General features: G+C 39.1%; 1 protein-coding gene and 1 pseudogene across 1 annotated transcript; one reads left to right on the top strand and one right to left on the bottom strand.

The window, feature by feature from the left end:
* Positions 1–4743: 4743 nt before the first annotated feature.
* Positions 4744–464796, bottom strand: Myo10A (Myosin 10A). The gene is made up of 59 exons (XM_068228601.1): positions 464126–464796; positions 410181–410269; positions 408653–408716; positions 395480–395589; positions 389620–389904; positions 385004–385181; positions 381754–381877; positions 377663–377817; positions 376447–376641; positions 376224–376358; positions 373718–374005; positions 364625–364782; positions 358974–359201; positions 358348–358693; positions 352526–352685; positions 345789–345922; positions 344739–344912; positions 338137–338297; positions 336014–336183; positions 328594–328853; positions 320442–320564; positions 316419–316421; positions 315707–315901; positions 314879–315108; positions 311602–311778; positions 310318–310463; positions 305607–305847; positions 300384–300540; positions 298451–298459; positions 293360–293489; positions 285525–285662; positions 283899–284112; positions 280634–280640; positions 271955–272032; positions 262142–262333; positions 253485–253649; positions 250618–250866; positions 245215–245381; positions 237678–237788; positions 228896–229011; positions 227182–227282; positions 225337–225388; positions 224931–225273; positions 191379–191647; positions 185278–185450; positions 174138–174266; positions 171700–171828; positions 170536–170651; positions 149691–149835; positions 53406–53785; positions 35834–35960; positions 31776–31949; positions 31457–31670; positions 30135–30316; positions 27855–28016; positions 26009–26164; positions 18133–18337; positions 13460–13593; positions 4744–5427 (listed from the first exon to the last, which is right to left on the bottom strand). The coding sequence occupies exons 1-59, from the start codon at positions 464750–464752 to the stop codon at positions 5230–5232; spliced, it is 10278 nt and encodes a 3425-aa protein (XP_068084702.1). The 5' UTR covers positions 464753–464796; the 3' UTR covers positions 4744–5229.
* LOC136877296 (craniofacial development protein 2-like) lies at positions 259332–260045 on the top strand (annotated as a pseudogene).
* Positions 464797–576716: the final 111920 nt, after the last annotated feature.

Below are 576716 nucleotides of genomic sequence, written 5' to 3' on the forward strand. Positions count from 1 at the left end.
GCATAATAATCCATTTTAATTTGACGCATGTTACTATATAATCATCATTCATCCACTTAATTATCCCATTTTGTTCTCAATTTTCTTCAGATTCCATTAATTACTTCATATGTCTTCCAAAGACATTGCTATAACCCGTATATGATCTTATTTCAACTCCACTTTGCAGTATTATGTCCTAATGTACACCTAATATTAACCACAATGTCGTATCATCTCTGCATTTAAGCTAAGTTAATCTTTTCATTCAACACTGGCAACGTTACGGATGCAAGGTTTGATTATCACTGGTTAAATACTTCCTAATCCAATGAACTTTTTATTCTGGTCAGATGACTACCTAATAACCTCTAATGTTATTAATTTGGTTGACTTTCCGTGTAACATCACTTCTTTGGATAACTCAAGATAGCACTTCACATGTATATTTCACGAAAATAGAAAATGGCACTTCTCAAACAAAATATTATTTGAATTACTTACATATGAGATACTTAAATGACTTGTCCTTTCCTCCTGTTTCGCTCGTCACTGTTACATGTCCAACTGCCTAGAACATGCTGTATTTGTGATTACGACATCATATCAGCCTCTGGGAACATCTGGGAAAGTCTTCGGTCTTCTACGGTTATCATAGAATAGATTTGTCGGCTCGAGTCCCCATGATCCAAGTAGTCTCCGTCTCAGCCTTCTTAGCATATGACATAGCTGGTTTCTTGTGCATTTGAAACAGAAATACACGTTGATATGGTCATTTTCGTCATCTTATGATTGCAAGGCTTGCTATGATCTAGTAATATGCTGCGACTAATGCTTCTTATAATGGTATCTTATTGAATTCTGCAGTTTATCAATATGGGTATTAAAGCTTCAATCGTAATGTTATTTAATTTCCTATAGCTTGCTCTACTGGTTAATATTCCTCTCTAATTTCTTGAGATTGAATTCTGTCGCTGGGCATGTCGTTTTCTCGGTATATCGTGACGTAGTAATTACGTAATCTGTTGGTCCAGCTGTTCTATTTTATTTCCTGAAGCTATATAAATGCTGGAACGCCGATGTCTTGCAGGGTTCTTGCCGACGACTATTCTTAATTATCTTTTAATTTAAACCTTTTATAAGCTCAGTCTTCTTCTCGAGTTAGTTTGCCGTAGCGATCTGCTTGTAGCTCCTTCTCGAATTGAATATATTTTTTCAATAATAAATTTTTAACAATATTCCGTCTTCCTTCTTTTTCACCGCCTTCTATATTTCATTCCCTTACTTGTACCTGGTGAAACTATCATTTTTTTTTTTTTTTTTTTTTTTTTTTGGACATTTATGAATATGTTAGCATGTTATTCCGCATGGCATAGCGACCATTTTTGCTCCAGAAATCTTCACTGCTAACAGTGAATGGCACATTAGGGAATAGAAAATTGTTTTAAATTAGCTTAGAACATAAGTAGATCCATCTACCCTCGCCACTCCACCACCCCACTCAACCCTTCCAACCTATTTAAATTATTTTTTTCTTTTTAAAATTAGTTTTAAGTGCAACAAAGGTTTTTTTGAGAAGAAGAAAATTCAATGTAATTTCACTTAAGCTATGTTGTGTAGCTGAAGACGTTTCTAAGGAAAGAAACATGTTCTACAAATAATTTGTTTAAAGCAAACATATAGTATCAAACAGGTGAAATTTACTCTTATTGATTTAATGTAAATAAGATTTGATATGGAAAATGAAGCTGATTTCTTGCAAATATGTGGTATGTTCCGAGCTGTCAGCAGAAAGATGGCGTGTTATGACATTGGTGGATGAATAATTTGGATGGAGTTTTTAAAAGTAGGAAAGTTCATAAAATGAGGATAAAGTTGGAATTCAAGAGTACAAAATGGGGCAAAGAGTATTTAAAGGAAGAGGAATTAGGGATTGGAATAATTTACAAAGGGAGATATTCAATAAATTTCCAACTTCTTTGACATCATTTTAAGAAAAGACAAGGTAAACAACTGATAGGAAATCTGCCATCTGGGCGTTAGCCTTAAGTGCAGATCGGTGATGACCGATTGGTTAAAACTGGAATGAACTGGACACGCATAAGTGTTGGTGGTGGTTATTTGTGTATTTTCCGTATAAACCATCCTATCAGTTAACGCAAAAACTATATCCAAAATTTTCGCTAAAACTTGTTATGGTCCAATCTCCCTTATTTTCATGTTCAAAAGTTGGTCATCATAGTGCAGAGGTAATGCAAAAGTGTTTTTATTTATTTATTTACCTGCACTCATAACAGGGATGCTTCCCCAATTACAACATTTGAATATAGTAAAGGAAAAGGGTAGACGGTAAAAGTAATATCATTTCTTCTAAATATTTATTTATATGTAAAAGTAATACAACAATAATATCAAGGTATATAACACAAAATATAAATACATTCCCAGAAACATGGTAGGTTTCCGCTTAAAAAAAAAAAATCAAAATGCAAAATTCGTTGTGATGTATCAGATCTGATAAAATATATCCTTTTTAGAAATGAGAAGCAATATGATAATCACAGATGAATCAGCTATTTGCACATATGTTGTCAGATGTAACAGGGTGATAACACCAACCAAGTTTGAAGATTTGAGTGACTTTAAAAATATTGTAACCCATGGTGGTGATAACACCATCATACCATGGAAGTACAATGTCTCCTTTTGCATTATAAGCATGGCAGTACTAGACCCAGGCCTATTTAAGAAATATTTCAATAGACTGCAATTGCAGTATTAACTATTACATTGGCTAATAAAGTGTCAGATTCTTCCAAATAAATTTCCTAGTGATATTTCTTGCAAAAATAAAACCGAGAAAAAGATTATTTAAATATTAACAGTTCAATTTGTCTTTCCATTTGAGTACTTTTTATAGTTGAACCCAAACTGATGTCATAATTGTTGATTCAAAACAGGACATGGAGATTATTTTCTTTTAAGCTCCAAGCACTTGGGTGTATGTGGGAACTGTATAATCTATGGTGTCCATTGAACAATGCTGTACTAGACCATATGAGAACTAAAATTTTTAGTTATGCCAGGATTCAAAACTGGGATCTCTCAGTCAATGTTTATGTTTGTAATTATATACAAATCTAAAATGAATTAATTAGGAAGATAATACAATGATGTACAATGACTTCTGTACTTGAGCCATAGAAATTAGGTTATTCTATTTTAATACTGATAATAAAAGTAATGTTGCTTTAACATAATTGGAGGAGTAAAGCAAGAACATTTAACATTTAAGCCGTACGCCACTCAGCTGTCATGCCCCTTTTGTCTTATACAAACTTATGCAAATGAGCAATATATTAACACTAAATTATAAACTGTCCAATTTTTTAAATACACTCATAAGGAGACGAAATGATAATGAAAGGACACAGTTAATTTACACGAGTATTCTTCTCGTCACATAAACTTCATCTCAAAGAAATGTCAAATCTTTCAGTAGGTCTATGGATTGTATCACACTTTCTTCATTCTCTTTCTCTGTATTTTGTTGTTGATGATACATAACTAGAAAAGAAATGCATTTGAGGAGTACTAAGAAATAATGATAACCTCAAACATATGTAGCAAATCTGAAAATTCAACTAGCATCTTGAACTGGATTCATTACATTTTCCGTACCATATGAGTCGCAACCTCTCTACAAACATTTACATAAATTTTCTGAGTCCTTTATATATTTTTCAGATCAAGAGTTATGTGACCATACTGTGAACTGAATGGAATGTTGAAATAAATCCTTTTCTTTCTCTTCAATTGTGAAGATTTTCATGTTGAACTTGATACTGTATCACTGGCATGAAACAAAACAGATTATCAATATTCTACGTGATGTTTATGGCAGGTAGAAAACTATATTCTGCTCATTAGCATGATGGATCATTGTTTACTACATGCAACAAGTAACAGAGTGAAATATGCAAGTCTTTTTCAAATAAATGTACATTCATAATTCAAACAGAGGATTAGTTTCTCCAAGTATGCAATTTTCATCATCATCATCTGTTACTTCAGTAGAACTACTCCCTTCAAAGTAAAACTAAGTACTTATCATAAAAAGGGTATTTACAGTCATGTATGAACAGGGCACCACATCAAGGCTAAAATTTAAGCCTCAGGAGTACTGGCAAATATCTATACTAGCTACTGGCATATTTTACAACTACTTATTTACAGTTTTAAATATATTACATTTGAACATGGATACCATTTGTAATTTAATACAATTATGAATGATACACAGCACATGTTCAGTGATATTTATATGCCATCTCACATAATTCATTTCAAAATTTTCAGAGCTTGTAATCATGAGAACAACAGTTCTATATCAGAAGAGAATGATGGACTGGCACACACAGTTTACAGAGAAGTAGAAAATAAGTGATAGTATCTAGCAACTCATTATATCACATTTCCTTTTTAAACTGATCTACTACTGATTTAATTGTTCTTATATATGACAATATCATTCAAATTTACCTCCTCATTCAGCTCCTGTTTTCAGAAGAAATTAACTGAGAAATAAAAACTCAATGAAAAATACAAGCCACCTGTATGGTGTATGGGTAGTGGTCTGCCTCTCACTCCAAGGCCTTGGGTTTAATTCCCGATCAGTCAGAGGATTTTGATCTTGGATTGAGGGCTAGAACGTGGTTTACGTAGCCTTGAAAGTTCAGCGTAAGAGATGTCTCATGTGTATTACACCTTACATCTTTAAAAAATCAATGGAACTTTAAGACTTATGTGACTATTAATCATAAGTCTGAATCATAACACTGGTAGTTTTATATATGGCCTGAACCACTAGAATGAGATGTTTCATTATGTAAATCTCACTTGAACAGACCAGGAATTGAACCATGGCTGTTTTTGCGAAAAGCTAGTGACAAGGTCACTTGGCTGTTATACTCATTGCTTTCTATCTATTTTACATCAATCACCTTAGATGCTGATAATGTTATTAAAAATCCACCACATAAATTATGTGATCAGGCATAGTAAATAACCATTTTCACATTGCATGATTAAATGATCAATTGGTTAAATGGGTAACATTTCATAATTCCTGGATCTCCTCAGAATGGTTGAACCATTCTATGAGGGATAACAACAGTTTTGAGTTGGTTGACATCAACAAGTTTCTTTGGAATTGGTTCAAATATTATTGACTACACGTGTATGATGACCTCACGAGCGTAACCTCTGCTCCATGGTGATATACTGCCTAATGAGCCGAGAGATCTCATGGGCTTGATCAGTTTGTAGTCTAGTGATTCGCTGCTGCATCAGGTTACCACATTTCATATCCAAAAACAAGGTCCCATCCTCAGACTTCACCTTGCGTGTCGAAATGACTTCTGAGAAGGGGTAATGTATTAGAGTTTCCTGTAAAATAACAAAACAATCAGTAATTATTTTCAATGGCCAAATACAACAGTAACTTTAAAATCATTCAAGCAGTCTGGAACAACCACGGAAAATCAATCAATCGTTAATCAAATAGTTTGTTTGATACAAGTCAGAGAATAAACAACTGCAGTTGACCATTAACAAATTAGTTATTGTGTCATTTATAATGAATGCTTTGTAGCAGTGTGCTGGCAACAGGAGATAATCTAAGTAACATGCTTGACATAAAATTGGAATCAATGTCTGTTCACGAGCAAGTGGAGACTGATGAAAAATTGGAGGTCTACTGATGCTGAAAAGCTGAATGATGTGATGGAGGAGAAATTATTTTGAATATATGAGGAAAATAAAATTAATTTAAATTGGGAAAAGTGTAACACTCAATGTCATCCTGCAGTGGAATGAAAAACCAAGTCATATAAAGAAAGATATGCACATAAATACGAACATATGATATGATAAACACAGTGACAGTCAGCATCAGAAGAAGGAGCAATAGAAAAGGACAAGGGCAAATGTGAAAACACAAAAGGACATGGAAAATCTTCACGTCTTCATACACTGCTACCACTACTCATCAATCCCAATTCTTCTCAGATCCTGTTTCTGTACATTCACTGATAGGACAACTTGACAGATCTTCAGTCATGTGGCAAGTTTAGGACAAGACGAAAGCCAGATAAACAGAGGGCGTGTCCCCAGGTAGTGGATAGGGGGAGTGTACAATACCCAATACAACCTGCAGATCAACAGGCAGCCCAGTTCTTGGGGGCTTTAAAATACTGGGACACCCTCTCTCCAGGGGTCACAAATATGGAGGGCCCAAGCCCAGGGTATAAGTGAAGACACCAACGGCATCAGTGGCGGAGAAGATGGACTTGGATATGGCATCGATGGCGGAAGAGGGAAACTTATAGTGTCTGTACTCCAGAGGAGCCGCTACAGAAGGCGTCTGTACTCCAGTGGAGCGGCCTAGAATAATACCTGGCAGTAGGTATAAAATGCCTTTGGGAATGGTGACCCCATCGTAATAATAGCCTATACATGATATGGTACTAGTAAATCAGCATCGGAAAAGGTTAGGGCGTCCCCTGCAGGCGACGTTCAGTTCAGGGCAAAAAGTAATCAACATTAAGATAGGAATAGTAAATCTTACGGCCCTATGGATATGGGAAAAAGAATCGTGAAGGAGAGGAACTAGTGGACTTCTGTGAAAGGAATGGACTAATAGTGGGGAATATCTGGTTCCGAAAGAAAAACAAAAGGAAAATTCTGAGATATGGGAAGAACAAAATCAGTAATCAACTACTTTTTGGTGAAAAGGACAAACCACAGGAAGTTGATGGATGTGACAGCTTTACCAGGAAAAGCATTTGATGGGTACTATGGAGTTGTGGTGGCAAAATTACAGTTGGGAAAAATGGAAAAACTAAAAGAGATAAAAGAAAGTAAAATAAAAGTATGGAAATTGAAAGACAAAATGTACAGGAAGATTTTCAGGAGATATTGAAGCAACAAATCCCAGTTACTGAAGTGGAAAATGTAGAAGAGGAGAGGGCCAGTTTAAAAAAGGCATTTGTTAGTGCAGCAGAGTGCTTATGGCAGGACATCTATAAGAGTGAAAGAAAAGGAGACACTGTGGTGGAATGAGGAACTGAGGAAAGTGGTGGAAAAAAATAAATAAAAAGAAGACAGCCTGGCAAGAATGGAACCGAGATCAAACAGAAAAAAGCAAAAGGAAGTATCTCAACAGCAAACGGAGATGTAAGAAGGTGGTAGGTGGTAGAAGAAGGAAAGAAGTTAGGAAAAAAAAAAAAAGGTTCAGACTAACATGACTCGAGCTCACCATCTTCATAACTGAAATGGAGAACCTTAACCACTCGACCACCTCATCACAATCTCTTGTTTGATGGTATCCAGCATGCTAAACCTCTCTTTTTTTTCGACTTTTTCAAAATCGCTTATTTTGAACATTTTTTAGAGTTGCACGCTACTACTTTGCCAGTGTGTTCTGTGATATAGTGCTACCAACCTACGAAGTTTGAACACAATCAGTGATGCGACATCGTGACCTCTCCTTGTAAGACAGGGGAGTGTACTGTCACCGCTCTTGTTTATTATGGTCATGGACGAAATTGTGAAGGAAACAAAGGAAGCCTATGGAGATAAAGAGATGAAGATACTGCTATTTGCAGATGATGATGTAATCTGGGGAAATAACAGCAAAGAAGTGCAACAACAACTAGATGTACTGAACGAAAAAATTGAGAAGTATGGCATGAAAATCAGTACAGATAAAAGCAAGACTATGGTGATGTCGAGAGGGGAAAGGCAAGGAAAGGGCACTGTGAAAATTGGAAATCAGAGTCTGGAAATTGTGGACAGCTGTAACTACCTACGAAGTGAATGAATGCAAAATGCTAGGGTGGACATGGAGAGTAGCAGGAGGGTACAGCAGGACAATGCATTCTACTAAAGTGTAAGAAAACTTGTTTGGAGCAAAGAAGTAGCCTACCAAGGAAAAGTAAAGAGATATTGTACAAAATGTACTATGTACCCATACTGACTTATGCAGCTGATACTTGGACTTTGACCAGCAGACAAGAGAGTAGAATTCAAGGGTGTAAGATGAAATTCCTAAGAAGTTTGATAGGAAAGCTAAATGAGAGAACTGAAAAGAATAAACCAAGGTGGTTTGGACATGTAAAGAGGATGGGGGAGAATAGAATTCCAAGACAGATGCTGGAGGCAAAGTGCATGGTCAAGAGAGCAAGAGGAAGACCTAGAACAGGGTGGATTGAATCGGTGAAGAGTGGCATAAGAAAACAAAATTTAGACTGGGACAAGACTGTGGAAGAGGTGGAAGGAAAGAGGAAGATGGAGAAGTGCCATAAATAACCCAACCCGGCAGGAGCTGGATAAGGGGAAATGATGATGATGACAGATGGTACAAGATTGGGAACATAGGACAAACACAAAAGGAGAAAAGGAAACCAACAGGTCAATATACGTAATGGTGAGGACAAGTGAGAAATCAAGTCATACATAGAAATATAGGACCATGAATAGGAACACGATGAATGAACTACATGTTATCATAAGACATTGGGAAAACAAGATGTCTTCCTTTGATACATTTTGCAGCAATGACATTGTAATTATTATTATTATTTGTTTCACGTCGCACCAACACAGATAGGTTTTATGGCGACGATGGGACAGGAAAGGGCTAGGAGTGGGAAGGCCTTAATTAAGAAGAAAATCTCGTCTGTTCACAAGCAAGACTTCTCTAATAATGTAGTTTTGAATTTAAGAATGCTTTATTGTTGTTCTATAGTGAGTGGTACTTGCATTCGTCACCAGATGGCTCACTGTGCGCAAGCAAGAGCTTGTCAATATTTCAGGAATATGTCTATTGATGGCAGCAACAAGTCGTAAAAGATTGTATTTTTCACTTTGTTCAAGGAATTCACAAAACTATCTTAGTTGTTCTGTCCTGCTGGCTGAGATGCTGAAGTAGCTATACATTTTCAACACTGTATTCTCAACATCAAATGGAGAAGCTTTCAACATGTCTTGTAGTATGATGCAAAACATGTGGTAAGCAGTTTGCTGCAATCAAATCTTGATGAATGACTTTTAACTTTTGGTACACACTGTGGTGCTTCCACAACTGACATTTGCATTGTCTGTTGTATATGCAGAAATTTTATTAAAGTCCAGGCCAAATAACTGTATCTTCATTACCAGTATGTTTACAATAGCATCTGCTGTACTTCAATGTCCCTATAAAAGTCCAATAGAAGATGGTTTGTGCCCTTTTTAAAGTTAAAGGATCCTGAAACCAGAGGAAATCCTTAATGCACCTTTGATTGATGCATCGGTTGCATTTCAACTGAATATGGTGTTAACACATTTTCACACAGTGGTTTTCCTTTCATTTTACAACAAGCCATACCTCTTGCTATGACAGAGTCACTAAAATCTTTGTTCCCTATCCTATCATTACCATAAGATCTATCTGAGTCTATGCGACGTTAAGCAAATTGTAATAAAAACAAAACAAAAACCCACACACCCACCTTTGCTTTTTACTTTGATGCCACAGTCCACACTTCTGAATGAATGATGGTGTTTCACACCATGGTACACTTTGAAAAGCTTGGCTGTAGACATTTTGCCACCTTCAGGTGTATGACCAGTATGAAAAAATGCAGCAATGGATGAAGAGGTTCTATGAAAAGTGGGCTCAGTGAAATTTCCGCTCAAATGGAATGTTGCCTGTGGGCTTTCCCATATTCTGGTTCTGCAGTGCACCTGTATATGACTTACCGTTTTGGAAGCCTCCACATACATGAGATCTCAGTTAAATTTTGATGGAAACAGGAGGAAAACTGCATGCCGAAGGTTGGATAAAAGAACAGACAACACAGTAAAGAGGTTCGAGGATACAGGCAAAGTTAGAGCATGTCTCAGAGCATTCTCATTCGTACAAAAAATGGAATAGACTTGATGAAACATAGTTCCATCCATGATGTATAACCTAATCTTTGGTTTGAATGTACTGTCAATTTTGTAAACAAAATGTGACTTTGAGAAAAGTCTTCCTAGTAAGAAAATAATCATGGAGTTTTAAACACATCTAAATGTTTGAAACATATTTCAATTATTTAGCTAGTCCAAAGCCTAGTAAAAGTGTGATGGGAATTAGGATAAATGAAACAATAAATGAAAATCCACAGCCTATTTTCCAGTCACTCAACCAGGTCATAACCCCTAAACTTCATACACTTCATAAGTGAGTAGTTAAAGTTGGCTAAATGATGAGAGTGTATGTGGGGCAACTTGTGAGTGGATATTTCACCGAACTGATATTTTGCTGAGTGGAACTTTTGATGTAGCGTGTAGCAGATATTTCACAGAATGGAATTATCATGATACCCAGGAAGAAGCTGTACTAAGACTCTTCGCCTCGTGTTTGCCAGTAGCAAGATGGCTTTCAATTAGAGACTTTCAGCTATAGATCACATCTATGCCTGCTCAGCAAATGTTCATCATCATCATCATCATCATCATCATCATCATCATTGTTGACCAACTCCAGTTTCCCAGGTGTGGTATCAGCAAATGTTGCAGAAAGCAAAACCCACACTCTTACTACAATGAATCTATGTTCTTTGGTCCATTCTGCTCTAAATGCTTTCATTGTTTTGACATCTTCACGACTGACAAGTAGCTAATAGAGGTACTGTTGTGGGTGTCAGCAACTTAAACAGTCAGTACTTGGTAGGAAGGAGAAAATACTTTGACACTTCCTCTATGAATCAATCCATCTTTCTTTTTATATCTCATGTCTTACATTTAGGCTCTCTACATGATATCAACACTTCGTGCAACCTATAAGAAAAACCTGAACTAGTGGGACGTGAGATTACAACTGTAATTGTAAAATCAAGGAAGGCATAAAAAGCGGACAGGTTCAAGGATCAAAGTACACAACTGACAAATACCCAAAACAGCGGACCATCATCTGTAATACCCTCAAGAAAGGCATGTTTATTTCACTTTCTCAGTGTTCTCTGCAAGTTATGTGTCATTGATCTATATACATTCCTTTTTTGACTACTTTATCATTAATTATCAGTGTTAAAATCTACCATATTTTCTTGCATAATTAACACCCTTGCATAATTTACGCATCCCAGTATTTTTGGGTCCAAAGTGGAGAAAAAAGAAATTTTCACGTATTTGACGCACCCACTTCTTCAAACATCCAGCATGCAGCTCCGGATGCGTTTTGAAATAAAGATGTCAACTACTCAGATAGCAGCCTTCCTAATGCGAAACCGGGCATTCCAAATACCGGACAATGTGCTGTTATCAATTGGTAGGAATACAACTGCACTAGTTCAGTGAGAGAATCAGCGCAGAAGTGACTAGTGACGCTCTATTCCAGTTTGGTACTGTACAGACATATTTTGTGAGTGTTTCGGGTACGGGACATGCGTTTTCTATGACCTCAAAATTGTTTGTTAGTCCACAGTGAGCAAGTATTCGACTAATACTGTATAATATAAATTCGCGGTGATCAGTTACGCCGAAACATACGGGAATAGGGCACTGGGCTACAAACATTCAGTGTCCGAATGCAACATGCACTACAACGGTAACAGAGAAGTGCACTTCAAGCGAGCAACAAGTCTTGCATAGCATTTTCTGAAGTTTCTGAAAGTAGGGGAAAATCTGCTTAAATATGATTTCATTACGCAACGTTGGATATGCCGTTTCTCACAAAATGCTGTATTTTAAAGGATGAGAAATAGCTGCTGCACATAGAATCAGTGTCTCGGATTTTAAGGTTAGCCAAGGCTTGAAGATCAATTTTATGAAAGGAAATGGACTTTCTCTTCAACGAAGAACAACATTATGTCACAAAATGCCAAATGATTTCAACCAAAAAGTAATTGATTTTCATCGCTTTGTGATTGAGAAGCGTAAATTGAAGGAATATTTGCTCTCTCAAATAGGAACCACAAGTCAGACACCAGTCAGTTTCCATATGCTACAAAGTCGAACAACTGATACGAAAGGGACATTGAGTGGTATCGTACACGCTACCGGAAGCGAAAAAAAACACGATGTACTGCAATGCTTGCTGTAACAGGTGATGGCAGAAAGCTTGCACCTTATGTTGTTTTAAAATGAAAAACAATGCCTAAAGTAAAATTTCCGCGAGGGATCCACGTTCGTATCCAAGAAAAGGGGTGGATGGACACGTCACTCATAGAAGATAGGATATGAACGATTTGGGGAAATATAGCAGGAGTTCCTATTTTGATGCCCAGCCCTTCTCATGTTGGGCAGTTTTCTCTATTTGCCGGTATGCAGTTATTATGTACTTATATGAATTGTACTTTTTTATTACATGTTTATTTCACTTTAGATCATATTGTCAGCTTGTAATGGAAAGAATATTTTCCAGTGTCGGTACTTCAAACCCACGTGTCCAAATTACCTGATGTACCCTATATGACTTCTCAGAAAAAATCTCACGCCGGTATTTTATGCCAAATGATGATTAACCACAAATTAGTTGAACCAATTGCATGTATATTATATTTGATGCATCTTTTAAATGTAAATGAACTGTAAATATTTTTTTAAATATCTGAATTCCTCGAATAATTTACGCATCCGAAGTTTTAACTTGTATTTTTCGTTAAAAAAAAGTGCGTTAGTTATTCGAGAAAATACAGTAATTTAATTTCAACATTTCACTCTGTTCCATAGATCAACAAAACATATGTAAATTGATGCTCCTATTCATACACACAATATTTTGGGTTTTTGATGTGTCAAAGGAAACAAAGAGAAATTCTTTACATTTCATGAAGACTTTGCCCCACATCTTCAGAAAAGAAAATGCCTGTTACGATGAAAACATCTCTGTTTTCGTGTCTGACTTGGCAAAAACCCGAAATAATATATTATCGATCAAGTGTAACAAAACTGATGGTCAGAATAGACAGCTCTACTGTAACAGTTCTACAGCTTTAATAAATAAACAACAAGTACAGTAAAACAACAGATATTCAAACTTGATAATCCCTGTTTCAACATGAAGCGTATGTAATGTCTCTTTTGTATTGAGGAAAAAGCATGAAATTTTGACAATTTTAGTTTTCCACAGCAAATTTCAATATAAATTGGAACATTTTTTTTGCAATTGGCTTTACGTCGCATCGACACAGATAGGTCTTATGGCGATGATGGGATAGGAAAGGCCTAGGAGTGGGAAGGAAGCGGCCGTGGCCTTAATTAAGGTACAGCCCCAGCATTTGCCTGATGTGAAAATGCGAACCCATGGAAACAATCTTCAGGGCTGCCAACAGTGGGGTTCGAACCTGCTATCTCCCGGATGCAAGCTCACAGCTGCGCGTTCCTAACCACATGGCCAACTTACCCGGTAAATTGAAACCTACTAAGAGGAATAAATGTAAGTACTTACATGGGTAACTAAGTCTAAGAAGTGGACACCATGTCTGTTCAATGCAAGTATGTGATCTGCACGTTCTTTTGGATCTGATACTCGCTTGACTGCAAAGAAACTGGAACCAAACAATGGCCACTTGGAGAGAATATCTGTAAATGAAACAAAATATTATGTTAATTATATTTTCTGTGCTTACTTCAAGAAAAGGGCTTGGGATATCCTAATCATCATCAGCCCATAATTATTGTAGGTATACGTATACAAAATACTTTACAACATATTGCGATGCACAAATGAGTTGAATGTCTTCATATTTTGCACTGAACATTATTTATAATGAAAAATAAACAAAATGACAAGTTCCTTAGGTGTGTAACAATTAGAAATTGGAGGCTGATAATATCACTATTGTGTTCCATAAAACAAAATCACCTCATCATTTTATAATTTTATTAGTAGGCGTAGGGATGTGGCGACCCCATCGCCTAGTGGAAAACCACTGCAGTCGGCCACCCGAGTATTGGCGGGAAAACCATAGCTATTCGGGGGGTATGGAGGAAATGCCTACTCCCACCCTGACCAACTAGGGTGAACATTATCCTGGCAGAAGGTATAAAATGCCCTCTGGGGCTCATTACCTCAGTTGTAACAACGTTACCGATATTACGGTAGCCCAGCTTAATACTTCGGCTTGTGAAGTAACCATGGAGCACATGATAATCACTACTCTACCCCAGGGGGTTAATCCCCCGTCAACCTCAGTTGACGCAAGCAGGTTGTCGGATTCTGGGGAACCTGTATCGTGTGCGGAGGGAGAGTCGGAGCTCCCCAATACCTCAACATCCTCAATACGCCGGTCACAAAAGATCAGACTCAAGAGAACTTTTAAATTGGGAACCATCAACATACAGACCATGATCAGAGTGGGGAAACTGAAACAAGTCCTAGATGCAATGAGAGAACATGGAATCGGCATACTGGCTCTACAGGAAACGAGATTCAGAGATGAAGATACGGTGGAATCAGAAGGATATGTAATTTTGAAGGGAAAACTGGGTATCAAGATGAAGCAACAGCCGTTTATGTTTGGTACGGTGTTTATAGTAGACCAAAGCTTCTTGAGTAGTGTCATTGACTGGAAGGGTGTGAATGAGAGACTGTCATACTTGATGATGAAAACTGGCAATAAAACTTATACACTTGTCAATGCACATGCCCCCACAAATGATAAGAACAAAACAGACAAGGCAGGGACAGAGAACTTCTGGAACACACTGGATAAGGTAGTAACGGAAGCAAGCAAGAGAGGTGTCACGATCTTGCTGGGGGATTTCAATGCACAGTTAGGCACTGAAAGGAGATTCAAAGGCCCTGTAGGGGATTACCCTGTACACAAGAGAACAAATAAGAATGGAGAAAGGCTTGCAAACTTGTGCAAAAGACACAAGATGAGAATCATGACCACACACTACAAAGCCAAGGCGAGTAAAAAGACAACCTGGGTAAGTCCGGGCAATAGAATTGGTGAAAGGCAGATAGAGCACGTAGCGATCCGAGACAAAAACCATGCAGAGATCATGAACACCAAAGTCAGGAAAAACAGCAGGATGGAGTCTGACCACTATCTTACTGAAATCAAATGTAGATGGATACCAAACAGAACTAGGAGAAACACAAACACAAACTCACACCAGATCGACAGAGAACTGCTGAACAAAAACCAAGATCAGTACATGAAGAACCTGACAGTGGAGAGTAAATGGGGAAACTTAAAGGATAAGGTTAGAGAAGAATCCAAACAATTGACCACTAATAACAAGAGAAGGAAGCATGAGTGGTGGACAGAAGAATGTGAAGAGGCGGTAGAGTACAGGAGGAAGATGTGGGTAAGGTGGCAGACTACCAAAAAGGAAGAGGACCTGTCAACTTCCGAGACAGCGAGAAAGATGGCTGCCAAGACGATCAGGAATGCCAGAAGGAAAAGGTGGAATGAGAGGCTGGAAGAAGCTGATCATGCGTTTAAGAGAAACAAATCACGATCCTTCTTTAAGGAGATGAAGAGCAGGATAAAGGGTTATGAGGCGAGAGAACCTTTTGTGAAAGGACAAGATGGCGAGTTGAAAATAGGAGAAAAAGATGTATGCGAGGAAATGGCAAGATATTTCAAAGATCTACTGAACACAGAAGCACCCACAGGGAGCATTACTCTACAGTATAGCAGAGACATCAACCAAGGACGAGCACCCACCAAAACAGAAGTTGTGAAGGCAATCAAGGATCTCAAGAACAACAAAGCGGCAGGTAATGATGGTATATGCGCCGAGGAGATCAAATGGGGTGGTCCTGCAATGGAAGAAAGCAAGTACAGAATAATAATGGACATCTGGATAAATAAGAAGATACCTAGTGACTGGAAAGAAGCCATAATTATACCAGTACATAAGAAAGGAGACAAAAGAATACTGGATAACTACAGAGGTATCTCACTGCTAAATATTGGGTACAAGATACTCTCGAGATTATTGCTGAACAGACAGGAAGCACAGCTTGAATCGACCATAGGAGAATACCAGGGTGGTTTCCGGAAAGGGAGAAACTGCGTAGAACAGATCTTTGGACTAAAGAGAATCATAGAACACAGACACAGGAAAGGAAAAGACACAATAGTTACATTTGTAGACTTCGCAAAAGCCTACGATTCAATAGACAGGAACACACTACTGAACATCCTACGCGACAGAGGATTGGATTCTACGACACATGGATTGGTGGGGGAAACATTGAAGGATACAACTGCTAGAGTAAGATACCGGAGTATGTTGTCAGACAGCTTTGAAATTAAGACAGGAGTCCGACAAGGGGATGGGCTGTCGCCAATATTATTTAACCTAGTTTTGGATGAAGTGGTGAAGCAGTGGAGACAGTTGAATAGAACCATGGGAATTGAAGGTGTACATATTGGATATAAGATCAAAAACAATGTCATAGTGGATTGCCTTGTCTTCGCAGATGATATGGTGTTGTTACATGAGAAGGAAGAAGAAGCAAAGTTGGCACTAGCAAATCTAGCAGAAACTGCAGCAAAGGTTGGTCTGAAAATAGCCTACAACAAGACGAAGGTACTGAATACGAAGACCGATTGGAATGTAAAAGGCCAAGTGGTAGAGAGAGTCGACAGCTTCCGGTACCTAGGTGAGAACATCACGGGTAAAGTACAAAGCAACAAAAGTACCACAGACAGAGCTCAACTGCTGCTGAAACTACGATATGCAGCCATGACTACATATGGAAAGAAGAACCTCTCGAGGAACACCAAACTGCGACACTACATGATAACCATCAGGAATGCTGCATTATATGCAACTGAAACGCTGACATTAGGCAAGAGAGCTTGCATACAATTCGAGAAGGAGGAAAGAAGAATCTTGAGACATATATGGGGCAACAAAAAGCAAGGTGAAATTTGGGTACACAGATCAAGGCAGGAACTATATGCGAGTATAGAACCAATCTCGAGTGTGATAAGAAAAAGAAGGTTAGGATTTGTTGGACATCTCATGAGGATGGATGACAGTAGGCTGACGAAGAAGATATGGAATGCAACCTGCTTAACTGGAAATAGTCCGACTCGTTGGCTGAATGGTCAGCGTACTGACCTTCGGTTCAGAGGGTCCCGGGTTCGATTCCCGGCTGGGTCGGGGATTTTAACCTTAATTGGTTAATTCCAATGGCACGGGGGCTGGGTGTATGTGCTGTCTTCATCATCATTTCATCCTCATCACGACGCGCAGGTCACCTACGGGTGTCCAATAGAAAGACCTGCACCTGGCGAGCCGAACTTGTCTTCGGACACTCCCGGCACTAAAAGCCATACGCCATTTCATTGTATGGAGCAAAGATGTGGCAATGAAGTGCACGAAGGTTTTATACTCGTCCTATTATAAACCTATGCTGCTTGTATATGTACAGTATTATTTACAAGTTTATGCAACGTAAACAATACTGTACATATATAAGCATGATTTAAGTGATTTGATAGAATCTGAGGATGTTCTTGTAGAACCTCTGCAATATATCCTGCAATATAATATCTTCCATCTGCACTAAATCTGGTTCTTCGATTTCTCCTTGTACCGAGGTATTTTGCACATTGTAAAGATCTTCAAAGTATTTTTCCCACCTCTGCAATATATCCTGCAATATAACCGCTAACATTAAAATTAGAGTGCATTTTTACAAGTACTGTATGTTTATAGTGTTATAATTTATATTGTAATTACGGTGTATTTGACAGACTGAAAAGTTTTTGTTACATTTAACTAAGTCAACACTGAAAAATATGGCTTCATTCTTAACAAAAAAATCCAGCTGCCTTGCCTCATTTCATTCTTTTAGTGGCACACTCAATCTCTGCCATGGACACCTCGTTTTCCTTATCATCCATCTGCACTAAATCTGGTTCTTCGATTTCTCCTTGTACCGTGGTATTTTGCACATTGTAAAGCTGTTCAAAGTATTTTTTTCACCTCTGCAATATATCCTGCAATATAACCTCTAACATTAAAATTAATTTCTGTTCTTTTTCTGGTCTTTACAGACCTACTCCTTCAATAGCTTCTTGGGCATTGTCTTATACATTCTTTTATATAACATTAGTAAAATAAAAAATAAAAGGAATTTAAACTGACCTAAAACTTGAGCTTTGGCCTGGATGGTCTGAAGTGCTTCTACCTCGCGCCAGTTGCTCTGGACCATGTTCACCCATTGTGCCGGTTTAACGTCACGCACAGTAAGGGCAGGTTTAGGCAACAAGAACTTGGTCTCCTTCATACTTGGAAGATGCTGCATATCCGCTGCTCGATGAAGTAGGGCTGCCATCTTGGCAATGTCATACTGGAAAAAGAGACATTAGAATTTTATTAATTATTAATTACTTCTTTTTTTGTACCAATCTTCATCAAAGAACATGTAATGGAATGTTAACTAAAGAAAAGGAAAAACTTATCATCACAAACCCCAAAATCCCAAAGCTAAGAGGACTTCCTAAAATACACAAAGATGCATGTTCCATCAGACCCATAGCAAATTTCAGAAATACACCAAGTTAACAATGCACACAAATTAAGGTGTGTAAATAGTCTCTTAAAGATAAGTTGATGTGAAGGGATTATGACGACCCATGACGACTTGGCTATGAACATGGACATTCTCATGGTTTTCGATTCGGACAGTTATTAGTAGGCTGTGTAACTGATCTTGTTATATTTTGTTATGTTTGTTATATTTTATTATGAAAGTTTATATTTGTTAAATAGTCTGTTGACAGTGCAAATGAAATTTGCTCAGTGTAGCTGTATCTTGTGCTTCGTGAATAAATAAATAAATAAATTAAAAACTTCTATGCTGGAGTGGAGAGCAGTCAGGACTTTAAATTCAAGTTTTTAAGGATTTAAACAGAAATAAACATGAATATTCATACATTTCTAAATATATTTGAGCATGATGTGATCAAATTTGATGTTTTTTCAAGAACAGAACATGTCACCCATGTTTTTTTGAGGATACTGAGTAGAATCACAAATACATTGTATTTTAATCAAGTCGTTTCTTTTTCAGGTGTAATTCTGTTACCATATGTTTTCCTTTTCAGATAGTTTATAAATTGATTCAATTCAAAATTAGTTTTGGCAGACTGAAGAACCTTACAGTTATAAATTTCAGACGATGATGAGAATACAATGGTGACTGCTACAGTGACAGTGAAGGAGGAGAAGAAATTTTTAGGCCTAATGGTTGCTTACAGGTATTATAAACAAATCTACTTTAGAATATTGGCCTACCTTAGACTTTTTTCTTGAACATGATAAACAGAAACATCCATGTGATGATTATGTGGTGAAATTTCAAAGACCTGATCAGTCTGTCCATAAATAAGGCTGCGACTAATGTGCGATGGTAATGATTACAAGATGAAATACTGAATTACAGTAGAGTCTCGATTATCCGACTTAAACGGGACCTGGAGTACGTCGGATCACCGAAAATGTCGGATAATACAGAATAACTCTGAAAATGAACTAAAACAAACAGGAAGGCTATACTGTATTACGTACTATGTTTTACGGGACTCTATTTATTGACTTATTAATTCAATTGTACAGTAGATGCAGTACTCTTTTCTTACTACGCCTGTAGCCAGGTGCAGACGTCTTGGCTTGGGCTGCAAGAGTGTCTTGAAATTCAGCCCAGTCTCATCACAATTAAAAATCTGATCACCGGATTATCCTTCAGCAATAATGATTTCTTGAAATTGTCTTTTAAATTTCACAACCTCATCGGATTTAGCAGACAGTTTTTCTCCACAGATATTAAACTGCCGAATGCCGTACCGTTTTTTTCCACCGACCAAGCCACCCAGCACTGGCAGTAAAATTAGGGTCCCTTTATTAAACCCCTTCTGGATATACACCGCCATTTCTTGCAGAATGGGGCCAGATATTGACAAGCCCTTTTCCTGATTTTTAGTGAACCAAAGAAATTGTGCTTCACTTACTTTTTCGTACTCAAATTTTCCATTGTTTTTTTCTAATTTTCAGTGCATCACTTATTGCTCTGGTAGAGCACCACTTTTCAATTTATTCCCTCATATGTTTCCAGTCTCCCACTGTAACACGTCCAACACCATAATCTGAAGCGATTTTTTGGAGAGTTTCCCCTTTGTCCAGTCTTTTTAACCCACTCTACTTGTCTTCCACAGAAACAATCACTTTCTTACGTTTACCCGCCATACTCACAGAGGATATGAAAACTATAATATCCGCACCCAACCAATACTACATTGAACAATTCTACCGCATGACTGCCAGTGCTTGTCCCACAGTCGCACCCTCCACACCCCGTGTCCCAGAATTGCATCCACCTTAAGTTCAAATTAAGCCTACCAGTGTCGGATAACACGGAGTGTCGGATAAGCGAAGGTCGGTTGAACGAGACTCTACTGTATATTTGACACAGGAATATGTTACACACACATTGTAAATCTAGTTAAAAATAACAATGAAGAAAAATATATTATTTTTAGAGGATACTAAATAGAATAATAGATATATTGTATTTTCCTCATGATGGCTCTTAAAACAAGGTACTTAAATCCATGGGTTGACTACGAAATCAACTCTTCGATTTTAGTGGGCAAATCTTTGTCAGACTTTAATTACTTTCTGACAATCTTCTAATCCTAAACTTCCAGTGGGTCACAACTTCCAACATGTAGCTTGCTGAAGAGAGTATCACAAGAGAATCTGACATTGCTTTTATATATACTTATGTTAGACTCATCTCTGTCAGTTTTCAAGTTAACCCTCTTTGATCAATTCTTCTCAATAGCACTAGCCTTCAATTACTAACAACTCTCTAGCCTTTTCTTCTCTAATCCGTCACCTTCGTTCCTGGAAAGGTTGGATCACTCTCTTCTGTATGAGACGAGTAGGTGATCTTGGACCAACCAACCAACTGACCGAATCAATCAATCAATCAATCAATCAATCAATCAATCAATCAATCAATCAATCAATCAATCAATCAATCAATCAATCAATCAATCAATCAATCAATCAATCTCTAGAATTGGCATGTTATATGTAAAAGTAAGGATATGCTCTATGACTTGATTGTTACCAAGCTGTTTTGCTTAACTACATTTCTTCTCATATTTTCCTTCCTGTACCTTGACATTGGTCATTTTCTTTTTTGCTCCAACTCTCTCTTATGTCAAGGTTATCTAGTCAAAAAGACGATAACCTTCAAGGAACACCTTTCTATTTCATTATAATTGTCATAATCATTGACACATTACACCAGAACTCCATTAAATTAGAATAACTGTTCACTTCTGCTGGTAGCAGAGTGTGACCTTCATCTCTATGTTTTATGAGAGAATGAGTTTGTTACCTGAAACTGTGTAACTGATACTGTAAAATTAAAAAATGACTGAACTGATATGATGCAGTTTTCTTGAGCAAGTTAGACATTTCTCTGAAAACATTTAAAGCTATTTATAATCACAATAAAAAACAGAAGAATGAAAAATTAAGAAGCATCAGGTTAAATTTGAAAAATAAAGTGTAATATGCTGAAAATGATGGAGTGTTATATGAAGCAGATGTTGCAAGGCCTGTATACATTTTCTATTTTAGGCCTCTAACCAGCTAAAATTGTTAGGATGATGCGCTTTCACTAAATACACAGTTCAAATAATTAGGGGAACATGTTTTTTTAATGTATGCCATGCTCCACAAAACAATAGCTCATATCCAGGTATATTACCAACTAAACTTTTATTTTTTACCATTGAAGTATACAAAAGAACATCGATGGATTCGCATTCATTTTCAGAACACATATGGAAATGTCCAAATAGGGGCAAAAACAAAGTGATAACAGTCCTCTAGGGTGAATTTTTATCACAGCTGGAGAGCTTCAGTATGGTGTATGTCCTCCACGAGCATTTATCACAGCTTGGCACCTGCGTGGCATGCTCTGCATAAGTCGACTGAGGTCACATTGCGATATCAGGTCCCATTCTTCAATGAGAGCCTGTTCGAGGTCTTGGAGAGTCTGTGGTGGAACAGGATGCCCACAAACACTTCTGTCAAACCTATCCCACACATGCTCGATGGGACTGAGGTCGGGAATTACTGCTGGCCATTCCATCTCTTGAATGTCCAGTTCTCGAAAGACAGCTCTGGTGATGTGCGCTATTGAGCCCTGGCATTGTCGTGCAAGAGTATGAATTCAGGGCCAACACTGTATGCAGGAACCAACACATGCTGTAGCAGTATCTGCTCAATGTACCCCGCAGTGGCAATATTACCACGGACGACGACAAGATCCGTACGGCCATCAATGCTGATGCCACCCCAGACCATCACAGAACCTTGTCTGGATCGATTGCCTTCCTAGACAACATTTGGCATGTACTGCTCACCACGGCGTCTCCATACACGTTGACGTCCATCATGCTGTGTCAGGGAAAATCTGGACTTGTCTGTGAACAACACAGGTCTCCATTGGCGAAGTTGCCAGTTGACATGGGTACGGGCAAACAGAAGCCAAGCTGGGCGATGTTGCTGCGTTAAACAGGGCACTCGAACAGGACGTCTGGGTTGTAAGGACACTTCTCTTAACCTGTTCCTTACTGTCTGGTCGGACACCGTGACTCCAGTGACCCTCCATAGGTCTTACTGCAGTTCTCTGGCAGTTGCTGAACGATGCCACAATGCACAGATGGTCAGATATCTGTCATCCTGTGGGGTTGTCATGCGTCCAGGACCTTGTCCAACCCTCCTTGTGAACTGGCCTGTCTCATTGTAGCGATTCCACAAGCGTTGAATAACTGATGGAGAGACATTGAGATCCACAGCAACACGATTAAAAGTCCATCCTTTCTAGATCAAAGTGACGGTCATTGCAACTTGAACCTCGTTAAGATGTCTCATGGGATGTGCTGGTTTACGTACAACGTGCTCAAATGACCGCAGTAGTCTGTGTACCTCACAACGATACACGGATGCACCACTATTCACTTTGTTTTGAGGGGTCACCTGACAGTTTAATGCATGGCTATGCCTACACATGGAGTATAACTTCGATTTGACATACCCTGGGTAGCTGAGGTCTCAAGGTATGCTGTACAAGCATTGGAACCCCATCTACCAAATTAACGTTCACACACCAGACATTACAAAACATGTTCCCCTAATTGTTTTGAACTGTGTACAGTATCTGCATGTGAAAATTCTGAAGGGGAAAAAAAAGAAAGAGAGATACTCTGGATCACTTATAAGTGACATAAAATATTTAAAGCTTCAGAGCTGTTGTAGCATTTTGTAAAATTGTTTGCTCGTAACAAAGATGGCAGTAAACACCATATCACTGAATCTAGTTTTCTATTCTTTACCATTAGGAAGAAACATCCACAGTCAGTTTGTGTTTTGAAGTTTATTCTTGTCTGCCATTTCTGTTACTCTATCTGCCCACATTAGCTGGCCATTGCATTTACCTTTACACGTGCGTCCATCCTCCTTCCACCTCCTGACACTGACAGTTTATGTTCAATTGATTGTTCCATTACTGTATTTACTTTCTCTTCACATCATAGAGTAATCCAGACAAGGTTGGACAATACTCCTTATTAAAGCTCAAATGTGATATTCAAAGCTTAAACGCAGCAAAAGCACATTTTTATTTGAATGTCTTCGTACAGCATTTGCAGGTTGAATAGTGTGTATATGTATACAAGACGAACCAGCTAAAATTTGTTCCCCAAATATTACATCCACAATATCTCTTGCCTGTCATAAGAAGAAATCCCTAGTGGTTCTTCACTTGACAGCATGGGTGGCGAGCACACAGTTCCTAGTTAAGTTTGAAATTGCCTCCACTTGCTAATTTCATCTTTCCTGCATTATTTCTCTTAGTCGCCTTCTGTTCTCTTCTTAGCATAATGGTATTAACCCTTTGTTGCCTGAATAGTGAAAAATAATAAGTATACTTGATTTTTTCACCTTATTCTAATGGAATACGTTCAAATAGTACTGTAAATGCTAATACTTTCAAATCATAATTTTAATTTTTGGTATGTTTTTGGGGCCTGGTACTTTTAAGTACCGTCAGGCATATAGGAGGCTTCATATTTGGGTAGATAAGAATGTTCACATTCTTTGCTGGCAGGACCTAGTGTTTACAGTGCACTATGTCTTCTGGTATGGGCTAGAGCAATTTTGTTACTTTCATTGATCTGTCTCTGTCTTATCCTTGGCTTTGACTATATGAAAGTGACTGAGGTATGAGCGATGCTAGTAATGCCATTCCATGTGCAGCCTGTCCCTGCTGTTTGGTGTGAAAACGTTGCTCATAGGGTCGGTTGGTGCATGCATTTCAGTGGGCTTGGCAGACTGATATGTAATAGCAACTTCTGGCTCGGTGAGGAAAGCAACGGGAAACTACCTCACTCCTCATTTCCCTAGTACGCCTCTTCAGCAATGCCTAGGCCATCTAAGACAGCTGATGGCAGAGCTGTTGAGGATCCAACCAGCCTTAGGGCTGAAGACTGAACATACATACATACATCACATTTATTGTCTCAAAATATTAGTAGAACATTTTTTTCATACCTAAAACTATTACAAAAATGCAAAAGCAAAATTTAAAGCAATTATGTGTAATAAGAGTGAAGTTTCCTAATATTATTGTTCATATGTAGAACATCTTGCATACATCCTAAACAGCTGACACAGTTTTTTTTTCATTGCAGCAAAGAAGAACACTACATGTAGTAAACTTTGAATGCGGTCTTGACTGCACCTTCTTTCCCGAACACACCTCACATCGACCATAGTTTTGTACACAAACAACAAAATGATTTCCACGATTACTTAGTCTGACATCACTGGGCACAGAACATTCTGTTTTCCTCCTTTTTGGTAGACAAGTTTGCTCTGGTGACTTTGGTGACCTCATATCACGTGAAAGTTTTCCTGGAAGAGGAATTTCTTTCTGGTTCATCAGTCCTAGGGCCACATTATGCCGGAATGCCATTCGAGGGACTTTTTCATGCAGATTACAGTATATGATGTAGGCATTGACAAATGCTATCTCAATCATTACCCAAAATAATCTATGCCACTATTTTTGGATCGACGTTCTAAACCATATACAGTACGCCTCAAAGTCTGTCAGCATGGTCCACTCCACCCATGTGTGCATTGTAGTCTTGCACAACAACCGGGCAATCAACAGTAACATTACTTCCATCCTTCTGTTTCCTAGAAACAGTTGTGGCTTCTGTTCCATGGAAATTAGATGCTAAGCACACACCTTTACTGTCTTTCCATAGAAAAACACCGATGTCCATCGAAGGAAAGCATTACTTTTGGTTTTGGATATGACTGACATGAGACCCTTCATATGGCCTGACGGTACTTCTAAGTACCTCGCCATTTACTAGCTACATGTCCACACCAATTGCAAATTTCATTAATTTGGGTATTTTATTGCATTACAGAAGCATACTACTGTACATGTACTAAGATCACTTGCAAGTCAAATGTAACAATAGGAGCTAAGAAATAATCAATCAAAATGTCACTTGTTTACAGTGGTAACACTATGACTACACTCCTAAGAATAAAACGATCTCCTGCGTTTTTCATCAATACCAACCTCAAAAATGAAATATCTCTGTTTCAAGAATTAGTTACTTGAAAGTACCATGAGGAAAATACAAGGATAGGATTTACTGAATAATTCCAAAGCCATGAAATATGAGATGGTACTTTAAAGTACCATCAGGCAACAAAGGGTTAAGTTTGCAAGGCCTAGAGAGCCTTTTATTTTCAGGCTTTCATGGTTCTTCTCTCCTTTTGTTGATACCTTTAGTCTTCAGCCTTCTTTGACATATTATAACGCATTATAATGCATGTTTATAACATGCTATTTAGCTTCATCCACAGGCATTAGGTCGATATCAAGAATAAATCACAAATTAAACTTTTCTGTACTTACAATAATATCCTGATCCAGCTGCTCTCCAGGCATCACAAGCAGAAGCCCTTCTAGATAGTCAGGAGCGATCTGATTGAAGACCACCTCAATGTAGAGGTGGGAGTCTAGTCGTAATGGGAAGTGCCATACTGACCGGCAGAAGATGAGATAAAACACCTGAAATACATTTCCCATTAGTACATAATGCTGATTTATCAACTAGCAGAGTTTATTGGGAAGAAACTGGTGGTCAGTGTTGCATTAAGAGGCAAAACAATGGGATTATCAGCCCATTTAATGAGAGGATACTGTACATTCATAAATTTACATATGGTATAAATATAGAGGTATTTTGAACAGTGTTTCAGAGCAATCTCAGCTGTAGAGGAACAGAAAAATGAGATATCAATGCTTTCTCCCAAGCTAAAGTTCTTGATTTGGTTTAGACAGTGAAGTGAGACTGAAGTGAACTGTCAGTTGGTTCTATTTTCAGGTAGAGTTATTACTATGGTAAGACTTACTTACACACCACAATAAAGGTTTTTCATTAAGGACATCTTAAAAGAAAGTTGATTAAGTCTTGAAGGAGAAAGTTTCATAAGACAAATTTTGGTATTACTATCCCTGCCTTTTCAATAATGTGAATACTGAAAAGAGTATGAGAAATTGGTTGATTAAGAGTGAGGTGGATGGAGGGGAGGACCTAAAAGAGAGGTCTCTGCTGACAAGTGGAGAAATGGAGAACATAGTAGTATTCTATCTTGAAAACTTTCCTGTAAATCCCTTTAAAGACTGTCTCAGAAAGTTCAATTTTTTTAAGAAACAGCATGAAGGGGAAGGGAATTTCATAACTGCTTTTCTTCCCTTTTTTTTGGTCCAGAAACCCAAGAGAGATATTTGCATCATTTTCTGTGATGATGACTCTAGGAAAAAATGCATGTTTATGTTGTACAGTTGGCCATCTGATATACTATTTTTCTGCAGTTGAAGGCTCATTCATCTTCATCGATAGTGCTATCAAGAAGAAGATATTAAATCAGAGCAGGCAATTTCAAGTAGGTAGTCTTTTTATCCAAGATGTCAGTATATATAGAGAAATCTAACTGAGATGTATAAAAGATAGAAGCTCTTTGACCATTACTGCTTATCTCTGTGCTTCCAAAACTATCCTCATAAACTGGAAGTAACACATATGAAAGTAACAGGAATGATTGTTTGTTCAAAAAAATGATAGAGTGTTCCTAAAGAAGAAGGTAAAGTTAGAAATAAACATGCTCCACATGTGGCAGGTCATATGAGGAGAATAAGAGGAGTGGAGTGCTATCAAGGATAATGAAGTACTCAGTTATGGAAGGTAAGAAAAACAAAGGGAGGACTACAAGATGATAACTAAACTGTGCATTTAATTATTTCAAGGTAAGGAAAGTTAAAGCATATGGGGCTATAGTACAAGCTATAAATAAAGGATTACTGGCATATAATTCATTTACAGGGTCCTAGAGATAACAACTGAAAGATACAGTGTATTACAACAATGAAGGGAGAGTGCAGGATGACTGGCAATAACGGTAGTGAGAAATAATATAATTCCAGTGCAGCTGCGGCAATGTGGAAGAGGTCAAGAGGGAACAAAACAGTGGTGCTGGTGAACTGCTGAGGCTTGTGATAAGGATGCTGGAATCTGATTAACAATGGACCAGGTACCCAGAATAATCTGGAATTGGAACCGACTAGGACCCCCTATGGGTCCATAAAGAGCTAAACTGGCGAACAGTCAGTCAGTCTCGGCGAGTCAGTCTTGAGTGCATCAATCATGAGTGAAGGTACAGTATGTACATGTATGTATATTAATGAACTAGAAACTTACCTGTTGATTCTTATGTAGCTCAGTCGTGACATCCAGGATGTACTCCTCTCTGGCTAGTGGCATGGTGAATGTATCTCCTTCCACAATGCAATAGAGAGAAAATTCTTCCATCTCATGAGGAGCCTGGACATTGATTACTGAGCAGATTTCTTCAATCACATCCTAGTACAGAAATATATTCATTCAACCACAGCAGCATAAATGAATCGATGTTCTAGTTCCTAACCTATTTTCAAAGTTTATGCATAATTAGAAATCAAGAGACTTGGATATGTCCAAATAAGAAAATCACTTAATATTGATAGTACGAGTACAAATGAAACATAAAAATATTAATAAAAGTAGTTAGGTACTGTTTATTTTTATAGGACTGGGTCATCGTTGCCAATTTGGTGGGTACTTTTTTCACCAAATTTGAAGGTTCTGAATCTCTGTCTAATGAGTATTTATTTAGGTTAGTGTCTAGTGAGAATTTTGGTAAATTGTTTAACTCAGACTTAGCAATTAGCGTTCAATGGCAAAACTTGTGGTTTTTCAGCAGGTGCCTAAACCCTCAATCCCGGTCATTGCATCTGCCAATGCACAGTCATGGTGCTAGCTGCACATTTGGTAGCACTGTAGAACTAACGAGTGAAAGCATCATATGATGTTATGTGATTTTCCCATACCACACTCTTCAGTATTTGATGGTCCCTTCCCGTCATCATATGTTGCCTACCCAGCCATGGTTTTGTTGTGGTTACATTTTCTAGTTTCCATTTCACAGTCATGACCCTGGTAGTTGACTTCAGAAACCTGAGAAGAATGCAAATGGCTCTGACTGATTGCTTACTGATGTGGCAATCAATAACCATTCCTGGTTCAAAATAACTACACTCCATCCTTCTGGAAGTATTTCATAGCACTTGAGACATGCATCCGATTATAACTACGCAACACTCACCAGTACTACATTAGAATCGGAAGATGTATATTCCGATTTTAGTGATTTTGAGAATAATGATGATAGTAATGACAGTGATTATGATGAAAGTGCAGATGTTGTCCAACGAAATATGCAAAGCCTGAGAAAAGGAAGCCGTTACCTATCCTCCGTATATCAATGGCAGAGTAATGTGTTTAGCCCAATCATGCACAATTCTTTTTACAGAACAAGTCAACAGCTTAGGACATTTTTCACTTATTATTTTCACCCGATCTTATGCAAAAAATAATCAAGAACACACATAAATATTACAAGTTTGTCTTGGAGAAAGTGCTGCCACTGAGTTTAAAATCATGTTTATAACAGTGGAACGACACTACTCCAAATACTTTCAAAGAAGATTTGGATTTTGAAACATACAGTATAAACAAGCTACTTTTTTGGAATTACCAGTTTTGGACAAACCTTGATTAACTGGTCTGGACAATTTTTGATTAAGTGATTTCATACCAAGATTCACAGGAATTTTTAATGCATTTCCAGTGTTTAACTACAATAAAAACTTTTTACTGTAAAATTTAGATATATTTTTACTCAAATTGGGCCACCCTGAAGTTACTGTAATCAGCGTAGTTATATATTTGTGTTTGAAAGTGGACAGTTAGGACCTTCTGTAACCACCAGAAATATGTATGCTGAGCTCTTTATTGCTCTTTCATTATTATTTTGATGTTCGTCTAATTGTTGAGCTTTTATGTTGGAAAATCTTGAATTTGCTAGACATAGTGTAGTTATATTTTGTGTTAGAAAGTGATAAAGTTTAGGATATTACATGGTCAGTGTAACAATTTCAGACAATAAATGAAGATCCTCTCTGGTTTTCCCATGTTAATTTTGACTTTTCTGTATCCAGTAAATTATAAAAAATAATTCAGCTTGGGGCTTTTACAAAAGAGACTTTATCTCAGCAATGAAAAGGTTAATATGCTAGTGACAACTGTCACCAAGCTACTATGCTAAGTAACAATTCACTCTCTGAAGAAACATATTAACTATATATAATTTCACTGAACACAAGCACATACTCACACGGCTGACTTCTGGGATAGGCGTAAGGGTTGGACGATACTCCAGAAATAAATAAATAGAAAAGAGCGTAAGAGCTAAGAGTAACACTAACTGTGCACTATACATCTAACCAAAACTGGCATTAGAAATATTCTAGACAATATGGGTATAGACCAAAATATGACCGCAAAAATTTTAAATAACGCTAATAAATTTAATAGTATGAATAAAATTTGTTTAAGGCTAATAAATATTTCAATACAGATGTATACTTCATACTAACTTACCTGCACTACTGTAGTAGACTTGGTGTTGATGACTCTCTCTGTGCCCCCAGGTAACCTGTAGATCTGTCTTTTTGAGTTGCGACCAGCACTGATGGCAGTAATCTCCTCTACACTTGGCACATTTTTACGACCTCCATACTTAAATGTCTTTCGTAGGTTCTGGAGACAAACTGTAGCTGTCCCTAAACAGAATAACGAAATCATTAATTTCAACAATAACTAACATGCATAAGGACTGGAATACTTAACTGGGAAAAGAGTGATAAATTCTATATAACATGAAAGTGAATCTTGATATTTTGTTCTTGTAGATAGTTTTGGTACCTTTATTCTTCAAATTTCTTATTTCTGAGAGCATTTCCAATATAAATTTGGTTAAATTTGGTTTGCATAAATTATTTCAGCACTAGTTCTAAAATCTCAGTGCCACTAGCAACTGACCTTCACATATATAAATATTATTCATATTATTCAATGCCAGTAATTTATATGTTTTGTAATGCACAGAAAAAAAAAAAATTCCAAATGATCATATTGAACTATGAGTGAGTGGTGATTTTCTACTTGATTACTGAAAATTCATGATGCGAGTCCATCTTCTTCCCTATGAAATTGTTTTCAGTTTGAAAATTGAAGTATACAAGTACAAATAAGGGTAATTAATAATATTAAAATATTGTTGTTTGTGTCATGGGAGTACTTAAAACAAAATCTAGCCTTTGCTAGTTCTACGTCTGGATTCATATTACATTATTTAAAAAGAAGTAACAGTCATCAAGACAGAAAAAATTTATTCATTGTCTTTTGAGACATTTAAAAGAATGAGGACCAAAAAATGTACATATACTGCATAATTCCTTGTCTTGTATTTTCCAAGATGACCCATCAAATACTCACCCAATTTTTAATACAGTAACTGAGTAGAAAATCACCACTTATCACAATGCAACATGATTATTTAACAGGATTTTTCAGTGCATTGGAAGAAATTCAAAATTATACATGAATTATTGACACTGAATAATACAACAAAACTGATCATACTAGTCATTTAGCATATCAGTTATTATTGAAATTTCTGAAGAAATCATGTGGAAATATGTAATAATTTCTTCCTGATTATACAGTAATATTTTGTGTTCTAATCCCTTGACTATTCCTAATTTTCAAGGTTCACTTAGTAAACCACAACAGTCAGATATGATTGTAGTGACAGACATTCATTTATTCCTGACTCAAGAACAAAAGAGAAAAACTCCAGGTATATGAATCAGAAAACTACATGAAAATCAAATAGACATGAATATATATGCTATTATTACCATGATACGCTCTGCGTTTGTCGTAGGCAGCAGTCTCCAAGTATTTGTAAAGATATGGCTTAAGAGTATCGGAGCACACAAAGTAAGCTGCGATGATGCTGAACAATCGCCAACCACGCTGACATGAGTCTGGTTTAGATGATTTGTTATTAGTGGTTTGTTTCATGAGCTGACAATAAACTTCATCACGAAGAGATTCATGTTTATGACAGTGCTGTAAAAGAATATGGTTTATCACAATCATACATATGCACCATGTTACATATTTTATATTTATATGAGGAAAAGATTAATTTTGTTCATAAAGTGTATTACTTACCATTAAGATAGTATATACACATTTCACTTCAGTGATGTCAGGTGCCATTGGTGCATCTCCCATATAGCGCATCACTGACAAAAAGCATTCCACAGCCAGTTCATTGAGTTCTCCTGATTCTAGCCTCAAAAGAGAATTTTCAATAGGAACAGGGGTAAACTTGACTAGGTCCACCTGAAACACATCGAAAAGGAATAAATTATAGACAGCATGTTATGCTAGAAGTAATAAAACATTTGACATACTCTTCAATCATCTACCCTTGACAGAGGATGGCAGCGTTCATGATGTTACAGTTCTGATTTTCTTTCTCCAAGTCAGGCAGTCTGTTGCAATAAGCGTTGTCTCATAGAAAGATTTCCCCACCAGAGGCTGCAGCTGGTCCATTCATCTGATTGGATGTCTTCCTCACAGTCTCTCGCCATTAATCTTTCCCTTCACCAAAAGCTTCTCCAGAGAGGCTGTTCTTCTGGTAATGTGTCCGAAGTACCGGAGGCAAGCCAAGCTAGTCTGCTCGAAAAGCCTAGTCTGGATGCCTAGTTCTTCAAGTATGGATGGATTAGTTCGGTGTTCAGTCCAAGAAATTCGGGGAATGCATCGGCAAGCCAACATCTCATAGCTCTCCATTTTCCTCATATCTGCCTGTTTGATTGCATAGGTGGCAATGGGGAATATGAGGGAGCGAGCTAGTTGCAGTTTTTGTGTTCTTTGTAATACTATGGTCCTTCCATATCCTACTCAGCTTTGTAGTGGCTGCCCTGGCCATGGCTGTTCTTCTCTTGATTTCATCAGTCCGGCTCCATGGCTAAATGGTTAGTATGTTGGCCTTCGGCCACAAGGGTCACGGGTTTGGTTCTCAGCAGGGTCTGGAATTTTAACCATGATTGGTTGATTCAGCTGGCATGGGGGCTGGATGTGTGTGTCGTCTTCATCATTTCATTCTCATCACAATGCGCGGGTCGCCTATGGGCATCAAATCAGAAGACCTGCATCTGGCGAGTCAAACTTGTCCTCAGGTAATTCTGGCACTAAAAGCCATACGCCATTTCATCAGAACACCCTCCTGTATGGGAAATCGTGGAGCCCAAGTAGACACATTTCTGGACAACCTGAAAATCAGCTGTTTTCCTCATATTTAGTTGGCTGGTTGGCTGGCTTTCTGTCTGTCAACAAACATTACCTTTGTCATTTGTCTATTAATTTTCAGGACATATTCCTTACTAACTGACATCAGCTTCTCCATGAGAACCTGTAGTTCAGTGCATTAGCTGCCAGAATCAACGTTATCATCATACATGCTAGACATAAATATATAACTATGAGAAAATGCAATTAACATACTTTAAGAAAAATCCACGCACATTTAATATAAAGATCTCAGTAGGCAACTGTCTGTGTTTGTGCAGGCTAATCTCCAGAACCACAGAACAGATTCTGATTCAGTTTCCTCCACTGTATAGAAAATTTATTGAGGAAGGTTTAGATTATGAAGTCAAAGAGAGAAAAAACAAAAACAAACAGCAATCCAAGTACCTTCTTGACGTAAGATGTCTTTATCTTGATGATAATCCCGAAGTATGCGTGAAAAAATTGAGTATAAAGTGTTCTACAATAAAGCCGAGGACGGTATATATCTATCTGTAAAACGCAGCCCTCAATACAAGTGTTTTTATATTATAGTCTGCACTAATAACGGCGTGTGGCCTCTGGAAAGGCCTGGTGCAGGTCTTTTGAGTTAACACCGTATAGATATGTTGCCATTGATGCTTTCACAGCCCGTACTTATAGACATGATACTGTATAGGCTTTTGGGCTTATGCTGTGTCAAGAAAAAAAAGGGAAATTCTTTACGTTTCTTGTTTAAGAAGCTTCTCTCGTGGACAGTCAAGATTTTTCTTCTCATGACGCAGAGCACAGTATTCTGCGAAATGAGTGCACTTTCAGTGGTCGTTAGATGTTCTAAAAAAATGTTACTATTATTAATAATTATTAACAACCAATAATTTCAGCAATTGAAAGGAGAATACGGCTGTTGTACATTAAAATCCGTGAGACATTTAGATCGGCGCTGGGATTTTAAAATTTTCTTGACACGGCATAAGCCCAAAAGCCTATGCAGTATGACTGTATAGATAGTTTGCAGTAAAAAAAAAAAAAAAAAACAAACAACAACCAACCTTAAGATAAGCTATATTTTGAGATTAATCACATAATCTTAACCAAAATGAATTGTTTATTTGCCTCTGTGGATCCGTGATAGAGTGTTGGCCTTTTAATCCCAAGATAGCGGGTTCAAACCCCGCAGAGGTAGTCGGATTTTTGAAGGGCGGAAAAAAGTCCAATCAATACTCCATATCGTACAATGTCGGCATGTAAAAGATCTCTGGTGACACATTTGGTGTTTACCCGACAAAATTAATTAAATTTCAGCCATAGACGCCCAAGAGAGATCTGATTTACTCTGTCTGCCATCTAGTGGGCCTAGAGTAAAACGGAACGTCGAAATTGACGAGCAGACAGCCAGATGGCGTCAAATCGAAATGTCTGCACATGGTAGCTGAGGCCATACGATTATTATTATTATTATTATTATTATTATTATTATTATTACCTCAATAACCTTATCAAGATAAAAATACACTTAACTGTAGATTGCCTGACTGGTAAAGGAGTTATAATTTTTTAAGTAAAACTGCAGGAATGGTTTACGTATCGCATGGAGAGAAAGAAGCGAGCTAACAGGCAGGTGGCTGGTACGGCCTTGGAAATGGTTAGTTACAAACAGACATTAGAAGGGGGAGAAAAGAAAGAACAAAATAAGGCAGTCTACAATGAAATCTTATTACACCTATCACCATAAATTCAAAATTGCTTCTGTGCACAGCTTGGGTGAGTCTCTAGGCATTTAATTAAACACTTCACCTTTAATGAGGTGAGATGATAATCATTTTTCTTTACTTGAGTATGATATCGAATGAAACAAGTTTTCTCTGAATACCGTGCATTTACCCTAGCACAACCAATATGCTACCAGTACCTTATATTGAAAATATTCATCACATATATAATCCTTTGTACTTAAAATATCAAGTTATTTTCTAAAATTTGCTGTCCAGAATCTGGAACTTAGTTTTTATTTCCATGGCAAGATTTTCCATTGTAGAAAAACTTCTTGCATCAGAATTCCTTATGCCTATGACAATAGTCTGTCAGTGCAGCACTGATATGCTGTGACCTCATAATGTTTACCAAAGATCTCTATTTAATTAAACTTGATTTTTATGTGTGATGATTTCATCTTCTTCTTCTTCTTCTTTTTCCTCCTGATTTACAGACGTGTAATCTTTGCTATCGAATCTGGCCTCTACGTGCTGCACAAATATTTATATAAGTGCTTCCAGAATATTAAATGTAGGTAAAAGCAAAAGCAAAGTAATCTCTGTACAGGCCAAGAAGACCCTTGGAAACGTGGAAGGTAAAGGCTTTCACTATCTGTAACCTTGGTACTTGGAGTAGAGTGGTTAGCTCTACGTCCGGCCGTCTTTGCCCCTCGGGAATTAAACTGGTACTCATTTTTGGTGTATGCTGAGTGAACATCAGGACCATATGCACTTCTGGAAGTGGAAATCTCGTTTCTTAAATTTTTTGACTTGCTGACAGAGAATCAAAACCATGTCCTTTCAGGTGAACCGAGCACGCTTTTACCACCTCAGCCAGACAGCCCCTTATTAAACATAGGAAGCTAAGATTATTTATTTCCCTTGAAATCAAGTCAGAATCACTTTGACATAAATATCCCATATTTTAAACCCCATTTATTCAAAAGAAGATGGACAAAGATGTCGAAATAATTCCTCACTTGGGGCACGAGCCAAGTGGTTTAGTCACTTGTTTCTCACCAAGGTGGCTGTAGTTCGAATCATAGCCAATGCACGTGGTATTTTTTAAATACTGTAGAAAGTCACATCTTTGTGATTTAGAGTACATGTAAAACTGACATCAACCCCATCAGAGCAATTAAGGAGATGAAATGAATGACATAATATATGTAGCAATACCTGTTCCTTCCATGTCCAGTCATTCTCCTTGTTGCCCTTCTTTCCTTTGCTCTTCTTGCTCTTAAGGCTCTCGATGACCTTGAGGGAGCCACTGATGGAGCCATCTGCAGTCTTCAGCATTTCAAACCTAGAACATACAATAAGAAACAAATTAATTTATAATGCTGAGATATGTTGATCATCCTAAAAAAAAATTCACTCATTTTTGACTCATTCTGGGTCAGCACCATTGTGCAGGAAAATCTAAACCAACACATACTGCACACAAAACATGAAGAATGAATTTTAACTAAAATGTATCAAGTGAAAAATCAAGGCAAAAATTAATTTTTTAAAATATTCTACTTGGCACCACTGAGTGAGTTGGCTTCATAGTTTGGGTCATGTAGCTGTTAGCTTGCATTCAGATGCTGGGGTCAAACCTCATTGTCGGCAGTTCTGAAGATGGTTTTCTCATATCCACACCAGGCAACAGCTACAGCTGTATCTTTATAGGACATGGTCATTTCCTTCCTAATCCTATCCCTGTCCTAACCCTATTGTGGTGGACGTGTCTGTGTTGGTGTGGCAATAAACAAATAGCAAAAGTTTTGCACCAGGGTCCCAATGAGGGATATTTTGATCTCTATCCTCTTCCAACACTCACTAAGGCAGTCTGTTACTCAGTAAAGCAGCAGCACAGGAGCAGTATATCTATCATATGGGAAACAAATAAACACCCTCTGCTACTATGCAGATGACAGAAAAATATAGCCATTTTCATACAGATAAGTTAATATTATTATTAAGATTATACGTATTACAAAGTATTATTTTGTCCAAACTATCGATCGCTGCGCCTCAGCTCGGCTATTGGAGAAACGAATACATAGTCTAGTTTATATTAATAACCGCTAGATGTCAGTTGTCTTCTGTTTTGCTTGGTAACTGTCGTACGTTTAAAATGGCTACTCTGCAGCAGAAATCATATTGTGTTCTCGAGTTTGCGAAGAGCAATTCTGTGATTACAGTGCTAAGACATTTCAGCTTGAGGTACCAAATTGATCCTCTGAATGGGTGGAACAATCGTAGATGGTATCGACAGTTTGTAGATACAGGATGTGTATGTAAAGAAAGGAGTCCTGGCCGCCCTCGTGTCCCTGAATAAAATGTTGCACGAATTGAAACTGCTTTCCAATATAGTCCTTCAAAATCAACTTGTCATGACAGTCGGGAGTTACACCTGCCTACAACAGCAATTTGGCGTGTTTTGAGACGATGGTTGGTTATGAAGCCGTACAAGTTACAGCTGTTACAAGCTCTGCGTCCTGATGACAAACGCAAATGTGTGGCATTTTGTAACAAGATTCTTGATGCTATTGACAATGATAACACTTTCGCACAACGCATCATGTTCAGTAATGAAGCGACTTTCCATATTAGTGGTCAGGTGAACAAACACAATGTTTGAATTTGGGGCCTACAGAACCCACATGCGATCACTGAACATGTACGAGATTCGCCCAAAGTCAATGTGTTTTGCGCGATATCCCGATCATCTGTTTACGGCCCATTCTTCTTTGATGGAAACACGGTTAATGGTCAGCAGTATCTCGCTATGTTACAAAACTGGTTGTTTCGAGGCTGCATGAAGACAACTTCATTTTTCAACAAGACTCCTTAATCACTGGAGTCGCCAAGTGCGTGAATATCTGAATGAAACTCTACGAACCATTGGATTGGTTGTCAAGGAGCTGGCGACTTAGCATGTCTCAGCTGGGTTCCATGGTCACCGGACTCGATACCCTGTGACTTCTTCCTGTGGGTTTCGTTACAGACAACGTTTATATACCACCACTCCCACAGAAGCTGGAAGAGTTGAAGAACCAAATCCGTACTGCCATAACATCAGTGACGAAGGACATGCTTGCCCAAGTATGGGAGGAATTTGAGTATCGATGTGATATTTTTCGTGTCGCGGATGGAGGACATATTGAACATCTTTAATCTGAACTTGAGAGGTTCGTAAATATGTGCGTAAAGTTTCATATTCATATGTCTTACAGTTTAACAAATACAGTATATGCATTCAAAATACGTATATTCTTTTTGAAACACCCTGTGTATGTATGTGGGGACATGAAATGAAGTGAAATAAACACAATTTGTTGAACCTTTTGCACCTTTTTGTAAGTTTACTATATTTTGCCATCTTTTCCATTTTATTTCATGTTTCAGCACCTTTTCACCTCATTTTTATCTGTTTTTTTTTTTAAAGATTAGACCTTTTTTTCCTTTCTTGAACAGATTTTAAACATTTTGTTTGATCAGAACTCAACACTAGTCAATAAATAAATATTACAATATAGTTTGTTGAAACCACCAGTAATTCATATCCCAGCAACAATAGCCAACCTCAGCAAGAATGGCAAATCTGCAGCTGTGAAATCAAATTAAAATTTAAACAACGATGCTGCAACAGTGTAAACCAAGTTCAATTAGTACGGGGATGAATTTAACGGTTCCACCTATTTACTGTGTACTCTCTTGTTGGCCGTGTTAGTGTTTTACCAGTCTAGACCAGAGCGTATTTTTCACAAAAAAATCGTGTTGAAGGTAAAGAAGGAGGTATGGAGGAGGAACAGTGGAAGAAGTTAGGGACATCCCGAAGAGATTTGCTAAAGACAAATTTGAAGTAAATTTGAAGAACAATCCAGATGTGGAAACCTTTGCAACTTCGACTGAACTCCCTTTATGAATGCTGAGAAGATATGCTCCATTGGTTTCTGTAGATATCGAGGAGTTTCTCTCTATATAAGAATCTACTGAGCTCAAAGCACCAGCGACTTAATGTTAAAAACTTTTAAATATTGTGTGTAATCCAATATAACATGTTGATTAATTATTGGAACCCAGTAAATGTAATAAATTTAGTTCATGTAACTGGTTTAAACATTAATAAAATCATTTCATCAACACCTTTTTTGCACCTTTTTGTATGTATTTTCAGAACCTTTTTTGCCCCTTTTCTGACCATACCTTCCACCTTAAAATCCTTTCCCTACATATGACATATACTTGACACTGAAAAGCATTATCCACTTAGACATCTGTCATATAGGCCTGATCTATGATCAGACTGGATGCAGTAAGAAGTCTGTTAGCCAAATTCAAACCTTAAAAAGACCAATGCTACTAGTCACTTTCTATGTTTCTATGTTTATTCCATATTTTATTTAATACACCAAGTCCAGGAAAATATAAATATTCACTAATTTCCTAAAAGCCTACATGAGCACTCTACTTTTCTCTATTAAACTGTGTTTTTGCATTACATATGTTGCATCAGCTCCTAATATTGAACTCCTCTAGTACAGTATATCTTTGTCAAATATCTATATCTGCTATAAATAATTCAATTCAGTTATTATTAGGATGATTATGTCCTTTCTCCCTGATATAAAACAGATAGTGGTAAAATATTGAAAATAAATTCAGCTTTATAGTGTTTGTAATTGTTACCATAAATAAGATGAACTCCCAAAGCTCAATGATGAGAATCATAACTGCCTTGTACGTGTGTAATTGACTACATCACATTAAATCTTATTGACACAAAACACACTGATGAGTATCCCGATATTTAGGCGTGTTATTGCACTGCACGGTTGAAACAGCTGTTCAGAAAACACAAACTGTCTGAAGAACACTTCTGGCTGAGTCATATCCTCACTTCCACAGACACTGGAACCACAAACTAATAATAAACTCTCACTGCATGCTACAGAGAATTCAATCAAACATTTTCTCTAAAAGTACATGCAAAGCTGTATTGCTCTGAAGAGCTTACACAGCACAGGCCTGCTATGGTTTAGTGATCACACTGGTCCCCACCCTTTGCTCTGCTCCAACTCCCTCCCCTACTTCATGGCCTTCAACAGTTTCTCCCACTCACACAAAAGCCAACAATACTCTGATAATATCAACCATTCATGAATATCTTTCACCAGACCGAGTCACTGATTGACTGAATGCTTCTCTTAGCCAGTCATTATTACAGCATCTCAGGCTGACAGGCATACACAAAATACACTTTATGTAAACACTCAAGATATAATCAAGTTGCAATGCTCCTTTCTTTGACCTACTTCCACAAGTAAGTTCACTTGTCCAATGCTTATAAATGTCACAGAATTAAGCAGAACTTCTGATGCAAAAAACCACAGGATTAGAAGTATATTTATTATACAGTAATTCTGAGATCATAAGCTCCTGAGTCATATGTATGAGACATAATGAAATACAATTTATTTTGTTTGAGAATGGATTTCTTTTGCTATTTTTCTACATATCATCAGCTCAAGTGAGAGATTTCAGTACCTGTACAATTCTTTTCCTTTTATGTCTGCAGAGGCAAAAAGAAAAATAATATTTCGTTTTTCAGTATAAGACAGTCTTTATTTCACACTTCTGCATTACACTATCCATAATGAACAAATAACTACTCCCCCACCATTATTCCTTATTTGGGGTTGGATGCTATCATGACCATTCTCTTTAATCTTCTCCTGTAAGCTGTAACTTATTTTGTCAGTCCTTTAGCCAGCATGTCATTTTGTACAATGTCTTGCCACCTGATCCATTGCCTTCTTCTAGATTTGGTACTCTGGAATTCTTCAGACCATGCATTCACCTCAGACTGCATCACAATTAACAAATAATATGGTTTAAAAATACTCTTGGAGAGTTCAAACAGGTTCAGTTCAGTAATCCTAAACACATCCAGAAAGTGGACCCCTACTTACACACAAGAATACAAGGGGAAAACAGAAAGCTGCTTGCCCTTCTCTACACAATCTGATGTGGTCATGGTATGTGCCCTGCCAAGGCCTTCATTAACTGTTTCCGCCACTTGCTTTTCTGGGCTCCTGCGTGACACTGCTTGCAAGGGCCATGGATCGTTAAGTTGAGCACACTATGAATACAACAATGGAAGTACTTCCAGTTTAGTTGACTGTGTTTGAGAAACAACATATTCAATCATTAAGTTCCTCACCCAGTAAGTTCAACTTTTCTCACTGGCAAGCACTGACTTTCTCAGCTAAGCACTTATAGATGTTTGATGAGCTACTACGAATCCAGTATAAAGAGAATATGTACTTTACAGACAAGTTTTCTCTTTATTCATAGTAAATGGAGGCAGCACTAGGCATGAAGTTAGTAGTATCATATATCGGAAACTACCTCACTTTACAGACTTATGAAGTTCACTTTTCTGTTCTTTGTCTGTATTACATTGTATTTTAACAATTCATGTCCTTTTTGATAGGAAGTTACCTAGATTTTAAATAAATGTTATATTAAACAAACAAATAATTTTTGATATTTTTCTAAGGAATCAAATCCTGAGAAAAACTTTAAAGAAGTGAAACACGTATGTTACATAATTAATTAAAATACATTACTAAGTACTGACAGGGGGATTTTAATTGTTTAATGTTTAACTTTCTTAGTCAATACAGATGAAGATTTGTCTGAAAGGAGTTCCGTAACATGTTGGAAGCCACAGAGTTATTTCATTTAAACACCCTGAAATACCAATGATCTCTGCCTGGATCGAGTCTACTATCTTGAGAGCAAATGGCCAAATACTAATTAACAGGCACCACTGAGGTCGATAATATTACAAAAAGATTAACATGTTGCCAGCATTGGAAACTGTAGCAAGAAAATCAAGTGCAAAATTGCAGTGATGAAGAAGGCAATGTCACAACTCAGTCCCGTTTGGAAAGACTATTCATTATCTAAGTTAGTGAAGGTATGACTAGTTTGCACATTCATCTTCTCTATCTTCCTTTATGGTGTGGATATATGGATTCCTAGCAAATCATATAGGAAGAAAATAGATGTTTCTAAGATCTGATGTTGGAGAAGAAGTTGCCAACACACTGTCTCCAACGAAAACTGTAACTCTTTGGCCACAATGTACATAGAGAAGTAGAACCTCCAGAGAAGGTGGTGGTGGTGTCCCACCAAATACCTGGTAGAAGACCACGTGGTAGGGCGCCACTACAATGATCTTATAAAATTAAAATTAGAATTGGTCCTACAGTTGTTAACACATACAGGAAAGTTCAGAAGAGAACAACATGGAGAACCCTCACAAAAAATATCAGGGAAGATCACGATCCTCAGCAATGAGGAAATGACAGAGAAGAAGATTAATGTAGAATTATATAAATGTTTATGAATGACTAATTATAATGTAATTTTCCCTTATCTTCACAAAATTATAGTAGAATTTCTCACTCAGAAAGACTGTACATGCCAATCTGGTGAAGAAGAGTTTTTATGTTAAAGCTTATTAAACTATAAGAGTTGTATAGAAAGACAGAAACAAGAATAAGAACCCATAACAGTATAAATACTATACCACGACAGGTCCGTGTGTAAAATGGAAGCAATAGAAAGGGGAGACAAAGACTAACATAAAAACACAAAAGGACAAGGATAATCCCGTGTCTTTAAACACTGCCATCTTCGCACTTACATCAACCCTACTTCCTCTGCATTCACTTATTCTCAGCCCTTGACAACCTCGTTTCTGCTTCTTTCTCATCAGGAAGGTGGGCTTCAACACCCAGTGAGTGGCCATTTCAATATATCTCCAGTCTGGATGTAGGAAGTGTAGGATGAGTAGAAAGCCAGATAAATACAGGAAAAAGGAAGGGACATAGGTAAAGATGAATACCGGTAGTAAAAAAGATTGGGAACACAGGGCAAACACACAAGGAGAAACTGAGTAGATCGGGTCAATATTGTTTAATGAGAAAATTGTATTCTGAATGCTAGAAGCTAAGATATAAAATAAACCAAACCAAAACCCCATAGCACTACAGCCCTTGAAAGGACTTGGCCTACCAAGCGACCACTACTCAGCCCGAAGGCGAGGTGTCGTGTGGACAGCATGACGAATCCTCTTGGCCGTTATTCTTGGCTTTCTAGACTGGAAAGACACAAAATAGTGACCTATAATTTAGAGATTACCAATCAAAAAGTATGTGATAGTGAGACAGCACAGTGTCTTCAAAGTCTCATTTCTGTTCATAAATTTTATATAGGAAGAAGATTCAGTTTCACAAATGAAGATGCTTATAGAACTAAAAGTCTGAGAACCTAGTTTTATATGAGTGATTTTGATCTCATAAATAGTTCCTCATATATCTTATACAGCCCTTAAGATGGCTTCCCGTGGTTTCCCATTTTCACACCAGGCAAATGCTGGGGCTGTACCTTAATTAAGGCTACAGTCGGTTCTTCCCCGCTCCTAGCCCTTTCCTCTCCCTTCGTTGCCTAAGACCTATCTGTGTCGGGGTGATGGAAAGCAAAGTTGTTCATATGGAAAACAAGAACACAGTTTCTGTTATGCATGTACAGTATAGTCACCCCCCCCCCCCCCCCAAAAAAAAAAAAAAAAAAAAAGCATGATATTGTATGTTTCTTGCATCTAATATCTTATCAGACTTAAGAAATTATATTATAACCGACTTCAAATTCAGAAAAACTGTTAGGAATATGTGGGTATTCTGGGGAATTATTGATAAGAAATGCATGGGTATTCCAGAGATTTTTTATGCTACAGACATATGATCTTCAGTGAGCTAAGAAAAACAAGGCCTAGAATAGAGAAAGTGAAGCCTGTCTGCAGACAGATAAGGGTAGAAAATTGCCATGATAATATAAATTTGTACCCTTGACCTGAGATGGTGCAGCTCTTTTCGGCATACTCCTAAATAGAGGTGAGATGCACCCTTTTAACCACATACCAGCCCTCGTGCTAATCTTAAATTTCTGGCAGTAATGTGAATTGAACCCAGCCCTCCGAGAACGGAAGCTAATAGCGCTAAATGTTTCACTAAAGAGGAGGACATCTTCACAATAAGGAAATCAGACAGCAGTACATGGATATGATTACTGAAAAATTCCAAAGAACACAGTGTCAGCAGTTTCAGGATAGAGAAGGAGACTGAGTGGCATACAGGCATAATGTATAAGAATGCCTAGGAACTACTGTGTATAAAGATGGGAAAAAGCTTGCAATGTATAAATAGGATGTATCAAAAAAAACCTGAGTTAAAAAATATCATTATGGAGTCCAAGAAGAAGTTGTGGGAAGACCAGTAATAATCTGAAAAGACTTTAGTCAAGCAGCAAGGAAACTTTTCTAGTCTGAGAAAGGGAGGGAAAAAGAATATGAATAGTGTTTTGTGTAAATCAGATTAACTCATCATAGATATTAGGAAATCACTAGACAGATGGCAGGAACATTTTGAATATATTCTCCACATATGAGGAAATATTTCTGTTGAGCTCCTAAATAACAGAGTTCATGGAGAGAACAACCATGGTAATGACATTATACTTGCAAAAGTGGAAAGGTTAGTAAATTAACTATACTATAATAAAGCAGCAGGAACACATGAAATTAGACTTGAAATGGTGAAATAGTGTGGGAAGACAAGGATGAAATTGTTTCATAGAGTAATAAAATTAGCATGAATTTTGAGTAAGATAGGATGAAAGTAGTAACTGTACCTATCTATAAGCAAGGGAACAGAAATAATTGCAACAACAATCAAAATATTTCAGATCAGTATGCTACGTAAGGTATTCACATGCATTTTGGAAAGGAGGGTGCGATCAATGTTTGAGAGTAAGTTGAATGAAAACCAGTGTGGTTTCAGACCATAGGACTGTCAGGACAAGATTTTCAGCAAGTGTCAAGTAATTAAAAAATGTTACAAGAGGAACTGACAATTATGTTTAGGACTGACATATCTACAGAAAGCATATGACAGAGTACCCAGGGGAAACATGTTAACCATATTGAGGGTAAAATGGTAAATAACAAACAGTCTATGGGATGGGTTTAAAGAAATTGTTGAGGAGAACAAAAACAGGTATGAACCCTAAAAATGGTAAGGAATAGTAAATACTGACTATATTATAACAGAGAAATGAAGAGTTTAAGAAAGACATGCAAGTTAGAAAGAAATAGAGTTAGAAATGGTTGTGGAAGTAGGGAGAGATTGAAGAAACTTACAAGAAAACTGAATTTATAAAAAAAAGTCGGTTATGAATAACATGATGACAAACCTAATTGCCAGGCATTTGAATTTTAGAGAAAAATGGAAGGATGTGTATAGGTATGTTAAGGCAGAAACAGGTTTCAGGAAAGACAATGCAAAAATCATTAATGAACAAGGGGAGTGTAATATGAGGATTTACAGAGGGCAGGAATATTTAGTCACTAGTATGTAAAGATAGTTGGACATAAGGATAATTTCCAGGAACAGGAGGTGACTAATAGTAGTGTAGTACTGAAATTATCTATGATAATAAAAGATATTTAGGAAGAGATACAAAAGTTGAAAACCAGAAAAGCAGGGAACTGAAAAGGAAATGGGTTAGGATATATTACCATACCTGAAGTACTTATTTGATTTTTGTTTGTATGGCAGAGTTTCTACAAAAGCCCCAGTGTACAAAGGAAAGTATGATAAACATGAAGTGGATAGTTACAGGCCAATCAGCTTGACATGTGTTGGATGTAAGATCTGCCCAAGCATTTTTAAAATTATTATTAACTTTATTCGACACATTGGACCACTTGAGTCATTCAGTGTTCACTTTCTCTTTGAAGGTTGCACTGTTTGGTTCTTGTGATCTGTCTAACACTTTTTCACTCGTTCCAATTGTAATTTTTTCAATTTGCCCGAAATTGCTAGTCCTTCTACGTGTCATTTTTTCTGAAAATGTGTGAGACATTTGATTATATTATACACATTTACAAAATTACCATATTTACGCGAATAATCCCCGCATATTTTAAAAAAAATTTTGAGGCACGAAATTGGGGTGCGGGTTTTATTTGCGTCAAGGTTGCCAACACGCTCCTGGCTCACCTAGTTTTCAATGCTGAGTGTACAGTTATGCTTTGTGCAACCATAGATGGAAGAAAACTGACCCCATATGTCATATTCAGACTTCTAAACTGACTTTACATTTTTTTAAATAGTACCGTATTTTACAGAGTAATTTAAATTCAAAATTTCTCCGCTTCACGATAGAACGCGTCTTCTGGAACATGCAGGGGTATCTTTCTGCACTTTCACTCACTTCGGTGTGTCTATAGTGTGTTTCATAGTTGAAAATAGAATCAAATCGTAATTCTTTTGTATTCAGCGTGTTAAGGAACGCCACAATATCACGTAGCAGGCAGTACGCGGAAAAGCAGAATCCGCAAAATCTGGTAATGGTTGGCATTTCTGAATTACAAGATGGCTGTTAATTCAAAATCACGTAATTGGAAGTCTGATTTCTGGATTACAAAGACTTTGAATTAACAAGGTTTTATTGTATCGCAAAGCTAACATCAGATTTCGCCGGTGTGTCTAATTCAAGTGTTTACATTGCACGAAAAGAATTATCCACCACCGGTCGTGTTAATGTCCAGTAAAAAGAGACCACGTGTGAGAAGTGTTTTAGATGTGGAGTGTGATGAACTTATAAGTAATTAGAAGGGGATTCTAGTGATGCAAGAGACAACAAATCTTCCCAACTACAGGAAATCGAGCCTATTGCAAGTTCAGATTAATGAAATACCTGTCACATAAGTAGGCCTACTTGCTGATTTTCATTTTACATGTTCACATTTGCGTAAAGACCACGTGGACCTCGTGGAGTGATATGAAATGTTTCTTTATGCCTACGTTACCCTTTTGATAGAAGGAATTCTAGTTCATTTAATTTTTTTTCAAAATGAGCCTTCCTAAAATGAGGGTGTGGGCATTATTCGGGTAAATACGGTACTAATGGAAGGCAGTTCAGGGTTTAGGAAAGGTTACTCCAGTGAGACTAAACTTACAGGATTCCAGCAAGATGGATGATGATGATGATGCCTGTTGTTTAAAGGAGCCTAACATCTAAGTCATCGGCCCCTAATGGTACGAAATGAGACGAAATGTAATGATAATTTAAAAGTCCAAAATCATCCACTGACCAGAATTCAAAACATGATGACGAAGAATGAATGGATGGATATGAATTTAAAACAATCAGTGAATCTGACCCGTAATGCCTCACATTCCCGGAAACTAGCGTTAAACAATAGTACTACTGATCAAAGGACTGTTTCAAAAGCACAATCCTGAAACGATGATGCTTGTAGTCCAAAGGGGTCCAAAATCCAGGTCATCGGCCCCTCATAATGGTATTTATTGCTAGGAAAGTAGAACCATGATATTTGTCATGTTCCAGTGCTAATCAGAAGTAGCATAGACACGCGGTATTCCACACATTATGGTACTACTCACAGGTAATGTAATACGCACATGTAACACAGACCTATGGTGTTTCTCACATTGCAGCGCCATTTACAGGCAACGCAAACCTACGGTGTTCCTCACATAGGTGTACTAACCACAGGGACTCGTACTACCCCGTGGTATCCCTCACATAGTGAGTACTAATCATAGGCAAGGCTGACCTATAATGTTGTTTTGCTCATAGAGTGGTACTAATCACAGGTACTCTAAAACTTACACTGATTCACACACTGACGCCACTAATCACAAACCTATTGCGTACCTACCATAGTGGTACTATACGCAAGTAAAAGTGACCCATGGTGTTCCCCACGTGGTGGTACTAATTACAAGTAGTCTCATGGTTCTAATTCGATCATCTCTTGGTCGCCCTTTTTAGTCACCTCTTATGACATGCAGGGGATACCGTGGGTGTAGTCTTCGCCTGCACCCTCCATCCACAGGGGGGATGTGTGTTTACTCCGGGAGAGCCATTTTATTTTGTACAAGCCCACCGGCAAGCTGGTTAGGATCCACCTATCCGCCACCTGGGAGTATCACCTCTCCCCATGCTACGCCAGCAGGGTAGGTTCATGGCCAGCAAGATAGAGCAGATATTTTAGATTCAAGATGTCAAATGGACTGCACTGCTATTGACCTATTCAAGGCTTTTGATAGGACAGATCACGGGAGACTACTTACAAAAATGAGGGATATGGACTGGACAAAAGAAAGATTGAATAGGTGGATACATTTCTAGAAAAGAGAACTCAAGAGAATTAGAATGGAAGAAGCATTTTCTGATCCTGTAATAATTAAGGGGGAGGGGGGTTTCCACAAGGCAGTACTATTGGACCTTTATGTTTTCTTATATATACATAAATTATATGACAACTGGAATCAGATATAAGGTTTCTTGTGGATAGCAAGTAAGTTACACGATTGTAAGCGACTGCAAAAAAAGAAACAAGAATATTGCGAGATGGACAGTAGGCAAAGAAATGATGGTAAACGGGATGAAAAGTCAGGTTATAAGTTTCACCCTCTCAGTTTTAATTACTGTGTTGATCGAGTAAAATTACCTCCTTGAGATCATTGTAAGTACCAAGGTGTTAATATACAAGTAAGTAAAGATCTTCACTGGGGTAATCACAATAATGGGGTTGTAAATAAGGGTTACAGATCTCTTCATATGGTTATGAGGGTATTTAGGAGTTGCAGAAGGATGTAAAGGAGGGGGCGTATAAGTCACTGATACAACTCCAATTAGAGTATGGTAGGTGCCCTCACCAATATTATTTGATTTGAAAACTGGAAAAGGTTCAAAGGAAAGCAGTTTGACTTATTCTGGGTGATTTCCAACAAAAGAGTAGTGTTACGAAGATGTTGCAAACTTTAGGCTGTGAAGACTTAGGGCCTAAGGAGACAAAATGTTTGACTAAGTTGTCAGGAGAGGGATGGTGTTGAATGACCTCAGTAGAAAAATAAGCTTGAATAGAGGTTTTAAAGCTAGGAAAGATCATAATATGAAGATAAAGTTGGAATTCAAGAGGACAAACTGGGGCAAATATTAATTTATATAAAAAGGAATTCTCTGCAAATAACATCAGCCGTTGTAGGTGAAGTTAACTTTCAAAAGTAACCGGGGGAACCTGACCCCCGCAGAGTGCATCCCCAGGTGGCAGACAGGGGGCCCCTACAGTATGTAGGGCTGGTTGAAATGCCCAATACAACCGCGACCAACAGGTAGCCCAATTCCTGGGGGCTTTAAAATACTGGGACACCCTCTCTCCAGGGGTCACAAATATAGAGGGTCCTTGCCCTGGGATATCGGTAAGTCCTCAACGGCATCTACGGCAGAGAAGATGAAATTTGGTATGGTGGAGAGGAGCGGCTACGAAAGGCGTCTGTCTCCATGTTAGAGGCGGCCTAATTTTGAACCTGGCAGTAGGTATGAAATGCCTTTGGGTATGGCATGCCCATCATAACAATAGCCTATATGAATAAAGCCAATAAGGTGCCTCGGAAAAGGTTAGGGCGTCCCCTGCTAAAAGCGACACGCAGCTCTTTGGGTGCTGGGGGAACTGTGAGAAGTGGGCAACTAGCACCAAACTACATCAGATTGTGACAGTAAATGTCCTGACACTGACAGGAAAGACAGAAGAAGGGGTTGACTTCATGAAAGAAAAAGATATATCCATACTTGGACTGTGTGAGAAAAAAGAAGACGGGTACGGGAGAGATTCCTCTGAAAGAAGGATACAGCCTGTATTGCAGCGGAGGACCAGAAGGAAAAAATGGAGTGGCCATCATACTTAGAAAAGAAATCCAAGAATATGTGGAATCTATAAAATGCGTCAGCGATAGGATGATGGTGATGAGACTCCAGTTTGTAAATGGGATGAAATATCTATTTCAGTTATATGCCCCACAAACGGGTTGCACAGATGAACATCTAGAGGACTTTTTAGAGGAAGTGGAGAGACAGATAGAAGATAAGGAAGTGCTATTAATGGGAGACCTAAATGCACAAGTTGGAATGGAAAGACAAGGAAAGGAAGATGTTCTAGGGCCCTATGGATATGGAAATGTAAATCCAGAAGGTGAGTTGTTGTTGGATTTTTGCATGAGGAACCAAATGATTGTTGGAAATACTTGATTTAGGAAGAAGAACAGTCAGAAGATTACAAGGTATGGTTGGGGAGACAGACCAACAAAGATCATGATTGATTTTATAATCGTAGAAAAAGAACACCAGAAGAACCTTTTAGATGTTACAGCCATGCCTGAAGAAGCCTTTGGTGGAGATCGTAGAGTAGTGACAGGAAAACAAAGTGGGAAAGATTGAAAAAACCCCATTAAGAAGAGAGAAAACAATTCAAATGTGGAAGTTAAAGGAGAAGAGCATACAAGAAGAATTTCAAAGGGAAATAATACCCTTGGTACCCAGGACGGAGATGGGAAATGTTGAAGATGAATGGAAAATATTTAAGGAAGCACTGGTTGGATGTACAGAAAAGGTATGTGGTAGAACATAAGGAATTATTAAAGACAAAGAGACACATTGGTGGAATGATAGGGTAAAGATTAAAGTGGAGGAAAAGAAAATGGCATGGAAAGCATGAAAAACACCTAAGACTGAAGAAAATAAAAGAAAATATGTGGAGGCAAAGAATTTGGCCAAGAAAGTAGTGGACGAAGAAAAGAGGAAAAGCTGGGCCTTATTCACACAGAAACTGAGAGGTGATATGCTGGGCAGCAAGAAATTATTTCATGGTTTCTTAAGAAACAAAAAGAGAGATCAAATAAACACCAGGTTTGTGAAGGATGAAGGTGGCATAATATTAACAAAGCCAGAAGAAATAATAAATAGATGGAGAGAGTATTTTCAGAAGTTGCTGAACATGAGAACTAATGACAGTAATTCAAAGGACCACCAGGAAAGGCAATTAGTCGATGAAGAAATTACAATGGTAATGGCAGTAAGAAAGATGAAGATTGTCTGGGAGAATAAGGAGGTCCCTGAGGATTGGCAGAAAGGAATAATCATCCCAATTTTCAAGAAAGGTGATAAGAAAGTATTGAAGAACTACAGGGGAATTACTCTTGATATCCCATGTTGCTAAGATAATGGAGAGGATAGTGGAAAGTAGGATAAAGTTGAGGGTTGAAAATCTACAGGAAAATCAGTTTGGTTTCAGAAGTGGAAGGTCAACAATAGAGTCCTTTTTCATTATGGGACAACTTATGGAAAAGCAATGGGAGTATGGAAATGATAAGGTGATGATATATCATTGACAATGACATTTCAAAAGGCATAGAGCAGTGTCGCCAGAACTAAAGTTTAGGACAGTCTGGTGCAAAAAGGAATTGGACAGAGATTAATAAAAATGATCATGACAATGTACAAGGAATGATGTTATTGTGTGCAAACATAAGTTGGCAGGACAAGTTGGTTCAAAATCACTAGTGGGCTGAGACAGGGAAGTGTTCTATCACCGTATGGAGGAAGAGAAATGAACATGTTATTTGCAGATGTGGAGAAGAGGACACGAACGTTCAAGAACAGTTGGATGTGGTGAATGAGAAGATCAAAAAATGTGGATTGAAAATAATTGTAGAAAAGAGTAAAACTCTTGTTACGACTAGAGGGGAGAAAGAAGGGAAAGGTCAGATTAGATTTGCAGATAAGCCCATGGAAGTAGTGGAGAGGTTCAAATACCTGGGGAGTGAATTAATGGAGAATGCTCGACTAGATGCTGAAATTAGTAAGAGGATTCAAGATGGAAGCTGTTTCTATCATAGTGTAACAAACATGTTATGGGACAAAGATGTGCCAATGGAAGCAAAGGAAACTAAGTACAAGATGTATTATGTACCCATAACAACTTTCGGAGCAGAAACTTGAACAATGACAAAGAAGGATGAGAATCGAATACAGGCAGCCGAAATGAAGTTCTTGAGGAGTATGATACAGGAGAGTAGAAGAGACAAAATAAGGAATGAGAAAATCCGGAAAGAAATAGTAGTGGAAAAAATTAATGATAAAATAGAGACGAGCCGAATAAGACGGTTTGGGCTCATAAAGCGAATGAGTGATGAAAGAATGCCAAAAAAGGTGATGGGAATGCAAATGCAAGGAAGAAGAGGCTGCGGACGACCACGACTGAGATGGAATGACACAGTCCAATGCAGTATTAGAGAAAGAAACCTGGACTGGGATACAGTGTTGGAGGAGTGGTGGAAAAACCGAAGAAAGTGTAGAGGAACCATATTTGCCCCTACCCGGCTACAGTTGGATAATGGGAAATGATGATGATGATGATAAAAAGTAATTAGGAATTGGAAGAATTTATCTAAGGCTATGTTTGATAAATTCCAACGTGTTTGAAATTACCAGTATTTAAGAAAGGGTTATGAAAACAACTGATAGGGAATCTGCCACCTGCTGACAGCCTTAAATGCATATCACGGTTGAATGATCGAGTTTGATTATGAAGTTAGGGGGATATTATTACAGGCAATCACACTCATTTATGCTGGTAATCAGACAGCAGTGAGAACTGACAGTAGAATGAGTTCTTGGTTCAAAACAGTAACAGGGTTATAGTTTCTTAGTTTACATGGATCATTAACTGAAAACTATAAAGTAAAAATGAAAATCCACAGGCTGTTTCCGGTCATTTGACCAGGTCAGGAATGGAATGAATGAAGCCCCATCTAGGGGTAAGGACAGGAATTGTGCCGGCTGCCGAAGCCTGTCGCACTCCTCTGGGACAATGATTAATGACTGGCAATGAAATGAAAGGCAGATGAAATGAAATAATATTGGAGAGTGTTGCTGGAATGACAGATGACAGGGAAAACCGTACTACCCGGAGAAAAAGTATAAAGTATAAAATGTAGTAAGCAGCCTGACCTATGCCAACGACTTGTTCTTACTGGCAGACTGTGCTAATAAATAATAATGGCGTGGTGTGTGGCATGTGTAGGGGGCTGGTGCAGGCCTTTTGATTTGACGCCAGTATGCGACTTGCACGTCGTGAAGAGGATGAAATGATGAAGAAGACAGTGCATACACCCAATCCCTGTGCCAGGAGAATTAACCAATTATGGTTAATATTCCCAACTCTGCTGGGAATCGAACCTGGGATCCCTGTGACCAAAGGCCAGCATGCTAACCATTTAGCAGAGCCGGACATTTCCAAGACTTAAGTGATGTAATTCAGGAAAATTCTAAGAGTCCTGAATGTCAGATCAGAAATATGAAATTGGAACAGATGGATCACTTGAAGCACTTAGAATGGATATTCTGTGAAGTTGGTAGTGTATAAAGTGAAATGGAATCATTGTGTTTCGAAGCTAACACAGTGAGCATGCATTTGCGATCAATGGTATTCTGTAAGAATGAAGTGAGATGACTGGCTCTCTTGTTAGTTCTGATATACTATGTGATAAATGGTGAATGAACAGATTTTCAGATACAATTTGTAATAAAGTTGGGCATTTTACAAAGGTGCACAGCTAGGAATGAATAAATAAATAGAAAAGAAGAAGCATATGCATGCGTATCTGATGGATGGAACAGTTTTTAGTAGTTAGATACACTGCATGGGTTTCAAAGTTTATCCAACCAGTTTCAATAAAAAGTATAGGAAAAGACTTAGTTACTAAACTGTATCTAGATCCAGGTAAGAATTTAACTGCGAAGGGTTGGTTGCACTTACTTCTCAGGGCTCTGTCGGAAGTGGAGCATAGCAAACTGCAACAGGGAATGTTTGCCATCATGTTGGCCAGGAGATTCTGGTGCCTCATGAAGATGCTGTTGGTGTTGATGCTCTTGATGATGATGATGATTATGATGATGTTGTTGGTGCTGATGTTGATGTTGCTGTTGTTGCTGCTGCTGCTGCTGCTGCTGCTGCTGCTGGGGGTTAGGATGAGGCTGCAGTACTTGAGGACCAGGCAGAGCTGTTTGAGGCACTGCTTGCTGCTGGGGAATTCTTCCTGTCCAGCTCTCAATCATAGCATTATTGGAGCTTGCCTTCAGCTGAGCATTATGTTGGAAATTATCTGAAGAAATACGGGGAACTGCCTTCTGCTGAAGCTGAAACAAACAAACAAATCACCCTGTCACATACAAAAAATTTTTTTGGAGTGGAGATTGCATATAACCAAAAATTCTTATTATCAACTTAAGGGATACTACGTTTATTAAAAGAGACTGAATACATCAAATTAAACCTGGAAAAGATACAAATTAGTATAATTCTGTTACCATATGTTTTCTTTCTCAGATAGTTCATAAATTTATTTATTCAAAAGTAGTTTTGGCAGCCTGAAGAAGCTAACAGTTCTATAGAAAGAAAGAAACCCGTTTAGATCTGTACATTTCTCATGAAGACAAAATTACAAACTGACAAAAAATAAAAATGCAAACATAACTTCTTGACAGTCATATTATAAATAATTAATTAATTAATGGAAAGGAACAATGACAGCTCAGTGTGGGAAGAGGGAGCAACAGAAAGACAAGGACAAATATGAAAACACAAACTCTTCATCTTCAAATTTTACAACTTGCTTTACGTTACGTTGCACTGATACAGATACGTTTTATGGCAACAATGGGATAGGACTTGGAGTGGGGAGGAATCGGCTGTGCCCTTTATTAAGGTACAGCCCCAGCATTTGCTTGGTGTAAAAATGGGAAACCACAGAAATTTTCATATTCAAATAGACAGGCTCTTTCCTCATTAATTCCAGTTCTTCTACATTTATTTCTTCTCAGATCACAGCGAGCTTGTTTTTAAAGTATTAAAGCTCTTTAGACCATTTGTTCCAGTCTGGCAGTGAGCTTGTCAGATTGCCACACCTTTCGAAGATGCTGGCAGCTAGAGCACCATTGACCCACCATAGCAAGCCTTCTTTGTAGGACAACGCAGTGAAAGTGCACCATGGGAGATGTGTATCTCTACTTGTATAAATGCCAGCCTTTGCTTTATATGTCAGGAATACTTTATATTATATTCTTTATTATTTGTTATCAGTGAGGTTAAATTGTTCCCTTCTGGGAACTTATTTTTGAGTTTGTTTTTTTGCTTCCCAACTTCAACATGAAGTACTATGTTACTGCGAGAAAAATACCATTCAATTATTTGCCTGGAGATGAAGGAGAGAGCCACTAGCTGGTGGAGTGTGGGGATTTAAATTGAGCAGATCTTCAGTCTTGCTGTGGGAAATGTAGGATAAGAAGAAAGGTGGGTAAAGACAGGAGAAAGGAAGCAGCAAGAAGTTAAAGATGAAATCAGGTGGCAAAAGACTATGAACATAGGACAAAAACAGGAGCAGGAACAGATCCCATTGTTCAACTTAATAACACGTTTAAACAAGTGACAAATCAAGTCAAATATATGATTGTATGATTGAAATAGAACAAAAATATCATCATATATTCAATCAAAGATAGGACACTAGGAAGAAGTATAGGAACACATATGAAAGACAGTGAGAACTTCTTGAAGGTTATAATCTTCTCCTGAATTGCACTTTCATAAAAACAACCACCCAAAAACCAAAACCCCATGGCACTACAGCCCTTGAAGGGCCTTGGCCTACCAAGCGACCGCTGCTCAGCCTGAAGGCCTGCAGATTACGAGGTGTGGTGTGGTCAGCACGATGAATCCTCTTGGACATTATTCTTGGTTTTCTAGACCCGGAGAAACAAACACCCAGGTAATTTATTATGAAAGATTTAGGACAATTTATTGGAAAAATAGCTGGATCATTAATTCTTCAAGAGGAGACTGCAATGAAATTCAGGGAATGAAAGGAAATGTACAGAACTGAAGTTATTGCACTCAGTAAGTTTGAAAGAATTTTAATTACCCGGAAGGTTTAAAACAAGGATACAACTTCTCCTGTACTCTTCAATATCCACTTGAATAACGACTGAATGAAATAACAGAGGAATTAGAAAGAGATGAAGATTTAGGATGAAAATATCAAAGTTTAATTTTTCTAGTTAACTAGCACATGTTTCTGGAAATCTTGTGAATGGGATGAACATAACATGAAAGTAAACAATAGCATAAGTAAATGAAAGAATGTAGTAGATAATAATGTTATTGGTTTTACACCCACTACCTTTTTACAGTTTTCGGAGAGTCTTATGATTAGTATTAAATCTAAATAAGTAGTTATAGGTAGTTAATATGACAGGAGTGTGGGGTTATTGTTCTCATGTTAGGGAGAGAAAAAGTCCAGGATTACATAACTTACAGTAGAGAGAGAGAGAGAGAGAGGGGGGGATTAGAGAGCAATTCTTAATAAATTATGTGATGTAATACCTTTAGTTATATCTAATGCCATTTTAATAATCTTACCTTTCCCAGCAACAATAAATTTCATGGAATCTAACTTTGCCCCATTAATAATGGTTTTTTGTTCTATAAATAATAATAATAATAATAATAATAATAATAATAATAATAATAATAATAATAATAATAATAAAACCAAACCCCATGGCACTACAGCCCTTGAAGGGCCTTGGCCTACCAAACAACCGCTGCTCAGCCCTTAGGGCTGCAGATTACAAGATGTCATGTGGTCAGCACGACGAATCCTCTCGATTGTTATTCTTGGCTTTCTAGACCGGAGCCGCTATCTCACCGTCAGATAGCTCCTAAATTCTAATCACGTAGGCTGAGTGGACCTCAAACCAGCCCTCAAGTCCAGGTAAAAATCCCTGACCTGGCCAGGAATCGAACCCGGGGCCTCCAGGTAAGAGGCACACACACTACCCCTACACCACGGGGCCGGCTAATAATAATAATAATAATAATAATAATAATAATAATAATAATAATAATAATAATAATAATAATAATAAAAATTATTATTATTATTATAAAAATTATTATTATTATTATTATTATTATTATTATTATTATTATTATTATTATTAAGAATAGATTAATATTATTCAGAAGTGTAAAAACATTTATGTTGAAATTCTCTCTACACCCTCTTAATAATTGCTGAAGTGTTATTTATCCTGAATTTGTTTTTGAGACTATTATCTAACAGTTACAGATTAGGCTGAAATGGAAGAGAAATGGCTTCCACTATAACAAATTAGTCATAACATCATGGGTGAATAATAATACAGTTGGATTACTGCAACTTAAGGGAGAAAGGAGGGCACTGAGATCAACCTCAGACCAGTCTGCAAACACAAAATATTTTAAAAACATGTAATCTATTTACCCTCTACGGTTGGTTTCCCCCCCCAGACTCAACAAGGGATCCTGCCTCTATCACCTCAAGGGTAGTGTCCTAGAGTGTGAGACATTCGGTCGGTGATACAACTGCGAAGGGATGATCAGTACGTCGTCCATGTGGCCTTACCTGCTATACTGCACAGGAGCCTTGCAGTGGATAGGAAGACTGGAAGGGATAGGCAAAGAAGATGGAAGGAAGTGGCCATGGCCTTAAGTTAGGTACCATCCCAGTATTTGCCTGGAGAAGAAGTGGGAAACCACGGAAAACCACGTTGAGAATGGGTGAGGTGGGAATCGAACCCACCTCTACTAATTTGATCTCCCAAGCTTGATTGGACCCCGTTCCAGTCTTAGTAACACGTTTCAGATTTCGTGACAGAGCCGAGAACTGAACCCGGGCCCTCGGGGGGGGGGGGGGGGTGGAAGCTAATTACACTAACCACTACACCACAGAGGCAAACTCTGTAAACTCAAAACATATGACAGAATATGAATGCGTTAAATGTTGTAAATCACCATTTATCCACCTAGGAGTTGAATGGTGGTGGTGGTGGTGGTGGTGGTGGCAATGAATTATTGTTGTTTGGGGTCATCAGTCCATAGACTGGTTTGATGCAGCTCTCCATGCCAACCTATCCTGTGCTAACCTTTTCATACTACGTAACAATTACATCCTATAATCTTATATCTACTCGAATCTGTTTGTCATATGCTGACTGTTTTGCATCATTTTTCAAAATGACAACAATGCCCAATGAGAAAAGCATAAGGAATCGAATGACTAGTTCATTAGATTCCTAATTTTCAAAGCTCGAGAGAATTTTACAAAAGTCTTTCATATATATTGGGGGTTGGTTTGGTTATCAATAGTATCTCCACCAAAGAATACAGAATTCTGTCCTCTGGTATGGGCTAGAACAAATCTGTTACTTTTATTGATCTGTTTCAGTCTCATCCTTGGTTTTGATATTATGAAAATGTCTGAGGTATAAGTGATGTTAGTAATACCATTCCTCATGCAGCCTGTCCTTGTTATGAATGGTGCGAAGGGATTTTTCACAGGTGGGCATTTCAGTAGGTTTGAACTGGGGTTATTACAGAGACAATATTACAAGAATCACCAGGAATCAAACTATGCTAATGGACGAACTGTCAGATAGTGATAGTGAGGAAAGTAACAGAAAACTACATCACTACATGCCTCTTCAGTGACTCTTAGGCCACTGAGGATCCAACATACACATACTATTCTGTTAATAGTCCCACAACATATTACATTTGCTAACATTCAAGTCATCAGTATGTTTTTTCAGGCAATACATTTTTATTTGCTTGCCCAAGTCTACACTCTTGCTGAAACTCAATGGTTCACTAAAATTAGATGAATAGTTTTACAAAAATCTTCAAGAAATGGGTTTATTACAAAGACAATATTACAAGAATCACCAGGAATCAAATTAAGCTGATAGATGAACTGCCAGGCACTATGAGATGCTAGCTTATATGAGTGATTACTCTCCCCTTTGAAACTTTTTACATACATCTGAGATTATATTTCATAATACAGAACCTTCAAATATTCAACTAAAGTATCCTTCAGCATTAGTTAATTGTAATTCCAGAAAGTAAATATTGTTTCTTATGGTCTCACTGTGTGCTTCTTTTACTGGTTAAGTTTCTTTCAATTATATTTTATAATGTGATCTTATCCAGTGAACCTTCACTGCTGAGATTGCCCTTTAAAATGACTTCAACAACTGGTTGTGCTAAAGGTCACAGCAGTGTATATTATTGCATCATAACCAGCTAAAGCATCAGTATAGCATGGAAGAAAGAAACCAACAGAAGAACAAGAAATGTGAAGGACTTTGCTAATGTCTTTCCGTTTGCTGGAATATTCTTTCAAAGCCAGAGTGAAGGCCATTCCTAAAACTTGTTTGTGAACATCTTAAAATAAAATTCAGTCATCAGGCACCAAATTCTAGTCAGTAGATTCTTCTTACCTAGAAACTTGATGTTTGTCCAAGTTTGTTAGACACCTCGTTTGCTCATGTTTGTGGGGTCAAATCTCAGTACAGTAATAGTAAATTTCCTTCAATATTGGAAGAAATCCCTTTAAGAGGAGAAATATTGGCCCAAAAATGACATTAAAAAATCAGATTTTGGTGTTAATAGATACTTCAAACTTTGGGGTGCATCATGATATTTTATTTATATGAGCAGACATTTTTTTAAAGTTCCCATGGAAATGTTTAAATCATACTTTTCTCTTCTTCTTCTTCTTCTTTTTCTTCTCTCATTTCCAGTTCTCTTCGGGGTCAGGTAATGAATTAACAACTTCCATTGTTTCCTGTCTCTCCACCACTATTTTTCTTCTTCCACCATTTCTATTTTTCTTCCTTCCCTCTCTATACTCTCCTCCACTGTATCCATTCACCTCTTAAGAGGCCTTCCTTGTGGTCTCTAAGTTGGTTTCTCTGTACCTACTTTCTTTGGAACACTATCTTCTCCCATTCGCAGCACGTGTTCATACCATTTCAGCTTGTTTGTTCCTATCCTGTTCAGTAGTTTTGAAACTCCAATCCATTTTCTAATCTCTTCATTTTTGATTCTATCTTTTCTTGTCTTCCCTACAATGCCTCTAAGATCACCTCAGCTGCCTGAACTCTACTCTCATCTCGTTTTGTTGTGTTGTGCACGTTGCTGCTGCATATGTCAATATCAAAACATAGGAAGTTAAATACAGAACTTCTTTGCATTTATTTACTTGGAACTTCTTGGTTCCACAGCATATCCATCACATTCTGGCAAATACCATTTGATTGTTGTGTTCTCTTTCCAATCTCCTCAGTTATACTGTATTCTTCTGTGTTTACACTTCCCAAGTATTTGAAACTTTTTACAACTTCAATTGGTTTTCCATTTATTGTTATCTTTCCCCTTCCTTCCTTCCTTCCTTTTGTCATTATTGCTGTTTTACTCTTCGCTATGTTTATTCTCATTACAGACTCTTCTACGACCTAATTCCATACTTTACCTTTTTCTTGTACTTCCATTTCATTTTCTTCCCACAACACTATATCGGGCCTGTTGCCATTTCTTGATGGATGCAGTACTTTTGTATCCATCTCTTGGCACAGGCCAGAGCAAAGTGTAGCTTCCACCGAAGTCTCAGTCTCATCCATGGCTGTGACAATATGGAAGCTGCTGGGGTATGGGTGGTGCTGAGTAATGACATTCGGAGCACAACTAATGTCTGAGTGTTATGAAAGGTGTTGCTCATAGGGGCAGTCATCCTGCAATGGCACCTTCTGGTCCAGTGAGGAAAGCAATGGCAAACTACCTCACTCTTCATCTTGCCTAGTATGCCTCATTTGGGTTCTGCTATTGGTTCCTGAAGTTTCCCTATAACTACATAGCTTTTGGTGGTGCTATTTGAGGATCCAACCAGCCTCTGGGCTGATGACCTAACAGACAACACTATATCATCCACAAACAGGCATTTTCCAACAGGATAACACTCTCCTCATACCGCTGCTCTCACCCAACGTGCTCTACAGAGTGTCGACCAGTTGCCTTGGCTTGCGAGATCACCAGACCTTTTGCCCATTGAGCATGAATGGGACATTATGGGACAGCAAATTCAGCGTCATCCAATATCAGCAATAACCGTTGCTGATTTGACTGACCAAGTGCAATAGGCATGGGACTCCATCCCACAAAATGACATATGGCACCTGTGCAAAACAATGCATGAATGATTGCATGTTTACATTTAAAATCATGGTGACTACAGCAGTTATTACTGTACCACCATGTCACATGTCTTCGTGCACATACTTAAACCCGTGACCTGGAAGCTTTAATCAAATAAACATGTTACCTAGACTATTGCTTAGCCTAAAGTGCATTCCCCTAAACTAATGTTGTCTTGGTGTTGTCTTGGATTTCATTTTCCATCAGTGTATTATTTTCATTAGTTTAATGGACTTAGGATATTGTAAGTCATCATTCCGGTGTGTTTACGTGCAGCAAAACATGATAAAAATAAAGAACCACATTAGCAAAAAACAAAAAATTAGAAAGAGAGAGAGAGCTTCTAGTAATGGAAACAGAATTCTACTGGACTGATACTACAGCCAAATTAATCCAATTTTGCTGGATGTGCCAAGAGATCTTCACCATGCTATGGGAAGAGACAATGAGAGTAGGATTTTCCCAAAGAATGGCAAATTGAAAATTATCAAAAGCAGAATTCAGGAATGATTTGATGCTATATTGATAAATGTTTATTTTCAAAATCATAACTCCCTCAGGGGGTAGGTGAAATACTGTCATCACAGCTATAGAACCTCCAGTTGTATGTGGAATTGAAACAACAGGGAAGGGACTTTTCACTCCTAAAATCCCAAATGTATTGGCTGGGAGTTGAACCAAAATTGTGGTTTCACCTGGCTATCTTCCCCCTCGCAAACACAGAGTATTTCTTCAAATGAGGATACTGAAATCAAATCGTAAAACTTCAACCAGAGAAAAGCACAGGCTGCAAAATGGTCTATAGCTGACCATGAGAGGTCAGCTAAATAAAAATTATGAAAGAAGATGCATCGGCACAAGTAAATCTAATGTTAGGTTCAACTTACGGGTAAGACTACAGTGAAGCCTAGCAGCGAGAACAGCTGATTCCACTTGCTGTATTACAGGCATGTTTGTGCACATAATGATGCTTCTTTCCTGCTTGCATTGCTTAAGTGATTGAATTATGTCAGCCATTCTTTTGCTCAAGTTGGAACCACTAGATACTAGGCAGAATCTGGTGGTGCAGTGCCAGCATATTTCTCTATGAGTTCATGGCATGAAGATAAATTGCTTTTATTAGACAGTCCAGTTCAATCAAAATTGTTAGTATTATAAAAATTTTGTTTTTGAGATATCATGTTCATTAAATAAAGAAAGGACTGTTTGTGGTGAATATCATCAATTTTTCACTGCTCTGTGAAACTTCCCTCAAAAATGTTATGACAATCTGAGAATGGAAGTAGAAACATTCAATTACCTTCTCAGTTTAGCTACAGACACCAATCAAAAACTATGGAGAATAGTAATGAAAATTTCATTTTGCATGAAGAATGGCTTGTAGTCACTTTAAATACAATTCATATTACTTCTGTTAAGAATCAGTATTTAACTACATTAACCTATTTGATATTTATTTTAGTTAGTTTTCTTACTATTAGTATTTATTTGGTCTTTATTTACTATTTAGCTTTTTTATTCTTTTTGCATCATTCATTAGACCTATGTATTCACTTCATTTATTGACAATGTAGCCTGTCATACACAGCTTTTGGAGTGTGATATTAAGTGTTCATGAATGACATTACCAACTAATACGGTAATCTATTTAAATATTAACTATTCTGTCTAGGTTTCTTGCTACTGGAGATTCATTTAAACACTTCACTGCAAACAGAAAAAAATGACTGGATACATTCATCTAGTTTGTACACAGACTCAAAGGGGACCAGCCATGAGTCAAAAGCTATTAAAACTATTTGAAATAGTATGTACTTGGTCCACCTTGTCAATACACTTTTATAATTGAAAATAACAACAATATACCGGTAACACTTTCTGTTTAGCCCAAAATGTAAACAAGTGTTATATCATAATTCACCACATCAATGAATAAACAGTGATATTATGAAAATTATCATTACATAAAATTTTAATATTTAGATGATGTTGAATGAGAATACCTAAATAAATTTAAGATCTTCAAGTTTTATCTTTATCTTCCTTTTTTTTTTCTTCTCTTCCTTAAATAATTAAATGCTAGTTTATACAACAGGTTCTCATCTGTATTTCTTTTATTCAAACTTGATTCCAAGTGATTTTTTTGAGCAAGATAAATTTCTAAACTTCCTAAAGCATTAATGAATATTCCCCGTTTTGGCCAAATGTATTAATTCCATGACGTCTGTAAATTTATGATTTTCTTCAACCATATGCTCTTCCACTGCTGAATATCTTCTATGTTTGACCATATTAACATATTCTTTGTACCTTATAATTGGCGTGAGCACTTTCATAAACTTCCGTACCTTCATTTTCCCTACAGCTTACTCACCTAGTCTAGTGGCAACATTGTGTTCTTACCCTAAGAATTCATCAATTATGAGACCAGAAACTTTTATTACTATTAGCATTTCTTTGATCTTTATTTGCTATTTAGTTTTTTTTTTACATCATTTATTAGACCTATGCATTGATTTTAATTTACTGGTGATGTAGGCCAACAAATGCAGTTATTGGAGTGAGATACTGGGTGTACATGACTGATGTTACTGACTAATAATATCAACTTTTGACAGCTTTAAGGTACAATGAACTGTAGATCAAGTCATATAAAGAGGGAAAGGAACAAGAAAATGAACACACAACAGGATGAACATAATATTAATGATAGATCAGTGTGGAAAGAGGGAGAAATAGAAAGGAAATACTGAAGGAAAATGACAACCTTCACATCTCATACACTGTTGCCTTGGCTCTCTCCTCATAAGATCCAGTTTATCTGCACCTGTTTCTTCTAAGCCCCCAATGAGTCCCACCTTCCTCAACACTCATTGCGGTGCCATCTTAACAGACCCTCAGTTTTTATATGGGAACTGTATGATGAGGAAGCTGGATAAATGCAGCAAAAGAGAACAGACAAAAAAGTGAAGATGAATATATGTGGTAAAGACCTAGGAAGATAAACTACTGACAGGTCAGCATGAGAAGAAGAATAAATAGAAAGAAAACAACAAAGACAATATCTTTATACACTGTTGACCTGTTATGTATTTCTTTAGATGTTGTTGTCTTTCTAGGGTATGTATGATTTGACCTGTCATTGTATCTGTCCTATTACAAGTTTCATTTCATGATCCTATCTCTCCATACATGACTTGAATTGACACTTGTTTGTTCCTTTCTATCACTTAAGTATTCACCAATGAGCCTTTGACAGCCTGAGGTGTAGTGAACTACAGATCAATGTAGATCACAAGAAAGTGAGAGCTACTGCTCTTTTACCTTGACTGATAAAAAATTGTATTAAGCAGACAGAGAAAATCTTTAGTATGTACCATATAATCTGAAGATGTCTTGATGCAGGAGCCAACAAAGCAGGTCTTGTATAGAAAGTTACCTAACTGGTTCTTAACCAATATATCACAAGTCTTTTTATTTTTACAGGTATGCAACAGTGCCAACTAAAGATATGGATTATGTTCACCTGTAACACATTCTAAAACTGGAGTTGGTATGTAGCTTAAGTGTGGCTTGTGACCTGAATTGTAACAACCTTTATTATTAGAGACGTCTGCCTCCGTAGCGTAACGGTAGCACTATTAGCTGCCGTCCCTGGAAGCCTGGGTTTGATTTCCAGTACTGCCAGAGATTTAAGAATGGCGGGAGGGATGGTATATGGTTAAAACAGTACATGTAACTGAAAAGAGCTGCACCAGCTCGGGATGAGGACACAAGTTAATGGTCATTTTAACTCCAATTTTACATGCGGAAACATTGGACATGATTGGAAAATGTGGACTTGAAGATACCCAGAAGAGAGAAAGAAAAATACTATGAAAAATTCTGGGCCCAGACGTAAAAAATGGGGAGAGGAGACTCAAATCTAACAAAAATTGTATCAAAGAACAGAAGATGTAGTTGAACTGATTAGGAAGAGGAAGTTTCTATGGACACTTGTTGAGGATGGACAGTAAGAGACTAATGAAGAGAATCTTTGAATTCTTCAGGAAGAGGAAGACGGAGCTGAAATGGTTTAGAGAAGTGAGGGTGGACTTGACGAAGATGGGGGTTCCGGAAGATTACATCATGGACAGAAATAAGTTTAGACAACTCATCAAAAGGTTCTGCAGTTTCCAGGAGACTGGAGAAACACTAGTAAGAAAAGGGAGGTCCTGTACAGAAGAACAGAGGAAGTAAGTAAGAGAAAAGGTTGAAAAGATACTGGCAGAGAGTGAAGGCAGAGAAGGCTAAAACTACTGCAAAGATTGTGAACTGTGATCCATAGACGGCCAAAATGAAAATTAAATAATAATAACAACAGTTTGGCCACATTAAGAGAATGGAATCTATAAAAATGCTCTCAGTCTATTTTGAAATAGATTCATGGAAATGACAGTGGAGAGACAGACCTGGTAATGGCTGGATGAAGCACACAGAAAGAACCTGGCCAGGAGCAACTCAGAATGGGGGAAGATACTAGAAGAGAAGTGGTGGCAAGATGAAAGTTTTTTGAGGAGGCTAGTAGCCAGCATTCCCACATCTGGCCTGCTAGAGTGGAGAATTGATGATGATTATTATTATTATTAAGAATAGAACCCAGGGCTTCTGGAAAATATGCAGAGATGTTATCTGTACACCAAAATGACAACAAACCAGGGACTCAGCAACAATTCAGCAGCAAGATAAAGCACCCATGGACCTAACTCAATGAGGTAATCCTATTGTAGGAAGTTTTTGCTTAACAATAGCTTATGAGATCAGCCTATTATTATCATTAATTAACAACCACCTTGAGGTTGCTGAGCTCATCAAGATGGTGGAAGATAATCTGCAGCATCTGTAGCAAATTGATGTTGGCAATGTTCTGTGGAGGAGAACAGGTGAAACTCTTGGGACATGGCACATTAGTGACTCAGCACTGCCCAACTAAACCAAGAGGAAAATAATCTGGACTTTCACTCAACAAAATGAATAACAACATATCAATTTGGTCACAATGTATTGTCCCATAACTGGTTAGGTACATGATGTTCATGTACAAAAAACTGGCTGTTGAAGGTGAAAGAGCAGAAACATCTGTATTGCTAAGAGTGAGAATTTATCCGTGGATATCCGCAAAGTTAGTGTCTTTGCAGATACAAACTGTATGGCAGTGTGGATAATTTTGCTAATAACTATATAAATAATGATGTTTATTGATTTTCATCCAGGTATACTATGGTTTTTGCTTGTGGTTGGGTGACCCTTGACATTGGTATGGGAGAATAGTGATATATAAAGAGCCTTGAGACCATAAAGCAGTAAATTTGACCCAAGCCTAACTGGCTCCTACCTGCAATTAATGGAAGGAATGAACAAAGATCAATACATCGGTAGTTGTCGCAAGAGAAAATTCCTAATAAACCTGTGACTGTAGAGGTTCTGGTGACTGGTATCAGGCCTATTGTATTATGCGAACAGATAATGCAGGTGCAGATGAAGGAAGTGCGGATACGGATATTATTTTGTATATCCGCACAGGGCTCTACCCATCACCACATAATCTGCAGGGCTTCAGGCTGAACAGTGGCTGCTTAGTAGGTCAAGGCCCATCAGGGCTATATTGCCATGTTTCTTGATTTTATGATAAGGTTTATGATAAGGCTGGGAAGATATTCTGATTTGAACTAACTAACCTTGCAAATGCAACAACAATAACAACAATACATCTATACCGATTATCAGCCTCACTTCACACATTCAAGGGCTGTTAACCATGGTGTGCCAAGTTCCTTATAAGAAGCAAATTCTGAACTATAAATATCACCATTTTAAAAATTTGTTACTTCTACTGTATTTAATGAGCAAGATATCCAGAAATCTCCTAATTTTTGCTTCTATACAACAAATCAAGTCTCAATAATAAACAATTTCAGAATAAATTTGGCAGGTAATCAGTTGCCAGACAGGAAAATGCATCAGAGTGCAATTAACTTCACCCTTTCTCCGATATTAATTGTAGGGCCTCAGCTACCAAGACTTTGACAGACCTTTTGAAGTGGTGCCACCTAGATGGTCTGCCCACCAATTTTGACATTCTGATTGTATTATTGTCTAGCAATGAAAGCAGAATTCTACAGGATGGTCCCTATGGTTGAGTGTGAGTAATTTAATTTTGTCGGGTGGCTCTTGATCACAACAGAGATTTTCAAATAATAATAATAATAAAATAAAAATAATAATAATAATAATAATAATAATAATAATAATAATAATAATAATAATAATAATAATAATAATAATAATAATAATAAATACGCCTCAGAAACCATGGTCACTCTAAAATTGTAGAAATTGAAAAGCAACAAAGGAAAATTCTCCAGAAAATGTATGGTCCCATGAGAGAAAATTGAATGTGGATTAAGAGGAGAACAGTGGACCTCTACTCATTAACTGACAGGTTCCCTGATGCCGTACGTAAGAGACGCCTGAAATTCTACGCCCATATCTATAGAATGGACAGCAACAGACTCATCAAAAGATTATTTAAGGTAATCAACTCAAAGAAGTCCGGCTCCGTGGCTAAATGGTTAGTGTGCTGGCCTTTGGTTATAGGGGTCCCGGGTTCGATTTCCGGCAGGGTGGGGAATTTTAACCATCATTGGTTAATTTCGCTGGTATGGGAGCTGGGTGTATATGTGCATGGCTAAATGGTTAGCGAGCTGGCCTTTGGTCACAGGGGTCCCGGATTCGATTCCCGCCAGGTTCGGGAATTTTAACCATCATTGGTTAATTTCGCTGACATGGGAGCTGGGTGTATATGTCGTTTTCATCATCATTTCATCCTCATCACGACATGCAGGTCACCTACGGGAGTCAAATCAAAAGACCTGCACCTAGCGAGCCGAACATGTCCTCGGACACTCCCAGCACTAAAGCCATACGCCATTTCATTCAACTCAAAGAAGGTCAAAATAAATTGGCTAGAAGAAACTAAGGCCGACCTCCAAGAAATTAATATGATGGACGACATCATAGAAGATTGTGGAGCTTTTAGCACAATAGTAGCCAAGCACAAATTCGTGGAGAAATCTAAAAAGAAAACTGGTAGGAAGTGGTCCACTGAACGCAAGGTGCAACACTGTGCATTCATGAAGAAATTTTGGGAGGATAAGAAGGCAAAAACAATCAGGCCAAAGAACAAGTTCAAACACGCTCTTTGAATGGGCATAAGGAAGAAAGAAAATAATAATAATAATAATAATAATAATAATAATAATAATAATAATAATAATAATAATAATAATAATAATAATAATAATGTAGCCAAAAAACTAGGCTGCAGATATCGCTTGAAAAAAACGAAGTAATGACCAACATCAAAGACGCACTACCAAAACTTCGAACGAAATACGGGGGCATCGGGCAAGTAGAAAAATTTAAGTACCTGAGTGAGATCATCATGAAAAATGGTCTGAACAAGCGAGCACTTAGGGAACGAATACGCAAACTTGAAATAGCCTACCAAACATCACGCATGATCTACAACAAATAATGCCATTCCCAAAATACTAAAAAGTCACTATGAAACGGTTCTGAAGCCAGTAGTTATGTATGTATCTGAAAACCTATCCCTATGCCAATAAAGGACTGCTCGAAGAACTGGATAAAACAGGAGCGCAGAATAATTAGGGGAATCATGGGATCCAACTACAAGAATGGCATCCACCAAAAAAGATCCAATAAGGAAGTCTATAACAAAATAGAGAAAATTAGACACGATCCGCAAAAGGTGGGCATGATTTTACGGTCATCTGAAACGAATGGACAGAGAAAGGTTGACCAAACAGATCTTTCTCCTATTTGATTCAAAATGTAAAACCACGATGCCTTGGTTTAGAAGCATCAAAGAAGACCTTCAAGTGCTGCAAATCAAACCGGAAGACGCCTTTGACAGAGGTCTTTTCCAAAACAAGATAGTGATGAACGAGCTAAACCGAGACGAACAAGAAGACACCCACGCTGTCCCTTGGAGAGAGGACTGCAACCAGGCCCACTCAAAAAGAATGAGGGAATTCTGGGCTCAAAAGAAAGCAAAGTTCAATGTCAAATGCAACAAGATTTAACGTGGCCCTAGATGACCCCAGCAAATAATTCAGTAAATAAATAAATAATTGAATTAATTAATTACGTATGCATGTCCAACCCTTGTCCCGTTCCTCTACGGGGTCAGGTATGAAGCGAGATGAAATTTCGTAGTGAGTTTTTGACTGGATGCCCTTCCGATAATAATAATAATAATAATAATAATAATAATAATAATAATAATAATAATAATAATAATAATAATAATAATAATATATTTAATTAATTAATTTATTATTTATTTAAATTATTATTATTATTATTTAAGGCACATTTTGTAGGTTCGTGTCTAAGGAATTATTTGTTCCAAAACTTTTGCTTTAACTAGGGAAAATTATACCGGTATGCATTATATCGTCTATCTTACCTCCCGTAGTTCATCAACAGAGTTGCAAATAGAAAGAGAAATTCAAATTTCAGCCACAACTTTCAGTACACTTTTTACAGAAATTACTTCACAAGACAAAATTCGTTTTGTGAAACCTCCGTGGCTCAGGCGACAGCGCGTCGGCCTTTCTCACCGCTGGGTTCCGTGGTTCAAATCCCGGTCGCTCCATGTGAGATTTGTGCCGGAAAAAGCGCAGGCGGGACAGGTTTTTCTCCGGGCACTCCGGTTTTCCCTGTCATCTTTCATTCCAGCAACACACTCCATTATCATTTCATTTCATCTGTCAGTCATTAATCATTGCCCCAGAGGAGTGCGACAGGCCTCGGCAGCCGGCACAATTCCTATCCTCGCCGCAAGATGGGGGCTACATTCATTCCATCCTTGACCCGGTAAATGACTGGAAAACAGGTTGTAGGTTTTCAATTCGTTTAGTGCAAGTTAAAAATGCTAGTGCGTACAATACTTGCAAGTATTACTTAATTTATCAAGGGAGATAAGCCTCCGTGGCTCAGGGGCAGTGCGCCGGCCTCTCACCGCTGAGTTCCATGGTTCAAATCCCGGTCACTCAATGTGAGATTTGTGCTGGACAAAGCGGAGGCGGGACAGGTTTTTCTCCGGGTATTCCTGTTTTCCCTGACATATTTCATTCATAATCATTGCCCCAGAGGAGCACGACAAGCTTCGGCAGCCGGCACAATTCCTATCCTCGCCGCTAGATGGGGGCTTCATTCATTCCATTCCTGACTCGGCGTATGGCTTTTAGTGCCGGGAGTGTCCAAGGACAAGATCGGCTCGCCAGGTGAAGGTCTTTTTGCTTGACTCCCGTAGGCGACCTGCGCGTCGTGATGAGGATGAAATGATGATGAAGACAACATATACACCCAGCTCCGTGCCAGCGAAATTAACCAATGATGGTTAAAATTCCTGACCCTGCCAGAAATCGAACCCAGGACCCCTGTGATCAAAGGCCAGCACGCTCACCATTTAGCCATGGGGCCGGACTGACCCAGTCAAATCACTGGAAACAGGTTGTAGATTTTCATCAAGGGAGATGTTTGATGAATTTCCAACTGCTTTGAGATCATTTAAGAAAAGACTACCGAGCTCGATAGCTGCAGTCGCTTAAGTGCGGCCAGTATCCAGTAATCGGGAGATAGTGGGTTCGAACCCCACTGTCGGCAGCCCTGAAGATGGTTTTCCGTGGTTCCCCATTTTCACATCAGACAAATGCCTCGGCCGCTTCCTTTCCATTCCTAGGTCTTTCCTATCTCATCGTCACCATAAGACCTATCTGTATCGGTGCGACGTAAAGCAAAAAAAAAAAAAAAAAAAAAAAAAACTAGGTGAACAACATAGGGAATTTGCCACCTGGGCAACAGCACTAAATGCAGATCAATGGTTACGAAAGGCAGTGTCCAAAAGACAATTTCCCTATTAAAATAAGCTCTCAAAAAGAAATTATTTTGTCCCTTAAACATTTGGAAGTGGTTGTGCTCTACTTAAAGAAAAATATAATATTTGCAAGCCTTCCTTATATCTTTCAGGTAATCAGCTTTTATGGGCCCTGAGGAAAGAATACCAATAGATTTTTAAAGAACCTCAATTTCGGAAATACGTTAACTGACAGTCGAGGGGGCAGGGGGGGCAGTGGTGCTGCCATATTGAAATAGCCCTTTCAAATTCACACATATTAATTATATACAGTACATATATTTGAATTCTGGAAAGCTTACTCTTTCAGAGAAGTGAAAATGAACACAGTGAATTATTTCTATGACTGTTAACATAGGTACTTAACATGTCAAGAACACTGGCATGCAGTGCAAAAAAAAAAAAATGTCGTATGCTTGTAGTGCCGGGATATCCCAGGATGGGTTCGGCTCGCCACGTGTAGGTCTTTCTATTTGACGTCCGTAGGCGACCCGCGTCGTGATGAGGATGAAATGATGATGAAGACAACACATACACCCAGCCCCCGTGCCATTGGAATTAACCAATTAAGTGCCAAGATTTTGACACATGATGGAATCCTGAGTTGGACCCTTCTCCATTGATTTACTGAGGTAGCTTCTCTTTAATAATAATAATAATAATAATAATAATAATAATAATAATAATAATAATAATAATAATAATAATAAATACCACCAACTACACTTATAGATTTCAGAGATGCCGAAGTGCCGGAATGTTGCACCAAACGAGTTCTTTGCATGCCAGTAAATCTACCCCCATGAGGCTGATGTATTTCAGTCCCTTCAAAAACCATCACTCTGAGCCGGGATCAAACTTACCAACTTGAGCTCAGAAGGTCAACACACTAAGCCTGGCTAAACATGCTGTCATTCTGCCATCCCTGGATAGTATAGAACCTAACTGTTGTGGCTGTTATATTAAGAGGAAAAATAACAGAACTATTTAAAGTTTGCGATCTGAGCTTATGCCATGTAAATGATTTTTATAAAAGCTGCATAACTATAGTATACCAAGAAATCAAAAAATGTTACTATCTTTTAGCATGAACTTCTATTTAATAACCACTTAGCTGGAAATGAGGGTGATAAAAGACACGTAACAAACTCTATTAACATGTGACCAATATTTATTTTTCTAAGAAATTGTGAGACATGCACTGCTATATTATTTCAATTATGTTTTAATGGAATATTTCAGTTCCGGTTCTGATCAAAGATATATCAGTAAGGAAATATGTCCATTTCCTGTAATCTTGTCCATGCCCAAGGACATGCTTCACTAAGAAACATATATTTCCTGTGTGTAACCATTTGCCCAGAACAGGTTATGAGCACCTTTCACTTCCTCCAATTAGGTCTAGGTCATCTCCTGCCCATGGTGGATCTATTTTCTCCAGAAAGCACATATCATTTCTCACCAGTGATCTGGTTTGAGAGAGAGTAAAGACAAAATGAAATTGTAAGGACAAGTTTTTGTGGAAATCTTGCCAGTGGTTTGCCAAATATTTCCTTCCAAGGACTGTCCACGTCCTTACACAGTAAATCTGGAGAAATATGTAGGAATGAAATTTATTAATTTAGAACAGAACAATATCATTCACTTGAGACAGTCCAGCTCCATGGCTGAGAGGTGAGTGTCTTGACCTTAGGTCCTTGGATTTGATCCTGGTTGGGTTGAAGGAATTTAATCAGAAAATAGTTAATTCCCTTGGCTCAGGGACTATGTGTGTGCTTTCTACCTGACATTCCTTCAACTTGCACACCACACACAACACTATGCACCACCACCATACCTTGCAGTTTTCTGTACTTGACAGATGCTGTCTACCCTCGTCGAAGGGTCAGTCTTACAAGGGCTGCATCAGACCAGTAATAGCCAGGCAAAATCTTAATTAACTTGAGATTTCTAATAAATAACAACAGAACTACTGAGGTAAGGAATTATCACAACCTATAGATATTATTATTATTATTATTATTATTATTATTATTATTATTATTATTATTATTATTATTATTATTATTATTATTATTATTATTATTATTATTATTATTATTATTATTATTATTATTATTATTATTATTATTATTATTATTATTGGAGATGAGTGACACATTGTTTTGAGCTCAAGTTGGTGGGTTCAATCCTGATTCTGTCCAGTGGTATTTGTATGTGCTCAGTCCAGCTCAATGGCTAAATGGTTGGCATGCTGGCCTTTGGTCACAGGGGTCCAGGGTTCAATTCCCTGCAGAGCCGGAAATTTGAACCATCATTGGTTAATTTTGCAGGCACGGGGACTGGATGTATGTGGCGTCTTCATTATCATTTCATCCCATCACGATGCGCAGGTCGCCGACGGGCGTCAAATCATAAGACCTGCATTTGGCAAGCCAAACTTGTCCTTGGACACTCCCGGCACTAAAAGCCATACGCCATTTCTTTTGTATGTGCTCAAATACACCAGCCTCATGTAGTGGATTTACCAGCATGTAAAACTACTCTTCTTCCTCCTAGCCTTTTCCCCAATATTTCTGGGATTGGCACCATGTGGATTTGGCCTGGTTTTACAACTGGATGCCCTTCCTGATGCAAACCCTACGTGTAGTGTGCTGTGTTATATGTAATTGAATATTGTATTAAAACCAACAAAAAGATCCGATTTCTGAGCCAGAAGAATTTATCATAAAAAGTTAAAATCCTTGATATGGCTGGGAATCAAACCCAGGGTCTTCTGAATTGAAGACCAGTTCATTGACCATTCAGCCAAGTAGCTGGACACGTAAACATTGGTCAGTTTTCTAGCATCTTTGCATCCCTGAACCATAAGAGTAGTTAGTGGGGTATAAAAGTAATAACATATTTTCTTCGGTCTTGGCCAGCTGTAGACCACATGAAGGAACTTCATGATTCTCCTCCTTCTCCACTTCATCGCTTTCTGTTTTTCCAGCATTTCTTCATTCTTTCACTATATTCCTGCCTTCTTTCCTCTGTACAGATAGATTTCCTTTTATTCTTCTCTTGCTCCTGGAACCTCACAAACTCATTAATCAGTTTCCTGAAAATGGCTCTATCTAACACCTTGTTTCTTGTGATTCCCAGCGCAGCCATATCCTGCTTAACTTTGATGTAATTGGATTTGTGTTTTGGGATTTTTATCGAAATGATCAAATATTCTCTTCATTAGCCTATCTGGATTCATGAAGTTCTTTATTGTTCCTTTCCCTCCATTCATTTTAATTTTTCCTAGGACCAAGAATTTTTCTTAATACTTTCCTTTCCTTATTTTCCTAATTCATCGATTTGTCCCTTTTGTTTAAGACCAAGCATTCAAGTTTTCTGTTTTATGATGGTATTATTATTATTATTATTATTATTATTATTATTATTATTGTTGTTATTATTATTTTATACAGGTTGTCACAGAAACCAAGATTTCAGAATTTTACTCTGGAAAGAGAGTTCTTGAATGTGTCTTAAAATTTCCTGACATGGGTCTCTTGCATTTACCGAAACAATAGAGGACTATTATTTCTTTTGAATTCAACAGTAAAAATGATGTTCTCTGAATACACTGAATATAAAAATTGAAAAAAATCCTCATTTTAATTTTCTTACTGGGGAATGCTGATACTATTTTTTAAATTTAATTAAAGATAAGAACTATATTTAATGAGGATAAGCCTAGGAAAGGACTGAAGAAAAAAAAATTCAAACTTTTCCTTTGTCAGAATAGCATTTTCAACATTTTTCAACCAGTTGAAATTTAATTGTACTAAATGATCTCTTTATTTCATATCTTATAAATTTTAGTTTCAAGAATAAATGTCCACTAGATAGCATTATTTTCAAGACAATTTTGGTATAGGGAAATGTTCACTTTAGAAATATGAGAGTTTGGTTGGGGGAAAAGCTAGTCTTAAACACTCATCAATTTTCTGACAATAGCAAGACAGCACTCCATTAAAAAAGAAACAGTTTCAACAACACACTCATTGACACTGTGCAACTGATTTACTGACTGATCGACTGATCGGCTAACTGACTGACTGTCAATACAGTTTAAGTTGAACTGACTGGTAGACTAGAATTCAAATAAAATGTTCCTACTGAAAGACAACAATCACTTATATATTTACAGTACATTCTCTTAATTTTCCTACGTTTGCTTTACAGAATTATATTTAAAAAAGTAATATTTCCCACTATCTTACATAGAAAAACAAGCATAATTCAAGGTAATCATAGAAAAATCAGTACCTTGGTCTCGTCTTCACTCTGGGCAGCTAACTTATCCTCATAGAGACGAACCTTCTCCTCGAGACAGCGCAGGGTTTCTTGAATCTCACGTAAAGTTGCACTCTTTTCTTCCCCATCACCAGGAGGCGGCATACGCCCTCCCAACAGTTCAAACCTTCGTAAGATTTCTCGCACAGTTAACTTACTTCCTGAAGTATCATCTGTTTCGGTGGAAGGCTCCTCAATAATTGTGGCCATAGTCTTTGGTTTTTTATTGAGTGTTTCCATACACATGGGTCTCTTCCATTTGGTTGCTACAACTGATGGTTTCCTCATCTTATCACCTATTTCCACTGTTTGCATTGATATGTTCTCTCCAGTAAGTAAATCCATACCATTTTGTTTTTTTACTAGTCCATTCTTAATACAAAAATCTTCTGAGTCTTGCAAACTATCACTACTCACTCCTAGTAACTTTTGGCTTACATCCATAGAAATATATTCTTTGCAGGTGTCAGTCTTATTTCTGCCAATATCAGAAACACTGATCTCCACTTGGTTATCATCACTTGCACTCCCTCTCACATCAGTCTTTTTATCATAGCTCTGGCTTTCTTGCACTACAGAATCATAGTATGACATAGCATCTTCCTCAGCTGTCTTTGATATTCCCCTCCCCTTGTCTTTTCCCTGATATTCTACCCTTGGAATCATCACAGAACCCACATCTTCATATGTGCTAAGATCTACATAATTAGATGATAATGCATTAGATTCATCTGTTGATGATGTCAGAGCTTTGCTTGATAGAGGGGATGATGGAACACTTATGTTGTTTCCAGCATCAATGCCAGAATCTCCTACACTAGGAAATTCTCTCAAAGAAGTCTTCAAATGAGGAGAAGTTCTTTCTGGCTGCAGGGAACATATTATAGGGTCCTCAACAGGTAAAGGTTTAGAGATGACTTCTGTTTCAAAATGTCCATTAATTTGGGAGAAGACTGGACCACAATCAGGAGATTCCTCACAGCCTGAGGAACTTGATGATGGACTGTTAACGTCAGTTCCTGAATCATGATGCAGCCTCTCCTCCTCACATGATGATGATGAAGATGAACTTGATCGTTCACTTGCAATGGATGACTCAATAAGAAGGCTATCCTCAGAAACTGCATGGGTCAAAAGTTTTATAACATTTTTCTGTTCTCGGTCCAGGATAGCTCCTTCCATATCAGTAGCAGTACTCAAAGCTTGATGTAGATTATCTTTGAGCTGCTTTAGTTCTTTTAAATCTAGTTCTTCTGCAGCTAAAGCAGCTGAGAAAGAGCATCCTGGAGGGAGAAGTGTTGATACTTCATCCTGTATATCTTTAGTTGGGACATCAATAGGATGTTGAGTATCACCATTCTTCCTCTCTGTAATAATGCTACTGTTGCTAGAAAGTTCAGATTTCTCCCCACACTCTTTAACATTTTGATCTTCACTATGTTTGCCAGGAAGAGGTTGATCACTGTCTATCAAACTTATTTCAGTAAGTTCTTTATCTTCGACAAAGAAACTACCAGGCCCAGAGGATGAGAGGGTAGGTGAACTATTTTCACTGGAATTTCTCTGTTCTACTGATTTAGATTGATCATGTTCGCTATGAAACTCAGCCAAGACAGCTTGCGACATTTTCTCCTTGCGCCGCTTGAGCGTAGTGGGAAGTTCATCCCAATTGTTTCGCATATCCCTTTCCAGTTGGTCACGCCTTTCATCTGGACTACTTTGTTTCCGAGCTTTGGAAATATTCTTCTCTTTTCTTCGGAATCGGAAGAGATAAAATAGCTTTTGATAAGCATTCTTTTCAGAATGCTTTGAAGTATTCACCTCAACAGATTCTTGAATTATTTCTTCTCCAGGCATTTTTTATTTTATTTTTACCAACACTGGTTAATTTTATAACTTATATGATAAATGTGATAAATATGATAATTTGCTTGAGGGACCTTTACCCATATTCAAACATAAGCATGTCTAATTATAAGATTCTGCAGAATGGTGTGTAAGAAATTCATGACAAATTACAGTATTGTTTCAGGTGATGAACTATTCTTGAGCACATGTTGTATGACAGACATGACACTGCACAGAAAACACTGTTTGTGAAACACCCCGGTTGCATCGCTGGTTCATCAAGGTCACAAACTTATAAACAAAACTTTCACAAAGAGGAAATGACACACTGACTCAGAACTGGAGTACTAGATGAATGTACTGCAATCAACACAGCTAACACACTGACACACCAGAGCAGAGAGTACTGCAAATCAAACGAGAAGAGCCAGGAGCTACAAGAAAAACAAAACAGAACACCAGAACCTGCTCACCATGTTAGACTGTGATCTGTGAAATTCCAGCAGCAGCACCTGGAGCAGGGAAGGGGAGGAGCAGCTTGTGGTAGAAGGGGACCAGCAGACCATGAAGAGGTGGAAGAGGGGAGTGCAAAGAGAGAAAAAAGAGTGAGCAAGTGCCAGACCTGTTTTAAAGTCTGTTACACAGAACTCTATTATCTAACAAGAAAATTATAATTAGTTTCATGTCATAATACCAACAACAAACAGTTTGTTGAAGCTGCCATTCATATTTTGTTACTCTGTAGGCTAATAAATATGTCCAATTTGCTAACTACCTTTTACCAAAAAGCCAAATTTTTGGTTGACAGATTAAATCAATTGTCATATAATTTCAACACTAATAAGTAATAGCTAACTGAAAAGAAGAAAGTGTTTCTGGGGGAACATAATACATATTCAATCTATATTCAATATATACACACACCTCTTTCAGTATTCAGTCTGTAAGGCTCTGTGAATGAATTACGTGTCTCTACAACTTTTTGCAACCATCATTCTGGCTTTTTTTAGCAAGTTATTATTAAAAATATACCACAAATGATAACTGTTCATTTTAAAACATAGCACTTATTACTTTCTATTTAAATAGGACAATGACAAGATATTATGAATCATCACATACCATTTTAACAAACATTTGTGAGCTGTTACATCAACAGTCGTCATTGGCGGAAACTTGTATCCGAGTAAACACATTCTTCAGCAGATTACATTTTCACACTCGCAATGCCTTGTGAATATTCACAAAGTATTCACATCAACAGAATATTGTATTCAAAATTAGAAGTTGGAATAAAAAGAAGTAAAAAAAAGGAAGTGGGAGGAATTAAGAAGTGCTGTACAGAGGATTTCTGCAGGATGTGCCAATCATGATAAATCAAATAAAAATATTTATGAGGGGAAAATATAGTTAGTTTTATACACCTTCAAATGAAATTTAAAATAGTCTTAATGGTGGGGGGTGGGGGGGCATGATTAGTATAGTGGATTAGCTGCTGGCTTTCTACCTCGTTGACTGAAGTTCAGTTCCCAATCAATCTCGGGTTGAAATTTTCATCTGAAAGGGGCATCCGGTCTTAACCCCTGACCAAATCCATAATGAACTAGGTGGCTTCAGTGAATAAATATACCTGGGATAATCTGAAGAAAAGTTTTATATCATATTTACCAACAATTTGTATTTAAAATAACAAAGAAATAGCGAAAGCTAAACTTCAAAATTCTTATAAGAAATATCCCCTAAATGAAATTAGTGGGATGGTGGATGTATTCCACATGTCAACTAGTGAAATTCGTAGACATCTTATGGATTCCTTGTATCCTGTTCTGCATATTTGTTAACTGGAAGGTAAATTTCCTTCTTTTATCTGTCAGTCATTTCAAATGTATAAATACTTTTCTGTTTTTATGTTCTCTTCTTTGGTATGTGATTTGTAAACATGTATATATTGTATATTGCTTAGTTATTATATTAGTAATGTCATTTGAATTTATTACATCATCTGTAATTGGAGGACTAATGACTATTGATGATAAGTAAACAAATCAAATCAATCTCCTTGACCTTTTTTAGTATTTTAGTTGAAAGAAGCTTTCTATAACAGATTCAAGCAACATACTTTTGAATTTCAGTACAGTACATCATATTCAAGTAGTTTGAAAAGAAACACAAATTTGTCATTTGATATTGTATTCTACTAAAAATAATTTACATAAAATCATTGAATAATGGTATTCCTATGCTGGAATCAAATACCTTGAGTAGACCCATATCTGAGAAGGTACTTAACTAAAACCTGGTCTGATAAAGAGAGAAAATGTGACAAATAACAGCAGTGTGACAGCAGAGAACAGGAAACATAGCATGTGTTCTCATTCACCATCTGTTTCCTCCACCAGCTGGTCCTGCTGAAGCTAAACATGCAAGAATAACTGTTCTGCCATAACGCAATTGGTCTCAAACTCTAGGGTATAGGGCGACTTAGTACAATAAAAAACTAAAGAAAACATACTACCGGTATATCTTCAACAAAATCTGTTATTCCAACCAAACTGTTTTTATAATTTCTACTTTCTTGAACACTATCCAACCAATCTCTACTCTACAGTAAATGGCCTGGCTTTCTTCTTATCTTACTCTTCCCACTGCATTAAGACTGAAAATTTGTCAAGATGGTCCTTCAACGAGTAGCTTATGGATTACCACCCTCTCAGTGAAGCTGAAAAGCAGAAAAAAATCTTTCGGGGTCTGACAAGAAATGGAAACAGAAGAGTTGATGAGGATACAGCTCATCTATTTGAATATGACAGTGTGTGAAAATTTGGAAATTGTCTTTATCTCTTGTATTTTCATGTTTGTCCTTTTCTCCCTCTTCCCATACATATGTTCCTTTTCATGTTCCTATCCCTCTACAAATGACTTGATTTGGTGCTTATATGTTCTTTTCCATTACTTATCTTTACTTACTGGTATCCTTACTCTTTCTGCGTTTGTCCAATGTTCCTAGTCTTTTACCACTTATGGTCATCTGAGTATCTATGGATGCCTGCACTCCTGGTGAAGCTGGGAGGTAGAAACAAGCTCATCAATGGCTGAGAAGAAATTGATGTAGAAAAACTGGGAGTGATAAGCAGAGACACCATCTACAGGGCCTCTCTTATAAACCCAGACCATCCAGCGGCGATTCTACTCTCCCAGACGTAAGTAACTGAATGGGAGGCGCATGCATAGTTCTTGACCTTGCTAGGAGCCTGCACGTGTTTGACATAACATCAATAGCCAGTTAACATCGTACGTGAAAGTTATTTTAAGTACGAGTAGACTTGACAGGGACTCTATGCATTTGTTCAACTATTTCCTGGTGAACAGCCACCTTCATGAGCACAGATTCACATAATTGTACATAGATTTGAAACTACTGGCCCAACGCTCAATAAAATACAAAAGTATGGGTGCACACAAACAGTTTTAACAGAGGAAAAGCCCGATGATATTGGTGTGAATCTTGAATGGGCACCAAATAAATCACTTACAAAAGTAGCACAACATGTAGGTGTTTCAGTTCCTTCTGCACATAGAGCTACAAAGCTGTTACACAGCAAACCGTACAGGTTTACACATGGGCCCATTGCTTAAAACCTGCTGATCCAGCCACAAGAGTGAGATATTGTGAGTGGTATCTTACAATATTGAATGCTCGGTCATTCGACCCACAGCTTGTGTTCTTTTTGGATGAGGCCTGGTTTCATCTTAATGTCCTGTGAACAGTCATAACTCTCGCTACTCGTGTGCAGAAAATCCTAATGGTGTTTATGAAATCCTTCAATATAAAGGATGACACTTCTATCATGTTTTGTAAGATAAGATTTCATATAAGACTGTATACACGCTTAAGCAGAGCGGCCGCACATGACGTAAGTTGGACTGAGGCAGCTGCTGTAGCACGGAGTACAAACACCGTGCGCTCAGTCTGGGTTTATAAGAGAGACCCTGTATTTGAAGACATCAGTGTATGAAGACTTGTCCTTTTGTGTTTTCATGTTAGTCCTTGTATTCTCTTTCTATTGCTCCTTCTCCTCAATTGTTATTGTATTTGTCCTCTTATGTGTTTGTTTTCATGTTTCCTATCACTTGGCCCAATATATTAACGACTACCATACCCTGACAATCACATCATTCAATTGAGTAATTACTTTAAACAAATTTCTGAGGCTTAAAAATTCCAGAAATATGTTCTGTAAAATTTCCTTTTAAAAATATGTTTTATTAAATATATTCCCAATCTTCAAAACATAACATCAAAAAAATATTTTCCATCAAAGTATAGTGCGAGCCTCAGTCAGTCAAGTTCCTGGTTATTCTTCGTGCCATGTCTGGGAGAGTAAATGATGCAATAACTGCCTGACCAATATAGCTCGCCTAGCAATGTCATGGTCTCAGCTAATCTGCGATAAATTTCCGTACAGTAATAGTGTGATTGCTTCTTATACAGAAGCACAGTTTTTTTTTTTTTGCAAGTTGATTTATGTCGCACCAACACAGATAGGTCTTATGGCGATGATGGGGTAGGAGAAGGCTAGGAGTGGGAAGGAAGCGGCCGTGACTTTAATTAAGGTACAGCATTTGTTTGGTGTGAATTTTTTTTCTTCTATTTGCTTTACGTTGCACAGACACACATATGTCTTACGGCGATAATGGGATAGGAAAGGCCTAGGAATTGGAAGGAAGTGGCCATGGCCTTAAGGTACAGGCCCCGGCATTTGCCTGGTGTGAAAAATGGGAAACCATGGAAAACCATCTTCAGGGCGTCCGACAGTGGGGCTCGAACCCACTATCTCCCGATTACTAGATACTCGCCGCACTTAAGCAACTGCAACTATCGAGCTCGGTCTGGTGTGAAAATGGGAAACCATGGAAAACCATCTTCAGGGCTGCCGACAGTGGGGTTCGAACCCACTATCTCTTGAATGTAAGCTCCGAGTTACGTGACCCAAACCGCACAGCCACTTGCTCGGTGCAGTACAATTTATTGGTTTAGTGCGTTACATGGCTTCTGAATTAAGAGTTGAAAAGCATGTTTTTTTGTGTGCTGTAAATTTTTAAATCCAAATTCATATTGAAATGTTGAAGTTTTATGAAGCTGAATAGTAGGGAGTGAACTGGATGATCATTATGTGCAACAATGCTTGTCTACAGGCTGAGGGAGAACATTTTCAACACTTACTGTAATAGGGTAAGTTTTATTGTTTTTCTACCCATTTCTCAACCTGATTATCCATTCAGTGAAGTTGATGGTTTTCTTTACGGTCATACGGTAATGGTGCGTCATCAACTATGACTCGTTTACCAACACACAAAATGCAGGAAGGACGGTAACCCTTACGGGATTCTCCCTGTACTTGCTTGAGCAGGAAGACATTGAAATAATAAATGTAGGGTGCGGTATGAGATTAAGTACAACAAATCCATGTCACATGCAGTCAATTAGGGGTCTTGGCCTCCCAAAATGGCTGCTCCAATAACCAAGTCCACTGTCTCCCAAAGCTGATAGCTCTTCAACTGGTCTTATGCCAAGCACCATGGCCGAATTATCAGTGTCTTGGTCTTCATGTCTCGGGATTTATTCTCTGCAGGGTTGTGGGATTTTAAACATTAATGGTTAATTTCTTTGGCTTGGGGTCTCAGTGTTTGTGCTGTCCCCAACATTCCTGCAACTCGCACACCACACCTAACACTAACCTCCAACACAACCCATATACAGCAGATACCACCCTCCCTCAGAGAGAATGCTTTATAAGCGCTTCAACCAGCTGTACACAAATGAAAAAGAATTGTTCCCATGAGGCTATCTGAGCACCATTTGGACAGGGTAGGAATCAAAGGCAGGGATTTTGATTTACACGCAGGTATGCTACACCTACAGCATGGGACAAACCCGTAAGATTAACTACCCTATCTTTTATTTTGAAATGCTAATTATGCCATTTTTGTACCTCTTTACTGTTGTTTTACACCCATTAGGATACCCACTTTAATATCTCACTTTTCTCTTGTAAAGCGAGTCTGTGGGATAGGAATTTTAGTATTTGTTTATTTCTAGTGTTATAATTATGCTTCATTTGTATGCTCCTATAGTATTCAATGCTCTGGTGAATGCTGTTCTGAAGTTCAGAGGTAAAGTGAGGGTAGTGTTGGTACCAGTGAGAAAAAAAAAGGATTAAATGAATTCTGAAAAAATATGTAGTATCCTCTTCTGAATTCTGAAAAGTTCTATGTATTCTGGTCAATAACCTCAAACTATATTCCATATGTAAGAACCAACTTAAAGTAACTGTAATATCACAAGCAAAAATTGTAATAATTTTCTGTAAATTGGTATCAAATGGATTGTAAAATTATACTTTGAAAATCTACCGTCAGATGTTTGAAGATTGTGAACAGGCATTATAAATATCTAGTACCATAATTAATCCTTTATACTGAGGTAATAATTCAGCTAAACAAGAAAACAAACCAAAAGTTTAGAAGTGATATCAACAGCAGGGAGATGGAAGTGTGTATCTGTAACAAATCAAATACCTACTAAGACATTTAAGACTGAAGAATTATTTTCTCTCTAATTTCTAACCAATTAAATAATATTCCACATATGTGCTTCTTATACAAGGTTCTCAATACCAATTAGTAAGTTTAACAACTATATCAAACATTAAAACCTGATTTTCACCATAAAATTACAGCAGAATGTTCTGCTTTCTTCTTGCTCACAGAGCGAGCAGTTCTGATGGCTGGAAGATGAGCTGAACCATATGAGCAAAGCAGACATAGCAGTATGTATAACAAGAAAGTTATAAGCAAGCTATTAGCAAAATGTAAAGATAATAAAGGCATCCAGACCAAAGCCATATTTGATAGCCATTGAAAGACAGTTTCCTGCCTTGCTAGTTAAAATCAAATACTGAGAAAATACTGTACACTGTAGGTGTGAGATAGCTTTCTCAGTTCTTTTACCCCATTTAATGGCTACATACCATGGATGAATCTTCCCTTTCTCCCTTCTTCCCTTTCTTTCCTTTCATATTTGTTTCTTTCCTCTCTTCTTTCTGTACACTGATCTGTACATGTATCCACCTAGGAATTTACAGTGAGTGAGCAGAAACCAAATACTTCACTAACATTAATAAGCCTGCTTTGTACAATTTATGTACATTATTATATAAGCCTTAGGTCAGAAACACTGATCTACAAAAAGTGGAAGTACTGAAACTCAAGGCCTTTGAGATGCGGTGCTGGCATCGAGTCCTAAGAATACCTTGGACTGATAAGAGTCATAAACGAGAATATTCTCAAAAGAGTAAATGAGACACGCATCTTGGTTAAAATCTTAAACAGGAGAAGAAATAGCTCCATTTGCAACTTGCTTTGTCATTCTGACTGGTGCACCACCCTGTTTGAAGGAAAACTGGAAGGTAGAATGAGCAACGGAGGAGGAGAAAAAGAAGAAAAAACACTATAGAATCCAAACCACAGGGATGTGACTTTTCAGTTCAAAAATCCCACATGAATTTAGTGGGAAATGAACATTTAAGAAAGAAATGCTATTACAGCCCTAATGGGCTTTGGTCTACCAAACGACTGCTGCTCAAGCTGAAGGCCTGCAGATTACAATGTGACATATGGTCAGTGCAACAAATTGTGGCCATTATTCTTGATTTTCTAGACCAGGAACATTTTATTTAATTAAAATATTAATTAACTCTCATCCAGCTCCCTGGCTGAATGGTCAGCATAGAAGCCCTCAGTTAAGGGTCCCGAATTCGATTCCCGGTCGGGTCAAGGATTCTAACCACATCTCGTTAATTCCTGTGGCTTGGGGACAAGAGTTCTTTTTTGCCTTAATATACATCTGTTTATTCCTATACAACACTACCAACTACCACAGCAACATGCAGTAGTGAGTACATCCCTCCACACAGGACTGGTGTTAAGAAGGGGATCCAGCCATAAAACTGGGGCAGGTCCATATTGTGACACAGACCGTACCTGTGAACCCACCGGGGTCTGGGAGAAGAAGGACAAGCATTAATTAGTCTAATGATCTCATGCGGCAGAGTTACTTATTTCATTTTTTTTAAAGAAAACTATTCCCTTTACAAAAAATTAGATCATTTTAATAGCTATTTGAATTTTCTGTACTAGGACAAAGGAAATAATAATTGTGGGTAAGGGAGTAAGTTTTTATAATATGAAGGTTTAATTGTATGACAGTTTAATTTATTTCTCAAAAACTATTGCTGAAATTGGGAAATATCCCCATGCAGGTCCTTTCGAGGCAGAATACTACCCAAAATCACCTCATAACTTACCTCTAATTAATAGGGATGCCTAGTTTTCGCGAGTGACGAATTCGCGACGCATGGTTTTATTGTATGTAAAGCAAGTATACGTTCAGTTTCAAGCCTTCCTAGGTCGAAACTATCGCGAAATAACGTGAAATTTTGTATCATACGAAATTTACATTTTAACGCAAAATTCAGTTTGCTTGTTTTTTTCCACAAAATGGTCGTTTTTTCTGGGAAAGTTTCCAATTTTTGTGTAACATTTAACGAATAACACTCAAACCAAAGTTTAGAGATGTAAAATGAAGGCCAACCTGGCTGCTGACTCGTATGACTAGCCGGGGCACCATAACCAGTAATCGTACGGCTCCCAGGGTACCTCGTGAGATAAAAAGCGTGCTTAATCTTTTCGAGCAGGGATGGTAAGGAATTGAAACAGTGAACATTTAAGAAAATTGTGGTGCGAACAAGTGTGAAACATTTCTTTCTTTCATGAAATGCCACGACGCAGAGACAATAAATGGCTTCAAACTTGTCGAAAATGTAGAGCGGTTTCTCAGAATTTATAAAAATCACGCCAATGCCGAGCGTCAAAAGGCGGCCGAACGTCTTGAGGAGAGTTCCGCACTGCTGGAGGCCTAGTCAAGCACATCTACTGCCCCAGTGGTGGAAAATAATTTGGAACTCATGGTATTGAAGATGTGTAAGTCTGTTTAAAATTAAGAAATAACAGGTCAACAATAGAATTTGAAACCCATAATGACTATATCACTTATTTCGACAGTACCTAAATGCAGTAGGCTAGGCCTACGTAGTTTACGTCAAAGCTTGCGGTGTCGCATCCCGTTCGAAACCTTGTCATGTTATTATTATTATTATTATTATTATTATTATTATTATTATTATTATTATTATTATTCGAAATAACGCCAAACTTCTGTTTCTGTACACAGTAACACCGAAATCAGTCTCGTTTTTGTACCGAACCTTTACGATTCCTATTCACCATAAAACAAGACCCCTACTAATTAACCGTGTTATATAAACATTTAAATACATCCAGGCCGGGTTGAGTGGCTCAAACGATTGAGGTGCTGGCTTTCTGACCCCAACTTGGTAAGTTCGACCCTGGCTCAGTCCGGTGGTATTTGAAGGTGCTCAAATTACGTTAACCTCGTGTCGATAGATTTACTGGCACGTAAAAGATCTCCTGCGGGACTAAATTTCGGTACGTCTGCGTCTCCAAAAAACCTTTAAAAAGTAGTTAGTGCAGAGTAAAACCAATACTATTATTATTATTATTATTATTATTATTATTATTATTATTATTATTATTATTATTATTATTTTACAGCGGTCGTACCCATCGTTCACTGGTTAATTAGATTCCTCGGGAAATCAGTGGTGGTGTCCGACCCATGATCACGCACGGGTTCGATTCCAACCAACAAACGAAAACACTAAACCTGAAAGATGGCATTTCATTTTAGCAGATCTACCAATAAAAATAAAACTATATTACTCCTCTAACAGCAGCCCTGCAGTCTCTTCCTACAAGGATGTAGAAGAGGAATACCCGCACTCTCTTATCTATATGAAGTATAAGGTGAGGAATTAAATACGATGAGTAACGCATGGTTGATAGTTAGCAGTGGCGATCTGACGCACCGAAGCCTAGCACACCTATCCTCCGCCGGTACCCGCTCCTATCCGATATCCAGCAGCAAGCCGCGGGCGGCGAGTCGAGGGGAGAGGGGCGAGAGTCTGGGCTGCAATATCAGTCTCCGATGCCTTGCTCTCAGAAATAGGCTATGTGCGACGTTTCTTCTCACTGCTTTCAAGTTTTGTAAATGGAACAATGTTTCAGATGCTTACATTATAATGTGCTTTCTGAATTGAGATTTGGGCTTCACTGATAGCCTTGGTAGCCCTCAGTATACGCCACTGCTGGCTATCTTAGTTACACGCTAGCAGCAATATCACCGATCTACCATGCCCCTCTACATGACATTAGAATTCCTAGTGTCACCTCCTCCTCCTCAGACTTACCCTCTTCAAGCGCAATTTAACGCGTTCCACGAAAAATAATGAACGTTTCGTACAAATTTCCTCTAAGGTGGCATCAACTGAGAATATTTTACTGTTGTTTGGAGTATCATTTATTTACCAATACGATTTCCTGTTAATTTGCATTTTTCATCGCCCGACGCGTAATTTTGACACCTACTTGTCTTATGCAGGCAGTTACCGGTAATTATAATTAAACCAATTTTAATCATGTTCAAATTCCGATCAATGGATATGAGGTTTAAAAATAGAAAAGTCACGTCCTTGTGGTTCGGATTTCATGTATAACTGGAGGTCTCGTGACTCTATGATCACGATATCAACTGCGACGTAAATCTATGACCTCACTTAGTATTATAAAAATGTGCTGGCAAAATAACATAATAATAATAATAATAATAATAATAATAATAATAATAATAATAATTTTACATCCTAGAAACTACTTGTATGGTTTTCGGAGACGCCAAGATGCCAGAATTTTGTCCCGCGAAAGTTTTTACATGCCAATGAATCTACCGACACAAAGTTGGCATATTTGAGCACCTTCAAATACCAAACCGAACCGAGCCGGGGTCGAACCTGACAACAAACAAAAGCTGTAAAACGAATCAACAAACAGGCACGTTATTAAGAAAAATATTAACTAATTTTTAAAGTACTCTATCGCAGGTCTATAGACTAGTAACTAGTGTTAAGGAAAGTCAAATTCTTAGAGAGCGAAAGAGGGTTCTTTCTAATTGTTAGGCTCATATTTCGTAATGTGAGCTGGAACTAATGTAAATCTTATGAAAAAGTATTTTTTAATAAAATACATTTGTCAAGAAAAATAAACATTTTTAATACTCTTCACGACCAACTAATATTACCGACCTTCACACAAGATCAAGAAGAGAATGCAAGTATAGGTAACTTCAAAAACATAACTACCATCATTTAAAATACTGTACTTTATCTTTTGCAATATCCTTTTGCACGGCGGTGGTTACATTGCACTGCACACGGTTTTCAGACTTGTCTCAGCACACTGTAATCACATCATTGCACTCATCTTTCATCAAAGACAATAGTTGGGTAATGTCATTAAATATAAAAGGTGATTATGAAATATTGATGAACGACAATACACAATGTCATACAATACAATTGTTCTCTAAACAGGTTGCCTCCACAAGTTAACTGTTCTGCACAACATCTGGCTCTACCGGAGACTATAAACTTCCTTATTACGACGCCACATGCTTTACACAGCTTTAATGACTTTTGTATGGAGGTTATGATCTCAGTAAAAGTCTGTCACATGATTTTCAATACCACTAAGAATCGAACCACATGAACATCTCTGATGTGCAAAATATTGGAATGTAGAGGAAAGGGTCACCTTCAGATAAGATACTAAAAAGTAATGCGCAGTTTCCTACTGCTCATCTCTGTATCGACGGAAAGAAGTGATTTCATTTAAGAGCTTGAATGATATCGGTCCCGTGCGTGTGTGCTAACTACAGTTTATGCGATACCTGCATTAGTATTAATGACTGCATATTCTAAGAATTCTCATGAGTGAAAGCTGATGTGATAAGGAGAAACCGCCAATCGTTGAAGCCGCCAAACTTTGCCGCGGCCAGCCATTGAAGCTCTCATTCTTCACTTCCTGGTCATCAAATATGGATTTTGGTTCACTTGACTAGCCGACCTTAGTGGTGCAGTCTGTTAGTAACTGCCCTTCTGTTCCTCAGATAGTGCATTTGATCCTAGCTGAGTTCGGAGGCATTTAAGGGTCTTTTAATCCCACAACTCCATGTCGTTGGCTTCCAGCTAGTTAAATAACTCTTGTGGGACAAAATACAGACATCCCGATGACTCTTAAAAGTATAGCAATTGAAGGTATATTAAATTATTATTATTATTATTATTATTATTATTATTATTATTATTATTATTATTATTATACCACCATCTTTATCTCGGGGGCATCTTGTCTAAGATGTAACCTACCTCGGAATAGGAAATGAAAAACAGACTCGTGTTACCTGTATGGCATTTGGACGACTATGCCATTGGATTTTGAGAAATAAAGACCCAACAGTTCGTACCAAGTTCTATCAAACTGTTGTAATCTCAGCACTATTTTATGGATGTGAATGGACCCCACTCCACCTTAATATCAATAGAATATAAAATTAATTTTTAAAATTAAGCGTCACTTAGAAAGAGAATGAGCGTATGCTATTTTACCTCAAAGGTATCCTTCTCGTTGCAGTATTTCAATCATATTGAAATAACTGATCCACTGTCTGGTTCCCTTTGATACAGGGACACATCGGACCGTCTATGATTCTGAAGTGGTGGAAGTAGTCTCCGAGGGCCGATGACCTAGATGTTCAGTCTCTGAATTTCCCATGCCCAGTAACCACTGCTATGAAGTTGTGTGTCAAGTTAATTGTCGCAATAAACCTATCTTCACACTAGGGAAAAAAAAAACCGATTTCGTCACTGTTCCCTTCGTTGTTCTGTTCCATTCACTCTGCCATTTATTTACTCTCTCTTCACTGAGGTCTTTCACTACGGCTCTCTCTGGCATTTTGCTGTAAATAGCCGTGTCTTTACTTTTCCGCGTAGTTTTTTTTTTTTTTTTTTTTTTGATAGACGATCTGCCAGTTCTTATGTACAGAAATGGACGTAAGTATTCCTACAGGCACTAGGAAACAAAGTATTTATTTGTGGAACTCTCAGTGTATATGCAAACAAATATTTTTGATAAAGATAACTAATCACTTGTACGTATGGACATAGTAATGATACAATTTTAACGTTCTTAGTTTTAAAAATACATATTCCTTCTCTCAATATGAGTTTTAACTGGACAAAATTATTCGTACACTCACGTAACATTAATCTTCTCGAACGAAAAACAAAGCGAATTCTGCCCCTCAGTACCAGGCGTGCCTACCTCTGCCTACCTCAGTCTCTTGCTCATACTGTGTACCACATTTCTACATGTCTCTGCTCTAATATTTAGCCATTCCTTCAGAAATATATATATATTAGCTGAGATGTACTAGCGATGTCATACTCTTCTTTTCAGTTCACTCGAGAGGTGATCAACATAACTGAGATCGGCGGACTACGCCGGGTGTTTTACGATGTGGGACGTATAATAAAGCACCCACAGTCTGACAATCTCAGCTGTATGCTTTGGATGGTTATCGTGCTGGTAGTAATCGTTTCCCAAACCCACTCCGCACTCTTCTTCAAATTAATGTTCTTTCAGAATACGCAAATAAGTAAATATGTCCTTCCCTCTATGAAAACTAGCTCCCCGACACCAGATACGGCCATACACCCCCAGATCATAACACCACCTCCACCATGCTTGACAGTAGCCTGAAGATTCTGAATGTCATAGGCAGAATTGGGCCTCCTCCAAACCAAAACACGGCTATTGTTATGAAACAGGTTGAATTTACCTTCGTACGAGGAAACAGCGCTGTTCCAGAAATTATCACCACCATTGCGTAAGCTTTTGTGAACTGTAATCTGCTCTTCCGATTCTTCTTGCTTAAGCAGGGCTACTTTCTGGGTACCCTGGCTTTGTACCCTGCACGATCGATGAGACATTCCTCGGGGTGTCATCTGTTTTTCGAAGTGTTCTCCAACATACGCAGATAAGGTTGTTTCTTTATGCACTACATGCAGATTTTGGGTCCTTCTTGTTTATTTACATCACGTACCTCATTTCTCCGGTGGTCAATTTTTGTGGGCGACCAGCTCTTTCTTTGTTTATCAGCAAGTTCATTTCTTTGAATCGCTAAACTACATTCTAGACAGTCGAACGACATTTTCCAACGACGTTTGCAATTTGGGAATACGATTTCCCCTTGAGAGTTAATAAGACAATCAGCCGCCTCATTCCCACTGTGGTTTCTAATTTCAACCACTTGTATCCCACCAGTCACTCAATACAGCTCGTTTAACATGCAGTCAATACCTGAGAGAAATTGAGTGTGGAAGATAACTAGTCTGTCCGTTGTTTCTCTGTTCACAGCAAAGTGTACGGATACTTCTGTCCGGGAAGAACTGGGCGTTACAACGTAAACATTACTCATTTTCCCACACAAATATGGTCATGCACTTGTGGCTGATATCTGATATTACGGTAAATCTATAGGTTACCCAAGGAGAACAGAATACGCACACGGAATATTAATCGAGTTATAAGTCACCAACAGTAACACATTTTACTGTATGAATACGTCCATGTACGCCTATGTATCATGTTTTCAAATCTACATAAAATTTTAGCAGGTAAAATACATAAAAAACAACAACAAAGGTTAAAAGCCCCAGCCAACACCCCACTCCAATAAAACCTTATACAATCGTCGCCATAAGACCCATCTATGTCGGTGCGACGTAAAGCAACTAGCAAGAAAAAAAACCCTTATACATCGTTCTTTCACCTACTACAGCACTCCTCCTTCGACAACCCTAATCTTCTGGACAGAGAGAGGGCGTTACCCTTTAGGTGGCCCACCCCACCCCTTCATAGTGGGGAATGAAAACAATTTAAATACTGCAGACAGATAAGAAATACAAGCAGAACGGATAAGGAGAAGGGAGCTCAAGCGACTTCGAATGTGAATTAGTTATTGGTTGCCAATGGCATTTCAACTTTCTTTACGTTTCCCAGGTCGACTGTTGGCGCTGTGACCGTGAAATGGGAACGGGAACGTACAAACATGACACAACGCTAAATGACAGACGGGGACCGTCGAGCACCGAAGACGGTAATTTAAAAAAATCACATATTGACAGAAAATATTATACGCGAATTCTGCAGTGCTATTACTATATTCAGTACCACAATCTTGCGTCCAAATATTTGAAAGCCAGGGTAGTGCCTGTAGTGAAATTTGGAAGAGGTGTCATTGTGTGTGGGAAGTTTCAAAGAATGAGCTCCCTCTCATAATACCGCACAGACATCTAAATGCGGAAGGGCACAAGGACATTCCGGCTATTTGCGTACTGCGGAGGACCAGTTTGATGATGAGATGACTATTGTCTATATCAACATGACAATGCTCTCCGAAACAAAGCAAGGTCTGTGCGGGAATGGTTTGTGGACAGTAAGGTTCCGGAAGTGGAACTAAGCAGTACAGAGCCCTGACCTGAATTCCATAGAACACCTTTGGAACGAATTCGACGGAACAACATCAATAATAATAATAATAATAATAATAATAATAATAATAATAATAATAATAATAATAATAATAATAATAATAATAATCGTCTGGTATCAGGTAATGTCACCATCTAAGCTGCCTGCGTGTCAAATTCGACGTTCCGCTTTTCTCTACCAGATGGCAGGGTAAACCTAAAACTGGACCTCTGTTGGGAGAGTTTTTCGGGTAAACATCAAATGTGTCACCAGAGATCTTTTACGTACCAACATGGACGTTAAGGCGTTGGCTTTCCGAGGTCAATTTGTTGGGTTTGATCCTGGCTCATCCATTGCTGTTTGAAGGATACTCAAATACGCTAGTCTCATATCGGTAGCTTTACCGACACGAAAAATGGCTCACTATACAATACAGTCACAGTCCCCTAGAAAATTCGGAAGAGGTCATCATTTTAGAGGAACTACGACTACTTCAATGACTACGGCTAATACAGAATCGTCCGCAGATTAGGATAACTTTCTTCAGCCATACCAGTCGTCCATCCTTTCCTACAACTCTCATTTCCCCACGATAATAAAGCAGAGCGGATGAAAATATAAGGTACTGCGAAAATTACGGGAGAACTAAATGGGACGACAATTTTAATTCAGTTTTTTTTTATATTGACCATGGAGGATAGTAATACGAGTCAACTTTATTGAATTCACATAGATTTCCTCTTGATAAAAAGAACCGAAGAAAATCGAGCAAAGATTTTGTGCAATGTGGAGGAGAGTATTTTTTTTTTCCTTTTACTTTTAGAATTTGCTTTACGCCGCACCGACACAGATAGTTCTTATGGCGACGATGGAATAGAGAAGACCTAGGAGTAGGAAGGAAGCGCCCGTGGCCTTAATTAAGGTACAGCTCCAGCATTTGCCTGGTGTGAAAATGGGAAATCATGGAAAATCATTTTCAGGGCTGCCAACAGTGGGACTCGAACCCACTATCTTCCGGATGCAAGCTCACAGCTGCGCGCCCCTAACCGCATGACCAACTAGCCCGGTGATGAGAGTGCGAAGGACGAACCGAGGCCTCGGGACGAACCCAACAGTGCTCCTCCTTGTTGACGTAAGCATCTGCGTGTTTCCCGATTCTTACCCACGGACTGCTCAAGCCAACATGTGCCAACGTATAGAATTTGGGATTAAATTAACCAGTTAAAATTAAAAAGGGAAATCCCAAAAACCACGACCCTTAAAAGGCCTGTCTTGCAAATAAAAGTATTCTGCTAAAATAGTATGACTGTCTAATCGCCATACTTCCTGTAAGACTAAAAGACATACGTGAGTTATTGTCGTATTTTCCTTTACCGTGGAGTACAAGAAGAAGAGAATTACAACAGCGACGATGACATGCTTCAGTACGAATAAGTGGCACACCTATAATTTGACTTTTTAGATTTGTTATGTTGTAGTTTCCTAATTTGTCCATCAGAGATTGTCAGCCCTTGAAAATATTAAAGATGTAGAATACAGAAAAGAGGAAATGATATAAGGCCTAGTTAAGTTTTCTGAATAAATGTTTTCAAGCAAAATATATTGTATGTAATTTTTTGTTTATTTCACCCGAATGAAACAATTTCAAATGCGTTTTTCCTGAGTTCGCCTTTTGCCTTTTATCTCTAACTGTTGTTTAAAAATAAACCTTGGCAGATTCTCACTGCAGTTATATATGGCTAAGGTAAAATATGCGTGACTCGCCCAATCTAAGTAGATGCGAAGAAAAGTTCAATGACTGCATGAAATAACACACTTTTTTAGTAGTGAATAATAATACGCGCAAAAATGTCAACCGGAAAAGCACTCTTAAAGAAGCTAAGCGGCGTGACAAACGCGGTTACATTACGTACGCGTATAGAATACAGAAAAAGTTCTCATAACCGCTACAATGTATAGCATGAGATGGGAGTAAAAAACATGGCCATAGTTTGAATCTCATAATAATAATAATAATAATAATAATAATAATAATAATAATAATAATAATAATAATAATAATAATGATAATAAGTTAACTTGTTCTGAATTGTAGTTACTTACGAAATGAGTACAATTCTGTGGCAGATAAGACACAGTACTATACGCACTTATTGTCATATCATGAGCCACTCGAAATAGTCCTGATATTCGATGCGGCGCGGAAACGATGCACGGCCACTAAAGAGACGTGGCACTCAAAGCCCGCTAGGGACTTTGGCTTCCAAGACGACTGCTACCCAATCGGAAGGCATGCAAATATTGGAATTACATAAGGTCAACGTGACGACGTTCTCAGCCATATTGATTGGCCTTTGTGAGCGAGTTCTCTTCATCTGCATACACATCTTTTTTTTACAAGTTGCTTCACGTCGCACCGACAGAGATAGGTCTTATGGCGACGATGGGACAAGAAGGGGCTAGGAGTGGGAAGGAAACGGTCGTGGCCTTAATTAAGGTACACCCCCAGCATTTGCCTACCGTAACAATGGGAAACCACGAAAAACCATCTTCAAGGCTGCCGACAGTGGGGTTCGAACTCACTATCTCACGAATACTGGATACTAGTCGCACTTAAGCGATTGCAGCTATCGAGCTCTGTGCATCTCCATACAGTTCTTTAACTGGTCTCAGAAGGCTGAGTGAACTCTATTTCAGTATCACTCCAAATCCTTGGGCTGGTCAGGAATTGAACCTGGAGTCTCCAGGTAACACGCAGGCAAGCTAGCGTCATATCTTCATCGTAACACTTTATAATGCTAAGATACACAATTAATAAGAACGCATATAATTATGCCTGGGGCATAAACAATCGTAACAAGATCGATACTCAAGAAGGCTAGAAATGACATGCGTAGCAACAATAATAGTTCGTTGCTGTTTATTGATGGATGCAATATTTTTGAGTTTGTCTCTTTGCACAGGCCAGATCAAAATGTAGCTTCCGACGCCTTAATCTAATTTATGGCTGTAACAGTTTGGAAGCTACTCACGTAAGGTTGGTGCTGAATAAGGACATTCAGAGCACCACTAGTGAGGATGGATGTTATGTAAGATGCTACTCGAGGCTAGTTGTGCTGCAGTAGCAATTCTGGTTCAGTGTGCAAAGCAATAGCAAACTCCCTCACTTATCATGCCTTGTAAACTTCATTATGACACTGCAATCGCTTTTTAAGATTTTCCTTTAACCACATAACATTTGGTGGTACTTTTTCAGGGTCCAACCAGCCTTAACAGACATTAGCAAAAAGGTCCAAAATGTTTAAGAGCAGCCACAATTATCATAGTTTTCTTTTTAAAATTAATTTATAGTAGACTACAGCATTGCCACTTTAATAACTAGAAGCGAAACATTAAACAGTCCACTTTGAAGTTATTTATATAGTATCAAGAAACTTTAGTGGACGAGCCCGGTGTATGTACTGAGTCCGCTAAGTTCTTTGCGTACGTGGTATCAACAATATTTTTAGTTAAATAATAATAATCGTATGGTCTCAGCTACCGTGTGCAGACATTTCAATTTGACGCCATCTGGCTGTCTGCTCGTCAATTTCGTTTTACTCTAGGCCTACTAGATAGCAGACCAAGTAAACCGAAACTCTCTTGGGCGTCTATGGCTGAGATTTAATGAATTTTGTCGGGTGAACACCAAATGTGCCACCAGAGATCTTTTACATGCCGACATTGTACGACATGCATGGAAAGTCGAATGGACTTTTTTCCGCCCTTCAAAAATCCGACTACCTCTGCCGAGTTCGAACCCGCTACCTTGGGATCCAGAGGCCGACACTCTACCACTGATACACAGAGGCAGCTAATACTTTTAGTAAAACAGGAACAATATAAAGCGTTGATATAAAAGCCAAAGGCAGGCATTTATACAAGTGGAGGTACATACTTCCCTAGTGTACCGTCACTGCATTGTCCTACATAGGAAGCTTGCAGTGGTGTCTCAACGGCGCACTAGCCACCAGCGCCTTGGAAAGGTGTAGAAATCCAACTGACCAACCCACTGGGGTGAAGCGCTGATAATTTCACGAATAGAAAGGCCTGAAGTGCTTGAATGTTTTAATTAAACGCTTCTTATATGGATATTTATGCTTTTGTGGTTCTGCTCAAACAGTGGATTATCTACTTTTCTCCTGCCCCGTGTTTGGAATGAAAATACATATTTGAGTATTTGAACAGTTGTATTCTTGTATTTTCTGAACCACTGCGTGATATTTTCAAGCTCTATTGTTGTAAAAGCAAGCAAAGTCACCTCCGTACAGGCCATGAAGGCCCTTCGGCACGTGATGGGGTAGAGTGGTTAGCTCTACGCCCGGCCGCCTTTGCCCCCAGGAATTAACCTAGTACTCATTTTTGGTGTAGGCTGAGTGAACCTCAGGGCCATATGCACCTCCAAAAGTGGAAATCTCGTTTCTTAAATTGTACGACTTCCTGACGGGGATTCGAATCCACGTCCTTCCGGGCGAACCGAGCACGCATTTACCGCCTCGGCCAGGCAGCCCCTAAGCTTTACTGTTGTACGCAATTCTTAACATTCATTCAGCACATATTTAGCGAACTGGCCAACGACCGTAGCCGTGTTGAAACACCGGAACAAGTGAGATCTCCGAAGTTAAGCAACACTGGGCGTGGTCAAGATTTGGATGGGTTGTCACGCGCTGTTGGTGGGGGTGGGAAGGGGGCTGGGGGGTTAGGGAATGGAGGAGCGGAAAGGAACTGGCCACCCTACTGTACGTAAACTCCGGCTCAGGCACACCTCTGCCGAGGTTCAGACCTGCCTTCGGGAAGAATACACCCTTACCTTACCTTTTACCTGTAACGAACTGAACTCTTAATCTTTCGTTTTAAATTTTTTTAAGATTATAAATCTCCAGCCAATGTTGGGGCTGTACCTTAATTAAGGCCACGGCTGCTTCCTTCCCACTCCTAGCCCTTTCCTGTCCCATCGTCGCCGTAAGACCTATCTGTGTCGGCGCGACGTAAAACAACTAGCAAAAAAAAAATCTCCAGCCCTAATGTATTCTTGTGAAATAGGGCTCCCTGCTGTACTGGATATTCAATAATAATAATAATAATAATAATAATAATAATAATAATAATAATATATCGTCATATTCGAGCATTTCAAGTGAAGTAGGCTACGTTTCTAGACAACATAACAACCAGTTTGTTTACCAATAACATTATTTCTTTTATTCAGTTACGAGCCCTCCTAAAGTTTAATTTCTGAGACTGATTGTAAAATTAAGTTAACTTCTTTCTTTCTTTCTTTCTTTCTTTCTTTCTTTCTTTCTAATCTGCTTACCATCCAGGGTTGGTTTTTTTCTCGGACTCAGTGAGGGATCCCACCTCTACCGCCTCGAGGGCAGTGTTCTAGAGCTTGGGACATTGGGTCGGGGGATACAACTGGGGAGTATGACCAGTACCTCGCCCAGGCAGCCACACCTGCTATGCTGAACAGGGGCCTTGGTGGGGGATGGGAATATTGGAAGGGATAGACAAGGAAGAGGGAAGGAAGCGGCCGTGGCCTTAAGTTTGGTACCATCCCGGCATTTGCCTGGAGGAGAAGTGGGAAACCAGAGAAAACCACTTCTAGGATGGCTGAGGTGGGAATCGAACCCACCTCTATTCAGTTGATCTCCCGAGGCTGAGTAGACCCCGTTGCAGCCCTCGTACCACTTTTCAAACTTCGTGGCAGAGCCGAAAATCGAATCCGGGCCTCCGGGGGTGGCAGCTAATCACACTAACCACTACACCACAGAGGCGGACAAGTTAACTTCTGAAAGTGAAAAGTTATACGCACTCAATTTGACTAACATTTTCATGTTTTAGTAAACTGAAAGGGCTGACAACACTGATCGGACCCCTGTGGGTGGGGGCGGCAGAATACATCCAAGGTATATCCCGCTTGTCTTAAGAGGTGCCTGCAAGGGTAACCCCGAAGGAGCGTGGTTTGGCGACAAAGAGGCTTCTAGTTGAGTCGGGTGTTGCTTCTCCTTACTCGAATCAGACTCCTCAACACTAACTTTTCTACCTGAACTTCTTCAGTGAACTGTTGTTCTCCGACACCTACCGGTATTGGGCTTGCGAGGCCTGGGAAGTCTTTCATTTTCACGCTCTTCGTGGCCTTTCACTTTCTCTTGCCGATACATTCATTCCAAGAATTGTACCTCTTCCTTTCTCTCTTCTGATTATTGTTACTATAATAGAGGATGGTTGCCCAGTTTTATTTCCTCTTAAAACAATACCACCACCACCACCACCACCACCACCACCACCACCACCACCAATAGCAAGATCACGGAACATGTTATGCAAACTGCCAACTTATCCTAAGCGAATGGAGAGAACAAGTCTAGTCCCGTCACCATCTTCACACTTGTATGTACGGGTCACTTCACCTTACGTCATATATGTAATCTCAAGACTTCATCTCATGTATTTGGGGCCTTGAGTGACTAACAGGTCCGTTATTTCCGCTGGCGGTGCTTAAAGGAACTGTAATAATAGCTTCAGGCAACCAGGACGGCGAAGAAAGTAAACACAATGCAATAGATGTGAGGAAGGTCCTTGAATTAAACTGACGGATTTCAACGCCTGCATGCTGGACAGACCTAAGAACTTGTTTGCACGAAATTTCTCCGGAGACAATCTATTACAAACTGCTCAATGGTCCATCTGTTCAGAAGGTAAAGAAAAGCATAACCATCTCCGTACAGGCACTGAAGGTCTTTGGAGGAGTAGAAGGTAAAAGTTTCCATTATTCGTAACCTCGGCACTAGGTGGGAAGAGCACTGTAAACAGTCAGTGCCCGACCACCTTCACCCTTCGGTATTAATCCAGTACTCATTTTCGGTATAGGCTGCCTGAACCACAGGGCCATGTGCCTCTGCAGAAGCGGAAATCTTGTTTCTAATTTTTCGACGGGGAATCGAATCCACGTCCTTCCGGGTGAACCAGGCACGCCTTTACCACCTCGGCTATGCAGCCCTTCTGTTCAGTAGCTAAACTTTTAATTTTAAGTGTATCTTTCACCAGTTATATTTCATTTATATCAAATACAGGATCACCGTCTGGAGTCCGGCTGCTTAGCACAATGATCGGTTCAGAGAGTCACAGATTCGATTCCCAGCCTAGTTGAGGGTTTTAGCCACGTCATGTTAATTCTATAGCTCGGGGATTGGGTGTCTGTGTATGTCTTATAATGTGCAACTACATCCGGGTGTATAAAAAGCGGCAGAGGAACGAAGAAAATAACCGACTCGTTTGGCGAAGTAGGCCGGTACGGTAGGTAGTAGGTGGGTACGGACCCTGAATACAAAATATAACGTCATAACTAATTTGATAAACCCTAGGAGTAATGAAAAGTAGTGAGAAAAGAAGTATTAAAACCGAGGGAGTCTGCTACGCGGTAGTTATAAGCTTGTATTCGGGAGATAGCGAATTCAAATCCCGCCGTCGACAGCAATGAAGTTGGTTTTGCGTGGTTTCCTGGAAATAGCAGTGAACAACATAGCAGGCTTAATTCAAGAGCTGTTTTCCATTTGAAGGAGAAAACCACTTGATACTACTGGGAAGAGAAAATGAAGTCCGATTCTTTGAAGAAAAAGGTAACAGCTAAAGAAAGAAAAGGGACAAGAAAAACGTGAAAATCTCCGTAGGCGTCGCAAATGTAATGCCATCGAGGTAGGTCTAGGAAGAGAACAAGAGATGACTAAGGGAGGTCATATAGAAAATATAAGATAGGAGTTTGGTACAAATAAATGGAAGATACACCAGTCTCAGCTGGGTCCCGTGATCGCCCTTCACACGTGGTTCGCTCTATGGCCGAAATGCTTCATCTCACACATCCAGATCCCATGGAGAGCCTGTCTGGTCTTGCACAGTATTTCTTTGTTAATTTTAACTTTTAAACCAATCTCTTTTGCCCTATAAGACAAAATCTAGGAGAAGCTCGCCTTAACAAGAAATAATAATCATTTTTATTTGATTTATTGACGTCAATACATTTGCAAACGTTCAATAAATGATGTAATCTCCCAATTAATTACACCAGCAAATTACTTATATACCTATCTGCGGGCGAAGTAGTTAGATATTGTTATACGTTGTATAATAATTTCTATTTACAGCTTTATTCGTTAAGACTTCTACAATTTCATTAGCATAATAATATTTTGCATATGGTCATTTCTTCTGCATTATGAGTTTTTATAGCTTGGATCTAAATACATTCCTAAAATGCAACATTAAATACAGATTAAATTATTTATGGTAAACATTTACATTTATGGGCCAATATTTAAACTGTAATATTATTTTCTATGAACTACAGTTTAAAATGCTTTTTCTTTTGAATTGGCACTCTGTTCTTTAAATGCATTATTTCAGGGTAATTTGTTAAAAACTTGTAATGTATTATTATTATTAATATTATTATTAATAATAATAAATAATTAATTGTGGATAGGTGGTATCTCGACGTGAAAGAATTCCTGCCGAACAAAATTTCGGTACCTCGACGTCTATGAAAACCGTAAAGGTAGTCAGTGGGTCGTAAAACCGGTTATATTTGCATTACTTATTTAATAATAATAATAATATAATAATAATAAAACTTCAACTCACTTGGCTCACCTGTTGGCTATGGTCGGTAATGTGTCATGTCTTTATGGTCTGATAACATGGTTAGCTGGTTCGAGTTCCGTTGGTTGTAAAGAAAATTCACCATCAGTATGTTGACCGACAGGATAGGAGAAGGGGTCGTATACAATTTCTAATCACTGGATTGTTGTCTAAAGCCTGGGTTCAATTCAATACCTCACCGCAGTGCTCATATGGAGTGAAGGCATACGACGCTGTTGATAGTTATCCGTCCGTCTGATGGCGTAGTTAAGCCTTGAGCAGACTCGAAAGGAGTAGACTATGTGCCGACACCAAGTTTCGCCCTCTCCCTACCTCATTATCAACAACATCACACACCCAGACGGGCACGTCACCCATGGGCGTCAACTAGAAAGACCTGCACCAGGCCTCTTCGGAAGCCATACGCAATCAATCAATCAATCAATCAATCAATCAATCAATCAATCAATCAATCAATCAATCAATCAATCAATCAATCAATCAAATGTGAGCAGACATTTTGATCTGACGTCACTACGCTCCGTGAGTGTTATTCCTTTTGTCTTATGGCGGAATAACCGGAACTCCACTGGACGACTTAGTGCTGGGTTTTTAATTAATTTTGTCAAGTATACACCCATACTGTCACCAGGTATCTTTTAGAATCAGATGTGGTATGATAAGGACTTATTGGACTTCTTGTGGTCCAGAAGGTGACAGCGAAACTCTACCACTCATCCACAGAGGGCGCTCTCTAGTGCAGTGAAGAGGAGGAAAACATCCGATGTCATTCATGTTACCGATTTCAAATGCACAGGGAGATTTTTAAATAATACTAAAACTTAACGAGAGCAACAGAAAGCCAAATGTTGGTGTCGATACTCGAAAAATTATTGAATGAGTTCATACTAACCGTAACGGATGGTCTGGAGTAACTGAAGAGGGCGTAATATGAATATAATGCCACAAACATGAATGATAAGTCATTTGCATGTATCACTACTTAGCCAAGTTAGTGTAACACATGCAGTATTCTGACTCATATAAATGCTAGAGTTTATTATTAGTATTTTTTTTTTAAATACATTTTAACTTAAACTTTAATCTTTAGAAGGTTCGTACCCCACTGTCGGCAGCCCTGAAAATGGTTTCCCATTTTCACACCAGGCAAATGCCACGGCCGCTTCCTTCCCACTCCTAGCCCTTTCCTCTCCCATCGTCGCCATAAGACCTATCTGTGTCGGTGCGACGTAAAGCAACTAGGAAAAAAAAAATCTTTATAAATTTAAGATGATTAACCTACAGTTAACTTAAATATGCTATCATTTATTTAAAATGTATTCCGTAAAACTGTAAATTTTACATAAATATAATCCGTTCGGTAACACACGTACGTGTGTGAGTGGATGAAAATTATCATTACTTATTTAGCTTTGCAAAGTTCGTGATGTACACTTTCCGATTCAAATATTTCTGATCAGCCTATCCACGTCAGAAATGATTGCCTGTGGGCTTTGAACGACTCATAATCTCTTGATTAAATGATAATGAGCTATTATGAACAAATAGGATGGAGTCTAAATAAATAAAGCTTGCAAGAATGTAAAAATGAATTAATTGCGAGCATTATTAATTGCTGTATAAGACCGCGACTTTGTACTTTCACAAAATTCTCAATGTAATTACCAATGGTCACGTTTCGGAACATAGTAAACTGTAATTTGTATCATTATCTTATAATGCTTCTCTCGTACGGAGTATTCATGCAGGAATTACTACACATGTACTCCATGTGATGAAACAAAGGAAAGTTTGGGAACTGTTCGTTGCACAAGCTGCAGAGGCACGCTGATTGCTATCACCAGAGAGGTACGTAAGTGTTAATTCGCTAAAGGAAAACGCGCGCTGTGTCCCACGATACCGGTACGTCAGTAACCGACGATGGTCACGAATGTTACTGTAAAATGTCTCGCCCAAAACACTGTCATGGGGGCTTTCGGCTGCCAATCTTCGTGAGAGTTTTGCCCCATAGAGGACCATGAATATTTAAACAGGGTCATATAGATCCATGAGATCGGTGTAAACCAAAGGCGGGCACAATTCGGCTCAGTGAGTAGCGCTCCAGTTCAGGCAGATGTCGAAATAGGAACTGAACCATTTAGCATGCTATTAATAGACATTTTATCTCTCACCGATAAAGAAAAGACGCTGAAACTGGAAATGAACCATTTAGTGAATTGCTGCTTGAACAGAAACTACAAAAAGAAGTAGGTCTAGAAAAAAAAAAAAAAAAAGCTTAAAAGTGAATTGACTAAGATTAGCCTTGAACACAAAAAGTAAACAAATATTCAATTTGAAAACGTTTATGTAACACAACATTAAGCAAAATATTAGCAGAATTCTAGGAAAAGTGCTTACAGAAACACATTACGCGCCTTTTATGCAGGCCTAGCAGCTGCTTGCACGGCTCTCTGCATCAACTAGTGAAGGGACGCGAATCTATTTAAACTTTCAACAGTTTTATAGTGCCCAATGTCTCATTCTATCCAGTGCATTATATTACAGTGAGAAAACTTATTCTGCATACAAATGACATGCGCTAAGCAAATACGTTTAATTATATTCATTTCACTAGGGGGCGGATGTTGTTGACCTAAAAAAAATCACTGAAAATGACCAATAAAATGCCCTCAAATATACGGAAAAATGCTATACAATAAGTTTAAAAAGACTTTAAAATATTTGACCAAACTTAATTCTGGTAACTGTAGACTATAACAACGGTTTTACAAGAAATATATCCCTATTTTATTCACTGCCCATCTCTTAATTTTACAGAATTAATAATCTCGTAATTTATTTGGAAGTGTATATAAATATGGATATAATGATTTGCTGGATGTAGTATTTTGTCTCCCGAAGAATCCGGGAACACTTATTCTTCGCACTCTTTACGACTTTTAGATGATTTTTCGCTACATAAAAACGTGTTATTGTGTTATAGGGCCTATAGCAGAATGAATTTCTGTACTACTGAGCAACGTTCTAATGCAAAGGGAAAAAAAGGATGACATTTCAACAACATCCGCCCTCTGACAACTAAATAATCCTTCGACTACTACCGCACGTGTACCCATAGAAATATTGTAGGTCAACTTAAACGCTTGTTTAGGAATATAGCGTAAACAATGAACGACAAACGAAATGTACGACTGTATTGTTTAAACATAATATACCCAGCCAGGTTCATTGCTGTAGCTTTGCTTGCGCCTTGATTCCACATATCGCCATCTACCCTAGTCTTTACAGCACAAACTATTAGAAGTCAGCCGCTCTCGGTTCTTCCCGCGCGCATGCTGTTAGCTCAAGGAGCGGGCTCTCATAACCCACCTATGATGTAAACTGACTGCATTTGCAAAACACCTGGGATATATTCCAACTGGAAATGGGCGGTGTCCTGAGACACTCTTACACGTACGTGCGGTTTGCACGCGAAGCATAGAAATAACCTCTGCTCTCTCCGATTTTCAAGGCAAAAACGTAAGTTTCCCTTGAATTGTGGATAAAGAGTTATACTTCTGTGATGAAATAAGTTGACAGCCCTCAAGATCTGAAACAGAGGTGTCAACCGATTCCACTAGGAAGGAATACATAAACAAGCAACATCAGAACAAACTCCTTGATGTTAGATACCGGTAGCTGTTTATGGAGCGAACTAATAGACAAGGACCAAACTGATAACGCTTGATAAGCCCCACAACAGCCTAACAATCTTTGCAAGAACACGATTCTTCATATCAAAGTACGATAGTCTAGATACTTGTAAACTACTTCGACTGCTGTTACAATACATTTTTTGTACATTAAGGTAGAATTTCCACTTCAAATACATAAATTCCGCGGCCTGTCCCAGCAAGCAAGTTAAGACACAAGTTTCAGATGTGCAGAGCGAACTGAACAAAATTGTACTATTTCGATCTTTATGCATCATATTACATCGCAGATGATTATTCAACAGTAGAGAGTTGGTTCTGTGATATCCTCATACGAAGACTATCCGAACCTAAGTAATCGGTTATCACAACAGTCTGAAGAACGTGGATGTAGGACCATGTCTGAGAACGGTAAAATTTAATTCTTTCACCTTAGATAACATCTTCGGTATAAAAATGCCTATCCTCTAATCTCTAGTAATCAGTTTTAATGCAACTTCTATTTAATATTGAAGAGTGGCATAAATTACTGATAAAACATCGAAACAGATGGAATTATAATCGAAACAGACTTTCAACGTATTAGGTCGTGTTACGTACATTTAGTACGTGTTGAAGAGATGTTAAGTACAGAACAAAAATGGCCAGCCGGACACCAGTGTGATCCGAACCCACAACCTCCCGATTTCGCGTCGGTTTGATTTACCGGCAAAGATATATACTGACTTACAATATTTAACAAGAAGTGAGCTTCAGGGTCTATTATTATTATTATTATTACTACACTAAGAACCTATGGCCCGAAATTTATTACAAATGCATGTAAATCACGTGTGTATTATTCAGTGTGTCGTGGTAAGAACATTTTAGTGTTAGATTAAATTATTCTTAGTAATAATCGTATGGCTTCACAGGCAATGTGCAGACATTTTGATTTGATGCCATTTACGTTGCCTATAGGAAAACTCGAACTATTAGTTGATGAATAATTAAGACAAAATATGTAGCTTCCAAAATGTCTCTACTCGCGATGTATATTTAGTTCACAGACAATACGAGAGTAGTTGCTGACAGTATTTACTTCACAAAGGCGAAACGAGCATGTAGTCATAACCGAAAGGGAAATCCTCAGAGTCCTTCGAAAAATGTCACCGAGGATGCATGAAAAGCGTCCCACTGTTGCTAAAAGATTGATAAGTAGATTATGGCTCATGATCACAATACCATCAGTCGTGGAAAACTACTGCACACGATTTTTAGGAATCAATTCCTTGATCCCTGACCATGAGTTCTGCCCCAGAATATTCTTTGGCTTCTTGCCAGTCAGCAATAAACCTGGTAAGGATGATAAGAAGACAATCTCTTGGCATCATGGAGTCTTGTTACTGACCTAGTGCAAGAGCAAATGCCTTAGAAAGCAGCCTTATTTAAAATGAAATCTCTCGTGAATCAGCTAGTAAACTTCAGCTATAATGAGCTTCTACACGGAAGTGCCGCAGGAATCGCAAACAATAAACTTTACGATCACAGGCCGTCAGAAAGCACTAGAGACAGTGAAATGTAAATTAGTAATCAAATAACTTTACAGCATATAAAACTGGATTTCGAGCACAATATGAATGCGTCTGAATGATAAAATCGAGGGAGGAAGACATTCTTCCCTGAGCCTTGACCATGAGTTCTTCCCCTGAATATTTGTTGGCTTCTTGCCAGTCAGCACTAAACCTGGTAAGGATGATAAGAAGACAATCCGTTGGTACCATGGGGTCTTGTTACTGACCAAGTGCAAGAGCGAAATGCCTTAGAAGCAGCCTTATTTAAAACGAAACTACTTGTGAATCTATAATCTGTTGTGTGCAGAGAACTTTTCTGTATAAATAAGACGAAAGAAATGAGATATGCTTTGTATCTAACAGTACCGTACCGCAACGCTAAGATGAGTTATTTTTCATTGGTAGCTCGAAACAATGTGAGACGGCATTGAACTTTCACCCAGTTAGCTATATTAAGGCAGGTGTTTATCTAAAACAACGAATGTTATAGATTGTGTTAAATGTTAAAGGTGATTACAAATAATTTCCTTCGCCGAGCGCCCGTATATATATATATAGTAACCGTTTGACATACGATTATTTTCCTTGAAAAGACACCACGGAACGTGATTATTTATTTGAAAGTCAATTTATTAATTTGGCTTCCAATAACATTTGAGTTACACTTGAGATTCCTATTGAAGTCAGTGTTATGAAAGTTGTTCCTCACTGACGATCCTAGGGGAAGGAAAGGAGAATTCGTATTCGAATCTCCAGAACGACTTCGTTTGTTTTACTTTTTATAGACGTGCAATTGGTCAACGCGTTATCAGGTCTTTGAAACGCAGTCTTCTAAACTATCAATAGGAAATTGGAAAAAATCATTCTTCTTTCTCACGGTGATGAAACATCACACTTACCAGCATATAATAATAATAATAATAATAATAATAATAATAATAATAATAATATGCCGGCGAATCGGACAGGAAAGGACTAGGAGTGGGAAGGAAGCGGCCATCGCTTTAATTAAGGTACAGTCCCAGGATTTATGTGGCGTGAAAATGGGAAACCACAGAAAACCAACTTCAGGGCTGCCGATAGTGGGGCTCGAACCCACTATCTCCCGAATACTGGATACTGGCCGCACTTAAGCGACTGCAGCTATCGAGCTCGGTGCGTAAAAAAAAAAGTGGAATACAGTCCACGGCCGTCTTTGCCGCCAGGAATTAACCTGGTACTCATTTTCGGTTTGGACTCAGGGAGGGCCACATGCCACTCCAGATGTGGAAATCCTGACGGGGAATCAAACCTACGTCCTTCGGGGTGAACCGAGCATGCCTTTTCCGCCTCAGCTTTTCTACCCGTTCAGGAAATACACTAGTGTCCAAAAGTTAAGCATAATCACTAAACGAGGCCATACCGCCTGATAGGAATGTCAGACAGATTGCTGAACAAACGGAAGCTGACTCATACACCATACGTCACACAACTTGTCCAAAAAATCACTGTTAGAAAGGTTCTGATAACTAAGGTACACCTTTGACAACAACTAACACAACTTGGCAATGTCTTCCACAACAACATATGTTGTTAATAGGGTGTATGGTTACCCCTAACGGCCACACATGCTTCGCAGCGACGTGGCAAGGTATCAGATGGTCCAAGAGCTCTTGTGGCAGTCGATCCCATTCCTCCGAAAGAGCAATCGAAGGTACTGGAGGGTCCTTGGTGGAGGCTGACGAGATGCAATTCGCCTCCCCAATGCATCCCAGGCATGTTCTATAGGATTCAGATCCGCAGATCTCGCTGGCCAGTCCATGCGATGAATGTCTTCCCCAGCCAGAAATTCATCCACCAATAGCAGCGCGGTGCGGTCGGGCATTATTGTCCATTAAGAGGAAGTCTGGACCAACCTCACCTCTGAAGAGTCGAACATGTGGTCTCAGAACCTCATCACTGTATCTCCGAGCGTTAACAGTGTTCCTCGGACCACCCATGATGATGTGCAGCTCCGTACGGCCATTTAACATGGTGCCACCCCACACCATGGCGCCACCACCACTATACTGATCCCGTTCCACGATGTTCCTGTGGTTGTGTCGGCTACCCGGTTCTCTCCAGATTAATGTGCGACGGGAATCGTTCTCCAAACTGAAGCGGGATTCATCTGTGAAGAGCACATGCCACCATTCACTCATGGTCCAGTTTCGATGTTGACGGCTCCACAGTAAACGGGCCCATCTATGTGCTGGAGTGAGCGGGACGCGCACCGCTGGACGTCGGGCAAACAGCCCTGCTGTTTTGAGCCTCCGGTACACAGTTTGCCGGGAAACTGCTACAAGCTCCGCCGACAATTGTCTTGCAGGTGCACTCCGATTTCGTCGGGCGGTTAAGGCCAGAAATGGTCTCCAAAGCCTAAAAATGACACTTTGTGGCTCATTCAAGGATACGGCAACTTCGGTCTGTGTCTGGCCTGCTTCCAGGCGGCCGAGTATTCTACCCTGCAAAACGGGGTCCAAATGGCGTCATTGTGCCATTATGTTGTCACGTTCACCACGAGGCTACACTTCGCACACTATAACAGGGCAAACGCGACTGAGGGAATATGGGGCGCAGGCACTGGCTGTGTGCGGTTACGCCGTTAGTCAAAGCAGGGAACACTCCTTTCCTATAGAGAGCGAACACGTAAGGTTGGTAGGTGCATAATGTCGTGCGATTTGCGGTCTATTTCCTGTTGCCCTGCTTACTCGTAACTTATGCTTAACTTTTGGAAACTAGTGTATGTTTTGGATATTATTTTATATCCTTTTGTTCAGTACCGTTACAATGTTCGGTGCCGACCAGCTGACTTGCTCCGTTAAAGTACCATAACCTGTGCCTGGTTGGCTGGCCAGTCACGATAAAAATGATTCAGCCTTTTCTTTTTGTATTTCTGTAACTGTAGTTGTCTGGGCTGTCTTTATGCGATTATAAATAGTTACAATACAGTGCTTGTTAATTTAAAATTTGTGATGAAAACTATACTGTATATTTCACCTAGTTAGGGAACAGCAAGTGAAAAAGTGTGGCCGGCTGGGTCCCCGGACCTCAGGGCAAAGTAATTTTCTACTGTGGATCAGAATAAAGGTTAGGGCCTGTATATTAAACCTTTCTTATGCTGCAGTTATGAAATACATATGAGGAGAAATTATTCCAAATGTATAAAGCCAAGCTGATGAGTGAATTAATGAATGAGTGAATGACTTTATTTATTTATTTATTCAATGTTAGTTATTCCACATACTTTCAATTCCCAGAGTTTAAGGAGACGTTGCAGTGTGATGTCCGATCCTGCAACCTTGGGGATAGAAGACAAGTGTGTCTAAACCGATCTGCGATTTCTTCTTCTTCCTCTTCTTCTTCTTCTTAATAATAATAATAATAATAATAATAATAATAATAAGAAGAAGAAGAAGAAGCATAAGAATACAAATTAAATATTAATTGGTACCAACAGCAAATCATTAACATACCGGTACGTAATTGCATCTGCATGACTCCGTTTTCGATTATGTTGGTACATAAGAGAGAACTGAGAACGCAGCAGCCGCGGACGTAAGGTGCAACTTGGGCATTTGCCTTGTGTGAAAATTGGGAATCACGGAAAAACATTCTCATGGCTGTCAATGGCGAGATTCGAACCATGCGCTGCAGCAATAACTCTCCGAGTTCTCTGGAAGTTTCCATCAGTCGAGAGTTTTAAAATAACTTAGGTTCTCACAAGATTTTTTAAAATGAAAATTTCCACTTCAAAAAACACGCAACAATTTGTAATATTAGTGGGACACTATCAAATCACCACCACCACCATCATCATCATCATCATCATCAACAAATCTCATAATTATATAGGCACTTAAAAATGTACCAAACAAGAGTTGTTTTTTACTACAGTACCTACTTGTTTTACGTCGTACCGACACAGATAGGTCTTATGGAGACGATAGGATAGAAAGGGGCTAGGACGGGAAAGGAAGCGACCGTGGCATTAAGATACATCCCCAGCATTTACCTGGTGTGAAAATGGAAAACCACGGAAAACCATTTTCAGGGCTGCCGACAGTGAGGTTCGAACCCATTCTCTCCCGAATGCTCGCTGCCAGCTACGTGACCCAAACCGCGCAACCATTCGTTCGGTTAAAAAGCAAGATTTGATTAGACATTTCATGTTAAAAGCTGTAATGCATACCTTGGTAAAATAAGTATCCTAGCCCAGCGCTAGTGCAATGAAATCTGGCACAGTTCACCAAGAAATCATTAACACAAGAACAGTACCGTGGCTGTTAATCGTAGAGTAATTTGGTGGTGACCTCTTTTGGCAATTTTGTACTCCGGTAATGTATATGAATACTAGCCACCGAGGTACCATCGCATCGAAGAAATTAAGCGACGTTCCTGATATCAAATATCCACCAAACGTTATCCAAATCCTTCTCCATGGGATTAAATTATGATTCCTATTTGTCCCATTTTTCGTTAGATAAGCTCTATGTCTTTTTTTAAAAAAAATACAAAATGTCCTGTTGCCCTAAATGTATTCCAGAAGTCTCCCTTATTAAAGTATTCGTAAAAGCATTCTGTATTTAACGGATACGAAAACTGTTCTAGGATGGGTGAGAGTGGGTTTTAACCCAGTTCTTTCCTCGGTTGTGTTCTTTACGCTGAGTGCACTCCGGAAGTCTGAAACCAGTTTCAAATCCAGGGGAGTTTGCAATCGAACCCAAACTAACCTCTTGATTACGGTGGTAGTTGCAGCATAATATTGAGACTACAATGACACATGTTATTAAAAATAATGTACACAACACACAATAAGCGAAGAAAAAGAGGAACTCAGAACTCAATATTGGAGAATTTCAATTCAATTTCAATTCAATTCCTCTCCTTTACATCCCTCCTACAACCTCTAAATACCCTCACATAATTACATGAAGAGACCAGTGACCATTATTTACAATCCGTTTATGTGATTACCCCAATGAAGATCTTTCCTTATATTAACACCTAAGTACTGTACTTACAGCGATCTGCGTGAACTGCAATTATCTTTTTTTAATTGTGAGCCAAGGAGAAAAGTAATGCGAGTCAACTTTACTGAATTCATAAGTCCTTCCTTTTTATACTAAGCAGTGAAGAAAACCGAGGAAAGATTTTTGGCGATGTGGTTATGAGTACGAAGGGCAAACTCAACTGTTTTCCTCCTCGTTTACGTAAGCTTCTGTGCGTTTTCGAGTGCAACCACCCCTTTTCACACGGTTGACGACATTACTAACTACGAATAAGATACATGTTTTGATTTTCTGTAATAGAAGATGATTTGATTGGAGAAAACCGATTTCCTAATTTGTTCATTAGAGATATTTAGTCCTTGAAAATATGTCATTCAAAATGTCATTAAATATCCCTTTGAGAACATCAAACTATCATAAATCTTTCAATAAAATGTGGGACGCGATATTAACTAGCAACCATGCAGGCTGTGACGAAGTATTGATGGATGGCCATGACATAGAGATCCAGGGCCTGTGGCAGCTCTCGAGGTACCGTTGCTAGGTAACATAACGTCATACACTTTCGTTACGCACACTTTCGGATAAATCCCAGCTCAAAGACATACTTATGTCAAGAAGCTTCTAATACAGAAAATTACATATTCTGAATGAATACTTTTATCTGAAAAAGTACATAATATTTGTAAATTCCTTTTTTTTTTGTTGAGTTCGCCCGAATAAAATAATTTGTTTTCACTCTCAAAAACATGCATTTGTTGAGTTCATCCTTTGTATGCGCAACGCCTCATATTTCTGTTGACTACAATATTCTGAGCTTCTATGGGAAATTACATAGTAACTGGGTATTATATCTGTGTTGATCGCAGAGGTAAAATGGCCCAAATTTACGTGGTGGCGTAATTCTTATCTTCCGTGTATTCAGAACTGTAGTAAAACATAGGCATGTAAATCTACAAATTGTAATACTGATGTCCAAGTTATTCCGTTAATAAATCCACCTTATTTTGGTCGACAATCTAAGGACTTCGAAAGTTATTTTGAGGAACCACAAGCAGAACATGCCATTTGCTCCGTCATTATAAACTGTCTGACGAATATGAAGAGTAGCCTAGAAGACTAGCCCTATCTAATGAACAATGGCTCTCTATATCGAATGAACAATGGCGCTCTACATAACCCAGAAATGAAATGGAGGGAAATATTCCGAACAAAAGAGAAAGGCTGAGGATCAGAGATGTGATAGATGTTGTGGACGTGTTGATAGGAGGTAGATAATTAGGTAATTAAATTCACAAATATGTATAATATCAACATTACATCCAACACCTTGGCTGAATGGTCAGCGTACTGGCTTTCGGTTCAGAGGACCCCGGGTTCGATTAACGGCCGGACCGCGGACTTAAACTGCGTATGGTTAAATATTCTGGTTCGGGTACTGGGTGTTTTTGTTCGTCTTAATCTACAACACACTACACTACCACTCCCCACATAGGGTTGGCGTCAGGAAGCGCATCCGGGACATTGTACTTTGGCATAACACGGACTGCTCGTCACAGAATGCTTGCTTTGCTATAGTTATTTTAGGAAGGCATCGTGAATTTTCTGTGATAATGTTACAAAGATAATTTGAACAGTGCTACCTGCTGTACTAGCTCGGCATCTACTCGCACTTGTTTTGGGCGCAGATTCTTGCTGAGCGCAATTACCATTGTTGTAGTGATGTTTATTTCCATCACTTTAATTGACAGCCTATTAATTCAAATAGGCTATTATGTTTTACAGGCCGAGCGAGTTAGCGGTTAGGGTCGCGCAGCTGTGAGCTTGCATTAGGAAGATTTGCGTTCGAATCCCACCATCAGAAGCCCAGAAGATGATTTTCTGTGGTTTCCCATTTTCGTACAAGGCAAATGCTGGTGATGTAACTTAATTAAGGCCACGACCGCTACCGTTCCAATCCTAGTCCTTTCCCGTACTTCCGTCGCTGAAAACCTTCGATGTTTTAGTGCAACGTTGAACAAGTTTTACAGATAAATATACTCCAAGTAAAACGGCTGTTCGAGTTATATATACAGTCTTGGCTGTCGATTGCATCTCCTTTGATATGATACCGCCTGGGCGACCTGTTAAATTAGAAATTCTCTTCTTCCCTCCTTCCCATTCCGTGGCAGAACTCTAGGTAAAAGGACAGGAGCTAGAATTTAGTAACTTATATCTTTCATCAGGCGTGCTGTAAAGGGCATTTTTATCCACAGATGGAGTGTGACGACTATAAAAATCTACGAACGTGTGAATCGATCTTAGGCCGCTTCTTTAAAAGAGCATACATTCAACATGTTACCAAATATTCTTCTACTTTTCTTCCAGGCCTTTTCTCAATTACTTTAGGTCGGTACTACATGTAGATCAACCCTAATTTTACGGCAGAATTCATTTCTGGACGCAATCCTGGGGTTATATAGAAGGATGTGTTTACGTGTTTGTGTCTTGATCGGTAGTGTGAGATAAGAACAGATATTTTTCTGCTCCTTATTGGCAGGGCCCTGAGTACATAAGACGTTAAAATAATGCCCTATTTCAAAAATTAAAAAATGAAGTTGAAAATTTGATGTTTTTAACTCAAGAAGTATATAATGACGAACGACAGAGATTTGCTGACATACTGTACATTCCAATATTTCCATTGTGAAAACGTTCGCTTTTTGTACGTAGAACATTTTCAAACAACTTACGCATGCATACTACCTGAAGCTGCACTGCTCTGATGTAGGTATACTCAGAATTTTTTTGCACATTACGCATGCATATATTCTGAAGTCGCAGTGAAGAGATGTATACAGGTGCAGTGCAGTGTTGTATTTAGATTCGCTTCTTACACATTACTCATGCACAATACGTCCTTAAGCCGCAATGAAGTGATGTGTTCAGCTGAAGTGCAGTGATGTATTACTCGCGCAACTTTTAGTGATACTTTAGTGTTACAGGGATGAGGAGTAAGGAGGGAGCTCTTCCGGTTCCGGTAATAATGCCAACTGAATGGAAAAGAAATCTGAATTGAATCGATATGATCGATCGATATGAATTTTCTAAACCTTTATTATCTTAAACCAACAACTGTGTCACACACACATTATAACATTTCTCGATACGAACCTTGTTCCTAGCATGAATTCTATAGTTTGGCTTTGCTGTGTAAACAACAACAGTAGTAGTACGTAAAGTGTACGCCATACGCCTCACGGCGATGCATAAGCGATTCATAGTTTGTGTTTCAAATACGAATCTCGAAGATAACTGAGGTCTACCGATTCAGCACTAGGGAGCCCAGGTATCACTGAAAGTTGCGCGAGTAATACATAGAACCACTTCTTATACACTACGCATGAATATTGCCTGAAGCATGGTGCGACGGGTAGTATAAGCCGAGGGGCAAACGAAGTCACTACCTACCTCGCAAACTTCACACTACTTCAAGCTCCTCCCTCCGACAAATCATTCACAAAATTTTTGAAAAAGAAACATTTTTACGAAGAGATGATCATAGTTTCTACCATACGTAAGGTAATTTGTTCTTATCTCTCAAACGCGCTGTGTATGAATTAAGAGGTACTACTACCACCACCAACCAGTCCATTCGTCCAGCCAATAACATGCCAAAGGCTAGAAGGTCTATGAAATTGCAAGTTTGCATGCGGGTAGCCCTTAAATTGTAAGAGTGCAGGAATACTGATGGCCGAATTTTCTACAGTGATTCCAAAATGTGGAAGTTTTTAGAAAGATCTAAAATTATAAAAGAAGTCCTTTCCATTACAGTAAACAATTCATACTTTGTATTCATTGATTCCCTTTTAAAAGAAAACCTATCTAAGGTGTTTGAGAAAAAAATCACTAGAAGGGCGGAATAGGGGAGGAGTGCCAAATATGAAGAAAATATACCAATGACTAGAAGATCTAGAAATGTCTAAGTCAGCATGGAGGTACCATCTAAATCAAGGAAATTAATCGTTCACAAGTTAAATCCTACGATCCAGTAGAAAATCGAACCAAGGACACCACAGCACGAGGGCCAAGACGTTGACCAAACAACTGCGAAGTCAGAATTGCACTCTAATAAATATTTTGTATATCATTCCCAAAGGAATGTGAAATCCTCCTTCGTAAATGACCATATAAATTCGCTCCCGAACATATTTCTATGTTGAAACTGCCTGAGGAGAACTAAAATTCAGGATGGTCATTGGTTGTGGATTCTTGGCTGAATGGTCAGCGAACTGGCTTTCGGTATAAATGGCCCTGAGTCAGGTTCCCGGCCGCGTCAGAAATTTTAACTGCGTATGCTTAATTACTCTGGCTCGGGGACTATTCATCTTAATACATAACTGTTCATCTACACAACGTCCGACTCGTTGGCTGAACGGTCCCGGGTTCGATTCCCGGCCGGGTCGGGAATTTTAACCTTAATTGGTTAATTCCTACGGCACGGGGGCTGGGTATATGTGTTGTCTTCATCATCATTTCATCCTCATTACGACGCGCAGATCCTAAGGAGGTCAAATAGAAAGACCTGCACCTGGCGAGCCGAACCCTTCCTGGGATATCACGGCACTAAAAGCCATACGACATTTCATCTACACAACACAATAATAACCACCACAAAAACACATAATAGTGAATACATCCCTCAACATAGGTCTGGCATCAAGAAAGGTATGCAGCTGCAAAACTGGGGCCAAATCTACTTCAAATGTAGATCTCAATCAAATTAGAAGAAAGGCCAGGAAGAAGAACGTTGGATGTAGATTCGAACCACTCAGTTTGGGACTTGGAATACTAGTGTCTAAACCTGTTATGAAAATCGATTTATTAACATTTCTGTACTTGTCTATCTGTATTGCGTTACAGGATGGCATATTAGTACATATAAATCTCAGAACCACAAAAAAGACCACAAAAAAAGAAAACACACACGTTTGATTTCACCATTCCCTGGCAGGAGCGAATCAGAACTCTTCCGATTGATCAGAATTTCCGTGGTTTATTTTCAACGGTACATCGTATCTTTAAGCCATATTACTCATTAGTTTCAGTACATTAAGACGAAAGGGCTCCTTTTACCAAAACCAAGAAATTCCACGGGAACTTGATGGGGCAACGTTTTTGACAGCACAAAAATTACACGTTACAGAGCACCGTAAAATCTAATGACATACTGTTTAAACACAGTTGCACATGGATGGAAGAAGAGCTTGAAGTTGGAACACACAAGTTAACTGCAGGCTCACTTTCACAACATCCTTATTTACCGAACATACAGTCTCTTCTAAGTTCTGACGCAAAAGCGTACTTTTTTAAAAAAATTTTGTTTAACTTCTAACACATCGAAGGAAGGTTTTCGGCGCTGGAACGATGGGAAAGGTATAAGATTGGTAAGGTACCGGCCGTGGCCTTAATTAAGGTACAGCCCCAGCATTTGTTTGGTGTGGAAATGGGAAATCGCGGAAAACCATCTTCGGGGCTGCTGACGGTGGGGTTCGAGCCCACAATTTCCCGAAAGCAAGGTCACAGCTGCGAAACCCTGACCGGACGGCCAACTCGCTCAGTAAAGGGAGACTGAAGTCATATACCGTTTAACAAGACAGGTCCATGAACGGGAACACCCGATATGATGCACATCTGGCAGGTTAGCATCGGAAGGAGACAAGGACAAACATTAAAACACAAAAAGTCAAGGGCAATCTCCACACCTTCATATACCACAGTCTTCAAATGTACACCACAAAAATAATAGGAATATCAAAGACGCAATGCAATAACAAAATTACAGAATGTTGTTTACTGTATCACAGAGACACACAACTTGGAAATGAAAACTTACTTTTTCTTCCAATATCTAACGCAAATAAACAGTAATAAAGAGTAACAATGTGTATGTGTTTTATCGTTTATTCTTGGTGAAGGCTGTCTCTTTTTTTTCACTCTTAGTACCGTGTATGGTCTCGTCTGGCACTGTTCAGGTCTCTGATACGATGTGACAAGTTACGATTAGTATATTGATGTCATCTTGAGGAAGAAGGCCCCATTCCATCTGGGCAACTCTAATAACGTCTGAGAGTATCTGTGGAGGTTATGGACGATAAAAAAAACCAGCCATTTTCAATCTGCTCCATGCATGCTCAATGCAGTTAATGTCCAGTGAATTAGCTGACCAATTCATATGGTTGATACCCGCCTCTCATGTGGAGTCCTTCACCGATACATCTCGATGACGGCGATCATAGTTGTTGACGAAAATGAATTCAGCACCATATTCATTCCTAAAGGGTTGAACAAATGGTTGAAGAATTTCATCGGTATACCGTTGGGCAGTTAATGTCCCTCAAATTGGTATCGACGATGTACGACGTCCGTGCATACTCCCAGCCCAAAACATTACACTACCACCTCCAAATGTATGCACCTCTTGAACATGCTTTCTACCGCGTCCCTTACGCCTCCTTACCCTTTGTTGTCATTAACTCGTACCGCAGAAGCCTGCTGTAGGTGTTCGTGAAATAACTTGGCGGTCCTGTCCTGGAGTTGCTTTCCTCTGGTGGCCCGTAAGGTAAACACTTCCAGACTCTTGGAAACCTTTCCACAGATACCGACAGATAGCAAATCGCATTCTGAACAACCCCTAACATTCTGGCAAAGTACGAGTACTCTGCAAACAGCCTTCTAGAAGCAGTGCAAACATTTAACAAAAGGCTAGGAAAACAACAGATAGGGAATTGCCACTAGAGCGACTGCCCTAAATGCAGATCAATATTGATTGATTTATTTATTTATTTATTTATTTATTTATTTATTTATTTATTTATTTATTTGCCCACCCAGCTCCGCACGTTCGCACGATCAGGTAAAAGTTGTACACACTTCATTCCACACAGACCAACCTCCACACACATCCTGAATTAAGGCACCCTTTGTTCTACAAACAGGACACGTGATTACCGTAACAGACAAATACCTATTCACTATTCATTCGTACAACGTAACTTAGTTAGGAACACCTAAAGGTAAGGTAAGGGTTATTCTGCCCGAAGGCAGGTCCGAACCTCGGCAGAGGTATTCCTGAGCCGGAGTTTACGTGCGGTAGGGTGGCCAGTTCCTTTCCGCTCCTCCATTCCCTTACCCCCCACCAACAGCGCGTGGCAACCCATCCAACTCCTTACCACGCCCAATGTTGCTTAACTTCGGAGATCTCACGGGATCCGGTGTTTCAACACGGCTACGGCCGTTGGTTAACACCTAAAGACATCACCATTTTTTTTTTTTTTTGAGCAGTGTATAACTGAACAAGCCCCTCAATGATTTGCATCGTGTGTGTTCGTATGCTAATGATAGTGATAAAATTTATTGTGTTCTTTCAGTGTATGGAATGGTCTTTCCTTATCAATTAGTCTTCAAATTCCTTATTATGTCTTCAAATAAAATAAAGAGTACTACAACTGATGAAAGTGAAACTCGGAAAAGAAAACGCAATTTTTCTGAAAATTATATGGTAAACCGAGTTTTAAAGTTTGACATAATGTAACTGAGGTAAAGGAAGTCATATGTAATGTAGTTGATTGGCAGCTGGATATAAAGGTGTAACAATTAATTCTTCCACAGACAAAAAGTTCAGGCAAAGAGGTGCGTTATCATAAATCCTGCAATGATACTTCTTCCTCTGCCACTTCTCTCACATTCTGGAGGGGTCATGTATGCAACATGTGTAGCACATGCGAATTTGTTACTGTTTTATGACAGGATGCCCTTCCGACACCGACACATCCCCAAAAGTCCAGATGACGTATTGATGTTATTGTTTGACGGGTTTCGGAGACGCCTAGATGCCGGAATTTTGTCCCGCAGGAGTTCCTTTACGTGCCAGTAAATTTACCGATACGAGGCTGACGTATTTGGGCACCTTCAAATACCACCGGACTGAGCCAGGATCGAACCTGCCAAATTGGGGTCAGAAGGCCAGCGCCTCAACCGTCTGAACCACTCAGCCTGACTCCAGATGGCAGTGGAGCTCTCTCTTATGTAAAAAAGACACGTTCCTTGTGTGGAAGAATGTAATAATAATTGCGTGGTTGGTACTGTGGTGTGTTGTGTGTATATGAAGAGGTGTATACTGAGTCCAACACAAACATCCAATCCCAGAGCCACAGGACTTAACCAGCCAGGACTAAAATCTTCGAACTGGGCGAGAATCGAACTCGGGACCCTCTGAAACGAAGGTCGCAATGATGACCATTGGCGAAGGAGTAGGAACCTACCGTTCTATGAATTGCATGTCTAAATTAAATAAGTTGATGTATAAATATTAACCTAAATAATTTGTCCTATGTCAAAATAAGGGCATTTGCAGAATACCCGGCGTTTGAAAATGTTGATAGGGCAACTCTAAACAAGGAAGAGTGGTGCTTAAGATATTGTATGTATGTATGTATGTATGTATGTATGTATGTATGTATGTATGTATGTATGTATGTTTAGTCCTCAGCCCGAAGGCTGGTTGGATCCTCAACAGCTCTGCCATCAGCTGTCATAAATGGCCTAGGCATTACTGAAGAGGCGTACTAGGGAAATGAGGAGTGAGGTAGTTTCCCGTTGCTTTCCTCACCGAGCCACAAGTTGCCATTACATTTCAGTCTGCCAAGCCCACTGAAATGCATGCACCAACTGACCCTATGAGCAACATGTTCACACCATTCATAGCAGGGACTGGCTGCATAAGGAATGGCATTACTAGCATCACTCATACCTCAGTCACTTTCATCTTGTCAAAGCCAAGGATAAAGCTGAGACAGATCAATGAAAGTAACAATATTGCTCTAGCCCATACGAGAAGACATAGTGCACTGTAAACACTACGTCCTGCCAGCAAATGCATCTTAAGATATTACATTACGTAAAGCCATGCCTTGACGCGTCGTTCGGACGGAACTAGACTAGTCTAGTCTACATCCGCCTCAATTGTTGCTCTCATGCTCCACTAGCAGCAGACAAAAATAAAGACGTCCAGGAAGTTAGGTCGCGGCTCACTTGTGGCAAAATCCACCTGAGCTCTGTCACTGCCTCAAGGTCGAACAATTAAAGCGGATCTCCAACAACCAAAGAGAGCAATAATACATCCGAGGAAAGCACCTACTACGTAGGTAACGGCTAACCTTGACGGTATTCCACCCGTTAGTATTTTGATACTGCTTCAGAGCGGACTTTTTTAAAAGCAAGATATCATCTTTACGTGACTGTCAATATTGGGATCACAGACATGAGTTTTCTGTGGAACCCAAACTATAGGGACATGACTTTTCATTTAAAAACCTCACTCATGATTTAGTCGAGATTCGAACTGTTGCCGCCTTGGCGAGAAGCCCGTGGCAATGCCAATCGACTATCACGTCCCAGGTCAATATTGTTAACAATAATTATTGCAATTTTTATGCTGAGACAGGGATTGCCCAGTCTGCCTAAGCATTTCATTCATAGTAAAATGTAACAAGAATAATTTGGACGAAGATGGCTACAACAACCGCCATAATAATAATCCTCATCTATCTATGTCTAGCCCTTAGTCCTGTTTCTTGATACGGGGCCGGGGATGAGGTGTGGTGAGATGAAGACATGACATGTTTTACGGCCGGACGCCCTTCACGACGCCAACCTCAGTTGAGGAGCTAATGAAGATGAAATGAATGGTGGTGAATGAAACTGGGTAAGGAAGTGGAAGGAATAGGCTGTGGACTATGAATAGGAACTGTCCCCGCATTGCCTGGAAGTGAAAATAGAAAACCACAGAAAACCATTCTCAGGACAGCCGACGGTGGAGTTTGAACCCATGCGTCTCCCGAATGCAGAGCTTGGCTACATATCCATAGCGCGTTAACACGCGGGGCTTGTCCGCTAAATAATAATAATAATAATAATAATAATAATAATAATAATAATAATAATAATAATAATAATAATAATAGCGGGCAATATTCTCAAAATCATTGGATTTCTGAGAGTACCGTTAACTATTATATGAAATTAGTTCAATCTCATTGGTCCGCATTGATGATTGACTACTTTCAACACGATGGGCACGTCCACCACCTATTCAATACCATATATTATTATTATTATTATTATTATTATTATTATTATTATTACCGGGCTCGATAGCTGCAGTCGCTTAATTGCGGCCAGTATCCAGTAATCGGGATATAGTGGGTTCGAACCCCACTCTCGGCAGCCCTGAAGATTGTTTTCCGTGGTTTCCCATTTTGGCAAATGCTGGGGCTGTACCTTAATTAAGGCCACGGCCTCTTCCTTCCCATTCCTAGACCTTTCCTACTCCATCGTCGCCATAAGACGTATCTGTGTCGGTGCGACGTAAAGCAAATAGCAACAATATTATTATTATTATTATTATTATTATTATTATTATCATTATTATTATTATTATTCATCGGGACTAGTTTCGAAACTGCATGTTATATCTTCCCCAAACGATGTATCTAGGCTGAAGATGACCTAAAGGAAAGGTTGAAACTAGTCCCGCTGTATAATATAACATATGGTATTGGATAGATGGACCTGCCCATTCTGTTGAAAATGCTGTTAACTATGCTGAAGTGATGCGAAAAATCCATCTCCATGCTGACAATGAAGGCCCTTGGAGGAGTGGAATGTAAAGGCTTCCGCGATTCACAACCTCGGCACAAACAGTCCGGCCTCGCGGTGTAGGGGGCAACGCGTCCGCCTGTCACCCAGCGGCCCCGAGTTCGATTCCCGGCCGGGTCAAGGGTTTTTAATTGTAAATGATTAACATCCCTGGCCTGGGTGTTTGTGTCGTCCTTAATGTTCCTTTCCTCACATTCAACACATTACACTACCGCACAGGTGGTGCAAAGTAGGGGAAAAAGATCTCGGAATAAATAGCATTCCTGAAATAGAACCCACGTCCTTCCTCGTGAACCGAGCACGTCTTTAATGCCTAGGCTAGGTAGGCCCTGAACTGATGAATGTTCACATAATCTTTCCCAAATACGCCTATATCCTTAGTAAAAATCTTGCAGGTCCACAGACATTTGCAAAGAAGACATTTTCAGGAAACTACTGAGGTAATTCGTGAAGCAAGCTGAAATGAAACATATTCTCTTCAAAGTTCTGAAATTAAATATAAATAAGGCTAAATTCGGACAGCAAAGACCCCCAATTAATCCATATTAATGATGTTTTACTGTATACTATTCGTAGCAGGCCTCTTGCCAACTGTCAACCATGCATGATAAGGAGTGAGGTACAGTAGCTTGCCATTGCTTTCTTCAATGGGCCCGACAGCGCTATTGCAACACGGCTGACCAAATGAGCAGTACCTTTCATAAAACACAAACACTAGCAGTGCTCCAAATGTCGTTAATCAGACTTCAGTAGAAGCTACATTTTTCTCCGGCCTGTGCCAAGAAACAGATGCAAAGATACTTCATCAGTGACGGCTATGCGCCATCAGACTGGGAAGGATCAAGTCTGGGTAACAGAGAACAGTGTTGAAAATAAATACATCGACAGGTGTTTGTGTAGTTCAGTTGTTTCGTTTCTGGGGCTTAATTTCACACCCACCCTCTCCTTCCAGCTCGTGTACTTCTGTTGTTTCGCATCTGGGCTTAAATTTCATCCCTTTCCTATCCCTTCCAGCTCGGCTCCCTCGGGAACATTTGGGAATTTTCAATTTTTCTATGGATCTTAAGATTGCCTGAATAGGAGCAAAAGATCTTCATAGGTCGACGCCCCGAACAAATAGCATTAAAAATATAAAAAAAAGATTGCCTGAAAGTCTTCGGTGCTGTAACATTGTAAACACATACCGACCGCCCTTGCCCATTTGGACCAGCCACTGGCGCACTACATCTATCAAGAAATAGCAACAGGCAGCTACAAAGGTAAGCCAGCCCCGCAGTCTTCCCGGCCGGATCAGGGAATTTTACCTAGATCTGAGGGCTATTTCAAAGTCCGATTAAGCTACGTGAGAAAAACTGAGAAACAATCTGAGGAAGAGATAGAGGTCCCGGTTCAGAAAAGCCAATAATAACGACCGAGAGGATTCCTCACACTGACCATGCGTCACCTCGTAATCAGTAGGCCTTCCGGCTGAGCAGCAGTCTATTGGTAGGCCAAGCCCCATCAAGGCTGTAGCGCCATGGGGTTTTTGTTTGTTAGGTATTATAAGAATCCTAACACTCGTACGGCCTCACCTACGTGTCGAGGCATTTGATATGACTCCAATTAGACTGACAACGCGTCAAACTCCACGTTCTATTTTATTTACTCTACGAGATGAAACAAGAACTAATCTTTGTTGAGCGAGCTATGGCTGAGTTGCCCTTCGAAAATCCGACAACCTTTTCAGGTTTGAACCCGCGACACTATACCACGGACAGCTGTAAAAGCTTAGTTCTCCTATCGCTTTCTTAAAACAACTCCCCGAACAAAGGTGACCTATCCCGGCCGGTTCCTTCTCTCTCAGGTTCATTAGAACACACGTTAAATTCTACTCCTGGAAACGATCGTCTCGATTTCTCTTCGTTCTTTCTCCATCATAGTCCAGTCAGAACTTGCTGTGACTGAAGCACCTTCATCATCATCTTCCAGTTGTTGTAGTGCGAGACTTTCTCAACGTGATGTACGGTCTCCTTAATGGGGACACAAATGCTCGCATGTCGTAATTTCCCTTCCAATTTCTTTCATTAAGATGTATACTGGCATTTACTTTAACATCATTCGGTGGTTGTTATGGAACTAATACGCAAGATCTGTGACGGCACTGGGCAACACGAGAGGAATACTGAAACTGAAAAGAATATAACGAAAGCAATTAGAATAGAGTATGCCAATGCTAGTTGACGCTTTGTCCAACAATGTGATATTCTCTTTCTTTACACCGGAATCAATGTTGCCACAGTAGAGCCTAGGCGTAAAGACTTTCGGCTTTTCTCTTCATAATGTAGGGACGTAGAGATGGATTTCTGAATCCATTTCCAAACTTAAGGACGTTTTGCAAATTATCGTCTTTTAAAATCTTCAAGAAAACATTTTTGAAAATATTTCGACGCTCCCAAAGATTGTATTAGCGCTGCCGCAATCGAATGCGGAAATAAAATAATTTTTTTCCATGTTATATAATACCCAAAAACAACAGAATAACTTAGTAATTTATTCTTCTTTACAAGCTCAAAACAAGGGCCATAGATCTTACCAAATTACCGACCTGCACCTGGGTCTCATAATCAGCAAGTGCATGATTTTAAGTATATTTAGGAACTAACAACTGTCTGACAATGTTTTTTATTTTATGTACATGTTCCAAGTTTGTTGGCTACTTTTCTATTAATAAAATAATGTTATTGGTTTCTACGTCCCACTAACTACTTGTACGGTTTTTGGAGACGCCGAGGTACCAGAATTTAGTACCGCAGGAATTCATTTACGTACCAGTAAATCTACCGATATGGGGCTGATGCATTTCAGCACCTTCAAATACCACCGGACTGAGCCAGGATCGAACTTGCCAAGATGGGGTCAGAAGGCCAGCGCCTCAACCGTCTGAGCCACTCAGCCCGGCGGCACTTTTTTGTTCTAACGATTTATTTAATTTTATTGACATAACACTACAATTTTCATAAGGTAGGGATTTCAAGAGAAGACTGTAGGGACATTTCGAGTGTTCTGTACGGATACAGTAAAATGCGTTGGCAATAATGATCAGAATAGTTCAACAAGTACAAATGTTAGCACTGTACATGGTTTCAGAAAGAATTCCACCATTCGCCATAATCAATCAATCAATCAATCAATCAATCAATCAATCAATCAATCAATCAATCAATCAATCAATCAATCAATCAATCAATCAATCAATCAATCAATCAATCCAAATAGTTGTACGTGATTGATGATATCGTGATCACAGCCAGGGGCCTTCAGTTTTATGTGGAATCCGAACTATAGGGACGTGATCTTTCCTTGTAAAAATTCCAAATACATTGGCCGGGATTCGAACCGCAGCCGTCTTGGTGAAAAGCCAGTGCCGACCGACTTAAATTTCTGAATACGGTACTGAATACAGCAACCTGACGTACTGCGTTATAATTATCGGTGAGCCGGAAAAAGAAAAACAAAAGATTATCACCTCGATGCTGTAATAATGTAGAATTTCTTTTGGATAATTTCCTTGACAATCCCCTCCCTTACACACGGCCTGATTACGTGTTGATGACCGCATGAAGCGTCAGGTGCAGTCTAACGGCTAACGACATCTGTCTGTAAGGCCTTGCAAGGAAATGATTGTCCCGCCATCTTCGTGAATATAAAAACAATGAAAAAGCTATCTTCTTTTTTTCTCCCTTACCCGCCAGAATTCTCGCACCGTGACCAACCAACGAGACGACTACTGATTACTCACGCGAGCGAAGAGCATGCTACAGTAAAAAAAAAACAAGTACGAAAAAAAATCGATGTTTCACAGTCCACAGTGATTACTCCTGCTGCATGTGTGACAATATCTTTCTTTCTACCAGGAAATATTACACAAATATACAAGGTTACTAAAAGCAAGCATGCTTGTAGTTTTACAGGAGTATTGATAAAGTTATCAATTAGTCCGGCTCCTTCGCTTAAAGGCCAGCGTCGAGCCGTTCGATTCAGAGGGCCCCTGGGTCGGCGATTTTAACCGCGTCTGGTTACGTCATCTAATTCGAGGACTGGTTGTTCGTGTTTAAATTCTCTCCTCTTTATGTATACACAACACACCACTCTACCAACAACCACAGAAACCTGCAACAGTAAATACATCCCTCCACATAGGGTTGGCGTCAGGAAGACCATACGGCCGTAAAACATGGCCAGTCCATATGTGCAACCCTACTAGGGTGTAGGAAAAGCAGCAGCTGCAGCAACAGCAGTAGAAGGAAGTGATATATTGGCTATAGCCAATTTTACACGGAATCCGAACTACTGGTACTGTTTATTCAACAATCTCAAATGAAACGACTAGGATCTGAACCGCAGCTGCCTTAGTGAGAAGCCAATGATCATGTCACTTGCCTACCATACCCTACAGGATGATTTTTTAAACTTTTTTAATGATTTGTTTTACACCGCACTGACACAGATACGTCTTATGGCGATGATGGGATAGGAAAGGCCTGGGAGTGGGCAGGAAACAGCTGTGGCCTTAATTAAGGTACAGCCTCGGCATTTGCTGGGTGTGAAAATGGAAAACCATGGAAAACAATCTTCAGGGCTGCCATCAGTGGGATTTGAACTCACTATCTCCTGGATGCAAGTTCACAGCTGTGCGCCCCTAACCGCAAGACCAACTTGCCTGGTCCTACAGGATGATGATGATGATGATGATGATAATTTAATTAAGATGTTTCTTTTTCAGGTAGTTTATAAATTTATTCATTCAAAATTATTTTTGGCAGACTGAACAATCTAACAGTTATAAATTGACAGTTATGTAATGGCCACTCAATTTCACTTTCATACTTAGGTCTGTTCCATTTTCCTTAATATTTTTCTTCCAAATATTCATACATTTTCTTAATCCCTCTTAGTCAAGAATGTGAGTGTTCAGTTCCTTTTGTAGGCCATAACATCTGTTGGCCATAAAAATCCTTTCTTTAATTTCTTCACTTAAGTGTTATTCAAGGTTATGTGGGAACTGAAGAGACTTGAATTCTTTCATCACTTCTATTTTATGGTTACTAATTTTAAAAGTCTTGTTTGTAGGTAACAATGGCAAGAAATTGTGTGTTAGATTTATCTGGAGGTCTGGGAAAGTTCAGACAAGGGTAGAGAAAAGAACTACCGGTGTAAATTATTTCTTTAGTACAAGTGATACCCGAATTCTATTATACAATAATCATCTGCACAATGAATGGTATTATTGTTATGAAAGTTATATTAATTTACAAAGTTTGAGATCGTATGGTGGATTAGAGGTCATTAGCTATCCCATTCTGTGTTGGAGTAAAAGTTTGCAGAAAACCGAAGAGTAGAATTAAAATGTGGGGCATTAAAAGAAAAGTTACCACAAGAATGTAACTGCTGATATGCTTCAGATTTGGAAAGCAAAAATTATTTTACATTTTGACACAAATATGTTAGCTTGCCTGGTGGCAATGATTCTTCAGGCATCATGTCTACCCAGTATATTAAGGTCTGACACTGTGGCAAAGGAGTAAAGGCATATGACGATGTTAAAAATGCTTCGCTCGTCAGATGGGGACTTAGCCTTGAGCAGACCCCTTGGTGTTATTCCACCAGAGTAGGCTATGTGCTGACACCAAATTTCACCCTCTCCCTTTTATCATCATCATCATCATCATCATCTAACACTCAGATGTCAGGATGCCTATGGGTGTCAAAGAAAGACCTCGGCCAGGTGAAACAAACAAGATCTCGAAATCCCGGCACTGAAAGCGATATGTTAAATAAATATGCTATTTATTCTGAAAATGATAGGAGGAGAAAGCTGCAGTTTTGACATTGCTCCTTGAATATTACTTCATCACATCCATCAAATTGATCCAACAGATTTAGACTTTCATAACTGTTTGTCGCAAGTACATTGCACAAAGGCGAGTGACTGTGTCTCCAGAATAAATGTTTAACTAAGAAATTATTAAGATATTCCCTTGTTTTGATTCCTCTTCAAATGGTTAAGTCTCATCTTAGTAAACAAAAATAGTTGCCATAAGACCTATGTGTGTCGGTGCGATGTACAGAAAGAAAACTAAACAAACCATGGCATGATTAATGAACAAACAGACTATCTGCTTAGTAATGATATGAATGTGCAATGCTACTTAGCTAGTTCAATGTCCTTCAGTCCTTCAAATACTGCAGTGATATACAATGACTCAGGTATTAACAGAAGAAAATACAGCTTTTTGTCAATAACTGTGACTCAACTATTACTTTATCAGATGCCTAACTGTCACAGAAATAAGGAACATGGGTAAGACTTCCAAGGAAGTGACAGCAGAATAAAATATGTCCCAGACAACGGTAGTTTGTAAAGCATTATACATTGTACTATATGAACACCGAATGTATTCTTAACAGACAGTTAAGGGACACATTTTGCTGACTAATTTTAGTGAGTCATTGCATTTAATGGTCATTTTATGTTTGTGGGTTACTGAGTGTAGCTGTATTCCAGGACGTTGGTATATAAGAAGAATATCATTGCATATATGTTGCTATTGCGATGTAATATGCATTCTTATGCATGGATGCAACTGTACACCATTGGTACATGCAGGAGGTTATCTATATGTATGCAGGAGGTTGCCAGAGGGAATGAACAGTCCTCTCCTACACACATCTGAAATTCTACTTACATGGGTAATATTTGTCTTCTATACTAAGTGATGTCCAGAGTAGATGTTACCAATCAGTATACCATATGTCTATACAGCTCCATTAATATGCTGGAACAGTTATGAGATTGAATTGGAATGGAACAAAACCCGTATGCAATTATGATTCATGATAACGGTAAAAGTAAACTCGTGTCCTCATCCCAAGGTAGTGCAGGTCTTTTCAGGCACACCCCCAATGTAGGTGAGCTGCATGTACCATTTCAACCATATATCAACCCTACCGTCATTCTTAAATTTCTGGCAGTTCCAGGAATCGAACCCGGGCCTCTGGGAACGGCAGCTAATAACACTAACCATCGTGCTACAGAGGTGGACATGATGATGGTGATCGCTATCTTTCTGTGTCCTTAAAATACCGTAGTTACTGTAATCCTGTTAAATATTACAAATACTTCTTCTGACGCTTTTTCCATACCCTGGTGGGGGTGCTGGGGCAAACTGCATCGCAAATGTGGACATGTCTTATGGCCTTATGCCCTTCTTGACGCCAACCGTATGTGGCGGGATGTGTTCACTATTGCAAGTTTCTGTGCTAGTTGGTAGTGTGGTGTGTTGTGAATACGGAGAGAGATGTCTATTGCAACAAACAAAAACATCCAGTCTGCAAACCAGAATAATTAACCAGATGCAGCTAAAAATCCCCAATCCAGCTGGGAACAGACTCTGGACTTTCTGAAATGAAGGTGCTGACCAACTTATAATAAGACCTACAGATAGAAAATGAGCTATTCCTGCTGTGTTTCAGACTGATTTTTGGTGTTAAAATTAGCTATACAGATGGTCAGTGATTTCAGGGTTCAGTAAGTCTCATCTTTTCCAGAACAGGCCAGTCCACTGGATTATTTTCTATCATAGAAAAAAAATAAAACTTGCTATAACACGTGACTTTATGGACCATCCCTCTGTATGCAGTAGTTCATAGCGAGACAACAAGAGGGAAGATTAAAATAATTTTTAACTTGAATTAGACAGATATTCATGCTCTCTAACAAATCCCAATGGATTTGTATATTTTCCTATCAGTAAACCCAGCAGCAAGTATTTCATTACACCCCAGGATTATTTTTTTATGCCAATCAACTGTATATGCACCAGTAACTGTGGAAAACTGAAGCTTTTAATACATGGCATAACATGACTTACACAGAAATAGTTAATAAAATCAGTGTCTGGTTTCTTGGCTGAATGGTCAGAATAGTGACCTTTGGATCATAGAGTTCTTGGTTTGATTTCAGCTACATTTGCTTAATTCCTCTAGCTAGGGTGCCTGCCATGTGTTGGTGATTGTCTCAGTATATAGGCCCTACCTCTTCATTTACAGTCATCACATTACCGACCACCACAGAATATACAAAAGTGAAATACCTCCCTCCAAATAGGGTTGGCGTCACGAAAGGTGCCCAGCAGTAAAAGTGGATTATTTGCTTGGGCTGTAACTTCATTAAGGCTACAGTGACTTCCTTTCCACTCCTAGCCCTTTCCTATCATGCCATTACCATAAAACCTATCCTGTGTTTGTGTGACATAAAAAGTGGGTATAATTTACACTTATGCGACCCCAGGTAATTGGGGGTAAAAAGCCAGGAAAAAAAGAAAGGAAAAAAGAAAAGAAAAGTAAAGACCATCCATATGTTTAGAGTACAGCCACCATATCTTCAAGTCCTTTCCTATTTTGAATACATTGTTCTAGGACAAAATACAATTTCAGATTTTTTGCTTTAGTGCTCGTAACAATGTCGTCATGCTAAACTTTTGTTTTTTGTTTTCATTCGGTTTTGAAGATAAAGCCATTGTTTGACATTTCTTTAGAACAGACATACTTCACGTTAAACTTAATGTAACGAAATTTCATTTTGGTATTAGACAGCACAGAAACTATCAAACCAAGATGTCATCAAAAATACAGTACTGTATAGCCTAAATACCTATTGATGTATTCACTCTGTACTTTGTTCACATGAAAACAGTACACTTAGACTAAATATTCAACAAACAACACTAAAACTTTTATAAGTAGGTAAACTAGTTCATAATTTCATTTACCAAGTACTCCTTGGTCAATAATTTTAATAGAGCTTTTTAATAAAATGATACTACTGCAGTTAATTATACTTTGTATATGATTATCTTTCAAGTCTTATTTACCATTAGCAACAGGAAGATTGGAAAAACACAGTCACTCTAATGCAATATATTTTCCTCAAGAGGTAGTATGTTGGAGTCATAAATATGGTATTATGTAGTAAGCAGAAAAATTAATGAAAAAAGAAAAAAAGAAAAAAAAAAAAATTGAAGTAATTCCTGTAATAAATTCTAAATACTTACCTAATACAAAACATTGCTTGAAGTTATTTAAATATTTGTATCCTTCATGACTAGATACACTTTATTAGTCAATGTAAAGTGTAAACATTGCATGATCAGGAAATTGGAAGCAAGTGTAATCAATTAAGAGCTGAACAAAAAACAGTTATAAAAGAGAAAAGTAAGCGGTTTGCTTGAGCTGAGTGAGATAAGTGAAGCTAATCCATGGAGTGGCTGCTGAGTTTCACTTTCTCTGAGGAGAATTGATTGGTTCACTTCATGTGTCACTTGGTACTTCCTCAACATCTGCTCATAGTGAAGGAGAAAGAAGAGATTCCCAATTCTTTCTGACAGATTTCTCTGGTTTTTGATTTGAAACTCTGCATCAAATGCTAACCAAAATGCCTGTCAAAAATATCTCTAAAAGTCTACCATTTGTCAAGAAAGTTACTGTAACATTCGGGTCCTAACTGGAGAATGTATTGAACAATAACATCCTATGCCCATGTTTTGTCTCTGTATCACATACACCTGCTACCAAGGCAGATGGCAGGCAGATATTGGTCAGTGAGATGATTTCCTCAGTCATACTGCAAGTAAACTAGAAGTTAATATTATGACCATAGCCATGGGCCCTCCAGTTTTACATGGAATCTGGACGACAGGAAAGTGAGTTTCCATTTCAAAATTCCCACATAAATTGACTGGGATATGAAACAAAGCTGCTACATAGAGAAGTCAGGGCCTACAACTCAGCTATCATGCACCTCTTCAGCCATACTGCTTGACTTTCTGGACTAGGTTTGCTATTTTTTGCATCAGACAGCTGCTCAATTCACCTCAAGAGGCTGAGTGAACCTTGTTCCACCCTCAGTCCAGGACTAAAACCCCTGGATGAGCTGCTTTGTAACCACCCACTTCCCCCAATTTGATAGTCAATTATCTTTTTTTTTTTTTGCTAGTTGCATTACGTCGCACCAACACAGATAGGTTTTATTGCGACGATGGGACAGGAAAGGGCTAGGAGTGGGAAGGAAGCGGCCGTGGCCTTAATTAAGGTACAGCCCCAGCATTTGCCTGGTGTGAAAATGGGAAACCACGGAAAACCATTTTCAGGGCTGCTGATAGTGGGGTTCGAACCTACTATCTCCCGAATACTGGATACTGGCCGCACTTAAGCGACTGCAGCTATCGAGCTCGGTGATAGTCAATTTTACAAATATAGTTACCTTGTGACAATGCTCTTTACATAATCAAAATCTTATCTGGGATTCTGGGAGAGCCTAAAATACTTAAATCATGTGATATGGGATGTCACAAACCCTTCTGTAGCTTTTATAGTTCACAAAAGTATTCTTACATTTACTTTTTGCCCATACCTAAGGTGGGAGCTAAAATATATATGTCAAATGTCTGGTTATTTGACAGATATTTTTACTAAAATAAGTGGCTGTATCACCCTGAAAATTATTATTTTATGTGCTCTGGGAAGAATCTGATTTCCATTTCATAGGTACGATGGGACATCCTAAGACAAGATCTTTTTTCATACTCCACTTCTTTGAAAGGCCTTTCAGAGAGAAGAATGAATGAGTGAATGAATTACCTATTAAAAAACTTGTGTAGTTCTAGCAGCCTGGGTACAACCATTCTTGGACAGACAGACCCTTCATGGAGGGTAGCATGATATCTGTCACGTGAGGTACTGCACGCACCTGAAGAGAAGGAACATATCCCTGTCTCCTCCGACCCACACAATCGTCTAGGTTAATTTTAAAATGTGGCGTGCTAACAAGTTGCTTTTGTTATGTCAACCCAGACTTCAACGACTGAGATTTTCATCTCAAAATAATCATATGACATCAGGAAGGGCACCTGGCCTAAAATCCGCGCCCAAAGCTGAAACTGCTCAATAAACCAGCACAATCATGCTAGTCCCTCAACATGTAGGGAAAAATTAATTCTATTAGTATTTCCTCTCTTTTCTAGACCTTGTACCATTCCAAAAATGTATTTTTAAAGAAAAATATATATGAAATGTTTTCATGTGGGGGGAAGGTTTTTGTTTTGGGTGAGAATTGTAAAGAAGTATACAGACAATACACCACAGTCCCAATCACCATAGAAATACATTGTAGTGAATAGGCTACATCCCTCCACATATGGCTGCCATTAAGGTCATTCAGTCATAAAACTGGGCTAAAACTGCACAAAGTACCAACTTCTAAAGATTGAGGAAAAGCAAAGAAGAAGAAGAAGAAGAAGAAGAAGAAGAAGAAGAAGAAGAAGAAGAAGAAGAAAATAATATTCTAAATATCATATCACAAGGTATGAAATTAACACATTTCTGAAGATTCTGATCCATGACAACAAAATATTTTGAAATCTCACATGCATTAATTGGGCACAGCACATGGAGAGATCATTAGTCTAATTTTATGGGAAACAATGAATGAACAATTGATAGAAGTATAGATTAATTTTGAGAAACCTTTACAATGAAAAAAAACCTGAAATGGCGTATGGCTTTTAGTGCCGGGAGTGTCCTTGGACATGTTTGGCTCGCCAGGTGCAGGTCTTTTGACGCCCATAGGTGACCTGCGCGTCGTGATGAGGATGAAATGATGATGAAGACGACACATACACCCAGTCCCCGTGCCAGCGAAATTAACCAATGATGGTTAAAATTCCCGACCCTGCCGGGAATCGAACCCGGGACCCCTATGACCAAAGGCCAGCACGCTAACCATTTAGCCATGGAGCTGGACACCTTTACAATGATAGTAAGGTATAATCAAATCAATATTAAGAATGGTGTAGATTCAAGTTTGCATTACATAATCAATTCTTTTGAAGCCCGTTCAGTGGAATACCAAGGAGAAACACATTCCTCTCAATTACACTTCCTTACAGTTATGCAAGATAACATTCCTAACAAGGCATCCAGAAACAATTAAGAGTAATAACTACAACAATTAATTTCCTTTCTTAAAGTCAATTAGAAGGAACAGTTTCACATTTATGACTGATGCACATCTTTATTGCAGTAATTATCTTAGAAATTATATTAACAATAGTACTGGCCGTAACATAAAAGTGTTAATTTCCATGTGATCATAAGTGAATGATCATCTCTGGATATCTAACAGAATGTCTACCAGGGAACCAATCAATTTCTATCTTAAGTGAACAGAAGGTAAAGTGGGGTTTAACTAAGATTCTGTTTAGATGTATGCAACCCTGAAAATTCTAAGACTGAGCGAGTTAGTGGTGCAGTTAAGGACGCACAGCTGTGAGCTTGCATTAAAGAGATAGTGGGTTCGATACCCACAGGCGGCAGCTCTGCAGATGGTTTTCCCATGGTTTCCCATTTTCACACCAGGCAAATGCTGGGGCTGTCCTGTAAATAAGGCTATGGCTACTTCCTTCCCACTCCTAGCCCTTTCCCGTCCCATCATTGCCATAAGGCTTATGTGTCGGTGTGATGAAAAAATCAATTCTAAAAAATGGAAAAACTAATTGGAAGAATTGGAAGTAGACCTACATGGGATGAAATATTTTCACAGGGGTATTTGTTTTATTCCTTAATGGTATACAGTCACATACAGTGCAACCTGTACAGATATCTTTCATAGAGATTACATTGGGAATATCTCTTCCAAAAGTTGGGAATTTTAAAATTTCATTTGCATTAAAATAATAGTGATATCTACTGAGGATGTAAGTACAATAAACCTACATAAACTGTGATAACATCTAAATTACTAAAATTATAATTTTGTATGTAGAATTCAAATGTTTGCTTTAACTTACGAGGGTGGCCCAGAAAATAATGCACCACAATTTTTTCTCAGCCCCCAACAATGGTACGAATGCGAAACTTTAGATATGAATTCTTTGAAGGTTTCTGCTTCTTCTGACAGATAGCTTACTTGCAGCAATGGTTCAACATGGCATCTGTAAGTGATGAATGTTACAAGCAGCGTATCGTCATTGAATTTCTTGCTGCGGAGCAAAAAATGGTTGGAAACATTCACAAACATTTATGTACAGTTTATGAAGCATCAGCAGTCAACAGAAGTACAGTTAGTCATTAGGCACAAAGGTTGAGATAATCTGAAAGCAGTTCGGCAGAGCTCCAAGATTTGCAGCGGTCGGGGAGGCCGCCCACGGCTGTCAAACCTGACAAGATGCAGCATGTTGATGTGCTCATTCGCAAGGACTGATGCAGAATGACTCGGCAGTTGGCACGGGAGGTGTCAATCAGCAAAGGAAGTCAGTGCTCTCAATTACACAGAAAAGTGTTCATGATGGGTTCCATGCCATCTTACGGAGGAATGCAAAACTCTAAAAAACACCAATAAATTTCTTCTGAGTTGCTGCAATGTTTTGAAGCTGAGGAGGAAGCCTTCTTGTCTCGGATTGTGATGGGTGATGAAACCTGGGTTCACCATTTTAAGCCCGAAACAAAACTGTAATCGATGGAATGGCACCATCCCGACTCTCCACAGAAGAAAAAATTCAAGTCAAATGCTTCTGCTGGTAAGCTTAGGATGACGAAGAAGTGATTCGCACAGTGAAGAAATAGCTTCATGAACAGAACAAGGAGTGGTACCAACAGGGCATACATGCCCTTGTGTCTCGCAGGAGGGAAGGCCATATAACGGGAAGAAGATTACGTGGAAAAAAAGGGTGTAGAAGAAACATAATTCTTTCTTGTGCATAAGTTTCATTGTGTTCAATAAATAATTGTTGGAGAAAAAATATATGCTGCATTAGTTTCTGGGCTACCCTTGTAATTTTTATTTTGGATTGGGAACACAAAATTTGGAAGGAGGGTCAGCTACATTTTTGCCGGTCTGTATGTTTGTTCGTTTGCTCATCTGTTTGTTTGTTTGTTTCCTTGTATGTTATGACTTCACAGGAAAAGGGCTAAACAGAATTTCTTGAAACTCAGTATTTAAGTTCAAGGATAGCCAAGTTGTGCAATTAGTACACAGTGGCTTAGCAATATTAAGAGGGCCAAAATGGGAAATGTCATTTGTTAATATTACTTGTATTGAAAACTGAACACAATAAAAACTGCGCAAAATATCATTTCCTACCTTTCAAATTTCAAACAATTTTACCGCATGAGAAATAATATTGGGGATATTCATGATTATTAATTTTTTTACAAACTTCCAAATAGCTCCAGAAATATTAGTTCTATCTAAAAAGTGTTAAGAAAATTCAATTTCCAATCTTCAAAAAACTTTTACATGCAAGTTCTTCAATGGCAAGCATAGCTGACATGGAAATATTGTTCAACTGTCATGGTAAGAAACTAACTGGTGATGGTGGTGGTTATTGTCATGATTGCATTATATGTGCAAAACTGCATGGTCATTACCTCTTACTGATTAGCAAGATAATGATGATTAGGGAAACGAGAAGAAAAATGCAAAGGAACGATCACTCGAAGAATGAGGGAAAATGGTATCATAAACAGAGGGGAACAAAATGGGTTGACAGTCTATGCCTTGAAAACCCTAGTATCGCCGAGTTGGAAGACAATAAAATGTGATGATCTATGATATCTCAAGCTCCCTATCAACATTTACATTAATTGACTACTGTTGTTAGTAGAGGTTTACTTATTCTGTTCTGCTGCCACTCATCTCTGCCAGATGGCATTGCTGCTGCAAGAACAAAAATTGAGACGCAAACGAGTATACCCATAGATGTGACTGCAGTACCATAACTGGAATTTTCAAAGCAAAGCTAAATACTGAATATAACTTTCAGAGAACCACAATACAAAACAAAGTATAGGAACATATTATGGCAAAAGCCCAAGTTATATTCACAAAAGTATTTGATCAGGCCCCAAATTGAATATAGCTCGGTAGTATTTACGTGCCATGACAACGACATATTTCAACTGCGTCTTCAGGAACAAAAAAAGTAATGTCAAAATGCCATTTAATCCAAAATCATAGAATCACACTAAAAATGTCAATTTACCTGGAACATCTGCTTGTAGAAAACAGTTGGATCAATTCCATTCCTGACCAGACGATATAGTGTCAAGGCAATCCCTAAACGTTTTGAGCTTTTCACAGCAGAGTACCAGCATTGTAAGAGAGAGAAACTATGTCTAACTACACAGCAACAGTATCCATGAGTTGGATATTCCATGTATTTTACAGAAGACTGGCAATTATTTGATGTAGGTAACTCTTCTGGATATTCAGGTATACTTTCAAGAGTTTCTTTCAATTTATTAATAGGTCTAGGAGGTTGATGACATTTTACCCTGGCTGAAGCACAACTGGTACTTCTCTTATTGGAGGTACAGCTGCTTACATCAGAACAATTCAGAATTGTTTGAAACTGTTTATCATGATGCTCCTCTTTACCATCTGTCGTTGAAACCATCTGTTGGATTTCAGTAACTGTATTTTCATGACAATCATCCACACTACCTTGACTACAACTCTCTTCAGTCTCCAAAATAGTTTGTAGAGGTTCTTTACTTCTTCTGTTACACTTTACAAATACATACGAGCTGTCACATAATTGTTCATACCTCATATCATGTCCTGACCCCATAATAGCCTCTGATCTCTCATTCAGTGACTGATTTTGTGCTACTTCAGGTTTTGAACAACTTACATCAGCTACCCCTTCTACTATAATATTAAGTTTGGCTCTCGGATAAGTTTTCTGCTCATCATCATCATCATCATCATCATCATCATCATCATCATCATCATCATCATTCATCCATGAGTATCCTTTACCACTGCAATTCTTATTAAAATATTTTCTCTCCTTATTAGGAGCAGTTTCAAGCTTTCTGTCAGTGTGCTGATGAAAGTCACATTCCAATAACTTAATTGTTTCATCACTGTTCCTTTTCAACAGTCCAAGTACATGTTTATATTTCCTGTCACAATTATATTTGGCAAGTTTATGGTTTGCAATTCTAGACTTCAACGTGCTCCTCATATTAAAGCAACACTTCACATCCATTTTAGAATAAACCATAGTCACTTAATAAACACAACACACATTGTGCACTATAAAGAAAATAAAAACACTTGTAAACATGGAGGGGTAATGTAAATATCCTATCTTTAAATGATCACAATGTTCAAGAAAGCAATCCACACTCCTTGCTGACTGATCACAAACATAGACTGACTGCATTGTTCCTAACTAAGAAAGAGTAAAAGTTAAAACCAATGAAATGACAAGCAGAGTAAACACAGGTTCAGTGCTGCTGAAGAAGCAAGCAACTCCTTCACACCTCAGTGGTTGTGGCTGACCTGATCTACTTCCCCTCTGTAATATCCTTTTTTTTATTATCTCAACACCGAGACAGTTTTTAGAGACATTCTCTGGGAAATAGTTGTGTTACCACAAGATAATCTCAAAGAAAAGAGAAAGCAAGTATTAAATTTACACAAAAAGAAACCTTCCTTAATTTTGAAGAAAAATTCACTTTCCATAAAAAGATATCTCCTAAATTAATTATGACTGAAATGGAGAATTTGCAGTGTTAATGATAAGAAGTTCATGTAAGAGCACATTTGCATATACCTAGGGCAAGGATTTTCAATGTATGGTATGCATACCACCAGTGATAAGCAATGCTGTAGTTGGGCTGGTATTCCATACAAGTACTAATGTAATTCATAAAAATTGCATTTTATTCCCTTTGGTGAAATACTTGCACATGTCCATGATGTAGAAATGGAAGATACTGTCAAATGATCTAGCTACTGTAAACACAAATACTAGCCCCCTGAAACAGAGAAAACCTGTGGCGATAGAAGCATCTGCAACCTGTGTGAACATTTCCATCTTGATGATATGCAAGAGTAGATTCAGGACTTCAGACAATATACTGTGCCAATGTGAAACTATCAACACCTTGTAGTTTGATGCAAACCATAGATTCTGTTCCAGTTCAAAATTCACAGTGTGAAACAGCGTTCAATTTTTTAAATTTTTTTGCTAGTTGCTTTACATCGCACCGACACGGATAGGTCTTATGGCGACGATGGGACAGGAAAGGGCTAGGAGTGGGAAGGAAGCAGCCGTGGCCTTAATTAAGGTACATTTGCCTGGTGTGAAAATGGGAAACCACGGAAAACCATTTTCAGGGCTGCCGACAGTGGGGTTCGAACATACTACCTCCCGAATACTGGAAACTGGCTGCACTTAAGCGACTGCAGCTATCGAGCTCGGTGCGTTCAATTTAATGAACGATATCTGTACTAAGAAAAGAAACAGCCTTCTGGCAGAACTGCTAGGCTCTTGTTACTAAACAAGTGACTTACATACAATCCTGCCTGCAATCTGGAGGAAGGTCTGTTGAGGAAACTGCATGCTCGAGAAAACCCCACAAAATGTACATAAATTTCTCTGTTACACGGAAAAGTATGAAATCATGGATTTGTTTTGTTTTATAATAATAATAATAATAATAATAATAATAATAATAATAATAATAATAATAATAATACAGTAGAGTCTCGATTATCCGACCTAAACGGGACCTGGAGTACGTCGGATCACCGAAAATGTCGGATAATACAGAATAACTTTGAAAATGAACTGAAACAAACAGGAAGTCTATACTCGAGTACTAAAACTATGACATGTTTTCCGGTACTCTGTTTATTGAATCATCAATTCAATTGTACAGTACATGCAGTATTGAACGAAAACATTTCAGATGTCTTACGAAAGGAAACTTTTCTCCGCAGATATTAAGCTGCCTAATGCCGTACTGTTTTTTCCGCCGATCAAGCCACCCAGCACTGGCAGGAAAATTAGGGTCCCCTTCATTAAACTCCTTCTGGAAATACGCAGCCTTTTCCTGTAGAATGAGGCCAGATATTGGCAGGTCCTTCTCCCGGTGTTGAGATAACCAAAGAAATAGTGCTTCACTTACTTTTTTGTACTCACATTTTTCATTTTTTCTCTGCTCTGGTAGAGCACCACTTTTAAATTTCTTCCCTCTGTTTTTTCCAGTCTCCCACTGTAACAGATCCAACATCCATAATCTGAAGCCACATTTTGAAGAATTTTCCCTTTGTCCAGTCACTTTAATGCATTCAAGTTCTCTTCTATAGAAACAATCACTTTCTTCGATTTACTCGCTATACTTACAGAGGATATGAAAATTATAACATCTGCACCCAACCAATACTAAAATGAACAATGACTGAAGACTCACTGCACCTGTCCTTGACAAAAAAACTGTCCTACCGCCAGCGGTCAGGCCAGTGCTTGTCCCATGGTCGCACCCTCCACAGCGGGTGTGCCTGAATTTAGTCTCCACCAAAAGTTCAAATTAAGTCTACCAGTGTCGGATAACATGGAATGTCGGATAAGCGAAGGTCGGATGAGCGAGACTCTACTGTAATAATAATAATAATAATAATAATAATAATAATAATAATAATAATATAAAGAGGAAAAATTTGTATATTTGTTTGTAATGGATAGACTCTAAAACTACTGAACCGATTTCAAAAATTACTTCACCTATAGAAAGCTACATTGCCAGTAACATGGGCTGTATTTTGTTTTCAAAACAATTCAAGGGAGGGAGGCGACGGGGGGATATATAAAAATAACAGGCTAATATAGGCAAAATATCAAATTTGTCGTACAAGGATGAGACAAAGCACATTTTAAGCCCCTCGTTACAAAGAACAAAACTCGGTAAGCCCTATGGGCCCGAAATTGATGTTTTAAGGCCCTAAAACCAACTGTTATGGAGATATTGACACCACACTACACCTGCTCTAGGAATCGGGTAAAAGAAATGAACTGCCGTAACCACGGCAACGTCAGCTCCAGGATTCTAGAGGAGCGAAATTATGTACGTTTGGGCATAGCTGCCAACCACAATTGGTACACATATGACTTACTACCTGGAAAAAAATATACTATTGTGTAAGACACTTATAGGACTCCTTTGGGTGGGGATGGAAAGGGGGTGAAGTATAAAAATAATATGTATAAATGCCATTGTTTGTTTGTATGTATGTATGTATGTATGTATGTATGTATGCATTACATCCCCTCCTAAGCCACTGGAGCAATTTCAACCAAATTTGTTACACTTATGACTTAGTATCAGGAGACAAACCGCGTGGGGGTAAGATACCCCTAGCACCCTTATGGGCAGGGGTCGAGGGGGTAAGTTATAAAAATAATCTAGAATAGTATCGAATGCATAGTTTTTGTGGTCGCTGAAATGAATAGTGACACTCCGAATTTTTTAAAGTTCATGTTCAGCCTTCTTTGGGGTAGAGGTGAGGGGGTGGTGAGATATAAAAATAATCGAAAATAGTGTTGAGTCCAAGTTTTCGGGGTCACTGAGATGAATGGTGACAATACTGATTTTTTATCTCTTAGGAGTGGGGGGCGAGAGGGGGACAGTCTCACTGACAGTTGAAATCCTGTACATTGTATCTATAGTGCGATGGCTAAATTCATATACTGTGGTTATTACTTTTTAATTTTTGACAGGATCAGATACTTCCCAGTCTATTCAAGCTTCCATAAGGACAAAATTTTGCTTGAAAATTAAATAATCTAAAACTTGAAATGAAATCAAACACATCTTAATAATTCTAAAAATTAAATAATCTAAAACTTGAAATCAAACACATCTTAATAATTCTAAAACTGCATAATACATCATAACATATCAATCTGCAAGTCAAAAAGGAATTCTATAAAAATTCACTTCACACATAATTAACTGGTGATACAAATCTTAAAGGTAAACGTTCAGAAACGATCCAGGCAGTGCCGGGTAATAATAATAATAATAATAATAATAATAATAATAATAATAATAATAATAATAATAATAATAATAATAATAATAATAATAATAATAATAATAATAATAATAATAATAATAATAATAATAATAATAATAATAATAATAATAATAATAATAATAATAATAATAATAATAATAATAATAATAATAATAATAATAATAATAATAATAATAATAATAATAATAATAATAATAATAATAATAATAATAATAATAATAATAATAATAATAATAATAATAATAATAATAATAATAATAATAATAATAATAATAATAATAATAATAATAATAATAATAATAATAATAATAATAATAATAATAATAATAATAATAAGTCCCTTTTACTATTAACATAAAGCATTAGTAAGCAATTCAAAGAAGATTTTAACTAAATTAAGATGAAAATGCCATCATAATATATAACAATAGGAAGATAGCATCTAATTTGAAGAAGAAGAAGAAGCTAATATCAGATAAAAATAGTGAGACACAATGTTTTTAAAACTTTTATTTTAAACTTATCCATTATCCTTTTTTAAATATATATATATTGTTTCTATAGCTGAAGATGCCTCAAATAAGAGATTAAACATTTTCTAATTAGTGTAGTCCTATTATGTGTTTGTCCTAGTTATAGGACAATAATAATAAAAATGTGAAAGGTGGAAAATTCTCAATTACAATTGAGGTAATGACAATTTGAATCCATATTATGAAGTTCATAAATTGAATATCAATACACCCTGCACTAATCACCTAATACCCAATTTCTCTTTCTCACAACTTAAATACAGAGTTTCATAAAATTCAGTTCAACAATTTTCAAGCAATACTGAAAACGAACATAAATGGAACAGTGTCTAGCCTATTCTAAATTTGTATATATTTGAGATAAAAAGGCAGGAAAATTCCAAAAATTACAGACAAAGAGAAAATTATCAGCTGCTATGCCTATCACTATTACTGATCAATTTTGGGGGCTTTGGACATTATAGACCATCACATTTTTTTCTCCCGACTCGGTAGTATTAGAGCACCCCAAGTCTTTGAGTACTTGTTCCTTCACATGTTTCTTCTGATTTCGGTAATCATCTTCATTATCGTGGTTAAATACATCACAAAGACACTCATGACTACAAATCACCACTATCATCATAAGAATATTTTCATGCCAGTGACTCTTGATGCTGATTGACAATGATCGCAATAAGAAATTAGTCAACATCTCGGTTAGGATTGACTCTATAAAATAAAATATATATTTAAAAAAAGCCATCATAATCTAAAATGTTCAAAATTACATTTTAAGCCAGTTCTGAAACATTTCTAAATATAGCTGACAGTTTTCAGAATATCAGCAAAAAAAAAAAAAAAACCTTACAACAGCCCTCCTAGCCATCCTTCCTCTTTTGAAAATCATAATGCCAATTAGCGTAGCATCTAGGATAACACAATATGCAAAATATTTACCAAATTTCATAAAAGTATGATTGGCTATTTTCACGTGATACTCTAACATACATACATACATACATACATACATACATACATACATACATACATACATACATACATACATACATACATACATACATACATACAGAAATTGAACCAGTTGTCACCAAGGTGGTGGTCGTGATTATTGTTTTAAGAGTAAATACAAGTGGGCAGCCATCCTCTATCAACACTAAACAGACGGAAAAAATGGAAGGGGTCTGACACTTCAAAAAAAATGAAGGTATTGGCTAAAGAAAGATAAAGGCATGAAAAGAAAGGCTGCCTAGGATTCACGAAACTAATACCGGACAAGAACACGGGTTAACCAAGGGAGGTCGGATAGGAAAGAAGAAAATGAGGAGCCTGGCACACGTGTGGAAGCAATGCCAGGACTCAGCTAAGAGCCCTGTGGTCAAGAAACCATGCTCTCAAAGTGAAGAGCCCCTGGGGTTCCTTTTAGTCACCTTACCGTGAGTGTTATTCTTCCTCTACAGAAATGAATTTCATTTTATGGGTCTGTATTGAACTTTGATTAAACCAAATTAATAAGTGAGTTAAATCCACCTTTGGAATACAAATTAAATAGTGTTTATTAAATAAACATTTAATGGGACTAGTTTTGACCTAATTTTTTTTTTTTGCTAGGGGCTTTACGTCGCACCGACACAGATAGGTCTTATGGCGACGATGGGCTAGGAAAGGCCTAGGAGTTTGAAGGAAGCGGCCGTGGCCTTAATTAAGGTACAGCCTCAGCATTTGCCTGGTGTGAAAATGAGAAACCACGGAAAACCATTTTCAGGGCTGCCGATAGTGGGATTCGAACCCACTATCTCCCGGATGCAAGCTCACAGCCGCGTGCCTCTACGCGCACGGCCAACTTGCCCGGTCGACCTATTTAAAGGTCTTCTTCAGCCATATCACGTGTAGAACAACGTATTTGAAACACAGTGGTTTTAAAGATGGTCTTAAAACACAGAAGTTTGACACTAAGAATTTACTTGTTCAACTCATATTTTAATTAGGACAATACTTTGCATATATGCTCAATTCTACATCTCATCAAGATTATAAATTATTTAAAGTGTATCTACACTTCACAGTGATATGAAGAATATCAAAAGACTTCTTCTCTACTACAACATTATGCATATATGGCCAATTCCATACCTCATCAAGATTGTGAATTTCGACTTGTATCAACGTTCTTGAATACTACAAAGAATCCTAAAAGACTCTTCTCATATATTCCCATAGCTAAGTGAACAAAAGTGTTTTAAGGAAATTCTAAAAACACCTTAATTAAGGCCATGGCCATTTCCTCCGCACTCTTATCCCATCATCGCTGTAAGACCTATCTGTGTCAGTGTGAAGTAAAACAACTTGTAAAAAGTGCATATATGACATAGAAAGGTCTTTTAGTCAAACAAAATTATCATTTTCAACATAAAATGTAAATTGTATTTATAGAGATTTGTATCTGGAGGTAAATTTGTTATTTTAATGAGACAAAGTAATGAAGACAATGTTGTAGAAAAAGCTTAAACTCTAGAAACACAGTTTGTTCATTAAAATCTGGAACAGTCAGTTGCCAATATCACTACTGTATAAATTACAGATCAGGGTACACAGGAAGGCTAGGTTCAAAATCTATCAGTTTCTTATAAAATTGAAACGTAATTCCCCCTATCAACATTCCTAAATTGACATGTATGTTTATGGATATGACAGTTATACTGTGCTTCATGCTTTGGTGCTAAGCCTCTTCACATGCTTCGCTTAGCATGACCCAGTGAAACTTTTCACTGCTCAGAATGAGGCCTGCAAACCACAGGTATTACACCTGTGTGCTCAAGGGACACGCTCTGCCAAGCAAGTCCTACAGATTCACAAAATAACATGGGATGTCTATTGTTTTTCCACCCTCACATAAACACAGCACAAAGCTTCACAAAATACATGAATTGTTTAGATAGTCATATTCTTAAAATATGGTGAAAAACTTGTTTTTACACTGACCAGCAAAAAAAGTGGATCATCTCACATTAAAAAAATTTTTTTAATTTATTTGCCCGAAACCTTGTTTTGCAGAACACACTTCATTGACTGCCCAGTGCCACATTATTCTCAACATAAAAGTTATTTTTACAATATTCTATGACATTTTTCAAAAAGCTGTAAATTGTTTCAACTTCACTGAATAGAATAAAACCACAATGGCTTATCATAATTCATGACCTTGTAACTGAATGTTATCTTGCTGTCATAGACCACTTTCCTCACATTACAGTATTAATGTATGTTTCCACCCATGGTAAAGATGACAGAATCTACGCACCATTGCATGCCACCCATGAATTCTGGATTGTTTCCACTCCTCCAATAGTGCTGAGTTGATTTCATTCAGGGTGTCAAAATTTTTACGTCTGATGTTTTGCTCAAGCATATCTCATAGGTGTTCAACGGAATTAAGGTCTGGGCTACTTGCTGGCCAGTTCAGGGTTTGTATCCCAACATCACGAATAAATTTCAACACACAATGTGCAACATGGAGGCAGTTATTGACGTGCATGAGTCTGAACTCTTGCCCACAAATTGAGCAAAAGGGATTACATGGTCAGTTAACACCCTCTCAGTGTATCAGTGTACATTCAAAGCATCTCCATCAATGATAAGCTTGGTTTGCACCTCAAAACTGACACCACACCAAACCATGATGCAGCCACCTTCGAATGGCATCCTCTCAGAGATATTGCAGAATTAATGTAAGTTCATGGTCCTTCTCCATACTCTCCACCTACCATCAGAGGATCAGAGACAGAAATCATGACTCATGTGTGAAGAACACCACTGACAACTGGTCCACAGTCCACTTCCAATATTCATGCACAAATTCTAATCATGCTGCTTGGTACTGAAGAGTAAGCTGCGTACCAGTGGTAAATCTTCTCAGCTTGATACTGGCTTCCAGAAGTCTTTGTCTTATAGTCCTCTCACTTACAGCAATGCTTCTTTACTGCCTTGAGACTATTTCTGGCCTGGACCGCAGTAAAGTGGCGATCTCACAAGACCTCAACGACGAGAAACCTGTCATTCCTAGCAGTTGTAGACCTCCGACGGCTTGATCCACGTCATCTCTGGTAGGTACTGAGTTCACAGAATTGTCTCAGAGAAAGATGAATACTTCCAAATCATGCACCAATAATATCAGTGAAATACCAAATGTTTCATCCCTCCTCAATTAATGCAAAAGTTCTTGCAGAATGTCCACGGCCAAGCGGCATCTTGACTCAACAAATGTGAAAGGAAAGAAACCTGAAGAAATTTTGTAACACTGGGTGAGTGGCTGTGCAGTCTGGATCATGTAGCTGTCAGCTTGCATTCAGGAGATACTGGGTTCAAACCCCACTGCTGGCAGCCCTGAAGATGGTTTTCAATGGTTTCCGACTTTCACACACCAGGTAAATGCTGGGGGCTGTGCCTTTATTAAGGACACTGACACTTCCTTCCCATTCCTAGCCCTATCCTATCCCATTCCATTGTCGCCATAAGACCTATCTGTTGTGTCAGTTCATTGTAAAGACAATTGGAGAAAAAAAAATTTAACTTGTGACAAAAATTATACAATATATTGGTCATCCATTCCTCCAGTATTAAAAAAAATTCAATCATAAAAGGTTTTATTGCTCGTAGATGCAATAAAACCAATGCCTAGCATTCAGAGTTGAAGAGCAGCTCCCAGAGTGACATTTATGAGCTCTTATCTCTAAAACTGTTAAATACATGATTCACAGCTCATGAAGCCTTCCTAAACGGACTCCATCTATGTATGTTGGTGGTCCTTTTGCCGGCCAGTGTATTTAAGAATAGTTTGAAGTGAAGGACATCCTAAAAAGTTGATACGTCAATAATTAACGTTTCCAGGCTATTAATAACATGTCACATGCAAAATATAACAAAGACATTTTAATGTTGCAACTACAGAAACCTAACAATGATGTTTTGTTCTTTACAGGCCTTAACCCTTTTAGTACCAGTCACTTATAGGTGGTGTATGCAAAGAATACCAGGCTTATTTTTAAGAAATTGCATTGTTTCAGTAAAATCATTATAACTTTCTTATTATTGAAGTTATGTCTGCGACATTTTTTACTTATCATAGAAAAGGCGGTTCTTTACATGTTTTTAAATTCACAAGCTATGTTATATTAACGCTATAACATATAAAAAATTAAGTTTAACAATTATCAAAATGAAAATTGAAAAGTCAAAATTGAGATAAAGAAACACAAATCAAAATTAAAATTATGCACTGAAAAATATTATTGTCTGCAGATACACTAGAGTCCCGTTAATCTGAATCCCGTTAATCCGAAAGTCCTGTTAATCCGAACTGAAATATTCAATTTTAAAAAAAAATGCTTATTGAAATGAAAGAACATATTATAGAATGAAGATTTACTTGCATTTTATTAGTCATATTTTACTAGAATAACTTAATGTAAACATAATTACACATCATAAACCATCAATCACTGGTCGTTTATTATCTTTACAAATTCTGTTAGTTTCTTTTGCCGCAGTGATTGGAACCTTCTCGAAGATGCTGTGTTAAACCAGCGTCTCATAAACATCGCATCAGTGGGCGTAGCAGCGGAGTGTTGCTCGACGTAGTGTATGGCAAGTTCTAAGGCGGCCGCAGCATCCGAATGTGACACTAGTTGTTCATTGTGGTCTTCGTCGTCTCTCTGTTCCTCATCAACTCCAGATTCTTTCTCCACCATAGCTACAGTTTCTTGGTCTCTTTGTAATTGATGTGAGTCAACTTCCATCCATTCGCTAATGTCATTTTCATTGTCATTTTCTCCTCTACGGGATCTTAACTACCCTACTGTAATTTTAAACACTAACTTATTTTATTAATGTAACTGCTAAAGAATTGACATTGCAAATTACAGTATGTACTGTACCGTAGAAACTATTTTCCTCAGACGGTTAAGGAGCTGGCCTTCTGACCCCAACTTGGCAGGTTTGGTGGTATTTGAAAGTGCTCAAATTAGTCAGCCTCGTGTAAGTAGACTTACTGGCACGTAAAAGAACTCCTGCGGGAGAAAATCCCGGCACCTAGACGTCTCCGGAAACCGTAAAATTAGTTAGCGGGACGTAAAAACAATAACATAATTATTAGAACATATTTTCCGGTTAATCCGAAAATTTCGTAATCCGAACAGACTCCGGTCCCCAATTACTTTGGATTAACGAGACTCTACTGTACATGCTCTTGGTTTACTATTTGCAGAATTTCAATAACCTAGGCACTAAAGTTTCTAATTTAAAAAAATATTTTATGACTGGGTGTTTCGAGATACAGCGGGAAGGGCTTGAACCAGGTGTCATTTTCAACTGAAACTTCACTGAACACTGTAATATGCATATAGGCATTGTTGTCATTACTGCCTACATCACGGCCTACACTGTCTTCATTTCTGTCACTTTCGATATCAGCATCACTGTCGCTTTCACTAATGACAATACTACGAGGTTTATTGTACTGTGGAATGTCATCGCTACACTCACTTCCTGTCTCTGATATAACATCACCAACATCATTATTACATGACCCTGATATAGCTACATCTTCATCAGACTCAATATAGTCGTCATTGGCACTGACTCTGTTAATATATTCAGCTAAATCGTCATTGTTCTCTAACACACCGTGCGCGGCAGAGGCCATTTGCCTACTCGCAAACTTTTACAGTGTACAGAATATAGGTAGCTTTGAAAAAAAAAAAAAATCTCCGTAAATAAGAAAGCAATTGGCACAATAGTTGTGGTAGATTTAGAAACTACAGGTTCCGAAGAGTCTAGGTCACCTGCACTGTGCTGCTATATGTCCGGAAACTAAGAACTACAAGCAAATACAAAACTGCTTGCGTAAGAAGCGCTATTGCGTTCCCGGCAATTTTCGCTCACAAGCCGAGGAACGCTTTTGCGTTCTCTGGTATTCTAAAGGTTAAAACTAAAATTATGAAAGGAATAACATTACAAAATAATTCTCAAACAATAACACAGAACCCCCTTACGAAAGACTGCGCTATCAATAATAATAAAGCAAGCATGCAGTAAAAAAGGGAAATAAAAACTCTTACCTTTTCACTCTCTATGATGTACCTCTCAATCATGGTATGTATTTGGTTGGCACGGTGAGTGTAGAGCAGGATTCGTGCTCCAGAGGTAAGAACTAACTGAACAGCACTGGCTTTGGGAACAGAGGTCTCCACGATTTCCTCGAAACTGTAAAGGGTGAAAACAATGTCACTGCAAAAAGAATTTGTAAAGACAATATACACATCAAATATGTATCCATTTTTCTGTAGTTTTGGCACTGTTATATCATTTAAAGTTATTAGGATATCTTAGTCAACAATGCAAGGTACTTAAGCCCCATTCACAATGCAAACGTAACGTAACGTAAACTTAAAATTAACGTTAACTTAGAAGTTAGCGGCCATCTTATCTAATGGGTCCATTCACAATGCGCCGACGTAAACTTAACTGCGAGTCCGTAAAATTAAGGGATTGCAAACTCCAAGCTCTTGCGGTTAATTTTACGTTAACTTTAAGAACCACCCAATCAGAGCAGAGGTAAACACTGTGTGTTGTGCACGATATAATGACTTCTTTCGACGAAACACTTGTAATTCTCTTTCAAAATAATCTTTGTGTATAGGCTATGTATTATAGAAGGAAAAAGAATTACAAATACGCTGTACCTAAAAATAATAGGTGGAAATTAATATCCTGTAGTAATGAAATCTGACAATAAATGGCGGGAGACAAGCTCGCAGCGCTGGCAAACGGACGAGAGAGAATCCCTGTCATAAATAAAACAGTGTCCCTGTATATTTTTCTTAACATTATGACGGACTACTATTTTACGAAAACGATATCATCCAAACAAATAGATCCAAACATCTCATCGGGGTGTGGTAGATAGGGTCATAGATGTCGGTAAAGGAGACCTTACATTTCTTTTTATTACAAAAGTGGAAGCAAATCGTAAGAAAGGCAAACAGTTCAGGTTTGATCCGCATGTCCAAAACGAACTGATGAAGGTCATTTCTTACAGTAGATTACCGAAATCGCCCTGAGATAACCTTCTTTGATTCAAGGGATGAACCCATTTTCTGCACCGTTATTTACATTGCCTTTTTCAGGTACCGTAGGCCTACACAGCTCCCAGGAGCAAAGCAATAGATGTTTGAAGTAATATGAATTCCGCTACCACGTTGTTTGATTCCATCGAAGTATTGAAATATAAAACTGCGAGATAGCCCAAAACCTGACTTCCGTACTAAATAACATGGTAGTGTTTTGATTGGCTGCTGTGTACTCTTTACGTTAATGTTACGTTCCTCCATTGTGAATACCACAAATTTTAAGTTAATTTTACGGTTACGTTACGTCGTTAAGTTTACGGTTACGTTTGCATTGTGAATGGGGCCTTAGAGTTTGTGAAGGTTGTGTGATAGCCTGTATGCATATGATATTTGCATTAGTGTATTTTTAATTTATTGAGGCTAAGTTTAGGAAAGAAGTGACCGTGGAAAATATATTCACTTTAATTCTCAGAGATACCAACAGGTGAAGTGTGAAATCACAAAAAATAATTTATAGGATAGCCAAGAATTGTACTGGTCAGGAGATGTAGCAAGAACTAAACAAAGAGATGTGCAGTACCGTAACTCAAGTCCACAGTGGGGATGGGAGTGTTAACGGGCTTCTAGTGTGAAAACCACGTGCTGAATGTGAGTAGCAATGGAAGCTGAGTGTAGGAGTTTGTTAGCAAGTTGGGTGGTAGGAAAGTTCTTCATAGCCAAAGTAGGGAAATAGTAACATGTTTAATTATTTGAAACAGGAAAACAGTGAAGAACCTGCTTATTTAATTCAACAGCGTGTGTCCCATGCTACAGGTATTCCAGTGAGCAGTGTTAAAAGAATTCTAAATGAAGGAGAGAAGTGTCTCCAAGAGGGAGACTCCCATTAAGAACACTAAAACTGACTTGGATGATTTTGACAGATGTGTAATTTGCAGGGCAGTAAATGAATACCACAGAACACGCAGAGAAAGGCCTGTCATTGAAATCATTATTACGTGATCTAAAGTCCAAAATTAATTTATCTGGTAGTAAATGGGCTTTGGGCCGGCCCCGTGGTGTAGGGGTACGGTGTCAGGACAGGGACTTTTACCTGGATCTGAGGGCTGGATCGAGGTCCACTCAGCCTACATCAGCCCTGTCCAACGCGGCGCCCGAGGTGCCCTCTTATGGTGCCCTTCGCAATTAATTTCCAAATTAAATTTTACTTAATATTTGAAAACAATACTTTTGCATTTCAATAAATATTCTTACTTTTCTCTTAAAAATACTGTCCTCAAAGTCAGGAAATTTGTTATATCCGTACCTCCAAATACACAAAGAGCTTTGAGTAAGCCATAAATGTGATCTAGGCCTAACTGACTCGTGTCCGCAATTAGTGAAGAGATAGAAGAAAGGTTCAGAAAGAGAGCTATTTGACATGTAAGTAGTTGCGACAAAGGGAAATCCTCCACAAACCTCTCATTGTGGTGGGGCTAGCGCCAGGTATAAGGCCCTCTCTACTCACGGAGCCAAATATAGCCGCATATTTATTCTGCCAAACAGAACCGCTTCCTTATGATTCACTTGATTGCAATGCCATAAACTACCTACCATGACAGAGTTTCACCAGGATGACAATGGGACACCCAATTTGCCCACAAAGCAACTTTAATCCCAACAAAGCTGTGCCGTAAACAATGAACAAACGATTTATGAAAGTCTTGCAATTGGAATGTTCCCAGTTTTTAGCTTTCAGGCGAACATTCAATATTACTTGTGAGCTTATGCAGGGCTTATGGAATACATTTTAAGTGCCTTGTGTTGTGATAAGTTGTACATTCAACATGTTTCGCGTGCTTTTTTTCATTACTATTTAAACTTTAAATCATTCAGTTTATAATCAGTTATATATCATTAAACATAACTCTTCTTAACATGGCTAAAAGGCAAAGAAATTATAACTAACAGTGAATGGGAGGACCAGTATTGCTTTATTGAAAACAAAGGAAAGTGTGTGTGCTTATTGTGTAATGCTAGCGTGTCTGTTCCTAAAAGAGGTAATGTACAGCGACATTTTTTGACTAATCACAAAAAATTTGACAGTGAATTTCCTGTTAATTCCTGGACTAAGAAAACACAGAGTGAAAGACCTAAAATCTAAATTAGCATTGCAACAATGTGCGTTTAAGAAGCCAGTTCAGCAAACGCTGAGACAATATTAAATAATGTGAGCCTCCCCATTATAACCATTTTGAACTGGCCCTGCGGCCTAGAATAATTTGTGTCAAACGGCTTACGCCAGCATACCATTTTTTAAGTTACTGTACGCAGCGGCCATCGTTTGGCCTGGTGTTGGTTGCGCATAACTGCGCATGCGCCGGCCTACTTCCAGGCAGTCTGGCTCCTTGCTCGCTTGCCGACGCGAGACAGTTCGCTTCAGTCAGCCATGACGCGTGCTTGTGTATTTGAGTGCTACACCATGGAGAGGTGGACTTCTAGAAAACCCCCGTGATACCTCCATTAACGGGGATTTTCCCCGTATGAACTAGTTGAAGACCTCCTGCCTTTTCTTCTGAGCATTTTTTGGATTTATTTTTTCGTCTGGATACTTCACAACGAGGTCTGGATGCCAGCGGTGTGACTGTATTTTCTTCGTCAACAATGTCAGGTTAAAATTCCTCTCATTTCTTCATCACCAAAGGTATGTACCAGTGTTTGAAATCATTCTAAACGTCGACCAGAAGAGAATTTTGATACTTTCGGAGATTTCTGGAAAAGTAAAAATAATAATAATAATAAATATTTGGACTTCGTCGTTAAATTAATATCAATTCGTGTGTGTGGTATCGGAAATCTGAAAAACAGTTTCGGCAACTAATCACAGTAATGTGGAAGGTTCACCATGAACTAAATTGGAATTATTAATTTAAAATTTTACTGATCTACTTTTGGCACTTAAATTGTAACCTTTTTGTAAACCAAGGTACAGTCCCCAAGGTACCGAGCTTTACCTTTCTTCGGATTTCTGTTTGCTTTCCTGTGTTTTGTTTTCTAATTTGTTTGGTATGTTTTCTCCCCCCCCCCCCCCCTTCTGGGGTTTTTGGGGTGAATTATTTTTCTCTAGCCTGGTTTCCTCCGTGTTTTAGGAGGCGTTGCTTTGTTTAGCGGTTACCTTGGCAACGGTTCGTGTGTGGATTGTTGTCGGGTTAAGAGTTGTCTGGCGTGTTGAGCCTGTGTGGATCTTGAATTATATATTTTTCGGGATCGAGTGTATCGTTGACTGTTTAAATTAATTTATTTATTTTCTCCTCCTTATATGTTGTGTTACCATTTCCTTGCCCCGCGTGAGGAGGTATTTTAACGTAAAATTCTGTTTGTCTTGGAAACTGTCCTTGGTGGAAACTGAACGATTTCAAATTTGGTAATTATGAGAAGATCCATTTTATTGAATAATTGTTAACTTAATATTTTTTTAAAAAAAATTTATTTAACTATCCGTGATCGATCACATTTAATTTAAAGGTAACATTTATGTAAGAAAGTCTATTGGTTTTCCGTTGTTTTCTGATCACATTTAATTAGGTACGGAGGTCACCCTTTCTTTCTTGTTGTTTTCATCAAGTTCTCTATTTATTATCTGTTAAAGAGTATTTATTTTTCATTAATTGTTATTTAGTAATGAATTAATTTTCTTTTAAACCCCACCTGGGTATATTCTAATTTATTTTACTTATTGTTAATTTCCTTTTCCATTTTTCAACCTTACGTTGATTTTATTTACATTTTGGCATTACGTTTTAAAAATAAACTTAGGCTTTATCATCTTAATGACTTGGTTTGTTACCTACCTTTTGCCCTTCCATTAAATTTTTTTTTTTCAACTTAATTGAAGTGTCGGTTTTCATTCGCCACGTTCGGTGGAGCACTGCCACCGTTTTTCTTGTGCATTTATTTCCACGGCCTTTAAGTCGTCTTCCTTCGCTGTTTCCGGTAAGTTTTTCCATGGTTTCTTGTTTTTTTATATTGTGACTGTACTTGTTGTTCCTCTTCTTGTGCCCATCTTCACCCTTCCTCGTGTTCGCTATAACTCCCATTTTGGGGCGGGCACGCTAACAACCTTCTCGCCAGGGTCTCCATCTATCTCTCTCTCTCTCTCTCTCTCTCTCTCTTCCTCTCTCTTCTTCTCTCACCCTGGTGGGTAAGGTTATTCACCTCATCACTCCTAGGTGGTACCGGGGACCTAGAGGGTGGTGAGCGGTGAGAGTGGTATCAGAGCGGTGGTTGTTTGTTGTTCCACTGTTGTTGCTCTGCTGCCTAATCTCTGTTGTTCCTGCCTTGCGCAACCTAACTTTCCTCCCCTCCTACCCTTGCTTGGTGCAGTGCTGTGGCGAATGTTGGTGGATGGAAACCAAAAATTGAAAAACTAAAAGTGTTATTGTCAATAACTATTGTAAAAGGGAGTGCAAGGATCTTGTGTAATTTTTTGATTATTTTGTTCCATGTTTGCTACCATGGCGCGTGCCGTTACGAACCCCTCCTTCCTGCGTCGTGCCGAATTGGAGTACGAGTTATCCATTCGTGGCCTTGAACCTGCCCGTACTGTTGCCGAGTGCGCTGCCTTGCTATCAGCCAACTCCCAGGTCCCCATTAATGTATTTTCTATTGACAGGAGTCGAGTGGGTGAGTACCTTAACCTGATCTGTGACAATCTTAACGAAATTAATATTATTCGCGAAGAGTTTATTGAATTGCCTCCGTCCAAAGCCCAAGTAAACCGGCTGAGGGCCAGAGCTGACCACTACTCGGGTCGAATTCTGGATTTATTATCTATTAAGCCTGATTCTGTTTTTGTGTCAGAATGTGCTAGATTGTTAACGGTGGTTTCTGGCATCACCTCTGATCTAGATTTGCTGTTGATTAACAGAGATATGGAGAATTGTTCTATTTCTACTGGACTTAACCCTACTGTACCCACCCCGAGTGTCCCTTCCCACCAAATTGCGTCCTCGACCCATGCCCAAGGTCAGTGCTGTGTGACTGCTCCTTTACTGGAAACCTTAGTCTCTAAGCTAAATTCGGCGTCATCGCCTAACTGTTTAAAGGAAGTCTTTCGGGGAGTGAAGTCCTTTTCTGTAAATTCTATCGATGAGTGTATTCGATTCCTTCGGTTTCTGGTGGAGTTAACCGAGACTGGTAATGTGTACTCAGTCGATGATTTGGGGATTTTCCGCGCCCTCTTCCCTCATTGTGAAGGGATTCTAAAGAGAGAAATTTCTGAAGCTATCTCTAAGAATTTATCGATTAGTACCTTTCATGAACTTGTCCTTTCCAAATTTATTCCCTCTCTTGCTCTCCAAAGTCTTGTGCCCCAACACTGTTTCCGGACTCAGTTCCTGCATGAGAACTTGCTAACTTATGTGCTGGACCTGCGATTCTTTTGCAAGGTTTTTAGAATTTCTGTGCCAGAATGTGAAATGGTCTCTAGAATTTTAAAAGGAATATCTCCTGCGTACCGCTCCTATCTTTCCTTAACCCGTTGCCCTACTACCTTTCAAGAATTGGAAGAGGCCTGTTCCTTTGCTGAAGATGTCAAACATGGGGATGCCTCCAGACCTGTGAATTTCCCTCCCCCTACTACTACCAATTGTCCCGTCCTTCCGTCAACACCTAAGGTAGTGAATGCCCGTAAATGTTACAACTGTGGGTCCCGAAATCATCTAAGAAATTCCTGCCCTGACGTTAGACGTGGTCCAGGCGCTTGCTATTCCTGTGGCTCTAGACAGCATGTTAAAAGAAATTGCCCCTTGGTAGACAGAAATGGTACTCAATGACTAGAATGGGAAAGGGCAAAGTCTGCCAATTCTAAGTTTGTAAACCCTGAATCTCGTAAGAAACCGGTGTGTCCCCCTAGGTGCAATAGTATTTCTGCTCATGCCCCCTCCTCTGGCACGTGCACATTTGTCGAAGTCAACAATGAACCCGTAGATGCCCTTCTTGATACTGGAAGCGCAGTATGCTTGATGAATTATGCCTGGTATTGTCAAAAGAAATCCTCGTGTAAACTTCCGGAAATAAAACCCACTAACTTAAGATGCGTTTCGGCTAATTGTCAGTTCTTAAATATTTTGGGGACTGTGAAGGTCAAGTTGAGGATTGGGAATTTCACTTGGAAGATCAAGTGTTTGGTGACATCCAATTTATCATGTAACATTATTCTGGGTACCAATTTTCTATCTTGGGCTGGTGTCGTTTTGGATCCTCAGTGTCGAAATTTCTTTTTTAAATTTTCTCCTGACCTGAAATTTGAATTGATTAACGTTCCCTTGAAAATGCCTAAAGTTTTGTGTGTGGGTTACCCTGAGTCAGATGAGTCTAGTGACATCGATCGGCTTGACCTGAATCATTTAGGAGATGCCGAAGCACGGCAAGTTCGTGATCTTTGCAGGGAATTTCCCGATGTGTTCACTAGCAAGTTAGGCTTGACCAACGTACTCGAGTATGACATTGAGTTGTCTAACCTGCAGCCTGTTCGATCCCCTCCTTATCGCCTTTCCCCACCTCGTATGTTGGAATTAAAGAAAATCATTGAGCAAATGGAAAGAGACGGAGTGATCAGACCTTCGACTTCCCCGTATGCGTCCCCTGTGTTCTTGGTACCCAAACCTTCTGGTGGTTATCGTGCTGTGATTGACTATAGGTCTCTAAATAGTAAGATTGTACTCCAATCTATTCCCCTACCCGACCTTCATACTTGTTTTGGATGGTTCTCAGGTGCGAAATTTTTCACTGTCCTGGATTTGAACCAGGCTTATTACCAAGTGCCTTTATCGAAGAGATCAATTCCCCTCACTGCCTTCATCACCGACTGGAACTTGTATGAGTTCCTCAGACTTCCGTTCGGGCTAAGCTGTGGAGCAGCTGTGTTGTCAAGGTTGTTAAATTCCATTCTCTCTGACATTAAGTTCAGCTATGTCTTTAATTACCTGGACGATTTATTAATTTATTCGAATACCTTCGAGGAACATATGGTGCACGTTAGGGAAGTATTGCTACGGTTAAGGAAAGCCGGCCTTACAGTGAAGTTATCAAAGGTAGCTTTCGCCAGACCCAACATGTCTTTCTTGGGACATGTAGTTTCTTCTGAAGGCGTTTCCATAGATCATTCCAGAACTCAAGCCATTAGGGATTTTCCACCTCCCAAAGATGTCAAGGGCGTTGCTCGATTCATTGGTATGGTCAATTTCTTTAGAAAATTCATCCCTAACTTTGCTGAAGTGGCTGCCCCGTTGAACGACCTTAGGAAAAAGAATGTAAAATTTACTTGGGGTAAAGCCCAGGAGGAAGCTTTTAATTCATTGAAGGTCGCACTGATTAATGCACCTTTGTTAGCTATTCCCGATTTCGAGAAACGTTTCATTGTCCAAACTGATGCCTCTGGGCGTGCTATTGCTGGCGTTCTGTTACAAGAACATGAAGATGGGCGTAGGCCCGTGGCCTACGTATCTAGGGTCCTCAATGATCTGGAGTCTAAGTACTCCATTTATGAACTAGAGTGTCTAGCTGTGCTGTTTGCTCTGGAAAAATTTCGATCATTCATTGAACACGTCAACTTTGATCTGGAAACCGACAATCAGGCTCTTTCTTGGGTGTTGAACCGACCCAAAAGGACCGGTAGGATAACTAGATGGGCATTACGGATCTCATCCTTTAATTTCAATGTTCGCCACATTCGTGGGTCTGAGAACGTCATCGCCGATGGCTTGAGCAGGATGTTTGATGGTCATCCTTGTGCGGAAGCCAACCCATGTGTCGATGAGCTTGCTGTCAATACCGTTGGAGTTAGTGCCATCCTCACCGACTCCCCATTGCTATATCAAGAAATTGGAGATCATAAAAAAACTGATCCGGATCTGAAAAGGATCATTGATACAATCAGTAGCGGGATCGAAGTGAAACCTTACTCCTTATCTAAGGGTGTTCTCTGTTGTAAGGGTCGCAAGGACCATAATTCCAAAATTGTCGTTCCTAAGGTTCTGGTACCGGTCATTTTCAAGTATTACCACTGTTCACCCCTTGGCGGTCATCTAGGAAATTTCAAAACTCGTTTGAAAATCAGGCAATTCTTTGTTTGGAAGAAAATGGATAGTGATATCAGGAACATGGTCAAATCTTGTAAATCTTGCGCCATCAGCAAACCTAATTTGAATAACCGGGTGGGATTAATGTCTTCATCACAAGCTTCGCGCCCCATGGAACGACTGTTCATAGATTTCGTAGGACCCCTCCCCCGATCTTCCTTGGGAAACACCCACATTTTTGTCTGTATTGATGCCTTCTCCCGGTTCTGTTGGATCTTTCCCACCAGGTCCACTAATTCACGTACCTCTATCTCCTGTCTAAATTCCATCTTTGCATCCTTTGGCCCACCTAAGTTCTTAGTATCTGACAACGCTAGTTCTTTCACCAGTAACTCCTTCAAAAGGTATCTGTTTGAGTTGGGCATTTCACATGTCACCACTATTCCATACCATCCAAATCCTTCTTATGCAGAGAGGTTGAATCGGAACTTAAAATCTGCGTTGATAGCGTATCATCATGACAACCAGTCCAAATGGGACTCCTGTCTGCATTGGTTGGCACATGCTTTCAATTCCGCTACTCATGAGTCCCATGGTAAGACGCCTATGTCTTTAATGTTTGGCTATACTCCGTACTCCCCTATGTCTAACCTGCTATGTATTGAGGATCTTCTCCCAGACCTATCTAGGCCTAATGATGTTCAAAAGATCTGGAACGAAGCAAAAAGGAATCTAGCTGTGTCATACGAAAAGGTCAAAAGGCAGTACAATAAAGGTAGGAAACCGTCAAAATTCAATGTTGGTGATCTCGTGTATGTTAAGTGCTACCCAATGAGTAAAGCTGTGAATAAGTTTTCGGCAAAACTTGCCCCTAGGTACCAAGGCTCGTGCACGGTATTGGAGTTCTTGTCTCCCGTTTCAATTTTGGTAAGTGACCCTGTAGCAAAACGTATTAGGCGCGTTCATGTTTCTCAAATTAAACCCGGTTGATCTGGCAAATCGTACCGCATCTTCCGCTGGATGGACGCACCTTTGGTAACTGACCTGTATCGTTAGTGAATTTAGCACACATACTGTGGGATGGCGAGCGAGTCAATCTGGTCCTTTCTGTGCCTCGTGTTGGTGACTCTAATTTAGTACTTCTCGTATATTACTGTTTCTAGGTGTGGATTCTTGTAGTTAGAAATTGTCTTTCCTTAATTGTCTTGTGATGGTGGTATTAATTAATACCATTGGAATTGATATACTCGTTATCTAACCTTATGCTTATGTGGTGCGCTAACGAAGTTCCTTTGGGGAAATCTGATGACATCTAACTTAAATTGTGCTTTGTTGTCCCTCTGTTTTCTCTAGGCTTATGTAATTTCAAAGATCTGATTCTTCTGTGGCTCCGCATCAGATTCCTTCCGCTGAACCCTTCGATCATCTTGTGACTTAATCATTGCTGAGCTATGGTGTGCCTGGGATGGAATGTAAGGGAGTGTGTCTGGTGCCTGAGTGTTTACCATTTTGTCATCCTTTCATAGTGTGCGTGTGTCTGAAGATGTGTGGTGCTTAGTCATGATTGGGTTGCTATTTGTGCCTTTTTAGTATTGTACGATTTCTGATTGTGGTGTGTTTCGATCTATTGGTGTCGGAAAAGTTCCCTGCTTGCCTTCTGCATGGACTCCGTGTCTTAAAGGTGTTTCTGTTCCGGATACTGATGTTTGTATTCATCCATGATTGAGAGATCTGACACTCCTACTTTTGGGCACTCTTCGCGGCTGTTCTAAAGGTGGTTTTCTATGCGTGAACCCTCTATATTATTTTTCCTGTAATGGGTTTTTGGGCTGAATTTATCTTCCTAACCTTTTGGTTTTGGGGTTATGTAGAAAATCTGTCTCCGATTTTTCCTGTGGGCGTTCGGTTGGTGCACTCCTGCCAGCATTATGGTTGTATCTCCTGTGTTGTAACTTGGTAATGTTGTTGTGGGTTGTTTGGACCCTTTTGAATTGTGGACGGTTGGTAACGTAGTGTAATTTTCCTTATCTACCGGTTGGCGTGTGGAGTTTTCGGTGGTACTGTCGGACTTCCTTCCTGAGGATATTTCTCCTTGTGTGCTTCTGTGGGATGGACCTAGTCCTTAATCTGTACCTGGTTTGCTGTTGTAATTTCTGCTTTGTATTGTGCTGTTAGGTTGTGGTCTGTGAGCACGCGTTGAGGATAGTTATCCTTTACCTCTCTATTGATAACCCGTGCTGCTAGCTTGTCATTATTTAGGTAATCGTGTTTGGATTACGTTGTTTGGCTGTCAAGACACCTTGGTTGGGATGCGATTTGTCCTTTAATTTACCTCTGTGTCACGGTACATTTGGTTGTTGGTTTGGTATCCACTACTCCGAAGAAGCACACCTTAGGGTGGGCCATTCTTAGTTATCTCTTGGCTCTGGGATTTTCGACTTGTTCTTCCTCACGCAGAATTAGGTTCGTGGTTACTATTCTGTACCATGTTGCCCGGTGCATTTATTTTGGGTAGTTGTACCTTGATGTGGCCGTTGTGGATGACTGACTGATCGCGATTTTTCCATCTGGTAACCTATAGGAGTCTCCCGATTGCCCATCGATACTACTCTTGCCTGTCTTACCTCTCGGTAACTCGAGTGGTTTCTGCGTCCCTTCTCTCTGATGGTTTTCCGTTGGTCTGTTCAAAAATTAGTTTTCTATGCTTGAGTCCTTACCTGTGTTTTGTTGGTGATCCTGGATAAGTTGCCGATCCCAGTGTGGTTTGTATTTTGCTCAACCCCTCGTTCTTGACCCTTGGACTGATTGACGAGTTCGCCACTCTGTGGTTGTGTGTGTGTCACTCCAATATCTAAAAGTGTAATTTGATAGGTCATTCATGTGTCCTCTTAGTTTAACGTCTGGTATTCTAAACCATATGTTCCAAGGACGTCTATTCTTTGGAGTGGTCCTGTACCTTTACTTATATATTTTTCTTGTGGGTGATTTGTGCTTGAGTAATATTACTGATTTCCCTTCCGTTATGTTCTTGATCCTTAGGGATATCTGTCTTTGTCCTAGTTGGTATTATGTGCTGGATTGTACCCTATATTTCTATGTGTTCTTGTTCATTGTTTCTCTACGTGTCTTGGCTAAGTGTCCTTCGTGGCAGTGTAACATGGTGTATTTTATGTAGTTTCCCTTTGATTTCTTAATTGTCGTTGTATGGACCCTTCGTTTCCTTTGGTACTATATTGGACCAAGTGGAGAGCTCTGGGCTTCAGCTAGTTTGTTGGTAACTAGCCTATGTAAAGTTAATTGGCGGATCTGTGGATCCTGTAACTGAATACTCACCTACTTTAATTTCCTGATTTGTTTTTTTGTTCCTCCCTCTTCTTGTAGTTTTGCCCCCATCCTGGTCTTCCAGCGCGTTTTATTCCCCGGTTGTCTCCCTTTGCAACACAAGATCATGCATTTCCTTAATATCAAAGGAGACTTGTAAAGGTATTCATGCATTAAAAATTAATTTACCACCGTGCTTGAGAAAATAACCTGGATGCGTGGACTTATAATCATGTGGTTTTGTTTAATTTTGGTCAGTATATCCGTGATTAGTGTGGGAGTTGCCAAACCTCAAGGTGAACTGCGTCATGTGTCATAAACTGTATCATTGTGTGATGCATTGAAAACATGTGTATTAGGTGAACCTGAAACGTTGGTGAACTCTGGTCATTGTGCTCTCTATTTGATGACAAACATTACTCTGGTGATTTTCCGAGTGCTCGGTTAACGTTTCTGGACACTGATGTTGATCGCACCCGCCAATTATTTCTAAAAACTATGTGATATGGAACTGTGTCTTGGACTATTAACCTGGTCATGTGAACTCCTAACTAAAATTAGTTAATCTTGGTGGTCGTTTTCTGTTGGACAACTTCGCCCAAATTTAGTATATGTGTGACCACCACATCATTGATGGCATGTGCATGAGATTTTGTCGTCGATTCGGGGCGGGAGGGCTGAGACAATATTAAATAATGTGAGCCTCCCCATTATAACCATTTTGAACTGGCCCTGCGGCCTAGAATAATTTGTGTCAAACGGCTTACGCCAGCATACCATTTTTTAAGTTACTGTACGCAGCGGCCATCGTTTGGCCTGGTGTTGGTTGCGCATAACTGCGCATGCGCCGGCCTACTTCCAGGCAGTCTGGCTCCTTGCTCGCTTGCCGACGCGAGACAGTTCGCTTCAGTCAGCCATGACGCGTGCTTGTGTATTTGAGTGCTACACCATGGAGAGGTGGACTTCTAGAAAACCCCCGTGATACCTCCATTAACGGGGATTTTCCCCGTATGAACTAGTTGAAGACCTCCTGCCTTTTCTTCTGAGCATTTTTTGGATTTATTTTTTCGTCTGGATACTTCACAACGAGGTCTGGATGCCAGCGGTGTGACTGTATTTTCTTCGTCAACAATGTCAGGTTAAAATTCCTCTCATTTCTTCATCACCAAAGGTATGTACCAGTGTTTGAAATCATTCTAAACGTCGACCAGAAGAGAATTTTGATACTTTCGGAGATTTCTGGAAAAGTAAAAATAATAATAATAATAAATATTTGGACTTCGTCGTTAAATTAATATCAATTCGTGTGTGTGGTATCGGAAATCTGAAAAACAGTTTCGGCAACTAATCACAGTAATGTGGAAGGTTCACCATGAACTAAATTGGAATTATTAATTTAAAATTTTACTGATCTACTTTTGGCACTTAAATTGTAACCTTTTTGTAAACCAAGGTACAGTCCCCAAGGTACCGAGCTTTACCTTTCTTCGGATTTCTGTTTGCTTTCCTGTGTTTTGTTTTCTAATTTGTTTGGTATGTTTTCTCCCCCCCCCCCTTCTGGGGTTTTTGGGGTGAATTATTTTTCTCTAGCCTGGTTTCCTCCGTGTTTTAGGAGGCGTTGCTTTGTTTAGCGGTTACCTTGGCAACGGTTCGTGTGTGGATTGTTGTCGGGTTAAGAGTTGTCTGGCGTGTTGAGCCTGTGTGGATCTTGAATTATATATTTTTCGGGATCGAGTGTATCGTTGACTGTTTAAATTAATTTATTTATTTTCTCCTCCTTATATGTTGTGTTACCATTTCCTTGCCCCGCGTGAGGAGGTATTTTAACGTAAAATTCTGTTTGTCTTGGAAACTGTCCTTGGTGGAAACTGAACGATTTCAAATTTGGTAATTATGAGAAGATCCATTTTATTGAATAATTGTTAACTTAATATTTTTTTAAAAAAAATTTATTTAACTATCCGTGATCGATCACATTTAATTTAAAGGTAACATTTATGTAAGAAAGTCTATTGGTTTTCCGTTGTTTTCTGATCACATTTAATTAGGTACGGAGGTCACCCTTTCTTTCTTGTTGTTTTCATCAAGTTCTCTATTTATTATCTGTTAAAGAGTATTTATTTTTCATTAATTGTTATTTAGTAATGAATTAATTTTCTTTTAAACCCCACCTGGGTATATTCTAATTTATTTTACTTATTGTTAATTTCCTTTTCCATTTTTCAACCTTACGTTGATTTTATTTACATTTTGGCATTACGTTTTAAAAATAAACTTAGGCTTTATCATCTTAATGACTTGGTTTGTTACCTACCTTTTGCCCTTCCATTAAATTTTTTTTTTTCAACTTAATTGAAGTGTCGGTTTTCATTCGCCACGTTCGGTGGAGCACTGCCACCGTTTTTCTTGTGCATTTATTTCCACGGCCTTTAAGTCGTCTTCCTTCGCTGTTTCCGGTAAGTTTTTCCATGGTTTCTTGTTTTTTTATATTGTGACTGTACTTGTTGTTCCTCTTCTTGTGCCCATCTTCACCCTTCCTCGTGTTCGCTATAACTCCCATTTTGGGGCGGGCACGCTAACAACCTTCTCGCCAGGGTCTCCATCTATCTCTCTCTCTCTCTCTCTCTCTCTCTCTCTCTTCCTCTCTCTTCTTCTCTCACCCTGGTGGGTAAGGTTATTCACCTCATCACTCCTAGGTGGTACCGGGGACCTAGAGGGTGGTGAGTGGTGAGAACGCGTAACGTGACAATAGCTTCTTACAAAGTTTGTTACGTCCTAGCTAAAAGGAAAAAAAAAAGCTTTCAGTGATGGGGAAGTAGTGAAAGAAGCTATGCTAAATGCCGCTGAATCTCTGTTCGAATCTCACAAAGATAAATCTGAATTGATATCTTCAATCAAAGGACTTCAGTTATCTCACCAAACTGTTGCTAGGCGGGTTGAACAGATTTCTAATAATATGGAATCTCAATTACATCAGGATTTGAAATCGTGTGAACATGTTTCACTCCAGTTTGATGAAAGTGCTGATATGTCTGACACTGCTGAGTTGTATGTATTTGCTAGAATGGTTTTTAATGATTTTACAGCAAAGGAAGAATTTGTCAAGCTATTGCCACTTCAGGGACATACTAGGGGAGAAGACATATTTAATGCTTTCGTTATATTCACCAAAGAGAGTAACTACCACTGTCAAAGCTTGTCGCTATAACAACAGATAGGGCACAGTCTATGATTGTTAGAAATAATGGATTTCTTTCTCTTTGCGCTAAGGATGAATTATTTCCAAAATTTCTTTCATATCATTGTATTGTTCACCAAGAAGCTTCATGCGCAAATGTTTTAAAGTTCGATCATGTCATGAAAATTGTAACTCATGTCGTGAATTATATAAGATCGTCATATACTCGTCATCGATTGTTCAGAAATATTTTAAGTATGTCAGATTTGGAGTATGGTGACGTCATCCTTCATGTAGACATAAGGTAGCTTAGTAGGGGGAAAAAACTTGAACGGTTTTGCTGCATGTTGGATGAGATACGAGACTTTATGAAATCATCTCCTGGGAAATATTATCATGAACTTGATGATATATCTTGGCTAATCGAATTAGCATTCTTGGCAGACATCACCTCAAAATTAAATGAGTTAAATCTCGAATTGCAAGGAAAAGATCATAATATTTCAGGTATGATAAGTATTGTCAATGCATTTGAAAAGAAACTTAAGGTATGGATTGTCCATTTAAATAGCAATTCCCTTTCACATTTTCCAAATTTGAAATCTATGGCAGATACAGTAAATAGCGGCAAGCGTGATTTTTTATCTTGCTAAACATCTTGAAATTCTTGGGACCGAATTCGGTAGCAGATTTAGCCAGTTTTCAATGCTTGAACCAGTGATCATGTTTGTCAATAATCCCTTCGCTTCTGTTGACGTTTGTGAGCTTGGAGGGAGGGTGTGTGAAATATTCGAAAATTATAATCCTAAAGAATTAGAAATGGAAATTTTAAGCCTTCAGTCAGACCTTTCTTTGAAATCCTCCTACGCAACATGTGGCTATTTCTGGGCTCTGGTAGGCGGTAAAAAAATATCCCATTAACCGCAGTGTTGCTCTGAAGATGCAATCTTGTTTTGGTTCAACCTATCTTTGTTAAGTCGCGTTTTCGACTAAGAATGTAATAAAAAACAAATACCGATCCTGCCTGACAGACTCACATTTGGATTATGCGTTAAGAGCAGCCTGTTCCAGTTATACACCCGACTTTCCTCAACTTGCAGCAAGCATGCAGTGCCAGATTTTACATTAATTATGTGAGTAAATATATTTTCATATCATTTTTAATTCTAGATTTATTATTATTATTATTATTATTATTATTATTATTATTATTATTATTATAATATAGACATTGTAATACCGATAACAGTAGTCGAATTAGTGGAATCGTATCTGGCGCTCGCATACCCTTAGTTATCATGTGAATGTGCTCACGTAGAAACGAACGTTGGACAGCCCTGGCCTACACGATTACAACTGAGGAGCCATCTGATGGTGAGATGGCGGCCCCAGTCTAGAAAGCCAAGAATAACGGTCGAGAGGACTCGTCGTGCTGACCACACTACACCTCATAATCTACAGGCCCTCGGGCTGAACAGCGGTCGCTTGGTGGGCCATGGCCCTTTGGGGCTGTTGCACCATGGGGGAAATGGGCTTTGGGGAGGTTCCAGATGGTGAAAAGCTGAATAACATGAAAGTACTGATCGAGAAACTTGAAATTTAGTATTTGCTTATAAAGTACCTACATTCCTTAGCATTATATAGAAATGAAGTGCAACCTATTATCTATATGAATGAGATGTATGTTCATGCATGGCACACTAAGGACCATACATGGAGTGATAATCAGAACATGGGCCTTCTAGCTCCGGTTTCTAACGGCTGTCATTGTTCATCCAGGTGGGGAAGAGGGTTTTGTCCCCAACGCTCTCCTGATATTTAAATCGGGCACAAATACTGGAGATTACCATGACAATATGAGCTTTATGAATTACAAGAAGTGGCTGAAAACTAAATTAAAACCCAACCTTTCTGTTAAATCTGCCTTAGTGATTGATAATGTCCTTACTACAATATTCAAATTAACCCTGCACCAAATTCCTCTTCCAAAAAAAAAATTGACTGGCTTATAACCAATGGAATTCCTTTTGACTCCAAAATATACAAACCAGAACTATACTCTCTTGACTGTCCACAAAAAACCTGATTTTAAAAAGTAAAATTGATGTTCTTCTTGCTGAACGTGGCCACTCTGTTCTAAGACTTTCCACTTATCACCCAGATTTAAATCCTAAAGAGTTAATTTGGAGTTGAGTAAAGGAATATGTAGCAAAAAGAAATGTGCACAGCTATGTGACTAGTGGTTGAGAAATGTTCACCTATAACAGCTGAAAACTGGTCTTCAAGACACTGACGAATTCAACAGACAGAGGAAACTTACGGGGCTCAAGAACTGCACAATGATTCCATAATGACCAGTTAATAATTAACTTGGGTAGAAACAGCAACAGCGATAGCAACACAGATAACAATAAAGGAGACAACGATGATGGAAATGAGAGTGACGACGGGATGAGCAGCATCAGGGTTTTATAGATCCAAGGAATTAATCGTCACCAGTGAGTATCATAATTTCTTAAATGCATGTTTTATTTGCATCCGGTGCATAACAATATGGAAATTGTATATTGTTGCTTCATTTCACGGGCTAGGGACATCGTAGGTCATCATTTGATATGATGATGATGATGATGATGATGATGATGAAAATGAAAATCCACAGCCTGTTTCCAGTCATTCGACTGGGTCAGGAATGGAATGAATGAAGCCCTCATCTAGCGGTGAGGATAGGAATTGCGTCGGCTGCCGAAGCCTGTCACACTCCTCTGGGGCAATGATTAATGAATGACAGATGAAAGGAAATGATATTGGTGAGTGTTGCTGGAATGAAATAGGACAGGGAAACCGGAGTACCCAGAGAAAAACCTGTCCTGCCTCCACTTTGTCCAGTATAAACTCACATGGAGTGACCGTGATGATGATGATGATGATGATGATGATGATGATGTAATGCTTTTAACGTACCACAAACTACATTTACGTTGGGTTTTTTTTTTGGAGACTCTGAGGTACTGGAGATTTGTGTGTCATATCTGAGCATTTTCAGAATATGAGACTGAGCCGGGATCGAACCCACCAACTTGAGCTCTGAAAGCTAGTGCTCTACCATCCGAGCCACCCACCCTGAAACATAGGTTATTCTCTGGCTGGAGTCATTCAGCATTTCTATGTGGTTCCCTTGCACGTTGCTCTGCTATTATTTTCATAGTTGCAAGCAATACCAGCTGTGGCAGGATAGTGGTATGTGCATTACACTTGCAAAAATAGCACAGCGATTTCCCCATAGTTACAATACACATCATAGTTTCCACATTTTATAAGTCGCTTATTTTCAAGGAGCACCAGTCGTTCTTCCCTTCATTCTCCTCTCTAGCATGTCATCGCAGTCGAGTCTGAGGCAAGCGGGCAGGCAAGTACCTTCGCCTATGTGCATGTTTGGTTCATGCTAGACCTCCCGTCCTGTATTTTAACTGCTGTACTTCTCTTCCCAACTGTATTACAAGAGAGCAAATTTACCTTATTCTAGTACATCAAATTACTCTTTCATTTTGACATAGCTGGGGACAGAAACCAAGCCAAAAGCCATTCTTGGGCCTTGTGGCAGCTTTGTAGTTTGAAATGTTCCATCTTTCACAATTTTATATCAGTCCCTCTCCACCATTTTTCACAGCCTGTTAATCACAGCTGCTTGATCTCTCAGGTCGTAAAGACACTTAGTTAATATAATCCCACCAAACGACAACATATGGGATAAAGTGATGTTGTTTAAATTTGTTCTCAAAGCATAGAAGTGCACCCTTTTTGTTGGCAAGGAATAAGTAAACCTCTGCATATCAACTAGCTAAGAAATTTCTACGATAACGTGCTTCGTTTTGGTCATTGGGAATTTGAAAATTTTCAGCCAACTGTTGGCGTCAACAAGTGTACTTGCCAAGTAATTGTCGACTCACAATTACGGAGCTTTTTCCTGGTGTTCCCACCTAATCAATACTATTTATGTTATCAAATTAATTGATTAACATCTAAATTACAATACTAGTTTCAATTCATGGATCATCCTCAGTTGTTTACATTAATAATTAGTTATAATAATTTCATGTGGCTATTTCTAGCCGAGTGCAGCCCTTTGTAAGGCAGACAGACCCTCCGATGAGGGTGGGCGACATCTGCCATGTGTAGGCAACTGCGTGTTATTGAGGTAGAGGTTGACACCACGCTTTATGCAAATTGACAGTTCACAATATCCTTTCTGTCACTTCAATTTCCACAAATTTCAAGGTTATTTCCCTGGAAAATTGTGTCATAAAAGTTGAACAAGAGAAAGTTAAGCAGTCGGTGGGTTTCGAAGATGCTGACTGAGGAACACCAAATGAAGAAATGCACCAGTGCTTTCACGTTTTTAACCCGGTACCATGAGCAAGGTGATGGATTATAGAGCCATTTCATCACAGGGGATAAGACATGGGTGTCCCATGTGACTACAGAATCCAAACAGCAATCAATGGACAGGTGGCACATGTCATCTCTGACAAAAGTGAAATTCAAGCAGACTTTCTCAGCTCACGCGATTATGGCATCCTTGATTTGGGACAGACGTGGTATTCTGTAGGTCAACTTCATATCACCAGAGACAACAATCAATGCAGCTGTGTACTGTGCGACCTTACAAAACTTTGTTGCATAATCCAGAATAAATGCTGCGGCTTTGTTTACCAGAGTGCTGTTGTTTCATGACAATACACGACCTCACTATGCAGCTCGAATGCAAGCTCACATTGAATCGTTTGGTAGGCAGAAATCTTATCACCCTCTCCTACAGCCCTGACCCTGCACCTAGTGACACCATCTCTTCCTTCAGAGGTTCCTTGGCAGCAAGCATTTCCACACCAACAAGGAAGCAAAGAAAGGTGTGGACATGGACCTCACTGCAAGTGGCACACATCTATGATGAGGGTTTACAAAAATGTATCTCACAATATGACAAATGTTTGAATAAAAATGGAGACTAAGAGGAAAAGTAGCTGAATGTGTGTAGAAATGGATGAAATATAAATTGCCCAAAAATATTCAGTAGTTTTTATTTTATTGCCAAATGGCACTTACTTAAAAATAGCCTTTGTTTGAAGTTTGGATGGATAGTATGGTTGTATTTATTCCTTACTTTCAGCACAAATATGTTTTAAGTTCTGGAGACATAGTATTATGATTCCTAAAATAACTTGTTAAAAGAACTAGAAGTAAAGAAGTAAGAAATATGACAATTTATCATGGCACTAACCTGATTGTATCCAGCACCTGTAGATAATCATCAGGTACACTCTTTTCACGTCGTACAAGGCGAACACCAGAGTGTGAGACAGCTAAGTGCTGGACAGCAGGATGTTGATGGCCACCCTAGAAAAAGTAAGATTTGTGACACAATCACATATTTTTAATAAATTTTGGTTTTGTAATCAGGATAACATTTCTGATACAACCTCTTCATAGCTTAGAAAGATACAGTCACTTTAACTGCACTGTTCTGTTTTAAGCAGACATCATTTATTTCCCTCACAATACAGGATATGCTAGCAATTCTTGTTGGATAATCTGCCTTACAAGGGCTAACCAAGTTGTTAATAGCCATACAAAATTGTTACTGACCCATGCTACAGTCAATGGTTATAATCCTGCCTTCTCACATCTGAACTAAATTAGATACTGGGGAAGGGTACTGATAATCCGCTACTTCTTTGATATCTCCCTTTAGAAAAACAGCAACGTATTCTAACACATATAAACCAAACCAAATCAAACCCCATGGCACAACAGCACAGAAGGGCCATGGTCTACTAGGAGACTGGTGCTCAGCCCAAAGAGCTGCAGATCATGAGGTGTCATGTGGTCAGCACGACGAATCCTCTCAGTCATTATTCTTGGTCTTCTGGACTGGGGCTGCTATCTCACTAACAGATAGTTCCTTAATTGTAATCGCGTAGGCTGAGTAGAAATTGAACTAGCCCTAACAACCAGGTAAGAATCCCTGACCTGGCCAGAAATAAAACCCGGGGTCCCAATTAAGAGGAATGCTACCTCTATACTATGGAACCAGCTAAAACATATAATACATCCTAGCTATTGACTATGTAGAAATCCATTCTTCTTTCCGTAGCTTCCATGAAATTTTTTGGTACTTATACATGATAGGCTGCTTCCATAATTTCCTCCTGGAGGTATTTAATAGTTCCCATTAAACAATATTAGTTTTCTTTACTGTCATAATGTGCTCTGTTTTATAAGTTTGTTTCAAATTTGCGGATCTTTTTTTTAACCATTCCTTCAAAAATAGAACTTATATGATAAGCGATTGCCATTTGCATCTACCTGGTCAAGGTACCAAATATTTCTCCCGGAACATCCAGTTCTGTCGTTATGAGCAAAAGCAGAAAATAGAAATACTTACCGAAACGGGAAAAATCCTTGCAAAGTATGTGGGCCAGTCTTTAGCCATGTCAACCACATTCTTTTTAATGGTAACTTTCTGATGAGCAGAATGAAGATTGTTTAGTGTAACTCCATATCCATCAAGAAGCTGCAATAAAGAAAATTTAGAGATTAAAAAAACGAGAATTGGCAGAAAATTCTTCATAATACAGTTCATGTGAATAAAATCATTACTGGTTCATGTTATAACTGGGAGCCAATCAGAAGGCCATGTTCATTTCTTTTCTTGATGTTTAGTTACCACAAAGGTTATGTATGTATACTGTCGGAAGAAGAAAACATGCAACATCCTCAAGGACAAGGTCATTTTATTCACAAGCAATGTGACAGGTAGTTCATCATTGCAGGAGTATATAATTACAAATTCAGATCAAATGAAACACACGTCACAGTAAAGGGTGCCCAAACAGCCACACCAATACACAGAGTACCAATGGGGGCGTGTATTCGCACATGCAAACGATCATAAAGGTGCCAAATGACATCCTGCAATAGTTTGTCCCAAACATTTTGCACCTCTTGATGCAATTAAGCAATGTTCTTGCAGGCTCTGGAGAACGCGTAAGTTTCCACTTCAACATGTCCAATACGTGTTCAATTGGCGAGAGATTCAGTGATCTTGCTGGCCAGGGCAGTTGTTGTATACCACGTGGAGCACACTGCGCCACAGCAGATTTATGTGGATTTGCACTGTCTTGCTGAAAAAGCACATCACCTTCTGAAGAAATGACAGTAGCACGGGGACAACAACCTGGTTACGTTACCCTGCAGAAATACCAACTGTGACCAAGAGTTGTAACTGATGACCCTCCACCACACCATGAAGCCTGGTATGGGATCTGGGTGTCATGAGTGAATGCACTCTGGAATAGGCCACTCACCATGTCCTGCCATACATGTGCACGTCCATCACTTGCATACAGACAAAAGCTACTCTTGTCACTGAAGGCAACAGAGCGCCATTCCGCTCTCCAGTCGACTCTCTCACGACTCCAGAGTAGCCGTGCTTGACGATGTCATGGTGTCAGTGGTAGCCTGGCCAGAGGCATATGGGATCTTAATCCTGCTGCAAGCAGCTGGTTCCCAGTGGTCCTTGGCGACACAGAAGGTGCAACATGTGACCAAATTTTGTTTCTGGATGATGTTCGCTCAGCCACCGCTGCTTGCACAATGCGTCAAATTTGAAGTGCATCTCTACTATGTCAACGTCCAGAGCCTGGTCTATGGTGTGGGAATGTTCTACAGACCACTGCTCAAAGTAGCGACACACTACTGATACACTGTACTCAACATGTGCAGCAATCCGTGAATACATCCATCCAGCTTCCCGCAGGCCCACAATGCGGCCCCGTTCAAATGGCTGCAGTTGTTCAACAGGAGCATGTACTCGTTGGCGGGGAGGTTTGTACCCTAGAATGGATGTTGCATACACTGTTCACCTCTAACCTCAATGCTTTTACTGCCAGCAGAGTCAAAACAGAGTACACACAGATAGGCCTCCTGAGCGCCATCTGATAGTCAACGTCCATGACAAGTGAATCACTAACACAACAACCCTTCAGTACGCACATATACCCTGGTGCCAGCGAACATAATCCTTGAGAATGCTGCACGTTTCTTTTCGGGCAGTGTACATATATACGAATGTATGTCTACTCAATAGTCCTTTTTCTTGACACAGGATCAGGGTTGAGGTGAAATACATTGATATGGCATGTTTCTACAGCTGAGTGCCCTTCTTGTGCCAACCTCAGTTCAGAAGCTAATGAAGATGAATGATGGTGAATGAAATTAGGGTAAGGAATGGAAAGAATCAGCTGTGGCCTATGAATAGGAACTGTCCCGGCATTTGTCTTGAAGTAAGGAGGAACTACAGAAAACTATTCTCAGAACAGCAGACAGTGGGGTTTGAACTCATTCATCTCCTGAATACAGAGCTTGGCTCCATAGCCATAGCGTGTTACTGTACCATGCACGGCCACACTATTTAGTGTTATACAGGCTATACTGAATATTGCATTAATGCATAAATGCAGCAATTCACCTTCATGAATAACGACAAAATACTACAACAAAATAAACGAGCAAAGATCAGTTTGAATTGCTGACATTCATTATCAGTGTCTGGGGTAATATGGCAGAATATCACCAGTATTAATCAGTAGTATTTGAATTATAAATAAACAATGAAGACAGGAAGTTCAGAAGTAAGATAGGGATATATGCAAGCAATAAACACCATAATGGCACATTACCATTGGCAGAGGGAGCAATAGAAAGAAAAGACAAGGACATACGTGAAAACATAAAAGATCAGGAAGAAAATAAATAGTTTTATAACACCCGAGATTGTTAGGCAGAGAAAGATGACGGGTCTGGCTTTTTGTGTTTTCTTACCTTCTTCATTTTGGCACGCTGCTCCCGACTGATTCGTACACAGCCGTTATTGAGACAGTCCTGAACCACTTGGCAAAATACCAAGTGTAGGGCTAGTGGACTGCTTAGTGTTTCTGCCGGAGAAAATACCTAAAAAAAGACAGCGTACATCATAATATATTCCACCTGTATAATTACGAACTGTAATAAGTATGCAAAAGTGAAAGTAAAATTAAAAACCATGTTTTGTCCTATAATAACAGTAATTGTAATTGCAGCAAATGGTCCTACCTACAAAAAAATAGAGATTAATGAACCTCTGACATTGTTTCGTGTAAGTTTCTCACCATATACAGTTCATAGTTAGAGCACGATATCCTTCATGTGCTTGCCTGCATCATTTGCATATACAGTAAGATTCCAAGTCATGGAATCCTTCCGTTTTATACATTTTATGGTGAAATTCATGTTCAGTGAACTTGGTGACAATATGGCGTAAGTCATACCCTGCTTGTGTCCAATCTCTATTTATCATCACATCTTCTGTGTAGAAATTCTGTATATGAAGCCTCTGTAGTAGCTCCTTACAGATCACTGTAGATGGCAGGAGGAACTGGAACACTGTAGATGGCAGGAGGAACTGTTTACTTACATCTCCTTCACAAGAACATAGACCAGTCGAAATTGCATATATTTTGACATGTTTGAAACTCATTCAAGGAACCTTGCCATCTCAGGTGTTGGAGAAGAAAAGGACTCGTACACACTCTAACGGCGTTATGTGATTTGGATATGCAATCTCCCTGTACATAGTTTAGTAATTCAAGTATGAGCTCCTGATATCTAGTGGAGCTACTGGGAACTGCCATATCGCTTGTATTTATGCTTTTGTTTTTTACTGGTTTGTAGTAAGTAAGAATAAAGATGGCAGCCATGACAAAGTAAAGTGATTCAGTGTTTTATTTATTAGTGATATCCCCAACATTTATGGTGCCGAAATAACCCATCTGTTCAAGTTACGATACATTCCATCACGAACTTTCAAGATTTGGAGAACTTTCATGCCAAGTAACCACGGATCTCCTGTAAAGGGAATGTTTCATCATGCCACTCGACCCAGGATCACGATGAGTAGAACAGTTATTTCTTCTGAGATACAATGTACTGAATCAGTAACGTAGCATGCTATATGGGGATTATACAGCATTATTGCATTGATGTAGATATTATTTCTGCATGCCTCAAGAATATCGTTATTTCTAAAACAAATCCACGCTGCTCTGTGTGATTAGTGCTGCCACCTACTGGAAACAAGGCGGACTATTACCGGCCCAACTACCTACTGTCACGGGAACAAAGCCCTGCCTGCAGCTCGTTCATTTGCACCCCCTCCTCAGCCGTCATAAATCGCCTGTCTGTCACACCTTCAGCGATGTCTACAAGATCTGTCCCTTCTGAAAAGAAAGCGAACTACTCTGCGAGCAAATTTAACGCGCTTTGTCAATCTTTTAAAAGACAAAACAAGTACACCAGACTATGACGAAATAGAATATCTTCGTGATAGACTTCAGAACACTTTGCAATTATTAGTTTCCTCAGACGATGTTATACACGACCAGTTACCCGACACAGATTATGAAACAGATGTACAGGCATGTGAAAACTATGTCGACAGTGCAACAAGAGCTATACAGCATGCCAACAAAGTTCTTACACGGAAACCAGCAGAGACAAATGCGTCAGCATCCATTCCCAGTTCTAGCTATTATATTCCACTCCCAGTTGTTCCAGAATTTAAACTCCTGACAATACACATTGAGCCATTCTCAGGTGACATAAGAGTCCTGGTCTCGTTTCTGGGAACAGTTCGAGACAGCAGTTGACAACAACACCACGATTCCAGACATTAGCAAACATGTGTTATTACGAGGATATCTACGAGGGGAACCCAAGCAACTCGTCGATGGTATAGCACTTAGTTCAGAAACGTACGCCCAGGTCAAGACTTTACTTACTGAACGTTATGGCGACAAGGATAAAATAATTCAGGCTCATCTGAACTACCTGGAGAATTTACCACCTACCTTAGCAGAGAATCCTGATGATCTCAACGTGACATACCTGGAGTGCCACCGTAGAGTTCAAGCCCTCAAGGCACTCGGCGAAGACATTAATGTTTACGGACGCGTGATTGCCCCAAAGATTTTACGAGCTTTTCCAGCGGCAATCTGCACATGTTGGCTAATTCACGCAAAGCGCAACAAAATCTCCGGAGGTCATATGATGTCTCTGATAGAATTTCTTCGTGAGGAGGTAGAAGCGGCCCTTAGCACTCAGAAACTCAGGGGAGAGACCAGCATCGCACTTCCATCACTTTCCCAACCTACAGCAGCTGCTCTCCAAGTCAGTACTAGGCCACAAAAGTTAAGAATGGAGCAGAACAAGCCCGCAATAATACCATTCTGTGCCTTCTGCGAAAGCAGAAGTCACTGGGCACAGGGATGCACACAAGTAGTCCTACCCCAAGCTAGGGTGGAGAAGCTGAAACTCTCCAAAAGATGCTTTCTGTGCCTCAATCGAGGTCACAACGTCCAGAACTGCAACAAGAAGGGCAGAGTGTCATGCTCTAAATGCAAACAACTTCACCACGTATCCATCTGCAACCAGAGCCAATCCCAGTCAACTTCTGTCGGAAAGATTGAAACAGGGCCACCCAGTTTTTCATTTCTGCAGACAGCCCGTGTTCAGATACAGGGACCAACAGGGGCACACAAAAACACACGATGCCTTCTAGACGCTGGAAGTCAATCAAGTTTTATTGTCACGTCATTATTGGACACTCTACAGCTACCAGTAATCTGTACTTGAGACCTAGCAGTCACAGCCTTCGAAACAACTAGCAATAGCTTTCAGCCACGTCGACTCACCCAATTTGAAATTATCGGATTTTCGACAAAAACCGCCGTCACTATCACAGCTTTCGAAAGTGCCAACACGTATTCATCCCACCCAGCAGTCACTCTTAACCACAGAAATCTGCCACTCGCTGATCCAAAAACCAACGATGCAGATGACTTGCCGATTGAAATCCTTATTGGTGCAGACAACTATTGGAAAGTCGTGAACTAGATCCACCACAGCCCATCACACCCTCTTTAGTCCTACTTCCAACAATCTTCAGTTGGGTCCTCACAGGCAACCGTTCTGGTACCACTGTCAACAATGTTATGACAAACCACGTCTCAGTCAACAATGACGAGATATCTGACGACTCCATGCGACGTTTTTGGGACCTCGAGACAATCGGCATTCGAGAGACGAAACACAGACAACTAGACGACATGATTGCTGCTATTCTTCAAGAGTTCCACGACAATTACCGCATCCACGACGGACGAAGAGTCGTATCCCTTCCTCGCAAACGGGATATAGTCTTATCCGATAATTTGGCAACAACCGAAGCAAGGTTCCGAACACTACAGAGATGGCTACATCAAGACGCAACTTTCAAGAACATGTATCAGACGCAAATGTTGGACTACGTGCTTCGAGAGCAAGTGGAACTAGCCCCCGATACCGCAATCCCTGGAAATATGTTTTATCTGTCACACCATGCCGTCAAGATGGAGAAACGAGATGACACTAAATGGAGGATAGTGTACGACGCTTCCTCTCACGAACTAGGATTCCCATCCCTCAACGATACCCTCCACATGGGTCCAAATCTCCAACCCGAAATTTTTGCCACCCTCTTAAGGTTTCGATTGCATCGAAAGGCCATCGCATGTGACGGTACCCAGGCGTTCCTCCAGCTAGCCCTCGACGAAAAAGATAGAGATCTCACCAGATTTCTTTGGTACCGCATCGACACTACTACAGACGGAATCTACACGACAACAGAGGACGTCGTAACGTACCGATTCACCCGTCTACCCTTTGGCCTCACCTGTAGCCCGTTCCTCCTCTCAGCCACTCTCCGTGAACTAGCTACCCTACACTACATCACTTATCCCATGGCAGCACCTCTCCTAGATGCTTGCACATTTATGGATGACTTCACTGCCAGCGTAGAAGACGACAATACGGCCGTTACTCTTTATTATGAACTGACAGCCCTCCTGCGCCACATTCGACTCCCACTCTGCAAATGGATCACGAATTCCTTGCCATTAATGAACATTTGGAAAGCAGAAACTCAAGAAGTCGTACTGCAGACACGAGTATTAGGTATCGACTGGAATGCGGAATCAGACCAACTCTTTACAACCCCAGGTGACGTCTCTGCAAAACTATCCACACAGCCAGTAACAAAACGACAGTTACTGAAAGCCACTGCACGCTTCTACGACCCACTTGGACTATTTTCACCTGTGTCAATCACTGCCAAAATCCTTTTCCAAGACACCTGGTGTCAAGGACTGGCATGGGAAGAAATTTTACCACCTAATCTCACCCATTGATGGAACGATTGGCTCTCACACCTCTCTCCAATTCGGATAACACGATGGATTGCCATTTCAAATTCCGGTACAGACATATCACTGCACGTGTTCTGCGACGCCTCCGAAAGAGCATACGGCGCCGCATTGTACGTCCGGTCACTTGTCGACGACGCTTACACTGTTCGTTTAGTTTGCAGCAAGGCCAGACTGTCCCCTGTGAAGAAAGTGACTCTTCCCAGGCTCGAATTGTTAGCAGCCTTGGTCGGATCCCGACTTCTACATTATTTTTATGAAGCCACTGGAGTAACGTCCATCCCTGCCACGTTATGGAGCGATTCTACAGTCACACTGGGGTGGATAAGAAGTAATCCCAACCGTTGGAAGACATTTGTCTGTAACCGGGTGACTGAAATTTTGACACATACCCCGTCCAGTCAGTGGAGACACTGTCCCGGAATCAACAACCCAGCTGACCACCTTTCTAGAGGACTTCAAGCACACCAACTGGAGTCCTTGGACTCATGGTGGCACGGACCTTCGTGGTTGAATGGACCTTCATACTCATGGCCCAGAGATGTCACCCCCCACTAATATGAGTCTACCTGAGGAAAGGAAGACCACTCAAGTTCTTGCAACCATCACCCCAGCACCATTGTTTGCTGCCTCACGATTTAGTACGTACTGGAAACTTTTACGAGTTACCGCGTGGATTCTACGATTCGTGAAATGTTTGAAGGAGAAAACCAAGTCTTGTCACAACTTCACAGCCTCAGAAATGGAAGAAGCAAGAACGTACTGGATAAAGCAAGTTCAACAGGAATGCTTTGCTTCTGAACTGCAAGCCCCGAAGAATAATCTTCCACTAGCACGAGCTTCGAAGATCTTTCGCTACAATCTATTTCTACAACATGGTATCCTCCGACTAGGCGGACGGCTACAACACGCAGACATCTCGAGCAACGAAAAGCACCCTATAATTCTGGATGGCTCACACACATTCTGTAAACTTCTGATAAAACAAACTCACATAAGACTTCACCATCTAGGTGTTCCCGCTCTCCTAACTGAACTATGCACAGAATTCTGGATCTTGCGAGCACGCCAAACAATCAAGAAGGTCTTACACACTTGCCTTCCGTGTAAAGTTGGTCACCGGAGGAGACCGACGGAATTAGAAGCACCACTTCCCCTGGATCGTCTACGTCCTTCCAGACCATTCAAAGTAATGGGACTAGACTTCGCAGGACCACTGTACGTTACTTCTGGCAACCTCATGAAGAAAGCCTACACTGCATTATTCACCTGGGCAACAACGCGTGCCTTACACTTAGAACTATGCGGTGACATGTTGACAGACAAATTCCTACAGGCCTTGCAGAGGTTTATAGGCCGACATGGTATACCACACACGATCTAAAGCGACAACGCTCAGACATTCCATTCAGCGAACGCAGAGTTAACAGACTTGTGGAAAGAACTGACAGCGGCACGGACACACCACTATATGGCCCTGCAAGGTATCACATGGAAGTTCATTGCCCCACGTGCCGCTTGGTGGGGAGGATGGTGGGAAAGACTAATCGGCCCCACCAAGCGATGTCTACGGAAAATACTTGGACGTTCCACTATTGATGATGAAGGGCTACGGACTGTTTTGACTAGCATAGAAGCCGTATTAAACACAAGACCCTTGATGCAACATGATGACAATGGTGGTGTATTGACTCTAGCCCACTTCCTCGTTGGCGATCGACTCACCACGATACCTACTGGACCAGAACCACCTAGGCGAGACCTTGTTAGAACCTTCAGACTACTCCAGCGAATGACTAACGACTTCTGGAAGTGTTGGAGTAAAGAGTATTTGCTACTATTACGGAATTTTCACGAAGTTCGCCAGCCCAGAGACCATGGGTCAAGAATCAGGGTTGGTGACGTAGTTTTACTACAAGAGGATACACGCCCAAGACACATGTGGAATAAAGCACGGGTCGAAGAATTACGCGAAGGACGTGACGGGAGAACTAGAACGGTTATTCTTCGCACCTCGGACGGAAACCATGTGACACGACCTGTCCAGCTGGTCATCCCACTCGAGATAGACCAGGGTGGGGAGGATGTTGGAGATTCATAGAAAAGGACTCGTACACACTCTAACGGCGTTATGTGATTTGGATATGCAATCTCCCTGTACATAGTTTAGTATTTCAAGTATGAGCTCCTGCTATCTAGCGGAGCTACTGGGAACTGCCATATCGCTTGTATTTATGCTTTTGTTTTGTACTGGTTTGTAGTAAGTAAGAATAAAGATGGCAGCCATGACGAAGTAAAGTGATTCAGTGTTTTACTTATTAGTGATATCCCCAACATCAGGTTTTCAAGTTCTTTTTGAGAGGTACTCCCATATTAATTCCATGCCATATGCTGCTATCGGCAGCACTTTCACTTTGAACAGTCTCATAGCTATAGACATGATATAGGCTTTTGGGCTTATGCCATGTCAAGAAAAAAAAAAAAAGGTGAAATTCTTAACGTTTCCCAGAGAACTTTGCTCTCCGTCTTCAGAAGAAAATCTTGACTTGTGTCTATGTCATACTTTAATATGTGTGTACTCCTGTTATGTTACGTGACTTCCTCTCAGACTGATTCTGATGGTTCTGTCAGTTTCCGCTTCGAACGCTAGTGCTGCAGCACATCTGGTGAGCCATTTGGTGATGAATGAACGTACCACTTCCATTTAACGTCTAAATTCAAACCTTATTTCTTGAAAAGCCTTTGCAAGAAATCAGCTTCATTTTCCGTATCAAATCCTATTTACAAAGACTTATAACAATAAAAATCTTCCACCTTTTTGATACTTATATTTGCATTTTAGCAAATTAATTAATTACACACAGTACATGTTTTGTTCTTTTTTAGAACATCTACAGCTGTTTACATAGCTTAGGTGATTCACTAAGTGTTTATCGTTTTAAGTACATTATAATCAGGTATCTTAACCACCACATTGTTTGTAATTAATTTTAATTCAATTTATATTTACGTAGTATTTAAGAAGAACAAGCAACTCTTCACAATAACATCTGTTGACACCATAACCCATGCCTGCATAACCCAATCACACACGAGTTATACTGACGGCCTCTTGATTTTGCCCCTTGGCATCAGCTCGTGCTCCCCTCCTGCCACCCATTCGGTGTACAATTTACGTATGTTGTCCTTGAAGGGCTTTTTGACGGAAACATATAAGGGCTGTTGACAATGTGCAAGTCCACCAGGAATTACGAGATCAGTTTTCATTTGTTGAAGACGTTTCTTCATGTTTTCCACCAGAAACTGTCCCACCCTAGCATTGCTGGGCGTCGAAGCAGTGCTCTGGCTGAGCTCCCCAAACCGTACAGACCCAGTCCTGGACAAGAGCAGTATCCATCCATCCTTTCTCTTGAACCCGTACATGAATGCCTTTGGGAAACTTTGCTTTAGGCACTGTTTTTCTCTTGAAAATAACGTATGGTGGCAATTTTCTTCTGCCTGCGTTTATTGCTAGCATGGCAGGGCAACACTGTCTTTCACACCCAGCTGTACGTACAACCATGCTAGATTCTCCTTTCTTGTTGATGGTAGTGTTGCATGGCATGCCCAAAGTTTATCGGGGTTTGACCTGCATTGCCAATTTGAGATAAGAGGTAATTTTTTTTTTCTTCTTCTTCTGCATTGCTATCACATGGCAATGAAAATCTATGATTCTGTTGCTGAAATCGCTTGGAATTCTCTGGCAGATAGATGTTCGCTTTCAAAGAAACAATCCCTTTCATGTCATGAATCTACGGATCCAACCCCGGCTCACTTTCAGATCCGAACAACTGATTCCTCCTTTAATCGCTAGTTGGCACGCTTTGAAATGTAGCATCTTGTGTGAGATACTAAAGCCATCATTTTGCAACTCTGTAATGTAATGAAGCAACTTGTCTTCCAGCTCTGAATGGCCCTCTGAATGCCTTATGTGTTCGGTTGGTGGTTTCTAGTGCAGCTTTCTGTTTATGCCAGTAGTGAACATTAAACTCAGTCACACTGAATTCTCAACCAGCAGCTCTGTTACTATGTTCTTCAGCATATTTTATCACTTTGAGTTTAAACCCAGACGTATGACTCCCATGTTTCTCCATAACTTAAAAATCGACCTACACAAGAAAACTTAACTGAGAAACAAGAATGAAAAGTACTTGTCGACAATACAACAGATGGACGATACCTAATACCGTGATCACTTGACAGCTTGGACAGGGAAACACTTCCAGTTCACGTGATCAGCTCTGCCGGACAGGTAGCGATAAGCATTATGACAAAGATGGAAGAGTGAGAAGGATGCCCGAGCGTGACTGACTGCCTAGAAATGCGGCCTTGGGGCGGGAGTTTGCGAGTTGGGTATTTTTGTTACAACAGCTAGCCTCAACTGTTCTGCAGGTAGAAAGAAATGCAGCTTCTTCTTGCACTGTCACGTACAAAGTACTGTAAGAGCAACTGGTACAGTCCCGATATTTAATGCAGGCACGTCCATGGAATACCCAAACTTTACTTCGTTCATGTACTGGATGTCCTTATGTCGACGTCAAAAATTAACGCGAGTTATGTACAGGGATTTTTTCCCCTGCAATTTCAAATGTTAAAAATGGGGTGCGAGATATACACTGTGGCGTGTTATATGCAAGCAAATACGTTAACACCACATTTGGCAAGAAATACTAGTACAGTTAAACCTCGTTAATTCGAAGTCATTGGGACTCAAAAATCGGACTTAGAATTACGTGATTTCGAATTAACCACCAATTCGCAATTCAGAAGTACCAAACCTTACCACGTTACAAAATATTCTAAGGCCCGTTATTGCATGCAGTTAACCTTGATTCACAGTTTATACCTTTCAAATGCCATGAAAAAAGAACTATTTCCAGAATGTATCCAAGAAGGTGCATTTACAGTATTCAAATAATGCACTTGGATATCTCAATGGCAAACATAACCTCATGAAATGAAAGAAAGAAAAAAAGGTATGATTTACAGTGTTCAAATAATGCACTTGGATAAATCACTGACAAACATAACCTCACGCAACAAAAGGAAAAAATCACACATTTCAAAGATGAGGATAAATTATGCTAGTTCCCCTGTGCAAATGTATTATTTTTTGGATTTCTGTACTGTTTGCCTTTTTAGATGCTTTGTACTAGCATGGAAAGTGCCCGACGCCCTTAAAACAATGTGGCTTATCAAACTTTCCTATGACGAGGAGATAAAGTTTCTTGCTTCCATGTGAATTGCAACGCACTACAATGACCCCCATTCCGCACCTTTATACGATTCCCCGGCTGGCAGTTTCTCCTTTAACCATAAGACCATTAGGGCTCGCATTAAAATAAAGCAATGCAGTTTCATCGGCAATGACAAAATTGTTCGGTGCCTACGAATTTATTATATGAGCCACGTTTTTTTCGTCAACTGTCGGCATCGCCAGTGTTCGCGGATTCTGTTATCCGCACACTGCCTGTTACGTGATATTATGGCATTCCTTAAAAGGCTGAATACAAAAGAATTCCAATTTCATTCAACTTAGCAATTGTGAAGCGCACTGTAGACTCGCCGAAGTGAGTGTAAGTGCGGAAAGCTACCCCTCCAATTTCCGGAACACGCGTTCTATTATGACGCAGATAAATTTCAAGTTGAAATTACTCTGTTACATACTATTATTTTAAAATGTAAAGGCAGTTTCGAATTAAAAGTCTGAATTTCGGTAATGGGGCTGACATTGTACTTCGAATTATGGATTATTCGTATTTTGAATTAAACAATTTAAATAACATGCAAAACTGTATCTCATGTTTCCGGGGACGAGAGCTGCTTCGAATTAGGTGGGATTTTGAATTAACCGATTTTGAATTATCAAGGTTCTACTGTACTGGCATCTCCAAGTGATATCTTTTTCATTTCCCCGGGCCAAGTCATTAATCAAAGACCTCCACCGTTGTCTCTCTCTCCACCACTTCATTCCTTCCTTTCTTCCTTCCTTCCTTCCTTCCCTCCTTTCTTCCATATTTCTTCTCTATACTCTCCTTCACTGTATCAATCTAGATTTGTCTGGGCCTTCTCTATTGTCTTCCCTTTTCTCTCCAGATACTCACTTTGGAACTCTATCTTCTTCCATTCTCATCATGTGCCCATATTCAGCTTACTGGTCTCTATCTTGACTTGCAGTTTAGGGAATCCAATTTTCTCTCTGATTTCTATGTTTCTGATCTTATCTCTTCATGTCTTCCAAATCATTCTAAGTGGTATATATATATCTCACCAAAACTGAGGTCACAAAACAACATATGTGGTGCTAGAATTACAGTACATATTTTGGATAGCTTTGAATTCCACACAAGGAGTTACAATTGAAAGTGAGAATTCTTACTCTTTAACATAGGACACTGCTAGTGAGGCCTTGAAATGGTGTATCACTAAAATTGAAGTCTCAGAACAACATTTGGCACCAGAGTTACAGTAGGTCTCCGCATTGTGTGTACTATCAACCCTTACAAAATAGTGACCAAAATATGAACATGTGGACATACACAATGTTCGTATTATATTAGTAAAACGAACGATCGACTAATGTATCTTACCTACAATTGAGCAATGTAATTAATTAAATACTGTACCATTTCAGACCATTTACATACCTCCTTCTTAACCATAAGCTTCCAGGTAACTCTGTTGTATGTAAAGTAAGCTGCATTACTTGGACCAAAGAGCTTAGTTTTTATGGCTTCTAGATTACGGCCCAAATCTCGACGTTCAAGAACTGTAGGAGGTGCAGTATCCACAGGCTTCAGGAATTCAGATGACTCTTCAACTACAATAAAGTAACAAAAATGAAAATGTTAGACATTAATCTATTTGAGAACTCAGTGACCATCGATAATTAATTTTTAAATTATAACTCTGTTAAAATTCTTCTACAGTACCACAATCAAATTAGCTTGTCTCAAATATAATTATGCATATTAAAAATATATTTTTGAAGAATTTTGTATGCAGTCTGGTACTGTAAAGAAGTGGAACAGGAAAGTAGAAATAAAGACAACAGAAGTCTTTGAAATATGGTGAATCAAGTTGGCAAGATCAGATTTTTTCTTCAAGTTGTTTTTTCTTGGTCTCACCGACACAGATAGGTCTTATGGCGATGATGGGAGAGGAAAGGGCTAGGGGTGGGAAGGAAGTGGTCATGGACTTAATTAAGGTACAGCTCCAGCATTTTCCTGATGTGAAAATGGGAAACCACAGAAAACCATCTTCAGGGCTGCCGACAGTGGGGCTCTAACACACTATTTCCCGAATACCTGATACTGGCTGCACTTAAGCGACTGCAGCTATCAAGCTCAGTGACAAGATAAGAATTATATGGCAAAATTTAAACATGGGAAGATATAGACTGAAAGGATCTACTCAAGTTTTGTTCAGTCACTTTTGGAGGGAATTCTGGGATAAGAATGATAAGGGGAGCCAAAGTCCTGAATGTAAAAAACAGATTAAAGTAGATATTTATGAAACAGTTGCATAGAGATGAAGAGCTTACAACACAAAGTGGGTACTGCATCAAACCGGTCTATGAAGTGACGATACTGATAAGAAGAACAGTAAGGTGATTAGAACTGCATTATAATAATAATGGGTACATAGAGGCATACATATACCTATATTGTATTTAATACTGAAGTAAGAGATACATGAAATCTATTACAAGACAGTAGAACATATAAATAATGCACAGTAGAGTTTTCCACCTATTCAATACTAAGTTGTATTTACAGTATTTACATTACATGGGACTAGTTTCAACTCTACTTGGGGTCATCATCAGCCATATTAAAACATACACAAAATAAATGCCAAATCCTAAAACATGTTTTTAGCAGTAAGAGTCTTATGAAAAATATAATTTTACAATATGGAGTGTGGTTGAAAGGTTGCAAATGAAAATGAAATATTACGTATGATGTAGGTGAGTAATAATTAATACAAGTACATTATACATGCTAAGAATTCTGGAACAAAAGTACAAATAAGGTGCTCTGTGTTGTTAAAATTTATAGACTTGTGGAATTCAGTAGGTCCTGGTGATACAAACCCTTAATAACACAGTAGAAGTCTGTTATAGCGAGAATTCATAATGGCGAAAAATTTACTCGCTATAGCGGATTGTTGTTATATCCGATTTTTTGTAAAAGTCAGGAAAACCTCCATACACATTAATATCAGTATGAAACGGCAATCAGTTTGTTCAAAACTTGCGTTTTTGTGAATAATATCCACACTACGGCTTACTTGTAAGTTATTTTTCAAAATCCGATACTACGTGAAAGTGTATGTTTAATTTTATTCTGAAAAATATATATTACCGTATTTCTCCAAATCCAAGACCACTTTTTCCTTCAAAAAATGTTAATCAGGCTTAAAAAGTGCTTTGTAAAATCACAGGAATGTCTTTCTTATACAGTACGCATTTTTAGACTATTTGTAGACGCCAAATATTGGCTTTAGTTATGCTGTACTTTTTTGTAGCTGTACAATTATGCTTTATTTCAGTGAGTTTAATAACTATTAACTTAAAATTGGCATCATACTATCGAAGAGAACTCGTCGAAAATTTGACGGCAATACATATTCCACGTGTCTCTACAATATGAAGATCCATCAGAAAAATATTCCTGCTGTCTATAAAACTTAATTTTACTAAGCGTCAGGTACAGTAGAATGATATAGATGTTGATTCCCATAGGGAATCTGAAATATTTGTCCTGAATGAGCAAATTTATAATACCAATATAAATGGTCCGTTATTGGACATTATAAATTTTCCAGCTAGCTCATTCTTGGTTGCCAGCGTTTCGCCCTCGTGTGCTAGGGTGGGCTCATCAGTTGGTACCTAGCACACCTACCAATACGCTGGCTAGTGCATACCGTGGAGGCCACTGCGTAGGCTAACTGGAGCCACCGGCAGTGCCAATGCACTAAGAGACTTTGTCTCATCACTAAAACGGACCATTTATATTGGTATTATAAATTTGCTCATTAAGGACAAATATTTCAGATTCCCTATGGGAATCAACATCTATATCATCTGATGGCCAAGCAGGCATCAATTTTTAGTGATGAGACAAAGTCTCTTAGTGCATTGGCACTGCCGGTGGCTCCAGTTAGCCTACGCAGTGGCCTGAATTATGTAACGAACAGCCGGAATTTTAAGAATTTTATATCATACCAATTGTATCATAATTTTATCTTTTAGATGTTTTAGGAATGTATATCTTGTTTTAATTTTAATTTGTACCCAAGGCTGATGATGGCACATAGATGCCGAAACTGGTACCATTTGACTATTTGACATGTGATTAAATCACAATAAAACGTCATTGTATTGAATAGGTGGACCTTGAAAAGAATTTAATTTTGTAGCACTACAAACGTCGGTGTCCAACACGTGCTTCAATAGACCAGCAAACCATGTGTTGAAAAGGACGGGAGATGTTATTGTGCGAGATATTTCAAGTCAACAAGTTGAATTTCCTTTGCTTTCAGTTCCTAAACTCAGTTCATTGTGTGTTGAGCACTTAAAGCACGTGTGTTATGTGGCCTGATTAAATTAATAGTTCAACATTCCGTACTGTTTTGTGCCTGGCTGTAAGTCAGGCTATGGTAGAGTAGTTAATGGTATAAAATTATTTTCACCACCGAAGGATAGAAATAAATTTGAAAAATGGGCAAGAGCTATTCCACGAAAGGAATAGTAGAATTTGTCAAGTTCATTTCTCTGATTATTTGATAGTAAAATCAGATAACTTTATAGTGAATGGTGAAAAAGTGGTTATGCCTCGTGAGAGATCGAAATTACGTCCAGGAGCAGTGCCTCACATTTTCCCGAATTTGCCGAAATACCTTTCAAGTGAGATTAAGTCCTGTGAAACTCCCAACAGGAAAAAAGAATCTTAGACGCCACTAGAAGAAGAAGAAAGAAGATTGAAGATGGGAGTGTAGCAGCAAGTGGAGAATTAAAAGGTCAGTCTAATGTTGATCAAAATTTGGGTTACTCTAGTGTGCTTTCTGATGCCGAAAGGACAATATTATCGCTCAAAAGGCGCCTAAAAAATGCTAATCAAAATTTAAATCGAGCTAGATCCAATCTAAACTCAGCAAAATCGAGAATTAATTTATTGGAGAAGCAGGTTAGAAATACACAGTTCGAAACTCTTCGATTGAGAAGTGTTTAGTGAACCATTTGGCTGGGTACGTTGTTAAGCACTCTTCTAAATTTATTAAGTGTTCGCCCTGTGCCCATTCTCTACGTGATAATAATCATAGTACATTTTCAGTTCTCTCCGAAATAAAAGACTGCGGTTCAAGCAATAATGAAGTGTTTTTAACACGTCCTTCGAAAAGTATATGTGACATTCTTTTCCAGGCCGAGAAAGTATTTAGTGAAAAACTGAACTCAAAATCGATGTGGAGCAAAATATTTTTTGATTGTATCGATTCTATAGACATAATTTCAGTTGATCCTTCAGGTGCTGGCTGTTGTCTTCAACATGTTATGGATATAATCCCCAGCCTTGTTTATCATTATCTGAAGTGCCGATTTTTCTTCAGAGTAAAAGAAATCCAGCGAGATTTACAATCTCGAACATCCGCCAAATCTTCACGCAAGCTTTCGAAAGTCCAGTAACTGACAAACTGAGATGGTAAGTAGAGTATTACCTTTAAATAGTTCATCGGTGTTTTTTAATATGCTGGGAGTTGTGTTATTTATGTATATATACACTCGAGTAACTTGTGCTTTTCGCAACATGTGATGAAAGTCGTAGCTCTTATTTCCGTTATGATATTTTTCCATTGTTCTCTGCCGTGGTATTTTAATTGTAATCTCTCATTTTTTTATAAAAGACAGTGTATATACTTATCAGTTACGGAGTAATACGTTTCCTGTGTCACCATTCCTAAGACCAGCTGATAGGTATTGCGGAGCTACCAAACTCTAGCGCTGCCTGAACTCGATGAGTCATCACACTTGGTTCTTATATTCGTCATGACGTTACACATAGGCACTGTACAACAGGTCGCCGTGGCTAGCGATGTATGATAAAGAGTCGGTCGGTACTGTCAACGAGTTTTGTGTGTGCGCGCACGCGGGGGTGAAAAAAAAGAGGGTGGTTACTGCGGTAGTTGCCAGTGGTGTTCATTACTGTCATGCCGCAAATGCAAAATGACCTTTGATTTTTCACATTAGATTCTGAGGAAGAAACGTCATCTTAGATTCGGAGAAATACAGTATCACTCCAGAGGCTTCTGTGGCAAACATTTCAGTTTTCTTCTTCAAATGGCACCTCCTAACCTACGTGGGCAATAATTCCATTGTGGAGATTTATCTCCCGCATGCAGTTATCAGACTGTGCCTCTTATAAGGGCTTCTGATAAGTTCACCTGCATACACCCCAGCGTCAGTGGGTAGGGTCTGACACAACCCACTCTGACGAGTCTAGTATCAAACCTAAGATGAAACGCTGGTGAATAGAGCAAAACATAGAGCCTTACATCTGATATGTTTTTGACACCTCCTAACCTAACCTTATATGTATCATGAAAACATATTTGAAATGCATGTAGAGAAATGATAACCTACTCGTTAAAAATTCACACGGGAATAGCCTTTCCGAAATTTAACTAGATTACAAGATATAAACTATCCTCCAAATCAATGATATACCCTGGCATATCTTGAGGTGTATCACATTCTTACTCAATTTCAGTATACAGTACGGTATAACATTAAAATTATTATTATTTTTAACGAGTTAACAACTGCTATTGGCCACATTATTTAGGCATTTATTACAAAAACGTGTTATCCTCTTTCATTTCAAATTTTCTTTAGAGAACAGCAGTCGATGGGTATTACTAATCAATTCCAACATCGCCTTTGAATGTTTACGATAGAGCTCGCAAATCCACATAACACGAAAACTATACCGTACCAAAGATGATCGATCGCATTTTGTGACAAACCTTTCAGTTTTCTTATTCAAATAGCGTCACCTATCCTAACGTAACTGTACTATATGTATGACGAAAACATACTTCAAGTGCCAGTATAACCTCCTCGCTATAAATTTACATGATAATAGCCTTTCCGTAATTTAACGGATGCGAGAAAATATAAACTAACCTCTGTAATCAATGATGCACTCTGCCATATCTTGAGGTGTATCCAAATCTTACTTAATTGCAGTATTTAGCATTAAAATTAAGCGATCGTTTATTCAGCCTTTACCTTTAACGAGTTAACAAATGTTATCGGACAAGTTATTTACGCATGTATTATGAAAAAATGTTCTCTTTCATTTTCATTTTATTTACGGAACAGCAGTCAATGGGCATTACTAATCGACTCTGACATTGCCTTAGAATGTCGACGAGAGAGCTCGCTAGTGGGCATAGCGAGAAAATAATACCGAAAATGATCGATCGCATGCAGTATAATGATTGGGTGCATAAATATCGGTAACAGAAAAAATCATGCGCGCATAATCGCTTGTAATAATGGATGCGTCAGTGATAGGGCTCTCGCTGCAACCGAAGGATAATACACAGTGTAATATAGGAATTTTGAAGGGACGGACAAAATCTGTCGTTATAACGGGGTTCTCGTTATATGCCATACTCGCTACAGCAGACTTCTACTGTATTTCATATTTTTACTCAAGAAAGAGCAGCTTTTAAAATTACTTACTCTCAATCCTCTCCATTCGGTCTGTAAGATGTGTTGATGCCGATGATCTGCGATCTCGTTCAATTCTTGCATTAGACTGCTGTACATTGGCAAACATGTCATGGTTATTGTGATGGGCCACAAAAGAATCTCGGTTGTTGGAGTGCTGCATACCAAAAGAATCTCTCCCAACATTCCCATGATGCTGTCCAGAATACATTTCACGACTAGATTTGACAGGCTGAATGGGAGGGGGTGGTGATCTCGGATGTGGTAAAGCAGTTGTATTGCTGAAAAGAGAGCATCCATTAAAATTATCACAAGACCATGATGTTAATATTTTATGGTTTAAAAACTTGAAGATCATTATAATAGCCTAAGAAAATTTAGACTTAATAGTCTCTTGAACTTAGGTAAAACACATTTAACTATCAAAACTAATACAATACCATGCACATTCTTTTTTTAAGTGACTATACATACATGATTTTGGCAGTGACTGGACTAAGAGATTCCCAGCCAGACAATATTTACTTTTCATTAAAACTTGCCCAAAGTTTCTCCTCTCACTTCAGCACTTCCTGACCCAGTCTACCCAAATAATTTTCATTATTCTTATAATATGGCAGTTCAAATGCTCTAATTTTCTTCTTTTCTACTGCACTGGCAGTCCATATTTCTTTGCACCTGACACAAAATAATTCAGGAACCACTCTCTAATGGCTAAAATGTATTAATTAGAGCAAAATTATACCATGATAATATCTGGTTCAAATGCTTCTGAGTCTCCTTTAGATTCACATTCTCCTCCCTTGAAAGCAGCTGATAACATAAGTAACTTCTGTACTTCCCAAAAGACAAGTATATGGTTATGTCAATAAATTGCAATTAAAATTGCTCCTTTCAGCATACTCTGAATAATTTATAAGTGATCCCAATATATATTTTTTTTTTGCTATGGGCTTTACGTCGCACCGACACAGATAGGTCTTATGGCGACGATGGGATAGGAAAGGCCTAGGAGTTGGAAGGAAGCGGCCTGGTGTGAAAATGGGAAACCATGGAAAACCATTTTCAGGGCTGCCGATAGTGGGATTCGAACCTACTATCTCCCGGATGCAAGCTTCACAGCCACGTGCCTCTACGCGCACGGCCAACTCGCCCGGTGATCCCAATATTACTGACTGTTAAATGACTATATGAAGAGCACATTACTGACCACATCATTGACAGTGTCTGTATCCTCATTGCCTGAACTATTCAACAATGAATACATTATTTCCAACCACTTAATTACTGAACAATGAGTACATTATCACTAAGTATTTAAACCACTGAGCAACAACCACATTAAAATTATCACAAGACCATGATGTTAATATTCTATGGTTTGAAAACTTAAGCAGGCCCTGTGGTGTAGGGGTAGCGTGCTTGCCTCTTACCCTTGAGGCCCCGGGTTTGATTCCCAGCCAGGTCAGGGATTTTTACCTGAACCTGAGGGCTGGTTCGAGGTCCACTCAGCCTACGTGATTAGAATTGAGGAGCTATCTGACGGCGATATAGCGACCCCGGTCTAGAAAGCCAAGAATAATGGCTGAGGGGATTCGCCGTGCTGACTACACAACACCTCGTAATCTGCAGGCCTTCGGGCTGAGCAGCGGTCACTTGGTAGGCCAAGGCCCTTCAAGGGCTGTAGTGCCATGGGGTTTGGTTTGAAAGCTTAAAGATTATTATAATAACCTAAGAAAATTTAGATCTAATAGCCTCTTGAACTTGTAAAACACATTATAACTGCCAAAACGTATACAATACCATGCAGATCTTTTTCAAGAAACTATAAATATATGGTTTTAGCAGTGATTGAGTTAAGAGATACACCAACTGTTTAAACCACTGAACAATGATCACATTATCACTGACTTTTTAAACCACTGAATAATGACTAAATTATCATTGACTGTTTAAACTACTGAATAATGACTACATTATCACTGACTATTTAAACTGCTGAACAATGACTGCATTATCATTGACTGTTTAAACTGCTGAACAATGACCACATTATAACTGACTATTTAAACCACTGAACACCAACTAACCACATTATCACTGATTGTTTAAACTACTGAACAATGTCTACATTATCACCGACTGTTTAAACCACAGAACAACAAATACAACATTGTTAAAACAAATCACATTACTAATTATTTCCACCAGTGAACTCAACATTATTAACTGTTCAAACCACTGAAACAATGGTATCTAGAGTTTAAACCATAAAGGAACATGGCATTACAGACTATTTAAATCACTGGAAAAGAAGCACAACCTTTCAGATGACTGAAACCACTAAGTTACGGACATATCATCATTGACTGAGCTACTGAACAATGACCCCAATATTGCTAATTGTTTCAAGGACTAAGCAATAAATTCAATACTGCTATCTTTTCAAACTACTGAACAATAAGTCCTATATCATTGGCTGTTAGAATCACACACACACACACACACACACACACACGCACACGCACGCACGCACGCGCACACACACACACACACACCAAAAAAAAAAAAACTTTACTACATTCAACTACAGAGCAATGAACCAAAATTTACTCCCTGTTTAAACCATTGGACAAAGGCACAACTTCACTAACACTTTAAGGACTTCCATTTTTAAATCCTAAAAAATGTGGTAATTCATGACTACTGACAACAAAGTTCAAAACCCTAGGGATAAAAATGTAGATTTTTGAGTAACTTGAATCTATCTATAAAGTCAAACATTTGTGTCAAAAACTAGTCATTGTTACCACAATAACAGTACCACAAAAACAAATATGAACTACTAAAAAAATAGGTAACATTTTTCTATTACATTAAGTAATGGCAATAATACCAACCAAAAAATTTTTGGAACCACTACTAAAAAACAAATAAAAATTTCTAAGGCGATGCTGCTCCTGCTGTTGAATAAGGAACTCCACCTTTACATTGGTGTGAAGATGTATACTTACATTCTGCTCATAAAAACTTTCCCCTAACTCCAACGAGATGTCTCTAGTATATAAATGTTCTTCACTCTCTGCTGAATGTTATTTAATCCTGAGTTTCTAGTAGTTCAGAACATACTTTCAATCACATGTGAAAGTCAGGAAAACATGAAGAAGTCTCAGTGAAGTGTTCACTTATGTCAGGAAGCAGAGAAGTAAGCAAGGATGTACAATAAGTTACTACTAATGCAGTATCCAATTAATTTAAGGACACAGCAATGTGAGTGACAAAACCTTGTATGGTATTAAAAGCATCTAACAAAAGTTCAAGGCCAGTACCAGCTCACCTCTTTTAGAAATGAGGAAGCAACACTTAAAATATCAAGAACACTCCCATCAAACTCTCTTTAATGCCAAAGATGAAATTTTAGTCTCTGCTCTATTCATGTTCTCACTCTGATATTTATACGAACAGTGGTTTAACAACATTTGGTAAGCACAAAGCAGCATTGTTTTGTGGTACAAAGTGGATCATTTGTACTGGATTTACTGTTTTAAGAGGAAGGAATGTAAATTTTATGTTAACACATTCACTTCCAGACCCCTCTGCAGGTATTTAATCATGCAGCCCAGCAATTTTCAGATGCCACCCTGACTCGCTAGGTAAAATGCAACACATGATTAAGTTACTATCACTCCTATACCATAAATACTAAAAACCTGAAAATTTGTGCAAACCTTCACAAGATGACCTAATATGAATTTTTTACTTGCCATGACTATTTGTTATATCATTCAGTGCCACTTGAATTCCATCCGCCCGCTTCGGAGACCTCGGGAGTAGCATGTGCTTATTTAGATCACACATCCCACAACGTGGAAAATTCCCCAAAGTTGTAGTAAAATGTTCATCCGACTGTTATCTACCAGCAAGCTGATATACAGTGTTGTCTAACATGCATATGAACGTAAAAACTAGGCGCGAATTCAAATCCGACTAAGGTAGGCAGTATTTTACACACGTGAAACCTAATCCAACCAGGTTGAATATGGGAGCGAATGTGTCAATAGACCAATTCCTTAAATTTCACTTTAATGTTCCTACAAATGTTTATCAGCACCAGTCACTTAAATTACTTTTTGTTCATAACAGCTCCCACGTGTGAAAAATGATAAATAATACCCAAGTCAATCAAACAGAGTTCTGTTAACTATAGAAGTAACAAGATCAAATTGCCTCAAAATAAATTTTTACTGACAAGGAAGCTAAATAATGTTCACGAATCAATCACTTGCTTGTTCCTTTCCATTCCTTATATTGATTATTCTTTTATAGAATAACTTACCAATTTCCAATTTCTTTGAAATCATTTAAGAAAAGTCTAGGAAAACAACAGATAGGGAATCTGCCACCTGGGAGATCAGTAGTGACTGATTGACCTGCTGGGTTCTGTATCATCTTTTTGTATTCGTCCTGTGTTCTTAGTCTTTTACCACCTGGTTTTATCTTGACCCCTTTTCTCTCTTCAATTTTCCTGAGTTTATCTATCTTCTTATCTCACACTTCCCATTTCAAGACTGAAGATCTGTCAAGATGGTCCCTCAACGTGTGTTGTTGTCTGTCCTCCTGATGAAGCTGAGAAGCAGTAACGAGCTCGCTGGGAGGCTACAAGGGATGTAGAAGGATTGAGACTGATGAGGAGAGAGCCTGTATATTTGTATGAAGATATATACAGGATGTATCCGTGATGATGTTACAAACTTTCAGGGATGATGGGAGGACAGCAAATGGATCAATTCTGAGATAAGGAACCTTATTCCGGAAACAATCGAGTCAAACGTTAAGCAAAATTCTACTCATTTAAGTCCGTTTACCTGCACGAGTTTCACAAGCTGCTTCATTTACAACAGATGTTCGAAACGGCAGAGAGAGCGAGAGCGAGTGTGTGTATGCGTGTGTGTGCACATAAATATTTAGAGATATGAAATCTTTGTCATATTAAATCTTTACAGCAAAAATTCCGTGATGGAACTACCGTATGTTAACATACGATATACTGACTCACTTCCGCAGGTATCGAGTTTAGAGCTTAACACATATTATAACAGCAGCAGAAGTAAGTTCATATTCGAAACCATGCATAGATAGTCCTGGAAAACCTACAACCTGTTTTCCAGTCTTTGGCCGGGTCAGGGATGTAATGAATGAACCATATATAGGCTATTATTACAATGGGGTCGCCACTCCCAAAGTGATTTATTAATGACGATAAATGCTATGAAATGATAATGGAGAGTGTTGCTGGAATGAAATATGACAGGGAAAACCGGAGTACCCGGAGAAAAACCTGTCCCGCCTCCGCTTTGACCAGCACAAATCTCACATGGAGTGACCGGGATTTGAACCACGGTATCCAGTGGTGAGAAGCTGACGCGCTGCCGTCTGAGCCACGGAGGCTCCGCATAGATAGTCTACTTTTTAAAAATTAAACAATAAGAAAGAACAGGAAAAACACTACATTAAAATACAGTCCTACCTGTGAGATCAGATGTCATGAAGTGGTTGCTTTTGAAGATAAAATTCACTGTCGTGCCTTTTGCCTATGAGCCGCTATGGATTTTTCAGTTCTTGTCCGAATGTTCATTTGTCGTATGCGTATAAATATTCTCGTTCTAACATACATTTTTAATATTTCTGGTGGTACAGCGGGGAATTTACTGCTAATTATTTGACACACTTTGCGTATAATATTAGGTATGCGTCACAGTTCAGCACGTCCGTGAGTGTCCCTGAAAATTTACCCAAATTCCTTTATTTGGTTTACCATTCTAACGATGGAACGAGTAGACCTCCCTGAGATAACATTTTTATCCATCACACAGGGGCTGTACCAGAAGAAATGGAAAGCATTTCCCCAGTGGAACTTTGCATTGGCCTGTCATACTTTTTTTCACGGTCGGCGATGTAGCCGGCGAGGTACCGAAATCCCGCTGCTGAACAATCAAGTGTCGCTGTAGATTGCGGTGAATCTTATTTTTTTTTGCTTTACGTCGCACCGACACAGATAGGTCATATGGCGACGATGGGACAGAAGGGCCTAGGAATGGGAAGGAAGCGGCCGTGGTCTTCATTAAGGTACAGCCTCAGCATTTGCCTGGTGTGAAAATGGGAAACCACGGAAAACCATTTTCAGGGCTGCCGACAGTGGGGTTCGAAACCACTATCTCCCGAATACTGGGCGCACTTAAGCGACTGCAGCTATCGAGCTCGGTCGGTGAATCACTAACGGCACAGTTTTCTATCGCAATGATACTGTACAATGAACACATAAATTTCACACCAGCTACTATTACACTGTTCACGCAACTAACAAAAAGAAAATAAGTGCACCTCACTGCACGAAACACAGCAACTCAACAGAAATCTCACAGAAACTAACTACGACACACACACTACGCAAAATACAGCAGGCCGCTATATAAAACAACAGCAATATACAGAAAGAAATTACGTATAGTTATTACGTGGAAATCCTTTCTTTATAAGACAGACATATATAAACAAAGAAATGAGATACACGTGCGGTTGTATGCTACACAGTCACGGTGCTCCTGTGATGACGTCACGAGCAGGACGAGGGAAAACTAACATCTACTGCGCAACCAATCTGGGCCACCCGTGTTATTAACGTAACGATTAAGGGGACATGTCCGATGGCAAAGGGACTTTACTGCCACAAGTGATGTGAACGCTTGTTGTTGTTGTTATTGTTGTTATTTTTTTTATTTTGATTTATTGAGATCAGATGTACTGGGGATTTATTAATGTGGAAACCTTGGTCATCAACTACTGTAACTTAATTGTGTTCAGTCTTCAGCTTAGAAATTTGGTTGGTCATGGGTAGAGGCACCTGTTTGTGTTGAAAATTTTTGCCTAATTTCATCATTTTTTAACAGTTATTTTGGTATATTTTTAGCTATTATTATTTTATTTCGTCAATAATTTAGCTAAATTTTATTTCCACTTTTCAGCAATAACAGGTAAACCAAGAACTTAGTTGATAACACATTTGCAGTATAACAATGTTGTATTTTTGCATAAGTATTGCACCCATAAGCGAATTTGCCTAATTTAATTCACAATTAAATTGTATATTTCACATATGAGATACCACAGTGAGGCTGTGAAACTAGCAGTCACAAAGGAACTTTCTGGCGCCAGCCTGACGGCGAGGACAATCCTTGAAACTCTTCTCTAGACACGACCAGATTGTAAACCACCCATCCAATAAATTTTATGACACCGCCGGGGAGTGGTCACTTGCTGTGCGTTCTCACAAGAAAAGCACGCGGTGAAGCCTGACCTATTTAGCTAGGACAATAGAGGACCAACGACAGTAACCGCCAATTCGTGGGAGGAAGCGGATGCACTATGTTTTGGAAGAGCGCGAAAGTCTCAACCAATCAGAATATTCTAAATTTGAATGAGCTGTCATACCGGGAGATCTACTATCAGTATCTCGCGATCTGAAGCCCGATGTGGTGGTGAAAAACAGTGTCCTAACTTCTTTATAATATTTGGTGAATTATCAGTGCCAATCTGTGATTAATCAGTGCCTAATTAATAAAAATTCAACTTCGAACGGAGGAGTAATAGAACCCAGAATAAGGAGCCATCATGGCTGAACGAGGCCATCCACCAGAAGAAAATAACACCAGTGACGCGCATCATCGTGTGGATTATTCTATGATCATTTCCCGCGGTGCAATATCACATGTGAGTCGGACAGAATTTAGGAAGTTTTGAGTATAAATTTTGAAAACCATAACCTACGGATGTACGAGAAAGCGCTCCTGAGGACTAGATTATTACGCCACATCCCTTCCACGGAACTATTTTCCTGGTGGTGGGAGGAATTTTTATAAAACCCAGCGACCACAGGGTCGAACTCTCAGTTACTCTCAGTCGAATTCTCAGTTACTCTCAGTCGAATTCTCAGTTACTCTCAGTCGAATTCTCAGTTATTCTCAGTCAATTCTCAGTGTGAATCAAGTTCTCAGTCAGTGTTTTGAGTTCTCAGTGTGAAATCAACTCTCAGTGTCTTCGAAGTTCTCAGTTCACAGTTGTTTTGAATACTCTCAGTTATTGTCTTGAGTACTCTTAGTGTTACTTTAGTATGCACAGCGAATCTACGTTTTGACAGAGTGACAGAGTGTGTCAGCAAAAATGCATTTTAGTCAACTTTATTTTGGCTGGTACGAAAGCGACTAGACACTTGTAGGCATTTTAGAAAGCCTTGTATTATTTACTTGGGAGAATATGCATTTCAGAAAATGAACACTTTCACAGACTTTTACTGTAAATGCAGGGAGTGTAGGCAAGAATTACACTTTCAATTTAAATGAACTCACATTACTAGTCGAGGGAAACAAATTCATGTTCCAGCAGATTTACATAAAAACATTTCTAACCAGTGGGGAGTGTTACATGTGAGATCAGTATATAATTTTCTCCACGACATAAACTGTATTTAGCTTGTTTCTACCATTCTACAAACTGTTTGGCAAGCTAGATGTTTATGGGCGGAAACTAGTAAGACAAACGGGAAGGTGATTGACTTTATTCAATGGAGGCCGCAACAGCAGACCTTGAGGGAACAGTTATGCCCCAGTAGGGTTAACGTACTATAAGCTGTAGGTAAACAGAGCTGAGGGATCGTCGGAAGGCCAGCAGGTGTTTGCAGGTAAAGAGCGAGGCGACCTTCATCTACACTACAGGCAGGAGGCTGCAGTGGCATCTTCTAAACTTTCACTGGAGTGAGAGAAATGCGAGTGTTTTTATGCTAATATAATCGTGTGGCACGGCATGGCAAGAATGTGTCAAATTTGCGTGTGTAATAAAAATATGGAATACCACATCACCTTGAAGATGGAATTCTAATTTCCACCATGACGGGGACCGGTGGGTGAACTGACCTGCTTCCACCATACAGGTATGAGCATAATTAAATCATGTAAATAATATGTAGTACCGTGGCAAAATCGATGATCAGTGTAGTTTAGAGTACTAGGTAAGGGTGTAAATAATTCACAGTTTTATAATACTGCTATAATAATAATAATAATAAAAATAATAATAATAATAATAATAATAATAAATGATGTTTATGTTGCACTTTCAGATAGGCTTATTTTTGTGCACTTTGTTTAAGTAGATGTTTGTTTGCGTGTATTTATGGTTGATATTCTGTAGTATGTCATTTTGACAGTTAGTCAGCTATCGATTTTAATCTACGAGTGTAATGTCAGTTTATTATTTTGTTATTTCATCAGGATTTTAGATCGATGGTTCTTGAGTCATATTTTCTTTTGTTGGAGTTTTGATGTTATGGACACCGTCGCGATGATTTCAAGGTTTATTTTCATGGTTTTTGCGCATTTCAATTTGTTTATGTTGCGGAATCATCTTTCAGATGGCCGGTTTCGATTTGTATTTATCCCGCGTATTTCGCGACGATTTTGGGTAGACGCGAATATTTATTTTTTTTGTGTAGTTGCGGTTATGCACCTTTTCAACATTTGTGTTTTGAGAGGCAATCTCGTCACTTCCTTTTATAGTAACAATGAGCGCCATTGATGAGTCAGCTCTGTGATTTTTGTGATGTGTTAACAGTGAATGATCGAGAGATCGAGCTAGATGATTAATATCCCTGATGATCTACGTTAATGATGGAAATATGATATTTGAACCATGTCTTGAATTTACATAAGAAGTCGTAATATGCACGACAGATATTTTTGCCCGCCGGGTACGAGCGAGGCCGTATTGTGAGAATAATGAATTATAATGACGTCGCGAATTAATGAGGAAATAGAAGTGTGAAATGAAGAATTTAACCACGTGCGTTAAAATGTGTTACGACATGGGTATGATACTACAGGCAGGAGCCTGTATTTGTTAAATAATTCCAGGGAGAATAGATGCTCGACTAATTATGCTAGCCAGTGTACAATGTGGACAGAGCGACGAGTCAATGTGTTTTGAATATTTATGTAGAGTCACGGATAACGTGAAAGAACAGTAAACTTTTCCATCAAGGTTAAATAATATTATGTCCAGACAGTTGTCGTCTGAAACTTGAGATTGCCGTCAAATTCGCAATATTTTGCTACTCGCAGCGGGGTATATTTTTCTGGAGACTCCGAGTTTGTTTTGCGCATTTCTATCCTTATTAATTTCCAGTAGGCCGCGATGGTGGGATCCAGTTTGTTTATTTGTCTTTCTTTCTGAGTGCACCTTTTACCGTATTTGTGGGACGCAAGCGTATGTGAATTATTTATATTTGAGGTGTTGTAAATAGATAAGTGTAGCTAGTTTTGTTTTGATTTCTGTATTTTTTTTGATCGGAGCAGTGTTTCTCCGTTAGTTAACGTAATGATGTAAATTAGATGTTAGATGTTAGGTTTATAGGTCATCGATTCTGTCACAGTCGAAATAGTAGTGGTATGCTCATACCAGGCATCTAAGTAATTACCAAACTTTCTTTTAAAATCCACTACATTTTTATTTTGAAATGAAGCGATCTTTAAATAAACCAATTGTATAAAACTGCCGCAAGAAATGGTAAATAAGATGGTATCTGCCTCCATCTAGTGGTGATACCACAAATATGAATTTATAAATGAAATGCAGTTAGCGGCAAAGTCAATAGAAATTTTAATGTACAAAGATCGCTGTCATTCGGTAATGTTAACATCAGGCACTTGGCCTAAATTTTGTTTTTATTTTAAGAGTCCAGTCTATCACAGGCAAGCAAGTGGAGTCTAACATGTAGATGAGTGGTTGGATACACTCAGAGTGATGTTTCGATAATTGATTTGTTTAATCAGGAGGTGTTGTATAAGACAACAGTTATGTAGGAAATGAAAGTGATGTTCATGGTTGTTTTGTTCTGTTTCGAAGAACTATTTCCTTAAGTGATACACTTGCTTAGTGCAGTCCATGTTTATTAAAAATTTGGGTATTTTTCCCAAATGAGCCTACATGTGTTACACATTTAATAACTCTGATAAGTCAGTGGATTGATCGACGTAACAGAATTTAATTTACTTTATTGTGAGTCTATTTATTAATTTGGATATCTGAGAGATAGTTTCTCTGTTATATATTTTGTATTTCAAGAAGGTGGTTTTTCTGACCAGAGTTTTAATGGAGTCATTTTTTTTCAACTTGAAGTCAATGTCAAGATAGTCTGGAATATTTAATTAAGGTGTTGACCTTCAGTCAGTTTATTTAGGCAGTTTATGTTTGTTTTGGAAGGCAGACCTTCAATTTTAAATATTTTATTAGTCTCTTTTATTTCATTTGTTTACATTTTCACTAGTTCAGTTTACGTTTCATTTCAGCATTTTGCATTTTACTTGAATAAATTAGTCTTTTATTTAATTTTAATTCAGTCTTGGGTACCGTCATTTTAGTTAGTTTACCCCTTCTTTTCATTCCCTCACTCCTCTATCAGCGGGTGGCCTCTCCGGGGATATCGAACGGGCACGACTGAGAAGAAGAGTCTACATGCAGCGGTGAGTATGATGTATATGTCATTTATTATAGGAGCAGCCGGCGCAAAGAAGAAAGAAGAGATCACCGCAGTTGGTGCCTTAAAAGGGCACAGGGGCCGGAGTGAGGAGTGAAAAGCGTGTCGCCCACCTTTAGGGGCTAGTTTTGCTTATCCCCGGGACTGTGCACTTTACATTTTATTTATTTTGTACCCAGACTAACAACCATGAACATAGATTTACTGAATGTTGATAAATATGAATGCTGTGATAGTACTGTTTGACAAGTAGTGGTATTAATTATAAATGATATGTTTGTATAATTTTATCCAAATGTTAGGATAAAATTGTTTTGTATTGGTGATTACTGTGTCTTGCATGTGTTGGAGGTAGTGTTGGGGAACCTAATGGTCTCAGTCGTATTCTCTCAGCATATAGAATGTCGATTAGCCAGGAGCAGTGGGACAGGTTGATTAAAACCATTAACGATTTAAGTGTAACAACTAGTGAGTTGAAATCAAGTCAGGCCGAACTGTCGAATAAGATAGAAACTAGCCAAACAGAATTATCTATGGAACTTAAAACAAGTCAAGATGAATTGAAATCCAGTCAGGCTGAACTTTTAAACAAGGTAGAAAGTAGCCAAGCCGAATTAGCTAACGAGTTAAAGAACACACAAGGCGAATTGAAATCCAGCCAGGTAGAACTTGTAAATAAGATTGAGAGTAGCCAAGCCGAACTTGCGAATAAAGTAGAGGCAGTACACGGGCAGGTCTTGGAAGAATTTAAACAGTATGAGATAAAGCTCGAGGAGAAATTCATGAAAAGCCAGGTCGAATTGAAAAAAGAGTTACGGGAAAACCAGGATAAACTCATGCAGGCGTGTAATGCAAACAGGCAGGAGACGATGGAAGAGATAAAGAAGTTAGCCGATGCACAAGCACAGATACAAGAGCAGTTAGACAGCCACAGCGCGACTGTTGAGGAAAGCATGAGGGAAACCAGGGTGATGGTGCAAGATCAAGGCAAGGACTTAGCTCGAGGTATGATACTCTTGGAGGAACGGATAGATAAAATTGAGGACGAGAATAGGAAAGAAATGGATAAAGTATGCGTACAGATTGGAGAGACCCAGGAGAAAACGAGCCACGAAATCATGACCTTAAAGTCGGAGACCCAGGATATTACAAAGAGGTTAACCGAACTGACAGAAAAGATAGCAGAGACTGAGGGTGCGATTACACTCAGCGAGCAGTCAGTAAGACAGGAAGTTAGCGAGGTCATAGAGGGAAAAATCCAGGCAATTAAGACCCAGGGCGAAAACTTGTCGACCTTGGTCAAGATGTTAGTCGACAAACAAGCCGAGTCCCAGATAGCCAGAGAAATTAGGATACAGCCGCAGCACGAGCCGACACAGAGCGAGCCAATAACCCAAGTATTTAACATGGAAAGGACAATGCCCGAAAGTACGCAAAGAACTGAAGCTTCCACGCAAATCATAAACATCGTGCGTACGAGTGACGACCAGCCGAAGAAATTCAGTGGAACGTCACAAATAACACCAAAAGTCTATCTTAGGGAATTGAAACAATATTTCCAAGACATTAAAGCCCCTGAAGAAAAGAAACTACGTATAGTAGAAAAATATCTCGAAGGACAGGCAAAGACCTGGTACTACGGTTTCGTAGATACTTTTAAGACGTTCGCAGATTTCGAGAAGGCTTTCCTCGAAAGGTACTGGTCCTTATCCACACAACAAGCACTCAGGATGGACTTGTACACTCGCAAGTACATGTCGACACAGCCAACACGATACTTAGACTTCTTTCTAACACAGCTCGTCAAACTTAGGCAGTTAGACTCTCCAGTGTCTGACGCAGAGATCGTTCAGACGATAATCAAACAATTTCCGTCGGACGTGCAGAGAATGCTCATTACAGCGAGGGTCGATGATCCAGCCCAAGTTGAGGCTATTCTAAGGGAGCTAGATGCTACATCCACTAATAACGTACCGCAGAGAGTGACCAGGCAAACGCAGGAACATAGGGCTTACCTAGCTAATGCCACCAGCGAAAATGCACGAGGCAATGTGCAGGTAAACGGCCCGAATTCAGGCGCTGTACCGCGGCGAGAGACGAACACGAGACGCCAGGAGGAAGAAATCCAACGTCCGTGGTTTAGAAAACATAACTACCCAGACAGGCGACCGCGCTACCAGGACAGGCAGCCATACCAGAGGAGGTACCTCTCACGTGACAGAAGGCGATGGGAAAATGCAGGAAGAGATAGGCCTTACTATCGCGATCCTGAAAGGAGGTGGAATGAAAGAAGGAATTACCAGCGAGATAGGAACTCGGACCCAAGGTATCAAGAGGGGCGCCGATACATCAATGACCTGAGTAACAAACAGCAGCGCGATCCGTGGAAACAGGCAATCGAATCCCAAGACATGAACCCGGACATCACAGGAGCCGAAAGCCTTGAGTTCCAGCAAACAAGAAGGAGAGGAAGCGAGGACCGCAGACCACTCAATCCGAATGCACCGACGTACGAGGGGACCGGTGCTAGGAAAAAAAAAAACTTCAACTTCGAATTAGTAGCTCCATTAGACACTGACTCAGCCACAAATTTTACCATTGAGAATGAAGAGTGGGAAGTAGCGAAGGTAGATTCATGGATAGCGCAGCCTGAGGACTTATTAAGTGATGAATTCAAGCAGGAGAGCCCACAAATTTTACCTCTACCTGTGATTAAAGTCAAAATTAATGAAACAAGCATTTTAGGACTTTTAGATACTGGTGCGAGTATCAGCATTATTTCGAGGAATCTGTTTAATGATTTGAAAGAGAGAATGAGCCTACCTGAGATCCCGGTCTCGACAGTAAAAATAAAAGGGATCGTGCCAGACAGGGTGACTACCTGTAAGTCCCAGACATACCTGGAGATGACAATAGGGAGCTCAACCTACAGTCATACATTTATCATAATGGCCAGAGTTAATTACAACGTAATTCTTGGAGCTGATTTTCTAAGGGATACACATGCCGTCATTGACCTTGCAGGGGGCGTGGTGAGATTCCGAAGGAATGGAGGTCACGACAAGGTGGCAATAAATCCGGAAACTGATGAGGACGAAGCAGATAACAGTACTGACGGAGACTTCCACGATATCTTAAGAGCCGAGCATGCGGATGAACAGTTAAATATTTTGGACCATGAGGGGATTTTTACAGACATTTTTATGGTTGATACTGCAGAAGATATTGAAAATTTAATCAATGACAAAGTTGCAGAGTTCAAAGGAACGAAAGAACAGAAAGATCAATTAAGAGCTTTCTTAATTGAACATCAGGCCGTGTTCGATTCCAAAGTAGGCCTCATCCCTAATTTTACATATGTTTTCAATGTTTTGGACTGGGAACCATACAAACGTAAGCCGTATCCAGTGCCGGAGAAATACCACGAGGAGGTCAAACAAATTATCAAACAAATGGAAGAAAACGGGATCATCTCGAAGCGACCTACTCCGTACGTGAACAGCCTTGTCATAGTAAAGAAAGCCGACAATTCCCTGAGGCTGTGCCTCGATGCTCGTCAATTAAACTCCAAATTAATCCCGGAGAATGATCAAGCCATGCCTATTAAGGACGCAATTCGTCGATTTAGAGACATGGAAGTTTTCACAGGTGTAGACCTGACCAGTTCTTTTCACCATATCCTTCTGCATGATAAGTCGAAGTTACTAACAGGGTTTATGTTTGATCAACAGACCTATGTCTCTGAAAGACTTCCGTTCGGAACACGCAACTCTTCCAGCGCTCTCATACGGGCACTTGACAGGAACCTAACAGACGAAGTCAAAGCAGTTACTACTTTGTACATCGATGACATGATAATTGGAACTAAAACCTTTGAAGAAAACCTCCAAAATTTAAGTAAACTGTTTAAAAACCTTATAGAAACTGGATTCAAGGTGAATATCAAGAAATCACACTTCTGTCAGCCGGAAATCCTATTCCTAGGACACGTGATAGACGGCAAGGGAATCCGACCAAATCCGGTAAAGTTAGAAGCGATAAGTAACTTCCCTAGGCCTACCAAGGTGAAACATATTCGACAATTCCTTGGTATGTGTCAATTCTTTCGAGAACACTGTAAAAATTTCACCGAAGTCGTAGCACCACTACAAGACCTGCTATGTAAGAATAACAGATGGAAATGGACACAGGAAGCAGAGACAGCGTTCACATGTACTAAAGAACTGTTAGCCAGGAGTATACAATTAGCGTATCCTGATTTTAACAGACCATTTATCCTTCAGACAGACGCATCTAAAGTGGGCATAGGTGCAGTCTTATTCCAGGAACAGGACAATGAATGTAAAACCAAGGACTATTTAGGCTTTTATAGTAGAAAATTGAGGTCGCACGAACGGAACTACACAACTACAGAGCTGGAAATGCTAGCCATAGTCCAAGCCCTACAGCACTGGCGGAAAGTTATTTATGGATTTCCAATCGTCATAAGAACTGACCATAAAGCTTTAACGTTCATGTTAAAATCAGCTGTTTCATCTGACAGAATTACTAGATGGTCACTGTTCGTGCAGCAATTTAATTTCACCATTGAACACTGTACCGGCAAGGCAAACATTCTAGCAGACGCCTTAAGCAGGAACCCAAATAGACGTGAAGAGCAGGTAAATTATGTGGACTTAACCCAGGAAGACCGAAATGTACTACTCCGACTGAGCCAGTTACCAACCTTTCAACAGGCTGATCCAATCTTACAGCCGATTATCCAGTATTTCCAAGGAGCAATTCAACAAGGAGACCCTCGTTATGACGAAATTCACAAGGCCGCACAAGAATACAGATTGTTAAATAATCAATTGTTAAAATATGTAGATAAGGATCATACTAAATTAAAGATCGTCGTCCCGAAAGAATTACAAGAAGAGCTAATATGGCATGTACACCGTGTTATTGGGCACGGAGGTATTGATAAGACCGTCGCCACAATTCAGGAAACTTTCACCTGGAAAGACCTAAGGAAAACTGTCAGGGATGCAATAGTTACATGCGACACTTGCCAGCGTGTCAAGGCGAACTCCTACCTTTTAAAACAGAAACCAATTCCCATTCTACCGTCAAAGCCCCGTGAGTTATTCGCGATGGATATTTATGGAAAAATCCCGAAATCACGGAGAGGCAATCAGTTCATATTAGTCACCATGGATGTATTTTCCAAATTTACAAACCTTTCTCCAATGCAAAAGGCCAATACTAGGTCAGTTTTAAGATGCATTAATAGGGAAATAATTCCGGCCATGGGAAAACCGGAGAAATTATTAACAGATCACGGAACACAGTTCACCTCCGCAGAGTTCAAAACAGGTTTAAGGCAATTAGGAATACAGCATGTTCTGAGTTCAACACGTCACCCACAGTCGAACCCGGCAGAAAGAGTAATGAAAGTCATCGCAAAATTCAGCAGAATTTATATCTCAGAACAACATTGGCGATGGGTCGATATTCTCCCATTGATCACTGACTGCATAAATAATACTGTCCATGAAGCAACAGCGAAAATCCCAGCCACAGTGCATAATGGCTTACAACCGGCCAGGACGTGGAGCCCAGTCGTCAATTGTCCGCCTGAACCCCAATTATCTCCGGAACTATGTATACAACAGGTACGAGAGCGCTTAAGAGAGCAAGCTGACCGCAGGCTGAGGAGAGTTCGTAGAAAAAAATTCCACAAGCCATTACGGGAAGGTGAAATGGTATTGATCCGTAGACCAGCCATCTCCGATCCTGAAAGGAAGTATTACGCAAAATTCGCACCATTGTACATCGGTCCTTACCGCATTGTCCAGGATATGCAAAACAATGCATATAGAATTAGAAGTTTAGATGGGGGAAATGAAATGATTATGAATGCAGCAAATCTTAAAGAATACAAAATAGCACCAGGCGCAGCTCAAGTAAATCTCGTGGAAAAACCAGGGAGCTCAAACGCAGGAGAAGACGCAAGTTCCGGCACGGAAGAAGAAGATGATGATGATGACCCGTGTACCGAAGCAGAAGAAGAAGACGATGATGATGACCTGTGTACCGAAGCAGAAGAAGTAGATGACCAGGAAACCCTATCAACGCACCCAGGAGACGACAGTCATTTCGAGACAGGTCAACAGACAGAAGAGAATTGTCCGGAATGCGGACAGAACTCAGCCGAGATACTAGCAGTCATGAAACAGATTGCAGATGACCTCGAGAAAGAGAACAAACTTTTAGAGAGAGAAATCAGAGAAAAACTCAGACATAAGCAGAGGTATACTTTATAGTTAGGAGTATACATTCGCTTATGGCTGCAAGTATGTCTAGAATATTATTGGTTGAATTGAGAAATCTTCCACTATCGCGTAAGATTTCTAACGGCGTAAGGGGGCATTGCACCCATAAGCGAATTTGCCTAATTTAATTCACAATTAAACTGTATATTTCACATATGAGATACCACAGTGAGGCTGTGAAACTAGCAGTCACAAAGGAACTTTCTGGCGCCAGCCTGACGGCGAGGACAATCCTTGAAACTCTTCTCTAGACACGACCAGATTGTAAACCACCCATCCAATAAATTTTATGACACCGCCGGGGAGTGGTCACTTGCTGTGCGTTCTCACAAGAAAAGCACGCGGTGAAGCCTGACCTATTTAGCTAGGACAATAGAGGACCAACGACAGTAACCGCCAATTCGTGGGAGGAAGCGGATGCACTATGTTTTGGAAGAGCGCGAAAGTCTCAACCAATCAGAATATTCTAAATTTGAATGAGCTGTCATACCGGGAGATCTACTATCAGTATCTCGCGATCTGAAGCCCGATGTGGTGGTGAAAAACAGTGTCCTAACTTCTTTATAATATTTGGTGAATTATCAGTGCCAATCTGTGATTAATCAGTGCCTAATTAATAAAAATTCAACTTCGAATGGAGGAGTAATAGAGCCCAGAATAAGGAGCCATCATGGCTGAACGAGGCCATCCACCAGAAGAAAATAACACCAGTGACGCGCATCATCGTGTGGATTATTCTATGATCATTTCCCGCGGTGCAATATCACATGTGAGTCGGACAGAATTTAGGAAGTTTTGAGTATAAATTTTGAAAACCATAACCTACGGATGTACGAGAAAGCGCTCCTGAGGACTAGATTATTACGCCACATCCCTTCCACGGAACTATTTTCCTGGTGGTGGGAGGAATTTTTATAAAACCCAGCGACCACAGGGTCGAACTCTCAGTTACTCTCAGTCGAATTCTCAGTTACTCTCAGTCGAATTCTCAGTTACTCTCAGTCGAATTCTCAGTTATTCTCAGTCAATTCTCAGTGTGAATCAAGTTCTCAGTCAGTGTTTTGAGTTCTCAGTGTGAAATCAACTCTCAGTGTCTTCGAAGTTCTCAGTTCACAGTTGTTTTGAATACTCTCAGTTATTGTCTTGAGTACTCTTAGTGTTACTTTAGTATGCACAGCGAATCTACGTTTTGACAGAGTGACAGAGTGTGTCAGCAAAAATGCATTTTAGTCAACTTTATTTTGGCTGGTACGAAAGCGACTAGACACTTGTAGGCATTTTAGAAAGCCTTGTATTATTTACTTGGGAGAATATGCATTTCAGAAAATGAACACTTTCACAGACTTTTACTGTAAATGCAGGGAGTGTAGGCAAGAATTACACTTTCAATTTAAATGAACTCACATTACTAGTCGAGGGAAACAAATTCATGTTCCAGCAGATTTACATAAAAACATTTCTAACCAGTGGGGAGTGTTACATGTGAGATCAGTATATAATTTTCTCCACGACATAAACTGTATTTAGCTTGTTTCTACCATTCTACAAACTGTTTGGCAAGCTAGATGTTTATGGGCGGAAACTAGTAAGACAAACGGGAAGGTGATTGACTTTATTCAATGGAGGCCGCAACAGCAGACCTTGAGGGAACAGTTATGCCCCAGTAGGGTTAACGTACTATAAGCTGTAGGTAAACAGAGCTGAGGGATCGTCGGAAGGCCAGCAGGTGTTTGCAGGTAAAGAGCGAGGCGACCTTCATCTACACTACAGGCAGGAGGCTGCAGTGGCATCTTCTAAACTTTCACTGGAGTGAGAGAAATGCGAGTGTTTTTATGCTAATATAATCGTGTGGCACGGCATGGCAAGAATGTGTCAAATTTGCGTGTGTAATAAAAATATGGAATACCACATCACCTTGAAGATGGAATTCTAATTTCCACCATGACGGGGACCGGTGGGTGAACTGACCTGCTTCCACCATACAGATATGAGCATAATTAAATCATGTAAATAATATGTAGTACCGTGGCAAAATCGATGATCAGTGTAGTTTAGAGTACTAGGTAAGGGTGTAAATAATTCACAGTTTTATAATACTGCTATAATAATAATAATAATAAAAATAATAATAATAATAATAATAATAATAAATGATGTTTATGTTGCACTTTCAGATAGGCTTATTTTTGTGCACTTTGTTTAAGTAGATGTTTGTTTGCGTGTATTTATGGTTGATATTCTGTAGTATGTCATTTTGACAGTTAGTCAGCTATCGATTTTAATCTACGAGTGTAATGTCAGTTTATTATTTTGTTATTTCATCAGGATTTTAGATCGATGGTTCTTGAGTCATATTTTCTTTTGTTGGAGTTTTGATGTTATGGACACCGTCGCGATGATTTCAAGGTTTATTTTCATGGTTTTTGCGCATTTCAATTTGTTTATGTTGCGGAATCATCTTTCAGATGGCCGGTTTCGATTTGTATTTATCCCGCGTATTTCGCGACGATTTTGGGTAGACGCGAATATTTTTTTTTTTTGTGTAGTTGCGGTTATGCACCTTTTCAACATTTGTGTTTTGAGAGGCAATCTCGTCACTTCCTTTTATAGTAACAATGAGCGCCATTGATGAGTCAGCTCTGTGATTTTTGTGATGTGTTAACAGTGAATGATCGAGAGATCGAGCTAGATGATTCAATATCCCTGATGATCTACGTTAATGATGGAAATATGATATTTGAACCATGTCTTGAATTTACATAAGAAGTCGTAATATGCACGACAGATATTTTTGCCCGCCGGGTACGAGCGAGGCCGTATTGTGAGAATAATGAATTATAATGACGTCGCGAATTAATGAGGAAATAGAAGTGTGAAATGAAGAATTTAACCACGTGCGTTAAAATGTGTTACGACATGGGTATGATACTACAGGCAGGAGCCTGTATTTGTTAAATAATTCCAGGGAGAATAGATGCTCGACTAATTATGCTAGCCAGTGTACAATGTGGACAGAGCGACGAGTCAATGTGTTTTGAATATTTATGTAGAGTCACGGATAACGTGAAAGAACAGTAAACTTTTCCATCAAGGTTAAATAATATTATGTCCAGACAGTTGTCGTCTGAAACTTGAGATTGCCGTCAAATTCGCAATATTTTGCTACTCGCAGCGGGGTATATTTTTCTGGAGACTCCGAGTTTGTTTTGCGCATTTCTATCCTTATTAATTTCCAGTAGGCCGCGATGGTGGGATCCAGTTTGTTTATTTGTCTTTCTTTCTGAGTGCACCTTTTACCGTATTTGTGGGACGCAAGCGTATGTGAATTATTTATATTTGAGGTGTTGTAAATAGATAAGTGTAGCTAGTTTTGTTTTGATTTCTGTATTTTTTTTGATCGGAGCAGTGTTTCTCCGTTAGTTAACGTAATGATGTAAATTAGATGTTAGATGTTAGGTTTATAGGTCATCGATTCTGTCACAGTCGAAATAGTAGTGGTATGCTCATACCAGGCATCTAAGTAATTACCAAACTTTCTTTTAAAATCCACTACATTTTTATTTTGAAATGAAGCGATCTTTAAATAAACCAATTGTATAAAACTGCCGCAAGAAATGGTAAATAAGATGGTATCTGCCTCCATCTAGTGGTGATACCACAAATATGAATTTATAAATGAAATGCAGTTAGCGGCAAAGTCAATAGAAATTTTAATGTACAAAGATCGCTGTCATTCGGTAATGTTAACATCAGGCACTTGGCCTAAATTTTGTTTTTATTTTAAGAGTCCAGTCTATCACAGGCAAGCAAGTGGAGTCTAACATGTAGATGAGTGGTTGGATACACTCAGAGTGATGTTTCGATAATTGATTTGTTTAATCAGGAGGTGTTGTATAAGACAACAGTTATGTAGGAAATGAAAGTGATGTTCATGGTTGTTTTGTTCTGTTTCGAAGAACTATTTCCTTAAGTGATACACTTGCTTAGTGCAGTCCATGTTTATTAAAAATTTGGGTATTTTTCCCAAATGAGCCTACATGTGTTACACATTTAATAACTCTGATAAGTCAGTGGATTGATCGACGTAACAGAATTTAATTTACTTTATTGTGAGTCTATTTATTAATTTGAATATCTGAGAGATAGTTTCTCTGTTATATATTTTGTATTTCAAGAAGGTGGTTTTTCTGACCAGAGTTTTAATGGAGTCATTTTTTTTCAACTTGAAGTCAATGTCAAGATAGTCTGGAATATTTAATTAAGGTGTTGACCTTCAGTCAGTTTATTTAGGCAGTTTATGTTTGTTTTGGAAGGCAGACCTTCAATTTTAAATATTTTATTAGTCTCTTTTATTTCATTTGTTTACATTTTCACTAGTTCAGTTTACGTTTCATTTCAGCATTTTGCATTTTACTTGAATAAATTAGTCTTTTATTTAATTTTAATTCAGTCTTGGGTACCGTCATTTTAGTTAGTTTACCCCTTCTTTTCATTCCCTCACTCCTCTATCAGCGGGTGGCCTCTCCGGGGATATCGAACGGGCACGACTGAGAAGAAGAGTCTACATGCAGCGGTGAGTATGATGTATATGTCATTTATTATAGGAGCAGCCGGCGCAAAGAAGAAAGAAGAGATCACCGCAGTTGGTGCCTTAAAAGGGCACAGTATATATACATGAGTTGTGCTTCTGCTTAGAACACATACAGCATTACACATTATATCAAAGCATGGAAATTTGAAAAAAATTGTATCAGCTGTCACTTTAACAAGTAGTTCCACCGGGTGATCACAGGAACAGGGAAGAGTTTAGCTTTAGTGGGTTCGTCTTCATATTTCTGTTTTAAGAATTGAATGTATACATGCTGTCTCTTCCGTGTAAAGGAAGATGTGTTTTGCCTGTACAACACATTGGTTCAAAGCACTAAGTTCCACAGCCCGCACACTGCCCACCAAATTCAGTTTATGAACCCAGCACTGCATGTGCACTAACCCTTCCGAAACTAAAACCCTAACTGCATTTATGCACTTGCCTATGTAACGTGCTGAATCTGAAGTTATAGAAACTACATTCTATTACTGAATTTCAAGTTTGTGAATTACATTCATAACTGCCTGTGAACATGCTGTAGCATTAGCATTTGCAATAACTTTCGCTCCCACTACAAATAACTTCTGAACTGTTCTATCACCACAACTAAGCACTTTTACCAGAACCATAAACACACATTGCCCTTTTTTGATCAGTCGTTTCAGCACACAGAACTGAAACTCCCTCATCTTTCACAGCTTCTTTTAATCTTTCTTCCTCCTCTTTGATGATTTGAGGTACAGAACCTTCCCGCAGTCTTCCAACTGTGGGCAAGTCTCCAGCACCTTAAAAAATCAATAGGCCTAATCATCACTTGAATGAATTAAATAATTTATAATTTTATGTAAATGAGGGATCCAGAATGCATTATCTAGGCCTAAATGTCATTAAACGAGAAAACTAGCATAACCGCACAAAGTTATTAGAAAAACATAACCTCAAATTTCTTCCTCAGAAAAATTTTATAGTATTGCACAAACCTGGTATATATTTCTCCATTCATACTCTCATCTTTGGATGATCAACTTTTTCCAGTGGAATATTTGCCTCCATAAAAACTAAAGTTGTAGATAAAATGAATTTGTCTTTATCATATTTTTCTCGTTTTGCCGCTGAACTGGTGTATGTGAGACTAGCTTGCCTTTTGATGCCCGTCGTCGTTAGCGCCTTTTCCTCGTTCTTCTTATGTGAAATTCTGCCACTCATTTCGCACATTGCAGTATTTGTATATCAGTATCTTTCTAGTTTTGTCAAACACGTAAAATCCTTCCGATGCAAATTCTTTTTCTCGATCAAAAACTGTCACAACCATATTAATAGACTGAGCAAAAAGTAGGAAATTAAACGCACCAATCAGCAGTGATTTTCAACAGGCAAGAGGACACCGTCACTCCGTCACGTAATTATGAATACAATAAATTTGTCGCTTCACAGGAAGCTAATTTAGTGATAATCGATATACTATATCTTAGCTTTCAATATATATATTGTGACATTTTAGGTCTATTGTAATTGGCAGTGAATTTTATAAGACCGGACTATACCCCAGGTGTCCCGCGCAGAGTGCCGGCAGGGGAATTCAAAGGGATGATTTTTTTTGTTTATCTTTTGTGTAACCTGTTGAGGGGTGAGAGACAATGTTATCACCGCAAGAGAAGACGGGAAAAATTTTAATCCGGTTGAACTTTTCAGCTACGACAAGTATTGCATTCAAAATCTTTCGTCATATTACAACTACAGATTCGATGTCCTAATAAACATTCTCCAACAAGTGTTCATAAAAGCTGTGATATCCCATTTCAAGAAGGCCTGGATAATAATATTTGGAAATTAAAGTAATTATGGAATTAATTATATATAATTAATTAACAAGAAATTAGGGGACATGTTATTTACAACGTCGAGGAATTCAGGACGTCAATTGAATCACGAGGTGTGACGTCAGAGCTCAGAAGATAGGTGGCGAACCTGCACTAGAATATTCTCACTCTCTCTTGTTTCTGCTGGCTGCGCGTGTTGCTCGGGAACTACTACGCAAGGAGGTCTTCTACAGACCTGGACAGCTGTTTCTCGCACCACGAGGAGATCAGTGTCATTTCTGTGCAGTTTAACAGACCATCTAAAATCATAACAGACGTCAATAGTGTCTGGGAATAAAGTACGTATCATTATATGTCAATTGTGAAACCACGAGTGGGGAATTTGTACTAATATTTTTGTGAAAGTTTCAGTGCACCTCAAGCAATACGAGTTCGATACCAGGCAAGGCAATGAAGACCTACAGTAAGAAGTTTGTGTGCCCTGGAGACATCGCCTGGATCAGGATGCAGTACTAAACGCCAGAACCAAGGCCAACAGCATCCTAATGCCATGAATCCAACCTAGAAGAAAACCAGGGTCATCAAGACATCCAAGTTAAGTCGACATTTCATTTATATTGGGTATTATCTGTTCTATGTAGCTGTAATAAGTAGTTAACTTTCTTCTTGAAGGGATTATTGATTAAACAGTAGTTTGAGTAGATTTCTAGTATCTTTACCATGCTATTTTCTTCTGTTATACGACGTTGGATTTGTAGTTTCTCTTACTATGTGATTTTAAGGTGCATGATGACTGTATGTCAACATCATCGACCACGCGAGTTTCAATAAGTCATGTCATCAGACAAGTATCTGATTTAAATATCAGCCATCAGCTAACCTTTAAGGGATTTTACGTTTCCATTCAATTACTATAATATTGAAGATTGTGTGCGCGTGATATTTTCATTCTTCGGAATGTATTTCTCTTATATTTTGCCAAAAGTATTTGCTATATTTTGCACGAGGGAGCAGGCTCATCTGACATATTAACGCTACGCTAACGATACGGATAGCTTTCTTTTGGATCCTATTTCATACTTTCAAGGGAGGACATTGTCTGATTATTATATTTACATGTGGTTCCAGTCATTTATGAGAATTTTCCCGTGATATTTAGAATGAATGTTTCGAATTATTTTCGCTATTGTACTTCTCACATTGTGCCATGTGGAGAAATGTGGCATGGATTATGGTGATTTTATGTGCTATTTGGAGGCAAATCTTCGCGTCTCTATGAACAGAAGCACATGTAATCTATTTTCTGCGATGTTGCGTGCTATGATGAACGGATATTTAGGAATAATTTATCGTCATTTTGATGTATGTGCGAGTTGTTGTTTTCGTGAGAGAACTATAGGTGATAGCGTCTTTATAAAATATTGAACCACGAGGTAAACCACATGACTTCCTACAAAATAAAATTGAGTGTATGAGATGGTGAGAGCTTTTTGTCATACTGGATGAGCATCATTGCAATAATAACAAATCGTAGCTGTATAATATTACTCAACTCCTCGATATACGCTATATTTTGGTAACATCCTGAGTTCGATGCAAATATTGGCGATATTTTTAGTCATCATTACCCAGACTATTTGTACCGGATGGATTACTTTTAGGTGCAAATCATTATTTATAGGAGTCTACCATTCCCATGAAATGAACGGATAACGTGTGGATGTGTGTGTATATTTGTAAAATAGTATCCGTAGTTGTAGTTGGTTATAATTCTTTCCTTGGTGAATGATGGTAACGGGAGACTTATTTCGTGCATTTTATTTTGTTCTTTCTACAGGTTGAGTGATTTTATTTTTATTGTGAATTATTGATGTGTGTGTTACCATCGTTGTTTTGATTTTTGGCGTTGTGTTAAGGTCATGACACATGGTTAAAGATTTAATTTAAATTACATTTTTTTCACTCCTCTTTCTTGCTTACTTTTCTCACGTAATGTCACGTGTATGCTGTTACGCTGAACAGATAATCACTGAAAGGTCGAGTTAAATTGGAGAAATAATTAGCAAGTGAAAATAAGTTCCTTTTAACAAAAAAATAATTTTATTAATTTTTTTTGTATTTTCATCTTTTGACCAGTCATATAACTTAAGCATTTAAAATCTTGTTCCAGATTTTCCAGCATGATTTGACATGTGCACGAGCATCATTCTCTAAGCAAAATCAAATATAACATTTGAAATAATATTCGATAAAATTGACTTTCATGAAAACAGTCGATTGTGGCATCGATTATCAGATTTTATTGCCACAACGCACCTTGAATCTCCATCGTTAGCTTCAAATGATGCAATTCCAAATAATTTTGTAAATGATTTCACGATTTTGCTTACACATAAATAGTTTAGCGTTTTGAGCCAAATTCATAAAATAGTGCAAAAATTCTGCAATTTTGAGCTTTGTAAAAATCAGGTGCCTCTAGTCATGGGGTCATCAACCTCAGTGACTTAGATTAGGGCCATCTGCCATTATAGCATAATTTTCCTTGCGGTCATCATCCACAATGACTTTAACGTAAATCACAAAGTTAGATGTCGGTCCATGACATAGTCGCAGGTCACATCGATTCAATTAAGGGTCCATGCCGTACAACCACTGTGTGGCACATAGGCCTACCGATTGGACTGCCTTAATTATACCAAGAGTCCAGAGCCCTTGCTATGGGGGCTGGATCATCACGAATCATTATGGTGGTACATGCAGTCTCACATGAAAACCGATCCTAGTGATCTCCAGACTTTCTTTATTTCATTCTTAAATTAAGACAGTGGTTTCTATTAAGGATGCCTCTTAGGCAGCTGAATTAAGTCTCAAAAGTCAGTGTCTCTCATCATTATTATTGTTTTTTTTTTTTTAAATGGACAAGACTGAGTTCATTGTTTAGGGATGATAATATGTCTTTTGACTCAACTCCTCTCATTTAGTAGATAGTTTAAATTACTGAAACCCGCCACTTACCCGTAGACGACCCAAGAGGAAGATCTCACGCCAAATTGTTAATAGGTAAGGAAGGTAGGTATCCTAAGAAGGACCTTAAAGGGTTCAATATTACAATGTAGGTGCTCACTAAGGGAGGATTTCTGGATATTATGCCATTAAAGGGGTGAAAAGGGGGTGAATTTTTAAAATGAGTGTATCTACACATCAAAAACTGAACAGTTCAAAGACATGAACACTTTTTATTTTCATAAAATAAAAGAGGGAGTAAAAAGGACTGAAAGGGATTGAATTCTTTTTATGAGGATACTTATATCTAAAAAACTGAAGTTGTAACAGGCATGAATATACGTATTTGGAATCTTCTTTAAAAATAAACACATTCTTTTGTTTTCAGAAAATCCAAATATGGGTGGGTAAATGAATTGAAAAACGAGTTTAATTCTTCGTATGAGGTACTTATATCTCAAAAACAAAGGATGTTATGGACGTGAAAATTGGTATTTGGAATCTCCTTTAATATTTATTTACATTTTATGGCCCTCATTGGACCACTCTAGCCAACTTTATACAAAGAATTTTTTAGTGTCCTGTCAGCCCAGTACTTCTTCATTCTCTCTGATCTTATCCTTCTTTCTTCATTGGAAATCACCCTTCCTATTGTCTGTTTGTTGATACTGATTTGCAGTCTGGTTTATTTGTCTGCGAGTTTCTTGATTTTGTTGGTTTTGTTTCTTAGGTCTTGTAGTTCATCTCTATCTTCCTTGATTTATGTAATCCACTTAATGTTGCACTTACTATTACATAATTTTTCTATTATTCTCCTGATGATCCTGTTATCTGGTGTCCTGATTAGATGTCCAAAATATGAAATGCGTTTCTTCCTGATTGAGCTCATTACTGGTTCTATTTCCTTGTAGACTGTTTCATTAGAAGCTACTCTCCAGTGTCCATCTTTTTGGTATGATTTGTTGATGCATGTTCTAATGATTTTCTCTCTATCTTGAGTATTTTGTCTATTTGTGCAGTGTTAGTTGTTTTGAAGATGGTTTCGCTTGCGTATGTTATTTCTTGTTGAATGACTGTTTTGTAATGTTTTAATTTTGTTGCTATTGACAGGCCCTTTTTGTTGTAGGTATTCTTGGTGACATATTGTGCTCTGGTCAGTTTATTTATTCTGTTATGCCATGCTGGCTTTTCATTGAGGTTATATGTTATGATTTCTCCCAGATATTTAAATCTATCTACAATTTTGATTTCTTGGTTTCCTATGGCAATTTTGTTTATGAGTGGTGGGTAGTAAACATGATTACTGTCTTTTCAAAAGATATTCCAAGACCAATTTTCTGTGCTATTTCCTGTAGTGATATAACTTCTTGTCTGGTTTTCTGAATATTGCTGGACAAGAGAGCAAGGTCATCGGCAAAACCTAGGCAATTTAAACTTATGTTGTCTTTGGGTCTTCCAATTCGGATGTTCTTTGGGTTACTCTTGTACCATTCCTCATTATATATTCCAAGGCACAGTTGAACAGCAGTGGTGACAAGCAATCTCCTTGTCTTAAGCCTGTTTTTATGATGAATGGCTCAGAGAATTCCCCTCTGAACTTGACTTTTGATTTAGTGTTGGTTAAGGTGAGTTCAATCCATCTGATTAATTTTGGATGGAGCCCGAAATTTCTTAATATTAACAACATTGAAGGTCTATGGATACAGTCGTAAGCTTTTTAAAGTCCACGAAGGTTATTGCAAGAGGTTTGTTTTGCTTTGGCTAATTTTAAAGTGATGATTTGTTCCGCACAGCTTCTCCGAGGTCCGAAGCCTCCTTGGTATTCACCTAATTCTTCCTCTAGTTGCTCTCTGATCCTCCTGTATAGGATTCTGGAGAAAATCTTGTATGTGCAAGAGAGAGATACCTCTGTAATTATCTGGATTGCTTTTATCTCCTTTTTTGTGGAGTGGGTGGATTATGGCTGTGGTCCAATGTTCGGGGAACTTTTCTGTTATCCAGATTTTTGTTAGGGCCATGTGTAAGGATGTTCAAACTGTATCACTGGCATATTTCCACATTTCTGCGAAAACTTGGTCTTCTCCGCATACCTTATAATTTTTCAACTCTTTGAGTGCGTTTCCACCTCTTGGATTGTTTGGGGATTTATGAGTTCAGGCGGGGTATTGATAGGCATGTCTGTATTAATTGCTAAAAGTTCCTGGGGTTCTTCACAATTCAAAAGTTTAATGAATGCTTTTGCCATGATTTCGGCATTTTCCATGTCATTTTTCATCCTCACTTTTCAGCATTAATGTGGGAGGGGCAAATTTTTGTACTTGTCTTCCAAACATTTTGTAAAAGTCTCTGGAATTGGTTTTGTGGTAGTTTTCTTGTACTGAGTTGATTAGATCTTTCTGTGATTGTCTCTTGGTTTGCCTGATAATTTGTGTGAACTTTTTCCTGATATTTTTGAGGTTGATTGCACTTTCTTCTGTTTTGTGTGTTTGAAATTTTAACCATGCCTGATGTCTTTCTTCATGAATTTTGTCACATTCTGAGGTCCACCAGACATGTCTTTTTCGTGTGTTCAATGGGGCTAAATTTTCAGCTTGTTGCCTGAGAATTGGAACCAGTTCTTTTAAGTTATCTGTCAGTTTTATGTTCTGTGTGACTTCTATATATTTATCATTCCTAATTAACTGGTGTGGATCAAAGTTCCTCTTTCGTTTATTGCGTTTTGGTTTCTTTTTTAGTGGTGTGAACTTAATTTTGATTTTGACTATGTAATGATCTGAACCTATATCTACTCCTCTTAATACTTTAATATTGTAGATTTCTCTGCGGAAGGTTTTGTCATAAATACGTGATCCAGCTGCCATTCCCCTTTTCTCCAATCAGGATGTTCCCAAGTTTTAAGTTTGTTGGGCCTCCTTTTGAAGTAGGTGGACTTTGAGATTAGTTTGCATTCTCTGCAGAGTTCAACAATCCTTTAATCTCCTATAATAATAAAGAAACATGCATTTTTCTGGGGGGAGGGGGAGGAGGGAGGGAATCAGGAATCACCTTAAGGGGGCATAAAAGAAGTTGAATTCTTTTTATGAGGATACAAATAAGAAGTGGACTTAAAACAATACACCCCTAAGGCGTTTTGACTAGGGTTGAGGAATGATGACAAAAATACATGTTTATATGAAACCATTTGAATTACTAAGTTAAAATGTCAAATGATATCCTAATTGTTAAATAATAGAAGGTTAGAAACAAATTTAAACCCTCAGAGAGTTAAACGGGGGTTAAGACCCCAAAACAAATATATTAACTCCTTCCTCCGAAACTGTTTAACATACGAAGACAAAATTCCAAATAGCTGTATATATTTTAAATCCTAGGTGTGAAATAGGAAAATGTTTTTAACGTTCCATTGCTAAAGTGTCAAATGAGGTTAGCTCCATAAACATATTCATCCCTCCAGAACGGTTAGGCGTACAAAGTTGTAATTTTACGAGAAGGGTCTTCTTTTATGTCCTAGGTGTTAAATACGATATACTTCAAAACACTTCTCCCCTAAGAGGTTTTAGATGGTAGTTGACTCTCAGAAACACAATATCCATCCTTCCAAAACCGTTTCAGGCATGAACATAACTTTTATTTTTTATTTTTATGAAGGGTGGTCTTCTATATCCTAGATTTAAATATTTCAAAACATTCACCCCTTAAAAAAGTATCATTCCTCCATTACTGTTTGACGTATAAAATAAAAATTTCACAGGTTGGTTGCTTTTATGCCCTAGATGTTAAATCAGATATGGTTTAAAACATTCAAATTCTTCCGTACAGAATTCAACTGAGTGGTAGATTATCTATATATATAAAATAAGAGTTTTGTCTGTACATTGCTCAGAATTTGAAAAGAATGGTATTTCTGTATCGGTCATGTCCACAGTAACAAGAAAATGCATTTTTTACTTTTCCGTAATTTCTGTCTGTCTGTCTGTCTGTCTATCTGTCTGTCTGTCTGTATGTACACGCATCACGAGAGAATTTAATGAAAATCGGAATGTAAAGTCGGGTGATGAACCACTACAATCTAGGCTATAAATTATTTTAATCACGCTGAGTGAAATGGTAGTTTAGGGGAAAGCCTGAAATTTAATTCTCAAATATTTATGTTATTAGTGGTCGTGTCTTAATGAAAATCGCTAGACAAAGATGGGAAATAATTCGCTACAATATAGGCTATACACGCTGAGAAAAATGGTAGTTTAGGTGAAGGCTTAAAATTTAATTGTCAAATATTTATTTTATTAGTGGTCGTATCTTCATGAAAATTGGTATGCAAAGTCGGGGAATATGTCGCTATAATCTAGGCTATCAATAATGTTATTCGCACTGAGTCAAATGGTAGTTTAGGGGAAGGACTGAAATGTAATCTATATATATAAAATAAGAGTTTTGTCTGTACATTGCTCAGAATTTGAAAAGAATGATATTTCTGTGTCTGTCATGTCCACAGTAACAAGGAAATGCATTTTTATTTTTCCGTAATGTCTGTCTGTCTGTATACGCATCAATAGAAAACGCCTGAAGAGAATTTAATGAAAGTCGGTATGTAATGTCGGGTGATGAACCACTGCAATCTACGCTACAAATTATTTTATTCACGCTGAGTGAAATGGTAGTTTAGGGGAAGGTCTGAAATGTAATTCTCAAATAAGTTATTTTTGTTATTAGTGGTCGTATCGATATATACTACATAACTAACATTACTTTAGTTATGTCGTAAGTTATTAGTAGTTATGTAAGAAGTTATTAAATTTCCGATCACTTATGTCTTATACATTGTTACCGTACCGTATATAATCGGAGATATTCATGAATTTGGATTTTTGTTACTAAGTCCATATCAGCGCCGAGTCACGAGAAAATGGGTAAACAGAATTTAGTGAAAATCGGTATGTAAGAAATTAAGGAACTACAGTCTACGATATTAATAATTTTGTAAGACACCCTAATATCACAGAGTCGAAAGAAAACTAATGTGAAGGCCTGCAATATAGAAATCTCATAAACTTTATCAACAATAACATTACATTGACCATTGTTTGTTGTGATGTGCTTTTTGTCTTCTGTTTCCTCTCATCCCCGATAGATAGGATTACTGCAGTGTACCGAGGTTTTTTTAAATTTGCTTGACGTCGCACTGACACAGGTAGATCTTATGGCGATGATGGGATAGATAATGAATAGTGGTGTGAAGAAAGCGGTCTTGGTTTTAAGGTACAGCCTGGTGTGACTGGTGTGAAAATGGGAAACCAGGGAATACCATCTTTTTTTTTTTTTTTTTTGCTTAACGTCGCACCGACACAGATATGTCTTATGGCGACGATGGGATAGGAAAGGTTTAGGAAGTTGGAGGAAGTGGCCGTGGCTTTAATTAAGGTACAGTCCCGGCATTTGCCTGGTGTGAAAATGGGAAACCACGGAAAACCACTGTCAGGACTGCCGACAGTGGGGCTCGAACCCACTATCTCCCGAATACCATCTTCAGGGTTGCCGGCAGTGGGGTTTGAATCCACTATCTCCCGGATGCAAGCTCACAGCTGCGCGCCCCTAACCACACGACCAACTCGCCTGGTCGTACCGACTGAATCTGCCTGCCTGTATATTGGTGGGAAGTAGCTGGGGTGTAAGATAACTTTCTTCTTTAGCATGCCATTCCTCTGGTTCATACATTTTCTTATGTATCTGGTACGTAACACACTGGTTCATCATAGTATTCGAGCTATACAATCCCTACTCTGAGCCAGTGATTGAAATGAGTAGTGTGCATATTTAACGGAATCATGACAGAGGAGTGTTCACGGCAGTCTGTGACCTGGTTATTCCAGACTCTTAGATCGGCACCGTAGTACCGTTCGTTGAAATTGAGAGAGTGTGCAGTTTTCCATTTGATCGAGTATTTTATATGATAACATTGCTTTCAATCGCTACATTCCTACTGACGTTTCTGTAATGACCTATGTTGAATTCAGTTAGGAAAACCACCAAGTCAGTCTTTCTGAGAAACCCGTAGCGAAGCACGGGTACATCAGCTAGTAAAATATAAAATAATTCCCCCAAAACCATTTGATCTATGAACTGAGGACATATTTTACAGGTTCAGCTGACTGTTTACTCTCCAAAATGTAAAACTTTGAATAATAACTTTCATTTAAAGCCATAGCGAAGCACGGGTATCTTGCTAGTAATGATATTGCAGTACTATCTTACCTTTGTGAATAGAAGCTGCTGGCTCTGGACGTCGCCATGACTGGACCTGGCCCAGCATCTATGAAGTGAGGAGTGACAGGAGGAGGTGGAGGCGCAGGTCGCCAGCTGTTGTTCGTTGTAGGTTTGTCCCAGCCATTATTCGTTGGTGATGTCTTGTCCCAGCCACTTGTGTTCAGAGAAGGCTTGTCCCAACTGGTATTCAGTATTTGTTTATCCCAAACACTACTATTCTTATCCCAAGCACTATTTCCAATCACTGGCTTGTCCCAAGCACTGTTACCAACTACAGGTTTATCCCAACCACTATTCCCCACAGGTGATTTGTCCCAGCCACCGTTACCAACTGCTGGTTTATCCCACCCTCCACTGTTGGTAATAACAGGTTTGTCCCAGCCATTGTTCGGACTAGTAGGTATTTTGTCTTCATACCGAGGAGTTGTCTTCTCCATCCGCTCAACCTGAAATAAAATAAAATAAAATGCATTATCAGAAATGGAAAGGAATAAATAAGTGTCAAACAAGTCGTAAAAGAGAGATAACATGAAAAGGAACACACAATAGGATGAAACTGGGAAGCAGAAATGAGCTCATTATGGGCTAAGAAGGAATGAATGAAAACTGTAATCGATGAGGAGAGAAACAATCTCTTTGGAGATGGCAGTAAGTGAAGATGGGGATACCATACTTACTCTTTTGTGTTGTCTTTCTATTGTTCGCTTTTCTCACACTGACCTGTCATTGTGTTCATCCTATTATTTACATTTTCATGTTCCATTATCTCTTCATACGACTTGAAAATGCATTATTAGGAACACATGCAATCATCTTCATATTGGTCTGTATTGACGCAATTACAATAGATAGACATAAAAACTGACAAAGTATTAGACTTTGTATGTATACATAAAACAATGACAACACTTATACATCAAAAATTGGGTGATGTGCTCAAGAGTTGTGTTGTGCTGTTTGATGCGTTTAAAAAAAAGTAATATTTGTGTCAGTGTGATGTCACTACAGGTATAGATTCAGTATTTTGATGAATGTCAAATTCATCCTATTTAATTAGTTGTATTGTATTGTATTGTATTGTATATATTGTATTGAAAATTGTCAATTGTCAATTTATTTCTTAGAACTGCACTTCAATAAGAACAAAAATTAAATGTATAGCTTATAATCTTAACATCTCTCTCTTACTATGCAAGGCTGGTAATGAGTATGTAACATCATTGCACAATCTGGTAGAAGAGAGGATACTATGCGTTCAGAGACTTGACCTAAGAAATGCAGATAACACTCAACTCGAAAAACTTAGCACAAGGAAGTTAGGAGGAAAAAAAAAAATGAGAAAGGCAAATGGTGTGCATTAAGAACTCACTGTAAGGGAGCCATCCTCTATCAGAAATATACACTGGCAGCCCAATGGATCGATGCCCTAAATGGACTCTCCAGATCTGAGTGGAAAGACGCTCTGAAAATGCAATACAACGTGGCTCCTGTACAGGCCCTCCCTGGAAGTAGCCAGGATGGAGTCCACTGCAGACACTGCAGTGAGCCTGAAACCCTAGCTCATGTTGTTCGTTCTTGTCCACAGAGGGGACTTGCTTAGGAATGTTAGGCATACAGAATAACATCTAGAATATTGCAGCAGCATTTTCCCAGAAAGGTTACAAAGTACATGAACAGGTACCATGTGCTCGTGAGGGTGGAAGCAAGCGGAGAATAAACATAATCGCAATTGGCAAAAAAAAAAAAAAAAAAAAAAAAAAAAAAAAAAAAAAAAAAAAAAAAACTTTGCATATATTCTGGACCCCACCGTTAGACGTGAGGTTGACTCACGTTAGCCAGCAGAGGTAGATGCGGAGAAGCGAGCCATCTACGAACCAATTATCAGCCACTTCAAAGATTCAAACATCTCCTGTGTAAAGGTTGTAGGACTTTTCATCGGAGCAAGAGGAACCATATCAAAATTTCTAGTTGAGTTTTATCAAAAGTGTGGGCATTCCCAAGATTCTGTACTGTGATTTAGCCATCTTGGCCATTAAAGGCTCTGCCCAAATTGTTCGAAATCACCTCTATAGTACTGCATACGAGAAGGATTAATTCCAGAAAACTCTTCATGGTTACAAATGTATTCAATATTCAAGTGTTATAGTATGCTTTGTCAGATTCAGGCAGCTTATCATTGTAGAAGTTCAAATAAATAAATAAAAATGAGTAAAATCTACTGTTCCAGTATTTCACTTACTTGGCTGCGAACAATATTTGTCTGTTGAACATCAGAACGCTCCTCCTTGCTCACTCCTCTTGTTGCAACATCTATTGAATCCACAGAGTCCCAACGTCCACCTAGGGGTAAAAATACACGCCAAATGAAATTCAGTTATCTTCTCTCTCAGGCACACATGTAGAACAAGTCTGCAGTCTTATGAGAGCAGAAGAATAAGACATTCTTTCATGAATTACATCAACACCTGTGCAAGTTTCCCTTCCTCCTTGTCTTGTGAAAGGAACTGAAGTGTGTAGACCACAGTACTTTCACTTTTACATATGTTCTAGCCCATATTAAACAGGTACAATGCAACTTTAAGCTCAGTCATGCTGAGATGTTACACAGGAACAGGATGAAGAACATATTACATAGTCACTATGACAGGAGGAAGGAAGACTTGAGTATGACATGAAAATATCCACTTTCAAAAGGAGGTCTAAAAACTATGTGGAAGCAAAGATCTGAGATATTTCAACATATGCATAAGGGTTTATGCTTAAAATGTTTAAATATTTCAATAGATCTGCCTGTCTGTTAGCTTATCAGCCCAGAGGTTGGTTGGATTCTCAAATAGCACTATCAGGGATTACATTGTTTGGGGAACAGCAAAAACCAATGGCAGCACTAAAATGAGGAATACTTGGCAAGATGAGGAGTGAGGTAGTTTGCCATGGCTTTTCTCACTGCATCAGTATGACTGATCCCATGAGTAACACCTTTCATAACACTCAGACGCACAAGTCATGCCCTGAATGTCATTACTCAGTCCACCCATATCTCAGCAGCTTCCATACTGTCATACCCCTAACACAGCACATATAAATTATGCTCTCCTAAGAAGATTGTAAAATAAATCTATGCAATTTAAGAAATGAGAATGTCACACGTGACACATGGCAATAAATTTAACACTATAGCTCTGCAAGGTATAAACTAGTTTCTATGATAGCAGCAAGGGTGTAAACGCTCCGCATCCTTTATTAAGGAAAAAAACCAGAAGAAAATAAAGCTTAGCATCTGGGCAGTGCTTATGGGAAGTGCCTCAAATGTCTCACTATATTAAAGTTCTAGTTGACAATGTTAACAAAAGATAGATCTTGTGAAATCTTTCTAAATGAATAGAAGCAGGTATTCAATGAACAACTGTCTGGATATTAGTTACCAAACTAATTCAGAAAATAAATGACCTTGTATAGTGGAAAAAATAAATCAACCTTTTTTTTAAATTCACAGTGTGAACATATCAAAGACCAAGGCCTACTGCAATGAGATGTTTATACTGACTTAGGACAGAATTGAGGATATGAGGATATGAAATGAGGATATGAGGCAAAAACTGGAATTAAAACATCTCCACTGAACAGAGTTAGCACATTCAGACTGTGATGGCTCAGACACATGATGAGGATGGAACCTATGAGAATAGCTTGAGTGGATTCAGAAAGGGATGTAGAAGGAAAACTTCTCATTGGAAGACTAGAATCTGTTGGATAAATATGGTCAAAACTGACACTGCATCAGGAAGGCTCCAAATGCATTACTGCTGTACTTATGCACAAAATTAACTCTTATATTTCCAGATGTTACAAAATTATGATGCGAATATAAATCATGTAAGTACAAACGGAAAAATCTTGGAATCAACTAATTTTTATTAGCTAATATTTTTAAGAACTCTAATGATACTCACTCAGCTGTTGTTCTAACATAAGCCGACGATTATCTTCTAGCTTCTTGACTGGCCTCTGTTGAACATCAGAATTTTTAGGCGGCAGCAATGTTGGCTTTTCAGGCTTGTTAGATGATCTGCAAAGCAAGTTAAATTATTTTACTTTCACCTAATCCGAGCTGACATCTTAAAGAAAATAGAAATATATAATAATTTTTTTTTTTTTTGCTATTTGTTTCACGTCACACCGACACGTGACAATGGGACAGGAAAAGGTTAGGAGTGGGAAGGAAGCGGCCGTGGCCTTAATTAAGGTACAGTCCCAGCATTTGCCTCATGTGAAGATGGGAAACCACGGAAAACCATCTTCAGGGCTGCCAACAGTGGGGTTCGAACCCACTATCTCCCGGATGCAAGCACACAGCTGTGCGCACCTAATCGCACGGCCAAATCACCCGGTTTGGAATAGTTCATTAGTGGAATTGATGTTCTTGAAACTTACCCTTTAGACTTTAGGAGAGAAGTCCGGCTGTGCTGCTTGTGTGAGGTGGTTTGACAGTCGCTTTACCTCTGCTTCTTGTATTGTAGGGGTGTGTCACTGATGGCGGGGAGTGTGTTGGGAGAGGTGGGGTGGACGGGGCGTTAAGGTCACTATTGATGCGAGTGGGGGAAGGGGTGTGGCCAGGCGAAGGGACATTGGCTTCTGTTGATATATGGGTAATAATGCTGGATTTATAGTTGAAGATATTTAAAAAATTATTACTGTTTATGTTAAGAGATGACAATAAGTTAGGAATTTGTTCCGTGACCGGGCTCTTTGTTTCTATGATGTCACTTAGATTTTGATTCTTATTGAAGTGTTGGTCAAAAGGATGTAGATGTTTTTGAATTCAGTCATTAAACTAATCTTTAATCTTTAAGATCTGAAGCTGGTCTATAGTGTTGAAGCTATGCCCCGTTTCTTTCATATGAATACTCATAGCGGAGTGTTTGTTATGCTTAGATGCGTTGTAATGCTCTAAGTATCTTGTTTGGAAGCTGCGTCCAGTTTGCCCAACATAAGAAAACTCACAATGGGTACATCTGAGTGTATAAATCCCTGAATTTGAGTATCGTTTGTGTGTTGAATTTACTTTATGGGAATTAAGGAATATATTTCTGTTTGTATTACGGGTTTTGAAAGCAATATTGACGTCCTGTTTCTTGATTGGGTTGGTGATCTGATATAGAGCCGGATTTGTGACGGTAAAAGCAGCAAAAAGTTTTTTTAAGGTCTTTCAGGGGTTAAATTAGTAGCAGTTTTTAATTTGATTTTGTTTATAATTTTATTAACTGTGTTTTGTTTGTAGCCACTAAGCTTAGCCAGTTCTTTAATATATTGTAATTATTTTTTCCGGCTGTTGTTGGAAAGAGGAATTTTGAACGCTATATGGATTAAGCTGTAGATAGTTGCTAATTTGTAAGAATGTGAGTGCAAAGATTCTTTTCTTATTGTCAGAGGGGCAAAAGTGGGTTTTCTATAGATTTGAAATTTGAATTTATTACTGGCTCTATTTATGGTTTCATCTAGAAAATTTAAAGAGTTGTTGGTTTCATCTTCCTTTGTAAAGGTAATTGAGTCCATTAAGGAACTTTAAAATGTTTTCGCTGTTGTTTTGTTGTTTATCAATGATGGCAAACGTGTCGTCTATGAATCTTATCCATAGGTGGAGGCCATTGATTTTGTGTAGTATCTTATTAGCCTCTAGATTGTCCATTAAAATGTTAGCTAAAATGCATGAAACGGGATCTCCCATTGCCAGTCCTTTTTGATGGTAGATTTTGTTGTTGAAGGTGAAATAGTTAGTGTTCAAAACAAAGCTCAATAAATTAACGAAATCATTTATTTCAAATTTTTCTTAAATTACTGTATTTCGAAAGGTTTGTTTTAATAATATTTATAGTATCATTTATAGGGATGCTTGAGTACATATTGGTGATGTCATATGAGACCATTATATCGTTAGGTTGTAGATTAAATTGTGTTAATTTTTCGAAGAAATCAATGGAATTTCTTACGTGTGCTTCATTGATGTATTTAAAGTGTTTCTTAAGAAAATAGTGTAAAAATCTTGAAAGTTTATATGTGTTGAAATGCGCTCTGTCTCCTTGTTGTTGTGGACACACTCTGCGTTATGATTTCCGAGGATTCTCTAAACAAGACCACCCGAAAGCGATGCTAAGATGGTCCCTTATGCAAGTTCACCGTCGATCACTTTTTCAGTACAGTACTTCCTCAAATTACCACGTTAATGGGACGTTAACACCAAGATCCGTAAGTATGCCGTAGCCGTCCTTTCGTGAGATACAGTTTCTTGGAAAACGTGTGACAGAGGATTTAGAGTTGATGGGACTGAAATTTCTGGACTGTTGATCCGGGAAATTGTTTCTTCGAGGAACAGGAAATGCGGGATTTTTACAACATGATTTAATTAGGATGCTCGCAGGACCACATAATTTGAACTAATAATATGAGAAAACGTAGTTTCTGGGAACGTATAATCGAGGTTCTACTGTATCCACTAAAAAGTATCATGACAGCATGGCTAACATGCATGCATTGTAGGTTACAGTAGTGCCGTTCTACTCTGGGCCTAGTTCACTACGTCCATCACTCCAACCAAAACAACTATCATCTAGATCAGACTAGTCACTTGAATTTACAGATACATTTAATTCCATCTTTGTTATTTAACTCCAAAAAGGTAGCCATCGTAAGTGAATAACCAAACAGTAAACAAGGACAGCCAAGTCATATTAACCCGTAGAGAGCCAGACAACGATATATCGTTGTTTCGTATATACGCGTAAAGTGCCAACCACGATATATCGTTGTTTGGATAGTGCTCAATTCTATACGAGGTAGTACAACTTGGGCCGTCAGATTGCAACATCTTATGTGTCGAGTCCATAGATAATTGTCATTAGATTTTAACTACGCTGCTAGATAGTGCGTAAATTCATTCGCTATCATGCATTGAATTTCTAAAGTCCGTGTTCATCTACGACGTATGATCTCCATGCCGCGTGAGTAAAACGGCGACTAACGGGAGAAGTTATTTTGTCAACGATGACGAACTGGCTGTATATCTTAATACTTTTTGGTGAAGAAGAGGATGATGAAGACTCTGATGAGGAATTCACTCCAACAAGTGAGGAAGGGTAAAGTGAAACTGTTAATGGGAATGATAACGGCGAGTTTTCTGTAAACACTCAACCACATGCTCATTGTCCGAATGTAAACATTGAAAGTGGTAATGACCGTCTGAGTGAGAGTACTGATGATGATGACGGCTGTAACAATATCCAACAGCAACAATTTCCTGTTTTTCGTGAAATTCAATTAGGTCAGGATGCAAAATACCAACTCTAACCTGATTATTATGATACTCCTAGCCCGAGACACACCCCTTCGTCAGATGCAAACCTATAGCGTATTGTTTATTTTTTTGTTTTTTTTTTTCCACGGCTCAATTATTGAATCTCATAACTACAGAGACAAGCAGATATGATAAATCATGTCTTGTCACCATATGCCAGAGCACAGCAGTGGCGCCCGGTTACATTGACTGAAATGAAGGCTTTCATTGCTGTTTTGTTGGAAATGGGTATAACTACAAGGCCGAGCATATTTTCTTATTGGGTCAAAAACTTCCGTTATATTCCGTGGTTTGGAAATATGTTCTCATGAAACAGATTCCAATTGATCTTGGGATTCTTTCATCTTGTGAACAATGATAATGTATCACCATCTGGTCACTGTGACTGCAACCCACGTGCCAGGTTCGATCCCATTGTTGAACATGCCAATTGTATATCACGATACCATTGTACATAACTCTTAAACTATTGAAGATAAAAATGTAAAACTTTACATGTTTATTCATCTAAAATAGGACATTTCAAAGAAGTCATCAATATTTACCGTTGAGTTGAATTTTTTTTTTTTTCTGTTTTGTTTCCGATTTTTAATTTTTGGTGTTTTGAAATTGTTTGGAAAATATTTTTTTTCAAAATAACCAAGAGCATTTTAGTGCTGTAATTTAGTTCAGCAGTAAGAATGTCTTCTTGGTAACATTTAATAAAAATTTCAAGTCATAGTTATAATATTTGTGAACTATATAGTCCAGAGAGTGAGAACCTGCAAAATTCTCTAAATCTGTCTGGCACTCTTGGCATACTGTGAGCAACCGGGCCTGGCACTAAGAGGGTTAAGAACAACATGTGGTTCAAAGCTAGTACGAATTAAGACCTTCATTTGTTCCAAATATATTTCTTAAATTGGATGCATTTATTACCAACATTTCCACATTCCAAGGAGAAAACATGCCCGATGGATTCTGTCATCTAATAGATAAATTCACAAGCAGTATTTTCTGGTTAACTAGACCTGACGATATATCGACAGCGGTGCACGAGATAGGCGCACGCCTGTCAATCCGTCGTCACCTATCAGTTTGAGGGTTAAATGATCCTTATTCACTCTATTCAATTTGTCTCTTGCTTATTTCCTTTTCTTTATTTAAAACAGTGGTTTCCAAACCAGGAGGCATACTCCCATGGGAGGAGTGGGGGAGAGATATACAAGGGGGCTCAGTAAACTTAGTCAGGAAAAAATAAAATCCATGACCTGATAAAATAATAGAGCGAAAAGGTGTTGTTCCTTTACATGATTTGAATTCATCATCCTCACGTATCAGACCACGTGGTCCGTTATCATCTGTCATCTCTTTATTGGATGTCCAATTGATCTTTTCCCAAGGGGCACAATTGTAGAGTTTGTTTCAGTATCCACCTTCTGTCCGAGCTCACAACATATTTCTTTCAGTTCTGTCTCTTGAGTGTCTGTGCACTGAAGCACAGGTTCAATAATTTCTTAAAAGCAAATTGCAGTTATAATTTTTAGGTAAATTAATGTGAGTGGAAATGATTAATAATTAAAAAACTTGAACATGGTGAACACTTGAGACAAAGCATGACTCTATGGTGTGAGAGGCCTGGAATGTGCAGGTGACACCAACAAGAGAGTAGCATAGTTTAAGTACCCGGGAGCCCTCATGATTGGGGACAATCAGGTCAGTGTGAAGATAAAGGCAAGAGTAGCAGCTGGGAACAGGTGTTACTTCACCTTCTAGAAGTTACTGAGGACTGTAATGCTTTCCAGAAGGTTAAAACTCACCCTGTACCGCTTCGGTGCTGTACGAGTGTGTAACATGTATCCTAAACAAGTGCAGCAAGAACTTCCTACAGGTATGGGAGAGAAAGATCTTGAAGAAATTCTTCGGCACAGTTCACGATGGAGGAGACTGGTGCATCAGGACCAACGAAGTCTACACCCTGTACGGTGAACCTGAGATTGTCACAGAGGCCAAAATGAGGAGACTTTGGTACCTCAGGCACGTCGTAAGAATGAGTCAGGATTGAGCGACAAAAAAGATCCTCGATGAACATCCTGCCAGCCAACGAAGATGGGAGAGACCAAGGACAAGATGGTGGAAAACATCCTGAGAGATCTGGAGGCATTATGGACCCGGGGCTGAAAAAGGAGAGCTCTGAACTGAAAGAAGTGGGCAATTGCTAATGGAGATGCCAGGACCGTTCATGGGCTGTAGCGCCGAGAGAGAGAGAGAGAGAGAGAGAGAGAGAGAGAGAGAAAATAATTAATAATTGGATTTAAAGCAGCAGCTTGATATGGACACTTTGTTGATGTCCTGCTTCAGCCACACATCCTATTTTTACAGTACTCTACACTTTTGAATCCTGACATCCTCTCATTTCATTATTCTCATAGTTATTTCTGAAAGCAAAAAAAGTATTCGTAATACCAGTATGGGGATGGGGGGAGAGGCATGGAATTTGTAGAGATTATGAAGGGGTTGCAGCTGGTAAACCTTGGGAACCACTGATTTAAATTAACCTGTTGAGTTCCTCCTCCTGTACCGTTTCCCCAGGTTCTCATCACCTGTATAAACATTTTATCATTTGTCTCTTTCTTCTTTTTGTGTTTATCCAGCTTTCTCTTTCTTATCCTACAAATCAGGATTGAAATATGTCAAATAAGAGATCTCCCTTCAATGAGTGTCGATGCTCATTCCCTCATGATCAAACAAGTGATCTGTAAATAACAGGAATTCATGAGGAGAGAGATCGTCTATGTGGGTATGAAAGGCCAGCCTCATACTGTAAGGGTAGAATACCTGCATCTTACCTGAATGCCCCGAGTTCAATTCCCTGCCAGTCTAAGGATTTCAGTAACAAACGGAGAGGTGCAACAAGGTTCACTCATAAGAGCAACTGAGGATTTGACTGATATGAGACACCGGAGATGTGGTCACAATAGCCATGGGTGACTTCATCAAAGTTTAACCCAGCATACAGCAACTGTGCCATCAGTTTGGTCATTGCATTTCAAGTACTCTGTCTTCTTTTTTCAATATAGGAATATCAGAAGAATGAACAAAAATAGTAGGAGATTTTTTTCAACTTACCTACTCATCCCTTACTTTTTTTTTTTAAATTCCTTCCTTCTTCGTAGGTCTTGGTTGATCATACTAGGATGATTAATAAAATATCATCTTCTTTGCATTTTCCCACTTATGGGAGGTCCACATTCTTGCATCATTTTTTCCACTTCAGACAATCTATACCATCCCAAGATTCGAGTTTTGCGAGGTGCTTGTTGTGATATTCAAGCATTTTCTGTGTAATTGGGCAACCTTGAATTTCTTCCACTCATCACTTGTCTAGCCAAGCCAATCAACCATCACACATCTTCATTTCCACTACATGAAGTGCCTATTCATGTTCTGATATAGGCCAGCATTTGTTTCTAAATCACTGTGCAGTAATCTTTAGATTTTAGATGCAATAGAATTATCTTATCACATAGTAATCCAGTAACCTAGAGCCATTTAATCCATGTGGCGCTAACTCATGTATTGACATCAGCAATAGTAGTACAAGAAGATGTAATGCATCTTGTGTGTGCCTGTTTGAATGCCATGCACTATGCGGATTGCTTCCAGAACACACCTGTCTAATCCAGTTGGTGATAGCGCAGCTTGTGAGTCAGCGGCTACATTACCACTGCATCTGTATGTAAGGACAGCCTCTCACTGAGGGAAATAAGACCTTGGTGTCTCCAAAAACTGTAAAAGTATTTGGTGAGACGTAAAGCCAATAACATTATTAGAAACGAGACCGCCACCAGCTGGCGAACCCTGAGGTCCGAGTAGGCAACGACCAATACGGGCAATGTGGGGTTTAGGGACATTCAAGAGACTCTTTCATGCCCATCAGGACTTGACTTTACTTGTGTGAACTTAGTAGGACCAACCTTAAACTCTAATCACTCGGTAAAGATAGTTGCAAGATGGATTTATAATCTTTCGATAGTATTCCCATTTTTTTATGTACAGTATATATATTGTAAATACCAAGCAGTTATTGAGTGTCTTTCTTTCTTGTCTCAAGTGTTATGTATGTGCAGTAATTTTCAGAGAGTCATCGGAGACTAATTCTGTATTCACAAGTGCAGACAGGCTTGTCATTTTTGTTAATAAATCAAGACCTGTTGTCTAGTCAGGAAATTGGTTTCTTTGGGACACATCAATGCACAAACCCAGATATTTGAATTGGGTGACTTCATTAAGTTTACAGGAATTGTGTCAACCATTTGATTACTGAATTCCAAGTACTCTATCTTCTTCAAATTTAATTCCATACCAAATGTTTCGAGGTGCATGTTTTACTCTTGCACCTGTTGACCAAGGCACTTGGGTTTTTCATTTGCTAAACATAACAATGTCAGCATATAATAATGTCCATGGATGTCTTGCGTGAATATTGTTCATGATTGCCTTTGTGCAGAGTATGAAGAGGAATGGGGACAAGGCTGATCCTTGATGGACGCTGACACTTATCTGAAAGGTATACAACATTCCAAATTCACAGTGTACTGAGCTAGTGAACTTCCATCCAGTTGACATACACTTCAGGTACAGTGTGTTGTCTCATTGCCAATCACATACGATCATGTGGTAAACTGTCAAATGCCTTTTCCAAATCAAGGATGGCCATGTAAATTGTGAGGGTTAAATAAATATATAAATATCAATGCAAATGTTTATTGAGTTAGACTGCCGAACAATGAACACTAAATTACTGTTTAGATTGAGTTAACACAGCCCAGAATAACAGAAATAATTTGCTTTCAGGGTTGTGCTGTGTGAAATGAGACACTGCTATTCTTATTGTTAGTGTCTGAGGATACTGCAGTGAAGCTTTATATGCATGTTCCAAAAGGTAGATATGTAGGTGTGAAAAGTGCTCAAAAAAAGTGAATTACAATATGAATACAGAACTTTATCATGGATAATCTCCAGGAATTCAGTTTCTCCCATATTATTTTCAGTGATATCCTTTGATGATCAGTAGGGCCCGGATGTTGATGCGTTAATATGTTAGAATGCAAACTTACTCGTGAGTGTAACAAGTTTATTCAAACCCGGTTAACAATCCTGTTATGTGGTTTGCATAAAGATTAGGAGCTCAGCCTCCTAGAACTCCCTGAAAGTTATGTTACTCTCATTACGTTACGGAGGAACAGGCTAGACCACACCTCCTACTCGACAAATTAGTTTGCATTCTAACGTATTACTGCATCAACATCCGGGCTCTAATGATCAGAGTATTTCAAAGGTAATTCTATCAAATTTACACACATCATTAGAACATAAAAACTGCTGCTGGGAACAATAGTTACCTGAGACTGTGATTGGCAGTCACCATCTCCAACTTGGTTCTCATCTCACTGCTGATGCGTAGTTTCCCAATACTGCCAGGAGCTGGTCGGGCTGCACCCACTTCATATGCCCTGCAGTAACATGAACATTTCCCATGATGCAAAGAAGTGGATATTTCAAAGATTAAAATCAAGTTAACCCCAAGAAAACATCATAAACCATCTAAATTCACCAGAAGGAGGAAATATGACCCCAGCTACTTAATAAATAATGCTGTGTATAAGGAGAGATCCAAAACACCCCTAAGCGACAAACTGGTAACGATTATTGATAAACTAAAAAATATTATAATACCAATATAAATGGTCCGTTATTGGACATTATAAATTTTCCAGCTAGCTCATTCTTGGTTGCCAGCGTTTCGCCCTCATGTGCTAGGGTGGGCTCATCAGTTGGTACCTAGCACACTTACCAATACGCTGGCTAGTGCATACCGTGGAGGCCACTGCGTAGGCTAACTGGAGCCACCGGCAGTGCCAATGCACTACGAGACTTTGTCTCATCACTAAAAATTGATGCCTGCTTGGCCATCAGCCAGCGTATTGGTAAGTGTGCTAGGTACCAACTGATGAGCCCACCCTAGCACATGAGGGCGAAACGCTGGCAACCAAGAATGAGCTAGCTGGAAAATTTATAATGTCCAATAACGGACCATTTATATTGGTATTATAAATTTGCTCATTCAGGACAAATATTTCAGATTCCCTATGGGAATCAACATCTATATCATCTAAAAAATATTGCCGAAGAAATTGTTCCTATGAAAAAGAGAAAGAAACACGCCTGGTGGAATGAGAAATATGATATGGCAACACAGAAAAGACACAAAGCATGACTAAATGACCAACAAAAGAAAACGGCACAATCTCGACATGAACTAACTATTGCTAGAAGACAAATGGCCAAAGAACTTAGAAGAATTAAAAGAGACCATAAAAAATAATTTAAAAAAAAAAAACTAGCTAACACAGATGAATCATTCAAACAACATAAGACACGAAACTATTACAGGACATTTAAACAATATCAATCAGGATATATTCCACCTACACTCATGATGAGAAATAAACAAGGACAACTAGCACACAATTATCAGGAGAATGCCAAAATTCTAGCTGATCACTTCAAAGAATTACTAAATGCTGAAGACCCAAAAGAATACCTAGAATTTTCACCTGATCCAAAAAATAAAACACGCTTAGACAAGGTTATTCCACCAGATTTCCATGAGGTATTTCAAGCGATTAATTGGCTCAAGAATTATAAAGCTGCAGGAGAAAATCAAGTGGTTGCAGAGCTGTGGAAGAATGCAAATTACCAAACACTTCAAAACCTACACAAACACATCATAGACATACGGAACTCTGAAAAACTGCCTGCAGAATGGAATACAGGTATAATTCATCCAATATAAAAAAAAGGGGGATAGACTGGATCCAAATAATTACCGAGGAATCTCTCTACTTGATATCACATATAAGATCCTGTCTAGAATTATCCTCACGAGAATTCAAGAACAGCTCGACCAAGAACTTGAAGAGTATCAGGGGGGATTTCGACCTGGAAGAAGTTGCCCTGACCAAATCATTAGTCTTAAGTGGATTATGAACCATCAAAGAATGAGAAACAAAAAACTAGTTATCACTTTTGTTGACTTCAAGAAAGCATATGACAGTATTCATCGTCAGTCATTACTTAAAATCCTTAAAGAATTTGGGTTACACCAGAAACTCATTAATCTCGTTGGTGTTACACTCAAAAACTCTATAGCAAAAGTTAAATTCCGAGGAGAGTTGTCTGAATCATTTGAAATCCGGACTGGACTGCGACAGGGGGATGATCTCTCACCAATACTGTTTAACTGTGCATTGGAGAAAGTCATGCGAGAATGGTCTAAGAAATGTCAGCCAAACATCAAGATTGGCAAAAATATCAAACTTAATTGTCTAGCACTTGCAGATAACCTTGTGCTACTTGCAAGTAGTGTGGAAGAGGCTGAATTCCAAATTGAAGAATTAGAACAAATAGCAGCAAAAATTGGATTTCAAATCTCCTTTGAAAAGACGGAAATGATGCCATCCTTCAAAGTGGAAACAACGCCTATCACACTGACTAATAACAAACAAATTAAGGTTGTTAATAAATTTAAATATCTTGGAGAGATTATAACTTGGAACTTAAAAGAGAAAATATCAGTTGAAAATAGAATTACCAAATTAAAACAAGCACAAGACATTACTTGGGCAACCTACAAGAAGAAATCTCTCTCAATAAATGCAAAATTTAAACACTACAACTCCGTTATTAAGCCTGAAGCAACCTATGCTAGTGAAACCTTATTCAATTTGAATACGAAATCAACTACAGATAAATTACAGAAAACAGACGAACCATTAGAACAATTCTGAACAAAAAACTCCAAGTAGATGGACAATGGCAATTACTACCCAATGAAATTGTATACCAGGAGACTGAGTCTATAACAGATACAATGAGGAAAAGAAAAGTTGCTTTTTTTTCTGTTACATATCACAACCACCAGAGACTAGGATACTCAAACATTTATTCAACTACTTTGGAAAAGTAAAACTAAAAATCACTGGTTCAAAGAAGTCCAAGAAGATTTAAATGAATTAGGCTTGACAATTCAACAAATTGAAAACAGAAGAGAAGAGGATCCTGGGAAATAACAACGTGAGTCTTAAACTGAAGACCTATACACGCAAATAGTACAACATAACTGACAAAGAACGGCCAGCCAGGTCAGAGAGAATGAAACATTTCTGGGAACAAAAGAAAAATCAACCAAATTTGTAACCAATATTCATAAGACTTGACTATATATAGATTGTCAGTGCTCCAATGTGAGCATAACATAAATTTAAAAAAAAAAAAAAAAACAGTAGAAATGTTACGGAGTTCAAAAATAAGTAATAACGTTCTTGTTGTAATTGACTTGCCAATCTACAGTAGATGGTGTTTCTCTTGTGGCCCTTAATACCCTTATAAAAAGGTTTAGTTCCAGTTAGGTGCAGTATGAAAAAGGAAAGGGCAGAGGGGTGGAAAATAATAATTAATCCAATTAAATCAGCAAGAGAAATGTAATAAAACTGGAGTTTGTCAACGATGATGATGATGATGAACCAAGACACTAAATTATTCCAGTCATAATGATAGGAACACGAAAAGACACACATAATAGGATGAACACAATGACAGGTCAACTACTTAAAACCCGCCATTTTCACCTGTGACTTACGTTGCATACTCAGTGTATAGAATTCTGTGCACAATTTCAAGTAATACGTTTAATTAAACAAATGCGATGTTTAAATTTCTTATATCCATTTTATTTGGCATTCTACCTGAGGCTATTTCCTGATTAATGCAGAAGTATTGCATCCGTCTGATGGCGCAGGATATAGCAAATGCAGTCTCATCTCATTTATATGTGTGACTATAGAATCTGCTCAGGTATGTGTAGTGCTGAGTGATGACATTCACAGCATGACTAGTACACTGTTTCTCATAGGGTTAGTTGCACTACATTAGCACATTCTGGCTCTGTGATGAAAGCAATGGCTAACTACTTCACTCCTCCTACGCCTCATTATAGCACAATCTCTGGTCCTTTGGTTATCTTAATGACTTTGACAGGAACACATTTGGCACGCAAATCCTGTTTACAAGAAGTAGAGCAAGTCTATAATTCTGCATCAATTCTGTCTTGCGATTTGAGAGAAGTGCGATGTTTCTTAAAAGTCTTAATGTGTAAAGATAGGAAGAACTAATGCAAACAATTTTATGAATGATGAAATATGTGCCATGCACCCATCCTAAATCATGTGTTGAATTTATTTCCTTTAGTTTGTGTAAACTGAAGTATTTATTAAGTACATACTATTTTCTTGCTAGGGTCTTTCAGTGAAAATTCACTGATATGGGTTTTTGGCACTCGTTAGTTTATCCTCGTATGGAAAGTTTCTCTATTGTAATGTTATTTCCAGACAGCCGGGCTGAGTAGCTCAGGCAGTAGAGCGTTGGCCTTCTGTGCCCATCTTGGCATCTTGAATCCCAGCTCAGTCTGCTGGTATCTGAAGGTGCACAAATACATTGGCCTCGTGTCATTAGACTTACTGGTGCATAAAAGAACTCCTGCAGGACAAAATGTTGGCACTTCGGAGTCTCCGAAATCCATAACATTTTAGTTAACATTATTACTTTTGCTAGTTGCTTTTACGTCGCACCGACACAGATAGGTCTTATGGCGACGATGGGACAGGGAAGAGCTAGGAGTGGGAAGGAAGCGGCCATGGCCTTAATTAAGGTACAGCCCTAGCATTTGCCTGGTGTGAAAATGGGAAACCATGGAAAACCATATTCAGGGCTGCCGACAGTGGGGTTCGAACCTACTACATTCCGAATACTGGATACTGGATGCACTTAAGCGACTGCAGCTATCGAGCTCGGTAACATTATTATTGCTGTTGTTGTTTCCAGGCACACGATATTTAGTAAAATAATACAAAGGATGATTTTGTTCTCAATACACAATGAGTTAGAAAACTTCCTCTGCATTATGGAGGTCTGAATACGAGACAGGTAAAATGCATGAAGTTATTTAGAACATAACTAACACTGAAGTAATTTGACTGAACAGCAACTGCCATGACAAAAGTAATTAATAGACATTCTTCTGTCCCTGCATCCATCAGAGAAATTTAAGCTATAGCAGACCTACCTTAATAGAGTAGTGGTGGTGATAATTATTGTTTTAAGAAGAAGTACAACTGGGCAACCATCCTCTATTAACACTAATCAGAGGAAAAAAATGAAGATGTAGGGATAGGCCCTTTAGCATTATTAAACATTTATAAACTTAAAAGAATACACTGATTTATTACAGTGCTGTTGCCTGAGCTCTAGAGTTTTTATTTATTTTTCAGAATTCCCATGTTGTTATACATAACCTCTGTTGCTATGTTCATAGTTATGGCCAAAGAACTTTCTTTTTTCCAAGTCACTGACCCAAGCACGGTTCTGCTACCTAGGAGCGGCCTTGTGATACTACCCTAGGTGTGCTGCCCTCTGAAGAAAGGTATCTGAGTGTGTCCTAGAGAGAGAACAGCAGCTAACTATAAACAGAACGTATCAGCCAGAGAAAGACAACGGCCATGAAGGGCATGAAAACGAAAGACTTCCTAGCCCTCAAATGCTCTAATACGAGGGGAGATCAAATATAAACAGGATTTTATTTAAATTAATTTACTGAAAAACACAAGGAAATTACAATTTATTTTTCCACATAGTTTCCTGCTTTGGAAATGCATTTGTCCCAGCATATGGGCAGCTTTTTGATGCCCTCATCATAAAAAGAACAGGGTTGTGTCACCAGCCCGTTGCGCACGAAGTCTTCCACACTTGTCATCTTCAAATCGTTGCCCTCCTAGAGCTTCTTTAAGTGGTCTAAACAAATGGAAATTGCAGGGCGATAAGTCCGGCCTGTAAGGAGGATGATCAAGTGTAGTCCAGTGCATTTCCTGTAGCTTGGAGACAGAGCCGCAGTATGTGGCCGTGCATTGTCGTGGACGTGGACGACCTGTCAAACCGATTGGTCGTCTCGCCTTGTTCAACAACTTGCAGTAGTAAGCAGCATTGATTGTGCGTCGCTCATGCCCATCGATCGTCGTCAATAATGTCTTAAACCGCACAAATGTTTTTGTCCGTAATGCTGGTCCAAGGACGGTGATCATGTTGCTGATTTTTCACACGTTCTCATCCTTCCTTGAACTTTTTATGCCAGGCAAACACCCGTGTCCTTGACAATTTTTAATCACTGAACTCTGCAGTCGATCTGGCAAATTTCTGCTGCTGTAACTCCTTCATGAGCAAGAAATATTATAATTATGCGTTGCGCAGTGGAGGGGTGCACATGTTGCTCTGACATCATGAGTGTTACTGACAAAATGGTGGGAAATACCTAACAGCACGTTCTCCCCACTCCTAACAGTCCTGCCTAAGCATAGCAGAAGCACGGGGCCAGTCCTACCAACTGTTGATGTTTAGGAACAAAAATCCTGTTTATATTTGATCGACCTTCATACCTATAATCACAGATTAGTAAATAAAAATATCCTCCTTTCCATCACAATAATGATCTTTTGATTATTCAGTCTATATTAAGTTATACATTAATATGGGACATGTTTCGTCTTGTTTTAGGACATCCTCAGCTGTGTTTACTTGTTATAGATCAAAATTGACACAGAGAATAAGGATCCATAAAACACTACATAATCAACTACACTTACATTAAAATGTCTTGTCCATGACAAGGGCAGTAATAAAAATTCCAATAGCATCCTTGTTGTGGGCCACTGAATGCATTTTTTTGTACAGTACACATTTTTAAGCTATCTTTGTCTTCAAGCTAATGCCGAACACTGGCTTTGGTAATGCCGTACTTTATTGCAGCTGCACAATTATTCTTCATTTCCGCATGTTTAATAACCATTAACTTAAAACTGGCATCATAATATTGACGAGAACCCGCTGAAAATTTGCTGGCAACAAATGTTCCATTTGTTTCCACATGATGATCTATAACGAAAATATTCCTGCTGTTTATAAATATGTTCCTTTTACTAAACGTCAGGTTCAGTAGATGCTTTCTAAGTCTGCCACAGAGTAGTCATGGCCTTTCTAGGAATTCGAAGGGTCGCATCTTTGCTATTCCAATTTGAATGACATTTCCTGCGCAGTTGGGGCTCAGAAGCACATTATGGTCGACCTTGAGATTAGCTCAAGAGAGTAATGTTGTGAGGTCATTCTGCAGATTTAATAAACACTTTGTAGAGGCTTCACTATTTTTCCAGAACCAGTGACGTTACATGGAGGCACCGTACAACCGGTTGCCGCGGCTAGCGATGTATAGGTTTAATAAAGATGTGGACGGTGAAGTCAATGAGTTTTGTTCACGCGCTGGAGTGGGGTGTGAAGGGAAGCAGCGTAGTAACAAATATAAGACTACCCTTGATTTTTCACATTAAATTCTGAGGGAAGAAATGTATCTTGGATTCGGAGATAATATGGTATTATTGTGGTGGACAGGTCGAGTTTGTATTTACTAAGCTGTGATTATACATACTATATATCCACCATGTACCAAAATGAAATTTATAACTTGTAATGATCTAATACCGCCAAGGTCAGAAAAGAACAAGAACTGATCAAGTAAGGTCGTGTAGGATAGATGAAAGAGAGGAGCCTAGCAAAAGTAGGTGGAACCAATACCAGGACTCAGCTTAAGCCCCCAATGGTCACCAATCAATGCTCCCAAGTTAAGAGCCTCTGGGGCAAGCCTTTACTGATGCTGAGAGATTAATTCTAATGCACTGCTGAATGACGATTACATAGTAAGGTGTGAATTCAAAATGCAAAAGCAGAATTTAAAGGCCCTGACTGTACATTACAAACAATATTCAAAGTGGCACTCACTTCATCCCAGTTCTTTCCTTCAATTCATTTCCTCTCTTGTTTGGTCCTGATTGGCTGTCCTTTCTGGGTACTGGTGCTTGTCCTGAAGATAACCTTTCTTGGGCTATGATGGTTCCAGCAACCTCAAATTCCTCCCATTCAATACCTTCAGGTAGTTCACCATACTCCTGCAACATTAAACTAAATTTAGGTCTTCCAACACATTTACCTATAAAACACATTAGCAATCAATGTTGATGTTCTTATATTCTTCAATTCAGAACCATATCCTTGCTTTTTATCTTGATACCTGGAAATGCTTTCATATTAAATAAAGAATCAGGGGTTAGAAAAGGCTGTAATCTTTCACCTTTGCTGTTCGTAGTTTACATGGATCATCTGCTGAAAGGTATAAAACGGCAGGGAGGGATTCAGTTAGATGGAAATGTAGTAAGCAGTCTGGCCTATGCTGACGACTTGGTCTTAATAGCAAATTGTGCCGAAAGTCTCCAGTCTAATATCTTGGAACTTGAAAATATGTGCAATGAGTATGGTATGAAAATTAGTCTCTTGAAGACTAAATTGACGTCAGTAGGTAAGAAATTCAACAGAATTGAATGTCAGATTGGTGATACAAAGCTAGAACAGGTCGATAATTTCAAGTATTTAGGTCGTGTATTCTCCCAGGATGGTAATATACTAAGTGAGATTGAATCAAGGCGTAGTAAAGCTAATACAGCGAGTTCGCAGTTGCGATCAACAGTATTCTGTAAGAAGGAAGTCAGCTCCCAGAAGAAACTATCTTTACATCGGTCTGTTTTCAGACCAACTTTGCTTTATGGGAGTGAAAGATGGGTGGAATCAGGATATCTTATTCATAAGTTAGAAGTAACAAACATGAAAGTAGCAAGAATTCAAAAACCGGGCGAGTTGGCCGTGCGCGTAGAGGCGCGCGGCTGTGAGCTTGCATCCGGGAGACAGTAGGTTCGAATCCCACTATCGGCAGGCCTGAAAATGGTTTTCCGTGGTTTCCCATTTTCACACCAGGCAAATGCTGGGGCTGTACCTTAATTAAGGCCACGGCCGCTTCCTTCCAATTCCTAGGCCTTTCCTATCCCATCGTCGCCATAAGACCTATCTGTGTCGGCGCGACGTAAAGCCCGTAGAAAAAAAAAAAAAGAATTCAAAATGCTGGTACAAACAGGTGGGAACAATGGCAGGAGGGTGCTCAGAATGAGGAGATAAAGGATAATTTAGGAATGAACTCGATGGATGAAGCAGTATGTATAAACCGGCTTAGGTGGTGGAGTCATGTGAGGTGAATGGAGGAGGATAGGTTACCTAGGAGAATAATGGACTCTGTTATGGAGGGTAAGAGAAATAGAGGTAGACCAAGACGATGATGGTTAGACTCAGTTTCTAACGATTTAAAGATAAGAGGTATAGAACTAAATGAGGCCACAACATTAGTTACTAATCGAGGATTGTGGCAACGTTTAGTAAATTCACAGAGGCTTGCAGACTGAACGCTGAAAGGCATAACAGTCTATAATGATAATACATGTATGTATGTATGTATATAAAAAGAAAGGGAAAGAACAGGGGAAAAATAGAAAATTAATTGATTTTATACTGTATTTTTCATTTGTGTTGTTCAACTACTGAATCAAAGCTACTATTAATGATATTAAATGTTTTTACAATTATAAATCAATATGCCATGCAACTGTGATCACTGAGAGTGAGGGGGGCAGGGGGTCAACTGAACAACAACAACACAAACCGTATGACCTCGGGCCTTTCGATGCGAGTGTCATCCAGGTGGCCCAAGTATCAACATTGGCTTTTGATTTGCAGCCATCCAACAGTGCAGCAAAATTCTACTGGACAGTTAATTTTGTTGGGTAGATGCAAGCGTGCACCACCAAAGGTTTCTAACATGCCAACAATTATGACAATAAAGATTCATGTCATGGGACAATACAAATTATGATTTGGAATGTCAAGATCTTTGCCCAAGCTTCAAACGTTGGCCACGTCTACCAGAACTGAACCTGCAAAGTTAGGATTGTGAGTCAAACACACTAGTTCTGTTCCACCAGGGTGGCTAGAAGGAAATAATGTGATGAGAAAGTAGTCTGACTACCCACAACAACATTAGGGGAATTAGTGGTTCAGACTGTCATAGTGTCACTCCTAATTCCATCTACAGGTAATAAAGACTATGACACAGCCTAACGGTTTAATAATAATATTAACCTGTTTACTCTTAGATGGAACATCAAAATACTCAACTAAACAAATTCAAATTTGAATTATGGTACTTATTTTATTATTTATTAATCTGTCTGAAATTATTATAGACGACTACAAAGATTCAGAATACTACAAGTTTATAAATTAAGAGCTTACAGCAGTTCTGAATAAATAAAATGAAAAATTGAGCAACCAAACAAAATATATATGGTGTACTCAGTGTATGAACCTGAAGATAAATGTAAATGATGTCCAAATATTCCAACTGAACCGTTTAACACTGTGAGGGCAACGGTGTGGATGACATCTTTGCTGATTCTGAGTCTGTTGCAGATTTCAACAACGTAATCATGCTTCTGGCTCCGACCAAAAGTCCCATAACTTCAAGGTTCTTGAAATGATATTTATTCATGTAGTAGAGGACGAAAGTTTGGGACAGTCTGGTGCAAAAAGGAATTGGACAGAGATTAATAAAAATGATCATGGCATTGTATAAGGAATGTTGTAGTTGCGTGCAAACACAAGTTGGCAGGACAAGTTGGTTCAAAATAACTAGTGGGCTGAGACATGGAAGTGTTCTATCACCAATCCTGTTTACAATAGTAATGGATGACATCATGAGAACAGCAAAAGCAGCATATGGAGGGAGAGAAATGAACATGATGTTATTTGCAGATGATATTGTGATTTGGGGAGAAGACGACAGGAAGGTTCAAGAACAGTTGAATGTGGTGAATGAGAAGATCAAAGAATGTGGATTGAAAATAAGTGTAGAAAAGAGTAAAACTCTTGTTACGACTAGAGGGGAGAAAGAAGGGAAAGGTCAGATTAGACTTGCAGACAAGCCCCTGGAAGTAGTGGAAACGTTTAAATACCTGGGGTGTGAATTAATGGAGAATGCTCGACTGGATGCTGAGATTAGTAAAAGGATTCAAGCTGGAAGTTGTTTCTATCATAGTGTAAGAAACATGTTATGGGACAAAGATGTGCCAACGGAAGCAAAGGATATTATGTACAAGATGTATTACGTACCCATAACAACTTACGGAGCAGAAACTTGGACAATGACAAAGAAGGATGAGAGTCGAATACAGGCGTCCGAAATGAAGTTCTTGAGGAGTATGATGCAGAAGAGTAGAAGAGACAAAATAAGGAATGAGAAAACCTGGGAAGAAATTGGAGTGGAAAAAATGAATGATAGAATAGAGAAGAGGCGACTAAGATGGTTTGGGCACATAAAGCGAATGAGCGACGAAAGAATGCCAAAAAAGGTGATGGAAATGCAAATCCAAGGAAGGAGAGTCCGTGGACGACCACGGTTGAGATGGAAGGATACCATCCAATGTAGCATTATAGAAAGAAACCTGGACTGGGACACAGTGTTGGAGGAGGAGTGGTGGAAAGACCAAAGAAAGTGGAGAGGAACCATATTTGCCCCTACCTGGCTACAGCTGGATAAAGGGAAATGATGATGATGATGATGATGATGATGATGATTATGATGATGATGATGACTAAAGGACACATAGATTGTATCCATTATCTTTCCCCTTTGTCAAATTCTACTAGGTGTGTCGCATCAACTTTGAAATCTGGCAGTCGATGTGATTATATAGCTGCTTTTTTGTTTCTTTGTTGGGGGCTATGATGTCTATTTGACAAGTTCTGGTAGTAGAGATACTATGAACGTCTTCATGGACAACACTGTTGGAATCTTTCAATCTCTTGGCCATTACAGAATGAATGCTGTGATGTCTGGCATTAATTTCAATATTTTGAGTTTTCCATGTATATTTTGTATCTTTCACAGAGGTATCTTTCTAATAACCGCAACTTTCTGAAATACTTTAATATGTTATGAATTCTAAAAATGATCTTTGTGAATATAAAGTGATTTTTTCAATAATTAATTTGTTCTGACAAGCAATTTCTCTCATTTTATTGTAGGCATTGGCTTACCTTGTACCTTTCTTTGACTTATGAGAATGAGTGACTTCAGTTTATTGTGTCTTTATTCATTTTACAGTATCTTTCTTTCAAGATTTTATGTAGTCTGTTGAATTTTCACTTTCAATGATAAGGGATATCTAATGATCATAAATTTAAATCTGCATTCTCAAACACAGAATTTTAATTTCACCAAACGAAAATTACTACACATGACACTAAATAATCAATCAATCAATCAATCAATCAATCAATCAATCAATCAATCAATCAATCAATCAATCAATCAATCAATCAATCAATCAATCAATCAATCTATACTGATCTGCATTTAGGTCAGTCGCCCAGGTGGCAGATTCCCTATCTGTTGCTTTCCTAGCCTTTTCCTAAATGATTTCAAAGAAATTGGAAATTTATTGAACGTCTCCCTTGGTAAGTTATTCCAATCCCTAACTCCCCTTCCTATAAATGAATATTTGCCCCAGTTTGTCCTCTTGGATTCCAACTTTATCTTCATATTGTGATCTTTCCTACTTTTATAAACGCCATTCAAACTTATTCGTCTACTAATGTCATTCCACGCCAACTCTCCGCTGACAGCTTGGAACATACCACTTAGTCGAGCAGCTCTTCTTCTTTCTCTCAATTCTTCCCAACCCAAACATTGCAACATTTTTGTAACGCTACTCTTTTGTCGGAAATCACCCAGAACAAATCGAGCTGCTTTTCTTTGGATTTTTTCCAGTTCTTGAATCAGGTAATCCTGGTGAGGGTCCCATACACTGGAACCATACTCTAGTTGGGGTCTTACCAGAGACTTATATGCCCTCTCCTTTACATCCTTACTACAACCCCTAAACACCCTCATAACCATGTGCAGAGATCTGTACCCTTTATTTACAATCCCATTTATAAGAAGCATTATTTTTGGACTTTCATAGTTTTCTGAAAATAATCTATATTTATCCATCTATTTATTCCTAAAGGTTTAGGTGAGAGAGAAAAAATATATGAGTCAATCTAGAATGTCTATAAATCATAGCTATTTGTATATTACCTGCAGTAATATTACATTCAATACAAAAACTGAAAATTTCAGTCCAATTAGAAGTTTGAACTATTGCTTAGAAGTATGTTACAACTATATACCAACTAAAAATTACCATGGATGATATAAACAGACATATCATTTCAGGTAAAAATACATTTCTATGTATGTACCTGTGAATGTTGCTGCTGCTGAGGGGTGGTCTTGCGTTGGTGCTGGCGTAGTTTAAACTGCAGAAAGCTATCAGAAGTGTCTTCCTGGTCAGTCTTTGGTGGAGGCCACCGCCACTTACCAATTCGAACTGTTTTAGCACGACCATATGGGTCTAAAAATGGCCGTGCCCCAGATGGATCCATATGGTCTGGAGGTGGAGGCATTGGTGGTGGAGGAGGAGGTGGAGGTATCATCCCAGGAGGGGAAACCTGGAACAAATACAAGAAAAAATTACTTTTTAACATGTATATTATTTAGTAAAAATACAGAAGACAACAAAATATTGCCAATAAGGAAAGCAAAGCTATCGCCAAACAGGTCATGACAATTCCTTGAAGAGACGACGTCAAAAGATTACAATACCCATAATAACAGCACTAGGTGAGATAGAATGATCAGTCTTATGTCCAATATCTTTGGCCCCAGGAACTAATATGTATGGTACTTGTTTTTGTTGTAGTTTGAAGGACTCCAGAGCTATAAACCAGTAAAGAAGTACTGTTTCTAAATTTCTCAACTTCCTGACAGGTAATCAAACCTACACTCTCAGCCTTTATGTCGCCAATCTTTGTGGTTCACATATTAGAAAATGATAACAGGACTCCATAATACAAACCACCAAAATACGGTTTTAATTGCCAAAATACTATCCTCTTACAGATATATGGAACAACATGGGAATCTGCACTGAATATCTTTTGGCCTTCAACTTTTGGTTTGGTTTGCTATAATGCAACCAGTGCAATCATGTAGGGATAGCATCTCTGGCTCTTACTCTGAAACATCAGATTCAAATTCTGGCTTGTTCACAGATTTTAATCTTAGTCTGAGGTTCAGAACAGCTTCACAAGATTAAATGGGGAACTAAGTAATGAGAGAGGCATAGGACCAGATCACGAAATCCACGTAAGATGGCTAACAATATCATCATGGCGGGCCTGTAACATGACTCCAATATCTGCAGACCATTTCACTGGGCATCAACTGTCTTGGCAGGACAAGGACCTTAATGAGTTTTATGCATCACAATTTTATTTTATTTTTCTTCTCTTGCTGTACTGCACAAACCTATGACAAGTGTAGATATATTGGCATCATACAAGGCATACCGGTACTGACTCATTGCTAAATAAGATCATTTGTTAAATGATTTTCAAAGAAAGATAGATTATAGGCAACACAGTCAAACTGGGAAAGGAGAATTAGTGAGGAAGAGCAACTCATCAAAACAAGAATGAAAAATACATGTTACAGAGACATAATTATACAATTAGGACTTTCCACAAATATTTCAACATTTCACCTCTCACAATTTCTAAGTTACCAATGATGCTACTTTTTCTTCTAAATGTCAATTCACATATTAGTGAATGACCACACTGACCCTGAATTTCTAGGGACAGTTGAAGCTGAATATTTAATTCTGTAGATGGGTTTCATATTTTGATAAACTGAAGCCAAGTCATGAGTGATACAAATGATGGTGAGAGATGCTAAGCAAATCTTTTAAAATACCTACAATGGTACTAACCTGGATTCCAACACATTTTAATAGCTCTTATGTGCAGTTTGTACAATGAACTTTTATTAGGAATATTGTAGTACTTGTGTACCTTGTCCATACACAGTTAATACTGATTGCTGTTTTCAGCAGCAAAGTGTTTTAACATGTTTTAAGGGGACGTCGAACTAGATAACCATCCCATTTTAACTCCCAGTAATGAAAAAGGAAGAAGAAGGGCCACTTAGAGCGTGAACAAACTAAAATACCTAACAGCAAATATGGAGAATAGGAATAAGAAATGGGAGAGAGATAAAAAATTTGCAGTTGCTGTGGAGAACAGGCTAATGACAAAGAAGGATTAAAATTGAGTACAGGCAGAAGAAATGAAATTTCTGACAAGTATATTACAGAAATAAAAACATGAGGAAACCACTGGAAGTGGAAAAGTTAAATGATGGAATAGACGAATAAAGAAAGAATGCCAAAATAAACTAGACAAGTAAAAATTACAGAAATGAAGAAGGGCATAAAACATCTGGACATGGATTGGTACATCATACATGATAATGGTCAAGGAGATTGAGTAAAATTGCATTTTACTAGATCTAGTTTCATTTGGATTTCATCTAGACAAGGGAGGATAATGGAAGAAATATAACGGAAACTTTATAGTTCAGAGATGATTTATTAAAGTTGCTCGTACACATGTAACACTTTGATCAGCTTTGACAACAGAGCTATGGTGCAAGTGGATGCCAAAGATTACCCAAGAGACTAACGGACCCAGCAGTAGAAGATAAGAATAAGAAAGATAAATCTAGAGATTAAGGTTATTGTTCATATTTCAAACCCCCAAACCCCATGGCACTACAGCCCTTGAAGAGCCTTGGCCTACCAAGTGGCCACGGTTTTGCCCAAAGGCCTGCAGATTATGAGGTGTCGTGTGGTCAGCACGATGAATCCTCTTGGCCGTTATTCTTAGCTTTCTAGACTGGGGCTGCTATCTCACCGTCGGGTAGTTTCTCAATTCTAATCACGTAGGCTGAGTGGACCTCGAACCAGCCCTCAGGTCCAGATAAAAATCCCTGACCTGGCCGGAAATCGAACCCGGATCCTCCGGGTAAGAGGCAGGCATGCTACCCCTATGTTCGTATTTCAAGGAAAGTAAAATAGAAGAATTTATCTTCAGGAAAAAAACATTACAAATTCTACACAAAATGTGAACAATCTGTAAATATTTGTATAAGGGGTAAATCTTTGCCTTTGCAAGAACTGTCCAAAATTAGGTCAATGATAATAATGATAACAACATTTATTCATTACCTTGTTGCTTACAGAATAGTTGGAATCCATAGAACTCTTCCTGCTTTTCAGTTCGCTAAGAACACTTGTAAAAGCTGTGTGTGCATTAGCAGATGGACTCTTGGTAGGACTGAGTTTTCTCATAGCAACACCTCCCTCTTTGGTAGGAGACTGAGTGCGATGTACCTGCAACAAAATCACAATTCTAACAAAAACTGAAAACATCAAGTTCTATGCAGTATTAGAACATGACATGCAAACATTTTATTCATATTGTTGGTATTTTGAATTTTTTAAACATTATAAACACATACAAAATGGTATTTTATCTTTTATATAACATTTAGTTGTTTGGGGTCAAAATGCCATTTATATTTTTCTGTACCACCCCCCACCCATAAATAGAGCCCTGCGTGAATATACAAAATAATATCCGCATCCGTGAATGGTTATCCACATCCGCAAAATTGTTATCTGCGGATAATTAAAATATTTAACTACAGTATATTACACCCAAAGTATTGAAACAGATAGACCTGTTAACATAATACAATATGCCTGACACCAGAACCCCTACAGTCGCAGGTTTATGAGAGATTTTCTCTTGCGACAACTATCGACGTATTGACCTTTGTTCCTTCCTTCCATTAACTGCAGGCAGGAGCCAATTACGCTTAGGTCAGATTTATGGCTTTATGGTTTCAAGATTCTTTGTATATCACCGTTCTCCCATACCAATGTCAATGGTCACCTAACCACAAGGAAAAACAAGAGTACACCTGAGTGAAAATTAATAAACGTCATTATTAGAAATTATCAGCAAAATTATCTGCAGTGCAATACAGTTTGTATCTGCCAAGACACTAACTTTGTGGATATCCGCGTCCGTGCAGGGCTCTGCCCATAAATAGGTGTCACTGAACTATTATACAGCTCACAATGTTACTCGTTTAAGTTTGGTTGGTGTGACATTCTTATACGTGTCTCTCATGATTACAAAATATCTTACATAAGCTATTCAAGTTTAGGGGAGGTAAAAAATGTGTGTGTTAAATTGGAGCAATCCCATCAGACCTTAACCCACATATCAGTAGAGGCAACACGGTGGATCTTCGAATTAACCTTGAGGGCGGCTTGTTTACATTTGTGATTATGAAGTTTGGTTTATTTATGAAGAAATTTCTATGTGGTGAATGCTACATAACTGATTGGGTACAATTCTGTATTTTTGAAATAGCTTTAAATATTAGTTTTCCAAAAGTGGTAAATGTTGTCATAGGAAAGCTAATTAAGAGAGGCATAATATAAATTAAGGAGAGGGACAACAGATAAGATCCTGTGTTTGAGGCATCAGTTCGAAGGCTGGTTTGACGTAACCTCCATGTCGCCCTATCCTGTGCTAACCTTTTCTACATAACTACTACATCCTACATCTACTCTACCTACTGTTCTTACCATCTGCACTTCGCGTGAGATGATATACTGATGGAACGGTAGTTTTCATACTTCCGTGGGAGCGGGTATGATATTCTTTTTAAAATGGGATGGCACTTCCCCAGTATTATACATCTTACAAACTAAATGGAATAACTTTACCATAGCAGTCAGTAATTCTAAGGATATATCATCTATTCCAGGTGCCTTGTTCCTATTTGGGTCTCTGAAATGCCCTGTCAAATTCTGATCTCAAAACTGGGTCTCCCTTGTCATTTACATTTTTCCCTTGATACAATATATTGTTGAATATGTTCCTCCCCATCTTTCTGCCTTATCTTTTTTTCCATTTCCATTTCCATTTCCATTTTTTGCATTTCCATCTGAGATCCTAATATTCTTAAATCTAGTTTTGCTTTCTCCAAAGGTTTCCTTGATTTTCCCTTATGCAATAAATCCCATGCTTACAACTTTACAACCTTCAACATTCTTGCACTTCTCTTTCAGCCACTCTTCCTTAGTCCCTCTGCTCTTCCTATCTACTTATTTGTTTAGTCCCGCATTTTCTTTACTGCCCACCTTATTTTTGCATTCTTGTACTTCCACCATTCATCAATCAGGTCTGGTATCTCATGAGTTATCCACTGAATGATCTCATCGCTCTTAAGTTTTCTTCACTAGCCCTACTGATCTCATCCTTCAGAATCGTTTACTCTTCATCTATTTTGTTTCCTTTCTTCAATTCCTCAACTCCAGAGTGCATTTCTTGACCACTAAGTTGTTGTCAAAGTCCACATCTGCTCCTGGGAAGGTCTTGCAATCCAACACCTAGTTTCTGAATCTCTGTCTAATCATAATGAAGTATATTTGATACCTTCCAGTATTGCCAGGTCTTGTCAATGTTTACAGCCATTGTTTGAGGTTTTTGAATCAAGTATTAGCAAGGACTATATTATGAATGGGACAGAATTCTACCAGCTTACCTTCTTTATTCATTCCTTTGTCTGTCCATATTCTTCTACTACCTTCTCTACCTTGGCCTATCACTCCATTCCAGTCTTCCATCACAATGAGATTCTTATCTCTTTTCATAACACTGTATTAAATCTATCTCTTTGTGTATTCTTTCGATTTCATCATCGACTGAACCAATAGGTGTATAGACCTGCATTACTGTGGTAGGCACTGGCTTGATGTCTATCTGGACAACAATAATCTGTTCCCTGTGCGGGTCACAGTAACTTATCCATTGCTGTATTTTCTTATTCATTATTACATCAACTCTTTCTATTTCCCCCGTTTGATTTTGTGTTAATAATTCCGCAGTCACCTGACCAAAACTCCTGTTCTTCCCGTCATTGCACTACACTTATACTAACAACATGTAACTTAAGTCTATCCATTTCTCTTTTCAGATTCTCTAACCTACCACAATTATTCAAAATTCTAATATTCCACACTCTAACTTGCAGAATATTTGTATTCATCTTCCTGTTGATTGCCCCCTCTCATAAAGTCCACAGAATGGCGGGTTATTTTAGCTCCGAAATATTCTACGCAGAAGGATGCCACTATCAGTACATCATTCATTCATACAGAGAGAGCTACATGTTATCAGGAGTTATTTATGGTTGTAGTTTACCATTGCTTTCAGCCAAGTAGCAGTAGCAATATAGTTAAGCCATGTTAAGTGTTTTACAAGGCCATATCATTCAATCATACAGACTGCAATCCTTGCAACTTCCAAAAGGCTAGTACGCCCTACCATTCATTAGTCTGGTCTCTCGAAAGATGTTACCAGAAGAAACTGAATCTGCCACTATGTTAACATTATGTTAGAGTTCACTTATTTTAAAAGAATGGAGAGAAAAAGAAACTATAGTTAATTCATTGTTTTTTCTTCCCCTCAGTTGAAATGCTGCTTCAGCTGAAGAACCTGACCATATTTTCTGCAGAGAAGATTAATAACATAAATAACATTTTCAGATCTTTCCGCGAGTTCTGTCTCTTTTAATATAGATAAGCTATGTATATTTTAACATCAAATTTTTGAAGGATATTAAAGAATTTTATGTTTAATAAACGATATATATTTTTTTGCAAGTTGCTTTACGTTGCACCAATACAGGTAGGTCTTATGGCAACGATGGGACAGGAAAGGGCTACGAGTGGGAAGGAAGCGCCCGTGGCCTTAATTAAGGTACAGCCCGAGCATTAGCCTGGTGTGAAAATGGGAAACCACGGAAAACCATCTTCAGGGCTGCCAACAGTAGGGTTCGAACCCACTATCTCCTGAATACCAGATACTGACCACACTTAAGCGACTGCAGTTATCGAGCTCAGTAAACAATATTTTAAGGAACCTGATAGTCTTGATCAAGAATACAAGCACCACCAAATTACATTTCTGGCAGGGCTGCCCAGCATCTTCCACATCTATTAATATTATTGGGTCGATGCATAAGTTCGTGCAGTTCTTATACTTTATTTTATTTTACTGTCATGCACTGTAACTCACAATCACAATCACTCACTGATGTAATTCACCTCCACTCACTATGACCTTCTGCCAACGTTCACATAGCAGCTGAACGCCTCGCCTGTAGAACTGTTTTGGTTTTAACTGGAAGAAATCTGTTAGCCATTTGTCAAGAGAAGCTTCGTCAGGAAACACTTGCCCCTGAATGTCGTTAGAAAGAGAGCAGGAAAGAAGGAAATCTGAGGGGGAAAGGTCACGGCAATACGGAGGATGAGGAAGAGGTTCCCAGCCAAGTTCAGCAATCACACCTTTGGTCAATTGCACTGTATGCGGAGGAGCATTATCATGCAGCAATAAGACTGGTTGTTGTCTTTGTCTTTTGTTGTCAATAGCAATGGCAAGCCGTCTTAGCTGGTCACTATACACAGCAGAGGTAATCGTTACGTTTTTTGGAAGAAGTTCATGGTGAAGAATGCCATCTTTGTTCCACTAAACACAAAACATGATTTTCTGTGGGTGGGCACTATCCTTGGCAAGGGGAGTTGCTTTTTTTTTTGTAGGCTGAGCCACTCTTTCCTCTTCATGTTGACATACAGGCACCATTCCTCGTCACCAGTGACAATGTTCGAAAGGAATATTTCGTGCCTATCACAAGCCAACCAGTGCTGGGCAAGCAATGACGAACAGATGTTTAGATTTTTGTTACTGTCACTTAGCACATGTGGTACCCATATAACCAATTTCTGTACCTTACACATCAAATACAAATGGCACGCAGTAGTTGACTGATCACATTCAAAAACTTGCGCCATTTCCTACGTTGATTGACGAGAATTCTTATGAAGCAAATCATTCAAGTGATTTTCGTCAAAAACTGAAGATCTTCCAGAACGTGAATCATCACACAAGTCAAACCATCCTGCTCAAAAGCGGGGAAAACCATTTTTGTGCTGTTCTTTCAGCAATTGCTTCATTCCCGTACACTTCACAAATTGTTCTCGCAGCTCCTGCTGCACTGGATCCTTGGTTAAACTCAAAGAGTAAAATGTGTTGGAAATGGTCACTTTTCTCAATTTGACATTCCATATCTGTTTGAAACATACACAAATAATCATTCACAATCAAGAAAACCTGTGTTTCACAACACACAAACTCCAAACTCAGTTAAAACAATGGAATAACTATAAGCAATTCTTTCATGCTGCCTTGTTGCTAACCCAAAAGAATACCGCACAAACTTATGCATCGACCCTATACCTTTACTCGTCCTTGTTTTGTGTATTTTGTTTATCTTTCCTTTGCTTGTTTAATTATTTTTTTTTTTTATGTGTATAATGTTATATCACATGGGTGCAATTCTATCAACACATTTTTAACCTGTTGCTGTGCTCAACCAGTTTCCATAACATTTAAGTTCCATTCTTGTTAGCTTTCTTACCTGACAATTTCCTCCCCTGTGAACCATGTGACCTTGCTGTGGTGGGGAGGCTTGCATGTCCCATTGAAGCAGGTAGTCGAGCCATAGGTGTAACCACATATCGGACCGGTATCTGTCGAGAGACCAGACTAACAAATGGTTCATCGAAAGGGGGGTAGCAGCCTTTCGGAAGTTGTAAGGGCGGCAGTCTAGATGATTGACTGATATGGTCTTGAAATATTACTTAACATGGCTTAGCTATGTTGATACTGCTACACGGCTGAAAGCAACAGGAAACTACAACCGTAACTAACTCCCGTGGACATGCAGCTCTCTCTGTATGAATGATGTACTGATGATGGCTTCCTCCCGGGTAAAATATTCCGGAGGTAAACTAGTCCCCCGTTCGGATTGCCGGGTGGGGACTACATGAGAGGGGGCAATCATCAGGAAGATGGACACTGATATTCTGCAAGTCGGAGCATGGAATGTTAGAAGTTTAAATCGTTGTGGCAGGTTAGGGAATCTGAAAAGGGAGATGGATAGACTAAAGTTAGATATAGTTGGTGTAAGTGAAGTACGCTGGCAGGAAGATCAGGAATTTTGGTCAGGCGACTACAGAATTATCAATACAAAATCAAACAGGGGAAATGCAGGATTTCGTTTAGTAATGAATAAGAAAATAGGGCAGCGGGTAAGCTACTATGACCAGCATAGTGAAAGGATCATTGTTGTCAAGTTAGACACCAAGCCAATGCCCACCATAATAGTGCAGGTCTATACACCTACTAGTTCAGCGGATGATGAAGAAATCGAAAGAATAGACAAAGAGATAGAAGATTTAATACAATATGTAAAAGGTGATGAGAATCTAATTGTGATGGGAGAATGGAATGCAGTGTTCGGCCAAGGAAGAGTAGGTAACATAGCAAGAGAATTCGGATTTGGACAAAGGAATGAAAGAGGAAGCTGGCTGGCTGAAATCTGCACTGAGCATAATTTAGTCCTTGCTAACACTTGGTTTAAACACCACAAATGACGGCTGTATACATGGACAAGACCTGGAGACACTGGAAGGTACCAAATAGACTTCCTTATGATTAGGCAGAGATTCAGAAACCAGGTGTTGGATTGCAAGACTTTTCCAGGAGCAGATGTGGACTCTCATCAGAACCTGTTGGTCATGAAATGCCATCTGAACCTGAAGTTGAAGAAAGGAAGGAATGCAAAGAGATGGCATTTAGACAAGTTGAAAGAAAAGAGCGTGAGGGATTGTTTCGAGGAACATGTAACACAAGGACTAAATGAAAAGGCAGAAGGAAACACAGTAGAGGAAGAATGGACAGTCATGAAGAATGAGTTCAGTAAGGCTACTGAAGAAAAGTAGGAAGATCAACTAAGAAACAATGGATGACTCAAGAGATACTAGACCTGATTGACGAACGACGAAAGTACAAGAATGCAAAAAATGAAGGCAGAAAAGAATACAGGCGAATAAAGAATGAAGTAGATAGAAAGTGCAGGACAGCTAAGAAAGAATGGCTGAAAGAGAAGTGCAAGGATATTGAAGGTTGTATGGTCCTAGGAAAGGTGGATGCTGTATACAGGAAAATCCAGGAAACCTTTGGAGAAAGGAATACTAGATGTATGAATATTAAAAGCTCAGATGGAAAACCACTTCTAGTGAAAGAAGACAAGTCAGAAAGATGGCAGGAACATATCCAACAGTTGTATCAAGGTAAAGAAGTAGATGATAGGATTCTGGAACAAGAACAGGCTGTTGATGCTGATGACATGGGAGACCCAATTTTGAGGTCAGAATTCAACAGAGCTTTGAGAGACCCAAGTAGGAACAAGGCACTGAGAATTGATGACATACCCTCAGAATTACTGACTGCCTTAGGAGAAACCAGCATGGAGAGTTTATTCCGTTTAGTGTGTAAGATGTATGATACAGGAGAAGTGCCATCCGATTTTCAGCAGAATGTTTTATACCTATTCCCAAGAAATCCGGTGCTAACAAGTGTGAAAACTACCGCACTAGTTTAGTATCTCATGGCTGCAAAATTATAACACCTATTATTTACAGAAGAATGTAAGACAAGTTGAAACTGAGTTGGAAGAAGATCAATTTGGCTTCAGAAGAAATGTGGGAACACGTGAAGCAATCCTGACTTTACATCTGATCTTACAGGACCGAATTAAGAAAGACAAGTCCACGTACATGGCTTTCGTAGATCTAGAAAAGGCATTCGATAATGTAGATTGGACCAAGCTGTTTGAGATTCTGAAGGTGATCGGGATCAGATACTGAGAAGGGAGAATTATCTACAATCTATACAAAAATCAGTCTGCAGTGATAAGAATCAAGGGCTTTGAAAAAGAGGCAGCAATCCAGAAAGGAGTGAGGCAAGGATGCAGTTTGTCCCCTCTCCTTTTCAATGTTTACATAGAACAAGCAATACAGGAAATCAAAGAGGAATTTGAAAAGGGAATCCAAGTCCAAGGAGAAGAAATCAAAACCCTAAGATTTGCCAATGATATTGTTATTTTCTCTGACTCTGCAAAAGATCTGAAGAAATTGCTGAATGATATGGACAGAGACTTGGAGAAGGAATACAAAATGAAAATAAATAAGTCCAAAACAAAATTAATGGAATGCGGTCAAACAAAGTCAGGTGATGCAGGAAATATTAGATTAGGAAATGAAGTTTTAAAGGAAGTAGAAGAATATTGTTACTTGGGTAGTAAAATAACTAATGATGGTAGAAATAAGGATGACATAAAATGCAGACTAGCACAAGCAAGGAAGGCTTTTCTTAAGAAAAGAAATTTGTTCACCTTGAATATTGACATAGGAATTAGAAAGATGTTTTTGAAGACTTTTGTTTGGGGCGTGGCATTGTATGGAAGTGAAACATGGATGATAACTAGGTCAAAAAGAAAGAGAATAGAAGCTTTTGAAATGTGGTGTTACAGAATACTAAAGGTGAGATGAGTAGATAGAATCACGAATGAAGGGATACTAAATCAAATTGGTGAGAGGAGATCGATTTGGCTAAATTTGACTAGAAGAAGAGATGGAATGATAGGGCACATCTTAAGACACCCAGGACTTGTACAGTTGGTTTTTGAGGGAAGTGTAGATGGTAAGAACAGCAAGGGTAGACCAAGATACAAATATCACAAACAGATTAGAGCAGATGTAAGATGTAGTAGATATGTAGAAATGAAAAGGATAGCACAGGATAGGGTGGCATGGAGCGCTGTATCAAACCAGTCTATGGACTGATGACTCAAACAACAAACAACAACAACCTGACAATTTATTACTGAAAATTTGCTCACCTGAGCTCGAATGGTAGTCGATTCTTGTTTCATGTAACTGGCTGACTGCGGCGTCACTGGTGATGAGTTAAACTGTTGCTTTGCAAGGACAGGAGATGATGTAAACTGTTGCTGCATGATGGAGGTAATGGCTGAAGTCTGACGTTTTTCCGTTGACCACAACTCGCCATTCTCAGGTTCCCGAAATGAAACCTTTATCATTTCAGTAGTTTTTATTGAACAACCTCAAAGGAGTGGTATAGTTTCTAACATGTCAATAATTTATTAGAAAATCAAGAAACTGAATACTTTTGCACATATATGAAGGAATGATGGGAATCAAATAAAATAAAAATGATATAATAAAGCAATTATGAAATTTCACATTTAAACTTGGAATCATACAATTAAATTAGATCAAACAAAATGTTCCTACACACAGGTGTCCACGCACACACAGAGCAAAAAATACTGGTCTCATCCAGGATAAAACTCATAGTTTTTACGTAAAGCAAAACAAATATTTTTAACTAAAAATCTCATTATCTGTTAGTCTGCAAAGTTAATAAAATGGTTAATTAACTGTCCAGTATGTAAGAAGTCTCAAATTCAAGTTCCAAATGAGACAAGCATTTTCAGCCCTCTGTATTTGGAAAACCAAAAGCTTTGAAATATTCTGAAGGAAAGTTTCCTCCTCAAACTGGTCTCTGTAGAAAAGAGAGAAAATCAATCATGTTATGAGAAATTATAGACTAGTAAATGTAGCTATAATTGTAATACCAGAAGTTATAAAAATTATGTCCAACTCTTCCACATATATTACTCTAATATGATCACAAAATAATGAAATTATGGTGCTAACAGTAGTCTCACACACAATATTAAAATGTATTATTTATGCACTAGTGATGTACACAGCCACACACACGCACTAATGAAAGCTCCAATCTTTCCATATTATAAAGAAAAAGAAAAGAGAAGAAAATGAAAAGAAGAAATGAAAAGATAGTGTTATGAAAGAGAATAATATATTTACATTAAAAATGTATATACACAAGGACTTCAAAAACCACAGACTGCAACCACATTTAAATTTAATGAATAGACCAGTCCCATCTGATGAATAATTGTTAAAGTATAGGGAAAAAAACACAATAAATTTACTAATTAACATTACTTTTGTTTAGCCTTTATTTTGCAGCTAATACAAATTAAATAATAAGGAGAAAAATTTGTAATAACAATCTACTTGCAGATAAGTGATTAAAAAGCAAAGTGAATCATTTAATGGAACAGAGAATAAATAGATTACAATGATTATGAGGTGTTTGATATTAACAAGTTTGAGATGCTGTTACTGTAATTTCTACAAGAAGTTTTCTGGTGTATGATTTCCTTTCTTTCTGTTGGCCTGGTAACACGGTGTTGGTGTGCTAACTACTTGTGCCTGAGATAAAGAGCTTAATTGCAGTCAAGGAGAAATTCACAGCAAATTCTGTCAGAAAAATAACATTTCGGTGGGGGGGGCAGACACGTATATGTTTGAAAAATCTCATAACTTTTGTCTTTGCAATGATATTCTCTTTTCTGTTTGTAGACTTTTAAAAGACAGTTAGGTATGTAACCTTGGAGAAATTTATTGAACTTTTCTTTGTAAATCAGCAGTCCATTATTCTAATCCCCAGATTTTACATATTCAATTGTTTTCATTTATTTATTTTTTCAGGGGAGGGGGGTTATCTTAGAGGATGCTTCTATGTCAAAAAGCTAACAACCACTGGTGAGCTCAAGAAAAATTGATGTGTTATATCCAGAAACTCTTGAAAAAGTGATTAAAAATGATCTGAAAGGAGCCTGTTTCAGGGAGAAAGCAAATGGTGACCATTTGACATTTGTTTATTTACTTTTATAAGTAATGTGCATGCATTTGCAAGGCACATATGAAATGTCTGTGGCAGACGCATTGACATTTCTTTCAAAACAGACAAGTTACAAATGATTTAAACCCGTGCGTGACTTCTGCGCCATCCCATGTGTGCCCATTGCATTTTCTGACGTCTTCCAAAATGGTGTCAAAGTGGAGGTATGGACCACACAGGCCAGAATTATATAAAGTGAACTATAATTTAAAAGTTCACAGGAGGCCAAGATCGAGTAAAGAGCACACAATTTCAAAGGCTGTGAGTAGAGAACATAAAAATATCAAGTGGAGTGTTTGAAAAGAAACAAGTAAATATTAATATATTATAACCACACTTACTAATCTGCCGAGATACTGAAAGGACATGAAACTTTTCAGCTGCATCGAAAAAGGAAAGATTTTAGCCAAGTTCAATGAAATACACAAATATTACTTGTTCTAAAGAAGAGGATACAGCGTAATACACAGTATACAGCGCAGAAAAAAGGAATCTCGGTGTTAAATAGGGAAATTTGAATTAAATACGTTCACCAATTGGACAGACAAGGAGCGATACGACACGTCAAAGCTTATTAAGAATAGAGATTGGAGGACAGATAAATAACCAAGAATCATTACCAAGGAGCGAAATTAAGAGATCCTTAAGCCTTCAAGAATATAATTATCATGTAAAATCATATATATAGAAAAAAATAAGGCAAAGATAAAATTGAAGATACACTGAACCCAGTGTTGAACATTTGGGAAAAGTCACATCAATAAGCAAAATACAAGAGTACTGACGAGATATTTTGACTTTTAAGAAGCTCTAAAATGAACTCTTACTTGTTGGGATTATTCTATGTTAATAGAAATCAAGAGAGAAGATGATAATGACTTGCTAATTTCGAGGGGGAGCGACGTGGAGGTGAATGTATAACCAGGCAGCCGACCAAATCTGATGAAGGACAGGACTCCAACTGACCCATAGTATCCAGCCAGCCAAGGACTACAGATGTAGCGCCGAGAGCTACAAAGTTGCAATATCCGCTGAATGACAAGCTAAGTTTGCTAAAATAATAGTTCTTAATTAAGTTAGATAAAGTAATCTCATAAAATTTATAGTAATTGTGAAGTATTTAAGATAACAGGTGATTCAGTGAACTGCAATGACTGAATTATATCTTACGAGGTTATGTTGTGGTAAAATCGATATATCTCGAAGAAGTGATGAAACATTATGTTGACTGCATTATGATAGCTAATTAAATGAAATAAGTTTCATTATGATAGATCTGTATTGAACTGTGATTACAATAGAGTTAAAGTAATGTATTATTAAGGTCCACCTTTTCAATACAAATTGTACAGAGTTTAAATTACATATATGATTAGGGACTAGTTTCGACCTAATAGTAGGTCATCATCAGCCTAAACAAAATTAAAACATAAATACCAAAGAAATTAAGCAATGTAAAGACGCATAAGGTCTCGTAAATGTACATACCATGTGAGATATTGAGAAAAGAATTACAGAGACGTGCAGCACTATGTTAAAAATAACTATTACAGAGATTCATAAAAAAGTCCAGTGCACATTAAAAAGATGTTAAAGATAAGAATCCTTGAGTTGCTGGATAAGGAGATTAGTATCTGCTGGCTCCTTAAAGATGCTGTTATCCAATTGAAGAACAACTAATCTCCTTATCCAGCAACTCAAGGATTCTTATCATTAACAATGCGCACTGGACTTTTTATGAATCTCTGTAATAGAGTTATTTTTAACATAGTGCTGCACGTCTCTATAATTCTTTTCTCAATATCTCACATGGTATGTACATTTACGAGACCTTATGTGTCTTTACACTGTTTAATTTCTTCGGTATTTATGTTTTAATTTTGCTTTAGGCTGATGATGACCTACTATTAGGTCGAAACTAGTCCCTAATCACGTATGTAATTAAAACTCTGTACAATTTGTATTGAAAAGGTGGACCTTAATAATACATTAGTTTAACTCTATTATGATAGCTAATGAAATTATGAGTATTTGCGAGAATGAATGTAGATTTCACACAGCAGAATGAGAATATTTGCATGTATTAGATTTCTTAAATGGGTTTGGAAGCCGAACATGCTAATTAAGCGTCATAATGAAATGATATGGAAAGGGAGTATAGATTATATGAGTTATTCCTTGTCGAGGTACACCATGAAATGGTATTATGAAATGCTAGAGGTTAAATGTTATTCTGTGAGATGAATTATGATCCAATGAAGTGAATATAGATGTAACGAAGCTTAATACCTCGTAAGAATTGTGTTATATATGAAGAGGGGTTATGATATGAAGAAAAATGGTTATGTTGATGATTATAATTGATTGAATTGCGCGATATATAGAAGTGAATGGAGTTATATGAAGGAATTGAAATGAAGTGTTAGGAAGATAGTTTCAATGAAGACGTAATGATGGATGCTAAATGTAAATATTCATAGTATGGATCAATTATAAGAAGCAAGTACATGGAATGAGTAATACTTCAAGGGAATATCGTGAGACAAGATAGGCATGGCAAACCCAGACGCGTATATCAGAGTAGATGGTTTCTGCTATATTAAAATAAAGCTGTGTTGTAAGGAAATGTTCATAGCAAATATCATACAGAGGTAATACACGAATTGAAAGATGAGATGAGTGTGTAGCTGTGTAGAATAACATAGATGTCAGAGATAATACTGAGCTACCCTATCAAAATTGAGAGGAGTCACTTAGCTTAACTTGTCAATTAAAATAAGGCTTCATGTAAAGTCAAACATCGAATAAGACGATGAAATTATGGATAATTAAGAACTAGTCGAGTTAGTAATGAGGTTTAGATTATTTTTCTTTGTGAAAGATACTTGATGATTTTTCAAATACGTAAACATAGTAAGACTAGGATGGTAGGTGCCAAGATTATAAGTGGTAATAGGGATTAGTAACCTTAGCATGTCATTCAATGTAAACAAGGGAGATGAAGCAATATTCATGAAACAATTTAGGTTGTGTGACTTGAAAGAAAATATTTAAAGATGAATCAAGTGTTATATGAATCAGTGATATGATTGATTTTATTTCTTTTAAATTTGATTATTAATGAAATAATGTGATTGATTAACTTAATATTTAAATAGGCCTATCAAATGGAAATGTGAAACAAGATGTTAGCTCATGTCAGGATTGAAATTCAATTTTATTAAATCAGCGCTGACATAAATGAAATGCATGCAAGGTGTTAATTTATTTTATGATTCATTGCATGTATATTTGAAAAAGTTACTTTCTCTTTTCTTTGGAATTAGATTAATAAATTTCTTATTATAGATTTTTATATGTGCGAGTAAGTTATTTACAGATAACTGCCGTAGGATAACTTAGTCTTAAGTTGATTTTCCGATTTGTTTTGGCACTTGCGTTAGTGAAACATGCAGTAGGATGGAGATGTTCATCTGGAATTGAATCGTTTCGCACAAGGTCTGTTTCCTCTTTCGAATTCACGTTAAGCTGAGTTATATTATGAAGATTTACCCTGAGAGATTAACGAGCAGTCAGAGTATTTTTATTTGTGTCATACCTGGACGCAGGATGGGCGTACATGTATCAGATCTCTTATGATTACCCAGTGTAGTGTGACTGCTAAGTAACACTGTCACTAACTTATCGTCAAAGCAGCTGTGGTTTGAATTTCATGAACTTTTTGATGGGTAAATTCACATCCCTGTAGTTCCAATTTCATCAAGCTGCCATACCAGGGAGACCAAAGAAAAACCTACTAGCTATTTTAACCTCAGAGTTAAAAATGTTGTTTCTGAGGAACAGACACACTTATCTTCATTCTTATAATTCTCACATCCAGAATGAAGATCTATCAGAATGGTCTCCTCAAGGAATGTCTCCGTGAAGCAGTATTGGGGACTACGAAGAAAGATCATGAAGATCATTTACGAACACAACATTGTGGAAAGATGCAGAATATGTCTTCGTTTCTCCTTACTGCTGCTCTGTCAGCTCATACTGTTACTAAGTTTATCCTATGTGTGTGTTTCAATACTCCTACCTAACATCCTTTCTTTGAGCTAGGGACGAACAATGAACATATTAAAGAATATAGGCTTCTCCGTTTAAAAATCCACCTTTTTGCCTCAATGTGCTTGTCAGTTATTGTGGTAACAGTTCAACAGTGTAGCAGTGTGCCATTCCAAGCAACTGGCACACTGGGGAAAAATGCTGGACACTTATGTTGAGCATATTCTTTAATACTAATATTTTCAATTAGTGAAAAAAAAAAAAAAGTTTTTTCATGGAAACAATTTTTTACTATTAATTTTATTAACACTGCTCTTTTTCATGCACTGTATCTAGTTTCACCCACTCTGAGGTCAGGAAAGCACAATGTTGTTGCACAAGGTGAAGGGAATGAAGGGGCTCTTCTCCTTCCTCTAAAATCTAAAAATTAAATTACTAATAATATATTCCAACATATATTTCAATTTTTTTTTTTTTTAATTTTCCATTTGCAAGCTCATCCCTGTTCTTTTCATACATGATCATAATGCCTCTCAAGTCACTGCTGAAAGAAGCGGAGTGGAGAGCGTCTCTCTCTCTCTCTGCTCGCCTACAGCACCCAAACGACGGGACAGCAGATCTTTCTGAGCATCTCTCACGTATGTTTACTTTTTAACACTTCATTGCTATAGCAACCATGATGTCATATTCCATCAAGCATGTTGTTTTTATAAAAATATGTGAAACTGCAGTGAGGAGACTATATTCACATGCCATCGGCTGTTCCCTTGTAAGAATGCCTGGTAAAATCTTCTAAGTGGAAGGCCACCTCCTCCTCTCACAACTTTCCTTCCTTATTCTTGGCTCAACTGCTGGCCAGTTCCATTCAACTTTTGTGTTGAGTGGGTATTCTGAGAGACTACTTGTAGTCAGTTATAATTAATTACAATGTGCCACACATAATTTGTATGTGATGTGCGATATGATATTATGAATCCAGTTAATGATATAGTGTGTGATTTTCCTAGAGACACCGTTTTACAGATGGAAAGATCACATAAGTGTCTGCTGCTCTCAAGGACAGGACTTATGCAGTGTATAAACAATAGGCAGCTTTGCATCCTAGAAAATATATTTTCATGTATAGCCCAAGCGATGATTAGGCTGTTTAACTGTACTGGAAGTGTAGTTGCATTTTTGGCTATAATTTAGGAGAGTATATCACCTTTTGCTTACAGTTACAGAGTGGTCTTGAGTTTGATTCTGACAAAGTCAGTAAATTTTTTCTAAGTGTATTAGCTTGGAATGGCATTCATTTAGTCTTGCGATGTCAACTGAGATGATGTAGAAAGCTACAAATTTGGATATGATAACTGATATGCATGATATTGGGCACCGTCAAGAGTGTTGCAACCAGTCTTCATTAGTAATAATAATTCCTGGCGTTTTTCCAATTAATTAGAGTTGGTATGAGATACTGACTTGGCCCAGTTTTATGGCCAGATGTCCTTCTTGACACCAGCTTTCTGTGTATGGATGTATTCCTTTATTATCTGTTTCTGTGGTAGTGTAGTGTGTTGTATGAAAATGAAGAGAAGTTTATTAAGACTAACAAAAACACAAGATTCCTCAAGCAAGAGGAATTCACCATTCACTACTACTCTTGAGGAATGTATATTAAATCACCATATTATGAATATTTTACCGCACCACCAAAGGAGACCTCCTTTGATTTAGATGGAGTAGACTTCTGTGATCAGAGAAGTGACTTGTTCTTCATTTGCTGCTCACGGTGCAAGTTAAAAGTCTGATATGATCATTTTGTGAATTCCAACGATGGCCACTTTGTGAAATGTAACTTGTCTCCTATAGAGCATTTTCCTATTAGAGCCACATGCTTTCTGATCTACTCAAGGTAAATTTTCAATTCTCCTATGGGCAAGATTATTCAATAGCAAATAATATTGTGCATTTGAATTACATTCTGTGACGCTTTCAACAATATGAAAAAATTATGTTTTTTCCTGACCTCAAAGTGGGACGGGTTCCTTGTCAGTTATTTGTAATTGTTTTCCTAGAAAAAATTATATTAATTAGTGCCATGAAGAGCCCAAATACAACTTACCACAACCAGACAACTGGATGCATGAAGAAATTACAATAACAAAACATAAATTATGATGAAAAATATGATTGCACCATATTAAAGTTATGATGTGCGTACTGAAAATATACTAATGGTCTGCATTAATAAAAAATGTGGAATTTTCTCAATAATGACTAGTTTACTGTTCTCCTATTTAACTTCATTTTTCCAACTTGTATCACAGAAACATATACGGTAAGTTACTTTTTAAAACTGCACAACACAATGTATATTAGTCTAATTTCTATATCTGGGTAGTAAAATAATATTTTAAATCACTGTCAATAGCCAAAGAAGATAGTGCAGAGTTGCCAGATGAGAAGAATTTCAGCATCAACTTATTTTCTTTTAAAATATCACATTATTTGACAATGATATATAAGCTAATTTAATTGCAAGTTAAATACCCAAGTTTTCTGACCTGGATACCAAAACATACAGCAAGGGCAGATAAGATATGAATATAAATTCTCAAAAGATCTTTTAATAATAATAATAATAATAATAATAATAATAATAATAATAATAATAATAATAATAATAATGTCAAGGACCAAGCAAAGTTAGTACATAAAGAGGATTTGCCTTTGAATTCTATATCTCTATTAAGTTCTTATGTAAAATTGGCTATTTAATATTTATGAGGCCAGAAGCTCTATGCAAAACTAGTTCATATAAAGCTGAAGCTGTAGTGAAACTAGTTTATAAAATTTGAACTAATTTCTGAGGTGAAACTTGCATTGGCAAGTACCTTAGCCAAACATCTAACAAACTTGCAATAGAAATATTATAATATCAAAGTGCCTTATCCAAATGCCAATGGCATCAAAATAATTCCAGGAGGAGGTAAGCAGTTAGGTATATATCAAATGGATCCTGGCAATTCTCAGTATTCACATTATTTTCCTTCGAGTTGAGAGTCAAGGAGTAATATTACTTCATGAATTCCCCACAGGCTCACAACTTGTGATCCTGGAAGACAACTTTCATTTGCTGTTGATTCTCCCTAATCCTTGCAGTGCCTCATGGAGTGTGTTTACTGTATTCTATTCTGACTTGCATTTACATTGAACTTACTGGAATTGCAATAACAGGATAATTTACCATAACTTTTTACTAGGATGTACTCTAAGATAGGTTTTACTTTTAAGCATCTCTTTCAAGATTTAATAGCATAGTTTTTACTATTTTTGCAGAAAAATGTTTCATTTGAAAAGAAAAAAAAAAGAACCTTCGCACGGGCTCTATTTATACTCTTCAAACAGAACCAATAGCTGAGAATTTCATCTCATAAATTTGACGGCACCTTAAAAATAACTAATCGTTCCGATTTAGTTCTAGTCATATCGCTTTACTAATAATATCTGGAATGGATTTTGTACACTATATTTTCCATAGCATTTTCCTTCCCTAGAACTGAAGATTATCATATTTCACCCAAAGAAGAATAATTAAAATTATACTATTGATAAATAGTAAAACAAAAATAAGAAAAACACAACCAATAACTGGAAGAATAGAAAATCAACATACCCTTAAATAAGCACTCAAGAGGACAAAGTTAAATTGAAAAAAGAAAAATGTCCTTATAATTACACAATATTTTAAAACATTTAAGCACTGCAACAAAAAATTCAGTAACTTTGAGATAGTGGTCTATGTAATAGGAGAAAACTAAAATATCTCCTCATATGACAACTCTGAAAATCTATTAGAATTGGGACCTGAACTGTCTAGTACCTTGGAATTCTTGTCTAGCGAATCATAAGTGGGCTGCAGCTGGTGATGTTGTCCAGACATGCTCATGGTGTGCACCCCCTAGAATGGTGCAGACAACACGCAGCATTCGAGCAACAATGTTAAAGATCGTGCAGGCTCAAGAGGAAACCAACCACATCATGCTTCATACATAACAGTAGTTAAAGAAGAATTGATAGACATATGATACAATTTTACCACTGAAAGACCAATATATATTTTTTTTAATTTACATAGAATGACCAACACTTATGCATTTAAGTTTAAATAATTCTTTCTCAAATTATCTCAACAAATATTTAGAATGACAACTATCTACATAGAAACATTCATCAGAATATAAAAGAATACATAAAGAGGCACAGTGTAAGTTAATCTCTACATTTGTCACCAAAGACAATTAGTCAACTACTGTGTTTAAACAACCTCGCAAAGCAGGAGATTTAATACTGACTCACTTCTTTATCCTCTAACTATTCATTATTGCCATTTATATAGGCCTTATGGAAAGGTAAAATACATGCTTACAAACATATGTGATCGAAGACTAGAAGTCTGGAAAGATGGGATAATACTCAACTAATAAACAAAGAAGCAGAGAGTGCATCAGAAAGGAAAGAAAGGACAAACTTGAAAACACAAATGACATAATAACAACTGGGTGTTAATGGCAGTTTCAGACCAATATGAGATTTCCAAAAGGAAGATCTTAGTATTCTGATCACCTTACTTCTAATAACATCTACACCTATCAATTGCTGTCTGATACCATTCCGACCCTATGAATATCAACCAACGTGCATAAAGGGCCTTAATTTTGCAGCTCAACCTTTGCCAACTTGAAATTTAGCATATACTCTGTACATTTACTAAAGTTACTCCCTCTTAAACGTAATTAAAATTAGTCCAATCATAGCAGTTACAAAGGTTAACATGTTATAAAACAAAAAAGAATATGGCAAACCTATGTCTTATCACGACCCAAATGAAAAATGTGAATGTTCACTGTGTGATCAGTTCTGTGACATGTATCACATCACAAGATGTGAAAACAACAACAAATCTCTATGCGATTATAGCAAAGACTAAAACGGTCAATGATCTTTGTAATGCACATTCGTGCGCTTTTCTAATAATAATAAAAAATATAAAGATTAAAACCTCAGCTTCTTTAGCAACCAGCTGATCACTCACTCTTCTACAAAGAAAAACCTACACACCCATCATTCAAATATGATAGAGTATAAATCACAGCAAGAGATCAACTAATCAACCTATGATAGAAATGTTAGTGACAATTCCCATTTCATTATAGGATTGTTGATTTAAATGAGAAGCTTTCCTCTGAGCTAAATCTTGTGGCTCTAGGGTTTCAACTGCTTCTCCTTCTTATCCTTTTCACCACTCCTATCTTTTTGTGGCTATTCCTCTACCTCCACTTCCATCCAGAGACTCCCTAACCAAGGTAATGAAGGTACGCTTGATTCACCCTGAAAAACATGGCTTTATTTCCCCATGGGGAAGGTTAAATGACTTTTTTACTTCCGGAAAGACACATGGCCCAGAAGTTCACTCAACCTATACCAAATGAGTACTAGTTTAATTCTTGGGGACAAAGATGGCCCATGTCTGCTTCTGCCATTTGGCAACCTTCTGTTGTGCTCATGAAGAAACAAAAAACAAACCAACTGCCTGGCACTTCAGCACTGATGGGCCTTGGTCTACCATGCAACTGCTGCTCAAGTTGAAGTCCTGCACATTACAAGGTGATGCGAGTTCATCACAATGAATCCTCTCTGTCATTATTTTAGACTGGGGCTGCTATATCAAAGTCAAATAAATTCTCAATTATTCTCACTTAGGCTGAGTGGACCTTCAACCAGCACTCAGATCTAGGTAAAAATCCCTGATTGGGCTGGGACTGCTTCTGGGTAAGTGGCAAGCTTGCTAACCCTGGACAGCATTACCAATATTTTCATACCCTTCTTCCAAGCTTTCTCTGTGATATATGATTCTACACACAAGTATCATGAGGTGTCTTAATAACAGTATCACCCAAAATTGATCATAATTGTGACTTTGAACGTACACCTAACTTTACTTTTTTCTAAAGAAAGTAAAGCTGCATACTAACTCTTATAATCTCAAACATTTTACTAGTCTACATCAAAGACAAAACAATGCAATTTCATTTTTAAAGCCATATACGTTTTTAAAGGCTAACCAACTGCGCACTGATCCTAGTGTTCAGGAAGTGATTCATGAAGATATTTGTTTGGTCAGTGAGATTGTATAGTAGTGAAAAGTGAACAGTAAACTTCAACTTGCCAGGTTATATTGAGGCATTTGAGATGTAGTGTTGGAGGCATTGCTTAAGATCCCCTGAACAGATCAAATGGTGAAGAAAGAGTAATTTTTAGGCAAATGGACTCTAAACACATGCTGCAACATGGAGGTTTGCTATGAAACAGAATGGAAAGCAGGCTGGAAGGAAAGAAATAGCAAGGAACACCAAGTCTCATTTTTATAGACCAATTAACATGCGAAGTGGGCGTTCACACATTTTGGCATCTAAAGGAAAGGACTCTCTACCATGAAAATGGGAGAGTTATCATCAGAGAATTAAATCAACCAGATGGCTGGTACACTACGAATGAATGGAATACGTTCTTAAGTATACCATCATGTAATTTAATGTATTTTAACATAATTAGTTGGTCATTCTATAAATATAATTTATGCTAGTTTTTATATTTAAGATTTTTAAATTTTGACTTATCTGACAAAAATAAGACATTTCTTTAATTTTTAAAATTATTTGACTATGGTAGAAATTTTAGATATATATACTTACATAAAGGATATAAAGAAGGAGCAAGAGCGACCAGCACACCTCAGCAGGAGTTAGTACTTTGTAAGCATTGTTCAATATTAAAGCATTAGCAAGAAGCTATTAAAGTAATGCTAAAGTAGCCTAAGCCTAAAGGCATGTTTCTGAAAGTGCTTTCATGAGTTCTATCTCAGTGTAAATAAATACAGGCCCTCAAAATAAGCTTTTACAATACAACAGAATGTGTAAGATTCAAAATCTATTAAGGCAAGGCACAGTACAACTCAAGACTGTATTGAAGAACAAAAAATATTTTCTATAAACTGAAGCTTCAGCAATTCTTAATGAAGAAAGTGGAACTTGTGGCATTTGTTTCCATAACGACTACTCTACAGAACAATAGAGAATGTAATAAGGCCACTACCATGTAACATAATGGAGGAGAATTTAAATTACTCGATATTCGAAGTACATAGTAGCTTCGGAGAGAATTCCGTGTGCTGTAACACGATTTTCATCAATATTTAAATAAGCAAATGTCACATTTGAAAAAGGTTTCTTTTTGGTATATTTATATTAATTAGCAATAAAAATATTCAAGGTATATCCAATATATTTTAGACCTGTTATGCAACTCTTTATGTTCACACAAAATAGCTACAATTGAGTTGAAACAAGAAAGAGAGCAGTGACGGAAAAAGCAAGTTTAGGTGTGGACTTCCACATATAAAATGAACATACATTTTAATTCTTTCTAGCTGAGTTATTGTTATTTTTATTTTAAAGGATGTGCTGAATTACTATTGTGAACAGGAAATTATACTTTTAGCATATAGTACATTTATTATTGTTTCAAATTATGTTTTCTATTTAAAGAATTAATTCTTCAAAATACACACATATCCACTGAGCGTATATTATATAAATTTTGAGAATAGTCAAATATATTGAACAAATTTCTCCAAAGATTACACGCACATTTATTTTGCTGTGGATGTATAATGAAAAATATTTCATATGAAATATACAAAATAGCTCATGCCTATTTCAAAGGATAAACTGCAAAGTCACATCACCATGCACTATGAATTTAGAAATATAATCATATGGCCTCAGCTACCTTCTTAAGTTGTGCCTACCAATTTTGAGATTCTGATTGAGCCACTACCTAGCAACAAAAGCGGAATTCTACTGGAGTGGATATTATAACCGAGTTAATTTATCGGGTAACACTAGCAGTGTCACAAAAGATCTTAAACATACCGACAATAACGAGTGCCAATCCTTAAAAAAATCGACCACCTCAGCCAGGATCAACCTGAAACTTTGGGATAATGAGTCAGCCACTCTACCGTTAATCTACCGAGGCAGCATACGAATCTACTGATATTACTCGTATATGACTGCTTGAAAGTGATTGTGTTTGATACTTCTAATATTTACACAAGAAAGCTATGCTCCTTAATCAAGATTATTTCCCCATTTTGAAAAGCATAGCTTATTTTTGTTTTCCAGCTCCAAAACCTGTGGTTTACTTAAATAAAAAATGCTTAATCATACAATTTTCAGAAAAACAAGTGTATTATAGGCCTACATGTTAATTTCATGGAAATGAAACAAGCCATTAGGATACACAGCCTTAAACTACAGTTCATAAAATTGTAACATTTTTATGCTGGCAAGAAAGTAGAGTAAGTCCAGTTCACATCAAACCTGCAACTACAGTCCTAGAGAAAGAAAAAAGAAACAATACCTATGCCGGCAGAGGATCATTTGACTTTGGGTAACAAGCAGATGGAGAGATTTAGCACCAGGAAATGGGATACAAAAATACAATATTGCCTGCTATGCGCTGAAAATCAATCACTAATTCAGCTCAAAGGATCAAGCCAACACAAGCTAGGAGAATAGTCAGAAAAAAAGATGTGATGCTCAATTCCAACGCTATCCAATGATATACTGGTATTTTACAAGATAATATATCTATATAGTTATGACAAGAGAGGAACAGAAAAGTAAGATTACTACTATGAATTTCCCTGTACTATTATCCCTAAGATTGATATTGATATTCTTATCATTAACACTAAAAATTCAATTTAGACTCTATAATTTATTGGTTTTACACCACACTAACTATTTGTAGATTTTGGAGACACTGAGTTGACAGGATTTTGTCCCTAAGGAGTTTGTTTATTTCTCTCTGTGTGTAGGATAAGAAGAAAGCTGGATAAGTACAGGAAGCAACATAAAACAAAGGTAAGTACAGGTGGTAAAAGAACAGGAATGCAGGGCAAACACAAAAGGAGAAAAGGATCCCAATGGGATAATAATGTAAGAATCTTAAGATTTGTCAAGATGGCCCCTCAATGAGTGTTGAGGCCCACCCTCCTGATGCAGCTGGGAAGCAGAAACGAACTCATCAGGGGCTGAGAAGAGATGGGTGTAGAAGAACTGGGATTGATGAGGAAAAAGCCTATATATTCAAAGACGGCAGTGGAAGAAGATGAGGAGATTGTCCTAGCCCTTTTGTGATTCAAAGTTTGTCCTTGTCTCCTTTTTCTTTTGCTCCCTCTTCCCACACTGACCTGCTATTGTTTTATGCATTCCTTTCTCATTCCTCTCTCTCTCTGACTTGATTTGACAACACTTGTTTGTTGCTTTCCTATACTTATACCATATCTCTTTGTGTAATTCCTTCCAGGCTTACAAGGCTTATTCCCTTAGAACTACATATTTTTTTTTGTTCTCAGTGGCATCGCATCTGATTACAAGCTCTAGAAAATAAAAGAAACCCTGAAGATAAACTAAGAGAAACTGTTACAAGGCATTAAGGTAACTATGAGTTTCATTTCTGATATTCAAGATAAAATTGAAGTAAATGTAGTCAATGCAGCTTCCTCTCACATTTTCCTGCTTGTTTCAAGCACCAACTCCTCAAACATGCAGCAGATTGAATATTAATGGGCTACATCCACGAAGACAAAAGGCTTACAGGAGTGAAAGCATAAATCCACATTGTTCCATCAATCAGTCACTACCGATCTGCATTTAGGGCAGTCGTCCAGGTGGCAGTTTCCTTATCTGTTGTTTTCCTAGTCTTTTCTTAAATGATTTCAAAGAAACTGGAAATTTATTGAACATCTCCCTTGATAAGTTATTCCAATCACTAACTCCCCTTCCTATAAACGAGTATTTTCCCCAGTTTGTCCTCTTGAATTCCAATTTTATCTTCATACTTTCCTACTTTTAACCCTAAACCAGGCATGCTGGTGAATTTCGTTTACCAACCTGCGTATTTCATCTGTAGTTTTTAGTTCCTAAGAGCTACAGCCATCGTGCTGCTAGTACCTTCCGGCGAAGTCTTATCGATACTCTCAGTGTAGAGGTATCTGTCCAGGAAATTGTACATGTCACGTTATTCGACCTTGACTCGCACATGCCGTCATTTGGTGAACTTTCTTCACCACGCACCCGGAAATGTAAGTAAAATTGTATCTTAAATGTTCTTGGAGTTTCATTATTTTAAAATGTAGACTATAGAGGAAACAAAAGTTACTACCTATTTTTATTGTACGGTGAAGTTTGTGAAGGATGAAGACATACAGACGCTGTTACAGGAATTATCTGATGAGGAGGAAGGATCTGAGGGAGCTGAAGTTTGTGATTTTTCTGATGGTGAAGATTAAGTGGTAAATTATTCAGACATTGATCATGACAGTGAGAGTGAACGAGACGGTGATGTAGGCATTGTTGGTAGTGATGAATACAATGAACCAGGGAGTTTCTCTTTGGGAAGAACGAAACAATGTGGTGCACCATTAGCTTTTCAAGGGCTACCTCTAGGATTGAAAAATCTTTTGTTTCAACTCATGAATAACTGGTTGGTTGAACGAGCTAAGATAGGAACACTGCCTCTGGACATCAGAGCAGTGTTATCCACATACCATCAGGAAGAAACATTAGAAGAAACAAATTCTCATCGAAGAGAGGATGATGCATTCACTGTGAGTGGAAACAAAATCAAGTCACCACAATGAAGTGTAATCAGTGTCATAACTTTGTGTGTAAAGCATACTCTAAAAGATGCATTAGATGTGTAAGCTGTGAGAATAATGACAATGATTAATGAAGATTGTTAGAAGTGTTTCATTTTAAGTTCTCATGAGTTAAGTATTCATCTGTTTCATTTTAAATTTTAGTCTTCTACCCATGAACATTTTTACCTTTTATTATTATATGTATGTACTGTCACTTGTAATTTGTGTTATAATTGTTATGTCTAAGGATTATAAAGCACATAAGGAGTAACAATATTATTCGTGTAAGAGTTAGTACTTGTTAACCAGTTGCTAAGACTAAGAAAAATGAATGGTGAACAAAATTTACCACGCGCCCGACAATGTAACATTTATATTTAGGGTTAAAGACACCACTCAAACTTATTCGTCTACTAATGTCATTCCACGCCATCTCCTCACTGACAGCTTGGAACATACCACTTACACGTTATAATTCTCATATTTTGGTCTGTACTGAATTGTACATTAAAGTCAAAGAAATATTAATGTTTATAAATTCTACCTATTCAAAACATAAAGAGTAATTTTAATTAAGAATTAAAACTTATGAAGTAAATTACAGGGACATGTTTTTCCCTTTTTTTAAGGGCATCTTCAGCCTTAATCTCAAACCTGAAAGATAATAAATCAGGATCCTGATTGATCTTAATTGTAGTTTTTTTTAAAGAAAAATTACAAATTATAAATGTGAGGATGATGATGTAGGTACATGCATCAAAAAATGACCGAGAAGGATGGCAGTAGTTAAAATATTCTTATAATACAGCCTTTATAAAGCCTTGTTTGTTGCTTTCCTATACTTATACCATATCTGTTTTTGTAATTCCTTACAGGCTTACAAGGCTTATTCCCTTAGAACTACTTTTTTTTTTTTTTTTTTTGTCCTCAGTGGCATCACATTCTGATGAGAAGCTCTAGAAAATAAAAGAAATCCTGAACCACTTAGTCGAGCAGCTCATCTCCTTTCTCCCAAGTCTTCCAAACCCAAACTTTGCAACATTTTTGTAATGCTACTCTTTTGTCAGAAATCACCTGGAACAAATCGAGTTTCTTTTCTTTGGATTTTTTCCAGTTCTTGAATCAAGTAATCCTGATGAGGGTCTCATACACTGGAACCATACTCTATTTGGGGTCTTACCAGAGACTTATATGTCAATGGAAATATGTTCAAATTAAGAAGACACATGCTAGCTACAAGTGACTGAATATGAAGACCAATAAGGGCACATAATCCTATATAGTGGTCAGGTAATTTCAGAAAGATAAGCATATAGAATTTTTGAGCATGAACTTTGTGGCATTTCTATATAAACTACCAATAATGACTCTCATAAAAGCAGGAAAAGATAACAATACAGGAATGTCATACAATCCGAGATACTAATACATACCAATTTTACAAATTGTTATGGCAAAATGCAACAAAGTTGGAAATGTAGGAGGTATAGCAGAACACCATCTACTGTACCGCAAAGCAAATATACAATGCATTCAGCTGGAAGATTAAAATCTATTGGTCGCATTATAAAAGCTTCAATCTATTACACCAAAGATTACTGTAGATGTAAATGCAGATGAAACATGGCCACTATTAAAGTACGGTATATTTAAACCAAATTTACCCAAGATTTAATTTTGAGAGCCTATTTCCAGAACCAAAACAATACTCTTGACCAGTTACAAATCCTCATCACATCAGTTTTCAACTCTGATTAATAACACGAAAAATATCACACTAACTTTTCTTACTGGAGGCCTTTATTTAACCACCTAATCAATACAAAATTTTTCATTGAATAGAACTAATTTCAGCCATCCTCAGCTATTCACAACAAGACATTGCTAGATAAGCACATAGTAACATTACAAATATCTTAATAAAACAAGTCGAATGGGGTTAAATCTCAAGAAGCTAGGACCATAGATGTTTTTTTTTTTTTTAAACACATCATATAATGCACATTCAAAATGTTCATTACAATCTGTATCTAATACTTAACACTTAACCAGATAAAATGACAGTCTAATGGAGTTGGATCCCAATAAGTTAGAGACTATAAATGGTCATAAAAAACACACACATAACTTACATAAACAGTTTTTAAAAAATATTCTGTGTAGTCTGTATCCAAAACTTAACACCTAATCAGATAAAAGGTGATTAATATCATTAATATCATGAATGTTAAAATGCTTTTTGTTAAAAACCACAATGTTCAAGTTTAACAGGTTACTATTCTGATTGTTGAAACACATGAAAACATGTCTGTTATATACTGTATATGCTTGAAAAGGCAGATCGATCTTCTTTAATTATAAATGCTATTATATTGGCTGAGGGATATTCCGATGATTGAATTTTTAACAAAAACATTTTAACGTTTGTGAGAAATGTATAAAAAAATCAGTGTAGTTCCCAATAAGCATGTTCTCACAACTCTCTCTTTTTTGAGTACCAACTGACAATGATATTAATGTCACCTTTCATCTGATTAAGTGTTAAATTTTGGATACAGACTACACGGACATTTTTAAAAACTGTTTATATAAGTTATCTGTGTGTTTTCTATGATCATTTATAGTCCCTAACTTACTGGGATCCAACCCCATTAGACTGTCATTTTATCTGATTAAGTGTTAAGTATTAGATACAAATTGTAATGAACATTTTAAATGTGCATATATTATGTATTTTTTGTAACCATCTATGGTCCTAACTCCTTGGGATTTAACCCCTTTCAAATTGTTTTATTAAGACATTTGTAATGTTACTATCTCCTTATCTAACGATGTCTTGTTGTGAATGGCTGAGGATGGCTGTCGTATTGACCAAAACTAGTAATATTCAATGAAAAATCGTGTACTGATTAGGTCAGTGTCCACCAACTGACTGACGTGTGACGTCAGAGAACCCGTGTGATGTAGGAGCGCAGAGTCGTCAGGCGCTTCAGTCATAGAGGGGGATGAAGGGACTGCCTCGTTTTGTAGTAGGCTCATGCTGTACCGTACAGTGGTGTTAGTAGTGGTACACTACATAAGCATGGATGAACCAAGCATATCACAGTGCGACAAGTTATCTATGCCCCCGATCTTTTTTTCTTTACAGGAAGATCTACATTTATTTGTTGAAAATTATAGGAATGCTACAGCTAAACGTTTAGTTTGTAGAAAAGAGCTACGGTATGTAAAAAGATATAATTTACAACACTAGTACAGTTTATGTCATGCTACAGATTATAATTGCAGAACTGAAAGATAAATTAAACAACCCTGTCGAGCATTCGATCAGTGAGTCAGCAGTTCGACCGAGTTTTAAAATTTCATTTTTAATTGCAAAGAAACTTAAACCATTCGGTGATGGTGAATTCATGAAGGAATGTTTAATTCTAGCCGGTGAGGAGTACAGTACAGTACTCGCGATTCCAGGTGTCATTCGCACACATCACTAGTACATATGTACTGTACCACTACTAACACCATTACAGCAGTACTGTACTGTACTGTACCACTACTAACACCACTATGCACTAGTGATGTACGCGAATGACACCTGGAATCGCGAGAATCGGTTTCTATGACGCCGAGGCCTCACTCAATGTCGCATGCGAGGAATCGGTTCTGCGATGATGTCACCAAAGTGTGCTGGGCGCACTCCCTGGAGTTGTGGAGTGAGTCGTCTGTGTGTGTGTGTGTGTATGTATATATATATATATTACAATTAAAAGGTAATATAATATTAAAAAGTATGTGTATTTGCATGAACTTAATTGAATTTCCAATGTTATTTGACTATTTATTAATTTTTATCACTACAAAAAATATATTATTCATAATTATCGACAAGTAAATGACCAAATGCATAAAGTTTTCCTCAAAATGTATGCCTGTCGTGATGTGCGAAAGCCCTCATACCTGACAGTGAAATCGGGTAAGGTACCCGGAACTGCTTTGCACCCGGACGCTTTGACCTGCAATATATATGTAATATATGAAAATACGACCAGTGTCGAAAAAAAAGAAATGATGAGTAGGACTCGATCCAGCGATTACAGAGCTTGAATGCTAACCACTCGACTCCCGCCATCGCGAGCTCATGATCACAATGCACCAGTACATATTCGACGCGAAAACTTCCCTTGCGATTATCTTGAGAACACTACTGTACATTTTGTTGTCCTAATGGACTACTAAACGAGTACAAAGTTTGAAGATCCGTGATCATTTGTCGTACACTACACGGTGCTCTGGTCCTCTGCGGGTACTTGCAGTTGTAAGCGGAGGGAATCGGTGGTGCACTCTACCGCTACAACCGGATTACTCAGCGGTATTACTCACTCTGTTCCCAGCTCTACCTACTACAAAGCGAGGCAGTCCCTTCATCCCACTCTACATCTGAAACGCATGACCACTCTGCGCTCCGACGTCGCACGTCAGCCAGTTGGTGGACACTGGATTAGGTGGTTAAATAAAGGATTTTAGTACGCAAGTCATATCCATCAATACTGGGCTAACAATGCAGTTCATTGCTTGCACAAAATATCAGAATTTGTACACATTTTTTTTTTTTTTTTTTTAGAAAATAAGTCAATGATTTTCTTAGCTACAAATTTGCCTGAGACAATGGTTAATGCTGGAGGCTGTAAGAGGTAGTTTCCTACATTCAGAGTCTCATTGTACTTGGATATACAAGGTAAATTCCACACGAGGTCAAAAAGATACATTCTTATAAAATGAGACGCAACCTATCCATAATGAATATAGTGAACAAGTTCCAAACATATATACCTGCAATCTATATGCATGCAATTCGTTGTTTTAATCATGCAAGTAAGCAAAAGTCTAGCAAAGCTCACTTCACTCACAGCTACTACTTTCCTACAACTAACTGGGAATAGGTATAAGAAGAATGTTAGTATTAAGTATGCATACTGGTGGTTGTTGCTGCCGTTGCTGCTGCAGCTGTTGCAGCTGCTGTTGGTGTTGCAGCTGCTGTTGGTTTTGCTGCTGCTGCTGCTGCTGCTGCTGCTGCTGGGCAGGTTGTTGCAACATTTGCTGCAAGGCCTGGTTCTGAGCCAGTAACTGCTGTTGGATCTGCATGTTTTGAGCCATGGCTGACTGTAAGAATACCCTCTGTAGATTTTGTTGATATGCTGCCATGGCTGGATCCATACTCGTTGGCCCAGCAGCTTGTGGCATGCCAGGAGTGGGGAAAGAAGGCAGACTAAGACCTGTGAAAATAATGGTATACTGGTTTTTAAATAAATTAATACAAAACATACTTAACAAACACAGTATTCTTGAAACCTTGGATCATCCTAAAAGTGAAGGGAAAAAATGAGGAGGAGGAGGGGTGTAATACTGAAGACAAGAACACAGCATTTTTAAGAAAGTGATAATATACTTCTAAAATAATTGTTATTACTTTTAATGTCATCTTCGTACAGACTACGTAGGCCATTGGAGGAGTGGAGGGTAAAGGCTTCAACTATTTATAATTTTGACATTAAGTGATTAGGTCTAAGCCTGGTTATCTTTGCCCTGAGGAATTGATTTTGTACTAATTTTTGGTGTAGACTGAGTGAACTACAGGGTTGTGTGTCTCCTCAGAAGTAGAAACCTTGTTCCTAAAATTTTTCAACCTGAAAATTTTGGTGGATTCAATTAAAATGTTTTCAATGAGCAATATCAGTTTCTGTTTATAAGGGGTCATCAGTGTCTAAAGGCACAATGCCTTGTCTATGCAACCATTCTTTTCTGTCCTCGGCTCCTTGCTTCATTCCATAATAAGAACCATAATAAAGACTCTGTGCTAACTCTTGAAGGAATTTTATCCTCGGTCGTCCTTGGCCTTTCTTTCCCGTGATCTAAGGGTAAAGTATTAAAAATGATTAAAAGTAATTAAAATCAACCATGCAACAGAATAAAAAACAGTTCCTCTTGATTTGGAAAGAAGGCCATAAACTTAACATCCAGAACCCATGCAAATGGAAATAATCTTTGCTGGGGTAGTTTTCACACTCTCCATACAATCCTTAGCAACAAAGGCCCTTTTAGGATCATTACTTTCAAAATGGATGGTCAGGTTCACAAAGATTTATTTTGATCCTTGATCCCTAAGCTTTGGATGGGATTGTATAGGGAAAGAAAGGACAAGTCTCTTAGAACATTAGCATAAGCTATATCTAAATCACATCATATCTTACCCATACTGCCAATGCTCCTCTCTTGACCAAGAATATTTAACTGCACTTTAACATCAACAAAGATAACTAGGAACCCAAAGAAAGGAAAGTAAGAATTCATTTTCTTTTCACTGTAATTCTCAATCTTTTATCCAATGGATATGTAGAGCTGACAGAAATCTATAGAATATATGTAGTTTAAAGATTTCCTTTGCCTTTTTGATTGATCAATATTACCTATCTCTTAATTTCACACTCTTACTGTACAGTTATCTGTTTAAAAAGATAATGTCACAAAAAACTGAATCATATATGTCAATAAGTGTTGCTGTAGTTATCATCATTAAACCTCATTAAGATGTTCCAAATGATGAAACTAAATATACTGAAATGTTTGATTCCTACATTCTGGATTTTTTTAGTTAATTGACAAAAATCACAAAAAGAATTGTGCATACCTTGCATGTTGTATATAGGGACTGGCATATACCCAGGGGCACCTTGCTGCATAGCATCTGGCGTGGGATAAAACTGAGGCATAGCAGCACCAGCCATACCACCAGGAGCAACGAACGACAGGCTGGCAGAGGACTGAGCTGCATTCAACCAACACAGATTGGCATGCTTTCTTATAAAAAATGTGCCCCTCCCTTGCTTTCATGAAATTAAGGTGGCAACAACACTATGAAATACAAGATACAAAAGAACCATTCACCAAGACAAGGCAATTAATTACTATTTATAGATGAAATGAAGACTTCCATAAAGGTGAATTACAGTTGCAAGTATAGCAAGACAGAAGAGTGAGAGCATATGTATATTGCAAAGAAGTTATATACCTACAAGGAAAATATACACTGTATTACGATAATGATCTTCGTTGTTTAAAAGGTTCTTAAATTTTCGTTTCCCTCCTTCAAAGGAAGAATTCTGAAAACTAAATCAACACTGGGAATATGATTGTGTATATTTCAGTAGACCCTCTGGCAGAGTTCATTAACCCTTAAGCAACTTTGTAAATTAGTATATAAAATGCACACACTAGAATAGGATTGGGAACTTGAAGCATTTGTAGTTCCAAAGCAACGTATGCTTGTAGTTTTATGCGATATTATGATCACAACCACGGGACCTCCTGTTTTACATGCAATCTGAACCATAAGGATGTGACATCATTTAAAAATGTTCACATGCATTGGCTGGGATCAAACCAAGGACTCTTCAGTAAGAAGCTTACGATTATGCCACTCAGCTATCCTGTCTCACTAGAGATTCAAGATTCAAATTCCAGCACCAATAGTTGCTAACCTGAGTATAATTATTTCCCAAGATTTTCCACATTTGCTCCAGGCAAATGTTGACATTATACTGTACTTCACTTCAAGACCGTGGGCTATGCTTACCCAAAAAATTACACGTGTGCTTGTTGTGTTCTATACAATGGTCAAATGTTGAACAAGATTTTATGGTATTTTTAATTGCAAATATTATGTCCAAATAAATAATTTTATTTTGCATGTTCTTACTGTACATTAGTAATTGAGAAATTCTACATACATACGATAAATGTTGAAATGCATCATGCTTAGAACGGTAACATTTCTAGAAGAAGTAAAATTGGTGCATGAAACCTCTACACAGTCTGACAAACTTTCACCACACTCTGCAAACTAGATCATGATATAGATGTTGATTCCTATAGGGAACCTGAAATATTTGTCCCGAATGAGTAAATTTATAATACCAATATAAATGGTCCTTTATTGGACATTATAAATTTTCCAGCTAACTCATTCCTGGTTGCCAGCGTTTTGCCCCAGTGTGCTAAGTTGGGCTCATCTGTTGGTAAATAGCACACCTACCAAGACGCATGGCTAGTGTATCAGACAGGCATCTATTTTGGGTAATGAGACAAGAGTCTCTCATAGTGCATTGGCACTGCCGGTGGCTCCAAGTAGCCTACGCAGTGGCCTCCACGGTATGCACTAGCCATGTGTCTTAGTAGGTGTGCTATTTACCAACTGATGAGCCCAACTTAGCACACTGGGGCGAAATGCTGGCAACCAGGAATGAGTTAGCTGGAAAATTTATAATGCCCAATAACGGACTATTTATAATAAACTAGATCTTTTCGATAAACTTAACATCTCATGTGATAAATCTCATAATTAGACCGTATTGAAGATAATGTATTAAAGTTAAAAACTCTTATTTTATAACCACCTATTCAATACAAAGATAATGCACTCAATTATAAAATATTCATGAGGTACATTGGTTAATAGGACATGTTTCGTTCGTCTTTGCGTTCATCTTTATAGCTGATGATGTTCGCAAAGACGAACGAAACATGTCCTATTAACCAATGTACCTCATGAATATTTTATAAATAATTGAGTGCATTATCTTTGTATTGAATAGGTGGTTATAAAATAAAAGTTTTTAACTTTAAACTTAACATCGTTGTTCGTTTTTTTCTGACTACAATAATGTTGGGTTTGTTGCAAACTCTCAGGACTGGTAAACAGAGATCGGAGACATCGTACGTCTTTCACCAAAGTTATCTTTCATATTCACTTTTTATTGTATGTGTTACTTCTTTTTGTGCATAATGTAACAGTGCTCTGCTCATGTAATAAATACTATGCTATAGAAGATAGATGGTATTAGTAGTAGTTGTAGTAGTAGATAGAGTTCATGAACTAGTTCATTTGAACGACTCTTTTATTTGAACTGGTACGAGTTCGTTCAAATATTTTGAACGGGTCGTTCACATGAATATACAGCATGTTAGAGGACGAAGACCTAAGCAAGCACCATCTATTGTAAAATGTACGTACTAGCTCGCGTCTCGTTCATTTAATGAAGGTGCCGCAAGAGCTGTTTCTATGAAGACAGCACAAATGAACTACCTCGTTATTTGAACTACCTCATTCATTTGAATGATAAAATAAGCTCGCACATAAATGGCCAATGATGTGCAGTGTTAATGATCACATGCCAGCTCATCTCCTCTTTCCTCTCACACTTCTCAACCATCGACGGCGCTGTGCATTGAGTACTTGTTTTCTGTTCGTGCTAAGGAGCTCCGAAAGATGGCAATCATATTCCAAGATGGCAGAATGTCGTACTTGCCTGTTAGCTATAACTGAGCTCATGTTTGTTCGAGTCCGGTCTTATGCAAGATACAGTCCACAATACACACAATGGGGTGATAATGTCGCAGGTTTACTTCTTAAAACATTACGAAAAAAATAAAGTGTTTACAGTCTGGCACTTACGTACTGTAAGCGTTCTATAATACACAATCGTGGGAATTATACACGGGCACTGGTAAATAAATACTTTATCTACACACAAAATAATCAATGTTAACAACATGAGGCACAACAAAATCACACGCACTTGGAGCGGAGTAGCAAAATCATGTTATCACGTGGTAACCAACACGAGACTACGGAATTGTATTCAGTACGCATAGGTTATCTTAAGATGAGTGTATCGACGGAGAAGAATAATCAACTAAAATAACAACATATGTTAAAATTGTTCATACCACATAGAAAACACTCATAAATGTCAAGGTGCCCAAATATGACAGCCTCTTGTCAGAAGATTTACTCGCACGTAAAAGAACTCCTGCGGAATAGAATTTCGGCACCTCGACATCTATGGAAACCGTAACAATAAATGGGGGCCGTTAAACAGTTCAGATATTACTGTTCAGAAATTATAGTTGCTCAACTCTTTTTCGTGTGAGATGATTCCTATTCTCTGTCACTATCTGTCCTGTCCCATGTGTAATGATGTCTAAAATGAGATGTATGTAGTAGTGGTTAAAATTAGGTGGTGATCGACAGAAAACTATAGAAGTTCATACCAGTAATTTCAATCATTACTCCCTTTATTACAATGTAATATTAATGGAAATATTAAGGGAATTAGATTTTACACATCAATAGGGCATATCAAAAGTTAACGGGCTTCTGATAAATTCACCTGCGTACATCCTACCGTCAGTGGGTAGGGCCTGACACATCCCACTCTGATGAGTGTAGTGTCAAGCATAAGGAAAGACACTGGTTTTATAGAGTAAACACTTGAAAAGACTTATACAGCATTGTAAAATTAGTTAGTTATTTAGGAACATTCCTTATTAACAGAACGTTTCCACAGGATTTGTCTTCCCCAGGTCTTTAACAGCTAAAAAGGACAATTATCATCTTAGAGAAATGTTTTCCCATGTATAAATAATGGCGTGTGGCCTCCGAAGAGGCTGAGTGCAGGTCTTTCGAGTTGACTCCGTATAGGCGACCTGCGTGTCTATGAGAATGGGGCCCTACCTGTGATGAATTCTAATGCTGAAGACGACACACACACTCAGCTCCCGAGCTATTGGAATTAACCAATGAAGGTAAAAATCCCCAACCTGGTCGGGAATCGAACCCGGGACCCTCTGGACCAAAGGCCAGCACGCTAACCATTTAGCCATGGAGCCGGACTTCCCGTGGATAAAACCGGTAGATAACTTCTCTCTCAAACAGCTGATTCATATGCCCCTCGAACCGCTGAGCTTTAAATAGCGTAAGAGGTGGAGTGCAGTCGAAGACTATATGGTTTGTCATTCATATTAAGGGAGGACGAAGACCTAAGCAAGCACCATCTATCGTAAAATATACGTACTAGCTTGCACCGCTATGCTGTTGCTAAGATGCTCATAATAAACTACCTCGTTCATTTGAACGAAGTGCCGCGAGAGCTCTTTCCATGAAGACAGCACAAATGAACTACCTCGTTCATTTGAACGACATTGTTCATTGAACGAAGTGCCCCAAGAGCTGTTTCCATGAAGACAGCACAAATGAACTACCTCGTTCATTTGAACGACAAATAAGCTTGCACAAGAATGGCCAATGGCGTGCTGTGTTAATGGTCAGGTGACAGCACATCTCACAATTCTCAACTGGGGGAAGAGGAAATTAGAAAGTTTATCTGCCTCTCAGTCTCTCGTAGAAACCATTTCTTCACTTAAACAGACTGGCGACGGCATTGTGTAGCTGTTTTCTGTTCGTGTTCATAATAAACTAACTCGTTCATTAGAATGAAGTGCCGCAAGGGCTGTTTCTATGACATCACCTCATGAACTACCTCGTTCATTTGAATGACTCAAGGCTATGAACGGTATCTAGTTCAAGCAAATGAACTAACTGGACCCATCCCTAGTAGTAGATAAAGTGAAAGAAGTGGATAGTGGAAGGAAGGAGAATAGAGAGTGGTAGAAAAAGCAGAGAGATCTAGTAGTTCATTTATTAACTTCAATATTTGCTGTAACAGGCTAGCATGTTAATAATCCTTCCTGGCTGAGCCCATAAAAACATATTTTACTTACATAGAAAGAGCTCTGTTAAGCAATGTTTATGATTAAAAATACCATAAAATGAATTAACAACAATTTCTCTCACAAGTCTCTTCTATGAGTGAGATTATACTGTCACATTACATGGTCATATGAGTACACGACTTCTACAGATCACGATCATATAACCAAGAAATCCTGTTAAATGTTACCTTGCAAGCAGATACAAAATATAACAGTATAATAAAACTGTGAATAAAATTAAATACATCAGAACCTAAACAACCCAGAACAAATGTTTATTTATTGATTAAGCCATTTGTACTATATTTTGACTGCTCAATTCAAAATCAAAAAAGAATGTTGTGTAAAAGTTACCTTACTTTTAATACTTTCTGTAATATGGAGAGTACATCATGTTGCTAAGTTCAAATATTGAGTCTCTGAACAAAAGGACAGAGAGAGGGGGGGGGGCAATAAAATGTCAATAGTCTTAAACACAACAAACAAACCCCATGGCGCAGCAACCCCAAAGGGCCATGGCCTACCAAGTGACCGCTGCTCAGCCTGAAGGGCTGCAGATTATGAGATGTCTTGTGATTAGCATGACAAATCTTCTCGACCATTATTCTTGGCTTCCTAGACCGGGGCTGCCATCTCACCATTAGATAGCCCCTCAATTGTAATCACGTAGGCTGAGTGGACCCCCAAACCAGCACTCAGGTCAAAAAAAAAAAAATCCCTGACCTGGCCAGGAATTGAACCTGGGGCCTCTGGATAAGAGGTACTCACACTACCCTTACACTGCGAGGCCGGCCATTGGTCTCAAACTGAATGCTATTCTTAACACATATTTTAAATATGAATTTTACCACAGACTGTTCCTTATTAGACTTTACTAATCCTTATTTCATTCCTAAACTAAAAATTGACAGGAAATCATTGCTCCTCTGTTCCTATAGCCAGTGTTGACACCACAGTAATGCAATTGAGCAACAGAGATCAAGAAATGAACTACTACTCTCGGAGAGAGTTTACTGAATTGTTCATTCAATAAACTCTGGTAGTAATGTCTACTGCATTCAAATATCAAACTTTCACCATCTTGGCACATTACAGAAAATAAAATGTTTTCTTAGGGTGACCATATCTCAGAGGTATAAAAACATGACAGTTGACACCACAGGCCTATTCAACTCACATTAATCAACTTCCCATGGGCAGTATTTACAATACCGGTACATAACTTCTGTAGTCTTGTCTAACCTTATTTGGTCATATTATTTAGGTTTAAAATGATGGCTTACAGAAAAGTACAATATTTTACCATTTATTTAAGTTTCAAATTAAGCTATGAAGAACTGTTAAATTATTCATCTTTTTCAATATCGACACTGTCTTCACAATGATACATGATTTCAATCTCCATCTTCCTTTCAATACTAAGAGTACTGCACCTAGTTCATTGAAGAACCTATCTCTGTTAGCAACGTTTTGTTATCTGTCAATTATTCATGAAATTCCAATGAGTGTGAATGTTTGAAATTGTACTGGAAACTTACTATGATTTTGCCGTCTTTGTTTTAAATTGTCTCCCTCTTGTCCATCAGACATTAACTAAGAAAAGGTCTTTGTACATCTGTAACCATGACTGAGTGCTTGAGTGTTCCTTGCTGTGATTTGTTGATATATCAATGGCAGGAGGCAACTCTTGTGATTTAAATTAAAATTTTCTCCCAATCTCAAAAAAGAAGGTATTTGTCAAAGTTTCCAGAAGTCCACCTGCACTGTTTTGTCTGAAAAAACAGGATGTGCCTTAAGAAACAAGGACATATGGTCACCCTATAGATTTTTACCCTTCTTTGGCAATTTAAAAAATGCATAAATATTAAATGAGACATAGTAACAAGTACAAATAGGGTTTATGAAAAGAATTATAGCCAGAAAGAGTGCAGTTGTTTAAGCTACCTCCATATTCACAAACACAAACCCAAACTCCCCATCAAAAGCAATATTAAAAAAATCACTGTCCATAAGAAAACAAACAAAACAACAGCAATAACAAAAGATGCAATAACAACTGATATTAAAAAAATGGAAGATGCTGTAGCTTATGGTGCGGCTGGTGGTACAAATAGTAACCTACCCAGAGGTAAATGAGAAGAATCATGTCCACTCTTAACACACCCCAAATTATGAACGTAACAAAATATGCCTCAAGTTTAAATTTACAGTTTGAGTTTGTGAATACAGATTGAAGTACACATGAGCTGAAATATGTAAAACAGAAACACAAAGCAGATGGCAACAGTCTTACAGTATTAACATATATTTAAACTCGTAAATATGAAAGTATTTTTGCCTGGACATACAAATTACACAGAGAGAAGATAGAATGGATGCAACAGATCAAGCAAAAGTTCACCTGGAAGTAAGTAAACATACACATGTAAATTCACAAAAGAACTAGTATTTTCAATGGACCAGGCTGTTCTCATCAGTGACAAGAGAGAAAATCATTCAGGCGAGATTCTGTCAATATCTCCTTTGGGGATTCCAATTCCTCTCACATCTACTCATGAAAACAATATGATTAATTGAAAACTGAAATTCTTGTGTGAAATTATACATGAAATAATAAAAATAGTAATAGATGTCAAGGTGTGCCCTTAATGGTTCTCTTTACATACCAGCAATACACCCTAAGAATTTTACCAAGAGTGCTGAAATTTTTCCTCCAGATTTGCACACAAGAAGCAAGAGGTATTTTCAGGGAAAAGCATAGGAGATGAATTCTTCTCATGCCACAATACATGCATCAGTTTTTCACATATGCACATTCATATCTACATCCACACTTACCATTGTCAGATGACCCCTCGTAAATTCTCAAACTTCCTCTGCATTTGATTGAATGAAAAGTATACAATTTCTTACCTGCAGGGGTATAAAGAGGAATTGTTGGCATCATCATGGGAGGTGGAGACATCATCCCTGACATCATAACTGGAGCTGGCGATGTCATACTGGTGATTGGAGTGAAACCGAAAGCTGCCGTTGTTTGACTCTGACTTGAGGACTTGACAAACATAATGATGAAATTTTAGTTGATATCAAGTGAGATGTAGTTTGCAGTGGTCATGGTCAACATGATAAAATAATAATCTATATATATAAAGTAGCTTGTCCTGACTGACTGACTGACTGACTGACTGACTGATTCATCATCGCCGAGCCAAAACTACTGGACATAAAGAAATGAAATTTTGGAGATATATTCATATTAAGATGTAGGTGCTCGCTAAGAGAGGATTTTTGGATATTCCGTCGCTAAGGGGGTGAAAAGAGGGGTGAAATTTTAAAATGAGTGTGTCTATATCTCAAAACTTTAAAAGTTTACAGATGTGAAAATTGGTATTTAGAATCTTCTTTAAAAATAAGGAAACACGTATTTTTTTGTTTTGAGACAATCCCAATAGAAGGGGCACAAAAGGGTGAAAAAGGGGTTGAATGCCTTTAATCGGGATACCGGTACTTATATCTCAGAAACTGAAGATATTACAGACATGAAAATTGGTACTTTTGATCTCTTTTAAAAATAAAGAAACACGTATTTTTTTTGTTTGGGGGAAATCCAATTAATGGGAGGGTGAAAAGGGGGTGAATTTTTAAAATGGGTGCATCTATATCTCAAAACTCTTAAAGTTTACAGATGTAAAAATTGGTACTTAGAATCTTCATTAAAAACAAAGAAACACGTATTTTTTTGTTTTCGGAAAATCCCAATAGGAGGGGTGAAAAGGGGTGAAAACGTGGTTGAATGACTTTCATGAGGATACTTATATCTCAGAAACTGAAGATATTACAGACCTGAAAATTGGTGTTTAGGATCTCCTTTAAAAATAAAGAAATACATATTTTTTGTTTTTGGAAAATCCAATTAATGGGGGGTGTGAAAAGGGGGTGAATTTTTAAAATGAGTCTATCTATATCTCAAAACTTTTAAAGTTTAAAGATGTAAAAATTGGCATTTAGAATCTCCTTTAAAAATAAAGAAACATGTATATTTTTGTTTTCGGAAAATCCCAATTGGAAGGGTGGAAAAGGGTGAAAAAGCGGTTGAATGCCTTTAATGAGGCTACTTATATTTCAGAACCTGAAGATATTACAGACCTGAAAATTGGTATTTGGGATTTACTTTAAAAATAAAGAAACAGGTATTTTTTTGATTTTGGAAAATCCAAATAATGGAGGGTGAAAAGGGGGGTGAATTTTTAAAATGAGTGTGTCTACATCTTAAAACTTTAAAAGTTTACAGATGTAAAAAAATGGTATTTAGAATCTTCTTTAAAAATACAAGAACACGTATTTTTTGCTTTCTTTAAATCCCAATAGGAGGGGTGTAAATGGGTGAATAATGGGATGAATGCCTTTAATGAGGATACATATATCTCAGAAACTGAAAATATTACGGAACTGAAAATTTGTATATGGGAGCTCCTTTAAAAATAAGGAAACACGTATTTTTTTGTTTTTGGAAAATCCAATTAATGGGGGTTAAACAGGAGTGACAAACTGGGGTGAATTTTTTGAAAGACTATATCTACAGAATATCTGAGAAACGTAAAATGTTATAGACGTAAAAAGTGGGTATTTGGAATCTCCTGTAAATGTAAAGAAAGATAGGTGATTTGTTTTCGGAAACTCCACGTAAGGGGAAATAAAAAGGGGTGAAATTTTAAAAAGTGAATTTCTACAGTATATCTCAAAAACTTAACATGTTACAGAAGTGAAAAATGGTATTTTTATCTCTATTAAAAATAAAGAAACGTGTATTTTCAGCTTTCGGAAATACCACTTGGGTGGAAGGGGGGGGGGGTAAAAGTGACTGAAAATGGTGTTGAATTCTTTTAATTAGGCTACTGATATCTCAAAAATGAAGATATTACAGACGTGAAATCTGCTTTGGAATCTGCTTTAAAAGTAAAGAAACACGTATTCTCGGAAAATCCAATGAAGGGGGGGTGGGGGGGGGGTGAAAGAATTGAAAAATTAATTGAATTAATTGTATGAGAATACATACATCTAATAGAAACTAAAGTTGTTACGGACGTGAAAATTGGTATTTGAATCTCCTTAAACAAAGAAAAACGCGTTTGGGGGGCGGGAGTGAAAAGGAGTTGAATTCCTTTCATGAAGACACATAAATCAAAAACTGAAGAAGTTAGAGTCGTGATAATTACTATTTAGAAAATCCTTTACTATCAAGGAAACAAGTATATTTTGCCGAAAAATTCACTTACGGGAGGGGAGTGTGAAAGGAAGTGAAAATAAAGTGAATTATTTTTATGGGGATACTTATATCTCAAAACTGAATGTAACAGATGTGAACATTGGGGTTTGGAATATCTTTTAAACATAAAGAAACACGTCTTCTATTTTTTTGGGGGGGGGGGTGTAAATAAACTTAACGGCGGTGGGGTGTAAAAGGAGGTGAGATCAATTGATTTTACTGTTCATAATGTACTTAAGGAGCCTCCGTTGCTCAGGCGGCAGCGCGCCGGCCTCTCGCAGCTGGGTTCCGTGGTTCAAATCCCGGTCACTCCATGTGACATTCGTGCTGGACAAAACGGAGGCGGGACAGGTTTTTCTCCGGATACTTCGATTTTCTCTCTCATCATTCATTCAACACTGTCCAATATTTCATTTCATTTGTCATTCAACGATCATTGCCCCAGAGGTGTGCTTCGGCAGCCGGCACAATTCCTATTGTCGCTGCTAGATGGGGCTTTATTCATTCCATTCCTGACCCTGTCGAATGACTGGAAACAGGCTATATAGTTTCGATGTACTTATTCTGATCATAAACCGATCATTTTTAATCTTTCCTGGGCTGGTTTTCAACAGCCATCTTTTCCTTCGGAGAACGTTCTTAGATTACAGTAGATCCTCCTGGCATGTAAATAAAAATTTAAACACATTTGAAATAAACGATAGGAATGAGATGGACCGTCAAATTGTTCACCTCTATAATAAGGTCAACAATGCACGGAAGTATGTCATTGGTATCGCCAGAAATCCCGCACACTTGCCTACGCGCGACGATGGTGCTGGTCACATTGTAACAATGACACTGGCAGCAGATGTAATTTACCGCCAAGTAGCGATCTTGCAGCTTGCTGTGGGGTTCAGAACATCTTTTAATAATAATAATAATAATAATAATAATAATAATAATAATAATAATAATAAAAATAATAATAATAATGTTCTGGGCCGTTGTCAAATGTGCGGACCCCCCTGGAAAATGGTCCTGGACGGGTAATGACTAAGAATGCAGTCCGGCCGCGGGTTCAGTACCGCCAAGGCACCTAAGACGACACCACGCCGGATCTCCTGAAGGATTTGATCCATATTAAAAACGCTTATAGGAAAAGATGGCAAAGATTTAGGGACCCAACTGACGGGGTGGAATATCTGGACCTAGCCCGGGAAGTACGAAATCGATTGCTGGAAAGAAAGATTGAAAAATGTGAGGAAACATACCGTAATCTATTAGAAAACGAGTCAGATCGCGAATTTTGGCGGATTCTCGCAGAAAACGAGTCAGATCGCGAATTTCGGAGGATTATATATCTAAAACAATTAGCATTCAATTATAAATTTCAGTATAATACCGTAGCAAAGCACGGGTATCTTGCTAGTATTATATAAAATTATGGGATATTCATAATATCGCTGTTTAAAAACGGAGATCTCATATGTAACAAAAACATTGTTTTACAGGAGAGCAAAACAACTGCCCTAAGGTTGAAAATTGGAAACAAAATTTGTGCCACTAAAAATTATGAATTAAATTTGATATCTGTATTGGTTAGTACAGCACCTGGACATTATCTTTCTATCCAACAATCTTTACGTATTGTTGACTGAATACTTCATCCTTTTGTAAATCCTCATATATACACTCCCTTTATTTATAAATGATTCCTGGAATGTCTCTCTTGGAACCTGTTTCTTCCTTAAAGTACCTATACATACCCTTCTATATATCACTAAAATTCATCTGACTGACAACTATGCATTGCCATCATGTTATCCCTGGCTGACTTCTTTGTTAAATTCAATTCCCTAGTAAGTACCATCAATTTCTTCATGCTTCCACTTCTGTTATCATTAAGGATTGTAGAAATTAGCTAAGTTAATATTTCATGAATATTGTAGTCATGTTATAATAGCACACATCATCATCATTATCATCATCATCATCATCATCATCATCATCATGGCTGATTCAAGTCATATATAGACTTGATTTTGACACTTGTTTGTTCGTTTCCATTGCTTATACCAGAGACTGTGGGTGAGTGGGTCGGTGGGTTGGTTCATTAAGGTGCTCTGTCTCTTCTGCTGTCTATCTACTCTGCCAGATAGCATTACTGTTGCAGTTGTACAAAAACTAACCATTGAATGATGGGTATAACAGGCAGTTATTAATCTAACAAAGAAATTAACCAGGCAAATATGATTCAGATAGGCTTATACATTATTCATTAAGCTCGACACATTTCAATCTGTATTCATAAGACTTATTGCCTACAAAGCATCCAGCAATTAAGAAACCACAACTATAAAAGCCGAACATCAACAAAGACTACACATTAAATTAACAATGGAGAAAGAGGTACAACTTTACTAAAGGACCTGCAGGCTTGTTACTTGGTGTTTCACCTGCAGTCCATACATTTTGCCATGACATGATTGTCTTTTGTTGCTAATTCTTAGATGCTTCACCTATAGTGCACCCATTGGCTTAGTTACTTTCAACTAACTGTAACCAACTGCACAATCCTGGAACCACAGTTTTCTCTACAGTTCTTCTTTAATAGACTGTGCAAGTCCTGGCTAGTGGCAAAAAATCTTGGTCTAACAAGTCAAGGGTGCTTAGCAGAGAGCCTCTTGAAGGAAATGTGCAGGGACATTGTTTCGTGTCAGACAATTGGCCAACATTGTTTAGGATTTTTTAACTTGTGGTAGCTGGTAACTAAATCCATCTGTATTGATTTCTGGAGTGACATGATCATTACATCAAATTTTGGCCAATGGCAGTAGTAGTAGCTGCAGGAGATATGGACAATGACACGCAAAATATTACATTATAAAGGAAAATATGCTTCTATGGATGGGCTCATACGTCCCTGACATTCATAATAAACTCTCCTTTACAATTAAGGTAAGATTAGCATCTTTTACCATTTTCTACCAACAAATAAGAACAATTTTTATGGGATGACGTGATTCCAAAACTGGCCAAACTGATGATGTTTAGCAGCTATTTCATACCAATATTGACCTATGGTATTGAAGCATGCACCCTCACAAAAAGATATTTCATACAACTGAAGTTTTCTGTAGTTTTCTAAACTATGGTAATGAAGTGTGCACCCTCACGAAAAGAGATCCACAAAGTACTCAAGAGAACAAAATTAACATTATATAAACAGTATTTCACACTAATTGTAATATACGGACTAGCAATGCTGGTAACTAATAAGAGACAAAGTAAGATCCAAGCAGTAGAAATGAAATTTTTAAGAACATTGGTTATAAAGACAAGAAGAGATAGAATTCAAGATATTAAAACCAGAGAAGAGCTAAATATGGAACCATTAGTAGAGAACATACAGAAAGCAAGACTGAGATGGTTGGCACATGTAAAAAGAATAGGAAAGGAACGGGTAGCAAGAAGGGAATGGAATGAGAAGTTAAGGGAAAGAGACCAGTTGGAAGACCGAGAAGAAGGTGGGTGGATCAGATCTGGAAGGACATTAGAGAAGCTAGATTGGATGTGGCAGAAGTAATGGAGCAGGAAAAGTGGAAGGACAGAAAGGAATGGAGGAGGCTTGTTAACCACACCCGGGCGACTGGAGTGGGACATTGATGATGATGATGATGTAAGAAGCACATGAGAATCTTGGTTTGAGCTGGAAGTACACCCAAGTAAAATGATAAATTTTCCATCATTTTAAGACATTTAGCTGGAAACTATTTTACTCATAAGATAACCATAAGAGAGACCTTCAGTCTTAAGAGGGACTGGGAGAGATAAGGGGAGGTTACACTTTAATGGATCAAAATTTGTATTTTTCAATGTTTTCTTTATGGAATATGTTTTCCTATTTAATCTGGGAGAGGAAAAAGAACATGCCATTGCTTGAAAAGATATGTTTGTAAATGTCCATGTATATCACTTGCTACATCCCACTATGTTTGTTGCTCATTTTGTGTAACTTTTATTTCTACACATGGTTTTCCTCACAACTTAAAAACCACTGAAGATGTGTGCATGAAATTTTGCGTAGTAGTGTATTTTATTCATATGAACAACATGATTTAGGCTACTTTCTCAGATACATCTTAAATTTTATAAAATAATTTGTGGTGCAAAAATTAGAACTGATATAAAAGAAACAATTAAGAAAATTGTGTTTTCTGAAGGGATGTCTTCGAGATTCTAGAATGTGTTGTCAAGGTTCTTCAAATAATTTAATCAAAATCATATAAATTCAATGAATTCTGGTATTTGAACTGCACATTCCACTGAACTGCAAAAAAGAATATGCAGATTTGATTTTAAAAATTACAGGTAATTTCTAAACTTCTTAAAAATCTCACCATAATTTCATGAAAGTGAACGCCCCTCAGACATTCAAATAAATAAAGTTTTCCTGAATAAACTAACTGGCACTAGTACCAATGACCATAGTACCCTTTGCAGATTTTTTTTTTTTTTTCCCCCACCCACTTGCCATTCACCTTCTAAACTTCATCTTGCAGAGCAGAAAGGATCATTTTAACTTGGTGCAAGTACAAAATGGAATACAATAAATGTATTTCAATCATTGTTTCATGGGCTAGTGGAGTTCTTATAAGAAACCTATCAATTACAAGATATACTTACTTGAGGGGCTTCCATTCCACCTCCTCCTTTTATGGCATCAGCAAGAGTAGAAGCTCTGGTTAATCTTCTCAAGCTGTCATTAACAAAAATTGGTTTGAAGAGGTCGTTGATGTAATCATCTACATTTTCAACAGCTGAATTTTGGTCGCTAGGCCACCTATAAGAACAGATAAACCACATTATTAACTATTGGTATATAACTAACAAGAGACAATATCTCTATGTCTGTCAGTCTGCCTTCTGAGATTACAAAACGTCTAAACTATAAAACAAACAAACATTCTGAGAGGAAACTGACAACAAAAAAACTGACAAAATAATATTTGTGAAATTATTTGCAAAAAATTGCATAACAGCTTAGTACGAGATGGCTTCTGGGCTTTTTTCCGCTCAATCACACCAAAACCACAGGACCAAATGAACTGAAATTTGGTATGGATATATTTCAGATATTCAGTATAAACACGAACCAAACAAAACCCTATGGAACAACAGCCCCGAAGGCCATGGTCCACAACGCGACCGCTATTCAGCCTGAAGGCCTTCAGATTATGAGGTTATGTGGTCAACATGACGAATCCTCTCTGGCGATATTCCTGGCATTCTAGACCAGGGCCGTCATTTCACCATCAGATAGCTCCTCAACTGTAATCACGTAGACTGAGTGGACCTTGAACCAGCCCTCAGATCCAAGTAAAAATTCCTGACCTAGCCAGGAATCAAACCAGAGGATTCCAGGTAAGAGGCAGGCATGCTACCCCTACACCGTTAGGCTGGCCATTCCAATTTTTCAGCAATTAGTAGTTTCAAAATAGTGGCCATTACTGTAATGTATAAGTATTTACTGAACTTGTGCATGTTTCATCCACTAAAATCCAAAATAATGGGCAAATGGTTAGTCCTATCACAAAATAAAACCCAGCACATGCACTTCAAATTCAGGTTTTTTTTACAAAAATTATCATATGCATTTCCTTTGTAACTAATTGTTCTCCAGGAAATTATGCTTTTATGTGTTAAAACCTGTGTTCTTGAGTACCTGTTGGCCGAGCGCTATTCGATTGGGTTTCTGGTTGGTTCTTGGTAATTTACAGACTGGACACCAGAGTGCATGGAAGTTGTAGCTTGAAACCAAGGATTTAGTGCCTTGAGTCAGTAAAGGAGTGACCTCTTTGTCCTTTTCCCAGAAGGACTGACCACTAATGTAGTGTACACATAGACCTCTGGAAGCTAATTCACAGAGTTATTAACTGAACAGGTTTCATTACCACTGACTTAATCAATCAATCAATCAATCAATCAATCAATCAATCAATCAATCAATCAATCAATCAATCAATCAATCAATCAATCAATACTGATCTGCATTTAGGGCAGTCGCCCAGGTGGCAGGTTCCCTATCTGTTGTTTTTCTAGACTTTTCCTAAATGATTTCAAAGAAATTGGAAATTTATTGAACATCTCCCTTGGTACGTTAAAAAATGACAGCTTAAATGTCAACAATGAGTAAAAGCAATAGACATAGTTTTTGAATTTTTTACTTTTCCACACTGGAGTTTTTGATTTTTCCACACTGCTCTATGTGACTTTTTAATGCTCTATTCGCAGACAATATTCATTTCGTTGTACGAGTTTGTTTTGGTTATTTAATTATGTAATCTGCATTCTCTTGCTAAGTCTCCTTTGTAAAGTAAGTCTCAAGAAAGAAATTTCTTTCAGGTAAAATAATTTAATGCCATTTCAACTACACAGTACTATTCTAGATACTCTAATAATAATAATAATAATAATAATAATAATGATTGTTACAGAGATATTGTGGAACGCAGAGGTGAAAGAAGGTGCGGGCATGAATGGGTGGATATGACACAGTCAGAGAAAAAAAAAACCTACAACCTGTTTTCCAGTCATTGACCGGGTCAGGGATATAATGAATGAAACATATATATAGGCTGTTAGTACAATGGGGTCGCCACTCCCAAAGTGATATATTAATGAGTGATAGATGCTTATGAAATGAGAATGGAGAGTGTTGCTGGAGTGAAAGATGACAGGGAAAACCGGAGTACCTGGAGGAAAACCACACAGTCAGAAAATTAATTTTAAATTTTAAAATTGGCCGTTTTATTTCCTTTCTTAACCTTTTTTTTTTTTTCCCCCTCAATATTTTGCCAAGTAACTAACAATCAGTTATAGAAGTTTAGCCATAAGCTTGAAAAACACTTTTAGAGAGGTCTAGAATAATCAGATAATTTTACAGGCTGAGCTTTGAAGCTCCCAGTTACAAATCTTACTGGAGCACTACTGCTCCATTCAATGAACAGTCAAGGAGACAGATCTCCCAATTTTTACATCAGAAGGAAGAGCATCCTTGCTCTACAAATTTACACTTCGGAATCTATTTTTGAAAATTCTCACTTTCCAGGCCTATGAAAGGCACAACCAACATTAACAAAATTAAACAGTATTCACTGTCTTAACTGCTCAACAGTCTGATGTCTTTAACAAGACAAGAATGAAATAGAGTTTAACAGGAGTAACAAGTACCCATTCTACACAGCCTTTGGTAAAAACAAAAGGTTACATTTACTGGCCCAAAATCCACAATGGTGAGGAGGAGAACACTTACGCTTCTTAAAATTTACATGAAATGCTTAAAACCCTATTTGGGCTTATGGCCCGACGTTACAGAGGCTAAGGCTATACTACGGAGGTGACCAGATGGAGAAAAACATATAAATTACAGGAAATACAAGATAGAAAAGGTTACAAAATCATAGTCATCTCCAAATCAAGCTGAGAGGGAATAAGAAAGGGTACCTCACTCTCTATTCCCTGATTTCGGTAAAGTTCTTTTGGCTTGTTTGAAATTTACATTTAGAGTTTGAAATTTACATTTTAGAAAACAAAGTTATATTGCTAAAGATTTGAAACCTTCCCCTCGAGCTAGCTTTGAAAGACTATCACAGATCTGCCACTACCTTGAGCTGGTGGATCTACCGAAGATGGATGAGGCGGCCCCCGCCTCCGTTACGAACACACTCTAGACTGGAGCGATCATTAAGACAACCTGGTCCAAAAATGTGCCAGCTTTTATAGCAGAGCGGAAGGTTTCAGAAAACTCTGGGCCCAAGTCCCTGATACACCCCCAATTCTCATTGGATAATCAAATAAACATCAATTTGTTTTTTTGTTATTTGTTTTACGTCGCACCGACACAGATAGGTCTTATAGCGATGATGGGATAGGGAAGGCCTAGGAATGGGAAGGAAGCGGCAGTGGCCTTAATTAAGGTACAGCCCTGGCATTTGCCTGGTGTGAAAATGGGAAACCATGGAAAACCACCTTCAGGGCTGCCGACAGTGGGATTCTAACCCACTATCTCCTGATTACTGGATACTGGCCGCACTTAAGCAACTGCAGCTATCGAGCTCAGTCATCAAAATTTTATCATTGGTGAATAAATAAATGTAAAAAAATTTTCATTGGCCAACGCCTTAAGTTGGCGGGAAGAGATAGAAATGTTGATAACTTTTGAGCATCAAAAACAAACTCTACACATTCCAGTTTAGGAAACTTTAATACACGAAATTACTCTTGAATTTTAATAGTTCATCATCACCCCAGAGGGCAAAACCTAAGTTTATAGTAGAGACATCTGTCGAAAAATGTCCAAACTTCCTGTACTAGTAGTTTGCAAGATTATGTTACAGAGGGCCTTATACAAGGCGCCAGTTTTAAACGTACGGAGCGGGTGTACCTCTGGGTACAATAATAATAATAATAATGATGTTACTGCTTTACGCCCACTAACTACTTTTTTGGTTTTTGGAGACACCGAGGTGCCGGAATTTGGTCCCGCAGGAGTTGTTTTACATGCCAGTAAATCTATCGATGTGAGGCTGACGTATTTCAGCACCCTCAAATACCACTGGACTGAGCCAGGATTGAACCTGCCAAGTTGGGGTCGGAGGACCAGCGCCTCAACTGTCTGAGCCACTCAGCCCATCTCTAGATACTCTAAAACCATACCAATATATTTTAAATATTAATATTATTATAAAAGCACATACTGAAAACTTTCAAACCTGTTTTTCTCAGAAGTAAGATTTTGACAATGTGCTTTGCCTGTAAACCCACAATATTCAAAATAAGCTTTCAGCCTCCTGTAGAGTGGGCTAAAATTCTGATGATTGTTGTTTTAAGAGGCCTTTTCTGCCTGGAGGTAGAGTGAGCCTTCCTCTTCAGAGATTCTTGGGTGGTGCATGTGTTATTTTGTTGGCAACATATTTGCTTTTATCTGATGACAACGACTAACATGATTTTTATTATTATTATTATTATTATTATTATTATTATTATTATTATTATTATTGTTCTTTAATGGGGCCTAACATCTAGGCACCAAGTTCGATAGCTGCAGTCGCTTAAGTACGGCCAGTATCCAGTAATCGGGAGGTAGTGGGTTCGAACCCCACTGTCAGCAGCTCTGAAGATGGTTTTCCGTGGTTTCCCATTTTCACACCAGGCAAATGCCGGGGCTGTACCTTAATTAAGGCCACGGCCGCTTCCTTCCCATTCCTTGGCCTTTCCCTTCCCATCGTCGCCATAAGACCTATCTGTGTCGGTGTGATGTAAAGAAAAAAAATATACATCTACATCATTGACTCTTTTCATAATTCTTCTTCTTCTTCTTCTTCTTCTTCTTCTTATTATTATTATTATTATTATTATTATTATTATTATTATTATTATTACTACTACTACTACTACTTGGGAATAAACCCATTAGGACTATGCAAAGTATTTAGAGGCATCTGTTTGCCATCCTTTGTGCTCATATTGTCTGCTTTTCTTGGTCAATCACAAGTCATCCATTCGTGCTATATGGCCACAGTTTCATTTGTCTTTTCCGTGCAACGGAAGTGAATCATTCGGTCACTGAATAAATTTCTTCCAACATTTTACACATCCAGATACCATCTTGGACCACCAGTCAGAATATTTTTCTCTGCGATTCCATTTTCTCAATGTCTTTGATTGTGGTTAATAATGATGTATCAATTGTATAAAGGGCTTCTGTGAGAACAACTGTGTGGTAGTAATGGAGTTTGACAAGGTGGTGGTGGTGGTACACAAAGGAGTATAGTAATTTGATTTCATACTCGAAAAGTAAAACATACTACTGACCATAGAGTTACAAAAGACAGTTTGTGATCTTACCCAAGTGCTGAAGATGAAGATCCTGTGAGTGTCGCTACCTCATCATCAGCCACTGGGTCCACCTCCAGGCTATTTGCAGTCGACACCTTGCGATCTCCTCCACCCTTAATGGAGGCAGCAAGAGAACGAGCATCTGACAACTCATCCAAGTTGCCATCCAGGACAGGCATGAACAAGTCATCCAGAAACTGGTCAACATCTGAGGCTTGGGATGGAACTCTAACTCTTCGAACATGAGATGCTATGTATGAAAAAACACACAATTGGTTAGCAATGCTTCCTTACAGTGTTAATTACAGCACAATTCTAAGTGAGAATACAGATATAAAATGTTAACATATAATGTACAGGCACAATAACATCAATATGTATGCAATGAACATTGCAAATCTCTTGACACCAATCTGAGGCTATAGCAGGAAACTTCAACAGAAAACAGCAGTGAAATACAAGAAATAACTTTAAGATGATGAGGGAGGAAGTATGATATAAGATGTGCATCAAACATTTCAGCTTTCACACTACAGTCTAATGAACATAATTAATGGTCAAGTGATACATCTTAATTCCATAAGAATCCAGTATGCCTCAACACAAGAGCCGACCTGATTCTAAATAAGTGTGTTGTATAATTGGTCAAGTACATTCAATATTTGTTGCTGTTATTTCATGTAAAGTGTTTGGGACATTCCATGTACACAGTTCAAAAAATTTAGGGGAACATGTTTTGTAATGTCTGGTATGTGAAAGTTAATTTGGTAGATTGGGTTCCAATGGTTGTACAGCATATCTTGAGACCTTAGCTACTCAGGGTATTCAAGGTTATAAAATTCATTATTGGTTCCGTATTGAATTAAGATTACATATAATTACAAAGTTTATTCCACCTACTCAACACTGTACAATAATTGGATGCTGTTATGCATCACTAGACCAAGCGCCAAAAGTTGGTTGCGAGATAATCGCGTTTAAATTTGATTCTATGTGTAAATTCGAGCGAACATAATTTTGCTAAATATGGTGTTACTGGATGAGCCTCCGTGGCTCAGACGGCAGCGCGTCGGCCTCTCACCGCTGGATACCGTGGTTCAAATCCCGGTCTCTCCATGTGAGATTTGTGCTGGACAAAGCGGAGGCAGGACAGGTTTTTCTCCGGGTACTCCGGTTTTCCCTGTCATCTTTCATTCCAGCAACACTCTCCATTCTCATTTTCATAGCATCTATCATTCATTAATAAATCACTTTGGGAGTGGCGACCCCATCGTACTAACAGCCTATATCTGCTTCATTCATTACATCCCTGACCCAGTCAATGACTGGCAAACAGGTTGTAGGTTTTCATTTTTCATGGTGTTACTGGTGTTGTAGGATAATAGATTGTACCTTCTCACCAAATTTCAACATTTATATACTAGCACTACATAGATTTTCTTGAAGAAATGGCGCTTAGTCTACTGATGCAATTGAAAGTTTTTCTCAAGTGCGAATAATGTATCACGATGCTACACCAATAATCCCTAACTTGTTGAGTATCTACTCAGTAAAATATCAAAAAATATAATGTGGCAGCAGCCATGATTAAAAACCGAATCTCCTACTGTCTGAAAAGGCCCGCTAATTGCTTGATCCACCACAAGCCGCGCTACAACTCCGGTACATTATTCAAGTTTTAGATGGAGAAATTCTAGAAGCGAAGCTATTCTCTAAAGTCGTTGCTATAACGACTTACTGATTTGAGGAATTTCAACTTATCTGAGTCAAATACAAATGCTAAGACATGAGCCATTGTAGTCTATATAATTTTTGAATGGATTTTCCTTAATGATGGGCATATTATATTCTGAGAGTACAGTATTGACGTGATATTTTTAAGCCTATGGGTAAGTTTTGTTCTGCTTGAGACAGAAAATGTGATTGAAGATATTTTCTCCCATAAATACACACAAAGCACTGGACAGGTAATAAGATTGTTGCTCTCAGTTCATTCAATCTCGAAATCAGGATCTCCATTAAATCCATCTACATCATCCACGATGTCAGAATCTGCTTGAAGATTCTGGTAAAATTGTTTGGCATCTGCAGGTATTAGGTGCATCTGCGAACCAAAGTCTCTTAGTTTGGCTTCAGAGATAGGTTTTCCTTTTGGCCACAAAGGTATTAATGCCTGGTGAAAGGGAACTCTGCTTTCCCATGACCGTCCCTGTCTTGACTTATTTAGATTTACTTCCTGAGATTCACCATCAAATTCTAGAGAATGATTCTTAGACGCAACCTTCTTAGCAAGCTGCATTAGTAGCATTGTCCTTCTCCTTACTTTTGGAAGTACTTGATACATCGCTGAACTTCGTCACTTGATAAACCACTCAATGTATCACCACGTAAAAATGTCAGCACTATCGAAAACGCGGGCTCCCTCGCTGTCATCCGCACGCAATGTGAGGATTGTGGTGCTTGGTCTAATGATGCAAACTGGAACGTCGCATAGTCTACTGATGCCATTTACATTTTTACTGATTCCCGCTTTGTCGCTTAGGTTTTCTGTTTACTAACAACTAACGGCCTCTTGTAATGCAGTGGGGAATTTTTTATAAATATTTCAAGCCTTCCTCTACAAGATGGCGCTAAAATCTCAATTTTCGGCAAATGGCGTTTAGTCTACTGATGCATAACGGCATCCAATTGCAATGTCTATAAATACATCACAATATGTTATCAAGGGACTAGTTTCGACCCTACATGAGTCTCATCAGCCTAACTAAGATACACTTATGGATTTGCTTAAGTCCTAAGACAGAATTACATTGTGGAAATAAAATTTAAAAGAATGAACTGTGTATGTGATGCAATAATGTACATATAAAATGGTGGATTGATGAACTGTTATTTTAAGCACGTTGTACATAAACCAGCACATCCCACGAGACATCTTAACGAGGTTCAAGTCACAAGGGCTGTCACTTTGACCAGGAATGATGGACTTTTCGTCTTGTTGCGGTGGATCTCAGTGTCACTCCGTCAGTTATTCAACACTTGTGGAATCACTTAATGAGACAGGCCAGTTCACACGGAGGGTTGGACAAGATTATGGACAAGGTTGGACAAAGTGGTGGATTAACAGACAGAAATGGAGATCGCCGATTCATTACCCCACCCAAAGGGGAGTCAAATAATGGGATAATGTGAAAAGAGAAGAAGAAGATGATATTTTGTGTGTATGAGCTTGTTAGTTATATGTGGGAAATATCATTACAATTCGTACTCGTGCAAGACAATGCCAGGGCTCATGTAGTGCGCATCACCAGAGCTGTCTTGCAAGAACTGGATATTCAAGAGATGGAATGGCCAGCAGTAAGTCCCGACCTTAATCCCATCGAGCATGTGTGGGATAGGCTTGACAGAAATGTCCGTGAGCGTCCTGTTCCACCACAGACTCTCCAAGACTCTCATCGAAGAATGGGACCTGATACAGCAACATGACCTCCGCTCACTTATACTGAGCATGCCACATAGGTTCCAAGCTGTGATAAATGCTTGTGGAGGACATACACCATAATGAAGCTCTCCAACTGTGATAAAAATCCACCCTGGAGGACTTACCACCCGTTTTCGCCTCTATTTGGACATTTCAGTTTGTGTTCTGAAAATGAACGCAAATCCATCGATGTTCTTTTGTATACTTCAACGGTAAAGAATAAAGGTTTAGTTGGTAATATACCCGGGTGTGAGGTATTGTTTTGTGGAGCATAGCATACGTTTAAAAATATGTTCCCCTAACCTTTTTTGAACTGTGTATTAACTAACTAACAAAAGTAGTGTTAGGAAAACATTGCAAACTATGGGCTGGGAAGACTTGGGAGTAATGAGGCAAGCTGCTTAACTAAGTGGTATGTTCTGAGCTGTCAGTGGAGAAATGGCTTGGAAAGACATTAGTAACTGAATAAGCATGTTTGAATGGAGTTTTTAGAAGAAGGAAAGATCATACATAATATGGAAATAAAGTTGGAATTCCAGAGGACAAATTGGGGCAAATAGGTTTAAAGGAAGAGGAATCAGGAATTAGAAAAATTTACGAAGGGAGATGTTTGATAAATTTCCTACATCTCTGAAAGCATTTAAGAAAAGACTATTAAACAAATAAAATGGAATATGCCACCAGGATGACAGCCCTAAATGCAGATCAGTGGTGACTGACTGACTGTCTGACTGATTGAAAAAGACACAGAGGTAGCACAAGGAATAGGTGGATACAGAAAGTGGATGCAGCAGTGGAGCAAAGAACCACAGATGGGCCCGAAGGGAAAGAGTGGTGGATTAACAGACAGAAATGGAGTTCGCCGATTCATTACCCCACCCAAAGGGGAGTCAAACAATGGGATAATGTGAAAAGAGAAGAAGATGATATTTTGTGTGTATGTGTTTGTTAGTTACATGTGGAAAATATCATTACAATTGTTATTCATTTTGTTATTTATGGATCTTTTTGCATGGTTCCATCATTTATTACAAAGAAATATTCTCTCTTCTGAAAGACACAGCCCACAGACTTAACTCACTGCAGTAACGCATAAGCATGCAGAGGATTTGCAAAACAGGAATACAAGGTTGTAAAAGCATGAAAGATCACAAAGAATAGATCTAGGAAAACATTTTATTACTTTAGAATCAGCTAGAGGAGAACAAACTCTAGTGGACAGGAAGTATATTAACTTACCTAACGAAGGGGCCTCGCTTGTGTCCGAGAGTGCAGATGACTTTCCTCCATACTCCGACTTCTCGGAGTTCCTTGTTTCGATGTACGCTCGACTAGAATGACTGCCAGGTGCAGCTCTCTTGCCTGTGTAATGGGATTTTATGAACCTGTTGAAAGAAAAAACTGAAATTATTCCCCTATGAACTGAAAGATAAAATAAATTATCTGTTGAAGTCCTGACAGAAAGAGATCCTTGAGTTTAGAATAATTTTCAACAAATATTACAAACTCATGGAACTTACAGACCTTGTATACACAGTAAAGTCTTGTACACTAGACTCAATATGGTCTGAGAAAGTGGTGAGTTACATGGACTCAGCGATGAATTATCCATACCACATAATACTGAATTGTTCTGGAAGCTATCATAATTTTTAATATGTTCAGAACTTTTTTTTAACCCTCAAATTTGCTCTGGCATAAGTGGTTTTCATTACCTCACATCATTCACAAAACATACATGCTTATTTTAAACTCTAGAAAGGCCTGAAGGACACTCACACCAAGGAATAGGTGGATACTGTCTCGTGCATCACTTCTAACCACATGCATTACCCAAACCCTACAAAATGCTATGGAAGCATATTGTTAGCCTTATTTTCACATTGTAATTTGCTTCATTGCTAGTGGCTTTACGTCTCACCGTCACAGATAGATCTTATGGTGACGATGGGATAGGAAAGGGCTAGGAGTTGGAAGGAAGCGGCAGTGGCCTTAAGGTACAGCCCCAGCATTTGCCTGGTGTGAAAACGGGAAACCATGGAAAACCATCTTCAGAGAATGGAGACTTGAATTAGGCCTACTTGGTTCAGTACCCCAAAACACAAAAGATACAAGAAATGTGTCTTCGCTGGCAAGACCTCATGTTTACAGTGCACTATGTATTCTGGTATGGGCTAGAACAAATTTGTTACCTTCACTGACCTGTCTCAGTGCCATTCACGGCTTTGACAATATGAAAGTGACTGAGGTATGAGTGATACTAGTAACATTACTCATTATGCAGCCAGTCCTTGTTGTAAATGGCATAAAAATGTCACTCATAGGGTCGGTTGGTGCATGCACATCAGTGGGCTTGGCAGACTGAGATATAATAGCAACATCAAGCTCGGCAAGGAAAGCAACTAAATTAGTACATCCAAACACATTTTCATTACTTTAAGAGTGTGAAAATGTGGTTCTATGCACACTCCTGTAAAAGGTTTAGAATTACAAATTAAGTAAGACTACAAAAGTAATTATTACCTTGGCTGACCCTTAATGTAGCTGCCCTTATCATCCTCACTGCGTGCCTGACTGGCTAACTCATGGTAATCAAAATCAAGTGTGACATCACCACGAGAATTGTCGAGTAAATCAGATGGAAGCTGATCCAGAACAGCTGAAGATGAACTGCGTCCATTGAGATTCAGATCAGTTGCTCTGAAAATGTTATAAAAATATAAGAATTTCATTTTTTTTTGTGAGTAATACACATCCATTTTTGCCTGCTTTCTACATTATCTTTTGAAATGTTTAAACCATAAAATAATATTGCATTTATATGTTTTATTTCAAAATCTTTTTATTTTTATACTTTGTCTACTCTGACTGTAGATTTTTACAGAATTTAATCTTACACCTTACACATCATAGTGAAATAGAAATTTCAAATTTATATGATACAGTTTTGGGTCAGAATAAAGGAATAAAATAAATATTCTAAATATTCCACTCATTCCAGCAGCTCGTAGCTTTTGAAGTGATCACTGCCATAGTAGAACTCTAAAAGGATCTGACAGGGCTTCAACTTACTTCAGCCAGTCTTTCCTTATCATAATCTGTCTTAGCAAACTTCCAGCTGTCAACTCTAATCCTTCTTTCTGATCATGATTGAGGAGGAGAAGGAGGAGAAGGAGGAGGAAGAGGAGGAGACGGAAAAACAGCATTGGTGTTATATCCTAATAACTACTTTTACAGATGTGGAAGACATCGAGGTGTTTGAGAATTATATGCTGATAAATCTACTGACCACAAGATTGAGCCAAGATTGAACCTATCACTTTGCGCTCAGAAACCCAATGCTCCAATATCTGATCCACTCACCCTGGTGACCCTGGTAGAATTAGGTTTGTAAGGCCCATAGAGTTTCCTACGCTTTCATGATAACTTTCCTTTTGTTTGCCCAATACCCTCATTATTCAGGATGATCAAATTGTGACTACTATTACTACTTCTCCCCTATACCTTTAAATGAAGGGACTTTTGACCTCCATAGCCCTTTAAACTGATCCATCAATCAATAAAACAAATGTCTGAACTGAAATTCATTTTGTGTAATGTACAACACTGCAATGATGTAGGGTGTCAAATCCTGCTTCTAATAAACAGGTGTAGTCTTCCATGTTATTAGGCTATGGTTGTGTTTTGATAAGTGTCAATATTTCACATGCCATAGCATCACATTACATGCTTTATGGCAAGCTTTGTCACAACAAGTCAGTCAGATGGAATTAATCTCCCCATTTACAGACAGAAGCTTGAGCATTCATTATACAACCCAGAATTATCAACAAAAAGAAAATAGTCTAATACAAATAGCAAATAAGATTTTGCCATTGATGCTTTCACGGCCTGTGCTTATAGACATGATATAGGCTTTTGGGCTTATGCCATGTCAAGAAAATAAGGTGAAATTCTTTATGTTTCGCAGAGAATTTTGCTCTGCATCATCAAAAGAAAATCTTGACTGTCCACGAGAAAGGCTTCTCAAACAATGAAGTTTGAATTCAGACGTTATAACAGAAGTGGGAATGGTACATTCGTTCGTCATCAGATGGCTCTCCGGACATGGTACAGCGCGAGCGTTCAAAGCGGAAACTGACGGAACCATCAGAATCAGTCTGAGAGGGTCACATAACAAGTTATTATAATGTCTAAATTTTCTTCTGATGACACAGAGCAAAGTTCTCTGCAAAACGTAAAGATTTTCACCTTATTTTCTTGACATGACATAAGCCCAAAAGCCTATATCATGTCTACCAAATAAGATTTATAACATCCAAATTAATTCTATGTCTACCCCTTAGTCCTGCTTCCTGATATGGGGTTGGGGATGAGAAGAGATGAAATTATATGGCATGTTTATATGGCCGGATGCCCTCCCTGTTGCCAACCATTCTTGAGGAGCAAATGAAAGTGAAATGCATGATGGTGAATGAAACTGGGTAAAGAGGTGGAAAGAATCTGCTGCACCCTATGAACAGGAATTGTCCCAGCATTTGCCTGGAAGTGGGAAACTACAGAAAATCATTCTCATAACAGTTGATGATGGGTTCAAACCCACTCGCCTCCCAAATGCAGAGCTTGGCTCCACAGCTGTAGCATGTTAACATGTGTGGCCACTTTGGTCAGTAACATCCAATTTGATTGATTACCATACACGAACCTTCATTATAGATTGTTATGCCTTTAAGCGTTTAGTCTGCAGGCCTCTGCGAATTTACTAAACGTCTCCACAATCCTTTATTTGTAACCAGCACTGTGACCACATTTAGTTACACAACTGAAATCTTTAAATCATTAGAAACTTTATTTCCTTATTCCATTTCATTTCTCTATTAAGGAGCTGGCATTGAGTTTCAACTTCAAATCTACCTCAGCATAGGCAAAAGTAGCTGATTACAAATATCAGTGAGGTATCAAAGTTGATACACATTTTATGGTCTCTTCCTTGAGATCTCTCATTACTGTGACATGCTCATTACCAGCTCTGAATAGAATATTGCAGCTGTGAGGCCTTCCCATCTTGCGTGTTACAGACAGTCATTTAAACAGTTTAGCCAAGCATACCATTGCATCTGATGTACCCCCTTGGGAGTGAAAGATTCTCTTTCAAAGTACTTTTTAATAATTTTATCTATATCATTAAGGAATCTTTGCAGAATTTTTCTAAAGGAATGGATAGAAATTGGTAGATTAATGTAGGGCATATGAGATACTTAGTTCACTACAGATCAGATAGTGGCCTTTCCACTGAAAATCCCTGGAATAGCCACACATTCCTCACAGATTTCCTGAATTCAAAGTCAATTACGATATAGTCTATTCTGGATCTGGTGCCCCTACCCTTGCATGTGTAACAGTGAACAGCCTTGCGCTTGAAGAATGTATTTGTAACTGCTAATCCAGTTTCTCTGACATCTGACAGAGTACATAATCAAAATCGACATGCAGACCACCTAAATGACATCAAATTAAATTGCCTGCACCCAGTAGCTTAAAGTACATGATTATCATCATCGTCAATGTCCCTTATCTTAGTAAACCAAACATGATCTTTGAAATATTTATAACCTTGTTTTATTTTCAATCACTGCTAATGTACCAGAAAAGGTTTTCCCCAATTCTATCAACAGACAGTATATCTACTACTGCCTGTTTTGCATCATCTGTGTTTTGCATGAACATTATCTTCAGTAAAACTAAAGGATTATATGTTTCCAATTAATAAAGCTAAGGATAAGATCCATAAAAATACTACCTGCTGTTGCTAAGTTCTCCACGTTGTGAAACAGATTCCAAGTTTTCTTCAAGCATTGCTTCCGATTTGGTCATGTATTCCTTGTTGGAAACTGCTGTAAGCATCATTGTCATTGTCACATCATTGCTGCTTCCTGAATTCATATTAACTTTCTCAGAGGAATGATAACGGTCGTTAAGCCGGCTGTGTGACAGTCCCAAGCTGTCCAGCTTACGAGATGGAGGAATATCCTACAATCAGCAAATAATATTTCCATTCTTAACTAAATTATATTCAGAGTCACTTTAAAAGAGTATGTTTAAAAACAAAGAGAGATTTCATTTCATCATATGATAGCAGTGAAATTAATTTTAAGTCAGGATTATCAATATTTCATGCATCTCATTTGTCAATACACAGCTTGGTAGCCAGCCATTTGTGCTGCTACTGTATAGCTTAAATGAAACATGCGCACTCAACCTCTGTATAATCTCATGTTGTTGTGTCCTAGAGGGGTGATGGTGAGGGACATGATAATGAAATAGACAGCTATAAAATTTGAGAAACAATACAAATCCTAGTATTTATAATGATGAATGATCCAAATGCTTGACACAATGGTAAAAGTAGCTTCAAAATCATTATTTACGGTCCTGTAGATGGATGAACACTTCGAAGGAATTTTGTTATTGATACAAGAATTAGAGAGAAATAGATAGGTTTCTTTTTGTGGTGCCTGGTAACTGACATAGTAGTTGCACAATACTGCCCTTAACCAATACCTCTTTTTTTCCAATGTAAATTAATCTTTGCTTCCGAGAACAAGATATATTCCATATTTCAACTTACAGATTCCAGCAGGTTATCCATACTTCTACTGCGACCTTTGTTTTCAAAATATCGATCATTAAGAGCAGATTTCCTTGAGAGACCCGTCTGCATTGAATGATCTCGAGATTGTGAACGTACACGATTGTTCTTCCCACCACTCTTCTCTTCCCAGGGAGCATCTTCATCGATAACCTCACGAGAAATCTTTCGAGACTAAGACAGAAGAGAAATTGAACATTAATCAAGGACACATAGAAAATACTTAACATTATCAGGCAAGAAAAGGACAGATGAACTAGAAAGGAAGACAATTTATTGAGGAGTGAGCAGAATTTAAAAAATATATCACAGAGCAGGTTATAACAAATATTTCTATGACAAGTCACCATTAAGAGTACAACTCCTTACTCCCTCTCCACACTCTCCACTACCAAATTTTACTTATCCTCTGCACCGTGTCTCTCTCTTTACTCATCCCCTAAATGCTGAGGATTGTGACCATCAAAGAGACTGCTATGTATTATTCTCTATTGTTCCAAGTTCTGTGCCATGCATAATCTCTTCAAGAAGGATGTCCCAGTTATCTCCCTTGCAAGGGATATTTTTTGGAACGACAAGTTTCTACATGCTCTCCTCTCCACACAGAGTTATATGCATGAAGAATTGGAGAATCCCATATTAGTATATTATGGATGGTCTAGTCCTGATGTTTCATTCCTTCAGAAAAGACTTGCTGGCATGGAATGCTGTTCAAGATATCGCTGTGCTAGTGCAAGACTACAATACCTGCAAAAATCATATTATTAAGAAATAGGGGTTTGAAGTTTACTAATAATTCTGAATAATCCCCATGCAAATCTGCAACAATTGCATATATTCTGGTCTTTCATTGAATGTGTATGAATTCTGCTATTTCCAGTGTAAAACCAATGCATCTGGAGATTACACTATTTTGCACAGAAATTTTTTTTAAAAAATACTCCAATGTAAAACAAATTTATTTTACTCCATGTCCTAATGTTACAGATTTAGCAATTTTTGCACTTCTAGACGGAAGATCACACTAAAATACACCAACTGGTATTTTAAAACAAGCAAAAAAATTTGCACTTCTTGTAGTTTTGCAGTGGCATGACAGTATGCAGAAGACTTTTCTTTAACACCACATTTCAAAGCAGTCAAATATGCAGCATGAATAGTTCACATTTCTTGTAACTTGATAAGATCAAGAAATCAGCAAACACTACTCAAGGAAGGAACCAGTAGCAAATGTTTGCTACTATTTTGCTATTTTGCTTTACGTCTTATGGCGATGATAGGACAGGAAAGGCCTAGGAATGGGAAGGAAGCGGCCGTGGCCTTAATTAAGGTGTGAATTTGCCTGGTGTGAAAATGGGAAACCACGGAAAACCATCTTCAGGGCTGCCGACAGTGGGATTCGAACCCACTATCTCCCGGATGCGAGCTCACAGCTGCGCACTCCTAACCGCACGGCCAACTCACCCGGTAGCAAATGTTCGTCTTTATTTGGTGATGAATGTCTTGCAGCACAGCTGCAATGAATCAAAACTTTTTATAGTAGTTTCTGAAAAATATGCAAATAGCAGAATTCTACAATGGACAAGGATATTTTTCTAATATGTCCAAAATTAGATTGCACCTGTCAGTAGCTCAACATCCTGCTGAATCCGTATTAGGATGCCAGAAGATTCATGGAATAAAATCCAAAATCTGCCATTAGAAAATGAGCAACAATAAATCAAACTGTTCACTTTCTTAGCAGCACAAAAATAAGGTGGTCCTTTAACAAATGTGTGCATAATGCTATTACAGAGGAATGTCATTAGCATGCTTTTGAGGGACCCAAGGATTTGGACGTCATAGCCGGGAAAACACGATAACAAAAACACAAAATTTACAGTATAGGAAATTTAAATCTAATAATACATCTTACCTCGCTATCGAACACAAATATTTACACTGGTCTGAAAGGCTTGAAAGCCTCTTAGTTTTACACGTTTCAATGGTGTCATTATTCAGGGCAACAGCTTCGTCTCACAGTGCAACAGCTTTGCCTTACACATATCTATAAACTAACTTGTGTCGACTCTTGAATATTTCAATCCAGCCATTGAATGCTTCTTCAAGATCATGAAGTCCTATCTTCTGTGCTAAAAGTGTTGCCTAAGCTCGAACCGTAGTACTGTCTAATGGCATGTTTAAAGCTCCTGCTTGTACAAACCACTTTAAAAAATTTCTAATTCTGAAAACTGACCATGGTGATTCAGTTTTCTTTTAGCACTTTTCCCTTCTTTAAAGGCAGATTCAGTCAGTTTATGTTTGCTATTAAGAATGTCAGAGGAATGTTGAACTTCCGTACTAAATCCACATGCTTTATATTTGGATTACGATCAACTTGAAGGATGTCCAGTTTTTCGCTATTTGTTATCTGCCACACTTTGCTTTTTTAAATACTTTTTTTACAAGTTGCTTTACATCACACTGACACAGATACGTCTTGTAGTGGTGATGGGACAGGAAGGGGATAGGAGCGGGAAGGAAGTGGCCTTAATTAAGGTACAGCCCAGCATTTGCCTGGTGTGGAAATGGGAAACCACAGATAACCATCTTCAGGGCTGCCGACAGTGGAGTTCGAATCCACTATCTCCCAAATACTGGATACTGGTCACACTTAAGCTGCAGCTATCGAGCTCGGTCCACACTTCCTTTCTCTCCATTGCAAACACATAGATAACGCCAAGTTAAAATACGCCAACAACACTATACTGCTTTTCACGAGAGTTTAATCCTGATGTAAACAAATAGGCGGAGCAACTTGCCTTTACACGTGGACACAGACGTAGTTGATTGGAGAAGCAACCATCCCACTCACTCGACTGTATGTGAGCTCGAAGAAAAGTAGTAGATCGGATTAATTTTCTTTTAGTTTATTACAATTAGAGAATTTGGAAAAGTACGTAATCAAATTAAAATATGGTTGTCATATATACCAGTATATACATATGCTTCTTTTATAAAATAGTGATTAAATAACGAGAAATTAAGGCACAAGGCATGGTGTAATACAGGAAGTATTCTCATAGCTGAAAAGTCCCAAGCTGTACAGTGCGCAGATAGAGGTGCTGCATCTTCCAGCAGTCAGAGAGTCGGTATTCTTAGTGAGAGAAATGGAGCAAGAGGTAGGACCATCGCGTGTATTGAAGCACAAAAGTAGAAAACTGCTCAGAAGTGACCATAGGCAGTGCATTGTGAATGCGTTCAATAAACTAAGTGAACAGAATCCAGGTTTAGTCGTTTATTCAGAAGTTCAGATCTTCGCACTGTTGTTCTATGCGATGCGCAGCCCTGTACATCCGAACACAAGACGCTGACGGGGTGGAGGTAGGTACTAGACGCTCAGCAAATCACAACTCTTTCTTTGACCTGGACACACCATGTTTACATCAGGATTAAACCCTCTTGAAAAGACATATATAAGGCAAGCTATCATCACTGAATGAATAGACCTAGATAATCTTTGATGACACTATCAACCCCACACATGGTGCTAAACTAACGAGCTTTCAACTGTGTGGTAACACAGCTAAAGCATTCACTCTACTTAACCTTAGCCGAAGTGACATGATCTGGACCAATGGTGCTGAAACGTGATTCAGAGTTCAGCTGTTAAAAAGTTTTTGGGTTTGCTTGCAGTTACAGGAAGATTCATGCCATCCGAGCGGAAAACAAACCAAGTACTAAAACTCATAGAACTTTCTGAGCAATACCAACATCTGTATGATATTAGAAGTAAAGAGTACCACAACAGACTAATGGAACGTTGATTTAAGCAGCATTTGTCAGCAAGTGAAAGACAATTGCTCAATACCATATAATATGGAGCAACATGAAGGTAAATAGAGAGCAACCATTCTATGGACTGAAGTTTCTAAATGCTGGCTGAGAAAACCGAACATGTGTGATATCATGAAGAGATCTATTCTATCATTTCTCCAGAGCATACTCCAATGTTAACAAAATAAAATACAGGACGCCCGCTGACTGTAAGGGTAATTAAACATTTTCTACCTCAATAATATATATATCATGTCACTGAGATGTATGAATGTCATTGGTTGTAAGTCCAACTGGAGTGACAAATCTGCAGAATTGGCCAAAATAATGAATGAGCGACATCAAAATTTGAACACAGTAAGCGAGGGTGAATAAATGTGCTAATGCAAGATTTTTATATGTTTAGTGCATTTGGGACTGGGACTTATCATTCAACGTCATATACAGGAACACGTGTTACTGAGGAATATAGTAATGGGATTCCACTGTATATTATTCATGCTGGTTTCTTCTTCTAATGGAAGTCTTTTGAAATATATTGGAAAGAGAATTAACGTACAAACATTACAAATATAAATTAAAGCTAGGAAGGTGTGAATGAGTATATGTACGAACACAATTACAGGTCAAAGTAGGAAAGAGACGCAACAGAATAGAGAAACAAGTGCAAACACGGAAACACATATGGATAAACAAACACATATTCAACACTAGCATTTTTGACATATTTGATTTTCTAGTGTTCTTACTCTGGAATATGCATTTCTATAATGTCAGTGTCACATTAAATCAGACTTCCTTTCTACTCTATTGATAATACATCTAATCATTCAACAGATTTCTGCTTGCAATTAACAGAAACAACAAGAAAGAAGAAAATGGTACCCTTCCTACTTACAGGCAGCTTGATGACTGGCGGTTCTGGAGGAGGTACTGCTGGACGACGTGGGGTTTGAGGTATCTCGGGTTCCATCTCCATTGGCAAGGAATTGTGACCAGCCACAGGTGTGGATGTTGATATCTAAAATATGCAACATTTTCATTGCAGAAAACAGTTGACACCTGATTTCATAAGGGTTTCTTACCTATCAAGGCCTGATTTCATAAGGGTTTCCTACCTATCAAGGCATATATACGAGGACGGTTTGAAAAGTTCTCGGAATCACCGCTAGATGTCAGTACTAGAGCAACAAGGTTCCCGCGCAATAATCACACATCCTTTGTGAGTGAACACGTGGCGCATCAGTGCTCTAGCTGCAGGAGTGTGGTAGTGACGACTCTTTGTTGTTGTTCCCGCGTAGTGATTTGTGACAATGGAAAAAACTGAGATTCGAGCAGTGATTAAATACTTTGTAAAGAAAGGTATGAAAGCAAAGAAAATTCATGCCGACTTTCAGAACACACTGGGGGACTATGCTCCTTCATTTTCAACTGTTGCCAAGTGGACCAGCGAGTTTAAATTTGGTCAGGAGAGCTTGGATGATGATCCGCGTAGTGGACGGCCAAAAAGTGTTACGACCCACAAATTTATCGCAAAAGTGCATAAAATGGTCATGGAGGATCATCAACTGAAAGTGCGGAAGATTACTGAATCTGTAGGGATGTCTTCTGAACGGGTATATTAATTTTAACCGAAGAATTGAGTATGATAAAATGATCCGCAAGATGGGTGCCGTGGCTCTTGACATTGGACAATAAACGCACCAGATTGGAAATGTCCGAACAAAGTCTGGCCCGCTTTCAGTGCAACCAACAAGATTTTTTGCGCCGGTTTGTGACTACAGATGAAACGTGGGTCCACTACTATACCCCAGAGACAATACAGCAGTCAAAGCAGTGGAAACATGCTGATTCACCACCACCAAAGAAAGCAAAGGCAGTGCGTTCAGCCGGGAAGGTCATGGCCTCAGTTTTCTGGGATGCAAAAGGCATTCTGCTGAAGATTATCTTCCTACTGGCCAAACAATTACGGGGCAATACTATGCAAACCTCCTAGATGAACTACAGGAAAAGATACGCGAAACAAGGCCTGGTTTGGCAAGGAAAAAGGTCATCTTTCATCAGGACAACGCTCCGCCGCACACAAGTGTTATTGCCATGGCAAAACTTCATGAACTGGGGTACGAATTGTTGCCACATCCACCTTATTCACCTGATTTGGCACCATCAGACTTTCATCTATTCCCCAAGCTGAAAATTTTCCTCGGTGGATGGAGATTTTCTACAAGGGAAGAACTGACAGCTGAATTGGAGAGGTATTTTGCAGGCCTGGAGGAATCTCATTTTCGAGATGGGATCAAGGCATTGGAACATTGCTGGACCAAATGCATTAGTCTACAGGGAGACTATGTTGAAAAATAACAGCAGTTCCACCGAGGTAAGATACTTAATTCTAGTACATTCCGAGAACTTTTCAAACCACCTACGTACAATACATATACAGTAAACATGAAACAAGAGTTTACAGCACATTTAAAGGACGAGCAAGAAACTACTAGCAAGACCTTCCTTGTCCCATCCTTTCCTGTAAGGCTCTGTCATTATTACAGCTCTGTACTTGTGTTAATGAGACTTATGATTTACTATCTGCGTCTGATGAGAAGTCGCAGCAGCTTGCAGGTATGGCACGAGTAACAGATTTTTTTTTTGAATCAATGCATATTTCTTACTGTTCATTGTGCAGTACTTACAGTAAATGTGTAACTCAGCCACAAGTGCACTACCACTTTGAAACTTCACGACACCACCTCAGTTCGCAACAGTCACCACGGACGGAACCATTATTTATTGTCAGGCCTTGAGACTTGAGATAGGCACATGCGCGGCAGCCGTGCTTGCACCTTGCACCATTTACCCCACATCCACGCGACTTCTCGTCAGACGACTATAGTACTTGATGTGCTCAGTGATAGTGATTATAAAGTACACAGTGACAATTTATTATCCATCCTTGAGCAACAAATGTTTATTGTTGAAAACTTATCTTTTAAAAAAGAGATTGTATGACAGGTATGTGCGGAAGTATTGCAAACAATTTCCGGGAAGTTCTATACCATCAAAACCATATGTCTGCACTTTGATAAGTGGCACGCAACTGGATCAGTCTTAAACAAAAAAGTCATTATAAAAAGACGGTCTTAAACGATGATAAACTTGAAGATACAAAAGCCAGACTCCAGGATAGCCCTCATAAACCATTTAGCCGTTTAGTCCTTTAGCACAAAATTGTGGTATCTCATCCAGCTCAGTGGATTAAGATTGGCGCAGGGACTGTTATTTTATTTTGCAACATCAATTTGCATGAGTATGTGTGAATTCACGTCGAAGGCCAGCAATTTTCAAGTCAGCATTCAGCGTGTCTTTCCAGCATTGTTTTGGTCTGCCACGATATCAGCAACTTACAGGTGGTGAGAAAAACTGATGACAGTGCTCTGTAAAGTGTAGACTACATGTCTGAGCCACTGGAGTCTTCTCTCCTGCATCTTCTCTGTCATGGACACAATACCCATCTGTTTCACTGTGTAAATAGATGAGCAGTGTGGCTCCCAGTGACTAGCAACACATGCACACCTCCATCATATCGAGATGGCGCTCTGCAGATTTGGTGGTTAGCCAGCATTAAGTTCCATGTAATGTGACTGGCCAAATTATTTTACAATAGATTTTGGACTTTAGTCAAATCATTATTTTCTTGTCACACAAGACCGACGTGACCTTTCAATTATAGCCATATCATGGTAACTCTCAATCGCACATCATGAGCAATACCACCAATGCCTTTTTGGGATACCAGGTACTGAAAGCAAGTTGTCTTCTTCACATCGTTGCAGTTTACTTTGACAGAGCCTGCACTGGAAGTGGTTTCCAGGTACTCCATTTTTATGATGTTTAGATGGAGACCAAACCAGCCAAAATGATCACATCAGGCCTGAACTTGCTGCAGCTCTTCACTGGTCGCAGCTGCAAGCTCAACATCATCTGCATGAATAGGTCCATGGTGCATTTTGTTGCAGATCTTGGGTGATAATGTCCAAGACCAGAACAAAGAGCAATGGGGAGAGTGCTGAATCTTACAGAACTCCTACATTCACATGGAAACTTCCTGATTTTCCAGCAGGACATCACACTCTGCTACTGGTGTTGACATACAGCATCTGAACCTAGTTTCCAAGCAGTTCGGGACTTCCATAGTCACACAGCACGTACCAGGTTAGCCCACAGGGCACTCAGTCAAATGCTGCTATTTGTTAACATCCCTTCAAATCTATGGTTTTTAACAGACAGTGGATATCAGTATTGTTACGTGGCAGCCCTGTCATAGCCCGGGGAGCTCCCAGCCAGCCTGGAGGGCACGGTTGGCTGGCATTTCCATGTTCTGTTCTCGTCAGCTGGCCTACTTGTGAGTTTCTTAGAGATTCAACAGAAATGTTTCACCTGGATCCCATCAACTGAGCCATAAAAGGGAAGGCTAGTCGGTCATATTTGGGCTCCGTGGTGGAGCTATAGTCAGTGTTGGTGCTGGACTCGGAGTCAGTGTTGGACTCCGTGGTGGAGTCAGTGTGAGACTCAGTGTGTTGGGGTTCTGAGGGCGACAGAGGTGTTGGTTGTTACTAGCGTCCCACTGAGTTCTGAAACAGCTGTGGTTGTTGGTATCAGAGTGTCCAGAGAGTAGCTGGACTGAAGACATGCTGAACAGAAGACTGCGTACTACCTCAGAATACTGTGTATTCATGTATTTCTGCGGACTGAAGATCGCTGTGAGTCAGGGAGGGAAGCCACTATGGTGAGTGCGAGGGTAAATGGACCTGTGTTAATATTCGTTGTTGTATCGTCCTGTTGCTGAATACAGTAAAACCTCGTTAATTCGAAGTTGTTGGGACTAAAAAATCGGACTTCGAATTACGTGATTTTGAATTAACCACCAATTCGCAATTCAGAAGTACCAACACTTGCTTAAAGCAAATACAAATTTTTTTTTTTTTTAATATTCCACCTACTCAATACTAAAAAATCATGTGATGTTTTTACAAAAACATTACAATGACATTAAAAGGTACTAGTTTCGGTCCACTGTGGACCATCATCAACCTAGCCAAATTACAACAGTAAAAGACATAGTGATAAAAATAGTATGGAGAAATGAGAGGATCTAAAAGGATGGGATGGTGGTGGAATGACAGATAAAAGTGAAAAAACCGTATTTGCGAATAATGATAAAAGTAACAGAAGTGTTCACAATGACAAGTAAAATCTTGTGAAGTCACAGTAAAAACTCTTGATGAGATAGTCAGGTTGGCAGTTGCTCCTCTGTTGCACGATTGACATATATAACTACGTATATGCTTCTAGAAAGTTGTAGATGTAAGTTCCACTTTTGCGTAGAGGGAAGAATTGTCCAATGAGACTAGCACCAGATTAAAATTGACAAAGTTGAACCTGTTCTATGGTGGAATTAAAGGCTTTCTGTGTTGAACAGAAGTCTCAGATCAATCGGGACCCCAATGAACCTTGCGCTGCGTGGAACAAACTTGCTGGATTGAATGCAACTTACGGAATCCGTAAGTCAATCTTGCTGGATTGAATGCAACTTACGGAATCCGTAAGTCAATCCAGCAAGTTTGTTCCACGCAGCGCAAGGTTCATTGGGGTCCCGATTGATCTGAGACTTCTGTTCAACACAGAAAGCCTTTAATTCCACCATAGAACAGGTTCAACTTTGTCAATTTTAATCTGGTGCTAGTCTCATTGGACAATTCTTCCCTCTACGCAAAAGTGGAACTTACATCTACAACTTTCTAGAAGCATATACGTAGTTATATATGTCAATCGTGCAACAGAGGAGCAACTGCCAACCTGACTATCTCATCAAGAGTTTTTACTGTGACTTCACAAGATTTTACTTGTCATTGTGAACACTTCTGTTACTTTTATCATTATTCGCAAATACGGTTTTTTCACTTTTATCTGTCATTCCACCACCATCCCATCCTTTTAGATCCTCTCATTTCTCCATACTATTTTTATCACTATGTCTTTTACTGTTGTAATTTGGCTAGGCTGATGATGGTCCACAGTGGACCGAAACTAGTACCTTTTAATGTCATTGTAATGTTTTTGTAAAAACATCACATGATTTTTTAGTATTGAGTAGGTGGAATATTAAAATTTTGTATTTACTTTAAGCATAGTCTCAACTCAATACGGAACCTAACAATGAAGTTTATTATTTTTAATGTACCAACACTTGCCGCATTACAAAATATTCTAAGGCCTGTTACTGCATGCAGTTAACCTTGATTCACAGTTTATACCGTTCAAATGCAATGAAAAAAGAACTATTTCCAAAATGTATCGAAGAAGGTGCATTTACAGTATTCAAATAATGAACTTGGATATCTCACTGGCAAACATAACCTCACGCAACGAAAGAAAGGGAAAAAAAAAAAAAAAAAAAAAAGCAAGATTCAAAGATGAGGAGAAATCTGCTGGCTCCCATGTGGAAGTGCTTGATTCATTGGATTACTATACTGTATGCATTTTAGATCCCTTGTATTTACACAGAAAGTACCCGATGCCCTTAAAATCAAACTTTCCTATGACTCTATCCTTGTACGATTTCCCACCGTGGCACTTCTCTCATACTTCAGAAACGTAAACACTTGCCGCGTCACAAAGTATTCTAAGACCTAGTAATACATGCAATCACCTCGATTCACAGTTCAAACCTTTCAAATGCCATGGAAAAAACTATTTCCGAGTATCCAACAAGGTGCATTTACAATGTTCAAATAATGCACTTGGATAAATAACTGACAAACATAACCTCACGCAATGAAACAAAAAAAATCACACAATTCAAAGGCGAGAATATATTATACTGATTCCCCTGCACAGATGCATTTTTTTTTTTTTCTGTACCGTTTGCATTTTTAGATGCTTTGTACTGGCATGGAAAGTGTCCGACGCTTATCAAACTTTCCTATGACGAGGGGATAAAGTTTTTTTTTTTTTTTTTTTTTTTTTTTGCTAGTTGTTTTATGTCGCACCGACACAGATAGGTCTTACGGCGACGATGGGACAGGAAAGGGCTAGGAGTGGGAAGGAAGCCCCAGGTATAGCCCCAGTATTTGCCTGGTGTGAAAATGGGAAACCACGGAAAACCATTTTCAGGGCTGCCGACAGTCTGGTTCAAACCTACTATCTCCCGAATACTGGATACTGGCCGCACTTAAGCGGGTATAAAGTTTCTCGCTTCCATGTGCACTGCAACGCACTACAATGACCCCCATTCCCCACCCTTTGTACGATTCGCCGGCTGGCACTTTCTCCTTTAAAAACATAAGATCGTTTGTGCTCGCATTAAAATAAGCAATGCAGTTTCATCAGCAATGACAAGATTGTTCGGTGCCTACGAATTTATTATATGAGCCAAGTCTTTTCGTCAACTGTCGGCATTGCCAGTGTTCGTGGATTCTGTTTTTCCGCATACTGCCTGTTGTGTGATATTATGGCATTCCTTAAATATGAAATATGAAAGAATTCCGATTTCATTCAACTTAGCTATCATGAAGCGCACTGTAGACCCACCGAAGTGAGTGTAAGTGCAGAAAGCTACCCCTCCACGTTCCGGAACACGCGTTCTATTATGACGCGGCTAAATTTCGAGTCGAAATTTCTCTGTAACATACTATTCTTTTAAAATGTAAAGGCAGTTTCGAATTAAAAGTCTGAATTTCAGTAATGGAGCCGACATTGTACTTCAAATTATGAATTATCCCAATTTCGAATTAAACAATTTAAATAACATGCAAAACTGTATCTCATGTTTCCGGGAACGAGAGTTTCTTCGAATTAGGCGGGATTTTGAATTAACCAATTTCGAATTATCGAGGTTCTACTGTACTGTTGAGCTGTTCCTATTTAGTTGTTCACTGCATGTAACTGTGTGAATTACTTGAGTGTGTCTGGAGTCAAACCAAGGAATAGTCATCATGTGTTGTGGAGCCCGTGGCCCTGTGTTCAAATCCAGCTGTCTACATACAGCTGCTGTACGAGGTGACTGGATTTGGGGAAGTGAAAGTAAGGATTAGCTGTCCCAAGGTAACAGTAAGGGTCTGGACCATTTACTGTGTCATAAGGAAGAGAGACTTGTAAATAGAGAGCAATTAGTAAATGTGACCATTCTAGCTGAAAAAAAAAAAAAAAAAAATGAGAGAAAGAGAGTGTACATTTATTGGGTCATCCTGAAATAAATTAGAGTAATGAAATGAACAGAGTTTTATTTGTAACAGTATTATCATCCACAGCAGGTGTTTAACCTGTCGAAAGCTGACAAACCCACTGCATTTAAACATCATCACATGCACTGACCTCAGCCAGTGCTGGATTTATAAACAGTCCCATTGAACTCAGGCCTAGGATGCCAAATTTTGGAGATTAATTAAGCTCACCAAAACAAAATAATTTATTATTGTTGTTCTATAACAGAACAATATTTTAATGTTAAATTCTTTACTTTTTAATTGAAATTAAATTAAATTAAATTAAATATTTACAACATGTTATAAATAATAAAATCAATAATTACCACCGTTATATTATTAAAACTTTTTTTACATATACTGGTATAAAATGGTAATTCTGAACACAGTTACATGGAATTATTTTGCTAATTGTTTTTCATAGACTAATCATTTATTATTATATTTTTTTAAAAAATTTAAAATACGTTTTTAATAATTCACTTCATAACCTAATTTTAAAATTCTTATTTTGTATGTCAGTAATCAAATTCTGTACCTTTAATCCTTAAATATCGAGTTTTGTTACTGCCCTGTACGATTTACTTATAATAGGTTGCAATAAGAGGGAGTGTCATAAAAGTGTTGCACCAAAGATGAAAGGCACCCTAAATCTAGGCCTGGTGTCAGTTGTGGTCAAATCTGCCAAACTTTATAAGTTCAGTTAGCGAAAAATGATGTCGTAAAATTAGGACCTTTAACCTCAAAAACCTGAGGAATATAGAAGACTGTATTCAAAAGACAACTTACTTTTGCACTTGAACGACGATGTTTTCCATCTCCTGATGATGCCAGAAAACTGTTCTTACAAGCAGGAAATGAAGGAGCAAGCTCCATTTCTGCTATAAGATCCAGCACGTAATCTAGACCATTTGTCTCTTTGGAGACAAGTTCATCCTCTAAGCATACTGTCCATCCATCACACTCCGCAATGCCTCTCTCTCGTACAACATGGGAAGCCAATTCTTCACTGGTGGTCCATGAATCTACAGGTACAGTACGAGACTCACCTAAAAAAAGTGGGGATTAGTGATAATCAAAAATGAATTTAATTATAATAAAAGCTACTAAAAGAAAGACAGTGTATTGCAAAGAATAGCAACGGAAGGAATTTCACATTCTGGTGTTATGACACTGACCATTTGTGACCAATTGTGCCAACATCAAAGGACTTTAAAAGGACCTTAAAAACGTTGCTAGTTTACCAACTGTATAACACTACAGTAATGGGTAAACATAACAAGAATAAAGTTAAAATCAGAACATCGTTTTATGCCCACCCTGCATTTGTGAACAATGTTAAAAAATCATCTGATGACCAGCAATTTTAAAATAAGGGAAACATGTACATCCCCTCATGATATAAAGAACGTTACTGGCAACTGCCACAAAAACTTCATTCCAAGAACTCCACAGTTTGTTTCACCTCCGTTTACTACCATAACAGGTTGGAGTCAAGAGTAGGAAAATAAGGTGTAAGGTGCATGCATCAGTGCACCATGCACAGACAACCTATACCAAGTTACCCAAAATGTACTGGATGTGGTTAACTTAGTGGATAAAGTGTATAAAGCAATATTAATAAACGCTAGAGAACCCATGCTGCTCTGCAACATTCATTATAAGTAGGTCAGATAATGTGTCTTGAAATAAAATTGCTCCATGCGATGCCCAGGTAATTTTTTTGAACGTTTATTTTTAGGATTTGTATTACCTGTTAATTATGTGTCAAGTGAATTATTAGTTGATTGATATTTTACTAATTATTTTTTAGTTTTAGAATTATTGTTGTGTGTTTAATTTAAAGTTTTAGATTATTTTGTTTCAGGTGAAATATTGTCCTTGTGGCAGCCCATATTGTGTGGGAAGTAGTTGATCCTTTCAAATAAATAATAAGTAATTGTATGTACTTACGCATTCCGCTATGGTTACGATATATAATAGAAGTCTGTTATAGCGAGTTCGGGATATAACGAGAACCCCATTTTAAAGATAGGTTTTTTATGATAAAGATGTTGATACCAATAGGAATCCTGAGATATTTGTTCCGAATTAGTAAATTTATAATACCAATATAGTTGGTCCGTTATTGGACATTATAAATTTGCCAAGTTTTGGTGTTTTGGCTCATTGTGTTCCATGGTATGCACTAGCCATGAGCCTTTCAGAACCTTCAAATACCACTGGACTGAGCCAGAATCGAATCTACCAAGCTGGGGTCAGAAGGCCAGTGCCTCAACTGTCTGAGCCACTCAGCCCAGCAGTTGATTTTAGTACTAGGTACAGTAAATAAATAAAAATGTGATACATCAAGATAAGACAGTATGCATCACTGATTTCAGAGGTTAGTTTATTGCTACGTCGGGTTAAATTTCAGAAAGGCTGTTCTCTCATAAATTTACAGCAATAAATTATTATTATTATTATTATTATTATTATTATTATTATTATTATTATTATTTTGCCGGGCATACAATATGTTTCCTTAATACTTGCATGGTAAAGTATTTGAATTTTGTATATCTTTTCTCAAATTTAGGGAAATTCGGGTATAACGACAATCCGCTATAGCAAGTAAATTTTTCGCCCTTGTAAATTCTCGCTATAACAGACTTCTACTGTGCACGATTCCAACTGTCACTGGGACTGCCACCAATCAGCCTAGAGAACCCCAAAACTGTGAATTCAATACCGATATCTATCATTTTGGAAGTTTCCTTTTTTTCTGTCTTCTCAACTCCCATGTCGACGGTGGCTGAAATTGGACTTAATGTCATTTGAAGTGTCATTATTTAGCTCAGCGATCCCGAAAACTATGGATTCAATACTAATATAGGTCACTTTCTATTATTTTTACATGCCACTCCCTCCCCGCTCCTCCCTAGGGGTGCTCGGTGTGTTTTACTCCCACGGTATTTCTCTCCAGATAGTGTTAAGTCTTATGTGTACCCAGTTTGCAAGTTTCGTAAAGATATTGCTACTTAACTGTATGCAACCAGCTCAGTACAGAATGTATTGCAGGCTAGGGTAAGCCTTCACCTGCAATTACTGGAGTGATCATTTAATGATTTGATTTTATGATTACTCAAAATTGACAGAACTTTGAGACCTATCAATGACTCACCGACAGGTAATTACAGAGGGAATAAAACCAAAATGAAGCAAATCGGTCCAGTAGAACGAACGGACGGATTGGACAAAGCTGTTTTTAGTAAACTTTTTTAATATATAGATTAATAAATTCAATATTACAGCTATTTCCTCTTATGTTTCTGGCACAAGAATAATAACCACCAATGGTGACAGAGATGCGATTAAAGAAACCTTCGCTTTCTTCTTACAGAGATATGGAAGTGAGTAAATTACACATTACGGAAGAAAATATATTTTGGAATCAACCCTTCATTATCTTGAGAGAATTAAAACACATTTGCTGCAGACTGGTTTTATCCCTGGAAGAGGAATTTGTGAATAGGAACTGAATATCCAACAGCTCATCAAAAAGTGCAGAGAATTCAATATTAAGGCATTCATCTGTTTCATGATTACAAGAAAGCATTAAATTGTGTGCAGTGGCAGAAGACATGGATGATACCTGCTGAAATGGGAAAAAGTAAGTTACTAATACACTGACCATGTCCTTCAATGAAGGAAAGTTGAACCAGTAGAACTGAATATTAATCCCCATATTATTCAACAAGGAAAAGAAGAGAAGGCTCAAAGAATGGCACCAAAATAAACTGAAAAATTTAACTCCTTGTGGTATGCTGATGACTTGGGCTCTAATTTCTAAGATGTCTTATTTTTATCGTAGTCTCTTTTTACAAACTACTCCAGAAAACTGCATAAATAGACCCAGAATTCTTTATTACTCCTGCCATGAACAATGATGAATGTAAATCGGCCAATTTTGGGCTACGTCACCTCTATATAAGAAGAGCAATTAACGGCTTTCATATCGCCTTATTTGTAATAAGAAAGGTTTTCACCAGGTATCCAGCTACCATTTGTGAAATCTATGGCTCACATTGTTCACTATAGCACCTCTTTGACTGCAAACAAAGAACACTTCCTCTTTCATTATGCTGAAGGTGAAAACTAGTATTAACAATGAATTTCTCTTTTTAAAGTCGTATGTACACACTGTATTTAATATTAAATATTACTTTTACAAACTTAAGGTAAATTATACATATTTCTAGCTTTTGTGAAAATAACAACATGGTTTAAATTGGCCAAATAATTGCATATTTTGCTATATTTTATCAGGTCATATTTGACCCCCAAAAGTGGTTTTAAAAAAAGTATATTTTGGTCATATTGTACAAATTTTAAGTACGGTACTGGAAAGAAAGAATCAAGTGTAAAATTGTCAAATCAAGCCATTGGAAAGACAGAAACAAAAAAGGAACTCAGAATAGGGAAAACATAATGGCTAATGGCAAGTTAGTGACGAAAGAGGAAGTAACAGAAGGATGAAATTAGGACATGTTACCATGTTTCTATTTCTCTACATACGATATGATTTGACACTTTGTTGTTCCTTTCCAATACTTGCATTATCTTGTTGGGATCCTTTCTCTCTATGTGTGTTTAGCCTGTGTTTACCTGTATTTGTCTTTATCTTAAGTTTATTCCTTTTCTTGATTTACCTAGCTTTTTTCTTATCCTACACTTCCTGCATCAAGACTGAAGATCTACTGAGTTGGCCCCTCGATGAGTATTGAAGCCCACCCTCCTGATATAGCTGGGAAGCAGAGATGAGCTTATTGAGGACTGAGAAGAAATGGATGTAGAAGAACAGGGATTGATGAGGAGAGAGCTTATCTAAATGAGAACATCAGTGTATGAAGATGTGGAGATTGCCCTTGTCCTTTTGAGTTTTCATGTTTGTCCTTGTCTACTCTTTTTGATGATGATGATGATGATGATGCTTGTTGTTTAAAGGGGCATAACATCTAGGTCATCAGCCCCTAATGGTATGAAATGAGACGAAATGCAATGACAATTTAAAAGTCCAAAATTCATCCACCGACTAGAATTAAAAACGTGATCATGAAGAATGAAAATATAAATATGAATTTAAAATAATCGGAAGAGCCAACTCACAATAGTGAAAGTTAAAAATAATTCCAAAATCGAAAAGATTTCTAAAAATGACGAACAATTAATATGAAGGTAAAACAATCAGTGGATCCAACCCGCAATGCCTCACCTTACCAGGAACTATATTAAAACAATAGTATTATTGACCAAAGGACTGCTTCCAAAGCACAATCCTGAATCAATGATTCCTGTTGTCGAAAGGGGTCCAAAATCCAGGTCAACGGCCCCTCATAATGGTACTTATCACTAGTAAAGTAGAACTATGGTATTTCTCAAGTTGCGGTACTAATCAAAAGTCGCGTAGACTCACAGTGTTCCAAACATTATGGTACTACTCACAAGTATTGTTCGTCGTACAGGTAATGCAGACCTATGGTGTTTCTCACATAATGGCGCCACTCGTAGGCAACGCAAACCCATGGGGTCCTCACCTAGGTGAACTAATCACGGGCGCCTGTATTTCCATGGTGTTCGTCACTTGGCGAGTACTAATCATAGGCAATGCAGACCAACGGTGTCAATCATATAGTGATACTAATCACAGACACGCTCAGTCGCGTAGTGTTTCTCATATAATGGTACAAATCACAGGCAACGTAAGCCCGTTATGTTCCGCATATAGTGGTACTAATCACAGGTACTGGAAACCCACAGTGAACCGCTCTCTGCTGCTACTAATCACAGACCTATTGTGTACCTAACATAGTGGTACTACTTGCAAGTAAAGGCAACCCATGGTTTTCCCTGCGTGACGGTACTAATCACAAGTAGTTTCATGGTTCTAATTCAATCATTCCTTGGCTGCCCCTTTTAGTCGCTTCCTAAGACAGGCAGGGGATACCGTGGGTGTACTCTTCATCTGCGTTCCCCCACCCACAGGGGGTTGTCTACTCTTTTTATTGCTCCCTCTTTCACCCTTGACCTACCATTTTCGTCCTATTACGTTTTACTTTTCATGTTCCTATCTCTCTGCATATGACTTATAATAGTATTAGATGTTCAAATATTATTCACAAGTTTTCTGCCAATAATGCCAAGTGATTTTGTTTATGTTTGGTTATTTTAGATATCCTTAGAAATATTTTGTGGTTAACCCTTAGAACCCAAGCAGTGGGCCATGACTGACCATGAAATTATCCTGCACAAATCCTTGGTAGAGCAATGTCCGACAAGATTTTCTTTGCTCTGTAACTTCTTCGTCGGGTTACACATACATGAATCACAGATACAGTAAGCTACTGCCATCTGTTGATGACAATTCAAAGCCATGTATTGCTATAATCTCTTTGAACTCAGGCTTTGTGGAGGCTTCTTTGAAGACCATGCAAGTTTGTAAACAGATGTTGTTTAGCAACATAGCGTCATTCAAGGAGCATGAGAAGTAATTAGCAAGATTTTTAGACGAAAGTGATGTTCATTTGAGCGATAGTGGGAGCAATTTTTAATTAAGTGTTGATGAAGTTATTGCAAAATTAGACTGGATTAGCAAATTCGGTGATGAACACCCCGATAAGGAGAAAATTATGCGAAATGGTACCTGGTACAACTCTTGGAAAGATTACTGTGACTCAAACTTCAAATTCAAATGAATCTCATTCACAGATACATCAAGTTAAAAACCACACCATGGGACCAAACCTAACAGTGAACTTAATTCTTTTCAGTTATCCATGACCGACAGGTTATTGATCGGAATTCTGTGCAAACTAACCGGTATGCCAATGTAAATTTTCAGAAGATTACACCCCTAAATAGTCATTCAAACTTCATTTATTGTCATCCAGACAGAAGTAAAAACTGAAGTTTTCAGAGACCGTGAGGGAAGGGACTACAGCATGAGAGTTTTTCAGAAATCCATGTACAAGAAAGTCTAAATTACATTCTGGCGAGTGTTTTGAGAAGTTCCACACAAAGCACAATTACCGATGAAAATGTTACTGTCTGAGATCATTTCAGGGTTAAAAATGCTGAACATTGCACATGGGTGTGGTATTATACTTGTATTTATTTTGTTGCCCATTTGATTTTTATAAATATGTGTGTGCAGTCACTTACCCCTCTGTAAGCAGAGTTTTAAATGGAGCTGGATAGGAAAGCATGTTTGGAGAGAAATGGAGGGTTACGTTTGAACATGATAGATTTTGCAAGCAGTAAGTTGTCAAAACAGAAAGGACAATAGCATGTCAGGAATGTGACGAGTTCACTGCTGCTGTTTCAGAGTAAATTTTGGACAATATTTCATTTCTTTTGCATCATATTTCGAAGTTTTATGTCATAATTTGGTATTTTTAAGGTGTAAGTGCATGCATATTTTCAGAGATTTAGGTCACAGAAATCCAAGCTCTAATGACAACATGACAATTTTCTTTTCTTCAGAATAAGAAATGTTCAGCCTGCTCAGCCAAACTGAAGATGTAACCAATGAAGTTGACCAGGAAATCAACAGGGTCAAAACCATACTACTGATCACTGACAGGCAAAATAGGGTTCAAAAGAAAACAACATGTTGGCAATCTGTGAGTGGTGGATAAGCTTGTTTACTCAGAATCATCGGTTCAAATTCAAGGCAGATGTACTGTGGAAATCAGAAGGAGAATAGTTATTATTGCAAAAAATGCAATACCACTGATCCCAAAAATATGGAAGAACTACAACATTAATATTGCCTTGTCAATGTTAGACACCAGAGAAGAATGATCTACACCTTTGATATGATCTGTAGGAGGAGAATTCTGAAAATGTCACGGACTGCCAATAAAACCAATCAGTCAGTAATAAAATAACTGAAAGTTGAAGTATGACTGAGATCCACAGTAAACGAGCGAAAGTCCGATACATAGGTCATATCATAAGTAGAGATTATCTAGAAAAAGTTATTCTTTCGGGGCATGGTTGAGAGCTCAAGAGACCATAGGAGAACTCCCAACATGTCCTAACAAGAATGACTGAAAAGAGAGATTTGTGACACAAAATAATGGCTGTCATTACAAATTAACCCTGAATCTAGGTCATCAACAAGGAAGAAGCTTTGTTTCTATAATAGTTATCATTAATATTAGCTTACCATCATAAAAGTGCACAGGTAAGGCCATGTTGACACGCTTACGATTAGACCTCCACTCCAACAAACAAGGTGGGTAAGTCCTGGCTAGCTGGCACTCAACACGAGATGACTGAAGCAGCTTCCTCTGGCAGACAGCCTTGTATCCATTGTATCCATTATCAGATACATACCTGTAAGAGATAAAGATATTCTTAACAGAAATTTCTTTTTTCAGTTTTTAGCTACTTTTTTATGGCCAAGAGACATCTTTGGCCATCATCTCCAAATATTATGTTTAAATACTGTAATATGACTGAAATATTGGTTCCTTGAAATGCAATGTATAGCATATTTTAAACAATAAAAGTGTATGGAAATTTTATATTAATTGCTATTATCAAAAAAGCGTGTTCATCTTGAATGAATGGGTTCTAAGTATTTTGTATACAAAACAGACTGACCAGAAGATAAAACATTTATACGAAGGAGAAGTGTGAAAACTGTCTGTGACAATAGACTTCATTGGTGGATTTATTTGGCATTCACAAATTATTTTGGAAATCCATTACTATTGCTTTCCTATCACATTCCTTTTATGAAGCAAGCATTGCAGGTTATCTATGTGCAAAATGCACTTCTGATGCTTTTAGGTGCAATGTAGTATCAGTACCTAGGTTATGCAGTTCAACTTCAATTTCCTTGTGCTGAGCACTCTCACCATAAAGAGTCATTAATTTTGAAGTACTAGGTTTAACCTCAGCTTGTACAGGTCTCATATGTACTGTGCTTATATTTGACAGAATAGTTTAGACTAGGTAATGTTAAATTTCTTGCAGAATACTTTTCTGTAGCTTTCAAATGACATAAACATTGGGATGATTTTTTTTCCACCATTAAGCTCTCTGCAAAGAATACTTTTTGTGAACCATGGAGCCTGAAGTGGCTCTGTTTACCCTTAAGAGACTTTATATGATCTTCAGCAGACCGAAGGGTTGATTCTGAATACTTTGTTGTCTAATTTGTCCTGCCATAAGTTACAGTTTCTGCTACATACACTAACTGACATTCCCCATTCTTAAGGAGCATGTGTTTTCTACACTGCTATATATCTGCATGACTATACCCTTTTCTGTTTCGAACAAGTCCTTTACTGATTCTTCTGACCTTCATGTACAAATTTGTTGTATTGGCTTTTTTTTTTTGAATCACCTGACATCTGACATTCCCCCTATTTCCCCATGTTACAATTATACCAGTAAATTGCAACATTTATTGTAACGTATATTGAGTCAATGAATTACCGTAAATAATTAGTATTAATTTATGAGATAATTCATCATTCAAAGTACTGGGAATACATCTAGAGAGTTACCCTTTTGTGCTACAAATTATCACAAGTTGTTCATTTAATGGCACAACTGAGAGACACAATATTTTCTTATGTGCATAACTGCTATTTTACTTTCTTTCAAAAAGACTGATAATAATTCAACAATTAATTATAAAACAAAGTAATAAAATTAGTATAAGGAGCAGCTCTGAATGGTACTTGTAAATCATTATTTAAAGACCTTACAATTCATATACTATAGTAGTAAATTTATAAATCTGTAATTTACACATGTACTGATAAGCTAAGAATAATCGTTGGTCTCCGGATCTCAAGACCATGGGTTCAAGCCTAGCAGAAGTAGTGGGGTTTTTAAAGGGTGTAAGAAAGTCCATTTAACACTCCATGTCGTATGTTGTTGACATGCAAAAGATCTCTGCTGAAACATTTGGTGTTTACCCAACAAAATTAATTAAAACTCAGCCATAGAATAAAACAGAAAATCAAAATTGACATGCTCTTACTTACTGTAAGAGACTTAACTGCAGACAGAGCATGAATTCTGTGTACAATATTTAGGAGTTAGGAAATGATATTACAAAAAATTATAATAGTAGATCTTCATAAACATTTTGTTGTAATAGTTCATTTTAACAACCCTCATGCTCCTCATAGGCCTACAATATTTATCAGATATATACTGATGAATAATAGAAATTTTTTGACGTATTTTGAAACAGTCTATTGTAGTTTATAATGCTTACTAGCTACAGAATGATATGAAGTACTGTACATTTAGTAATGTATTCCTTACTTGAGTAGATATTTATACAAAGTCTTGGAGGGTGGAAATACTGAGAGACAATTGGTCATTAACAGCCAGCCTCTTTCATTGTTAGCATCATTGTCATTTTTCCAAGTTTGATTGCAAAGTTGACACAGGATTTCATCTCTCATTTTCTCATTTACAATGCCCTGAGGGGAAAAAAAGGAAAAATTAACATAATTAGTTCTTTGAAACTCAACACTTCAAGATAGTTATTGCAAGATATAATCCATCTACAACCGGAAATCTTAAATTGATTTGGTTAAAAAGAAACAACCATTTTGATAATATTATTGCAATAAAAGGGTTTGTATTAGAAACTTGTTGAGCATTTGAAATGAGACAAATTTCCTACTGAACCAACAATACTCATATCTTAAAGCAGAAAATACAGGACAGACTTCGGGAATTGTTTCCCAGATACTGCAGGCTTACAGAGTACTATATAAACGGGTAGGGAGAAGATACAAAAATTAAAATTGTCTCATATAATACAACATATTGACTACCCTACGTACACCATCTATTAAGTATTCAGTTCGGAGACTGGTTGAAATCTCCAAAATCACTACCAAAGGTTATGTGGTTATAGAGAAACCGTAAAACCTGATGGTGGTGCATAATGAGGCATACAAGGCACGTTGACGAATGAGGTAGATTGCCATTGCTTTCCTCTCTGGGCCAGAAAGTGCTACAGCTGCACATCCGTCCCTATGAGTAGCACCTTTTGTAACATCAGGATGTACTAGTCCTGCTCGGGACTTCGTTATTCTGCACCAACCATACCTCAGTAGCCTCCATACTACTACAGCCATAAATGAGACTCTGTGGAGGCTCTGTTTGCTCTATCATCATCATCATCATCATCATCATCATCATCATCATCATCATCATCATCATTTCCCATTTCCAGTTTCCTGGGTCGGGTTGTGAATCAAGGACCTCCATTGCTGCCTGTCTCTCCAGCACTCTTCTCCTTTCTAAAGTAGATCTTCTGGTCTTCCTCCCCTCTTCTCTATGCACTACCACACTGAATCTGTCCATCTCTTTCGGGGTCTTACTCGTGGTCTCTTTCCTGTTAACTTCTCTGAAAAAACTTTTTTTGGCACACTCTCTTCTCCTATTCTCATGATATGCCCATACCACTTTAGCTTTGTGGTTACTATCCTGTCTTGAAGTTTCAAGATTCCCGTCCTATTCTTTACCTCTTCATTTCTAATTCTAACCTTTCTGGTTTTGCCCTCGATACCTCTTAGGAATTTCGTCTCTGCTTCCTGTATTCTACTCTCCTTTCATTTTGTTGTAGTCCACAATCCAGCTGTATAGGTTAGTATGGGTTCATAATAGGTTGAATATAATACTTTCTTACATTTCTTCGGGACATCTTGGTTCCACAAAATACCCCTCGCACTCTGGTAGAAACTGTTTGCTTGTATTCTTTTCCTAATTTCCTTGGTTATCTTTCCATCTTCTGTGATCACACTTCCCAAGTACTTGAAACTTTTAACCACTTCCGGAATTTTTCCATTCAGTTTTATCTTTCCTCTTCCTTTCTTCCTTTCCCTTTTCATCGCTATTGTTTTACTTTTCTCAGCGCTTAGTTTCATCCCAAATTTTTCTACCTCTTGATTCTATACATCTACTTGTTTTTGCATTTCCACTTCATCCTCACTCCATATCACTGTATCATCTGCAAACAATATGGCTGTTGTCACCTGTCTTCCCAATCTCTGCAAATAACCTTAGCCTTTATGGGTGGGGTTAACTTTCAATAAGTAACCAGGGGAACCTGACCCCTACACACCGCGTCCCCAGGTGGCGGATAGGGGGTCCTTACAGTAACTAGGGTTGGTTGAAATACCCATTACAACCCGCGGACCAACAGGTAGCCCAATTCCTGGGGGCTTTAAAGTACTGGGACACCCTCTCTCCAGGGGTCATAAATATGGAGGGCCCTTGCCCTGGGTTATTGGGTAAAGACCCCAATGGCATCTACAGCGGAGAAGATGGACTTTGGTACAGTGGAAATGGCGGAAGGGGCAAACCCATAGTGTCTGTACTCCAGAGGAACGGCTACAAAAGGCGTCTGACTCCATGCTAGGGGCAGCCTAATTTGAACCCGGCAGAAGGTAATAAAATGCCTTTGGGAGTGGCAAACCCATCGTACAAACAGCCTATAAAATGAGTGCGAGTGAATCTCTGCTTGCTCTACAGAAGCAAAAATAGCAACAGGCGATCAAAAGTGAAAATGTGAGAAATTGTGTTTAATGGTGCAAACGGCTTTTGGTTGTACATACTTAAGCCGTATGTGAAAAAAGTAACATAAAAAGCATTATGGTAATTAACATGATCAAGCAACATCAATTATCGACAGTATGCAGCAGCATCTGCTCCAGGCAAGCTTTATAACCCTTTCCTGTAAAGTAACAAACTTACACTTTCAACATGTAGGGACAGTCATTATAACTTTTCTTTCGCCATCTTAAAAATAATACTTTCAATCTGTTCAAGTAAACAAAGATTAAATACAATATAATAAATGATAATCAGCAGTGATTAAAAATAAACATGTAAAGGATAAGAATAATATATTAATCTATATATATAAAGTAGCTTGTCCTGACTGACTGACTGACTGACTGACTGACTGACTGATTCATCATCGCCGAGCCAAAACTACTGGACATAAAGAAATGAAATTTTGGGGATATATTCATATTATAATGTAGGTGCTCGCTAAGAGAGGATTTTTGGATATTCCGTCGCTAAGGGGGTGAAAAGGGGGGTGAAATTTTAAAATGAGTGTGTCTATATCTCAAAACTTTAAAAGTTTGCAGATGTGAAAATTGGTATTTAGAATCTTCTTTAAAAATAAGGAAACACGTATTTTTTTGTTTTCAGACAATCCCAATAGGAGGGGTGAAAAAGGGTGAAAAATGGGTTGAATGCCTTTAATCAGGATACCGCTACTTATATCTCAGAAACTGAAGATATTACAGACCTCAAAATTGGTACTTTCGATCGCGGTCAAAAATAAAGAAACACGTATATTTTTGTTTTTGGAAAATCCAATTAATGCGAGGGTGAAAGGGGGGTGAATTTTTAAAATGAGTGCATCTATATCTCAAAAGTTTTAAAGTTTAGAGATGTAAAAATTGGTATTTAGAATCTTCATTAAAAATAAAGGAACACGTACTTTTTTGTTTTCGGAAAATCCCAATAGGAGGGGTAAAAAGGGGTGAAAAATGGGTTGAATGCCTTTAAAGAGAATACTTATATCTCAGAAACTGAAGATATTACAGACCTCAAAATTGGTACTTTCGATCGCTTTCAAAAATAAAGTAACACATATTTTTTTGATTTTGGAAAATCCAATTATTGCGAGGGTGAAAAGGGGGGTGAATTTTTAGAATGAGTGCATCTATATCTCAAAAGATTTAAAGTTTAGAGATGTAAAAATTGGTATTTTGATTCTTCATTATAAATCAAGGAACACGTAGTTTTTTGTTTTCGGAAAATCCCAATGGGAGGGGTGAAAAGGGGGTGAAAATTGGGTTGAATGCCTTTAAAGAGAATACTTATATCTTAGAAACTTAATATATTACAGGCCTGAAAATTGGTATTTGGGATCTACTTTAAAAATAAAGAAACAGGTATTTTGTCGTTTTGGGAAAATCCAAATAATGGGGGGGGGGGGTGAAATGGGGGATGAAATTTTAAAATGAGTGTATCTATATCTCAAAACTTTTAAAGTTTATCTATGTAAAATTTGGTATTTAGAATCGCCTTTAAAAATAAAGAAACACGTATTTCTTTGTTTTCTCTAAATCCCAATAGGAGGGGTGTAAAAGGGTGAATAATGGGTTGAATGCCTTTAATGAGGATACATATATCTCAGAAACTGAAGATATTACAGAACTGAAAATTTGTAAACGGGATCTCCTTTAAAAATAAAGAAACACGTATATTTTTGATTTTGGAAAATTCAATTCATGGCGGTTAAACAGGAGTGGCAAATTGGGATGAATTTTTTGAAAGACTATATCTACAGAATATCTGGGAAGCGTAAAATGTTACAGACGTAAAAAGTGGGTATTTGGAATCTCCTCTAAGTGTAAAGAAACATAGGTGATTTGTCTTTGGAAACTCCACTTAAGGGGGACTAAAAAGGGGTGAAATTTTAAAATGAGAATTTATACAGTATATCTCAAAAAACTCAACATGTTACAGAAGTGAAAAATGGTAATTTTTTAATTCTATTAAAAATAATGAAACGTGTATTTTTAGTTTTCGGAAATACCACTTGGGAAGTGGGGGGGGGGGGGGTAAAAGTGACTGAAAATGGTGTTGAATTATTTTAATTAGGCTACTGATATCTCAAAAATGAAGATGTTACACACGTGAAATTTGATTTTTGCAATCTGCTTTAAACGTAAACAAACACGTATTCTCGGAAAAGGGGGTTTGGGGGTTAAAGGATTGAAAAAATTAATTGACTTAATTGTATGAGAATACATACATCTAATAAAAACTAAAGTTGTTACAGACGTGAAAATTGGTATTTTTATCTCTTTTAAAAACAAAGAAAAGCGCGTTTTTTGGGGGGGAAACAATCTTGGGGGGGGGGGGCGGGAGTGAAAAGGAGCTGAATTCCTTTCATGAGGACACATAAATCAAAAACTAAAGAGGTTAGAGTGGTGATAATTGGTATTTAGAAGATCCTTTACTATTAAAGGAACAAGTATTTTTTGCCTTAATATCACTTTGTGAGGGGGGGGGGGGGGGGAAGTGTGAAAGGAAGTTAAAAAAAGTGAATTATTTTTAAGGGGATACTTATATCTCAAAACTGAAGGTAATAAACGTGAACATTGGTATTTGGAATCTCCTTTAAACATAAAGAAACACACCTTCTTTTTATTTTTTGGGGGGTGGGGGTAAATAAACTTAACGGCGGTGGGGTGTAAAAGGCGGTGTGACCAATTGATTTTACTGTTCATAATGTACTTATAAGGAGCCTCCGTTGCTCAGGCGGCAGAGCGCCGGCCTCTCACAGCTGGGTTCCGTGTTTCAAATCCCGGTCACTCCATGTGACATTCGTGCTGGACAAAATGGCGGCGGGACAGGTTTTTCTCCGGATACTCCGGCTTTCCCTGTCATCATTCATTCCAGCAACACTGTCCAATATTTCATTTCATTTGTCACTCATCGATCATTGCCCCAGAGGGGAGCTTCGGCAGCCGGCACAATTCATATTGTCGCCGCTAGATGGGGCTTTATTCATTCCATCCCTGATCCTGTCGAATGATAGGAAACAGGCTGTTGACTTTCGATGTACTTATTCTGATCATAAACCGATCATTTTTAATCTTTCCTGGGTTCTTTTTCAACAGCCATCTTTTCCTTCGGAGAACGTTCTTAGATTAGAGTAGATTCTCCTGGCATATAAATAAAAATTTAAACACATTTGAAATAAACGATAGGAATGATATTGACCGTCAAATTGTTCACCTCTATAATAAGGTCACTAATACACGGAGGTATGTCATTCGTATCGATAGAAATCCCGCACACTTGCCTACGCGCGACAATGGTGCTGGTCACATTGTCAACAATGACAATGGCAGCAGATGTAATTTACCGCCAAGTAGCGGTCTTGCATATTGCTGTGGGGTCCAGAACATATAATAATAATGATAATAATAATAATAATAATAATAATAATAATAATAATAATAATAATAATAATAATGTTCTGGACCGTCGTCACATGTGCGGACCACGCTGGAAACGGGTCCTGGACGGCTAATGACTAAGAATGCAGTTCGGCCGCGGGTTCAGTAGGCTACCGCCAAGGCACCCAAGACGACACCACGACAGATCCCCTGAAGGATTTGATCCATATTAAAAATGCTTATAGGAAAAGATGGCAAAGATTTAGGGACCCAACTAACTGGGTGGATTACCTGGACCTAGCCCGGGAAGTACGAAATCGTTTGCTGGAAAGAAAGATTGAAAAATGGGAGGAAACTTGCCGTAATCTATTAGAAAACGAGTCAGATCGCGAATTTTGGCGGATTCTCGCAGAAAACGAGTCAGATCGCGAATTTCGGCGGATTATATATCTAAAACAATAAGCATTAAATTATAAATTTCAGTATAATACCGTAGCGAAGCACGGGTATCTTGCTAGTCTAAGAATAAAAAGAGATACATTCTTAATGAAACATCAGAGGCAAATAAAAAATATGTTCCAGTTTCCACATAAAATGTATTCTTTTCTTAATTTCTTAGGATTATACTGAAAAATTGTTTACCTTTGAAAGATTGCTTAACTTTCAGCACATTGGATGCTATGACTTAAAAACAATGGGACACATATTTTAAACAGACAATACCACAGAAACTAATGAGAGATATGGAAGAAAGGAGTAAGGTTTGAATGGTTAAAACATATAGAATTACAAGATAGTACATAGATTAGGGATAGAATGATTTAAAGCAATAGTAGTTGAGTTAGATGCAAATAAATCAATAGAACCTCTAGGTTAATCCACAGAAAATTGGAGACATGCAGAACTACAATCACGTACCTTATTTACAATGTAATCTCCAAGTGCCACTTCTTTTTTACCAGTTAAATTGTTGTCGTTCATAAAGCGTAGAATCAACTTGAATATAGCAAGAGAATCTTGATAGTCGATGTCTTTAGACTTTGCAAGGAATGGAGTCTTGATGGGTTCTCTCTTCATACCCCACAGGTGTGACTATAGTGAAGATAATTTTATAAAATATTCACATTGAATGTTCAACTTGATTACAAACACTCAGCAGAAGATAAAACAAGAACTCAAGGAAGATAGAAAATATCAACAAAAACATTTACACTAATTCAAGGCATTTCAAAGCTCAACACTCAACAACTGAGCTGAATGGATATGCATTAATATGTTAGCATGATATAAAAACTTATAAGCCGTGTGCGTCAACATGGCAAAGATGATTTAATCACTTCTCTGAAAGAAATGTCTTACAGATTAACATATCCACAAATACAATATATTCTTTCTACTGATAGGTGGTACACTTTTGCTTGAAAAAACAGAACTCCAAAATTATTTCCCAGTTCATTTATATTACCTTATCTCTATGATTTTATTTTAGCTTATATCAAACAATTTCCATGTAATAAAATTACAACCTCTCCAATGACTGATTGAATTATAGATTGTCAGTATCAACCAAGAAAACTAAACAGGGTATGAAATCTTAAAAGGAAGCATAATTAAAATAAGAAGTTATACTACCCTCACATTTACTTCCTTTGACAACTATTCACTTTACAATGACCATAGTAAAGCCACTAAAAATATAACTAGCTCCCATCTGTTCCAATTGCATGTAATTACTCTATGAAGAAATTTCTATTAATGGTACTGGCACTTTCAGACTGCCAATGGACCTACTAGAACAAACCAATCTAATCTCATTTCATAAACGCACAGTTACCTAATCCTTTCCTTAAATACTGCTGTTATTGCTGCAAAAAAGTACAACTTTTGTGTTGCTTTCAAAAGTAATTATCATTCTTCTTAATGTTAAAGGCCAAAAATAATTGCACTCCTTCTTAGTGGCAAACTTACCTTAAAATACACATTAGTGAACTTGGTGAAGGCATGATAGTCAATGTCATGAGGCAAATGGTGCTTCTCTGGATGACTAGGAACACCTCCAACCACTTTAACTAGATTTCTCTCTGAATGTACAGGCTGCCAGTCTGCAGACAGTATTTAAAATAACATTAGAGGATAAATTCATAGTGATTCTATTAATAATAGCTATTCAGAGCAGCATCTATACAAAGAATAAAACGAAATGTTCTTGACAGGTGTGTGTCTGTGTGTATGTGGGTTAAACACAAAACAGATTTTGGCAGTTATCACTGCTGTATACAGCTGCCTCTGTGGATCAGCAGTAGAGTGTCGGCCTCCGGATCCCAAGATAGCGGGTTCAAACCCGGCAGAGGTAGTCGGACTTTTGAAGGGCGGAAAAAAGTCAATTCGACACTCCATGTCGTACGATGTTGGCACGTAAAAGATCTCTGGTGACACATTTGGTGTTTACCCGACAAAATTCATTAAATCTCAGCCATAGACGCCCAAGAGAGTTTCGGTTTACTCGTCTGCCATCTAGTGGTGGCCTAGAGTAAAACGGAACGTCGAAATTGACAAGCAGACAGCCAGATGGCGTCAAATTGAAATGTCTGCACACGGTAGCTGAGGCCATACGATTATTATTATTATTACTGCTGTATAGAGTATTTATAAGTGAAGGTTTATGGGTACGAAACATTAATCTACTGTTGATAAATTTGATCATAATAGGTGCTATTTATTCCCGTATTGACTTGCACAATCTCATTTTCTTTTTTAATATTTAAAATAGGATACTGGAAAGATCTGCCTTGCCAGTACACTTTATGTTAATCTTATTTATTAATTTAAAAACATACATATGACCAAAGAAAAGCCACTAAAAATGTAACTAGCTCCTATCTCTTCCAATTGCACGTAACTACCCTATTGTCTTCCTCAGCAATAATATAAACTGATTTCATTTGTCAAAGTCTAAATTTAATACACTCGCCAGCAAATAAAAGCAAAACACTATGTATTTGAGACAAAATTTAATGTAAGTCCATTTGAAACCTGGTAAAAGTGAAATATTATGACATTACAACAATATGGCAATGTATCATAAGTTAATTAGCCCATTTGAGAAGTTTCAGCACAATAATTGATAAAGACCGTTGATCGTGACAATCACAACAGTCCACCAACATGAATTTGGAAATGTCGAAACCTGGTGCACTGCATAGTTTCATATGCAGTCCATATGTCCACAAGTTTTCAACACATTCCCATTGCCTTAACAACGGGTATTACCACCTCTAGCTGCAGTTACAGCTGTGATTCAATCAGGCATGCTCACAATGCAATCTCGAATGTTTTCTTGTGGTGTGAGCTCCCATTCTGCCTGGAGCTAAGCCCAAAGTTGAGTCAGTATGTCAGGGGAATGATTTCTAGCATGTCTCCCAAACATATCCCAACCATGTTCTATCAGGTTTAGGTCGGGACTATGAGCAGACCACATCGTGTGTTCAATTCTGACTCCATCGAGGTATTATAATATTTGTGATATATGTCATCTTCAATATGGAACAAAAATGAGAATAGTTACTTGTTCATCCAGGTACTCACGTACACAAACAGCAATGTGTGGGCGAGCACTGTAATGTATTAGGATGAAGTTCTCGCTGATGACAGGTGCAAAAGGCAACACGTGATCCACTAAAATCTCCTCAATGTATCAGTGGGCTGTCAAACTTTCATTCTTGATGAACACAAGCTCTGTGTGTGCATCACTGGTAATCCCAGTCCAGATAATCACAGAACCTCCACTGAATGGTACAGAGAAAGTACAGGTGAATAACGTTCTTCAGACCTTCTCCATACTCTCTCCCCTTCATCCGGTGCCCTCAAACAGAATCTGGATTCATCCATAAACAGCACTGAGCTCTACTGCTCCACAGTCCAGTTCCGATGGGCGTTGGTGAATTGTAATGTCATAACATTTAATTTATACAAGGTTTCAAATGTAAGCAGAGGTCCTGTGACAGGCCTCTTGGATTTTAAATCCCCTTCATACAACCTCCTTCTTACTGTCCTTTTGTTGTTGTTTGTTCCCCAACCTGCTGCAATCGATTTCTGGCCTCCACAGCTGTCGTGTGTCGACCATGAAGAACTTGCATTAAGAGAAAGCGATCATCGTGCTCAGTAGTGCTTCTCCTATGACCAAACTGGGCCTCCTGGTGTACATATTGTCCTCTCTGTACCTTTTAACAGTTAACAGTTCCTATGACGTTAGCTACATAGCATATACTACGCCCATCCTCCACTAATGGCTACGACCCTTGTTGCCTTATCGGGTGAAAGAGCCATTATGACATGACATAGAAGCAAGACTAACTGTTGTAAAAAGCTGTAATGTCCACAAAAATAAGCAGCACAAGAATTCACAGCAATATAAGACAGCTGTTTGTGATTATTCTTGTCAAAAGGCAGGAAACAGCAGTATTGGAGTTGTGATTGTCATAATCAGTAATGTTAACATTGATGCTTTCATGACCCACACTTGTAGATATGATATGGGCTTTTGGGCTTATGCCGTGTCAAGAAAACAAGGTGAAACTCTTTACATTTGTAGAATTGTAGAAGTCTTCCGTGTGAACAGTAGAGATTTTCTTCTGAAGACACGGAGCAAAGTTCTCTGCGAAGCATAAAGAGTTTCACCTTGTTTTCTTGACACGACATGAGCCCGAAAGCCTATATCATGTCTACACGATCAGTAATTGATCAATTATTAAGCTGAAACTTCTCAGATGGGCTAATTAACTTGTAATACATTGAAATATTGTTGTAATGTCATAACATTTAATTTATACAAGGTTTCAAATGGACTAACATTAAATTTTGTCTGAAATACGTAATGTTTTCTTTTTCTTGCCGGTGAGTGTGCAATAATTCTTTTAACATTAGACTAAATAAATGAAAATTGTTACATACACATATTTTTTAAATGTTATTTGTTCGGGGCGTCGACCCATGTGGATCTTTTGCCCCTACTGGCACCATATTGTATGAACCTGCATGTAATTGGAATGGCAGTAGTGTGGAATGTTGTGTGTGAGGAAAGGAAGATTAAGGATGTCACAAACACCCTGTCCGCAGGCCAGGGATTTTAATCATTACAATTAAAAAACCCTAACCCAGCCGGGAATCGAACCCGTGGCCACCGGGTGACAGGCGGACGCGTTGCCCCCTACACCGCAGGGCCGGACTGTTATAGTGTTTATTAAATGATTTTGTTAATGATTTTAGAAAAGCTCTGTTTTAAATTTAGACTTTGACAAATGAAATAACAAATGAAATGACACAAAATGATTAACAACTCACCATAATCAAGTAGCGAATATTTAAGAATAACATAAATATTATATTTAAGCGGTCCACCTATTCAATACATATATAAATCATGATTTAATGATTTATTCTAGCTGATGATGTCCCTTAGGGGAAGAAACATGTACTAGATTTAATAAACTATATATGTATTGAATAGGCGGACCGCTTAAATATAATAACTCGCTACTTGATTTTATAGTCAATACGGGTTTTTATAAAAATGAAGCTGTTAATGCTTGTTACATGTAAGTAACCATAATACAAGGGTGAATCAAAAATTAAGTTACACTAGCTCGTCGCAAGAGCATGCTGTGTGTCACCACCATGGCCAATGTGGAGCAAGCTACAGTAACTGCTGACACATCCGATAGGAAGGTTGGTGTGGTATCCCGTCGTGTTGTGTGTGCAGAGCGGGCTAGGCTCAATGGCGCATCAACTGGATGTTCACTCCAAATTGGAGGTGCGTGCAACGATCAGATTTCTATGGGCTAAACAGCTCAATTGCAAAGACATTCATCGTGAACTCACTGCTGTATATGGTGAGCATGCAATTTCTCACCCAGATATTGTAAAGTACTGCATGCAATTTAATGCCGGACGCACAGATCTCACAGATGAATATCGCAAAACCAGGCCCACAATGTCCAGTACTGTTGCAAATGTTGACCACGTGCATGGGATCATTAGAGAGAATCGGCGTATAATACTGCAGGAAACTGCCAGCATGCTGAGCATTTCGTATGGCAGTGTGTTCTCCATTATGCAACAGCACCTTGGATTTCGTAAACTGCGTTTAAGATGGGTCCCACGTCTGCTTACCGATGTTCACAAGGGACACTGTTTCCAATTGTCACTGGCATTTTTGCAACAGTATTCTGTGGAGGGCAACGAGTTTCTGTAGTGAATCATCACACAGGATGAAACGTGGGTCCACCACTTCACTCCCAAAGCAAAGAAAACATGGAATGGGTACACAGCACATCACCACCACGAAAGAAGGCCAAGGTCCAACCTTCAGCAGGAAAGGTGATGGCGACAGTGTTCTTTGACATGGAGGGTGTGGTGCACATGGAATTTATGCTGAAAGGCATGACAACTCGGACTTCGTATTATCAAACGATGAACCGGCTGCTTAAACGACGGGGAAAATTAAGCGCCAGTGTGATTTTGTTGCACGATAATGCAACACTTCACATGGCTTGCCAAACGTTCAAAATGCTGCAGCGATTCAAGTGGGAGGTATGGCAACATCCTCCATACAGTCCATACTTAGCGCCTTGCGATTATCATGTGTTCGGTAAGCTGAAAAAGGATCTTGGTGGGCGAAGATTCCGAAATGATGGGGAGGTGAAAGCAGCTGTCTCCAGGTGGTTACATAGCACTGGAGGTGATTTCTACGCATCCAGAATCGAAAAGTTAGTTGACCGTTCTAAGAAATGTTTACAGTCTCTTGGGGACTACGTGGAAAAGTGAACTTACATTCTACATTCACAGCCGTGTTCCATATAGTAGGTGGTTTCATAAAGGGCCATAACTTAAATGTAACCTACTTTTTGATTCACCCTTGTAATTTATTCTTTCACTATATGAATGTTAATAAAATGCATTCCACAAAAATTTGAATGGAAAACTTTCATTTGACAACTCATAATGACCTTCATGACATTTACAAAGAACAACATACACAGTTCAAAAAATTAGGGGAACATGTTTTTGAACATATGCCATGCTCCACAAAACAAATACCTCATACCCAGGTATATTACAAACTAAACCTTTATTCTTTACTGTTGAAGTACACAAAAGAACATCAATGGATTTGCCTTCATTTTCAGAACACAAACGGAAGTGTCCAAACAGAGGCGAAGACAAAGTGATAACAGTACTCCAGGGTGGATTTTTATCACAATTGGAGAGCTTCAGTATAGTGTATGTCCTCCACGAGCATTTATCACAGCCTGCCACCTACATGGCATGCTCCGTAGAAGTCAACAGAGGTCACGTTGTGGTATCAGGTCCCATTCTTCAATGAGAGCTTGTTTGAGGTCTTGGAGAGTCTGTGGTGTAACAGGACGCCCACAAACACTTCTGTCAAGCCCATCCCACACATGCTCGATGGGATTAAGATCAGGAATCACTGCTGGCCATTCCATCTTTTGAATGTCCAGTTCTCACAAGACAGCTCTGGTGATGCACGCTACATGAGCCCTGGCACTGTCGTGCAAGAGTACGAATTCAGGGCCAGCACCGTATGCATCAACGAACACATGCTGTAGCAGTATCTGCTTGATGTACCCTGCAGCGGTAAGATTACCATAGACAACAAAATCTGTACGGCCATCAATACTGATTCCACCCCACACCATCACAGAACCTTGTCCGAATCGGTCGCCTTCCTGGACAGCATTTGGCATGTACTGCTCACCATGGCATCTCCATACACGATGACGTCCATCATGCTGTGTCAGGAAGAATCTGGACTTGTCTGTGAACAACACAAGTCTCCATTGGCAAAGTTGCCAGTTGATGTGGGTACGGGCAAACAGAAGGCGAGATGCATGATGTTGCTGCGTTAAACGGGCACTTGAACAGGACATCTGGGTAATAAGGACACTTCTCTTAACCTGTTCCTTACTGTCTGGACAGACACCGTGACTCCAGTGACCCTCCTGAGGTCTTGTTGCAGTTCTCTGGCAGTTGCTGAACGATGGCACAATGTACAGATGGTCAGATATCTGCCATCCTGTGGGGCTGTCATTCGTCCACGACCTTGTCCAACCCTCCTTGTGAACTGGCCTGTCTCACTGTAGCGATTCCACAAGCGTTGAATAACTGACGGAGAACATTGAGATCCACAGCAACACAACGAAAAGTCCATCCTTCCTGGATCAAAGTGATGGCCCTTGCGACATGAACCTTGTTAAGATGTCTCATGGGATGTTCTGGTTTACGTACAACGTGCTCAAATGACCGCAGTAGACTGTATATCTCACAACAACACACAGACGCACTGATAATCACTTTGTTTTGAGGGGTCACCCTACAGTTTAATGCGTGGCTACGCCTACAGATGGAATATAACATCGATTTGACATATCCTGAGTAGCTAAGGTCTCAAGGTATGGTGTACAATCATTGGAACCCCATCTACTAAATTAACGTTCATATATCAAATGTTACAAAACATGTTCCCCTAATTTTTTTAAACTGTGTATTTATTCGATCAGCATTATCACATTTAACAAAACACTAATCACTTTTTAAAAATGATATTTTACACAGCTGAAGTAAGTTTATAATAAGAATGCTACACAAACAATAAAATTATTTAAAATATGAAGTGATTCATTCCTTACCATCCAGCTTGCTGAAGATGAAAGCAAGCTCTGCTGGGATCTCCAGATGATTAACTCCTGCCACAGCACGTGATGCCCTCTCTTGTTCATCTCGTTGAGCCTTAGCTTTGGCTCGCTCACGAGCAATCTTCTCCACTTCTGCCCGTCGCTTGAGCTCCTCCTATGGGTAATGAAGTTGAATTTTGTGTAATCACCATAATGGTTTTTAGGAAATGTAGCATATGCATTCTCCGAGTACAGATATCCTGAAGCTGAAATTTTTCATGGTTTCTAGAATTAGATCATGTTTGCTGGCAGATTATCAATATTTTCTCACTTGTTAAGAAGGAAGCCATACTTTCTAGTGTCGACTCAGTTAAATGTAACTTAAGAGCTTTTCTGTCAAACACAAACTATCTTTATTCCTTTTTTAATAATGTGATTTTTTTACAGGTATGTTATGGTGTAATATTTATATTAAACTTGTGCTCTTGACAAACAGAAAAGCTTTTAAATTTTGTCCCCACTATGGCAAACTAGCAAAAGTGACAAACTAGGAATCTGTAGTTCTGAAGTTGTGATCTAGATTTTATTATTTATATAATGTCTACCCTGTGACAAAGTCTCATTTCTGCAGCTTGTTCTGTATGGCTAACATATAAAACCAAACATTAAATATAAAAATTGATTGGCTTCTTTCACTCTCCTAATTTTTTGACAATTTGCAGATTCGTTAGTTTGCTAGAGGGGGGATGATTTAAGCACTTTCTCAAGTTTCACTGAATTACTCTATCAATAGTATGTTTTATTTCAGAATAAGAGAGGTATTGAAGCCAGTTCTATGTTTAATATACTGGGTCATCCAATTATCTTGGAACCGGAGCAGCAGCTGGGAGTGAGTAAGCCGACAGTTGCACGGGAGGGACAGCAGTTTGGAGGGATTACTGGTTCTGGCTTTGTCTTGGCACACAGTTTGTTTCATGTTCAGTAAGAATATCCACCTGTGTGCAAAGTGAAGTGAGAATAATAACAGTAAGAAGAAGAATCCTAATTATCCTATTCCACATTGAGCCTTTATTCAAAATTCGTATGTCTGTGCAGAATCTGCTTGTGCTGTTAGGAGATTATTTCAAGAGAAATTCCCAGGTGTTCGAGTTCCAAGTCACAAGATGGTTCATAGATTATTTAATAAATTTTGTGAAACATGAAATAATGATGATGAGAAGCGAAGGAGATGGACACTTATCAGAAAAAAATCTTGAAGACAATGGACAATGCCTGAAAAATTCTCCTGAGAAATCATTTAGCCATCTTTCTCAGCAAATGGGGATTTCTTACGAGTCAGTACACAGGGCTATGAAGTTACTGAATTTAAAACGCTATAAATGTACTGTGGTGCAAGTACTTAAACTGGGCGATCCTGTGTGTAGGATTAGATTTAGCGAATGAATTTTGAATAAAGTGCTTGACAGAGTAACTGACCCCAATCTTATTCTCTTCTCAGATGAAGCATGGTTTTACTTCCGTGGGTACATAAATTCTCAAAACAGCCGATATTGGAGCACTGACGAACATAATCTGTTCCATGAGGAACGTCTTCATTTGTGGTATCTGGAGCCATCTCTTTTCAGTTTGAACTCAGTTAATATACAACAGTTAGGTTCTTCAGACAGATGAAACTGATTTCAATACATACATTTATAAACTATCTGAAAAAGAATAGATATAATAACAGAATTATACTTGAAAAAAAAAAAATTAATTAAAATGGAATGACATTTTTGATCCTGAAAGAACATCATCAGATTCTATCAAGTCCCACTCAAGTATGTTTATAAATGTATAAACATTCATGTTTATTTCTTTTTAAATCCTTAAAAAACTTGAATTTTGGAACTTATCTTAGTGAAGTCCTCATTGCTCTCCATTCTACATTTCAAAATACAGTATATTTGAGTGTGATTTGATAGAATCTGGTGATGTTCTTTCAAGAACGAAACGTGTCATTCTATTTTAATTAAGTTGTTTCTTTTTCATGTATAATTCTGTTACAATACGTTTTCTTTTTCAGATAGCCTAGTTTACACATTTATTTATTCAAATTAGTATCGGCAGACTGAAGAACCAAACAGTAATAAAAAATAAGATTAAGATGAACCTCTTCATGATGAGAAATTTGGGGTGAGTACTTTTAAAGTCATTAGAATTTATCAGGCAATCACTCTAGCTTGCTCTCATATTGCCCCGCTGGGCGGGGGGAGAGGGGGGAAGCAATAGCATGCCAGCCTCGTCTCAGCTATGGTTCTGCGTTAATTGGATGACCCTGTATATACCAGAATCAAGAAGGTAACTTTTGATTTGTAATTTAGAAATGTTAAAAATGAAATTAAAATAAATGAATTCTACATCACTTATACTACTGTACTCTTATACACTACAGAGTTTAAATAATTATTAAGTAGCCTCCATGGCCCAGGCAGCAGCGCGCCGGCCTCTCACCGCTGGATACCGTGGTTCTAATCCTGGTCACTCCATGTAAAATTTGTGCTGGACAAAGCGGAGGCAGGACAGGTTTTTCTCCGGGTACTCTGGTTTTCCCTGTCATATTTCATTCCAGCAACACTCTCCATTAACATTTCATCTATCAGTCATTTAACATTGCCCCAGAGGAGTGTGACAGGCTTCGGTAGCTGGCACATTTCTTATCCTTCCCGCTAGATGAGGGCTTCATTCATTCCATTCCTGACCTGGTCGAATGATTGGAAATAGGCTGTGGATTTTCAAATCATTATTAAGACCCTTATGATAAAGAGGCACCATTTCCTTTCACTCTCCTTCTCATAGAATGATAGCAAAGGTTAAAAACTGTGCAGACATTGAGAATGATGAAATTGTGATTTATTTTCTCCCCTCAAAATGTTCTCTTTAACCGCACATATGAAACCACCATTCAAAACAAATGTTTGTCAACTTCACTGATTTTCATGCATTTTCCCACATCCTTCATTTATGTTTCTAATCTGTCTCTTGCTTGTAGCATTTTCTCAGTGTAACCTACAAAGGTGACAACAGATACCTACCTCTTTCATATTTCCTGCTGACAAGAAATGGATTAATAAACTACATTTCACATGTACTTGACAGTATAATTGTCTTGAATTTGTTATATGTAACAGAATAATGTGTCAATATAATCTGATACTTTCAGAATAGTAGCCAACGGCCGTAGCCGTGTTGAAACACCGGATCCCGTGAGATCTCCGAAGTTAAGCAACATTGGGCGTGGTCAGGAGTTGGATGGGTCGCCACACGCTGTTGGTGCCGGGTAAGGGAATGGAGGAGCGGAAAGGAACTGGCCATCCTACCGCACGTAAACTCTGGCTCAGGAACACCTCTGTGGAGGTTCGGACCTGCCTTCGGGCAGAACAACCCTTATCTTACCTTCAGAATAGTGCATATAGTCAACAAACATGTGTACAAATGTGATCATAGCAAGCAGCAACAATACTTATGAATGGAACCAACATTTTTAGACATCCTCCCAACACTTTTTAACAATATTGGTAGGAGACAAGAGCTTGACATAGCTTCAAATAAAAGCATATTCGAGAGGGGTGTAAATAGTCTCTTAAAGATAAGTTGATGTGAAGGGATTACGCCGTCACCTTGACCCATGACGACTTGGCTATGAACATAGACATTATCATGGTTTTCGATTTGGACAGTTGCTATTAGTAGGCTGTGTACCTGATATTGTTATATTTTGTTATGTTTGTTATATTTTATTGTGAAAATTTACATTTGTTAATTTGTCTGTTGACAGTGTAAGTGAAATTTGCTCAGTGTAGCTGTATCCTGTGCTTCGTGAATAAATAAATAAACATCAAATGTTTATATATGGGCTAGCAGACAATTCTAAAATCTTAACTACACATAATCCTGTCTTGAAGTAGACCTTTGCATGACTGATACCAGTCACTTTTGAAGTTTTATCAAATAATTCACTTCACAATGTGACTGTGTGTCACCATTTCACTACCTGATGATGGAGTACAGTCTCCAAAACTTTATTTCTACAATAAAAACTTCAATTTTTATTTTGATAATTTGTTTTGCATTACACCGACAGATTGGTATTATGGTGACGAGGGGATGGGAAAGGCCTAGAAGTGTGAAGGAAGCGGCTGTGACCATAATTAAGGTACAGCCCCAGCATCTGCCTGGTGTGAAAATGGGAAACCATGGAAAACCATCTTCAGGGCTGCCGACAGGGGGGTTCGGACCCCACTATCTCCTTGATGCAAGCTCACAGCTGCATGCCCCTAATAAAACTTCAAAAGTGATTGTTTTCAGTGATTTACTATTTCATAAAGAATTCTAAAATCCCTGCATGATAAACCTAACAAGGTTTTCCTTACTCCAAAACTGCAAGTCGAGCAAACATTTTATATATTAGAGAGTTTTCAGTAATTCTTGAGAAATAATTTGGCAACCTGTTAACTTGACAAGCTGGCTGGAATACACCAAACACCTAGTACATCAGGTAATAATCTGGATTTTTTATTGATGAAGCAGTTCCCAAAGTGCGAAATATGAGTATTATATGTCCAATTCATAAGAAAGGTGATATCATGATATGTTCTAATTATAGAGGAATTAGTCTGTTATGTATTGCCTATAAGATGTTTTCTAAGATTCTATGTAACAGGCAAATACCACTTGTAGAAGCAATTGGGACTATCAATATGGGTTTTGTCAACAGTTGTCAACATTTGGAAGAGAATCACATCACATCTAATGATTATGTTAATTAATAACACAGGGTAACACTTAAAAGCAAAGTAACTTCAAATAATATATTAAGCCTACTTTGGCCGCAGTGTTCCTGGAAAGAGACCAAGAGGAAGACCTCGTGATGTTTGAGAGGAGCAGATTTTCAAGAATCTTGAAATCAGATTATGTAAACTCGCAGTGCATATATGAACAATATCTATGGATTGACAAGACAAACTGGAGGAGGCTCGTACACAACCGCACCTGGCTTGCTGGAGCAAAGAAATGATGATGATGATGATGATGATGATGATGATGGCCTCTAACAGGGAGGACATGAGGTGCTCGCTTCAACATACTCAGAACTTGATTCCTTGGACTGTATTTCTCAGCTGCTGAATATACAGCATCTATTTGGCCTTCTCATATCATGCCAAAGTAGTGGAAACAGCACTGAATGAGACTTCAAGAACTGTGCCTGGATGTTGCCAACCAACACCACTTCAGAAGTCCTACCCTCTGGTTGGAATTGCTCCATCTTTGATCCAAAAGAACACAGCTGCAGTGTTTCAGAAGAAACAGAAAGAAACTGATCCTTGACAGCCACTATTTGGCCATCAGACTGTTCATCAGAGACTTAAGTAGCTTTCTGAAAGGAGTAGGAGCTCTCAAGGGCTCACAGGAAACTGCCTGTACAAATAAGAATGGTTGAGACACATTAGAGCACTGGCTTTCTGCTGTTTGTTGCGGACACACTAAAAGGAACAATGAACAGAAGGAGAGGACGGAGAAGATACCAAATGGTGGACAATGTCATGATAGCAGAAACTACCAGAAAATGAAGATAACAGAAGATAGGAATGGATGGAGAACCTGTCTTAGGGCAGAACACTTTATATATGACTGAATGAAAATCTTAAGTTATAATATTAACCAATTTGTGAGTTAATCTAGATATGTATAAAAAAAGACTACATATCTATAAGAAGCTAATTTGTATACTGAAACCCATATATTTCCATCAGTAACATTTATATTAATTCTAATTATATGAGGTTGACAATGCTCACCTTGAGTTCCAAGTACCTCTTGCGCTGACGCTTGCCTCGAAATGCTGCCTGCGCCCTAATAACACCCTTACGTAAAGTCACATATTTCTTACGAGCTATCCAACCTCTGTAGTGGGTTTGAAGCACAATGGCGCTCTTCTTTATTGCTTTGTATCGTCGCCTGGATATGAAACCTCGTACATTGCGCTGAAGTACGATTGCAGCTGAACGTACAATTTCTGCACGCTCCCTCTCCAGTCTTCTCTCTAAATTCTCCCGCAGAAATACTCTAGTAGTTCCCAGCTGATAATCACTCCCTTCAGGAGACTTTGACACTGCTGAATCTAATATAGCTCGGCAGAGCTCTCTGCAATGCAGTTAAAATATGTTAGCAATCAACAATCATTGATAATTTTTTTACATTAGAAATTGAAATAGGTGTAATAGTTATGTTAAAAGTAACTATATTCAATTTAAAGTCTAATTATCTCCAGTAACTTTAGTTCTACTTAAGAGTAAAGATGAAGAATTTTAAAGATTGAAAACCAACACTCTGACATGATTTAAGCTGTCTCTTCCATGTTTCCAAGTTCTTATTAAAGCACAAAACATGTTCTGATTTATGTAACATTGAATACCATTCTCACCTATATGGCGTTCCTCTCTGAAGTGCTTTCCCTCTATGTGGTAACAAATAGCGGTAACGCTCAACAAAATGTGAGAACTTCAAACGGACTGGATATCCTGTCTTCCGTATTCTTATTGTTTCCAACATTCCAGTATACCTGAGCTGTTCCAGAACAATAGGCATATCAAACTTCATAGGAGCCTTGTCATTATTTGGCTTAATGCAGCGTACAAACCAGGGATTGCATCTGTAGAAAAGTTATTCATATATAAATATTTGCAGCATCGAGTATTTTAGCACAAACAGAATCAGATTTGAAAGGACATTAGAGAAGCTGGATTGGATGTGGCGGAAGTAATGGAGCAGGAAAAGTGGAAGGACAGAAAGAAGTGGAGAAGGCTTGTTAACCACACCTGGGCGACTGGAGTGGGACATTGATGATGATGATGATGATGATGATGATGATGATGATGATGAGGGTCTCTCATATAAACTAAGGCTGAACGCACGGTATTTGTACTCTGCGCTACGGCAGTTGCCTCAGCTGAACTAATGTCGCACATGGCCACCCTGCTTTAAGTGTGTATACAACCTTGTATGAAATCTTACCTTACAAAAGATGAAGCTGGAATTATCGTCTTTCCTAGGTTATACAGGCATTGTATCTGGTAACCACATTCTGGCTGATACGAGCGAGTTCTGCCACTATAATGTTTCCGATTGAAATCGTAATGTTTTCTTCCAGTTCCTCTAATGTGTGAGGATTTGTTCAATACACTTTTTCTTTCAGCTTACCCCACAAGTAAAAATCACACACTGTTAGATATGGAGAACAAGGGGGACTGATCACTCTGTCTGCAAACACTTCCGAGATTGTAAGGGAATCTTCTGCTGTATGAGCAGGGGGTTAATCTTGTTGAAACCACCCATGCGATTTTTCTTCTTCGGTTAACTGATGGAAGAGCGGCGTCAAAATGTCATCTTGGTACCTCTCTTCATTTACTGTCATCTCGAAAAGAAATAGGTCAAATTATTCATCTTGCACTAACAGCACACCAAACACTAATCTTCCTATCATAATGAGAGACTTCATAAACACCATTAGGATTTTCTACAGACCAATAGCGAGAGTTACGACTGTTCACTCGACCTATAAGAAGACACCAGAACTTTTACGTACGATAATACGGTTTGGCAATGATAATTGTCTCACCATGTTTACATCCCAGATTCAGACTGGCGAATGATGCTTGCCAGGTCGAACACGCGCAGGCTGATGCAAGGTCAAGAACTATGCGCGCGCCTCCCATACTGCAGCTTATATAACGGAGAGTTAAAACGCCACTTCAGTGGTCTTAGTTTATATGAGAGACCCTGTATACAGTAATCAGAATATGAAATGTTTGAAGTACAGGGTGTATTTCAAAAAAAGAATAGTTTTTTGAACTTCCAAAATAGTTTACATGGATAGGTACAAGAAATATAAGTTACCTGTTGCTTACTATCTTTGGAAGTTAGTAACAGACTGAAAAATGTGAGGGGATGTTGTCAGATAGGTGGTATTACTGCTGTGCCTATATCTCTCTATTAGACCTTGTGTCTCGAGTTCAGGTAACTTCAGAATTACTGGAAAGGAAAATCTATTTTGACAACATTCTTAGACGAACAAAAAACATTCGAATAACCAATCTGTCATCAGCTTGACACAGACTGTGTTTTAAAACAATAAGAAAAATTGAGATTTTTTTGGATCCTCCTTTAAATATTTATGTCTTAAACAAGAAAAATTTGTTCTGTTTCTACTCCAGAAAACATTCAGAACTCTCCATTAAATCCAAATATATACTCTTTTTTTTTTTTTTACTTTACGTCGCACCAACACAGATATGTCTTACGGCGACAATGTGATAGAAAAGGCCTAGGAATTGGAAGGAAGCGGCCGTGGCCTTAATTAAGGTACAACAGCGGCATTTGCCTGGTGTGAAAATGGGAAACCACGGAAAACCATCTTCAGGGCTGCCGACAGTGGGACTCGAACCCACTATCTCCCGATTACTGGATACTGGCCGCACTTAAGCGACTGCAGCTATAGAGCTCGGTAATATATACTTTAAAGTGATAATTATATTAAGATTAATTTATAATAATCCACTTGCTGAGAATAAGTCAAATATAATTTGGCTACTTGGTTGTGGCATCATACACAACCATTAACCCGGCTCAAGGAAGATAGAGTCATCTTCCCTATCCTTCACTTGAGTAATTCTTGTCTGGCGCATCCATGTTGAGGGGGTGTGGGTATCCTCCACATCAGTAGGCCGGTGTGAAGGAGAGCTAAGTTCAGGCAGGGACCCAGTCTCACAGGGTATAACGTGGAACCATGCCCAGGGTTGGGGGTTAAGACCTTAACAGCATCTTAGGCAGAGAAGGACACCTTTGGAATGGCAAAGATGGTGGATGAGGCAACCCATCCTCTCTGGGGAAAATTAGACGAGGAAGCCACTGCTTTGTGGAGAAGAGGGATCTTCAAAGGCTAAGGGAGTAAACCCCGAAAGAAAATCCTCAGATGCGTTACACTTAGCAGGTCAGCAGATGAGTAAATTTCAACTATAATACAAGCCTCAGATAGAAGTTTAAAAATGAAAATGGAATTGACAAGGCTCTGACTACATTTGCACAGTATGATGGTAATGCTGATGTTCGTGCAAGTGTTAGATCAGAGAACAAAACCAGATTTGGAACAATAAATATTTTAACACCGAATGGGAAGGAAAATGAATTGATTGGCCTATTGGAGAGACCAAAACTCGACATTCTGGGATTAAGTGAAGTAAAATAGAAAAAGGAATGAAGAAACAAAGAAAGAGGTACACCTTGTACTGGATGGGTAACAGTAAAGAGAAAAGAAATAGAGTGGGATTTGTAGTGAATAAGAATGCTGAACCAATAGCTGAAGTTGAGTATGTAAATGAAAGAATTATAATAACACACATACCTGTAAACAAGAAACTACTGAAGATAGTACAGGTGTATGCTCCACAGACAGGATGTAGCGTGGAAGAAAAAGAAGATTTCCTCAATGAACTGGAAACACATATTTTTGGAGATGGGATCATGATAATGGTAGATCTGAATGCTCATCTGGTATCTGATAGAATGGGGTATGAGAATGTTCTGGGCCCACGTGGGTATGGCAATAGAACTGAAGATGGAGAGAAACTGTTGGACTTCTGTATCAGAAATAACCTGATAATAAAGAACACATGGTTTATGAAGAGGAATAGCCCTAAGATCAGCTGATATAGTTGAGATGTACAGTATGGAACACTCATTGATTTTATAATAACAGACCGAGAATGGGGAAGATACGTCATGAATACGAAGATAATCCCCAGTGAAAGTATGGAAGGTGATCATAGATTATTAATTGTGGAATTAAAGCAAGTAAAAATCCCTAAAACGGTATTGAAGAAGAAACCCAAGATCAAGATTTGGGAATTGGAGGAGGAGGACAAAAGAATGACATTCCAAGATTGTATAAAAAGGAAGTTGCCTAACATGGAAATACGAAGTGGAGCAGAAGAGTGGGACAATTTAAGACAGACATTTGTGGAAGCAGCAATTGAGGTATGCATGAAAACAAAAGCAAAGGTTAATGGAAAGAAGACATGGTGGTGGACAAAATAGAAAAGAAAAGAAAGGAACAAGGTGAAGAAAGAAATGGATAAAGAAAAGCAAAAAATGTATCAGAGGGATGAGAAAAAGATAGAAAGGTTACATGTGGAATACAGAAAATTGAAACTACAAGTAAAGAGGAGTATCAAGGAAGAAAAGGAGAAATGTTGGAGAAAGTTTACAAAATTGAGCAAGATAGTCGAAGAAATCAGAAACTATTATACAGAGAAATAAAATCAAAAAGAATAAATCAAGAAAAAATCAAGGCATTACATGACAAAAAGGGTCTTAAGAAAGTGATGGCAGAATATTTTGAAAAACTTTATAATGAGGATGACTGCTCGGAGGAAGAAGGAGATAAGAAAATGGAAATAATAGACGGAGAAAAAGAAGAGAACCCGATAACATGGTTGGAACTTGAAAGGGCAGTGAAAGCAATGACTAAAGGTAAAGCAAGTGGAAAAGACGAATTCAATGCTGATATGATTAAGGCAGCAGGAAGCATTGGACTACAGTGGCTATACCAAGCCCTCAATGCCATATGGAAGGATGAAAGGATACCTGAAGATTGGCAACAAGGAAGCATTGTACCACTGTTCAAAAAACAAAATAGGAAGAAATGTGAAAATTATAGAGGTATAACCCTATTATCACATGGGCTAAAAATAATGGATAAAGTCATAGACAAAAGAATGAGGGATGTAGGAGGAACACAGTTAAAGGAAGAACAATATGGCTTGAATAAATCAACAACAGAATATTTACAGTGCAAACAATAATGGAAAAATATCTGGAAAAGAACAAGGAAATCATATTTGTATTTTTGGATTTGGAAAATGCTTATGATACAGTTAAGAGAAGACATGTATGGGAATGGCTACTGAAAACGAATGTACCAAAATCATTAACTAACAAGATAAAAATGTTGTATCATGGGAGTAAAAGCAGTGTACAAGTGGGGAGTGGTGACTCTGAAACATTGTATACAAAAAGAGGTCTGTCACCATTATTGTTTATTATATTGATGGATGGAATCATAAAACGTGTAAAACAGAGCATCAGTAATGATGAAGTGAATGCTTTGGTATTTGCAGATGATGTGGTAATTTGGGAAAAGGGAGAAAAGGAAGTACAAAGGAGACTGGACATTTGGAATGAAAATCTGAATGAGTCTGGAATGGTAATAAGTGAAAAGAAAACTGTAGTCATGCACTGTGAAAAAGAGAAAAAGAGAAGCCAAGTAAACATAGACTGAGAACAGTTAGAGAATGCAGAATAGTTTACATATCTGGGTAGCATTATTAATGGAACTAATGAAATCCACCCTGAAATTAATAACAGACTAAGTAAAGGTACAACATTTTATCATTAAGTCAGAGAGCTTTTATGGGATGACAATGTACCCAAGAGAACGAAATTAACATTATATAAACAGTATTTCATACCAATTGTAACATAAGGACTAGAAAAGCTGGTAACTAATAAGAGACAAGAAAGTAAGATCCAAGCAGTAGAAATGAAATTTTTAAGAACATCAGTTAAAAAGACAAGAAGAGATAGAATTCAAAATATTAAAATCAGAGAAGAGCTAAATATAGAACCGTTAGTACAGAAAATACAGAAAGCAAGACTGAGATGGTTCGGACATGTAAAAAGAATGGGAAAGGAACAGGTAGCAAGAAGAGAATTGGAAAGAGAAGTTAAGGGAAAGAGACCAATTGGAAGACCGAGAAGAAGGTGGGTGGATCAGATTAGGAAGGACATTAGAGAAGCTGCATTGGATGTGGCGGGTGTAATGGAGCAGGAAAAGTGGAAGGACAGAAAGGAGTGCAGGAGGCTTGTTAACCACACCCGGGCGACTGGATTGGGACATTGATGATGATGATGATGATGACGATGATAATTTGGCTGCAAGTTAAGTGGCTTGAAAGATGATGGGGCTGATCATATAAATATATATAACAGCTCCAGTAATGATGTTATCAGAGCACTTACTTAGACATAGATTCCAGCAGTTGTTGAAGAGAATCATGGAACCGAGCTGCAACAGTGGGTGTTCGTGGCTTCATTGTCACAAATCTTCCATTTGCTTTGTTGATGGTTTTTGCAGCTTCATGACTTGATCGAACAGTCTGAAACATCTTGCTCAGCATCTGAAATGGAAATTATGTAGCCATTATAATTCTATGGTCAATAACAATGACAGGCTGTATTCACATGAAAGTACAGTGTTCTGTTTAACATGTATATTACAATAGAAACTCAATGTTCTCTCTCTTTTCCAGCTTCCCATTTTGAGTTATATGATATACTCTATATGAGGGCAGAGAACCCTTGAGAGCATGCTTAGAAATCAGCATCAAACAAAAACACACCGTGGGTTCCAGCCGCTGGCATTGTAGCACACCTGCTAAGGCGCGGTCCTGTCAACTCAGAGATCCGCACTCAAATTACTCCCATATTTCTTCAATTGGTGCTCTCAAGCCGGTCTTAGGCCATATGCAGATTTAGCAACACTGCCTCATCAAGCCCATTCGAATTTGCCTGCGAAGCGATCCGATTCACTAACTTCAGCAGCTGATAAAATGACAACAATGCGAGATATTGAATTATTTGTTTCAAATTATCTATCAGTACGACCAACCTTCTAGCGCTCATATACCCGATTCACATTGTTTCCCAACTACCCTGTATATTCAGTATATGAAAGAGAGTCGTCGTCGTCATTGATTTACATTGATGGTTATGAATTTCATGTTTTTGGTCCGTATTGAACTGAGAATAATATATAAGTAATAATAATAATAACGTAAATGTTTCCACATTTTTCAGTACTACAATATATTCACAAAATTACAAAATTATACGGTACTAGTTTCGACCCATCTAGGGGTCATCATCAGCCGTATTGGAGCAAAGATCATTTGTGGCGAAATCCTAAGACAATATTATTTTAAAGAATAACAAGTGAAATGAGATGTTATGGTAATAGTTAATAATACAAGGAATATACATATTAAGAGGTTTTTAACAAAGAATAAAGTATAAATGGGGTGTTGTAAAAATTATAATCATGGAAATCAGTAAGTTCTTGTATTGAAATGAAATATGGCTTAGGAAGAGGGCTTAAGGTGGGGCTGAAGGGTGCGGGAGAAAGTGTAATTGTCTTGGAAAAGTACCTTTGATTAAATTTAGGATTGAGTTTAGGTTGGCTGCATTATTGTTTCTGAGGAAAGTGATAAATAGATCGAAGAGTATGTTGGGTTTCTCTGAGATTTCATTGAGATTGTGACTAGCATTAAAGTATTGGTCTAGGTGTATGTAGTAATTTTCCATTATGTTCAGTAAAGGGCCCTTGTTTGCTAATACGAGGATGTCCATGTCTTGTTCAATATTGGTGAAATTATGGTTATAATCTTGCATGTGTTGGCCGATGGCTGAAAACTTGTTGTATTTTATTGCGTTAGTGTGCTCGTGGTATCTGATAATGAAGTTTCTCCCGGTTTGCCCGATGTAGGTTTTTTTACAGGTGGTACATTTGATCCTATAAACTCCTGATTTTAAAAAACTGCTGGTCTTGTTGATGTGTGAAGTATTGTATAAAACATTCATGTTCTTATTGTTGGTTTTGAAGGCTATTTTAACGCCTTGTTTCTTAAAGATGTTGGTTAACTTGTAGATATCATTGTTGAACGTGAAGGTGGAAAATGTTAGAGGTTTGATTCTTTCTTTTTTGAGGGTAGTTTTTGGGCGATGTTTGTGTTTATTGATTATCCTTTGTATAAAATGATTGCTGAAGCCGTTGAATTTTGCGATTCCGCGGATTGTGTTGAGTTCGTTTTTTAGATCTTTATTGGACATAGGTATGCTGAAGGCTCGGTGAACTAGGCTGTTGTATGTGGCTCGTTTGTGGGACTGGGGGTGCACTGAATCTTGGCGAATGGTGGAGGCTGTTTGAGTGGGTTTTCTGAAAATTTTATAACTGAAAGAATCTGAGTTTCTAGTGATGGTTAAATCTAGAAAGTTGATTTTTTGATTTGATTCGGATTCTAGTGTGAATTTGATATGAGGATCAATATTGTTGAGTCTTAAGAGGGTGGTGGGTGCGTTAATTGATTTCTCATTCATGATTACAAAGACATCGTCGACATATCTGGCCCAAAAGAGAATGTTTTCGAATTCGTTGTCAATTTTGGTGTATTCGAGGAAGTCCAGGTATATTTCTGCTAAGATACCTGAGGCCGGTGACCCCATTGCCAAACCATTTTGTTGATATATGACATTGTCAAAAGTGAAGAAGTTATTGTCGATGATAAGTTTTAATATTGTGATAAAGTCTTGTATCTCTAGTTTGCTTAAGTGGCTGTTTTTGTTTAAATTGTTTATAATTATCGGAATTAATTTTGATACTTGTATGCTTGGGTACATGTTTACAATATCGAAAGAGTGGATGGAGTGATCCGGTTGCAAATTGAACTTGTTTAGTTTTTCTACTAGCTCAGATGTGTTTTTAATAGACTTTTTGGATAAGAATTGATAATTTTTTCTTAAGAAACATTGGATGAATTGTGATATTCTGTATAAGGGGCTCGGTCTATAGTTGATAATTGGCCGGATGGGAATTCCGGTTTTGTGAATTTTGGGAAGAGCTTTAGCAGTGGGGAGTCCTGGGTTCATATGTATGAGTTTGGATTTTTCCTGTTCGGTAAATAAAAATGAAGTGTTTTTAAGAGTTTGTTTAAGTAGTTTTTGAATTTTTTGGGTGGGGTCTTTTTTGATTATGGAAAATGAGCTGTCTGTGAAAAAGTTTTTTGTTTTTTCAATATATACTTTTTTATCCATGATAACTGTTGCATTGCCTTTGTCAGCTTTGGTTACGATGAGTTCGTTGTCTTTAATTTTCTTCTTGAGGGCGTATATGCGCTTTTGTTCAGCAATTTTTTCTTTATTATTGAGGTTATTTGCGGGGTTGGTTAAATTGTGGAGGATATCAGTCAGTTTCCTTTTAACATCGGTTCTAACCTCATTTTGCGTGTCTTCCGGCATTTTGCTGATGGCTAGCTCTGATTCTGTGATCATAGTAGCGGCTATGTTGAGGCTGTTCAAGTTTGGCCAGTTGTGTTTCGGTCCTTTGGATAAAGTTAAGTGTTCACTTTCACTTAAGGGCGTGTTAGATAGATTTACAACAGCTGGATGAAACTGCGTACGATCGAACGTGTTACTATTGGAGTTTCTAGTTTGTTGGTTATGTAGTTGGCAGTTTTTTAGCCTGTTGAGTTTATTCTCCAAATTTGACTGTTTTTTGGCTAGTTCGTAGAATAATTTGTTCTCTACTTCTTGATAGAATAGTGTCCATTGTGCGTTTGAAAGTAGTTTAGTCGCTGCGAGGTGAGTGTCGTATAATTTCTGATTCAAAAAATATTTCTTCCTGTACAAGAATTTAATTTCGTCTCTTAACCATATTTTGTTTGTTTTGTTTTGAGTTTTGATGGTTTGAGGTGAAGTCCGATGTTTCTTTTTATTGCTTCTTAGAAAATTAGGTGTCAAGTTAAGTGATATACATTGCTTTAGGAAATCGATGTCTTTGCGTAATTTCGCTATCTTTAATTTTAGGCCTAGATATTGAAAGGCTTTCTGTTTTGCCTGGTAAGCTACATCATTGATGGTTATGAATTTCATGTTTTTGGTCCGTATTGAACTGAGAATAATATATAAGTAATAATAATAATAACGTAAATGTTTCCACCTTTTCAGTACTACAATATATTCACAAAATTACAAAATTATACAGTACTAGTTTCGACCCATCTAGGGGTCATCATCAGCCATATTGGAGCAAAGATCATTTGTGGCGAAATCCTAAGACAATATTATTTTAAAGAATAACAAGTGAAATGAGATGTTATGGTAATAGTTAATAATACAAGGAATATACATATTAAGAGGTTTTTAACAAAGAATAAAGTATAAATGGGGTGTTGTAAAAATTATAATCATGGAAATCAGTAAGTTCTTGTATTGAAATGAAATATGGCTTAGGAAGAGGGCTTAAGGTGGGGCTGAAGGGTGCGGGAGAAAGTGTAATTGTCTTGGAAAAGCACCCTTCAGCCCCACCTTAAGCCCTCTTCCTAAGCCATATTTCATTTCAATACAAGAACTTACTGATTTCCATGATTATAATTTTTACAACACCCCATTTATACTTTATTCTTTGTTAAAAACCTCTTAATATGTATATTCCTTGTATTATTAACTATTACCATAACATCTCATTTCACTTGTTATTCTTTAAAATAATATTGTCTTAGGATTTCGCCACAAATGATCTTTGCTCCAATACGGCTGATGATGACCCCTAGATGGGTCGAAACTAGTACCGTATAATTTTGTAATTTTGTGAATATATTGTAGTACTGAAAAGGTGGAAACATTTACGTTATTATTATTATTACTTATATATTATTCTCAGTTCAATACGGACCAAAAACATGAAATTCATAACCATCAATGATGTAGCTTACCAGGCAAAACAGAAAGCCTTTCAATATCTAGGCCTAAAATTAAAGATAGCGAAATTACGCAAAGACATCGATTTCCTAAAGCAATGTATATCACTTAACTTGACACCTAATTTTCTAAGAAGCAATAAAAAGAAACATCGGACTTCACCTCAAACCATCAAAACTCAAAACAAAACAAACAAAATATGGTTAAGAGACGAAATTAAATTCTTGTACAGGAAGAAATATTTTTTGAATCAGAAATTATACGACACTCACCTCGCAGCGACTAAACTACTTTCAAACGCACAATGGACACTATTCTATCAAGAAGTAGAGAACAAATTATTCTACGAACTAGCCAAAAAACAGTCAAATTTGGAGAATAAACTCAACAGGCTAAAAAACTGCCAACTACATAACCAACAAACTAGAAACTCCAATAGTAACACGTTCGATCGTACGCAGTTTCATCCAGCTGTTGTAAATCTATCTAACACGCCCTTAAGTGAAAGTGAACACTTAACTTTATCCAAAGGACCGAAACACAACTGGCCAAACTTGAACAGCCTCAACATAGCCGCTACTATGATCACAGAATCAGAGCTAGCCATCAGCAAAATGCCGGAAGACACGCAAAATGAGGTTAGAACCGATGTTAAAAGGAAACTGACTGATATCCTCCACAATTTAACCAACCCCGCAAATAACCTCAATAATAAAGAAAAAATTGCTGAACAAAAGCGCATATACGCCCTCAAGAAGAAAATTAAAGACAACGAACTCATCGTAACCAAAGCTGACAAAGGCAATGCAACAGTTATCATGGATAAAAAAGTATATATTGAAAAAACAAAAAACTTTTTCACAGACAGCTCATTTTCCATAATCAAAAAAGACCCCACCCAAAAAATTCAAAAACTACTTAAACAAACTCTTAAAAACACTTCATTTTTATTTACCGAACAGGAAAAATCCAAACTCATACATATGAACCCAGGACTCCCCACTGCTAAAGCTCTTCCCAAAATTCACAAAACCGGAATTCCCATCCGGCCAATTATCAACTATAGACCGAGCCCCTTATACAGAATATCACAATTCATCCAATGTTTCTTAAGAAAAAATTATCAATTCTTATCCAAAAAGTCTATTAAAAACACATCTGAGCTAGTAGAAAAACTAAACAAGTTCAATTTGCAACCGGATCACTCCATCCACTCTTTCGATATTGTAAACATGTACCCAAGCATACAAGTATCAAAATTAATTCCGATAATTATAAACAATTTAAACAAAAACAGCCACTTAAGCAAACTAGAGATACAAGACTTTATCACAATATTAAAACTTATCATCGACAATAACTTCTTCACTTTTGACAATGTCATATATCAACAAAATGGTTTGGCAATGGGGTCACCGGCCTCAGGTATCTTAGCAGAAATATACCTGGACTTCCTCGAATACACCAAAATTGACAACGAATTCGAAAACATTCTCTTTTGGGCCAGATATGTCGACGATGTCTTTGTAATCATGAATGAGAAATCAATTAACGCACCCACCACCCTCTTAAGACTCAACAATATTGATCCTCATATCAAATTCACACTAGAATCCGAATCAAATCAAAAAATCAACTTTCTAGATTTAACCATCACTAGAAACTCAGATTCTTTCAGTTATAAAATTTTCAGAAAACCCACTCAAACAGCCTCCACCATTCGCCAAGATTCAGTGCACCCCCAGTCCCACAAACGAGCCACATACAACAGCCTAGTTCACCGAGCCTTCAGCATACCTATGTCCAATAAAGATCTAAAAAACGAACTCAACACAATCCGCGGAATCGCAAAATTCAACGGCTTCAGCAATCATTTTATACAAAGGATAATCAATAAACACAAACATCGCCCAAAAACTACCCTCAAAAAAGAAAGAATCAAACCTCTAACATTTTCCACCTTCACGTTCAACAATGATATCTACAAGTTAACCAACATCTTTAAGAAACAAGGCGTTAAAATAGCCTTCAAAACCAACAATAAGAACATGAATGTTTTATACAATACTTCACACATCAACAAGACCAGCAGTTTTTTAAAATCAGGAGTTTATAGGATCAAATGTACCACCTGTAAAAAAACCTACATCGGGCAAACCGGGAGAAACTTCATTATCAGATACCACGAGCACACTAACGCAATAAAATACAACAAGTTTTCAGCCATCGGCCAACACATGCAAGATTATAACCATAATTTCACCAATATTGAACAAGACATGGACATCCTCGTATTAGCAAACAAGGGCCCTTTACTGAACATAATGGAAAATTACTACATACACCTAGACCAATACTTTAATGCTAGTCACAATCTCAATGAAATCTCAGAGAAACCCAACATACTCTTCGATCTATTTATCACTTTCCTCAGAAACAATAATGCAGCCAACCTAAACTCAATCCTAAATTTAATCAAAGGTACTTTTCCAAGACAATTACACTTTCTCCCGCACCCTTCAGCCCCACCTTAAGCCCTCTTCCTAAGCCATATTTCATTTCAATACAAGAACTTACTGATTTCCATGATTATAATTTTTACAACACCCCATTTATACTTTATTCTTTGTTAAAAACCTCTTAATATGTATATTCCTTGTATTATTAACTATTACCATAACATCTCATTTCACTTGTTATTCTTTAAAATAATATTGTCTTAGGATTTCGCCACAAATGATCTTTGCTCCAATACGGCTGATGATGACCCCTAGATGGGTCGAAACTAGTACCGTATAATTTTGTAATTTTGTGAATATATTGTAGTACTGAAAAGGTGGAAACATTTACGTTATTATTATTATTACTTATATATTATTGATTTACAGTTCCAGTTTCCCTGGTAATTATCAAAAACCTCTTCCAATCTCTTTTCTTCATAAATGTCCTGTTCTTCATGACATCATTTTCCTTCCCCTAGCTCCAATGTCAATCTTGACCATATCCATCCTGCAGGTTCTAGATCTTCCAACCTGGTATTTTCTTTCTACCTCTGTTTCAAAAGGAAGAGAGCTATTTCCATTATTGATTAGATTTAGATACCCTTGGGCCATTAACCTTTTTCACAGGTGAATCATATTATTATTCCCTTCCTCCTCCTCTTCTTCCAATTACTTGGACTCTGCACTAGATGTGATTGAGCCCATTTTTTACAGCCAGGTGCCCTTCCTGAAGCCAACTCCATGCAGAGGGATGTATCCGCTATTGCGTGTTTCTGTGGTGGCTGTTAATGTGATGTGCTGTACACAAACGAAGATATCATTGCTTCCACTTGTATGACGCTTCTTGCTTTCATCTACCCTATCCGACCTCCCTTGGTCAACTCTCGTTCTTTTCCGACCCTGCTGGTATCAGAGCGTTAAAAGCTTAGGGAGTTTCTCATTTTCATGTCCTTCATGGCCCTTCCCTTTCTTATCCTGATACCTTCATTCTTAGAAAGTCGGAACCTTCCGTTTCCCCTCTGACTGGAGTTAATAGAGGATGGTTGCCAAGTTATATTTCCCCTTAAAACAATAATCACCACCACAACAACTATATAAATATAACTGACCTGAATGGTTTACCACACCTAAGGAGTGAACCTTTTGTGATCAGTGCAATGATTCTTTGCAGAGTACCAAAGTGACTGCTACTTTCTAGTTTACAGCATCCTAACCCAAACATTTTTCAATTGGACAGAGTGCTACAAATTCACTAAGAAATCAGAATATCAGTGTTAGCACTATAAGGCACTCGACTGCTATTAATTAAATAATAATGTATATGGTTCTCGAGATATCTAAATATTGAAGTAAAGAGGTTTCTTTACGAGGTGAAAAAATTTGAACAGGGTTGTGTCACCTGGTAAGTACTGTCGAAATCAAGTGTCTAGTCGGTATGAGTTTGAAACTTTGCTGCTGACATTTTATTTTTCTAATTCTAAACAAATTTATAAGTCTTCAAGACCAACAGTTCCATATCATTTTCCATCACTGGGGCAGTGCACATGCTCGGCTGGGCTCCAGCAGTGTGGAACTCACTTCATGATGATTGGCCATCAAAACTCTGAAACACTCTTGATAAGCTTTTTGAATCTCAACATTGGTGATTTTGGACTTTTTAGAACTCTGACATGCTACTCTATTCTCTGTAATATATTTTCAATAATTTTGAAGTCATTTGCAGTAACATTATATTGCAACATTTTACAAAAGAAATGTTTTGCCTTTCATCTCTATTTGAAATTTTTTGCTGGATACTATGGAACACAGTATATTGAACACAGTCAGTCTAAAAATTATTTTAATTTTAAAACCATCATGTTTTTGTAACGCTCATTCGCCCAAGTACAGTTCTGAAACAATTTATGTATTCTACTACATCACAAGTTATACCTACCAATTATTTTGTTTCTAAATGGCAAGCCTGCTGCCTACATTGAAAGAAAGGAAGAAGTACATCTCTGATTTCTCAATTTCAACAAAAATTAAAAATATATATCAAGCCCTTGTTTATTACTACATGTCATAGAAGTTTACTTACCGGTACTTTGCTGCTAATAAGCAGTTCCACTACATCTTGCCGCAGAGTGTCTCTGTTCTTGTCCAGGAAACCATCAACATTGTACCAGACTTGTCCAGCATAATGCTTCACGCCAAATTCCATGCTCGACATCCGTGGCCGAGAATACAATTCGTCGAGGGCATGATTGTAGTGACATTTCTCAAGGAATGACAAATCTGTAGCCTTAGGAAAATTACTCTCGTCATCCAACAAGTGAAGGATTCCCACAGGCTTTTTCGCAATGAGATGTATCACTGGAAGGTTATCCTAGAAAACAAACAAATTTCTTTCATTTCCATTCATTATGTAATGCATGGGCTATCACTAAACTGTGATGATTTCTGCTGGCTATTCAGATTTCGGACTCATATACATCAGGAAAATTATCAGAGAATTATAATGTTTTGAGTTAAATCCCCAACCTATAACTAGTTAAAGCATACATAAGTAAATATATGAGTGAATGATAAACAAAATCAAATATTATAAATTAAATGTGTATTATATTATCCCTACTATGTTTCACAATTTTTATTTAAGATAATATATTGGTCTGTAAGAATATAGTAAGATAGTTTGTATTTATGCTGGGTTTTTTTTTCCCCCCCTAGTGGTTTAACGTCTCAATAACACATTAAAGTTTTTTGGTGACTCAAGAATGGGAAAGGGCTAGGAATGAGAAGATAGCGGCCATGGCCATAATTAAAATACACCCCCAGCACCTGCCTGGTGTGAAAACTATAAACCATGGAACATCTTCAGGGCTGCTGACGGTAGAATTTGAATCCACCATCTCCCAAATGCAAGCTCATAGCTATGCAACCCTAACCGCATAGCCAACTCACTCAGTAGTAAAATAGCGACTTGGACAGACAGTAACCCAGTGCAGCAACACAGAGTTCATTTCATTAGGCCTGAGAGTTAATATGATTTACTGTAAGCTAGTTACTAGATACCATAGTATTCACTTAGGTATTCTTTAGTTATTAATTTGATATTATTTTATTATTATTTACTCTATTTTTAAATTTATACATTTTGTCTGGACCTTGTTGATTAGCATAACACCTAATACTGTAAAAATCTCAAAAAAATTATATAGGGATAATTCTAAGAGAGATTCAAGTGCCTAACTTCACCACTTAATTAATTAACAAACAAATTATTTCTTCTGCTTCTGCCATCTTTTCACATAACATTGGTGACCATCATGGAGTAATTTTTCTTGTTTTGAGTGTATCGTACCATACCGGTAGTTGTTGTGGATGTTGAAGCACAGTCGGAGGTTCTGCATCCAGGATAATCTTCTCTGCCCATATCCTCATTTTTCTACTATCTTGCTTTCTATAATCAAATTGTATCAGGCTTACTCGAATTGTCATTTCAGAAGATTAGTCCAAAACAGGCTGCTTTCCTGCATTCTGAGAGGGTTAAAACTTCAACACATAATTTCTTGGCTCGAAGGAGTACCTCAGTGTTGGTGACGTGGTTTATCCACGAGATCTTGAACACCCTGCATTGCGTCCACACTTGAAAGACCTGCAGTTAGTTCATTGACGAAGCCTTAATTGACCATCCTTTGACATCCTGTGTTAACCAGTATCCTAGGTACTTTAATTGTGACAGACTTTCAATGGCTTTTCCACTCAATGGCATAGCAGCATTAGTGACTTTCTGTTTGCTGATTACCATGAATGTATTTTTCTGAATGTTCATTGTAAGGCCATCTCCTTGTTTGCTTCACTGATGCTATTCTGAAGGAACTGAAAGTCTTCTAAATTGTCAGCAAGAATCACCCTGTCATCTGCATAGCAGACAGTGTTTGTTTTCTGTTGATCTTCATTACTTTATTAACTTCATCAAGGGTAACTCAAAAAACTGCTTCAGAGTATAAATTAGAAAGGGCTGGAAAGAGGATACTATCTCGTCTAACACCTTTTGGCATCGTGACCTATTCACTAAAGCAGAGTTAAAGAAATGGTACATAAGTATTTTAAAAAATATTTTATTATTCATTTTACTGCCAGAACTAGTTACAGTATATTTAAAGTAAGTTTCCTTCCATTTTGTAAGTAACCACATTTGTATTATTATTTCTAGAAACATGAAGAGATTAGAAGAATTTTAAAAATATTTTAAACCCAGGAAAATATGTTCATTTGCTAAAAGAAGATTTAAATAGATTAATATCTGATTATAAGAAAATGTAATGACCTGCTTGATTTCACTATACTGAGACTACACTAATTGAAAAGAAAGAAAACAGCATACACCAAACATCTGATATTTGGTGTTTGATAATGTGAAATACAATTCTATAGGAATCAAAATATACACATAATGGAACATTTTAGTTGAGACTTCAGATGCAGTACTTTTAGTGCTTCAACCATGAAGGTAATTGTTCACAGTTTTATTCAAGCAATAGAAAACATTTTCATTTAAAGAACATTATCAAAAAAGAAAGGGTTGTGATTGCACTCACCGTGTAGGTGATGGTTTGCCACTCAATCTTCTCTTTTGCATACTCCTGTTGTTCCAATTTAAAAATATGCTTATTGAAATAAAATTGTAGATTCTCATTGGCATAATTGATACACAGCTGCTCAAAGCTGTTTTCCTGTAAAATCACATTTAGTCAAAATAACGTTCAAATTCAAAATGGAAGTAGAAAGTTTGTTATATGCACTTTAACTTAGGAAACACACCTTGAAGTCTTCAAACCCAAAGATGTCAAGAATAGAGATGGCTGCAGTGCGCTTTGTACCTTTAAATATAATTTGATTTATTCTCGAGACAAGCCATGAAAATAATGCACTGTACAATGCTTTTGCAAATGCATCCCTTGCATCGAGAGCTTGGTCTATGCTTAATGGAGTAAATACCCTTTCATTCCGTGCTTCCTAAAAAAAGAAACAGAAAAAATATATTTTGAATCATCTTCATTGTTGGAAGAAGTATATGTATGGTATGACATGCTTTCATGTATGTATCAAGGCAGTATGATATTTATATATTTAAATACAGGCTGAAATACAGACAAACCTTCATATAACAAAACATGATACAAGTATAAAGCTGCATTAAGCTATACTTGTGTATGATTCCAGCAAATTTTTAATCTTATTAACATCAATATTCTGTTATTCATTACAGTGACAATTTCAGAAACACCCTGTTGTAACGATATGTATCTTGACCCTAAATGGTTCTCAGGAAGAGATAAGCTAGTACCTACACAATGTAGCAGGAATGGCTGATGACCTGTGGATGAGAATTTCTATGAATCTAAAGAAGCAAGACGTTGCCTTTATAAATAGCCAGTCTTCCTACTTATTTTCTAGTGCATAGATGTAACATAAGCATGGCTTCTGTTCAACATAAGTTAGTAAGTTTGGAAAGTAAATTAGCAGTGTTTAAAGATTTGGATGATGGAATGAAATGGATTTCAGCTGAAGAAAAAAGAACAGGCTTAGTGCAATCTATGTTTGTCATTCAGAATCGTGATCAAGAGAACAAATTCAGTGTGCTGCAAGTTCCCTTCAATGTGTTAAAAAAGATCAGCAAAATTGCTTTGGAATCCTTAAGATTGGTATTTTTTAAAGATGCTATCAGAAGAAGAAAAATCTCATTTACTTCCAAAATAGACAAGCTCAGCAACAATTTATTTCAGTGTATTATATTAATTATTTATTATGTAATCAAAATGGAAAAATTTTAAATGTAAGTATTCATTTGTGACTTTTCAGCTCCTTGCATGTTAACTTGAATTAACCTGTAGGTCACACAGTATTCTGCAGGCAACTTCATATTCCCTCAATATAACAATAACACTACAATTGATCTGCTTGAGACCAAAAACATTGTTATACAAAGGTTCGACTGTATTCTATTTACTCCTAACTTCCAAGATCTGTTACAAACCGTTGTTTTTGTTGTAAGTGCCTTCTTGATACCATCCACATGTAACTGCAGAAGATGACCAGTCCATCTAATTTCAGCATCAGAACCAATCTCCACTCCCTCCTGCCCATGCTTCAGTTGCTTACGATGGAAATAAACATTACCAAGGTGCAGCACTGTAGAAGAAATAAAAAATTTAAAAAGTGTGTCAGTATTCATAAACAAGAGAAAAAATAGGGTCTTAAAGAAAAATGACACACATTTGGCAGTAATGGTCCCCAAAATATAAACATTTGAATGGTTTGTACTGTAAGTATTGTATCACAATCTCAACTGGTCAAGGTGGTAATAATTGTGTGTGGCTGTTGGGGACAGTACAAAAACTGCCGACTTCTGCACTCCAAGCTTTTCAGATAACACTATCATCACGTGTAACTCCACGGCTAAGCATTCAGCATCTTGGCCTTCCCGGCTGGGTCGATGTATTTTAATCTTAAAATGGTTAATACCATTGACGTGGTGACCTTCGCAGAAGTCTAAGAGTAATTCATTGATTTTGACTACAATGTACAAAAGATCCACTGATTGGAAGTAAGGATTTATCAATGGTTCTCCTGGACCAATGTCAAGAGAGAATGTTTCTTAATTTTATTATTATTATTATTATTATTATTATTATTATTATTATTATTATTATTATTATTATTATTATTATTATTATTATTTGCTCAACATCGCACCAACACAGACAGGTCTTATGGTGACAATAGGATAAGAAAGGGCTTGAAGTGGAAAGAAAGCGACCATGGCCTTAATTAACGTGTAAAAATGGGAAACCACGGAATGCAAGCTGACAGAGAAAAAAAACCCAGGAGGAACAAATGTTATTCTTTGGATTACCTCCAGAATTTGAATGTTAAAACTCTAAATATTATAACCCCAAATCCTTCAGCATCTCTTCCTGAGCAGTGGAGAAGTTGTCATTATCCTAATATATTCATGCATCTATATGCTTGTAGTTTAGTTCTTCAGTAGGTTATGTCATTCAGTTGATTTACTTAACTCACAAAAACAAAAGTATTGGAATTCATTTAAAAAGACCTTGATACTCTTTGTTGTCAGAAAGAGAAAAGAAGTCTTATTCTCTTACACATTATTAGCACCACAGGCTATATTTCTGCAAAACTGAATGTCTCACTGAACAGAATTAAAATGCATATTTCTGCAGGCTTGTTTAGATGCTAATCCAAGACTTCTGTTTGAAGATTTATCAATTGGTTAGTTTTAGAGAAATACTGTACAATAGTAAAATATTTCATTCTATATAAGAAACCATTATGGGAGCTTTCTGCCTCAGTCATACATCTAGAATGTCTTACTACAATGTGTGCTGAGTACTTCATTTGCTCCTTCATGTGGAAGGAATTTGTCATGCTTTATTGGTCTAATACCATATCTTGTGCCTGACATTCATTATGTTGAGGTTCAATGGTAAATACCTTGTAGATTCCACGACTGATGTTCAGTATACTTAGACATGTATTGTAATTTCCATGACTTTTTCAGTCAGCTGTTCTGATCTTGTGATTTAGTTTGTACCAGTGTCTTTCTTACCGAATAAAGCATGTAAGTAGACATCGAGTGATGACTAGACATGGTCCTTGCATTTTATAAAGATCATTACATTACACAACCTACTAACCATCCCACCCCATCTTCATGAACAATTCTGAATTTATGGTGATATGTCTTATAATATTTGTAAGCTACCGGTATAAATTTCATTTTTGTTCCGTATTGAAGTCCAATTATAAGAATAAATTAACAAGAGTGCCCCCCTGTCCACCTTTTCAATACAATATATCAAATAAATATTACATAAGCCACTTAGTGGCCATCTTCAGCAAAATAAAAATTAAACAAATCATGTGATAACTAAAACATATGTAAACCAGACAAAGACAATGTTTTAGGAATAATTATAACATTAAAATACATATAACACATAAAATACATATAATATCATCACATTGTGACAAGACCATCCATGTTATACATTTTTACATATTTTGTATTTGGCTTGCCAAATTCCTACAATTAATTACCCAGTTTTAATTACAGTTTACATTTTTTACATTATGAATGTTGAAAGTCAAAAGGCTAATTGGCTTGAAGAGGAACTGGACCATGCAGGGAATATAGGAATATGTTACAGAACGGTAACAGTTCTTCTGATGATTCTGAGGTAGAGGAGGCTGTAAATAGTGACCACAACACCGAATGTGAACAACCTGCTGAAGATGACGAAAAGGAGGAAACTGCCATTAGTTTTGGGCCTCATTACACTGGCCCTGACAAGACAAGACAAGACAATGGAGAATTCACGCAGTCACAGACCAAGGAAGTACATTGTAATTCACCTTCCAGGAGTGAAAGGGGAGGCCGGGAATTCGGAGGCAATTATTGAAGTATGGAACATCTTTTTCTCCAGAGTGAGTTCTGAAGAAATGACCCATCATATGACAAAATGTTAAGAGTCAATTCGAGGAAGGTGTTCTCTCCGGCAAAAAAAAAAAAAAAAAAAAAAAAAAGGTCACCGACAAAGTACGGTTTGAAGATATTTTCTGTAGTAGATGCGAAAATATTTTAAATACAAAGTATTGAAGTTTATTTTGGAAATCAACCAGAGGGACTTTTTCATTTGGATAATACACTAGATGTGAAGAGAATGACTTTACCAATTCAAGGCTTTGGACGGAACGTGGCAATGGAAAATTGGTCCTCCTCCGTATCCACTGCAAACGAGTTGGCAATTCATAAGAATGTTATGGTCGTAGTGACTTGAAAAACAAAAGGGTACCTTTAGAAACTGTAAACACTTGACAAATGCCTACTTTCTGGGGTCCCTTTGGATGTGGCGAAAATGCAGTAGTCGTGTCTTATGCTCCTAAGAAATATTGGAACGTCATCATCTTATCAACGATGCACGATTCTGATAACACTGATAAAGCTTCTGGAGAACCAAAAATTCCTATTGCTGTGACCTTCTGTAACCTTATCAAAGATGAAGTAGATGTCATTGTTGGCATGAAGTCTGAGTACTCAGTTGCAAAAATGTAATTTCGGTGGCCTGTTGGATAATTCTTTTCTTAACACTGGTGGAATAAATCCACAAATCATTCTGAATTGCAATACTAGAGGAAAGCTTTCAAGAAGAAAATTCCCCAAAACCTTGGGTCTAGATCTCATAAAGACACAGATGACCATAAGAACCACATACAATGGTCTGAAAAATGACCTGTGACTTAAAGTAATAAAAAAGAAAACCCTAAAAACAAATAACAAAGCAAAAAAAGTTCACAAAAGTTAAGAAAATCTCGTCAAGTAACTCACCCTCGACCATCCGCGTCCATCCGGGGAGGCTTGACTAATGGCAGGTTAAGATTATTCAGGTGAATAAAGAATGTATTTTCATCAGAATTACAAGATTAATCTCAAAACTAAGTTTTTAATTTAAAGATTGATTTCCTAATCAATCTTAAAACATAAAAACAGGTTTTTTTTTACTGTTCTGGACTTTTTAGAGCATTTTATTCTTAACGATTTCTTGGGTCTACTGTTAACAGTTTAGGCGGTGTAACGCAAGACTAGGTTTTTTAAATGTACTAAACTAACCAGTGAGATGATATTCCTCTGGCAAGTAGTATACAAGTAATTCACTAATAGTTACTCCCTGGTATGCAATGCATCGGCGGCCAGTCCATATGAGGCAGGCAGGGTTCATAGCAGGTGTTTTCACACTACTACAGCACAGAGGATGCATAATGGCATTCTTTTTCTTGTATCTACAGTATATCTTTAGAAAACACCAGTCCCTGCATTTACTGTAGTTTCAACAGTATTCTCTGTTACCCAAACTTGAAGCCCTACTAGTCTGATGCCAAGCAGCCGCCACTGATCCATTATACATTACATCAAATCTTATACAGTTGCAGACATCAGTACCAGGATTGGAACCTTAGAACTCAAAATATTACACTACTTCACTCTGCTGCCCATCTGCCAGAGCAACAAAAAGGTGTTATCAACTATGAAAACAGTGGCTACTGTACCTGAAGCTAGAATTTTAAAGATGGTGTCTTGTTCGTCTGATGTTAAACCGAGAACCTGCATGGCAGATAGTAATGACTGGAAATCTTCATTGTCAAACTTGCCATCAATTTCACAGTTACCTCCCTGAAATTAAACAAGAAACGAATAAAGAATAGGTCTAGACATCAAACAACTTAAAAGATTGAATATAATGTTTGTCAATTATAACTTCTGAAGAATGCCCTTGAGACCATAATTCACATCTGTAGACATAACTGCCATAAATTCCAAAACAATGTATGGAAAAAAACAAATTAAGAATTTAAAACATGGAAAATAACCCAAAGAAATTTAGACCACTGGGTAGGGGACAACACACAAGAGGAGGCAATCATCAGGAATTTGAATACTGACATTCTGCAAGAGGGAGTGAGTAATATTAGAAGTCATAGGTTAGAGAATCTGAAAAGGGAAATAGATACAATAAAGTTAGACGTAATTGGTATTAGAGCTGTATGTTAATAGGAAGACCAGGAATATTAACATAAAATCAAGTAAAGGAAATGCAGGTGTTGATTTAACAGTGAGTAAGGTAATAGGACGACTGACAAATTACCATTACTAGAATAACAAACAGATTGGCCTTACCCCCCCCCACACACACACACAATATTATGTGCCTTTATGCTGGGAGGTGATTGGATTATTCTTTAGTGCGCAAGGATCTGTCACAAAATTTTCAGTTAATTTCTTCCTTCGTTTTGGTATTCCTGTTTCATTTCTAAAAGATATTTATTTAGATGTTTTACGTGATTCATTATCAATGGCAAATCACCATTTATACGGTATATGTAAAGAAAAATAAAGTTTTACTGATTGGGGATAGCTGTACAACAGGGGAATTTCAAAATTCAAGAATATATAAGCTCGTTTTTATACTGAGATAAATAGTGCGAAAATTATTAACTATCTGATGCTGTTACCGTACAGTACCTCTTGTTCTAGGGCAGCTATCCCTTGTGGACTCTCTCTCTCTCTCTCTCTCTCTCTCTCTCTCTCTCTGTCTAATAGTTCAATAGATGATTAAGAACTCAAAAACACATATAAAGATATTGAAGATTTGAAACAACATGAAAATGAAATAAACACACATTATTGTGATGAATTCTAGTTGGAAGTGGTAGCCCAAGGAAGAGAAGGTAATTTAGTGGGAGAATAAGGATTGGGACAAAGAAATGAGAGAAATAACTGACAGGTCAAAAATTATTTCTTCTTAACATTCTGTTTAAACATCAAAAGAGATGGTTGTATACATGGACAAAACCAGAAGCTGCAAGGAAGATATCAAATAGACTTCATTATGGTTAGGCAGAGTTCCAGAAACTAGGTGGTGGATTTTTACCTTTCTAAGAGCAGACATGGACTGCAAACATAAGTAGGTACAAAAGGCCAAATTAAGAGAAATGAAGGAAAACAAAGAGATGGGATGTAGATAACTAGAAGAAAAAGAATGTAGGAACATGTTACGCAGAGCTTATTTGAAGAGGGCAGGGGAAAAAAAAGAAAACAATATGTGAAAAGTGGACAGAAATGAGACCAACAGCGTTGCTGATGTGATGAAGTAAGAGCAGCAAGATGAAGTAAGATTCAGCACTAGGCTGATAATTTTACCTAAAAGTCATTTTTTCTGAAGGCCTGAAATAAACAAAATTATAACATAAATAACCTTAAAAGAATTTTATCACTGATCATAAAACCAATTCTAGAGATTATTACAAATGCTTTGCTAAACAACTGCAAAAGTACAACCCCCCATTATTGTTGGAAAATAAAGATGGAAAAATAGCGCATAACAATAAGGAAAATGCAGAAACCATGGCGGAAGCATTTAGTAAGCTCTTGAACAGTGATGAACCTGGAAATCTGTTATTAATTGATACACATACCCCAATAAAAACTAAACCTGAAAATATAAACCCACCTACAGCAAAAGAAGTTGAAACAGTGCTTAAAGAAATGAAGAACTGCAAAGCGTGTGGAGAAGACCAGGTTTTTGCAGAGATGTGGAAATATGCCAGCAGTGCAACTCAGACATCCCTCCCTACCTCCATATAATATTACAGAAGATTTGGATATCAGAAAAATTTCCAGAACAATGGAAACAGCTATAATTAAACCAATTCATAAGAAAGGTGAAATAAGTAATCTAGAGAACTATAGAGGTATTTCCATCCTTGACTGCACGTATAAGATTTTCTCTAAGATACTATATAATCAGATTAAAGAACAACTTGATCAAGAGTTAGGTGAATGCCAGGGAGGTTTCAGACCTTGACCGTCACTTCTTCGTTTTAACTGTGCACTAGAGTAGGGTATGAGGGAATGGTACAAGAACAACTCGAAAAATATAAAAATTGGAACCCAGAAGGACAACATACATTTGAACTGTCTAGGATTTGCTGATGATCTAGCTCTTCTGGCCAATGATATTCAGGAAACAAAACAACAAATAAAATCTTTACAGGAAATAGCTCAAAATATTGGTTTAAAAACTTCATTTGAAAAAACAGAAATTATGCTAACTCAACTCCCGCTTGCAGATTGTCACCCTGTCTTAAACCAGCTGTTACCAAGAATGGTTCAGAAAGGTCCCCTCTGAACTTAATTTTAGAAATTGTATTAGTTAGAGTAAGTTCAATTTGATTAGCTTTGGATGAAGTCTGAAATGTCTTTAAATTTTTAATAATGATGGTCTGTGGATGGAGTTGTAAGCTTCCTTGAAATCTATAAACGTTATTGAAAGGGGCTTGTTTCGTTTTCTGTAATATGCCATGACTAGCTTCAAAGTTATTATTTGTTCAGAGCAGCTTCCCCCAAGGTCTGAAGCCTCCCTGGTATACAGCTAACCTTTCTAACTTGAGTGTGTCGACCTCTCACCGCTGGATACCATGGTTCAAAGCCCGGTCACTCCATGTGAGATTTGTGCTGGACAAAGCAGAGGCAGGACAGATTTTTCTCTGGGTAATCCGGTTTTCCCTGCCATCTTTCATTCCAACAACACTCTCCATTTTCATTTCATAGCATTTATCAGTCATTCATTATCACTTTGGGAGTGGCGACCCCATTGAACTAATAGCCTATATATATGGTTCATTCATTACATCCCTGACCCAGTCAAAGACTGGAAAACAGGTTGTAGGTTTTCATTTTTTCATTTATTTCTGAACTTCATTAAAACAGCTACATCACAAATTCCTAACATAAACTTACCTGATTTAAATAAAAGTATTTTTCTGCTGAAAGAAGACCATATTTTTCTTTCTGTTCATCTGTTAAGCCTTTCAGCATCTCGTAGAATACATGATAATTACGTTCTTCAGGAGCTTGAGTTACAATACGCGATTTCTCCAATAAATATTCTGTTATCTTCGCTCCAATGATGATTCCCCTGTGGACAAACCAAAATAAAGTAAAGTAACATACTGTATACAATGATTCCAAACGATAAAGGTATAATGTAAAGGAAGAAATATTATTAAAGCAATCTATTTGATGGAAAAAAGTATTTGAACTTCGTACCACGATCACAGGCACTGGGCCAATAAACTGATGGACATCCTCCTTCAAGTTGGAGTTTTTATATCATTTTGTTAGCACAATAGGTCTCACCATCACTTTATCATGGATGCTAATCTTTCAAAATCTAAAAACTCCTCCAGAGTCTTTAGAAGTCTCGGTATGTAGCCCTCGTAATCAGTAAGCCATCTCTTTTCAGTTTTGACTCAGTTAATTTATAACTGTTAGGTTCTCTGGTCTGCTGAAACTAATTTTGAGTAAACAACTTATTTTTCAATACTGTTACCCTATGCTTTCTTTTTCAGGTAGTTTATAAATTTATCACTCAAAATTAGTTTCAGCAGACTGAAGAACCTAACAGTTATAAATTTACTAACAAAACATCAATCAATCAATCAATCAATCAATCAATCAATCAATCAATACTGATCTGAATTTAGGGCAGTCGCCCAGGTGGCAGATTCCCTACCTGTTGTTTTCCTAGCCTTTTTTTTTAATAATTGCAGAGAAATTGGAAATTTATTGAACATCTCCCTTGGTAAGTTATTCCAATCCCTAACTCTCCTTCCTAAAAACAAATATATGCCCCAATTTGACCTCTTAAATTCCAGCTTTATCTTCATATTGTAATCTTTCCAACTTTTAAAGACACCACTCTAACTTATTCGTCTACTGATGTCATCCCACGCCATCTCTCCACTGACAGCTTGGAACATACCACTTATATTAAATAAAACTAAAATGTTTTTATTGTTTACCCACCTATTCAATACAATAAACAAAAAAACAATAAAAACATACTAGTTTCATTTAATACAAGTACTTTCAATACGGATCCAAGAATGATTTTTATCACATGTAACATACCACTTAGTCGAGCAGCTCGTCTCCTTTCTCCCAAGTCTTCCCAACCCAAACTTTGCAACATTTTTGTAATGCTACTCTTTTGTACCACAATATTGGTAGCTACTGTAATATTGGTAGCATAACAGGTCTCTCCATCACTTTACCATGGATGCTACTGTACTCCTTCAAAATCTAATAACTCCAGAGTCCTTACAAGTCTCAGTATCAACCTTTTTTTTTTTTTTTTTTTTTTTTTTTTTTTTTTTTTTTTTTTTTTAATGTGGCACAACAGGCCATTACAGCCTTGGCTTGACAAATTGACTGCTGCCCACTCGGTGTGGCATGCTGATGCTAGAGTGCCAAGTGGTCAGCGTGATGACATCCTTATCCGTATTGCTTCGCTTTCTTGACTCGGCCACCACCTCTCATATCAGATAGCTCCTCACTCTCAAGAGGCTGAGTGAATCCTGTTCCAGCCCCCAGTCCAGAATTAAAATCCCTGGACTGGCTGCAAATCAAATCCAAAGCCTCCAGGCAAGGGCAATTCTTATTCAATCAATCACGACTGATTTGCATTTAGGGCTGTTGCCCAAGTGGCATATTCACTATCAATTGTTTACCCAGTCTTTCCTTACATCACTTTAAAGAAGTTGGAAATTTATCAAACATCTCCCTTGCTAAATTATTCCAATCCCTAACTCCCCTTCCAATAAACAAATATTTGTCCCAATGTGTCCTCTTGAATTACAACTTTTTCTTCATATTGTGATCTTTCCTTTTTTAAACTCCACTCGTCCTTATTTATCTACTAATGCCATGCCATGCAATCTCTCTATTGGCAGTTCAAAACCTACTGCTTAGTCATGCTGCTCATCTCCTTATCCTAAGTCTTCATAGCCCAAAGTCTGCAAATCATGAAGCACAAACCATGCTGTTTTTCTTTGGAATTTGTTCAAGTTCTCAAAATAAGTAACACTGGTTGGGTCCCATACAATGTGGTCTTACCAGTGACTTATATGCCCTCTCCTTTACATCCTTACTATAACCCCTAAATACCCTCATACCAAATGAAGAGATCTGTAAATTTCATTTACAGTCCCGTTTATATGATTACCCCAATGAAGAGATTTCCTTATATTAACACCCAGATACTTACAGTGATCCCCATCACTCCCATCAGTTAATTTCTCCCCATCAACACAGTAATTAAAACTGAGAATACTTTTCCTCTTTGTGAGACTTGCAACCTGACTTTTCACTCCATTTACCATCCTACCATTGTCTGTTTTCTATCTCAGAAGATTGTTGAGGTCTTTCTGCAGTTGCCCACAATCCTATAACTAGGGGCGCACAGCTGTGAACTTCCATTCCGGAGATAGTGGATTCGAACCCCACTGTTGGCAGCCCTGAAGATGGTTTTCGTGGTATCCCATTTCCACATCAGGCAAGTGCTGGGGCTGTACCTGAATTAAGGCCACAGCCGCTTCCTTCCCACTCCTAGCCCTTTCCTATCCCATCGTTGCCATAAGACCTATCTGCGTTGGTGCGATGTAAAGAGAGTTCTAAAACAAAAAAATTGTTATAACTAACATTCATCATATCATGACTCGCAAAAAGATCTCTGATTCCAGTTCTTTTCTTATATCATTTATAAATATAACAAAACACAAAGGTCCAATGATACTGCCTTGAGGAACTCTCCTCTTACAGGATCAGAATGTTTTGCCTACTCTAATTATCTGAATTCTATTTTCTAGAAATGTTAACCACCCATAAAGCCACTCTTCTGTCTATTCAAATGCCCTCATTTTCATCAGTAATCTCCCATAATCTAGCCAATCAAAAACATTTTTAATAACTTGGATAGGTCAACAGCAATACAGTAGAATACAGATCATTTAGAATTATGCTTCTATGGATACTTTAGAAAAAAGCAATTTATACCCATTTTTGATTCTTTCTTTGTTTATCTCTTTTCACAGTAGTCTATTTGAGTTTCAAATGTAAGCATCAGAAATTCAATTTCAAAATTCAGAAGCAATTAAAACTCTAGGCATACTAACGGAAAATATATAGTTGATTTTAACAGAATATATAAACAAAACAAACGTATGGCATTTACACCTCACTAAGTGCTTGACATAAAGATGACTGCTGCCCTGCCAAAAAGCCTGCAGCTACTAGTGTTCCTTGTGGTCAGTATGTCTATATACTCACTGGGCGAGTTGGCCGTGTGGTTAGGGGCGTGCAGCTGTGAGCTTGCATCCGGCAGATAGTGGGTTTGAATCCCACTGTCGGCAGCCCTGAAGATGGTTTTCCGTGGTTTCCCATTTTCACATGAGGCAAATGCTGGGACTGTACCTTACTTTAGGCCACGGCCACTTCCTTCCAATTCCTACGCCTTTCCTATCCCTTTGTCGCCATAAGACCTATCTGTGTCGGTGTGACGAAAAGCCACTAGCAAAAAAAAAAAAAAGAAACTATATCCTCAACTACATTGCTTGGCTTCTCATAACCGACAATTATACAGTTGGTCTCACAAGGCTGAGTGAACCTCATTGTAGCTCTCAGTAAAGAATTATAATCCTCGGACAAGCCAGAGATTAACCCCAGAACTTTGGGTAAGAAGCAAATACACAACATCTCTATCACAAGGGGCCCATATTGTATAAAGAATGAAAGTCGATTTTTGAAAGAATTTAAATAAAATCATAGCGGTATTCCTGACAATATCATCATCTTCAATCATGGAGTAAATATTACTATTTTTGTGTTGCCCTTATTAGAGTTACTGTATCGTGGACGTCGAACCACTGTCGGAGGTTTCCCACCCAGGCTAACTTTCTCCACACACATCCATGTTTCCCTTCTACCTTGCCTTCTATGATCACTTGTATCAGACTAGTTAATTCTCATTTTGGAATACGTGACCAAAATAGGCTGCTTTCCTGGGTTCCGCAAGTGTTAAGACTCAATTTGATTATGATTACTCTATGGTGCCATGGTATAGCCTACTTATGGGATCCTGAACATTCTGTGATACATCCACATATCAAAGACCAGCAGTTTGGTTTATTGACAAAGCCTTTAGCGTCCAACCTTCTGTATTCTAAACCGCCACTAGTAACAAGTAACACCTCACAAAATGTCAGCAAGTTTCAAATCGGAGGGCGTGGCTGCACACAGGGTGTTTTAATACTTCTTATAATGCTGATTCTAGTTTTGATTTCTACAGCTGAATTTCATTCTTGTGTAATTAAGCATGCTAGGTACTTGAAATGTGACACTCTTCCAATGGTGTTCCCTCCAGGGCGATAACAGCATTGCAGATTTTCTGCCCACTGATTACCATGAATTTCGTTTTCTACTCTAGTATTAGCAACTTAAATGTTATGGTTCAAAATAAAAATTATCTTTTTTGTTACTAGTACCAATATAAATTATATAATCACAGCACGACTTACTCTTTAAAATGCACCTCTAAGTATTTTCCAAATCGAGAAGAATTGTCGTTACGAACAGTCTTAGCGTTGCCAAAACTCTCTAGGAGTGGTGATGCCTCCAGAATTTGCTCTGTTATAAGGTTGGAAGGTGCTTTATTTACAGCAGCAAGGTACTGCATCACTAGTTTTGTAGATTCAGTCTTACCAGAACCACTCTCACCAGATATCACAACCACCTGATTCTCAGGCAACACACCTTCTTTGTTCATATGACTATAAGCAGAAGAGCCTATAGCAAACAAGTGCCTGAAAAATACAAAAGATATCATTACCATATTATACAACAATTTGAATATAAAATACAAGCTCATAAATACTGTAGAATCTCAATTATCTGTGTCTCAAATAACAGACTCCATGTTATCCAAGTCCAATAAAAAAATATTTAAAAAATTAAGAAGATTGAACTTCCATCAGCGCCAAACAATGCAATTGTTTCACACCTCAAGTTTAACTACTCTCTTCTAATCGGTATCAGACTGAAAGCACCAATGCAATGACTCCAGTGTTTTAAGGCTTGAGCCATTTATCACTAACCATTATCCAATTGCTGTTCTGTGGCTTGCTATATTAGTACTGTCATCACTATGTCAATTATCAGTCCAATCACTGGAGAAAGAAAACGTGAGTGTTCATATTAACATACTTCTTTCTATTTAGTCCAATGAAAACGATATACAGAATAGTAAAAAATAAAAGATCAGATAAAGAAGCAATTACAGCTCTGGAGACAGCAGATGGGAATATAGTCTGCAATATGACAGATATCAGGGATACAATGGGACAGTATTTTGACAAGCTCCTAAATGGCCCTAATGAGATCTCTATTGGGGATGTGGAACAGAAAACAATAGAGGAAGATATCTCAATTACATGGACAGAAGTAGAGCAAGCTTTCCATATGATAAGTGGTAAGTCAGCAGGAGCTGATGATGTTACATCTGACATGATTAAAGCTGCTGGTCCACCAGGAATACAAGGCTGTATAGAGTTCTCAGAACAATATGGAAGGATAACAAAATACCTGAAGATTGAACAAAAGGGATGATAGTTCCCATCTTTAGGAAAGTGAGTAGAAGGAAAAGTGAAAATTACGGAGGCATTACCCTCCTATCACACGGCCTTAAAATTACGGAGAAGATCATTGAAGCCAGAGTAAGGGATATACTACAGCCTGTCTTAAAAGAGGAACAACATGGCTTTCAGGCTGGATGAAGCACAACAGATCTGATATTTGCTTTAAGGATGTTGGCAGAGAAACACTGGGAAAGAGGAAAAGACCTAATTATTGTGTTTATGGACCTTGAAAAGGCGTATGATAATGTTCCCAGATCAACTATTTGGAAAAGTCTTAGAAGACTTGGTGTACCGGAGTACCTAATTAGGAAGATCCAAATGCTATATACTAATTGCAAAAGCTGTGTCAGTAATGAAGATGGTCACTCTGAATGGTTCAATACAACCGCAGGAGTACAACAGGGAAGTGCCTTAATCACCTCTTCTGTTCATAGCAGTTATGGATACCATTTGAAAGGAACTAAAAGAAAAAGGTAATAAAGATCTTCAGGCTCTGGTGTTTGCAGACAATGTGGCAATATGGGATAAAACAGAAGAGGGAGTGAAAAATAATCTGAATGCCTGGTGTAAGAAGTATGATGATTATGGAATGAAATTGAACCCATCAAAAACAGCAGCACTGAAAATCAGCAGACATAATACAGAATGCAACATTAAAATATAGGTCCAACAAGGTGAAGTAGTACACCAATTCAGATATTTAGGAAGCATAATGGTTGGTAATAATAGAGCTGAGATAGAAATAACAGAGTAACCAAAGGCTCTAACTTTTACAGTATCGTTAAACACCTACTATGGGATGAGAAGGTCCCACAAAGAACAAAAATGATCCTGTACAGGTCATATTTATTTCCCATCCTTACATATTCTCTAGAAACCTCCACACTAATATCAAAGGATTGTAGTAAGATTCAAGCCTATGAAATGAAATTTCTTAGAACTGCCCTCCAAAAGACACAACTTGATCACGTGAAAAATGATGAGATCCGATCTAACCTAGGTCTAAATGAATTGATGGAGGAAAGACTTAGGTCATCTAGATTTAAATGGTTTGGGCATGTTAAACAAATTAACAGCACAAGGTTACCATGTGCTTATTTGGAAATGAGAACAACAGGTAGAAGACCAGCTGGAAGACCAAGAAGAAGATGGATGGACCAACTAAGGGAAGACGTGGAGAGAAGAGGATGGAATTGGGAATCTGCCATGGACAACAAAATCTTTTTGAATAGGGAACTTTGGAAGATGCTCGTTCTCAAACACCCTACCCAGCTCACTCGAAGGGCAAACCGATGATGATGATGATTATTATTATTATTATTATTATTATTATTATTATTATTATTATTATTATTATTATTATTATTATTATTATTATTATTATTATTATGAATAAAGAGTTTGCCTAGTTTCTAAACAAAACACAGTTTTTCAGTAATTTTTTTAGAAGTAGCAGTGTAGGTGGTTATTATTTTAAGGAAGCACAGCTAGAGGAGTTCTTGGAGGAACTGGAGAGGTGCATTGGAGATAAATAAGTGGTGATAAGAGACATGAATCCTCATATAGAACAAATAGACAAGGTAAGGAAGAAATAATCCTAGTTACAGAAATAAAAATGCAGAAGGAGAGCTACTACCAGATTTTTGTGAGAGGAATGGATTAACAGTAGGCAATACATGATTCAGAAAGAAGAATAACCAAAAAATAACTAGATAAATGGATGGAGACAAAGAAATAACTCTGATTCTAGTTGAGAGAGAAATGAATACAACTGGAAGATGGGACGGCTATATCATGAGAAGATTTTGAAGGAGACCATAAAATTGTAGTAGCCAAATTAAGACTTGGTGAAATAGTGAAAATACAAGAAACAAGAAGAATAAAAATAAAGGTAAGGAAATGAATAATAATAATAATGTTATTCGCTTTATGTCCCACTAACTACTCTTTTACAGTTTTCGGAGACGCCGAGGTGCCGGAATTTGGTCCCACAGGAGTTCTTTTACATGCCAGTAAATCTACCAACACGAGGCTGATGTATTTGACCACCTTCAAATACCACCGGACTGAGCCAGGATCGAACCTGCCAAGTTGGGTTCAGAAGCCTAGCGCCTTAACCGACTGAGCCACTCAGCCTGGCAGGTAAGGAAATTGAAGGAAAAGGAAGCACAAGGTAAGTTCCAAGAAGAATTGAAAAACAAATTCCTTAAGGAGAGGTTGACAGTGTTGAAGAGGAATAGGCCAAGTTCAAACAAGGAATGATGAAATGTGCAGAAGATACATGTGGTAGAGTATCAGGGAAAAAGAAGGAAAAAGAGGGAAAAGGAGACACCCTGATGGAATACAAAGTAAGGGAGGCAGTGAAGGAAAAGCAAAAATCATGGAGGAGCTGGACAGGAGGCAGAAATACAGAAAGTAGGCAAAAGTATCATGAAGCAAAGAAAGCATGTTAGAAGATTGTACAGGAAGAGAAACAGGAGTGCTGGGAAGACTTCATAAAAACCCTTGCGAGAGGATGTTAACGGAAGTAAAAAAGTGTTGTATAGATTAGTGAAAAGCACAGCAAAATAAACACATGAGAAGATACAAAATTTGTAAGGACAGATACAGGACAAATTTTGACACAAAGAGAGGATATTCTCTAGCAATGGGAGGAGTATTTTGCAAAAATTACTTAATATCAACTTAATATCAAATTCAAAGACCTGGAGGAAGAGGAGGAACATGAAGAAATGGCAGCAGAAAACCAAAATTAAGATATAGCAATGTTGGAAATAGAAAAAGCTATAAAAAAGATGAAAAGTGGCGTAGCATCAGGCGTGGATGAGGTGGCTACAGACGTGATAAAGGCAGCAGGACCAGTAGGGTTACACTGGACATATAGATTATTTCGAATGATATAGAAGAAAAAAAGAAGTATCAGAAGATTGGAAGTTTGAAGGGAAGGCCCAGAAAAAGATGGACAGATACAGTGAAGGCGAGTATAGAGAAAAGAGAAATAATCCTATTATTCAAGAAGGGTGATAAAAAAGAATGTTGCAATAATAGGGGAATCACCCTCATTTCACATGTAGCAGAAACAAAGATCTTTGAGAGGATATTAGAGCAAGGACAAGTAGAAAAGGAAATGGAGGAAGAACAATATGGATTTAGAAGAGATAGATGAACTTTTGATCTAATTTTTACATTAAGGAACATGATGGAGAAAAGATGGGAGTTCAGGAAGGGTTTAGTTACGACATTTATAGACAGTGAGAAGGCATAAGACAGTGTACCACAGCAACTGGTCTGGGATGCATTGATAATAAAAAGAAGGTAGGTACGCAGACTAGAAGTATAAATTATCACAGCCATGTGTGAAAAGTATGTAAGTAGTGTGAAGACTAAGACAGGACAAACAAATGTAGAAACAAGACTTTGATGAGGAAGAGTATTATCCCCTCTGCTCTTCATCACAGTCATGGGTGAAATCCACAAAAGTACACAACAAAAAATGGGAAGCAAAGAGACAAAGGACTTTCTCTTTGCAGACAACACAGTAATATGGGATGAAGATGAAATGGAAGTACAAGAACAAGTTGCTGCATGGAATCAGTAGACTGGGGAATGATGAGAATAGAAGAGGATAGAGTTCCAAAGAGAGTATTTCTGGAGAAAATAATTGGAGGTGGACAGACAGGTGAGAGCATACAGAATAGAGGAGTAAAAGTAGAAGAAATATTGGAGGAAGGAAGGGAGTGGTGGAGAGATACAAAACTGTGGAGGTCCTTGATTCACAACCCAATCCTCTGGAGGTGAGTGCATAAACTACACAGACATAAACCTTATGAACAACAAACTTATGAAGGTCATCTATCATTGCATACCATCGTGGATTGCATATTATTATTATTATTATTATTATTATTATTATTATTATTATTATTATTATTATTATTATTATTATTACCGTGGTTTGGTGGATCAGCAGAGGTGAAAGAAGGTGCCTGGGTGAATGGGTCTAACTACTTTGTCAAGAACGAATTTAAACTGAAATGGAAGGTTATATATTCAAAAAGCAACAATTTCTCACTTAGTGAGAAAACAATAACATAGTAATTTAAAAACAAGATTTAGAAAAACAAAATCCAAGATTTTGAATCTTTAACACACTTCGGCTACAAGCCCTTAGTTTTACAATTTTTGAGCTTCCAGATCAAACATTACAGAGGAGCGTAATTTTACAAAGGGCAGAAATCCCCAAATACCTGGAGTGCTTGCTCCTTAATTTACCATGTCAAGCCTCCTAGAGGCACTTTTACAATACTTGAAAAGAGCGTACACGCTCTCAGTTTTTCAAGACTAGTCAAGGCAACACCAAAAATATCTTACACTTTCTGGCCTTCCATGGCCTCATTTACAAATTGAAACAGGGGTATCTCGTATTATTATTATTATTATTATTATTATTATTATTATTATTATTATTATTATTATTATTATTTTTATTTTTATTTTTATATTATTAGAAATTTATGAGGTGTTAAATTTGCTCCAAATTAAGTAAACGAATTATTCTCTGCAGAAGTAATAATACTGAAGAGGTTTCAGTAATTACAGATATTCTTTACAATTAATTTTTACAACTTCACTACACTTTATAAAAGGCACTGCAGAACTGTCTTGCATATACACACTATCTTCAGTACACTAGCATTAATGCAGGTATCTTTTTCTAATCCACATTATTTTGGCACCAACTTACGGAGGTAAGGTTCCTAGAATCTGTCCTTCATACTTCTTGACCATGTCGAGGCCATAGATGTCAAACATTTTGTACGGATTCACAGCCACAAGAATACTACCAGTATATGTCTGCAAGAGAATAAAGAATAATATGGTTAGAAAAATCATTAAATCTAAAGACACTGATATACATGGGATAGGAACATATCATAAAAAATCATTTTGACAGCGAGTGCATTTACTAAAATATTGGACACATGAGTGGTAGGGTCACGTGAGCTCAGTCTGTAAACAGGCTCTGACAATATAGCCGAGATCTTATTCTTACAGTCGTCACTGTCCATAACCACTGTCTCATTACCCTTATCAGCTGATAGAATGGTCAGTTCAGAATCATCTCTAAGTTCCTCCAGAACTCTCCTCTCACCTCTCGTTAAATTGAGCACGGATACAACAGCGGACCTTATGAGTCTCACACATTTCTGTCTTAACTCCTCAGTCTAATCCGTAGGTAGTTTGTGGATGGCTGCCTCAATGGAAGTAATTAACTCCTCCATGGAGCGACAGCAAAATTAAGACCCCTAGAAGGAACTGCCGTTTGGTTCTCATCCAAGGATTTCTTGGAAAGATTGACATTTTTACTAGCATCCAGGTTCGTGCGAGAGACCGCCAGTTCCTGAGCTAATCGGAGGAACTTGCCTTTCTGTCTGAATTCATACGTTACTCATCGCCAGATGTTTCATTCCAGACTTGTGTCAATGTCATACCTTCATATGTGCGTATGCCTGTTATGTTATGTGACCCTCTCAGACTGATTCTGATGGTTCCGTCAGCTTCCGCTTTGAACGCTAGTGCTGTACCATGTCTGAAGAGCCATCTGGTGACGAATGAATGTACCATTTCCACTTCTATTGGGTAACGTCTAAATTCAAACCTTACTGTTACAGAAGCCTTTCTTGAGGACAGTCAAGATTTTCTTCTGATGAGGCAGAGCATAGTTCTCTGCAAAACGTAAAGAATTTCACCTTATTTTCTTGACACGGCATACGCCCAAAAGGCTATATCATGTCTACGTGTTATGCCCCCGCCACCGATCGACTCACACTCATTATCCTCTGCTCTTTCTACACACTTTCTTTCAATTCTTCAGATCTGTTCTATTCTTCTATCCTGTGAGTCTTTCTTGCACTCTTATTTTATTTTATTATTTCTATTTATTACTTCTACAGCATTCGTCCCTGATTTGTCTGATGACCTTTGGTTACTTTACAACGCACATACGGTGTAACAAGAAACATCTTAATTGGAGCTTAGATGGCGTCATCAGCTCCCACTTGAATTGCTAACAGCGAGCCATCTAGTGAAGAATGAGAATACCACTTACTATAGACCAGTGGTAAAGCATTCTTAAATTCAAACCTTCATTATTAGAGAAGTCTTCCTCATAAGGTCCGCTGTTGTACCCGTGCACAATTTAACAAGAGGCGAGAGGAGAGTTCTGGAGGAACTTAGAGATGATTCTGAACTGACCATTCTCTCAGCTGATAAGGGTAATGAGACAGTGGTTATGGACAGTGACGACTATAAGAATAAGATCTTTTTAACTTTAAATATTTGTGAATAGTTTACACTGCAAGCAGAAGCTAAAAATGTCCACTAGAACTGACATTGCCTGTACAATCAAATTATAAATAAATCATACAACCTATAATAAATATTTAATTTCAACAGCAACTCAGAAATTATAAACTTCAATTAGACATCTACATTAAACTGGACAAGAGTTCGATAGTGGAACTTTACGTTCATTATTCAGATGATTATACTGATATAAGTTATGTGTATGACTGACAACAATATTTCATATAGGCTAGGACATGTATTCAAGTTTAATCATGTGTGTGTATATATATATAATGTATTAAATTCACTGGTTGTAAATTATTTTTCATGAGATTGAATTATTCAGGAAACTTCTGGTTATACGTGTATTACTCAAGGGAAGTTGGATTAACATTACATCATATTTATCACTTGTAAATAACGGTCTGTGTTTCCCAAGTTGCTCAGGAAAACCCCAGAAAGAGAGTTAATGTATGTGAGCTCTGCAATTTTCATGTATGAAGAACATGTTGTGTAACAACAAGCTTGTCTCATGGTAATTCTAGAACAGGTACCGGTACCCACAAGATTTCTGATGTTGTTATAGATCCAGACATTCGGTATTAATACTATGTTGTAAGAAAGAAGAATTATCTAGAATCATGGCCAGTATGTATGTATATATATATATATATATACACTGACTGACAGAGCAAATGCAACACCAAGGAGGAGTGGTTCGAAAGGGATGAAAGTTGGGGAAAAAACAGAGACGGCACGGACGAATAATTGATGTTTATTTCAAACCGATATGCAGGTTACACAATGCGCACGGCATCGACTCAGTAGGATGTAGGACCACCGCGAGCGGCGATGCACGCAGAAACACGTCGAGGTACAGAGTCAATAAGAGTGCGGATGGTGTCCTGAGGGATGGTTCTCCATTCTCTGTCAACCATTTGCCACAGTTGGTCGTCCGTACGAGGCTGGGGCAGAGTTTGCAAACGGCGTCCAATGAGATCCCACACGTGTTCGATTGGTGAGAGATCCGGAGAGTACGCTGGCCACGGAAGCATCTGTACACCTCGTAGAGCCTGTTGGGAGATGCGAGCAGTGTGTGGGCGGGCATTATCCTGCTGAAACAGAGCATTGGGTAGCCCCTGAAGGTACGGGAGTGCCACCGGCCGCAGCACATGCTGCACGTAGCGGTGGGCATTTAACGTGCCTTGAATACGCACTAGAGGTGACATGGAATCATACGCAATAGCGCCCCAAACCATGATGCCGCGTTGTCTAGCGGTAGGGCGCTCCACAGTTACTGCCGGATTTGACCTTTCTCCACGCCGACGCCACACTCGTCTGCAGTGACTATCACTGACAGAACAGAAGCGTGACTCATCGGAGAACACGACGTTCCGCCATTCCCTCATCTAAGTCGCTCTAGCCCGGCACCATGCCAGGCGTGCACGTCTATGCTGTGGAGTCAATGGTAGTCTTCTGAGCGGACGCCGGGAGTGCAGGCCTCCTTCAACCAATCGACGGGAAATTGTTCTGGTCGATATTGGAACAGCCAGGGTGTCTTGCACATGCTGAAGAATGGCGGTTGACGTGGCGTGCGGGGCTGCCACCGCTTGGCGGCGGATGCGCCGATCCTCGCGTGCTGACATCACTCGGGCTGCGCCTGGACCCCTCGCACGTGCCACGTGTCCCTGCGCCAACCATCTTCGCCACAGGCGCTGCACCGTCGACACATCCCTATGGGTATCGGCTGCTATTTGACGAAGCGACCAACCTGCCCTTCTCAGCCCGATCACCATACCCCTCGTAAGGTCGTCTGTCTGCTGGAAATGCCTCCGTTGACGGCGGCCTGGCATTCTTAGCTATACACGTGTCCTGTGACACACGACAACACGTTCTACAATGACTGTCGGCTGAGAAATCATGGTACGAAGTGGGCCATTCGCCAACGCAGTGTCCCATTTATCGTTCGCTACGTGCGCAGCACAGCGGCGCATTTCACATCATGAGCATACCTCAGTGACGTCAGTCTACCCTGCAATTGGCATAAAGTTCTGACCACTCCTTCTTGGTGTTGCATTTGCTCTATCAGTCAGTGTATATACACACATATGAAGAGTGTTGAGTTCAGTAGAGTTGAGTTGTACACAGATACAAGTGAGTTGGTGATGTCATTGTAGCTCAGCTGTTTTGATACCGTGACAGTAATGGGAATCGGCAGTCAGCTGTGATGTAGCGACCTATCATTGATACTGTTTCGCAGACTGACTGTAAATTATAATGTAACTAACAAATGTAGCCGTGCTTTGCTACAGTATTCTACATATTATACGGATATCAAAGTAAATAACTGTACATGCAGTGAATAAGACATTTTAAAATTCCATGTTTCTTAGCGTTATTCGAGAAACAGCATAGGGAGTTCCACAGACGTTTCCAATGTAAAGTGTGAGTTGTAGAGTTGTTATGATAACAGCAGGTCCACTTGCCTACTGCCATTCTCAATCGAGTTGTCAATTTTCATTATAATGACAGATCCCATTGCCTACTGCACAGTCACAAGCGATTTGGGGAGTTTTCGTTGCAATGGCAGGTCCCATTTCCTACTTCCAGAGAGATAACAGTTGAGGATTATTATAATGGCAGGCACCTTCCCAACTGCCAGTCAAAACTGAGCTGTGCTGTTACCATTATAATCACAGACTCCATTTCCTAATGCCAGTCAGTTTACTGACAGTCACACCAAGTTGGTGAGTTTCCATTATAATAGCAGGACACTGTGGCCTAACATCAGTCACATTTTAATAATAATAATGTTATTTGCTTTACGTCCCACTAACTACTTTTTCGGTTTTCAGAGATGCTGATGTGCCGGAATTTTGTCCCGCAGGAGTTCTTTTACGTGCCAGTAAATCTACTGACACAAGGCTGACGTATTTGAGCACCTTCAAATACCACCGGACTGAGCCAGGACCGAAGCTGCCAAGTTGGGGCCAGGAGGCCAGCGCCTTAACCGTCTGAGCCACTCAGCCCGGCAGTCACATTTTAGATGGATGAATTTGTTTATAATGGCGGGCACCCTTGCCTACTGCCAAGCACAATCGGGTAAAGGAGTTTTGAAAAAAAAATTCCATGCTCCCTAACTTTCTGCCAGTCACATCTAGAAGGAAATTATTCATTACAAAGGTATACAGGAGTTGGAGAAGGACCCCATTCTTACTGCCAGTCAAAGTCGATGTGCAGAGTACTGATTACAATAGCAGACGCCCTCCTGCTGGCAGTCATCATCGATTTGTAAATTATTAATTACATGACACACATACCCTTTCTAGATCGCTACAAATCAACTTCAAGGAATAAATATAGATCGACATAAGAAAGTATATGCATGTTTACCTCCATTTAAAACTTAACTGCTGCTAAACAGTTGTACGATAAGACACCACATTTAGCGGTCTAATGGCTAGTCCTATGATATTTTCTCGTATCTCATCTATTTATGAGTAAGATTGAGTTAGAAATGTTGAATAGGGTGAAATATAGGTAAGGTTTTTTAACAGTGCATTACTTTTCGGATACTTATGTGATAGCTACAAACATAGAATTTGGCTCACATATAGCTACTGTGTGGGCCAATGCTCGTGGAGAATTTGATCTTATCTTTCCTATAAGTGATTCAAACCATCAAATATAAGTGTAAAAAGTGCAAAATTTACATAAAATCCAGAAATAGGGAGCCAAATTTAACGTATAAGGGATATACAACAAAAAGTCATAGGACTAAAGTTGTAGATCACTCCAAATTGAACTGAGATTGTGCCATTCGTTTTGTTATACGACTCACTGTTTAGCCACCAAATACCTCGAAAGGAATGTCTGAACCATCATTAAAATTGCTTCCATATTTTGATATTTTTCAGGGGTAAAAAATGAAAAAATATAAACATCTCATTATTTTTCCGTCTGTTACAGGCTAAAAGCTATAATTTTGCCTAATTTCAGTTTTCTTGCTCATCTGGTAGACTGTGCCGCCATCTTGATTTGGGGGAGGGGGTTAAAAATTAGGACTTTCAGGAAACTTTTAAACCTATGAAACCTATAGGTTATCGTTTTGGATAAATATATCCGTCTGTGTTCTTATGCTGAGCCCCAAATATGAGACTCCCAGCGAGGCCTCTTCAGCGTATTTTGAGAATTTTCTATTTTTCTAGGGATCCTGATGTCATCAGCTTCTCTGGAACCAAGCTTTAAGTTTCCACAATGCCTGGAAGTGCCTCATTAATTCACATCTATTTTCATTTTTATACCTTAATCTATATATATAAAGTGGCTTGTCCTGACTGACTGACTGACTGACTGACTGACTGACTGACTGATTCATCATCGCCGAGCCAAAACTACTGTACATAAAGAAATGAAATTTTGGAGATATATTCATATTAAGATGTAGGTGCTCGCTAAGAGAGGATTTTTGGATATTCCGTCGCTGAGGGGGTGAAAAGGGGGGTGAAATTTTAAAATGAGTGTGTCCAAATCTCAAAACTTTGAAAGTTTACAGATGTGAAAATTGGTATTTAGAATCTTCTTTAAAAATAAGGATACACGTCCTTTTTTGTTTTCTGAAAACCACATTAGGAGGGGTGAAAAAGGGTGAAAATGGGGGAAAATGGGTTGAATGCTTTCAATCAGGATACCGGTACTTATATCTCAGAAACTGAAGATATTACAGACCTTAAAATCGGTGTTTGGGATCTCCTTTAAAAATAAAGAAACACGTATTTTTTTGTTTCTGGAAAATCCAATTAAGGGAAGGGGTGAAAAGGGGGTGATTTTTTTTAAATTTGTGTATCTATATCTCAAATCTTTTAAAGTTTATAGATGTAAAAGTTGGTATTTAGAATCTCCTTTAAAAATAAAGAAACACGTATTCTTTTGTTTTCGGAAAATCCCAATAGGAAGGGTGTAAAAGGGTGAATAATGGGTTGAATGTCTTTAACGAGGTTACTTATATTTCAAAACCTGAAGATATTACAGGCCTGAAAATTGGTATTTGGAATCTACTTTAAAAGTAAAGAAACACGTATTTTTTCGTTTTTTGGAAAATCCAAATATTGGGGGGGTGAAAAGCGGGGGTGAATTTTTTAAAATGAGTGTGTCTACATCTTAAAACTTTAAAATTTACAGATGTAAAAATTGGTAGTTAGAATCTCCTCTAAAAATAAAGGAACACGTATTTTTTTGTTTCCTGTAAATCCCAATAGGAGGGGTGTAAAAGGGTGAAAAATGGGTTGAATGCCTTTAATGAGGATACATATATGTCAGAAACGAAAGATATTACAGAACTGAAAATTTGTATATGGGATCTCCTTTAAAAATAAAGAAACACGTATTTTTTAGTTTTTGGAAAATCCAATTAATGGCGGTTAAACAGGAGTGACAAATTGGGGTGAATTTTTTGCAAGACTATATCTACAGAATATCTTGGAAACGTAAAATATTACAGACGTAAAAAGTGGGTGATTGGTATCTCCTGTAAATGTAAAGAAACATAGGTGATTTGTTTTTGGAAACTCCACTTAAGGGGAACTCAAAAGGGGTGAAATTTTAAAATGAGAATTTTTACAGTATATCTAAAAAACTTAACATGTTACACAAGTGAAAAGAGGCATTTCTTTATCTCTATTAAACATAAAGGAACGTGTATTTTTAGTTTTCGGAAATATCACTTGGGTGGAGGGGGGGGGGTAAAAATGACTGAAAATGGTGTTGAATTCTTTTAATTAGGCTACTGATATATCAAAAATGAAGATGTTACAGACGTGAAATTTGATATTTTCAATCTGCTTTAAAAGTAAAGAAACATGTATTCTCTTAAAATCCAATGCAGCAGGGAGGGGGGGGGGGTTGAAAGAATTGAAAAATTAATTGGCTTAATTGTATGAGAATACATACATCTAATAAAAACTAAAGTTGTTACAGACGTGAAAATTCGTATTTGGATCTCCCTTAAAAAGAAAGAAAAACGCGTTTTGGGCGGGAAATCATCTTGGAGGGCGGGAGTGTAAAGGAGTTGAATTCCTTTCATGAGGACACGTAAATCAAAAAATAAGAAGTTAGAGTCGTGATAATTGGTATTTAGAAGATCTTTTACTATTAAGGAAACAAGTATTTTTTGCGGGAAAGTTCACTTACGGCGGGGGGGGGGGGGGATAGTCTGAACTGAAATGAAGTGAAAAAAGTAGATTACTTTTATGGGGATACTTATATCTCAAAACTGAAGGTAATAGACGTGAACATTGGTGTTTGGAATCTCCCTTAAACATAAAGAAACAAGCCTTCTTTTAATTTTCTTTGGTGGTGGGGTGGCGGTAAATAAATTTAACGGCGGTGGGGTGTAGAAAGAGGTGAGACCAATTGATTCTACTGTTATTAATGTACTTATAAGGATCCTCCGTTGCTCAGGCGGCAGCGCGCCGGCCTCTCACAGCTCGGTTCCGTGGTTCAAATCCCGGTCACTCCATGTGACATTCGTGCTGGACAAAACGGAGGCGGGACAGGATTTTCTCCGTCGTCAAATGTGCGGACCGCGCTGGTCACGGCTCCAGGACGGGTAATGACTAAGAATGCAGTCCGGCCGCGTGTTCAGTGCCGCCAAGGCACCCAATATGACACCACGCCGGATCTACTGAAGGATTTTATCCATATTAAAAATGATTAAATGAAAAGAAGGCAAAGATTTACGGACCCAACTGACCAGGAGGAATACCTGAGCCTAGCCCGGGAAGTACGAAATCCATTGCTGGAAAGGAAGATTGAAAAATGGGAGGAAACGTGCTGTAAAATAATAAAAAAACGAGTCAGATCGGGTATTTTGGTGGATTTTCGCAGAAAACGAGTCAGATCGCGAATTTCGGCGGATTATATATCTAAAACAATAAGCATTTAACTATAAATTTCAGTATAATACCGTAGCGAAGCACGGGTATCTTGCTAGTTAAAAATAAAGAAACACGTATTTTTTTGTTTTCGGAAAATCGCAATAGGAGGAGTGAAAAGGGGTGGAAAAAGGGTTGAATGCCTTTAATGAGGCTACTTATATCTCAGAAACTGAAGATATTACAGACCTGAAAATCGGTGTTTGGGATCTCCTTTAAAAATAAAGAAACACGTATTTTTTGTTTCTGGAAAATCCAATTAAGGGAGGGGGTGAAAAGGGGGTAATATTTTAAAATGAGTGTATCTATATCTCAAAACTTTTAAAGGTTATAGATGTGAAAATTGGTATTTAGAATCTCTTTTAAAAATAAAGAAACACCTATATTTTGTTTTCGGAAAATCCTAATAAGAAGGGAAGAAAAGGTTGAAGAAGGGGTCGAATGCTTTTCATGAGTCTACTTATATTTCAGAACCTGAAGATATTACAGACTTGAAAATTGGTATTTGGGATCTACTTTAAAAGTAAGGAAACACGTATTTATTCGTTTTTGGAAAATCCAAATATTGGGGGTGAAAAGGGGGGGTGCATTTTTTAAAATGAGTGTGTCTACATCTTAAAACTTTAAAATTTACAGATGTAAAATTTGGTAGTTAGAATCTCCTCTAAAAATAAAGGAACACATATTTTTTTTTTGTTTCCTGTGAATCGCAATAGGAGGGGTGTAAAAGGGGGAAAAATGGGTTGAATGCCTTTAATGAGAATACATATATCTCAGAAACGAAAGATATTACAGAACTGAAAATTTGTATATGGGATCTCCTTTAAAAATAAAGAAACACGTATTTTTTAGTTTTTGGAAAATCCAATTAATGGCGGTTAAACAGGAGTGACAAATTGGGGTGAATTTTTTGAAAGACTATATCTACAGAATATCTTGGAATCGTAAAATGTTACAGACGTAAAAAGTGGGTGTTTGGAATCTCCTGTAAATGTAAAGAAACATAGGTGATTTGTTTTTGGAAACTCCACTTAAGGGGAACTCAAAAGGGGTGAAATTTTGAAATGAGAATTTTTACAGTATATCTAAAAAACTTAACATGTTACAGAAGTGAAAAATGGTATTATCTCTATTAAACATAAATAAACGTGTATTTTTTGTTTTCGGAAATATCACCTGGGTGGAGGGGGGGGGGGTAAAAGTGACAAACTGGTGTTGAATTCTTTTAATTAGGCTACTGATATATCAAAAATGCAGATTTTACAGACGTGAATTTTGATATTTTCAATCTGCTTTAAAAGTAAAAATACACGTATTCTCTAAAAATCCAATGAAGCGGGAGGGGGGGAGGGTGAAAGAATTGAAAAATTAATTGGCTTAATTGTATGAGAATACATACATCTAATAAAAACTAAAGTTATTACAGATGTGAAAATTCGTATTTGGATCTCCTTTAAAAACAAAGAAAAACGCGTTTTGGGCGGGAAACTATCTTGGAGGGCGGGAGTGTAAAGGAGTTGAATTCCTTTCATGAGGACACATAAATCAAAAACTGAAGAAGTTAGAGTCGTGATAATTGGTATTTAGAAGATCCTTTACTATTAAAGAAACAAGTATTTTTTTCGGGAAAGTTCACTTTAGGGGGGGGGGGGGAGTAGTGTGAAATGAAGTGAAAAAAGTAATTTACTTTTATGGGGATACTTATATCTCAAAACTGAAGGTAATAGACGTGAACATTGGTGTTTGGAATCTCCCTTAAACATAAAGAAACAAGCCTTCTTTTAATTTTTTTTTTGGGGGGGGGCGGTAAATAAACTTAACGGCGGTGGGGTGTAGAAGGAGGTAAGACCAATTGATTTTACTGTTATTAATGTACTTATAAGGATCCTCCGTTGCTCAGGCGGCACCGCTCCGGCCTCTCAAAGCTGGGTTCCGTGGTTCAAATCCCGGTCACTCCATGTGACATTCGTGCTGGACAAAACGGAGGCGGGATAGGTTTTTCTCCGGATACTCCGGTTTTCCCTGTCATCAGCCATTCCAGCAACACATAATAATAATAATAATAATAATAATAATAATAATAATAATAATAATAATAATAATAATAAGTGCGGACCGCGCTGGCAACGGCTCCTGGACGGGTAATGACTAAGAATGCAGTCCGGCCGCGGGTTCAGTGCCGCCAAATCACCCAATATGACACCACGCCGGATCTCCTGAAGGATTTTATCCATATTAAAAATGATTAACGGAAAAGATGGCAAAGATTTACGGACCCAACTGACCAGGAGGAATACCTGAGCCTAGCCCGGGAAGTACGAAATCGATTGTTGGAAAGGAATATTGAAAAATGGGAGGAAGCGTGCTGTAAAATAAAAGAAAACGAGTCAGATCGGGAATTTTGGAGGATTCTCGCAGAAAACGAGTCAGATCGCGAATTTCGGCGGATTATATATCTAAAACAATAAGCATTCAATTATAAATTTCAGTGTAATACCGTAGCGAAGCACGGGTATCTTGCTAGTTTATATATGTACAGTATACAGATCGTTGCAAACAGACTTCCATTTATTAATAGAGATCATATTTCACCCCCTGCTAGGGGTTCTAAGAGCATCTTGCCCCCATAGTATTTTTTGCAGATAGTAGGTAATACGTATTTGTATGCACCCTCACCCCAAACGGGGCCGAACATGTACTTTAAAAATATCCAAAATGACACTATTCATTTCAGCAACCCCGAAAAGTATGGATTTGACATCACAGTACTTTTTATTATTTTTATATATCACTCACTCCCCGTAAGCCTCCTTGGCTCAGGTGGCAGCGTACCGGCCTCTCACCGCTGGGTTCCGTGGTTCAAATCCCGGTCACTCCATGTGAGATTTGTGCTGGACAAAGCGGAGGCGGGACAGGTGTTTCCCCGGGTACTCCGGTTTTCCCTGTCATCTTTCATTCCAGCAACACTCTCCAATATCATTTCATTTCACCTGTCAGTCAATCATTGCACAGAGGAGAAGAACAGGCTTTCTGTTTTGGAGGTACAGTAATGGGAATAATTCAGAAACTGGCTAGTTACAACATCTGGCTTCAATACCTTTCTCTTACAGTTTTCTCGGTAATCCCCATCACTAAAATGCAGGCTACAAACATGAGAACAATTGGATAGAATCCACTCAACACCCTTGTTTGATCCTTGCCTTGATATAGCGTTAAGCCATTTTCTCCGAAGTTCTTTACTTGAGGGGATTTCACGAAACCTCACACCTGAAGAATCTGGATTCCCTTGCTTTGATTTACAGAGAGGAACACAACAGTTCACCATTTTACAGCCAGAAGCACACACATAAATATTCAAAGTAAACGTACGGGAACCCAATAACGCCAGTATGGAGATAAGCTGGGTGCATTAGCTGGCGCCCCTAGCGGAGGTTTGCAATACTGAGCACTCACTCTAAGGTGCATGTTAACCGCATAGCATAGAGTAGGCAGTATATAGAGATTGAGACGGCGGTGAGCATAACACTCATACTACCCAGACACAGCACAAGATGGCAACACATTGGACTGGTAGCACACATGGGGCAATGAGACTGCAGTAGTGAGTCGGGCTCCATGCAGAATGGATGTGACAAGGTAACTTCAGCACTGAGTATGAGAAGTACTGGAATGTACCCCATACTCGCCAGATCTGTCACAGTGCGATTTTGACCTCCTCCCCAAAGGAAAAGAACGCTTTGCGTGGGATGTGGTTTGGGACACGAGAGGGCACTGTCAATGCTGTGAAACATGAATTGCAAAATTCACACAAGGTGAGGCGACTGGTTTCTGACGTCTCTACATCGCTGTCAACATGCAGTAGACAATCTAGGGGACTAGTATGAAGATTTACTGTTTGAAGGTAACAGTACTTTCTGAGAATAAACATTATGTAGCACACCTTAAGCTCCCCATTACCTGGTAGATCCCGCATTCGTCCAAAAAATTTAGTTGCCATGACTTGTGCCCCAACCCACGTATATAGATAAGTGCTGTCAGTGAGAGTGGTGTTTATTATTTTTAACTACATCACTGCATTGTACTTCAAAATGCAAATAAGAAAGAAATCTTGTATAGCCATAGATTCTACAGTTTTACACAGAATGTGAATCACAGAGGTGACACCTGTAATTTCTGGGTTTTAAAACCATAGTTGCCTTGATGAGATGCATGCCACAATATTACTAAACCACAACTCCCATCAAGTTAAAGAAACATCATCCTGAATCAATTACCCCTCACCAATTCAACCCACCAGTAACTGAAAATGATCAGAAATAGACATGCCAATGGTCAAAATCTGGTCTCATCATAAGCTTAATCATTTTATAATTCAACTCCGAAAAATAATATTCAGAATAAAATACAGAATGTCAGCAGAATCATCAACTCCTAATCTCACGTATTTCCTACTTTTTATAGTAGCTTTCTCAGTGATCAAAATTGTAAATTAGGATATCTAGTTATTTAAATCTGAAGAATTAATCTGCCATACACAGTAAAAGAGTTTTAGTTGGCTGCCTGTGTACCTACAACACAACAAAATGATGGTGTTGGCATAATGTTTTTAAAAAGTGTTAACACAATTCAGTACTTACATAGATGAGCTCTTTATCATAACGTATCTTCAGATTCCAAAGTAGAGATGCTTCGTTCAAGTCCCTGAAACATAATAAGATAAAATAATTTTTTAAATAATATTCATCAAAAACAGGATAATCCACAAAAGTTGAGCAAGGAGGGCAGCAGCAGGAAATAAAATGAGAACCAGCATAATACTGAATTTAAGAATGAGAGAAATTTGTGAACACACGCCAGATTTACTATCATATTTTACAAAGCTACAAAACTAAGAAAACTACTGCCCTACTCTGATTATGCTTCGCAGATTCAGACTTAAAATTTTATACTTTAAAACATTTGATCAGAAATCAATGGACTAAGAGTTTTATACTGAATCCAAACCACATGGATACAGGTTCTTATCTCAAATACCTCACACACACTGATCAGGATTCAAAGCACTGTCACCAATGCCACTAAAGAACCAAACCCATCCCATGTGACCTTATATTATAGTGAGAGGATGACTGTTTATTCACTAATAAAGATAAATATTGTGAAGCATTGTTGGTTGGCACGCTCATATTCTTTTCTGAAGACTCAGAAGTCCTGGAGCAGTCAGTTTATTTGACACTTGAAATCCTCTAAGCTGAGCCTTACTGGAACAAACTTTCCTGAACCTGAACTGTCTTCTATAAAACCAGATAGTAATTTTGCAAATATATCTAACATTATCAGAAAGAATGCTTTCTCAGAGCTTAAATGCAATGCATGTCAAACTGACTGGCCTGTAATTATGCCCTTTATCACCCTTTCCTATGTACATTAGGGCTGCTATAGCAACTCTCCATTCATTTGGTACAGCCCCTTGGAATAGCCCCTCCATGTAAACAGTAATTAAATAAGTACTTCAAATATGGTACTATATCCCAATGTACTGCCTTTATTATATCTCCAGAAATCTTAATTCCAGCTGCTTTTCTTTCATTGTATTTTTAATTTATTTTTTCTGTAAATATCTTTATTATCATAACAGGTAAATTTTAGTACTTCGCTAGTATTAATCGCATCCTCTAGCTAGACATTATCCTTACGTCCAACTATCTTCACATACTGCTGGCTAAATAATTATTGCTCACATTCTCACATATACACTCCCCTTAATGACTTCTGGAATGCCCTTCTTGAAACCTGTTTCTGAATTAAAGTAGGATCTTATACACACCCTTCCATTTTTCACTAAAACTCATATGGTATGAGTGCCTATTATGCTTGCTATCATGCTATCCTTAGCCGACTTCTTTGTTAAATTCAATTTCCTAGTAAGTTCCTTCGATCTCCCTTACTTCCACAATGTGCAATATTAGCTGTGAGTCTAACAATATGTTTATTTGATTCATTCTTGTTTTGCTTTTTTAAGAACATTCTGATCTTTTGAAGGAAGAGTCATGCAAACTGGACATGCTAGTCCAAATTTCGTGATAAGGAGTTTTCAGTCACTAACCTAAACTAAGCAACAAATGTTTAGTAGGAGTAGTAACAGTAGTAGTAGTAAAAACTTACGAGAGCTGGATCATATCTTCGATGCCCGTTTGTCCCAGATCTTGTCTCCGCTTGACGCCATTTAGACTCGTTAACGTAAAAACTTGCGGCTGAAACAGAAAAAATAAACACTTGCAAATTAAACTGATGACTCAAACACAATTTAACAAGAATACAACATAATTCCAAACAACGTATATTACCATACATACTCTTTCTTACAAACTTTCTCCTAAAACAATTATATTAGCACCATAAAAAAAATAAATCTGGGAGGGAAAGTATGGCCCTATATAACTATATACTTTCCCCAATGTGGTAAAAATCTTAATTCTTGTAACAAATGAGGCACTAACTGAGGCTACTATTACTTCCACTTTAGCTAGGATCCTCTGATTTATCCTATGCTATCTCCCTTGATCAATGCTCGATCTCTTCCAATCATGATGATATGGGTTTATGAGGCCATCAAAGTCTTCCATATTACTGTTCATCACCCTTCTTCACCACCAGGCTACCTCTTTCAAGTAATATTACAAGTAACTGTAAATCTCACATACGCAGTACTCCAGGGATACATCCGTGCTTCCGGGATTCAGTACAATGGTGAGGTGATGCATGTATTGATGTTAATGAAGAACATTTCAAACATTTCATGTATGAAAGCATTTCATTGTCATGAAAATTCTGTCAGCAAAAAACTGGGGAGCAGACTACCAAGTCCTAATGAACACATACAGAGCCACAATCAGAGCCAAACTAGATTATGGCAGTATAGTATATTGTTCTGCCACAATATCTACTCTCAAGATCCTTGATACCATCCAATCCTCAGCTCTTTGAATTGCCCTGGGAACCCATCGCACCAGCCCCATAGCATAATAAAGATTGAAGCCAATGAACCACCACTTGAAATCAGATGTAAAGAGCTGAGTTTGACATACGTAGTCAAGATAGATGACACAAGTAACCACTACTTAAATTTTCTCCTGTTTTCAGAGTCATAAAGGAAAACTAACTGGATCTCAACCCCAACCCTTTAACATCAGAATATACAATCTTCTCAAATAAATAAATCTCAGCCTTTCACACATTTTACTTCTACACAACTCCCTAGATAACCCTCCATGGAAGGCTCATTTGCCTCCAATCAACTGGGAATTAAACAACAATCTTTTTTTTTTTTTTTGCTAGTTGCTTCACGTCGCACCGACACAGATACGTCTTATGGCGACGATGGGACAGGAAAGGGCCAGGAGTGGGAAGGAAGCGGCCGTGGCCTTACTTAAGGTACAGCCCCAGCATTTGCCTGGTGTGAAAATGGGAGACCACGGAAAACCATTTTCAGGGCTGCCGACAGTGGGGTTCGAACCTACTATCTCCCGAATACTGGATACTAGCCGCACTTAAGCGACTGCAGCTATCGAGCTCGGTAGAACAACAATCTTAAAGCTCAAACTGACACAGTGAAATCCCAACAGTTATTTCATGAAATTTACAATAGATACTCATCATATAGTGCAATTTATACTGATGGATCAAAATTCAATCAGAAATGGGTGTGCAGTGAAATATAAAGACTACAGTATGCTATACAGATTACCAGATATTTTTCACAGTTTTTACAAGTGATCTGTATGCTCTTAAACAGGCCATGATTCATATTTCAAAAGCAAGCTATAACAACTCATTCATAATATTCTCTGATTCCAAAAGTGCATTAACTTCAATACAAAATCCATCTGCAACACACCTCCTTGTTAAAGAAATTCAAATGCTGTACCACAAGATCAAGATCGTAGGAAAGAATGTTATTTTTATGTGGATACCATCTCACAGAGGAATACCAGGCAACGAATCAGCTATCAAGTAGCAAAAGAGGCTACTAGTCTTCCAATCAATGAGCCTCAAATTGCCACTCCACATTCTGATATCATTGCTCATACCAAAATAAAACTATACAAGCAATGGAAAACGAACTGGCTTAAAACTTCCACTAGCAACCTCCAAAAAAACTAAAATGATATCTACGAGAGCATATCCTTTCCAAAACCTCACCAAATATGAACAAGTTTTAATCTCCCAACTAAGGACAGGACACACCAAGATCACCCACAACCATCTCCTAGAAAAGAAACAACCTGCCACCTGCAGTAAATGTAACTGTTCTCTCACTGTCAAGCATATCATCTCAGAATGTCAACTGTATCACTACTAGCACCAACACCACAACATACCTAAGGAAATGGAAGTGACACTGGCTTCTCCAGCACTGAGTCGTCATCAAGTCATCAACTTCCTCAAGGACACTGGCTTGCACTCCAAAATCTAATTATATTATACTTATTTATATTTTCCTTATAGTTACAATATTATTATTACTATTACTCTGTAATCATATATGAGTCATGATAAGACCTTGGAGTTAAAGCAATAATAAACAACCCTAATTTTAAAAAATTTAAGCGTTTCATATGCTGGTACATTCTGTCCTGTGTGTTTACCATTATTAATGTACTATGGAGAGTTGTAGAAAATGAGTTCTATCATGGAAATAAAGCATTTTTCTTGTTCTAAGTGTGAGGAATGTGTCCTGAAAGTTTGGCTGTACCTTATTCTGTCTCATTCAATGCTACCTACCTCTCAAGGTTGCCACAGCACATTTCCAATCATTATTATTTTTTAGATTACTCACAGTGAACAAACATAGAATAATAAATTTGTTTCCAGATCATACCAAGACGTGTAGCTAATACTTCGATAAGATCAACAAATTAGAAATTTCTCTTTATAATTACTATATGAACTATACTTGACTGTTTCTGGTACCATGTAATTTTCTCCTTGCAATTTCATACATTGTCATTACAGATAGCATCACTAATCGACTCATTACATTTGTTTGAAAGCTGACTATTCAAATCACATTTATTATCAATGTATTCTACGACAGGTCACACTTTCCACATATTACCGTCAAGGTCCTGTGTAGAAGACGGCAAATAAGATCCATATACTACTAACTACAAAAGTTTTCTTCATTCCGATTTATTCATTCATTCATTCATTCCTACAGGTGCAGACCCAATAACAAAGAACACAAGTGATAAATACATTAATTTTAGTGCAGGAGAATGGAAAAGCATAGAAAAATATTCTTAGGACAGCCAACAGTGGGGACCAGCCCCTCTCTGCCTCACGAATGTAGAGGCATAAAGCCACAGTAGCCGTGGTAGAGGCGTAAAGCCACGGTAGAGCAGTGGTCACCACTCCTCTGCTCGATTGGTCGGTCGAAGTGCAAAACTTTCGGACCACGTACCATGTACCAGCCATGACCACTTGCAGCCCGAAACCTACTCTGCATCCGCCGACCGGATTCATATACTGTACACTATACAGGAAATCCTTTTATGATTCGATTCGGGTTCGATTCCCGGCAGGGTCGGAAATTAATTTCGCTGGCACGGGGGCTGGGTGTATGTGTCGTCTTCTTCATCATTTCATCCTCATCACGACGCGCAGGTCGCCTATGGATGTCAAAACAAAAGACGAACATGTCCTCGAACACTCCCGGCACTAAAAGCCATATGCCATTTCATTTTCAACACTGAATTTTCGTATATCAGTGTAATCACACAGGAGCGATCATACCATTCAGGCCGTTGCAAAAGAACTACAGGACAAATGCGGACAAGTATAGTAACGAAAACAGCAACATGGACAGAGAAACAAGGTCGGACAACACTGCTCGCTCCAGGGTCTCGATTCGTGTTGTGCGTGTACACCTGCGTGCTAGCAAACATTTCCTGTTAGGCCTATTTTAAAATTAATTCTACAACACACGTATTAACTGAAACGCCCAATACGACGATTAATAATCTGGAAGAACTTTCTCGTTTGTTTCTAAATAACAGTTATTAACAGACGGACTTGTTTACATGTTGAATGGCCAATATTGGCAATGAGGTGCCTGTATCACTTGCTACAGTATTGTATATACCTGTCTGGTTTCTCCTTGCTTACTGCTCGGCAGTGAGAGGAGTTAGAGGTAGCAATAACAGACTCTAAAGTTAATATTTATACTATGTACGGTATTCACTCACGCAATTTCTCTCCTGTTCATTTGCCTCTCCTAACTTCTTAGACATTACTTCAGAAAATGCATTTTGAGGAGCGCAATTTCGTCCTTTTGACGTTACGCTTATAAAATCAGGCTACATACATTGGAAACTTGGTGTAACGAGATTATACGTCACATACGAGTTTATAGCCCCGAAACTAAAGAGCCAATCAGAATGGTTGAAGTAACGTCTGATTAGAAATGTGGGGCATGAGATCAAATATGGCACTTGGACATCAGTTAAATACGGAGGGGCAGCATTAAAAAAGTGACGATTTTGAGGTATATGTAGTGGTGGGCAAAACTCTCGTTCGAGATACTCGAGAATGACGTCACCACTCTCGATGCAACTTCGAGTTCTACGTAGGGATGGCCATAACTCTCGTTTGAGATACTCGAGCCTGACGTCATTATCTCGATGCATCTCGAGGCACGCTCCAATTGGACCTCAGCCAGGACTTATATGGTAGAAACAGAAATGATTAGCAAACACTGAACTCGCGATGTTAGTATGGCTCAGTTGGCTAAATAGCATCGTTTGGTATTATCCTCCGCTACGTTTTGTGGTGGTTCAAATTTTCTCTTCAAATATTTTTGTTTGTTTTTGTTTTGTAATCGGAGTTTCGGCTACCAAACACACGCCTGTTCGTGCAGAAACAACCAAATCGCAAATAGAAGTAATTGTAACGTTTCTGAACATACAAAATAACCAATATATAATAAAATCTCTTCCACTTGAACACATGCAATATACACCAATCATAATTGTACCGGGCGGTACACCTCCGCTCCGCTAATTCAAACATTGCGCCAGTTGAAACTCCTCTACTGGAGGAAGCCTGAACTTTAACTACTGTGTTAATTCTCAAGTTTCTCAGAAGATGTCCCTACTTATAAATTTTGAAGTGTTCTGAACTGTGTCGTTTTCGATGTATTTTTGTTTTGCCTGTAGTAAGAAGTGTGAACATTCTCTTCTAGATGGCACTACTGACGGACTACAATTATGCACCCTAGTGCGAAGTGAAAGAACTGTGTTTTTGGAGAAATTTTGTGTTCATAAGTTTGTTCCTTGTTAAATTTCTTTCAGTCATTGTTTAGGTTGGCTGTATAATCCTTCACTGTCCGCCAGTTTTGAATTCGACCAATGAGCAATTTTTGTAATTAATTTCCCACCAATCCTGGTTTTCTTGTTCAGTTTTGACATGTAATCTTTTGGCCGTCCAATAAAATGCTTGTGGGCGGGTGTTATCATTCATGAAAGGTCTCGAATGTTCCGCGAGGGTATATAAACTGCTGATTTTCGGGTCTCTGCACCACTTCAGTAACATCTATCAGTGTGTAAATTATGTAGCAGGGGGCGGGTAGCGCCTCTTTCTTCGGGCAGCGGTTCATCAATAAGGTAATGGCCTTTTAATAACTTCTTTTCTTGCTAGCTCAGCAGTTTAACTCTCGGGGCAGGTTCGATACCTTTTACCATGTAACCTTCCTCTAAAATGTAAAGGACTCTTGGTATAAATTCTGTCTTTTTAATCTACAAATTGGGATAGAGTGTGCCTAACCCTCTCGAGCTCCCATTCATTTTGTTTTGAGGTGACTACGTTTTCTTAACAGTTTCCCTTCTACTCGTAATGTCATAAAGTTTTCTACCGTGTCACCTCCGTAGAATGGGATTGGCCCTTGCATAAGTGGCCTAGGGCCAAATTAGGTTTTAATAAAGTATATTCGGAGTGCCAGTTTCGCCTCCACTCAAGTTTGTATTTTGGGGCCTTGTAATTTTCCTGTTTATTTACTAAATCGGCCTCAGTAGGTTGGGTATTTTTACCCCTGTGTTTATGTCCTTAGAGGACAACTTGAAGGTGGAGTTTGGTGTGGCCTTTGATAGGCTGGAACTTTGAGAGCGGGTTGCTCTTCCAAAGAAATTTGTTTCTGTGTGCCTCGAGGAGGCTTTTGCTATGTAATTGGGAGCAAGTGCTCTTGAGCATGATTGGGGTCTTCTGCCCCTTGGTTGAATCTTGTATACGGGTAAAGTTGGGCTTACTGCTCAAGAATTGTGTGTCTGGCTCTCGGAGCCCAAATCCTGTAACACTGTAATTGTACATTCTCGATTTGTTGTTCGGCTACTGAGTACCTGTTATATTTGTTATTTCTTGATCTTGAAAAGAAAATATAACCTTGTTAAATTTTAAATTAACTTTAATTTCGTAGATTGAGTCCTATTCATCCCAGCACCTTCTTTCACCTCTAACTACCACGGATAACTCCGTAACAATAATGTAAACAAACTTGATTACCTCGTGGCCATGTCATCAGATCAGTTAGCTTTGTATCTGTATTGCACTGAAAATAGTACCGGTACTCATAATAATGTTATTTATTTTACGTCCCTCCTAAATGCTAGTTCGTGACAGACGCCGAGATGTGGTAATTATGTCCCGCAGGAGTTCTTTAACGTGCTGGAAGATAACGAAATGGAATTGTTACCTTTAAAACAGTACACTGACGGAAAATATTGTGATCAAAGTGTACGTGTTTCTACAGAGGGTTATTGCATTACTGTGTTTTGTGTTGTACGTTTTGGTTATTACATATTACAGGCTTTGCTACTCTGGGTTTTGTGTTGTACGTTTTAGTTATTAAATATTGCAGGCTTTTTCTCTGTTGTGAGGATATTTCCACAGAAATAAGGTTGTTTGCGGTAATAAAACCGAATAAATCATAATTTAGTTACCGGTTCTACTCTATTACGAACCACCGGAGACTACGGGTACCTTCTACCAATATACTCGGAAGGTTTCCCCTCAACAATTTCCGAAAGTTTGTCGACGGAGTTCGGCTTCATCCTGTGTATGTGCCTTCAGGTCAGATAATATTGTAGCTGGTCTTGAATGGTCCTTTTCATGGAAACGATCAATTTGTTACCATACCTATATAAAAGTATCGATAGCCCAGAAGGAGACTTAACCCGAGAAGATCTCCCTTTTCAGGTACATGCACACATACACCAGTATCTTTATGCCAATACCGGCATATTTTCCTTTCTGTTCAAATTATTATACAACTCGATGCGTCGTAAAAGAAATGTTTTCAATAAAATGTTAAAAATATGTCACACTCTTCATTACTTTTTTTTCATATACCCAGTGCCCGAACCATAGGAACTAATCCATGAAGAATAAAATGTCTTACCTAGCCGAGAATTGAACCCGAAAGCCCTTGGACCAAGCGTCAGCACGCTAACTATTTCGCCGCGGAAGCGGACAGTGCATAAGTAGAAATGCAGGAAGTACAGGTAGTAAGTTGACTGCGAGTAGATTAAAAAGAAGTGGGCGTATCGTCATTAGTTGTTATAATGATGTTATTTGCTTTACGTCCCACTAACTACTTATTAAGATTTTCGGAGACGTCATTAGTTGATCAGCAGGCGTAGTATAGTCGAGGGATAACATGCGCATGATGTCACTATACGGCATCGAGATAGCATCATGAGGCATCGCTTGCTCAGAATGCATCGGGAGCTTTGCATCACGCGACCCATTACTAGGTATATGATTTGGTTTGCGATTAATAACTCCGAATTCAAAAGACATACAAAATGGTTAAGAGGTCTAAAGACAGAGCATTTGATGCCTTACATTCGCATAACAAAATGGTCCAAATTACAAAACAATAGGCCTAACACAAGGAAGGGTCCCAAAATTTGGAGTTGGATTTTTTCTTTCTGAAAAATGAACGATGTGACCGTCTAAATATAAATTCCGACCCCTCATGTAGAATTCCATCAGGAAGCTCTCTCAAACCCTAGATAATGGTACCTAAACGGTTGTCCTATGACTCCTATGAGCAAAGTCATAGGGGGTCGAAAATGTGAGAATTTCTTAATTTCCTTCGTATCGACTTCTGAATCTATATTCCGACTCATGACCTATAGAACACTTGGTTCTTCAACTTCATGGCCAATGCGTTCAGTCTGAATCACGTTATTCCCTCTGTAACGACCCTTGGCAATGACTTAGCTGGAACAGGTAGATAATTTCAAGTATTTAGGATGTGTGTTCTCCCAGGATGGTAGTATAGAAAGCGAGATTGAACCAAGGTACAGTAAAGCTAACGCAGTGAGCGCTCGCAGTTGCGATCAACAGTGTTCTGTAAGAAGGAAGCCAGCTATCGGACAAAACTATAATTACATCGTCTGTTTTCAGACCAACTTTGCTTTACGAGAGTGAAAGCTGGGTGGACTCAGGAGATCTTATTCATAAGTTAGAAGTAACAGACATGAAAGTAGCGAGAAGGACTGCTGGTACAAACAGGTGGGAACAATGGCAGGAGGGTACTCGGAATGAGGTAATAAAGGCTAAGTTAGGAATGAACTCCATGGATGAAGCTGTACGCATAAACCGGCTTCGGTGGTGGGGTCATGTGAGGTGAATGGAGGAGGATATGTTACTCAGGAGAATTATAGAGGGTACGAGGAGTAGAGGGAGACCAAGACGACGACGGTTAGACTCACTTTCTAACGATTTAAAGATAAGATAAATGAGGCCGCAGCACTACTTGCAAATAGAGGATTGTGGCGACGTTAAGTACAGCAAATTCTCAGAGGCTTGTAGACTGAACGCTGAAAGGCATCACGGTCTATAATGATGTATGTACAGTCATAGTAAAAACTATTCGTACACTTAATACTGAAAAAAAAAAAAAAATACTTAGTGCACTTATTTTCATGTACGTTGTATAACATCAATAGGTTAGCTTTCTGTACACTATGTAAAGATATGCACATCATAAAACGCACAATTGACATAGACTACGTCTCTGTCATTAATACATAAATAAATGAAAATACTATGATTTCGTACTCATAAACAGTATTCGTACAGTCCGGTTTTACTTTCATTCCCCACTGATTTTTGTGCACATTTAGTACTTTGTTGGCAATCCTTTTGATTTTACAACGGCTTCAAGCCGCCTAGGCATGGAATGAACTACCCCATTCTTCCAAAAGAGCCATTTTCAAAACTGGCTTTGATGAAATATTTCTTGTGCTCAGTCTCGTTTTTAAGATAAGCCCACACATGGTCAATCGGATTCAGATGCGGGGATTGGGGGGAGGGGGTTACTATATATTTGGGTGGGTTGTTAAAAATCCACAATTGTGTAACAAGGGCCGTATGCTTTGAATCATTATCCTGCATGAATACATAATTACCCAGAAGTCCTATTTTTTTCGGCACTAGATGGTAGATGTTTCTTCAAAACCTCAATATAGTATTTACGGTCCATCTTTCCATCTCTGAATTCTAAGGAACCTACTTCGCTGAACTCAAGCACCCCCAAACCATTAAAACACCATGCTTCACTGAAGGAGGCAGATTTTTTTCTTCGAGTTCTGTGTTCGTTTTTCTCCACACACTTTTGCCATATTCTTGAAAAAAAGTCAATTTACTTTCATCCGTAAATATAACTCGATCCCGGAATTCTAGAGAAGCATGTTTATGGTCTACAGCATATTTTAGTCTTTTCTTCCTATTTGCGGGGGTAATTCAAGGTTTCCGCCTGGCATTTCTACAATGATACCCATTCGTATATAAAACTTTTGAATTGTAGGAGCACAGATATTAAGTTTTAAATCATTTCCTAGTTCCGACCTCAGTTTTGCAGCACTGATTCTAGGATTTTTCTTAACTTTCCTGAGGATTAGTCTTTTACTTCGATAGTCTATATTGCATGGACGTCCACATCTACGTGCATTTTGATATATTTTATCTCACCATACCTGTCAATACCTCCCTGAATTGTAGATCTTGGTCTTTTCACAAGTTTCGATATTTCCGAAAGCGATTTACAGGAATTATGAGCCCGGATTACAATTCTTCTCTCTTCTTCTGTTGTTTCTTTCATTTTGCGGCCCATCTTACTGATTGACTATCACTTGTTGTTTAGAACGACTGAAGCACAACTGACTTGGTACATGACGTGACCTTTCCTGCTTACCTGCGTTGCAAGGGATGTTATCAAGGACATTAATGTGAAATAAACCATCTGTACGAATACATTTTAAGCATCTATATTTCGAACTTTTTGGATTACATGTTTGTTAAAACAAACATTTCTAAAGTACTATTGTTATTTCCGGTACGTTATCATATTCATGTTTCGCGAAATACCGAAATATAGAAAAATAGTGAAATTTCTAGCAGCCTATGGGCAATACGTCAACATTGCTCAACGTTTAAGGTGTACGTATACTTTTTCCCATGACTGTATGTACGTTAAAACTCAAAAGACGGAGAGGACCTCTACCTGAAGAGCACAAGAAGGCGCTAAATGATGGGCTCAGGAAATACTGGGAGAGTATCAAAGCCTGAAGATAACAAGATCTAGATATTGAAATTACATTGGTAGTAATCGAGCAGTCCACAGAGGTTCAACTATGAAAAAAAGAAAAGAAAGAAAAAAAAAAACAGATCTGGTAGGAAAAACTTGCAACATTGCCGTAAACTGCTTCCAAACTATTGACCCAACTGCAGTTAATCCCCCTTTACAACTTACAAATAATTGTACTCGTCTGTATATTTTTTCCCTCCCAATATTCTGACAATTATGAATCCTTAAATGAATACCCACTTTCTAACGATCGCGACTAAATCTGATAGGTAGACGGATGGATGAAATGTCACACAGTAAGACGTTATATCATGGGCATGTACTGTACAACTACTGTATATTATTTGAATACTACCACGCCCGTATCAGGTTGATGACTTATTTCAGCCATCAGTTGTGTGTATTCGGGTGTGTGATCACAGATCGAAACCCTGCGTTGCTTTGCAGTCTTGAGAAGTATATGAGAAGTCAATACAATTAGCAGTCAGTACTCCTCTGTGCAGAAGGAGAGCAGACTGGATACTTTAGCACAGAGGATAAAATAATCTTTCGATATCAATGTATTTATTTTAAAAGGGGCAAAATATAACAGTTTTTAGCAATAGTTTTAGCTGTTCTTCAAATGCGGGCGTGACAGCCAACTGACACTGTCGTTGGTTTTTCACCAACGAGGTCGCAGTTGAAATCCTAGATAATACGTGAGGGATATTATGAAATGAAAAGTCACGTCCCTGTGGTTCGGATTCAAAGTAAAAAATGAAGGGCCTGTAACTATGATCACGATATTAACGATCATATAAAAACTACAACAAAAGTTTGAATTTAGGCCTACATCGTGTTTAAATAACATCCCATACATAAATCTTCAAAATGACACAGTTGTGAATACTGTAACGTGTCAATAGACAAAACATTGTATCACTTCTCAATACAGAATCTATTAGAAACTGTCAACAATTTGGTACAGCTTTCTTCCTTCCACCTTTTGTTCTCGGCTGAATGGTCAGCGCGGTGTCCTTTGATTCAGAGAGCCCTAAGTTCGACGCCGGAGATTTCCACTGCTTATAGTTATTTTATCTCGCTCGAGGACTGGGTGTTTTCTATTCATCTTTTAATTTACGCATAATATTCAACACCACACTGCCAATTACCACGGAGACGTGAAAATGAATACATCCCGCCACATTCGGTTGGCGTCAGCGGGGACATCCTCCGAAAAATTGGACCAAATTCACACGAAGGCCGACTCCAACATATTGGGAGAAATGCCAGGAACAAGACGACGAGCTTTCGTCCCAAACAGATATAACGTTTATACAGCTTGTAACGGTTCAAATCCCGTTACAAGATGATATCTGTATTTTTATTATTTTATGATTTTATCTGTATTATTATTATTATTATGTCCGTATTATTATTTTATCTGTGAGATTACTATTATTTTGTTATAATTATTATTCAATTCCATTATGCAATGCTTGTCGCTTGCGTATTTGTAATTGAGTGTATGCATATATACGTATATGTAGATTAACATTAAATACCTGTACAGTGAGAATTGTTATGTATCAGATGTTGAGTGTGACATCCTTACATTGTGCAACACTGCTAGCGATTCTGCCAAGTCATTGCTACGTCATGGCTACGTCATCGTGAGCTTTTAGCAATGCGCTCAGAGACTCAGCCGCCCCGGGGGATTTCACCATTACATAGAACAGTTTGAGGCGTTGTGGGAGTATGTCATTGTTATTTCTGGAGATTACGTAGCTGTGTCAACCAACGTCTATAAAGGGTGGCTGCATATTGTAGCGTCAGTCATTAGTTAAACGGAAGCTGAACAGTGAAGAAGTCTACGAGATGAAGAAGCCTCAGTCGGTCAGTCAACGAGTGTGAACGAGAGATGGAGAAGACTCAGTGAGCCATTAATTATTGGTCATTGAGAGAGTGAGGCCAAAGTTAGTTGGTCACTTAGTTGAAGACACGGACGCAAGGGCTTACCATGGAGTCAGAGAGGGATACCACCTGCCATGAGGTAATATCATATTGACTTACAAAGAGGTCAGATGATATGGAGAAGAAGCAGTCACAAGGATGTATCACCAAATTAGGCGTGACACATCTACAGTAAACACCAGATCAAAGGAATACGTCGTAATTACAATCAAAGTGTTGAAGGTTCAGTCAAGTGAATCAGTGAGGGAAATATTTCGTATAAATTGTTAAATGTCCGGTCAAGAAGAATTCAAATTCATGCCTAGTTTCTTTCAGTTGCAATGCCATAATTTCATATTCTCATCTGTTTTATCGCAACAAGACTCACTATTTTTCATATATTATTTAAAGAATATATTTTGTTCTATCAAACGAATTCATAGTTTTATATCAATGACAGTAAAATATCTTAACCTCAAAATTAATGGGGAAACCGAACGCCTATCTCCTTTTCCCAGAACTTATATGGTATGTTGTCAAAAGTGAGCTTATTACTCCACACCCTAGAGATAGTCAAGATTCTCATTCTATTATTGCTGCACTGAGTGGTAGCTGGCGCCCTTCAAATAACGTATGTGTAAGTAAGCAGGTAAGAAGTAAGTGTGAGTACAAGGTCCGACGATTGTGTATTTTATTTAATAAATATTAATTTTCATAATTTCCATATTAAATTCAGATTTATATGTTTCAAAAGACAGTCAGTGATTTTAGGTGCATTTTACAAGCTTTCGGTACCAATTAGTCCTGTTTAAAATGAACAACATTTAAATGGTCACTTTTTGTAGTAGTCATACGTGATCACACGAAGAACAAGAATTCAAATCTAGAAAAGACGGGTGAAATTAAATTTGTAGTCGGGAAGTAATCGACAGATTTAACCAGTTTAAGCAACCTTTACCTAAAGCTGTTCCGGCCTTGCATGCCTGTCGAGCTATAACAAGGACAGCGAGGTAAGGTATGTGGTAAACTTACTTGTGAGGCAGCATGTGCAGCCAGGTTGCTCTACAATCGGACCGGACGCACTGAAACGTGCTCGGAGTTGCAATAAAATCAAGGAACAGTTTTGAGGTCATCTTCAGCAAACTCGTTCATTCTTGTCCTCATCCTTTTTTCTTGCTTGCTGGAAGAGCACTGTCTCAAAAGACCGGATGACGTTACGAACAGCAACTACGTCTGATAGGATTTCAATGCTAATATGACTTCTTCCTGGCCCTTTTCCTAATTTAATTGGGGCCAGTACACAGTGTATTAAATTTTGCGTATTTCTGTGACGGTTGGTATATTAAAACGAACGCCAAGTCCCCGAGCCACGAGAATTAACTGCACGCAGGTAAAATCCTCGACCTGGCCGGGAATCGAACCCGGGGCTGCCTGGACCGAAGGCCAGTTCGCTGATCATTCAACTAAGAAGAAGGGTGACGAAAAGAAGCATACGAAGAAGAATGTATATCTACCCCCTTAATCCAGTTTCCTGATTAGGTGTTGGGGATGAGGAGAGATGAAATTATGACATGGCCGGTTGTCCTTTCTGACGCCAACCTCTGTTGGGGAGGTAATGAAGATTAAATGAATGATGGTGAGTGAAAATGGGTAAGTAGGTGGAAGTAAACATACTACCGTCGAGGTCGGAAGAGAACAGGAGTTGGCAAAGGGAGATCGGACAGGTAAGTTCAACGATAGGAGCCTGACAAGTAAAGTCGCCGACCCAAGTTCCCAAGGTGAGATTGGGGCTATCCCATTTAATCTTCTCTAACGACAGCCAAGGGATGCCATACATAAATTCTATAGCCCCAATCACAGGGTATCTAAAACCGAGAAATATATCTTTGTTTAAATAACTACGACCATGTGAAGAAATTAAATATATTACGTTCTTGCCATATATTGTTGGCGCATGTAGGTTCTGATGAAATCGAGGGTAGAACACAAATTCCGTTTCCAAATCACTGTTATACACATCGCATACCGAAATCACGTCTCTAGCGAGTACTAGCGAGCAGCGAGAAGGTTCATTTGTGCACCCATTCACATACGGTATAACTATCATATAAAGCAAGGCCGTACCCAGGATATTTTTTCTTCCGGAGTGGAGTTAGGATTTGGGGCGCGGGGCTTCCGAACATAAAATCTTTAGTAAAAAATAGTTTTACTTTCAAACAGATTTTACAGAAAGAAAACTTTGAAACAGTTTTAAAGCAGTACGTTTTACAACTCAACGGGTTAACTGGAAAGGTACATTCATAGCAGTCTGGTGGACAGCTCACATTTTAACACGTGCGTGCAGTGCGAGACAAAGATTTCTGTCATTTGTTTAAAAACTGAGGTAACAGTATGTTTCACTGTAATTATTAAAATGTTCTGAGGTTTGAATCATTTTTTTAATCTTCTAGCGACTCGATAAGATGAATAATGTTTTTATATGTTTATTGGAAATGATTATTTAAATGGAAAAAATATGCCACCTGAGCGTCATATTTAATAGTTTGTTCTTGTGTACACATTATACATGAATTTAATTCATTTACAACCAACATTAAAAAAAGTAACGGCATTTTTTAAAGATTCCTTTGATCGTTCTTGTTTCGAATAGGCGCATACCTACTTGGGACCACGCTTGTTCAACCATAGGGCTTGGATTTTTACCCACTATTGTAACATTTTCTTCCAGTGTAACTAGCTTACTTTCTTTCCTCTGAAATGGGTCTTCTTCTTCTTTGCAGGCTTTTCTTGAAAACCACGAATTTTCTTCAGGATGTAAGTAAGTCTGATAGCCCCAGTTCTTTCATAGCCTTCTCAGTCTCCTTTAGCTCTGTGAAATGGACTTTCTTGTTTTGCCAAAAGATGAATAGGCGGCTGGCCAGTCTGTTGGAATAGATCTTATCACATAATCATAGCAAACTACTCTCGTTTTCCTGGCATAATCAGAAAGCCTCTAATTTATTTATTTATTTATTTATTTATTTTTGCTGGTTGCTTTACGTCGCACCGACACAGATAGGTCTTATGTCGACGATGGGATAGGAAAGGCCTAGGAATGGGAAGGAAGCGGCCGTGGCCTTAATTAAGGTACAGCCCCAGCATTTTCCTGGTGTGAAAATGGGAAACCACGGAAAACCATCTTCAGGGCTGCCGACAGTGGGGTTCGAACCCACTATCTCCTGGATGCGAGCGCACAGCCGTGCGCTCCTAACCGCACGGCCAACTCGCCCGGTAAGCCTCTAATTCAGGGAACAGAGTACTGAATGTTGACGTCTTCACACTATTCCCAACTTCCAGTACCGGGCCTCGAATCTTTCTAAGAACTCTCACTCTCTGATTTCAAGTTTCTCAATCAAGCCTTTTCTGTTTAGTGGCAACATACTCGATGGCATACAGAGCTTCCGGGCGGATGACTGTTGTGCTTCAGTTTCAGATTACGTAACTAGTATTGCTTTCTGTAGGTGTTTAGTGTCACTTGGTAGATCAGTTCCAGTTAATTAACTCTTGTCAAGATTTGTTCATATTTTTATAATGTTTTTAATTTTTGGAAGTTGCTTGTAGTCTTTAATTTAGTGCTATTAAAGTATAGTATAATTTTCGTAAAACTTGCGGGTGTGATAGTGTTAGAATAAACAGATCGTGAGATCACAAGCTATACCGATCGGAATGGCCGCATGTGCTAGGGCTATGGAGCAAAGCTCTGGATTCGGAAGAAGAGTGGGTTCGAAACCCACCGTCGGCTGTCCTGAGAATGGTTTTCTGTGGTTTCCTACCTTCACTTCCAGGCAAATGAGGAGACAGCTCCTCTTCATGGGCCACAGCCGATTCCTACCCCTTCCTCACCCAATTCCATTCATCATTTATCTTCATTGACGTCAAAAAGAGTATTTGGCCATTAAAAAAAAGCCATATAATTTCATCTCACTTCATCTCCGACCCCGCATCAGGAAACGGGGGCTAAAGTGTAGATATAGATCACGATCAAACTATCACTATTCGCAATTAACATTTTTTTTTTTTTTTTTGCTACTTGCTTTACGTCGCACCGACTCAGATAGGTCTTATGGCGACGATGGGACAGGAAATGGCTAGGAGTGGGAAGGAATCGGCCGTGGCCTTAAAGGTACAGCCCCAGCATTTGCCTGGTGTGAAAATGGGAAACCACGGAAAACCATTTTCAGGGCTGCCGATAGTGGGGTTCGAACCTACTATCTCCCGAATACTGGATACTGGCCGCAATTAAGCGACTGCAGCTATCGAGCTCGGTGATTAACAAATTAACCGGTAGTCAGAACGATGCAACAGTGAGACTTAAGTTGCCCAAATACGACTTTACACTTACTAATGTTGCTACATTTGCAAATATGGCTCTCTAGTTGGGGAAAACAAAAATAACTTTTAAAAAATGAGTACACTAGAAAAATTATGTCCAACATCTGTAGGGATTTTAGCACAATTTCTGTAGCTCTGAATCTGTATTATATCTACTAGGTTTTCCTCCGGCTAGAGGTTCTCTTTGTGTCTTTATTTTCGTGCTTCTGAGTCAGGGAATGGCCTTTTATTAATAGGCTGACTTACGTAACGGTTTTACAAGTGAAGTTATTCTAAGAATTCGAAATGATTAAATAATTGTTTTAGTTATCACCATGAACTGTTTAAAAATGTGTAATATTCATTTAAAAGCATGAATGCGCGAAAACTATTCGTGACAAAGTCTAGTAAGAAGCGAAGCAAAGCAAAGCAAAGCAAAGCAACCTCCGTAGAGACCATGAAGGTCTTTGGAGGGATGGAAAGAAAAGTCTTCAACTACCTCTAACCTCGGCACTTGGTGGAGTAGAGTGTAGAGATGTATTCACTATTGTGTGTTTATGTGGTTGTTAGTAGTATGATATGATGGATGTGACTTGAGTTAAAACGATCACAAATACCCTATCCTCGAGCCGGAGGAAATAGCCAAACATGATTAAAATCCCTGGGCCAGCCAAAAATAGAATTCGGTGTCCTTTGAAACTAAGTCCAATATGCTGACAATCCAAGGAGGCGGCATTTTTCATAGTCAACAGTAAATAATTCAAATAACCGATTAATTTTTGTAAACGCAATATTCCGTTTTTGGTGCCTCATTCAACAGTCTTCAAGGGCTGCCTGGCCGAAGCGGTAAAGATGTGCTCGGTTAACCCGGTAGAACTCTGGTTCAATTCCCCGTCAGGAAGTCGAAAATTTAAGAAATGAGATGTCCACTTCTGGAGATGCTCATGGCTCTGAACCTACACCAAAACTGAGCACTAGGTTGATTCCTTGGGGCAAAGGTGGCTGGGTGTAGCTGAAGTGTCCGTGCTTCGCTACGGAATTCTATACTGTGTACAGTGGTGTACACGTTGTAAGATTGTATTAAATTGCATAGCTCTTAAATTTACTCCAGAAAGGCGATGAGGGAGTCACCACACGTCTTTTCTCATGTTTAGGCATTATTCCACATAGGGTTGGTATCATGAAGAGCATCCATATCAGCGTCGGCCCGAGATAACTGGGGAAAGTTCAAAAAATATATAAATTAAATGGCGTACGAAATGGAGTGTCCGAGGACAAGTTCGGCTCGCCACGTGCAGGTCTTTTGATTTGACACCCGTAGGCGAACTGCGCGTCGTGATGAAGATGAAATGATGTTGAAGACGACACATACGCTCAGTCCTCGTGCCAGCGAAATGAACCAATGATGGTTAAAATTCCCGACCCTGCCGGGAATCGAACCCGAGACCCATGTGACCAAAGGCGAGCACACTAACCTGTTAGCCATGGAGCCGGACAGAAAAATATCTTAACTATACCTGAAACATGACCACATGAACTGATGAATGTGTCAAACACTGAAGAAAAAAAAATTACAATAAATTTTAGGTTACAAGTAGGCTATTTCAAAATTTATAATATTAAGCCAAGCCATGTTTAAAGAGATAGGAACATGGTTTTACGTTTATCCTTTCGTCCTCCTTCTGTTGATCTTCCCACACTGACCTGCCATTATATTCGTCCTATCGTGTTCCTCCTTGTTCCTAAGATCTCTGTACATGACTTGATCTGACATTTGTTTATTCCTTTCGATAATTAAAAAAATTGACAAACTTCGTTTTCCGCTTTCTGTATTTGTTCGAAGCTAATAAAATGCCCAAGTAAAACATTTTAGAATGAATAACTTGGTGTGGAGTGAATCTAATTGAATAATGGTGAAAAACTTTTTAAGAACATCAAAAACAATACGTATATCTCACCAAAATTAAAATTTCCATTTATGTTTTCAATAACTATAGTCATAGAGAAACATTTCAGAATGGTACACATTTTATTAGTTAAATTTAATTGTTTATTCTGCAAATGTTTTAAAAAATATTTCTAATTTACTGCACTTCAAAATCCGTATGTGTTGTTTAAATATGTCAAGTTCATTTTTATTTAGGTGGAGATTTTAACACCCCCCGCTAACCTCCACCCCCCACCTGAGTATGGCCTTGATACAGAGCTTCCAACGCCCCCATGATGCCATTTATTATACTTCAAAATCCGTATGTGTTGTTTAAATTTGTCAAGTTCATTTTTATTTAGGTGGGGATTTGCAACTCCCCCACCCTGCTTGGGTACGGCCTTGATACAGAGCTCCCAACGCCCCCATGATGCCAAGGATAAAATGCAGACTCAATCAGCACACACAGTGGTCACTGTCCAGTTGATTTATCAAATTGTTTGATAATCTTCATCGTGCAATGACTACGACTGTGCAGCTGTAACAATGTGCTTCATTACATTGTATAAAAAATTTATTTTTTTATTTATTTAGTTCCCGCTGCTTTAAGAGATCTCACATTGAGGTAGTCAGTTTAAACTAATTTGATAACGTGGCAGACATGAGTTTTTTTTTGTGTTTTTTTTTTTTGCTAGTTGCTTTACGTCGCACCGACACAGATAGGTCTTATGGCGACGATGGGACAGGGAAGGGCTAGGAGTGTGAAGGAAGCGGCTGTGGCCTTAATTAAGGTACAGCCCCAGCATTTGCCTGGTGTGAAAATGGGAAACCACGGAAAACCATTTTCAGGGCTGCCGACGGTAGGGTTCGAACCTATCTCCCGAATACTGGCCGCACATGAGATAATTTATATATTGCGGTAGTTTAGTAAAGTATTCACCTCTACCTCAAATGACTTCTCGATCTATTTAGACATCAACGGAAATACTTGGAATTGCCTTGCCCATACGGTTTTCTGCTGCCAATTTTCCTACTAAAAAGTATATTTCGTCATACATCGTTGATGAGCTTGATAAAAGTTGCCTCGAATTTGCTGAACTGTTTCTCTTCCTGAATTGCATCGATACTGACACGGCTTGTATATTTCACCTCTAAATAACCTTCCCGCTCCATGGCTACCAATGGTTAGCGCGCCGGCCTTTGGCGGGGTCGGGTATTTTAACCTTCATTGGTTTATTTCAATGGTTCGGGGGCTCATCATAGGTAGGGCCTCATTCTCACAGACGCGCAGGTCGCAGGGTTCGAACCCACTATCTCCCGAATACTGGATATTGGCCACACTTAAGCGACTGCAGCTACCGAGCTCGGTGGGTGTAGCATTTGTTCCTATGGAAGACGTCCTCGAAGTCTTTAATGATATTGCGGAAATTGGGACAGAGGATCTATAAGGTCTATAAGGTCTGGTGAAGTACGGTATGTCGAGGGGGTATAATTTACAGGAAAACGAACTCGAAGCCGACGAAGAACCGAAATGTGAAACGTTCATGACCTCGTGTTTAAAAGCCAGCAGAGAACAATGGCGTGGAGGGGTGGCAGAATAAATTCAAAATGTTGATGACTGTTCACCATCCTTACTTGTGCAGCTTCATAGACACAATAAAAAATGAATGGCAGCAAAATGAACAAGGTATCACCCAGCTTCTGGGAGTATACAATAACGTAACACCACCAGTAAACAAAGCCTATTTAGCAAACCACATCCACATTGCTTACGTATGGAATATGGAACGTAGAATAAGAACGAGCAACGCATTATGGTTATTGCTCACCCGACGGCTGCCGCTTACATCCTACAAAAATAACTGATCAGTGAAATTTTTAACACTCATAAATAATCACCGACGGCCTTCAACAGTACATTTATTGATGGAGCATCTAGTGGACTTCACGGTCACAGTAAGTGGACATTACCTACCTGGGCTGGACATATGCACGATTGACGACAATGGGTTGTGGACTAAGTTTTCAGTGGACATCACGGTAAGCGGGCCTTACAAAATGGCCCAAACGCTCTGAAACCGCACGAATCATACCTCAGTCAGTCTTATATCATCATAGCCCAAGATGTGATGGTGGTGATTATTATTTTAACACTAATCACGTAATCAGAGAGAAAAATGGAAGGGATTCGACACTTCGAAAAACGAGGGTATCGGCCAAACGAAGACAAGGGCCACGAAGGACGTGAAAATGAAAGACTTCCTAGGCCTCGAGTGCTCTAATACTGTCGGGGTGGTTCTTGTCGGAAAAGAACAAGAGTTGACGGATAGGATAGGTGAAATAGAGGAGCCTAGCACAAGTAAGTGGAAGCAACACCAGGACTCAGCTCAGGGCTCCGTGGTCACCAACCCACGCTCCCAAGTTAAGAGCCTCTGGAGCCCCTATTAGTCGCCTCTTACGACAGGCAGGCCCAATATGAGAAAACACCACTGGATTCCTAGAGTTGCCATATAATTCGATAAATGTGGATATTTTGCCCCTACTGGCACCATATTGTATGAACCTACGTGTGATTGGAATGGCGGTAGTGCGTAGTGTTGTGTGTGAGGAAAGGAAGATTAAGGACGTCACAAACACCCAGTCCCCAGGCCAGGGATATTAATCATTACAATTAAAAAACCCTGTCCCGGCCGGGAATCGAACCCGAACCCCGAGCCGGGTGACAGGCGGACGCGTTGCCGGACCAAGGTTACGTACCGAATTACACTTAATATAACCGGTATAGATTTCTCTCGTCTTGTAATAACTACAAATTCACAAGATATATTTGTCGATAAGTTATCAGAAACGGATATAACCACCGTCATTCACAAGCACATTATTTTTCTGACTAACGTTGAAATGAGTCCACCTCTGTGGTGTAGTGGTTAGCGTGATTAGCTGCCACCCCCGGAGGCCCGGGTTCGATTCCCGGCTCTGCCACGAAATTTGAAAAGTGGTATGAGGGCTGGAACGGGGTCCACTCAGCCTCGGGAGGTCAACTGAGTAGAGGTGGGTTCGATTCCCACCTCAACCATCCTCAAAGTGGTTTTCCGTGGTTTCCCACTTCTCCTCCAGGCGAATGCCGGGATGGTACCTAACTTAAGTCCACGGCCGCTTCCTTCCCTCTTCCTTGCCTATCCCTTCCAATCTTCCCATCCCTCCACAAGGCCCCTGTTCAGCATAGCAGGTGAGGCCGCCTGGGCGAGGTACTGGTCATTCTCCCCAGTTGTATCCCTCGACCAAGAGTCTGAAGCTCCAGGGATCCCTCGCTGAGTCCGAGGGAAAAACCGAACCTGGAGGGTAAACAGATGATGATGATGATGATGACGTTGAAATGACGCCTAGATGGGTTATATACAGTATGCTGGATAAAGCTACTGAACGCAAGAATATAATGCTGCGATCATGCTGAATCTCAACGTAACACCCCGGCTCCATGGCTAAATGGTTCGCGTGCTGGCCTTAGGTCACAGGGGTCCCGAGTTCGATTCCCGGCAGGGTCATTGGTTAATTTCATCCTCATCACGACGCGCAGGTCGTCCATGGAAGTCTAATCAAAAGACCTGCACTTGGTGAACCGAACATGCGAACATGTCCTCGGACACTCCCGGCACTAAAAGCCATACGCCATTTCATTTCTACGTAACACCAAAGAGCTGCAGTACATGTAGTTGGAAATTACCTTCGTTGGCAATTCTTATATCCACTACCTAGAAACGTCGTATTTTTAAAAATACGGTAGAAGTGTTGGGGGTTTGCCTCCACGATCTCGTCTTGTAACTACCGTAGTTTGTTATTCAGGTGTGATCCTTAAATATTTAGCTACATGAGCAGCTATCAAGGTTGCAACTGAGGTTGGTAAGGCCTAACAATATAAAGTTCAATTTAGAATGTATCCCATGTAGGACTACTAAGGTTTTCTTCTTTGCACGGTTATCTACTGAGGGTCACCTACGGTGCCAATCTTAGATATCAAACGATTTGCACATTAGCGTAATCTTGTGTTAAATTACATGAACTGTCTAACAGTTTTCCTCCTCCTCCGCTGTACACCAAGGCCCACCCGAAACGAAAACATCGTACACAATTTTATGGTTTGGAAATGCTAGGGATCAAGAAGAATAAGAACATAAGCCCATGCCGTAAGAAAATACGTCCAGCATGAACTTAAAATAAAGCCTAGGTTACTTAAAAGTGGCAAAACAGTAAGCAATCCTCAAAACGGCAACAGACACCGGTTACGAAAAGAGGATTTACTAATCTTTTTCAATATTTTCTGTATAAAGTGTAATCATGTTCATCTTCACATATGTTAATAATTCTCGTATAGCGGAGTCACTATCGTAGAGAAATCAAACGAATATTTTGGTTAGTGCCTCCTCCAATATATTAATACTCCAAATGGGGAGAGGTTAAGAAACTAAATAAGTAAATAAATACGAACGACATAGGAATTGCAAATTATATTACAGTAAAAGAGCTAAATCCCTGGTTGCCTTATGGATATAACAACACACATACTCTAAAAACGAACAAAATTCCTACAAGAACACTACATACAGTTTCAACCCTGAAAAACGAATCTACTTCTCTCATAAATTAACACACATTTATAAATGAGCTTTTAATACGACTTAAAAACAAGTGTAAAAACCGTTAAAGCATTGGACTGGACATTTAACCTCACTTTATAAGTCCATCAAAATTCTGTATCACCATGTCATTTCACAAGTCCAAAGGATAAGCATTAGCACAATCTGCGACACACCCTTACGTTATTCAATAAATAAATACAGAGCGCAGGTAAATCTAAAAAACACTTGCTTACGTATGCAACAGGTGGCCTTACTGCGCCAACAACTTCCAAATTGCACTTTATCTCGTACACAAAAGTAGATCACAGAGTTGCTCTGATAAAACAAAAACTCAAAATAACAAACTAATGCATTGAACTATCTACTCCATCACTTCAAAATTTTAAAAAACGAAAATGTATACATTCTTAAAAACCAGTGAGGACACTGTATCGCAACTTGATCCATACCTTCTCAATTAGAATGTAGTTTCTTCAAGCCATGTATATACACACCATTCACACGAACAATGACGAACACTTAACAATCTGCTAAACCCCTAACTTTCAAATGTTCAGCAGTTTTCAGCAAATCTTGAAGATGGGATTCGGCAACTGTAACACTACCTCCATACATATATTCCATTAATATTACAAGATGGTCGGAAGGAACACGTGGTAGAACAATAATAGGATACATAGAGGGATTCTCCCGCAATATCGATGAAAAATAAGGACTTAAAGCACACAGAACAATTCTGTGCGCTTTGAATACTTTCCCATCACACGAAATAGTTACATCTGCGAAATTCATGTTCTGTCTGAGACGCTGAAATGATTCAATCATATTGCCCACGAACCCTTCCCACTTCAGGGTTACTGCTTGTTCGTTTTTCACTGACATATTTCCACAGTTCAAGTCACTCTCAGTCTCCAATATATGTGCCGCAACGATCTCTAACGCCTAACCTCTTAACACAAACACGCAGACCAACGAACTATCGTAAAAACAATAGCAACACAGACCACACTGTTGTGCAACGGTCGCGCTGGTATCGGCAGGACACTCAGACCGCGTTCAATGCAGCGGTACTTCGACAATTCTGAAAGAATATAATGCTTGAATAACAACACTGTCTGAATCCACACCAACTACAATAATTGCAGATAATCTCTCATCTAACGAATGTAGGCATTTTGATTTGGTGCAATTTAGTACAATAGCAATAAATAAGTTATACAATTGTAACAATACATCTAAGCTCGTATTATGGTTGGAAGAACAAAACGTTTGGCAACACTGTCTAAAGAATCAGCAAAATCATCTAGTAATACACTTTGTTCAGCATTTCCACACTCAAACTATTTGTTCACCTCTGGACGTCAGTTAGGACAGTCGTTAGAAAAAGAAAGAAAGCTAGATTTTCTCATCTAAAACATGCTATGCAAAAAGTGTACTGCAACTGTTATAGGATTTAAATAGTTTGTCAGCTCTCACGGAAACCTGATTTTTACTTGTGTGTGATGTATTGTCGTGTCTGGTGGATGTTTCCATAAAGGAGGCAAGAAAATGCAAAATAAGCACATTCCACCATTTCCAGACGCTTTAATATTCTAGACCTGGAGAGTAAGGTCCGGCTGGCAGCATACCATAGACCACTTTATGCTAACAAACGGGAAGGCTGTCATCAACTGCTAACAGGTCACTGAGACGATCATTTAGAACTCCTGTGGTACTGACTGAGACACAACGTCTTCTCTTCATCTGAAATACAGCCGCAAGGAGCGAGACAGACGATTACACCGTAAATATTCCAATTTCCTATTTTCAGCAAAATAAGAAATGGTTTTTAATACTATACTGATAAATAAAATCGTACTTAATAGCAACGATATTTCCGGCTAGCTGTTCACAAATCTCCGCATTTAACGAGAAAACCACTGAATTGGCAAAATTGTCCACTATCTCGGAAACCGAAGAATAACGACTAACATAGCCTACTTCAAGACAATATTACCATATTTGGAGAGTACTTTTATCACGGAGAATTCTGGAAATGTTCGATTTAATACCAAGTTTTAGGGTTCTAGGGAGCCTGGAAGTGCCTCATTAGTTCATGTCTATTTTCATTTTTGTACCTGTCTATATAGGCTAAACCATTACACTTCGAACTCTTGGTGCACGAAATATTCCGTTGGTGAATTCTGGCTGTTGCTATATCGGGGTCAGCATTTCAGCAACGTTAACAAATTATTCATTTCATCTTTCCTACAATCACTTTCAACAAGTTCGCTGTTGTTAGATTTCCGTGTACTAGAGCAGGGTGTCAAACATACGGCCCGCGGAAAAATATGCAGTTTCCTTTTACAGTCTGTTTATACGTCCCACCGACACAGATAGGTCTTACGGCGACGATGGGATAGGAAAGGGCTAGGATTGGGAAGAAAGGGACCATAGCCTTAATTAAGGTACGATTAAGACGATTACATCGGGAAACCGCGAAAAACCATCTTCAGGGCTGCCGACAGTGGGGTTCGAGTCTACTATTTCTGGAATGAAGGAGATGCTCGGAGAACGTGAGGGGGTTGCCACGTGGCCTATACCAGGAACTGTCCCATCATTCGCCTTAGTGCAGGAGAATGGAAAACCACGGAAAAGCATTCTCAGTACAGCCGACGGTGGGGACCAGCCCTCTCCGTCTCTCGAATACAGAGGCGGCGTAGAGCCGTGACAACCCATCCTCTACTCGGTTGGTCGGTCGGAGTGCAGAGCTGTCGGACAACAGACCAGCCGTGACAACTTGTAGACCGAAGTCTACTCTGCAACCGCCGACGATCTACCCCACATGTCGGAGTAAACTTTGTTTAGTTTGTTCCTTTAATGTATTATTTTGTACTATGTTGACACGCAGACTTCTAATAGAGAAGCATTTATGTTATAGCAACGTCAATAAAATAGGCCTACTTTTAATAGAGAAGCATTTATATTATAGCAATGTCAATAAAATAGGCCTATCCCACGCTGAAACGTGTCTCAATCGGTGCTCGCTGTGTTCTCTTGATTAGCTTATATGGCTCGCACACCAGTTTGAGTTTGACACTTCTGTGCTAGAGTATCTCATTTTCGCATTTTATATCTGTGGACGGTAGATGCAGAGTGGGTCTCGGCGCACAAGTGGCCACGGTTGGTCCGTGGTCCAACAGCTCTGCACTTTGACCGACCAACCGAGCAGAGGAGGGGTAGCCACGGTTCTACCGTGGCTCTACGCCTCTGTATTCGGTAGACGTGAAAGGGCTGGACCTCATTGCTGGTCCCCACCATCGGCGTCCTGAGATTTTTATTTTTAGAATTTGCTTTACGTCGCACCAACACAGATAGGTCTTATGGCGACGATGGGATAGGCAAGGCCTAGGAGTGGGAAGGAAGCGGTCGTGGCCTTAATTAAGGTACAGCCCCAGCATTTGCCTCAAATGAAAATGGGAAACCACAGAAAACCAACTTCAGGGCTGTCAACTCTGGGGTTCGAACCCCCTATCTCCCCGATGCAAGCCCACAGCTCCGCGCCGCTAGCCGCAGGGCCAACTCGCCCCGTTAAGAGAAGAATGGTTTTCCATTATCCTGCAATAAGACGAATGCCGGGACAGTTCCTAGTATAGGCAACGGCCGCCAACCCCCTCACCTTCTCCGAGCATTTCCTTCATCGTAACAAATCTCCCGGCCTGAGAGACGGCGCTACCGTCTAAGATGCCCGCATCCCCCTTCAGGGGATGAATGAAAACATTTTAGTAGTAGTAGGCATGTCTGTATACAATCTTTGTCACAGATTCTGGTACTTTAAAATGAAAAGTATGGTCTTCTTTCTTTTATTTCGATGAGGAGATGGCTTGGACAGTGAACATATAAATCACCAAGCAATATTACTTGTATAACTCCCGTTGTGGATGGGAGCATAAAATACATCCCTGGTATCCCCTGACTGTCGTAAGAGGAGACTCCTTCTTCTGCCAAGCTACTCTGTTTCACCTTTCCTATCTGAACCCACTTGTTCTCGTCCGATCCCAACGGTATCAGGTTTGCGAGACCTCAGGAGTCTTCATTTTTACGTCCTTCGTGGCACTTCTCTTTTCTTTTCATTACCTGACACCTTTGTTCTTCAAAGGGTCGGGCCTTTTGCTTTATTTTTCTTTTCTGAAATTATTTATCACCCTGTGGGTGGAGGCGGGAGAATAGATCCGTGGTATTACCTGCCTGTCGTAAGTACAAACCAGCCACGGTATCCCCTGCATTTTGTAGGAGGCAACTAAAAGGGATCCCAGGGGCTCGTAACTTGAAAGCGTGGGTTAGCGACCACGAGGACCTCAACTGAGTCCTAGCATTGCTTCCACTTACTTGTACCCGCCTACTCACGTTCATCTATCCTACCAGACCTTCCTTGGTCAACTCTTGTTATCTTCTGACCCCGACGGTATTAGAGAATTCGAGGCCTAGGGAGTCTTTCATTTTCACGCCCTTCGTGGCCCTTGTCTTTCTTTGGCACATACCTTCATTTTCGAAGTGTCGGACCCCTTCCATTTTTTCTGTCTAATTAGTGTTAAATAGAGGATGATTGCCAAGTTGTACAGTAGAATCCCGCTTAACCGAAATCCGACTTCACCAAAATGCTCTGGCAAAATTGTATTTAAATATATTGTTTTTAACCTCTCCTTCTTAGCCGTCGATATTAGTAATTCTCTTGCTATATGTGCTGAGAGCTACTAGGCAAACCCTATTTTTTTTAAATATTATGACTTATGCCAGAATGCACGTGTAGCAGAAAACAAAACAGTTTCTTACCCTCTAGTTCGTTCCATGATACATTATTTTCCTGAACAAGCAGGAATTATTATTACTGCATTATTCATCATGAAGATTATGTAGACTGTGGTTAACGTTGCCTCAGTCCGACTCGTTGGCTGAATGGTCAGCGTACTGGCCTTCGGTTCAGAGGGTCCCGGGTTCGATTCCCGGCTGGGTCTGGGATTTTAACCTTCATTAGTTATTCCAATTGCTCGGGGGCTGGGTGTTTGTGCTGTCCCCAAACATCCCTGCAACTCACACACCACACATAACACTATCCTCCACCACAATAACACGCAGTTACCCACACATGGCAGGTGCCGCCCACCCTCATCGGAGAGTCTGCCTTACAAGGGCTGCATCCGGCTAGAAATAGCCACACGAAATTAAACGTTGCCCCAGTTGCGGGAGTTTCATCTTGTTTACTGCTCGGACTGTACTGCAGCTTCTGTTAGGAAACCAGGGAAGTCCAGCGACACTCTTCCATTCATATTTTTCTTTCACCCAAGATCGTTTTACTGGCCTTGCAGTTCTCTACTGTTGTTCCAATGCTTTTCTTACCCCATTGCAGCATGAAGAAATACCTGTTCATAACGGTACTGTATCTTATCTTATTCTTATCCTACCAACGCTGTCCCAGGCATCTGGACTGGGTTCTTTTGAAACACAGTAGCAAGGTACAGTATACAGTAATCAGTTTTGTTAAAAGTGCCGTGTCAAGTGCGTGCTTACTGAATGACTACAAAGATATCCGTGGTTCACTACGGTTTTAAACTGAAAATTATTGTTCAAAGTTTTACATTTTGGAGAGTCCACTGTCAGCTGAACCTGTAAAATTCACCCTCATTTCGTAAGTTAAACGGTTTTGGGGAAATGATTATTTATTTTCTGATCTAACACTCATTTGAACCCCATACGGAAGAATTTGAGTGTTTTAAACCCTACCTTATTTAACCTGCGAAATTTTGATTTTGTACGTCGAACAGTAATGGCGGAATAAATAATGTTTTAAGGGGTGAATGTTTTTAAATATTTATTAACATCTAGGGTATAGAAGACCACCCTTCATTTTAAAAAATTAAGTTCGTGCCTGAAACAGTTTTGGAAGAATGTATATTGTGTTTTTGAGTGTCAACCACCATCCAAACCCCCTAGGAGAGAAATATTTTTAAGTACCTAGGACATAAAAGAAGACCCTTCTTGTAAAATTACAACTTTGTACATCAAACGGTTTTGGAGGGATGAATAATTGTGTTTACGGAGTTAACCTCATTTAACACTTTAGGGGTAGAGCATTAAAAAATTTTTCCTATTTCACACCTAGGATTAAAATATATACCGCTATATGGAATTTTGTCTTCATACGTTAAACCGTTTCAGAGGAAGGAATGAATACATTTGTTTTCGGATATTAATCCCCATTTAACTCTCCGAGCGGTTAAATTTGTTTCAAACCTTCTGTTATTTAATAATAATGCTATTTGCTTAACGTCCCACTAACTACTTTTACGGTTTTCGAAGATGCGAAGGTGCCGGAATTTTGTCCCGCAGGAGTTCTTTTACGTGCCAGTAAATCTACTGACACGAGGCTGACGTATTTGAACACCTTCAAATACCACCGGACTGAGCCAGGATCGAACCTGTCAAGTTGGGGTCTGAGCCACGCAGCACGGCCTTCTGTTATTTAACACCTAGGATATCATTTGAAATTTTAACTTCATAATTCAAACGGTTTCACATAAATGCATATTTTTGTCATCATTCCTCACCCCCACCCCCACCCTCCAGTCAAAACCCCCTTAGGGATCTGTTGTTTTATGTCCACTTCTTATTTGTGTCCTCATAAAAATAACATGTTACTTTTTTGAGATATATTGTAGATATACTCATTTTAAAAAATCACCGCCTTTATCACTCCTGTTTGCCTCCTCTTAAGTAGATTTTCCAAAAACAAAAACAAAAAAATACGCGTTTCTTTATTTTTAAAGGAGATTCCAAATGCCAATTTTCATGACTGTAACATATTCAGTTTTTGAGATTTAAGTATCCTCATAAAAGGTATTCAAGCCCTTTTTCACCTTTTTTCACCCCGTGTAAAACGATTTTCTGAAAACAAAAAAGAAGATTCCAATTACCAATGTTCACGTCTTTAAACTGTTGTTAAGTTTTTTAGATATGCTGTAGATACACCCATTTTTAAAATTCACCCCCCCCCCCTTTCACCCCCTTTGCGATGGTATATTCAGATATCCTCCCTTAGTGAACACCCACATTGCAATATAAATGTATCCTCTAAATTTCATTTCTTTATGTCCAGTACTTTTGGCTCGGCGATGATGAGCCAGTCAGTCAGTCAGCCAGTCAGTCAGTCAGTCAGTCAGTCAGTCAGTCAGTCAGGACATGTTATTTTATATATATAGATGTCAACTAAACGAAAACGCGTTGTTATAAGCATCGGAAAAAATCGAAGCAGTGAGACAGGTGGAAAATTGATGTGATATTGCGAAATGTTGCTGCGGATTATGGATTTGTTGTGTCAACAGTGGCGGACTGAGTAAAGACAAAATCTAAATTGATTGAGTGTTCCTCTAAGATACCAAACCGCCAAACTATGACAGAGGGTTGGTATGAAAAGGTAAACGAAGCGGTATTTCTTTGGTTTATACAACAACGTGTAAAAGGAATACCGTTATCCGGTCCTATAATTCAAGAGAAGGCTAAATTATTGGCTACAAAGTTAGGGGATGATGGAAAGGAGTTCACGGCTAGTTCAAGACGGCTAGATAGATATAAAAATAGGTATGGCGTACGTCAGTTACATCTAAGTGGAGAGAAGCTTTCCGCGGACCCACTGCTGTTGATTTTGAAACAGAATTTGAAGAGATCAGTGAAGGATTGACAAAAGATCAGGAATATAATGCTGACGGAACAGGGTTAAATTTTAAAGTGTTTTCAAAAACATCCTTGGCATCAATTAAAAAATCTGCACCAGGTCACAAAAAATGATGAGATGATTACGGTTTTAGCATGCGCTAATGCTTCAGGCACTCATAGGCTGTCACAAATGTGCATAGGGAAATCGAAAAACCCTAGATCTCTAAAAAATATTGCTGCCCCTGCCTTACCAGTTTATTATAGAGCTCAAAAAAGTGCCTGAATGTCAACTAAACTTTTCGAAAAATTGTTCTTTCAAAATTTTGTACCAAGCGTTGAATATTTTGTGAAGTCTATGGGATTGCCCAGAAAAGCAATTTTGTTGATTGACAATGCCCCAACACACCCAGGGAAGTTGGAAAGTGGTGATATTGTTGTTCTGTTTCTGCCCTCTAATGTGACAAGCTAGGTTGAACCCATGGGCCAGGGTGTTCTGGAAGCATTCAAACGCCATTATCGTGCGTTTCTGCTACGATCTATTCTGAGTGATTGTGAATTATCCAGTAATAGTCTTACGGATTCGTTCAAGTCTATTAACATGAAACATGTGAATTATTGGTGTACCCAGTCCTGGGAAAAGATTACATCAGTGACCCTTTGTAATTCCTGGAACAAACTGTATGAAGGGATTTTTTTTTTTTTTTTTTTTCGGAAGATGAGGAAAATGATTGTAACTTGCAAGAGATGGTGAAACAAATTTCAGGATGTGAGAATGTTAACCAGTGTGAGGTGAATGAGTGGTTACAATCAGATGATGCTGAACTTGATCTAACCGACCAACAACTAGTGGATTCCGTGTTACTGCCAAGAGATGAAGCAGGCGACTCCGACCTTGACAATAGAAGTTCTGAGAATCGAGTTACAGTAGATGATGGATTGAATGCACTGGAAGTAAGATTGATTTCGAATACCACAAGCTTTAATTACAGTACTGTAATAAAATTACTGTACACAGTATTCAGTTCAGTAGTAACAAAAGAAATGGTTTCATTATTTCAGATTGCTTTGCGCTTTGTTGAACAAAGCAATAAATCTACACCAGCTGTTGTATTGTTTAAGTGGTGGCACGACATACTGTAGTTGTATGACAGCGCTGCACCAAGAAAATTCAGAAGAAAATCACCAATTTCAATCAATACTGATCTGCATTTAGGGCAGTCGCCCAGGTGGCAGATTCCCTACCTGTTGTTTTCCTAGCCTTTTCCTAAATGATTTCAAAGAAATCGGAAATTTATTGAACATCTCCCTTGGTAAGTAATTCCAATCCCTAACTCCCCTTCCTATAAATGAATATTTGCCCCAGTTTGTCCTCTTGAATTCCAACTTTATCTTCATATTGTGATCTTTCCTACTTTTATAAACGCCACTCAAACTTATTCGTCTACTAATGTCATTCCACGCAATCTCTCCGCTGGCAGCTCGGAACATACCACTTAGTAGAGCAGCTCTTCTTCTTTCTCTCAATTCTTCCCAGCCCAAACTTTGCAACATTTTTGTAACACTACTCTTTTGTCGGAAATCACCCAGAACAAATCGAGCTGCTTTTCTTTGGATTTTTCCAGTTCCTGAATCAGGTAATACTGGTGAGGGTCCCATACACTGGAACCATACTCTAGTTGGGGTCTTACCAGAGACTTATATGCCCTCTCCTTTACATCCTTACTACAACCCCTAAACACCCTCATAACCATGTGCAGAGATCTGTACCCTTTATTTACAATTCCATTTATGTGATTACCCCAATTTTGTAGAATGAGTGACATTACGTAAACATTTAATGTTAATATACAGTATGCATCTTTGCTTAACAGAGTGTATGCATTTTTATTTCGACATTTAACTTCCGAAAATATTTGCCATGTGTCATCCGAAAAAACGCGTCAACAGAAGTGGCTCCGCCCCCTTTATTTCGGATAAACGGGGTTCTACTGTACTTCCTCTTAAAACAATAATCACCACCACCACCTCTCAAGTTGGAAGCGAGGGTTGGGGAACTCGGGGCTGTGCGTGGCACAACTTCCTCTTACTTCTGCCAGGCTCCTTTCTAACCTTCCGTAATCAACTATCGTTCTCTGCAATTGGTTTGCGAAGGCAAGGATGTCTTTCATTTTTACGTCCTTTGTGACCCTTCTCTTTATTTTGCCGATACCTTCATTCTTGAAACGTTCGAATTACTTTATTTTTTGTTTCTTCCGTTAGTGTTTAGAGAGAATGGTTGTCCAGTTTGACTTCTAAATGCAATAATAACCACCGCCACCATCATTCCAGGTATGTAGCTGTACTTTCCTTTTAAACAACAATCATCACCACACCTTGTTACTTGCTTAACATCCCTTCAAATGTATATATTTTAAGAAATGCCGGGGTGTCGTAGTTTTCTCTGGTACTTTATTTAATGTGCGGGAAGCCAATGACATGGAATTACATTCACCCTCAAATGCCACCGGCCTCTATTAGGTTCCAACCCACTATCTCCAAAACGGAAGAATAACGACTGACTTCAAGATTGGATAGTACTTTTGTCGGCGAGCGCTGCCGATTCTTTCATAACGTCTTGTTAAAATGGATTTCACATACACACACAAAAATCCTGATGACTGCGATATCCATCTAGGAATAATAATAAGAAGAAGAAGAAGAAGAAGAAGAAGAAGAAGAAGAAGAATCGCGGAGGTCCCATAATTTTGGCCCGCAGTTCTTACACGTGCCGGCAAATCTACCAACATGAGGCTGGAGTATCTTCAAATACCACTGAACTGAGTTGGGATCGAACCCGTTAACTTGAGCTTTGGGAGCTAGCGCTCTACCGTCTGAGCCACTCAGCAGAGTTCATAAGACACTTTTCCCAGGGGTGTTAGTCACGAACCCCAGTGACTCACTCCAAGAAAAACGTTATGCCCAGAGACATTTCCAGTAATACCACTATTCGACCACACCAACGAAACGGTCACCAATTAATTAAAAAAGATACTTTGTCTAGTTTCGGCGCGTGTGGAAGTTTGGAAGCCTTTAGTCAATCTGATGCCACTAAAATATTCCTACGTAACTTTTAAATAAGGAATACTCTCTTAGCATTTCAGGGATTGTAGGGCCAGCTTTGCAGCTATGATATTCAGGTAGACAATACTGCCACTTGCCTTGGACCATTACTGAAGTTGAAGATAAGATAACAATACGTCCTACATTTTTGCACACATCTACATTAATCCTATACTTATATTTTCCCACAAAGGGACCGTAAACGAGAAAGCTTCTCTGGGTCACAGCGGCAATCACTTTTTCTGTGTTTCCTTTGAACAAGTCCGCAGTAGGTCATAGCTACGTGCGCATCTGCGTCCTAATTCTTCCCCAGCCGCCGCTCCTTTTTGGCGTACTCTCATGAAGTATGTAACAATGTTTCTCTCGAATTTAAACTAGATGTACATGGTTTAGGATGGGTCACATAATCAGGGGAAACTTTTCATAAGGATGAATGCTATGTACAAACAGTGCACGTTTTCTCTAGCTCTCTCAGCGCGGGCTGCGGAGAGCGGTGTGTTGTACTTTCGCCTCTCTTCTTCAGCACGGCCAACCAACCAGCAATGGAACCAACAGAAACAGCGTTCGTCATATTGACATAAGAATAATACTTCAACATTTTGAGTAAAAATTCATTCACTGCTGTCCGACTGCGAGTCTACGGAGGAATATTCGCCACTCGTAAAACGTGCTGATAGGGCTAATTATTCCATTCAAGGGAATTTCCATGACACCATTGCGCCTCCAATAATCGTCTTCAAGTTCTTGGACGTGTTTGCAGTACCCGTCCCAATCCAAGCGATTGGCGGGAGTTTGTGCTTTCCTACTTTTGCGGCTGACATATCTCCCGTGCTGTTGTGTTCTTTAAAAATTCTTTTTATTTTTGCCCAAGCCAGTTCTATCGCATTCAAATCGCAGGCGGCTCCTGTGATGATCCTGGAATAGCCTCAGCCATTTTACGTTCTTCCATGAATCGTCGGAGATGTAAAAGTTGCAAAAGAAAAGGTGTATTCTGTGAAAAGCAGGAACAATTGGTCAGCTTATATTAATTTAATGGGGTTGTTGCTCAGAGTACCGTAGTTAAGTCCTTTAAATCAGTTATCTTATTCAGCACTAATTGAATTCGTTAGCACCTACCGTGATAATCTGTAGTTGGAAAGTAGAGAATAATAATAACGAAAAGCGTAGTAGACCTATTTCTCCGCTTGCAGTAATCTACCTACGAAAGGCAATATTCTCGCTGCGCTGCTATTATTAGTACAGTGACTCTATATGTAATTAATAGTGGCTGTTGCAGTTGAAGATGTTAGCTCCGAATACGAAGTTTAGCGAGAAGACTGACTCGTGAGATGCTGCGGCGATCGATCTGTCAGTAAGACCGAGGCTAAGGAAGGTCGATTAATTCAAGAACTGAAGATCGTGGTTGATGGTTTGAAATCGCTGTTTCACATTATGAACAAACATAATGATTGTGAGGAAGGCATTGAAATAGGAGTGGATGATATGTCCTGAATGTAACACTGTGGGGTGGGAGGAAGGATGATGAAGGCGAGATACTGACGGAGAGCGAAGAGTGGAGGATGACTCGCTATAAAAATGTAATCGTTGCTATTTGGCTGTCAAGTCTCCATTGGGTTTTACATTGGCTTGAAAAACTGAACTGATCCTACATTTATTGAAATCAATACTGACATCCCTAGAGAATGTTTGATGCTATTTTGAATCCTTGGTAGAAGTAGCTAGGATTATCTTCAGATAAAGCAATTTATTGAGACTAGTGATCCTCAACTCAATGACGTATACAACTTGCTTCCAATAAAATATAGACTGGCTGATATTTATTTGCTAGTGTTTCAACGTCACATAAACTCACACAGGTTTTCAGCAACGCTGGGAAAGGAAAGGGCTAGGGTTGGGAAGGTAGTGCACGTGTTCTCTGTCCATATCCCCGGCATTTCCTCGATGTGAAAATCGGAAACCATTTTCAGGGCTGTTGACAGTGAATATCGAACTCGCCATCTGACGCAAGCTTATAGCTATACTACTCGAAGTCCGTAGCCTACCGTAAATTCCTCCAGAGTACCGTACATACAATTGACTCGAGTGAATGTAAGTGTGTGAATGAAACCAAAAATGACAGTATCTTAGGCTATCTTATTTACGTTTTTACTCTTCTCGTTCAAGAATAACACTGTTTCTTTATGGATTTTAGTGAACTCTGACTGTAACATAGTAATATTCAGTTAATTTAATTTTGCCTCATATTAGAATAAGTTTTCCTTTAAGCTAGTTATTAGATACATTCTTTAGTTATTAATTTGATGCTTTTCTGTTATTGTCTACTCCCTATTTATCCTATACTTTTTCATCAATAGTAATTCTAATTAATTGTACTATTGTTACTCATCTGATTTACTCGTCTTATCTGATTAACTGTAATTGATTACCATGATATGTTAAATGAATGCTGTGAAAATCTAAAAATTGTACGTGGTTAAGTGTAAAAGAGGGCCAAGAACCCTACCTTCACCACTTTATAAATAAATAAATAAATAAATAAATAAATAAATAAATAAATAAATACAGTAAATAAATAAATAAATAAAAAACTCACTGGATGATTTTGGCATTACATCCCTGCACATTTTCTTGTGTGGGTTTTAGAACAGCTTCCAAAGATTAAGGCAATATACTACGTACTCGTGCAACATAAAACAGCTGACAATGATAACTCTGCTGGGAGCTATCACATTACGAGGTAATTTTGTCATCCTAATATCCTTTCATATTTTCCGGTAAATTATCGTCCAGGACCTTGTAATGGATTTTGAGAAGTAAAATATAGGATAACGTGAAACCGAATTAGTTGTTGTTATAGTCTATTCAATATTTTGTAAACCATTGTAGTGCTTGGAATTTTTAAAGTTTAGGGTCTAAATGCTGCATGTTCCCTTGACACGACAGGTATCTACATTTAATATGCAAATATACCATTGAAAATAAGTATCAGTGTTCTGATATAAACAATGCCCTGTACTCTGTATTACTGTGCGATTGTTTTCGCTTTAGAATTAGTTATTTGGCTGAACCAATGGGTAACCTTTGGCGAAGAGACTCCGTAAGGATTTTATTTCCCTCCAAACGTATTCCCGTTTCATTTTATGGCTTGATACATCCTTGGTCACCAGTCCGTGAACTTGCGAGTACAGGAAACTCTGTAAGTGCCCTAAGCAAAGGCAAAGTCATCTTCTTATGAGTCAAGAAAGCCTTTGGAGGAGTGGAAGAAAGGTTTCCACTACCCGTAGCCTGGGCATTAAGTGGGACAGAGTGGTTAGCTGTATACTGGCAGCCATTTTCGCCAGGAATCAACCTGGTACTCATTTTAGGTGTAGGTTGAGTGAACTTCAGGTTCATGTGCTTCTCCAGAAGTAGAAATCTCGTTATTAACTATTTCAAAATTCGGACAGTAAATCGAATCCACGTCCTTCTTTAATAATAATAATAATAATAATAATAATAATAATAATAATAATAATAATAATAATAATAATAATAATAATAATAATAATGTTGGCTTTACGTTCCACTAACTACTTGTACGGTTTACGTAGACGCCGAGGTGGCGGAATTTACTCCCGCAGGAGTTCCTTAACCTGCCCGTAAATTACCGTCACGAGGCTGTCGTATTTGACCACCTCCTAATACCACCGGACTGAGCTACGTCCTTCTTTATTACCTCGGCTAGGCAGCATCCCTTGTACCCTAACCCTTGATATAAAATAAATAAATAAATAAATAAATAAATAAATAAATAAATATGTACCAAGCCAGAAAAAAATCACACGACAGTCGATAACAACACCAGGAATCGCACTTTAAGGTCTTCAAAGGAAAATAAACACAAACTAGAATGAATATGCCTGTAGCAGGTCTCAATGTAAGCTGTAGAACAAGTGTATGTTTGTGTGAAAGACAACGTTTCTTCACAATTATGTTTCACTTGCTTTACGCCGACATCTTCTTGAGGTAAGCCTCAATACGCCAATAAGTTGCCGATTAATTCATTTAGTAGTAAGTAATTATTAAGCACAACATAAGAAGAATTAATGTTTTAAATAATCTGTTAGACCAGCAGAATGATGTCATGGTTTTTATCATAACAGAACAGGCACTCAAGGCCAAGCGTGAACAGTTGTTTCCAACAGGTGTTTCACATCTGGGAAGTGAGAGTCGTGGACCCAACTTTCGCTGACGGAAATCTTGCAGTGTTAGCAGATTAAATCAATAAACAGAAACACTTCCTTAAACTATAAAAGAGCATTTTTGGCAACAAGGAACAAGATTCTACGTTCTACCGGTATAGACACGAACACACCCTTGGACGCATCCCATCATTCATAAGATTTTTTTTTTTTTTTTTTTTTTTTCATTAGGCCTAACATGAACATAAACATAGAATACTTTCGCCCTTCATCGTGCTTGAAACCTGCTGGATATAAAAAATATTTAGTAAACCTTTTTGCAGTCGTGGTATCGACATCGGAAATCGAGTGAAAGTAGTTTCTTCGTAGCCTGAAAGGTTAAAGGGATACGTTCCCTCCTCCTTGAAGTAGTTCTTATCACCTGGCAAACAACGGCTTGGATCATAATTCATAACAAATAGTCACTACGAACTCTATGCTCCACACTTTTAAAAAGTAGGTCTTGCGGTCCTAGCAGAGTTTACCAGGAAATAGCTCGGCTCCTTGGCTGAATGGTCACCACACTGGCATTCGGTTCACAGAGTCCCGGATTCGAATTCTGACTACGTGGGGATTTTAATCGCGTCTGGTTAGTTTCTCCGATTCGGGGGCTAGGCATTTGTAATAATAATAATAATAATAATAATAATAATAATAATAATAACAATAATAACGTTATTGGGAGTACGTCCCGCTAACTACTTTTAGGGTTTTCACAGACACCAAGATGCCGGAATTTTGTCATGTGACCTGGCAACACTGGATACATGTACTTACGCTCTACAAGTGATGAGTGAAAGAAATTAAATTCTGTGTTTATGAGTACGATGTTACTATACAAAGGAGAACTCAACCTTAATAACATATTAATTCTAGGTACTACATTTCGAGAGAAGATCAATATTGTACTCATATCAGTGTTTACAGAGGCCAGCCCAGTTATGCGTGTTTAGCCGTTACCTATGGAGTACAAAGACAGTATATAAGGCAACATCTTGAGAATTGCTGCAAGAAAATTGGTCGTAAAGTAAACAATTTTGCTAAAGTACAGTTCACTATAGTGACTGCGGGCATGTCTACACGTTTAATGAAAATCTCGCATAACTGCACATTTTTTGAAAGTAATTACACAGAAATATAGGGATTAAGTGCACATGTTTATTTTTCTCAAGATTTGGAGCAACCCTCGATTAGGTGCAACACGATTACAAGTACCGCAGAAACAAAATGAACATTGAATAAATATTCCTGGTCGATATGCTTCTAGGGTTTGTGGTTAGCAGAGTAGCCAGGCAGCCAGAGAAGGGAGCAAATTATGTAAAAGATTTCCTGAAAACAAGCTCAAAACCAACAGCATGCAGGAAGCGTCCGTGGTCCTTAAGGTCAACAATGACTGTATTAAGGCCAGACAAGCCTGTTAACGTGTCTTTTGCAACGGAACGGAACGTGATGTAGAACTATTAATGCAATTAAAAAGCAATGGTCCGTATTGCCAACAAAGTTACTCTCACCCACGATGAGATGCAGCCTCGGCATTTGTTTGATGTGAAAATGGAAAATTATGGAAAACCATTTTCACGGGTGACGACTGTGGGATTCGAACTTACCATCTTCTGAGTGTCAGCTCACAGCTACACGAGCTGCACCGCGTTCCAACTTCTTCAATAAAAATACAAACTTTTTTTGCATTATTACTATTATTATTCGTTCTTTCTTTTCTTTCTCTGTTAGGGTCTTCCAGGAACCACGTGTCAATTTCAATATTTCTGTTGTTCTTCTTCCTACAATTCCTTCATTCTTCTCACTATGTATCTTTTTCCTCTCCTCGGACCCTTTCCTTTCGACCTTGCAATCCTTCCATTGTTAACATTTTCGTTTTAAAAATCTCTCTCTGTAGCTTCTTATTTTTCTCCTGTATTGCTTCTTTCCAAACCTTTCTTGACTTCATGAATCATCCAGCTTCTTGTTGCAAAGATATTGAAGATCTGTTTGGTTAACCTGTTGTCATCTATTCTGTATAAATGTCCAAAAATTATCAATCACCTCTTTCGTGTTGTTTCTGATATGTTTTCTATGTTCTGATATATTTCATCATTACTTCTTGATTTCCAGAGCTCTGTAGTTCTTAACGGACTGAGTATTTTCCGTATCATTCTTATTGCCAGTATTTCTTAATTTATTAAGCTTGTAATTCAGTAGAAGACATTCACTCACATATATGCATTCCACTTTGACTACTGTGTTGTAGTGTCCTATTTTAAGGTTTTTAGATAAACGCTTTTTGTTGTGAACTGTATGTTTTTTTCATCTCTACAGCGCATTTTCATAAACCGTTTTCTTGAACGGTTTCTTCCAAATAATTGAGTTTACCCATTTTCTTGAGCTTTTTTATATTTGTCATAAATTTGTTTTTGTTTTCTACAGAAATTCTTAAGTCTGTTCTGTTGGGCATCTCTTCCACGAGATTGACTTGTGTTACTGCATTTGTCAGGTTTTCTAAAAAAGTACCTTACGTCTGTATTTAGTCTGAATGGTTTAGACATTTCAACCATAAATTTTACTTTGGATATGGTGTTTGTGAGGGTTTCATGGATTAGGTTTGCCAATTGTTAGTTTTAATTCAAAAATTCACGGATTATTTTATCTAGAGTTTCCCTATTAACAGTCAAAAGCCTTTTTATAATCTATAAATGTTACTACTATGTCTTTGGAGTTCATTAATCTGTGACGGATTATGGACTTCAGGTTGAATAACTGTTCTGAGCAAGATCTTTCTTTTCTAAATCCACTTTGATATTCATCCACATTATTATTATTATTATTATTATTATTATTATTATTATTATTATTATTATTATTATTAAGTTTTGGTAATCGATTTTGTACTTGGTGGGTTATAAATACATGTGGAGTCTATCGTAGTATCTGCGCAACTTTATAACAGTACTATAGCGTCACTTGCCTACTACGAGGGCGCTCCTGTGAAAAATATCAAAACTTGTTTTGGAGAAAGTAATTAGAATTGGGGAAGAAAAACAAAAAAACTATCTGTAAGTTACTGTACAGTCACTCAAAGAAGAATGAGCGCATGGTATTGTGCAAGTTCCTCTAGGTAGGTACACTTTTCGCAGATAAACTGAAGCTACAGATGAAATGTTTGTTGGGGAGGGTTTGTATCTGCATGTGGAGGTCAAACATATTTTGATAATAATTAAAATTAAGTCTAATAAAATAAATTAAATGCTAGGAAACGACATACCATGCTTTCATTCTTCCTTTGAACGAACATTAAGACAGAAAACTTGGAATAATTTGAAGGTCTGAATGAGTGCCCTCAAAATCTTTGGAGAAAGATATAGCATAATGCTTGTTGTACACCACCACGTTTTCTTTCAATTCAATACTTCACAAGAAAAATTGTCAAAGATTGTTCAAAACATTGCTGAAAGTTTGACAGATTTGGAATGATTTGGCAAGGTTTTATAGCATTATGTTTTAACATGGAGGAAAGGCAAACAGCTGCTGTAGTTCGAAGAGAAACACGCAATATACCATAATTTACATGGGAAAACTATTAATGAGGTAATCTTCAACGTAATTTTGCAATGTACTGTATTTACTGCCATAACATCATTTGTAGAGGTTATGTTATATTGCATTTACTCACATTAACTGAATAAATATGATAGCAATGCAACGGAAATACATATCTTATTACATGAAAACATATTAGGAATTCCGTAATAATAATATGCAAAGATTGTCGTAAATCGATCATTGCTGACAGTGTTTACTTATAGGTTACCGTGCGGTAATAAACTTGAAAGCTGTCCACTTCCTTGATATATATTCTCTTACAATCTCCTCGTACTCTGCAGTTTTATTCATTTTATTGTGGTACTCTACAAAGTCTACTGAATATAAGTAGGGATGCGCCTCATACTGGCACTGATACACATCGGTCATGAAGAAGCCATTTTTGTCGCTTTAATCCCCATCCCGGCAATCCCAGCGTGCACCATTAAAACTCGAATTCCACTAGTCAATTCTGTCAAAGACTTTTGGCAATTCTTCGATCAATTAGAACATGCTCTAACTCACTTTCAAGACTTTTGAAGACTTGTGATATGACAAGTAAACTTGTGAAGTATTGAAAATTCTTGGGAAGTCTTGTGAAATCTTGAAATTGACAAAAATTTGATCGTGTACATACAACAGGCTTAAGAAACTCCAAAAACTGATCAGGAACCGACCAATAGGTGAACAATATAATCTTTTCAACTCAGGGAGGAAATAAAGTGATGCAAGGAAATAAATATTTTCTCAATTTTTCGCATAAATGGGAGGTTATATGTGAGGGAATGGAGTAGTGTTCAGTTTATTGTAATTACGATATTACGTTCATCGACTCCCGCGCACATACCAAGAGATTAGTTAAGATATTTCTTTATATAATACAGCAGTGCAACATGTAGTCTTGACATTTAAGATCACGTAGCCCTCCCTGAGGACAATCGCACGTGAAAGTTGTTCTCACATTCCATCGTAACTATAGCACGCTCGTGGAAGTGAGGTGTTGGGAGATGCGAAATGAAAACATAGCAGAGCTTTGTGTGTGAGCGAGATCTCTCAGTCTTCAGCTTCTTTCCTAATTGTCTCACATTTGATAATTGTAAAAGCAAAAGAAACCATATCTCAAGGATGCCGACCACTCACTTTGCATATTGCATGGATATATTATAATCTATGACGTACAGTACACTAGTCGCGCATCTGGCTTGCAAGGCACATACATTTAAAAAAGCTAAATAGGCCTAGATAACATTTTTCGGGGTTGAGATCCACATCGCATAGCCATCCCTGATGTTATCCATCCACCTCTTTAACGGTCTACCACTGGGTCGACGTCCTCCAGGATCGAACTCGGAGTGCTGTTTTGGCAACAGAATCTTCCATCCTTTCTCATTTTTAAACCTGACGGCACGCCATACAAGAACGGAAACATAATATTCGTCAGGAAATTGCCGGAATTCCTCAACGTGAACTACAACAAGTGATAAATAATTTCCTAACGAGGAGCCAAAAATGTGTAGAGAGTGAAGGCAGGCAGTTTCAACACCACCTTAATGATCGTTCAGATCTGTAACAACTGCCTTTTAATCACGGAAGCCACATGGAACGCATACTGGCCATCCAGGCTAGAATTTTGTGCGAAATTTGAAGTTAGATGTTTCCTTTCCAGAATTTGAAAACTCGGGGCCAACAAATTTGTGTACTGTGAGAGATTACTCCTGGTATGGGGGTTTAAACAGCACAATACCTGAGGTGCTATTTTTTTCCCACTCGGACAGCTACGGTTCAAATCTCGATCGATTACGCATAGGAATTTTCACCTAAACAATCACATGAGCTCAGAAAAGGCATCCGTCCTTAAATCTCTGTTCAAAACCAAACATGAGGCAGGGTGGGTCCAGCGGCCCCGAAAATAACCGGGATAATCTTATTTTTACAATTTGTTTTACGTCGCACCGACACAGATAGATCTTATGGCGACGATGGGATAGGAAAGGCCTAGGAGTGGGAAGGAAGCGACCGTGGCCTTAATTAATTTACAGCACCAGCATTTGCCAGGGGTGAAAATGGGAAACCACGTAAAACCACCTTCAGGGCTGCCGACAGTTGGGTTCGAACCCACTATCTCCCGGATGCAAGCTCACAGCTGCGCGCCTGATACTGAGTCTGGGATGAGATTAGATTAAATTATCTGGCATAATTTTACGGCCGGATGCTCTTCCTGACGCCAACCTCAGTCGATGAGCTAATGAAGATGAAATTAATATTATGGTGAATGAAATATAGTAAGTGAGATTGAATCAAGGTGTCGTAAAGCTAATGCAGTGAGCTCGCAGTTGCGATCAACAGTATTCTGTAAGAAGGAAGTCAGCTCCCAGACGAAACTATCTTTACATCGGTCTGTTTTCAGACCAACTTTGCTTTACGGGAGCGAAAGCTGGGTGGACTCAGGATATCTTATTCATAAGTTAGAAGTAACAGACATGAAAGTAGAAAGAATGATTGCTGGTACAAACAGGTTGGAACAATGGCAGGAGGGTACTCGGAATGGGGAGATAAAGGCTAATTTAGGAATGAATTCGATGGATGAAGCTGTACGCATAAACCGGCTTCGGTGGTGGGGTCATGTGAGGGGAATGGAGGAGGATAGGTTACCTAGGAGAATAATGGACTCTGTTAGGAAGGGTAAGAGAAGTAGAGGTAGATCAAGACGACGATGGTTAGACTCAGTTTCTAACGATTTTAAGATAAGAGGTATAGAACTAAATGAGGCCACAACACTAATTGCAAATCGAGGATTGTGGCGACGTTTAGTAAATTCACAGAGGCTTGCAGACTGAACGCTGAAAGGCATAACTGTCTATAATGATAATGTATGTATGTATGTATGTATGTATGTATGTATGTATGTATGTATGAAAATGAGGTGAGGAATCGGCTGTGGCCTAGGAATAGGAATTGTCGCGGCATTGGCCTGGATGTGTAAAAGGGAAACCACAGAAAACCATTCTCAGGACAGCCGACAGTGGGGTTCGAACCCACTCGACTCCTGAATGCGGCTCCATAGCCGTAGCGCGTTAACCTTCACGGCCATTTTACTCGGTAAATAAAACCTGCCAATAAACTAGCAATATTACATAACTTTCAACTTTCTAACCCAACGTGCTAACAAATTTGAACGAGTAACAGAAAAGACAAAGAGTGCCTCAACTAACAACAATATCAAGTCAACCCACATGCGCAGACCGACCATGGCCTTCAATTGGAAAGAATTGCACCAAGCGAGATGAAAATGTCCCGGCATTAAAAGGCACACGATAAATAAATAAATAAATAAATAAATAAATAAATAAATAAATAAATAAATAAATAAATAAAATTTAATGGTCCGCCTCTGTGGTGTAGTGGTTAGTGTGATTAGCTGCCACCCCCAGAGGCCCGGGTTCGTTTCCCGGCTCTGCCACGAAATTTGAAAAGTGATACGAGGGCTCGAGGGCTCAGCCTCGGGAGGTCAACTGAGTAGCGGTGGGTTCGATTCCCACCTCAGCGATCCTCGAAGTGGTTTTCCGTGGTTTCCCACTTCTCCTCCAGGGGAATGCCAGGATGGTACCTAACTTAAGGCCACGGCCGATTCCCCCTCTTCCTTGTCTATCCCTTCCAATCTTCCCATCCCCCGCAAGGGCCCTGTTCAGCATAGCAGGTGCGGCCGCCGGGGAAAGGTACTGACCATCCTCCCCAGTTGTATCCCTGACCCAGAGTCTGAAGCTCCAGGACACTGCGCTTGAGGCGGTAGAGGTGGGATCCCTCGCAGAGTCCGAGGGAAAACTGACCCTGGAGGGTAAAGAGATAAAGAAGAAGAAGAAAAAGATAAGTAATGTTAACATTGATTAGTTAGGTGCGTAACATTGTAGGTCAGTTATGACAAGGCCAAATGCCACCAGAAAGTGCGTGGACAGATCACGCAACAAAAGCGGATTAAGCGTATAGAGCAAAGCATATCAGCCCAGCAGGTACGGTTTTTGTGGCGACTTTACGGCTATGTCGAAATGAAAAAAAAAAAAAAAGTACTTTAACGTCGCACTAACACATCAAAGGATTTTGACAACGGAAGGATGGGGAAGAGCTAGAATTGGGAATGTAATGGTCGTGGCCTTAATAATACATCCCCAGCATTTGACTGGTATGAAAATTTGAAACAACGGAAAACCATCTTCAGGGCTACCGGCGGTGGGATTCGAACCCACCATCTCCCGAATGCAAGCTCACAGCTACGCGACCGTAACCGCTCGGACCAAATGTTTTTATTCAATTAATGTAAGCCTATTCATAGGATAACAAGATAAAGGACAAAAACTAGTAGTTGACTAATGAATATGCTATATTTCAATAATAAGAAGAAGAAGCTAGCCTCGTGCACTGGCACGTAAAACAAGACGTGAGAGACAAAATAGTAAAACTATTATTATTATTATTATTATTATTATTATTATTATTATTATTATTATTATTATTATTATTATTATTATTATTATTGCACGAATTCTCTTTAGCGCGGGGAATCGAAAAACAGAAACATACTGATCATTTATGTTTTATAATTAACGTAATAATAATATGCGGACTTGGCGCAGTTTTGCGGACGCATGCCCTCCCGGGCGCCGATTCTATACAGAGGAATGTATTGCGTGTTTTTGTAATGGTTGGTAGTGTGGTGCGTTGTGTGTATTGAGACAAAGAAAAATGATACCGGGCATTTTAACTTCACGAACGTTATAGGTAATATGAGACAGTTTCTGATAACCGAGTTATTTTGTAGGCCTACTTAGAAACAAACAAATCACCATCTCGAACGCCGTCACGAGCACACGAGGCTCAAGGCTATGAATATCTCTCGTCCCTTTAACCCTCTACTGTATACTGTTGTCTTTAGGCAACAAATAACTTTTCACCTGTGTAAATGGATAAATATTATAGACAGAGGTAGTTTTACGGCACACCTTCAACTGTACATTCAATTAAACACATATCCCAGTGATGCCTTGTTTTTTTTTTTTTACATAACATAAGACAAAACAGCCCTACAGCCAAAGGTACTCCTTCCACCCCGTCAACATCCACGCGAACCAACCACCGTTTATTTTACGTGGGCCCTCCCCATCATATTACCACAGGCTTCAGGAGTACCTCTGGCTCAACCTCAAAGACATTACCGACCTTCGGTCGTGCAAGTATACTTGCGCCCTGCAATACGTACCCATGGCCAGTAGGCAGTAATGTTCGGTCTTTGAATGTTAAAAGCTTAGCGTAAAACCGTAGAAAACATTATAGGTAATATGAGACAGTTTCTGATAACCGAGTTATTTTGTAGGCCTACTTAGAAACAAACAAATCACCATCTCGAACGCCGTCACGAGCACACGAGGCTCAAGGCTATGAATATCTTTCGTCCCTTTAACTTGAATCATCAGCAGAAAATCACACGCACTCGTGGGGATCCGATAATGCTAGCTTTCACTCTCCCAACACAAGACTGTATATCGCAAAGAATTTTTATATCTATCTATCTATCTATCTATCTAATGAAGGCTAGTCGAAGCTCAGCGATGTACTGTACAGTATAAAATTAGGAGTCGGGTGCAGAGTCGGCTTCGGTCGTAACGGTGGCCATGGCTCTACCGTGGCTCTACACATCTACATTCGGTAAACGGTAAGGAGCTGGTCTCCACAGTCGGCTGTCTGAAAATGGTTTTCCATTCTCCTGCGAGGTAAACGGGCTTAGGAATAGAGTACCGTTTATGTATTGGCGCTTAATAAAATAAATCTACAAGAAGTCCCCTTCTTCCTCGTTTTAATCCCAAATTATTGGCGTTGGTACTCGATATGGATATGGCCCGCTTTTACGGCCGAATGCCCTTCCCGGTGCCAACCCTGTGAGGATATTCACTATTACGTGTTTCCGAGCTGTTTTTGCAGTGTGGTGTTTCGTATGCAGATGAAGAGATAAATACTCCGTCCTTGAGTCAGAGGAATTAACCATACAGAGTTTAAATCCTCGGATCGGACAGGAATCGAACCCGGGAGCCTCTGAACCGAAGACCAGTACACTGACTATTCAGCCAAGGAGCCGGACTAAATAAATATTTTATATTTTCATGATTATATAACACCGTCTTTACCATTGTTAATACGCACCTATCGTACGTGTATCAGCTGGTATTGCTAGAATGTATATAAAATAGGTTTTCGATGATGAAATAAAAGGAGCCGGTCTGGGTAGCTCAGACAGTAGGGCGCTAGTCTTCTGAGCACAAGTTGGCGGGTTCAGTCCCTGCTTAGTCCGGTGATATTTAAAGATGCTCAAATACGTCAGTCTTGTGTCAACAGATTTACTGGCACGTAAAAGAACTCATGCGGAACAAAATTTTGTATCTCGGCATCTACGAAAACCGTCAAAGTAGATAGTGCGGATCCAAAACCCATGGCATTATTATTATTATTATTATTAATATTATTATTATTAAAAAGGAACTTGCTCGATAGACGCCTACAGCGACTACTACAATATCAGTAAATACAGACTGTGGGTGGGGGTGGTAGAGTATTTCCACGATATCCGTGCCTGTCGTAAGAGGCGATTAAAAGGGAACCCCAGGGGGCTCTTATCTTGGGAACGTGGGTTGGCGACGACGGGGCTGCTAGCTGAGTCTGGCATGACTTTCACTTACTTGTGTCGGGCTCCTCAATTTCTTATTTCCTATATGACCTCCCTTGGTTAACTCTTGTTCTTTTCCGACCCGGATGGTACTAGCTTTGTGAGGCCTAGGGTGTCTTTCATTTTCACACCTTTTCCATTTTCCCTGCCAACGACCGTAGCCGTGTTGAAACACCGGATCCCGTGAGATTTACGAAGTTAAGCAACATTGGGCGTGGTCAGGAGTTGGATGGGTTGCCACGCGCTGTTGGTGGGGTGGGGGTAAGGGAATGGAGGAGCGGAAAGGAACTGGCCACCCTACCGCACATAAACTCCGGCTCAGGAACACCTCTGCGGAGGTTCGGACCTGCCTTCGGGGCCCCCTGTGGGTGGGGGCGGTAGAATAACACCAACGGTATCCCCTCCCTGTCGTAAGAGGCGACTAAAAGGGGCGTGGGTTGGCGACCATGGGGCCCTCAGCTGAGTCATGGCATTGCTTCCCCTTACTTGTGCCAAGCTCCTCACTTTCATCTATCCTATCCAACCTCCCTTGGTCAACTCTTGTTCTTTTCCGACCCCGACGCTATTAGGTTTGCGAGGGCTAGGGAGTCTTTCATTTTCACGCCCTTCGTGGCCCTTGCCTTTCTTTGGCCGATACCTTCATTTTTCGAAGTGTCGGGCCCCTTCCATATTTTCCCTCTGATTAGTGTTAAATAGAGGATAGTTGCCTAGTTGTACTTCCTCTTAAAACAATAATCACCACCACCACTACCTGCCTTCGGGCAGAATAACCCTTACCTTACCATTTTCCCTCTAATCAGTGTTAAGAGAGAATGGTTGCCTAGTTGTACATCATCTTAAAACAACAAACACCCCCACTATGGCATCAGTCACATCAAGTTTCTCACACGTCTGTTCAAGTCTACCTAATTATCTCACGTAATTACTAGAGTGATGTCGCAATGCGGGTCGTTCCCTATCTTGTTTACAAACTTACACTGAATGAAATCTCGCCAATATATGAAACAATCACGCCCGCGATTTCGAGAACGTAAACATACCTAGTTCTTGACTTACTTCAAATACACAGCAGTGTCGTTGATACTATCAATCCCTCGCCACCCCCCACCCTACAGGCTGTGGTAAGGTGTTCGCCTCCTCCGAGATCGAATACCAGCAGAGCGGATCGGCATTTATGAGTGTGTAAAGAGGACAGAACCGTGTCATTAACTTGAATACAACTTGAAAAATATTCTGCTGGGAAAAGTCATCATACCTGCGTATGTCAATAGGCATACATCACCTCTTATGATGATGATGATGATGATGATGATGATAATAATAATAATAATAATAATAATAATAATAATAATTTTCTTAAGCCTATCTCAGTTATTTCTGGGGCCACAGGAGCCACCCAGACTCACTTTGGTTTTGGCTAGGGTTTTAAAGCCGGATGCCCTTCCTGATGCCACGTGAATTTTGAGATGAAAATCTCAACCCAGCATCGACTGGGATCGAACTTCAGCCTTTCGGGTGGAAAGCCAGAAGCTACAGTACCGGTCAAAAGTTTAGGACCATATAAAGAAATAATGAAATATCATCTAAAACCTAAAATGGTGACACTAGACCTCTGTAATTTGTTGTCTGAGCTCTTACATCTAATAGGATATATGTCGCCTGATATCATCTTGGAACTGCTTTGAAAAGAAATGAACGCACAAAAAAAAACGGTGCCGCATTTTTTTCTGATATTTTTATATTTGCACATAATGACCCCGACCTATTGTCTACAAAAAAACAAAAAAAAATCTTGCTGGTAATACTTGCAACCAATTAGAATGTATGTGTATGTATGTTCAGTCTTCAGCCCTAAGGCTGGTTGGATCCTCAACAGCTCTGCCATCAGCTGTCATAGATGGCCTAGGCATCACTGAAGAGGCGTACTAGGGAAATGAGGAGTGAGGTAGTTTCCCGTTGCTTTCCTCACCGAGCCAGAAGTTGCTATTACATATCAGTCTGCCAAGCCCACTGACATGCATGCACCAACCGACCCTATGAGCAACATTTTCACACCATTCATAGCAGGGACTGGCTGCAGAAGGAATGGCATTACTAGCATCGCTCATACCTCAGTCACTTTCATATTGTCAAAGCCAAGGATAAGACAGAGACAGATCAATGAAAGTAACAAAATTGCTCTAGCCCATACCAAAAGACATAGTGCACTGTAAACACTAGGTCCTGCCAGCAAAGGCATACCAATTAGAATATACAGTGCATTATATCTCCATTTTGTGTGTGTGATCTTCCAACAGTTAAAAATTCATAACTTCTGCAATACTTGGCCTAACTCAATGAAATCAGGCGACATATTATGTCCTATTAGATATAAGACATCAGAAAACAAATTACAGAGGTCTAGTGGCACTATTTTAGGTTCTAGATGACATTTCATGACATCTTTATGTGGTCGTAAACTTGTGACCGGTACTATAAGCCGCTGAGCTAATCACACCCCAAATATTAATTAAAAATAAAAATCCACAGCCTGTTTCCAGTCATTCGACCGGATCAGGAATGGAATGAATGAAGCCCCCATCTAGCGACGAGGATAGGAATTGTGCCGACTGCCGAAGCCTGTTGCATTCCTCTGGGGCAACGAATGACAGGTGAAATGAAAGGATATTGGAGAGTGTTGCTGGAATGAATTATGACAGGGAAAACCGGAGTACCTGGAGAAAAACCTGCCCCGCCTACGCTTTGTCCAGCACAAATCTCACATGGAACGACCGGGATTTGCAAAACGGAACCCAGTGGTGAGAGGCCGGCGCGCTGCCGCCTGAGCTACGGAGGCTCCCAAATAATAATAATAATAATAATAATAATAATAATAATAATAATAATAATAATAATTACATTGCATAGGATATTGAAGACATTCGTCTGGAGTGTGGCATTGTATGGAAGTGAAACATGGACGATAACTAGATCAGAAAGAAAGAGTATAGAAGCTTTTGAAATGTGATGTTACAGAAGAATGCCGAAAGCGAGATGGATAGATCGAATTACGAATGAAGATATACTGAATCGAATTGGTGAGAGGAGATCGATTTGGCTAAATTTGACCAGAAGAAGAGATAGAATGATAGGACACATCTTAAGACATCCAGGACTTGTGAAGTTGGTTTTTAAGGGAAGTGTAGGCGGTAAGAACGGGAGGGGTAGACCAAGGTATGAATATGACAGGCAGATTAGAAGAGATGTATGATGTAGTAGTTACATAGAAATGAATAGGTTAGCACAGGATAGGGTGGCATGGATCGCTGCATCAAATCAGTCTAAGAACCGATGAGCCAAACAACAACAGGATATTTAAAAAGCTATCTCATACAATGTCTTAACCACTCCGCGAGGTGGCACAAATAGCAAAGTTCGAGTAAAACCCAGAACCCAACTGAGTCTGGCATTACTTAATTGTACCAGGTTCTCCTTTATCATTCATTCTATCTGACCTCCCTACATCAATCATTTACACTTCTGACTCTAATTATATGAGATTTATAAGGTTTACAGGGACTTTCATGGTGAGGTTGCCACTCTTCACCTTCTCCTAGATTTATTTTGGAGTGGTAATGCCCTTGTTTTGTTCTTTGAAACAACAGCATTATTTCTTAGCCGTTCGGACGAAAATATATGACAGGATAAAATGTGTAAAGTACAACTGAAACAGACTTGTTACCTAAGTCGATCAGATTCGCGTATATTAAAAACACTAATTAAACTGTCAGATCTTAGAGATACAATTACAACTCTCAAAAGGAGAGATCTAATTCACACGTACCCTCCCTCTAATGCAAGTAGACTGTCTGTCTGTTAGGTCATCAGCCCAGAGGTTGGTTGGATCCTCAAATAGCACCACCAAAGGTTATGCGGTTATAAGGAAACCCCAAAAACCAATGGTAGCACCAAAATGAGGCGTACTAGGCAAGATGAGGAGTGAGATAGTTTGCCATTGCTTTCCTCGCTGGGTCAGAAAGTACCATTGCAGTACGACTGACCCTGTGAGCAGCACATTTCATAATACTCAGATGCACTAGTCATGCTCTGAATGTCATTACTCAACACTACCCATACCTCAGCAACTTCCATATTGATTGGGACTTCGGTGGAAGAAAGTAGATTGTATATGATGTAATAAATGTCTCTCTCTACCAGGCAGTTCGGCTCCATGGCTAAATGGTTAGCGTGCTGGCCTTTGGTCACAGGGGTCCCGGGTTCGATTCCCGGCAGGGTCGGGGATTTTAACCTTAATTGGTTAATCTCACTGACACAGGGGCTGGGTGTATGTGTCGTCTTCATCATCATCTCATCCTCATCACGGCGCGCAGGTCGCCTACGGGTGTCAAATCAAAAGACCTGCATCTGACGAGCCGAACTTGTCCTCGGACACTCCCGGCACTAAAAGCCATACGCCATTTCATTTCTACCAGGCATTCGCCATTTTCGTTGTTTTATTTCATGTCTCACATCCTTTTACGTCTACCATTTCACTTTCTTGTCAGTTATCTAAAAACAGTTGATGTTATTAAGCCAGAAACGTTAATCCTGAACTAGTCCGACTCCTTGGCTGAGTGGTCAGCGTTGAGCCTTCGGTTCAGAGGGTCTCGGGTTCAATTCCCGGCCAGGTCGGGGATTGGGTGTTTCTGTTTGTCCCAACACACTCCTCTTCATATTCAGGCACAGCAACCACCATAAAAACACGCAGTAGTGATTACTTCCCTCCACATAGGTTTGGCGTCAGGAAGGGTACCCGGCCGTAAAACAGGGCCAAATCCACATGTGCTACACAGTTCGCACCCTCGATCCCACATGTGTGGGTAAAGCGGCATAAGAAGATCCTGAACTAATTTTTGCAATTCAAATTCTCATTCTATATTTCATGGAGCAGACACGACGGCCTAATGGATGTTTCATTGTTGAAACACACATATTGTTTACTTTTATACAACATATCAGGAAATATACTCCAGGATATTTTATTGAATTTTCCGTTTAATGTTATTCCTCCTTCTGGAAGGGTGTTCGCCTAGAAATATCTGGGTTAATTATTTCATTTTTACTTAAAGATTGTTCTAACCATTGTTTAAGTAAATTATCCACATTATCTGAACACAAGTCCAAATTATTTACGTTAACAAAAATAACATTCGTAAAGTTTCCCAAATCCCTCAGATTCTCCTCTGAACGGCTGAATCCGCTTCAGCATACAACACGATCCTCTTAAAAGCCAGTTTGATAAATCCAATACTTCTAAAGAACTGTTAAACAGCTGTTCACTTACGGATTTGATGAGAACTCGAATACATAGTTCGGCCAGCCGCTGAGGATTTGAGCGACGTCTTTTCTTCGATGACGTCTTCGTAGCAGACACCTCTCTCGGTCGACACTCTGCTTTGCGATGTATAACACAGTTAGAGTATACGTGCCCTTCCAAGACACAGTCACAATCTGCCTGAACAGAAGCAAAGGGCACAGCATACTCGTGCACTTCCTCTACTTTTTTAACACTAGGTACCTTTCCCTCCGGAACTTTGTGCCCTTCTGGAGTATGATTTTGGTACGTATGGTCGTGACAGTTTGCGGTATGGATACAACAGCAAGAACTAACATTGGTCGCCACTCTAATAAACTGGTCATTACTATACACATGGTCCTCTTCCTGATCCCTGTCATCACTGTCAGCATCCCCTTTAAGAACACAATTTAAATTTGCCATCGATGACGTCACACATTTCGATGATGTAGTAGCTAGTAGTTCATCACAAACACTAACACTTTTACCCAAAATAGAGATATCATTTTCAGATCTGGAAGACCACGATGTGGCCTTGTTTTGTAGTCTCAAAAATGGTTCAACAACCACATGCGATCTTCTCCGAGATACAGCTAGATGATCTTCTTCTTCCATATTAAGTTTGACACAGTCTCACACACACGCGATATAAACAAACAAATCACTTCACACACTTCACATATTTACTTCCTGGAAGCAATAGGCACCGAGAGCAGGTCAATAATCTATGTAGCACCGCAGCAAGCTGGTGACTGGCTGCACTTGGTCGACTCCTTGAGGGAACAGGTTCATCAGCTCTCTCCGTATCCCTACCTCTCGTCGCTCAAGGTGTCCAAAGAGCCTGACTTGGCTCAAGAATTCCCTTTCAAATACCGTACGGTACTACTCCGCCCCACTCCCCGACAAGCAACGGAATGAAAGCGTTGACAATTCACTACGAATACAAACTAACAAACCGTGCTCATTTCCTTTTGCCCTCGAAGTTAAATGGTCTCACGAGCCGGCGAACAAGTACTAGGAGTATACGCCATTGAGGGAATAAACAAGTCGGCCTCAAGGTCTCTACATAATAACTGTACCAAATGAGTATCCCTAATTATTATGATCCAAACACACTAACTTCATCTCCGTCTCGGTAATATCTGTTCCGGACATTACATAAATTTACCATTACCATAGGGCATGGTCTTTCGGCGATTTCCTACATGCAAGTAATAAATGACTTTCTGTCTAATGACTCAGCTGATAACCGTGCCTTAGGGATCTCGGTTACGTCTCAAAACTCACGAGTCTCAAAACTCACGGGCTATAATTAGTAACAAATAGTATCAAAACTCACGACTTCAAACTGGTAGCTAAAGTAAACATTCTAATGAGTCTCAAAACTCACGAATCCGGACAACAGGTGCTTGCGATGACTACATTAGGGATGAGGTGCGCGGTGACTCACGCTTCCCTACAACTTATGTTTTTCCACCGACTTAGGGCAGTCACACCGGTAGCAGATTGCCTATCTGTTGTTTATCTAGTGTTTTCTTAAATAATTTAAGAGCCTCTGGGGCCCCTTTTTAGTCGCTTCTTACGACAGGCAGGGGATACTGCGAATGTTATTCTGCCTCCCCAACCCACGGGGGAAAAATAATGGTTAGTGAATGAAATAGACCGAGGTGATTATTATCATCATTTAAAAAATATTTTGCTGTTGTCTTAAAGTTAATATAATGAATTTCTTACCTTTCACATAAATTTATAATAGTGACGTGAGGCCTCCGGGGAGGTCTGGTGCAGGTCTTTAGAGTTGACGCCATATAGGCGATCTGCACGTCTGTGAGGATGAGGCCCTACCGAAGATAAAGTCTAATGCTGAAGACGGCACGAATACTCAGTCCCCGAGCCATAGCTATTAACTAATGAAAGTTAAAATCTCCCACCCGAACGGAAACCGAACCTGGGACCCCCTGGACCCCTTGGTCAAAGGCCAGCATGATAACCATTTATGCGTGCAGCCGAACGACATAAAATTAAAGGGTATATTGTCTGCTGCTAGTTAAAAGAAACTGCCAGTTGTTAGTACTGGGGCTTAGTTCCATAATGCGGCCAGAAGGCGGCATTTACTTGAATAAGGAATTTTAGAGATATTAGAGGTCAAGATAGTTAATTCACTCATTTAGTTTCAACATTTGGAGATTCATTTGGAAAAAGGTGTATTTCTAATTTTCGTAAGCGTTCATCTATTCGCTTATTTCAATCGGTTATCTACCCGACACCCTTAAACCGAAAAATAAATATCCATGACGCATCCTATTATTCCGCGCGATATAACTGAATGATATTTGAAACTCATTCGATTATTTTATTTGATTATTCATTCGATTATTTAAATAATCGGATGAAAGTTATTTGATTATTAAAAGTACTCGTATTCGATTATCCCATCCCTAATAGGGTGGACATTTATCCATTCAAAGAAGGACTGGCCCTGGTCGTGAGTTTTGAGACTGGCGCAGGTAGAGAGACTTACTCTTTCTAATCCTCTCCAGGAATTCGTGAGTTTTGAGACTGGCCCAGGTAGAGAAACTTGTTCTTACTAATTCTCTTCCTGGAATTCGTGAGTTTTGAAACTCGTGAGTTTTGAGACGACACGAGGGATCTCCCCCTGTGGGCGTGGAGCGGTAGATCGGTTATCTCCTGCCTGTCTTAAGAGGCACGTGATATGGGAAACCCCAGGGGAGCGTCGATTGGTGACCACGGGGCCCTTACATGAGCCTAGAATTGCTTCCACTAACTTGTTCCAGGCCGCCCAGTTTCAACTGCCGTATACGACCTTCCTTGGTCAACTTTTCTTTTCTAGTGGCTTTACGTCGCACCAACACAGGTCTTATGGCGACGAAGGGTTAAGAAAGGACTAGGAGTGGGAAGGAAGCGGCCGTGGCCTTAATTAAGGTACAGCCCCAGCATTTGCCTGGTGTGAAAATGGGAAACCACGGAAAGCCATCTTTCGGGCTGCCGCCATTGGGATTCGAACCCACTATCTCCCGGATGCAAGCTCACAACTGCGTGCCCCTAACCGCATGGCCAACTCGCCCGGTCAACTTTTGTTTTCTTCCTAACCATTATTATTATTATTATTATTATTATTATTATTATTATTATTATTATTATTATTATTATTATTATTATTATTATTAGCCTATTCCTCCCCTGCGAACCATATGACCTTGCCGCGGTGGGGAGGCTTGCACGTCCCAATGAAGCAGATAGCCGAGCTGCATATGCAACCTTATCGGAAGGATATCTGCTGACAGACCAGACTAACGAATGATTCATCGAAAGGGGAGTAGCAGCCTTTCGGAAATTGCAAGGGCGGCAGTCTAGATGATCGACTGATATGGCCTTGTAATAATACTCAACATGGCTTAGCTGTGTTGATACTGCTACACGGCTGAAAGCAACGGGAAACTACAGCCATAACTAACTCCCGAGGACATGCAGCTCTCTCTGTATGAATGATGTACTGATGATAGCTTCCTCCTGGGTAAAATATTCCGGAGGTAAACTAGTCCCCCATTCGGATCTCCGGGTGGGGACTACACGAGAGGGGGCAATCATCAAAAAGATTGATACTGACATTCTGCGAGTCGGAGCGTGGAATGTTAGAAGTTTGAATCGTTGTGGTAGGTTATAGAATCTAAAAAGGGAAATGGATAGACCAAAGTTGGATGTAGTTGGTATAAGTGAAGTACGTTGGCAGGAAGAACAGGATTTTTGGTCAGGCGACTACAGATTTATTCGAACTTGTCGAAACATTAGTTTAGTATCTCATGCCTGCAAAATTTTAACACGTATTATTTACAGAAGAATGAAAAGTCAAGTTGAAGCTGAGTTGGGAGAAGATCAGTTTGGCTTCAGAAGAAATGTAGGAACTCGTGAGGCAATCCTGACTTTACGCCAGATCTTGGAGGATCGAATTAAGAAGGACAAGCCCACCTACATGGCGTTCGTAGATCTAGAAAATGCATTAGACAATACTGATTGGACCAAGCTATTTAAGATTCTGAAGGTGACTGGGATCAGATACCGAGAACGAAGAATTATCTACAATCTGTATAAAAATCAATCTGCAGTGATAAGAATCGAGGGCTTTGAAAAAGAAGCAGCAATCCAGAATGGAGTGAGGCAAGGCTGCAGTCTGTCCCTCCTCCTTTTCAATGTTTACATAGAACAGGCAGTAAATGAAATCAAAGAGGAATTTGCAAAGGGAATCACAATCCAAGGAGAGGAAATCAAAACCCTGAGACTTGCCGATGATATTGTTATTTTATCTGAGACTGCAGAAGATCTCGAGAAGTTGCTGAGTGGTATGGACGAAGTCTTGGGTAAGGAGTACACGATGAAAATAATAGAAGTCCAAAATATAAGTAATGGAGTGCAGTCGAACAAAGGCAGATGATGCAGGTAATATTAGATCAGAAAATGGAGTCTTAAAGGAAGTAGATTAATATTGTTACTTGGGTAGTACAATAACTAACCATGGCAGAAGTAAGAAAAATGCAGGCTAGTACAAGCAAGGAAGAGCTTTCCTTAAGATAATAAACTTGCTCACTTCAAACAGTGATATAGGAATTATAGAGATGTTTCTAAAGACTTTCATCTGGAGCGTGGAATTGTATGGAAGTGAAACATCGACGAAAGCTCAGAAAGAAAGAGAATAGAAGCTTTTGAAATGTGGTGTTACGGAAGAATGCTGAAGGTGAGATTGATAGATCGAATCACGAATGAAGAGATACTGAATCGAATTAGTGAGAGGAGATCGATTTGGCTAAATTTGACGAGAAGAAGAGATAGAATGATAGGACACATCTAAGATACCCAGGACTTGTTCAGTTGGTTTTTGAAGGAAGTGTAGGCGGTAAAAACGGTAGGGGTAGACCAAGGTATGAATATGACAAGCAGATATTACGTAGAAATGAAAAGGTTAGCACAGGATTGAGTAGCATGGAGGGCTGCATCAAACCAACCTATGGACTGATGACCTAAATAACATCATAAATTATATTTTACATTACTTTGAACTTTCAGAATGCCAAAAATTGAGCCATCCTCAACATTTTCTTTACACCGTTAAAGGGAATCCATGCACCTAGTGTGCTGTAATTTCATTTTATTTTTTATTTGCTATTTGCTTTACGTCGCACCGACACAGATAGGTCTAATGGCGACGATGGGACAGGAAAGGGCTAGGACTGGGAATGAAGCGGCCGTGGCCTTAATTAAGGTACAGCCCCAGCATTTGGCTGGTGTGAAAATGGGAAACCACAGAAAACCATATTCAGGGCTGCCGACAGTGGGGTTCGAACCTACTACATCCCGAATACTGGATACTGGCCGCACTTAAGCGACTGCAGCTATCCAGCTCGGTGCTGTAATTTCATATGTAGTGTTCTCTTCTTCTTTTTCTTACAATTCCATCTCCTTACCCAATTTCATTCACCATCATTCTTTTCAACTTCGTTAACTCCTCAGCTGAAATTGGCGTCAGGAAGGGCATTCAGTCACAAAAATGTGCCATATAAATTCATCTCGCTTCATTCCCGACTTCGTATCAAGAAACGGGTCTAAGGGGGGTAAACATACAAGACCAATTTTGCAGGTTATAAGAACATTTGAATCTAAATCTTTGTTTAAAATGCTTTTCACTTACATTTTGTTAGCATGTGATCATGGATGACTTCAGATCCCGTTAGCGCGTGATCAATAGGAGGTAAATGAAGGTTTAGAAACAACGGTTCGCACGCTATACTGAAATTCAAGTTAAGAGCTTAGGAAAAGTATCCTTCCGCATGTGAGCACGTCCCCTGTTCCCCCTTCCCGTCTCGTCCACGTTCTCCATCTCCGCCACAACGAGCTTATCATTAACGCCGTGCGTCTATCTGACAAGTACAGTATTTCATTCCGAAACAGTGAAGCATCAAACGAAATCACTGCCTTTCACATAGCTGTACTTTGATTACGTACCATACCTATTTATTCCTTCATTGACCATATAAAACCTACAGATTACTGACGAATTCCGAGGCAAGAGAAGCAAGAATTATTTTTGTTTCATAATGCGATTTGCGTGAGGCACATGGAGACTTACAACATACGTATACGATTCCGCTCTCTTGCAACGACTGTCAGTGGCAATGGTAAAAACGAACTCATGACCCTCTCATGACAACATTTCTGTAGGTAGAGGGCGGTTGCGAATATAAAGTAAAGTACACATTATTATTATTATTATTATTAATAATATTATTATTATTATCATCATCGAATACGCCAAAAATCCTATTCCCATACCGTGTTAAAGCCCTTCCTGTTTTATTTACGGCGAGTGCTGAGCTGACACATCGTTCTTTCCCTGGAGACTTGGATTTTCCATTCCAAGCGAGCGGCGTAAACACTGTACACAGAAACGCCGATCAGCTGCGCGGACTTTTTCATGTCTTCCACAGTCCACAGTGGATTCTAATCTCGTAGGCTACTGTAAACGTTTAAAACAATTTGGTTTAGATTTTCTACTTTATTTTCCTCTACTTTTGTTAGCTTTAAAGTATTTCACAGGGGACTCAAGCGTCACAGCATCACACACGTCTTGTTCACAGCTGGCAGCCATTATGAATACTGAACAGTGAACACGCTGTTGCAGCCAGTATTGCCAACAGTTTTCTTGGATCCATCTTCAACGTCCCATCTATTATGCGAACTTATCAACAGTGGAATGAACTCGAACAAACTTACTAAGTACACAGTGCAATAAGATATCAATATCATATTAAATTATTATTATTTTGCTACATACACCACTGAGAACAATAACTATTCACAGCCATCTACGTATGAAATATAAGAGTTGGTAACGAACCCGAATAACATACAACCTGTGATATATTTTCCATATTTATACAGGGCAAAAATTTTAATTCATCAAGTCAGTTCACCAGAATATCTAACCAAACTGAAGGAAGCTCCTGACTTCAGGAACAAGTAACAAACCTAGGGAACTATTTGGCGCTGCGGAAGCCTTTTCACCGACCAGAAGTCTGACTAACATCAAAGGGACCGCTAAGGTCTTAAGTTGACTCTCAGTATAGTACGACGCGCCCGCCGTAGGCCACTTACCGCTACGTGCTCCGGTTGTCTTTCCGACATGTTCGTCATGTAAAGGAGAATTTGTAAGGTAGGTTAGGTTTATTAAAGAGCTACAGCATCAAACGCGTTCCAACATTATTTTAATAGTTAACTCAAGTGGCCGTTAACTATGTTAACTAGGCCTATGTCTTATGTCTTATGTATTTTATTTTTTTTTTTTGCTTCAGTATACACTCAACTCTCGATTAACCGGGATAATGTAGGGTTAAGGCTTCCCGGATAAGTAAAATCGCTCTTAACCCGCAAAAAGTAAAAAACAGAACAGGCGTGCTGAAAGTACAGTTAAAATGATAATAATAATGATGATAAATGATAGTACAGTATTCTTTTTTATTAACTTACCCAATACGTCGCAGTAAAAGTAGCACTTAGCACAATTAATAAATGGAATCACAAACATCACTTTTCGTTGAAACTAATAAGGAAAAGAAAAATATTCAGAATACCTAACTTTACTGTTTCCGAAAATAATCAGACATGGTTTTCTGCTTTTGTACCGAGAAACACTTTTTCTTTATTTTGCTTCTCAAGTTTCTCAAATAAAGTTTTTCGTTGATGAGAGCATCATTCTGGCAATACTATCCCGACCCATTGTAATTCTGTATTACTGTAACTCCTAATACTCGTCCATTTTTAGTGTTTTTGATATCGCGGTTAAGCCGCAATGCGGTTGATCCGATTACGGTAAATCGAGGGTTGAGTGTACTTATATTTTTCTATGTTTATGGTTCGCTGAAAACCCATGTAATAATAGGAAATGATGGTGATGATTATTGTTTTAAGAGAAAGTACAACTGGCCAACCATCCTCCACTAACACTAATCAGAAGGGGACCAGGTCAACACTTCGAAGAATGATGGTATTTGCAAAAGGAAGAGAAGGGCATGAAAATGAGGGACCTAGGCCTCGCAAACCTAATACCGTCGGGGTAGGAAGAGAACAAGAGTTGACCAAAGAAGGTCGGGCAGGTAGATGAAAATGAGGCGCCTGACTCAATTCTAACTAGACTTCCTATTAATTGTATCCGAATCCTACTTTCATCTTTCCTGCCCGACGTACCCTCGATTAACTTTTATTGTATATAAATTCCAATGGTATTAGAATATCCGATATGCAGAATGTCTTGCACTGTAAAGGAGCGTAATAGCCTTGTGACATCTTTACCTGCTCCCCACAAAAGCTACTGTGGTTCGAATCCTGGCCAATGGCATATGGGAATTTTGAAATGGAGAGTCACATACCTTTAGTTTGGATTACATGTAAAACTCTACGTTTTGTGGCTGTGATCTTGATATAAACAGTCAGCGAAATCTACAAGTTCGTTTGTTTCATTGTAACTTTCAAAGCTCTTCGTACAATCATAGCCTGCTACAATTTATGAGGTCCAATATACTGATTTTATACATTTTAATAAGGCATCCGACCGGGCGAGTTGGTCGCGCGCGTAGAGGCGCGCGGCTGTGAGCTTGCATCCGGGAGATAGTAGGTTCAATCCCACTATCGGCAGCCTTGAAAATGGTTTTCCGTGGTTTCCCATTTTCACACCAGGCAAATGCTAGGGCTGTACCTTAATTAAGGCCACGGCCGCTTCCTTCCAACTCCTAGGCCTTTCCTATCCCATCGTCGCCATAAGACCTATCTGTGTCGGTGCGACGTAAAGCCCCTAGCAAAAAAATAAGGCATTCAGTCCTATTATTTCTAGGGGATCAAGATTTAAGATGGATATCTATACTAATATTATAAAGAGGAAAAATTTGTTTGTTTGTAACGAATAGACTCAAAAACTACTGAACCGATTTTAAAAATTACTTCACCTATAGAAAGATACATTGCCAGTGAGTAACATGGGCTGTATTTTATTTTAAAAACAATTCGAGGTGGGGGGAACGGGGGGGGGGAGATACAAAAATAATAGGCTAATATAGGCAAAATATCGAATTTGTCGTATAAGGACGAGACAAAGCTCAATTTAATCCTCTTGACGCAAAGAACAAAACTCGGTAAGCCCAACGGGCCCGAAAACCATGTTTCAAGGCTCTAAAACCATCCGTTACGGAGATATTGGCACCACACTACCCCTGCTCTAGGAATCGGATAAAGTAATGAACTGCCATAACCATGGCAACGTCAGCTGCAGGATTCGACAGCAGCGAAATTATCTACAATAAATCACAAAAACCTAACATGTTACAGACATGAAAACTGATATTTGGAATCCCCTATAAAAATAGAAGAACACAAATATTTGTTTTCAGAAAGTCCACTTAAGGGGGGCGGGGGTGAAAAGAAGTGAGGAAGGAGTTGAATTATTTATATGAGGATACATGTATGTCAAAAAATGAAGATGTTACAGACTTTAAAATTGGTACTTGGAATCTCCTTAAAAAATGAACACACTCTTTGGAAAATCCACTTAATGGGGTGAAAAGAATAAAGAATAAAAAAGCGGGTGAATTTTAAAAATGAGTATCTTCTTCTTCTTCTTCTTCTTCTTCTTCTTCTTCTTCTATCGCTTTACGCACACCTGTAGGGTTGCGGGTGCGAACTGTGTCGCACATGTGGATTTGATCATGTTTTACGGCTGGATGCCCTTGCTGACGGCAACAGTATGTGTAGGGATGTAATAGAATAATGCTATAGAAAGCTACGTTGCCAGTGAATAACATGGGCTGCATTTTATTTTCAAAACAATTCGAGGGGGGCTAATATAGGCGAAATCGAATTTGTCGTACAAGGACGAGACAAAGCTCATTTTAAGCCCCTTGACGCAAAGAACAAAACTCGGTAAACCCTTCGGGCCCGAAAACCATGTTTTAAGGCCCTAAAACAAACCGTTATGGAGATATTGGAACCACACTAACCCTGCTCTAGGAATCGGATAAGGAAACGAACGGCCGTAACCATGGCAACGTCAGCTCCAGGATTCTACAGCAGCTAGATTATGCATGTACGTTTGGGCACAGCTGCCAACCAAAATTGTTACACATATGACTTACTATCTGGAAAAAGTAAACTGTTGTGTAAGACGCTCATAGCACTACTTTGGCGGGGATGGAAAGAGAGTGAAGTTTAAAAATAATAGCCCCGGAGATCTCCGTAGTACGGCGACCAGGGGTTGCCGACGGGCCTCCGTTTTTACGTACTGGCTTAGGTTTCAGCATTTTGCGGAATCTGTTACCTATAGTTTAAACTATTTTCTATCAAATCATGGAGTAGTAGAATCACTTATGTTATTACTGCCGATATTTTGGTCAACTTTTACGATCATTGTAACCATAAAAACAACCTATATACTGTACACAATTGTCATGAAAAAAATTCTCAACATTTATACTCAGATTCGTTATATGATGTGCGACATGAGTGACAAGCCCTGAGAATTATAATTCTTGATAATTATAGTAGTTTCCTTTATGCATCGCGTATTTCCTTGATCATTCGTACTTGTTACGAAATGTCGGATCAAGCAAATACATTCAATAATATTTATATTTGTGGTACTATCTAGTGGAAGTATACTCACACTAAACCTGCAGCTTTGTAAAGGGAGCAGGTATATCTAGGTGGGAATGAAGGAAAAATATGGTAGCAAAAGATCTTAGAGGTCGATGCTAATTAGGAGCTAATATTTAGAGGCCCCCATGAAGAAAAGAAGAAGAAGATACACACACTATAATTCCAAACATGACAAATAATTTCTACGTACTTAAGTAAATGCACCAGTGATATAAATATCTAATGAAGTCAGTCACACCGATAGTATGAGTAACTAAAGCCAGTTTCTGATAACCCGTACGAAGAGCGGGTACTTCTGCTAGTATTTCATAAAGTACAATAAATAAATAAATAAATAAATAAATAAATAAATAAATAAATAAATAAATAAATAAATAAATAAATAAATAAATAAATAAATAAATAAATAAATAAATAAATAAATCAATCAATCAATCAATCAATCAATCAATCAATCAATCAATCAATCAATCCATATAACTTACCAATATTTAACGATTAAATATTTTAATGCATATTTTGGGAACGTTCTACTACCACTATTACTACTACTACTTTTACTCATCATCATAATTTTTCAAACATCCCTCCAATCTGTATAGGTTTTAACATATCATCGAGCATCCAAATTCAGCCCTAGAAAGGGATTCTTTAGGGTGCCAGAATATATTCTAAAATGGATCTATAATAATGCTATTGATTTTACGTCCCACTAACTACTCTTTTACGGTTTTCAGAGACGACATGGTGCCGAATTTTGTCCCGCAGAGTTCTTTAACATGCCCGTTAATCTACCGACACGAGGCTGACGTACCTGAGAACCTTCAAATACCATCGGACTGAGCCAGAATCGAACCTGTCAAATTGGACTCAAAAGGCCAGCGCTCTATCGTCCGAGCTACTCAGTAAAATGGATCTACTCTTCTGTCATACCTAAGCCATGTTAAATGGCAATCGATCATACTGGGTTTGAATTCCTCAACTTCGAAAACAGGTTGCAAGATCCTAATCAACTAAACCATCCCTAGTCGGTCTAGATAAGTTTATAGTACGCTAATGTGCAAACTGAACGAAACTTGACTGCCGAAAACTATCAAAAAATTCTGCGAATCAATTATAACAAAACCACTCTCTATTAATAGATTAAACCATAATGATTTACCCTTTAAGGCATACTAATGAGCGGTCAGGCTCTTGTCCTAGTGTGACATCACCCGACAAATTACAGTTCCGGTTCTAACATACTAACCTGTGAATATCAGTTCACAGTGTTCATAAAGAAGCTTAGGACTTACGGTCCGAACCGGAAGCACGATTACGTCACTTTCACAAAATAGTGAGTATCTTGAATGATATGAGGGCGGGGATTATCATTCAAGATTCGATATGAGGGCGGGTACTATCATTTAAGATAGTGACCCCTTTGGAAAGTATTGTAGATTTCTTGGACTTGCCGGTATGTGGTGTGTTAATATACCATGACCGTCTCACCATGTCGTTTCTGTTTACTCATCTCCATAGAGCTGTGAGCAACGGATCACTGCACCTTCTCCCCTCCAAGCACACATCATTTTTCATATAACCTTGGGACTAGTGCCTTCTATTGCACGGCACCGGTTCTAACGTACCAACCTGTGAATATCAGTTCACAGTGTTCATAAAGAAGCTTCAAGTCTTAGGACTTACGGTCCGAACCGGAAGCACGATTACGTCGACTTCCATAAAAGACTCAGAATCAGCAAAGACGCAATCCAAGTCGTTAACCTCACAACATCGAAGGGATCCGTCAGGATAATTTTCATCCTCACATATTGGCTTCTTAGATAGCCGCCAGTGGCCATGATCGGTAAGGCGTTGAAATCTAAACGGTTTGACCCCGTGGTTAGCGGGTTGGAGTCCCGCTGGTCGTAAAATTGTTCACCATCAGAATGTTGACCAGCAGGGTAGGGGAGGTGGTGGTATACAATTTCTAATCACTAGATTGCGTACCAATAGCGTGGATTAAATTCTAAACCTCACCGCAGTGCTTATATGAAGTGAGGGCATATGATGCTGTCGACGGTGATTCGTCCGTCGAATGGAGACGATAAGCCTTGAGCAAACCCCTTGGTTCTATTCGACAGGAGCAGGCTATGTGCCGACACCGGGTTTCACCCTCTCCCTTCCTACTATCATATATCACGTCATTCATTTCATTTCATTAACTCCTCTGATGAGGTTGACGTCAGGAAGAGCATCCGGCCCTAAAAACCCGCCAAGACAGATTCATCTCACCTTATACACGACCCCGTAGAGAAATGGGACAGGGGATGGACACACAAACATATTGGCTTCTTGGATGAATGGTCAGCGTACTGGCCTTCGGTTCAGAGGAATCCCGGTTCGATTCCTGGCTGGGCCGGAGATTTTAACTGCGTATTATGGCTCGGGGACTGGGAATGTATGTTCGTCTCAATAAACTCTCTTCATCATGTTCTTCAGCTTATTCTAGTTATTTCTAGGGTTGCTGGAGCCACCCAGGCTCGTTCTGGTTTCGGCCAGGGATGCCCTTCCTGACGCCATGTGATTTTTTAGATGAAAATCTCAACCCAGGATCGATCGGGATTCGAACCTCAGCATTCTGGGAGGAAAGCTAGCAGCCACTGAGCTATTCACGCTCCCCAATAAACTTCTCTTCATCTATATACAACAAATCACATTACCAACCACCACAGAAACAACTGCGGGGTTCAAGCGGTGAACTCAAGTTGGCGGGTTCGATCGCGGCTCAGTCCGGTGATATTTGAAAGTATTCAAAATATGTCAGCCTCGTGTCACTAGATTTACAGGCATATTAAAGAACTCCTCCGGGACAAAATTTTGTCCGGCACCTCGGCGTCTCCAAAAATCCTAAAACTGTAGTTAGTGGAACGAAAAACCATTATTATTATGATTATGATTATTATTATTATTATTATTATTATTATTATTATTATTATTATTATTATTATTATTATTATTAGAAACACGTAACTGTGAATACCTACATCCATTCGCATAAGGTTGGGAACAGGAATTGCATCCAGCCGTAAAACTGAGCCAATTCGCGTCAAATGCCGGCCCCGATTGATTGTGAAAAAGACAAAAATAAATAACAATAATGCCAAAATAGTTTTTAAATCGTAAGTACCTTCACAGCCAGATGGTCTATTGTTTATTGATTATAATATACTGTTAAGGGCTTCTTTTTATAATTATTTAAAGTAGACTTCATTTAACCATTAATTGAATACCGGTAATTACTTAACCTTAACGTGATCGGATTGAACTACAGGAAATACAATTATATTATGGTCAATTTAGTTTAAGTGTACCATAAATTGTATCTAAATTCGATGTTTTTAAGAACACTGGTGCTATGTCTATCGGGATGGCAACAGTACCCGGTAGGACTGTGGAACGTGATGGTGTTCTCTGCTTTTAACATTCAGATCAGAAGCCGAGATGGCTGCCAGTGGATCCGTTACATACTATCGTTATCCGTTCCTGGGTTTTAAAAGCAACATCAGTCTTCCTTTGCTCGAAGTCTTATTCTAGGAAGGAATATTAATTGTAACCTTGGAAGCTGATTGGGTCCTACGATATGCCCTTTAATGTTTTCTCCGCCTCTATTTTGGCTCTTGTTTATAATCTGCTAAGAATAGTTTCATATCTACGTAATTTCCGCATTCTGCATTCAAGGCTATCTGTTTAACACATCTTAACTCTAGCCTTCATGGACAGTTGTTTTCTACTCTTATCATCACAAGAGAGAGAGCTAAGCCTAAGTTGTGTCCTATCAACAATCAATCAACGCTTAATTATTAATGCTATCTCCACAACAAGAAAGAAACATAAGAAATTGTTTTTCCTTCTTCCTCTCTTCTGACCATCACCTTTATCTTTGGTTTGTCCACACAGAAAAATGTATTACTTTATTTTGTGTTTTTATTTAACATAGAGACAAGTGGATATCATTATTAGTACGTAAGACTAGACATGATATCTTGGAAGTTTCAACGGATTGCTCCCAAGCAAAGTTTGCATTTCGCACCTCATGTTCTCATTATTTTGAGGGCCAACTAATTAAAAAGATTTTATTTAAATAAGGGAATGGAAATTTCTCAACTCTTTAGCCGTCACGGGAACAAAGGCAGTCGGGCGTAGAACTAACCACTCTACGCCATCAAGTGCCAGTGTTACGGATAGTGGAAGCCTACTACCTTTCCAAGGACTTTCATAGACTGTATGGAGATGACTTTGCTTTGCTTTGTTTTGCTTTTAGCCATCACATGTTTATTCAGGTTCCATATCGACTACGTGCATACTCACAAAGTCGTGGTGCACGATTATCTACAACCAGTGACCAGAGTAAGCTATAAATAAACTAGGGAGTGACCAGGCGAGTTGGCCGTGCGCGTTGAGGCGCGCGGCTGTGAGCTTGCATCCGGGAGATAGTAGGTTCGAATCCCACTATCGGCAGCCCTGAAGATGGTTTTCCGTGGTTTCTCATTTTCACACCAGGCAAATGCTGGGGCTGTACCTTAAGGCCACGGCCGCTTCCTTCCAACTCCTAGGCCTTTCCTATCCCATCGTCGCCATAAGACCTATCTGTGTCGGTGCGACGTAAAGCCCCTAGCAAATAAAAATTAAAAAAACTAGGGAGTGTGCCTCGTATGCTTGACTTTATACCTTGACATAAAGCCTTGCGGGTGGTGGTGCTCCACGCTGCACCAAAATTGCCAAACTCTCGACGTGACCTAGGCTTCAGTATGTCTGTCTGTTAGGTCATCAGCCCAGAGGCTGGTTGGATCCTCAAATAGCACCACCAAAGGTTATGCGGTTATAAGGAAACCCCAAAAAACAATGGCAGCACCAAAATGAGGCGTACTAGGCAAGATGAGGAGTGAAGTAGTTTGCCATTGCTTTCCTCACCGGGTCAGAAAGTACTATTGCAGCACGACTGACCGTATGAGCAGCACCTTTCATAACACTCAGATGCACCAGTCAAGCTCTGAACGTCATTACTCAGCACTACCCATACCCCAGCAACTTCCATATTGTCACAGCCATGGATGTTGACTGGGACTTCGGTGGAAGCTACACTTTACTCTGGCCTGTGCCAAGAGATGCATGAAAAAGTACTGTATCCATCAAGAAATGACATCAGGCAGGACATACAGTATATAGACTACAATAATGTAACGATAACAACTTTATTTCAAGTAGTAATTTACAAGTAAATATTTCATTTTGAGAAAAGTAACAAGTAAGAATCGCTAAAAAAAAAAAAAAAAAAAAGTTCCTTACAAGTAACTCAGTAACTTAGGCCTACTTCCAATTCTGTATGCACAAAGTGTTCCCAAACACGTGGGAAGTAATCGGGGGGTATCCGGTTCCAAGGCTAAATGGTTAGAGTGCTGGTCTTTTGTGCTAGGGATCCCGGGTTCGATTTCCGGCCGAGTCGAGGATTTTAACCTTCATTAGTTAATTCGCATGGTTCGGGGGCTGGGTATGTGTGCCGTCTTCAGCATTAGAATTCACTGCAGGTAGGGCCCCATTCTCACTGATGCGCAGGTCACTTAACAGGCGTCAACTCGAAAGACATGCACCGGGTCTCTCTGGAGGCCACATGCCATTAATTAATTAATTAATCAATCGGGGGGGGGGAGGGAGGGTGTGGACAGTACACCCCAAAACAACACAAAAGCAATCCCTATGAACAAATGCCCTACAATCAATGATGTCGGCTTCCAGATCGCAAGACCACGGGTTCAAACCCAGGAGAGGTAATCGGATTTTTTGAGGGATGGGTAAAGGCCCATTCGACTCTCCATATCGTACGATGCGGGCATATATATATATTTTTGCTAGTGGCTTTACGTCGCACCGACATAGATGGGTCTTATGGCAACGATGGGATAGGAAAGGCCTAGGAGTTGGAAGGAATCGGCCGTGGCCTTAATTAAGGTACAGCCCCAGTATTTGCCTGGTGTGAAAATGGGAAACCACGGAAAACCATCTTCAGAGCTGCGGACAGTGGGGTTAGAACCCACTATCTCCCGGATGCAAGCTCACAGCCGCTCGCCTCTAACCGCACGGCCAACTCGCCCGGTGCGGGCATATTTAAGATATTTGGTGACACATTTGGTATTTACCCGACAAAATGAATTAGAACTCAACAACAGATCACTCAACAGAGTTTTGGTTTCTTTATTATCAACCGGAGGAAAATAAAACGCCGAAATTGACACGTGAGCAGCCTAAATGGCGTCAAATCAAAATACCTACACACGGCAGTTGAGGCCACATCATCTAGATTATACGCAGGCAATTAAAACTACTTATTTTAAATTCAGTTATATACCATCCACACATATCTCTTAAATAAGTTCTTCACAATTGCTTTTACGTCACACCGACACAGATATGTCTTATGGCAACGATGGAAGAGGAAGGGCCTGGGATTTGGAAGGAGGTGGCCGTAGCCTTAATTAAGGTACAGCCCCAGCATTTGCCTGGTGTGAAAATGGGAACCCACGGAAAACCATCTTCAGGGCTGTCGACAGTGGGATTAGAACCCACTATCTCCCGGATGCAAGCTCACAAATACGCGGCCCTAACCGCACGGCCAACTCGCCCGGTAAACAAGTTCTACGAGCCTTTTAACTCATTATGCTGATATACAGCAGGATTTCAGTGAATGTTGATATGGCATAAAATTGGTTAACAATGAGGAAATCTACATATCTGCATATGCAGGAATGTATTGAATCGGTATGCGGTTTGGTTCCTTGTTTTTATGACATCCCACGCCAAACAACAGAGCAGCTCTAGCAGGTGTTCGGTATTTGTTTTACTTACGGTCGTCAACCTTGCTTGAGTTCGTACGACTTATTTCTACTTCAGACTCCATTACGTAGTTTATTACACCATAAAATAAAGTTATGCCAAAACAAGAAAGAAAACGCGGACAAACACACCCTGCCTCTTTCTCTCCTGAGCGATCTCAATTCGCAGACATCATACCTCAAGGTTATTAATGAACGATCTCTTTGTCCTCGGCAAGGAAACCAACGGTAAATTATTATTTGCTTATAAAGAACTGTTTCAACCTTCTTGACAGCTGCGACCTTCAGGTTTATATTCCACAGACACATCAACGAACGGCTTAGAACACTCACGGACGGCAGCGACGTTTTGTAGCACGTAAGACGATCTGCAGGGACCCAGATGAATAAGATTATTTCCTCTGTTATTTGCGTTAATTTCCCTTTAAATTCCGGGACAGTTCCTAGTACAAGCCACGGCCGCCAACCTTAACCACAAATCTTCTCCAATACAAATCTTCTGGCCTGAGAGATGACGTCACCGTGTGAGAGCCCTCTCCCTTAAGGGGAAGAATGAAAACATTGAGTAGTAGGAGTTTTTCGAAGCGTCAGATTCTTTCTGAGTTCTTAAAACTAAGGTTGAAAAATTATGTTACTCTCCCTCTTAATCCATAAGTGATCACGTTCTTCTTGTTTTTTTTTTTTTTTTTTCCTTTCGTGTTTGAAACATTTCATAAGTACTGTCCTTAACTAACTGTACCTGCTTACATTGTAGGAAATTTTATCATTAGTAGGTCTATATTTCGTTAGTACTCGTGAAGTTGTCTTGAGTACATTGCTTTGAACTCTTTTTCGCTGTTTCACCAGGTATTAAAAAAAATCTGTTTAAATTTTCATGATGCGTCTCCGTTAAAAGTATCAAAATATATTAGTACGTACACTTCCTCACATAAAATCTAATAAGCACGTAATATTTCTTGCCTTACACTTAAATATAATTTGCCAGTGAATTTACCTATGTATGTCTACACCTCAACTCCGTTTCCGGATACTGGGACGGGGATGAGGCGAGAGAAAATAACATGGAATGTTTTACGGCCGGATGCCTTTCTTGACGCCAACCTCAGATAAGGAGCTAATGAAGATGAAATGAATGATGATGAATGAAACTGGGTAAAGAGGTGGAAGAAATCGGCTGTGGCCTGTGAATAGGAAGTGTCCCGGCATTTGCCTGAAAGTGAAAATGGGAAACCACAGAAAACCATACTCGGAACAGCCGATGGTCTCTCTACTCAGTGCAGCTTATTCCAGGTATTTCGGGGGTAGTTGGAGCCACCCAGGCTCATTTCGATTTTGGCAGCGGGGGGGTTTAAGGTCGGATGTCCTTCCTGACACCACATGATTTTTTGATGAAAAATCTCAATTCAGGATCGACCGGGATTCTAACCACAGCCTTCCGAGTCGGAAGCTGGCATCCAAGCCACTGAGACAATCACGCAGGTCTGGGGAAGCGTTTAGGGTAATTTGTAGTAAATGCTACCTACAGTAATGTAACGGGAACTCCAGATTTTATCTGGAGCTCGATTTGCATTTATTTGATGATTTAGCGAATAACTGTCTGTTAGGTCATCAGCCCAGAGGCTGGTTGGATCCTCAAATAGCACCACCAAAGGCTATGCAATTATAGGAAAACCACAAAAACCAATGGCAGCACCCAGATGAGGCGTACTGCGCAAGATAAGGAGTGAGGTAGTTAGCTATTGCTTTCCTCAAGCGAATAACTACAACATTAAATATGATGGTATTAGATAGAGTAACCTCGTGCCCCCGACCCGAGGTGGAGCAGTTCTTTTTAGGCACATCCCCAATGGAGGTGAGCTGCATGTACCATTCCAACCACATACCAGCCCTCCTGCCAATCTTAAATTTCTCACAGTACCGTGAATCGAACCCGAGCCTCCGTGAACGGCAGCTAATAACACTAACCGCTGCGTTATGGAGGCGGACGAATATGATAGTAAAAGTGCATCATTATAAATTGTGTCAAATTGATAGAGCAACATTTTCAGCACAGAAATATAGGTACTGTTTTATTTTTCGATTTAAACTTACTGGGTCACAGTCTACAAATCTATGTCAGCCGCCGGCATCACGAGAATAAAGCCGTTACGTAAGTGTAATAAAATAATCAAGACAACTGAAGCACGTTACGGCAAAGAAGCTATAAAGATGTTTGAATGCGCTATTCTGATGAATTTATCGAAGCGTAGGTGAACGTAGGTGCGATAATACAAAATACAGGTGTTGATTGACCGAGCAGGTGGCTATGCGGTTTGGGTGGTCACGTAGCTATCAGCTTGCATTCGGGAAATAGAGGGTTCGAGCCCCATTGTCGGCAGCCCTGAAGATGTTTTCCGGTGGTTTCCCATTTTCACACCAGACTATAAGACCTATTTGTGTTAGTGTGACGTAAAAAAATACATTGAATGGTTGAAGTTCCTGATATTCTTCTAAGGTTGGCCACTGAAGTAATGAGATAAATGGTTATTTAAATTTGTTCTAAAAGCACAGAGGAACGCTCTTTTATTGGCAAAGTGTAGATTGTCTCTGGTAAGACCCCAATTATAATAGAATATGGTTCCAGTGTATGGGACTCCACGCCAGAACTACTTGATACGAGAACTGTAAAAGATCTAAAGGAAAGCAGCATGATTTGTTACAAAGGAACATTGTTACAAAAATGTTGCGAACTTTAGGCTGGGAAGACTTGGAAGTAAGGAGACGAGATGCTCGTCCAGTTGGTACGTTTCGAGCCGTCAGTGGAGAGGTGGCATGGAATGACATTAGTAGATGCATAAACCTGAGCGAAGCTTTTAAAAGTAGGGAAGATAAGAATAAGACAATGTTGGAATTCAAGAGGATAAATTGGGTCAAATATTCACTTATCGGAAAATAGGATAAATTTCCAATTTCTTTGAAAACGTTTAAAAAAAGCTAGATAAACAATTGCCAAGTAATCTGCCACATGGGCGACAGTCCTAAATGCAGATGATTGATTAACATCCGTTTATTAAAATATCTGTGATAATAGGCTCTAACCTTTCCGTCGTGCTTTTACTCGGGCACTAGACATTTTTAGCCTATCATTATTTATGTGACGAAATGTATTTAGGAGACGTAAATATTACATTACACCCTGTTGTATTTGAATATAAATATTGCTAATGATACAGTGTCGCACTAGCACAGTCTAAAATTCGGTGACGCTTTGATAGGGAAAGGATAGCATTGGGAAGGTAGCGGTTGCGGACTTCATTAAGGTACAGACTCGATAGGCATTTGTTTCGTGTGAAAGTAGAAAACCCACTGAAATCATCTTCTTGGGCTGCCAACAATTATCTCGATCCCATCATCTCCCGAACGTACTCTTACAGTAACACGATCCGTCTACGCTAAAAAGTAGGTTTCTGATATTCAGTATTTAACTGACAAACGGAAACATCCGAAATACAACTATCAAACATAATGGTAATAATCACGAAACTCAGGAATATTCAATTCATCCAACCAAACCATTTTCAGACAAACCCGATGTGTTAGAAAAATATGTTTTTTGCTTTTTGTTTTACGTCTCACCGACTCAGAGATGACGACGATGGGATAGGACAGGGCTAAGAACGGCAAGGAAGCGATCGTGGCCTTAATTAAGGCCTTATGTGAACCTGGAGAAACCATGGAAAATCATCTTCAGGGTTGCTTATAGTGGGGGTTGACGTTCGAACCCACCGTCTCCCGAATGCAGACCCACAGCTATGTGACTCGCACCGCATAGCTGACTCACTCGGTTGTGATAAACTGATTTAGAGTTTTCTTTCAGTAGAATTCCGGACACTTTATTAATGAAGCGAGATCCGAAATACATTTTTAAACCTGAATTAATCGATTCTAGGTGCAATTATGTTTTTAAAAATACGTAAGCAAAAAAAATTATTCCAGGGCATTTTATCGCATGATATGACGCTACAAAGTCTTAAGGGAACAGTGTATTAAAATAACATGACTTATTTGTACTGAGTAGCGGTGAAAAACTGGGACAAACGGCTCAATCCCCTCTCAAGACAAAACAAATCATTATAGTTGTTATCAATCGCGAGTGACTGAACACTCTGAGTCTCGCTGAGTTTATGTTTACGTCAGCTGTTTCCTCTTTGAAGAAAGGAATCGAGTTCTGATTACTGTCGCTAAGTGAAGTACACGTGCAGCTGGCTGGGAAGAATCAATAAATTTAGTCGTTCGCTGAAGTCTCATATCGAGACGTTAGATAAATGTTTTCAGCTATTTCAGTGTTTAATATTGTTCTAAAGCCGGGACATTTTCAGAAATTTTAAAATATTTTACAGAGCAAAAAATACTTGAATGAGGCACTACGCTGCAATGACTCTTCTTGTTGGGATCCCAAGTGCATCTACAATGCTAAACTCAAAGATATAGCCTACTGTGACCTCCTTTATGTCTCTAACCTTGAATGCATTAAATGCCGAGTCTAATCGAACTCTCTACGTCCTCCTCTGCTTCCTTTCTCCACTACAGTGAAGTCCATTAGTCTATCAGGTAAATTCCCTTCATCAATCGTTGCATATTCTATTCTGATTCATATGAATAGTTTCATATAAACTGACGACTCCTCAATTGACCCGTAATATATTTTTTAAATCTTTTACAGCTCGATAGAAGAAAATCCACAAGCCTGTTTCCAGACATTCGACCGGGTCCGGAATGGAATGAATGAAGCCCTCACCTAGCGGCGAGGACAGGAATTGTGCTGGCTGCCGGAGCCTGTCGCACTCCTCTGGGGCAATGCTTAATGACTGACTGCATAAAAGAAAGCAAAGCTATTACGTTATCCAAACCTGGACTTGGGATGTTCATTCAAATGGTGATCACGTCCAATGTTATGGTTTTTTCCTGTGTTTTTTTCTTTTTGCTAGCGGTTTAACGTCGCATTAACACATCAAACGTTTTCGGCGACGGAAGAGTGGGAAAGGGCTAAGATTGGGAAGGTAGTGGCGGGCGGTAGATGCAGAGTGGGTCTCTGACCAGCCAACCGAGCAGAGGAGGAGGGGGGGGGGGCATGGCTCTACCGTGCCTCTACGCCTCTGTATTCGGGAGACGGCTGGTCCTCATCGTCCGCTACCCCCTGTGGGTGGGGGCGGTAGAATAACACCCACGGTATCCCCTGCCTGTCGTAAGAGGCGACTAAAAGGGGCCCAATGGGCACTGAACTTTGGAGCGTGGGTTGGCGACCACGGGGCCCATAGCTGAGTCCTGGCATTGTTTCCACTTACTTGTGCCAGCCTCCTCACTTTCACCTATCCTTTCTGACCTCCCTTGGTCAACTCTTGTTCTTTTCCGACCCCGACGCTATTAGGTTTGCGAGGGGTAGGGAGTCTTTCATTTTCACGCCCTTCGTGGCCCTTGTCTTCCTTTGGCCGATATCTTCATTTTTCGAAGTGTCGGATCCCTTCCATTATTTCCCTCTGATTAGTGTTATATAGAGGATGGTTGCCCAGTTGTACTTCCTCTTAAAACAATAATCACCACCACCACCACTATCATCGTCCGCTGTCCTGAGAATGCTTTTCCGTGGTCTTCCATTCTCCTGCACTGAGGCGAATCTCGGGACAGTTCCTAGTGTAGGCCACGGCCGCCAACCCCCTCATCTTCTCCGAGCATCTCCTTCACCGTAACAAATCTCCCGGCCTGAGAGATGGCGTTAGCGTCCAAGAGGCCTGCCTCCCCCTTCAGGGGAGGAATGAAAACATTTCAGTAGTAGTAATAAGGTAGCGGTCGTGGCCTTGATTAGCTCCAGCATTTGCCTGGTGTGAAAATAGGAAACCACGGAAACCCATCTTCAGGGCTGCCGACGGTAGGATTAGAACCCAGTATCTCCCGAATACTACGTGCGATGTTGCTTAACGTCGGTGATCTCATGGGTTTGAGTGTTCCTACAAAACAAAGCAAAGTTAGTAGCTTATCCAAACCTGGACTTGGGGTACCCATTCAAGTAGTGACCACGCCCAATGTTGCATAACTTCGGCAACTCACTGGATCCAGTGTATCAACCTATAGTTACGTTGACATGCTCACATCTGAAGGATACTCGAAATACCCAGCAGCAGCTTGCTCCTTATAAGAAAGTAATTTGTATTTGGAAAGTCAAGAGCAACGCCACTGCACGGTCCCAGGCGGAAATACATTATTGTTTTGCGCGTTAAGTGGACTTTCTATCATTAACGTACACCTCCATTACTAATTGTGGGTCGAGGCACGCTATTGATCTGCAGAAGATGATGACCAGGTAACAGCGACGGTAAGGCCTGGGGCTTGGCGAAGAGTGATCCACAGCTCCGCCCCGAACAGCTGTTTAATTTCGGCTCCGTAAGCAGGAAGCAATTAAACACCTTTACTCACAGTGTATATTAGGTGCGTCCTTGTATAAATATCTATCTGGCCGGCTATATGTGTCCGCACGTCGACACATCTAGTGCTTCTATAGAACAGACCATAACAGAATGTTCTAACATTTTTTGTTTCGGGGAACACTAAACACATTTAAGTAGATCTTAAGGAACCCAGGTTTAGCATACAGAAAAATATAAAATGTGTTGCACAGAAAGCGAGCCAAATTGCAATCCGTCTATTTTCGCTAAAATTTTGGAAAAGTCTGAATATATAATCTTTCTAGAAACGCATTCACTTCAGTTCGGTTGCTCTTCGGTGCGCGAGGATCTAGCACAAAATATTCAGCTAGTTTCTTCTTTTGTTTTGATATTCCTCTTTCGTTTATAAAATATATATTTTTTTACAATGTGATTTACGTCGCACCGACACAGAAAGGTGTTATGGCGACGACGGGATAGGAAAGGCTTAGGACTGGGAAGGAAGCGGCCGTAGCCTTAATTAAGATACATCCCCAGCATTTGCCTGGTATGAAAACGGGAAACCACGTAAAACCATCTTCAGGGCTGTCGGCATTGGGGTTCGAACCCAATATCTCCCAAATGCAAGTTCACAGCTGTGCGCCCCTAACCACACGGCCAACTCGTCCGGTTTAAATGATAATTGTTTAGATGTTTTACGTAATTCATTGTCAGTAGCAAATCACCACTTATACGGTATATGTAAAGAAAAATAAATTATTCCTCGCTGGGGATAGCTGTTCAACAGGGCAATTTCAAAATTAAAAAATATGTAAGCTCATTTTATCCTGAGATAAATAGTATGAAAATTGGAATGGCATTAAGTACATTGCTATCCATCTAATGCTCTTACCGTACGGTACCCCTTGGTCTAGGAGAGCTATCCCTTGTGGATTCTCTCTCTCTTACTCATAGCAACTGTTATTAAAAGGTGCAGTATTTTTATATATTTACAAAGAATTTCAAATAAAGAGATTTTAAAACATATTTTCAACATATTTTCTAAACATATTTATTACTTCATTTCAGTTTCCTGAGTTTCAACTTTGTTTAAAGTGCTCCGTCTGCTTCTGCCCTGGCATGTCACTGGGAGTATTGGAGTAATATGTTTAAGTTTTCTGCCAAAATGCGGGGAACTCTTTTTTCCCCGAAAGCAGCAAGTTCGCATATGGATTATGGAATCGTCCACAAAGTTCGTGAACAGTGTCCACTAAAGAAGGATGTTGGCGAAAGAGGATTGAGGTCTTGATGTCTAAATTGTGAAGATAATAATGACCATCTTATTAATATAATAAGAATCTAGTGTCCATCCACACATTCGTTTTTTATTTTATTTTGTGGCAATGTTAAGAGGACTGATATTATATGCGATGTAGATACGATATCAATTATTTGGAAAGTTTTATCAGCCAGTTTGTCGTTCGATTCGGATTGAATAAATGTGGAAACTGCTCACCATTTTTCCACGAAACTTGCCAGTAATAAAGCAGAGATACCCAGAATTTCCCTGCACTTGGTTTATCTCAATCAGTTCAGTAGGAGCAGAAAAATAAAAATAAGCGTCTCTGTATTCATAAAACGACCTGGCCTATCACAACGCGATTCTCGCAGTGTGTGTGTGGGCCATGCCCGCTTTTATTCCCATAATCCTCTTGTTTGGTGATGGTGACGACTGGTTTGTTTACGTTGATCAGCTGATGAGGACATCTATGATCGAATTCGGCCTATTTATGCCATCTACACTATGTAAGTTTGTCTGATAACCTAAAATAGAATAATTAAATTGATCAAAGTAATATTTAAAACTCGAATACGAAATAATACTTTTTTTCGTTTAAGATAATATGAATGATTTCAGGTTAAGTTACTCAGAAAACCGTGGCAGTCTTTTATTAGCTCGCATTTACAATTACGTAACCGATAGTTTTGTATAAGGTGTTAAGACTTTTCAAGCTTTGTTAGCAGAAAGAATGAGGATTAGCATTTTACTTATAATATAATTGATCATTATAAAGGATTATATCAAGTCAATGATCACTGATCTGCATTTAGGACCGTCTATACACTTCGATTAATTAATGTCAGTGCTTTTATTAGTCCACATTTACAATTACATAACCTGTTGTTTTATGCAAGTTGTTGAACTTCTCAAGCTTGGTTAGCAGAAAGAATGGGGGTTAGGGATTTTCTTTTACGTGTTATAATATAATTGATGAATTATGAAGAATTCTATCAAGTCAATGATCATTGGTCTGCATTTAGTGCTGTAGCCCAGTTGGCAGATTCCACATCTTTTTACCTAGTCTTTTCTTAAATGATTTCAAATAACTTGGAAATCTATCAAACATTTCCAAATGAACTTATTGACTACGTGTGACCACAAATAGCAAAAATTATTCGAACTTACGTAGGCCTATTGACTACATGTTAAAACTCGTGTCCTCATCCTGAGGTAGTGCAGCTCTTTTCACGCACACCCAATGGAGGTGAGCTGCATTCTTATATTTCTGGCAGTACCGGGAATCGAACGCGGGCCGCCGAGGACAGCAGCTAATAATGCTAACCGTTACGCTACGGAGGCGGACTACTTGATGTTGACACAGTTCAAACAACAATTTCCCCCCCATTTACACAAAAAACAATTGCTAATCACTTGTCATATTTACTACAAATCATACCAGATGACACCACTTTCGTAAAGGGCAGAGGCCATCACCCATCAGCGACCATACTTTTCGAGAATGCATTCTGATTGGCCAGGTCGTATTATCGTAGTGTTATACCACTGCCTGCGTGATGTACGAAGGCAGTGGTTATACCGATACGCTTGTAAAAAGAGCACTTTTAACCACGAGAATACTGACCCTCAGACAGAGAGGAGCGAACAATGAAGCAGCAACTTTCTCAATACCACGTCCAGGTCCACTTGGTGGTTTCTTGCGAACACAGGCTGTGTTTGGTACTTTCTTGCCTTCTTCCTAAAGCCACCACTACATGAAGGGATACAGTCACTACTACGACTTTTTGTCGTGGTAGTGACCACTGTGTGAATACTTCTACAACGCAAAGAGAGAGAGAGAGAGAGAGGAACTACTAAATTTTGTGTCGGTGTAAATTGTAAATTGAATTACTTAGTGGGACATAATGAGATGATTTAAATAGGTGTAATTATTAAATATACTTGGCTAAGAGAAGACAAAATTGCTGTAACTACGTGTATTTATATTATATAAAATGATAGTAGTCCATCTCTGTGTGTAGTGGTTAGTGTGATTATCTGCCATCCCTGGAGGCCCGAGTTCGATTCCCGGTTCTGCCACGAATTTTGAAAATTGTTACGAGGGCTGGAACGGGGTCCACTCAGCCTCGGGAGGTCAAATAAGTAGAGGGGTGTTCGATTCGCGCTTCAGCCATCCTGGAAGTGGTTTTCCGCGGTTTCCCACTTCTCTTCCAGGCAAATGCCGGGATGGCACCTAATTTAAGGCCACGGCCGCTTCCTTCCCTCTTCCTTGTCTATCCCTTCCAATTTCCCATCCTCCCCACAAGGCCCTTATTCAGCTTAGCAGGTGAGGCAGCTTGGGCGAGTTACTGGTCATCCTTCCCAGTTGTATCCCCGACCCAAATTCTCACGCTCCAGGACACTGCCCTTGAGGCTGTATAGGTGGGATCCCTTGCTGACTCCGAGGAAAAAACAAATCTGGAGGGTAAACGGACTCAGAAAGGAAAAAAAAACGATAGTACAATTGATTACCGAACGGAATGGCGTGGTGTTAACACCCTACGATTATGGAGCCAAGCTCTGCATTCGGAAGACGAGTGGGTTCGAACCCCACCGTCGGCTGTCCTGAGAATGGTTTTCTGTTTTTTCCCATTTTCACTTCAGGCGAATGCCAGGACAGTTCTTGTTAACAGACCACAGCCAACTCCTTCCTTCCACCTCCTTCCTTTGCCAATTTCATTCACTATCATTCATTTCTAGGGACTGCCTGGCCGAGACGGTAAAGGCGTGCTCGGTTCGCCCGGAAGGACGTGGGTTGGATTTCCCGTCAGGAAGTCGTAAAATTTCAGAAACGAGATTTCCACTTTCGGAGGTGCACATGGATCTGAGGTTCACTCAGTCTACACCAAAAATGGGTACCAGGTTACCCCTTCCAGTGCCTTCATGACCTATACGGAGATGACTTTGCCTTTACTTTATCATTCATATCATCTTCATTAGCTCCTCAACTGAGGCTGGCGTCAGGAAGGGTATCCGACCGTAAAAACGTGCCATATAAATTCATATTACCTCATCCCCGACATCAGGTTAGGAACCGGGACTGAGGGGGTGCACATACATAGTACAGTTAATACTTCATTTTCTCATAAGTGTATCGATATCCGAGGTCTGAAATCCGTTTTTTGGGACAGACATGCCAAACGCTTGTCCTCGGCTGAGTGTGTTATTTCCTCACCCAGGAACCGAGATGTTCATGCTCCACTTCTCCCTGCTAAGAGGTGGACTGAACGCGTTCACGGCCGGTTGATCTTCAAGTTCTGTTACACCTTCTTATAATAGAAAATTTTCAGGTCATATAGTCAATGAACGGGTACGAGGGGTGTGTAAGTTGTAACTAGATATACTATGATTAGTCATGGTCATACATGTTTATTCGTAACCGCCGATTTTTCACTCTTCTTTTCTTTTGCTACTTGCTTTCTTCCTACTATTTGCCTTACATCGCACCGACACAGATAGGTCTTATGGCGGCGATAGGACAGGAAAGGGCCAGGAGCAAAATAGCAAGCGGCCATGGCCTTAATTAAGCTACAGCCCCAACATTTGCTTCGTGTGAAAATGGGAAACCACATGATCTGCTGCTTGTTTAAGATCGCAATAAGTCAGACAGGTTATTGGTAGGAGTGGCGATATGACGATGATGATTGTTGTTTAAAGGGGTCTAACATCTAGGTCATCGGCCCATAATGATGCGAGATGAAACGAAATGTAATAATAATTAAAATTTAAAATTTACCCACCGACTAGATTTCGAAAGGGCATGAAGAAAAATATTATGAAGTTAAAATAATAAGTGGATCTAATTCGCAATGCCTTATTATGGTATAAAATTATTTAAAAATTGATCAAAATGTATTAAAATGGAATAAGACATTGCCTTTGAAATGAAACCATATATTTCATAAATCAAATTCAAATACACAAAATACATAAAGACTAAAGCAGAAGAGAGTAAAACCGTCCAAAAAAAAAAAAAAAAAAATGGATCACCACAGTGAAGTCCGACTTAGAACAGCTGGGGATTTCAGAACAAACCATACAGGATCGTGTATTATTCCGGCAGTTAACCTTTCAAGGTGTCTTTCCAGAGTCTCTCACCAGCAGAGTACAGGCACCACCCGACCGAAGTGGACCGAGGAAAGGAAACAAGCACACAGCCAGAAGATGAAAGCATTCTGGGCAAAGAAAAAACAGAATTTCCATACAAGGAGTCGAAACGAGCCCCGTGGTCCTCAGTAGGCCCAAACGCCAAGAAGAAAAAGAAGAAGAAGAACATTCACTTTTAAACATAATAAAACAGACCACTATTCCTAAAAAAACAAAAGAAAATGATGACGAGGTCTGCTGGCTGCTCGTCATCTCGTAGAATAAGGAAGATGGTACTCATAAGTTTAAAGACATGTTGAAATGAAATGGCGTATGGCTTTTAGTGTCGGGAGTGTCCGAGGACATGGTCAGCGCACTATGTAAACACACCGAAGTATGATGGGAAGATATACTATAGTACGTTAAGGAACAATAACACACAGCAGTAAATGATGTCTTGCACAGTTAATTTTGTAGCAAATTCGAGTTCGGAATATTTTTGAGCTTCTGTGGAGGAAGCGTTCGCTTCGAGCAAAAACAGTTGTTGAAACCTATGTGGAAGAAAAGAAGCTTGAAGGTGAAAAACAGCAGAAACTAATGGATTTTTGCCAAGTTGTTAACGGAGGTATGTTTTGTATTACCCTATTTTATGTATTCTGTCTTCAACAACTTCAAATGTTGTAGTTAAAACGACAAAATGCATCGAGTTTATTTTTTTTTTCTAGGGCCTTTACGTCGCACCGACACAGATAGGTCTTATGGCGACGATGGGATAGGAAAGGCCTAGGAGTTGGGAGGAAGCGACCGTGGCCTTAATTAAGGTACAACCCCAGCATTTGCCTGGTGTGAAAATGGGAAACCACGGAAAACCATCTTCAGGGCTGCCGATAGTGGGATTCGAACCTACTATCTCCCGGATGCAAGCTCACAGCCGCGCGCCTCTACGCGCACGGCCAACTCGCCCGGTCGAGTTTGTTTTGATATGGTTAAATAACACTTATGACAGTATCAAGCTGTTACTCCGCACGATTCGATTATAGGTATTACAATATGGTCTTCTTCAAAGTACTCTCCCTGAGACAAGATGCACTTCTGCCAACGCCGTTTCCACTGTTGATAACATTGTTGAAAGTCTTCAGTTGTGATGCTGTTCAGTTGCCGTGTCGTTTCTCCCTTGATGGCTTCCACAGCACCCAAGTGCCGCCCCCGAAGCACCTTTTTGCATTTCGGGAACAGGAAGAAGTCACAAGGGGCTAAATCGGGTGAATAAGGCGGGTGGTCTGTCACGGTGATTGAGCTTCGGGCCAAAAACTCACGCACAACGAGCGACGTGTGAGCGGGCGCATTGTCGTGATGAAGGATCCACCTGCCCCCTTGTGCCAAATCCGGTCGAACTCGGGCCACACGAGCTCTGAGACTTGATGTTGATGCGCTGTTCCTCAATCAGAGAGAGCTCCATACCGACGGCAGGTGAAAACGGGTAACTTTCAATAAGCAGCCGCACACTGCTACTGACACGCAGAGCTCTCCGACTCGAACTGAGCGTTGAGAAGATTGGCGACAACAGCAGTGCCACCTGGCGGCGCCTCCACGATACGTGATACGTCACCCCGACGGATTTATACGTATTTTTCGGACAAACCTCGTACAGCTTTGGAGAACACAATGTAAATAAGCTAGCATTAAAGTTGTAAATTTTTGTTGACAAAGAAGTTGTTTTTCAAAAGTAGTGGCTAGTTATTGTTAATCTGTGTTGACAAACAGATTTGCTGAATTTTTTTTTTTTTAAAGAGAAAAAACAGCGGCTATTAAAAGCTCAACCTCAAACCCCCTCGTGGTAGTAGCTGAGAACTTATCTCTAGGGCTCTGACAGACCATATCTTAAGTTTGTTCAGAACCTAATTACGCTCTACCAGGGACTCCGAAATTGAGGTATAATCCCTTTTAACAAAACAATTTGTCGCATGTGGCACGATGCTTAATCCACTCGGTCGCTAGCGGCACGATTTTAGCGTGGTCGCGTCCGGCACTATCGCTTCTGGCATGTTGCCGTTCTTATAACCATTGAAGCATGTACCCTGCAATGAGCGGGTAAGTGAGTTCGAATTCAACTGCCCATCATCCTTGAAGTGCTTTTATACTCTTTTCCAATTTAAAAGTGTAGAAATTCATTTAAAGGATGACTCGGTGATATTCGAACCGATTTCATGAATCCAATGTCAAGAGTCGATCTCGGCTACCGCTTAAGGGTAACGTGCTAAACTAGTCGGTAAATGGTTCAATTAAACTAGAAACTTCCTTTCTGCTTATTGTACTGTACACTGGACCGAATGCTGGAAACTGTTCCTAGATTTCTCCTGATATGGATGAGTTCGTGTTCTTAGTAAAGTGAAACTCATTGCTGAAAGTCGTGATCATACGGTTGTTACATCTTCCAAGCTTATCTTATGCAAATAACTCTCATTTCCGATTTGTTTAGCAATAATAAACAGTTTTATTGGAATTAGACTCGCGAGAAGTAATCGTACTACTCGAAACCCAGTTCAGAGGAATGCGGTCTATGCTCTGAGATAAGCTTTTCCTACACATTGAGTAAGCTGGAAGAAATTGTCGGAAGTTAACAGTGATGGACAGCCTGACAGTTTTCTCATCGCTGTCAGAAACTTTATGTTATCAATTTCAGAATACTTGTGAGTGAGTGACGTTACTGAGCGTTCGTTTTCTTTACATCACTAGGAGCCCGAAATCTATGGGATATTTCAAGTACCGGGCGAGTTGGCCGTGCGTGTAGAGGCGCGCGGCTGTGAGCTTGCATCCGGGAGATAGTAGGTTCGAATCCCACTATCGGCAGCCCTGAAAATGGTTTTCCGTGGTTTCCCATTTTCACACCAGGCAAATGCTGGGGCTGTACCTTAATTAAGGCCACGGCCGCTTCCTTCCAATTCCTAGGCCTTTCCTATCCCATCGTCGCCATAAGACCTATCTGTGTCGGTGCGACGTAAAGCCCCTAGCAAAAAAAAAAAAAAAAAAAAAAAGATATTTCAAGTTCCAGTTACCTCAACAGAGATAATTATGCACAATGAAGCGTTAGAAATTTTGCTAGACTAATACAAACTAGTCGATGAGGACGTGACCACCTCTATTTTAAAAAGGAAAATGGAAAACACTGCATGCGGTGACTCGGTCACACTAAATTGCAAATCTTCGTATCTCCCTCTGGTTGCTAAAAATCTTAGTCACGATTAATCGTTCTTGAACAGTCACACTTTCCTTCATTACAACGTCTTGTTTCTGTATTAAAGACGCCGCCATATCGAGCAATTCATTGAAAATGTCGATACCCATTCGTAGAAAGTTTCTAAAATCAAATTGTTCTAGTAATATTTGTGTGACTACATTCTTTCCTCTGCAATAACCACATTTTAACCCAACATTTTCTCTTTCGTATCGACTTCAATGACAACAATGTCAGTGCAATTCCTATTTTTTGAAACTTGGAGAATAAAGGAAACATGATAAAGCGAGCCAGAGAGCCTACTGCAGATCGTGTCGTGTGGAGAGCAGCACCCGATTTACCGCGCCAACTACGCAGCAGATCGGGTCCAGCAAACTGTGTCGTGTGGAGAGCAGCACCCGATTTACCGCGCCAACTACGCAGCAGATCGGGTCCAGCAAACTGTGTCGTGTGGAGAGCAGCAACCGATTTACTGTGCCAACTACGCAGCAGATCGGGTCCAGCAAACTGTCGTGTGGAGAGCAGCACCCGATTTACCTCGCCAACTACCCAGCAGATCGGACCCAGCAGAATGGGTCGTGTGTAGACGCCTTATAGAGAAAGGGACCTGATTTCGTGCTAAATTTCTCCTATTTCAGTGGGTATTCCGTAAAATAAAGCAGAAACATACAGTGGGTAAAATTATATCCATTCACCATGTTTTTTCTTCTATTTACTTTCAAAACAACGCTTTCTTGGTGAAAGTAAATAAATAAATAAATAAATAAATAAATAAATAAATAAATAAATAAATAAATAAATAAATAAATGCCATCCAACAAAGAGTTTACAACCGATCCTCAGATATTCTACTGGAAGGCTTGTATTCACAAATAATATAGATTTGAAAACGAAGCTCAGGGAACAATATACACATGTGGAGGCGGAGGGGGGGGGGGGGGAGGAGGAGAACAAAGCAGAGTCCTTTCTATACAGGCTATACAAGGTCCTTGGAGAAATGCAAGGTAATTCCAATTTCCGTAACCTCGGTGAAATTGAGTCATGCAATGATTAGCTCTATGCCCAGACGCTTTCACCCCCATTTTCCCACACAGGAATTAACCTGACAATCATTTCTGTTGTAGGCTGAATGAAACCCAGTCATGTGCTTTTCCAGAAGCTTCTAATACTTTTTCCGACTTCCTAACGGGAAATCGAACCCTAAGTCCTTCACGGTGAATCCAGCATGTCTTTACCACCTCGGCAAATAGTTCAATGTTGCACTAACAAGTACAGCTTTTGGCTACTCTGGGATGGAAAAGGATTAAGACTGGATAGATAGTAATCATGGTTTTAATTAAGACACATCCCCATTATATGCCTGGTTTGACAACGGGTAATCTGCAGATAATGGTCTCGAACCCACCATCTCCCGAATACAAGCTCAAAACTACACGATCATACTGCGTAGCCAACTTGTTCAGTGATTTTATGTTTTCAATATGCAATGAAACAATATGGTGAATAATATCTGATTACGTATTTTAGGAACTTAATGCATTTCTTCCAGCGCAGGTTAAAATGCTTGACCCGGGCTGTTCATATGTGTCACGTTTTAGGAGTCTTGTGAAACAAAATTCCAACACATCAGTGTAATCTAAGAACTGTGCAATTATTATTATTATTCTATCTATCTATCTTAATCTGTTTACCCTCCAGGGTTGGCTTTTCCCTCGGACTCGGCGAGGGAAATTATTATTATTATTATTATTATTATTATTATTATTATTATTATTATTATTATTATTATTATTATTATTATTAAAATGGCCGATGTAGCCTATGGGTCGTTAGCTGCATAATTATTATCCACTAAATTCTCATCTTTTTTAAAAATTCATGGCTTCAGTGACCAAACCAACATCAGAAACTTCAAAACCGAGTGAGTGGCTGCGCGCTTTGGGTCATGTAGCTGTCAGCTTGCATTCGGGAAATAGTGGGTTCGAACCCTACTGTCGGCAGCCTTGAAGATGTCGCCATAAGACCTATCTGTATCAGTGCGAAAAAGAAGACTTTGTCCTCTGTCTATTACCACAGTATTATCGTTCTCGTGTTATCACTTTCATATTGTCCGCTTCCGTAGCGGAACGGTTAGTGTTATTAGCTGCCGTCCTCGCGGGCCCGGGTTCGATTCCCGGTACTGCCAGAAATTTAAGAATAGCAGGAGGGCTGGTATGTGGTTGAAATGGTACATGCAGCTCACCTCCAATGGGGGTGTGCCTGAAAAAAGCTGCACCACCTCGGGATGAGGACACGAGTTTACTTTACTTTCATATTATCGCTCCTGCAGCACTATATAGGCCTATAAAATAAGAGTTTTGTCAGTACACTGCTCAGAATTAAACAAGAATAGTATTTCTGTATCGGCCGTATTCACAGTAACTAGGAAATCCACCTTCTTATTTTTTCGTCATCTATCTCTGTCTGTCTGTCTGTCTGTCTGTCTGCCTGTACGCACATCACGAGAAAATGGCGGAAGGGAATTTAATTAAAATTGGTATGTTGTCAGGGAATAAGGCACTACAATATCTAGGCTATAAATAATTTAGTTCACGCTGAGTGAATGGTAGTTTAAAGAGAAGGCCTAAATTATTTCCTCAAAAATCTATGTTATTATGCCTAGTGCTCCTATCGATAAATACTACATAATACATAACTAAAGTTATCTAGAATTCAGTTTCCGATCACCGAGCTCGATAGCTGCAGTCGCTTAAGTAAGGCCAGTATCCAGTATTCGGGAAACAGTGGGTTCGAACACCACTGTCGGCAGCCCTGAAGATGGTTTTCCGTGGTTTCTCATTTTCACACCAGCCAAATGCTGGGGCTGTATCTTAATTAAGACCACGGCCGCTTCTTTCCCATTCCTAGCCCTTTCCTGTCCCATCGTCACCATAAGACCTATCTGTGTCAGTGCGACGTAAAGCAACTGGCAAAAAAAAAAAAAAAAAAAAAAAAATCCGATCATTTATGTCTTATACAGTTTTACGGTGCCGAATATGATAACAGAGATATTCATGAATGTGGATTTTTGTTGCCTAGGCCACGAGAAAACGGATGAACAGAATTTAATAAAAATTAGTATGTAAAGTCGGGGTCCGCATCTGTGGTGTAGTGGTTAGCGTGATTAGCTGCCACCCCCGGAGGCCCGGGTTCGATTCCCGGCTCTGCCACGAAATTTGAAAAGTGGTACGAGGGCTGGAACGGGGTCCACTCAGCCTCGGGAGGTCAACTGAGTAGAGGTGGGTTCGATTCCCACCTCAGCCATCCTGGAAGTGTTTTTCCGTGGTTTCCCACTTCTCCTCCAGGCGAACGCCGGGATGGTACCTAACTTAAGGCCACGGCCGCTTCCTTCCCTCTTCCTTGCCTATCCCTTCCAATCTTCTCATCCCTTCACAAGGCTCCTGTTCAGCATAGCAGGTGAGGACGCCTGGGCGAGGTACTGGTCATACTCCCCAGTTGTATCCCCCGACCAAGAGTCTGAAGCTCCAGGACACTGCCCTTGAGGCGGTAGAGGTGGGATCCCTCGCTAAGTCCGAGGGAAAAACCGAACCTGGAGGGTAAACAGATGATGATGATGATGATGATGATGTAAAGTCGGGGAATAAAACATTACAGTCTAGACTATTAATAACTTTACTCACGCTCGATAAAATAGTAGTTTAGGGAAAGGCGCCTAAAACGGAATTTTTCAAATCCTATGTTATTATGCAATTTTTAAAATAAAATCTTCATCTAGAATTCTATAAACAATGTAGAATTCCGTAGCAAAGCTCGTTTTATCTAAATTCATCAGAACAAGACACTAGAAACATCATCAATAATACATTTGACCACAGACTGCACAATCAACAGGACGTAAATGTGTTATTCTAATGAAACCAACAGCCGACATGTCACGAGACTGGAGCCCAAAGAGGTTAAATGCTAATAAGAAAACCTACAACCTGTTTTCCAGTCTTTTACCGGGTCAGGGATGTAATGAATGAATCAGATATAGGCTGTTATTACGATGGGTTCGCCACTCCCAAAGTGATTTATATTAATGAGTGATAGATGCTAGCAGGTGAGGCCGCCTGGGCGAGGTACTGGTCATTCTCCCCAGTTGTATCCCTCGACCAAGAGTCTGAAGCTCCAGGACACTGCCCTTGAGGCGGTAGAGGTGGGATCCCTCGCTGAGTCCGAGGGTAAACAGATGATGACAATGATGATGCTATGAAATGAGTATGGAGAGTGTTGCTGGAATGAAAGATGACAGGGAAAACCGGAGTACCCGGAGAAAAACCTGTCCCGCCTCCGCTTTGTCCAGCACAAATCGCACATGGAGTGACCGGGATTTGAACCACGGTGTCCAGCGGTGAGAGGCCGACGCGCTGCCGTCTGAGCCACGGAGGTTTCTTAAATGCTAGTATAAACCAGTATATTTCTCTGGTGAGAGTATTGTTCTCTGTATACGTTATGAATACAATACCTGTGTATTCGACGGTATTTGATTTACTTGATATTGTATACTTTAATTATTATTCATTATTTAATTTTGTAGTTATTCGCTAAATAGTCAAAATAAATACAATGCTCTCTAGGTAAAGTCTGGAGCTCTCGTTATATTACTACAGATAAATCCACCTTCACTATTAGAGAAGCATATAACAAGTTGTCCGCCTCTGTGGTGTAGTGGTTAGCGTGATTAGCTGCCACCCCCGGAGGCCCGGGTTCGATTCCCGGCTCTGCCACGAAATTTGAAAAGTGGTACGAGGGCTGGAACGGGGTCCACTCAGCCTCGGGAGGTCAACTGAGTAGAGGTGGGTTCGATTCCCACCTCAGCCATCCTCGAAGTGTTTTTCCGTGGTTTCCCACTTCTCCTCCAAGCGAATGCCGGGATGGTACCTAACTTAAGGCCACGGCCGCTTCCTTCCCTCTCCTTGCCTATCCCTTCCAATCTTCCCATCCCTCCACAAGGCCCCTGTTCAGCATAGCAGGTGAGGCCGCCTGGGCGAGGTACTGGTCATACTCCCCAGTTGTATCCCCCGACCAAGAGTCTGAAGCTCCAGGACACTGCCCTTGAGGCGGTAGAGGTGGGATCCCTCGCTAAGTCCGAGGGAAAAACCGAACCTGGAGGGTAAACAGATGATGATGATGATGATGATGATGATATAACAAGTTACTGCAGGAATGTTGGTACGGAAGTATTCAATAGTCTTTACGTTACATGTCTACAAGTTCGTCACTGACCGAGGGCAACCTCTTTTGTGGTCACAAAGAATGTGCTTCCAGTCCAGTAACAAGGTCATACCTAGTTGGCAGATCCGTTTTACAGAACCTAGAGAGTTGTAACATAGTTTACGTGCAACTTCTTAAGCAAGCTTTACTTCACTGAAGGCATTGTGATCATGGCCACAGGATCTCCAGGTTTACATTGAATCTGAATGACAGGTATTCTTTTCAAAAATATCCCATGCACTGACCAGTTTTCTAAGCGCGGTCACTTTCATGAGAAGCAAGTGGCAATGTCATTCAGCTATAACGCTCCGTAACCTACAGCTTGTCCGGCTCCATGGCTAAATGGTTAGCGTGCTGGCCTTTGGTCACAGGGGTCCCGGGTTCGATTCCCGGCGGGGTCGTGAATTTTAATCATAATTGGTTAATTTCGCTGACACTGGGTCTGGGTGCATGTGCCGTCTTCATCCTCATTTCATCCTTATCATTGACGCGCAGGTCGCCTATGGGAGTCAAATCAAAAGATCTGCACCTGGCGAGCCGAACTAGTCTTCGGACACTCCCGGCACTAAAAGCCACACGCCATTTCATTTTTACCTACACCTTCTCCGATGGAAAAAGTTCTTGCTCGTTGTTATTCTTCCAATAAATTATGTATACCGGAAACTATCTCACTCCTCATGTTCCTAGTATGTCTCTTTAGTGACGCCTAGGCTATCTATGACAGCTACTGGGGGAGCTTTTGAAGATCAAACCGGCCATCGGGCTGAATACCCAACGTACACACTTACTAAAATCTTCACTTCAAATAACTCGAGAACCGTTATAGATATCAATATTTTTTTCATTTCTATAATATTACCAAGGGATTTATAATCCAACTTGCAGTATTTCTACAGGGTGTGAAAATCTGCTAAGATAACTGTATTAACGATGCATAAAAGAAAACTACAGTGTTTTTACATGTATTAGATATAGGCCTACAGACCTTTTCAGAGGTACAATAATTTCAAAATCCTACAAATACCTCTCGAGAAAATGGAATGTCTTCAAATGTGCTTTGTTCGCTAGCCATGGTCGAATGGATCAGGCGACGAAGGCACACGGATCTTAAATAGTTCCTTTACCTTCTTCTGACAGTTAGGTATTCGCTCTAGTGATTTTGTAAATACATTATAACACTGTACGATTTAAAGTTTTAATATCACCGTAGGTAACAGATACAGGAAAACAGCATAAGTGACAGATTTAAAGGGACATAGGGCGGCTCACGGCTATACGTAGTACTCAAAATAGTTTTGCATATTTCGATTTAGTGCACTTTTATTTTGCTATCTGTATGTAGGTACATTATACATTACAAAGAGTGTATACAAAGAAAAACAACATGCCGTCGGCTATGCAAAAGCAACAGAGAAGCACAAAGTGCGATGTAAGGCAGACCCTCCGATGAGGGTGGGTGGTATCTGCCATGCGTAGGTAACTGCGTGTTATTGTGGTGGAGGATAGTGTTATGTGTGGTGTGTGAGTTGCAGGGATGTTGGAGACGGCACAAACACCCAGCCCCCGGGCCACTGGAATTAACCAATGAAGGTTAAAATCCCCGAACGGGCCGGGAATCGAACCCGGGATCCTTTGAACCGAAGGCCAGTACGATGACCATTGAGCCAACGAGTCGGACGTTTGCCTGGTGTGAAAATAGAAAACCACGGAAAACCATTTTCAGAGCTGCCGACAGTGGGATTCGAAAGTAGCGCCCCTAACCGCACGGCCAACTCACCCGGTCGTAGTGTTTCTCTATATATTCTAAACACTAAAGAAGAGTTTTGTTAAAATAAAAACAAAGTGTTCGCAAAAAGGGTACCGGTATTGAAGAACGAGTAGTTCTTATAATAATACCATCGGGACAAGCTGGGATCGAACCAGCCAACTTGAGTTCAGAAGGTCAGCGCTATACCGTCTGAGTTATTCACTTTACTTGGCCTAAATTTCTCGAAACAACTTACATAATGTGTTCTGTATCTGTGGTCCCCATCAGTTATTTAGGACATTCACAATCGCTTAATAAGGGAATTAAAAGCTCGTACATGCAGCATTGAGGCCAAAGGAAGATGACTCGGAATCTTGACTGGCGGGTTTCGTTGCTAGATTCACCAAGAGCAAGGCGTGTTCATATTTAATGGGCCAATCACTTTCAAATTTGACACACAGCTTGGCGTGCGTTTCCTGGGCGGATAGAGTGAATGGTTAATTCTTCTGCCTTGGGCTCTGAGCGTTCAACTCAGCACGCGAAGTTTCTCCAAGTCGTGTGCGAAGTGTCCAGCAATGTTATATCTACCTAATTATTGATGATGCATGTTGTTTAAAGGGGCCTAACATCTAGGTCATCGGCCACTAATGGTACGAAATGAGACGAAATGCAATGATAATTTCAAAGTACAAAATTCGTCCACTGATCAGACGTTTGCCTGGTGTGAAAATAGAAAACCACGGAAAACCATTTTAAATAATCAGCTGATCCAATTCACAATATTGAAAGTTAAAAATAATTCCAAAATCAATCCACTGAAATGAAAATGAAATGTCGTATGGCTTTTAGTGCCGGGATATCCCAGGACGGGTTCGGCTCGCCAGGTGCAGGTCTTTCTATTTGACACCCGTAGGCGACCTGCGCGTCGTGATGAGGATGAAATGACGATGAAGACAACACATACACCCAGCCCCCGTGCCATTGGAATTAACAAATTAAGGTTAAAATCCCCGACTCGGCCGCGAATCGAACCCGGGAACCTCTGAACCGAAGGCCAGTACGCTGACCGTTCAGCCAACGAGTCGGGCATCAATCCACTGACTAGGATTCAAAAAGACGGCGATGAACCATGATTGTGAACTTAAAACAATTAGTGGATCCGACCCGCAATGCCCCACTTGCCCAGAGACTATCATAAAACAATATATTATATACTGACCAAGGGGCTGCTTCCAGAGCATAATCCTAAATCGATGATGCTTGTTGTCCAATGGGGTATAAAATCCAGGTCAACTGGCCCTCATAATGGTATTTATCGCTAGTAAAGTAGAAACATGGTATTTCTCATGTAGCGGTGCTAATCACAAGTAATGTACGTACCAGAGGTAACGCAGACCTATGGTGTTTCTCACATAACGGCGCCACTCATAGGCAACGCAAACCCATGGTATTCCTCACTTAGGTGTACTAATCACGGGCGCCGGTATTCTCGTCGTGTTCCTCACATGGTGGGTACAAATCACAGGTACTGTAAACCCATAGTGAACCACTCTCTGTTGCTATCAATCACAAACATATTGTGTACCTAACATAGTGGCAGTACTCGCAAGTAAAGGCGATCCATGGTGTTCCCCGCGTGATGATACTAATCAGAAGTCGTTTCATGGTTCTAATTCAATCATCCCTTGGTCATCCCTTTTAGTCGCTTCTTACGACAGGCAGGGAATACTGCGGGTGTATTCTTTTTCATCCCCCTCCCACAGGGGATACGTAATTATTGACTTCAGGAAAATTAACAGATAATATGTCATGATAACCATCACATACTGCTAAGATTGTATGAAATTCGGACGGAAAGGGTGAGGGAAGCACTCTCGATAACATTTTGGATGGAAGACGGGGATAGTTACAGATCAGTACCAAGGGCTCCGACCAACTGGTTTACTCAGAGGTCCAGCTGAAGAGCCCTGTGGCTTAGGTACGTAAATAATTCTCTTTGGTGTCTTTTAATATAGCGGCTGAAGTGACACCCATACAATATGTCCAACCCTCATCCCGTTTCTTTACGTGATCGGATATTAAGTGAGATGAATTTTCGCAGCGAATATTTACGACCGGATGCCCTTAAGGAGATGAGATAAAATAATGAAGTGATGTATGATATACGTAATGGGAACGGAGAGGGTGAAACCTGGTGCCGGCACATAGCCTTCTCCTGTCAAATAGCACCAAGGAGTCTGCTCAAGGCTTAATGTCTCCATCCGACGGACGAATCATCATTAACAGCATCGTACATGTTGATCTAATATTATTAATTTGTTTTGTAGAGACTTCTTGTGACAATGAGGCGACTTTCGAAGAAAAGCGGAAACTGGAGAAGTTTAGCAGGAAAATTAAAGAAACGAGAGTAGCCTAATACAAATAAATAGAAGCAATACTGAACTCCACTTAGGTCTGCTCTCATCACCACTTTATAGAAAGAAGCGCAATTAATAACGTTGTTTTTGTAAGGATCCTCCAATGACTATGGATTTTAAGAGACGCCATTGTGACTGAATTTTGTCCCGTGGGAGTTCTTTTACGTGCCAGTATATCTACCGACACGAGGCTGACGTATCTGAGCACCTTCAAATACCACCGGACTGAGCCAGGATCGAACATGCCAAGTTGGGGTCAGAAGGCCAGAGCCTCAACCGTCCGAGCCACTCAGCCCGGTGGGAGGTTTTTTAACGAACAGGAAACCAACAACAATATCGCATTTGAACACATTAAAATACCACGACTCCAGCCAAGATCGAACCTGGTATCTTGGGAAAAGATATACAATGACTAACAGACTGCCCAATTAAGGTCAGCAGATTTTTTTTTCTTACAGTTGGCTTTACGTCGCACCGACACAGATAGGTCTTATGGCAATGATGGGATAGGAAAGGGCTAGGAGTAGGAAGGAAGCGGCCGTGGCCTTAATTAAGTTACAGCCCCAGCATTTGCCTGGTGTGAAAATGGGAAACTACAGAAAACCATCCTCAGGGCTGCCGACAGTGGGGTTCGAACCCACTATCTCCCGAATGCAAGCTCACAGCTGTGCGCCCCTAAACGCACGGCTAACTCGCTCGGTCAGTAGAATGAAACTACTTCGGTGCATATTTGGAATACGTACCCTCTCTGCTCCGGAACCTTAAACTTGGGTCTCCAGGAAGGAGAAATTCCTGCGTTCATCACTTCAGTGTTTTGCAATATAAAACGCTTGAAGGGGACGCAACCATGTGGAACCATAGTTTATTTCTTGCGCAATGCAGTTCGCTGAGGAATCCTTTCATTATAGAGATTTTGATCACTTGATCAGTAAGCAATGAACCTCAGCAGTTCAACTTCCTCCTTCCTCAAACCACTCCGTATAAAAAAATAAACCCAATGCTTGGAAATGATGAATGGGCTTCTAAATTTGGGTCGTTCCAGTTCTAAACTTCACTAATTCTCTCTCTTGAGTGGAACGCGGGTAGGTGTTATGTTACGCCTTTCTTCATATAAACATGGCCTTCTTTATAATCACGAATCGGGAGATAGGGGGTTCGAATCCCACTGTCGGCTGCTCTGAAGATGGTTTTGTGTGGTTTCCTATTTTCACACCAGGCAAATGCTGGGGCTGTACCTTAATTAAGGCCACGGCTGCTTCCTTCCCATTCGTAGGACTTTTCGTATCCCATCGTCGCCATAAGACCTATCTGTGTCGGTGCGACGTAAAACAAATAGCAAAAAATAAAAAAATAAAATACGACATATATATGTAAAATCACGACTACGAGACTTTGTTTACAAAAAATACTGATACGATCTGTTTAAGAATTCCCTCCGTTGATAGGTTTGGGTGATCTGAACTTACAGAAAACGAAGAATGTCAAGTTGAGAATATCAGTTTCAAACGAAGCTACATTCGATCCAAATGGATCTTTGAATCCAGTCTCACTGAGGAGAGCGAAACATTAATGGACCCAATGTGTGATGATTTGATTAGTATTTAATATAGTTTTTAAAATGTTTCGACTGGCTGACCTCATATTTTAGCTTTATTATTAATTAAATTAATAATAATTAAACGTCCCATTAACTAATTTTACGGTTTTCAGAGACATCGAGGTGCCGAAATTTATTCCGCAGGAGTTCTTTAATGTGCCAATGAATTTACAGACACGAGGCTGACGTATTTGAGCACCTTCAAATACCACCGGACTGAGCCAGGATCGAACCTGCCAAGTTGGGCTCAGAAGACCAGCGCTCTATCGTCTGAGCTATCATCCCGGCTATTTGAAAACAATCTAAAATTATAATTTCATGGTAGAATGTAAACATCGGATTTAAATTACATACCTGTAGAGATGTTAAACCTAAAAGACACGTTTTACAAACCATAGTTTCTGTCTGATCACTCAGATGTTTTTCGAGACTGCAAGATATGTGAACTTGTAGGAAAAAAAGGATGTCATACTAACAATACCAATTTCAAGGAAAACTAGCAGATCCAGATAGCCCTCCGAATAATTCAGTCAGGAAGTCCTTAATACTGACGAAACATGCAGAGAAACGAAGACTTAACTATAATTTTAATAATAACTTTTCGGTCCAAAGAAATGTACTGACACATATCGATTACACAGTAAGAAAGAAATATATGAAACGTGCAGTAGGATTTCAGATGCCATTCGAAAGCGAAGAGTTAAATTTTTCGGACATATTTCAAGAATGCCTGATGACAGACTTGCTAAGAAAATCTTTAACCACTTCAATAAACCCAATAGGAAAGGCAGCTCTTATGACAAATGGTTTGTTAACACGAAGAAAGATTTGCAAGAAATGAACATCACACATAAAGACATCCACAATAGAACCACCTTCAGAAAAAAGTTACACACATTTAAGGGTTTCCTAGAGCCAGAAACAGCGACCAAGAAGAAACAACAATGGACGGCTGAAAGGAAAGAAGCAGCAAGCAGGAGGATGAAGGAGTACTGGCACCAAAGGAAATTTAAATCATGAGGAGTTATTTACGTGGTCCACAGCTGGCCAAAATCGATAAAAGAAGAGAAGAACAAATTTTGACTGGCTGATCTATTTTAGTTCCTTCCGAAATTAATCTGAAGGTATCATTTTTGTGGTAGAACTTCTCAACCATATAATACAGTTTTGAACAAGTTAAGTTGTAGAGACAAATTTTATAAAACCAGATTTTCTACAAAGTTGTAAGAGTGAGTGAGTAAGTAAGTAAGTACGTTTGCAGTTTTACACGGCTGTTGATATTGTGATCATATCATCAACCCCCAGTTTTACGAGAAATCTAAACCACAGGGATGCGACATTTCACTTAAAACATCCTACATGCATTGGCCGGGATTCGAATCATGGCCGCCTGGGCAAGAAGACATTGACTCCTACGGAGTTGCACGGTACTGAAGAGAGATAATGGCGGATCGCCTGAAAGGAGGTTATACCAACACGTAATAGTTATGTACATTACAAGGACCGAAAATGAGATTTCACATGCGATTGAGAATTTGAAAACGAATACGTGAAACACATCCACCCTGGTAACATATAATACTATTTTATTTGATTATATGCTGAATTTCTTTATTTTTATTAAAATAAAATTTAGACAAACGCACTATGTCCAGTTCAGGAGAGCTCACCATTAAATTAGTCGACGTCTTGCGTGGCAAAATCGATACCATTCTACTGACTAGCCCACATGACGCAGTATAGCCATCTGAAAAATGTTTCATATGGCAATATTTTATGTTGGTAGAACTTGAGTGCCGTAAGTAACTGTAGTATCGTAAAGTGCCACTTTCACATTATTCTGAAGTGCGTAAACATAAGAAATTCGACGTAGAATGGTATAAACATTATTTTATGACCCGCTGCGCCACAGAACCTTATACTCAGTATTATATTACATAGCTTAATGTAATGTTCATTTTGTTAATAGATTGACGCAGCCTACTAAAAAATGTTTTTATTCCGTACCCTGAAGGGATAAGGCGGGCCTCTTAGGAAACTCCTTTCAGGCCGGGAGGTGATTATTGAATAATGTGATTATTGAATAAGGTGATTATTGAATAATGTGAGGGGTTTGCAGCCGTAGCCTATGCTAGGAACTATCCCGGAATTCGCCTTATTGCAGGAAAATGGAAAACCATTAACTTATCAGGACAACCGGTGGTGAGGACCAGCCCCTTTCCATCTTCCGAATCCAGAGCTGTACAGCCACGGTAGAGCCGAAACCGACTCTGCATTCACGATGGGGTGGGTGGGTGGGTAAAAGATTCCATTCAGTACCCGGACAGAGTGCGGCGGGCCTCCTAGACGGTTACACCATCTTTCAGGCCAGGGAGATCTGTGATGATGTAATTTGAGAAGGCGAAATGGGTGCGGCCATAGCCTCTAATAGGAACTGTCCCGGTATCTGCCTTAGGAGAATGGAAAACCACGGAAAACCATCCTCACGACAGCCGACGGTGGGGACTAGCCCCTCTCCGTCTCCCGAATGGAGTTGCAAGGCTAGCCCGCACCCGCCGACCACAGTTAGCTGCAATTACTACACCACAAGTTTTCATTCCGTCTTGAAGGGGCCTACACCACAGGCATAAAGAACTTCAAAGTGTTTGCCGGTCGAAAGTCAAACTCACTAACAAAAATCTGGACAACTTTGAGAATTTACACACATTATTTTCTCTTTAGATACTGAACTTTACTTCAGAATTTACGCATTGAGTTATATGGAGCAAGTCCTTGTTTTTGACACCATTTGGATTATTAATTGTGTGTTACTGACATCTAGCAGGAGGTAAATACTACTACCAAGTGAGTTGGCCGTGCGGTTAGGGTCGCGTAGTGCGAGCTTGCATTTGGACCCTGTCGACAGCCCTGAATGTGGTTTTCCTTGGTTTTCCATTTTCATATCAGGCAAATGCTGGGTTTGTACCATACTTAAGGCCACGGTCCCTTCCTTCCCACTTCGACGATGACTGGGGTGGGAATCGAACCCCTTCTACTCAGTTCACCTCCCGAGGTTCAGTGGACCCCGTTTCAATCCTCGTAGCACTTTTAAAATTTAGTGGCAGAGCCGGAATCGAACCCGGGCCTCCCTGGATGGAAGCTAATCACGCTAACCACTACACCACAGAGACGGACCAAGAAGTGAAGTGCGAATAAAAATTGCATTTCGTAAAAAAGAACGATTACAAATAAAATCACTAAAAAAGGTATTCGTTACAAATAATTCAATTACTTCCTAACTCTGCAAATGTGTAACATTCTTCTTCCTAGCACCATGTAAACACAAATCTTTAGTAACATAAAATCATAGTCTTTTACAGAGAATGAAATTCATGTAAAGCATTGACAATTTTCGCAATTAAGACATGTTTTTAACGAATTGATATTTCAGTTACAAGAGTTCTACCCCGACTGATTTTTCGATTTTGATGAACACTAAACTACGGCTCTGATCACCTAACAGTTTCTTGAACTCAACTATCTTGTGTTACCGGTCGACTGAGTCTAACTTGGGTACCTTCAGGAAATTGCCGCCTACAACAAGATGACATGACCACACTGCGATGAAAAAAGAGATCACCGAAGAACCGACCTAGCGGGATCGACAGAATAAGATCCAAAAAGCCCTTCCCACTCACCATAAGTCACTTGCAGAATGTCAATAAAGAATGTACACAGGGACTGGTAAGAACTTGAAGTTGATATACCGGTAATCAGAACTTCATGCGGCATTTTTTGTTTGTTTTCAGAGAATGAACGTGAGACTCCAGTTATTTTAAGAGTCAGGGCTCATTGAAATGTGCTATTGTAAAATCACACCAAAATATACGGATTTACGTACTGAAATCTATACAAACAAAACTTCCCCAAACTTACTTTTTCTATCCTTTTTATATGTATATTTTGTAATTACGCAGTTTACATCATTTCTTCAGGTTAACTACAATAAAATTGCATATTATTCTATATTCTTTCCGTTATTACCACCTAAAGTACAAGAAAAGTCAATGTGTAGATATGTACGTCTTTATAACCAATAGGTCTGGCCCACCAATCGTTAAACCTTTTTTTTTGAAGTGGCCGTAATTGAATAGCCACGTCCTACGAGAACTGACAATCCTGTTATTCCCCCCTCCCACTTACGCACCACCAATGAGGAAAGCAATGGCAAACTACCTCACTCCTCATCTTGTCTTGTATGCCCCATTTTGTGGTTTCTGTATAACCACATGGCCTTTGGTTATGCTATTTGAGCAGGGGTAGAAGAAAATAGAAATAATTCAGTAGCCAGCCCCTTTTTATCAGGAGCCAGCACATTTTTTGCAAATATGCATTATGAACACCACAGGTTAGACTAGGATCAAGCTACGTATTATTTTTGAAATGTGGCCTTAAGTCGTATAGTCTCAGTTCATATAAGAATGGAAATTTATATTTTAAAGAGATACTAACCCAAATAATCACCAGTCACCTTCAAGGTCAGCGTCTTTTAAAATTACACTACATGTGCCTGTTTGATTTCCCACCAGTAACATGCAACTTGCTTAACAATGCAAACAACCTTCAAAATCAGTGTAGGGTCTGTTTTTTTTTTTTTTTTTTTTTGCAGTGGGCCTATGATAAGATGCCATGAACAATGCATTCATATGCTGTAACATATTAGCATTCATTTCCTTGAATCACCTCACTAAAAGTGCACATTCGGGATTCTTCATGAAACTTTCAGCCTCCTGCCGGCCCCGCGGTGTAGTGGTAGCGTGCCTGCCTCTTACTCGGGGGTCCCAGGTTCGATTCCCGGCCAGGTTACGGATTTTGACCTGGATCTGAAGGCTGGTTCAAGGTCCACTCTCTCTACATGATTACAATTGAGGAGCTATCTGACGGTGAGATGGCGGCCCCGGTCAAGAAAGCCAAGGATAACGGCCGAGAGGATTCGTCGTGCTGACCGCATGACACCTCATAATCTGCAGGCCTCCGGGCTGAGCAGCGGTCGCTTGGTAGGCCAAGGCCCTTTAGGACTGTTACGCCATTTTTTCAGCCTCCTGACACTTCGAGTGAGGATAGGATTTTATAGGATAGTATGTTTTAAACATTTCCAGTTTAAATGGTCCTGAAAATCCGGATACACCTTCAGAATGTTTGTCGGCAATACTACGAAAGTTACTGCATAATTTACACTTCGCAATTTCTTCTTCATAGCACAGCCACGGTAGTCATTCAAGCTACGATTCTCTGCATTGTGTATCATTCTCATACTTCTCTGAATCGGTAACATTCAGCTTGCTTAACAATGTAACTAAACCTTCAAAATCAGTGTAGGGTCTGTTATTTTTTGCAATATGCTAAGATGCCATGAACAATGCATTCATATGCTGTGACATATTAGCATTAATTTTCTTTACGCACTTCGCTGAAAGTGCTAAAATTTCCGTTTGCCTGAAAATTGAAATTTCGACGTATTTTTGATGTTTGACCTATCATTGTCTTGAACACCATAAATTTCACGCTGGTCATTGTCGTCCTGAAATCTACAGTCGGCACTTCCATTAAGTGTTTTCTCACATTCACTCCCTTCTGTATCACTTTGTTACATTTACGGGCCCTACTTACGAAGAAATCAGAAAGAGTACACTGTTTGTTACTCGCATCAGTCAATTTGTGAGGTTTTGTTCGTTTCAGTTTGCCAATTTTCTCCAGTATAGCACAGAAACGAGATATACACCACCGTTAAATGGCTTCAGAGTTCGCGGGCTTCGATGTCTGATGCTACGTTGCCAATTTTCCATACAGGCACAGGAATAAAAACAATCGTATTTATAAAGTGTAAACTGTTCAATACCAAAATGCTGTAATTAAATTAAAAGAATAAATATTGTTCGGTGAAAATAAAATAATTGATAAACACGTCATTCCGTATGTTCTAAATGCAAAGAATGAATTCCACGGGAATTTACAGTATCAGCACTGCTTTGGCGGCAATAGTTGAGGAACGGCTAGTCACGAGAAGGATGGCGGTAAATTAGTGTTTGTGGAATTATTTAACGTAGTAGTTTTCTGAATTTCTCCACAACTCTGGTCTGATCTTTGTACTCGGCTACCGATAGCTGATCATCTGTAATAGAACTCGATGTATTACGATATGTTCACATGAAAGGATACTTGTTTGACGGGTTACAACGATATCTCCCATGACCGCTAGGCCCGCGCAGAACTGAAACCTCCATTTCCAAGGAACGAAGAGTAATTACAGAATTCAAGACTCTGCTAAAAGCACAGAAAGTGTTTATTGCACATATTAGAATATATGAGCTACAGAAAAAAACCGTGAAACACCACACGACTTGTTGCTTTGTAAAGTAATGGGAAAGTACATGTAAGGGAACTCCGGATTTCGAAAAATAAATTTTCCAAACCGAATTTGAAAATTCAGGCGCCAGGTAAAAATTTTCAGGCGCCATGGCGACTGGGCGCCCGGTATTTTTCGACCCCTGTATTTGAGGATCCAACCAGCCTATGGGCTAATAACCTAACAAACAGACAAACACTACCAGATCACACAGATTCTTAAGAGACAGTGACTTTTTGGGATAGCATTTAAAATTAATCCAATTTCTTGTTTCACTTTGGTGGTAAATGTAATACTCAGATACGTGTAATTGTAAGGCGGATGTTGTCTCGTACATGTATTTCTTCTCTCTATTTGGAAGATGGTTAACAAACTCGGCCTTTCTTGAAATGATTTTCCGTGATTTCCTATCCACTTTCAGACCGATACTGCGATTGCACATTTTTGAAGGTGTCGATCACTTGCTTTCTAAACCCGATCTCTACACACAAGAAAATAGCCACTACAAAGATACGCGTTATCAGATAGAATTCACACATGCAATCTATAAGTATACTGAGATGATATGATACCTCAAAACCTTAAAATGACATAGCATCGACAATAATACAACTCTTCTTTAATGGTGACTATGTTTGAATTCTTGACCTCATGCGTGAATAACGGACGAGTAATGAACCCGGACCTATTTTCACTACCGGACGAAAAAATAGTTCAGCACTTTGCGTCACGCACACTTCCTTCATTTATTCTCCTCGTTTGCACCAATACTATGCGAGGAATTTCGTTAGACTTGTAGAATAGATGTAGCCGTTCAGTGCACGAGAAATCGCCCTACATACGGAAAGAATGAGATGATCTCCACTAGACTAACATCAATGTCGACAGATGGCAGACCATCTTATGTCAAACAATTCCTGATTAACAATACAGTACGATTTCCTCTTATCAGATAAGATGAATTACGTATTTATGTTGCGCCACCGCTAGGTATTTTAATTCCCCGATCGACATTTCTGAAAGTTTACTTCGACAGAGTGAATATGTTTAGCAAAGTAAGTTTGGAATATCCGTAAGATGTCCGACCCCTTGGCTGAATGGTTAGCGTTAGGGTCCCGGGTTCGATTCCCGGCCGGTCGCATGTGATTAATTATTCTGGCTCGGGGACTGGGTGTTTGTGTTTGTCTCAATACTTTCCTCTTCATATTCAGACAACACACTACACTACCAAACACTACAGAAACACGCAATTACTTCCACATTTTAATATTTAAAGGATGTACACCGAGCTCGATAGCTGCAGTCGCTTAAGTGCGGCCAGTATCCAGTATTCGGGAGATAGTAGATTCGAACCCCACTGTCGACAGCCCTGAAAATGGTTTTCCGTGGTTTCCCATTTTCACACCAGGCAAATGCTGGGGCTGTACCTTAATTAAGGCCACGGCCGCTTCATTCCCACTCCTAGCCCTCCCCTGTCCCATCGTCGTCATAAGACCTATCTGTGTCGGTGCGACGTAAAGCAACTAGCAAAAGAAAAAAAAAAGGATGTACAACAACAAATAGAGAAAATACAACACATTTTAATTGATGTATTAGGCTTTCTATTAAAACCTTGGAAAGCAAACAAGAATGTCAATACCTAGGTAGGTCTAAATGTTCTGTGCATAGGAAATTAACCACACCAAAAGTCGGAAATACCATTTCTTTTTCTTTTTACGGAATTGGATTAAACGTAGCCTTCTGAGCAATATGAAAAGGTAATCAATGTTCTAGTCTAGGAAACGAACCTTTCATGCGTATTTAAAGTTAGGGCTAATTGAAACCCTGTCCGGCCCCACGGTGTAGGGGGCAACGCGTCCGCTTGTCACCCGGTGGCCCCGGGTTCGATTCCCGGTCGGGTTAGGGGTTTTTAATTGTAAAGGATTAATTTCCCTGGCCTGGGGACTGGGTGTTTGTGTCGTCCTTAACGTTCCTTTCCTCACAATCAACACTTTACACTTCCGCCATTTACATAATGCACGCAGGTTCCTCACATATGGTGCAAGTAGGGACAAAAGATCTTTCTAGGTCGACGCCCCGAACAAACAGCATTTAAAAAAATGGAAACCCTACTTTGACGATCCTTTCGATTAAACTTTCCATCCATTTCATTATTGGCTCAACTGCTGTCGCATTCACGAGTTAATTAAAGTATAATACTTAAAATGGTACAACAATCCAAAAATTAACAATAAATTATGACCCAACACTAGTTTTTCCTCTGTTCTGCAAAATCACGAGGGGAAGGGATGAGGATTTTAAAATGCACTCAGAATAAAGAACTACGCACAGTAAAGTAGCGGAGAAGAGGAAAAAAAATCCTATCACAAGAAATCTCGGCTCAAGTTCTTGTGGTATTTGTATGTCACATGGATAGGACATTTTATTAAAACTCTGTCCGGCTCCGTGGCTAACTGGTTAGCATGCTGGCCTTCAGTTCAACTGGTCTCGGGTTCAATTACTGGCCGGGTCGAAGAATTTAAGTTTCATTGGTTAATTCCTCTGGCTCGGACACTAGAGAGTTGTGTCGTCAACATTAAATTTCATCCTACGTAGAGCCCCGTCCTCAGATACGCGCAGGTCACCTATGGGAGTCAACTCGAAATACCTACACCAGGCCCTTCCGGGGGGTAATACACCATTATTATTAAAACTCCGGGAAACAAACAAGAATTTGTAAGTCGGGCAACTTAGAACCTGCATAGTTCACGACTGGTATTGCTCGCACGGTACAGGTTGCGTTGCCCGCTGGAGGCTGTTTCATAACGAGACAAACAGTCTTACATTACCTGACCGCCACAGGAAGTGGCTTTTTAACCTCAAGTCTCTCAATCGAAGTAAGTAGACCGCTTAGGAAACCTGCTACCGGATACTGATCAGTATCAAGAGTCAACATGGATTGTAACAAAGAGAATACAACCATAAGTTCTCAACCTTTCTTCAACAATTCTTTTCCAGGACATTTTGTAGTTTGCCACGTGAGGATATTATCGTGACAAATATAAAGCTATTTTTGCTTAAGGGGAGTTGAAACCATAACATTGTGAAATTTATTTTTTGAAATGTCATCCAAAAAGTAATTTAAATTTCCAGATTAAGTCTGTATATTTGATAAGAAACGTAATCTAGAAACATGTTTCCTAAGTTTACGAAGTTTTGGTTAGAAACTACTCCATTTTAACAAGATTCTATTGAAACGTCTGTAGCTTTTAAAGCAATGATTGCAGATTACTTAATTTTGCACATGCTTCTCTTAAAACCTCTGTAGTTTCGAATCCAATCGACACACAAGGCTACAGTTTCCGGTCATTTGTAGAGTAAACTTCATTCTTTACGGTGGTAACAGAAGTTTTCTTCTTCTTCTACAGCTTTTCCCATACGTTTGTGGGATCGCGCGTACGAACTGTGTCGCACATGTTGGCCCTATTTTAAAGCAGGACGTCCTTCCTGATGCCATCCTTATGTGGAGGGATCAATTCACCACTGCGTGTTTCTATGGCGGTTGGTAGTGCAAGGTGTTGTGCGTATATGAAGAGGAGCGTGTTGGGACAAACACAAACATCCAGTCCCCGAATCAGAGGAATTAACTAGGTGTGATTAAAATTTCCTACCAGGTCGGGAGTCGAACCCAGCACCCTCTGAACCAAGGCCTCAACACTGACCATTCAGCCAAGGAGCCGGACAACTCGGTCATAACAAGTATGGATGCCTAATGCCCAATACCTGATTTTTCGCTTCCATGGTTTTATTATGCGAGTGAATTGCTTTACGCTCAGTTTCTAGCGTTTATCGTCTTCAAGAATTCTTCTTTCTTTCTTTTTTGCAAGTTGCTTTACGTCGCACCGACACAAATAGGTCTTATGGCGACGATGGACAGGAAAGGGCTAGGAGTGGGAAGGAAGCATCCGTGGCCTTAATTAAGGTTCAGCCCCAGCATTTGCTTGGTGTGAAAATGGGAAACCATGGAAAACAATCTTCAGAGCTGCCGACAGTGGGGTTCGAACCCAATATCTCCCGAATACTGGATACTGGTCGCACTTAAGTGACTGTAGCTATCGAGCTCGGTAATTCTTTCTAGTGGTTTAACGCCACTAACACATCGAAGGTTTTTCAGCGACACAAGGATGAGAGGGATAATGATTAGTAAGGCAGCGACCGTGGCCTTAATAAATTAAGGTACAGCTCCAGCATTTTCCTGGTATCAAAATGGGAAACCACGGAAAACCACCTTCAGGGCTACCGACGGTGGGATTCGAGCGCACTACCGTATCTTCCGAATGCAAGCTCACAGCTATGCGACGAAAATCACATAGCCAACCTGTCCGGTTCAAGAAAATATGACCGAGCGTGTTGGCCGTGTGGTCAGGGTCGCTCAGCTGTGAGCTTGCATTACGAAGATGGTGGGTTCGAACCCCACCGGAGGCAGCCCTGCAGATATTTTTCCGTGGCTTCATATTTTCATACCATGTAAGTGCTTGGGGCTGTACCTTATTTAAGACTACAGCCGCCAGCTTCCCAATCCCAGCCCTTTCCCATCCTTGTGTCGCCGAAAACCTTCGATGTGTCAGTGTGACGTTAAACCACTATAATAGGAAAAACAAACTTTACCTAACAAACGAATGAAGGATAATATACGAATTTTCATGGATTCTTTAAGATAAGTAGTACAAGTCACTGAACTAAAATCGTAGCAAAAGCTTTTTCACGGTCTGAAAAGTAAATGAACCTAAAAAAAAAAAAAAAAAAAAAAAAAACACCAGTTCTCTCAAAAATAGCTTGAACACAAAATAAATTAGCACTATTATTTAAACCACTTAAACACTTAAACTAATGAAGGAGCCTATTTTGATCTTATTCACACAGAGTTTGCTGGCACAGAAAATGAACAAGAGCAGTAGTGGGGAGATACTCTCTCCCATTACTTTTAAAACCCCAGATGTACTATATGTTAGTCTAACTTTAAAATGTACTATACATAAAACTGACAGTTTTAACATTGTTGACCGGGCGAGTTGACCGTGCGCGTAGAGGCGCGCGGCTGTGAGCTTGCATCCGGGAGATAGTAGGTTCGAATCCCACTATCGGCAGCCCTGAAAATGGTTTTCCGTGGTTTCCCATTTTCACACCAGGCAAATGCTGGGGCTGTACCTTAATTAAGGCCACGGCCGCTTCCTTCCAACTCCTAGGCCTTTCCTATCCCATCGTCGCCGTAAGACCTGTCTGTGTCGGTGCGACGAAATGCCCCTAGCAAAAAAAAAAAAAATAACATTGTTGAGATAGGGTATTCCCTCTTCTCTTAATGCAAGAGGCTTGAAAGATCGCAGTCAACAGGTTCGATTACTTACAACATGTCTAGCTCTAGGGTCTGTTCTAGTGCGTGTGTTTGAAATTTATTGGGGCTAGATTTGGGAAATAGGCACCCGTGGCCTATATCTTAAGGAGAAACCCGTCTACGGTTGAAGCACTAAAAGAAAGATAAAAGAAGCTTTCGAAAAGTACACTGACTGACAGAGCAAATGCAACACCAAGAAGGAGTGGTCAGAACTTTATGCCAATTGGAGGGTAGACTGACGTCACTGAGGTATGCTCATGATGTGAAATGCGCCGCTGTGCTGCGCACGTAGCGAACGACAAATGGGACACGGCGTTGGCGAATGGCCCACTTCGTACCGTGATTTCTCAGCCGACAGTCATTGTAGAACGTGTTGTCGTGTGCCACAGGACACGTGTATAGCTAAGAATGCCAGGCCGCCGTCAACGGAGGCATTTCCAGCAGACAGACGACTTTACGAGGGGTATGGTGATCGGGCTGAGAAGGGCAGGTTGGTCGCTTCGTCAAATCGCAGTCGATACCCATAGGGATGTGTCCACGGTGCAGCGCCTGTGGCGAAGATGGTTGGCGCAGGGACATGTGGCACGTGCGAGGGGTCCAGGCGCAGCCCGAGTGACGTCAGCACGCGAGGATCGGCGCATCCGCCGCCAAGCGGTGGCAGCCCCGCACGCCACGTCAACCGCCATTCTTCAGCATGTGCAAGACACCCTGGCTGTTCCAATATCGACCAGAACAATTTCCCGTCGATTGGTTGAAGGAGGCCTGCACTCCCGGCGTCCGCTCAGAAGACTACCATTGACTCCACAGCATAGACGTGCACGCCTGGCATGGTGCCGGGCTAGAGCGACTTGGATGAGGGAATGGCGGAACGTCGTGTTCTCCGATGAGTCACGCTTCTGTTCTGTCAGTGATAGTCACCGCAGACGAGTGTGGCGTCGGCGTGGAGAAAGGTCAAATCCGGCAGTAACTGTGGAGCGCCCTACCGCTAGACAACGCGGCATCATGGTTTGGGGCGCTATTGCGTATGATTCCACGTCACCTCTAGTGCGTATTCAAGGCACGTTAAATGCCCACCGCTACGTGCAGCATGTGCTGCGGCCGGTGGCACTCCCGTACCTTCAGGGGCTGCCCAATGCTCTGTTTCAGCAGGATAATGCCCGCCCACACACTGCTCGCATCTCCCAACAGGCTCTACGAGGTGTACAGATGCTTCCGTGGCCAGCGTACTCTCCGGATCTCTCACCAATCGAACACGTGTGGGATCTCATTGGACGCCGTTTGCAAACTCTGCCCCAGCCTCGTACGGACGACCAACTGTAGCAAATGGTTGACAGAGAATGGAGAACCATCCCTCAGGACACCATCCGCACTCTTATTGACTCTGTACCTCGACGTGTTTCTGCGTGCATCGCCGCTCGCGGTGGTCCTACATCCTACTGAGTCGATGCCGTGCGCATTGTGTAACCTGCATATCGGTTTGAAATAAACATCAATTATTCGTCCGTGCCGTCTCTGTTTTTTCCCCAACTTTCATCCCTTTCGAACCACTCCTTCTTGGTGTTGCATTTGCTCTGTCAGTCAGTGTAATATCAGTGAAGGAGAGATGGGTAGATCGGATCACAAATGAACATTCGTGTCTTTACAGGCAAAAACACATTAACATAGTCTCACTTCTGAGAAAAACCTGTTTTAAAGTTTTTTACAATTTGTACTAGTTGCTTTACGTCACACCGACACAGACAGGTCTTATGGCGACGATGGGATAGGAAAGGGCTAGGGCTGAGAAGGAAGCCATCGAGGCCTTAATTAAGGTACAGCCCCAGCCATAGCCTAGTGTGATTCGAAATTTTTCAGCCTGGTATTGTCAATATCTGCTCTCAGAATAAAAATAATTATCTTTAAAATTAAACAATGGGTTGTCAGGGAATCTGGAATAGCGTCGTGTAGCTGAAATTGTATTAATATACTTGGCGAGAAAATGCAAATTTAAAAATACCAATAACTAAAATTAACCCGAACGACTTCGTGCATATCACCAGTGAATGTAGTGGGAAAGATCACATGGAATGAATAAGCCAATAGTGTCCCATTAAGGGCAAAGGTCTCCCATAAGAAGGAATTCTTTTCCATCGGACTAACGAGATGAGATATTCCTCCTGAGCTGACTGTTTAGTCCTTAATCCTTAAATTCATTAACCACGTACTTACTCTACCACTTTTCACTTAGAAAACTTACTTGCTAGGGCTTTCCAAGCATATTTTCATCGTACTACACTGGTCCAGTGAGGCCCTAGCAGATGTCTAAAGCCGTCTGACCTCGTCCTTTGTCTACTACGGTTTCTCTAGCCTATGTAGGGATCCTACGTGGTCACCCTCTGTGTCCACCTGTTCTAATTTAGCCTCGCTAAGTACCTTGCCGACTTCCACTTGGTTCTAGTAACCCGATACATGAATTTTTCTGAGATTGCAATTTCTTGAACTCTGTTATTTGAAATTCCGTCTCTCAGGGATATACGTAGAATTTTCCTTTGGCAAACCTCTATGTGAAAGTATAAACAACTGACAATGTGTTTTGCCTGTAGGTACACCAATTGCCTACGCCTACTGATTTACGTTGGCATCTTGAGAACCTTTCGGCGTAATTTAACCAGAAGAAATAATAGATTGATAGGACACATCTTAATAATAATAATAATAATAATAATAATAATAATAATAATAATAACTTGAGGTTTATTTCCTGAATGGGTTGTCACATTGGATCCAATCTCTCCTCTTTGATTTTCGGTTCCTGTATTGGAACTTACCAAACCCCACTCGGCTGTGGAGGCAGGTTTGAGTTTGTGATTATTTTTCTAGATGTAAAGAGTTTGCCTTGTGCGAAGCAGGTTCTGGGAAGTAGTACTGCTCTAATTAGTGCGCGTAGCGAACTGAAATGAGTCAATTTGTGTGTCCGCGCTGTACAGTAATTGCCAACGTTGACTGGTCTGGCGGGATGTTCGCTCCGTCGCGCGTTAACGTGGATACACTTACACTTCATTCGGAACTCGTAAGAGGTGAACCTGAATCTAGGCAACAGTTTATTGGCTGGTAATGTACATGAAAGGTTTCTAATACACACGTCTTGATTCCTGGAGTTCTATACTGGTCCTGAGTGGTTTGATTTTGCGAGCTTGGAGCGTACTGAATAATCCCATACACTTGCTGGCTATGTAAAATGGGGATTCTTACCAATATCCTGTTTGATTGTTGTGCCTCCTTCGATGATAATAATAATAATAATAATAATAATAATAATAATAATAACAACAACAACAGACCTAATGAATTTGCTCAAAGAGGCCAGGTCTGTTCTAGAACAGTTGGAAATCAAACTCTGATTTCATCATAAAACCAAGAATCTGAGTGAATTTCATTACAAACAAGAAGAATAATAGCAGTTATCAAAAGGAAGAGTAACCAGTGAACCGAGAAGTGAAAGTGCTCCAGTACGCTATAAAATATTGAGAAGTTGGTATAACTTGTACTAGACAGCGATTACGAGCATCGTTAAAGCCACGCCCCTTAATGCAACTTAATTCGCGTTTAAGCCGAAGAGGATAAATATTTAGAGAAGCCGTCAGAGATTGATACTGGCATCGAGGGTTGTCAATATTGTCTAAAGGGGTAGCCAACAAAATGAGAGGTGATAGGTCGCTAAGCGTTTCGTTTCGTTAATTACTTCAGTTATGAAGACGCAGTAGATCAACTATTATCCTAAGAAACGAATGTATTCCAGTTGTTTGGTACGAATGGTTTGTGGACAGAACGAGACGATAACAAAAATAGTACTTAAAGGGAATGTTATAGTAAAATAGGTATGTTTTAAGGATTTGACATTATTAAACAAGAACGATAAAGGTTTTATTGCATATTATAGATCTATGCAAAAAAAAGTCGTTTGGCTTTTAGTGCCGGGATATCCCAGGACGGGTTCGGCTCGCCAGGTGCAGGTCTTTCTATTTGACTCCCGTAGGCGACCTGCGCGTCGTGATGAGGATGAAATGATGATGAAGACAACACATATACCCAGTCCCCGTGCCATTGGAATTAACCAATTAAGGTTAAAATCCCCGACCCGGCCGGGAATCGAACCCGGAACCCTCAGAACCGAAGGCCAGCGCGCTGACCATTCAGCCAACGAGTCGGACATCTATGCAAAGACAAACGCTAACGTGTATGTTTCAAAAAACTCAAGCTCTTAAACCAGAGGGAGTTAAAAGGTGCGAATTGTACCAAAATCTTCCAAATCGTCTGAATAGTACATGAAAAATCTTGCATTTCTTGAAAAGCCAACGGAAATATATTTATTTTATGTAATTCATTTAATTACAAAGCCGCACTAACATTTGCATCGACCTTGATGGATGGATTGTCATCAGGCGACAGCGACTTACTCTGTACCATGATAATCCGGTAAGAAATGCTGTATATGGGATGGAAACACGCCGCCATGTTTTATGAAGTACCTTTTTTACTAGGAGGTTCGTGTAAATAGGCAACTCATTGCCTGTTATTTGGAAATAGCAACTCAACATGCCGACTCGAGACGTACTTTCATGTAACTAGGCAACTCAGACTCACTGTCGAGGAGTCTGTTCATTTTCGCACTAGATGGAAAAACAAAGAATGTCATGTATCCACTCGCGTTGCAATAAACATCATGCAAATAATCGCCAATTATATAAATGTACAGAATAGAATTAGGAATCTAAAAAGTAGAACATATTTACAGTAATTATATGTCTTGTGAGTGAAATTATAAGTAAATGTAATGAAATGAAATGGCGTATGGCTTTTGGTGCCGGAAGTGTCCAAGGACAAGTTCGGCTCGCCAGATACAGGTCTTTTGATTTGACTCCCGTAGGCGACCTGCGCGTCGTGATGACCATGAAATGATGATGAAGACGACACATACACCCAGCACCCGTGACAGCGAAATTAACCAATTATGGTTAAAATTCTCGATCCTGCCGGGAATCGAATCCGGGACCCCTGCGACCAAAGGCCAGCACGCTAACCATTTAGCCATGGAGCCGGACAGTAAATGTAATGAAACACATAAATAACAAAACAACCCAAAAATATTAATAAAATTTGCATAAAGTAGACTTAATTTAAAACACCTCTTATTTATGGAGGCATAATAGCGCACGCCGGCTATCAACTAGTATTTAATAAATGTTGAGTGCTATATCAGTTACCGGAGTTCCTTGGATACAATTTTATTTATGTTCTTGACATCATATGTCTTAGAAATGGGGGTTATCCGAAAATTTGTGTAACGAAATACTGTCATGTAATAAAATGTGTGGGTCACGGAAAATTTAAATTTTATTTATATAAATTGAAAATTAGTAGTAATAACAGTTGTGTTTGTGGAGATGAAGAAACTACATCTCACCTTATTTTTGATTGTCCATTCTTCAGCAAAGCTAGATATATATTGGAACAACACTTACATTGTTGTTCAGTAATGTTAGTCAAACCTATTTTAAGGATATTTAACAAGATCTGATGTTTGAATGATTTTATTTCTATTTTTTACAATTTATTTTTGAAAAAATTAAGAATAGTTTTTCCTTTTCTCCCAGTTTAGTTAATTTGTGTGTGTAATCACTCACTTAAAAAAATTATGTTATGTATGTTTGTACTATTTATGGTAACGAGTTATTACCTACAGCCCTAATATGCTAGACAAAGTAGGGCTTTTTCATGGGTAATAAATAAAATGTGTGACGAAAGTGTAACCTAGCAACCGTACGTGCTGTGATGTCAACTATGGACGGTTTGCCACTTAATGTTACCTAACAACCGTATGGCTGGCGGTCATCTGAAATAACAACCAATGATGAATGGCCATGATCGAGAGGCTCATCAATTATGATCATTTTATTTTCTCATACGGAAATTTGACACAATTTCTTATTTAGATAGGCCATCCTCCAATGTAGTATCTTTCTCGGACTGCAAGCAGTGTGTTGGAGCTTGTAACCGAACTGATTGCCATTCTTATGCAGGTAATCGTTGAACAAGAATACCGTATGTACAGTACTCACCTTGCCGCCAATAACAGCCTGCACTGTGAGAACTTGCGCGGCGCGATGGAACTCCAGCACTTCTCCCGGAAGTACGTGTCCTACCCCAGGGTCGAACCATACTAGGTCCCCCTGAAACAGGCAAACATCAAGAAATTTTAACAGTGGGCAAAAGAACCGTTCGAATTACATCAAATGTGTACATTTACATGAGCTGTGTAGAAAATAATTAAATAAATAAATAAGTAAATAAATAAATAAATAAATAAATAAATAAATAAATAAATAAATAAATAGAATAATGGTAAAGCAAACCTTTTCAAAATATTTTTGAAATTTTATTTCAAAACTGAGAAAAATGTATGACATCAGTCTGTAGTACATCATAGCAGCTATTTGAACATAACTTACGGAAAATATTAAGGGAGACCAATAACCTTGCTGTTTTGCCACTTAAAAGATCAATCAGAACTAGAGGTTTGCAGTAGTCTATCCGATCACAAGTTAAGCCCCATCAAATTCAAAACTGAGGTTAATAGTAAACTTGTGTTCACTTCCCGAGGCGGTGCAGCTCTTATTAGGTACAGCCCCAATGGAGGTGATCTGCATGTACCAGTTTAGCCACATTATCAGCCCTCCTGCCATTCTTAAATATCTAGCAGTACCGGGAATCGAATCTGGGCCCCGAGGACGGTAGCTAACAGTGCCAAGACTTACGCTACAGGGGTGGATTAATCTATAAGGGTAGTCAAATGAAAACAGGCCACCTGCCAAAAAGTATAGTAGAATATTCGATTCCTAAGAAGTAATTACCAGAACTGTTAACACATTTATTCCATTGTGTGTTGAGACGGTCAATCCCATTCTTGAAAAAAGTTTTTTTTTTTTTTCAACTGGCTTTACAGCACGTCGCACCGACACAGATAGGTCTTATGGCGACGATGGGATAGGAAAGATCTAAGAGTGGAGAGAAAGCGTGGCCTTAATTCTACAACTCTTGTTCTTTAGAGGAATGGTGAGTAGCGCATTTATTTCGACAAGCAGAACTGGTAGGATCCAGTGTTCCATTCGCCTCCGTAGAATGTTTGCAGTTTTTTTTAAGAATGGGTATATTATCTATAATAATAATAATAATAATAATAATAATAATAATAATAATAATAATAATAATAATAATAATAATAAAAATAATAATAATAATATACGACCATGTGCTAATATTTTACTATGATGCCATTTTGGCTGCCTGCGTGTCAATTTCGAAATTTCTGTTTTACTCCACGAGATAGCAGAGAAACCAGTCCTCCGTTAGGCGATCTGTACGCGTTTTAATTAAATTTGCCTAGTAAACACTAAATACGATATGGATTGCCGATTGGACCCTTATCCATCCTTTTTACAAAAATCTGATCACCTGTGCCGGATTTGAATCCGCAATCTTGAGAATGGAAGGTCGACACTAACATTGATCCATAGAGGTATCGATAGCATAATAATAATAATAATAATAATAATAATAATAATAATAATAATAATAATAATATTTTTACGTCCCACTAACTACTTTTTGATGGTTTATGGAGACGTCGAGACGCCGAAATTTTGTCTCGAATTAGGTCTTTTACGTGCCAGTAAATCTACCGACACGAGGCTGGCGTATTTGAGCACCTTCACATACCACCAGACTGAGCCAGGATTCGAACCTGCCAAGTTGACGTCAGTGGGCAGCGCCGAAACCGTCTGAGACACTCAGCACAGCAGAGGTACCTACTATTAAGGACTTGTGGACACTCGTTTACAATCAGAGCGCAGCAGTTCTGTAACAGCCAAATCGGAAGTCGCCTTCCCGTCACAACAGAACTATTGGTAAAAGGCCCCCCCTTTTCCGTTTTAGCTTCCGGCAGTATGACCGTTATTATTACCAGTTGACTCAGCTGTAAAATGACGACAGGCTGATGGAGAGCGGCCTTGACCAAGACCTTCTGTAACTGACCTGGGCCAGCTTCCGCAATATCCAAACATGTCCGGACCGAGCGAGTTGACCGCACGGTTAGGGGCGCGCAGCTGTGAGCTTGCATCCAGGAAATAGTGTGTTCGAATCCCACTGTTGGCAGCCCTGAAGATGGTTTTCCGTGGCTTCCCATTTCCACACCAGGCAAATGCTGGGGCTGTACCTCACTTAAAACCACGGCCGCTTCCTTCCCACTTCTAGCCCTTTCCTATCCCATCGTCTCCATAAGACCTATCTGTGTCGGTGCGACGTAAAACAAAAATGTAAAAAAAAAAAGGTCCAAAGACTTGACATAATTTTGGGAGAACTTCCGAATTCGTAGCTGCGGTGATTAGAGTTCTGTAATAAATAGGCTTCAGCAGAATCGCAAATGTGCCTGACGTGGAAAAGAAACTACTCATTCACCTCCACTATTCATGTTTTTAATAATGGTGTACATTTTTTTTTCTTTTTTGGAAGTTGCTTTACGGCGCACTGACACAGATAGATCTTATGGCGACGATGGGACAGGAAGGGGCTAGGAGTTGGAAGGAAGCGGCCGTGGCCTTAATTAGCGTACAGCATCAGCATTTGCCTGGTGTGAAAATGGGAAACCACGGAAAACCATCTTCAGGGCTACCGACAGTGGAGTTCGAACCCACTATCTCCCGAATACTGGACACTGGCCGCACTGCAGCTATCGAAGGTGTATATTATTATTATTATTATTATTATTATTATTATTATTATTATTATTATTATTATTATTATTATTATTATTATTAAGCCTCCGTTGCTCAGACGGCAGCGCGCCGGCATCTCACCGCTGGGTTTCGTGATTCAAATCCCGGTTACTCCTATGTGAGATTTGTGCTGGACAAAGTGGAGGCGGGACAGGTTTTTCTCCGGTTAGTCCGGTTTTCCATTTCACCTTTTATTCCAGCATCACTCACCAACGTCATTTAATTTCATATCTCAGGCATTAATCATTGCCCTAGAGGAGTGTGACAGGCTTCGGCAGCCGGCACAATTCCTATCCTCACCGGTAGATGGGGGCTTCATTCATTCCATTTCTGACCCGGTCAAATGACTGGAACCAGGCTGTGGATTTTGATTTTCATTATTATTAATATATTATTATTACACCATCTGGATGGGGTAATACAGTGATCAAAAGGCATTCAACGTGAAATCTGATGATTTGAAACGTAACATTCGGATGAGCCAAGTATGGAAAGCTTATTAAAATAATTTGCAGTTTTGGTTGTTTAATGTTAGAAATTCTTATTTAATGAACACCGCTCTTCTAATCCTGGCAAGACAGAGGGGGCAAGAACTCTATAAACAGTCAAAAATCTATCAGCCATTGTTCTGTTGTAAAAAAGAAAAAAAAAAAGAAAAACCGGAGATCGATATATCGTAATACCTGGTTTTTACATATGCTTTCGAGAAAGGCGCTTTTACGGCCACTGTTCGCATACGTTATTCCCACAAACTTTTTTCTCTGAATAGTATTATTATTATTAATAATAATAATAATAATAATAACATTATAATAATAACATTGATAACAATAATATCAAGCGAGCTCCAGAAACAAGATCTCCGTGTACTCAGTGGAGGATCTCGTCTCAATACTACCGTCGCGTCGGGGAGTGTTCTGCAGCAGGACACAATCAATTTGGCTACAACGGTGGGCAGGGGGTTGGCCCTAAACCTAGGCCACGGCGTCGCTAGTTCAAACAGGGGCCTCTCTTAGAGAGCAATATTAGGAAGGAATAGGCTAAAATCTAGAAGACTTGGCTGTGCGCTGTGAGCTCGCATCCGGGAGATATTGGGTTCGAACCCCACTGTCGGCAGCCCTGAAGATGGTTTTCGTTGCTTTCCAATTTTCACACCAGGCAAATACTGGGACTGTACCTTAATTCAGGCCACAGCCGCTTCCTTCCCACTCCTAGGTCTTTCCTGTCCCATCGTCGCCATAAGACCTATCTGTGTCGGTGCGACGTAAAGTAACTAGCAAAAAAGAAAAGAAAAAGGTGATGGGTATACGATTAAGTTAGTTACCATCCCACTGTGCGTCTTGAGTTGAAGTGGGAAACAACAGAAAACCACTTGAAGGATGACAGAAGTTTGGAATTTACTCATGTAAGCTAACGAAGCCGAGTGCAACCTGTTACAGCTCTCGTGCTTGATTTTAAAACTCTTGCAGGGTCGGGAGTCGAACCAGGAACCAGAGTCGCATTGAGAACCCAGAGACGACAAATGCCAGACGATTTTCGTACAATATCTGAGGTCCGACAGTTCTCTTTTCGTTCTTTCTTTACAGTATCTCTCAGAGACTATACGCACGTCGGCTCTTGTTGACGATTAGGTTCATACTGATTTTTGAAAAAATGATATTTCCTCTATTCCCGTCATCTTCTCTGGTGACAATTCCGCTATTGGTCACCCACCGTCACGTGTTCCCACGCTATTATGAGGATGTGAACTAACAATGCTATACTTAATTAGTATGGACCAGTGATTACCGTAATAAGAAACTTCACGGTCCGCGAGCCATCCACATGCGTAGCAGTACATTTAAAGACCTCTATTCACTACTCTGAGGCTTAGAGAGTTATCTTCTCCGCGACATGACAGAAATGTTCCTTACTTCATTATTTTGTGAGCTGGGACATCATGGTCAATAGTTGCATGTAATTAATGTATTTATAAATGCTGTCTGATGACCTGTAATACCGCAGTGTAAAATAATAATAAATTAATATTTTAATGTTATTGGCTTTACGTCTCACTAACTACATTTTATAAGGTTTTCGGAGACGCCAAGGTGCTGGAATTTAGTCTCTCAGGATTTCTTTTATGTGCCAGTAAATCTACAGATACGAGGCTGACATATTTGAGCACCTTCAAATACCACCGAAATGAACTAGGATCGAAACTGCCAAGTTGGGGTCAGAAGGCCAGTGCCTCAACCGTCCGAGCCACTCAGCCCGGCAATAATAATAATAATAATAATAATAATAATAATAATAATAATAATAATAATAATAATAATAATAATAATAATAATAATAATAATAATAATAATAATAATAATAATAATAATAGTACAAACTCAACACCGCTTATTTTTTGTGTTTCTGAGTTACAACCCCAGTTTCCTACTTCAGAGCAGACAGCAACACAATGGAGACAGAAGGGTCAGCATGAGCGGTACCCAAATTAATTTGATTAGCCGTCTGTCCGTAAAAGTGCATCACGCGCTTGGCTGACACACTCAGAAATGTACCCCGAGACAGAAGGCTTTCTGTTTGCCAAGTTACAGTATTGCAACAAGGAACTACAGAAAGTACAGCGTGTTCCACTCGCTCTTGGTCCCTGATTTCCGCTTATAAAAATCAATATAATGGTCGTAATTTAATAAAATACCTGGTATAGCCCCTATAAGAAGCATGGCAACATCACAGCAGGAGTGTTGGAAGTGATTACCATTAGCATCAAGACATGTCTGCACACGTCTCTCCATGTTATGGAAGGTAGCCGCCAACGTATCGGGAGTCACCGAGTAAATTTCCCACCGAATATTTTCTTTCAGTTCCATGAGAATTCGTGACTTGTGATACACTTTCTCTTTCAGCACGCTTCAAGGGGTGAGGTCGGGCAACCTCGGTGGCCATAATCCCTTGGAAATGATTCAATATTCAAGGAAGGGCACAATTTATTTCTTGTTTTCGTTGGAAGTAGGATAAGCGGAGCCATCCTGCTGAAAACAGCCAGCCAGTACGGATTTCCTCGTCATCCAACTGATTTACGTACTCATTGAAGATTCCCATGTGGACTGCAGTATCCACAGTATTCGTAAAAGAAACGGTACCGTAGTAAAGTTCACTGTGCACTGTGCTCCAATTTTAACATCATGACGAGGTGTCTTGTATGGTGTGAAGATTTTCAGTAGGCTAATAGATATTCTGGAACTTCACGGCGCCGGTCATTGAACAACGTGTGTACACTGACAAATTTCTGGAACTAATGGCAATAACTGCAAAACGAAGACAAATTACAAGAACTGTAATATACCACTTCTTCTTCTACAACTACTTCAAGTGACATCTCCTCTCAGAAGGTCGGCTACCATCGTAGATATTCTTGTTTTAGATGATGCAGCGCGAAGCAGTTCAATAGTGGGACAGTTGCACCAAGTTTTCAGATTATCAGTCCAAGAAATGCGTCTTCTTCCTGGTCTTCTTTTGCCTTGTATCGTCCCTTAAACGGCCAGCTGCAGTAGACGATATTTCTCTCCTCGCATCACATGATCGAGATACTGGAGCTTTCTGACTTTGACAGTATTTAATATTTCTTTTCTCTTTCCCATTCACCTCATTACTTCATCGTTTGTGACCTTACCTGTCCGACTCAACCGCAGTATCCTGTACGTTCATAATGTCTCTATTCTGTCCATTTCTCTTTTCGTCATGGTCCAGGTCTCAACTCCATTGAAGGAGGAGAAGACGTAACATCTCAAAAGTCTAATTTTTAGATCTAAAGTACGGTCTCTGCTACAGAACACACACTGTCGGGAGGATACATTATTGCTGCACGTCAGGGTATGCATACAGCTTTGCATGTTCTTCAGCTCGTTTCCTGGAAACCTCCCCCATTTCCTGTGACAGTCTACTCAAGGATTTATTTGGTAAGGTCATTCACCAGCAGCTGCACGGGGCATCTCCTCATGTTTTTTGACCACTTTCATAGTTAAAAATAGCATTAAATATTAATCTAGTCATGTAGGTACTGTTTTCACTTTTGGAATGTACACAAGCTACCTGCATGCAAACTCTGAACAGAATTATTTTTTTGCTAGTGGTTTTACGTCGCACTGACACAGATAGGTCTTACGGCAACGATGGGATAGGAAAGGCCTAGGAGTTGGAAGGAAGCGGCCGTGGCCTTAATTAAGGTACAGCCCGAGCATTTGCCTGGTGCGAAAATGGGAAACCATGGAAAACCATCTTCAGGGCTACCGACAGTGGGATTCGAACCTACTACCTCCTGGATGCAAGCTCACAGCCATGCGCTCCTAACCGCACGGCCAACTCACCCGGTGAACAGAATATTTAGGATGGAGAGAAAACAGGACTTTATCAAAGTAGTTCAAGATTTCAAGTTCATGAGTATTTAAACAGAAATTAATATAAATGTTTAGGCTATACTTTTCTAAATATTTTAACGCAATTTAATAGAATCTGATGATGTTCTTCCAAGAACGAAACGTGTCATTCTATTTTAATTGTTTCTTTTTCCAAGTATAGTATAACATTGTTACCATATGTTGTTTTCATTTTCAGGTAGTTTATAAATTTATTACTCAAAATTAGTTTCGGCAGACTGAAGTACCTAACAGTTATAAATTAACGGAGTCGAAACTGAAAAGAGGTAGCCTCAGATGTTACAAAAGAATCGGAGTCTAACTTCCTTTGTAAGTGAGACACAGTGGTTACCTCTCTACCTGGTTGCCTTCATCCCAAGGAATTATTTTCGTATTCATTTTTGATGAAGTCTGAGAGAACGCCAGGACCGTGCGCCTCTCCACAATTTTGTAGTTTCCTTTCTAAATATTTCAACTTCCTGACGGGTAATCGAACCCATGTCCTTACGGGTGAACAGAGCACGCCTTTACCGCCTGGCTAGGGAGCAGTGATGGAATAATCGAATACAAAATAATCGCTTATTCGATTATTCGATTATATTTCTGATTCGACTATTCATTCTATGAATGAGGCAATCGAATAATGAATATTTCTCCATCCGATTATATGTTCGATTATTAATTCGAAACTCCATTCGAATCAATGAAGCATTCGAATAGTGATTTTTCCATTCGATTAATTTTTGATTATCATTCGGAACAGCATTCGAATGAATGAGGCAATTGAATAGTGAATTCCTTCGAAATAATCGAATGAAAAGTGATGTTGTTAAGACAGTTAATTCACTCATTTAATTTCAACATTTGGGGACACGTTTGGGAAAGGGCCTATTTATATGTTTCATGAGTTCATCTATTCGCTAACATTCGATTATTTTATTCGATTATTTATTCCATTATCTAAATAATCGGATGGAGGTTATTCGAATTTTAAAAGTATTCGATTATCCCATCACTACTAGGGAGTCCCCCGTCAAGTGAAGAACCATTCAAGAACTTCCTGACCCTCACATGATTGATTTGTTTATCACGTATGATTGGGCATCAAATATTCGCCTACTTTGATCGTTATAAATATGTCAGGAGAACAACGAAGTCGTGACATCCCCGTCGACCATTGTTTACAGGTCACTGTGTCGCTCTCCTACGTGCAATGAAAGTGCAATGGATATCATCTTCCCCGTTTATGGTATTGATCATTACAGTAATTTTATGGTCCGTATTTGAAAGGCTCGTTTAGTTCCAGATAAGATTCATGGGAAGATAATTGCTACGGTCTCCTCTTAATAGTAGTCTAATAGTAAAGAAGTCATTTTTCTGGCAGTCTTAATAAGATTATATAAAATTCCTGCTTACTGATATAAAGTGTTAAAATGTTGTAATTTATTTATGTGTGGAGCTTAGGCTTCGTGTGTCCTGTAAATTTAATAATAATAATAATAATAATAATAATAATAATAATAATAATAATAATAATAATAATAATAATGTCCGACTCACTGGCTGAATGGTCAGCATTGAGGCATTCGGTTCAGAGGGTCCCGGGTTCAATTCACGGTTGGGTCGGGAATTTTAATCGCGTCCGATTAATTCTTCTGGCTCAGGGACTGGGTGTTTGTGTTTGCCCCAACACTTTCATTTTCATATTCAGATAACACACTACACTACCAAACACCACAGACACACGCAATAGTGATTACATCCCTCTATATAGGGTTGGCGTCAGGAAAGGCATCCGGTCGTAAAACAGGGCCAAATCAACATGTGCGACACAGTTCGCATGCTCAAACCCACAGCTGTGGTAAAAGTGCTAGAATAAGTATAAGTCTTTTTCTTATTCGAATAACCCTTTTGAGGGTACGATAAATCAACTTTGGTTACTTTTCCTTGCATGTAACTTTCTTCGTTTCCAAACTTCCTTAATTTTCTGATAATGTTGTTCCCTTTCCTCTTGAGTCCATTTTCTTCCAGTTGTTAATTTCTTTCTCTCCTACCTTTCGTGTTACTTCTGTTTTCTATGGCATCTATTTTAATTCAAACGTTTTTCATATCCTTTTCAATTTCAATGAATCACGTTGGCTTGGATTTGTAACTGTTCAATAAGTTGAAGATTTGTTTAGTTAGTCTATTGTTATTCATTCTATAACTGTGTCCAAAAAACTGGAGTCTTCTTTTCCTCATTACAGTTGTCAGTTTTTCAACTTTTAAATATAACTCTCTGTTTTCTTATAGGTTCCAGTATTTTTCTCAAAATTCTTCTTTCAACTTTTTCTAATTTTTCAAGATCCCCAATTCTTGTAAGTTTAAGAGTTTCTACTGCATATAAAATTTCTGGTCGGGCCACTGTTTGATGATGTCTTAATTTCAAGTTCCAGGATAGAGATTTCTTATTGCATATATATTTTTTTGTCATATGAAATATCCTTTTCATTTTGTTTACTCTTATATCTAAAGCTACCTATTCTATTGTGTTGTTACTTTTACTGCTTTCGGAGAGGTAGAGATAGTGGAAAGTTTGTCCCGCAGGAATCATTTATGTCCCAGAAAATCTACCTACAAGAGACTGACGAATTTATACACCTTCAAATATTACCGGACTGAGCCGGTATCCAACCCACTACCTACATTACATGCATACATTATCATTATAGACCATTATGCCTTCCAGCGTTCAGTCTGCAAGCCTCTGTGAATTTACTAAACGTCGCCACAATCCTCTATTTGCAACTAGTGTTGTGGCCTCATTTAGTTCTATACCTCTTATCTTTATATCGTTAGAAACTGAGTCTAACCATCGCCACCTCGGTCTCCCTCTACTCTTCTTACCCTCCATGACAGAGTCCATTATTCTTCGAGGTAACCTATCATCCTCCATTCGTCTCACATGACCCCACCACCGAAGCCGGTTTGTGCGTACAGCTTCATCCATCGAGTCTTTATCTCCTCGTTCCGAGTACCCTGCTGCCATTTTTCCCACTTGTTTGTACCAGCAATCATTCTCGCTACTTTCATGTCTGTTAATTCTAAATTATGTATAAGATATCCTGAGTCAACCCAGCTTTCGCTCCCGTAAAGCAAAGTTGGTCTGAAAACAGACCGATGTAAAGATAGTTTCGTCCGGGAGCTGACTTCCTTCTTACAGAATACTGTAGTTCGCAACTGCGAGCTTACTGCATTAGCTTTACTACACCTTGATTCAATCTCACTTGCTATATTGCCATTCTGGGAGAACACACAACCCAAATACGTAAAACGTTCTACCTGTTCCAGCTTTGTATCACAAATCTGACATTCAATTCTGTTGAATTTCTTACCTACTGACATCAATTTAATCTTCGAGAGGCTAATTTTCATACCATACTCATTGCACCTATTTTCAAGTTCCAAGATATTAGACTGGAGACTTTCGGCACAATCTGCCATTAAGACCAAGTCGTCAGCATAGGCCAGACTGCTTACTACATTTCCACCTAAATGAATCCCTCCCTGCCATTTTATACCTTTCAGCAGATGATCCATGTAAACTACGAACAGCAAAGGTGAAAGATTACAGCCTTGTCTAACCCCTGTAAGTACCATGAACCAAGAACTCATTCTACCATCAATTCTCTCTGCAGCCCAATTGTCAACATAAATGGCTTCGATTGATTTCAGTAATCTATCCTTAATTCCATAGTCCCCCAGTATGGCGAACATCTTTTTCCCGGGTACCCTGTCATATGCTTTCTCCAGATCTACGAAATATAACTGTCTATTCCTCTCGCAGCATGTTTCTATAGGTATTACCTGGCGCATACTGAAAATCTGATCCCGACAGCCTCTCTGTGGTCTTAAACCACACTGGTTTTCATCCAACTTCCTCTCAACGACTGATCGCACCCTTCCTTCCAAAATGCCAGTGAATACTTTGCCTGGTACACTAATCAATGGGATACCGTACCTCGATAGTTGTTGCAATCCTTCCTGTTTCCTTGCTTGTAGATAGGTGCTATTAGTGCTTTTGTCCAATCTGAAGGTACCTTACCAACACTCCATGATAATCTTATTACTCTATAAAGCCATTTCATCCCTGCCTTCCCACATTTTTTTGCTATTTTGCTTAATGTCGCACCGACACAGATATGTCTTATGGCGACGATGGGATAGGAAAGGTCTAGGAAGTGGAAGGAAGCGGCCGTGGCCTTAATTAAGGTACAGTCCCGGCATTTGCCTGGTGTGAAAATGGGAAACCACGGAAAAGTATCTTCAGGACTGTCGACAGTGGGGCTCGAATCCACTATCTCCCGATTACTGGATACTGTCCGCACTTAAAGCGACTGCAGCTATCGAGCTCGGTGCCTTCCCACTACACTTCACCATTTCAGGTCTACCTTGAGATAAGAAATTCAGCGCTCAACCATCTGAGCCACTCTGCTCTGCGGTCTGTATTCTTAGTAATCTGAAATCTGCCTGAAGATACTATACTATGATTTAGAATAGAGCAGGTATTTGAATATTACGCATCTAATACTACAAAGATCATGTAAAGATAAAATGCACTTTCAGGAACAATTCCATAATCTGACGGTATATTTTAAAATAATGGATTCATATAAAAGTGGCTGCTTAGCCGAGAATTTTAAAGGACCCAGAATTAAAAAAAAAAAATGATCCCTAAGATATATTCAACAGGGATGCATTTAGAATGCTGATCAGAACATCCGACACTCTCCAGTCACTGACAGCTAAAACACTGCGTCATGGAGTGAGAGTGAAGTGGACTCGGGAAAGGAAAGCAAGTTCACTGGGAAGGTCGCCGGTTCGATATTTGAAAATTTCGGGATATGGCCCCGGAATTCACTCACCCTACAAAAAAAAAAAAAAAAAAATCCTGTGGAAAAGATGGCAGGCCGTAGTAGTAATCAATAAACTCGGTCTTTTATGCCTTTAATTATTCATAAAATCACTTACCTGAAATAATATAGTAACATCTCATCGAGGATAGAATTAAATGCTGAGTCTATACCTGAATTAATAATAACGGAATGACTAAATATGGATTAAGTTCCAATTATATTTAAATGAGGGTCAAAACTCGTAATTATGGCAGATATTTAAAAACATCTAAACTGGCAACAAGGCTGTAACTCCGTAACAATGTATAACTGTCAATATGAATAATAACTTAATCAATATATCAAGGAGCTAAATGTGATTTTTTCGTGTGTAGACCGTCGGAGAGGTATTGGTTATCGCACTTGCCTAGAGACTGGGAGATTGCGGTTCGCGTCCCGAAGGCTCTTACGCCTAAGATTATAACCGCATTAAGAGGAGCTATCGTCCCACTAACATCATACAGGTTTACGTCGAAGTGGGGGATGTGAAAGGATGAGGATTAGAAAGGAAGCCGTGGGGCCTTAATTAAGGCACTGTTCCGACATTTGCCTGGCGTGATAATACGGACCGAGCTCGATAGCTGCAGTCGTTTAAGTGCGGCCAGTATCCAGTAATCGGGAGATAGTGGGTTCGAACCCCACGGTCGGCAGCCCTGAAAATGGTTTTCCGTGGTTTCCCATTTTCACACCAGGAAAATGCTGGGGCTGTACCTTAATTAAGGCCACGGCCACTTCCTTCCCATTCCTAGGCCTTTACTATCCCATCGTCGCCATAAGACATATCTGTGTCGGTGCGACGTAAAGCAAAAAAAAAAAGATAATACGGAGCCACGAAAAACCATTTTCATGGCTGGTGTAGGCGGTATTGGAACTCACTAACGTCCAAATGTAAGCTTTCAGCTTCACGACCCACACTGTGTAGACAATTCACTTAAATACTATACTGTATTCTTTCTTTCTTAATCTGCTTACCCTGCAGGGTTGGTTTTTCCCTCGGACTCAGCGAGGGATCTCACCTCTACCGCCTCAAGGGCAGTGTCCTGGAACATGAGACATTGAGTAGGCGGATACAACTGGAGAGAATGGCCAGTACTTCGCTCAGGCGGCCTCACCTCCTATGCTGAACAGGGACCGTAGTGGGGGATGGGAAGATTGGAAGGGATAGACAAGGAAGAGGAAAGGAAGTGGCCATGGCCTTAAGTTAGGTTCCATCCCGGCATTTGCCTGGAGAAGTGGGAAACCACGGAAAACCACTTCCAGGATGGCTGAGGTGGGAAAACCCACTTCTACCCAGTTGACCTCCTGAGGCTGAGTGGACCCCGTTCCAGCCCTCGTATCACTTTTCAAATTTTGTGGCAGAGCCAGGAATCGAGCCCAGGTCTCTGGTGATGGCAGATAATCACACTAACCACTGCACCACAAAGGCGGATTAAATACTACATTGTTTTATTAAAATTCACAGAATAGTGACGATATTTTATGACATTTTCCTGTCATTCCTTCAGTGGGGCAATCATATTAACGAGATCGGAAATAAAGGCTACATATCTCTTCATTTAGTTATGAGGGTATTTAGGGGTTTAGAAAGGATGTAAAGGTCTCTGGTAAGATGCCAGTTAAAGTATAGCTCGGTAATAAATTATTCCAATCCCTAATTTCTCTTCCTATAAATTAATATTTGCCACCAATTTGTCCTCTCGAATTCCAATTTTATCTTCATATTATGATCTTTCCTACCTTCTAAAGCTCTACTGAAGCTTATTCGTATAATAATGTCATTCCACGCCATCTCTCCACTGACAGATCGGAACACACTCCTTAGTCTAGCAGCTCGTCTCCTTACTCTCAAGTCTTCCCAGCCGAAAGTTTGCAACATTTTCGTTACACTAGTCTTTTGTCGGAAATCACCCAGAACAAATCGAATTAATCAAATAATATTGGTGAGAGCTCGATAGCTGCAGTCGCTTAAGTGCGGCCAGTATCCAGTATTCGTGAGATAGTGGGTTCGAGCCCCACTGCTGGCAGCCCTGAAGATGGTTTTACGTGGTTTCTCATTTTCACACCGGGCAAGTAATTAAGGCCCCGGCCGCTTCCTTCCTACTCCTAGCTCTTTCCTGTCCCATCGTCGCCGTAAGACCTATATGTGTTGGTGCGACGTAAAGCAAGTTGTAAAAAAATAAAAATAAAAAAAAATATCAAAGGAAATATTCAATAAATTTCCAAGTTTTTTGAAATCGATGATGATGCCGATTGCCGTTTACAGGGGCCTAACATAAAGGTCATCGGCCCTTTTCTTTGAAATCATTTTAGAAAAGACCAGGTTAACAGCTGATGGGGAATCTCCCACCTGGGCGACAGTCCTGTATGCAGATCAATGCTGACATTGATACTGGCTACGAAATAAATCTTAAGATATTTAAGAAAATACAGCGTCACAAAATTGATGAAACAACAAGTAAAAAGTATTTTGACCGCAAGAAAAGCGTTAATGCAATTTACACACAAGAAGTTGTATGTATGTGTGTATGTACGTACGTACGTACGTACATACGTACGTAATTTGAGCACTCAGCCCGAAGACTGGTTGGATTCTCAACAGCTATCATAGATGGCCTAAGTGTTACTGCAGAGGCGTTCAGAGGAAATGAGAAATGAAGTATTTTCTCGTTGCCTTCCTCACCGAGTCAGAAGTTGCTCTTGCGTATCAGTCTGGGAGACCCACTAAAATGCACACACAAACCGACCCTAAGATCGAATTTCCACAGTAGTCATAATAGGGACAGGCTGCATAAGGAATGGCATACGGGTACTAGCATCGCTCATACCTCAGTCACTTTCATACTGCCAAATGCATGGATGAGACAGACAGACGATTGAAAAGTAAGAATATGTTCTAGCCCGTACCCGAAGATATACTGTACTGTAAACTATAGATCTCAGAAAGGAAGACTGATTCTGGATATCTCCACGAAATGTAAATTCTAGGAAGTTGCTTTTATAAACACCGAGTTCGTAACGAGGGCATTAATGTATTGATAGAGCCATATGCATATATAGAAGTGGAAATCTCGTTTCTAAGTTTCTCGATAAACTCACGTCCTACAACGGTAAACCAAACGCATGTTTACCACTTCCGCCCGAGAGCTCTCAGACTGGAAGAGGGCTGGTGTTAAATGACCGGGAGAACGTTACCACGGATGCTGAAATAGCATTCCTGAAACTTGAGAGACTCAGCAAAAGGCTGGTGCTAACTCCAGTCTTCCTTTGACAGGATACGTGACTACATGCCCTCCAATTACGAGTCCAGTTATTAATTTATATCCAATTTTACTAGAGATTCAGACAGGAACTGAACGTTCCAGCTCCTTGGATGAAAGTACGCGTAGTGGCCTTCCGTTCAGAGCGCCTCGGATTCGATTCCCGGCCACACTGGAGATTTTAACCACGTTGGTTAATTCTTCTAGCTCGGGAACTAAAAGTTTGTGTTTGTCTCAATACTCATCTTCATGAACACATTATACCACTAACCACAACAAAGCCATGGGGTGGAGAATTTTAGCATTTTGAAATAAGATATTTAGTATTTTGATTTTGCTTACATTTAGCATTTGTAGCGTTTTGAACGTGTTAAAGAAAAGCATCGAATTTTAGTTAATTGTGGTAAATACGCAATGTCCTCTGACAACGATGGTGTAAAATTTGCCTTTGGGAAAATAAAATCGTCCGCGTCTGTGGTGTAGTGGTTAGTGTGATTAGCTGCCACTCCCGGAGGCCCGGGTTCGATTCCCGGCTCTGCCACGAAATTCGGGAGGTCAAATGAGTAGAGGTGGGTTCGATTCCCACCTCAGCCATCCTGGAAGCGGTTTTCCGTGGTTTCCCACCTCTCCTCCAGGCAAATGCCGGGATGGTAACTTAAGGCCACGGCCGATTCCTTCCCCTTTCCTTGTGTATCCCTTCCAAACATCCCATCCCCCCATAAGGCCCCTGTTCAACATAGCACGTGAGACCGCCTGGGCGAGGTACTGGTCATTCTACCCAGTTGTATCTCACGAACCAATGTCCCACGCTCCAGGACAATGCCCTTGAGACGGTAGAGGTGACATCTCTCGCTGAGTCCGAGAGAAAACCCAACCCTGGAGGGTAAACAGATAAAAAAAGAAAGAAATTTCCTGACGACCTCCAGCCATAAGACATATTTATGCCAAAAGTGCATTTAAAGTACGCCTATTGTATAATCAACTGATAGAGGATAAAGCATAACACAGAAGAAGGAAAGAAATATCGATGATAATCGCAATAATGAAAAGTAAATATATGCTATATGTTCATAAATCAGGGACACTGTTGACGGAATTCATGGCACATTTTGTTCTATATTGGTGCTCTACTATAACTTACAATTAAATTGTCTTATATCCTTCAACATTTACGACATTGGTATAACCCCAAAAACATTACCCAGCTGCTTGGGTAAAGTGTGGGTATCTGAGCTTAACAGCCAACAGCATTTGCAGGTAGTCCAGGGGTACACCAACTCCTTGATTGAAGTTTCCAGAAAGAGAAGATGAAAGCATAAATAAATATTTAATTTGAAAATAATTAGGATGAATCTAAAGAGACTGGCACAGAGAATTCTTATAGTCAGCAAGAAAAAATGGAAGGCACAACCTCTATGGCATAAGAGGTTCACAAAGACTTGGAAGAAGTGGGGATTCAGGAGGGAGATATACAGGAAAGAACAACATTTAGGAAGAAAATTGCCTGAATGACGGATGCACCGGAGAAACTCGACAAGTCACGCAACATCTCGGTTGAAGAGCGACAAAGTCAAAGAACATCTGGAAGGAGAGCAAAGAAAAGGGACTAAGTTTGGGAGGTAGAAGATCTGGTGGATTGTGTAAATGTGGTCCATAGATGACCGTAACGAATAAAATAATAATAATAATAATAATAATAATAATAATAATAATAATAATAATAATAATAATAATAATAATAATCGATTTCGCAGTTGCACATCGCATTTTTTCTGGTTTTCAAAAGACGTTAAAATGTAGTTCTCAGATAATGGAAAATGGAAGTCACAGTTTTAGTCGAAAATTATTCTAAATTATGCCTTGAAAAGCAGAGTCTACTTGTTCTAGTCTTGCGGACAACAATTTGGCTCGAGGCCAGATCTTCTTGCCACACCGAAAGGGATCGTCCCCTGAAATTTGGCGTGGTTAGTGAGTGGGTTGGGCATAACGGCACTTGAGCAAGGAGGTGATCAGCATTGATCGTAAAACCAGCGTAGCTAACCGTGCGGGATTGTGTGGACTAGAACAGTCCTTCAAGTTTGAATCAACGGGAGGAGAGGGAATATTTTCCTCCGCTGTACTAAAGATGAAGCTTCAAGTTTTGAAAAAAAAAATTACGTATCTAGACAAGCAAAGCCATCTCCGCAAGGTCATCAAGACTCTCGGAGAAGTGGAAGGCTACGGTATTTAAGTGGAATAGTGGGGTCTGGCGTATCTCCGGCCGCCTCTGCCCTCAAGGGATAATCTGGTACTCACTTCCGATAACTGGGCAAGAAAAAAGTAATAACGAACACTCGTGAAAGAAGAAACACGAAACACTCTCATCTTACAAAAAGAAGTAACACAGCTTCAGCTTCTGATCCCAGTACCTGTTATATCATTTTGGAGTAGTAGTAGTAGTAGTAGTTTTTTGCTAGTTGCTTTACGTCGCACCGACACAGTTAGGTCTTATGGCGACGATGGGACAGGAAAGACCAAGGAATGGGAAGGAAGCGGCCGTTGCCTTAGTTAAGGTACAGCCTCAGCATTGGTCTGGTGTGAAAATGGGAAACCACGGAAAACCACCATCTTCAGGGCTGCCGTCAGTGGGGTTCGAACCCACTATCTTCCGGATGCGAGCTCACAGCTGCGCGCTCCTAACCGCACGGCCAACTTGCCCGGTAGTAGTAGTAGTAGTAGTAGTAGTAGTAGTAGGAGTAGTAAATTAGTAGTAGTGACAAGGGAAGAGGACGATGAAGATCCATATTTTACTAACTTGATCACCACAATGATGATGTAGGAGGAACCGGTCAGAACAGAACTCAGCGGCTGCAGAAATAAGATGGAGCCATGAATGATCATCATGTCATAGGCATTTGCTCAGAGACGTTTATAACTACTTATTGTCTTCCGATTGCATCAATGTAACGATTATAAATGAATGAATCTTCTTCTTCTACCGCTCTTCCCACATCTGTGGGGTCGCGGGTGCGAACTGTGTCGCACATGTGGATGTGGCCCTGTTTTACGGCCGGATGCCCTTCCTGGCGCCAAACCTTATATGGAGAGATGTAATCACTATTGCGTGTTTCTGAGGTGGTTAGTAGTGTAGTGTGTTCTCTGAATATCAAGAGGAAAGTTCCCGGGTCAGAAGAATTAATCAAACGCGATTAAAATCCCCGACCCGGCCTGGAATCGAACCCAGGACCCTCTGAACCGAAGGCCTCAACGCTGACCATTCAGCCAATGAGTCGGAATATAAATGAATTAATGATTTTCATCATATCATAGGCATTCACTCAGAGCGGTTTATAACTATTGTCTACCGAGTGCATCTATGTGCCGATTACCAATGAATTGACGAATGAATGAATGAATTAATTAATGAATGAATTAATTAATTAAATAATTAATGACTATACACTTTTGGTACAATATATTTAGAAGCCAACTGTTGGATAATACAGTATAAAAGTAACATGCCCTGGAAAGAGATTCATAACATTTATGAATATGACGTTAATCTTTACACAGCAAAGTCGAACTGAAAACAGACAATTCGTCCGAGACGTCACTTCTCTGTCCTTGTAGAGTACCGCTGATCGTAACTGCGAGCTCACTGTATAAGCTCGTATATAGAGCATTACTAATAAAAAGTTATCCAATTTAAATCTGCGCTGGCACCACTGCACAAGATGATGAATTGCAATCTCCTACTATAAAATGCAGAGTTAAAGACGGCGATTTCTGTCATTTAGACGAATTTCATTTAATCCCCGATCCCGCATCAGGAAACGAGACTAAAGGATAGACATAGAGCCGAATTTAATTTTACTCGTAATTTTAGAGTATGTGTAGTGTAGGCTGCATAATTACGTAGAACTGAAGTTAGGGTTTCGTGCAACACTCAATCAAGCCAGTTTATATATACTGTATAATTATATAGGTAGATAGATAGATAGATAGCTAGATGGATAGATAGATAGATAGATATACAGATAGATAGATAGATATATATACAGATAGATAGATAGATATACTAGATTAGATAGATAGATAGATTAGATACATAGATAGATAGATTAGATACATAGATAGATAGATAGATAGATAGATAGATAGATAGATAGATAGATAACAGACTTTATTATCCATGGCGAAGTTAGGGCTCCTGGCCCTCTCTTACACTTAACCACATACATATTATTACTTCTTAATACGATGGAAGCTGTTTATTGAGACATCGCTTATTACGACATATCGTATTAAACGGCGTATTTTTTAAATCACATTTTAGGACAAATGTATCGACTATAACGTCCAATGTTGATTTTTGTTTGTTACGCGTTTGGGGATTGCTGACAACAATGCAAAGCTTATTTTCAAACTCTTGTTTTCAGTAGATTGTAGATTTCAAATCAGTCCGTCTGTTAAATAGTCAGAGCAACCATCGCTCTGAAGACGTCGCAAAAGAAGAAAAGTCACAAATAATATGGCGATTACAAAATGGAGAAACAAACATGAACGTCGCCAAGGAATTGGATGTATCACACTCAACGATTTCTACAATTTGGAAGGATAGAGAAAATATCTCATTTATTAGCCTAGACCGTGTGCGACTTCTCTGCTGACTTATTATTTTATATTCTGCTGACATATTATTGTTGCACGTACTGTGTAGGCCTAAGTATGAGAAGAAATATTCCTCTCAGACCCATTCCATTTCACTCATTTCACTTGTTTTTTGAAGCTTCAACTTTATGTCGTTAATTAACCATGTAAGTCTGCAGCCTAAACTTAACAGACATGACAATTTTAGCAACCAAAAATAAAATCGGTTCGTGCGATTATCGTTTATAACGACCTTAATTGGCGTTCCCTTTGGAGTCGTTATATCCAGCTTCGACTGTACTATAAAACTGACTGAAACCTAACATGCTAAGAAATAAAAATAATACTAATAGTTAAGATAAAAGTATGAATATACATATACACAAAAAAGGAACTGCCTACACAATACAGATTTGAAAAATATTAACTTCAATAACTCTAAGAAATGCAGAAGTAAAAATACCACTAATAAAAGTATTAAATAAATTTTAACTAATTCTTTCAGTACTAGATCAAAATTAACTACTGTAATTACTGCTAACTATGTTTACTTCTAATTGGTAGGTACTGATATTTTTAATTCAATTAAATTATTGATATACATTGTTAAATAAAATTAAAGAAGAACCACAATAAATGAGAAAAGGAGCTTAATCAATCTAGGTATAGGATGAAAGTAACAGATTTCAACTACTTCATTATTACCGGAGAACTAAACTTAGAGTTATTGTATTAACCTAATATTTTTTTCAACTGTACAATAATTTCATAACATCATTTTCACACACAATCACTCGTTCCACTTAACGAGGAACTGCTGGTAAGAGGTTTTAAATATACAGTACTTTTTGATGCAGCATGCTTGATGTCTTTGGGGAGAGCATTCCACCATACCGAGGCGGTGACAGTAAATGATCGATGGTATGTGGTTGTTTGGTGGACTGGTATTTCTAGGAGGGACAATGAACGAGTATCATGGAGATACAGACTAAAGACATAATGAAAATATAATTAAATGAATGTGACCGGTTGGTAACATACGACTCGTAATAAACTACTGCAACCTAAATCATCACTGATATTAAGTTTGTCCAATCTCTGCTGGTTTTCTGAACCCAAGTTGGCAGGTTCAATCCTGCCTCAGTCCGGCGGTATTGTATTTAAGGTACTCAAATAAGTTAGCCCCGTGCCGGTAGATTTTCCGGCAAGTAATTTTATTTTTTTTGCTAATGGTTAAACGTCGCACTAACACATCGCAGGTTTTTTTCGGTAATGCAAAGATGGGAAAGGACTAGGATGGGCAAGGTAGCGGCTGTGGCCTTATTGAAGGTACAGCTCCAGCTTTATTGAAGGTCCCCGCGGGACAAAATTCCGGCAACTGTAGGCGTGTCAGAAAACCGTAAAAGTAGTTAGTGGGACGTAAACCATTATTATTATTATTATTATTATTATTATTATTATTATATGGAAAAGCACTCTCTCTGGCCTGGTGATTTGCGGTAGAGTGAAGGACGAATAAGGGATCGGTCGTGGCCAATAACTAGAAACTGTTCCGGCATTTGCCTGGAGGTGAGAATGGGTAACCACGGAAAACCATTTTCAGGGCTGCCGACAGTGCGGTTCGAACCCACTATCTCCCGAATGCAAGCTAACAGCCACGTGACCCAAACCGCGGAGCCATTTGCTCTGTGACACTGTTTTTATTGGATATGTATGTATGTATGTATGTATGTATGTATGTATGTATGTATGTATGTATGTATGTATGTATGTATGTATGTATATATGTATGTATGTATGTATGTATGTATGTATGTATGTTGTTCAGTACTCAGCTCGAGGCTGGTTGGATGCTCAACAGCTGGGTCATCAGTTGTCATAGCCTAGGTGTTGGTGAAGAAGCTTACAAGGGATGTGAAGAGTGAGGTAGTTTCCCGTTTCTTCGAGCCAAAAGTTACTATTACATATCAGTCTGCCAAGCCTGATGAAATGCATGCAACAGCCGACCCTGTGAGTGACACTTTAATACCATTGATAACAGGGACTGACGGCATTAAAATGAATGATATTACTAGCATCGCCCATACCTCAGTTACTTTCACATGTCAAAGCCAAGTATGAGAGTGATTTGTTCTTGCCCGTAACACAAGATAAACGCTAGGTGTCGCCAGCAAAAGCAGTTTATTGGTCAGATAAATGAATATTTCATCATCTATATATATAAAATAAGAGTTTTGTCTGTACATTGCTCAGAATTTGAAAATAAAGGTATTTCTGTATCTGTCAATAGTAACAAGGAAATGCACTTTTTACTTTTCCGCAATTTCTGTCTGTCTGTCTGTCTGCCTGTATGTATGTATGTATGTATGTATGTACACGCATCACGAGAAAACGGCTGAAGGTAATTTTATGAAAATCGGTATGTGAAGTTGGGAGATGAGCAGCTACAATCTAGGCTATAAATCATTTTACTCGCGCTGAGTGTCATGGTAGTTTAGGGGAAGGCATAAAATTTCATTCTCAAATATTTATATGATTAGTGGTCCTATCGATACATACTACATAACGAATGTTATATAGAATTAGATTTCCGATCATTTATGTCACATATTGTTATCGTACCGGCTTTGATAACACAGATATTCATGAAACTGTATTTTTTTGCCAAGTCCATATCAACGCCGAGCAACAAGAAAACTGGTTAACAGAATTGAATGAAAGTCAGTATATAGAGTCGAGGAATAAGAAACTATGGTGTAAGTTATAAACAATTTTATTCACCCTGGATGAAATTGTAGTTTAGGGGAAGGCACCTAACATTTAATTTTTAAATACCAATGTCTTGGACCTATCGAAAAGTTCTACATAACAAAAGTTACAGTGAATACAATTTCCGACCATTTATATTTTATTCAGTTTTACCGAACCGACTATGATAATAGTGGTATTTCAGAGTTAGAAGAAAACTAAATGTGAAGGCCTACAATATTGAAAGCGCATACCATTGATCAACAATAACATTGCATAGACCATTGTTTGTTGTGATGTTCTTTGTCTCTTATGCTGCCGCTCAACTCAGATAGATGGGATTACTGGTGCGTACCGAGTAAAACAGCCTGACTGAATATTGGCGGGAAATAGCTGGGGAGTTAGAAAACTTTCTTCTTTAGCATGACATTCCTCTGGTTCATACATTTTCTTATACTGCTGGTACGTAACAGACTGGTTCATCATAGTATTCCAGCTATTCAATCCCTACTCTGACTAGGTATATTGAATGAGCAGTGTGCACACATAAGGCAGAGACTCACTTAGTAGTAGTAGTAGTAGTAGTAGTAGTATTATGACCTGGTCTAGAATGACAATTTAGGCCTATTCCAAATTATAGCATCACAACTGACTAAATAACTCAAAATTCAAACCTGGAAAGAGCCATTTCTTAAGAAAAGCTTCTCCCACTTTTATTAAATTCTACATTCATTTTATTCCAAATTAGCAGTGGAGACGGGGTTTTTCCTCTGGCTTGGAGGAAAAATTTGCCTCCAAGTCAGATAGATTTTTCCTCCGCCAGTGTAGTGAACTGCGATTTTCCGACTCATTGGGTAATCCTAGAAAACACATTAGTAACAGGGCATAGTTTTTTGCCCTGGGAGTCTCCACTATTCGACACCCCCAGCCGGCCCAAAATAAGACGAAGTGTGTTCACACGGATCACGGCTGTCTGCGGCTTGGTCATTCCAGCTCTGGAACATTGGACTGCTATATCGGCAGCGTAGTACTGTTCGTTAAGAGTGAGAAAATGTGTGGTTTTTCATTTGATCGAGTATGTTGTATGAAAGCATTGCTTTTAAACGCGCAATTCCTACTGACGTCATTGTAATGACCTATGTTCATTTAATTTGGGAAAACTACTAAGGCAGTCTTTCTGAGGATCTGAAAAGGTAGATGAAGAGTATCTGCCATTATAATGAAAACTCCCCAACCTGTTTGTGACTGATGTAAGCAAGGCGGCCTACCATTACAAAGAAAATTCCCTAACCCATTCTTCATATGAGGAAAGATGTCACCGATCTCGATAGCTGCAGTCGCTTACGTGCGGCCAGTATCCAGTAATCGGGAGATAGTGGGTTCGAGCCCCACTGTCGGCAGCCCTGAAGATGGTTTTCCGTGGTTTCCCATTTTCACACCAGGCAAATGCCGGGGCTGTACCATCATTAAGGCCACGGCCGCTTCCTTCCACTTCCTAGGCCTTTCCTATCCCATCGTCGCCATAAGACATATCTGTGTCGGTGCGGCGTAAAGCACAAAAAAAGAAAGACGTTTTGTGACTTCCCCGTCGCTTTTCTAGGGTAATGTTAAGTGCTATGCAATTTAATACAATCTTTCTCACAACATGTATACTACCTAACCTAGAGTTCTGTATACAATTTAGAATTCCGTAGCGAGCACGGATACATCAGCTAGTTAAGGCATATTTGCCGAAAGAATTGCATACAAGCGTATTTGTGATCATGTAATAATAGTTTTAGCCGTCCTCCGAGTATTATTCACATGTTTTGTGCCGATAATGCCAAGTAATTTTGTTTATGTTTTATTATCTCGGATTTTTGCCTTTGTTGGCAAGAGGTAGTGTTTACAGTGCACTATGTCTTCTGGTATGGGCTATATCAATGTTGTTACTTTCATAGATCTGTCTCAGTCTCATCCTTGGCTTTGACAATATGAAAGTGACTGAGGCATGAGAGATGCTAGTAATACCATTGCTTAATGAGCCAGTCCCTGTTATGAATGGTGTGAAAATATCGCTCGTAGGGTCAGTTGGTGCATGCATTTCAGTAGGCTTGGCAGATTGATATGTAATAGCAACGGCTGGCTCGGTGAGGAAAGCAACGAGAAACTACCTCACTCCTTATTTCACTAGTACGCCTCTTCAGTGACGCCTAGGCTATTTATGACAGCTGTTGGCGGAGCTGCAGAGGATCAAACCAGCCTTCGGGATGAATACCCAACATGCATACATACATCTTGGATTTCCTTAGAAAATAATAATAATAATAATAATAATAATAATAACAATAATATTAATAATAATTTATGTAATGTTCTTTGCTTTACATTCCACTAACTACTTGTACGCTTTTCGTAGACACCGAGATGCCGGAATTTAGTTCCGCGTGAGTTCTTTTACGTGCCCGTAAATCTACCGACATGAGGCTGAGTACCTTCAATTACCATCGGACTGAGCCAGGATCGAACCTGCCAAGTTGGGCTCAGAAGGCCAGCGCCTCAACCGTCTGAGCTACTCAACTCGGCGATTTCCTTAGACATATTTTGTGGTTACTGAAGTTTGAAGGTGATATGTTTCACGAGCTAAGATCTCTAAATAGAGAAGACAATAATTTTAAGAATATGACCCTATTGCTGCGGGTTAGCCTCGCCTACAGCCCTTTCACTTCTCCCAAACATTCCCTATTAAATGGTTCCAATCCCGCTATTGTCAGATAGAAATTCTGAGCATTCAGTGTGTTTGTTAACGTAACTGTACCGAGCTCGATAGCTGCAGTCGCTTAAATGCGGCCAGTTTCCAGTATTCGGAAAATAGTGGGTTCGAACCCCACTGTCGGCAGTCCTGAAGATGGTTTTCTATGGTTTCCCATTTTCACACGAGGCAAATGCTGGGGCTCTACCTTAATTAAGGTCACGGCCGCTTTCTTCCCAGTCCTAGCCCTTTCCTGTCCCATCGTCGCCATAAGACCTATCTGTGTCGGTGCGACGTAAAGCCAATAGAAAAAAAATGTAACTCTAAAAGCATTAATTGCTCAGAGGATACGCGTTGGACATTTTTCTTAGGATTCTTTCGTCTTCTATACAGTGAACTGTGAATTCACTGCAGTACATAATTCAATTCATACTATAATAATGGTCATGTGCAAGTCTTTCGAGTTGACATCTTATGGGCGACCTGCGCGTCTGTGAGCATATGGGCCCTATCTAAGACGAATTATAATACTGAACATGGCACAAACACCCAGCCCCCGAGCCAGGGGAACTAACCAAAGAAAGTTAAAATCCCTGGCCTGGCCAGGAAATCGAACCCCGGACGATTTAAACCAAAGGCAGGTATGCTCGTCATTTAGCCACGATGTCGTGATTAAATTTGTGTCTTCGTCCTGAGATTGTACAGCTCTTTTCAGGCACACCCCCCAATGGAGGTCGAAAATCGAACCTGGGCCTTCGCTGGCTGAAGCTAATAGCGCCAAGTTCGTGTCCTCGTCAGTAGTATAATACAGGGATTCGGCCGCCTCCTCCTCCTCCGGCTCTCGGGAGAGGCCTCCTCCTCAGCCAGTGGCCTCCTCCTCCTCCTCAGCCAGTGGCCTCCCAGTGGCCACCTCCTCCTCCTCCTCAGCCAGTGGCCTCCCAGTGGCCTCCTCCACCTCAGCCAGAGGCCTCTTCCAGTGCGGCCAACTTAACCTAACTAGCGCGAGATAAACAAAGCCACGTGCTTTTTGACAGACAACAACGCACCGCTAACCTCAGTACTGCCATCTTGACGGGCCTAAACCTCAGTAGTGCCAACTTAACCTCACAAGCGCGAGGTAAACAAAGCCACGTGCTTTTTGACAGCCACGTGCTTTTGACAGATTTGTAAACAAAGCCACGTGCTTTTTGACAGACAACAACGCATCGCTAACCTCAGTACTGCCATCTTGACGGGCCTAAACCTTAGTGGTACCAGCCACGTGCTTTTTGACAGACAACAACGCACCGCTAACCTCAGTACTGCCATCTTGACGGGCCTAAACCTCAGTAGTGCCAACTTAACCTCACAAGCGCGAGGTAAACAAAGCCACGTGCTTTTTGACAGCCACGTGCTTTTTGACAGATTTGTAAACAAAGCCACGTGCTTTTTGACAGCTGTCATCGACAACAACGCATCGCAAACATCAGTACTACCATCTTGACGGGCCTAAACCCCAGTAGTGCTAACTTAACCTAACTAGCATGAGGTAAACAAAGCCACGTGTTTTTTGACAGCCACGTGCTTTTTGACCGATTTGTAAACAAAGCCACGTGCTTTTTGACAGACAACAACGCATCGCAAACCTCAGTACTGCCATCTTGACGGGAATAAACCTTAGTGGTACCAACTTAACCTAACTAGCGAGAGGTAAACAAAGCCACGTGCTTTTTGACAGCTGTCATCCGCCATCTTTAAACCACAAAGCACTGTGCTGCCCTCTTTATCGCAGTAGCTGCAAAATTCGTCACCTGTCATCCGCAGTGCTGCCATCTTGACGGGTCTAAACCTTAGTGCTACCAACTTAACCTAACTAGCGTGAGGTAAACAAAGCCACGTGTATTTTGACAGCTGTCATCCGCCATCTTTAATCTATAGAGCACAGTGCTGCCCTCTTTAGCTACTTACCTTTGAAATGTGGTGGCGGATAATTTGAAAAATGCTTTTTGACAGCAGCCATATTTGTACACCGTGCTGCCCTCTTTAGCTAGATACCTGTGGTGGCAGACAATTTCACGTGACAGCAGCCATCTTTAATCAAGAGAGCACCGTGCTGCCCTCTATGTGGTGGCGGCAATTTGAAAAATTCTACATTCTCTTGTTTGGAAACAAACCCATGCGCTTTTTTTTTTGACAGCTGTCATCCGCCATCTTTAATCCAGAGAGCACCGTGCTGCCCTCTTTAGATACTTACCTTTGAAATGTGGTGGCGGCAAATTCTACGTGCTCTTGTTTGGAAACAAAGCCATGTGCTTTCTTGACAGCTGACATCCGCCATCTTTAATCTATAGAGCACAGTGCTGCCCTCTTTATCGTAGTAGATGTAAATTCGTCACAGCTGTCATCCGCAGTGCTGCCATCTTAACGGGCCTAAACCTTAGTGCTACCAACTTAACCTCACTAGCGTGAGATAAACAAATCTACGTGCTTTTTTTGACAGCTGTCATCCACCATCTTTAATCTATAGAGCACAGTGCTGCCCTCTTTAGCTATTTACCTTTGAAATGTGGTGACGGATAATTTGGAAAATGCTTTTTGATAGCAGCCATCTTTGAGCACCGTGCTGCCCTCTTTAGCTAGATACCTGTGGTGGCAGGCAATTCCACGTGACAGCAGCCATATTTAATCATGAGAGCACCGTGCTGCCCTCTACGTAGTGGCGGCAATTTGAAAAATTCTACATGCTCTTGTTTGGAAACAAACTCACGTGCTTTTTTCTGACAGCTGTCATCCGCCATCTTGCATCACAAACCTCTGTGCTGCGCTCTTTAGCTAGATACCTTTGAAATGTGGTGGCGGCAATTTGAAAAAATCTATGTGCTCTTGTTTAGTAAACAAAGCCACGTGCTTTTTTTTTGACAGCTGTCATCCACCATCTTTAATCAATAGAGCACTGTGCTGCTATCATGCGGGTAATTTCATCACCTGTCATCCACCATCTTTAATCTACAGAGCACCGTGCTGCTCTCTGTAGTAGCGGGCAATTTGAAAAGTTCTGTTAGCTGTCGTCCGCCATCTTTGAGCACCGTGCTGCCATCTATGTGGTGGCGGTAAATACCACGTGCTCTTGTTTAGTAAACAAACTCACGCGCTTTTTTGTCAGCTGTCATCCGCCATCTTACATCGCAAACCTCAGTGCTACACTCTTTAGTTGAAATATGGTGGCGGATAATTTAAAAAGAAAAATTCTACAGCAGCCATTTCTCGGCGCTAATTGCACAAGATGGTGGCTATACATGACTCCTTAAAGGTGCTTATGCAAGATGGCCGCTATACATAGACTCCCTTGGGATGCTTGCGCAAGATGGCGGTTATACATGGCTCCTTTTGAAATATGGTGGCGGATAATTTAAAAAGAAAAATTCTACATCAGCTATCTCTCGACGCTAATTGCACAAGATGGTGGCTATACATGACTCCTTAAAGGTGCTTATGCAAGATAACCGCTATACATAGACTCCCTTGGGATGCTTGCGCAAGATGGCGGTTATACATGGCTCCTTATGAGACGCCCTAGAGATGCTTGCGCAAGATGGCGGTTCCTCTTATGAGGTGGCTTAAGGGTCCTTGCACAAGATGACTAGAGACGCCCTAAGGATGCTTGCGCAAGATGGCGGACGCAAGATGGCGGCTATACACAACTCCTTATGAGACACTTTAAGGGTGCTTGCGCAAGATGGCTGCTGCTCTTAGCTTAGAGGCTAACGTGTCGTGCTAGTTCGATTCATTAAATTTAGAGGCTTAAATGCAAAATGTTAAAATTCTCGAAAACGATGCATCGTAGAGCGAAACGGACAAAATTTTTCTGACCAATGATTTAACAGCTGCTGTTATGCATGCGGTGGAGGGCAATTTGAAATTCTATGTGCTTAATCAACAGAGCGCCCTGCTGCCCTCTTTAGCTGAAATGTGGTGGTGGATAATTTGAAAAATTCTTTTGACAGCTATCATCCTTAAACAATGGCGACTATACATAGGCTGTTAAGGCCTTATCATGCTCCTCCTCCTCCTCCTCCTCCCCCTCCTCCTCCTCCTTCTCTACCTCCTCCTCCGCCTCTTATGTCAAGGCATAGCTTTATATCGAACAAGTTTAAACCTGCATCGCGAAGGCAAGCGCGTGCAGCGATAACATTATTGTGCATGTTTAGACTTTCGAAACATAAGAAGAGTAGAATCAAACGCTGTACTCGATACGACATGTGATCAGAACATTGATTGATGCGTTCAGAAAACAAAATAAGTGATCAAGACTAGAATCGAACACTGTACTCAATACATCATGTGTTTAGAATATGTCAGGGGATACGCTTGTTCTAAGAAGATCAGATTGAAACATAACAAGACTAGAACAGAACACTGTAATCGATGTTGTTAACTTCAACATGTGATCAGAACATTGATTGATGTGTTCAGAACACAAAATAAGTGATCATGACTAGAATCGAACACTGTACTCGATACAACATGTGATCAGAACATTGATCGATGTGTTCAGAACACGAAATAAGTGATCAAGACTAGAATCGAACACTGTACTCAATACAACATGTATTTAGAACATGTTAGGGGGTACCCTTGTTCTAAGAAGATCAGAATGAAACATAACAAGACTAGAATCGAACACTGTAATCGATGTTGTTAACCTCAAGATATGATCAGAACATTGTTTGATGTGTTCAGAGCAAAAGTACAATTTTGATGATTTGCGCAGCTAACTCGCTCGGTAAACGATGTGGCCAAAGTATAACTTCAAATTATTTACCTTCCATCATTCGTCTTGTGTGTGAAAATCAGTCGAACAAGTTATCGCATAAACATAGCTGAAAAAAAATCGTGATAGGGTATGGAACCCAGGGGTTACATCTTGTCAGAAGAGCAAAAAGGATGAAAGGACTCTTCCTCCTCCTTACCGCACATTCCTTGGCTAAAGGGCTAATGGGCTAATGGGCTAAAGGGCTAATGGGCTAAAGGGCTAAAGGTGCAACAACCTCGTCGATCGCTATCAGCAAGAACGCTTGTACTTTGTAGAAAATTAATCTTTATTTGTAAATGGTTTTATGTTCAGAACAAGGAATGGAACCTAGGGGTTACGTCTTACGTAATAAAATCCCCGAGGTGCGATGAGTTACGTTTTTCGAACTAGTGTTTGGAACACTGAACTTTTCAAGATGATAGCAGAGAGTTTAGCAATGTTCTGTTGTTGGATTTTAAATTCCGCGCTACAACATGCATAAGGTGGCAGCCTTGAGGTTTACCGCCGTAAAGATGGCAAGAGTGAGGTTAACAATGTTCTGTTGTTGAATTTTAAATTCCGCGCTATAACATGCATAAGGTGGCAGCCTTGAGGTTTACCGCCGTAAAGATGGCAGCAGTGAGGTTAGCGACGCTCTATTGTCCTTCAAAGTGAGGTTAGGGTTCGTCAAGAAGACAGCTGTCAAAAAAGCACGTGGCTGTGTTTACCAAACAAGAGCACGTGGCTGTGACGTCACGGTCACGTAGTATGCCGCCTCAGCATGCAAAGTTTAATGTCTACAACTACGTAGTAAACATTCTGCTATGTTCACAAGATTTTTTACACATAACTATTCTTTATGCTTTAAGTTCATTCACATAGGCTATGCTAAGATAGCAGCACAAACACATGCGAACTTTGTACATTCTAATGGAATAAGTTTAGTACTATGTGCATCATGGATACATGATGTGTGCACGCATTTAAACTTGACTATACGTAATGCTGCTGCTTTGTTTACAAGATTTTTATACATTGCTATTCTTTATGCTTTAAGTTCGTGCACGCACAAGCGATAGTCGTACGCTCTGGCAGGAGAAGTTTAGTACGACAGTCGATGCATACATTATCGATAGGTGATGTGTACACGCTTTAGAACATAGCTCATCTTTATGCTTTAAGTTCGTGCACATGGGTTTGGGATACACAAAAGCGATTGCTACATGCTCTAGCGGAAGAAGTCTAGTACGATAGTCGATGCATGTAAAATCGATAGGTTATGCTAAGATAGCAGCACACTTACATGATTTTAGCACAATCTAGTGGAAAAAGTTTAGTATGATAGTCGTTTCGTGCAAAATCATTAGGTAATGTGTAAACGCTTTGAAACAAGGCTATTCTTTGTACTTTAAGTTCATGCGTACAGGTTATGCTAAGATAGCAGCACAATCTAGCGCAAGAAGTTTAGTACGAGACATGCAAAATCGATAGGTGACGTGTACACGCTTTGAAGCATGGCTATTCTTTGTACTTTAAGTTCATGGGTATAAGTTATGCTAAGATACCAGCACAATCTAGCGGAAGAAGTTTAGTACGAGATTCGATGCATGCAAAATCGATAGGTGATGTGTACACACTTTGAAACATAGCTATTCTTTGTACTTTAAGTTCATGTGTATGAGTTATGCTAAGATAGCAGCACAACCTAGCGGAAGAAGTTTTGTACGAGAGTCGATACATGTAAAGTCGATAGGTAATGTGTACACGCTTTGAAACATGGCTATTCTTTGTACCTTAAAGTCATGCGTATAGGTTATGCTAAGATAGCAGCACAATCTAGCGGAAGAAGTTTAGTATGATATTCGATACATACATTATCGATAGGTAATGTGTACACGCTTTGAAACAAGGCTATTCTTTGTACTTTAAGTTCATGCGTCTTAGTTATGCTCGCGATAGTCGATGCATGTAAAATCGATAGGTTATGCTAAGATAGCAGCACACTTACACGATTTTAGCACAATCTCGTGGAAGAAGTTTAGTACGAGAGTCGATGCTTGCAAAATCATTAGGTAATGTGTACACGCTTTGAAACAAGGCTATTCTTTGTACTTTAAGTTCATGCGTCTTAGTTATGCTAAGATGGCAGCACAATCTATCTGAAGAAGTTTTGCATGAGAGTCGATACATGCAAAATCGATAGTTGATGATTACACGCTTTGAAACATGACTATTCATTGTACTTTAAGTTCATGGGTATAGGTTATGCTAAGATAGCAGCACAATCTAGCGGAAGAAATTTAGTACAAGATTCGATGAATGCAAAATCAATAAGTAATGTGTACACGCTTTGAAACATGGCTATTCTTTATACTTTAAGTTCATGTGTATAAGTTATGCTAAGATAGCGGCACAACCTAGCGGAAGAAGTTTAGTACGATATTTGTTGCATGCAAAGTCGATAGGTAATGTGTACACGCTTTGAAACATGGCTATTCTTTGTACCTTAAGGTCATGCGTATAGGTTACGCTAAGATAGCAGCACAATCTAGCGGAAGAAGTTTAGTACGAGAGTCGATGCTTGCAAAATCGATAGGTAATGTGTACGCGTTTTGAGACATAGCTATTCTTTGTTCTTTAAGTTCATGCGTCTTAGTTATGCTGAGATAGCAGCACAATCTACCTGCAGAAGTTTAGTACGAGAGTCGATACATGCAAATTCGATAGTTGATGTGTACACGCTTTGAAACATGAATATTCATTGTACTTTAAGTTCATGGGTATAGGTTATGCTAAGATAGCAGCACAATCTAGCGGAAGAAATTTAGTACGATATTTGATGCATGCAAAATCAATAAGTAATGTGTACCGGCTTTGAAACATGGCTATTCTTTGTACTTTAAGTTCATGTGTATAAGTTACGCTAAGATAGCAGCACAACCTAGCGGAAGAAGTTTAGTACGATATTTGTTGCATGCAAAGTCGATAGGTAATGTGTACACGCTTTGAAACATGGCTATTCTTTGTACCTTAAGGTCACGCGTATAGGTTATGCTAAGATAGCAGCACAATCTAGCGGAAGAAGTTTAGTACAAGAGTCGATGTGTGCAAAATCGATAGGTGATGTGTACACGCTTTGAAACATGGCTATTCATTGTACTTTAATTTTATGGGTATAGGTTATGCTAAGATAGCAGCACGATCTAGCGGGTGAAGTTTAGTTCGATGGTCGATGCATGTAAAATCGATAGGTCATGTGTACACGCTTTGAAACATAGCAATTCATACTGCTGCTCTGTTCCCAAGACTTTTAAGCATAGCTAACCCTAATACTGCTCTTAACGACGTCGAGCTAAGGATTGATTACGTGACCGTGACGTCACGACTACGTGCTCTTGTTTGGTAAACACAGCCACGTGCTTTTTTGACAGCTGTCTTCTTGACGAACCCTAACCTCACTTTGAAGGACAATAGAGCGTCGCTAACCTCACTGCTGCCATCTTTACGGCGGTAAACCTCAAGGCTGCCACCTTATGCATGTTATAGCGCGGAATTTAAAATTCAACAACAGAACATTGTTAACCTCACTCTTGCCATCTTTACGGCGGTAAACCTCAAGGCTGCCACCTTATGCATGTTGTAGCGCGGAATTTAAAATCCAACAACAGAACATTGCTAAACTCTCTGCTATCATCTTGAAAAGTTCAGTGTTCCAAACACTAGTTCGAAAAACGTAACTCATCGCACCTCGGGGATTTTATTACGTAAGACGTAACCCCTAGGTTCCATTCCTTGTTCTGAACATAAAACCATTTACAAATAAAGATTAATTTTCTACAAAGTACAAGCGTTCTTGCTGATAGCGATCGACGAGGTTGTTGCACCTTTAGCCCTTTAGCCCATTAGCCCTTTAGCCCATTAGCCCATTAGCCCTTTAGCCAAGGAATGTGCGGTAAGGAGGAGGAAGAGTCCTTTCATCCTTTTTGCTCTTCTGACAAGATGTAACCCCTGGGTTCCATACCCTATCACGATTTTTTTTCAGCTATGTTTATGCGATAACTTGTTCGACTGATTTTCACACACAAGACGAATGATGGAAGGTAAATAATTTGAAGTTATACTTTGGCCACATCGTTTACCGAGCGAGTTAGCTGCGCAAATCATCAAAATTGTACTTTTGCTCTGAACACATCAAACAATGTTCTGATCATATCTTGAGGTTAACAACATCGATTACAGTGTTCGATTCTAGTCTTGTTATGTTTCATTCTGATCTTCTTAGAACAAGGGTACCCCCTAACATGTTCTAAATACATGTTGTATTGAGTACAGTGTTCGATTCTAGTCTTGATCACTTATTTCGTGTTCTGAACACATCGATCAATGTTCTGATCACATGTTGTATCGAGTACAGTGTTCGATTCTAGTCATGATCACTTATTTTGTGTTCTGAACACATCAATCAATGTTCTGATCACATGTTGAAGTTAACAACATCGATTACAGTGTTCTGTTCTAGTCTTGTTATGTTTCAATCTGATCTTCTTAGAACAAGCGTATCCCCTGACATATTCTAAACACATGATGTATTGAGTACAGTGTTCGATTCTAGTCTTGATCACTTATTTTGTTTTCTGAACGCATCAATCAATGTTCTGATCACATGTCGTATCGAGTACAGCGTTTGATTCTACTCTTCTTATGTTTCGAAAGTCTAAACATGCACAATAATGTTATCGCTGCACGCGCTTGCCTTCGCGATGCAGGTTTAAACTTGTTCGATATAAAGCTATGCCTTGACATAAGAGGCGGAGGAGGAGGTAGAGAAGGAGGAGGAGGAGGGGGAGGAGGAGGAGGAGGAGGAGCATGATAAGGCCTTAACAGCCTATGTATAGTCGCCATTGTTTAAGGATGATAGCTGTCAAAAGAATTTTTCAAATTATCCACCACCACATTTCAGCTAAAGAGGGCAGCAGGGCGCTCTGTTGATTAAGCACATAGAATTTCAAATTGCCCTCCACCGCATGCATAACAGCAGCTGTTAAATCATTGGTCAGAAAAATTTTGTCCGTTTCGCTCTACGATGCATCGTTTTCGAGAATTTTAACATTTTGCATTTAAGCCTCTAAATTTAATGAATCGAACTAGCACGACACGTTAGCCTCTAAGCTAAGAGCAGCAGCCATCTTGCGCAAGCACCCTTAAAGTGTCTCATAAGGAGTTGTGTATAGCCGCCATCTTGCGTCCGCCATCTTGCGCAAGCATCCTTAGGGCGTCTCTAGTCATCTTGTGCAAGGACCCTTAAGCCACCTCATAAGAGGAACCGCCATCTTGCGCAAGCATCTCTAGGGCGTCTCATAAGGAGCCATGTATAACCGCCATCTTGCGCAAGCATCCCAAGGGAGTCTATGTATAGCGGTTATCTTGCATAAGCACCTTTAAGGAGTCATGTATAGCCACCATCTTGTGCAATTAGCGTCGAGAGATAGCTGATGTAGAATTTTTCTTTTTAAATTATCCGCCACCATATTTCAAAAGGAGCCATGTATAACCGCCATCTTGCGCAAGCATCCCAAGGGAGTCTATGTATAGCGGCCATCTTGCATAAGCACCTTTAAGGAGTCATGTATAGCCACCATCTTGTGCAATTAGCGCCGAGAAATGGCTGCTGTAGAATTTTTCTTTTTAAATTATCCGCCACCATATTTCAACTAAAGAGTGTAGCACTGAGGTTTGCGATGTAAGATGGCGGATGACAGCTGACAAAAAAGCGCGTGAGTTTGTTTACTAAACAAGAGCACGTGGTATTTACCGCCACCACATAGATGGCAGCACGGTGCTCAAAGATGGCGGATGACAGCTAACAGAACTTTTCAAATTGCCCGCTACTACAGAGAGCAGCACGGTGCTCTGTAGATTAAAGATGGTGGATGACAGGTGATGAAATTACCCGCATGATAGCAGCACAGTGCTCTATTGATTAAAGATGGTGGATGACAGCTGTCAAAAAAAAAGCACGTGGCTTTGTTTACTAAACAAGAGCACATAGATTTTTTCAAATTGCCGCCACCACATTTCAAAGGTATCTAGCTAAAGAGCGCAGCACAGAGGTTTGTGATGCAAGATGGCGGATGACAGCTGTCAGAAAAAAGCACGTGAGTTTGTTTCCAAACAAGAGCATGTAGAATTTTTCAAATTGCCGCCACTACGTAGAGGGCAGCACGGTGCTCTCATGATTAAAGATGGCTGCTGTCACGTGGAATTGCCTGCCACCACAGGTATCTAGCTAAAGAGGGCAGCACGGTGCTCAAAGATGGCTGCTATCAAAAAGCATTTTCCAAATTATCCGTCACCACATTTCAAAGGTAAATAGCTAAAGAGGGCAGCACTGTGCTCTATAGATTAAAGATGGTGGATGACAGCTGTCAAAAAAAGCATGTAGATTTGTTTATCTCACGCTAGTGAGGTTAAGTTGGTAGCACTAAGGTTTAGGCCCGTTAAGATGGCAGCACTGCGGATGACAGCTGTGACGAATTTACATCTACTACGATAAAGAGGGCAGCACTGTGCTCTATAGATTAAAGATGGCGGATGTCAGCTGTCAAGAAAGCACATGGCTTTGTTTCCAAACAAGAGCACGTAGAATTTGCCGCCACCACATTTCAAAGGTAAGTATCTAAAGAGGGCAGCACGGTGCTCTCTGGATTAAAGATGGCGGATGACAGCTGTCAAAAAAAAAGCGCATGGGTTTGTTTCCAAACAAGAGAATGTAGAATTTTTCAAATTGCCGCCACCACATAGAGGGCAGCACGGTGCTCTCTTGATTAAAGATGGCTGCTGTCACGTGAAATTGTCTGCCACCACAGGTATCTAGCTAAAGAGGGCAGCACGGTGTACAAATATGGCTGCTGTCAAAAAGCATTTTTCAAATTATCCGCCACCACATTTCAAAGGTAAGTAGCTAAAGAGGGCAGCACTGTGCTCTATAGATTAAAGATGGCTGCTGTCACGTGGAATTGCCTGCCACCACAGGTATCTAGCTAAAGAGGGCAGCACGGTGCTCAAAGATGGCTGCTATCAAAAAGCATTTTCCAAATTATCCGTCACCACATTTCAAAGGTAAATAGCTAAAGAGGGCAGCACTGTGCTCTATAGATTAAAGATGGTGGATGACAGCTGTCAAAAAAAGCACGTAGATTTGTTTATCTCACGCTAGTGAGGTTAAGTTGGTAGCACTAAGGTTTAGGCCCGTTAAGATGGCAGCACTGCGGATGACAGCTGTGACGAATTTACATCTACTACGATAAAGAGGGCAGCACTGTGCTCTATAGATTAAAGATGGCGGATGTCAGCTGTCAAGAAAGCACATGGCTTTGTTTCCAAACAAGAGCACGTAGAATTTGCCGCCACCACATTTCAAAGGTAAGTATCTAAAGAGGGCAGCACGGTGCTCTCTGGATTAAAGATGGCGGATGACAGCTGTCAAAAAAAAAGCGCATGGGTTTGTTTCCAAACAAGAGAATGTAGAATTTTTCAAATTGCCGCCACCACATAGAGGGCAGCACGGTGCTCTCTTGATTAAAGATGGCTGCTGTCACGTGAAATTGTCTGCCACCACAGGTATCTAGCTAAAGAGGGCAGCACGGTGTACAAATATGGCTGCTGTCAAAAAGCATTTTTCAAATTATCCGCCACCACATTTCAAAGGTAAGTAGCTAAAGAGGGCAGCACTGTGCTCTATAGATTAAAGATGGCGGATGACAGCTGTCAAAATACACGTGGCTTTGTTTACCTCACGCTAGTTAGGTTAAGTTGGTAGCACTAAGGTTTAGACCCGTCAAGATGGCAGCACTGCGGATGACAGGTGACGAATTTTGCAGCTACTGCGATAAAGAGGGCAGCACAGTGCTTTGTGGTTTAAAGATGGCGGATGACAGCTGTCAAAAAGCACGTGGCTTTGTTTACCTCTCGCTAGTTAGGTTAAGTTGGTACCACTAAGGTTTATTCCCGTCAAGATGGCAGTACTGAGGTTTGCGATGCGTTGTTGTCTGTCAAAAAGCACGTGGCTTTGTTTACAAATCGGTCAAAAAGCACGTGGCTGTCAAAAAACACGTGGCTTTGTTTACCTCATGCTAGTTAGGTTAAGTTAGCACTACTGGGGTTTAGGCCCGTCAAGATGGTAGTACTGATGTTTGCGATGCGTTGTTGTCGATGACAGCTGTCAAAAAGCACGTGGCTTTGTTTACAAATCTGTCAAAAAGCACGTGGCTGTCAAAAAGCATGTGGCTTTGTTTACCTCGCGCTTGTGAGGTTAAGTTGGCACTACTGAGGTTTAGGCCCGTCAAGATGGCAGTACTGAGGTTAGCGGTGCGTTGTTGTCTGTCAAAAAGCACGTGGCTGGTACCACTAAGGTTTAGGCCCGTCAAGATGGCAGTACTGAGGTTAGCGATGCGTTGTTGTCTGTCAAAAAGCACGTGGCTTTGTTTACAAATCTGTCAAAAGCACGTGGCTGTCAAAAAGCACGTGGCTTTGTTTACCTCGCGCTTGTGAGGTTAAGTTGGCACTACTGAGGTTTAGGCCCGTCAAGATGGCAGTACTGAGGTTAGCGGTGCGTTGTTGTCTGTCAAAAAGCACGTGGCTTTGTTTATCTCGCGCTAGTTAGGTTAAGTTGGCCGCACTGGAAGAGGCCTCTGGCTGAGGTGGAGGAGGCCACTGGGAGGCCACTGGCTGAGGAGGAGGAGGAGGTGGCCACTGGGAGGCCACTGGCTGAGGAGGAGGAGGAGGCCACTGGCTGAGGAGGAGGCCTCTCCCGAGAGCCGGAGGAGGAGGAGGCGGCCGAATCCCTGTATTATACTACTCTCGTCCTGAGATGGTGTAGTTCTCATTCATCCACACCCCCAATTGAGGAGAGCTGCATGCATCTATTTAACCATATATCAGCCTTTCGGCCAATTTGAAATCTCTGACAGGCCGAGAATCGAACCCGGGCAGCTAATAGCGCTAATTTACACTACGGAGACGGGCAGTTTATTCTCTTTTTATAAAGTGAAGTATCTGCCGTGGCCAATGAAAGTTAATATTTACCGAGTATATGTTTAGAAAGATAAAAAGGAAGTCACTTCCAAGCAATTTATGAACAATTTTTTTGCGTCATATTTCCAAGTATTTACGTCATATTTTGTTGTCTCTTAGGGCACAAGTGCATGCGCATTTCCCGAGTTTTTAGGTCACAGAAATCTGAGCCTTCAGATGAAGAGAACATCTACCAAGTTTGGTTTATAGGCGTGAATATTTACACACCACTTATGGACGGGTATTGTGTCTGGTAATTTATTTTTATTGCTGGTGGCGAGACTAGTTTCCAAATTAAGTTATGAATCAGCAGAGAGTAGTGGAGGAATCAAGAGCATGAAACCTCATCACTCGCAAAACCATTCACCATGCCACAGAGCCATCTCATGCCTCGTTATTTTAACTGTTCCTTGCATGATTCTTTGCCAACGTGACTGGATTTCCTCTCAGTAGCACGAAGACGTCTTTCCTGCAGTTGTTCATTCAACAACCCAGCATGCCGTTAGCTGTCGTACAAAGGAAGATGAAGAAAGCTATAATGAAATCCTGATATTCCTTTATGGCTATGTTTACTTGGCCTCTAGCCAGTAGCTCTGTTTTTTTTTTCAATTTCATGATTGTTATGTAGTAAACTTCGACCAGTGACAACCCTGTAAGTGGATTAGGGAAATTCTTAAAAAGAAAGAAACTGAGCTCGATAGCTGCAGTCGCTTAAGTGCGGCCAGTATTCAGTATTCGGGAGATAGTAGGTTCGAACCCCACTGTCGGCAGCCTTGAAAATGGTTTTCCGTGGTTTCCCATTTTCACACCAGACAAATGCTGGGGCTGTACCTCAATTAAGGCCATGGCCGCTTCCTTCCCACTCCTAGTCCTTCCCTGTCCCATCGTCGCCATAAGACCTATCTGTGTCGGTGCGACGTAAAGCGACTAGCAAAAAAAAAAAGACAAATCGAAAAAGAAAGAAATTGTAATGCTATATTTCCTTTAAAACCTCCAAGTAAACGCCGTTGATATTTTACCTTTTTAGGTCCTATAGAGTAGTATCTGCTTCAACGGCCACATCAATAAACGGCCATTTTACCTCTGGAAACGATTTATTTTCCCCATAAAACTAGTGTTGTTAATAACCCCAGCTGACACAGTGGTTAGCGGTCAGATACATTTTCATAAACTGACGTGAATGAAACGACCGGTCATAACTGCTCCGAATAATTTGTTCATCTCTGAAACAGTCACACAGTCACCGTTTTTCATATCTGGCCATCAAATAGTATCAAGTTTCTCTTCTCTAGAGTACAATAAGTCCGTCCTTCTTCCTCATCTTCTCTTCTCCATACCCTACTAGAGTAAACAAAGTTGTAAATTACCCGCAGCCATGAATGGGGCGACGTGATTTACCAAACTAATCATATGTGAACTCATTTAACAATATTTTTGGTTGGAATAAAGTTTGAATAAGTTGTACTCCTACTATACTTATTGGCAGTTTGATGATTGAGTTCAGTTGTAGTATGCCTACCGTATTCAGTCAGTTATATATTTATTTAATTTAATTTAATTAATGTATTTATTTATTTCTCGTAAGGCTTTTAGTGTCGGGAGTGTCTGAGGGCATGTTCGGCTAGCCTGGTGCAGATCTTTCTATTTGATCCCATGGGCGACCTGCGCGTCTGCATGTCGGATTATAGTGAGTGATGGTGGTGATTATTGTTTTAAGAGGAAGTACAACTAGGCAACCATCCTCTATATAACACTAATCAGAGAGAAAAAATGGAAGGGGTCCGACACTTCGAAAAATGAAGGTATCGGCCAAAGGAAGGCAAGGGCCACGAAGGGTATGAAAATGAAAGATTCCCTAGGCCTCCATACGTAATACCGTCGGGGTCGGAAAAGAACAAGAGTTGACCAAGGGAGGTCGGATAGGATAGATGAAAGTGAGGAACCTGGCACAAGTAAGTGGAAAAATCTCAGGACTCAGCTAAGGGCCCCGTGGTCGCCAACCCACGCTCAAAAGCAAAGAGCCCCTGGAGCCCCTTTTAGTCGCCTCTTACGACAGGCAGGGGATACAGTAGGTGTTATTCTACCACCCCCACCCACAGGGGGAGATCATGGTGATTAGAAATTGTATACCACCACCTCTGCTACCCCGCCGGCCAAAATTCTGATGGTGAAAATTGAATTATTTCCACCAGTGAGACTCGAACCGGCTAACCATGGTGTCGGACTATTATAGACTTGACGTCTTAATGGCTACCAGGCGAGCTATTTAGTCAGTGAAAATTTAATAATAATAATAATAATAATAATAATAATAATAATAATAATAATAATAATAATAATAATAATAATAATAATAATAATAACAATAATGGAAACACTGGACTAATCCTTAATTACAAGGAATTGCGATTCGTGAGAGTAATGGTGTAATGGTGGTAACCAATCCACCCATCCATGGACGGCAACCAGGTTTTGGGATTCTGGCGGACCTGGGCTACCACGATCACAGAGAAAGTCGGAATTCTCTGGAAAACTACTATCAAAGAAACCCATATATTGGGACCTTCAACATTAACACATTACTACAACCAGGCAAACTACACACACTTTAACATCAGAACTAGATCGACAAAGGATACAGATACTAGCTCTTCAGGAAACATGTCTTACAGATGAAAACACACTAGAATGTGGTAATTACCGTATTGTCAAAAGTAAAAGAGACAAACAAATAGGAATAGGTGTGCCTCTTTTGGGTATGGTTTCTGTAGTTCACAAAACCATAGTTGATTCGATAAAAGAAGTCACTCCCATAAGTAACAGAGTAATGACAATGCACGTACAATGTGTGAACAAAAAATACATGCCCCCACGAACACTGAAAATAAGGACTTTCAGAAGGTAGAAAAATTCTGGTCTAAACTCGAAAAAATCTTGGCAGCAGTCCCCAGAGATAACACAAAGATATTGCTAGGTGATTTCAATGCACAGATTGGTAGGGCAAAAGAATACCGAAAGATCGTAGGCAAATACCTAGCTCATAAATTCACCAACAAAAATGGCATGAGACTTACAAAGTGAACTGTGTCAACAGAACAACCTCTCTGACGAAGCATCCTCTAAAACAGAAGACCTGGAGATCACCTTTACGATCTCTTGGAGAATATCAGATCGATCATGTAAGCCATCACATATCCTTTACAGAAAGAAATTCATGATGTGCAAGTTCGAAGAGGAGCTAATATTGATTCTGACCACTATTTAATATGTATCAAAGTGAAATTTACCCCGTAAAGAATCCACTACAAGAAATCTCATCTTGAAGTTCGACAATAAAAATATAAAGGAAACTAACATAAAATAAGAATGGGAAAAGGAAAAGGCGGACACCTGGCAACAGTTCCATGACAATATCATTACGAGAGCTAAAGAGACGATTCCATTGAAGAAGAATACGAAACACTCTTGATGTGACTCTGCATGTGAAGAAGCACTGGAAAAGCGAAAGAGAGCTTTTCAGAAATATAACTAAGAAGTCACTCGAGACTCAACAACACCATCTTCAGACAAGGAAGGAAGTGGCAAAAGTAATCAGACAAACGAAGAGGAGATACATGAAGGACCAAATGGAATCTATGGAAACATATTTCCGAGATCACAATATGCGAGACTTCTACAGGACTTTCGCAGGACGAATCCGAGGATACACCCCACAGAATTTATGCTTCCGAAAACAAGACGGAACACTCGCACTTTCTAACCAGGATAATTGTAAGGAGTTGGCTCGGTATTCTCTGAATTACTCAATTGCCAGGAGCCAACATTACGATGGCCCAAAGAAACTGAATCTCCACCACCTACCAAAGAAGAAATCCAGAGATACCTCTTCAGACTCAAAAATAACAGGGCGTCCGGAAAGGATGGCATAGTTGCAGAGCTCTTAAAGAACATAGGCCCAAATACACTTGAGGAGCTCACACTAATAATCATGGACATCTGGAAAAAAGAAAAGCTACCTGAAGAATGAAAATACGCACTTACCCAGCCGTTACACAAGAAAGGTGACAGAACGGATGTAACTACAGAGGGATTTCTCTCGTTCAAGTCACCTACAAGATTCTTTCCGCGTGTCTTCTTCAAAGAGTACAAGAACAGCTTGAACACAAAATTATAGAATATCAAACCGGTTTCCGACCTGGGCGGTCCTTTGTTGAACAAATTTTTAACTTGAAGACGATATTGAAATATGGAGCAACCCGAAGCTTACCGATTATTTGTAGTTTCGTCGACTTCAAGAAAGCGTACGATTCGGTCGATCGACAGTCTCTCTTTAACATCTTAGAAGAACAAGGACTTGATCCAAAGACATTAAGACTCATCAAGGAAACACTCACGGACAACAAGTCAAAAGTGAAATTCATGGGTAAAGTATCGGAGCCCTTTGCGATTAAGACCGGCGTGCGACAGGGTGACGGATTGTCACCACTGATTTTCAACCTTGTTATAGACAAAGTCATTCGAGAATGGGAGACGGAAATGAAAGTTCATAAGCACTGGAAAGCCCATTCAACTTGGATGAAAGAACGATGACATAAAGGTCAGTTGTTTAGCTTTCGCAGACGACCTAGCGATAATAACAGACAGTTATATTTCAGTGATCAAACAGATTGAAGTCCTCAAGGAATGCACCGAGAAAACTGGACTACAAATCTCATTCGAGAAGAAAAATATGGGCAGATCAAACGAGTTCCATACTTTAAATATCTCGGGGAGGTCCTAGAACGAACAGGGTTGGAAAAGGAAGCACAGAAAGTCCGATTACAAAAACTCAAAAGAGAATACTGGAGAACCCGTGACATCTACAACAATAAATGCATGTCCATATCTACAAAAATCAAACATTATAATACGGTGATTAAACCTGAAGTGCTGTATGCAAGTGAAATCTTGGTTCTTAATAATAAAGGTAAGGTAAGGGTTATTCTGCCCGAAGGCAGGTCCGAACCTCCGCAGAGGTGTTCCTGAGCCGGAGTTTACGTGTGGTAGGGTGGCCAGTTCCTTTCCGCTCCTCCATTCCCTTACCTCCCACCAACAGCGAGTGGCAACCCATCCAACTCCTGACCACGCCCAATGTTGCTTAACTTCGGAGATCTCATGGAATCCGGTGGTTCAACACAGCTACGGCCGTTGGCTAATAATAAAGGTGATCTGAAAAACATCTTGAAGGAGGAAAGGAAGATCTTGAGGAAAATTCTAGGCCCAGAGAAAAAAGAAGGGTATAGACTCAAATCACGCAAAGCTACAGAAAGACTGCCCAACCTTGCCGCAGTCATCAGGAAACGAAGACTGAAATTCTAATTCTAATAATAATAATAATAATAATAATAATAATAATAATAATAATAATAATAATAATAATAATAATAATGTTATTTGCTTTACGTCCCACTAACTACTTTTTAAGGTCTTCGGAGACGTCGGGGTGCCGGAATTCAGTCCCACAGGAGTTCTTTTACGTGCCAGTAAATCTACCGACACGGGGCTGTCGTATTTGAGCACCTTCAAATACCACCGGACTGAAATTCTATGGACACGTTCACAGACTATCGTCTTCAAGGCTAACCCACAAGATTTTGACATATACTGAAAAACTGAGGAACGTACCATGAATACAAGATGTTAAAAATGATCTGGGAAAGACCCAGATAGACACATCAGAAATATTTGATAGAAATATTTACCGTCAGAAGATAAATAGATGGGTAGTAAAGCCAGAGAATGAAGTCCCTAAAAGATCGGGGACTAAGTGGTCCGAAGAAAGAAAACAGGCACACAGGGAGAGAATGAAAGTAATAGGGTCTGTTAGAAAGGCGAATCATAAATGTAATGCGTGATCCAACAGGGTCCATACGCAAATAATAATAATAATAATAAAAATAATAATAATAATAATAATAATAATAATAATAATAATAATAATAATGTTATTGTTTTTACGTCCCACTAACTACTTTTACGGTTTTCAGAGACGCCGAGGTGCCGGAATTTAGTCCCGCAGGAGTTCGTTTACATGCCAGTAAATCTACCGACATGAAGCTGACGTATTTGAGCACCTTCACTGAGCCAGGATGGAACCTGCCAAGTTGGTGTCAGAAGGCCACCGCCTCAACCGACTGAGCCACTCATTGTAAGATGCAATGTGTGATAAGTGATAAGGGTTGTTTTAACATTGGAGGGGAGGGAAGCGACGTAAAGCATAATAGTATATAGTTGGAGAGGAGGGAAAAGTGATTCTGGAAAGCGAGAAAGGAATTTTTGCAAGGAAACTTGCCGAAATTTCCAAATGTTCCAGGACATAAATGTGTAGCCCATCATACAACCACTGTATCAGGTTTCAGATAAAGAGTAAGGCGGGAGTACTGCTTCGCATCTGAATAAACTTTGAGAATCCTTTGAAACACGTGCCACTAAAAAAAGAGATCTGGAAATATTAAACAAACCACGCTGTAAGATTATACTGTAAATCAAGTGAATTCAGAAAATGTTATTCTGCAGTACAATGCATTTAAAATAGCGGTACTGCATAACTTATACGTATTTTCATTGTTCGGTATAGGCGTACTCTTTGTTTGTCTGTACTTTGCATAAATTTAGTAAGGTGTTAACTAGTCAATGGATATGTATTTTGCTTTTAACATACAGTTGGTCTTACTGTAGCTGATCATGTAATGAAATAGACCTCTCCTCCGCCGATCCCACAATTTAGTAACCTTGATTTAGCGGCCACGTGTACCAACGGGAACGGGAATAATTTGGGAAGAACGACTAGTGGCCGCTGTAGGAAAAAAACAAAAACACACACACACACACACACACTCTTTCTCTGTCTCTCTCTCTCTCTCTCTCTTTATTAAAACAATAAATCCTAAAGGGAGACAGTGATGATGATGCCTGTCGTTTATAGGGCCCTAACATCTAGGTCATCGGCCCCTAATGGGAAACTGTACTCGGCTTTGGCCAAAAATATCGTTTCAGAGAGAGAGAGTGTGTGTGTGTGTGTGTGTGTGTGTGTGTGTGTGTGTGTGTGTGTGTGTGTGTTTTTTTGCTTGTAGATATATAGCTTGTCCGCCTCTGTGGTGTAGTGGGTAGTGTGATTAGCTGCCACCGCCGGAGGCTCAGATTCGATTCTCGGCTCTGCCACGAAATTTGAAAACTGGTACGAGGGCTGGAACGGGGTCCACTCAGCATCGGGAGGTCAACTGAGTAGAGGTGGGATCGATTCCCACCTCAGCCATCCTGGAAGAGGTTTTCCGTGTTTTCCCACCTCTCCTCCAGGCAAATGCCGGGATCGTACCTAACTTAACGCCACAGCCGCTTCCTTCCCTCTTCCTTGTCTATCCCTTTTAGTCTTCCCATCCCCCCACAAGGCCCCTGTTCAGCATAGCAGGTAAAGCCACCTGAGAGAGGTACTGGTCATCCTCCCGAGTTGTATCTCCGACCCAGAGTCTGAAGCTCCAGGACACTACCCTTGAGGCGGTAGAGGTGGGATCCCTCACTGAGTCCGAGGGAAAAACCGACCCTGGAGGGTAAACAGATAAAGAAGAAGAAAATATATAGCTTTATTTTTCTTTAAACTGTCTTGAAATGTTTTAAAGCGTCTTTTGAAGGCCCGCTCCCACCTAGTGGAATGGATCGAATCGAACCGAACAGAATTTGTTTTTAACATGTGTTTAAATGGGAGATAGAGATGGTGATCGCCACGAGTCTAATCGAATCGAACCGAACGGAACAGGATTCTCTGCCAAGAATATATTTCGACTAGCGGAGTGGAATCGAACAGAATTATCAAGATTCGTGCAACTTCGTAGACGGTCGGGTCGAGATCTTTCGGACGACCATTTAGCGGTAAATGTGTACTATATCAGCTTCAGCTGGAAAGTCAGCTGTTTCTTGGATACGGTCGGGAACGTTCTGTTTTGTGTTAGTTTATTTAATTTATTAATACAAGACGCGGAAAAACTTACCAGTTTAATTCAAAAATATAATTTCTTCTACTACAAGACCCACGAGCATTACTACAACAACGTAAAAATAGCCTAATGCCTGGGAAGAAATAAGCAAAGCTATGAAAAACCAAACTTACTAGAGTATTAAATTTTGTGGTAGGTTACTGTAGTCTATATACAATTTTTTTCATAATTTTTGTTGACTTCATCACAGAATCATGTTATGTTGGAGTTCACATACGGTAGGTCTATATCGGTACGATACTTGACACCAAATTTCATATGGGATCTATATTTATGTGTTTATTATACGTATTTACAGTGAACGATTTCTAAGTGGCATTCCCTAGGTTTCAAACTGTCGCATATGTGTTCCTAACAAATAATAGGCTACTGTATACTAAATTGCTATGTTGTGGACAATAAATACACGGTCTTTAATTAGTGTTACAGAGAGTTGGCCGTGCGGTTAGGGTCGCGTATGTGTGAGTTTTCATTCGGGAGATAGTGGGTTCGAAACCCACTGTCGGTAGCCCTGAAGATGGTTTTCTGTGGTTTCCCCATTTTTCACACCAGGCAAATGCTCAGCCTGTACTTGAATTAACGCCACGGTCCTAGCCCTTTCCTATCCCATCGTCGCCACAAGACCTATCTGTGTCGGTACGAAGTAAAGCAAATTTTAAAAAAATAATGTTGAGCACCTCGGTTAATGATTTCATCCTGCCAGAGGACACAATCTGCTGCATTAACGTTGTTTTAAAAATGATCACGGACTCCATTGCATCTGAGGTAGCATTTCCTCCTGTAAAATGAACTTCTGTTAAATTCTACTATCTGAAATAGTAGCTGCCTCTGTGGATCAGCGGTAGAGTGTCGGCCTCCGGATCCCAAGATAGCGGGGTCAAACCCGGCAGAGGTAGTCGGTTTTTTGAAGGGCGGAAAAAAAGTCCATTCGACACTCCATGTCGTACGATGTCAGCATGTAAAAGATCTTTGGTGACACATTTGGTGTTTACCCGACAAAATTCATTAAATCTCAGCCATAGACGCCCAAGAGAGTTTCGGTTTACTCGGTCTGCCATCTAGTGGGGGCCTAGAGTGAAACGGAACGTCGAAACACGGGCGACTTGATGCGTCGCTCTAGCTAGGAGCGCAGCGAAGTATCCAGTAGGCCGTGGTCGAAATTGACGAGTAGACAGCCAGATGGCGTCAAATTGAAATGTCTGCACACGGTTGCTGAGGCCATACGATTATTGTTATTGTTATAATTATTATTATTATTATTATTATTATTATTATTATTATTATTATTATTATTATTATTATTATTATTATTTATCTGAAATAGTTGTTGACATTGCAATGCAGTAACTCTGAAGTAGGTCTACCGTCTAGACTTTGCTTCATCGCGCAATAAACATTCAAATAAGTTTGAATACTCTTCTTTCGGCTCTCTTGTTCATTTCATGTACCCAGAAACTTCTCCAATCTGAAATTTTCCGTAGAATCCCGTTCGATTCTGTTCCGCTAGATGTGAGCGGTCGAGTGGAAATTTCGGCTGTTCGGTTCGATTCGATTCCACTAGGTGGAAGCGAGCCTTAAATGTGCCATTGCACTTCGTGCCACGCCCACTTTGTAAAAGCAAATTGAAAGAAAAATCACAAAAGCAGTGTCGTCATTGGGGTCCGGATTCTTATGTGATTACTCGATTCTTTGTCCGGCTCCACGGCTAAATGGTTAGCGTGCTGGCCTTTGGTCACAGGGGTCCTGGGTTCGATTCCTGGCAGGGTCGGGAATTTTAACCATAATTGGCTAATTTCGCTGACACGGGGGCTGGGTGTATGTGTCGTCTTCATCATCATTTCATCCTCAACACGACGCGCTGGTAGCCTACGGGCATCAAATCAAAAGACCTCCACCTGGCGAGCCGAACTTGTCCTCGGACACACCTGGCACTAAAAGCCATACGTCATTTCATTTTTTACTCGTTTCTTTTACTTGTACACGGCTGAAAATGAAAAATGTCGGCGAATTGTGGTTCTGACAGTGTTATACCTGTGTCCCACTAACTACTTTTACGGTTTTCGGAGACGCCGAGGTGCCGGAATTTAGTCCCGCAGGAGTTATTTTACGTGCCAGTAAATCTACCGACAAGAGGCTGTCGTATTTGAGCACCTTCAAATACCACCGGACTGAGCCATGATCGAACCTGCCAAGTTGCGGTTAGAAGGCCAGCGCCTCAACCGTCTGAGCCACTCAGCCCGGCATACCTGTGTTTCATTTGACATATGTGTACATATCCTTATTAATATTACATATTTCTCATATTATATGAAGAATGTAACATTGTTGTAAATATCTAGGTAATTCTAGAAACACAATTGTCAGCTTGTTTGATTTTCGGACTATAGTAAAATAACTGACGAATTTCATTTCATATATAATATATTTGTTGCTAAAGTTGGCTTTCAAATTTCTTTAAAATAGGATGTCTAACCCTTTGTCTATTAAATAGTAGGTCCGAGTGGCTTAACTGCAAATAACAGCATTAATCCTTTCTCAGAATCTGGGATGGCTTGGTACCTTTCGTTGGTCAAAGTTTCTAACACACTCCATGTAGTCTTGAAACGAATACTAGGTTATTCAAGCTCTATATCTGCAAGATTATTAGTGGCGAACAAGAAGAGCCCGCGGAAGATACTTCACTCAGCTAGTTTTATCTTTTAAAGTATGCACAGGTGACTTCCTGAGGTGTTGAACGGTCCTTCTCAGCCTACAAGAGAATAGTTTTTGGATCGGCGTCAAAACATCACAACGGAAAACATGGAGAACTACTTGGTGCTACACTGCGCATCACTTACAAAAGACAGTACTCTTTGTGTTACTAAACAGAGGTTTAAAGACAGATTGTGCATTAACTTTATTTAGTAAAAAGAAAAAAAGAAAGTAAACTCGTGTCCCCATCCCGAGGTGGTGCAGCTCTTTTCAGGCACACCCCCAATGGAGGTGAGCTGCATGTACCATTTGAACCACATACCAGCCCTCCTGCTAGTTTGTTAAAATTTCTGGCAGTGCCGGGAATCGAAACCAGGCCCCCGAAGACGGCACCTAATAACACTAGCCGTTACGCTACGGAGGCGGAGAATTAGTAACATTTATTTGTTTCATTTTTAGGGTATGAGGGCAACAGGAAATTAGCTATAACAATACATTGTGTAATGCACACCGCGATTTACAGTACATAAGATTTGTTAAAATATTTGAAGTATTTTGATTATACTTTAATGTTATTATTTAATACTATCATAATTAGAAAGCAGTTGACTATATAAATTATTTAAGCAACAACGACGACTGTCATAAAATATGGAAGTATTTAAAACAATGTTACTGTCTCATATCGTAACTATAACTCATAATAAAAGGAATATACGAACTTTTTTGTAAATTTAGTACAATAATATTATTACAGTCCACCTCTGTTATGTAGTGGTTAGTGTGATTAGCTGCCACCCCGGGAGCCCCGGGTTCGATTCTCGGCTCTGCCACGAAAATTTGAAAAGTGTTATGAGGACTGGAATAGGGTCCACTCAGCCTCGAGAGGTCAGCTGAGTAGAGGGGGTTCGATTGCCACCTCAGCCATCCTCGAAGTGGTTTTCCGTGGTTTCCCACTTCTTCTCCAGGCAAATACCGGGATGGTACCTAACTTAAGGCCACGACCGCTTTCTTGTCTATCCCTCCCATCTTCCTGTCCTCCACAAGGCCCCTGTTCAACATAATAGGTGAAGTGACCTGGGCGAAA

The sequence above is a fragment of the Anabrus simplex genome, chromosome 7, assembly GCF_040414725.1.
Source record: "Anabrus simplex isolate iqAnaSimp1 chromosome 7, ASM4041472v1, whole genome shotgun sequence".
Lineage (NCBI taxonomy): Eukaryota > Metazoa > Arthropoda > Insecta > Orthoptera > Tettigoniidae > Anabrus > Anabrus simplex.

Bases quoted from the DNA above. Each gene is read 5' to 3' on its own strand.
- Myo10A (XM_068228601.1), bottom strand. From the start codon at position 464,752: ATGGAAGAAGAAGATCATCTAGCTGTATCTCGGAGAAGATCGCATGTG. The intron at 381,878-385,003 runs GTAAGTTTATGT...GTTTAATTTCAG, and splicing joins AATACTTTTATTTAAATCAG to GGAGGTAACTGTGAAATTGA. The intron at 253,650-262,141 runs GTGAGCAAATTT...ATTTTGTTGCAG, and splicing joins CGACTACCATTCGAGCTCAG to GTACATCGCACTCAGTCTCC.